The 506,632-nt window shown below is 41.3% G+C and overlaps 5 protein-coding genes and 1 long non-coding RNA gene across 20 annotated transcripts in view; 3 read left to right on the top strand and 3 right to left on the bottom strand.

Annotated features, from left to right (window-relative positions):
• Nucleotides 1–27,129, top strand: part of KMT2E (lysine methyltransferase 2E (inactive)) — a 157,504-nt gene extending 130,375 nt beyond the window's left edge. For all 5 annotated transcript variants that reach the window (XM_089685451.1, XM_089685460.1, XM_089685469.1 and 2 more), the window contains 8 exons: nt 4,975–5,119; nt 5,603–5,853; nt 6,802–6,858; nt 13,996–14,565; nt 15,639–15,934; nt 21,315–21,403; nt 24,566–24,654; nt 24,928–27,129. In XM_089685451.1, coding sequence (XP_089541577.1) covers nt 4,975–5,119; nt 5,603–5,853; nt 6,802–6,858; nt 13,996–14,565; nt 15,639–15,934; nt 21,315–21,403; nt 24,566–24,654; nt 24,928–26,355 — 2,925 coding nt within the window. In that variant the 3' untranslated portion in view covers nt 26,356–27,129. The remainder of the gene's footprint in view (nt 1–4,974; nt 5,120–5,602; nt 5,854–6,801; nt 6,859–13,995; nt 14,566–15,638; nt 15,935–21,314; nt 21,404–24,565; nt 24,655–24,927) is intronic.
• A 35,160-nt stretch (nt 27,130–62,289) lies between these two features.
• SRPK2 (SRSF protein kinase 2) lies at nt 62,290–321,673 on the bottom strand. 9 transcript variants are annotated; one of them, XM_089685382.1, is made up of 17 exons: nt 321,457–321,673; nt 321,247–321,307; nt 190,930–191,075; nt 165,402–165,510; nt 164,688–164,775; nt 162,571–162,658; nt 161,212–161,318; nt 150,731–150,896; nt 147,055–147,092; nt 136,591–136,819; nt 134,127–134,621; nt 92,060–92,160; nt 91,870–91,977; nt 86,708–86,777; nt 79,233–79,325; nt 78,759–78,851; nt 62,290–64,333 (listed from the first exon to the last, which is right to left on the bottom strand). In XM_089685382.1, the coding sequence occupies exons 1-17, from the start codon at nt 321,545–321,547 to the stop codon at nt 64,149–64,151; spliced, it is 2,268 nt and encodes a 755-aa protein (XP_089541508.1). In that variant the 5' UTR covers nt 321,548–321,673; the 3' UTR covers nt 62,290–64,148. The 9 variants fall into 9 exon arrangements, with proteins under 9 accessions (XP_089541508.1, XP_089541516.1, XP_089541473.1 ...); XM_089685390.1 differs by having other exon boundaries at nt 147,067–147,092; XM_089685347.1 differs by lacking the exon at nt 78,759–78,851 and adding an exon at nt 80,266–80,286 and having other exon boundaries at nt 321,457–321,672.
• On the top strand, nt 321,619–408,555 carry PUS7 (pseudouridine synthase 7). Of its 2 annotated transcripts, XM_089685413.1 has the most exons (17): nt 321,619–321,866; nt 338,994–339,396; nt 348,346–348,430; nt 348,509–348,610; nt 353,111–353,255; nt 361,562–361,579; nt 361,864–361,975; nt 362,077–362,154; nt 365,506–365,634; nt 367,589–367,714; nt 367,791–367,852; nt 377,546–377,706; nt 378,956–379,082; nt 393,060–393,161; nt 398,231–398,360; nt 398,478–398,569; nt 407,045–408,555. In XM_089685413.1, the coding sequence occupies exons 2-17, from the start codon at nt 339,029–339,031 to the stop codon at nt 407,179–407,181; spliced, it is 1,974 nt and encodes a 657-aa protein (XP_089541539.1). In that variant the 5' UTR covers nt 321,619–321,866; nt 338,994–339,028; the 3' UTR covers nt 407,182–408,555. The 2 variants fall into 2 exon arrangements, with proteins under 2 accessions (XP_089541539.1, XP_089541549.1); XM_089685423.1 differs by lacking the exon at nt 361,562–361,579 and having other exon boundaries at nt 321,620–321,866.
• On the bottom strand, nt 361,146–395,670 carry LOC149472929 (uncharacterized). Its single transcript, XR_016313960.1, has 3 exons — nt 395,533–395,670; nt 385,459–385,536; nt 361,146–361,493 (listed from the first exon to the last, which is right to left on the bottom strand). It is a non-coding gene; the product is annotated as an uncharacterized LOC149472929 (long non-coding RNA).
• An 18,865-nt stretch (nt 408,556–427,420) lies between the features above and the next one.
• On the top strand, nt 427,421–454,831 carry RINT1 (RAD50 interactor 1). 2 transcript variants are annotated; one of them, XM_089685342.1, is made up of 15 exons: nt 427,533–427,574; nt 427,788–427,859; nt 433,374–433,630; nt 434,004–434,245; nt 434,396–434,569; nt 434,665–434,820; nt 437,382–437,538; nt 439,302–439,412; nt 440,113–440,338; nt 440,803–440,940; nt 446,069–446,268; nt 448,492–448,706; nt 450,359–450,539; nt 452,203–452,321; nt 454,427–454,831. In XM_089685342.1, the coding sequence occupies exons 3-15, from the start codon at nt 433,412–433,414 to the stop codon at nt 454,647–454,649; spliced, it is 2,361 nt and encodes a 786-aa protein (XP_089541468.1). In that variant the 5' UTR covers nt 427,533–427,574; nt 427,788–427,859; nt 433,374–433,411; the 3' UTR covers nt 454,650–454,831. The 2 variants fall into 2 exon arrangements, with proteins under 2 accessions (XP_089541459.1, XP_089541468.1); XM_089685333.1 differs by lacking the exon at nt 427,788–427,859 and having other exon boundaries at nt 427,421–427,574.
• A 9,867-nt stretch (nt 454,832–464,698) lies between these two features.
• Nucleotides 464,699–487,783, bottom strand: EFCAB10 (EF-hand calcium binding domain 10). Its single transcript, XM_089685320.1, has 4 exons — nt 487,637–487,783; nt 476,474–476,638; nt 465,377–465,458; nt 464,699–464,811 (listed from the first exon to the last, which is right to left on the bottom strand). The coding sequence occupies exons 1-4, from the start codon at nt 487,737–487,739 to the stop codon at nt 464,769–464,771; spliced, it is 393 nt and encodes a 130-aa protein (XP_089541446.1). The 5' UTR covers nt 487,740–487,783; the 3' UTR covers nt 464,699–464,768.
• Nucleotides 487,784–506,632: the final 18,849 nt, after the last annotated feature.

Below are 506,632 nucleotides of genomic sequence, written 5' to 3'. Positions count from 1 at the left end.
AACCAAGTGCATTTAATTTTAACGCAGTTCTTTAAAACCATACGCTTCTTGAAAGCGGGACAGTTGCAGCATTGTATTACATTATTGCATGCATACCTGCATAGTTTTGTGAACTGCATATTGAATAAACTGCATTTGTACATGCTTCCATACATGCGTACCTGATGCTTAGGCCACATGCGTACCTGATCTCTAGACCGTATCCGTGCATGCGTGCCCGAGGCCTGGGCCCTATCCGCGCATGCATGCCCGAGGCCTGGGCCCCATCCGCGCATGCTTGCCCACTTGCTTGCGTGAACTACGTACTGGTATAATTTGCCTACTTGTATGCCTATATACCTGCATAGCTGCATCGCTTAACTGTAGATCAAGATGGCTTTGGACATATATCCCTGCAGGACTGCATAGTTAGATGACAATATATTTTCTGCCTCCCTTTACTTAAAAGGTCCCAAAAGAGGTAGCCAGCAGAGAGGCAGGTACACCGCCCTCAGGCCCAGTGGACTCTGGGAGGGGGGGGTCTGGCGGTGTTTACATTTCACAATAAACCAGTGCATGGTGTCAGGGGTACCTGGGTCACTGTGTTTGTCTGGTATTGCAGCTATTCCTGGTGGCAAAGCTGCTATGGGCTATGGCCGCATTACCCTGTACACGCCTGATCTCGTCTGAACTTGGAATCTAATCAGGGTCAAGCCCTGGTTACTACTTGTAAGCTTTTGAAGGTTTTTGAATTTTATTGCTTCCTGGAGGGCTCTAATACAAGACAAGTGGGTCATTTCCACGATTTTTCTGGGGTACAAATTAGAATTTCAGATCTTAACCTCAACCTCCATCTCCAACGCCCCCGGTTTCTAAAACCAAATGTACCGATGAATCCAGAGAATAGCTTTGTTACAGGCACTCGATCTCCTATTGTCTCGGGGTGATTACCGAGGTTCCAGCGGACGAAAGGTTTTCAGTGGTTTTATTCAAACCTGTTCAGTCCAAAAACCACATGGGGATGTAAAGCCCATTTTGGACCTCAAGGGGCTGAATCAGTTTTTAAATGCCTGGTCTTTTGGTATGGAATCAGTTTGGTTAGTAGTAGTCTTTTACAGGTAGATTTTTTTTTTTTTTTTTTTTTTAGCGTCCGTAGACATAAAGGACACATACATGTGCCAATATTCATTCCAGTTCATAGCACTACTTTTTGGGCTGGTTGCGGCTCAGGAGTTTTAAAAACAAATGCTTACTCCGGTGTTGGGGCTGCTCAGAACTCAGGGGTATCGATCATAGGTTATGTAGACTATCTGTTGCTTAGAGGTCGGTTGGTGCCAGGTCTGAAGCAGGATGTGGTCCTTACTATGCAGATCATGGAACAGCTGGGTGTTCAACTAAAAAGTCGGTCCTGGAGCCAGTACAGAGCCTGGCGTATTTGGGGATGGTCCTAGACATGGTTCAGGCAATTTCTACCTTCAGGAATATGTTGCGCCCTGAGGAATAAGGTTTGCAGTTTAAAAGCCAAGAGATATCCTTTGATTTGCCTCTGTATGAGGTTGCTGGGAAAGATGGTGTCCTCATTCAAGGCTATTCTCTATGCCCAATTCCACTCCAGACTGCTGCAAAGGAACATTCTGACTGTGTGGAATAAAAGAATGTTCAGTCTTTGGATTACTGTATGTCCCTGTCTCCAGAGGTATTGCAAAGCCTGAATTGGTGGTTTATGACAATTTGAAACTAGGGAGATCCTTTTAGCCAGTAGTATGGAAACTGGTAACCACCGATGCTAGCCTCTCAGGTTGGGGGGCTGTCCTGGAGGAAGCCACAGTTCAGAGAATGTGGCTTCCACGGGAAAAGGTTCTACCCATCAATGTCCTGGAACTTCGGGCAGTGAGGCTGGCTCTGAGGTATTGGACATACAGGCTTCAGGGTTGACCTGTGAGGATTCAGTCCGACAATGCCACAGCAGCAGCATACATAAACCACCAGGGTGGTACTAGGAGTCGAGGGGCTCAGGAGGAGGTGCATTACATTCTGACAAAGATATGTTCCAAGTTTGTCAGCGGTGTTCGTTCCGGGTGTAGAAAATTGGCAAGGGGATTATCTCAGTCGCCAGCGGGTGAATCCAGTGGAATGGGCTTTGTATCCCAAAGTTTTCAAGGGAATCTGCCAGCGAGGGGGTTGCCCAGACGTATATCTGTTGGCATCCAGGTTCAAGAGGGTCGGTCTTTGTGTCCTGGGTAAGGGACCCTCGTACAACAGGAGTTGATGCCTTAGTGATTCCTTGGATCCAGTTTTCACTGATTTATGCCTTTCCTCCAATTCAGCTGCTGCCACGTCTCTTAAGCAGGGTTTGGGAGGAGTCAATTCCGGTGATACTGATTGGCCCAGGAGGAGATGGTGAAGATGGCAGTAGACGGGCCGTGGTTCCTGCCATGTCAGCCAGACTTGCTGTCTCAAGGTCTTATATTACACCCAGCTTTACTGTTGCTAAATTTGACGGCATGGCTATTGAAACCCAGATCTTAATGGATAGGGGAGTATTGGGTTCTGTTATCCCCATCATGTTTGGGGGCTAGAATGGTAGTCTCTAGGAACATTTATTATAGAGCTTGGAAGGCTTACATTTCCTGGTGTGAGGTCCGTAAATGGCACCCTCGAAAGTATGTGATTGATGGTATTCTGCCGTTTCTTCAAACAGGGCTGGAGAAGAAATTGGCTGTTGGTACCATTAATGGCCAGGTTTCAGCATTAGCTGGGTTTTTTTTCCCCCATTGCTTCTCACGCTTTGGTTCGCACTTTTTTTAACACAGATTATTGCATATTACTCCTCCTGTCAGGTTTTGGAGGTTTTTCAAAAACCATTTGAACCTGTTAGAGAGATTCCACTGGTCCTGTGAATTCATAAGGTTTTGTTTCTAGTGGCAATCACTTCTGCAAGAAGGATTTCAGAGCTGGCAGCTCTTTCTTGCAGAGAAACATTTCTAGTTTTGCATCATAAGGTGGTGTTGCGACCTCAACGGGCTTTTTTTTTTTTTTTTTTCACCAAAGCTAGTTTCTAGTTTTCAGCAGGACATCGTTCTGCCTTCATTCTTTCCTAGACCTCAGTCAGCAAAAGAAAGATCTCTGCATACCTTTGATGTGGTATATGCTGTAAGGGTCTTCTTGAAGGTGACGGCACAGGTCAGGTCAGATGCTCTGTTAGGGCTACCAAAGGGGCCTAGGAAGGGGCAGGCGGCATCCAAGGCGACTATTTCACATTGGATCCACCAATTGATCATTTAAGCCTATGGTTTGGTCTATGAAAGGTACCACTCTTTTGAGTGAAGGCACACTCTACCAGGAGTGTGGGGGCATCTTGGGCAATCTGCCATCAGGTGTCAGTGGCTCAGGTCTGCAAGGCCGCTACATGGTCTTCTGTTCACACATTCACAAGGTTCTACCAGGTGGATGTCAGAGCCGCAGAGGATTCTGCCTTTGGCCGCAGTTTTTTTTTTTTTTTTTTTTGTTTGTTTTTTTTCACAGACCGCTGAGTAGTTCCTGAGGGATTATTGACAGTGGCTATCATGGTGTCACCCTCCCCTCAAAATTCTTTATTGCTTTGGGACATCCCCGATAGTCATGAATAGTCTGCTCTGTGTCCCGTGATGTACGATAAAGAAAACTGGATTTATTTTCTACATACTTGCCTGTAAAAATCAATTTCTTGGAGTACATCATGAGATACAGAGGTCCCTCCCCTCTTTTTGGGATTTCATTGCTTCATACAAAAACTGAAGTACTTCCTGTGTAGGAGGGGTTATATAGGGGAGGACTTCCTCTCCGTTTGGTCTGCCAGCGTGCATTCAACTAATAGGTGGCATATAACCAACATTGTCATGAATAGCCTGCTCTGTCCCGTGATGTACTCCAAGAAATGGATTTTACAGGTAAGTATGTAGAAAAGAATCCAATTTTTATAGGCCATCAGTTGTGACTGAACCAACTGATATTTGCACTGAAAAGGGGATTGTTTTCTAATTGCTGATATATTTCAGCTGGTGTCTTGACTTTCCATGCCTTTTTTGCATCTCCCTTTCTTTATTTATTATAGGTACTTGTATAGCGCCATCAATTTACGCAGGGCTTTACATATTATTGAATATTGCATATTCTCATCAGTCCCTAACCCTCAAGGGGTGTACAATCTAAGGTCCCTAACTTACATTCATACATACACATATTAGGGCCAATTTAGACAAGATCCAATTAACTTACCAACATGTCTTTGGAGTGTGGAAGGAAACTGGAGTACCAGGAGGAAACCCATGCAGGCACAGGGAGAACATGCAAACTCCGGGCAGGTGGTGCCGTGGTTGGGATTCGAACCAACGACCCTAGTACTGCCAGGTGGAAGGGCTAACCATTTAGCCACTGTGCTGCCCCATTCAATTTTATTACACAACTTAATTTCTGAACATGTTTTATTTTGGTTCCTTTGCATGTATGGATTGCATGGGATGTTACTGACATGAAATTTTCATGTCATGTATGTATAGAGATCTATTCTATTATATTAAAATATAGTGTGTGTGTGTGTGTGTGTGTGTGTGTGTGTGTGTGTGTGTGTGTGTGTGTACGTATGTTCAGTTGTTTGTTTTTTTTGGGGGGGGGGGGGTTTCTTTTTTTTTTTTTTTTTTGAGTATTTCATTTCTATTTTAAACTGAATAGGTTGTTTTGCAAGGTGAGGGTTTACATATACTTTAAGGAATGCTGCCGGTAGATTGATGTATGATATGGAGTATATAAACATGAGAACAATGGTGAAAGAGAAAATGCAGTGCAATATAAACTTTAGAAGAAAGCCAATCTGCATGCAATTCCTCCTTCCATTACGAAATTGTATGTTTTTGTTTTTTTTGTTTTTTTAATATAATATAAAAATAGTAAATATTTATATTTTGTAGAATGGTAAGCTGGAAAAACATGACAAATGTATTTTTTATTTCACTTTAGCGGTGGCTAAAACAAGCTTTGGAGGAGGAAAATTCTGCACCTCTGAATCCATTTGATTCTCTTTCTCAAGATCGATCTCAAAGCCCCAGTACATTTGCAGAAAATAAGTGCCACTTAGTAATGAATGGCAGTTGTCCATTGACAGGTGAGATTAATTTCTATGTGTATGTACTGTATGTATGTGTATGGATTATTGGATTAGTAATGCTCTTTCAAATAGCTGTGAGTGTGCAGACCTTCATGATTACTTGTTTGATATTCTGTACAGTGTGCACCTAGGACTTTTTTTCATCTAGTGTGCATTTTTTTGTAACACACTATTCACAGGAATTATAACAGAACTACTCACTTTTTTCAGTGCATCTATACAGTTGAACTTGGCTCTCATTGTTTGGCTTCAACACTTAGACTGAGAGAGAGCGCAGACAGGTAGCCAACTATCAATTTCAGAAATCAAGCAATGACAGTCACCCATATATCTTAGAACAGGTGTCATTTTAAAACAATGTGCGGGTTTGGCTGTTTGAATTATATGCTAAATACTGTCTTGGTGTTCTGTTTGTCTAGAAATATGACTTGTTTGATTATATCTGTTTTTGTATTTTTTTTTTTCTTCAATTAAATTTAGACCTAACAACCCCTTTGAAAAAAAGGAGATTGTATCACTTGGACTGTTCGTACTCAGAAAATTCTACACCTACTGCATCACCTTATGCAACACCAACACGTATAGATATGCCTTCTACAGATGCAACACTGTTCAATACTCCTCCCAGGATAAAGGTAGAGGATGAAACTTGTCGTAACAGTTACAAGCAAACTTACTCACCGGTTACTCCTGTAACAACCTGTGTCCGTGGAAATCACTTGCATTTTGAGGTAAGCAGCTTATAAACCCTACATTTTCTCTTTGCAGTCATAAGAGGATTAGTTGGTCGTAATCTTGTATTTCACTTTGCTAGTATTTATTGAAATGGTATTTAGTGGAACATTTTAAAGGAAGACTGCTATCAGTTTGAAGTTATGCAGCAACGCTTCCTTGATCTTTCCAGTTTGGTTCCTTTCTATTTAGATCCTGCCTTTAGTGTTCGCAACAAGAGCTTGTGTCCAAAACAGACCAAACTGCTGCAGCAGATGTGATATCACATTTTCCCTACCTGCTGTAAACAACTAACAAGCTGTCTGGTTGGGCAAAGCAACCTATATTTCACTTACTTTTCCACAGTTCAAATATTTAAATAGAACAGTGGTCATTGATGAGCATAATGCTAAACTGTGCACTTTTTTTGCATAAAATAGCCCTCAGTTTACCTTTGTGTGAAGGAGCAGAAACTTACCTCCATATTATTGGACATGTCTAGTACAGCAAAACAGTGTTCAGTAAAAGTGGGATATGCCTTATGAGTTTCAGTAACTATTTGAGATAGAGATAAAATATCCTTAGATTTGACAGTCTACACCACAGGTGTCTGAGCAGCAGCTTAGGATTCTTTTTGAAGTGACTTCCGAAAGTCTCTCAGGTTGTGTGAATAGCTACCTTTCTAACCACCTGCTGCAAAATTTGCTCCTGTGATTAAGAATTCAAGCAAAATTTACCCGGGTTTTGCTGATTCATTGACACATTTTAAATCTCCCCCCCCCCCCCCCCCCCATCCCCATTTTGTGTGGCTGAAATGCCTGCTTTTTTTAAATTGGCTTATAAAGTTTGAAACATTGGTGAGTCTGACATACACAGATAATGTAGCTTGTAGGAGAATGTAACATTTTACTTGATTGGTATGTGTTTTTTTTGGATTGTATGATTTATTTACTTTCACTCATTTTCAGAGCATTTCTTCACCAGAAAGTTCTCCTGAGCTAAACAGAAGATCTAATGGCCAGGAGGTATGTTTGTTTTTAAGCTTGTGTTCTGTTTAAGTGTGCATTTATCCTTCCTAACAAAGTTAAGATGTACAGCACTAACAACACACAGATACCTAAGGCCCCATTCACATCTGAGTGTTTTTTAGTAACGTTAAACATTAAAAACCATTGTTTTAATTGGTGTCTGGTCACACCTGAGCACTCGCTTCTATTCAGGCATGTTTGGGTGCTTTTAGTCCTAAATATTTCAATGGGAGTGCCTGAAAAAAAACACGTTTTATGCATGTTTTTCAGCCACTAGTCTAGGAAGTCTGTGGGGCCAAAAATATGTACTCTTTTCTAAAAGAAGGTCCTGTATGAGATGTCACTTCTAAAATGCATGAAAAATTGCTAATGCAGATGCTGACTCTTCCGGTCCCCCTAAGCCATGTTGGAACACCCACCCCTCCTTGTTGGCTCTTTACATCTCCCCTCCCCCTCCCACTTGACACCTGTTCTCTCTTACTTGGCTGCGTAGGCACCCATGCATATTATCCAATTGTCCAATTCCACTATGAGGGTGTACACGCCCAATGCCTTCTTAATTATTTCCACTATGTGGGTGTACACACCCAATGCCTTCAATGTTTTTGGCAGTTTACTTGTTGACAATCACTTTAACAATATCCATTGCATGCAGAGTTACTAGCTCATTTTTGTTAGTCGTTGAGCATAAAGGTTGACCCCTGTACACTGACCACAATAATACTGTAACATATTTCTGTGTCATGCCTTATTGTTAGAACTTCTGTCTTCTCTCTTCTGTATGCCATGATTATATGAACTAGTAAACTTAAATTGAACTACAATCACCAGAATACACTTCGGTCAAGTGTGAATGTGAATTATTTTTAACTCCTGGGGTGCTAAAATCGCCTACCTAGAAACAGACTGTATCTCCCTTGGAAAGGTGTTTAGTATTGTTTAGATTTCTCAGTGCTGCAGACTCAAGTCTGCCTTCTGAGAAGATTCCAAAAAGCACAGAAATACTATTTAATATTTCAGAAACTTTGATCATAATACACTATATTGCCAAAAGTATTGTAACACCCTCCAAATCATTGGATTTAGGTGTTCCAATCACCTCGATGGCCACAGGTGTATAAAACCAAACACCTAGGCATACAGACTGCTTCTACAAACATTTGTGAAAGAATGGGTTGCTCCTCAGGAGCTCAGTGAATTCAAGCGAGGTACTGTGATAGTTTGCCACCTGTGCAGTAAGTCCATCCGTGAAATTTCCTTGCTACTAAACATTCCACGGTCAACTGTCGGTGGTATTATAACAAAGTGAAAGCAACTGGGAGCAACAGCACTCAGCCACGATGTGGTAGGCCATGTAACATGACAGAACGGGGTCAGTGCATGCTGAAGCGCACAGTGTGCAGAAGTCGCCAACTATATGCAGAGTCAATAGGTGAAGACCTCCAAAGTTTGTGTGGCCTTCAGATTAGCACAACAGTGCATAGATAGCTTCATGGAATGGTTTTCCATGGCTGAGCAGCTGCATCCAAGCCTTACATCACTAACTGCAATGCAAAGCATCCGATGCAGTGGTCTAAAGCACGCCACCACTGGACTCTAGAGCAGTGTTGACGTGTTCTCTGGAGTGACGAATCGCGCTTCTTTGTCTGGCAATCTGAGGAGTGTGTCTGTGTTTGGCGGTTGCCAGGAGAATAGTACTTCGATTATGGTGTGGAGTAGTTTTTCAGGGGTTGGGCTTTGGCCCCTTTGTTCCAGTGAAGGGAACTCTTAATGCGTCAGCATACCAAGACATTTTGGACAATTTCATGCTCCCAACTTTGTGGGAACAGTTTGGGGATGGGCCCTTCCTGTTCCAACATGACTGCGCACCAATGCACAAAGCAGAGTCTATAAAGACATGGATGAGCGAGTTTGGGGTGGAGGAACTTGACTGGCCTGCACAGAGTCCTGACTTCAACCTGATTAGAACACCTTTTGGGAGGAATTAGAGCAGAGACTTGCGAGCCAGGCCTTCTTGTCTGACACCAGTGCCTGACTTCACAAATGCATTTCTGGAAGAATGGTCAAACATTCCCATAGACACAGTCCTAAACCTTGTGGGCAGCCTTCCTAGAAGAGTTGAAGCTGTTATAGCTGCAAAGAGTGGGCCAACTCAATATTGAACCCTACAGACTAAGTCTTGGATGTTCATGTGCCTGTAAAGGCAGGTGTCCCAATACTTTTGGCAATATATTAGTGTTTATTGCGTGGCGAGGCAATGTATTAAGAAGCCTAGTTTGTATAATTTTCTTTCGTGTCCTTTGAGGGGCTCAGGAATTCTTACTGTCGGTATGCAGCTACCTACAGGAGAAATGGACACTGGCAATAAAGGTTGGCCAGCACAGGATAACTCAGTTCACAACTATCATGCCTCAGTTTTTTGCTAGTGACTTCAGGAGAGTAGACATGTTTTCTTCACCTTTGTTGTTTTGTTTGGAAGATTTTTTACGATCAACAGATGCTAGTAAGTTCATGTGGTATACAAGTTACATTATAAATAGTCTCTCAAATTTTTTTCTCCACTTTATACTGTTATTCTCCCTGCTGTGGCCTATCCTCTACAACTACTGATTCAGATTGCACATGGAACAGCTCTCCATTTAACCAAGCAGAGCACGATTAGTTCAGTATCTACACTGGTGTTCTATTGTGACTGTCCTGCCATCAGCAGTGAATACTTATCCATGTTCCTGTTCAAAAAGGACTTGGATATTTAGGCCTATCCAGTATGCCTGGGAACACTTGAAATACCTTTCAGTCTCAGGGAACCCCTGATAAAAATGACTATATCTACAACTCATGATACATTTGTGATGGTCAGTGGGAAAAATGCTCATTACACTGGTGGTCATAGGGGAGAATTATCCCCTTATAAATGGCTAAAAATGGTGTTGGTGGGAAATTATCTGAGATGCAAAAATTGCTCCGAGAACTCCTGGTAACCTGGAGGATCTCTAATTGAGAAACCCTGCCTTTATGGAGTTATCGGTCCTCAGCTGATGCAATTTTCCTGTCGCCGCCTCTGCAACTCATTGTTGTCATGGTCATAACAGGCTTATTATGGGTTGGGGTTTCCTTGGTTTAATACTGAGGCAATTTGAGCTGACTTTTTTTCCTTTGCATGCTTATACATGTGTTCTTTGCAAGTTGGCCATATGAGAGAATCTGTCTCTTTTTGTTTGAGCCATACAATAAGAACGGTTTACAGTTTCAATTTTCCCACACTATCCTTCTCAGCTGTACTTTTTGACAGTCCAAAATCAGCAGGGAGTGCACATGAAAGCAGGCTTGTTTAGTGAAAAAAAAAAAAAAAAGTATGAATGGGATAAGTGTTTGCAAACCTGATGTCTTTTAGTGTGCACATGGTCTATTTTTGGAAGCGGACAGGATTCTGAATTGGTTTATACCTGTAATACCTTCTCTACAAGCATGCATGCTCTATGTTGATGCATCCTGCACACAGTGAAATTGCACTCTGTGCTAACTGAGACCGTATGACAGACCACTTGCAGAATGTACTCTGTTCCTTTGTAGGTTGAGTAACAGATCAGTCAGACTGAACTCTACTAATGCAGGCTAAGTAACAGATCACTCAGATTGTAGTCTCTTCTGATGCAGGTTAACAGTTGGGCAAATTTTCTTAACCAGCAGCTCCTTGATCCAGGGGGGCATCCACTGGATCCATCTAGACCCATGCAAGTTTGCCATTTGCAGCTCATATAGGTACAAGTGGATAGAAATGGAGTAGAGCAGAAACAAAAAAGAAACCAGGCTAAAAGATATGACGGGGAAAAGAGTTGCACACCTGTGATGCAGGTAAACAAAAAGAGAGCAGGAACAGGGAGAAAGGAATCGGCCAGAAAGGAGGAGAGGGACAAGGACTCGGGAGCACCGGGACTGCCCATCAGAGTAGGCCCAAGCTAACTGGAGGGAGAGTGGGAAAGGCGATTTTAAGAAACAGCCTGAGAGTCATTTTGTATCCTAGACACCTGTTCGTTGGGTATCAGAACAGTCATACGATCCTGCACCCCCTGGAAGGTGGACTGTTTTTTCCAGGCTTGGGCTATCGTTCTGGTGGCTGACAGAAAAAGTTAGGAGGAGAGCTTCTGCTAATGAGTAAACAAACGTGGTATGGGGCAGTGTAATAAGGCAAACTTGGCCTCTTTATGTATAGGTAGATGGAACAGAGTAAAGAGGCCAAATAAGCAGTACCAAAACCCAATCAATTTAGGGCATGTCCACCATGTTTGTATAACATCACCTCGATGGCCACAACCCTGAGAACAACAGTTACTGTAGGATGGATTTGCATGAGTGATACGGGCTGGAACCCAGTGCCAGCATAGTAGCACCTTATAGCCTCCTCCAAGGTAGCTGTGTTAAATGAGCATTTAGCTGCAGAAGACCAAGCTTTGCTCTAGTCCGCTAGGTTTATTTCAACTGCCAGATCCCTGTTCCCATTGAGTAACATAGGAAATGGAAGTGTGAGAAAGGCAACTGTTCAAAGAAGCATAGAGGGCAGAGATAAGACCTGGAGAACCTGGGTAATACTGGCATGTGTGCTCAAAGGCAGTTTTCTGGACTGGGTATGTGGAAGTTTTCTGGACTGGATATGTGGAAGTTTCTATGTAATGAGGTGAGACAATGCTGTAATTGGAGATAATAGAAGAACTCTGACTGAGGGATGTCATGGGTCTCCTGAAGAAGCCCATGTAGGAAAGGACCTGAAGGTCAGAAAGGGTTGAACGTGAGAGAGTCCATTGGCCACCCACCAAGAAAACGCCTGTGTTTGTTCCAAGCCCGGTGAAAAAAGAGAATTGTTGGTTATAGGGAGCAAGGGCACAAAAGGTGACATGAGACAGCCTGAGTCCCATACTTGTAGGCTATGATGCATAAGCGGACTCTGTGTCACCGGGCGGTGGTTAGAAGGAGCCAGAGAAGTGTTGAGATGACAATAGGGTTACAATTGGGGAGCTCCAGAAGAACTCCATAAGGAAACATTGACTGAAGCAAAGATAAATATTTATTTATTTTTTTTAAATCTCGAAATGGGGGGCATTCCTGAATCTGGGTGTACAGTGAGGCTTACGATGACTACTTTCCATATGATCTATCATCAGACATGGAAGGTTAATTTGGTAGATGTTTGTCGAGGATTCCACGCTTGGAGTTTCTCTGTTGGACAAATCCTCTTCTTCCTGCAGCTGGGTTTGGACTAGCATCTGGCTCTCAGCACTTCATAGGCCAGGTTTCTACATGGGTTATCTTTTAAAGACCGATGATCTTTCATTTTTTTATTTTGACATTTGTACAGCAAGTCTACTGTATAGCCTCCCTGTTTGTTCCCTTGTGACGCTGGTATCTGAATCTGGATCTCCGTTTGTCAAACACCACCACATGCACTGATTAGACAAATTCCTCTTTCTACTCTCACCCATAAGGTGGTGTTTCCTGTAGTGCTCACCTGTGTAAGGAAAGTGTCTGAACTGGCAGCCTTATCCTGAATTTCTGGGATAATGTGGTGTTGAGGCCCAGGACTTCCTTCTTAATGTGATTCTGTGCACCTGGAGATGTCTGTAATCACTGTGTCCTACGGATACAGCTGATCATGTGATGTGGTAAAAGGCCAATCACAGCGGCCTTTTACCACTTGATCAGCTGTGTCCAATGACACAGCAGATCACTGGGTAAATGCAATTGTCGGCTGCACTTTCCTCATGCTGTCACAGCGTGAGGAAAGTACTGCTGATAACCGGCAATTGTCCTAAAACATATCGTCACTGATGATCAATGCCCAGCAGTGCCACCCACCTGTACCTATCAGCGCCGCCTATCCGTGCAACCTCACCAGTGTTGCTTATCCGTGCCGCCTATCAGTGCAGCCTCATCAATTCACATCAGTGAAGGAGAAAAATTACCTGTTTGCAAAATGTTATAATAGAAACAAAGAAAAACTTTTTTTTTTCTTTCAAATTTTTTGCTCTTTTTTTTTTTTTTGTTTATAGAGCAAAAAAATAAAATGCCCAGTGGGGATTAAATACCACCAAAAGAAAGCTCTATTTGTGTGAAAATTAAAAAAAAAAAGTCATATGGGTACAGTGTTGCATGGCCGCGGAATTGTCCTTCAAAGTGCGACAGCGCTGAAAGCTAAAAATTGGCCTGGGCAGGAAGGGGGTATAAGTGCTCAGTAGGCAAGTGGTTAAGCTTTTCATGAATGGAGGAGGTGCGGAGCGAGCACATCAGTGATCAGTGTATTGCAAACAAAACTACAAGTCTCTGCTCCAGACGTTCAATGCCAGAAGAAAACTACTGCCTGAGTAAGATATGTAACAAATGCTGCAGCCTGCAGAGATGGGGCACACTTTCTTAAGATAATTTTGGGATTACTGAAAACCGTCATGCTCATCTAGGTGGATGCAGCATCTGTTCAATGCTGTATCTGTCCTGCTCCACCTCTAAGACCAAGAACTGAGCAAACAAAGACCACCGATTGCTTATTTCTCAGACCTCAGTGAGCAGAGATCGCTCTGCTCTGCCCCTCCAGCATTCACTGAAGCACCAGGCTATGGAGGGGGCAGGAACAGCAGGTTCATGCTCTCAGCAGCTCGCTGTCTTTTTAAATTTGCAATCTTTTCTGGATTTGCACAGTGACATCAGCCAACAGCAGTCCACTGGCGGCTGAAAGCTTAGTTTTTCTTGTTTTTTTGTGGTCGTATGTCAACTGAAATGCAACTCGGTATTTGTCTTTCGTACACAAATATTGTATTTGTATCTCTTCTCTTATTTTAATAGTTTTTGCATCACAATAGATTTTTATTATTTCCATGGGCTATATTGTACATTTTATAGGTATATAACTTATATTGGTGAATATGTATGTGTACATATGTAGTATGCTTGTATTTACTGCTGTTGTTTAAAGAGCATTTCAAATGTATTTAATACAATGCTGATAAAGTATCTAACCTATGGCAAATGCATGAAAAGGTTTGCCCTCCCCTGTCTTCTGCTTATTGAATTGTTTCCTTTCCAGAAGGGCACTCTCCAGAATTTAATTCCTCAGCGTGTGTTTTTTTTTATTTCTTTTGTTAACAGGCTAATGAACGGGCAGCATCAACTCTGGCGATGAACTCTTTCAGAAATTCTAACTTGACTGAAATGGGATTGCAGGAAATAAAGACTATAGGTTACTCTAGCCCACGGAGCAGGACAGATTTAAACAGACAGTGCCCGTCAGAAAGTGAGTCTGTACCAGATCATCATTTAGCGCTTGAACTGAATGAACAGGCTGCATTGCAGAAAAATATGGAGTCTCTGTCTCGGGATAGGACTGATTCAAGCAGCCAGCAGGAAACTGCTCACTGTGGACGAGGCACTGTGTTTTCTTCTTGGATAAAAAGCCCTGAAAGGACAGGAGTGAACTTTTCTGCAGTTAATTCAAACTTAAGAGACTTGACTCCATCACACCAGCTGGAGGTTGGTGGTGGATTCCGGATGAATGACTCTAAGTGCCTAATTCAAGAGGATGCCCGAACCATGTTTATGGATGGTTCTATATTTTGCCCCTCAGACGAAGGACTTATGACTGGATTTGGAAGAGCACTTAGTAGTGATGGTGTTCTAGATGGAAATGGAACACATTTAAATCCTCCGCAAAAGAAAAAGGTTAGAATTATTTATTTTTTTTTAAAGTAATGTGTATGTTTGGGTTTTTTTAATTGAGATTAAAAATTTCTAACCTGCATCCACCAAGATCCCTTGCTGTCCATAGTTTAGCTTTGCTAAAAGACTGTGGATACATTAATTTGGCTCTTGTGGCTTACCCTGTTTATATCCAGGTTAAGTTCAGTTTAATTTAGCTCTGTTGGAAGTGATTTACCGGCAAAACTTTTTTTATTCTGTCAAGAGTATGTGATATGTCGGGGATAAAATAGAAGTGTAGTAAGTAGAACTTCTGTAAAGTGAGGCGTGCCATTATCTTAAAAAAAAAAAAATCCTCTGCCATTCTAGGCTCCATGCACACTTGCTTAAAAAACCGCTGTTCCTAAAGGAGTTTAGCGTTTTTGCCTGAAGCAGAAGCAACTGTTATCCTATGTGTTCATGCACATTAGGTAGTCTAGAGGCTTTTTTTAAGCTTAGCATTGGGTCAGAAAAAAAACCCTTCAGGTTTGTGTTTGAGAGCGTTTTTCTGGCAGAAAAAATGCTAAACGCTCTTAAATACTATTACAAAAAAATGCTCAAAATTTAGTGTTTTTTTTTTTTTTAAAGCCACTGTGCTTGGAGCCTTAAATAGACTATTGGAAAAACACCATTATTTCATACTTTTGCAGCAATATTTTATAGATTAATTTCCCTGTATGTAGTTTCAGTACATTTTTACACTAAAGTACCAATAGTATCAGAAGTACTCTGCTGTTAATGCAGACAAAGGAATAATGACAGGTGTTAAGACCAATGTTGGAGGGGGGGGTCCTGTCTAGACCGCATTGCGAAGAAGCGGACAGGGCATGTTTGTGGCGTCTGAGAACTTGTTAGGCCTCTGATTTCTCCTATGTGTATGGCAGAAGGTGATGACATGAAAAAAGTTTTGTCTTTAGATATACACTAAGCACTTCTTAACAAGATGCAAACCTATATCCCTGCAAACTAAGTAGGCTCCTTGTGTTTGTTGTTGGACTTTATCTGCTTTGTAAACCTGCCTTAAATGTATGGCATTATATCAATGCAACTTTATGCAGGTATCCTTGTTAGAGTACCGAAAAAGACAACGTGAAGCAAGAAAGAGTGGCTCAAAACCAGAAACTTTGTCCTTGGTAACACTTTCCCCACATCCTGAGAGTGGAAATCTTGTCATGAGTTGTGTTGGTGAAAACTGCAGCAACATTGTCGACAGTGTGGAGCCAAGTGAGAATGTAGCTAATATGACTGCACCACTGCCAACTGAAGCCCAGAATATCTCCACAGAAGATACAGACCAAAATTCTCCAGAAATAGATGCCACCTCGAGTGAGAAAAGTGATCCAGAGGTGCAGTGGTAAGTATGTTATCACCATTTTAAAGGGCATCGCAGGAACAGTGTTTAGACTTTTTTGCATCTATATATTTGTATCAAACGCACACTGCTCTGATATAAAGGAGTAATACAGAATTTAAACTTGTGATAATTGTGTGTGGCAACTCAGATTTCAGCTTTGTTCTGTGGACCACTTCACTTCAGGTGCAGTTTTTTTTAATTTTTCGCACACACGTTAAAATCTGCATTTCTTGCTAGAAAATTACTTAAACTGACAAAATTATATATTTTCTGAAAGCAGAGACCATGTTTCTGAAATCGATATTTTCAGAAAGAAATGCACTAACCTCAAGATTGTAATTGTACTGGACACAGGACTTGTATTCATGGACCATGGTTATTGTTTTTCATTTTCTTTTTAAGGTTACTTCACTGCAGGCCTGGACAAATCCTAGGCGCCAGGTCGCCATGGCGACTAAAAAATTTATGCTGGCGTCTGGGATTTTCAGTTCCTGCTGTGCGCTTACAGGGGACGGTTGCCAGGCAGAGGTGAGAGCGCCAAGCATTCACAAATGTGCTTACACAACTTCTGGCTCTTCCGGAGAATCCAGGGCGATCATGTCACAGCTTACCTGGACAACCTCCTACTGAAAGACTCCTCAGCCACAACCTCCGTGACCAACATAGAACAGTTCAGTTTCTTCCAATATTTGGCTGTATAATCAACTTTTCAAAATCTGCTCTCTAGAACTCAGTCTTGTGTACCTGGGTCTAAACTTGGAAACGGGCCAGTCAGAATCTTTCCCAGGAAAAGAACATTTATTCTTCCAAAATATGACAAGCAAATCGCCCTACATTGCCTGGATGTGGTCAGGGCTGTCAGACTTCAATGGATGGCAGGTGAGTCATCAGGGAGTCAAATAGACCCCTGATGTCTCAAAGAGAACATATCACAACAAATTTGTATCACATGGGTGGGAGACTTTTTCCCGTGTGATATAAAGTTTCAGTGAAAAAGGTGCAAATAGGGTATCTCCAAGCTTTTAAACTCCCCAGAACATTTTTGAGCCTGCTTACACCCCCTCCCCATTTATGAAACTGACGATTGCGCTTCACATTTTGGGGCCACACATGCTGACAATTTTAGGGCCAATAATCATGGTTAACTCTAAACTGGTGACCTGTGGGGGCTTTTAAAGTGGCAAAATATAGGTCACTGAAGTTTGTCAGCATTTCACAGGCATGCCCAATTTTAGGGTTGAGATGTTGGTTATTTATTCAGCACTACCTCATCTTTTAAATGTAACAAAATTAGTAATATGTTGCGTTTGTGTGTTTATTAGTGTATTTTTATTGAAATTTTGCACTTGATAAACCATTGTATGTATGAAATAAAAAAAAAATTGGAATACCATTATTTAATTATCCAGGGTCTCTGCTTTAAGAAAATGTATGCCATTTGTGAGTTTTAACTAATCTTAAATGTTTTGTTACGTATGTGTGTGTGCAAAAAACATAAAAATGTCTCTGACAGCAAAAGGATTAACTACTTTAATACCGGCACTTTCACCCCCTTCCTGCCCAGTCCAATTTTCAGCTTTCGACACTGTCACACTTTGGATGACAATTGCGCAGTCATGCAACAGTGTACCCATATTAAATTTTTATCATTTTTTTTCCACACAAATAAAGCTTTCTTTTGGTGGTATTTAATCACCACTGGGTTTGTTTTTTGCCAAGTGAGCCAAAAAAGACTGAAAATTTGGGGAAAAAAAGTGTTTCTTTCAGTTATAAATTTTCGCAAATCTTTCTTCATAAGTTTAGGCCAAAATGTATTTTGCTACGTTTCTTTGGTGAAAATAACCCAAATCAGTGTTTATTATTTAGTCTCTAGGAAAATTATAGAGTCTACTATGGTATATATCTGAAAATCAATCAGTCCTGATGTACTGACGGCCTATTTAATTTCATGAGGTCCAGAAATGCCAGTACAGTACAAATACTCCCAAATAAGCCCTTTTTGGAAAGTAGACATGTGAGGTATTTAGTAAGAGGCATGGAGAGGTTTTTGAAGTTGTAATTTTTTTGTAATATTTTGTAAAGGTAATTAAATATATATTGGGGGGGAGGGGGTAGATGTACATCTTCTCTGTACGGATTTGTAATTTCTTATGAAAAACGAATAAACACTATTGGAAAACAAAAAATATATATTTTTTTAATTTTACATATGGTCCCCAGTGCAGTACAGAGTCATGTAATAAATAAATATAACTGGTGTGGCAGTGATCAGGGACACTGACTGGTAATCTAATATTTAAAAAAAAAAAAAAAAAAATTTCCTTTTTTTGTTACATTTTTCTTTTCTTTTGTTTTTACGATTGTTTTTTTAACACACTGTGACCAAAGCAAAAATAAAAAAAAGTTATAATCCTATACCCACAGTTGATCCAGAGGAAGGCAAAAAAACCCAGCAAAGCATGATCCAATTTGCACCTGCTGGGAAAAAAAATTCCTTTGCACCTGCTGGTCAACACAAAGTTCACTATATGAACCACTGATGTATTTATACATGTTGACCATATCCCCCTTAATCTCCTCTTCTCAAGAGAGAATAAATTCAGTTCCTCTAATATTTCCTCATAGCTGAGCTCCTCCATGCCTCTTATCAGTTTAGTTGCCCTTCTCTGTACTTTCTCCAGTTCCCCAATGTTCTTTTTGTGAATTGGTGCCCAAAACTGAACTGCATATTCCAGATGAGGTTTACTAATGATTTGTACAGGGGTAATATGATCTCTCTCCCCCCTCCCTACCACTGTAAGACAGACAGTTGCTCAAATCTAGATTATAACGAATACTGAAATTGAATAACACAGTGTAGACAGGGTTCATTATGGCAAGCAAAGCTTCCCAGCTCCTTGTAAATATTAGAGAAGGGGGGGGGGGGGGGGGTTGAGTAGGATTTTTCAGTTCTAGAGTTTTCATAAAAGAACAGTACAAAAATGTTTCAAAATGTCTGCTTACCCTTTTTAAAAGTTATGCTATGTGAATGGGAATATTTAACAAATATAGGTGTTATCCTAATTTTCATGCAAAAGTGGAAATCCACTTTTAACCGCTAGCCTACAGGGCACTTATACCCCCTTCCTGCCCAGGCCAATCTCCAGCTTTTAGCGCTGTTGCACTTTGAATGACAATTGCGCGGTCATACAACATTGTGCCCATATGAAATGGTTTTTTTTTTTTTTTTTTTAAACCAAAAACCACTGAAAGTTTTGAAAAACATGTTTTTTCTTAGTTTTTGTTATAAAATTTAGTAAATAAGTGATTTTTCTCCTTCACTGATGTGCACTAATGAGGCTGCACTGATGGACACTGATGAGGAGGCACTGGTAGGTGGCACTGATGGGCATTGACAGGCATCACTGATGGGCACTGATACATGGCACTGATACATGGCACTGATACATGGCACTGATACATGGCACTGATAGGCGGCACTGATAGGCGGCACTCATTTGCATTGATGGGTGACACTGAAAGGCGGCACTGATGGGTGACATTGAAAGGCAGCTCAGATGGGCACTGATACACTGACAGGTGGCACTGCTGGGGCTACACTGATCATCAGTGCCCTGATGATCAGCGTACATGTCCCCTCTGCGGAAAGCCGATTACCGGCTCTCCTCTCGAGCTGTCAGCGTGACAGCTCGAGAGGAGAGAAATGCCGATAAACGGCATTTCCCTGTTTACATGTGATCAGCTGTGATTGGACACAGCTGATCACATGACCAAACCGACATCTTCGTCTCTTTCTGTGATCGGTGATCCGCTGTGTCCGAGGGACACAGCGCATCCCCTGAGCTGCGCATGCGCAGTGGGAATGGGAGGACGTCATATGACGTCCTCCCAGAACGAGAGAACCACTTTGCGTCCGTCATATTACCATATGGCGGGAGGTGATTAACCACCTCCCGCCCACCCTATAGTACAATGACAGGCGCAAGGTGGTTCTCTCGTTCTGAAAGGACGTCATATGACGTCCTACCATTCTCACTGCGCATGCGTGGCTCAGGGAGCACGCAGCGCAGCGATCGCTGGTGCGCTATGTCCCTCGGACACAGTGGATCACGGAAAGAGCCGAAGATGTCGGCTCGGTCATGTGATCACCTGTGTCCAATCACAGCTGATCACATGTAAACACGGAAATGCCGGTTATCGGCATTTCTCTCCTCTCGAGCTGTCATGCTGACAGCTCGAGAGGAGAGGAGAGCCGGTAATCGGCTTTCCGCGGAGAGGACATGCACACTGATCATCGGGGCACCCAGAAATGCCACCTGTCAGTGCTCATCAGTGCCACATATCAGTGCATACCAGTGCACATCAATGCCACATATCACATATCAGTGCCCATCTGAGCTGCTTTTCAATGTCACCCATCAGTGCCATATATCAGTGTCATGTATCAGTGATGCCTGTCAATGCCCATCAGTGCAGCCTCATTAGCGCACATCAGTGAAGGAGAAAAATCACTTATTTACAAAATTGTATAACAAAAACGTGTTCTTTTTCCTTCTAAATTTTCAGTGGTTTTTGGTTTGTTTAAGAAAAACTAAAAATCCCAGAGGTGATTAAATACCACCAAAATAAAGCTCTATCTGTCTCAAAAAAATGATAAAAATTTCATATGGGTACAGTGTTGCATGACTTCGCAATTGTCATTCAAAGTGTGACAGCGCTGAAAGCTGGAAATTGGCCTACGCAGGAAGGGGGTATAAGTGCCCTGTAGGCTAGTGGTTAAAGCCTCAAGGTTGTTTACCTTAATGCATTCTATGCATTAAGGTAAAAAACCTTCTCTGCTGCAGGATCCACCTAGCCCTAATACCCCCCCCCCTTTTTATTCTTACCTGAGCCCGATCCGATCCAGCAAAGAGCACGAAAACAGTGGCTCTCGCTGCCGTCTCCCTCCTCAGTGGGCAGATTGATAGCAGCTCCTGCTCCTGTTAATCAACTTCAGTGACGAGTGAGTGGGGGTCGCTGCCGAGTCCCAATGTGAGTGTGGGTCGGGGCCGAGTTCCGATGTCTGTCAATCGATGCAGCAGCAGGGCTCGGGAATGAGCACTCAAAGTGCCCCCATGGGAAGTGGCTTCCCAGAGGGGCACTGGACAGAGAGGAGGAGCCTGGAGCGCCAGCGGGGGACCCTAGTAGAGGAGGTTTGGGGCTGCTCTGTGCAGTTCCATTGCACATAGCAGGTAAGTATAGAGATGTTGGTTATTTTAAAAAAAATTCCTTTACAATTGATTTAACGCCAAATAATTAGGTGTGATGCGTCATTACCTTTCCCTAGGTATTACTACCAGGATGTATTTTATCTGGAATGACACTTTGTTCTCTTTCCCAGGACTTCTTCAACATCTGTGGAACAGGTTAGAGAAAGAAGCTATCACAGGGCCTTGTTATTGAGTGACCATAGAAAAGATAAAGATGGCGGTAAGTAAAATGTGTTTAATGTTCAGGTCACCAGAGTGATTTACTTTGAAAGTTTAACCACCCCAAGACCAACGTATGTGAATATATACAACCTTATATTGAGACAGTTATACCGGCTTTTTTTTTTTGTTGTTTTTTTTTTTTTTTTTCTTGTGGTTTTCCCTGGCGATTCTAGTAAAAGTGATCCAAGTGGCTATACAGCTGCTGAATCCCTATTTCAGACAACATAATTCTAGGGCCAGACCCTCCTGTGTAACTCTAACGTGGTAATCTGGAGACCCTTTTAAAGTGTTTATGGATAAGTTAATGTACTGTAGATTGTTGCTGAACATGTCTCGCTTTAAAATAGCCTAAACCCATGAAACCGCATCTTTTTTTTATTTTAACAAAATATTGGGTACTATGTTGTGTTTAGGTTCCCTAAAATTGTGTTTTTTCTTGAGGGAAAAAAAAAAATCTTTGTTTTCGTCACATTTTTGCGCAGTGGTTATTCAAATGGCAACAACCATCATGTTGTTCTCCAGGGCCTGTGCGTAAAAACATACATAATGTTTGGGGGGTTCGAAGTAATTTTCTAGCAAAATAAAATGCTGATTTTTACTTGCGAGAAATGTCAGATTTTACCTGGGGGTAAATGTGCAATAAAGTAAACTTTTGTGTCCACAAGAAAACATTTTCGCAGGGGATTAAAATGAAATGTGCCCTGCCTTTGGGTGCTTGTAGCAAACATACATTTTAGCTCCCTGTTTATCAGCAAATTGCTACAGTATTGAAGTCATAGTATATTTTATTAAACATATCTTATATGTATGTTCAGAATTTGTAACCATTCAGAAAGTGTTACAGCTCTGACAACTAGCAGTTTTTGGATAGGTTTGCATCTGTGTGGGTGGTGCCACTGCGGTAACCACACAGATTCCAGAAGCTTCAACCACCCCACAGCATGAAACGCTGGACCCCCTCGGTTCCCATGCGAGCTGTGATTTCCAAAGTAGTGCAGGGACGACTTTCCGACATGTCACAGCACGGCAGCCCATTAAAACGAATGGACTCTGCACAAACTGCGGCCCGCATAGATTTGAACCTAGCCTTAAATCTTCAGTCATTTAAGTCCAAAACTTCTGCAGCAAGACTGACTTAAAGCGGAGTTCCAGTTAAAAAAAAAAAAAAAAAAAAAAGAAAAGTCAGCAGCTACAAAAACTGTAGCTGCTGACTTTTAAAATAGACACTTGCCTGTCCCTCGGTCCAGCCGGATGCCCACTGTACATCGCGAGAAGCCCTGCACTTTGTGAATGGCCCCGTGACAGGTCCCAGAAGACTACAGTGAGGGAGGGGGGATGACAACTTCTGCTTCCTATCGCCTTAGGCGATCGCAGCGGAAGTGGGAGCGGGTACCTGTCAAATTCGGGTACCCTCTCCCAAAGGTGCCAATCCTTAATGGGGAGTGGGGAACAATGGCTTAAAGCGGAACGTCCCCTTTTGGGTGGAGCTCCACTTTAATAGCCCTTTCATCATAGCCTGCCCAGACAAGCAGCTACATTTAGGATTATAAAATATCAATGCTTTGTGACATGCAGTTATATAACATTCAGTTTCAAAACAATGGAGTGCAGCGCTTAAAAAAGATGAAAAGTCAATAAGGTGATAGTACAATATCCACAGTGGTAAACTGTAGATACACGAATTCCCACGGCCTCCACTCTGTCAGAATAACAGAAATGCGCACTCACCGGAAACGCATGGGTTATGCGCATGTGTGATCATGCATCACAAGCAATAGGTGCATCAGAAGCCAGGCATCTCCCTCACGGTAGGTCATCACAGACTCCTAAGATAGGTCCGGGGGTCCCCTTAAGGTCAGCCAGGTACTTCAGAAAAAAACCTCGTCTCAGGATGGCAAAGTGCTTTTTCTATGGGAGTGAAAGCTCCAGGCAGGAGCCCCAAAAAACAGATGCCCAAAATAGTGTAGTATGTCCAAAAAACGAGTTTTTATTATTAGAACAATAGGGCAGTATGCAAGTAGTATATCATGTATAAATTAAAATACAGCAGTACTGACCCCAGTGATGGTGACCGCCGAGCCTCCTCGTGGCTCCGGCGGTGGAATGACGTCACGCTCTGCACAGTTCCTCCTTAGGCCTTTCGTGCTAAAGGCACATCATCAGAGGGGAGACAGTCTCCCCTCTGATGATGTGCCTTTAGCACGAAAGGCCTAAGGAGGAACTGTGCAGAGCGTGACGTCATTCCACCGCCGGAGCCACGAGGAGGCTCGGCGGTCACCATCACTGGGGTCAGTACTGCTGTATTTTAATTTATACATGATATACTACTTGCATACTGCCCTATTGTTCTAATAATAAAAACTCGTTTTTTGGACATACTACACTATTTTGGGCATCTGTTTTTTGGGGCTCCTGCCTGGAGCTTTCACTCCCATAGAAAAAGCACTTTGCCATCCTGAGACGAGGTTTTTTTCTGAAGTACCTGGCTGACCTTAAGGGGACCCCCGGACCTATCTTAGGAGTCTGTGATGACCTACCGTGAGGGAGATGCCTGGCTTCTGATGCACCTATTGCTTGTGATGCATGATCACACATGCGCATAACCCATGCGTTTCCGGTGAGTGCGCATTTCTGTTATTCTGACAGAGTGGAGGCCGTGGGAATTCGTGTATCTACAGTTTACCACTGTGGATATTGTACTATCACCTTATTGACTTTTCATCTTTTTTAAGCGCTGCACTCCATTGTTTTGAAACTGATTGTTTGTATTTGAGGCATTATGGTTGCCTAAAGTGTTCTAGCTGCTGACATTTATGAGAGCGCTCACTATTTATCTTTTGTATAGTTATATAACATGGCATCATATCGTGTGGCAGCTGAACATGGGCATATTTTCCCCTGTTTATAGACCTAGCTGGTGACAAAGTCCAAGGTTTTAACTGTATAAATTAGTTCTAGTCTTTCTGATTTGCAGTAAAAGGTGCTATTTATTTGACTAGTGAATACAGTAAGTGAGACTACAGATGTACCATTACGTAACCAAAAAACTGGAAATGAATTGTACACCTGTTCTGCAAACACTAAAATATACTGTACATTGTTGGCCATTTGTGACTACATTTTATCATCTTTTCTATTTATTTCATTTAATGACTTGTAGATGTTGATTTGGAGAATGGTGAGAGTGCAAAAGAAACCCAGTCTCCTGATGCATCACAGAAGAATTGCAGTAGTCCTAGACAGAACACGGTAAGATGTCAGTCATACCTAATGCATGAAGCATGTCACCAGTATTTAACATAAGCCTTTAGCAGGCATATACTCTCATATCTTGATTACTGTTTTTAAGAAGGATATTCATTTATTTTACATTTAGATGGCCAAGAAATATTTCCAACTTCATATTTATAGTTTGTGCAGGATCATCTTATGATTTTTTTTTTTTCTATTAGCATTAGTAAAACAAATCTAGGACCCTACAAACACATCTTTACTTGTATTTCTCTTGCTTTTTCTCTACAGCCTTGTTCTGCAGGACCTAAGGTTTCCTTAAAGACTGATACTTCCCAGGAAACCACTGTAAATACATCTTCGGCAGAAACGTCAAGCCCCTTCAAATCAGAGATGCAAGTGAAACAACCATCACTTTCAAAATCTCATGTTACTCAACCTCATTCACAGAAGCTGCCTTCTACACCTTTAAAGCTGCATTGTCCTTCCTCCCCTCATTTGGAACAGTCACCAAAGGCTTCACCACACACACCTATACAACATGGTTACCTTTCACCAAAGCCTCATTCTCAACAGTTAGGGTCCCCGTTCAGACCCCATCACCCTCCACCACATCAGACTGGGGCACCACAAAGAGAGAACCATGTTAACTTCTATCCTGTTTCACAAAATCTTCAACCTTCGACTCCCCAGCCAGCAGTTGGACAATTGTTCTCCCAAGCCCAGACAGGACAGTGTACAACAGTCTATACTGCTTTTAATCAACAAACTGTAAACAACTCTGCTCCACCTCCCCCTCCTCCTCCTCCAACAACAACAAACTTTTATCAAAACCAGCAGCCCTCTGGGTCTTTTCAGAACTACAGTCAAATCAAAGGAAGTATTCCCCAGCAAACTGTGTTTACATCCTGTCCAAACCAGGGCCATCCAACCACCTCTGGGCAACCAGCAATTCAAGGACATCATGTCAATTCGGGACATTATTTGCCTTCACAAAACTCTGCTGTCCATCTTCAGAGCACATCATCAAATGTCCCTCCCCCTCCACCACCTCCTCCACCAGGATGCCCTCAGCCCCATGTGGCAGGTGCAGTTCATGCTGTCCCAGTTGCTAGTGGCACTATTATTCATTCACAGACAACAGGACATCATTTGCCACCACCTCCCCCTCCCCCACCAGGCCCTAGTCCTCACCACTCGCACATGCAACATGTATCAGCAGGACATCAAGGACTGCCAGTGCAACACCAGCATGTTTTAAATGCAGCTCCTCCTCCCCCTCCCCCTCCTCCACCACCACCACCACCTCAATCCACCAATGTTTTAGGTGGGTCTGGACACCATTCGGCATCAGCTCAAGGATTGCACTTACAGACTCACCAAGGACCTCCAATTTTTCCTTCAGGAGCTCATGCCGGTGTAGCCTCATACTCAGCGCAAGCTCCTGTTCACAGTACAGTGGGACCTGTGCCACCACACCAGTCCCCTGCAGCAGGACCTCACCACCCAATTCCTAGTCAGGGGACTCATATTCAGCCACAAGGACCAAACAGTATTGCATCGGCTGCAGGGTTCTGTCCCCATCCTGGGTCTGTAAGTCTCCCCCATGGGGTGCAAGGACCACAGCAGGCTTCTACAGTGCCTGGCCAGATACCTATTCATAGACCACAGGTGCCACCAACTTTCCAAAATAACTACCATGGCTCAGGCTGGCATTAGATTTGGCGTTCACATAAATAAACATTTTTAAAATGTTGTGTAAAATAAACTGTACATTTTATATGTACCTTACAAAGGTACTTTTTAAAGCCTGTATATGGAAATTTGTAAAATTCAGTTACCAGTGCGCTTTCATTTTATTTTTATATCTGTGCTTTTAAGCCAGTTTCAAGTCTTTAGATTAAGTATACATTCCAGTTATGTTTGATTGCAGTGCAGTTTGTGCTGCAGAACATCACCTGTCGAAGTTCAATTCATTTAGTGAATGTTTTGTATTGTATGTTTTTATACATGTGATTTAAATACACAGGTAAGAGCACTAACACGTTTTATTTTTTTCTGTGCTGTGTGTGAGTATCGATAACACGCCAGTTTCAATGTTACATTGCTACCTTCTTGCTTATTTACACAATTGTAATTTAATGTATAGTTGTTTTAACAATTTAACTTCTTTAGAAGTTTTGTAAATACTGTATTTGCCTGTATATTGCTTTCAGCTTCCACCTCATTTGATAAAACATTGTACATAGTTTTTTTTTTAATTGTATGATCCTTGTGGAAGTAGTACAGTATATGACATTTACATTTTTTTTGTAATATACTGTCACATTGCAGCACTGGTTGGGCATTTTAATTCATGTTAATAAACCACAATTATGTCTGTTTTATCAGGTTAGTCCTTTCATACATTTTACAAAATGTTGAGGCATAATTACAGCACTTAAACTGTACATTAAAATGCATTGTCAGTACTTTTTCCTGACTATTACAGAACCTTTGTATTGTGTTTTAATTTCATTTCTTGCATGATTGCAGTGTTAACCTCTTTTCCATTTTAAACAGAAAATCACTCCATATGTGTCCTAACTAGGATCAGCAGTACTTGCACTGCTTATGGCATCATCAGTCGGCAGCTCTGCTCACCTTGAAAACCAGCTGCAGCCTGTGGATTCTGGAAGGTCAAAGCTTAGTCATAGCAAGCTATATTTGTAAACCATTATCAGAGCTACTTTATTGCAGTTTTTTGGCACAGGGGAGCTAAATAATAGAGATTGACAATGTAATTACTGTTCCTTCTAAATAGAACACATATCAGAAGTTTTGACTTGATTGGGAAAAGTACAAAACCTCTTTCAAATACAACTCCAATTCCAAAAAAGTTGGGACACTGATATTTGCATATTGCATTCTGATTAGAATGTAGATTTTACACAAACTCATATTTTATTCACAATTGGAAACATATCAAATGGTTAACCTGAGAAAATGTACCATTTTAGGAAAAAATAAGGTACTTTTGAAATTGATGGCAGCAACACCTCTCAAAAAAGTTGGGACAGGCCATGTTTACTACAGTGTAGCATCTTCTCTTCGAACACTCTGTAAATGTCCAGAAACTGAGGAGACCAGTTGCTGGAGTTTTAGGAGAGAAATGTTGTCTATTCTTTCCTGATATAGGATTCTACCTGCTCAATAGTCCTAAGTCTGTCATATTTTTCTTTTCTGATATATGATTCTACCTGCTCAATAGTCCTAGGTAGACTGTTGTTTTTTTCTTTTCAAGATGTGTCAAATATTTCCAGTTGGTGAAAGGTCGGGACTGCAGGTAAGCCAGGTAAGCACTTGAACTTGTCTAATACGAAGTCATGCTGTTGTAGATGCAGTTTAGCATTGTTCTGCTGAAATATATGAAAGGCATTCCCTGAAAATGTCATCTGGATGGAAGCATATGTTGCTCTAAACCTGGATATATCTTTCGGCATTGATGGTGCCTTTCCAGATGTGCAAGCTGCCCGCTCCATATGCACTAATGAACCCCAATACCATTAGAGATGCAGGCTTTTGAATGGAGCTCTGATAACAAGCTGGAAGGTCCCTTTCCTCTTTAGTCTGAAGGATGTGGTACCTATGGTTTCCAAAAAGAATGTCAAATTTGGATTTGTCTGACCACAAAACCGTTTTCCACTTTGCAACAGACTATTTTAAATGGGCTTTTACCCAGAGAAGATGATGGCACTTCTGGATCATGTTCAGATATGGCTTTTTCTTTGCACGATAGAGCTTTACCTTGGATTTTTGCATGGCATAGCAAACTGTGTTCAGACAGTGATTTCTGGCAGTATTTTTTTTTTTATTATATCTTTTATTAATTTTACCTTCTAAAACCAACAATTCAAATCTTACAATCACACGTTTTCCATATCAAATTTTACAAAATCCCTCCCTCGGCCAGTCACCTTCTACTATTCTCTTTTTTTTTTTCATCCTGTTCCTCTATCTACCTCTTCCATCTGTCCTCCACCTTCCTTTCTCCTTCCCCACCTAGCAGTAATGATAAAGAAAGGAAAAATAAACCTTCAATCTCTCCCCTTCCCCTCTTCTACACTTCCATCTGTTCTAAATATCTTAGTTGTTTTAAAGCCTATCCATTTTTTCCAGGTTTTTTAATTTTATCCTCTCCAATATGGTATAGTTCTTCCATCCTGTATATATACTCCACTCTGTTTATCCAGTCTTTTATTTTTGGTGTTTCTTGTATTTGCCAAAATCTAGGGATCAATCCTTTAGCTGCATTTATTAAATTAAAAATCATCATGTTCTTATCTTGTTTCACTGTAAAATCTGAGTTGTTAAATAAGCAGATCCAAGGGTGTTTCGATATTCTAATTCCCGTTATCTCCTGTATTTGTTGTATTGTTCCTTACCAGAACTCTTGCATTTAGGACACTCCCACCATATACAGGTGAAACTTGAAAAATTTGAATATTGTGCCAAAGTTCACTTATTTCAGTAATGCAACTTAAAAGGTGAAACTAATATGAGATACTCATTACATGCAAAGCAAGATAGTTAAAGCCATGATTTGTCATAATTGTGGGGGTTTTCATGAGCTGTAAGCCATAATCCTAAGTCCACAATCTCAGAAAATTAGAATATTACAAGCAACCAATAAAACAAGGATTGTACATAGAACAATATCGGACCTCTGAAAAGTATAAGCATGCATATGTACTCAGTAATTGGTTTGGGTCCCTTTTGCAGCAATTACTGCCTCAATGCAGCGTGGCATGGAAGCTATCAGCCTGTGGCACTGCTGAGGTGTTATGGAAGACCAGGATGCTTCAATAGCGGCCTTCAGCTCTTCTGCATAGTTCGGTCTCATGTCTCTCATCTTTCTCTTTGCAATGTCCCATAGATTCTCTATGGGGTTCGGGTCAGGCGAGTGTGCTGGCCAATCAAGCACAGTAATCCCACGGTCATTGAACCAGGTTTTGGTGCTTTTGGCAGTGTGGGCAGATGCCAAGTTCTGCTGGAAGATGAAGTCTGCATCCCCATAAAGCTCGTCTGCGGAAGGAAGCATGAAGTGCTCCAAAATCTTCTGGTAGACGGCTGCGTTGACCCTGGACTTAAGGAAGCATGGTGGACCAACACCAGCAGATGACATGGCTCCCCAAATCAACACAGACTGTGGAAGCTTCACACTGGACTTCAAACATCTTGCAGTGTGTGCCTCTCCATTCTTCCTCCATACTCTGGGTCCTTGGTTTCCAAATGAGATGCAAAAGTTGCTCTTATCAGAAAAGAGGACTTTGGACCACTGAGCAACAGACCAGGTCTGTTTTTCTTTAGCCCAGGTAAGACGCTTCTGACGTTGTTTGTTGTTCAGGAGCGGCTTGAGAAGAGGAATACGACATTTGAAGCCCATGTCCAGGATCCGTCTGTGTGTGGTGGCTCTTGATGCACTGACTCCAGCCTCAGTCCACTCCTTAGGAAAAGGCCATTCAAAAGTGTTGGGGACTTTCACGACAATCCTCTCCAGGCTGTGGTCATCCCTGCTGCTTGTGCACCTTTTTCTTCCACACTTTTCCCTTCCACATAACTTTCTATTAATGTGCTTTGATACAGCACTTTGGGAACATCCAACTTCTTTTGCAATTACCTTTTGAGGCTTTCCCTCCTTATGGATGGTTTTCTGTACAACTGTCAGGTCAGCAGTCTTTCCCATGATTGTGATTCCTACTAAACCAGACTGAGAAACCATTTAAAGGCTCAGGAACCCTTTGCAGGTGTTATGGCTTAATTAGTTTATTAGAGTGGGACACTTTGAGCCTAGAATATTGCACCTTTTCACAATATTCTAATTTTCTAAGATTGTGGATTTGGGGTTTTCATGAGCTGTAAACCATAATCATCACAATTATGACAAATCACGGCTTGAACTATCTTGCTTTTCATGTAATGAGTCTATCTCATATATTAGTTTCACCTTTTAAGTTGCATTACTGAAATAAATGAACTTTTGCATGATATTCTAATTTTTTGAGTTTCACCTGTATGTGCCATCCCACACCCCTTCCAACATAAAGGTGAACTCTGTGGTCGTTGCTTATGTGCCACATTAGGTGTACAATACCATCTTACTAAACATTTATAGTTCATTTCTAATATGTTCATATATACAGCACCCTGTGTTAATTTAAATATTTTTTCTTGCTCATCCAATTTTTTTTTCCAAGCTCTTTTTCCCACTTTCCCAAGAATGGTGGAGAAACAGATCCAAATATATTAGTAAGGATCTTATAAATGCAAGAAATTACATGTTTACATATTGTTTCCTGACTGAAAAAATGTTCCAATGGATGTGGAAGCGCTGCAACAAAATGTCTCAGTTGATAGTAACGCCACTCATCCAACATAAAAAAATAAACTTTTTTTTTTTTTTTTAAATTTAAAAAAAAGAACACACAATTCCCCCTTTTCAGTGATTATCTTTCAAGCATGCATTTTTATCTTTTATCCATTTACCTGCAATATTCTCTTTCCCTGGAGGGAAGAGTTCTGTTCCCTCCAACGGTATTAACAATGAGTTGTACTCCCACCCCATTTGCTTATTAATTCTATCCCATAACCTTATAACATTCTGTGTTGAAATGCTTATATTTTCAGAAAAAATCTATACTGTTGTGGGAGCCAAATTGACTTATCTACACTTAGTGTATTTTCCATTTTTACCCAATTTTTCCCTCAGGTATTTTATATCCAGTCAGCTATTTGTGAAATCAATACAGAACAATAATATCGCCTAAAATCTGGCACACCTAATCCCCCTTTAGTTTTATCTCTACACAATACTTCATAACTAACCCTTGGTTTTTTTATTTACCCATATATATTTGAGTATTTGTTTTTTTTAATATATATAATCCCAAAGAATGACCCCGGTAGACATATTGGGAGCATATAAAATTTATACAGGATCTTTGGAACAATCACCAACTTTACCATATTTTTGCGTCCCACCCAAGAGTGACCTCATTGATATTTTCCTCAGTTCATCCTTTATATCCCATTAATAAATGTGTTAATTTATCTGATAAGGGTTCTGTAGAGAAGGAGTTAACTTTACTCCTAAATAACTTAAAGCTTTTCCCTTCATATGGAGAAAAGAGAATTATCTAAAATCTTTGTCTTCAGAACTGTAATATTTAATATCTCTGACTTTGAAGGGTTAATTTTCAGGTTTGATAGCTCTCCATAATATTTTAACATTTTCATTAGGTTGGGTAATGTTACTCTAGCGTTCACTATAAAGTAACGTCATCTGCGTAAGACACAACTTTGTTCTTCATCTCCTTTCAAAATTCCCTTTGCTTTTTGTTTTATCTTTAGAACCATTATTAGCGACTGTTCAAAAGAATATAGACATTAAGGAGAGAGTGGACAGCCTTGCCTTGTTCCATTGTACATTTTGAAAAATTGTGACAATGAACCATTGACCTTCACTGCTGCTGATGGAAAACTATACATATTTTTTATCCATTGTACCATCCTGAGTCCTATTCCTAATACCTCCAATGTGTCAATGATGAATCCCCAATCCACCCTATCGAAGGCTTTTTCGGCATCAATCAACAAAACCAACGCCGAACCAGTCTTACTTTTTTTTTTTGCAATAGAAGCAGTGATTTCAATCCATTATCCCTTCCCTCCCTCCCTGGTACAAATCCCACCTGATCTATATATATCCAATCCCGACATCAACTCCTTCATCCTATTTGCTAAAACCTTTGCATGTAATTTTGTGTCTATAGTAGTGATATAGGTCTATAACTGGCACATTGGGATAGATCTTTCCTATCTTTCGGTATAATTGTAATGTATGCCTGCAGCAACTCCTCCCTCATGTCTATCCTCTCTCCTAATGCATTCATGTACAAGCAGATTTAAATTTCCTATAATATCAACATATAACCATCTGGTCCAGGGCTCTTTCCTGCAGCTCTGCTCTTCAATGCTGCATAAATAGCCTGATGCGATATTGGTTTTTCTAAGGCTACTAACTTCTGTTCCTCTAGACTGGGTAATCCAGCCTCTTTTAAATATAACTGTCCTTTTTTCCTTTCTTTCTCCCTCTGATTATTTTGTTTTTTTAGATTTTATGTAATATAATTTGCTGTAATATTTTTTTTGAAACATTTTAGCAATATCAGTGGTTGAATAAACCATATCTCCAGTCTCATCTTTAATTTTCTCTATATAATTTCTTGATTTCCTTTCCCTTAACCCCCTCATTAAATATTTTCCTGGTCTATTCCCCCACTGATATCTTTCTTTTACCACCATGTTAAAGACTCTTCTCTTTTCCTGTTCCATTATATCCTTCAATGCCTCTCTTTTCAAAGTTATCTTCTGTCATATCTTCCCATTTATTTTCTTTTTATGTAACTGTTCTAGGTGATATAATTCCTAAGTAGTTTTACTTTCTTTCCCCATTCTTTCTATTTTTTGGCCCCAAACAAGATCAAAATTCCCTTAATAATACGCATTATGTGCTTTCCAAACTGTAGCTACGGTTACATTTAGTTTTCCACGTTACTTCTGGTTTCCCTTCACAACCTTAATCTCATTGTGACAGGTGCATGGTGTGATAATGACATTACTTCAATATTGAAATTTACCAAAGACTCAGTCTGTGTTCTATCATTGTATAGTTCAACCTTGAAAACATCCTGTGCATCAGAGAGAAGAAGGTATAATCTCTGTCTCTTGGATGTTTAATTCTCCATGTATCCAGCAATTGACACTGGTATAACATTTTTTTAACCAACTTTAGACTACTCCCTCTCTGCCTGTGATGTGTCCATCCACGGATCCATGCAGAAATGTAAAATCTGCCACAATCCATTGGCCCTTCTTAAAGTCCATATGTTTTCTTAGTAAACCCTCCAGATATACCATTGGGTTCTTATTAGGGCAGTAGATATTCACTAATGTACATTCTATTCCCTGTAGTTTCCCTTTCAAGAACAAAAACCTTCTGGGTCTACCAATATATCTTCCATAGCAAAGCTACCATTTTTGGCTACCCAATTGCCACCCCTTTTGCACATTTGGTGAGTCTGCATAAAACCAAGTTGGATAATATTTGGAGTATAACTTTACATTTGTATCCTGGGATAAATGTGTCTCCTGTAAAAACACAACACAATAGGAAGTTGATGCATTTTCCTAAGGATCTTATATAATGTGAAAGGATTGAACACTCCGACTAAAAGGCATGTCATAAAATTACACACGTTCATTCCTACTACTTCCTCTATATAACAACTAAAAGGGGTATGGCTATATAAATTTTGGAACAGGGTGAAGAGTTAATCAGGATGAGCTTTACCTCCCCTCCCCACTCCTAAAAACCCTTGGCCCATATTCTAGCCCTGGAATCAGTTGTGGCTAATTCCCACTATCAATTCCTCTTCGAGGTGAGACTAAGATCATGTACACTTAGCCGGACCGCTATCTGCACCCTTTAAATGACCAGTGTAATATTGAGCCTCCTGATGCCCTTCTTTTGTTTTTGTTTTTTTGTCTCCCTTCTCAACCTCCCTCCAGCCTACCCCCTTACTGTGTCTACCTTTTTATACCTTGTATCTAGTCAGCTTTTTAAAAAAAAAAAAAAAAACAGAAAAGAACACTGCCAGGAATTACCGCCTTTCTATCCTATTCTCTATTTAGAAACCAATTGCCACATATTTTTTTTTAATTCTGCACTCTCCTTGGTCCCTTCAGACCATCCTGGAATATCTATTATCTCTAAGTAGTCTTTCACAAAAGGCCTTTAGATCTTTTGGAAACCTCAACCTTGCCAACTGTCCATCTTTCCACCCATTTAGGCATGCTGGGAAGCCCCAACTATACTGAACATTCTGCTTGTGCATCAAGTCCAATAATGGATTCAAAGCTTTTCTAGCCAGAGTCTCTGGTGCTATGTCTGTGAAAATTTGCAAACTCGCTTCTCCACATTTTACTTCTGGAGTTCCTTGCAGCAGCTTCCAGATATTAACTTTATTAATGATGAAATTGCACAATTACATCTCTAGTAGCATCTGAGGTCGCTTAATCCTGTGCACTGTATTTTCAGCTGTTCTGTCATTGGTCTGCCTTTTATCGGATTGAATATTTTTCTCATTTCATCCAATAAATCATCTCCTGACGTTACTTGTGGCAGGCCCTGGATCCTCAAATTGTTTCTTCTATCTCTATTCTCTTGGTCTTCTAATCTGTATGCTAGCTTCTTTTGCTCCCTGTGCATTTCCTCCACCTGCGCTTCTAGTTGAATGATTACTTGTGCATGCTTCTCTAATTTTTCCTCCGTCTCTTCTACTCGAGATTGAACTTGTCCCAGGTCATTATGTAATACGGCCATTTCATTCTTTGAGGAATGCTCTAGTTTCGCAAACATCTGCAATTTGTTTTTCATTTGCAAATTTGATCCTTGTTCTTCTATGTCTCTAGCGTCTCACTTTCCATGTTATTATATTCTTTAACCGCTTAAGGACCGCCCTATAGTAGATATACTGCTACAAAATCACATATATATATTTGCGGCCGCGGGTGTCAATCACTGGGTCGCGGCTGATTACCGGCGATCACTAACAGGGAGGCTGCTTTCTTTACTAACAGTCCTCTCTGTTGGTTTGGGCACACTGCTCTGAATGGCTGAGCACAGCCATCCAAAGCAGTGTGCTTACAGTGAAGAACACAACCCCTGCCCCCTGGTAAAACAGTCCCATCACACAGTTAACCTTTTGATTGCCCTGTTACGTTAACCCATTCCAGTGCCATTAGTACAGTGTGTGTGCTTTTTTTTTTTTTTTAATATAGCACTGATCACTGTATTGGTGTCACTGGGGGTGTCAAAATAGCCGCTGCAATCCTGCTATAAGTCGCTGACTGCCATTATTGAAAAAAAAAAAAAATTCCAGTATCTATACCGCCATTTGTAAACACTATAACGTTCGCGTAATTAACCAATTAATTTACACATTGGGATTTTTTTTTCAGCAAAGACATGTCGCAGAATACATTTTGACCTAAATTTATTACGAAATTTTAGTGTTTTTTTTGTTTTTTTTACTGAACATGTTTAATAGCAAAAAGTAAAAAAAAGGTTTTTTTTTTCTCAAAATTGATGGTCTCAAAAATAAAGGCCGCACAGGCGATCAAATACCACCGAAAGAAACCTCAATTTGTGGGGGGAAAAAAAAAGGACATCAATTTCATTTTGATGCAGTGTTGCAAGTGTCAGTTAAAGTAACACAGCGCAAACCGCTTCTTTAACCACTTTCTGATTGCCCTATAGCAGAAATACTGCTACAGCGCGGCACGGGTGTGCAAAATCACGTGTGCGTGTATATATGTATATAATTTGTATATATTGCCAGGAACATGCTCTTACGCATTATTTATTTCAGGTACTTTTATAGCGCCATCAATTCATGCAGCGCTTTACATATATATTGTACATTCACATCGGTCCCTAACCCTCAAGGGGTGTACAATCTAAGGTCCCTAACTCACATTCATACATACTAGGGCCAATTTAGACAGGAGCCAATTAACCTACCACCATGTCTTTGAAGTGTGGGAGGAAACCGGAGTACCTGGAAGAAACCCATGCAGGCACAGGGAGAACATGCAAACTCCAGGCAGGTGGTGCCGTGGTTGGGATTTGAACCGGCGACCCAATACTGCCAGGCAGACGTGCTAGCCTCTGTGCCGCCCCACTTGAGGTGAATAGCCAAGCTCTAAAACCTCCATTGCTAGTATAGTATCTGAACGGATCAATATCTTTGATCAGATCAGCACTATACCAGCGTTCATGTTAGTATAGTGTCCCCAAATACACAACATTAGCGGGATCAGCCCCGCTACCTGCATTTAACCCCCTATGCTTACTCCCCTGCTGTCCCCCAGTAAGTGCAGTGCCAGTAGATCACTGTCACTTGATACATTGCACACAAAACCGCAGTGTTTGCAGAATCAGGCCTGAGCTCAGTTGCCGGTAAATTTTGATGACTCATATGCAGCAGAGTGCCAGTACTAGTGCCGCTCTACCTTTTTGGTGAACGGGCGAGCACCAGCGGCCTAGTACATCCTGGCCTTTCACATACCAGCACTACAGTATCACTTAATGATGTGGCAAGTCCCATAAGTGCAGTACAAGCTGGTGTGGTGGCGAGCACAAGTACTGTCCCGCAGCCACCAAGAATACGCACACAGGCCTGTAGAGCCCCTAGTATCCTCCCGGATATGCTTGCAAATGCTGCAGCACCTGTACCCCCATTCACTGTCCAACCCAGAATTCAGGTGGAAACAGCAAATTTAACTACTTCCATTGATTTTTGGAGCTGTTTTTCACAAAAGATCTGTATGCATTGATTGTGGATTAAAGCAATTTGTATGCACAATAATTTATCGCCGCCAACCCAAATTCAAACCTTGCCAGACCATTCGCATGGAAACCCATTACGGTTTACATTTTTCTTTTGGGCCTAACCCTCAACCTGAGCATTACTAACAAAAATGAACTGTGGTTGTATTGGCCCACAGACCCGATTTATCACATGCCTGTGTTCTCTGCTGCCATGGCCAGGCAGATATGAGAGTATAATGTGTTTTATGCATTTCAATGACAACACACTCTTTCGTCCTCGGGGTGACCCTGAATTTGACTGCCTCCACAAAATTCGGCCCCTCGTAAATCACCTTAACTAAAAATTTGCAGATGTCTATACTCCCCAGCAAAACATCTGCGTTGATGAGTCCCTCATTAATTTTTCTGGCCGCCTTGCATTTAAACAATTTCTCCCCAGCAAGCGTGCCAGATATGAGGTCAAGAAGACCTGTGAGAGAGCAACAGGCTATACATATAAGTTTTGGATTTACGAGGGAAAAGGTCACATAGAGCCCCCCGGTTGCCCAGACTACATGGAGAGCAGTGGCAAGATAGTTTGGGACTTGGTGGCATCCTTTTTACATATGGGGTACCACTCGTACGTGGACAATTTTTATTCAAGCATACCACTATTTAGACATTTGTACAATCTTGGAATTGGCGCATGTGACACCGTGTGACCTAATGTGTGCCCATTAAAAGTGGGTTGATGCAGGGCGGCATATTCTAATGGTGGGCATATCACACACTTTTTCTGGCAGAGATTTCTTCTCTTTCTTTCATTCAGCCTACATGCTGCATTAAAAAAAAAAAAACATTAGCATACAGTTGTGTTCAATATAATAGCAGTGTGTTGAAAAAAGTGAATAAAGCTCAAAATCCTTCTAATAGCTTTTATTTCCATACACACAAATGCATTGGGAACACTACATATTCTATTCCAAATCAAAACATGAAGAAAAATATATCAAATTTGTGTTGTTCCTCTAAAAAAAAAAAATTGAAGAAAAGTGAATATTAGACTGTTCAAAAAAATAGCAGTGTTTTGTATTCTTTACAAACTCAAACATTCACTATATAAACTGAAAAATGTTTGAAGATTTTGCTTTCCTTTGAATCACAATTAATATTTAGTTTTATAAGCACTGTTTCTGAGAACTGTTGTACATTGTGTTGCATGGAGTCAACTTCTGGCACCTGTGAACAGTTATTCCAGCCCAGGATGATTGGACTACATTACACAGTTCTTCTCTATTTCTTGGTTTTGCTTCAGAAACTGCATTTTTGATGTCACCCCACAAGTTTTCTATTGGATTAAGATCCGGGGATTGAGCTGGCCACTCCATAACGTCAATCTTGTTGGTCTGGAACCAAGATGTTGCACACTTACTGGTGTGTTTGGGGTCATTGTCTTGTTGGAACACCCATTTCAAGGGCATTTCCTTTTCAGCATAAGGCAGCATGATCTCTTCAAGTATTCTGATGTATTCAAACTGATCCATGATCCCTGGTATGCGATAAATAGGCCCAACACCGTAGTATGAGAAACATCCCCATATCATGATGCTTGCGCAACCATGCTTCACTGTCTTCACAGTGTACTGTGGCTTGAATTCAGTGTTTGGGGGTCATCTGACAAACTGTCTCCAGCCACTAGACCCAAAAAGAACAATCACTTTCAGTTCACAAAATGTTGCGCCATTTCTCTTTAGGCCAGTCAATGTGCACTTTGGCAAATTGTAACCTCTTCAGCACGTCTTTTTTTCAACAGTGGGATGTTGCTGGGGCTTCTTGCAGATAGCTTGGCTTCGCATAGGCATCTTCTACTTGTAACAGTACTCACAGGTAACTTTAGACCTTCTTTGATCTTCCTGGAGCTGATTGTTGGCTGAGTCCTTTGCCATTTTGGCTATTCTATCCATTCGAATGGTATTTTTTCGCTTTCTTCCACGTCTTTCAGGTTTTGGTTGCCATTTTAAAGCATTTGCGATCATTTTAGCTGAGCAGCCTATCATTTTCTGCAGTCCTTTATATGTTTTCCCCTCTCCAATCAAATTTTTAATCAAGGTACGCTGTTCTTCTGAACAATGTCTGGAACGACCCATTTTCCTCAGAATTTCAGAGAGAAATGCATTGTAACCAGCATGTACAACATTTGCTGCCTTCCTTAAATAAGGGCAATAATTGCCACCTGTTTTTCAAAGAATGAATGACCTCACTAATGGAACTCCACACTGAAAGGGGAGTGTTCAAAATAATAGCAATTAGTGATTCAATTACACAGAATCAGCAGCATTCATGTCATGACTGTTGGGTCTGTTGGATTTCTATTACTCTACTACACCTGCTAGTAAATTATTTGCCATGTAGAAATATCATTTCTACCAAAAACAGTGAGTGATCAGGTTATAGATGTCTGACTGCTATTACTTTGAACACAACTGTATATACCCAACAAGGACCAGCGATGTACTGGTACATCCTTGGACTTTGGTTATAACAGCATGATCCCTACAGCTGCAGGTATCGTCCTGGCATCGTTTTTTTTTTTTTCAGCAGCCAATCGGCATTAATGTACAAGCAATCCTAGTGGCTAATTATCTGCAGGATTGCTTTTACAAGCAGCGGAAGATGATGCCCTCCTCCCCCGCTGCCTTCCACAGCCTTCTCAGGCAGTCCTGTGCCATCGGGGGAACCTGAGAATGCAGACGGTGTTTCTGCCAGCTGACCACAGAGCTGATTGGAGACTGGAATGGTGCCAATCATCTCTATAGTCTAAGAAATCGGAAGCTACGAGCATTTCATCACTTCTGTTTTGCAGGATATAAACAGCGCCATTTATAAATTGGGAAAGCATCTGATCACACCGATCTTGGTGGGGGGGGGGATGTGCCCATGGTATCCACTGCTTTCCGGAGTCCCGTGCTGACCTCCCCTCCAGCGCACAGCGGCTCCCAGGATGCTCTTCCGCTGTCACGTGGGTGCTCCCAGTGTCCACCGCTTCACTCAGCAGACATGGCGCCGGCTCGGCAAGGGGAGACTGTCTCCCTTACTCAGTCTGCCTGCACCACACCATAGACACGATCAAAAGACAAGTAAAAGGCGGACTGTCCATTCTACCCATTCTCACATACAGGCATTGGGAACTCCTGCTACTAGCGTCCTACCAGTGCCATGTTCCGGCCCCTCCCCCTCTGACAATATTTCTAAACCAATACAGTGATATTTCTCACAGAACCATACCTATTTTTAATGCAGTGTCATCTAAGGACTTGAAGAGCATGGGCATCCAATATTGCATTTTGTCCTTCTCACTTGTGCAGAGATTTCTCCAGATTCTATTAGCCTTTTGGTGATTTTATATATTGTAGATGATTATATATGTAAAGTCTTTGCGAATAATATTCCTCAACATAAAGTTGAAATTTTTAGATGCAGCTTTTTACAGATTGTTTAATCTTATCTTTACTTCTGAGACACTGACTCTAAGATGTTCTTTTTATACCCAGTCATGTTACTGACCTGTAGACAATTCACCTAATTTGTTGTAAAATGTTTTTCCAGCTATTTCTAGTAAGTACTTCTTATTTTTGGCAGCTTTTTTTTTTGCCCTGTCCCAACTTTATGGAGATGTGTTAATTACATCATTTTTAAAATTACCTTATTTTGTTCTTCAACTGCTACATTTTCTCAATTTAAATATGTTTTTATTTTCTTTTGCGAATAACATGGGTTTATGCATTCTGTTTTTATGTAGATTTTCCACAGCATTCAAACTGCTATAAGCAGTAGTGATGAGTGAGTCGATTCAAAAATTTACTAATTTTTACATTTATCTGAATGGATGCATCAACAATACCAGATTTCCTTTGTTCTATGATTCTTTGCAGATCAGATGAAATGCATGCAAAAGGACAAAATAATTGGTGAATCACAGATTCTCAATTGTCATTTTTCAAGCACATTTTGAAAGTGCATAAGCGTTTTGTGATAGTGGACAACACAATTCCTTTAAAATGTGCCCTTACCTGGTTATTAATATGGCTCTGAATGATAGTCTTTGATAAGTGATACATTAAAAATCTTTAGTGTGCTTTCAAGACTTGGGATATATAGAGCTTCCTTATATCCCATGTTGGACAGAGCTTGTCCTCTCTGCCTAAACCTGCAACAATTTTCTCACTAATTATATCGGGAGTTACATTTTAGGGATATATCCACAGAAAAGTCTGTCTGATGTAACACTAAGGGCTGATGAGTGTTTTTGATAATCAAAGATGTTTATTATTGCATACAGCAGTTTTTTTTCTGCTGTGCTTGTATACCAAGCATTCCATGAAATAAAGTGTGAGCTTTGGTGTAAATGAATAATGTATGCAAAGGCTCTTTTAAAGGAAAGGTGGTTTTAGTAAAATTGGAGTTGTCTCAGCTTTTTTTTTTTTTAGAAATTTCAAGCTCCAAGCTGGCTATTCTGATATTTTCATTGCTACTTGAGTCACGATCATACAAAATGCATGAATATATCAGGTATCAGTCCCCTAATAAGCACATGCTTGTTCCATGTGAGTAACTCCCTTGTATTGATGACAGAGCTGAGTCACGCATCTTTAAAATTAAATTGTCAATGGCAGCTCCACAATTCTGGCCTCATATTACCTTTAACATACTCTTTTATTAAATGAAGTAAGCCAAGTATCTTTCTGGACGCTCTTTTAAGAAGGCTGTATCCAGGTACCCAATATTTAGAGAGTCAGCTTCAAGTTGTAGGTGCATATATCCACCTTCAGAAACTGCAATAAGCCATTTTGGCACAACCTATAACTACAGCTGTTAGCGTTGTTCAAATATAACCTTCCACTTGCTCTGCAAATGTGCCTTCCTTCAGTGTGCTAATTAAGGGGAGGGGTTAATTGGTCACAGGTGCTCCAGCTTCTATATAATTTGCTGTAGAGCTCACTTTGAGCTTGCCTGTATTTTGCTTGCTGGACCTTTGACACAGTGGGCATTTGATAAGTGGAGTTGAAAACAGGAGATTGTAACAGGAGTCTACTAACCTGTAAGTGGCAACTGATATATCCCAGTTACAATATTAATAGGAAATGAGTGCTAGCAGAATTTAAGGTTTTGCGCAGTGCACAGTGTGCTGCATATATGCAACAATGGAGCAACAGCTCCAGGATGGATACCACTGCGACAGATGTGAGTGGGTTGGCCGCCTGGAAGCTTGTGTTAGAGATCTAGAGAAGTTGCAATACTGGGTGGAACCGACAACCTTGAAAAGGGGTCTTCTGCTCCCTGAGCAGGTAGCTAATGGGATTGATGTGGAAGGGGTAATCAGGAAGGAAGATGGGTTACTGTAATGAGAGGGAGTAGTAGGGACTTACAGAAGAGGAAGGCCAGCCCTGGGTTTGTGCACCAAAACAAATTTGCCAAGGTGGGTGAAGATGTGGGGGTGGCAGCCGTGGATGTCACTGCTCTCCTTAACAGTCAGGAGGGCAGACCATCTGGGAGGGATGGTGTGGGTAGTGCAGGAAGGCCTAGACAGTTGGTGGTAGTAGGGGATTCTATAATCAGGACTGATAGAATAATTTGTCACCAGGATTGCCTCAACCGAATGGTTTGCTGTCTCCCTGGTGCCAGGGTTCGGCCTGTGGTGGACCAGGTTGATAAATTACTGGGAGGGGCTTGGCATGACCTAGCTGTCTTGGTCCATGTTGGAACCAATGACAGAATACATGGAAGGTGGGGGCCCCTTAAGAATCAATTTAAAGATCTAGGCTGCAAGTTGAAGGGAAGGACCTCCAAGGTGATATATTACCTGTGCCATGAGCAACTCAGGAAAGACGGGAGATTAGAAAACTAAATGCATGGCTAAAGACCTGGTGTAAGAAGGAAGGATTTGGGTTTCTAGAGCACTGGGCTGAAACTTCATTGGGGTGCAATTTATATGCTAGAGATGGTTTGCACCTAAATGGAAGGGGGTCTGCTGTGGTGGGGGAGTATTTCAACTAGGATTGAGGGGGGAGGGAGAATTAGATTATAATGGGGTAGACAGATCAGACAGGTCAGTTCTTATTGGGGGTGGAATGGGGAAAGATGTGGGGAGGGCTATGGCAGATAAGGTCCCCATGTTGCAAACAACCATTGGAATTGATACAATTTTTATGAAAATAAAAAATATGCAAAATACGTGTGCACAAGTTGTTAATGGATTAAAGTATTCACCAATGCCAGATGTCTGCCAAGCAAAATAGGCGAGTTGAAATCTTTGGGGCATGAACAGAACTATGATTTAATTGGTATTGCTGAATCTTGGTTTCATTCTTCACAGGACTGGTCCATTAATATTTCTGGCTATGTTCTCTTTTGGAGATACAAGGTAAAAAGGAAAGGTGGTGGTGTCGGTCTCTATGTGAGAAATGATCTCAGTGCGAGTGTGAAAGAGGACCTAGTTGATGGAGAGTGTGATAAGGCTGAAGCATTATGGATGGAACTGCACATGCGTACTACAAAGGTAATCATTGTAGTTTGTTATAGGCCTCCCAGTATTAATGAGGAGGTGGAGACTCAGCTCCATGCACAGATCGCAAGGGCTGTGACAGTGATAATAATGGGGTATTTTAACTACTGAGAAATTGGAGTAATAGTACTGCAGCAACAGTTAAAGGGCAAATGTTTTTAAACTTACTATAGAACAATTTTAGGGTACAGTTCATAGAGGCCCCAACTAGGAATGATGCTCTGCTGGAACTGGTAATCTCAAACCATGCAGAGCTTGTTACGAATGTCCATATACAAGAGCATCTGGGTAGCAGTGACCATAACATGATTTCATTTCTTTTTTAGCTGTGAACAGCAAGCACATACAGGAAAAATAAATACGCTCAATTTTAAGAGAGCTAATTTTCCAAGAGCTGCTCTCCAAGACTTAGACTGGGAGGGAATATTGACATCAATGAACACAACACAGAAATGAGAGTTCTTCAAAAAGACTATGTGAACACGTTGCAAAATATATTCCCATGGGTAACAAGTTTAAAAGGCTAAAAGTCAAACCTATGAGGCTTACGGCCAAAGTTCAAAAAAGCTATAGATAAGAAAAGCACTTTTATTAATTATAAAAATGAAGGAACGCTATCAATTAAACATTACAAAGAATATAACAGAATATCAGTGATTCAAAAAGTAACTTGGCGATCAATCCTATTCAGCTTCCATCAGATAATCAGGTGCTCGCGACTTCCGTGAAAGATAATAATAAAGGGTGTGCTTGCACTCACTGGACGTATATAATATATACACATGAAGTATAAAGGCACTGGTGACCATCTGGGACCCAATAAATATGTGGTCTTCAAACGACACTCATACCATCCAGGGGTATTCTCCAGACCTCTTGTTGGACCCTCTCAGATAATGGGAACCGCTCACAGGTGAGGTTAACACTCAGCATCAGGTATGTACACCATCCAAAAGGAATCCACCCAATACAACAAACAAAAGATACTTGTGCTCCTGTGTGTATACAAAGGAGCTTGGGGGAGCTCTTGTCCATAATGGGCAAGTAAATATAGACCTGTTAGTTTAACTTCTATAGTCAGGAAGATACTGGAGAGTTTAATAAAAGACCACATAGATAAGTTCTTGCTAGAAAAAAATATTTTAAGCAACAGACAGCATGGATTCATGAAAGACATAAATTGTCAAACAAATCTGATTTCTTTTTATGAGGAGGTGAGCAAAACCTTGGACAGGGGTGGCGGTGGACGTGGTTTACTTGGATTTTGCAGAAGCGTTTGACACAGTTCCCCACACACGGCTCATGTGTAAGGTAAAGTCTACAGGCTTGGAAAAATCTGTATGTAAATGGTTGAAAACTTGGCTAAAAGATTGAATCATTAACCACTACTCTCTCAATACATACTCTGAACCTTGGGGTACACCACTAACAACCCTAGAGCATTCAGTGTTGGGAGCCTTAGCTATGCAGTGGAATAACATCCTTACAGGATGTCTCAAACTTACAAGCCAACCTCAATGCACTGTTTAATTGGGCAACTACAGTTAGGTCCATATATATTTGGACACAGGCACAATTATAGTTTGTTTCAGGTATTTATCAAAACATATTCAAGCTATAGTTATAGAATGGATATGGGATGAAAATACACACTCCCAGGTTTAATTTGAGGGCATGTACATCCAAATTGGAGGAAGGGTTTAGGAATTACAGCTCTTAAGTGTAGCCGTCCCCCCTTTTTCAAGGGACCAAAAGCAAATGAACAATTGAATCAATGCTACCACTTTGAGTTCTGTTAGACCTGCTAAGACTGACCGAACGCGGCCCCCGACCCCTACCCTTCTCCAACTCGTGACAGAAGGACCAGCCGATCTTGCACCGCGCTGTCACTTGCGTAAAAAATGCCACTCTCAGCTGCGCCCTGCACAAAGATTTTCCAGCTCGAGGGACTACAATCTGTGCCAACAGCCTGAAAGCGATTGTTACTGGGTCAGGTTAATTACGCAGTTAACCCTTTACACTGCCACCACCGCCTTTTTACAGAGAAGGAGGAAACTTACAAATCTTAGCAGTAACATTATGATATTAGCATAAGCGTCTGTAATACGCACTGTCACCACAGACAGATATATTCCGAGGGACACAGCCCCCGGCGATCGCCGCGCTGCGAGCTCCCTGAGCCGCGCATGCGCAGTGAGAATCGTAGGACATCATATGACGTCCTATCAGAACGAGAGAACCACCTTGCGCCCGTCATTGTACTATAGGGCGGGCGGAAGGTGGTTAAAGGGGTGTCGCCTGAGAACAAATGACCAATCATCCAGTTTGGGGATGGGATCTAGGTGGTAACTAAGGTTATGATAAAGTCGCCTTACAATTTCATACTAAGGATACCATCTGCACCTCATGGAGGTTATTAACCTAACCACTGGCAGATTAATATTCAGAATTATATTTCAAACCCAGGGATACCAAACACGGCGTACCCTTGTCACCCAGGAGGGAAGAGACTGCTTTCTTCCCCTTCCTATGTGCTAATATAGTCACGTATGGCCTTGTTTGACTCACATTAAAATTATCTATCCAAATATATACAGTGAATGAAATAAGTATTTGATCCCCTGATGATTTTGAATGTTTACCCACTCACAAAGAAATGATCAGTCTAAAAATCGAATGGTAGGTGTATTGATTTTTTGTTGCTACTCTATCTCTGTGTTACAAAAGAAATGCATGTCTAACAAATTATGCACTGATTTGCATGTTCATGAGGGAAATAAGTATTTAGTCCCCTATCACTCAGCAGGATTTCTGGCTACCAGGTGTCTTTCATAGAGGTAACAAGCTGAGATGAGAAGCAGTCTCTTAAAGGTAGTGTTGCTAATCTCATTTTGTTACCTGTATAAAAGACACCTGTCCACAGGAGCAATCAGATTCCAAACTCTCCATGATGGTAAAGAGCTGTCCAAGGATGTCAGGGACAAGATTGTAGACCTACACAAGGCTGGACTGGGCTACCAAACTATCGCCAAGCAACTTGGTGAGAAGGTGACAACAGTTGGTGCAATCATTTGCAAATTAAAGAAACACAAAACAACCGTCAGTCTCCCTAGGTCTGGTGCACCATGCAAGATCTCACCTCATGGAGTGTCAATGATCATGAGAACAGTGAGGAATCATCCCAGAACTACACGTGAGGACCTTGTCAATGATCTCCAGGCAGCTGGGACCACAGTCACCAAGAAAACAATTGGTAACACTACGCCGACAAGGATTGAAATCCTGCAGTGCCTACAAGGTCCCTCTGCTCAAGAAAGCACATGTCCAGGCCCATCTGAAGTTTGCCACTGAACATCCAAATGATGCAGAGAAGGACTGGTTGAAAGTGTTGTAGTCAGATGAGACCAAAATCAAACACTTTCGCATCAATTCAACTCACCGAGAAGGAATGCTGCCTATGACCCCAAGAACACCATTCCAACTGTCAAACATGGTGGAAACATTCTGCTTTAGGGGTGTTTTTCTGCTAAGGGGACAGGACAACTGCACCGCATCAAAGGGACGACGGACAGGGCAATGTACCGTCAAATCTTGGGTGAGAACCTTCTTCCCTCAGCCAGGGCATTGAAAATGGGTTGTGAATGGGTGTTCCAGCATGACAATGACCCAAAACACATGGCCAAGGCAACAAAGGAGTGGCTCAAGAAGAAGCACATTAAGGTCCTGGAGTGGCCTAGCCAGTCTGCAGACCTTAATCTGATTGAAAATCTGTGGAGGGAACTGAAAGTTCGAGTTGCCAAACGTCAGCCACCAAACCTTAATGACTTGGAGAGGATCTGCCAAGAGGAGTGGCCCAAAATCCCTCCTGAGATGTGTGCAAACCTGGTGGCCAACTACAGGAAACGTCTCACCTCTGTGATTGCCAACAAGGGATTAGTACTAAGTCATGTTTTGTGAAGGGGATCAAATACTTATTTCCTCATGAACATGCAAATCAGTGCATAATTTGTTAGACATGCTTTTCTTTTGAATTTTTTGTTGCTATTCTGTCTCTCAGTGTTACACTACACCTACCATTCGATTTTTAGACTGATCATTTCTTTGTGAATGGGCAAACATTCAAAATCAGCAGGGGGTCATTACTTATTTCCTTCACTGTACCTAATATTAGTATTCCCAGTTCCTGCTGAACTTTACATGTGGAATGGACATTTTATGGCACGCTCTGTACCCTAGAGCCCTAATGGCCTAACAGGGTTATTGTTTAACAATCGGGCAGAGGAAAGTGGTTTTTAAAGCAGACCTCCTGCACCAGACTAATTAGCGGTTTACAGCCCTGGAGCTTCATCTATCTGTGTTTTATTTAAGATAAGAGGCCCTTTTGATGTCCATGTCCATTACAGCTATAAATTCCATTTTAAGAGGGAGGAGAGGAGAAACAAAATGGCTGAGGCCTAACAAGATGGTTATCACGTGCAGCATCCATGTCTCTATTGCGCACAATCGTCACACCTCCCCCCTCATGTTCTTGCATGGGAGGGAACTGCAATTTTCCTCCTGAAGCAACCGACGCCTGCTGCCGGTTTGGCTGATCAGGACACAGATCTGTTATGCCCAGACGTTCACCTTGGTGTGATCTGGTACAACTGCACTGCTGGAGAACCAGGTTCCTTCTGAGAAGGGTGCTGTTCTCCCTAGCAACACTGTTGTGCCAACAAAGTGAGTTGTGAGGAGTGAGTACCAGTCTGCTGTGACTACCAGGATATCGCGACACTTCTGTTCAGGGGTGTCATATGCTAATATACTGAAATGTAGCTTCTTGTCCAGGTAGAGAATGAGATTTCCCTCGCCAGTCTCATTCCTCAGGCCCAGGACTGCATCTGACCTGAAGGTAGTGGTGCCTGTGTGCACCGGAACCGGACAGGTGAATTCTGGAACTCGCCTCACAGGTGTGCCTACAGCTACCTTCGTCCAGGTTAAACAGTCCCCTTTACATGCTGGCATCAAGGACACCATTTTCATCAGTTTCTTGTCTGTTAGGTCAGTCACAGGTTCAGCTGAGCCATGATAGATGCACCCAGGCATCCTACCATAGCCAGCTGTACCCAAGATCGACGTAACCTGCTTTTTGGCATGGGGAGTAGGCCAGGCCATAATTGCCTCAGCCTCCCCAGTTCTAGACCTCTGGGGGACTCTTCCTATCTGTGGTTCCCAGTTCTGAACTGCTGACATGCCCCTCTGACATTTACCATGTTTGACTGTCAGACTAAGCACTGGTAGTTTGTTCATGACCGGTGACAGGAGTCCAAGTTGATCTTCCCAGACAGGGCCAAACACTGCAAGGCCCCTAAAGTAGGCAACTGCACACATTTCCACTCCATACTGTAGATCATTCCTGACCCCTGGAGAGGTGGCTGGCGCGTTCTCAACCTCAACTAGTTTTCCCGTAAATTCAGGCAAGCCACATGGGGTGGTGAAGGCTGACTTGTCCTGAGCCTCCCGGGTTAGAGACGTTGGCCCATACCCTCTGTTCAGGTCCATGACGGTTAGACAGCGGGCACCTGCAAGCTACTCCATTACCTCATGGTTCCTGGGCATGGGGTAGGCCACAACCACAGGGCTGGCATTCAGTTTTCCAAGGTCCTCACAAAGCCTGGTCATCTGATCCCTGTTGGGGACCGGAACCATAGGCATTGCCAGCAGCTGCTGTACCTAGATGGAAAGGAAGGGTGATTGGAGCTGAAGGCCTAAGCTCCCTCTCTGAGGGCCGGCTATCAACTCCAATAGGGCCCCTCTCACATCCAATCCAGGCGTGTTGCCACTGCCTATGACATGCGTTGTTCTGGTTGGTTTTGGGGGGGGGGGGGGGTGAATCTAAGCCAGAAATAATTCAGTGTGACTTCCTCCCTGGCTTTAGGTTTTCCCCATAGACCTTGACAGGTCATATCAGGTGACACTCTCAATACATGTCTCCGGGGCTGGCTGGACACAATAAGCAGCTGGTTAACTTTCAGTCCCCAAGCCCTGCTGGTAGACTATTCATTCCTAGCTTCTCACTGTCCCAGTCAAGCTGTTGTTTATCTTTCTCAACAGGGAAGCTCACAGGTAGCCCACCGATGACTAACACTTTGGCCTCTTCCAAGTGCTGTCTGGGCTGTGGGACTACAAGTACCACCCAGCTGTCCAGTACCATACAAAGACAACTGCTGGGGGGTTATCAAGGTAGAATCCTCTGGGATGGAGCAAGGAAAGGGCCTATCCAGACCATCCCTTTGCTCACCACCCAGAGACTGTACCTCTGCCCACTTCACAGCACTGTGGGTGACCCCCAACAAGGAAAAAACATCATTACATTCAGTAATTACATTAACATCAACTACACATCGTTTGATATCTGCGCATGCAAAGGGGTCTCCTCTGCTTCCTTAGGAGATGGAGAACTCTGTACCCTCACTCTATTCTCCCTCTGTCCATCCACAGGTTGCCCAGATAGTAACCCAACATCTGCGCACAGTACCTTGGTATGTCCAGAGAGTTCCATGGAGGCCTCCAGGGTATTCTTGGCAGGGGCATAATAAGAAACAAGAGTACCTAAATCGGCACCCAACCGAACAGGTGTGGGAATTTCATCCGAGACTCCCACCTCTCTCATCCCCCTTCCTGCACCCCAATTGCTGGCCAGGGGATGCCATCTTCTTCTGTTCAGGGCACTGCGTCCTGAGATATCCAGGTTTCCCACAGATGTAACATATTCAGGTGTCAGTGAAGATTGCTGGGACACCCGGCAATGCAGGTGTTGGATGATGGGAAACTTGAGTCAACGATGTAGGAGGGGATGATATGGGTGAGTTCCCTCCTTTCCAGCCATTCGGAGGAGCCTTGCGGTGGTCAGATACCCGCGTGTGGACATAGGTATCGGCTGCAGCTTTGGCAGATGCTGGTCCTCTCTCCAACACAAATTATCTGATGTCTGCCGGACAGAGGTGCAGCAGTTGATCTTGGATCATGAGATCCTCCAGGGACTCGGAGTCAGCTTTCAGTCCTCTGGTCCACTGCCAGAATGTGGTGCATAAGCGACTTACTACATCCGTATAAGAGTCCCCAGGTCCCTTTTGCAAGGACCTAAATCACTTCCAGTATACTTCCAGGGTTAGCTGATACTTCTGGACAATTGCGTCCTTTAGAGCTTCATAATTATCGTCCTGCTCCACTGGCAATTCGACAAAGACATCCAGGGCCTTGCCTCGTAGCCCTGGTGTCAGGTACCGAGCCCATTGTGCTTGGGGCAGATGGTACTGATGGCAACTTTTTTCAAAGGACAGTAAATACATTTCAATGTCATTGTCCTTTTCCATTACTGGAAATTTGGCTGCTGTGCCTACGGGCAGAGAGGCGTCCCTGTGCTCTAGGGACCCAAGGTTCTGAGCCTGTCGCTGCTGCTGAAGCTTAGCCATCTCCAGTTCGTGCCATCGATCAGATTCCCTCTGCACAGCCTCTGTCAGCTTGACGTTCCTCTCTCTCAGCCTCTGCCTGGCGTTCTGCAGACTCTCTCAGCCGCTGCTTGGCGTTCAAGGAACTGCAGGTATACCAGAGGATATGTCTCCATGATGCGTTTCAGGGCTTCCTGCACTTGAGGAGAGTGCTGGTTAAAGGCATTCTAGTGCTGGCCTGCTCATGCTGTGGTGTGGAGGTGACATTCGGTGGTACTCCAGTGTCAGTCTCTGTTTGCCCATCCTGCGAGGCCGTATCTGAACCACTGGGAAACCCCTTTAGTTTCAGGTTTCCCCAGGTTCTGGTCTGCCCAGATATCATACTCCTATAGGGCATGAATCAAACTTTCATGATTCTTGCCATTGACGTCAATTCCTCTTGCTTCACACTCAGCACATAACTCATTTTTGCTCATCCTCTTGTATTCAGCTAAACCAGATATTATTTCAAGAAGAAAAGATAGAATAAAAAGCAAAAATAGGAAGGAGCTGTTGCTGTATGTCTCTTTTATAAACACAAAGATATGCACTTAGCTCTGCACTGAAGGATTGTAACCTTTGTGGAAACAGTCCTTAGAGACAATTCTTAACGTTGCACTGAATGCTGTAATGCAGAACTATTCCATGTACGCTGCCAGCCAATATGTGATGGAATGTGGCGCATGACTCCTGCCCTTCTCACCAACTCGTGACCAAAGGACCAGCCGATCTTGCACCGTACTGTCACTTGCGTAACAATGCCACACTCCGCTATGCCTGCAAGGATTCAACCTATGTCTGTAGCCCCCTTATTTTCACCACCAGGCCTGGGAGAAATAAAGCTTCAGACACCAAAGTGTGCAAGCTAAATCTCTGAAAGTTTAATGTATGACAAGAACGTTTATACAGAACTCAGTAGGCGTTGCTTAATCTCAGTAGGCGTTGCTTAATCTCAGTAGGCTTTGCTTAATCTCAGGATGACCAATGAAACATTCCATTCTTATCAATATAGTTACGTAAAGAACAGAAACTGCAAGTAGTTGAGGGATACCATATAAGGTAGTTCCTTTTAGAGAAAAGAAACTAGTCTAAGGAAACGAGAGAGAAGTTACAAAATCGAAACTAACTGTTCACACGTCTAAAAATGGAGGCATTATACAAAATTGATGCCAGTTAATAAGACATATTTCCTTACAACGCCCTGCACAAATATTTTCCAGCTCGTGGGACTACAATCTATGTGCCAGCAGCCCGAGAGCGATTGTTACTGGGTCAGGTTAATTACGCAATTAACCCTTTACACTTCCACTACCACCACCTTTTTACAGAGAAGGAGGAAACTCACAAATCTTAGCAATAACACCATGATACATAAGTATCTGTAAAACACACTGCAACCACAGACAGATATATTCAGAGGAGTATTACATACAGTAGCACTCTTCCAGAGACAGGGATTCTTTAGTTTGCATTAAAAGAGACATTTTCAAACACTTTTCAAAATAGGATTCATTACTAAAAAGGTCAAAATGGTGCAATTAAAATATTTACAGAAAAAGATGTTACAAAGATATAAAGAAAACAAAGCAACAGAGAAATCAAAGAAAGGAGTTCAGAAGGCAGAATACTTGCAATGTTCTTGGTTTAAGCAGAGTACAACTGTCCGAGCAAAAAGGTTGCCTTGACTCTCAAGTCCGTTAGATGTTTCCTGATTGATGTTAAACGAGAGCTGTCTTTTCTCCAGTCGGTCAGTCCTTTTCTATGATATTAAAGGGGTGTCGCCTGAGAACAAATGACCAATCATCCAGTTTGGGGATGGGATCTAGGTGGTAACCAAGGTTATGACCAAGTCGCCTTACAATTTCTTACTAAGGTTAATAACCTCCAATAGGTGCATCCTAGCCACTGGCAGATTAATATTCAGAATTATATTTCAAACCCAGGGATACGAAACACAGCGTACCCTTGTCACCCAGGAGGGAAGAGACTGCTTTCTTCCCCTTCCTATGTGCTAATATAGTCATGTATGGCCTTGTTTGACTCACATTACAATGATTTATCCAAATATATACCTAATATTAACTGCTTGCCGACCAGCCACTGTATAAAAACGTGATTTTGCAAAACAGGTAGGGGGTGTGCGCGACCGCCCTACCCGTGCCGCCGTTTGCGGCCGAGGGTGTCAATCACCAGGTCCCGGCTGGTCATTACCCGCCGGGTTCCGGCGATTGCCGGCAAACAGTGACCTGGCCTGGCCTGGCTACCTGGGTTTAAAAGTGGAGTGCAGGGCTTGGCAGCAAAAAGGTTTTACCACTTAAAAACCGCCCCTCTGCAATGTACTACGGATGAGCGGCCTGTGCAGCAAAGCAGGATTAAGAAACAAAGATCTGTTAGTAAAAGCTCTGTACACAGGGAACGGATCGATCGGTTTCTTATTCCTGCAAAGCAGCAAGAAATACAGATCTGATAGTAAAAACAGCACACATTACAGATTGCCCTAGATGTTAACCCCTTCCTAGCCAGTGTCACTAGTACAGTGACAGTGTATAGTAGGATCTTTAACCCTTTTGTTGCCATTGGTCTATTACCTTTACTTTTTTTCTCCTAGCTTTTTAGAAGTGATTTAGGTGGCTGTAAATATGCTTCATCACTTGTACACTGCTGGGAAGGTGGCTCATGTGTTCTGGGCTTACCTACTTCTCCTAGGTGCCTGGGACCTCCATGGCTAGTATGGGGGGGGGGGAGGGAATAGGATCAGCTATGTTTCTTGTGTTGTAGGAACCCAGAAGCATTCCAGTTTGAACACTTCTGGGTTCAGAGCTGTCAAGCCTCACTCACTGTGACCTGGGACATAGCGAATCAAGAACAGTTTCTGCTCCATCTGCTTAAGGAGAGTGCAGGTTCTCCTTAAAGACTTGCCATCTTACTATGCTATATTATTGGGGGTTTGTCAGTAAAAAATAAAACTTTAACCATTTGCCGCCCGCCCTATGGCCAAATGGCGGCTGGCAAATGTCATCAGCGTTCCGGGTGGACGCCATATGGCGTCCTCCCGCCCATGCGCAGATTGCGCTGCTGCAGAGCCGCGCAGGGCGCGATCTGTCACCGGCCGTGTACCTCGGACGCGGCCGATGACAGATCTGAGTATCGGCCCCCGTTGCCGGTACCATGTGACCTGCTGTGACCAATCATAGCAGGTCACATGACAGTTGTATACAATGGATGACTTCATTCATGCCATCCATTGTATACTAGTGTCTAGCTGTGAATGGTCACAGCTAATCACATGCACATGTCATGTGATTAGCTGTGACCAAATCACAGCTAAGCACAAAAAAAAAAAAAAAACCCTGAATGAATCGATGTCATTCAGGTAAATGCTTGCTTATAGCAAAGTAATTCTTTGCTATAAGCAAATTGTGTAAAAAAAAAAAAAAAAAAAAATACTGATCACTTCCCCAAAGTAGTACAATGTTACTATGGTAACATTGTACTACTTTGGTCATAGTGAAATATGAAAAAAAAAAATCTTAAAAAGAAAAAAAATTTAATAAAAAATAATTAAAAAAAATATTTTTTTTTCCCATACTGTCACCAGTCAGTGTCCCTGATCACCGCCATGCCAGTTATATGATGACGCTGTACTGCACTGGTGACAATATGTAAAAAAAAAAAAGTGGAACTAATTTTTTAAATTTTTTCATTTTCTGAAAAATTATGACAAAAAAAAATACAACTTCAAAAAACTCGCCATGCCTCTTATGAAGTACATTGGACTGTCTACTTTGCAAAAAGGGGTCATTTGGGAGATATCTGTACTGTTCTGACATTCTTGGACCTCAAGAAATTAGATTGGCTGTCAGTACTTCAGGATTGATCAATATTCAGATCTATACCATAGTTTGGTGAAAATAACCCAAATTAGGATGTATTTTTTAGTTTGTAGGAAAGTTATAGAGTTCACAAAGACATGTAGTAGAATACATCTTGGCCTAAATTTATGAAGAACAATTATTTATTTGCAAACGTTTATAACAGAAACAAAGAAAAATGTGTTTTTTTCAAACTTTTTGCTTTTTTTTGTTAATTTAGCAAAAAATAAAAACCCCAGCGGTGATTAAATACCACCAAAAGAAAGCTCTAGTTGTGTGAAGAAAATGATAAAATTTTAGTTTGGGTACAATGTTGTATGACCGCGCAATTGTCATTCAAATTGTGAGAGCGCTGGAACCTGAAAACTGGCCTGGGCAGGAAGGTGTAAAATTGCCCGGTATTGAATTGGTTAATAAGCAACATCCAAGTACAAATGCAAATCGGTTGCAAATGCATATAAAAACTAGGATTGCACAACACATTTGGTTTTTGTTCACACAATTTTGAGTTTTGACATATTTGATATTTATTTACATGACACATTCTTATCTTTTAGATTTTACAAGAAAATGAGGAGGGTTATGTCATGAGGAGATAAGGAGAGTAAGAATAAGACACTCCTCTTGAATGAATGTAAAATAGTTAATGTTTTATTACAAATATTTAAAAGTCCATTCTTGGTACAATATCATTAAAGGAGCATATTATGACCAAACACATCCCAACTAAAACACTAGTCTACATGTTTTGCGGTTATTCCTCTTTCTCAGGAACAAGAATATATGTTAGAACATAGACAGAAAAAAGTCAATCCACCTATTGAAAGGACAAAAACACAGAATATTACATACCATTCAACAAAATAATTAGAATTAATTTGGTTTGACTAATATTTGGAATGATGGCCCTAGGAAATCATTACAGAATATATTTTTAGTGGCCTCCACATCCTCTACCTGGAACTATTAGAACCCTCAGGAAGCACAAAGGTAATCTGATTGTATAAAAGAGGCTGTAGCCGAGAGGTAAAACACTCACAGCTTGTACCACTTCAAGGCAGTGGAGAGAAATTTCCTTGGGTTGTTTTGAAGTAGGACATCAGGAGGGAAGGAATGAATAATGTCCTTGCTGAGGTGGAAGGAGAAAACCAATTTAGGAATAAAACAGGCTTTAAGTGTTACTAAACCCATTACAGTAAAATCAGTCTATATATGCAGCAAAGCATGATTGTTATACTCACTGTAGAACCTAAGGGGTTAATCCTCCACATTGTGTAAAAAGGTTGTTTGATCCTGTATTCTCCAATCCTCCTCTTCTACTGTCCCCAATCCTGCTGATAAAACATAGCCTTGGGGGCAAGCTGCACATGCTCAGTTTGGTGTGTATTGCTAGAGAGGGTTTTTTTTTTTCTTGAGAGGATGCATGTGATCAGCACAGGTCCAATCAGCACTGTCCAGGCAGAGGATCAGGGGTTATGCAGCTCATAGGGCAATCAGGGGAGTATGAAAACTCCTCCTAAAAGCTCTACCCAGTGCTCTGCTGGACACTGATAGAAGTCACAAGACTGCGCTAACTGCTGATGAGAAAAAGTAATTAGCAGTTTATAGTTATTAAAATAATTACATTTCCATGTTCTGTCTACTGTGGGAGACCAGATGTAGTGAATGCAGGGTCCTGGGTTTAGGAACACTTTAAGGCTTCAGGACAACCTTGTCCTTGTGTAACACTAGCAAAGGCTCTTCGGTTACTCTTCATGTAGAGGTGATAAAAAGAAACCTAAGGTACCTCTCAATACCCTGAATTTTCACTAACCTCACCCAGAATGCTGTGAACCATCACCTGGACAGGGAGGACTTTCTGCTGCAGGGAAACCCGACGGTGTGCTTTCCATGTGAAATAACGGACAACTACTTCACTAAAAACCGTATCGAAACCTAAACAGGGCTGAAATTTCCCATATACCTACTCAGTGCATGTGCATAACACTTGTGGGAAAGGGATACCGAGAACTCCTTTGTAGAAGTGGCATTGAAGCAAAAAGTGGTTCATAGACTCCACTTCCCTCCCACACTCCACCCTTGAGCAACCACAGTCATCCACTTCCCTCCCACACTCCACCCTTGAGCAACCACAGTCATCCACTTCCCTCCCACACTCCACCGTTGAGCAACCACAGTCATCCAGAGAACAGTACCGTATTTGCCGGCGTATAAGACGACTTTTTGACCCTTGAAAATCTTCTCAAAAGTCGGGGGTCGTCTTATACGCCGGTACACATGTTAGGGGGGCTGCGGCATTAAGTACAGGGGTTTGCAGGGGCTGATGTCTCTTACCTGGATCCAGTCCCACGACGATCCGGTCCAGGAAGCGCGGCGTCTCCTTCAGTTCGGCCACTGGATGTTCGTGCGGCTGCTCGGCTCCGCCTCCTCACCGGTGATTGGCCGCCAGAACTGTAGCTCAGGAAAGGCACACAGGCGGCCAATCACCGGCGAGGGGGCGGAGCCGAGCGGCCCCGCGAAAATTGAGTGCCGGAGCAGCAGGTAAGTGTTCTGTGTAGAGGTGCTGCTGCAACCACATATGCTGGCTGCAGCAGCACCATACGAGAACAGGGTCAGCAAGTCTCAGTGGGAGGAATAGTGCCCCATCATTGGTGTCACTGATACCAATGATGGGGCACTATTCCTCCCACTGATACCAACGATGGGGCACTATTCCTCCCACTGACACCAACGATGGGGCACTATTCCTCCCCCCCACTGACACCAACGATGGGGCACTATTCCTCCCCCCCACTGACACCAACGATGGGGCACTATTCCCCCCCCCACTGACACCAACGATGGGGCACTATTCCCCCCCTCACTGACACCAATGATGGGACACCATTCCTCCCACTGACACCAATGATGGGACACCATTCCTCCCACTGACACCAATGATGGGGCACTATTCCTGCCACTGATACCAATGATGGGGCACTATTCCTGCCACTGATACCAATGATGGGGCACCATTCCTGCCACTGATACCAATGATGGGGCACTATTCCTCCCACTGACACCAATGATGGGGCACTATTCCTCCCGCTGACACCAATGATGGGGCACTATTCCTCCCACTGGTGTGCATTGGAAGAGGGGTAGTCTTATACGGCGAGTATAGCCCAAACACTACATTTTAGCAGGAAAAGTAGGGGGGTCGTCTTATACGCCCAGTCGTCTTATACGCCGGCAAATACGGTACTTCAAATTCCCTCTCATATATAGCCTGCAATAGAACATGAGCCAAGTCAGATCTGTAAACTTTAATGGGATCCTCTCCAAAATAAATCAAATGCAACCTCTCTCCCATAACCGGGCCTGGGCAATCTTTCAAGGCTAAAAGGCAGAATAGCAATCCTCTTTTCAAGGAACTTCCTTGGTAGGGAGATGATCTCCTCTGCTGTAATTTGCCACTGCTGAATCATTTTCAAACACAGGGTAACATAAGTTGGAAACTTACCATGCTATTTCACTGGCTCTCTACTTCCCCAACTCAGCAGAAAAGGCCTAAACCAGATCTGCAAAATACTTATCCAACAGGAGATCTCTCTACCAGCAGGTTACCAGGAATTGGTTTCACATATTCATATTTCATAAAGAGACATTAGCAAGAAAGTCAGACAAAGCTGACAATTAAAACCTGATCAGATCAGTTTTTCTACAACTCAACTTTCCCTGGTTGACCTCTGAGCCTGATGCTTCTGTAAACTGCTCTATCACCGAGACCACCTCCTGTGCCTCCTAAGTCCAAAAGATAAAGCAGACACATCATCAGCCTTAGTCCACAACCTTCAAATAGAGGTTTGGCAGAAATGCCCATAGGTGCCCCACATAACAGTGCATTCTCTAATCCTCTCATGAAGGGGTTGATTGCTTACATGTATAGCAAAGCCCTCAGTTTACACTCCCAGAACACACTTGAGCATACTTCAAAGGCCTTGTGGCCCAAATATTTACCAGATACAAGGTTTTGAGCCAATCAAGGTTTTGAGCCCCCTCCAGGCTGCACTTGTCAAAGAGAAGCCAAAAGGTACCCAAGACAGACTATAAAAAGCTTTAGCCTTATCCAATAAAAGGAAGTACTTTCTGCAGTCTGAAGCTCTGAAATGATCCAAGAACGTCTGGAAGCTAAGATGAAGCTAAGATGAGCCAAGTGTTCTTGAACCAAAATGTTCTGATAACAAGATAGCAAATTGCCTGCCGCTGATGACAAGCATGAGAAAAGTATCCTTGTCAGAATCAATCAACATTAAAAAGTCTATTAGGTCACCCATTGTCAATCATTGAGGGATCCTTACCTTTTGACAGATCACTGCAAACTACCTCAAGGAATTCTCTTTCAGAAACTCAAATACCTCTGCAGCATAATGAACCAGAGAACTCCACCAACTGACACTTATTTGCTGAGAAATCAGAAACCCCCTTAAAACCCTATTTATTTGATTCTAAAAAAGTGATACATGTGTACTAAACCAAGGAGTAAATGGTTCCAGAAGCTACAAAAGGAGATTCAGTGCTTATGGTGTAGCCAATAATCTTGATAGGAGAATCCTCTATAGAGAAAAAGCCTCCAAAAGAAAGAGGTAGAGAAAAGTAGAGAGAAGAGGTCAATCACCTAAGGAAACTAGGAAAAAACGGAGGCTGCCTGGAAGTGGGAAGGGTTACATAGGGGAATGTTGCTGCAGTTTTTTTATTTTGCCAGTGCCCAATTACCTTAAGATAGCTGCATAAAACCCATGATTAAAGGCTAAAGTCCTGTGATCTATACAACTAAGAAAATAGGTCTGGTAGAAAAACAGTTAGAGGTGGCATTTTATACCAAAATAGTGGTAGCCCTATTGAGCCAAATATAGGTGGATCCACCATGGGTGCAGAAGTCAACATTTCACAAAGGTCTCTGCCAAAAGCAAAAGGACAGAAGTATGCTTCAAAAGGAGGAAGGGTCTGTCTGGATGCGTCTACTCCTTGTAAAGAAAATTGTCAATCAAAGGATGGAATGACGTTTGTGCCCATTTTAGGCTTGTGAGAACCCAAGCATTTCGCCATGCTCAAGGAGGGTGTGGGTGAATCCAAGTTTGCTTATGACTTAACTCAATTAATGTGAAAGTCATTTGTTTCTGCTTGAACAGTATGAGGAGGGATGGGATATTGCCATATCTGAACGAATGGAGGGATTCAGCCACAGAGACTTGTTCTGTGGACAGTCCTTTCATAAGAAACAGAATGCCTGAATTCACTGGAAAAAGTGGGATCAGTTTAAAAGGTTCAAAACAGACAGGGGAGTGAGCTGTAGTTTTGTTTAATTACCCTGGGTTATCAGCCTCTCTCTTCATGCTGGACATTAACAAACCCTATTCTCTATGGAATGCGCACTCAACCAGGTGTAGATGTAAAACTAGATAGCCTGAAAGGATGGTAGGGCTCTTAGACTACTAACAGTCCTTGCAACAAGCAGCAGTTGTGATCCAGAGATGTGTGGTATATCCCCTGTATGGAGAAGCTGATATGAGGTGCACAGGGAGAAGAGAGGGTGAAAATCATGCATGGAATTCCATCCTTTCCCAAGGGAGCAACCAACCACAGTCCCAGTAGCACCAGGGTTGATGCAGAGAAAGCTCTGATATATGAACTGTGAAAACCTGCACTTGGTGACTGATTGAAGAGACAAAGATGCTTGCCTCATTCTACCAGCAGCAGATGATTGAAGTAGTATAGTAAAGTCTTGAAGCAGCAGAACTGAGGGAAAGATGTTGCACCTCCTTGAGGATACTAGCTAAATCTTAGCAGGGGCTGGCCCTAAATTCTTTGCTTGGCGTCTAATCTCCTGTAGGTAGCAGGTAAATGAATATGAAGTACTTTGACCCTTAATATAGAATGCAATTTTGGGCGGTGCTACCTTAATAGAATCTGCATATTATTTTACCAGAGCTCATTTCCCAGCTTTTGACAGACTGATATACTACAGCTTTAACTATATTAGAGTGTGACTTGAATGCATATGTTACCTAGTGGACAAAGAATGCTGTGTAAGTTGAGAAATTTCTAATGCAATGTCTATACCAAAATAACGCAAGCCCAATAAGAACAGAAGCCAATTAACTTACCATTATATTTTGGATTGTGGAAAGGAGCAAGAGCTCCTGCAGGAAACCCACACAAAGAAAATGCATCGTTTTCATGCAGATGGTGTAACTTTTGACTAAAGGAATTGTACTAAAGTAATGGTTTCCCTTCTATATAAAAATGATAATCAGAATTTCTCACACTAGCATGTGCCTTTAAACCAGGCAAATAATATTTTAGCCAAAAAGCAAAAGAGGGCAGACTGGCCTAGTGCATTATCCTTCAAACAAAATATTTATTTCTGTAAAAGTGGTAAATATTATACTCACAAAGGACTAGTAAAACAAACGCTCATCATATAAGAAAAACAGCATCATTCAGTCCACAATACATCATGTCCCATCACAGGGTCAATGGACATCCAGCAGGCTACTGTGTTTCGAGGACTTAAACCTTCTTAAAGAGGCAAATCCTCTAAATGTGTTAGTGAACTGGATGATGTGAATTTTCTTATATGATGAGCCTTTATTTTGCTCTTCCTTTTGTGAGTATAATATTTACCACTTTTACAGAAATATTTTGTTTAAAGGATAATACACTAATACAGTGCGTCCTCTGTTTTGCTTTTTAGTTACAGTGTTTCAGACTTCCCCAGTCCTTTGAGAGCAGCAAGACGAGGGCTATCCATGGAAGCAGGTAAGAGCCATAACCAATTGTGTGTTTTTTGAGCCCTCTCCCAAGCGCATTTGGCGTTTGTCATAGACTCAAAAAATTATTTTTGGTATTCGAAAATATTCTTCAACATGTCTTAACCATTTATTATTATACAGGATTTATATAGCGCCAACAGTTTGCTCAGCGCTTTACAACATAACGGGAGACAATACAACAATACAGTTCAATACAAGAGGGTTAGGAGGGTCCTGCTCCTTGGAGCTTACATTTATACAATGTTGTCCACTGAAGATGCATTTTCTTGCAAGATTTGGGGTTCTCAACCTTCCTGGGATCTTGCTGGAATGACAATATGTCACCTACGTTAGGTGCTGTGGATAGAACCCCAGTGGAAGATAAGAATATTTTATAACTTTTTGAAACAACTGCCATATGCCATTTGTGCATGGAGGGGGGGGGGGGGGGGGGGAGTTTGAATAGAAATGTATCTTGCATCTTTATGGCAAGATGGGTCACAGCAGATATAGGTTTGGGTTTGAAAAAATTATTCAAATCACATTATCTGAAAAAAAACATACATTTTATTGGACAACTGCAAGCACCTTAAACCACAATTGGTTACTGTTACAACACTGGGTATTTTCACATCTAATTATTGCAAAGGCTTGTGATTAAACTGCAATGGATAAATCAAAAAACAAAGTGGCACCATAATTTGTAAAACCAGAAATAAATTTACATTCAATCCACAGACTTAAAAAAAAAAAAAAAAAAAAAAGTTAAATAGATCTCTGCTTACATTCTAAAATCTGCATCACCTCTAACATCATGTAATTCTATTCGTCATTGTAAAGGGAGCAAAACAAACTGTTTAAAAAGGAAAAACAAATTGCTAAGTAGTTAGTTTATCGAAAATACATGTAACCAGTGCATTTCTTTTAAAAAAATAATGCTGAATTATATGTACACCTAAGCAGTTGTGAAATGGGCTATTTAATGGTCAGAATATTACAACGAGTAAAGAGCTACTATGCCCACTGCACTACAGACCAAAGCATATTGTTGGTTTTAAAATCTTTATTAAGTTATTTTGCATATGTGCAAAAATATAATAAAATGTTACCTTGGACATTACACACAATATATCCCCAGTGGCAATTTCCATAGCTAATGCAACATACAACATTAATAGACCCTTATGAGAATACTACCTATTGTAAAAAATCAGCCTAATAAAAGGCAAAATTTTCTGATACTGAATAAATATTTGCTTTCTGGGATAATAATTAAAATAGTCTGTTATACTCAAGTGATGTTAAACAGGCCAAACACTTCATATTTGTCTAAAGACAGAAAGGTATTGAAAAAGTGATGCTCCAGTGTAAGCAGTTTCCTTTCCTGGAACTATATGTTCACTATAACACCTGTGCTTTATCTCAGATGGGGCAAGTTCATTCTGCATACAATGCGACTGGTCTCTTGCGAGTGTGCAGACTTTAATGTATTTTGCAAAGAGGAGGTAGCTGAAAGTATGCGGAGATGGGCTTGGCCTCACCTGAACACATGAAATGTTGCAGCAATATGAAAACCTATACTATAAATGTTGTCATGTGCATACATCTGTCTAGACTACAAAGATTTCAACTTCCCCTAAAGTGCCATAATGGGGCAATTGCTTTAAAAAAAAAAAAAAAAAAAAAAAAAAAAAAAAGGAGCAGCTTTAGTTACCGAAACAAAGAAAATGACCACGCATCTTCGGAAAACCCAGCTGTAATTCACTACATGCAGAAAGTTCACTAAAATGAAGTGGAGATCAATCTGCTTTGGATTTGCAATCTCCTTTCCTGTTAGGTAGCCTTTTCAGTGCTAAATGGGCAACAGATATACTACAGCCTAGTCCAGCACTGTAAGGTTTTCAATGAAAAGAAACATTTACAAAGTGAATGTACATACACTATAGTACAAGAATGGTAATCCCTCAGTTAAAGTAAAAATGTTACAGTACCCATGCATTAGGCCTGTTAAGTCAGTTCAAAAGCTTGAGTTTACCCAACATCTGCTAAAACTTATCTTCATAAATAGTTACAAAATCTGGCAGACACATGGAAAAATGTACTTCTTGTTCAAAAATTCGATATCTGAATGCCACATAACATGAAAAACAAGACCAGATTAGGCTTTTTTTTTTCAAATTTTTCTCCCACATCCCGGTCCCCAAAAAAAGTGGGTCGGTAAAGCTTAGAGCTGAAGACACAGAGGCTAATCTTTCCATTGACCACAGCGCACACCAAGCAAAGGAAAACAAAACAGGGTACTCCTAAAAGAAAAGTTGGAAAGCTAAAGCCAAATCACTCAGAATCCTGTTACAGATATTGTGACAGTCGCTGTTTAAGTCCAAAGTAATTGCGGGAGCATTCCTACGAATTTAACCAGGGATGTCGCAGGCACTCACTAGCAGATGCACGTTTCTCAGGAACCATTTCTAACATGGGAGTGAGAAAATCTGTAAACTGAGCAGCATCTTCATGTGGCCAGCCATACTTCTCCACCAGAACATCAAAAAGACTCCAAGGTTTTAGTTTAGTGATGTGTCGAAGCTCCCCTATGTTAAGAAAGCAAAGTATTCGTAAATTAGGGAAACAAGAAGCTTTAACACAACGTAATTGCTTTGTTAGTCTAAAACATTTTTATTACAGACATAATAGGTAAATTAATTAGATATAGTCTGGGAAACATTTGCAATGGTGTGCACATCAGGAGCTATTAGAGAAATGAATGTCGATCTTTCTGCTTACTAGCCGGTCACAGGTGCTGGGTAATGTGCACTGGTGTTTCAATTAATGAGAAAGTACCAAACAAGCAAGATGTATACAGAGAACCTGGAGATCATGGCCTGGCATCCTAAAGTACTCTCTGACACACCCAATCTTTGCAAATCCCCTATGCTTAGATTTATTGACAACAATGTTCCTTGTAGAGTTTCCTAGCATATTCCTCATCTAGGTGCTGACCAAACCTTCAGTGAATAAACAATGCAAGCGAATGGGAGTCGCTCGATTCTAAACAACATGTCACAGTCTTGTGTTTGGCAGTCATTACACTTGGAGGCTAAGCTTATTTTTAGTCACACTGTAAACTTTCACTTTTCTACATGCAAATACCTGAATAGTAGAAATTTCCTCTAGCACAATAGTTCATTACAGTGACATTTACACATGTAACAACATTCCCAAGAAATAAAAGGATTTTTGACCAGTAAAATACGAGTATAGCACATGGGTTACATAAAGCCATCTTCATGTTAGTGGACACTGGCAAATAAAAAGAAAGCTGCAGGGACATCCCCCTGTATAGCCCTTCTCACTCCTACATAGCCTCAATTTTGAAGCAAGCATTTGGAGATCATAAGAACAGAGGGGAGGAACCTGTGTCCTGTATTGTGCTCCATGAAATATATTTTACTCGATCTTTAGAGTTTGCCAGGAGTAGGACAACATTGGAGTACCACATCCTGCAGGGCCAGTTTGTGTGGTGAGAATCTCCAGTATACCCTCCATCATCATCCTGCGGAGCAGCTAAGGGAAAAGTCAGAGAGATGGAGGGACCAGAAATCAGGAACTTATCTTACAGAGTCATCCAAGTGTCCACTGTAAAGGCCCAATGATCCCTGGACCTGGCAACAAACCTGTGCAGTTTGTTGTTGAATCTGGATGGCAGAAGCCCCTAGGAGTCCCCTATCTGCAGCACAGAATTTGAAAGAACTGCAAATGAAGAGCCCAATCCCCCTAATCCAGATGCTAATGACTGAGAAACTGCCAGACAATTTTCCATGCCTGGGAAGTGAACAGCAGACACCACCAGAATGTGTAGTAATACCTAAGAGAGGATCAAGTCTGCTTCCTTGTGAGCAGCGCAACTTCTGTTGCCTCCCTGATGGGCGATGTAAGCCAGGGCTGTGTCATTGTCTGACTGAATTCTTGTCAGCTTGCAACCGAGGTCAAGCGCAGGGACAGATAAATTGCCAGGAGTTCAAGGATGTTGATGGGCAAGATGGTCTTATGACCAAGTCTCCCGCATTGTTGTGAAACATTCCAGATCTTAGGGGAAAGGGGTTTCCCTGATTCAGAGCCAGGCTGACCTTGCAGGACAGGAGCATGGGGTGGTCCAGGGACCATGGCTGTTTGTCCCATGCAGCTAGAATGTTGAGTTGCAATGTTCTGGATTGAAACTGAGCATATGGCACTGCCTTGAAGAAGCCTACTATAAGGCCCAAACCCTCTTGCAGGCACAAATGGACAGCCAACCGTGAGAACAAAGGATCTAGGCATGAGAATGGAGGGACAGAAATGTACCCCTGGGCAAGAAGATCCCAGACAGGGGTGTATCATTCATCAGGCCCAGGTACTCTAATCAGTTCCAGAAACCACTTCTGAAGGTCCATGATCCAACCAAAACTCTGCAGAGTCTGCACTGTCCATTGGCTGAAAGGCATAGGGAGGACCATGTAACCCATAGGAATGGAGCAGAGCTAAGAAAGGGGCACGCACCCAGGTCAAAGGAAAGCTTGACAAACTGGTAATGCCACCTACCCAAAATGCATATAGTGTTGATAAGGAGAAAGTATGGGAATGTGCAAGTAAACATCCTGGATGTCTACCGAAGCCAGAAAATACCCCAGAAAGAGGGAGTCAATAACCAACCAAGTAGATTCCATGTGATAATTTTGAACACAGGAACAAGTTGAGTGTTTTTAGATCCAGAATGGGCCAAACTCCTTGATTTGCTTGGGAACCGAACAAATTCAATTGAGAAGCTCTGAGTGTTTTACTTACTTTGGACTGGAGCAGTGACACCCTTTTTTGGGGAGAGGCGCAAATTGACAGAATCCAAAAATGCAGATTGTAGCCCCTGGAAATTACATTTTGGACCCAGACATCTGAGATTTCCTGGGATCCGAAGGACGACATACACCACCCCTCTCTGCATTAGGAAGAGGGCTTGGAGTCCGATTTGGCTGGCTTGGAGGACAACATTCTGTCAAAAGCTTGCTCCAGACTTCAGTTTGGAGTTGCAGGCCTGATGGGGATGAAAGGAACTTTTTCTAATTTTAGGAGTATAAAGGTCTACCCACAGAAGTGCAGGCCCTCTGTTCTGGAGAAGGAGAGTACTCATACCCCTGTGATCTCTTTGGTGTACTTATCCAGGGAGGGAGCAAACAGGTGTTCACCTTCAAAAGGCAGACACTCTAGGAATTTCTTGCACAACAGTCCTGCTGACCATCATTTGAGCTACTGAATCCTCTACACATGGACAGAGAGAGAGGGCTCATCCTGTAGCTCTGAAAAAGCATGCCCGCCAAACTGCCATTCACACAGTAGCATAAGGCCACAGTTAAAGGCCTGCCAAGGTAAAAAGGGCCTTAAAGCGGAGTTCCACCTAAAAAAAAAAATAAAAGTCAGCAGCTACAAAAACTGTAGCTGCTGACTTTTAAAATACAGACACTTACCTGTCCCTTGGTCCAGCGGTGTCCTCACCACCACTGGTTTCACTGGCCGTTTTCTCGCCCTGGCACTGGCATCTTCAGTGTGGGCGCTAGGCTGTGACAGCTTGCGGCTTCATAGCCGGGTGCCCACTGCACATGCGTGAGAAACACTGCGCTTTGTGAATGGCCCCGTGGAAGTGGGAGCAGGTACCTGTCAAATTCGGGTAACCGCTCCTCCAAGGTGCCAATCCCTAATGGGGAGCAGGGGACAAAGGCTTAAAACGGAACTTCCCCTTTTGGGTGGAGGTCTGCTTTAAATAAGGCCTCTAACCTATTATCGAATGGGTTTTAAACACAGAATTATCCTGGCATGAAGCTCTCCTTGAAATTAAACTGGTGAGCATATAGCGTTTCAGGGTGAGGCCAGTTACAGTATAGGACAGGCTCTAGAAGGAAATGGACCGGTAAGGTTTTGTCAAGCTTAGGTAATTATACAGATTATACGAGAGGCCTGGGGTTAGGTGAGCAGACCCAGGCTGCTCTAACACTAAACAAGAGCTTACAGTGTCAGTAAGTGTAGCATTTACATCCTTAAGCTTGGATAAGATTTCAGGTAGATTAAGATCTTCTTTGCCCACCCTACTCCTCAGGCAGTGTGTTTGCAGTTAAAGGAAAGTCACAAATAAACCCAGGAAGGGAGAATGAAGTGGCTTACTGTGACTCAGATTATTTACAGACTTTAAAACGACCAAAGTTCTGCCCATGAAATCACTATGGCAGAAAATTCCTTCCAAGATGAGCAGGTGGATGTCTGAGCAACCAAATGGCCAGTAGAAGGCAGAGAATTACACTGGGGGCAACTATCAGAACTTAGGTTGCAAGGGCCCTGTGGAGATAATCCTTACCATTGCACTTGTGATCTACCATGTGCAGTGTAAAAATGTCCCCAGTGGGGTAAACATGACCTCTACTGCTGTGGAGAGGAAAGGGTTAAGCCTTCTGTTCCAGATACTGTAGGCTGTTGCATCTAGACAGGCATCCAGAGATCACTATGCTGTACTATGGAGGAAGCCTTTGATTTTGTTGCAGGGGGAAGAAAAACACAATCTGAGAAGGAAAGCCAGACTGAAGGCATAACATAGCACCACATTTAAATGGCTGGTGTTTCCCACACATGACTGCAACACACTGCTTAAAGTATTGCAGCCCTCGATCTTAGGAGCGCCATCATCAAGTGTGCAAATCCTGAATTAACAACTGACACTGTCTTTGCACTATGGACAGGACACAAAGGATGAGACCCCATCTTGGCTTCCCCTCCAGGGTGGGGATAGGGCTCCACTGCTGCAGATCACGGCCAAGAAGTCAACTGATCTGGAAGCAGCAGATGACATCATAGTGGCTATGGTGCAGCCAGCAATCTTGATAGGAGACTCATCTTAAAGAAAAAACCTGCATAGGAAAGAGGTAAACTTCTCCCAGTAGTGAGGTCTATTACCCAGGTACACTAGCAAAAAAACTGAGGGTAGCTTGGAATGGGAAAGGTTATTTAGGGGATGTCCATGCAGGTTTTTTTGCCAGTGTCCAATGACCTGAAAGTAGCTGCATATAACCCATGGTTAAAGACTAGAAATCTTGTGTCGTGTACTATTTAACTTAAACAAAGTTTACAGCATACTGCCATTTTGGCTAAATAACAGAAAAAAGGGAAAATCGAAATTGACCAATAAGTTTACATCTTTTCTAGCCTCTTTGTAGTTTGTGGATGTGTATCAACAGCAGCATACAATGATTAGAAGGATAGCATTAAGCGTTGTGGGCAGTAAGCAGACCAACAATGGAACAATGTAGCATAAACATGTGCATAATGGACCTGAGCAGGATATCAACCATTAAGATTCAGTTGGTCTACAGGTGTGGGCTGGTGAATTAAAGTGAAGGAGTGAAATGAATGCTATGCACAAACTATTTTTCTTTTATATTACTATATGAGATCATCTGACTTTATAGCAAATGCCTTAAAACCTAGATTATGTACTCCATCCTAAATAAGCAAAAACATTTTGAGATTTGTCATTGCAAAGTCTGAGTGATTCCTAGCAAACTGAAATTAATTTACATCACATTAACCTCATGTATTAATATAGTAGGCACCATCCAATGCAAGCAGATTGCAGTAGCAACTTTAAAGCGGTTGCAAACATCAGATATGAACAAAGCATATATACAATTATATACTGTGTACTCGTCTCTATCCAAAACACTGAGTGTGGTTTCTCTCTGCTGCCTTGTTCCTCTGTATCCTGTGGGAGTCACTTCTAACAGCTTTTCCTTACTCCAAGAGATAATTGGTGACGGGGGAGGAAAGCTCCAGCGCACAGCCTGTTATTGACAGCCAGAGCTCTGCTTGTTCACGGTTGTGTGAGGAGGGGATGTCCCTTCCTTCCAGTCAAGGCTCAGAGCTCTCCTCATTGAGCTTTGGAGTGTGAGACTTCAGATCTCCACTCCGTTTTTAGAGCTGAGAGGTGCTGTGTAAAATGTGTTTTTTTTGTAATGTTGCAGAGAAGAGAGGGCTACAGATAAACAGGTACAACTTGTGTAGGAGTATTTGTTTCAACTCTGTGCATCACCTGATGCTAGTCACTTCTCTGGGTATATGTAAGGGATTTCAACCACTTTAACTGCAAACTCCCCTGCAACACTAAAACATTAAAATTATAATAGTCTACAGTGCTTGTGCGATATATATATAAATACAAATAAAAAATAATAATAAACAACAATAAGGTGGAGGTCAAACATCACTAATGCCAACATACAGTGAAGGAAATAAGTATTTGATCCCCTGCTGATTGTGAATGTTTGCCCACTCACAAAGAAATGATCAGTCTTATAAATCGAATGGTAGGTGTAACACAGAGACAGAATAGCAACAAAAAATTCAAAAGAAATGCATGTCTAACAAATTATGCACTGATTTGCATGTTCATGAGGGAAATAAGTATTTGATCCTCTTCACAAAACATGACTTAGTACTTGGTGGCAAATCGCTTGTTGGCAATCACAGAGGTCAGACGTTTCCTGTAGTTGGGCACCAGATTTGCACACATCTCAGGAGGGATTTTGGTCCACTCCTCTTGGCAGATCCTCTCCAAGTCATTAAGGTTTGGTGGCTGACATTCGGCAACTCGAACTTTCAGCTCCCTCCACAGATTTTCAATCAGATTAAGGTCTGGAGACTGGCTAGGCCACTCCAGGACCTTAATGTGCTTCTTCTTGAGCCACTCCTTTGTTGCCTTGGCCGTGTGTTTTGGGTCATTGTCATGCTGGAACAACCATCCACAACACACTTTCAAAGCCCTGGCTAAGGGAAGGTTCTCACCCAAGATTTGACGGTACATTGCCCTGTCCATTGTCCCTTTGATGCGGCGCAGTTGTCCTGTCTCCTTAGCAAAAAAAACACCCCTAAAGCAGAATGTTTCCACCACCATGTTTGACAGTTGGGACTGTGTTCTTGAGGTCATTGGCAGCATTCCTCCTCCAAACACGGCGAGTTGAGTTGATGCCAAAAAGCTCAATTTTGGTCTCATCTGACCACAACACTTTCAAGTAGTCCTCCGCCGCATCATTCAGATGTTCAGTTTCAAACTTTAGACGGGCCTGGACATGTGCTTTCTTGAGCAGAGGGACCTTGCGGGCACTGCAGGATTTCAATCCTTGTCGGCGTTGCATGTTACCAATTGTTTTCTTGGTGACTGTGGTCCAAGCTGCCTGGAGATCATTGACAAGATCCTCATGTGTAGTTCTGGGATGATTCCTCACTGTTCTCATGATCATTAACACTCCACGATCTTACATGGTGCACCAGACCTAGGGAGACTGACCGTTGTTTTGTGTTTCTTCCATTTGCGAATGTTTGCACCAACTGTTGTCACCTTCTCACCAAGCTGCTTGGCGATACTTTGGTAGCCCAGTCCAACTTTGTGTAGGTCTACAAGCTTGTCCCTGACATCCTTGGACAGCTCTTTGGTCTTTGCCATGGTGGAGAGTTTGGAATTTGATTATTTGATTGCTCCTGTGGACAGGTGTCTTTTATACAGGTAATAAAATGAGATTAGCAGCACTCCCTTTAAGAGACTGCTTCTAATCTCAGCTTGTTACCTCTATGAAAAGACACCTGGTAGCCAGAAATCCTGCTGAATGATAGGGGCTCAAATACTTATTTCCCTCATGAACATGCAAATCGGTGCATAATTTGTTAGACATGCATTTCTTTTGAATTTTTTGTTGTTATTCTGTCTCTCAGTGTTACAATACACCTGCCATTCGATTTTTAGACATCATTTCTTTGTAAGTGGGCAAACATTCAAAATCATCAGGGGATCAAATACTTATTTCCTTCACTGTATGAAGATAAAGGAGAAGATTGTCCTTGAACTATTGTGATAATATTTGGACTGCTCACTCTTTTTGATTCACCTAATTGTCATGGGTGTTGTTGTTTATTATTATTTTTTATTTGTATTTATATATATATCTCATAAGCACTGCATACTATTATAATTTTAACATGTTGGTGTTTTTGTGTATATGCACTTTTTGCTAGCAACTATTTATTATCACTGAGCGCTGACTTTCTTCTATTTCATTGTCCCCTGCAACACTGCTTTCTCCCACCAGCAGATGTTGGGCTATTGACTCACCCCACAGAGATGCTCTTGGATCATTCTGCCCCCTAGACAGCTCAGAAAACAGGCCTTCCTGCTGGGCTCTGGCATAGGCCTAGGAGCTTACTACCCAGGTCTTGCGGAGAGCCAGGGTGCCTTTAGTGTTAGGACATCCTGCAGAGCCTTCCCACTCCTCACGACACCACATGACATGGGAGCCACTGGACATAGAACACCCTCTAGGAGACACTCAAGACAGGAGTTGAAGTGCCCTTTGCTAGCCTTGCCATGGACACTGTTCTGCTCAGCGACAAAACAACCATCTGAAGCTTTGATTACAAGTCAGTACTGAATACACCTTACTGTCAGTCATTCTTTTCTTGTTTCATTCATTCCAGTACTCTTGATTATTTTCTTTTAAAAAAAGCACTATGGGGTGACTAAAGGTACATTTGTTTGGCCTAGCTGTATTTTTTAGGACACCTGGCACTGACGTCTTAAAGGAGCTGTTTCTTACTCACATTACTATCCACCTAACACACAAAGTCCCTATCATTTTTTATTACAGAAACTAAACCTTCTGTTTCTCTCATTGTCTTCATTGTGAAGTAGTTTGCAAACTCTCTGGAAGTCCATGTCCAACACAAACAGCGTCTTGCTATATTGCTTGCTATCGCTATCTGCCAACTCATAAGAACTAATCATAGTCAACTGTCAGTACTCCTAATGAATCTAAATATGGAAAGAAGGTATCTTTGTAAAAATGCTCAAGCTGGGGCAAAACAAACTGCTTTGAAATCAAAGAACAAGCACCAAAGCAGGGAAGACACCACTGAACAGCATTCATCCATGCATTAACCTCCACCAAGTCTTTATTTGAAACACTTGAATGACTCCGCTTGATATAATGCGAAACACTCTTCATCAGTGAACCTAAATCCATGGCAGATAAAATGTCGAAAGTACTTCTACCTTAATTCAGCAAAAATATAGCATCATTTAAAAAAATATTGAACTGCGTTAGAAATTATTGCCTCCAAGCCAACAGACCACAAGGATTTCAACAACCAGTTAGCGATTTGGAAAACTAGTTACAACTGAGAATAAAACTCCTCATCTCTCAATCAAAATCAAAGATTCAACCTACCAATAAAAAGTATATTTAAAAGAATACAAAGGTGCAGACCTGCTACACTACCTCACGGTTGACCAAATGATCCGTGTAAACCTTGAAACCTGTCCCACCTGCAACATAAAGAGGGCATTGCCTAGATCCAGAAAAGCAGGGATCTAACAACAGACTGCAGCCTGTTATGACTAAACACTTGCACTTTGCACAAATCATTCTAAACGTTTTTAGAAAGTACAAGGAACTCTGCATTGATGACAACTGCATTTTGATCTGCCTAGACTTTTCTGCCCCCATTACTCAGAAGCGTAAAGAATTTGTTCTAGACTAGAAAAAGCAATCTTAAAACACCTGATTTTTACTTCTATACCCTGCAAAACTACACAATTTCTCGAATAGGGAAGACTAGATTCTTTGATGATCAACAAAACAGCCACGCATCAACTACAACTGGCTCCCAATTACTTGAAAGTCTTATAAACTCTTACTATTGCATTGTGACACACCGCAATTCATTTCAATATGTATTATCAACTTCTGTTTAACCCACCAGTAGGTGGTGGATGGTCAATTTGAAAAATATCTCGAAAAAGAAAAAAATGAGGGAGGGAAACACCTCAATTCCTCAAAAATTGGGGACTTTTTGAGGCACATCATCTATATAAAATCAATAATTTATTTAAATCTATAAGCACCACATACAGTATCTCACAGAAGTATTTTTGTAAATACTTTATTATATCTTTTCATTTGACAACACTGAAAAAATGACACTTTACTACAATGTAAAGTAGTGAGTGTACAGCTTGTATAACAGTGTAAATTTGCTGTCCCCTCAAAGTAACTCAACACACAGCCATCAATGTCTAAACCGCTGGCAACAAAAGTGAGTACACCCCTAAGTGAAAACGTCCAAATTGGGCCCAATTAGCCACTTTCCCTCCCTGGTGTTATGTGATTCATTAGTGTTACAGGGTCTCATGTGTGAATGGGGAGCGGGTGTGTTAAATGTGGTGTTATCGCTCTCACTCTCATACTGGTCACTGGAAGTTCAACATGGCACCTCATGGCAAAGAACTCTGAGGATCTGAAAAAAAAAAAAAAAAAGAATTGTTGCTCTACATAAAAGATGGCCTAGGCTATAAGAAGATTGCCAAGACCCTGAAACTGAGCTGCAGCACGGCCTCGCCATGGTTGACTGAAGAAGTTGAGTGCGAGTGCGCAGCGTCATATCCAAAGGCGGTCTTTGGGAAACAGACGTATGAGTGCTGCCAGCATTGCGGCACAGGTTGAAGGGGTGGGGGGTCAGCCTGTCAGTGATCAGACCATATGCCACACACTGCATCAAATTGGTCTGCATGGCTGTCGTCCCAGAAGGAAGCCTCTTCTAAAGATGATGCACAAGAAAGCCTGCAAACAGTTCGCTGAAGACAAGCAGACTAAAGACATGGACTACTGGAACCATGTCCTGTGGTCTGATGAGACCAAGATAAACTTATTTGGTTCAGATGGTGTCAAGCGTGTGTGACGGCAACCAGATGAGGAGTACAAAGACAAGTGTTTCTTGCCTACAGTCAAGCATGATGGTGGGAGTGTCATGGTCTGGAGCTGCATGAGTGCTACTGGCATTGGAGAGATACAATTCACTGAGGGAACCATTAATGCCAACATGTACTGTGACATACTGAAGCAGAGCATGATCCCATCCCCTCGGAGACTGTGCCGCAGGGCAGTATTCCAACATAACGACCCCAAACACACCTCCAAGACTTGGGGACTGCCTTGCAAAAGAAGCTGAGGGTAAAGGGGATGGACTGGCCAAGTATGTCTCCAGACCTAAACCCTATTGAGCATCTGTGGGGCATCCTCAAAAACGGAAGGTGGAGGAGCGCAAGGTCTCTAGCATCCACCAGCTCCGTGATGTCGTCATGGAGGAGTGGAAGAGGACTCCAGTGGCAAACTGTGAAGCTCTGGTGAACTCCATACCCAAAAGGGTTAAAGCAGTGCTGGTAAATAATGGTGGAACACAAAATATTGACACTTTGGGCCCAATTTGGACATTTTCACTTAGGAGTGTACTCACTTTTGTTGCCAGCGGTTTAGACATTAATGACATTAGACATCGAGCCTAAATGATTGAACCATCTCTAAAGCAATATGATATTCTTCTTTTTTTTATTCTTTTTTTTTTTTATATGAATATATTGTTGTTAGACAAGAATGTAAATGTTACAATATATGCGGTGCTTATTGATAAAAAAAAAAAAAATCAGTAATTTATTTATATAGATGATATGCCTCAAAAGTACCCAATTTTTGAGGGATGGTGGTGTTTCCCTCCCTCTTTTTTGGTATAATAAAGACTAGGGATGCGGCACTTTTGCATTTTATCCATATAAGAGTAAATGAAATATCTGTCTGGACCCCAAATCACTGTGCGGGTGAAAGCAGAGTTTCCCTCATGCTCATAACCTTTAAAATGGTCTCCTGGAATACGGCTGGCCTAAACACACCAATAAAGAAGAAAAATTTCCTGATCATCTTACACACTTGAAACTAGTTATAGCTTTCTTACAGAAAACTCACTGGAAAGCTGGCCACAATATTCAGCTGAGAGATAGCTGGATAGCAGAAACAATTGTCACTTTGTATAAAATTATTAAAAAGGGAGGTAGTGATACCTCCCTTACAAAATTCTTAACACCACACTTGACCCAGGCAGTAAATACTTTTAGAACTAGATGTAGCAGGGGAACTTTTTTCTCCTTACAACATTAATGCAACTAAAGCATCTGTCTCCTTGTTTTTCAACATTCCCACCAAATGTCTCACCACCAAGGAATATCCTATTTGGTGGTAGCTGGAGATTTTAACATTATCCTAAACCCATCGATCAATTGCTGCAACCCATCCAGCACTATACACTCTACCACCAAGAAGGGCTTGTGGTGCTTTTTAACCAAAGATTCATTGGTAGATGTCTGAAGACCACTCCATAAAACCAAACACGACTACACATGCTATTCCAAAGTCCCCACAACTTTTCTAGAGTAGGCCGTTTCCTATAATGGAATTGTTTTTTTCCTAAACTTCATTTCTTTTCTATAGAACTCTTTTTCTCTCCCCAATCACTCCTCCGTCACACTTTTTTTTGTTTTATACCAGGATTGCCGATATTTAGTCCCTCCACTAAGAAGTTCCCTACTTATCTTTTAGTTTATAAGGAAGCTTATCAACAAAGCTCCCATTTACAAGCGAATGATCTCTTATACACAGCATCTATCGGAAAACTTGCTTGACATAAAAAACAATGGAAGGAAGTAACAGTTTTCTTAAATGCTTCATAACTTCCTTTACAAAACAAAAATCACCTCTCCTTGCCAAACTGACTAGACCTCATATAATCTCAGTATAATCTGTATAATCTCAGATTTGTAGAAATAATATACCCATCTCTGAAAGGCTCAGTCCTCACATATGCTTTTACTCCAGCAGTTAATTGACTAAGCTATATTACCCAAACCGACCCCAGACCAAGGCAAACAAATTGAATAATTATGATGGGGTCCAACAGGCATTAAACAGTCTGCAAATAAAACCAGAGGACTGCAAGGCTACCTGGATAATTTCTACAAACCTTTATCCATGGAAGTGTCCCTATAATTACTAACTCAATAACTCTATTATTATCCATACTTTTACATACCCTGAACTGAATGAAGCTTACACAACCCTTATCCTAAAACTGGGGAAAATCCTGAACATGTCCAATCTTACAGTCCTACATCACTAGGTAACAGAGATGATAAATTACCGGCTAAAATCATGGTAGATAACATCTAAACCTACATCCCCATATTATTCACCCCCCACCAATTGGGATTCCTTCATAACAAGCACACATATGTGGGTGTACAAGCTGCTATTGTGACCATGGTCCAAGCAAAGCAACAATCTTCCTCTTCCCCCACACACATTTATAATAATTCCGCACACAAGGCTGATAAGAATAGCCAGGTCTCCACTCCTATACAATGTCCCAAGGCAAGGCTGCCTCATTTTTCCCCATCCTCTTCAACCTTGCACCGGACCCTCTTATGCGACTCCTAGAATTCCAAACCACTTTTCAGGGCATACCAATAGATCACAAGACCATAAAAATTACAGTTTTACAGACAACCATTTTTTAAATATGTCAAATCCTGAATCCTCCTTTCCTAGGATACTGTCTCTTATTATCTCGATTGGTCCAATTTCTGGTTAGTCTGGTAATTTGCACAAACCAAAGGCACTTTATCCAACCAAAGCCTCCTTTGAAAAATCTTTACCCTTTTATCTGGTGTAAAGAGAAAACATCTTATCTTGTTGTATCAGTCCCTAAAAACCCTTATAATCTATACAGCATCAATAAATGCCCTCTATTATGCTCACTAAAAACAACTTTCACTGCTTGGCTGCATTTTACCATGTCTTATATGGACACAGTCAGTTTAATTAAAATGGTAGCTTTCCCAAAACGTTTTACCATGCAAGCATCTCCAGAGTGGACACTTTCAGCCTAAAGTACATTCCTAATGTCTGGATTTTCAAAGGCTGTAAACATTCACTCACCATTATCTCTCTTGTGGAAACATTTAGCCTAAATGAAGTACCCTGGTCCTCTTCTATTTGATTATTTAAAAAAGTTAACTTACATATCTCACAGGAAGTGGGTGGAGGCCTCTCTATATAAAGAAATGCAGGTTCAAAAATATTCTGACATTTCAAAAACCGTATTTATTGACACACAACAAACAAAAGAACTTCTGATACACTCAATGGTGTCAGATCCGAACACTTACTAATGATCATTCAGTTAAAGTCCTATTCCCTACTTAAACCATACTCTGTATATTACTACCTGAGGACTTTCCCCTTTCTTCATATACTACCAAGTGTATGACTGACTGCCACCCACCTAATAATTAAAATTGCACTCTATTTCATCAGTGAGACTCTAAACTTTGCTGTTGTGTAACTATTAAACTGTACAATCTCATTGGCTAAATGTTGCAGCCATCTTCATTGTTATCTGTATTCTCGCTTATAATTAAAAAAAAAACCCCAAAAACAAAACATAAAAACAAACTAGTCTTTCAGAAGGTGAGTTCCATAATCGCAATCTGATTTTTTTCAGAGAACAAGATTTTTTTAAAAGCAGATTGCAGGATTAATGGTGTCTCAGCAATCAACGGTGAGATGGGCAGGTTGTTTATAAGTCAAAATTTTCATAAAACTTCTTGGAGTTACTGGGGAGCTAACAAAAGTTAGCAACATGGTCTGCAAACACCAGAGGGTGCCCACTATCAACATACAAGGTTAATTTAGTGTACTGTATCTTAGTAGATTTAGTTTTGTGCATGTGGTAAATTCACAATGCATCGAATCTAAATACTATTTTGTTAATGTATTTTAAGGAGAAGGTTTTTGGCTTTTACTAAATGAGAGTTACAACCCGTTACTTTTTTTGCTATCTGTATAAGATATTACCTACAAAAGTTCGATCCTTCAAGAAATAATGGCAATCTACTAAAGGTGCAATTTGCCTGAGTTAAAGGAGGACTGAGTTAAAGGGGGGGAGTCCATTTTTATGGAATCCCTTTCAATCTGGTCTAAAGAAAACTGAACAAAATTAAGTAAATATATTAAAATGTTACCATTTACCCCACCTACATTGAAAGAAGCAATTTTGTGGTTCAGAAACAGTTACCTTTTTTGGTGAAAAAATCCTTGGAATATTTCCCCAACATAGCAATTTTTCGAGGGATTTTTCCCAGCAGTTCAGTGATCAATGCTATGTGATCTGTGTTTGAAGAACATTGCCAGCAAAACAGAAACATACAACTCAATCAGTACATTTTATACAGTTAGAAAGAGGGCACGGTGCAGACAGAACAAATCTCCAACTCATTTCTGAAGCTTTACCATATACATGAACTTGATGGTGGTGTTCCCACAGCAACAGATTACCCAACTCTATACTGTCTGTTGTCGAACCTTTTAGTGGAAGAGATTAAACTGGAAAAAAATGTGTTGTAAATGCACTGAAATAGTTGCATTTCCAAAGAGCCATGGAAAATGGTTCAGAGACCACAAAAAATATTTGGAGGCGTCTCAAAAACCAAGCAGTGTGAAGATTCATTCTGTCTACATCACAATGCCTTCTGTAAGGAAGAGGTACTACCTCTGCGATTGAAGAATTCCCGAGAATATTTTCCAGACAGAGCAAAGTGTCTTGGGATATTGCCTAGAAGCTCAATGATGTGTGCTATGTGGTCTATGGAGGAGAGAAAAAGAGGAGTGAAGGAGTGAGAAAAAAAAGAACAGAATGAGATAAGAAAAGAAGAAGAGGGAAATAGAATTAATTAAAATAAAACTCAAAACCAATTATGGGGCAAACCCATGCAGACAAGGCTCAGCAGAACAGACTCCATTAGTAAAATTTATGACCAGTGTTTATGTTGCGGAATAAAACAAGCAATAAAGCATGAAAATGGACAGATTCAGACAGAGGAGAACAGCCTTGGTACGCCAGTTAGGAATAATTAGTCCTTCAATATATTCTGTCAAATTCCAGACACAAAATCTTGTGTACAAGTACCAGCTCGAAAATTTAATTAGTAACATGAGGTGGACCTCATGTATAAGTGTGATTTGCAAATTCCAAAGAAAACATAGCCGAAATACCATTGATCCACCACAATCACTACATACTAGCTTTATCTTTTCATATGGTCCTGCAGACCTTTCAGATCAACAGACCTGCACACCACATCACAAAAAAAAAAAAAAAAAAAAGAACAAATAATTGTATTGCTTCATGCACTGGAGAGAAGCAATTGACAGATTACTTAATTTTCAATACCAAAAGAATGTTGGCCCATCAAAGAGATTTGTTGCTGAATAAATGATTAGCTCAGCACATAGACTAATTGTATCTAATGACTGGCAAATCACACCTACATGCGAGCTGTTTAATGGGTTCTTGTGACTACATACTACTGGAGCTCAGCCGGCAGCTTTCAAACAAATGCATGTCTTACAGAGATTTAATGTCGTCTGAGTGACATTATGAAATAAAATGAGCTTGCTGAACAATTTCCATCCACTTCACTCTTGATTATGAGAAGAAATAAACAAGTTGAAGTTATATCATGAGGACTTTCAAAACATACAGCTTCTTTTCTGCCATTCTTTCTGTAGAACTATGAAGTTACCATGCATTTCTTCATCACCCACTGAAAGAACAAGTAGTTTTATGCTTGTGAGTTCACTGCCATTGACAAGGATTTCTTTTTAAAATGTAAAAACACAATAGATCATATATTGGTTTAGAAAAACATTTTTAACTTTAAAGTATTACTAAAAGCAGGTTTTTATTGCTGTCAATCCCTGTTAAAGAGATTCACCCTCTCTTTTTGTCTCGTTTACCAAAGAAAATGAAAGTAAAAGAAAATTCCAAATTTTTAGCTGACACCAGAACAGTAACAGAAGGCAAATTTTTCCAAAGGACATACCAGTTCTAGTGACCCTGATGTCACCCCAGATTCTCTCACTTTGGAGAGATTTCCTCCCACTTTCTGCTTTGGATATTGGACAGAAAGTGAAGGGAAAGCTGCCCAATGGAACAAAGATGGAAAACAGAGGGGTTAAAACTCTGCCCCACATTATCCAAAATGGAAAAAACGTTTTGCCTTTAGGTCTACTTTAACGTTTTTAGCCAACTCTTCTTTAGACTGGTGTAGGTTTAGAACCATTTGTCCTGCTGACCACTGTCACTGGGACTAAAACTGTTGGGAATACCCAACATTTTTATTTGTCATTAGAACATAAAACAGAGGGGAAATCTTCCAATGGGAACATTTCTTCCAGAGATGATGGGGGCACTTCCTTCACTTTGGAGAGATTTTAGCACTTTCTAATATGTCTACCGGATATAAAATAAATTAACATTTCCCTGTATACTCTATCCAAAATAAAAAAAGGAACTTTGATGTACATGTAATTTTTGTATCTGAGTACAGTACAGGACATGGAAATAGATTAATAGAATATGGGTTATATGCTGTTATCAGGCGACTGGACACCTGCAAAAAGCTTTGCTTGATCCATCCCCTAGTGTATATCCATGTAACTCCTTTCACTCAGACTCCAGTTTTGTAGCATGAATGGAGAGATGTACTGTACTGCAAGGACCAGATTTTACAGGTATGTAAAAATTTATCTTATCTTTATCAAAGTACAGGACACTGGAATTAAATTCTAGACCATGGAATAGCCCACAGAAATAATGGAGGGATAGAAAGACAAGTAGGGTCAATAGATCCAAACTGTCAATAATGGGAACATGTAGCTGCTAGAGCAAGCCATATCAGAGATTCAACAGCCACCTAACAACTATGTGAAAGTGAATTAGAGCATACATTCTAAGAACTGGAGAGGCTCAAGAATCCCACTTCAGCAGGAGGATGAGTTCAAGCTTCGATGGGGAGTTTCATTACCATACCCATCTGGGGAGAAACTGAGGGAGGAAGCACCAAGGGGGATCCTCCCTAAATGGAAGAAAGGAAAAGGATGCAGGTTACAACGGAAGCATAACATGGCATGAGACTTTAAATGTACTGTCTACACCATAACTTCCGGAGAAAAGGGGCTGTTGGGGGTCACAAAACAAAGATGGTATACCATATAGCAGGAATTTGTAGGGAAATAGAAGTTACCAAGTTAAAGAAACCATAGGGAAGCAGGGGGAGATCAGGCTTCCAAAATATCCTTGTTCTCAAATGGAAGAAAGAAGGAGAATATGAGAAGGAGAGAACAAAATTACTTCTGCTGCTGGGAATAAATAGACAGGGGGATCTGCAAGTAAGAGGATAAACAGAAGGGGAACCCCTTCTTAAGGGTAAGGCTTGGCTATACTACAAGGCCTTGCAGGAGGTTCCACAGGAAACCAGGAATAATCCACTATCAGCATGAAGTGCCCTGGTGGTATAAGGGCTAGAGGGGTAGGGAGAGGATTGCAGGGTCCTTGCAGCATAGAAGCCTGTCAAGTTGGATACTTTGGGGGGCTCTTCTATGTTTCTAAGAATAACCCTTCAGAGTTTGCCCAAGTGTAGCATAAAGGGCTTTCTAGCAAATGCCCTCTTTGTTGTAAATTGAGTACCTGAGGGCTAAGCAGACATATCTATCTAGAATAGTACATACTGCTTTAATACACAGTAAATCGCGCATAAAGAGAGCGTAGGTGAAGAAGTTTCATTAATTGTTGTGGTGTTCACCTACATTCCTGTGACCCATTTTCAGCTGACAGTAATGTAAAACTTGCCATATGGTCAGGATCCTTCTAGATGCCTGGACTGGCAGCTGGCTCGGCCTCTCAGCGAGCCCGCTGCACAGCCCGGCGCTCCAGTGAGCGCTGGAAAGGCACAGCAGAGAGCTGGTGACTGACAGTCAGGTGAGACCAAAATTTAACTCTTTGGATGGCATAATACACACCATGTTTGGAGGTCAAATGGCACTGCACATCACCCCAAAAATACCATACCAACAGTGAAGTTTGGAGGTGGGAACATCATGGTTTGGGGCTGTTTTTCAGCATATGGTACTGGCAAACTTCATATCATTGAAGTAAGGATAAATGGAGAAATGGAAGACATTCTTGATAAAAATCTGCTGCCATCTACCAGGATGATGAAGATGAAAATGAAATGAGGGTGAACGTTTTCAGCAAGACAAAAGCCAAGGAAACTCTCAATTAATTTCAAAGTAAGATAATAAAGCTGCTAGAATGGACCAGCCAATCACTTAACTCGAATAAAATAAAAATCTATGGAAAGAACTAAAGATCAGAGTTCATAGAAGAGGCCCACAAAACCTTCAAGATTTGAAGACTGTGTGTGAAAGAATGGGCCAAAATCACACCTGAGCAATACATGCGACTAGTTTCTTTATACTTGAAGCTGTCATTACCAACAAAGGATTTTGTATTAAAAGAATTTCAGTTAGCGTGTTAAATACTTTTTACTGTGTCATTCCATTTTATTACACATAACTTAATTTCTGAACCTATTTGTTTTGGTTTCTTTGTATGTATAGATTGCTACCAAATCGTGGTGAAAATTTCATGTCAATAGCACGTTTAGAAATATATTTACAGAGAAAAATGGTGAAGTGTTCAATATTTATTTTACCTGCTGTATGTAGCTCCCTGGATTCACTGAATCCCAGTTTGACAAGTTAAACTCTATTCATCAAGTCAATCTGACAGTTACAGACTAAACACTAGTTAGGATTAGTTCTCAGAAAAATGGCAGTAATAACCCACAATGATGGTTTACAATCTCAGGTTACTTTTAATAGTCTCCCCAACCAAATATGGTGATGGCTGACAAAAAGAACGTGAAAAGAAGCTACGGTCATTCTTTACATGACACTGGACCCTAACTGTTTAAAACATTCCTGGACATTGATAATTAGCAGCAACTAAAATGTATCCATCTACACAGGGTTTCCTATAATGCAAAGGAAAATCAAGTGACAGATCCTATATATAAAAGGGCCTCAGTCTTATTTTAACAGATCGGAAAATCTGTTCTTCCCTTTCAGACATAGACACGCTGATAAAAAAAAGGCTAGGGAATACATTTTTTCACAATCACAACTGAATGTACATGAACAAAATATACACAGGAGTAAACACTTGAATCTCTCTTAGACTTGGCGGTGGTAATTTAGACACTGAAAAGGAACTCTCCTGCTGAGGTCTCTCCTAAGGGTCTTCTGAATGGAAAAGAATGACTGCCCTACTGCAACTAGTTGGGCTCAAGTTTAACCCAAGTTTTTGGTTAAAAAAGCAGGGGGGGGGGTTCAATCTCCATTAGAAGACTAGCTCAATTTTATTTTTACATTTTAAGGCTTTAACATTTACATCAAGCATATGGTGAATGAAGAAATGTATGCTATACTATTCAGTACTGGTGCAGACAATACATTATGCAAGAAGTTGCCTGTATATTCTTGAATATTACCCTGAAAGAATAGAGAATCTTAGGGTGCAACAATGAACTTTTTCATAACACTGTCATTAATACTGCAATCTCAGGGACACCAGCTCAGCTAAATTAAAAAGACACTGGCAGTCTTCCGGCTTAAAGTGTCCCTAATGTCCTCTCAGCCACTTATTACTCAGCTCTCATTTAGTTGAACCTAAATACAGTGTTCTGTATGGAAACAAGGGCAAACAGAGATCAGAGTGCACCTGTCTCCTAGTAACGACATCAGATATTAGCAGTCTAGCTACATATAACATTTAATGGCAACATTTTAGTTTAATGCTGCATCGTTCAGTACAGAAAGTTTTGACCTCTTTTTTGTTTGAGTCACACGTTTATAATTTTTGGCCACTTTAGCCTTCTGTCTCAAAAGTGCACAGAAATCTAAATCTTGGCTATCACGTTATTTATTATCATTGCAGTTTCATCTGAATATAGGATCGAATAAGAATAATATAGACTACATTGTATGTACACTTGTGGCAAAAATGGGAAGACCAAAGTATAGTTTCACTCAGGGTGATGGCAATCTCAGACAGCACTGTCTGAGGTAGCGAGTTTCTTCAATGTAAAACCAGCCATATGGGGATTGAAATTCGGCTGATTCAGCTGGGTCTGGCTGAATTTTGATCTATTTATGACCCCTGGGGTGGACAGTCAATCTACTGATCAACTTCAGTTCAGTCGTCCTGTCGGATTTTGCCCATTCAATCAGTGCTGCAAGCTATATCCTGCAAAGCTGATCACTGTATTCTGACAACGAGGAAGTCTCCCCGCTGTCAGAATACAATAATACAGCCAAGAGGATTACCCATTCAACTCGAATGTGTGGCTTAGGGAATCGGGTCAGTTTTTTTTCAGTCAACACGCTGGCCTGCTTAAGTCTCACCATGGACAATGCCAACACCTGTCATTTATATGGAAAAACAGTTGATTATGGCAGCTGAATCCTGAAACACTGAAGCTGCTTATGAGGGAAGAATATCCGGTTTGCTGGATCTACTGCAAGGATCTCAACCAGAACATACCTTTTAATACTTCTGTGACCTCTTCATAATCTAAGCTGAATTGTTTTTGTAATTTTTTTTAAGTATTGTTTTTAACCTGGGCTAGATAATTTCATAATGTACTATTTTTCTGTGTAGTCCACTCTGTTACACAAATTCACATCAGAGCATGGATACGTGTTACCCTTCTCATTCAGTTGTTTTCATACCCTAGGCTTCGGTGTTGGGTTTGTTTCCCATATCTTCAAGTGTCCCTGTGCAAAGAGCTTGGACATGAAAGTTTTCACAAATTCTTGTACTCAGTAGAGACAAGTTCTACCTGAAGCAAAGTATACATGTGCATTTATTTTTGTTGAGCCAGGGGGTTGAGCAAAAAAAACAAAAAAAAAAATTACAGCCCCCCGCACCAACTTAAGTTAAGCGATGTTGCTGCAGGGATATCCCCACTTTGTTCTATTATTCTGACAATCCCACCTTGTCACAATATACAAATCAGCACTGCAGCCGTTGGCTGCAAGCGTTTGATGAATGCTAGTGTTTCAGCATCACTGTTCGACAGGAGCCAGTCCTGAGATCTGAATCAGTTGATTTTTGGTCCGTCTCTTGCTTGACCTGTGAAATAATTTTGTCCTCATTGATCACTAAAAAGACTGTAGGTCTCTAGATGAGCTGGGTTTTAAGTTCTATTGTTAACTTTGCATCTATAGCTACACAAATCCATGAGGGCTTGTTTAAAAAATGCTTTTTCTGCTTGTTCAGAATATGTAAATAATTAAATGTGTAACATCTGGGCAGAGGTTCACTTTAACATTATGGCATAGGTCCTTGATATACTGCATTAATGCTATATTAGTTAGTCTTAGCTAATTGTTATATCGTGCAATAATTGGCCTATGCAGCCAAAATAAGGGAGTGTTATTCTGATCTACATGCTGTAGAAAGTAAAATAAACTTGGAGTGACCACAATAGTGAACATCTGTATTAAAGCCAATAACAGATTTTAAAAACCTTGCAGTTACTTACATATTCACATCCATAGGCTGGACCATACATGGGTCAATTTTTTTTCCCTTCAACCGGCAAGTTGAACAGATAAATCTGACCCAATTCCATCATCTACACACTCAAAGTGGATGCGGGAATCCTCCCCATTTTGTCATTGTACACTGACAGCAGGGAGCCTCCCCCTCTGTCAGAGTACACAGGCTGTAGACTGCAGCACCAATTGAGCGAGAAAATACCAACAGGGCAGTTGAACATTAGAAGATCAACTTCTCTTTAACCACAGTGGCCACACATGGAGCGAAATTTGTCCGATCCCTACTGAATCAACTGAATTCCGCACCGTGTATGGCCAGCTTAACTCACTGTAGCACTGTTACTTGTCTGATTATGATCAAAGGACTGTAACCTTGAAAGAAGATTGGTTGGAAATAATGACTGTGGCTAAATGGCTCCAAGTTACTTAAGTGAAAAAAAAAAGAAAAGAAGAGATAGTAGCAGCGTTAATCACGAAAAAAGGAGTAAAACCCATCACCACTGTAAAAAGATGTGTATGTGTAATTCTAGCTCATTGCTTTCCAGTGTGAGAAGTACGCACCTTCATCCCTCGAATAATCTTCCCCAGAATGTGGCTCAAATAAATAGTCACCAGTTGCGAGCTCAAATGCCTGTATGGGGTAACAAAAAAAAGTTTTAAAGTAAAAAAAAAACAAAACAAAACAAAAAAAAAAAAGACAAAAACAGTTGTGCACATCTTCAAAGCAGAACTCCAGCCTTTTTCTTTTTTGTCCTATTTGTTTCTGCCTTTGGAAAGTCTGTGGTGGAAAACAGCTGCTATTTACTTTGTTTCCCATTCCCTCCCCAATTTGTGCCTCTGAATCTTCACTGATTAGCATTGCAGTAAGCATACTAACACACCCCTAGTCTCACATAAGACCCACTGTCAGTCCTAGGCACCCCCTCCCCCCAGGCAATAGGGGGTGTCTGTCACTGCTGCTGCATCCTTTGTCAAACAAAAGTGCATTTATTGAAGTTGTGTGCACTACAGAGTTAGCTGCAGGGCCTACATCCTCCATGTGCATTGTTAAAACAGTATAAACCCTTAAAACAAAAATGTATTATACTGCAGCTTATCAATGGTGGCTGCAGTTAGGTTTTTTAAGTGATATGGCCAGTGTTGTGTTTCAACTTCCTTTAATACATTAAACTGTCCAGCAAAAATGTCAGTAAGAAGGTAGAGACAAACTGTTTAACACTGACAGGGGTGCTTACAATGGCCAGCTTTTAATTATGTAAAACTTATCACAAAAGGGAAAAAATGTTGCTATAACTGCTTAAAAAGTGTTAGCTAGAGTTCAGCTTTAATCTGTTAGTCCATCTAAATCTGCTAGCACATCTAACAATACTCTCTCCAGAGGGTGACAATGCTGCTATCCAAAGGTGTCACTATTACTCCATCCAAACGTGTAGCCCCCCTAGGACAGAAAGTTTGTTATTGACCAGATCACTAGGTGAAAAAAAAGCCTAAAAAAATAAAAATAAACAGCCATCACATTTAAGGATTGGTAGGCTGCAATATATTACATGTTTTGTTTTTGGGTTTAATACAGCTTAAACACATCCTCAGGAATTCCTCAACAACTGACAATGTATTGCAAGCAGTTGTGTTGCTCTGACACTCTCTATTTGTGAATACAATGTTTCTTAGTGTATATAAATGTCTTGCTGTATTCCTTAAAGTGATATTAAACCCAAAGCAAACATTTATTGCAGCTTACCAATTCTTAGATATGATGGCTGTATTCCTTTTTTTGGCTTTATTTCTTCTATTTTTATTTGGCGATACAGCCAGCAAGTCTGTTGTTTTTCAAAAGCACAAGTTCTCCAGCAGAATTTATCAGTTCACATACAGTCAGGTCCATAAATATTGGGACATCGACACAATTCTAACCTTTTTGGCTCTATACACCACCACAATGGATTTGAAATGAAACGAACAAGATGTGCTTTAACTGCAGACTGTCAGCTTTAATTTGAGGGTATGTACATCCAAATCAGGTGAACGGTGTAGGAATTACAACAGTTTGCATATGTGCCTCCCACTTATTAAGGGACCAAAAGTAATGGGACAGAATAATAATCATAAATCAAACTTTCACTTTTTAATACTTGGTTGCAAATCCTTTGCTGTCAATTACAGCCTGAAGTCTGGAATGCATAGACATCACCAGACGCTGGGTTTCATCCCTGGTGATGCTCTGCCAGGCCTCTACTGCAACTGTCTTCGGTTCCTGCTTGTTCTTGGGGCATTTTCCCTTCAGTTTTGTCTTCAGCAAGTGAAATGCATGCTCAATCGGATTCAGGTCAGGTGATTGACTTGGCCATTGCATAACATTCTACTTCTTTCCCTTAAAAAACTCTTTGGTTGCTTTTGCAATATGCTTTGGGTCATTGTCCATCTGCACTGTGAAGCGGCGTCCAAAGAGTTCTGAAGCATTTGGCTGAATATGAGCAGATAATATTGCCCGAAACACTTCAGAATTCATCCTGCTGCTTTTGTCAGCAGTCGCATCATCAATAAATACAAGAGAAGCAGTTCCATTGGCAGCCATACATGCCCACGCCATGACACTACCACCACCATGCTTCACTGATGAGGTGGTATGCTTAGGATCATGAGCAGTTCCTTTCCTTCTCCATACTCTTCTCTTCCCATCATTCTGGTACAAGTTGATCTTGGTCTCATCTGTCCATAGGATGTTGTTCCAGAACTGTGAAGGCTTTTTTAGATGTCGTTTGGCAAACTCTAATCTGGCCTTCCTGTTTTTGAGGCTCACCAATGGTTTACATCTTGTGGTGAACCCTCTGTATTCACTCTGGTGAAGTCTTCTCTTGATTGGTGACTTTGACACACATACACCTAGCTCCTGGAGAGTGTTCTTGATCTGGCCAACTGTTGTGAAGGGTGTTTTCTTCACCAGGGAAAGAATTCTTTAGTCATCCACCACAGTTGTTTTCCGTGGTCTTCCGGGTCTTTTGGTGTTGCTGAGCTCACCGGTGCGTTCCTTCTTTTTAAGAATGTTCCAAACAGTTGTTTTGGCCACGCCTAATGTTTTTGCTATCTCTCTGATGGGTTTGTTTTGTTTTTTCAGCCTAATGATGGCTTGCTTCACTGATAGTGACAGCTCTTTGGATCTCATCTTGAGAGTTGACAGCAACAGATTCCAAATGCAAATAGCACACTTGAAATGAACTCTGGACCTTTTATCTGCTCATTGTAATTGGGATAATGAGGGAATAACACACACCTGGCCATGGAACAGCTGAGAAGCCAATTGTCCCATTACTTTTGGTCCATTAACAAGCGGGAGGCACATATCCAAACTGTTGTAATTCCTACACCGTTCACCTGATTTGGATGTACATACCCTCAAATTAAAGCTGACAGTCTGCAGTTAAAGCACATCTTGTTCGTTTCATTTCAAATCCATTGTGGTGGTGTATAGAGCCAAAAATGTTAGAATTGTGTTGATGTCCCAATATTTATGGACCTGACTGTAGATGAGCCAAACCTTTTAACATGGGTGATGTGGGGGGTGAATAAAATTGTCAGCTTTTATTTATTCATGTAAAACCTGTTTGTTGTAACTAATTGTAAGGCCTCATGACCACCTCTAGGCTTAAAATGTTTTTGTCCTACAGGAGTTTGCAGCATCAAAAACAAGGTAAAAAGCCTGAAATAAATAAAAGTTGCGTTTTTGCATGGGCTTTAGTGTGCGCTCCTGCATGGGAATGGGAAAGTTAACACGCATTTTAGCCTTTTTTATGCTGAAAAGCGCCTTTCCTGAACACACAAGTGATTTTTTTTCAACAGTGTGCATGAACACATTGGCTAACATGGAGAGGAGTTTACAGGCAAAGAAGAAAAAAACAAAAAAAAACCTCAAAAGCTCAAAGAAGCAGCCTTCCTGACCCTTTGTGTGCACAAGGCCCTCCCTACATGTTTGCTGGAGTTTGGGGTCACTTTATTAGTGCATGTAAATCTGCTAATACATTTAACACTACCCTGATGTTTCACTAATACAGGAGGTGTGTTACTAGCCAGATCACTGGGTAAAAGCAGAGGGGAAAAAAACAAAACAAAAGACCCTGGATGCAGCTACCACATTGTGATTGGTAATCAAAATACATTTTTGGTTTAATACCGCTTGTATCAACTTATAATATGTGCTGTATTTCCCACTTAAACAGGAGTATGGAAGAGTAGCTCAGACTAACATCCTTTAGCTGTGTGTGGCTTGGCCTACAAATGCATGTAACGCACAGCATCCGGCAAAGCTGAGTGTATTCACTTAGATGGGAAAAATCTCTGAAAATACCAATCATTGCTGCAGTGTGCCCTACTGCAGTGATGTGCTGGTTCCACCAGTCTTCCTCCACACCGTCCAGTGCTTAGCTGGATTAAAAAAAATGATCAAAGGTGCTCATGTGGCACCTTTTTTTCTCACCGCCTACATTGTTAAAGGATAAGTTCACCTTTTGGACAAAAATAAATGCACATTTTTTACAGGTAAAAAAATGTGCATTTATTTTTGTCCAAAGGAGTCTGGAAAGCAATGCACCAGCGATCAGTAGATCGCTGATGCCATGCAGATCTCCTGCAGACCTGTCAGAATATCTGCTTGCTGTAAGGAAGGTACGAGCAAGCAGATATTCTGACAGGGAGCTTCAATTAACTTCCATGGCGCTATCGTGGTAGTCTACTGAAAACTACAAGCCCACAGCTGCTAAGGATGTCGGGACTTGCAGCTCTATTCATTCACGGAAATCCACACGGCCGCGTTGTTTTCGAATCTGACAGATAGTACGGGGAAGAGTCTCCCCGTATTATCTGTCAGAGGGAGGGGGGGGCAGCGGGTGCGGCTGCAGCTATGGGAACATGTTACATGTTTCACCCTAAAACCGGGTGGGAACATGTAACATGTTCCGAAGGTGAACTTATCCTTTAAGTCAGAAAACCTAAACCTAAAAACAAGGTTTGAAAGCTAAACAGCAAGCAGGGGTAAGTATAAAAGACTGCTGCATACTGGAGTTCTGTTTTAATTCTTATGGCCATTTTTACAGGACAAAAACAAGGTAGCGTATGGTTCATTCTTTACCTTCGCCCTATATGCATGCAATTGGAATAATATCAGGCATTCCATCCAAACAGATTCTACCATGTGTCTATATGACTGGGGTAGTCACATTAGAATGTAAACTTCTTAATGGGCTGTAACTGATGTGAATGGCTCTTTATTAGGTACCATGGAATACATGCTGCTAAAGAAACTAATGAAATAAAAAGGAGGAAAAATGTGTATTTTCTTCACAAAAGCTTAAATTTGCATTCCTAGAGCTGTGTCCAGTAAATGAGCAAGCCAGGGACAAAGTTTCCTAGGAAACACAGTGGCTGAATACTAGTATTTAACGGAGGCCAAATGCACCATGCAAAGATCCAAAAGGCTGTCTGTTCTTGTAAACATCTCAACAAAATCTTTCAGAATGTAATCAAGAGAGCAAATCCGATGGAGTGAAGCAACAAAATGACTGCAATTATTTGATTTACACAAATGTGCGGTTTATATAAGCAGACCAGAAATATATTGTGTAGATATACACTAGTGTGCTTGTGCTTTTCCGTATCCCTACCCAGTCGCCAATACCAATTCCATGTATATGGAAATCTAGGACAAGACACATCTAACAAGCAGTTCTCACCATACAAGCTGTGCTCCAAATATCAGCAGGGGTGCTATAGCCAGCTCCTATGAGAACCTCTATGGAGCGATATTGTCTGGTCTGTATGTCTTCAGTGAAGTGTTTGTGCTGCACAAAGGAAACATACATTTATAAATAACAGGTTTTAAATTAAGAGACCAGTACACTCATTTGATTCATGGCTACCTACCACCCAGCAAGCATTCCCGAGATCTGCAATTTTAACTCTAATAAGGTCTGCATTTCTTGGATCCAGTGGGTTCACTAGGAGGTCTGCAGCACGTGTTTTATCTGCAAAATAATAATTAAAAACAAATGTATTAGAAACAAAAAGACATTGTTCCGGTTTACATAAACTTTAAGAAAAAAAAGCAAAGAACAGAATCTACTTTACTTTACACAAGCCAGATCTTCTCAATGTTACAAGAAGCAACCATTTGTTTCTTTTTTTCATATGCCAATAGAAGCTAATAGTGTCTGGCTCCAGTACATAAACAAATTAAAGTCCTACAACTTCTCCACCCCTCACGTATTTAATATTTCATCAATCTAAACCTTTTTAGGCTGCCCCTGAAAAGAGACACCTGTCAAAATTTATAAAGAGATTGTATAGCCATTTTGCACGGTTTCATTAATTTTTACCAGGATTAACACATACAGTTTTCAAAAACATTATTTTAAACCAGGTTTATATGAAAGACTGCACATGAAGATTATGTAGTCAATACAGCTAGCAGGTGGTGATTTATGTTACGATTCACACATTCTGTGCCTGTTCCAATCAAAAAAAAAGAAAAAACCCTCTTGCTTGCAAATTGTATTTTTTGCCCAAAGAGCTCCTTTAACCACTTGCCCTCCTGAGGATTTACCCCCCTTAATGACCAGGCCTCTTTTTGCTACTCGGCGCTGCACTAATTCAACTGATAATTGCGCGGTCATGCAATGCTGCACCCAAACAAAATTTACATCCTTTTTTTCACACAAATAGAGCTTTCTTTCGGTGGTATTTGATCACCTGTGCGCTTTTTATTTTTCACGCTATAAACAAAAAAAGACCAAAAAGTTTGCAGAAAAACAATATTTTTCACTTTCAGCTTACTATACTATAAAAAATATATAGTAAATATATAGTAAAATATATAGTAAGTTAGTTATAAATTTAGGCCAAAATGTATTCTGCTACATGTTTTTGGTAAAAAAATCCCAATAAGTGCATATTGATTGCTTTGTGTAAAAGTTATAGCGTCAACAAACTATGGTATAGATACTGCAATTTACGCCATTTGTTTGCTATACAGCGCTGCGCTAGTTTGAAATAAATGAAATAAAAAAATAAATGAAATTTATGTCCTTTTTTTCACACAAATAGAGCTTTCTTTCAGTGGTATTTGATCACCTATGCGGTTTTTATTTTTTGCGCTATAAAAAAAAAAAGCTGAGAATTTTGAGAAAAAAAAACAAGATTTTGTACTTTTTACTATAAAACATGTCCAGTAAAAAAAATTTAAAAATCAAATTTCGTCATAAATTTCGGCCAAAATGCATTCTGCGACATGTCTTTGCTAAAAAAAAAAAAACCCCAATACGTGTAAATTAATTGGTTTACGTGAAAGTTATAGCATTTACAAATGGCGGTAAAGATCCTGGGATTTTTAATTTTTTTTTATACTAATAACGGCGGCGATCAGCGACTTATGGCGGCACTGCGGCGGACATTCTGACACTGGGGGGGAACTGACTTGGGGTCACTGACATCCCCAGTGACACCAATACAGTGATCAGTGCAAAAAAAAAACCCACTGACACTGTACTAATGGCACTGGGGAGGAAGGGGTTAACTTTATTTACTGAACGGGATAACTGTGTAAGAGGAGTGTTTTACTAGGGGGTGGGGGTGTGTACTGCACGGGGACAGGCTGATCGGGAGAGATAAACTCTTCTCTCCGGCTCAGCATGTCAGGAGCTGACAGGGAACTGACAGAAAGCAGAGCTACGGCAGCCCTGCTCTCTGTCAGTGATTGCCGCTAATCGGCGGGACACAGCCGGTAACGAACGGCTGTGACCTGGCGACTGACATCCGCGGCCCTGATCGGTGGGATAGGTAGGGCGGTGGCGTGCCTCGCGCGCGCGCCCCCTACCTGTTTTGCAAACACGTTTTAAAACGTGGTTTTGCCCAGCCGTGCCGCCCTGCCAACGTATTTCTACAGTGGCTGGGCGGCATGTGGTTAAGCTAAGATGTAAACACAAATGGATTTTGTGGACAGTTGAGCATTGACTCATCCACCTCCCTCTGTCCAAGATTTCAATGACAGGCATCAAGCTTAAAAGAGAACTATTGCTTGTCTCTCTTATTAGAAAACCTACAGTGCTCTGGGAAAAACACACACACCCCCCTAGACAGCCATAACTTTATCACCACCCACACAATGTTAAGTAGGTTCCCCTTCTGCCAGCAAAACAACCCTGACCTGTTGAGGAAAGGATGCCGCTAGACCTTCTCCTGAAGGTATGCTGTGGTGTCTGCCAACAAGCTGTCAATAGCAGATCCTCGAAGTGCTGTAAGTTGTGCGGTGGGGCCTCCATGGATCAGACTTGTTTTTCCTGCATATACCACAGAGGCTCAATTGGAATGAGATCTGGAGAATCTGGAGGTCAAGTCAACACTTCAAACCATTCTTGAACCATTTTTGCAGCGTGGCAGTGTGCATTATCCTGCTGAAAGAGGCCACTGCTATCAACGAATACTGTTTCTTCTTTTATCTTTTGACCGTTGATTGTTTTTTGCATAGTTTTGAGAATGTGGACTAGTAGATTTTTTTTGTATCTTATTAATGGTTAGGTAGACTTCAGTAGGGTGTCCTGGTGCACTTTGTGCTTCTCAAGTTCCTATCTGGTGGGGGTGAACAGAGAAGTGTGGATACAGACTTTGATAATGTTCTATGTAAGTTCCTAAGCGTATTTTGGTAAGATCTGCTACATATGTTTATCTCTACGAGTACTTTCTTTGATATGTATACCTGTGCTGCCACGCAGCTTTACTGTTTAGCAGTTGTTATTACATGTTATGTTATAATGCTGTTTGGTATCATCCACACACCCCTGCTGTTTCTGACTAGTTGGTTGCTTCCACCCTCCATTTCCTGCTGTAACTCTATTTTGTTTAGTGGTTTTCAAGAGACTGTAGAGTGAGGAAGCTGTATAACATCATTGGAAATGTACCTATGAAAACACCTCTATGTTCATACCTTTGCTACCTTGAAGCATAAAGAAGCATTGGAAAACACCTCTGAAGTTGTTATTCATTGAGTAAACTATCTGTTAAGGCGATCATTCAACTTGCTTCACACATTCTTACAGACTGGGTCTAAACGAATCTCGCCACAAGTACAACTGACGCCAAGACAGAACAGTAAATTTTCAGGAGAATCCATCACACAGCCATCTCTGCAGCTTCAGAACTGTGAGTAACCATTCTCCTGTATGAAGAACAGACAAGAATTCATCTTCTTACTGTGCACTGAGTGGAGCATCCAGTGTGAGCCAGGCTGCTGCTCTAGCTGCCTCATTGCAACAAATATTCAGCTCCCCAGCTCAGCCTGCTTGCAAATAAAAGTAACTACCTACAGAGCTGAGCGTCTGCAGATTTCCAACAAGACACTAAAACTACAGCACTTGTCATTATGTCTGACAGAGATCCCACTGATGAGTCACCTGCATGTAATCAAGCTAAAACAGACACCATGCTGCATTCTGCTCGTCCTGTTAGAGCCCCTCATCCATCTTTGAAGGCAAGGGAGGCTTATGAAGCAAGTAAGGAAGAGACATACAGTAACCTGACTGCATTATGGGAGAAAACTTTAAGTTGTATAACAGTCAGTAATGAAACTGGCAACAATTCTGAGCAATTGAACACTGCCCTCTCAAGGGTTAAGAAGGCATTTGAGAATTATAAAAGACTTTCTGAAAAGTACTCTTCCCTTTAGTCACATTCCAATGTAGAGGAAGCTTCACTAAAATTAAAGAACGTTATTTCTACTGACCAGCAGAGACATATCACTTATCTTGAAGCAAAGACACAGATTGAGGGTAGATTAGCACAACTACATGAAACTACATCCTGTATATCTGGTTCTTCCAGACACTCAGGAAAATCAAATAGATCTGCCCGCTCATATCATAAATCATCTTCTAAGTCATTGCGGTCCTGCTCTGTAAGGTCAACACTGAGCGACCAAATACTCAAAGCTCGCCAAAAGGTTGCAGTAGCCCAGGTTCAAGAAGGGCTTCATAACAAGTCTTGCAGCAAGATATGTCTTGTAAGGGTTTTTCCTGAAGGATGTCCACAAAATGCTATAAAAATGAATGCCATACTCGACGATCAGAGCAATCGCTCGTTGGCAAGTACAGAATTCTTCGACTTATTCAGCATTCATGGAGTGGCCTGGTCCTATACCTTGCAGACATGCGCAGGAAAGGTCAATACTTCTGGAAGAAGAGCCCATGGCTTCATAGTGGCATCAGAATATGAGAACATAGAGTTTCCTCTTCCTATTCTAATCGAATAAGATCAACTACCGAACAACAGAGAAGAGATCCCCACACCTGAGGTTGCACGTCATCAACCTCATTTGAGCCACATTGCTAAATGCATTCCTACACTTAACAAGGATGCAAAGATCTTGATTCTTCTAGGGAGAGACATTCCTAGAGTTCATAAAATAAGAGTTATGTAACGGTCCAGATGATGCTCCTCATGCCCAGAAACTTGATCTTGGATGGGTGATAATAGGAGAAGTTTGTTTAGATCAATCTCACAAGCTCTTGGATGTAGCTTCCTACAAAACTAATGTGGAGAGATCATACACCTATCGATCGATGAAATGTCCATTGCACTATTATGTGAAGGAAAGACTTGATTTCAATCCAGAAGTTCCATATCAAGCACTCCAAGGCATTACCTGCAAGCTCACTTCTCACAAGGATCTTGGTGATGCAGTGTACCAGACTACTTGTGATGACAACAAGATTGCTCCTTCGGTCGAAGACAAGGAGTTCATCAAGATTATGAATGAAGAGTTCTTCAAGGACAACTCCAACAGTTGGGTAGCTCCATTACCCTTTCGTGTACCAAGACTCACTCTCCCTAACAATCGAGAACAAGCTTTAGCCAGATTTGCTGCACTTAAGAGAACTCTACGCAACAAACCTGAGATGCAAGAGCACTTTCAAGCATTCATGCAGAAGATTCTAGATAACCATCATGCCGAGCCAGCACCAGTCCTTGAAGAAGGTGAAGAATGCTGGTACCTTCCATCCTTTGGAGTCTACCATCCTCGTAAACCGGGCCAAATCAAAATGGTCTTCGACTCAAGCGCTCAGTTCAAGGGAACTTCTTTAAACAATGTTCTTCTAACGGGTCCAAATCTAACGAACAACCTTGTAAGAGTGTTGATACGGTTCAGGAAGGAACCCATTGCCGTGACAGCTGACATCCAACAGATGTTCCACTGTTTCATAGTCAAAGAAGACCACAGAAATTATCTCAGATTCTTGTGGCACCGCAACCATGACATTAATGATCGGGTGATGGATTATCGCATAAGAGTCCATGTCTTTGGCAATAGTCCATCTCCTGCCGTGGCAACTTATGGACTGAGAAGAACAGCACAGGAAGGTGAAAAGGAATTTGGATTTGCCACCAAGCAATTCATTGAGAGAGATTTCTATGTAGATGATGGTCTGAAATCCTTCCCAACACCTGAAGAAGCCATCAATCTGATAAAAGGAACTCAACAGCTCCTGTTGACTGCTAATTTAAGGCTTCATAAAATCGCATCTAATAGCAGTGAAGTAATGAAGGCTTTTAATCCAGAAGATCATGCTAAAGATTTGAAGGATTTGGAAGTAGATGCCCTACCCACGCAAAGGAGTCTCGGTCTTCTCTGGAATGTAACTTCAGATGCATTCACCTTTCAGGTCTCTGACACCAAGAAGCCATTCACCAGACGAGGAATCCTGTCAACTGTTAATAGCCTTTACGATCCCCTAGGCTTCGTGACTCCAGTTACCGTCCAAGGGAGATCCATACTTCGTCAGCTTACTGATGAGTGACAGATTGGGATGCCCCTCTGCCAGTAGACCTACTACCTAAATGGGAGAAATGGAGAGACTCCTTGAAAGTACTGGAAGAACTTAATATCCCACGCTGCTATTCACCTACTTCAACTTCAAGAAGTCAGAGGAAAGAGATTCATATCTTTTGTGATGCGTCCACCGAGGCTATAGTGGCCGTGGCTTATCTCAAGATCATAGATCCCTCTGGGAGATCCCATGTCGGGTTTCTTCTAGGAAAAGCCAAGTTCGTTCCAAAACTGGCTCACACTATTCCAAGATTAGAATTGTGTGGAGCAACCCTAGCTCTCAAAGTTGCAGAATTCCTGCAAAACGAAATGGACACTGAAATTGATCAGGGTAAGTACTACACTGACAGCAAGGTCGTACTTGGCTACATATGCAACAGTGTAAGAAGGTTCTATGTGTACGTGGCTAACAGGGTAGAATGAATAAGAAAAATCAGTAGACCTGAACAATGGAACTATGTCCCGACTGGTTTGAATCCCGCCGACATTGCCACGAGGTCAGTGCCAGCAGTTGTCCTCACACAAACTATTTGGTTTTCAGGACCCAAGCTTTTAACAGACCAGTCTTCTACAAACTCAGAAGAAGATATCGATTTCTACCTGGTGGATCCAGACACTGATCAGGAAATCCGCCCTGAAGTTATAACATTGAGTTCTAACATCTGCTCAAGAAGAAACTTGGAGGTAAGACGTTTTGAATGTTTCTCTTCTTGGAAAAGATTGGGGAAGACTATAGCAAGATTGAGTCATATTGCACAGATTTTCCGCAAGTCCAACCAGACATAGTCTTGTCATGGATGGCACACCTGCAAGGAGTCACCCAATGCGTTAGAGTATGAGAAGGCGGAGTTATTCATCATACGTCGTGTGCAAGAAGAAGTCTTTGCAGAAGAGATTAAGTGTTTGAGAGGCAATAGACCAGTCTCAAAGGGTAGCCCACTATTCAAACTGAACCCAATAATCGACAATGAAGGCATGCTTAGAGTTGGGGGACGACTGAATAAGTCAAACCTGCTAAGAAGGGAACAGAACCCTTTGATAGTACCAAGAAACCACCATTTGGCAAACTTGATTATCCAACATTACCATGAGAGAGTCAGACATCAAGGAAGACACTACACCGAAGGTGCCATCAGAGTTGCAGGGTTCTGGATAATTGGAGTGAAAAGACAATAGCCACGATTATTCATAACTGTGTCAAATGTCAGAAGTTAAGAGTTAGACAGCAGTATCAACAGATGGCGGACCTACCCGCAGACAGACTGAGTGAAGACGCACCCTTTGCATATGTTGGGATCGATGTGTTTGAACTATGGATAGTAATGGCTAGAAGAACTCGTGGTGGTAAAGCCAACAGCAAAAGATGGGCTGTAATGTTCACTTGCTTAAGTGTAAGAGCTGTACATATCGAAGTGATTGAGTCAATGGACACTTCAAGTTTTATCAACGCTCTAAGGAGATTTCTTGCTCTAAGAGGTCCTGTGAAGTTGTTGAGATCAGATTGTGGAACTAATTTCATTGGTGCATGCAGAGAGTTACAGATAGACCGACAACAAGTTGGAAATTATTTGAGTGATCAAGGTTGCGTATGGAAATTCAACCCACCACACTCTTCGCACATGGGCGAAGCATGGGAACGCATGATTGGGATGGCAAGGCGCATACTGGACCCAATGTTGCTTGACGTGAGTTCTTCACGCCTTACCCATGAGGTGCTCACCACATTCCTTGCTGAAGTCGCAGCAGTAATCAACTCAAGACCATTGACTGCCGTATCTACAGACCCAGAATTTCTGACTATCTTAACTCCAGCTACATTATTGAGCCGGAAGATTGGACAGATTCCAGCGCCAAAGGGTATCTTCGATGAAAAGGACATATATAAACGTCAGTGGAGATACGCTCAATACCTTGCAGATCGTTTCTGGGACAGATGGAGGAAGGAATACCTCACACTTCTCCAAGGATGTAAAAAGTGGCAAACCCAGAAGCCCAACTTAAAGGAAGGGGACCTGGTCCTACTAAAAGACCAGCAAACTCACCGGATCCAGTGGCCAGTTGGACTTATTACAAAAGCCATTGCCAGTGATGATGGAAGAGTCCAAAGTGTGGAAGTCAGGATCGTTAAGGACGGAGACTCAAAAACCTTCCTCAGACCAGTCACTGAGATTGTCCTAATTATGCCTGCTTCTAGTAATTCTGATTCAGTGTTATGTGAGGGAGTCACTCAAGACCTCTAATATAGTTAACTTGCAGAATTGAGAAGGTTAGATAGATATTTTACTGTATGCAATGTTAATAGTATTTAAAAAAAAAAAAAATTGTGTAGTGGTATCTCCCGATACCAGACGGGGAGTGTGCTGCCATGCAGCTTTACGGTTTAGCAGTTATTACCTGTTATGTTATAATGCTATTTGGTATCATCCACACACCCCTGCTGTTTCTGACTAGTTGGTTGCTTCCACCCTCCATTTCCTGCTGTAACTCTATTTTGTTTAGTGGTTATCAAGAGACTGTAGAGTGAGGAAGCTGTGCAACATCACTGGAAATGTACCTATGAAAACACCTCTATGTTCATACCTTTGCTACCTTGAAGCATAAAGAAGCATTGGAAAACACCTCTGAAGTTGTTATTCATTGAGTAAACTATCTGTTAAGGCGATCATTCAACTTGCTGCACACATTCTTACAGACTGGGTCTAAACGAATCTCGCCACAAGTACAACCGATGCCAAGACAGAACAATACCTATTTTTCAGGCCAGCCTCCTTTTCCCTGAAGATTTTTTTCAAATCAAAATACGTTGGGACTCATTTGCATACTAATTTTAAAACTTGACTACTGTAATACAATATTTGTATGACTTGTTATGTGACAGTCTTAGTGATTTTAGGATGATTCTTCTATGTTTCAAAAAAAAAAAAAAAAAAAAAAAAAAAGTGATTTTTGAAAATAAATAATTTGGGGTATTGGTGCCTTAATAATCCCAGTCCGGGTTTTGGTACTGGTTGGCAACAATGTATAGGTAGGTGGTAAGAGCTAAATAACATCCATGAATGGTAGGACTCAAATTTTCCCAGAAAATGCCCAAAGCATCACACTGCCTTCTTCCCATAGTGCATCCCGGTGCCACGCCTTCCACGCGTAAGCGACGAATATGCACACATGGCAATTCAGTGTATATACACACAGCACACACAATAATCCATCTATTCTACAGAGATGTCCAAAAGTTCACCATTCGAAATTACTCAATTGATATTATTCAAATAAGAGTATGTACATCCTCACATGTTTCCAAAACAGAAGTCAACAAAAATGTTTTACTATTTACGGATAGACTGTTTCAACATTTGCTTTATGTAATACCTGCATTCACTGCTGCTTGTAAATAGTCTGGTTAAGGTTCTACAAGTTTTTTGTAAAATGTTATGTTTTCCTAGACAAAAATTTAACCAAGGGCATTACTCTGCAGAATACAGCTATACATTTCCTCAGTTGATGCACAGTTAAAGTGTCACTAAACCTACAACAGTAAAATCAGTCTAAGGGGGTAATCCAAAGCATTGTGTAAAAAGGCTGTATGATCTTGTCTTCTCTGAGCCTCCTCTTGTTCAAAGGTCCATGTCTTATCTCCTGATAAGACAGACTGAACCGTAGCCATTCTGCACATGCTCAGTTTAGTGTGTATTGCTAGAGAGGTTTTTTTTTTCTTCAGAGAGTGCATGTGATCAACACAGGGCAAATCTACACTGTCCAGACAGAGGACAAGGGGTTTGCATCCTCCTAGAGCAGAAAGAAAAGTTCTCCTACAAGCATTAACATGTGCTCTGCTGAACGCTGATAGAAGTCACAAGTCTGCTCTAACTGCTCATGAGAAAAGGTATTTAGCAGTTTATATTTACTAAAAAAAATTAACTTCCATGTTCTGTGGGAGACCAGATATAGTGAATGCAAGGTCCTAGGTTTAGTAACACTTTAATCCTGTGCTGATCACAAACTCCAGTACAGAGTAAAAAAGTAAAAAAAGTCCCTACACTAGAATATTTCCATCGCTACAAAGATTAAATTTTATGCAGTGTTGCTTTAACCTCTCCTACAGCCAACTCCTCACATAAACTCTACGTCTGCAACCATAAACTTCACATTTTTCATCTATGACTTTCTTCCAGTCGTCAACTGAGAAATTTCAGTACTGATTATGCCATGCTAAATATTTATCCTTTTTTTGCTGCTGAAGTAATTTGACCTGCCAACCTCCCCTTAAGGCCAATGTCTGCCATTTGCCTTGTGCAAATGTATTTCATTTTTCACTATATTTTTTTTTTTTACACAGATTCAACAGTGCAATATCCTAAAGCCATTTTAAACATTTCTTCCATTTTTGTCAAATCTAAATAATGTAATATTTTATAACTATCGACCAAGTACAAAACTGTATTAGCTTTTATAAGTAATGCAACAAAAATAAGTTGTAGGCTGTTTAAGGTCTTGGTGTATACACCGTATTTGAAAATAAAAAATAATAAATGTATCTTTTTCAAGGGTCAGCCCACTTGAAATTATATTTCAATACCTTAAAACATCTAATCATCTCTTATTACTTTCAGGGAGTCTGAAATAAAGATATCTGTCCTTGAGGTCCTTGGTGTGCACAACATCTGCAGTCATGCACTGCTCCTTTAGGATCTTAAAATGGCAATCACTGCACTTAGATTTTTGTCTTTCCCAGAACAGATAAAGATGCTACACACAGGGCAAATAACCTCATGCTGATTACAAATTATTTTGTAAACTACTTACTCATAGATCTTCAAAACTCAAAAGAAATTATTGGAAGCGATCCTCTAAAGTTTTGGTAAAAAATGCTTCCCCAGGACTTACCTTCCTTAAGACCTAACATTCACTACACTAAGAGGAGGTGGTTCAAAAATGGTTTCAGTAATCTTGTTGCCCACTGATATTCTTTGTATATCTCCACTAAGAGTAAGAAAAAATTCTTATTTATTCCAGTTGTCTGCTTTCTGTGTTCCATTGAGTGCTTAGATAAAGGCCTCTCACACGGGCGTTAAAAAATGCCACATTTTCTATTGATCTGGATATAGATGCATTATTAACAAATCATATTCTGTAATAACAAAATAATACTGTAGCACTCTGTAAATAATAAAGTGATAATCAACAAAAAAGTCCATAAATCAAAGTCCTTCTGTAATCACCATGTGAGTTAAATCAAAGTTGCAAGAGAATCACCACGTGACTGCTTAAATAAATTTCTCCAATGTGCCGTGCTCTATATATATATATATATATATATATATATATATATACACACACACACACACACACACACACACACACATACATACATACATACATACAGTGGGGAATGAAAGTTTGGGCACCCCAGCTAAAAATTTGTATTAATGTGCATAAAGAAGCCAAGGAAAGATGGAAAAATCTCCAAAAGGCATCAAATTACAGATTAGACATTCTTATAATATGTCAACAAAAGTTAGATTTTATTTCCTCACGAGAGCGCGACCCATGTCCAGAGGGGCGTGCCTCGTTGCCAATCAACGGGGCCCGCTGCCCACTGTTGCCAGGACGACCGGGAAGTGTCCTGCATCGGCTTAAAAGACCGATGCCGGTTCTTGCCGTTCATGCTCTTCTGCTGCCAAGCCACCGAGGGATCCCAGCTGCAGCGGGACCCTCGTGGCTAACTCTGCCTAAGACCGCAAGGACACGGGGGACCCCAGCAAGCCAACCCTGCCTGAGACCCCCAAGCTAAAGGGGGAGACCGCAGCCACCCTGCCTGAAGACCCCAAGGATAGGGGGAGATCGCAGCCACTCAGCCTGAGCCTCCCCAAGGATAGGGGAAGACCGCAGCCACTCAGCCTAAGACCCCCAAGGATAGGGGGAGACCGCAGCCACTCAGCCTAAGAACCTCAAGGATAGGGGGAGACCGCAGCCACTCAGCCTAAGAACCTCAAGGATAGGGGGAGACCGCAGCCACTCAGGGGAGAAATATTACCACGGACTACGGCACGCATACTCCGGACTCCAGCAGGTACCTGTGTCATACTATCTTGTTCCCTGAGAGCTCAGGCACCCTGTCGGATCCATGAGTGTATGATTTCCCTGTTTTGCTTGAACTGTTTTGGTAATGCCCCTCTACCTCACTGTTGGATTACAAACTGCTGTAGAGACTTTAACTTTGCCCTTTGGGGCTGGACTACAAGTATTTTGGCCCCCTCCTTGCTATTTCCATACTGGGTCCTATCCCACTCCCTGCAATCCCCCTACTGAGTGACTGTCATTTGTCTCAAAGCTTTGTGTGTTTGCCATCCACCATGTGTGTTCTGTCCTGCCTACCCTCCGTCACTATATATATATATATATATATATATATATATATATATATATATATACATACATATATATATATATACACACACACACACACACACACACACATACATACACACACACACACACACAGTTGTGTTCAAAATAATAGCAGTGTGTTGAAAAAAGTGAATAAAGCTCAAAATCCTTCCAATAGCTTTTATTTCCATACACACAAATGCATTGGGAACACTACACATTTTATTCCAAATCAAAACATGATATCAAATTTGTGTTGTTCCTCTAAAAAAATTTAAGAAAAGTGAATATTAGACTGTTCAAAAAAATAGCAGTATTTGTATTCTTCTTTACAAAACGCAAACATTCATTATATAAACTGAAAAATGTTTGAAGATTTTGCTTTCCTTTGAATCACTTAATATTTAATGCTGTACATCTGTGTTGCATGGAGTCAACCAGCTTCTGGCACCTGTGAACAGGTATTCCAGCCCAGGATGATTTGACTGCATTCCACAGTTCTCTATTTCTTGGTTTTGTCTCAGAAACTACATTTTTGATGTCATCCCACAAGTTTTCTATTGGATTAAGATCCGGGGATTGGGCTGGCCACTCCATAACGTCAATCTTGTTTGTCTGGAACCAAGATGTTGCACGTTTACTGGTGTGTTTGGGGTCGTTGTCTTGTTGGAACCCCCATTTCAAAGGGCATTTCCTCTTCAGCATAAGGCAGCATGACCTCTAAGTATTCTGATGTATTCAAACTGATCCATGATCCCTGGTATGTGATAAATAGGCCCAACACCGTAGTATGAGAAACATCCCCATATCATGATGCTTGCGCAACCATGCCTCACTGTCTTCACAGTGTACTGTGGCTTGAATTCAGTGTTTGGGGGTCATCTGAAAAACTGTCTCCGGCCACTAGACCCAAAAAGAACAATCTTACTTTCATCAGTCCACAAAATGTTGCGCCATTTCTTTTTAGACCAGTCAATGTGCTCTTTGGCAAATTGTAACCTCTTCAGCACGTCTTTTTTTCAACAGTGGGACTTTGCGGGGGCTTCTTGCAGATAGCTTGGCTTCACATAGGCGTCTTCTAATTGTAACAGTACTCACAGGTAACTTTAGACCTTCTTTGATCTTCCTGGAGCTGATTGTTGGCTGAGTCCTTGCCATTTTGGCTATTCTTCTATCCATTTGAATGGTAGTTTTTCGCTTTCTTCCACGTCTTTCAGGTTTTGGTTGCCATTTTAAAGCATTTGCGATCATTTTAGCTGAGCAGCCTATCATTTTCTGCACTTCTTTATATGTTTTCCCCTCTCCAATCAACTTTTTGATCAAGGTATGCTGTTCTTCTGAACAATATCTGGAACGACCCATTTTCCTCAGAATTTCAGAGAGAAATCCACTGTAACCAGCATGTACAACATTTGCTGCCTTCCTTCCTTCCTTAAATAAGGGCAATAATTGCCACCTGTTTTTCAAAGAATGAATGACCTCGCTAATAGAACTCCACACTGCTATTATTTTGAACATGCCCCTTTCAATTAGTGATTCAATTACACAGAATCAGCAGCATGCATGTCATGACTGTTGGGTCTGTTGGATTTCTATTACTCTACTACACCTGCTAATAAATCATTTGCCATGTAGAAATATAATTTCTACCAAAAACAGTGATTGATCAGGTTAGTGATAGATATATATATATTCCTCCAGAGTAAAGATGATTTCTCAGATCACGAATCGAGTCCTCCCAAGAGTGATTCAAATTCTCCAATATTACCTCTGATGGTGACTCTCCACAAACATCACATAAAAGAAAAAAGATAGAGACCCGACATGGTGCAGTACCATTTAATCTCTACCCAAAGAATCCCACTTACAAGATAATGAATTAAAATAAGCCCAAAGATATGAAAACCTCCATATGTTGGTAGTATCAGAGAGGGAAGACCGTACAATGCTCTCACCACTGCCGGTCCTCGCTCTCGGACAATTCCGCGTCACTTCCGGTTCCAAATGTTCGTCACTTCTGGTTGCTGCTTAGCCAATCTCTGATGCATTTCGTCACTTCCGGACTTAATCATAGGGAATGGCTATGCGGTGCAGCTTCACACTTTCATAGTGTGTACGATCAACTCACAGACATCATGTCCTGAAGGGGGAGCACAGCACATTGGAGAAATTATTTAAGCAGTCACGTGGTGATTTTCTTGCAACTTTGATTTAACTCACAAGGCGATTACAGAAGGACTTTGATATATGGACGTTTTTGTTGATTATCACTTTATTATTTACAGAGCACTGCACTAATATTTTGTTATTACAGAATATGATTTGTTTATTTTTTTACAGTGGAATGTGGCAGCTGATTATTTATTTTGGGGTATACACGTGTCATTTTTTATAGTGCAGTTTGTATTTTGAAGGTCATTTTGTCTTTTGACCTAAAGACATACGGTGATTTATATAGATGCATTGTCTATAGAACCATACACACAGCTGTGTAAAGACCAGTAATAAAACAATGAATACAGAGCTGTAAAACAAAAATAGAAAATTTAACATTTGAGTATAGTAATTTATATATGTGCATACATATATATTGCAATACTGGCAATGAAGAATTTTACACTTATGAGGCTTCACGCTCCTTTATTCAAGGTCTTTATGGAACATTTTGCTCAAGATCTTTTTTGCCAAGAAAGATGTCTGTCTACTGAAGAAGTGCATTGGGCAGGGCCTGGTGCGTGATGTCATCACATCCGCCAGGAATTAGCAACTGCTTTCTCGCATTGCGGTCCTATCTCTATTATGTGAGTGCAATACATATGAATATACATACTGGCTTTATATTGTTGTACACTATAGGCTTTGTCATTTGCTTTCTTTATTTCCTAAGCGTTATTTGAAGGAGAGTGATTGAACAAGAGGTGTATGGAGGCCTTAGTTGCAACAATCCTTGTCACAGAGCACAATCAAAAGCAATGTTAGTGCGGCGATTTCCCCTGCTGTTCCTTTGTGTTCCTAAAAGGGGGATTGCCGCCACACCAGAACACACTGATCAATACTCACAGCCACAGGCAGCCAGTGTTAATTGGATGCTGGTTTTCCAGCAAGCCTCTTCGACAGTAGAGACCGGCTTCTGACGAACAGACAGCTGTAAACACGAGCCGAAATTTGTCCGGTTCTGGTCAAAGCAACCAATTTTGGCCTGTGTGTACAAGGGTATATCTAACCTTGATATACATAACAAAACTGAACAGTTGAAGTAGCATGTAACCTCAGATGTGAAATGTATGGACAGAAAAAAAATTAAAATGTAATTTTAAATTTTACGGGTGACAATGAACTTTCATGAAATATAAAAGAAAAAGGGTGTGATACAGAGAAATACCACTGTAACACCACACAGGGGAATTAAATATTAAAGAGATGAAATCATGCATATAAATCACTATTAGTGTCAATCGAGATTATAGAATTCTCAGCCATGTATATAATTGCAGAAATTCTCTACTTCAATTAGGAACTCAAAAACCTAAAAGTCCTATCACCCTCATAAATGTTGTGCTGTGAGTGATTTCAGAGGGACAAGATTCTGACTTCGAATCAATAGACTAATAGATGTTCCAGGCAAACTAATCAGTAAGGAAAGAGCCCTCTGGCAGATAGCTGTAGTCAGTCATGAAATTAATTTGCAGGTGGAGGTCTGTGTAAAAACACAGATTAAAAAGTTGAATACACTCCGCATGGATGTTCACTCAGATTGTGATTATTCAACTTGTCTGCAATTGAAACCATTAATCCACAGCATCAGCGCATAGTTAGGCTGTATAGTGGAAAAGCAATCCACTCTCAGTGGCTCATCCAGCAGAGACCATCAGAGGGCTGTCACCCTCAAAAGTTGTGCTATAAGTAATTTCAGACGAAAAAAGTCCTGACTTGAAATCAATAGACTGATATGTGTTTCAGGCAACCCAATCAATGGGGAAAATGCCCTCTGGCGGATAACTGTAGTCATTCATTAATTATTTTACAGAAGGAAGTCTGTGTGAGGAACATGGATTGTAAAGTTGAACAGACCAGCATGGATGTTCATTCAGGTTGTGATTAAACAACTTGTCTCCAATTGAAACCGTCAATCCACCGCATCAGCGGATAGTTAGGCTGTATGGTGGGAGAGCAATCCACACATAGTGGGGACCATTAGAGGGATCAGTTAGGTATGGTTCAAAATAAATCCTACTTTGCTGCTGTCTCCGCGGTCCCAGCATAGTATGCACTAGTTCTCCACACTTCAGCCAAGAGAGGATCAACAGTTATCCCATATCAAGTGGCAGACATCCTCTGGAGACAGATGATCCCACTTGGACAGTCCAGTACTCCAAGTGCAAATGACCCCAGAGCACTTCTTCCGGGTCAAGGCAGTATCAGACCTCCATGCATGCAGACTGACCGAATCCTGTAGAGGGTTGGTAGACTATACAGGTGTAATTGGACATCAATACATGGTCCCAGGGCATCCTAGGAAGGAATTACCGTCGATGCGTTTTGCCCGTTAAACTTGTACACGGGCTTTGTCAAGACTGGTTGGGGGCACCCTACATCTTATTTGCTTAGCCTCATAACGAGGCTACTTCAGCATTAGATGGTGCCCTTGAGAAGCTCAGATGCTGTCATTTACACTGATTCAAGGTATACTTATTTAACTATTTAAAAACCACAAATTTCAAATCAATACATATTGGCCATTTGAGGAGGAGTCTCAACATGGAAAAACAGATTGGCAAACATCAAACACACAGGGATAGCCCACATCTCCATCTTGATGCAGAGAGGCCATCCCTGCAGGGGCAAACCATCAACCAAAAGACAGTTAATTACTCCATATTTTAAACTTTCCATAACTGTATACTTACATGCATTCTCCTTGGTAAAAACAAAGTACAATGATTATATTTGCGTTTCCTTGGTATGCTCAAGTCATTTGTAAGAAAAAGGGGGGAGAAGGCAATTAAACAAATAGTAACACAGACTTTTAAAGGATGTAACCGAACATGTAAATGGAGAATGCACCACATATGTGAGGTATCGCTGTGAACGTCAGAGCGAGAGCAATAACTCTAGGACCAGATTTCCTGTGTAACTCTAAACTGGTAAACTGAAAAGGCTTTTAAAGCATTGCCTATAGAGATATTTTACATACCGTAGTTTGGCACCATTCCATGGGCACACACAATTTTAAAGCATAACATGTTTGGTATGAATTTACTCAACGTAACATCATCTTTTATATTTTACAAAAAAAATATGTATTATGTTCTGTTTTTATGCATTAAAATGTATTAAATTTGACTTTTTACAATAAATATGCGTTTGATAAAGCGCTGCTCAAATACCGTGTGACATAAAAACATGCAACATGCACCATTTTATTCTCTAAGGATTCTGTTTAAAAAAACATATAATGTTTAGGGGTTCTAAGAAGTGTTCTAACAAAAGTTGATGTAGGAGAGGAATGTCAGAAGAATGTCAGAATTGGCCTGGACAGGAAGTGGTCAATTCAATATTAGCATCCACCACCCACTTCTTATTGTTCAGGGCAAATTCACACTGTCAAACTGTTAAATCGCAGAGCAGCCAGAGCCATTCACAGCTTCTGCCGTTGTGCATTGCTGGCAGCGCTAGGGGGCAGTGCATCACACTGCTCTTTTTTTGTTTTGTACCACCTTTATTTGAAGAGTACAAAATGCTGCCCAGCATTGTGGTGTGATTCAGCCCATTGCACTGCAATAAAAAGCTGGCCTGCATTGTAGTGTGAATGGAACACATAGGAAACAATTGTTTCCTATGTGTCCCTGCGGTGACAGATGTTTTACCATGCAGTAAAAAGTCTGTCAAAACATTTACAAGGATGTCCAATTCCTATCACCCGATGCCCCTGACATAGTTCTGGGCGCAAGCCAAGAAGCTTTTTCATACATTTAACCCTGCTGCGGGCAAAGCAGCAGGGTTTAGAGCCAACAGACGACTTTCTTGTAAAAGCAATCCAAGTGGCTAACTAGCCGCTGGATCATTGTTACAACCAGCGGGAGGGGACGCTGCCTTCTGTGGGCTGCCCCATCCCACCAGGACTCCTGATCAACCAGCCGACACTTCCGCCATCTGATCATAGAGCCGGACAAAGAATGGAACCACTGTGTCCGCCTTCATGATAAAGGAAACAGGAAGTGATGAGCATACATCACTTCTTATTTCCCCAGATGTAAACTGTGCCATTTTTGAAAATGGAAAGCATTTGATCACACTGATCATGGTGTGATCGCTTTTAAGGGCAGAGGAGGGATCTGGGGTGTTACTGACCCCAAATGTCTTTGTAAAGAGTACCAGTCACTGTCTATTGCTGTCACAAGGGATGTTTACATTCCTTGCAACAGCAATAAAAGGCGATACAAACATTTTTTCACCCCCCCCAAACAAAGGTGAATGCACACACACAAACAACGGTTGTCCCACACATGTGAGGTATCACTGTGAACATCAGATCATGGGCAGTATTTCTAGCATCAAATCTCCTGTGTAAATCTAAAGTGGTAACCTGTAAAGGCTTTTAAAACATCGCCAATGGATAGTAAAATTTACATTGTTTGTTGCTGTTGCATGGGTGTGACGTGTTTGGTATCTATTTACTCAGCGTAATATCTTTTATATTTTACCAAAAAATTGGGTTATGTATTTGTTTTTTAGGCATTAGAATTCAAAAAGGTGTTTTTCTCTAAAAAAAAAAAAAAAAAGTTTCAAAGAAAACAACTGTGCAAATACCATGTGACATAAAAATTTTTTAACACCCAACAATTTATTCTTTAGGGTTTCTGTTTTAAAAATATATCATGTTTGGGGGTTCCAAGAAAATTTCAAGCAAAAAATATATTATTATTATACAGGATTTGTATAGCGCCAACAGCTCTTTACAAATGAAGGTAGACATTACAGTTACAATACAATTTGGTACAAGAAGAAACAGAGGGCTCTGCTCGTTAGAGCTTACAATCTAGGAATAAGGGTTGAGTGATACAAAAGGTAATAGCTGTGGGGGGGATGAGCTGATGGAGGAAATAAATGGCCGTTTCCTAGGTAGAAGCAGGATAGGCTTCTTTAAAGAGAAAAGGTTTTCAGGGATCGTCTAAAAGGTGGATAGATTAGGAGATAGCCGGACATATTGAGGTAGGGTGTTCCATAGGATGAGAGAAGCTTGGGAGAAGTCCTGGAAACGAGCAAGGGAGGAGGTGACATAGGAACTAGAGAGCAGGTTTTGGGAGGATTGAAGAAAGCGGTCTTGTTGATATTTTGAGACCAGGTTGGTGATGTAGCTGGGGGCAGAGTTGTGGATGGCTTTGTAAGTTGTTGTTAGTATTTTGAATTTTATTCATTAGATGAGTGGAAGCCAGTGGAGGGACTGGCAGAGAGGGGTAGCAGACACTGAACAGTTGGTAAGGTGGATGAGCCTGGCAGCAGTATTCATGATGGACTGGAGGGGGGATAGCCTATGTAAAGGCAAGCCAATGGGGAGGCAGTTGCAGTAGTTGAGGCTAGAGATAACCAATGAGTAAATTAGGAGCTTACTGGTTTCATTGGTTAAAAAGTGGCGTATTCTGGAGATGTTGTGGAGGTTGAGGCGGCATAATTTGGACAGGGATTGGATGTGGGCCTGAACGGATAGTTCACATTCCAGGGTTACCCCTAGCACCCTGGCATACAGGGATGGGTTGATAGTGGTGCTATTGATCCTGAACAAGAAATCAGGGGAAGAGGCATGTTAAAAAGTGTAAAGTCATCATAAAGTCCCATTTGTTTTTAAAAGCCCCAGACATTCCTAAAAGCACCTCTGCCTAATAAAAAAAAAAAAACATCAACCCTTCATATTTTCCATCATGGAAAAATGTATTTATTTTTTATCACGACAAGTAGATTGGGACCCAAATTTAGTCCCTTGGACAAAGTGGTTTTTTTTCCTCACCCCTTAATATAGCCTGAATTGGCCCTGAATAGCAGTAGCTCAGCAATGAAACATGGTTCCCAAACTTTAGGTAAAAAACGTAGGTTATTTTAAAATGAATCAAACATGAATAGCTTAGTTACTGACAAGAATATATTACACAAGTATGGCAGAACCAATTCTATGTGGCAAATCATAGCCATAGATATATAACACCACTCAATTTTATCAAGCAATAAAACCTCTACACCATGGAAGACATACCTAAAGAACAAAATACAATATTTTCAAGCAATCAAACTGGATAAATTACTAGCCAATAAATGTATCCGATAACACCAATTATTCAATACAAGCTTCCCCCTATGTGCCTAATCTCTAAGTCCCCCCAGGTATTTCTCTGTCAGGTTTCCTCTGAAAGGTCATCCCATTGTACATCTGTCTCATTCTTATCCTAGTTCCCTCCATTTGCTATAATTAAGGAATCTCTTATTGGTCAAGACTGCACAATCCTATCTTTTTCATTAAAGTATTTGGATAGAAAAGCAAGTCTCCTTTGATAGGACTATCCAATAATTTTTTATTGTATCAAATCATTTTTATAGAAAACGTTTGACATTTACATCTACATACATATATTCCATACATACAAATATCATAACATGCCCCCTTCCCACACATACATTGGTGTATCACTCTCTTATCCATATTATTATTAAACCAATTAGGGAATTTTCCCCAAATATAAACATAAATGTACGTTCATTTCTTATTTCCACATTTTACATTTATTGTAACACTTTATTCACCATTCTTTCATTAGAGGTCAATCCCATAGTTTCCCCCCCACGTTCCCGATATTTTCTCAAATTTCTTAAGACACCTCCTTTCCATGTAGACAAACGCTTCAGTATTACTTACAAAATTACAGTATTTTTTACTATTTTAACCCATTCTATACTTGTTGGAGAGTCCGATGCCAACCATCTCTGCAATAAGCTTCCGAGCCTGAAATAAACACCTAAGCACCGCGATTTGTGTATTATACTACAAGGTCCCCCCATCCATATAGCCTAATATACATAACTAAGGATCCAGTCCCAAGGACACCCCAAACACAGAATTTATGCTACCAAGAATATCTAACCAATACCTATCCAGTTTGGGACCATATGGATGAGGTCACCAGTCGGATCCCCACATCGCAGGCATGCAGCATATGAACATCTTCCGAATGTAAACAATCTTTTGGGGGTACTGTAAGTTCTATGTAATAAAAATAAATGTGAAATCCTCTGCGAGGGGGACAGACACCAATGGTACTGCTTCTAATGTATATTTCCACTCCTCTTCTGTAATACTACCTCCACCCATCTCCTACACAGGAGATACACATTTCCCTCTAATGCAGCAATATGTAACACATACATATCTCACTCCACTCTAATCTCTTAAACAGCTCCCTCAGAGCATGCTTAACCTGCAGATATCTGTAGAAAGACTGATGCTGGATGGCAAACTCCTCTTTTAATTCTTGAAATGTTTTCAGTGAAGCAGACTTATGCAACTGAGCATGATGTACTATCCCACAGTTTTCCCATTTTTTAACTCTTCCCACATTGGGGAAAACTCTGACTCCCCGATGCATCATTAGCGCCTTAACTACCTTCCACAATTTTACTAACAATGATAGTGTAGGACTCTTCAAAAGGAAAGACTCTGCCTCTAAAGCCCGCACCACTGTATTGTGCCCAGTACAGGTCATCATCGTATCTCTGCATGCACCCCCGTTCTGTTAATCCACTATTCCTTAAGTGCTGTAACTGTGAAGCCAGAAAATATCTCCAGGGGTGCGGCAAAGTTAATCCCCTCACATCCTTGGGCATTTGTAATGCACGTAAGCACATCCTCGACACCCCCTTTCTCCAAATTGGTTCTCTAAAATAGTATCCAATCTCTGATATCACGGTTTAGGAATCCATACTGGGGAGTTATGTAATATATACAAAAGCTGCAGTAACCAGATCATATTAGGTTGCAGCATCCCACCACAGATAATGGAAGTCGGCGCCACCCCATTTTTTTCTTTTAAAACTAGCTGTTAATGGGGCTATATTATCAATAATATAGTGCTTAGGATCTCCTGTTTTATATATATATATATATATATATATATATATATATATATATATATATATATACACACACACACACACACACATATACATACATACACTCCTAGATACTTTTTTTTTTTTTTAGCCATCTCCATCTGAGGCCAGAGAATTGCCCAAAGTCATCAATAATAGCTAGTACATTAAACAAAGAGGACTGAGTGTCCCCCAGGAATAGGAGTACATCATCTGCATATAAAGGTATCCTCCCCTGATGTCCGCTGGAATCCCCGAACATCCAGCGATGATCTGATGGATACTGCCAATGGTTTTATTGCTAGGGTGAAAAAGAGCGGCGACATAGGACACCCCTGCCTCATCCTACGAGCCAAAATGAAAGGTCTGTGAGCAATCATTATTTACTCTTACTTTCACTCTAGAAGCCTTATAAAGCAACTTAACCCAATTAGTGATGGAGGAACCAAACTGAACAGCCCGTAACACATGCCAAAGATAATACCACTCCAGGCTATTAAAAGCCTTGGCTGCGTCAAGGGCCAACAGAGCTCTCGATCCCATTTTGAACACTGGGATCTGTAAGTTAAGGTACACTAATCTTATATTCACACTAGTTGATCTATTAGATATACAGCCAGGTCCATAAATACGAACAAGATGTGCTTTAACTGTAGACTGTCAGCTTTAATTTGAGGGTATCTACATCCAAATCAGGTGAACGGTGTAGGAATTACAACAGTTTGCATATGTGCCTCCCACTTGTTAAGGGACCAAAAGTAATGGGACAATTGGCTTCTCAGCTGTTCCATGGCCAGGTGTGTGTTATTCCCTCATTATCCCAATTACAATGAGCAGATAAAAGGTCCAGAGTTCATTTCAAGTGTGCTATTTGCATTTGGAATCTGTTGCTGTCAACTCTCAAGATGAGTTCCAAAGAGCTGTCACTATCAGTGAAGCAAGCCATCATTAGGCTGAAAAAACAAAACAAACCCATCAGAGAGATAGCAAAAACATTAGGCGTGGCCCAAACAACTGTTTGGAACATTCTTAAAAAGAAGAAACGCACTGGTGAGCTCAGCAACACCAAAAGACCCGGAAGACCACGGAAAACAACTGTGGTGGATGACCGAAGAATTCTTTCCCTGGTGAAGAAAACACCCTTCACAACAGTTGGCCAGATCAGGAACACTCTCCAGGAGGTAGGTGTATGTGTGTCAAAGTCAACAATCAAGAGAAGACTTCACCAGAGTGAATACAGAGGGTTCACCACAAGATGTTAACCATTGGTGAGCCTCAAAAACAGGAAGGCCAGATTAGAGTTTGCCAAACGACATCTAAAAAAGCCTTCACAGTTCTGGAACAACATCCTATGAACAGATGAGGCCAAGATCAACTTGTACCAGAGTGATGGGAAGAGAAGAATATGGGGAAGGAAAGGAACTGCTCATGATCCTAAGCATACCACCTCATCAGTGAAGCATGGTGGTGGTAGTGTCATGGCGTGGGCATGTATGGCTGCCAATGGAACTGGTTCTCTTGTATTTATTGATGATGTGACTGCTGACAAAAGCAGCAGGATGAATTCTGAAGTGTTTTGGGCAATATTATCTGCTCATATTCAGCCAAATGCTTCAGAACTCATCGGACGCCGCTTCACAGTGCAGATGGACAATGACCCAAAGCATACTGCAAGAACAACCAAAGAGTTTTTTAAGGGAAAGAAGTGGAATGTTATGCAATGGCCAAGTCAATCACCTGACCTGAATCCGATTGAGCATGCATTTCACTTGCTGAAGACAAAACTGAAGGGAAAATGCCCCAAAAACAAGCAGGAACTGAAGACAGTTGCAGTAGAGGCCTGGCAGAGCATCACCAGGGATGAAACCCAGCGTCTGGTGATGTCTATGTGTTCCAGACTTCAGGCTGTAATTGACTGCAAAGGATTTGCAACCAAGTATTAAAAAGTGAAAGTTTGATTTATGATTATTATTCTGTCCCATTACTTTTGGTCCCTTAACAAGTGGGAGGCACATATGCAAACTGTTGTAATTCCTACACCGTTCACCTGATTTGGATGTAAATACCCTCAAATTAAAGCGGACAGTCTGCAGTTAAAGCACATCTTGTTTGTTTCATTTCAAATCCATTGTGATGGTGTATAGAGCCAAAAATGTTAGAATTGTGTCAATGTCCCAATATTTATGGACCTGACTGTAGACCCAGACTGATCTAAGTGTATAAGTACCTGAATGACCTTACTGGGCCTATTGGCTAGAACCCTTGCTAAAAAGTTTCACATCTGTGAACAACAGGGATATTGGTGTATACGAGCGTGGTTTAAGCAGATCTTTTCCTTGGGCAAAAGAATATTAATAGTAGCCTCCATCATAGAGGCAGGTAGAGCTTCTTCTAGTATCGCTCCATTAAAAACCTGCAACAACTCAGATAGCAATACACCCCCATAATACTTATATATTTCTGCGGATAGGCCATCTGGCTCTGGAGATTCCTTTTTTTTTTTTTTAAATATGTTTATTAGTTTCAATATCTCAACATCACAAAAAATCAGTTATCACAAATTATTCTCCTTTTCCCATTTCACCCAAAACCCACCCAGTCCCAATCCCTCAACCCCAACCCCCCCCCCCCCCCCCCCGGCCCCTACCCATTTCTTTTCCCCTTTATTTCCCAGTTCCTCCTTTATTACTCTCAGGACATCCTTCCTCTCTTTCCTTTCATCTGATCTCTCATTCCCCCTCTTATTTTATACATGTCCTCTCTTCTCACTGTTCTCTAATCCCACCAATTCAGCATATTTATATGATCTTTTAAACTCATCCCATTTTTCCCATCTTTTTTTTAAATCTCTCCATTTTATCTTCTTCAATGTGCTAAAGTTCCTCCATCTTATAAATATAATTTACCCTCTTTATCCAGTCTTTTATTTTTGGTGCCTCCTGTTCCTGCCAAAATTTGGGTGTCAATCCCTTTGCTGCACTTATTAAATGGAATATCATCAAATTCTTATATTTTTCTGCTGTAATCTCAGTTCTATGGAATAAAGCATATGCCTGGATCTTTCGAGATATTAGTCCCCAAAATCTCCTGTGCTAGATGAATTATGTCTTCCCAGTACACCTGTATTTTAGGGCATTCCCACCATATATGTGCCATTGTACCCACATCCCCTCCAACACATAGGTGATTTCTCTACGTATTGCATGTGTGCCACACTCTGTGTATTGTACCACCTAGTTAAACATTTATAATTATTTTCTACCACCAAAGGAAAGCATTTCTCATTTTTTCATTATGTCTTTTAACTGTGCATTCTCTTTCGTTAGCCATTTACCAGAAATATTTTCCATCCCAGGTGGGAAGAAATCTGTTCCCACCAACGGTATTAACACTGAAATAAATTCCCATCCCATTTGTTTGTGAATTACCTCCCAAACCTTAATTACATTTCATGTATAAGTGCTCGCGCTTTCAGCCAACTTACGATACTGATATGGCAACCAAACAATCCTATCTAGTTGTGTCCCACTCAGGGGCGGAATGACAACTCATGGGGCCCCCCGGGCAATAGGGGATCATGGGGCCCCTGTGTCCTTGCCCAAACTCAAAAAAGCCTATGAAAAAGGTACCCGGGGCATCTCATGGGGCCCCCTACTGACCCCGGGCATTGCCCGAGTTTCCAAATGGTCAGTCTGCCCCTGGTCTCACTTAATGTATTTTCTATATCAACCCAACTTTTGCCTATTGCATTGTATGTCCAATCAAAAATATGTGACAACAATACAGAATAATAGTAATATCTCTTAAAAGTCCGGTACATTTAAACCCCCGTTTTCTTTCGTTCTACACAACACTTCATAACTCATTATCGGTTTTTTATTTCCCAAAATGTACCTCAATATCATTTTCGTAATTACTTTAAAATAAGTTTCCTGGAAGCTGTGTGGGTAGTATATGAAATTTAAATAGGATTTTCGGGAAGATTATCATTTTTACCAGATTTATCCATCCTATCCAGGAGAGTGGTCCTAGTAAAATTCTCCTCAATTCATTCTTTTAATCATTTATTAATGGGATGTAGTTTATTTTATATAGATTTAGAAGACTAGGTTAATTTTATTCCTAGATATTTTAGTTTTCTTTCCCTCCATGCAAAGGGGAATTCTCTCTGCAAAACCTTTTTTTTTCAATTAGCGGAACATTAACATTAAGAATCTCTGATTTAGATGGGTTGATTGTTAAATTTGATAAATCTCCATAATATTTCATTATTCTCATTAGATTGGGTAGCGTCAGCCTAGGGTTTACCACATAAAATAGCATATCATCAGTGTATGCTGCCACTTTATGTTTTCTCTCTCCTATCTGTATCGCTTTTACATCCAGACGGTTTCGTACTGTTGCCAGGAGAGGCTCTAAAGATATGACAAACAGGAGTGAAGCGGACACCCCTGTCTTGTCTCGTTATACATTTAAAAAAAACTCTGATAACGAGCTATTGACCTTTACTGTGGCTTATGGTTGGCTGTAAAGCTTTCCGATCCACGCTCACATTTTGGGAACAATTCAAAGAACCTCCAATCATAAAGCCCCAATCTACCCTATTGAAAACCTTCTCAGCATCTATCGATAAGATCAATATGGGGAGTTTTTCCCGGTTACTTTTTCTATAAGGAATAATAATCTTAGCCCATTATCTCTTCCCTCCCTCCCTCCCAGGGACGAATCCTATTTAAGCTAAGTGAATCCACTCCAGCATTAACACTTTTAGCCTAGTCACAAGTGTAATAAAAGCGCCACACCCTTAATACTTTAAAGCAGCAATTCCACCTCAAAGAAACCAAATAAATTTCTTAGTGCTATAACTTAAATCAAGGAATGCGCTAAAACCACAAACTATTCCTAATTTAGTGTAGAAACATTAGTGCAAAAGATATATATATCTATTATCAATTAATATCAAAAAATATCAAAATTATGTGCAAAACATAAGTAATTTAAATAATTAAATTTGTGAATATAAAAAAAACAAAAATGTCCAATTCTGAATTTCTTCAAATGTCCAAATAAATCCTTTCCAAATTCAGGTGCTCTCAAAGAAATTGTGCCAAAATCCACCACCAAAAGTAAAGTTGGGTAACTCACCAGAGCTCCATGCTGATCAATCTCTAGATCAGCAAAAAACGCTTTTTGCTCTGGGAGCAGATGCAATGAATCAACTTCTCAGGTGTGATGATCAATAGCTACACATTCATCCATAAGGTAGGTATCCACCACTCAATATAATGGTTCCAGGAGCATTATATCACTCTCTCTTTTTATATCTCTCCACCGAGGTCATGTTTGGGAATGAAAGAGAAAAATCATGGTGCAGCCAGTTTTTTTTATAAAAGTATCCAACAATTTAATAAAGATTTACACTCACAAAAAGGGTGTCTTCACCGACACCAGTATAACAGCATAAAACAGCAAATGGTATAACAGTCTCCTGTTCCCCGTACACTCACTACAGCGCTCGTGACTTAATTTTCTCCACAAACGTCAGCATCCAGTAAGCCCTACTAGTTTCGTCATGAATGACGTCCCCTTGAAGACGTCATTCATGACGAAACGAGCGCTGTAGTGAGTGTACGGGGAACAGGAGACTGTTATACCATTTGCTGTTTTATGCTGTTATACTGGTGTCGGTGAAGACACCCTTTTTGTGAGTGTAAATCTTTATTAAATTGTTGGATACTTTTATAAAAAAACTGGCTGCACCATGATTTTTCTCTTTCATTCCCAAACATGACCTCGGTGGAGAGATATAAAAAGAGAGAGTGATATAATGCTCCTGGAACCATTATATTGAGTGGTGGATACCTACCTTATGGATGAATGTGTAGCTATTGATCATCACACCTGAGAAGTTGATTCATTGCATCTGCTCCCAGAGCAAAAAGCGTTTTTTGCTGATCTAGAGATTGATCAGCATGGAGCTCTGGTGAGTTACCCAACTTTACTTTTGGTGGTGGATTTTGGCACAATTTCTTTGAGAGCACCTGAATTTGGAAAGGATTTATTTGGACATTTGAAGAAATTCAGAATTGGACATTTTTGTTTTTTTTATATTCACAAATTTAATTATTTAAATTACTTATGTTTTGCACATAATTTTGATATTTTTTGATATTAATTGATAATAGATATATATATCTTTTGCACTAATGTTTCTACACTAAATTAGGAATAGTTTGTGGTTTTAGCGCATTCCTTGATTTAACTTTTAGCCTAGTAGTCAGAACTTTCGCATATAATTTTGTATCCGTATTTAAAAGTGAGATAGGCCTGTAGTTAGATTGCATCCTATCTTTCCCCTCTTTCTGTAGGATTGTAATATGTGCTTGCAATTACTCCTCCCTCATTTCCATACCCCCTCCTAGTGCATTAATATATGTACACAGTTTAAGGACTAATTATTCCTTAAATTTCTTATAATATCTCACAGTATACCCATCTGGCCTTGGACTCCTCCCCGCAACTGTACCCTTCAGTACCTCCTGGATTTCCACCTGTGTTATTGGTTTTTCTAGAAGAGCTAAGCGTTCCTCTCCCAATCTTGGTAGTCCCGCCTCTTTTAAATGTGTGTTTTTTTCTAATTCTTTCTTCTTTTCCTCCTTTTAACTTTTTCGAGTTTACTTCATACAACTTCCTATAATATTTTTTGAATACACTAGTGATATCAGTGGTTGAGTACACCATTTCACCAATATCATCATGCCTCTTAGGACGCCCCGTAGAAGGGGCAAAATGCGTCAGTCAAGGACATGGTAATACTAGCTCAGGAGCTGAGGATTACTAGTGATCTACTGTTGTTTATTTGGAGATTCATGCCTATTGTATCTGGACACATGGGAGTGCAATACTTAGTGTGTCTGCTTTTATTTATTAATAAACAGAATTACACTATTTTCGATGCTGCTCTCCATTCGTTACATGCATATACCTTACCGGCTCCGTATCTAAATCACTGGGGATGACAAGCAGTTCTTAACTAGGAAGACTACAAGCTCCAGCATGACTTCCTATGCCCCACCAAAAGCGTGAATGACTCTTATTTCACCATAAGAGTCCATTGATGTTGGTGAGTTAGGGGGAACACAGCCGAGGAGCACAGAGCACTTATCACCTTCTGGATGTGAAAGGAATTGTTTTCACTTGCTGATTTGACATTGAGGACTTTATTTCAGATCAACTATTATGTGTTTTATTATTTAAATTTGTTTTTGTTATATAACATATATTGAGGCAGCGTTCCTGTCACTTTGTGTATTACCATAATTTTTTACTGTTCACCCCGTCACCAGTTTCCTCTCTGAGGGTCTCTGTGTCCTTCCACTCTCTTATGTCTCCACTTTTTGAGCCCACTGGGTGATCCCCCCCTAATGTTTTTTACACAATACTAGTCCTAGTAATACTATTTAAACATTAGCCCCTCATATGTCTCCTCACCTCCACCTTCCTCCGGTTACACTGCTGCTCTCTCCATCTCCACAAACTCCCTTAACATCGACACCAATTCTGGTTTCACTATTAGCTCAAACCAAAAAGGGATTTATTTTCCATGCTGCTGTAAGTGATCAGAAAGGCCTCTGGGCATGTAATTTACATGAGATATAAAACCCATGGCATTATTTCCCAAGGAAAGGACATTTATTGAGAGTACAAAATGAGTACGGGTAAAGCAAGAATACGGACAACTAGCTGGATTTCGCAACCTCCACACATCATATAATCCTGCTTCTTTAAAAGTTGAGCAAATATATTAACACTACCGTCTGTCGACATGCCAGGCGGGAGCCTATCCATGGCTTCCAACACCACTTCTAAGCTGGCGACACCCAGATCTCTCTCTCCACTCCCCAGGTCACCACCCCCTCACTCTCCTCATGTATCACAAATCTACTGAGCGAGATATCAGTATAGAAGTCACACCACTTCCTCAAACTCATTCTTTCTAAAACTGAGCTTGTAATATTTCATCCTCCCCGATCCCTCACTCATGACTTTACCATTAAGATCAACAGCAAAACCATTGGTCCCTCCCCACAAGCCAGGTTGCTAGGTGTAATCTAAACTCTGACCCCTCCTTCGGGCCCCACATCCAATCACTGGCTAAATCCTGCCACCTCAACCTCTGCAACATTTCCAGAATTCCACCTTTCCTGACTAACACCACAAAGCCAATTATCCATGCCTTGGTTATATCCACTCTTGATTATTGCAACTCCTTCCTGGCCTAACTTTACACAGGTCTTCCTCCCTTCAGTCTATTATGAATGTTGCTGCTAGACTTATACACCATACAAACCGATCAGCGTCTGCTGTCCCTCTCTCCCAATCCCTCCACTGGCTTCCACTAGCCCAACGTATACAATTCAAAAAATACTAACCACAACGTACAAAGCAGTCCACAACACAGCCCCTAGCTACATCACCAATCTCATCTGCAGATATAGTCCAAATTGTCCGCTCCACTTCTCCCAAGATATCTTGTTCTCTATCTCCCCTGTCACCTCCTCCCATGCCAGCCTCCAGGACTTCTCCAGAACCTCACCCATTCTCTGGAACTTCCTACCTAGGTATGTCCGGTCAGCCCCCACCCTGTCTGCCTTTAGGTGATCTTTAACCACTTCCCGACCGGCCGTTGTATATAAACGGCCGGACGGTGGCACTGCAGGGTCGGGTGGCCGTCTATAAACGGCCTCCCCGCACCCTGCTTGTGCGCGCTCCCTGGGAGCGTGCAGCACTGCGATCCGGTGCCCGCTGTGTCCTCCGGACACAGTGAAACACTGATCGCCGGACGGGACCTCTGTACGAGGTCCAGATCATGTGATCACTGATTGGCCAATCAGTGATCACATGCAAAGTAGTAAGCAAGATGTCACTTCTGACATCATTGCTTACTATGTGTGAAATCTGTGAATGATCACAGAGGTCACATGGTACAAGGCTATTCACAAAAGCCTTGTACCATGTGACAAGCTGTGACCAATCACAGCTCACTCAGTTCTTCTCAATGAGTGTAAGAATGCACACAGAGAGAAAGAGAAATGATTGCTTTTACATCCTATATGGGTGTTAAAGCAATCAGTGTAAAAAAAAAAAAAAAAAAATCTTCATCACCCCTCACAAGTAGTACAGTGTCACCATGGTGACACTGTACTGCTAGGGTGACAGTATGTAAAAAAATAAAAAAAAATAAAAAATAATAATATAAAAAAATAAAATAAAAATGTAAAAAAAAATGTTTAAAAATTATAATTTTTGCTTATAAACTAATTTGGATTTTTTTTTTTTTTACTAAAAAGATAACGGAATAAATTTTGGCTAAGATTTATGATGAAATATTATTTATTTGCAAAATTTTATAAAAAAAAACACTTTTTTTCAAAATTTTTGGACATTTCATTTACATAGCAAAAAAAATACAAATCCCAGTGGTGAATAAATACCACCAAAATAAAGCTTTATCTATCTCAAAAAAATGTTAAAAAATTCATTTGGGTACAGTGTTGCATGACTGTGCAATTGTCATTCAAAGTGTGATAGCGCTAAAAGCTGAAAATTGTCCTGGTCAGGAAGGGGGTAAAAGTGTCCGGTATGGAAGTGGTTAAAAACCCACTTATTCAGGGAAACCTACCCCACCTCCACCAGATCATCCCCCACAGCATTCACCTTTTGTATCACCTCCTGTTCCTTTTGATTGTAAGCTCCATGAGTAGGGCTCTCCCTATTCCTTCTGTATTGAACTGTATTGTAATTGTACTGTCCTTTATTTTGTAAAGCATTGCGCAAGTTACTGGCGCTACATAAATCCTGTATAAAAATAATCTTTGTATCTAGCACCATACTAAAGCTCCCCATCTCCAGGTTTATCTGCAATAAAAAGCATCAAATGAATATACACAATTGCCAATATACACAAGATGATTTCAAAAGAACAATAAAGAAAGACATACTGCCCCCATCATCAATACAGGATTGCCTGCATGAAATAATAATAAAAAAAAAAAACACACCTGGCCCAATCAGGACACTCACTCCTCTAGAATATGTTGTATAAAAGAAAATTATACTATACCCTAAAATGTTTATGCTTTAACTGATCAATAGTATCCTTGACCAGGTGTGTCTTCTGAAGGCAAAGTACTGAAGCATTATATGTTTTTGCTGTCCATTCTCCTCACAGGATCCCCCAACCCCCTGACATTCCAGAAGCATATTTATGGTTTTACCTAACATACACTATATTGCCAAAAGTATTGGGACATCCCTCCAAATCATTGGATTTAGGTGTTCTAATCACCTCCATGGCCACAGGTGCACAAAATCAATCACCTAGGCATGCAGACTGTTTCTACAAACATTTGTGAAAGAATGGGCCGCTCTCAGGAGCGCAGTGAATTTAAGCATGGGGTCGTGATAGGTTGCCCCCTGTGCAATATGTCCATCCATGAAATTTCCTTGCTACTAAATATTTCACGGTCAACCGTTAGTGGTATTATAATAAAGTGGAAGAAACTGAGAACAACAGCAACTCAGCCACAAAGGGGTAGGCCACATAAAATGACAGAGCGGGGTCAGCGCATGCTGAAGCGCACAGTGCAGAGAAGTCGCCAAATGTCTGCAGAGTCAATAGCTATAGACTTCCAAACTTCATGTGGCCTTCAGATTAGCACAACAGTGCATAGAGAGCTTCATGGAATGGGTTTCCGTGGCCAAGCAGCTGCATCCAAGCTTTACATCACCAAGTGCAATGCAAAGCGTCGGAAGCAGTGGTGTAAAGCAGGCCTCCACTGGACTTTACAGTAGTGTTGACGTGTTCTTTGGAGTGACAAATCATACTTCTCTGTCTGGCACTCCAATGGACATGCCTGGGTTTGGCAGCTGCCAGGAGAACAGTACTTACCTGACTGCATTGTGCCAAGTGTAAAGTTTGATGGAGGGAGGATTATGGTGTGGGGTTGTTTTTCAGGGGTTGGGCTTGGCCCCTTAGCTCCAGTGAAGGGAACTCTTAAGGCATCAGCATACCAAAACATTTTGGACAATTTTCATGCTCCCAACTTTGTGGGAACAGATTGGGGATGGTCCCATCTATAAAGACATGGATAAGAGAGTTTGGGGTGGAGGAACTAAACTGGCCTGCACACAGAGTGCTGACCTCAACCAGATAAAACACCTTTGGGATAAATTAGAGCAGAGACAGTGAGCCAGGCCTTCTCGTCCAACATCACAGCCTGACCTCACAAATGCACATCTTGAAAAATGGTCAAAAATTCACATAGACACACTCTTAAACCTTGTGGACTGCCTTCCCAGAAGAGTTGAAGCTGTTATAGCTGCAAAGGGTGGGCCAAGGCCAACTCAATATTGAACCCTACAGACTAAGACTGGGATGCAATTAAAGTTCATGTGCATGCAAAGGTAGGCATTCCAATACTTTTGGCAATATAGTGTACATACATTCATCGTCCACTTTATTATGTACACCTTGCTAGTGCCAAGAAAATATACCCTACATCATTACACCACCACCATCAGCCTGAACCGTTGATACAAGGAAGGATAGATCCATGCTTTCATGTTGTTTACGCCAATTCTGATCCTACTATCTGAATGTCGCAGCAACCAGTCTGCCCATTCTCTTCTGACCTCTGACATCAACGAGGCATTTTCGCCCACACAACTGCGGCTTACTGGATATTTTCTCTTTTTTGGACCATGCTCTGTAAACCCTGGAGATGGCTGTGCGTGAAAATCCCAGTAGATCAGCAGTTTTTGAAATACGCAGACCAGCCCATCTGACACAAACAACCATGCCATAGGCAAAGTCACTTAAATCCCCTTTCATCACCATTAACCACCACCTCGCTCTTTCCTTCTCAGGCAACATTTCTGGCTGAAGAAGAAAAAAATATTAATGAGGAAGGGAGGTCAAAAGTGGCACAGCTGTGACCCCTACTATGCACAGCCAAAAATTCTACCCATGAAATTGACATTGTAGCAGAAAATTCTCCTCTGGATAAGAATGAGGAAACTGGTGTGGGCAACAGAATGGCCAGAGGAAGGCAAGGAGTCAAATTGGGGGCAACTGTTACAGTAAAGGGTGCTAGTGCCCAAGTGGGTAAACTACCACCACTACTAAGAAAGGTGTCTGAGGTAGCAAGTTCACCTGACCCCATTACCTCCTGCTTTTGATCTGACACGCTTGAGGTATTCAACAGATGCAGCAGTAGAGAGGGGGAGAATGCTGTAAATCCAGCATTTAGGTAGTGCGGTAATAATCACTACATTGTGTCACCAGAGTCAGGAGATTATGCCAGTCCAAAGTCAAGCCCAGAAAAAGGAAGAGGCAGGACGTGCAGCTGCTGTAACCCCACTGAAAGGGAGGTGGTGCAGTAGGTGCTCTAACCATGCAAAGCACAATAGTGCTGGCACAATTCCCCAATTGCTGACAAAAATGGCATTAAATTTAAAGAAACCCCAGCATTGCTTGTTATTGCCAATTTTGGGGGTTGAGATTAAGGATAAAATGTCTAGATCAGAATAGGTATGATCTGGCCGAAACCATATGAAGTTGTGAAAGTAGTCCAAGCAGAAACAGAAGCCACTATTGTGGAGTGTTTAGTATCTGGAGGCTTGCTTTCACACACCTACACACTAACCTCAGTATTTATTTCTATAAATATTATAATAATATAAACATTGGATGCATGCAAGATATTTAATGTGCCTTTTTCTTTACTATGAGCAATTACTTCCAAATAAAATTCTCTCTTAAAAGGGTTGGAGAGGAATTCTTTTTCCTGTGTAGCAAAATTGCTAACAGTTGTCAAGGGAATTCATTTTTGCCATACGTGAGTAATTACCCGATGATTGACATCCGAGGCCGTGAATGGTGGCGCGTGCCCCCTACCTGGAACTGCAAAATCACGTATATATACATGATTTTGCACACCCGTGCCGCCCTGTAGCAGTATTTCTGCTATAGGGCAGATGGGAAGTGGTTAATTATTTTGAGCAGTGTATTTTTCAGCATTGATGGTGCCTTTCCAGAGGTGCAAGCTGCTCATTCCATACGCTCTAATGTACCCCCATTCCATCAGAGTTGCAGACTTTTGAACTGAGCGCTGATAACAAGCTGGAAGGTCCTTCTCCTCTTTGGTCCAGAGGACATGGCGATGGTCATGGTTGCCAAAAAGAATGTCAAATTTTGATTCGTCTGACCGCAACACAGTTACCTACTTGGCAACAGACCATTTTAAATTAGCTTTGACCCAGAGAAGATGGCAACGTTTCTGGATCATGTTCAGATACGGATTCTCCTATGCATGACAGAGCTTTACCTTGCATTTTTGGATGGAACAGCAAACTTTTTCACAGACAGTGACTTTTGGAAGTATTCCTAAGCCCATGCAGTGATGTCCATCGCAGAATAATGCCTGTTTTTAATGCAGTACCATCTGATCCAATATTGTGTTTCAGCTCCGTCCTTGCACACAGAGATTCCTCCAGATTCTGTGCATTTTTTCATGAAATTATGTATTGTAGATGATGATACAATGCCTTGAAAAAGTATTCAAACTCCTTGAAATGTTGCTACATTTTGTCATGTTACAGCAAAAAACGTAAATGTATTTTAATGGTATTTTATGTGATAGACCAACACAAAGTGGCACATAATTGTGAAGTGGAAGGAAAAGGAAAAACGGTTATCAACATTTTTCACAAATAAATATCTGAAAAGTGTGCCGTGCATTTGTATTCAGTCCCCCTTTACTCTGATACCTCTAGCTAAAATCTAGTAGAACCAATTGCCTTCAGAACAACCTAATTAGTAAATAGAGTCCACCTGTGTAATTTAATCTCAGTATAAATACAGCTGTTCTGAAATCCCTCAGAGGTTTGTTAGAGAACATTAGTGAACAAACAGCATCATGAAGGCCAAGAAACACACCAGACAGGTCAGGGATAAAGTTGTGGAGAAGTTTAAAGCAGGGTTAGGTTATAAAAAAATATCCCAAGCTTTGAGCATCTCACGGAGCACTGTTCAATCCATCATTCGAAAATGGAAAGACTATGGCCCAACTGGAAACCTACCAAGACATGGCCGTCCACCTAAACTGACGAGCCGGGCAAGGAGAGCATTAATCAGAGGAGCAGCCAAGAGCCCATGGTAACTCTCCATCCAGTCTGACAAGAGCTTGACCTATTTTGCGAATAAGAATTGGCAAAAATATCACTCTCTATATGAAAAAAAGCTGGTAGAGAAATCCCCATAGACTTAATTGCAGCAAAATTTGGTTCTACATAGTATTGCCGCAGGTGGGCTGACTACAAATGCACGCCGCACTTTTCAGATATTCATCTTGTGACAGTGTGGCGATCTGTCACGATGTGGAAAGGTTATTTCACCCAGGATTCTCAACAAGGTAGGTTGAAGGGCTCCGGGGTATATGTTTGATACAGAGGAAAGTGGATTTTCACTTTCCTCATTTGTTTGTAAGGTCCATTTTGGGGCCTGGAGATTTCAAAGCGATTTGGGAGGGATGAAATCTCCAATCCTGGGACCAGGTTTTGGGAATGGCCAGGAGACTGATTGGTCAGGTGTGTGCAGGCCTTTTCATAGAGGCCTAACCAGGGTTCTGGGCTCCAGGACAGGAGTCAGGAGGGCTCCACCCCGGCAGACAGGAGGTCTCTGCCTTGGAGTCAGGAGGGTTTCACCAAGGAGAGGTGGAAGCCAGACTAGCTGTGTGCTAGTGGCCAGCTGTGTGCGAGAGACATATTTTGGAAAGAGTCTGTAGGAGACAGACATAAAACTGTGTACAAGCCAGGAGGCTGAATTTTCATTTGCATGTGTTTGATGGTGGATACCCCTGCGTGGGAAGCCTAAAAAGGCCTTAAAAAAGAAAGCGAGTTGCTGTGTGCGTTTAACAAAGCTCTACCATTTGAAGCAAGTTCCCACAATCTGTAAAAAAGTTTGAAAAACATTTATAATTTTCCTTCCACTTCACAATTATCTGCCACTTTGTGTTGGTCTATCACATAAAATCCCAATAAGATACATTTACGTTTTTGGTTATAACATCACAAAATGTGGAAAATTTCAAGGGGTATGAATACTTTTTCAAGGCCCTGTATATTGAAAATTGTAATTTTACGTTGAGGAACATTATTCTGAAATTGTTTGTCAGTTTTTAGAGGCAGCTTTTCACAGATTGGTGGCCTATCTTTCATTCTGACACACTGACAGAGATCTCTAAGATGCTCTGTTTATAACCAATCATATTAGGTTTCATGTACACAAGCAGCTGCAAAACTCAAGTTTAGGAGTTTGGGCATTTTTATGCCAACGCTCCTAAACTCAACTCTATAAAAGCCTATGTGTCCATGTACACAAACTTTCAGCAGAGTTTAAGAGCTGTCGCATTTAGGTGAGATTAAACCTCCCTCTCCTGAAAGCGAAAAAAATCGCATTCCGGATAGGAACGTTTTGACCGCCGACCGCAGGAAAACGTAATAAAAACGCAGCAAACGTGGTACTGCACTTTTTGCAGTGATTTGCATTTCCCAGCAATCAGAGTAGGCTTGTGCACATGAAGCCTTACTGGCCTGTTTTCAATTAACCTAGCTGGTTGAAAAAAATGTCCTTATTGCTCTTCCTTGTTAGTACATTTTTTTTCAGTTTTTGTTGCCCTTACCCAACTTTTTTTTGCGATGTGTTGCTCAAAAAAAGTCAAAATTGCCTGTTTTTTTTGTCAAAATTACCTGTTTTTTTTTTTTGCTTTATAAATGGTACATTTTCTCAGTTTAAATATTTGATATGTTTTCTTATGTGAATAAAACATAGGTTTATGAGATTTGCAAATCATTGCAATCGGTTTTAGATTTAGAGTCTGTAGATTTTACACAGCTGAGGCAGTGGGAGCCATTGTCTTCCTTTTCTGTTAATCAAAGTCAGGGATGAGGAAGCAGGGGACAGCAAGGCTTGGGAGCAAGCCCACATGAATGCTTCCATAGAATACAGATATCTTTAGGGTCACCTGGCTGAGGGGGGAGCCAGGAGCGACAATGGGGTACCTGAATAGAGGAGGTTCTGGGCCACTCTGTGCAATTCCATTGCACAGAGCAAGTAGGTATAAACCGGTTTGTCATTAGAAAAAAAAAATGAGCATTTACAAATCACTTTAAAAATAGACATTTGAAAATCAGTACCAACAGAAATGAACAGCCTTACAGAACAGCTTATATGACTGTGCAAATCAGGCTAACATTCACTTCCATGTTCCATTCTGTGTATTAGGAAGACAGAAGAATTTTCACCAGTATAATTTATGGATCAAGAAGAACTGACGTTACTAAGAATTAGTTAATAAATGTTTTGCTTTGTGTTTCAGACCAGTTGGCAGTGACAAGTGGTAATTTTCCTGTACAATTTTACATGGATAGGGAGTTTCTATTTTGTGGTAAACAAAATTAATCATGTCTGAATAGATAAGGGCTTTCCAATGCTCCTTCAAGTTACAGTGTTCTTTCAACCAGCTGATTTAGTGACGTGATATATAGTGAAGGTCCATACACATTGTGAATTTTCCATTTCTGATCAGTATTTCAGAGCAATAAAATGTCTCAGATGTTAGCCATAAAAAATTAATAATTTTTTGTGCTGGTGTGGCTCTAAAGTATATTTCCACTTTTGCAGTCAAATTGGGATAACATCTACTTTATATTTGTTACCTGTTACCATTCAGAAAAATGCTGCTTACCTTTTTATAGGGGTTGAAAACTAATTGTGCACATTCTATGTTCTAACAAAGGGATACAGATTTCAAGGCTTGCGTGGTACATTGTATGCTAATGCACTTTTATACCAATCTATTCCTTGCAAATTATTCTGAATATAATCTGCCTATAGCCATGTGTATATTCATATGCCAAAGAAACAACTAGAAAGGTAAAAAATATTTTTTTAAATAATTTTTAGGTGTTTGTGCAAATGGGAACACAAACACATGGTGGAGGTTTCTGAAATTTGGCTGCAAAGCTGGAACTAAATTTTAAAATTTTTACTAAACTGGCATTAGACTGAGATTATTTACACAAGAATTGTCCCGCACCTGCAAAACTCTGTGGAACTAGAAGAGTAGAATTTAAAAAAATAAAAAAATCTTCTCCCTGCAAGTTAAAGTAGAATTATAGGCAAAACTTTTTTTTTCCCCACTGTGGATGGAGTAAGGCGGGGTTATAACTGCGGTCAGATTTTTTTTTTCCAGCCATCTGTGTCCCATTGATAAGGTTTCTGTTCACTTGCTGTCCCATAGCGAAACAGGACGGGAGAGGAAATGCCTGCAAATTAAGGGAATTCCTTGGGGACCCCCACGCCACCAGAACTAGTGTTCCCTTTAGAAGAGTTACCCTCTATTACTTTTCTGGGGACAATCCAAAATATAGTTTCAATCAAAAACCACCTCCAAAACAAATACAACTAAAACCCCCCACAACACAAACAACACCCTCCCCTGAAGGTGTAACAAATTATATATGTGAAAGTGTTTAACAAAATAAAATTTAAACAACAACCGTGAAGTCCATCAATTAGTCCATCAACTATTACCCCTAACTACCCTAAAATATCACAGTGAAAAATTGTTCAAACTGTTCAAAATTCTTCCAACGATCTCCCAGATGCATATACCTCAAAAAAAAAAGAAAATATCACTTAGTGCATTATCCTTCATACAACATAAATTCAATTCATCCCACAAAGCGTGAAAAACCGTGAAATAATCAGTGAAAAACACTGTGTGTGAATCACCCTTCAGTGCCACAAAAAATTGCAAACTGGTGTGCACTTCCCTGTGGAGAGCTGAAACAAAGAGAAGCTGAAGCTAGGTAGACTGTGAAGATACTTTTTGTGAAGTAGATCACAACTTTTCAACCAATGGAAAGTGACCACATGTCAGTGAATGGAGTTAAAATACATAGAAGGTGAGGCGGGGTCCAGTCACTTATAGGAACTGCTGGTCAAGAGAACAAGACGCTTCTAAAGGATCCTTTACTACATTATACCAGCGCCTGGAGACATTGGGATTATTGTGATTAAGGAATCCAGGGAGGATTGTGGAGATTACTTATTCCTGGGAAAGCTGTTGGATCATTATAAGCATGCGTTATTTGGAGTGTTGGTAAGGGTACCCTTACTTTAAGTAGAAGTGCACAGCAGTTTGCAATTTTTTGTGGCACTGAAGGGTGATTCACACACACAGTGTTTTCACTGATTATTTCACGGTTTTTCATGCTTTTTCACTATTTTTTTCACAATTATTCACTGCATTAATTGCGTGGGATGAATTGAATTTATGTTGTATGAAGGATAATGCACTATGTGATATTTTCTTTTTTTTTTTAGGTATATGCATCTGGGAGATCTTTGGAATAATTTTGAACAGTTTGAACTATTTTTCACTGTGATATTTTAGGGTAGTTAGGGGTAATAGTTGATGGACTAATTGATGGACTTCACGGTTGTTGTTAAATTTTATTTTGTCAAACACTTTCACATATATAATCCAAAATATAGGACTTAGAAACAGAATAGAAAGGGTTAATCTCCCTAACAGTGACAAGTGTTCTAATTCCTCTCCACTCAATTCAAAACTAAAAAAAAAAAAAAAAAGGTTTTGCCTTTAGTAATACTTTAAGAGCATAATGTGCTAGTATGCATCGCATACTTACATTAAAACGAAGCCCTCCAGCCCTATGACCCATATGATTAAGCCGCAGTGGGTGGGCTGAAACATGTTAGGGGGCATGCCCCGAGAAGCGACACTGAGGCTTTCACAGCTACACATTCATAATAGGAGCTTAGGCGAACGGTGGTTTCAAGCTAAAACGTTCATTGCTCACTGGATGAGTTTTTCTTAGACTGGCATCGCTATTATCCTGCGTGCCAACGGGGCTCTATAGCTCAGCCTGGAGCAGCACCACAAAGTACTTGAAGCACTCCAGCAGCACGCTATCACCATCTTCTTCCGTCTTCACCCGGTCTTCCTTTCCGGGTTCACAGGCTTTGACTGTTTGAATGGCCAAGCTATGATGATGTCACTCCCGCACATGTACACAGGAGTCATGGCCGCAGCATAGCTCTCTCAATGGACGGTATAGAGTCCATTGAGAGCACAGTGCGCATGCGCCGATTATGTCACCAGCACCAGTAAGGTAAATATCTCCTAAACAGTGCACATTTATGAGATATTTACTGTACCTACAGGTAAGCCTTATTATAGGCTTACCTGTAGGTATAAATCAGTAAAAGGATGTTACTACCGCTTTAATACATGTTGTAATCTCAAAGTATATCAAGTGCACTTCACAAGTAACTTGCTCATATGACAGGTTTTGAAAAGTTCCAGAAATTGTTTGATACATATCTGTTGCCCTGTTACAAAAGAGGGTTGGTAGACTTATTTGTTGTACCATGGAAACTTGCAGCACTGCTAACAGAGAATGAGGAAATCAAAATAGGATGGAGAATGCATATGAGATAATACTTACTTTTTGGCATATCTCCAGTACTTGATGCAGAAACCGTTCTGCTCCTATCTTGGCAAGAGCTATTTTCATCTCTCTCTATTAATGTAGAATCCTCAGAAGCTGCCAACCCAGATTCCACAGACTCCAAAGGTCCAGAAAACATTGCAGAAGAAAATTCAGAGAACTGTAATTCTGTATTCTTATGTTGTCCATTTGGCAATTCACTGTTAAACTGTTCATAAGAGCTACTGTATGTGCAATCACTTTCTGCATTTGACTCATCTAAGTTAAAGTCTTCTGGGTTGGGGCAGTCTTCATCCTCTTCATCTTCATCATCTAATGGCTGTTCCAGAGAGAATGGCCCATTCTCTAAATGGCCATTAGTTTTCGGAGACTCAATCCATGCTGGGTCTGTGTTAACAAGCTCTGGGTCTGCATCATCATCTTTTTCAATGTTTTCTTTTTCTGTGTCTTCTTTTTCATCATGATCTTCACCTTCAGAGGAAACGTTACCCGCTAAAATGAAACAAAATTCAAAAGGCTAAGCACTAAAACAATCAAAAGAAGTTCAAGCAAAACAGAAAAGTGAATCACAAATATGCCATATAAATTGATTTTTTTTTAATTGCTTGTATTTTATTGCATGTACACAAAATTTTGGTCTTATCATTTGAGCATTTTAAGCAACTAAAGCACTAACCGCATTAACTGATACCGTTCTCATTCAATGCAGCAAACAAAGGGGCTGATGCACAAAAAAAAGTTGAGAAACAAAAACAACAAAAAACAAAGCTGTAGCCAAGTGAGTTTTGGATCCCCAGAGCATAGAGGCAAGGCTCTACTTGTTTGGAGATTCAGCCCTCAGCTTTGGAAAATGTACTACTTGATGACTCCATGAAAAAACTGTCTGAATTATACAAAGAACTGTTCCCTGTCCCTCTTCCGTCGGTGTCTAAGTGTAGGAAGAAATAGGATGTTCTTGATCTTAACGGTGAAGATTGGGACAACATGTAGAGTTGCCCTTTTGATTGGTGTCAGCTAGGTACACATCATTTTCATTTTAAACTCCTATACAGGATATACTATACTCCAGCAAGACTGGCAAGCATTTATCTGCAGGTTTCTGCAGGTGGAGCATTGGTGATGCTCGCACTCCCTGGATACATTCAGACACGTATTTTGGTACTGGATAGAGAGAAAACAGGTGGCGCACACACCTAGTGCATTATCCAAGGTTTATTGTAGGAATGAAATAATAAAAACATACTCACAGACGAAGCATGTATCTAAAAAGCATAGAAAAATGACAATGGCCATCATTGCGAGGCTCTTTCTGTCCATACACCATACATCAGCATCAGAGGTTGGTCATCAGCTCTGAGGAAAGGGATTCGTCCCCGAAACGCGTCAGCCATTTGACCGCGCTGACAGTGAGAACACCTTGCCCGCCGTTGTGGCCATTGGCATTTTTCTATGCTTTTTAGATACATGCTTCGTCTGCGAGTATGTTTTTATTATTTCATTCCTACAATAAACCTTGGATAATGCACTATGTGTGTGCGCCACCTGTTTTCTCTTTATCCAGTGGCTGATTTCCCCGTCTGAGGAGGGCTGCACCCCTGGAACATTTCCTTTGGTTGTCTCTGTCCTGGTACCCTTGGCTTCCCTTTTGGCTGTGCATATCCTGAGGCGCTGGAGAGTACGTATTTTGGTACTGTCCAGTGGTGCAAGACTTTTCGGAACAAATTTTATGCTGAATCACAGGGGTTACTTCACTGCCTTTGCCCATGACTCTCAGTTTGTCTCCTGGATCTGATGGAGGGCCTGGCACCTGCTAGGGCTTAATGTACCCTGCTCAGTCTATTATTGTTTTATGCTCGAAAGGCTCTGGATCTGTACTGGAAAAAGCCAGTGATGCCCTCCTTAGCATACTGTAACGGGCTGGTGAATAAAATAATCCCATTTTACAAAGCTACTTCCAGGAGCAGGGGATGTCCAAGAAATTTCGATAAGATCTGGCAGGCCTGGCTGGACAGTCTTTCCACCACAGAGGAAGAGTCTCATTTCCCTGCTTTTTGCCTTTTTCACTTAGTTTGTTACTGTATGTAGTTCTGTGCCTGTTTTTAACATGGTGAACTCTCTCATGACCTGGTTGTGACCCCTGAATTTGCTCTCAGACTAGCCATAAGACCAGATTCATTTGTATATGCTTTTTGAATGTCTATCATGTGTTTTGGGGAACTCTGTATTATACATTTATGTCCTCACACCCCTCTGGGGTTGCTAAGCATTCGATTGGGTGCAGTTCCTTACATGGTTGGGTTGCCCGGAATGGGGGGGGGTGGGAGGAAAGTGTACTGTAAGTACCTTGTTTTGATTTTTGAGCCTGCGAGGCTAGATGTCTGTTTATTTTGCATAGAAAACAGAAAAATACAGAAATTAATTTAAAAAAAAAAAACAAAAAAAAAAAAAAACATATACTCACCATACTCATTGGCTGGTTCCTCATCAGCCACATCTTCCAAACATACTGACTTCAGCTTGGCTTCTGGCTGGCTTTCAGCATTCTGCTCATTTTCATTTTCTTCTGTTTTTTTCCGCTCTGCTTCCCGTTCTAACTCTTCAATTTCCTGAAGACGCTTTTCAAGCAACTCTGCTTGCCGCTTCTGCTTCTTTTTTAGTTTTTTCTTTTTATTTTTTGAAATCTTTCCAACCTGTAAAATGCAAAAAATTACATTTATATTAACATGTGTAAAAAAAAAATAATACCAATAAAAATAATGTGGCGAGTGAACATCACAGCAGAGTGCTGGAGGTTAATTACAACTTTACTGTTAAAGTTCTCTGAATCAGTTGGTTCTGGTGTAGGAACTGAATTTCAGCCTCATGGGGCAAGAACAAATCATGGTTATGTATGGGGCTACGGATCAAATTTAGGCAGCTAGGGCAAATTTGCATCATGCACTGAATTATCACAACGTGCTTTTAAGACATGCTGCAATAAGGCAACACATTAATTTTTAAATTGGTTAAATCCTAACACACAAAAACATGAAGCATTTTCAGAAACACAGCGCATACTGTGTTGTGGTGTACTATACTGCATTCTAAATAAATGGCAGCACACTGCAATGTAGCCTGTATTATTGTGCACTGCAATAAGATGCTCATAATTACTCCGCTTACACTACACATGTAAATGGGCCTTTAGGGTAAAACCCTATTCACATTTAGCAATGCTCCCGTGTCACGCTCCTTGCACGGTTTGTAATATGTTTTTAGAGCAATGCCATTCAATTGAATGGACCATCCTCTGCTGCAAAACCATGGCAAACTACGTCCTGTAACATCTTTTGGAGCTGACTTTGGTGTGTTTTTTGATAGAGCGATTTTTGGCATATTTCTTGTGTTTTGTTGCATATTAGAATTAATGGCACCCAAATGCGTGTTTTGATGGGATTTTAATGTGATTTGAAATCAAGGGCAGAATAGCACAATTCTGCCTGCAATTCGATGCGTTGAAGCGTGAATGTGGCCTTAAAGTTAATTATTAGATTAGGTTAAGGTTAAGTATTAGATATAGGATTATCCTTAAAATGAGTTTACAGGGTCATAAGATGTGCCAAAACATTTTTGTGTAATTAGTTTTACTGAAATGACAACCAACAGTGGATTGAAAGTGTAGAAAGCCAGAGATCTTAACTTTAACCCATAACCTAACTTTTTAATTTACAGTATTCATTTCTACTAGTGTTCTCCCTTCCTTATTCAACATGCAGCTGTATCAATAACATTAAAAAAAAAAAAAAGTATTTGGACACTTTCCCCCCCTTCAATTATCACCCTGTTTTCCTCCCTACGCCTCTAGACTGCCAAAATCCAACCCCAGCCAAGCTCACCACTACCATTTGTATTAAAGAAATTTTTATATCTATCTGTACTAGTCTAACCATTTGTCTTTACTTTCTGTGCATTTGGTACAGACATCAAAGAAAATAAAGTTCTAACAGAGGATGGATGGAAGGTTTAGAAAAAACTTTTTGTCACCAGCATATACTATTAAAGAATAGGTAAACCCAACATGTCATATTCCTGATATGTGCCTGCTGTACCATGTACTTGTATGAAAAAGTATCGTGTTCTCTATGTATTTCTTCCTTTGTGTAAAATCTCATGTATTCCTGCCAATCCCTCTACTTTCCTTTTAAAAACTGACCTCAATAGCATGAGGACACAGCGTTGTCAGCGTTCTGCCTGTGCTGGGAACTCAGCCTGCTCTCCTCTAATGATCAGACTTGTGCTCACACACCCCCCTCCTGCACAGCCATTTACTGGGAAGATCAGTGTACTGCTCTTTCCCCTCCCCCAGATCCTTACACACTTGAGACCAGAGGGTAAGTGATCACTTATATAAAAGGGGGGAAAATATGTGTTTATAATGTTTTTTTTTACATGTATACACAAATGTTTTGCCTTCCATTATGCTTTAAACTGAATGGGTTGTTTTACAAGGTTGGGGTCTGATATAGAATTCAGATGGGACTTTTTAAAATAGTTTTTTTGGTGTTTGGTCTCCCTTAAAATTTATACTAGATGTGAACGGCCTGGTATGGATTGTGAGGGAACCCCGAGTCATTTCTTTTCTTTTTTTTTTGTAACAGATCCCTGCTTCTTTATTTACAGCGCAGGGATGAGTCACTGGTTGTTAGGAAATTGGCAACTCTGAGCTGGAACTGTCACGTTTAGCAGTGGTAGGAATATCACTGCTAAATGTTTAACTTTCCACTGCAGCCTACGGTAGCATAAGGTGCAAAAAATGTTCCATATTGATAACTTTAACAAACAATTATAAAAAATTGATAACTTTTTTTAAAAAATAAACGCATGCATTAATTTTCCACTGATATTCATGCAAGATTTTATACTTAGTTTAATTGAGCCCTGCAAAACAAACTTAGAAGGCCTCTCCCTATACAGTTTCTGTATGATTATAATAAATATAATTTGTGCTGAAACTTCAAATATTTATCATCAGGAGCAGTTTGAGAATTCACATAAACTGTACCACACACTCCTGTATGTAGCACTTGCTCTATAAAGTGCCATACAAAATAACGGTGCTATATAAATAATTAAAAAAAAAAATTCCAAACTACAAGGGAAAATCATTCAGAGAGCTGCTAATGCCACCCACTAAACAAAGCAATTATGTAAAAACAGGTGAAACTCAAAAAATTAGAATATCATGCAAAAGTTCATTTATTTCAGCAATACAACTTAAAAAGTGAAACTAATATATGAGATAGACTCATTACATGCAAAGCAAGATAGTTCAGGCCGTGATTTGTCATAATTGTGATGATTATGGCTTACAGTTCATGAAAAGCCCAAATCCACAATCTCAGAAAATTAGAATATTACATGCAATCAATAAAACAAGGATTGTACATAGAACAATATCGGACCTCTGAAAAGTATAAGCATGCATATGTACTCAGTACTTGGTTTGGGCCCCTTTTGCAGCAATTACTGCCTCAATGCAGCGTGGCATGGAAGCTATCAGCCTGTGGCACTGCTGAGGTGTTATGAAAGACCAGGATGCTTCAATAGCGCCCTTCAGCTCTTCTGCATTGTTCGGTCTCATGTCTCTCATCTTTCTCTTGGTAATGCCCCATAGATTCTCTATGGGGTTCAGGTCAGGCGAGTTTGCTGGCCAATCAAGCACAGTAATCCCACGGTCATTGAACCACGTTTTGGTGCTTTTGGCAGTGTGGGCAGGTGCCAAGTCCTGCTGGAAAATGAAGTCAGCATCCCCATAAAGCTCGTCTGCGGAAGGGGGCATGAAGTGCTCCAAAATCTCCTGGTAGATGGCTGCGTTGACCCTGGACTTAATGAAGCACAGTGGACCAACACCAGCAGATGACATGGCTCCCCAAATCAACACAGACTGTGGAAACTTCACACTGGACTTCAAGCATCTTGCAGTGTGTGCCACTCCAATCTTCCTCCATACTCTAGGTCCTTGGTTTCCAAATGAGATGCAAAAGTTGCTCTCATCAGAAAAGAGGACTTTGGACCACTGAGCAACAGACCAGGTCTGTTTTTCTTTAGCCCAGGTAAGACGCTTCTGACGTTGTTTGTTGTTCAGGAGAGGCTTGACAAAAGGAATACGACATCTGAAGCCCATGTGGCTCTTGATGCACTGACTCCAGCCTCAGTCCACTCCTTGTGAAAGTCCCCAACACTTTTGAATGGCCTTTTCCTGACAATCCTCTCCAGGCTGCGGTCATCCGTGCTGCTTGCGCACCTTTTTCTTCCACACTTTTCCCTTCCACATAACTTTCTATTAATGTGCTTTGATACAGCACTTTGGGAACATCCAACTTGTTTTGCAATTATCTTTTAGAGGCTTTCCCTCCTTATGGAGGGTGTCAATGATGGTTTTCTGCACAACTGTCAGGTCAGCAGTCTTTCCCATGATTATGATTCCTACTGAACCAGACTGAGAGACCATTTAAAGGCTCAGGAACCCTTTGCAGGTGTTATGGCTTAATTAGCTGATTAGAGTGGGACACTTTGAGCCGAGAATATTGCACCTTTTCACAATATTCTAATTTTCTGACATTGTGGATTTGGGGTTTTCATGAGCTGTAAACCATAATCACCACAATTATGACAAATCACGGCTTGAACTATCTTGCTTTGCATGTAATGAGTCTATCTCATATATTAGTTTCACCTTTTAAGTTGCATTACTGAAATAAATGAAATTTTGCACGATATTCTAATTTTTACGAGTTTCACCTGTATTTTCTTCTATTTCAATGCTAGATGTATCTATCTAATTAGTGCCATCTTTTGCATTTACACCAGAATTAAAGCAGAACTAAAGTTTTTTTAATGCTTACATTATGAATTTTTAAGTTAAATATAGTGAATGCGTGCACACTTGAAATCCTATTTGTCTTTTGACATATCAAGTAAGTTTCCTAGCTGTTGTGCAGGCATAGCAGCAGAACCTGGAATTCTCTATGACCAATTGGTTTAAACTCTTCTGGCTGCATAACTTGGAGGTCATAAGCTTTCCATCCCTCTCTCTAAGTATGTCCTAATGTTTCTAGACTTGTATAAAAGTCACAGACCATCGCAGGTCTTCCCAGTCCTGTCCTGTGTTCCCCCTTCTCATTTGACAGACTGCTTCATTTGTAAAAACAACAAAATAGATGGTTTGCTCAAACATTCCCCTCCCTATCAGTACAAATCCCCCCTCGTGGACATCCCCTTCAAGCACAAATATTAGCCCCCCCTCCCATCCCTTCTGTCAACTCAAATCCTCCTTCTCTCAACAACCCCCACCCCACACCCCAAAATCACCCCTCCTAGCACAAATAGGCCCCCAATCACCCATATTACCACATATTCTCCCCCTTCCTATGACAAACAACCCACCCCCCCAAAAAAACCTCCCCTCCTAGCACAAATCCTCTTACCCTCCATCCCCCAACAACATTCCCCCCACTCAAATCTCCTAGTACAAGGCCCCTTCCCCCAATCCCACCTTCCCCTTTTCCAGCACATATCTCCCCAAATCCCCTCTCCAAACACAACTCCTTTGCCCTCATTCCCCCTCCATGCACCTACTCCTGTCAGCTTGCAGTGGAAGGAACTCTTTGTGGCACCCCTCCACCTCACATGATACCAGTGCTCTGGGCAGCAGACCTTCTGGTTGTAAACATCAGACATGAAATCTGATCAAAAATCATCATTCTATATTGTGAGCTTGTCTGTATCCAAAGCTCTGATGTGATTTCTCTCTGCTGCCTCATTCCTCAGTTATCTGTAGGAGTCACTTCTGGCAGCTTTTCCAAGCTCCAAGAGAAAAATGGTGTCGGTGGAGGAGAGTTCCAGCACACAGCCTGTGATCGACAACTACAGCTGTGCTTGTACTCTCTGTAATGTGAGGAAGGGGTGCTTCCCTTCTCTCCAGTCAGGCTCAGGACTCTTCTCCCTTAGCTGTGCAGTTTGAATTCAGATCCATGTCCCCTGCTTTGTGCTGCTGAGAGATGCCGACAGAGCCTATGTAAATTATGTGTGCTGTAGAAAGCTGTACAGGGCAGATCGCTTCAGATAAACAGGTACTACTAATGTATGAAAATGTGTTTAATCTCTTTGTATCAACTGTAGCCAGTCACTTTACTGGCTATATGTAAGGCTGGCCCATACATTATGCAATTTTCTTTTAGATTTACCAAAACCATATAATATTAGGCCAACCCTAAACACTTTCAATTTGAGTGCAATCAGGCAGGCCTTCACACTGCATAGTTGAAGCTAAAACTAAAGGAGATTGAACACGAAAGTTGTTTAATGTATGGCCACCTTTTGAGTTTACACACACTTTAAATCATGTAATTCTGGGTATAGTAAATTGCCATCATGTTTACCCTATAGTCAAAGGTATTTGTAACACTTTAGGAGAGCTCCCACCACACCCAGTTATAATGCAACAGAAATGGATACAAAGTAACATACTCATAATAGTGTCTATTGCAGTTCCTATAGTGACTGAAACCTGCAAACTTGCAAGAACTCGCGTCTAAAGTTGCATTGCTGGGGAGCTAACCAGGCACTCTGACGAGGTGCTAGGCCTAGGCTATGCACATATGCATATTTTGACCAATGAGTGAAAGTGCTTTACAACAAGCCATCACTGACCGCTGCAGCTACTTATTTTGAAGAACTTAAAGTGGAACTATAGGCATACATTTTTTTTTCATTTTGGATAACCCAAGGGAGGGTTATAACTCCTATCAGATATTTTTCCGCCATCTGTGTCCCATTGCAGAGCTTTTCCTTCATTCCTTATACCACAGTCAAACAGGAAGCAAGAGTTAATCCCTGCAAATAAAGGGAATTTCTGGGGGACCCCCAGGTTACCAGAACTAGTGTCCCCATTGGCAGAGTTTCCCTCTATTACCTTTCTGGGGACAACCCATAATTTTGGATTTTCTCTCTATTTGTCCTGGTAAACAGGACAAATAGAGAGTGTGAATCTCCTTAGCAAGGGCACAGATGGCAGCAAAAACTGACAGGTGTTTAAATCTCTCTCTGCTCTACCCAAAACTAAAAAAACAACAACAAAGTTTTGCCTTTAGTTATACTTTACCCAAAAGTACAAAGTGAACAGTCGATGGCAGCAGAAATTTGGCAACTTTACTTTTAATGTAAACGTTAGGTGCTGAAACCTGACTTTGGCACTTGTGTTGTCATTCTTGAGGATCAATTACTTTACAGCAGATACTGCTAGACAGGTCAGTGATTGCTTGTTTAAAAAAAAAAAAAAACTTACTGCAAAAAGTGCTGCTATAAACAGCTTAAAAATGTTTGTTTGAGTAGGGCTTTAGTCTGTTTGTCCAGCTCATTTAAAACTACACAGCTATCTACGACTACCCTTTACACAGGGAGACAATGTTGCTGTGTGTTTTCACCGCATAATTAACTGCCTAACACAGGAAAGTGGAAAAATAACCGATTTGCTGATAGTATCAGAAGGCACTAAAACTATGAACACAGGTGGGCTCAAAAAAACAAAAGTTGCTGTGGTATTGCTAATGACAGACTGCAACACTTATGTTTATTTTTTTATGTTGCCCATAGTTACACATTAAGACATCAGCAGTGCAAGAGTAAAAGATGGAGCCTTTCCATGACAACCACCACAATAACATATGGAGGTCGACAATGGCAACCATGAAAATGCTTCTAAAAATTAGGAAGCAGTCTAATAAATTAGGAGCAATTGTCACGAACACGCTTGCACATAACAGGTGACCCAAATTAATTGGTGCCCTCTAATCCTACATTGATGGAGTTTATGGATTTATAAAGTTTAAATATTGATGGAGATAATTACACTTACATGGACCACAGTGTGATACCCAATAGCTCTTTGCATGTTACCTTTATTCTAAAAGTATTGCTCTAGATGTTTGTGTATTGTTACTACATCAAATTGAGTATCTAAGCTCAGAGTCTGTCTCCCTATATTGCAGATAGCCATGTACCTCTGAAATGTTGTGTTTGTGTCAATAGTTTGTAAACTTAAAAAAAAAAAAAAAAAAAAAAAAGTATTAAAACAGAAAATGATCATTCACTGTGCAGATTATTTTAGCTGAACAGCAGCCTACTCCTTCCAACAGTAGGCAACAATTAGACTTGAATTTGCTACAGGGCTCTTGTACACAGGCTGGCTAACTACATTCACTAACTGTAGCTGAATTACCTTCTTCCAGGTCATTAACATGAATGGCTGTGTGCGGCTGTATATCATAAATATCATGAACACCTTATGGGCACAGGCATAAAACAGAAAATCTTTTTTTTGCACATGACCATATGCTGTACTCTTGTTTACTACATATGTATATAAAAAAAAAAAAACGCACAAAATATAGGAATTTACTGGCATTGAAGGGGAACCCACACATTTTACTGTGTAAATGTACAAATTTTATTCAAAGCATCAGAACAACATTAAAAAAGGTCTATGATAAAATTGCTCAATATCAATACCAATGCTTCCTACTGCTGACTCACTCTACCACAAAAATAGCATATATATTGATATAAACACGTAAACAAGAACATTTTCAGATATATATCATACTTGTTTTTTTTATATCAAATGCTCTTTTTATGTTCTAATATAGTAACCTCTGCTGTAGCCTCATGTGTTCTGAGGACACATAAGAGAAACGCGTTGACTCATGAGGACTCGCCACCACGATGATTGCTGTACATACCATAGTATCAAAGTTTTGACATATGTATACTATTTTTGTGGTAGTGTGAGTCAGCAGTAGGATGCATTGGTTTTGTGATTGAGCAATTTTATCACAGCCATTATTTAATGTTAATTAAAATTGGATGTTTACTTGTGAGCCACTAGGAGTTTTCTTTCTATATATAAACTCTATTGTTAATTAATATCATGCATAAGCAATAGTAAAAAATATGTGAAAAATATATAAATAATAAAATATTACCAATTAATTACGAATTAATTAATTAATTACGTGCTAAAATTACTCTTAATTAAATATTAGATCGCCAGGTACTGATCGCACCCTCTCTAGGTGTATAAGTGTTAATCAAAAATGCCAGTGGTGTACCGCGCTCTAATATATTCTACCTTATGTGATATAGTGAATTCATAAGTGTACCACCAATAATCAAAATAATTACATCAATTAGTTATACTTAAATATATGATCTGTGTAAATTGAATTAATTTATCAATGTGAAAAAACGAAAAATGAAGAATATAAGTAAAAATAAAATAAAAAATAAAAAATAAAATAAAACTTAAAAAATAAAAAATATCAAAAATATTTGCAGTGGGAATGACAGTTCCTTCTGTATAAATGAGATGGTTTTAATATTCAGTCTGGATAGTGTGATGAGTCTGTGTCCACTGTGTGAACCTCTCTCTCCTCTCTCCTCTCCTCTCTCCTCAGCACAGCCTTCTCAGTGAGACTTTCTCCACTGGCTGCTTGGCTTAGTCCTCCATATATGGAACATACAGAGAAGGGAAAAGAAACATAGTGTCTTATCTGGGATTTCAATTGTTTATTATGCTTAGATTTCCCACTCACATTTTCAAAGACAAAGTAGCGCTTTACATGAAATGTATCCAGATCGTACTGTGATCAGCCTAGCAGATGTGTCTGCCTTCAATGAGTATACTCGCCGTTCCTCTGTGGATGCGTGATGACGTCACCGCCCCTCCCCTGAGGGAAGGGGGCGGTGACGTCATCACGCATCCACAGAGGAACGACGAGTATACTCATTGAAGGCAGACACATCTGCTAGGCTGATCACAGTACGATCTGGATACATTTCATGTAAAGCGCTACTTTGTCTTTGAAAATGTGAGTGGGAAATCTAAGCATAATAAACAATTGAAATCCCAGATAAGACACTATGTTTCTTTTCCCTTCTCTGTATGTTCCATATATGGAGGACTAAGCCAAGCAGCCAGTGGAGAAAGTCTCACTGAGAAGGCTGTGCTGAGGAGAGAGGAGAGGAGAGAGGAGAGAGAGGTTCACACAGTGGACACAGACTCATCACACTATCCAGACTGAATATTAAAACCATCTCATTTATACAGAAGGAACTGTCATTCCCACTGCAAATATTTTTGATATTTTTTATTTTTAAATTTTTATTTTTTATTTTTTTATTTTTATTTTTACTTATATTCTTCATTTTTCGTTTTTTCACATTGATAAATTAATTCAATTTTACACAAATCATATATTTAAGTATAACTAATTGATGTAATTATTTTGATTATTGGTGGTACACTTATGAATTCACTATATCACTTAAGGTAGAATATATTAGAGCGCGGTACACCACTGGCATTTTTGATTAACCATTATTTAATGTTGTTCTGATGCTTTGAATAAAATTTGTACTTTTGCACAGTAAAATGTGTGGGTTCCCCTTCAATGCCAGTAAAGTCCTATATTTTGTGCGTTTTTTTTTTAAGATACATATGGCATTCATGGATGTGTCATTTGAGTTGTCTATATTAGTTTCTATTCTTGTTTACTACAGCACTGCCACATACACATATCCAGAGGTGCACGGCCATTCATGTTATTGACAAATTGTACACTGAACTCTGGGCTCCCTGAGCGGCGGGAATTACAGCTGCAATTAGGCTGAAGGGGCGCAGTTGGAATGTGTGCAAGAGCCAAAAGGGTTTAATCATCTTTAGATATGCCTCGGACTATAGAAAAAATCTTAACTTATACATAAGTAAGACTGCTGCTAACTAAAAATAATTTTCAAACTAAAAATGGCAATGTTATGCAAACGGGCAATAATGTTTTCACATACCAAGACTTCAGACTTGAAATACAATTATAGAAATGGTATTTACCAGAACACTTACAGGCTTCTGTTGAGGAGCAGTGCTCACTAAAATCAAAACAAAAAAAAACAAAAAAAAAAGAACAAAAGAAAAAGACAACATAAATTAAGACCATAAAACACATTTTTATACACAATTTTACAGTTTTTTTTTTTTTTCAATCTAAGGAACACGGGGCAGGATTTTGATAAAAAACTAATTTAAAAATTGTACAGTTCAACTCCTCAAAAGCAGCTTTTATAAATTGTTGCGCTAGCAAGATATAATAGTATACATATTACATAATACATAAGTTAACCTTAATGGGTTTCTCCAGTAAGATGCTTTGAATTCTGTTATACAGCCAAACAAACAACTATATAAATATCAGTACTGCCCTTGAGAGATCACCCTTCACCTCACTTCTAGATGGGTCCCCATTGCAGAGTTTGACTTGTTGACCTTTGGCACACTACCAGGGGTCTGTGAACCAGCAATGGCAGCAGCAATAATTTTGCACGACAACCAACTAAACTGCACGAAAAACTGTCCATGCAGTTTTTTTTAGTAATTAGCAAAATTTAAAAAAAAAAATAAATCACCTGTGCAGCTTAGCTTTAAGAATGGATCAATCTCAAAACAGTAAAGTAGGATTTATGTGCTCTCCACAAATGTTCTTTGAGCCCATTGAGAGACTCACACATCCCCAAGTTACCCTGCTGCCTGCAGGAGGATTGGACATTGGCAAACAAAAAACTAAGCCAGCCCAGTGCATAACTTCTCACTCCAAGAAAAGGATTTTATGGCAAGTACAAAAATGCTACCTTTTTCTCATCTATTGAGGGGCACAGAAGTCTTAAACCTCCAGGAAACACAAAAGCAGCCCAACCGAGAGGTTGGCAACAACAGGCAATCAGTAATTGGCATAACAAGAACTAGGAACTGCCAAGAATACCTTATGCCCAAAGCTGGTTCTAGATGAGGCAGAAACATTCACCTGGTAAAACTTAGAGAAAGTGTGAACAGAAGACCAAGTGGTCTGATGCAGAAAAGTCCAAGAGGCACTCACAACTCTAGTGGAGTGAGTCTTAACAAGAGGGGGGAGGGGAAATCCTTGAGACCATGGGCCTGAACCTCAGCCAAGAGGGCAGAGGATGAAGACATACATAAGGCCGAAGAAAATTCTGAGGACAGGGAAGACTGACAGCAGAACTTCAGACTGTAGATGTTGGCACTCAGTAGGCATGCAGCAAACCATGCTCACCCATTCATAGAAAAAGTTGGGGACAGCAAGAACAGCAGGACTGCCCACTTCTCTCCCACTTTCCCTGTATCTAAAATCTGATATGCTGCGGCCGCAGCATGGCTATGCAATGCAATCAAGCACAGGACAAGCCAAAGGCAAGGCCTCAAGCACTCACGGAAATTAGACAGTTGACATTTGAAGCTAGACAGTTGACATTTGAAGCTAGACAGTTGACATTTGAAGCTAGACAGCTGACAGTTGAGGATCAGTGACCAAGGGGTCAGATGGCTGGGGATGACCAAAGTCACTGTAGGTGAGCAGCAGGAACAGATCAACGTTTGTCGTTCTACCTGGTTTAGCAGACACAGCCATAGAGACATGCTTTCCTGATGCCATATGGTAGAAAAGAGCACAGTGTGCAACGCAGCCAACTTAACCAGAAAAGGCTCTGGAAAGCACCTCACAAAGAACCCAGTGCCCAAAGGTCACGTTCAGGCTAGCCCTCACAGCAGCAAATCAGAGAGGAAAGCTCTGGCAGCTTTGTAGAGAGAAGTCTTGATTGAAGAAAACCACAAATAAAATAATTGCTAGACACAGGTTAGTCTTTGAAATAGCAGAAATAAAGAAAAAAATGAAATGTCCTTGCTCTGAGAATACTAGCAGAAGCAAATAGGGCATGCTGTTAGCAGGAGGGATAGATCGGTGCTGGCTTACTGTTGTTTTTGTTTTTTCTAGCATTCAATCCTGTAGGCAGCAATATACAGTATAACCTGAAATAGTAAAATCTGTGCCCCTCAATGGACATGAAAGAAAAAACATTTTTTTTTCAGAGGCATCCCCTGCCTCATAACAATACTAAATGATTTATTAATTATTATCATACATGAAAGAATAACTTCTAAATTGAGTCTGAATTATGCTTTTTTTTAAATATAACCCAATAAAATATAACAAGTTGCAGTGAACAAAACAAAATAAATCAAAAAGCATTCAAATAACCTTTTGATACTAATAGCATTAAAACATCAATAAAGTGCAGAATTCAAAGTGTGTTCAAACAAAAATAAAATTTAAAAGGAGAAAGTAGTTGGGAGTCTGCCTTAACATACACCAAACTTTACACGGTCAACCACCTTCTGAAAGGAACTTGTGGCCATTTACAGCAATACTAAGGAGCAACAAGAGGCAAAAAAGGTGCCAAAAGTGACCCTTCCCAAGAGTTAAAGTGGAAATCCAGTCTAACATTAGCTATATAATTACAAAGTTCCTTCCCTCTCCTTGAACCTACCCTGACAACACTGTGTATACTTGCCTATTTTAAAACCAATCACGTAACCTCTTGTGTTAGCGTGTGTTGGCTGCAGTGGAGAGGAAAAAGGCATCCGAAAATGGCTGGGAATTCCAGAAGCCATTCGATTTACCTGCCAATGTCCGTGCACCCTCCGTTCCCTTGTAGTTGCTACTCACTGACACAAGGAAGTCAGAGCTGCATGATCACATGACCAGAGTAGACTAAAATAGTAAGTACATAGATCTTTTATACACAAGCTAGGCAGGATAGGTAGCAGGAGGGGAGGAAACATGTTAAGCATAATTAGTGTTAGGCTGGAATTTCACTTTAAAGTGATTGAAAACCTAATTTTTTAAAAATAATAAACAGGTCATCCTTACCTGCTCTGTGCAATGGTTTTGCATGGAGCAGCCTCGATACTTCTCTTCTAGGGTCCTCTGCCGACGTTCTTGGCTCTTCCGCCCTGCCAAGTGCTCCCATGGCAAGCCAACTGCTGTAGGGACAATCATACATGCTTGATCCCAAGCCGTAGTGTGTGTCCTCCTTGACACACAGTGTGGCTCAATCCCCACCCCCTGCTCTTTCCTCACAGGCTGTGATTGACAACAGCAGGAGCTAATGGTTCCCACTGCGGTCTCTATGGCCAGTGAAGAGAATTAGAGAGAAGATAGCCGCTGCTCTCAAGCACAGCGCTTTATTTAGATTGGGCTCAGGTAAGTATTTAGTGGGGCTGGAGGGAGAGCTGAATACAGAAGGTTTTTACACCTTAATGCAGAGAATGCATGAAGGTAAAAAAAAACAAACAAAAAAACAACCTTCTGCCTTTAGTAACACTTTAACTATATATGTGCAGCTTCAGTCTATTAGGTAAGTTGCAGAACAAACAGTAATAAGCTCCAACACTCCAGAGAACTGGCAGATGTCTCTCTGAGAACAATGGGTGGGAGAACCCCAGCCCTCCTACAAATATAATGGTAATTTCAAATATTGACAGTTTTCAGTATCATACAAATATCATATGCTGTAAAAGTTGAGAGAGATTGGAGTATGGAAAGAAAAATAACCTGATAACTTGAAAAATACATCTCTTTGGACCATCAAGTTTTAAATTATTGCTATATCTCTGAAGTTTTGGAGTATAATACAGCATGCCAATCTATAACGTATACCTGCAGAACCAGAGGGAGGTGGTGCACCAGCCTTCTGCCATTCTGTGGCTTCCGCTGCCATTCTTCGGACATAGGCATCATCAACACACATCAGGATGTTTTCTGGTTTTATGTCAGTGTGGATAATTTTACATTTGCTATGCAGATAGTCCAAGCCCTGAAGGACCTAAACAATGAAGGAAATTAACCGCAAGTCAATATGGAAACATTCTATATTTAACTTAAAATTATGTGAGTTACTTCCACACATCTGTATTTAGAAACTCAGCAGACTATGTGACGATACCTATTTTTAAGATCATGCCATGTGTAATATTCTTTAGTGATGGTAAAAACTATGTACATTATTTGTTGCTAAAGGAAAAAAAGATCAATGAGGAGAGCAAGATTACACAAATTATACCATATGCAGGGGTGGTCAGGAGTTTCCAAATAGTACTTTTGCTATTGCAAGGTAATGTTGGTAAAGCTTGCAATAAATAAGCCAATTGTTCAGAGGAGACAATCAAATTTCAAATGTCACATCTGCAAGATATCTGCTACAGTTATTTCTGATATCAGGAAGCAAAGCCCTGCTACTTTACCAAGATGGGCACTTCCACACATTAGAGACAGTCTTGGACCTGGGGAAGAGGTCAGCTGCGGGAATCCTAAATTATACAGTACAAGGCTTAGTAGTGGCTAGACCTCTATCCACCACTTGCACTTGATTGGGCACAGCTTGTACAGAAACGGTCCGCTTTAAAAGCAAACAGGAACGACTGATCATCCCAAGGACAGATTCACACAGTGTTTGGGATTGGAACTTACATCTCATACAGTTATCAAGTGTTGACATACATTTGTGATGCGTGTAGGAAAAATGTATCAAACCATTAGCAGCAGAGTCATAGAAAATCAGCTTCATGAGCTTATCAAAGACTTCCAAATGCTATACAAGCACTGAAAAGGGTTTAGGAAGTGTACCCAGGTGTTAGAAAGTGGTTGCTTGCAGTGACAAACGCAAATGCATATACATGTTCTGTTCTACCAATCAAGATATTCATAACTTTGTTTAAGCATTTTTCTGAACCACACACTATTGTTGCATTGCAATGCAAGCATTAGTCTAAAACATGAATGTGTACTAACACCACATTAGCAAGATTATGCAAAACATTTAAAATGCTTTCCCATTTTTGACTACAGAGGTACTGTACCTCAAACTTATGGTTCTGTGTTATTTAAAATGGCCTTAAAATACTCAAACTCTGGTCCCAAAGTTTAGCTTGTATTAACATAGGCCTCATGCACACTGGACACTCTTACAGCTGCTCCTAGGGGCGTCTGGCATTTTTTTTCCTGCCTCTAAACTCTCCTGCATGTTAGGCTATGTGTCCATGCACAGAAACATTTAGAGGCGTTTAGTGGCAGGAGAAAAAAGACCCCACACAATTTCAGTGTGTCCAGGAGCAGTGGCGTTTTGGCAGAAAAAACGCTTGAAGCACATTAATTCCTCTAAACGTGAATTAACACTAGGCACATTTCGCACTTGAGCATTAATTCATTTCAATGGCCAGTATAAATTATTTATTCTGGCCAATGAAATGAATTAACACCCAAATGTTTGACGTGGGTAAACATGGCTAGACGCATTACACACTTTTACAAGCGTCAGGTGTTTTTTTTTTCTTTTGCCAAAACACTGCTGCCAGGAAGGGGCTTCTAATAGTAAAAAAAAAGAAAAAGAAAAAAAAAGTGCAGTCTCTGAGGCATTAGTGACCTCGCCTAACAACCCATTATGTCAGAATCCTAAACTAACTCACTTTTTGGATACCCATGGCAGATTTGAATGGGCCAGGTTATATAATAAAGGGGAGTTCTGATCCTTTCTTGCACTAAAACAGACTTATGTCCTACCAGATACATAATATTTTAAAAACATCTAAGACATGCTGCCTTAGCCCAGTTTGGGTCCCCCAAAGTCACTCCTAACTTGTTTTTAGAATCAAAGCTATTTTCACCTACTCACCTACACAAAATTAGTCTCCAGTTACTATGCTATACTCGTACAAAAAGACTCCAAAAAAACCTCAAAAGTTAGGAGTCAATGGGGGAGGGGTCATGGCCATTTTATTTAAAGATAGACTTTTTCAATTTCAATTTTTTCAGAGTCTACTTTACACCATTCAGACCTATTAAAATGGATAAATATGACAACTGCTTATCATAAATGTCAGAGATCTGAGGGTGAATTACTACATACAATTTGGGGTGGTAGCAAAATTAGACCATTTTGATTAGCATCCAGTTTGTCTGATGGCTTCTCCATCACTAATATTTGCACTCCAGGAAGAGGATTGTTGAGACAGCAGTGAGACTGAAATGAGCTCTGCTAAAAATCAATTCACATGGAGGAACTGGCAATAATTTTAAAGGAGTCTAAATCACACAAAGCACCAGGGCAGTAAGGGTTCACTTTATTATATTACAAGACCTTTTTCCACCTGTTATCTCACCCTCCTGAACAAGCGTTTAACACAGTTCGAGCTGGCTACCACTTTCCACTAGAAAGGGACACAGTATTCAAATTATCGCCCAATCTCCTTACTTAAAGTGGTTGTAAAGGCTCAAGGTTTTTCACCTTCATGCATTCTATGCATGAAGGTAAAAAACCTTCAGTGTGCAGCAGTGCCCCTAGCCCCCTCAATACTTACCTGTGCCCCATCACGATCCATCGATGTGCACAACTGCCTCAGCTGTCCCGGATCTCTGCCTCCTCGTTGGCTGAGACAGCAAGCAGGAGCCGTTGGCTCCACCTGCTGTCAATCACAGCCAGCCAGTGGGGACACTCACATGTCTCCAAAATAAACAGGCATGAATGAAGATAATAAGGCAAAGCAGTCCCTTGGGCTCTTCAATCACCTGTAAGGTGTCACCACAGTCCATACCTAATGCATTTCGCCCCTCCCACTTGGCGTGCCTCTCAGGACAAGCTGTTGCTTTGCCTTCTTATCTGCGTTCATGCTTGTTTTATTTTGAAGACTTGTGAGTGTGTGTATTACCAGTGTATGTCAATTTTACTGATTAAACAAAATCACACTATTCGGATGCCTTTTCCATTCCTTGCATGCATATATCCCACTTCATGATGGAATGATTTAGGACCATAAACTTCATTAAATCAGGAGGACTACAAGACCCAACAGGAACTCCACATGCCCCACCAAAGCGTGCATGAGTCTTACTTCATCATAAGGAGTCCAATATATCTGGTGAGTCGGTGGGCATACTAGAGCACGAATCGCATATTGTTTTGCAACAGAAGCACCTGCACTGATTACTACCACTAAGGACATTATTTTTCACTTTGTAGTTCTATTCTTAATTTTTTGCTGAGTTGTATTTAAGTATATGTATCATATTTAGGCAGAACTTTTATTGTATTTGGTTTCTATGTAGTAGGTCTTACCTGCAAGGAAGCAGCAGCCTAATAGGTTTATTAATCTTTGCATCACTGAGTGTAGATTATGAACACTAGTGTCTGCACTTTACATCAGCACTTAGTTTAGCATTTTTGTTGAGTTGCAGTTTTTGGTGATTTATATTTGTCACTGAGTTATATTTTTACTGAGTTGCACCATATTTTTGCTGAGTTGCACCATGCTTTTATACTTCTAGGCAGCGCTTTATGTGCGTTGTCTGTATGTAGCATTTTTTCACCTGAAAAGAAGCAGCAGCACATCAAGGCTAAGTTCACACTAGCTTTGTTAGCAGGCGTTAGGGAAGCAGTTTTAACGCTCCTCAAACTCCTATGAAAAATCTACACCTAGCAGCACACAGTGTTGTGCACACTGAAGCATTAGCTTCACGTTGCGGCAAAACTGAAGCCTCATGTCCAGTCAGGAGGAGGTGCAGGAGTCTATGGTGACACTCCTCAAATGCCTGACAGGCGTTTGCGAGGCGTTTGCGGAGCGTTAATACCAATAAACTTCATTATAAGCATTTGTGGTGCGGTTTTAACGCTTGGAAAACGCCTATTAAATGCCTCAAAAATGTGCATAGGGCATTTGGGGAGTGTTAAAAACGCTTTCCAAACGCTTCTCTAACGTTATAGGGGTGTTTGGTAAGAGTTAGAAAGTAGTCAAGTGTGAACGAGCCCTAACAGATTTATCACAATTGCATTCAGTATTGGGTGTATGCAGATGATTTGGTTGTCCTAGGCGTGGGTTAATTATATTGCATAGTCAAAATCTTGTTCAACAACACGGCGTATACAGGAAATCTGCACATGAGAAGTAGATAAAATATACACAGATATTCAGTATAATAGTTAAATGAGATGAAGACTTGTAGAAACATGCATCTCAATTAGTCATATCTGCTTGACCAATTACCTAAAACAGTAAAACAGACCAGAGTAAATAGTACCATATCTAAGACCCTGCTCCTCATGCAGGAAGGGCAAATACAATCACCCAAGAAACTCATTATATCCCTGAAACCATAAGGGCATCGCTATTGTTGTCACCTCTATATTATCTATCAGAACTCTGAGCTCATTATTTAGAAGAAGAAAGAAAAGGGGGGGGGGTAATAAATCGACTCAAAATGGTGGCAGCGCCTTAGAAGGTGCCAACTAATGGAGGATCAGATATCAAATTTACCAATGAGTCATTCATGTCTTGAAAGTCTAACCAAGGACCCCAGAATTTGCTAAACTTAGTCGGGCACCCCCTAGCCACATAGGTCAGCTTATATAATGGGAGATTTTGAATGATTAAGCAACGCCACTGATCAATATGGAAGGGTTCACGTCGTATCCAATATAATAAAATTGTTTTTCAGGCATAATAAAACAGTAAACGGAAAAAACTATTTAGTTTTGGTAGGAAGCTCAACATATTCAAACACACGCAGAAGAGAGGAGGAAGAAGGGAGCTCAAAGGATTCTGAAATGAATGCAGTGACTGCTGACCAGAACACTCTGACTTTATTACAGGACCATACCATATGGAAAAAGTCCCCGTTCTATTTCACACTTATGGCAGATGGGGGAGGTCCACTTACACATTAAAAATATAGTCTTTTAGGGGTACGTTTGATGTAGATACCTTAACTATATTAATTTGTCCCTGGCGGAGATTACTGTATCAGGGTATGAAATACATATTCCAGTCATCGGGGGTAAAATCAGGTATATCTACCGCCCACTTGTCTCAGGCTTTCTCTAGTTGGGCCGATGGTTTGTCCATCAGCAAGGTGTAGTAAGAAGAGATAAGCTTAGAATAGTTAGGAGAAAGAAGTGCGTGTTCTAGCTTGAAATGACAAAACTGCACTTCACTTAGCCCAAGCTGTGCCTCTGCGGCATGGCGGAGCTGTAGGTAACAAAAGTGCCATGCTGGAGGTACCTAAAACTCTTGTACTTGTAAAAATATTTTGAACACACCATGGTCATGCGACTGGTGAAGATTCTCTAAACCACAACCTGTCCAACGTAAGCCATCAGATAAAGTATACAATTGAGGTAAACGGGGATTAAACCTCAAAGTTTGGTTGGGGGAACAGATGTGAGTGGCTTTGTTAAGGATATTCAGACAACTATAGATTTTCAATTAGGTCTTCAGAGTTACAGTCCTCTATGAGGTATTGATTATGCATAATAAATGAGGTTACCCAAAGCTTCATAGGAGATAAAATCAGCTTAAGCAACAGAATTTCTCATCTGCGGAAAAAGCCACCAGATATAATTGGGCAGCAAAGTAATAAAGGTGTAGGTTGGGGAGTGCCAGACCACCCCTGGAGATCGGGAATTGTAGTCTCCAAGGAGAGCCAGGGAGCCCCAGAAATGAGGAAAGGTGAGATTCTTTTGCTTGAAAATGAAGCTTCTGGATATAGATAGGGAGAATTAGCTAAAAGATAAAGACATTCTGGTAGGAAAACCATTTTAAAAAAGGTTTACGCGCCCCAATAGAGCGAGAGGCATCTTTAGCCACTGAATTAATTTGGTGCGAAAAGAGGAGATACGCGGTAAGACATTATTGTTAAAATATTTTGCCAGTGGAAGCTGAATATCAATTCCCATATAGCTAAAGTTGTTTTTAACCTGTAGAGGGAAGGCTGGAGGCAATGGAAGAGAGGAATCCTTATGTAAGGGGAAAATGCAGGACTTTGTTCAGTTAATCCTGAACCCAGAGTACTGTCCAAACTCTGAATAAGCTCTAAAGCAGCCAGGATACTATGCAGTGGGTCAAAAATGTATAAGCGCAAATCATCAGAATATATCAAAACTCTTTCCTCCAGCAGGTCATTCTGGAGTCCATTCAAAATAACCATTAGGGTCAGATACCACTTCTTCAATCTGCACCAAAAGGGCTTTGGTAATTAGGATAGAACCCCCGAAAATAGATGGAGTAGGTGGCGTAAAAAGAATGGGCAATAGTGGGACGCTTCAGAGCGTAAGATGAGTCTCTTCTAATATAATACGTGCTTTGGCTCTTTTCATTTGGCCGAACACTAGAGACCTGTTAATTTTGGAATTGAGGCTTCGGACATTCAAGGACAGGAATTAAGCGCCATAGCTTTGTATGAGGCAATAACTGTAGGATCACAGAGCTATGTGTCTGGGGATGAGAACCTACCATACAAAGGTGACAATCAATAGGTAAATAAGCAAACAGGTGAATCTTACTCTGGTTAGAACAAACTACAAAAACAGAAAAACCCAGACCCCCACCCAGCCCAACCAATAAACACTCAGTGGGCTTTGACCCATAACCAAAAGGATCCCGCAAGGGAGATGTTGTAACAATCCCTAGAAGAAAAACAAAAATTTTGGATAAATCACAGTGTAAACAAAGAACTTGATGCACCAAGGAGCAGCATTGAAAAACTGTCCACCAGCAGCTCCTGTAAAACGGAGCAGTATGGCACAGCAGACAGCAAAAAAAAAAAAAAAAATTTGTTAGGTACCAGCATTACCATCCATAGCTTGGAGAAGGGAACAGGAGGAAGATAAGTAGTGGCTGATAAGAAAAGCGGTGTTCAAGGAAATCTGCACGAGAGGTTAAGAAGTGAACTTTACTGTCCACACAGAGTTTTGCAGGATACAACATACTGTATGATAGGTTTTTGTCCTGAAGTCTAATGTTTGACAGCAGTAAACACCGCTCTTTGCTTTTGAGTGACCACTGAAAAATCCAGGAAAATAGAAATGCGGATACCATTGCAGGTTATCTCACCCAAAGAGTGAGCAGAATGAAGTATGGCCTCTTTATTCAGGTAATGCAGAAGTTTCAGCAGGATAGGACGAGGAGGTGCTCCTGAGAGCAAAGGACGTAATGGGACTCAATTGCGAACAAAGAGGAAAGTGCATTCCACGGCCTGAAAGACTTGAGACAGTTTTCCATAAATTGCTATGGTTCCTTACCCTCCGCTCCCTCGGGAAAGCCAATGAATTGCAAGTTATTTCGTCTGAGACGATCCTCTAAGTTGCTCAATTTTGCAGAATGATCAGCAAGGTGATGTTGAGCAGAACGGACCTCAGCGTCTAAAGGATCAATAGCATTTTCCACATCACTAATCCTCTGTTCTGCAGTGGTCATGCAATGCAGGCCTTCTGAATGTCCATCTGTGTAGTTAAGGCAGCTTGACAGGTTTGAAATCGCATCCATGACATGTTTCAGGGTCAGATCAGCCTCAGCTAGGGGATCAGCAGCAGTGCGTGTCATGAGATGCAGGCTGGATAGAAGAGCAAGCAACAGCATGGTTCCCCACATCTTGTTCCCCCCCAAACCCCCCACCACCACTAGGTCTGGAACAGTAGGCTCAGGAGACATGTGAGAAGCTAGCATATGGGGAGACAAGCGACCATGAAAATGCTCCTTGATAGTGATGGGGGGTTTCTGTTTGGTAGAGGAGCCACCAGAGAGGTGTTTCTTACCGGATCCAGAGGAAGGAACACTCACCACTAGCTTCTTCGACTTCTCCCTCTGAGGAGTGAGCATTGCCAGACTGCAGCCATCTTGAAAGCTCCGGGGGGATCCAACTGGAAGCTAATCCCCAGGCAGTTTGGGCGCATGCTGCCCAATTCTGACCATACCACCTGCCGTGGGAGTTCCTTAGTAGTCTGTGGATGTCCCTGTTCTGCTGTGTCGACAGGATCGGTGAAGAAAGGTGGCGGTGGTGAGAGAGTGTGCCGCTCACATGGACGTATCCGACATGACCCAGGGAGTGCAACTTCACACCATTCAGACAGATTCATCTATCATTACTCTCTGGACAAGCTTCCGATTCATGTACATACAACTTCAACAGACTTTATTTTATAAATTGAACACTTAAGAGGTACAGAATCAAATGTCTTCGCAAAATACAGATAAATTATGGCCACTGGACCTTCACCATCCAATTTCTTACCTATTTCCTCAGAACGATAACAGATTGGTCTGATAATAACAGTGTTTCATAAATCCATATTGTTGTCACTCATGATACTATATCACAGACAAATTTCTATATAGAGTTTCTTACCTTACATACTACTGATGTGAGGCTGACTGGGTATGTAGTTTCTGGGTGTACATCTCAGTCCTTTTTAGTAAACTGGTACATTTGCTCTACACCAATCAGCTTACATAATTCCAGTCAGTAATGTGTCTTTAAAAATTAGAAATAGCGGCTTGACTTTAACTGAGTTAAGTTCTCTTTGGATGGGTGTAAAGCTGGGTACACACTAAAAGTTTTTTTTGTTCAATCCATCAGGCTGAATGAAAAAAAAAACCTGAGAGATTGCCATACTAACAGTGATGTTAATGCAACGATCTCCCCCGCTGTGCCATTGTGTTCTGACAGGGAGACTGTCCGCCCCCCCCCCCCCCCTTTCCTGTGCCAGGACACACATCAGATTCTGGTTTCCCAGCATGCTCATTTAACAGAAGCTAGTCGTAAAACCGGCTCATGTAGAACAGACAGCTGTACACACGGACCAAATGTCAGTTGGTTCCTGCCAAACCGACTGTTTTTGAGGCTGATTTTTGGCCCGTGTGTACCCAGTTCAAGCCATTTGGAGCTGGTGATCTGTTCACATTAATTTTTTCAAGTATCTTTTGTACCTGGTTTTCAGTCAATCACAGAGGTACAGTACCTTTGGTGAAACATAGTTAATATTACTGTTAAAGTCTATCAAACCCAACTTTTTCATCTGTAAAAACTGAAGAGAAAAAAATCCACATGGGTTTTAGTTTTGTTCTGAACTATCAGAGAAAGGCTGTCATAGTTGCAGAGAAATCTACTTTGGCCAGATAGGCCGCTTGTTGCATGCCTGAGAATCAGATGCAGAGACCAGGGTGAACCAGTCCTGCTTCGGTGAAAAACAAATATTTCTCTAAGTGGCGTGAGTGAGTGCCGTGACTCCAATGCACCTGGTTTCTACCATTACATGGGGTACTCAAGAAGTAGAGTGCAGATATGGACTGTGTGCCTGTAGAATGATACACAGCAAACCAGGTGTCAACCATCCTGTAATGACTCATGGCAAAAGAGCAGGAGGAAGTGCCTGAGTACCTTATAAAGGTTCTAAGCTGAAGCAATGATAAAAGTGCAACTTGTGGTGTTATGCAACAAATAGTCATCCACCTGAGCTCTGAATGGTGGAATTCTTGCTGCCAAGTTTGAAACACCCAATAAGTGAATAAAGTCAAACACATTTCCAGTTTCCTGATAGTTGCGCACAAAGCAAATTCTATTCAGGGAACACTTAAGTGTACTGAAGGCAGTGGAGATACTGAGTCATAGTTGCTGTAAAGCTACAGTAATTATCTGACAACCAGGTTGAACCTGTCCTACTTTTCCATGTCACTGGTCGCTATATGGGTCCAGGCTTCTCCTGTCACGGTGGGCACACCATCATAGGAGGTTTTAGGACCTATGAACATAGAACCAAGGCCCTGAACCTGTATCGCACCATGAAGCAGCTAACTACACTTGTTGCACTCACTGTCAAGATGAGTGCCCAAGCAGGAACTAATGCCTGAAGCAACATTACAAGCCAACCCTCACAGAGTTTCCAAAATATTACAAAGTTACAACAGTCCAGATGCACTGCCTCTTTTGTTATAGAAAGCAGTGAAGAGTTGATTAAAGAATAAAAAATAAAAAAAAAGAAACCTGGCTAAGCATAGAAACCATTGCCATACTGCAAAAGAGGTTCATTCTCAAAAGACACTAGCAAAAAAAAAAACCCAGAGGACTCATGGAATGGGGTGACGTTACAGGAGTATACCTGGGGAGAGGGGGGGGGGGGGGGGGTTATGCCCAGAAAAGCTTTTGCCAGTGTTCAATCACCTGAACTTTGCAGCCTATAACTCAGGATCCATGAATACCCAGCCTGTGTTCTGTAATGTATGATTACATTTAAAAGTCATTAATGTGTTATTAGGGGGAGGGGGTTAGCAAAGAAGGAAAATATAAGCAAATTGAACATCAGCTTTAAAACAGCTTACCTGGCGAATAATGCTTTTCACACAGCGAATGGGAAGACCCTGATAATTAGATTTTATTATCCATTTTAATAAGTGATGTCCAAGAACTTCAAATACCATACAGACGTCTGGAAACAAGTTAAGGTGATTAACCACACAAAACGTGCAGAAGTTGTAGTTCAAATAAATAGTTTTAGATATGATTTAATGAGAAAAGACAAACAAAAAAAAAAAAAAAAACAACTCGCATGTTGTCCAGAGAAAAAGATAGAAGGATTAGCCACAGCAAATTTTAAAGCATTAAGCAAAGACCCACAAAGCAGATAACAGTATAATTTGCTAGGTCTGAATAAAACAAGGTACTACAAGAAACCCTTTCTCAATTCTTGCCTTCATACGTGGTCATCATTTTATGTCTTCTAGATGTTTTTTAAAGGAAAGCTGCATTTATTGCTCACTGAGCGACCCATTAGATTAAGACAGAAAGACGTTGTGGCATGAAGTTGTAGACTGGCACAGGCTAGTGGGATCACAATACTCATAATTTAATACAGTATTAAAAAAACAAGTGTCCTTCCTTGCTTACATGTTTCAGCCTTGTGTGGGCCTTAATCATAGCAGGGGTAAGGGTGTAACAAACTTCAATTTAAAGGTACTAAGCCAACACAATGCAACACAGCTGTTAATAAAATTACATTGTTAACCAAAAAAAAAAATAATGACACAAGCAATGATAAAATGTGCTCACTAATAAATGATATCCAAACAAATCTAAAATATATCATACTGGATTAAAACAATGATGCAGGTTGTCATACAAGCTGGAAAGAGACAAAAAGAAAAACACAATGTCAGTAAGTGATAGAACTTCATTTCAAAATCAAACTGCTGCAATAGGTAATAACGTGGGTCGCTATGGGTAACGGTGCAGGTTGCTAGAGGTAATGGCAAGAGAAAAAAAAACAAGGCAGAAAGGTGTTGTGGCACCTTTCATCCACTGCTATGTCACCAAGGAACACCAGAAGTAGCAGCTGCTGGTGGGTTAATGCAGCACACAGTCACGAACACGCTATCCAACACACCCAGAAGTTTCAGATCACAGAAGAGCTCATCTCTTAAAGAAAATGAAGATTTGATTCACCAGCTGCCAAACAGGAAAGGATTATCTGTATGTTTTTTTTGTTTGTTTTTCTTTACAGCCTTGTCCTGCACAGTGTCCTCCAAAGTTTATAACATACTGAAATGTCATGCCTAAAGCTAAAAGAGAAGCTAAAAGAAAAGCTTGCAAGTTTTACATTTTTTTTTTTTACTTTCTACTCTCTTAAAAATAAAAAGCAGGGTCAATCTTCAACATACTGTATGTAAAATGGTAAAGGATACGAATACCATTCATTCCAGATATTTTAAAATCATCAATTAACTGTACCACCATGTCTTTATTGGGGTCTCCAGGGTCACTTTCCCGCACCTTGGAAGAGAAAAAGCCATTACGTCTTAAAAATAACAAATTTTATTATTCTGCTGAAAATAAGTATTGCATTAAACCAAGACTGCAAAATCTTTCTATACATTAAATACTTAGCTTATGGATCACATGTGATATCCTGATATCACACCTGTGATATCAGGATCTACTTGATATTCAGCTGTACATCCAGATATCACACCTGTGATATCAGGATCTACTTGATATTCAGCTGTACATATATTGGGAGAAAGAGAAACAGCAATAGAAGTCAGCCAATTGGGGCTTTTTCCTTTGGACAGTGTCTTTCAGCCTAGCACTGAACATGAGTTCAGAAGTGGTAAGCAGGGAGATGACCTCATCAACATTCTTCTGCTCCTTTACTGTCCAAACAAGAGGAAAGAGGCAAATTAACTTGCAAAACTTCAGTAGCCTTTTTCCAAGGGGTATCGATCAGACATAAGTAAGAGGAAATGCTGAACTGGGAACACAAAGCATGTCTGCATCTTTAAGATAAATGCAAAACATACATACATGAATATATTTGAGATCCTGAGGTTATGATTTTTTGATTTGAGATTGGTTTTAAACATTTTAAAGAGGTAGTAAACTCTGCTTTTGAACTTCTAACTAAAGGTAAGTGTATATTAAGGCTTACTTGTAGGTACAGGGAAACCTGTGGTGTTTAGAAGATATTCACACAGAATGCAGCAAATTACGTCACTGGCGTATGCGCTCTGAAGGGACGGCATAAAAATACAGTCTCTTCAGAGCGGGGGAGTAACGTCATTGCAACTCAGCCAAAGGACTGGAGCCCACGAACCTGGAAGACCAGTTGAAGATGGAAGGCCTGTCAGTAGGGACAATGCGCCGCTGGAGGACTTCGTTTTAAGGTAAGTATGCCATAATGTGCTAGTATGCGATGCACACTAGCTCATTGTGGCTTAAACCATCCGGGGCCATATTTATTTATTTTTAATCAAAGTTTACTACTGTGTTAAGAGCATGCATTATTGTGTTGTTTTTATTGGTTTACACCTGCTTTAATTTTAATTCATGCTTGAATATAAGCTATTTTTTAGAATCTTATACAGTTTAATAGGAACCACCAAAAGTAAAAAGGACTGCGCAAAACTAGGTCCACTAGGATAGATAAGATGCCTTTAGTAAAACGGTCAGCCAAAAATCTATATCGCAAACCTCAATTAAGACCTTATTCTCTGTATTAAATTGTACAACTTGTAATTATTCAGGTGCACCTATAACAATAAATAAATGCTGTTGGAAGCAAAGTAGAGGAGATGCTTCAGTTGTTTTTTTGAGTAATTAATATTTTTATTGTACAATGGGTTTGTTGAGCTTACAGAATTAGTTTATTTTTAATAAAACTGCCCTAGCCTTTACCCTAATCAAAAAGAGAAAAGCTGATAGAGTCCACAAATGCTGCAATCTGCAGCCCTCCCAAAGGCATGCCAATGTTCACATTCTCTGCTTTTGCTTTCTTTGCTGCTGCCTGGTACACATAGAAGCATCTTTTAGAGAATACAGTAAATGGGCAATCTGCACAGTCTCTGAAACCTCTTTAAAAAGAGCACAATATTCTCTACGAGATATCAGTGAAATATCACTGATATGTTTAAATGCAAACACTCTGAAATTGCAAGTTAAACATAATGTATGCATGCACACCGGCAAATCGATGGTTCTTGTGGCTTATTCAACAGGATTTCCTGCCCTCAACAGTAGGTTATGCCATTTTTTTAGTTGACGTCATGACACTGCAAATATAGGTATCATGGTGATGCCACTTTGGGGGCAGGTCATGATACCCTGCACTCACAGAAAGTCCTCAGTCTTCCAGGTTAAGTAATACAGAGCAGAAATTAAATTACATTAAAAACGTAAAACTTATTTGTCCACAGTTTGGTTGTAATTTACCATTTCAGAGTGTTTCCAGATTAACAAAAAACCAAATATTTTAGTTCTGACCTTTCTTCCCAACTCCCAGTTTTGGCAGCAAGATCTCACTTACACATCTGAGTAACTTTATTTCATCCAAAGCAGTCTCCGTGTAGTGTTGTGCGCTTTTTACTACCTTCATTGCAACAAACCTCTTCCCCCTGGAAATAAAACAGAAAATGGCTTACAATTCTTAAAATGCAAAAAAATGTAATTGTGTGCACTTTAAATCTAAGGGAAAGACAATGTCTGGTATCTAAACAAACATATCTGTCGTGAGCCTTTGTTTTACTTCAATGAATACTATGCAATATTTAAATAACTCATTGAAACCTTTTAGCCTTCCTCACAAAGTAAATGTGTGGAGTTCTACTAAAAAGAAACAATAGCACCATCACATCCAATGCAGCTAGCCAGTCCTCTTTACATAAGAAACGTTAGTGAAATTTTTTTTTTTCAAATGCATAGTATTGAAGCTTTAACCCTTTGAGGACCGTAAGATTTTGGACTGCCAAAAGAATCAATTGTTTTGTTTTTAAAGTTCGTACATTTCAGTTGCTGTAACTAAGCCATTTCATGAAATAATTGGCAAAAAGCTAGATCCATTTGTTGTTTGTTGAGAAGAACTAATATTTTGACTCAAACCAAAAAAAAAAAAAAAAAAAAAGAGTTTTAAGTTCTTAATCAGATGATACACGCAATTAAAAACATGGGACAAATACGTCCCTTGGTCCTCAAAGGGTTAACAGCAGTTGTAAGTTAAATTAAAAAAAATAAAATATCTTACTGCATATCCCAACAGAGCCAAACAGTGGAAAAGTGACCCCATCCTAGCTTCCTGATCACATGGTATCGGCCATTAAAAAGATCGCCTATTTTCACAGGATGGTAGCCACCTGATGACAGAAACAGAAAAAAGTGAATGCAGATCAATACAAAATGCATAACTTTGATTCACATTACTAGCTGCTAGAATCGATACTGTAAAGTATGACCTTTGGTTTTCAGCACATTGCAAAGATGTGTGCCAGCGCCCCGCAGTGGCAATAAGTGTAAATTGCTGTGGTGCAAACTGTTCCACACAATATACATTTCCCAAGCAACTTTATAAAACACAAAAGCATTCATTTGTTTATATTCCTCAATAGCCACAAAGGGCATAATAAAATCACACTGTGTGCATCAAACGTGCTTGTAAACACAGTAATTACTTTGTAAATGTACTGGTGACATCATCACTGTACTGTATGGCCAAATGAACATTCAATGCAGGATATGTGTGCCATACATGCCAGTCTGCCTAAAAAAAAGTCCAGCACGAGCTCTGTACTTGACTTTTTGCAGACTGAATATCTAGATGTTACTATCTCCATCATAAACAATTGGGTACTGTTGGTGATACTTTTTTCTATTTACACTAACAACCAAATTTTGAGAACAAGCGGTGTACCCCCATCTTCAAGGTCCAAGCAGTACAAATAAAGACACAGTTAATGTTAATTAAACAGTTAGTGAGATAAGAAAGGGGGAGTGCCAACAGTCCCAGAGGTTAGGGTGATCATAAAACTATTGGATAGGGATTTAGAAAATTGAGGCCCACATTTAGCCCATTATCTTTTGTGTGAAATAGAATTTTTCTAAGTTCAAAGGTTTTCCTTGCCTGAATAGTTTTGAAGTTCCTTTCAAGAACTAAAACATTTATGTCTGTGGTCTGGTTGTGAAAAATAATGTCCCACGGGTGTGCAGAAATCATTTTTCTTATGCTCTTTAAAGTGATTCTAAACCTTCCGTTTTTTATTTTTAAATGACATACAAACAATGGTTTTGCACAGAGCAGCCCCTATACTCCTTTTCTCATGTCCCCCACTGGCACACCTGGCCCCTCCCCCCTGCCAAGTGCACACTATAGCAAGGTGTTTGCTAGGGAGCACTTGTGTGGATTGCTCCCTAGCCACCTTTGTATGTCCATAAGACCCCTTTCTCCAGCTTTAGTAAATAAACCCCTCTATGTCAGGAAGAAAAGAGATTTTATCCTCCATACATGGAAAGGCATCTCTACAGTAAGAGCTATGAAAATATGGAACAGTCTCCCCCAAGAACTAGTGCTAGCCAGCCCAGAAGATCATTTAAATAAAGAGCAGGGTGCATTCCTATTTGCACAAAATAGAACAGGATATTAACATTTATAGGGAAATAAACCAACTGCTTCCTGGGGGATCAGCAAGGTGTATGTATGTGTATATTTTATATATATATATATATATATATATATATATATATACATACACACACACACACACACACACACACATATACACATACACAGTGCTCGGTATAGAGGAGTACACCCCAACAGATTTGCCAGAAAACCTTTACTTTCCTTTCAGAATCAACAATTTCTATGGGACTCTATACTAAAAAAATACTCCAACAAATGCGGGGCATTGATTGCAAGCAAGATTTGTTACTTTGCGAACGCAAAAAAGTATTTTTCCTAACCAATTCACTCAAGACCACTATACAAAAAAGAAAACACCCAAATGAAAGTCTTAGGATTTTGTTGTCTAAAATTTAGCTTTACTTCTAATTAACAAGAATTCAAATACAGGTGAATCTAATTATTCATTAAACAGGTGTCCAGAAGACAGTTGATTATAAAAGGGTGTTACTTAAAGAAAACACCTTTTCATTTCATGCTGTCAGCAGTGGCACCACATGGTAGAGAAATCTCACAAGGCCTGAGAAAGAAAATAATTTCTTTACACAAGAAAGGTGAAGGCTACAAGAAGATCAGCAAAGCTTTACTTATCAGTAAGAATACTGTAGCAAAAGTAATACAAAAGTTTAACAAAGATAGAACTGCAACTATCTCACAGAGATTTCCAGGAAGTCCACGGAAGTTAACATCTTGAGAGGAGTGTCTTCTGGTGAAAAAGGTTGAAGAAAACCACCATGCAAGTTCACTGCAGTTAGCTTAAGAAGTAGAAAGCCAAATTGGGGTGATTGTTTCCCATGACAATACGGTGTACACCACAGAGGAATGGCATGCATGAGTGTTGCCCACGAAGGAAGCCTCTCCTAAAGCCCATGCACAAAAAAGCCCACCTAGAATTTGCAAGGACACATGCTCAATTGAGTACTGTCCGTGATAATTTTTTTATTTGCACTAACATACCATTTTGAGGACAAGCTTTCAGGGAATGTCCCCTTCTTCAGGTCTAAGCAGTACTGAAACAAAGATTTAGCAGAATGTTGGAAGAGATGTAGGGGATGGGAAAAAAAAACAGAGATAAGATACAGCAAAAGGAAAGTCGGGGGGGGGGGAGCGGGGCGGGGGGGTCGAGACAACACTAGCAGAGGCAGTCATGCTTGAGCTGATAGTCATAAAACTTATTTCTGTTTTTTTTTTTTTTTTTTTTCCCATCCCCTACATCTCTTCCAACATTCTGCTAAATCTTTGTTTCAGTACTGCTTAGACCTGAAGAAGGGGACATTCCCCGAAAGCTTGTCCTCAAAATTGTATGTTAGTGCAAATAAAAAAAGTATCACGGACAGTACTCAATTGTCCCTGTCACAAATGCACTAATACGGCTACAATCACCTCAAGCAAAAAGGACACATGCTGAAAGAGAAAACTACTGAGACTCTGTACTCTGGAGTGATGAGACCAAGATAAATGTTTTTGAAACTGATGGCTTCAAAGCTGTATGGTGTCACAAAGGTGAGGATTACAAGAAAAAATGAATGGTGCCTACAGTGAAACATGGTGGTAGCAGTGTCCTTCTATGGGGCTGTATGAGTGCTGCTGGTGTAGGGGAGCTGCATTTCATTGATGGTATCATGAATTCACAGATGTACTGCTCTATATTGAAAGAGAAAGTGCTACCATCACTTTGTGCCCTTGGTCGTCGTGCACTTTTCCAACATGACAATGATCCAAACACACATCTAAGGCCACTGTTGAATTTCTGAAGAACAATGTGAAAGTGATTCAGTGGACAAGTATGTCTCCTGATCTGAATCGAATCGAACACCTATGGGGAATTCTAAAGAGACAAGTTGAGCATCGCTCTCCATCCAGCATCCAGGTTCTAAAAGAGGTTGTTCTTGAAGAATGGAAAAATATATATGTTGCAATATGTCGCCAACTTGTTCATTCCATGCCTAGAAGACTTGGGGCTGTCTTTTCAAATCATGGAGGTCATACAAAATACTAGATGTAGTAGTTTTTGTTGTGGGGTGTATTCATTTTTGTATCATCTAATTTGAGTAAAACTGAAGATTTTGTAATCTAAGTTATATTATTAACCTTACTTTCAGGTAATGAGCTAAACAAATGATCTATAAAACTCAGTTTTCTCAAAATTTTGTAAATTGTTCTTGTGTTCATTGAGATATTGATTCAAATCTTAGCCAGTTTGAAAAAAGACCCAGTTCAACCAACTAAGTATGTAATCGGTTCTCTCAAAATTAGTCTGCAAGAGAGGAAGTATACTTTAAAGCGGATCTCTCCCCCCCCCCCCCCCTTTCAAGGCCGTCTCCAGTAAGATTCAGTATTTTTTTTTGGCTCTTTTTTTTTTGTTTTACACTTTAGGTCTGGCCCCACCCATCCACCACCGTCCTCATCTAAGCGAGAATGATGTGTCCCTGCTTCAACATCTTGGGATTCCACATCAAATATCCCCGGAGGCTGCAGGAGTAGGAAATAAGAGTTGTTGGTGGGTGCAGCTGTGATAATCATTGGAGGCCAGCTGCCTGAACCTGGAAGAGGCAACCAGCTTCCGCTGGCAGTGCAGGACAATGCTGGATCCATGTTAGTATCTGAATCCAGAACAATGCTGCATGACAGGTAAGTGGAACTAAAAATTTAATTAATGTATTAAAAAAATAAAAATAAAATTCAGAGGCGTGACTAAAGTTCCTCTTTAAAAAAAACACTACACATTCCCTTAAAAAATAGCATGATATCAGTTTAATCAAATTCTAACAGATCTAAAAAAAAAAACCTATAAACTAATTCAGACATGGCAGATGGCAAGGTTTTAACCTGAACTCTAAGAAAAAAACAAAAAAAGATAATTTAATCTACTTATGTATTTTATCAAAACTAAATGTTTTCTTCCCCCTGAGATGAAGTGCATAGTCACATGTTCTAGGAGGCCGTTCCAGTGTTCCAAGAAATAAAGGGAGAGAGGAGTAGGGCAGCAACGTCACACTTACTACCTTGTCCAATCAGAGAACACTTTGAATTTATTAATAAAACACAAAAAACATTCTCTGAAATGTACAGGTGCAGTAGTGTCTGACCTTCTGTGTTCAGAATGTAGCAGTGCAGCTGCTCGGCACAGGACCTAGCAGAATATGGAGATCACAGGAGTAGCAGTGTCTATTTCAGTCATTTCCAGCTTCCAGAGAAATTGGCCAGATATGATATATACATTGTTACAAACTGGAAAAACATACCTATATATAAAACATCCACAGAGAACATAGTACTTGTATTCATAGACTATCGAAAGTCCCCAAACGATAAACTGTGGAAAAAAGAAGTGCCAACAGACCCACAAGTAAACAAGGATCTGGAGAATATTTGCCTTGCAAATCTGGAAGGGGATGCTTGATGCTGAAAAGTCTAACAGACACCAACAGACTTTGTGGAATGAACTCTTATAGGGAAAGGGGGGACCTTTTCCCCAAGGCTGAAAGCCCTACAAAAAGCGGTCTGATTCACCTGGAAAAGGTGGAGTGAGAGGAAGGACCAGAAGGCTGACAAAAAGGACTCTGGATGTTGTCAGAGCTGTCAGATTCTACTTGGCAGCCAAGACTTCTGTTCGCCAAACTATTTAAGGAAATTACCTTGGCATGTTTTGGGGCAAATCACAGGAAAAAAAATTACAAAATCCTCCTCGGATTAAAAGAAAAAGATCACCTTGAATAGAAAAGAAGGTCTTGATCTCAAAAGAAAGAAGAAAATATACAATTAAAGGAGAAGTATGGCCAAAGCGCTTTGGGCCATACTTCTTCTGCAGGTCACAGGAGTGCACTTAGCTCTGCACTCCTGTGATGCAGATTCAGCTTACAGTGGGCTGTAGCCCACTGTAGACTGACGTCACAGAATCGGCCCAGGCTCTGCAGAGTTCCCAACAATGTCAGGATCCAGCCAGATGCCTAACTGGCAGCTGGCAAAGTCTCTCAGTGCATCAATTTCTCCAGAGCATGATACTCCAGTGAGTGCAAAGGGGCAGAGCACAGAGAAGTGACTGAAAGTCACAGGCTCTCTGCTTACTGAGAACTGAGCAATCAGCTGTCTTTGATAGCTCAGATCTTGGTGTAAAGCCAACGGGGCACAGCTGCAGCAGTCATCTAGGTGAGTAGAAATATTTGATTTTTTTTTTTTTTTTTTTAAGATTCCCGCACTTTTTTTTTTTTTAAAGGCTCCAAACAAAAAAGGGCCACCATACATTTGAGATCCTCCAAGAGGATGTCTCTAGGCACCACAAATGGGAAGGAGGGGGGGGGGGGGATTTACATGAGCAACATCCTGCAAAAAATGTCCTGTTATGCAACTGTGAAACAAGAAGTTTTTGAAAAGGGATGACTAAGATGGAGACTCATTCCTTAAAGTGTTTCTAAACTCAGTAAAATCAGTCTGTATAGTGCATGTGATCAACACAGGCCCAATCAGCAATGCCCAGACAGAGGTCAGGTGTTCTGCATCCTCCTAGAGAAAACTCCTCCTACAAGCTTTAAACAGTACTCTGCTGAACACTGATAGAAGTCACAAGACTGCTCTAACTGAGAAAAGAGATGAGAAAAGGTATTTAGCAGTTTATATTTACTAAAATAATTGCATTTCCATGTTCTGTGTACTGTTGGAGACCAGATACAGTGAATGCAGGGCCCTGGATTTAGTAATGCTTTATGGGTACTCAAGATCAGGTGCCAGTCAAGACCAAAATGAAGAAAGGCCAGGATAGAGCTCCAGAGTACTCTCTGGGACTTGGACGACTCTCCATGCACCAGGTGAAAAAGGTCTTCCATGAGCAATTGTGGATCTTGCAGGAGGTAGATTTTTACTCTCTGAGCAGGGTGGGTATGACCAAAATCGGATAAAACCCTGGTCTTGAAGACTAGGGGCATAACAGCCATGCCGTTAATCTAGCAGCTGAGACGCAGGGTGGAATAAGGGGCTTCTGCCAGGAGATGGCCTGTTTGGATGTCTGAAAACCATTCCAGTTTGGGCAATAAGAATTACTGGAACCCATTCAACTTCTATCTTGAGCAGCAGCTGGGGAAAAATCTCTATCAGAGGGAAGGCATAGACTCCTGAATGGAATTCAAGGAATTATTAGGGCACCTATTGCAAAGACTAAATATCCCTAGTTCTGGTAACAAATCTGTTCAGTTTTCTGTTGAATCTGGAGGCAGTAATGTCCATCTCTGGTATCCCCCACTGCTGACAGATTCTGGAAAATTACTGTTTACAGAGACCATTTTACGGAGTCCGGGCAGTTTGTCCCATGACATAAGGATGTCCAGTTGAAGACTGGAGTGAAATTTGGCAAAGGGTACTGTCTTGAAGGAAGATAACAGATGTAGAACCCTCATGCAAAAGCTAACTGAGGGGTACACCTTGGACCTGTGGGTCCATGTGTGAGACCTTAAGGAGGGAAACCTGTCTGCAGAAAGGAACATTCTGGCTTGGGCAGTGCCCAAGAGGAGACCTGGGTACTCAAGATGGTGTGATGGCTGGAGAACAGACTTTGGAAAGTTTTGAACAGCCAAAGATTTGAAGGAACTGAATTGAACCTTTGTATGTTGGTAGAAAACATCATGGAGGAGGCTTTCTTTCAGGAGAAAGATTTTGAAGAACCCTGTGATATGAATGCCCTGGGACTGCAGAAGCTCAAGCAGCAGGGAAAGCAGGGAAAGCACTTTTGCGAAAAAAGTCAAAGTGCAGAGAACAGCTCAAATGGCAGTGTCACAAATTAGAAGTGCAGGATTACCACAGAAAAAGACAGAAAGGGTTGATGTGGAGGAGAAATTGTGATCCGCATCTTATATGTCTACTGATGCAAGAAATTCTGATCACAGAGAGAAAATTATGAGAAAAGCGATTACAGATCTTGCGGATTCCATCAGGATTTCTGTCACATGCAGAAATCAGTTTTGACATTTCAGCTCCACAATGTCCAGATGCCCCCATTTAGTTTGAGGACTTTAAAAAAGTTTGCATAAAAATGTTTGCACATTTATTCTGATGGAACTGGAACATCAACCCTTCATAAGTGGCCAGTAGATCTGCCTGCTTTTGAGCAATTGGAAGGTAAGTTTATGTTTTCCATTGGTTTTGCTAAATTGACGATTGTCTGGCAAAGAGATATGGCAGCAACTGCCAGCTGCAGGGCTTGACCTGCAAAGGAGACCTTTAAGAGGGCTTCCAAATGTGTATTAACAGAATCTTTGAAAAAGAGAACATACTTTTACAGGAACTGTAAGGTGTTTGAGGGCTCAAATGGCAGGGTCTACTACCGAAAAAGTCTACATTTTCTCTAATTCCTTTTTCATATAATGTGTAGCACAAAATATGCAGCGCTCTCTATGTATCACTTATAAAAGCTCAACATATCAACTGTGCATATATAAAATGCATATTACAAACATCTGTGAATAATAAAAAAATACCCAGAAAATATTATTATACAGGATTTATATAGCACCAACAGTTTACGCAGCGCTTTACAACATAAGGGCAGACAGTACAATTACAATACAAATTAATACAGGAGGATTCAGAGGGCCCTGCTTGTTAGAGCTTACAATCTAAGAAGGAGGGTCGAAAGATAAAAAAGGTAATACCTGTGGGGGATGGGCTGATGGACAAAATACATTTACAGTTGTTAGGTGGGGGCAGGATAGGCCTCTCTGAATAAAGGATCGTCTAAAAGTGGACAGAGATGGAGATAGCCGGTCACATTGGGGAAGGGAGTTCCAGAGGATGGGAAAAGCTCTGGATAAATCCTGGAGGCGAGCATGGGAGGAGGTGACAAGTTAGCTAGAGAACAGGAGGTCTTGGGAGGAAGGAAAAGAACAATTTGGTGGGTATTTTGAGACCAGATTAGTGATATAACAAGGGGCTGAGTTGTGGGTGGCTTTATAAGTTGTTGTAAGTATCCTGAATTTTATTAGTTGGGTGAGCGGGAGCCAGTGGATGGATTGGCAAAGAGGGGTGGCAGACACTGAACGGCTGGTAAAGTGGATGAGTCTGGCAGCGGCATTCATGATGGACTGTAGGGGGGATAGCCTATGTAAAGGCAAGCCAGTGAGGAGGGAGTTGCAGTAGTCAAGACGGGAGATGACCAGGGAGTGAGTTAGAAGCTTTGTTGGTTAGGAAGTGGCATATCTTGGAGATGTTGCAGAGGTTGAGGCGGCAAGCCTTGGGCAGTGATTGGATGTGGGGCTGAAAGGATAGTTCAGAATCCAGGATTACACCTAGCACCCTGGCATGTGGGGACCGGTTGATGGTTGAGCCGCTGATTTTGACAGAGAAGTCAGTGGAAGGGGCACATCGGAGAGGAAATATTATGAATTCAGTTTTGGATAGATTAATTTTCAGGAAGTGGTGTGACATCCAGGATGATATGCCTGTTAGTAGATTAGTGATGCATGAGGAGACTGATGGAGTGAGATGAGGGGTAGAGAGATAGATTTGGGTCTCATCAGCATAGAAATGGTATTGAAAGCCATGGGAGGCAATCAATTGACCCAGAGAGGAGGTGTACATTGAGAATAGGAGGGGATCCCAGAACAGAACCTTGGGGAACACCAACAGAAAATGGAAGAGGAGAAGAGGAAGTAGAATTGCAAGTGACACTGCAGGTGTGGTGGGATAGGTAGGATGAGAACCAACGAAGGGCAGAGTCACGGAGACCAAAGGAGTAGATTTTTTTTGAGGAGGAGGGAGTGACCTAGTGTGTCAAAGGCAGCAGAGAGGTCCAGGAGAAGGAGTATAGAATAGTATCCATTGGTTTTAGCAATTAGTAGATCGTTTGTAAGTTTGAGGAGAGCAGTTTCCGTGGAGTGCTGAGAACGAAATCCAGACTGAAGAGGATCATGGTGGTTATTCTCAGTGAGGCGGTTGCTCAGCTGGTTGTAGACCAGGCATTCAAGGAGTTTGGAGGAAAAGGGGAGTAAGGAGATGGGTCATAGGTTAAGATTGGTGGGGTTTAGTGAGGGTTTTTTTTAAGTATGGAGATGATTAGTGCATGTTTTGGAGAATTGGGGAAGATGTCGGAAGAGAGGGAGAGATAGAAGATACGAGTTAGAGAGTGTAGGATAGAGCCAGGGGTAACCATAGCATTTGCGATGGAACACAATCCAGGGGGCACGTGGTTAGGTGGGTGTTAGAAAAAAGTTTAGCAACCTCGTCTATAGTAGTGGGGTTGAATGCGGGAAGTAGTGATTGTCCCTGTGGATGTAGAGTGTTAAGTAGGGGAAGTATCTGCGCATCTGAGATCTTCTCAAGAATTGTATAGATTTTCTTTTTGAAGTGATTGCCGATCTCCTGGGCAGCGAGTGAGTTAGTGGGTAGAGGCAGTGGAGGATGTAAATATAACAATCTCTAAAAAAAAAAAAAAAAAAAGGTGTTAAAGTTCAAACACTTGTGAAAGAATGGGTCACTCTCAGGAATTCAAGTGTGGTACTGTGATAGGTTGCCACCTGTGCAACAAGTCCATCTGTAAAATTTCCTTGCTACTAAATATTCCACGGTCAACTGGTAGTGGTATTGTACAAAGTGGAAGCAACTGGGACAACAGCAACAGCCAAAAACTGGTAGGCCACATAAAGTAACAGAACGGGGCAGCACATGCTGAAGAAAACTGTGTGCAGAGTCAATAGCTAAAGACCTCCAAACTTCGTGTGACCTTCATATTAGCACAACAGTGCATAGAGAGCTTCATGGAATAGGATTCCATGGCCGAGCAGCTGTATCTAAGCCTTACATAACCAAGTGCAATGCAAAGTGTAGGATGCAGTAGTGTGCAGCACTTGACTCTAGAGCAGTGAAGACGTGTTCTCTGGAGTGAATTATGCTTCTCTGTCTGGCAATTCAATGGACGTGTCTGGGTTTGGTAGTTGCCAGGAGAATGGTACTTGCCTGAGTTTGTGCTGAGAGTAAAAGTTTGGTGGAGGGGGGATTATGTTATGGGGTTGTTTTTCAGGGTCAGGCTTTGGCCCCATAGTTCCAGTGAAGGAAACTCTTAAGGCATTAGCATACAAAAACATTTTGTACAATTTCATGCTCCCAACTCTGTGGGAACAGTTTGGGGATGGCCCCTTCGTGTTCCAACATGACTGCGTACTAGATCACAAAGCAAGATCCATAAAAGACATGGATGAGCGAGTTTGGGGTGGAGGAACTTGACTGGTCTGCACAGAATCCTGACCTCAACCCGATAGAACGCCTTTGGGATGACTTAGAGCAGAGAATGCAAGCCAGGCCTTCTCCTCCAACATCAATGCCTGCTCACAAATGCGCTTCTGGAAGAATGGTCAAACATTCCCATAGACACACTCCTAAACCTTGTGGACAGCCTTCCCAGAACAGTTGAAGCTGTTATAGCTGCAAAGGGTGGGCCGACTCAATATTGAACCCTACGGACTAAGACTGGGATGCCACTAAAGTTCATGCGAGTGTAAAGGCAAGAGTCTCAATACTTTTGGCAATATAGTGCTTCTTCATCCACTCCTTGCTCTTTTTAACCACTTCCCGTCCGGCCGCTGTTTATAAACGGCAGGACGGGACACCTCCAGGAGCGGGTTGCCGTCTCTAAATGGCACCTTGTATCTGAGGCTCGTGCGCGGCTCCTACAGTGCGCACCCGCGAGCCCGATGATCGCCGAGTCCGACGGACACGGTGGATTACGTGACATGGTATGGGACCAATGAAATCGGTCCCATACCATGTGATCAGCTGTGTCCAATAAGGACACAGCTTAAGTGTAAACAAAAGCCGCATGGTGCGGCTTCCGCCTCCTTCTCCTCACACTGAGTTGTCTGTGAGAGGAGAAACAGCGAAGAAGAGGTAGTAGCTAACTGCCCTCCACCTCAGTGACACCTGATCGCCCCTAAAGTGGCCCTGATTGCCCCACATGTCCCTGATCACCCCAATAAGTGGCCCTGATTGCCCCAACAAGTGTCCCTGATTGCCCCCACAAGTGTCCCTGATTGCCCCCACAAGTGTCCCTGATTGCCCCCACAAGTGTCCCTGATTGCCCCCACAAGTGTCCCTGATTGCCCCCACAAGTGTCCCTGATTGCCCCAAGTGGCCCTGATTGCCCCAAGTGGCCCTGATCGCCCACAAGTGGCCCTGATCACCCACAGGTGGCCCTGATCGCCCAACAAGTGGCCCAGCAGTGTCCCTGATTGTCAGTGTCCCTGATCGCCACATAGTGGCCAGGCAGTGTTCCTGATCGCCACAGTGTTCCTGATCGCCACACAAGTGGCCAAGGAGTGTCCCTGATCGCCGCAGTGGCCAAGCAGTGTCCCTGATCGTCACACAAGTGGCCCAGCAGTATCGCCGCAGTGGCCAAGCAGTGTCCCTGATTGCCACACAAGTGGCCCAGAAGTGTCCCTGATTGCCGCAGTGGCCCAGCAGTGTCCCTGATCACCGCAGTGTCCCTGATTGCCGCACAAGTGGTCCAGCAGTGTCCCTGATCGCCGCAGTGGCCCAGCAGTGTCCCTGATCACCGCAGTGTCCCTGATTGCCGCACAAGTGGTCCAGCAGTGTTCCTGATCGCCACAGTGTCCCTGATTGCCCCCACAAGTGTCCCTGATTGCCCCCACAAGTGTCCCTGATTGCCCCCACAAGTGTCCCTGATTGCCCCCACAAGTGTCCCTGATTGCCCCAAGTGGCCCTGATTGCCCCAAGTGGCCCTGATCGCCCACAAGTGGCCCTGATCACCCACAGGTGGCCCTGATCGCCCAACAAGTGGCCCAGCAGTGTCCCTGATTGTCAGTGTCCCTGATCGCCACATAGTGGCCAGGCAGTGTTCCTGATCGCCACAGTGTTCCTGATCGCCACACAAGTGGCCAAGGAGTGTCCCTGATCGCCGCAGTGGCCAAGCAGTGTCCCTGATCGTCACACAAGTGGCCCAGCAGTATCGCCGCAGTGGCCAAGCAGTGTCCCTGATTGCCACACAAGTGGCCCAGAAGTGTCCCTGATTGCCGCAGTGGCCCAGCAGTGTCCCTGATCACCGCAGTGTCCCTGATTGCCGCACAAGTGGTCCAGCAGTGTCCCTGATCGCCGCAGTGGCCCAGCAGTGTCCCTGATCACCGCAGTGTCCCTGATTGCCGCACAAGTGGTCCAGCAGTGTTCCTGATCGCCACAGTGTCCCTGATTGCCGCACAAGTGGTCCAGCAGTGTCCCTGATTGCCGCAGTGTCCCCGATTGCCGCAGTGGCCCAGCAGTGTCCCTGATCGCCGCACAAGTGGCCCAGCATTGTCCCTGATTGCCGCACAAGTGGTCCAGCAGTGTCCCTGATCACCGCAGTGGCCCAGCAGTGTCTCTGATCACCGCAGTGTCCCTGATTGCCGCACAAGTGGTCCAGCAGTGTCCCTGATCGCCGCAGTGGCCCTGATTGCCGCAGTGGCCCAGCAGTGTCCCTGACCACCACACAAGTGGCCCAGCAATGTCCCTGATTACCACATTGGCCCAGCAGTGTTCCTGATCACCACACAATTGGCCCAGCAGTGTCCCTGATCGCCGGACAAGTGGTCCAGCAGTGCCCCTGATCACCGAAGTGTCCCTGATCGCCGCAATAGTCCAGCAGTGTTTCTGATTGCCACACAAGTGGCCCAGCAGTGTCCTGATCATCGCAGTGGCCCAGCAGTGTCCCTGATTGCCGCAGAAGTGGTCCAGCAGTGTCCCTGATCGCCGCAGTGTCCCTGATCACCGCAGTGTCCCCGATTGCTGCACAAGTGGTCCAGCAGTGTCCCTGATCACCGCAGTGTCCCTGATTGCCGCAGTGGCCCAGATCACCACACAAGTGGCCCAGCAGTGTCCCTGATCACCACACAAGTGGCCAGCAGTGTCCCTGATCACCGGACAAGTGGTCCAGCAGTGCCCCTGATCACCGCAGTGCCCCTGATCACCGCAGTGTCCCTGATCACCGCAGTTGCCCAGCAGTGTTTCTGATCGCCACACAAGTGGCCCAGCAGTGTCCTGATCATCGCAGTGGCCCAGCAGTGTCCATGGTCGCCGCACAAGTGGTCCAGCAGTGTCCCTGATCGCCACAGTGTCCCTGATTGCCACAGTGTCCCTGATCGCCACACAAGTGGCCCAGCAGTGTCCCTGATCACCGCAGTGGCCCAGCAGTGTCCCTGATCACCATACAGTGGCCCAATCAGTGTCCCTGATCACCTTACAATGTGCCTGTTCATAAAGTGTCCCTGATCTCTGCCACACCAGTGGATCCTGTTCACTGCCATCGTCTGTGAGGAGAGAGATCCAGTACAGCTAACTGAGTAATTTTCAGCCTTTGCACAGAGTTTACACACACTCACAAAACATTGCCAGCCACCTCACTGTATCTCTGATTTTTGCCCAACAGTGACTAGTGTGAACCAACTGCAGCCAGATATCTGTCCCTCACTGCAACACCATCCTGATCACTGCCATACCAGTGGGTCCTGATCAGTGTCAAAAATATGGCCAAAAGATCATATACAAGCGAGGAGGCATTTCAAATTCTGAGAATAACAGATGAGGGTGACGGAGAACTCTCACTGTCAAACGCTGATTCTGTATATGAACCAGAACACAGCAGCGGTTCACTCTCTGAATCAGAAGAAGGTGTTCCAACAAAAAGAATGAGGAACTCCAAGGAGCAGCCAGCAGCTCAATACGTTCTTCTGATATGGCTACTACCAGCACTGTAAGTGCAAGTTCTAGTATTCAGGTGTCACATCAGCCACCAAGGATTAGGGCCCATACTGCTGTCCCAGATGCTCTTTTAAACCCTGTGTGGCTACCTTCAGGATCATCAGGAGCACCTATAATTCCCCCATTCATAGCCCAACCACGCATTCAGGCAGAAACCCAAAATTTTACAGCCATTGATTATTTCCATTTATTTTTCACTGAAGAGTTTTTGAATTCAGTTGTGCACCAATGCAGTATTTTCGCCCAGCAATTTATCACTCAAAATCCCAACTCCTGTTATGCTCGAACATTTGAGTGGAAATGCCTCACAGTTGAAGAATTTAAAGTGTTTCTTGGCCTTACATTTAACATGGGACTAACAAAAAAAATGAACTGCATGCTTATTGGTCGACAAATCCCATTCAACACATGCCGCTCTTTTCTGCCACTATGTCCAGGACCCGCTATAAAACAATTCTGCACTTTCTACATTTCAACGATAATTCCCTGTTCCCCCCCAGAGATCACCCCGAGTACGACAAACTTTATAAAATTCGTCCACTAATCAATTATTTCAACCAAAAATTTTCAGAAATATATTGTCCTGAAAAAAACATCTGTGTCAATGAATCCCTAATCCATTTCACTGGGAGGCTGATCATAAAACAGTACATTCCAAGTAAACGGGCCAGATACGGGGTGAAGATGAACAAACTCTGCAAAAGGGCCACAGGGTATGTGTACAAGTTCCGTATCTACGAGGGAAAGGACAGTCCGCTAGAGCCCCCTGAATGCCCAGCCTATATGGGGATTAGTGGAAAAATTGTCTGGGACCTGGTATACCCCCTCTTCAATCAGGGGTACCACCTTTACGTGGACAATTTCTACACAAGCCTGCGCCTTTTCCGCCACCTTTATCTCAAGGACACTGTAGCCTGTGGCACAGTTCGACCCAATCGGAAGGGATTTCCACAACAATTGGTTGCCACCAAGCTAAACAGGGGGGCGTCAGCTAGCTTGAGAAATTAAGAGATCCTGGCCCTTAAGTGGCGAGACAAACGGGATGTGTATGTCCTTTCATCTATCCATAACAGCAGCTCATTGGAAATTCAAGGAAGTCGCGGTCCCATCCGAAAACCCCAATGCATACACGAATACAACCTGTTCATGGGGGGAGTGGATTTAAATGATCAAATGTTACAGCCCTACATACCCAACAGAAGATCAATCTACTGGTATAAATAGGTATCCTTCTACCTTTTCCATATGGCCCTGTACAATTCCTACATCGTTTTCCAGAAGTCCACACAAAGACCTGTCACCTTCTTACAATATCAGGAAGAGATTATCACATCCCTCATCTATCAAGTAAGACCCGTACCTAAACAAATTCGGTCTGATGCAGTGAGCCGATTGCATGAAAGACATTTCCCCAATATCATCCCCCCTACCGAAACAGACCGCAATCCTCAAAAGAGATGTCGGGTATGCTCCAAACATAGAATTCGATCCGACACCCGATACTACTGTCCCCAGTGTCCCTCAAAGCCTGGTCTCTGTATAGAAGAGTGCTTCCGTATCTACCATACCGCACTACATTATTAGTGAAGTACGGTGAAGATATATTTCTTTGTCCTCTGTTTGCTATTTCCCTGCCACGTTTCTGCCTGTTGCCTGAATTCATTTTCCTGCCTTCCATCTGAACTGACCTCGGCCTGTTTATTGACCATGCCTCTGCTTGCTGCCTGAACTGACCTCGGCGTGTTAATGGACCATGCCTCTGCCTCTGCCTGCTGCCTGAACTGACCTCGGCCTGTTACTCGACCATGCCTCTGCCTGCCTCCTGGACTGATCTTTTGCCCTCCCACTTTAGTAGTGGGATTCAAGACAACACAGGGGTCTCATGTATGTGAGGGGATCCAGAGTAGTGTTTCCGAGCAGAGAAAACTTTTTTGTTTTCTTTGGGTTTTTTAATTCCCGGATCAGGGTCTGGAGACCAGAGGCTTCGAAGAGATTTGGGTGGGATGAAGCCTCTACCCCTTTGTCCAGTCTTACCTAACCAAGGCCCTAAGCTTAATGTTTCTGCCTGGACCAATCCTTTTACCACGTCTTTGCTTGCTGTCTGTATTGACTGTGGCCTTTTTATGGACCATGTTCCTGTCTTCTTCCTGGACCACTACTTTGCCTGTTTGCTCACCACGTCTATGCATGACACCGGTACTGACCCATCTGCACATCCCACTGGCTACCTTCCTGCAAGACACTGGTGCCACCCATCCTCTGCACTGAAACAACAGGTACTCTTTGGTTTATCTTTTGTTCAACTTCTTGGTGAATGAACATAGTGCTATGTGGACAGCCACGTACTAGTAGGTTAAGCTTTTAGGAACAGGCTGTAGGTGAAGCTACACTATGCTTTATTGACATATAATGTTTGCTAATTTTTGTGATAAACAGGTTGCAATGACCAGTAATCAGTCCAAACACTGAAAATGTCTTACACATGTGGTATCCCCATACTCAGGAAAAGTAGCAGAATGTGTTTTAAAGTGTTATTCTAAGAATACCTATGCAGTGTGTAAGAAATATGTTATTATTGGTAACATTGCATTAAAAAAAAAATAACTACTTTTTTTTCACATTTTCTAAAAATCTGTGTAAAAAATTAAGTCTTCAGAAGACTTTGCTGCTCCAGGACCTCCAAAATTGTGATACGTAGTCAATAAATTAGATGTGTAATTTTTGCCCTTAGTATGCCTAACGGTGCTTATTGCATGTGGGGCCCCTCCATTTGGTTAGGCTGTGAAAAAGTCTTGCATGTGTGGTATCGTTATACTCAGGAAGAGTTAGAGAATGTGTTTTGGGGTGTAATTTTAAGTATGCCTATGCAGTGTATTAGAAATATCTTCTATATTGACAACTTTGCATAGAAAAAAATACATTTTCATTTTCTTTTAACATATTCCAAAAACTTTTGGCAAAAAATGAAGTCTTCAGAAGACTCCGCATGCCTCTTAAAACATACCTTGGGGTGTTTGCTTTCCAAAATGGGGTCTTTTTGTGGATAATTCCATTGTCCTGATGCTCCAGGACCTCCAAAACAGCAATAGGTAGTTAAGAAATTAGATGTGAGATTTTTGCCCTTAGAATGCTAACAGGCGCTTATTGGATGTGGAACCCCTCTATGTGGCCAGACTGTGAAAAAGTCTCACACATTTGGTATCACCATATTCAGGAAGAGTTAGAGAATGTGTTTTGGGGTGTAATTTTAAGTATGCCTATGCAGTGTATTAGAAATATCTCATAGATTGACAACTTTGTGTAGAAAAAAATACATTTTCATTTTCTTTTCGCATTTTCCAAAAACTTGTGGCAAAAAATGAAGTCTTCAGAGGACTCCCCATGCCTCTTAAAACATACCTTGAGGTGTTTTCTTTCGAAAATGGGGTCATTTTGTGGGTAATTCAATTGTCCTGGTGCTCCAGGACCTCCAAAACTGTGATAGACAGTCAAGAAATTAGATGTGTAATTTTTGCCCCTAGAACGCCTAAGGGTGCTTATTGGATGTGGGGCCCTTCTATGTGGTTAGGCTGTGAAAAAGTTTTACACATGTGGTATCGCCATACTCAGGATGAGTAGCAGAATGTGTTTTGGGGTGTAATTGCAAGTATGCCTATGCCGTGTGAGAGAAAGAACTTGTTAAATGACAACTTTGTGGGGAAAAAAAAAAGAATTTTTTTTACTTTCATCATTTCCTTAAAAAATTGGCAAAAAATGACAACTTCAAAAAACTCCCCATGCCTCTCATTAAATACCTCAGACTGTCTACTTTCCAAAAAGGGGTCGTTTGGGGGGTATTTGTACTGTCCTGGCATTTTAGGGCCCCAAGAAATTATATAGGTAGTCCATGCATCAGGATTGATACATTTTCAAATATATCAAATATATATACCGTGGTCTGTGGACTCTATAACTTTCACAAAGACTAAATAATACACACTGATTTGGGTTATGTCTACCAACAAAATGTAGCACAATGGATTTTGGCCTAAATTTATGAAGAAAGTATATTTATTTGCAAAATTTAGTATCAAATACTAAGAAAAACATGTTTTTTTTCAAAATTTTCAGTCTTTTTTCATTTTTCTAGCAAAAAATAAAAACCCCAGTGATGATTAAATACCACCAAATTAAAGCTCTATTTGATTGAAAAAAATGATAATTTCATTTAGATACAGTGTTGTATGCCTAAGTAATTGTCATTCACAATGTGAGAGCGCCGAAAGCTGAAAATTGGCCTGGACAGGAAGGGGGTAAAAGTGTCCGGACAGGAAGTGGTTAATATGCATTATACACCTTCAAGCATTGTGGATCATTTTGCCTTCATGGTAATGCGCTCACCTCTAGATATGTACCTAAGAACATATGTTATTAGGTCTATGTAGGCATTTTCCCCTCTGGGGAGATAAATATAATGCCAATTCCTCCTTTCTTTGCCTTAAGACAAGTCTTCTCCTAAGTGGGACACCTGGTGGATATCTCTTTAAGAGGCTCCCAGCCTTTTACTCCTCCACTGTCAATGCACTCAAGAAAAAATGAAATGTGTCTCAATGTAGTAGTTAAACCTCACCATGTATTACAAGTATTATTATACAGTATTTATAAAGCACCAATGGTTCGCACAGCGGTGAACATTACAAAGGGGGACAGAACATGTGACAGAACAATACCAATACAATGCAAAACATGAGGGGATCGAAGGCCCTGCTCTTTCGAGCTTACAAGTATTGCACTTACATCACATACAGTCACCTGATTTGGATGTAAATACCCTCAAATTAAAGCTGACAGTCTGCAGTAAAAGCAGATCTTGTTCGTTTCATTCAAATCCATTGTGGTGGTGTATAGAGCCAAAAATGTTAGAATTGTGTCGATGTCCCAATATTTATGGGCCTGACTGTAAATGGTAAAAGCTCCTTTAAGAGAAAAGGACTGTGCAGCCATGATCCTACTCTCCTGCGGTGTCCGACACCCAGCTCCTCCCACATGTTACATCACACCCCACATGACTTCATCAGGGTTTGATTTACTCTGGCACAATTTTTTGTCTCTATGAGATATTAGGGAGGTTTAAGAGTTTTTTTATACAGTAGGTAAAAAAGACATTTCACCAAGACAACAATCCTTTTTCATATGATAAACTTCAGCAAAATGCTGCAGAGAAGTGAAAATCCTTTGAGGATTAGGTCAATCTTCAAAGTGCACATTCATTTTATGCATGGATCAGAAAAGCCTTTTTTGACTTAGTTTTGGATAGAGTGCAGAGGGATTAGAACGCCTGTCAGTTTTTACTGCTGTCTATGTCCCATTAGGGATGTTAACCCTGTCTATTTGTCCTGGTTACCATTAAAATTGAAAGTTAAAGTAAAAAGACAATCCCAAATCTTCGGTTGGCCCAAGAAGAGTAATAGAGGGGAAATTTTCCAATAGGGACACTTGGGATTTACTCTCACTTCCTGTTAGGGTATGGGACAGGAAGTAAAGGAAAATCTATTCAATTAGACACAAATCATGTAAAAAACAAAAATCTGATGGAGTATAACCCTCCCTGGCTTTTTTCAAAATGAAAAAAAAAAATTGCCTATAGTTCTGTAAATATACTGCGAGAAGGCAGCAGGTACAGGCACAATCAAGTATATGTACATGACAGCAGAAAAGAATAAAAGAGGGCGCACTCTCCTCGTGCACTACTGTGATAAACAGGAAATTTATTGCATTGAAACAAATAAATACAAACCAATGGGTGTAAAAACAGAGAGAGCCACAATTACAGTCCCAGGTAGCGGGGATCCTGTAGTGGAAAATGCATTCCTCCATTGGTTTGTGAGCATCTATTTGTTTCAATACAATACATTTCCTTTTTATCATGGTAATGCACGAGGAGAGTGCGTCCTCTTATTCCTTCTTTGCTAGCACCAAGACTCCCCTATCTTTGGAGGGCTGCACCTTAGCGAGTGACGTTATCCGTGATCCTGTGTTGTATGAAGATTTAAGCACTGGTTTTTGGAATATATTGGAGTTTCTTTTTACATGTACATGACAGCCTCCTCCTGGGTTTGCTGACCCGTGCTCTCAATGGCCACAGCTCAAGTTTGTCAGCAGATTCCAGCCAATGATTCTACCTATGAACTTGCTGATTGGCTGTAGCCAATCACAGCACAGTCCTGTGTCTTGTTTGTAAACAGACAAAGGATCTTCTCAGTTCTTCTCTTCCAGAATCTTTTTCTGTTCAGGAAGAGAAGTAAGATCACTGTGAGGAAAAGCAGCACATTTACACTTGCAAACACTTGTTAAGCACATTTAACCCTTTGATTGCCCTACTGTTAACCCTTTGATTGCACCGTCACCCAGCCAGTGCCATTACTACAGTGTCAATGTACAGTATTTATCATTGATCACTGTTATTAGCATCTCTAGCAGCATCAGATAGCATCAGAGTCAGTTAGCATCTCTACCAGCCAGCATTAGTTAGTGCTAGATTGTCCATCACACTATCGCAGTGACACTATAAGTTGTTGATCACCACCATTGCTAGTGTCTGTACAGATCAGTATCTTTATCACAAATAGAACTATACTAGTGTCCCCAATAGTATAGTGTCCACAAAAATGCAGCGTTAGCAGGATCAACCCTAATCACTGCCAGCACTTGCATGCAGCCCCCCCTGCCCCCCAAGTGCAGTGTCAGTATAATTTTTCTGATCACTGCCACCTCTGATACATTGTACACAAAATCACAGGCCTGATCTTTGCTAGCACTACCGTTAATTCTATTGCTGGCACAGAAGCAGTCCTTGACTGCTAGCCAGGAGCTATTTTTCCCCATAGTTGCCACTAGGTACCTGTACATTTAGTGCCCATAATGTCCCACAAAAAGGTACACTAGTGAGGAGGCCTACAGGTTTCTGAGCATGTCAGATGAGAGCGAAGAGGAAGCCTCACTGTCAAAATCTGGCTCAAAATATGAACCTGTTGAAATCAGCGGCACCCTTACAGGTAGCTCCGACGATGGAGAAGAGGTCCCTGCTAAAACCAGGCATACCTAAGCCCAGGCTGCTGAAGTGAGACGCTATGAGCCAATAATGCATTTTAATGACAATACCCTCTGTTGTCCTCAGGGTGACCGTAACTATGGTCGGCTCCACAAAATTCAGCCCCTCAAAAATTACCTCTCCCAGAAATTTGCAGATGTGTATACAAAACATCTACATAGATGAGTCCCTTGTACATTTTACTGGCAGGCTTGCAATAAAGCAATATCTCCCTAGCAAGTGTGCAGATATGGGGTCAAACTGTACAAGCTCCTTGAAAGGGCAACAGTCTATACATACCAATTTAGAATTTATGAGGGAAAAGACAATCAAGTGGAGGTCCCTGGATGCCCAGACTACATGGGAAACAGTGGCAAGATAGTGTGGGACTTGATGTCACGCTAGTCCTGAAAGGGGTACCATTTGTATGTGGACAGCTTTTATGTGAGCGTGCCACTTTTTAAGCATTTGTTAATTAAAGAACCTGGTTGGATGACTTTAATGTGACTTTAAAGTTACTTTAATGTTTTGAGAGATTGTTTCCAATCAAATGCCCAAACACCAAAGTATAAATCAAGGAAGGGTAAGGCTTTCTTCACACCAATATGCAGGTGTTATGACATGTGTTAGTACGTGTGCAACACAATGTTTTTTGGGCATTGAGGCTTGTCAAAAAGTATGTAAAGCCAAATTATATTGCATAAACACATTCGCTTAATTGTCTATGATAACAGTGCTAATTTTGTCACAGCAATCCCTTTTATTAAGAAATACCTGGAGATCCTGCCAGCCCCTCTGTTTTCCATGCTGGTATTGACAGTATGTGTGCTCGTCCATGCTACAAGGCACCATGCTGAAGCAAAGTATGCCTGTAGTTATCTTTGTTATCAGGCCCCCCCCCCACCCCTTATAATTGACATTGAGGAAACCCTTAGGGAACACAGGTTACACAGATAGGAAAAATGCCTTTGCTGCTGTGTCTGTCAACATTGAACCTCCCGCAGTTAGAAGAGGGGCAGAAAGGGAGGCTATGTGGTCACATGATTGGAGAATAAAGCATAACTTCACTAATGCTTTAGGAGGGCCCATTTAAACCAAATGGGCTGCCATAAAGTGACCCTATCATCACAGGGTCACTTCTAAACTAACCCAAAACAGAAAAAAAGAGCACTTATACCACTGTAGAACAAATTCCAGTTGTCATGACGACTAAATGCTTGCTTGCTCTGACAACCAGGTCATTGAAGTTTCTCTTTCCTCTCTCTCCCTGGCTATTTCCTGAAAATGGGTTATTCTTGTATTCCTCCTCTTTTCCATGGTGTACACAGACTTCTTCCTCATATGGCGCAAACATCAGTGGTAATTTTTACAAGTAATGATAGCATACGTTGTCAAACTGGCATCCGTTCCAACACAAAGTGGATGTGCAGGTTTTTGCCTTTTTTTGGCGTGAGGCAAGTTCCGCCCTCAGTTTGTGTGGACCTCGCTGGATGGTTTTATTAGGAGAGGCAGGGGGAGATATGACTTGCGACTGCCTCCAAAACTAACCCGTGAGACGACTTTTTCTGTGACCAGGTAAGCACACCTCCACTTTTATTCCATAGGATCATGCCATCGGTTAATTTACACTTTTTGGTTGTTCAACTTGGCTTTCTACTTGTTTGCTTGCCCTCCCCACAGTCCTGTCACTCTTTCCTGTGAGGTGGACTCTTCCTTTTGATGGTGGAACAACCTCTTGTAGCAGAGTTTGGATTGAGTATCTCTACTTGCTGGTTTTATTAAAATGCTTTTTCAGTACACAGCACAATAATTTTTATTATATTTCCCACTTGAGTGGGGCACATGATATACTGGATTCTAGGTAGATATTTTTAGCACTGTACATAGTTCATTTACCTCTAGATGGATTTGGAAATTAACCCATTTGTTACACCAATATAGGATAGAAAAGGTCCATCCTGAGGAAGTTGAAGACTGCGAAACATGTTGACATGGGCCCCATAGTACCACTGTATTGTTTGGGTATTATGTCACGTGTTATTCACTTGTGGACCACATCCATAGGTTTTGTGTATGCTATGCCAATATCCAATTTCTGAAGGGTTTTAAAATGTGCATCTGTGTGTGCTAGTAGCTGCTGACCCAGTCACACTAGTTCTAAGTGTCTTGTTTGTGAATAGCTACTAAAGTGTGCATGTCTTTGTAGAAATAATCTGAACACAATTTTTTACTACTGGTAATGTATGTGCACAGGGGACACTATGTTTTATGTACATGTGTGTGTGTCAGCAAGGGCACTATGCATGAGTTGCATGCACGTGCATGCAAAGGGGACACTATGCATCAGTTACAAGTATGTGTGTGCATATAGGACACATTTAATATTATAAAGGATTTATATAGTGCCAACAGTTTCAATAGCATTTTACAATATAAGGGAGATGTTATAGTTACAATTCAGTTCAATACAGAAGGATTATAAGGGCCCTGCTCATGGAACTTACAATCTAAAAGGAAGGAGGTAGCAGTACAAAAGGTAATAGTTGTGGCAGATTGGCTAATGGAGATGGTCAAAATACAGTTTTAAAAGGTGGAGGTAGGGTAGGTTTCCCTGAATAGATAAGTTTTCAAGATTGCCTATATGCGGACAGGGTAGGAGATAACTGGGTAGATTAAGGTAGGAGTTCCAAATATGGGACAGGTTCTGGAAAAGTCCAGGAGGCAAGCATAGAAGGTGACGAGGCAGCTAGAGAGAAGGAGATCTTGGGACAAGCGGAGAGGACAATCTGGGCGATGTTGATGTAAGGTTGGTGGAAGCCAGTCCAGGGACTGGCAAAGAGGATCAGTTATTAAGGTGGATAAGTATAGCAGCAGCAGATAGATTGAACTGGGGATAACCTGTGTAGAGGAAGGCCAGTGAGAATGGAGTTGCAGTAGTCAAGGCAAGAGATAACCAGGGAGTGAATTAGTTTTGTTGTGTCGTTCGTTAAGAAGGCGTACATTTTGGAAATGTTTTAAAGATTAAAGCAGAGAGATTTAGCCAGTGACTGGATGTGGGGCTTTGAGGAGATGTCATAGTCTAGGATTACACATAGCACCCTAGCATGTGTGGAGCGAAGAATAGTTTAGCTCAACGGCAAAGTAAGGGAAGAAGGAAATAATATAAACTCACTTTTAGACAGACTGAATTCGAGAAAGTAGTGCGACATCCATACGGATATGTCACTCAGTAAATCAGTGATATGCGGGTAGATCAATGGGGGTGATCTGAGAAGTAGAGACACAGATCTGAATGTCGTCGGTGTCGAGGTTTTATTGCAAGCTGTGGGAGGTTATCAAATGGCCCAAGGAAGTGGTGTACAAAGAAAATAGATGGGGACCAAGGATAGCTTTGGGGTACCCCATCTGGAAGAGGAGGAGATATGGTTGTAAAGAACACTGAAGAAGCAATGATATAGGTAGGAAGAGAACCAGGAAATTAGAGTTTGAGGAGGAGCAGGTGGTTGACTGTATCAAAGGCAGCAGAAAGGTCTAAGTGTGTGAAGTATGGTGTAGTGGCTATTGGTTTTAGCAGTTAGTAAGTCATTAGTGCGTTTTAGTAGGGAAATTTTCATGAAATATTTTGGTTGCAAGCCATATTGAAGGGTGTCAAAAGGGTTATCAGCGTGGTAGCAACTCATATGGTTATGGACAGAGTTCAAGAAGTTTGGAGGCAAATGGCAGCAGAGAGATCAGTCTTAAGTTGTTCAAGCTGGTGGGGTACAGTGAGTATTGCGTAACCAGTGCATGTTTTAGAAGGGAGGGAAGTTTGCGTGTATATGCAGGGAACATTATGCGTTAGTTATGCGTGTGTGAGCAGGGGAAACTATGCATTAGTCATGTGTGTATTCACACAGGGGACACTCTGCATCAGTTATACAACATGTGTGCGCACTGGTGATACTGTGTATCAATACATGAGTGTGTGGGTGCAGGGGACATTACACATTAGCTGTGCGTGTGTGTCTGTATATACAAACACTTTCCAGCATAGAATACATGAAGCAGCTGCACCAACACGAAGGTAAGAGGGGTAATGTGGGTGCATACTTACAATAATAAAAAATGAATAGGAAAACTTTAATTAAGGAAATATCAGTGTTATTCAAATAATGCACAAAAACATATTGTCTATGTAAACAAAAAAAAAAAAAGAAAAAAAGAAGGACATGGAATCTACCAGTGCTACAGAAATCAATAAAGTAAAAATATTGAATAAAGCAAAAAAAAAATAGAAAAATATAGCGGTTTTAGTTTCCTAACCTTTACAGTAGTCAGCAGGGTCTTCTTGTTCCTCATCGTCTGATCCCAAAATCTCCTCCTCGGGCTCTGGAGGAGCTGGCTCAGGTATAGGTGGAGGTGGAGGGGGAGGTGGAGGAGCTGAGGGTGCCTTCTGCTGTGCCTCCGGCCTAGAATATGGAAAGATGCACTTAATTCACAGTAGACATAATATTTTATAATCAGTAAAACTAAAAATTGCAATTTAGGTGGACGGCAGTCATTTTAAAAACCAAAAAGTTATAACTAATATGACAAAAATGCACCTCAACTAAAAAAGATTAAAATTTTCTGTTATAGAGAACATTTAGAAATGTTATTTGTGTTGAAGCCGTAGCCTGAAAAAAATTCGATATTTTAAAATACTCTGTATAATACTTTTTGGTGCGTACAGTACTAGACACAGGTCTTTAATCAGAACAGATGTGTTATATGCTACAAGTGATTGGAAATTGGCAGCCCCTCAAAGCTTTTGGACACTCCTTTATACAACCCCTCCTGCCATGTCAATCTTAAATATGTAGCAGGCGATGAAGGACCAAAAGCACAGAGGGGAGAGTCCCATGTCCTGTACTATACTCCAAGAAAAGAATTTACAGGTATGTAAAAAACCCAGTTTTCTTTCTCGTACAGTACAGGACACAGGTCTTCACTCATAACAGGTAGAACATCCCAAAGCAGTATTTGAGGGAAGGAGAACTAATAAGCAACAAAAAAACTAAAGCCAAAGACATTGAAGAAAAACCCCAAAAGCCCAGGCCAGGCTGAGTTTAAGCTACAGCCTGCAAAACATCGCAGCCAAAACTGGCATCAGTTAAAGCCTGAACATCCACTTGGTAAAACTTAGCAAACATATTCACAGAACACCAGGTAGCAGCACTTCTGTGCAACAGAAGCTTGATGTTGAAACATGCAAGATGTGCAAACAGGACTAGTGGAATGAGCCTTAATCAGGAAAAGAGGTTCCTTATCCATGAGAGAATAGGCTTGAGAAATGATATGGTGAAGGACATTTAGAAGGACATAGGGAGGGCAACACAATATCCAGAAACCATCTTTGGTAAAAAGGAAAGATTCGGACCCAACATCACCTTATCATTCAGTATCACCAAAAAGGGTTCCTTACAGGACAAGGCAGTTGGCTTTGAAACCCTTCTGACAGAGGTAATAGCCACCAGAATAGCCATGCTATGGGTAAGATGGCTTGAAAGGGTGGTTTTTGTAGGACCAAAAGTATCAAGAGGCAGTCCCATGTCATCACTGGCATCTGATAAGGCAGGGAAATAAAGATCAAGTTCAAACAACATACAAAATACATGGGACTGTACCTGCATCCTGCCTAACCTACTAACATATGACCACTAAGCAGGAGCACTACAGTTCAGAGCGGATATCATAAGACGTCCTACCAGTCATGGGACATGCTGCAGAGCATTCTGTTTCCCACTGTGTCAACAGAACACAGCGGATTAAAGATATCTGTACAGGGCCAGCCCCTGCACCATACAATTGCTGTGACCAATCACAGATAACACATGACAATTGTACACAATGTATGACTTTCATTCATAGCCATTTATTGTGTACTATTGCGATGATCTCTGTGACTGGTCACAGTGATTGCATGGTACAGACAGGGCCAATCACAGTGCATTCATACCATATGATAACTGTGACCAATCACGGCTATCACAATAGTACACTATGAATGAATGGATGCCATTCAAAAAATAACTGGTTGTAACCATGACCATCACAGTTATGTGCTATCAGTGAAAACAAAGTAAAAAAAAAATTCTGGTCACTTCCTTAGAGTAGTACAGTGTCACTATGATAACACTGCACTGCTCTGGTCACAGTAAGTATAAAAAAAAAATTACAAAAATTATATATTTAATTATTTTTTTACATACTGTCACCAGTCAGTGTCCTTGGTCACCACCACACCATTCATATGATGATGCTGTACTGCTCTGGTGCCAGTAAGCAAAAAAAGTTTTATTTAATGTCTTCACTTTCAAAAAAAAAAAAAAGTGACAAAAAACTACAACTTCCAAAAACGTATGCCTTGCACTAAATACCATAGACTGTCTACTTTCCAAAAAGAGGTCATTTATGGGGTATTTGTACTGTCCTGGCATTTTAGGGAGTCAAGAAATGAGAGGCAATCCGTACATCAGGACTGATCTATTAAAAAAAATTACACACACACGGGAAAAAAATTATTTGATCACCTGCAGATTTTGTAGGTTTCCCCACTTACAAATAAATGAAGGGTCCATAATTTTTTATCATGTATTGTATTTTGCGTATTTTCAATGATCGAGACAGAATATTAACCAAAAATCATGATACAACTGTGGCTTGGTATCAAGAGATCCCTGAACTTTCCACTTCTTAATAGGCGATTTAACAGTACTGATTGGCATATTCAAGGCATTGGAAATCTTTTCATGTCCTTTTCCATCTTTATAAAGTTCCATTACCTTGTTACGCAGGACTTTTGACAGTTCTTTTCTGATCCCCATGGCTCAGTATCTAGCCTAGTCAGTGCTTCCACATAAGAGCTAACAAACTCATTGACTATTTATACACTAACACTAATTGCAATTTAAAAAGCAACAGATGTGGGACATTAACCTCTAATTGGCATTTTAACCTGTGTGTGTCACCTTGTGTGTCTGTACCAAGGCCAATCATTCCAGGGTATGTAAACTTTTGATCAGGGCCATTTGGATGATTTCTGTTATCATTATGATTTAAAAAGGAGCCAAACAACTATTTGATAATAAATGGCTTCATATGATCATCATCCTTCAATAAAAGAGCATTTTTTGGCATGATCAGTCATATTTTCAATATCAATGCCAAATTTCACAATTTCTACCAGGGTATGCAAACGTTTGAGCACAACTGTATATACACACCCACAATAGTTTGTTTTTGTTAAACTTTTGGTATTTGTTTCATTCATATACAGCCCCCTCCCCTCCCAAAAAAAAAAAAAAAAAACCCAGCGGTGATTAAATACCACCAAAAGAAAGCTCTAACGGTCCAGAAATGTTTAAAAATTTTATTTGGGTAGTGTTGCATGACTAATTGTCAAAGTGTGACGGCGCTGAAAGCTGAAAATTGGCCTGGGCAGCAAGAGGGTGAAAGTGTACGTTTTTGCAGTGGTAACTATGCCCACCTGGGAATACCCAATAGTAATAATTGCTAAAGCAATTGCAGTTAAAATGTTACAAATGTTTTCTCTTCCCATACTTTCTCCACATCCCTCCACTTTACTGGGTGGCTATGGGCAATCAGGTTTACTTTCCCCACCGAGTTTTGGTGGTTGTGTATGATATTCATTTTAATTGATAATGTCATCTTTTTATAAATAGATCTTTATCTTTCAATAATATGTACCAGAAAGCGTATGTTCGAGTCCTGAAAAAGTAGAAATACTGCAAAATGCCTAGAAATTAGATTTAGCATATCTACCTTTCTATGCTCTTGTATTGTATATATCTGTTATTGCAAGTAGAAAGATCCTGTTTCCCTGCAGGAGCTGGGGATGACTTGTTTGAATGTGACTGAATATTATTTAATAAAAGTGTAATGTTTTCACGGCAATTGCTTTGGCAATAATGAGTATTAAGTATTCCCAGGCAGGCATTTTTAAAGTAACATGTAAATTGCGTGTTCTATGAACTAGTATAAATTGGGATGATGCCCCTTAGGGATATACTTGTAATTGATCCTACATACACTACTTTTTCATGGAAATATGAACAACTATCAGCTATGGGTCTCCAAATAGAATTGCCAGGGCATATGACCTTTCAGGGTATTCAAGGCCAATTTTTGATCCAGCCCTGATTGTAGGAAGGCAAGCAAATGACCCATGGAATATCACTGAGGGCGGAAGTTCCTCTGCTTACAATTCCACTCACAATGGTATACTATACACCATATAGCAATTTTTTCCTTGGGATATGCAAGAATCAATTTTGAAATGCCCCTTTCACTCAGGACCTGGACCCTTAATGGCTATGGAGTCAAAGTCAGCATCCATGAAGGAGGATGGTATATGAGACCTTGTGACAGAAAGTCTGGATGGCCTGAAAGAGGCAAGGGTGATTCTGTCAACATGCGCAGACTTTCTGAAAACCAAGCCTTTCCTGGCAAGATTGGAGCCACCAGAATCACCTTTCCACCTTGGTCCTGTGAAGCAGACATGGTAACATCTGAAGCATGGTAACAACTGAAGTGTTGGGGAAAGCATAAATCAGATGAAACTGAGCAGTGGGGAATGTATTAATCAGATCTCACAGAACCCCAAAGCGTATACCACCAGGGCTAGAGGATCCCTTCTTCTGGACACAAACCTGTAGGGAATTAAAGATGGCCTCCTCTCTGTTGAGAGACCTGGATTTCTGGAGGAGACTATCATCTTTTATTTACTAGAAAGAGGCATAATCTTTTTTGATGTGGGCATTTAAAGATTCCCCAAAAAGGCATTCACTTGCAAAAAGGCACTCTTTCCAGTCTTTCCTTACAATCTGGTGCAGCAGACCAACACGTTAGCCAGAGAATCCTCTACATTTGTACAGACAGAGGTACAATACGCAATAATCTATAAAGCGCATCACTCATGCCACCCACAGAATAGCATAAAGTCACTGGAAAGAATTGCAACTGATGTTGGGAGGAAGCACCATCTCTAATAGTGATACTTCTGGGGTCTGGCACATTGTTATGGCAACCACAATTAGCTGAGCAGTCAGTCCAGTTAGGGAAAATGAAGTTTTGGACAAAGCCTCAAAGTGTTTATCCTCAGAATCCCTGAAAATAAGGTAAATCCTCAGCCATAACAATGAGAGATTTTTGAGAGGCAAGAGATATCAGGGTCTGCCTCAGGAACAACCCATTTCTTGTAGAATTCCTTGTCCAAAAGGAATTATTGCACAAAACGCTCAAGAGGAATAAAACCCTTTCCCAGACGTTTCCAATCCTCATACAAAACATCCTTGCATAAAGCATGAACTGGAATGGTATTTGGAGTTTTTTTAGAGCCCATACTGGTCACTTTAGAACCCTCAGGCATTGCAAAGTCTAACTAAAGACATTTTGAAGACCTCCTCACTAAGTACTGAAATGGAAACGGACATCCTCTGCCACAGTGGCTCAGTGCAATTACTAATACTCTTGCTAGAAGAAATCACTAAATCTATCTTCTCCCCTACAGAGATGCATCATTCAACAGGGGACACTAGTAAAAAAATTGAGGATCACACAGTGAAAGGGGTAATATGAGGGAGTGTCTAAAAGCTCTGAGTGCCTTTACCAGTGTCTAATCATTTGAAGGTGCAGCATGTAACCCATCTGTTATGACTTAAGACCTGTGTTTTGTACTATACAAGAAAGACCTTTACCTTTTGTCTGGAACTCCTTCTGCTTCCTGGTATGTGGGGAAGCCTAGGCACTTCTGTACCTACAGCCCCATATATCTGCAGTGTGAATTTAAGGCACTGCTGTCTCTGCATGCTAGTTTCTGGAGACTTGGTGTTATAGTTACCGTGCTGCTTTCTGTTCTCCTTGCTGGAGGCCCTAACATGAGGAAGCAAAGCCCTAACCCTATTAAAAATAAAAAAAAGTCTGCCTTTGCACACACTGTGGAATGGAGCATGGTAAGTCCATAAGATCAATGGCTGTTACAGTACAGGTAACAACAATGACTAGTCCTTTTGCCCTGTGTCTGCCTTTTTTTTATTTTTAAACAGATGTAAACGTTAACTAGAGGACATCTAGTTGGTGAAATCACTGGGGTTGATTTACTAAAACTGGAGAGTTCAAATTTTGGTGCAGCTGTGCATGGTAGTCAACCAGCTCCCAGGTTTTATTGTCAAGCTTAGTTTAACAAGCTGAAGTTAGAAGCTGACTGGCTACCATGCACAACTGCACTGGATTTGGCACTCTCCTGGTTTAGTAAATCAACCCCACTGTGTATTAGGAAAACGGCATGCTTTTTCCCTTGAAAACCCCTTTTCACCTAATTTCTCCTTTTTTTGTTGCCGATTGCCTGCAGCCTTTTTCAAACACTTGCTTCTACAAGCACTTAAGCTTCAGCGTTAGCTCTTGACTGGATTTCTGACACTGCAAAGGCGCCATGCCTGTGCAATGTGCGTTGGCAAAAAACACAAAGCGCAGTTGGGATGGAACCTTATAACAGAAGTGCATAAACATGAACATTCATGGGAGGAGCATTCACTTTTTTTTAAAGAAATCTGCATATTTAAAGTAGTAGTATGGCTAAAGCTTTTTTGGCTACACTTCACCTATAGGTCACAGGAGTGCACTTCGTTCTGCACTCCTGTGACGCATTTTCAGCCTTCAGCGGGCTAAAGTCTGCTGTTGGCAGATGTCACGCAGTCAGTCCAGGCTCAGGAAATATTCCGACATCCAGGATCCACCCAGATGCCAGGACCGGCAGATGGCTCGGCCTCTCAGCGAGCCGATGAGAACCTGAGCCAGCTGCTCCGGCCACCTCCACAGCCCAGCATTCCAGTAACAGCTGCAGGGGCAGAGCAGAGTTAGTCAGTCCCCGGATCTCTGCTTAGTGAACACTGAGAACTGAGCAATCAGCAGTCTTTGATCATTCAGTTCTCAGTCTGAGAGCTGGCAGGGGACATATGATGCATGGATTGATACTGCAACCACCTAGAGGAGTATGACTTTTGTAAATTCCTAAACTTCTCTTAAAAAGACAAAACCATTTTTGAAGTTACATTACCACATTACAGCTTATGTCGCATAATAGCAACACGAAAAAAGAATACCAACTGAAAACAGAGTTAAATTTTACAGGCTTCTACAAACAGGCTATACAGATTTTGTTTCAACACATCAGCTGCACCTTATTTGCATGTCACGTGGTGGCTGTTGACTCTGCTTCATTTACCATTCTTGCTAAGGTTTATTTTTCCTTGTTTATTCAATGCTTTCCTGTGAAGTGACGATGTAAATTATGATTTTTTTTTGGTTCATGTGCCTGTGATGCAACTTTTGCTACACTAATCCCCTGAGCACTGCAGTAAATTGTCCATTATTCATAAAAAGATTCCATAAAAAATTAAAAAGAAGATTGCTATGCTCCGGTTCACTCTTGAATGCAGTGCGGGGAAACCCGCGATCTGTGCACAACTCCTGCACGGTGTTCAAAACGCACTGCCCTTGCCAACTGTGATTCATACTGTGAACCTAGCCTTAAAGCGGAGCTCCACCCAAAAGGGGATGTTCCACTTTAAGCCTTTGTCCCCCACTCACCATTAAGGATCGGCACCTTTGGGGAGTGGGGAAAGAGCAGGTACCCGCTCTCACTTTCGCTTTGATTGCCTAGGTCGATAGGAAGCGGAGGTTGTCCTTCTGGGACACGCGACAGACTATGGGGCCATTCACAAATTGCAGCGCTTCTCACACATGCGAAGTGGGCACCTGGCTGTGAAGCTGCAAGCTGTCACAGCCGGGTGCCAACACTGCAGATGCTGGCACCAGGGAGCAGGGAGAGGAGACAGCCAGTGAAACCAGCGGTGGTGAGGACACCGCTGGACTGAGGAACAGGTAAGTGGCTGTATTTTAAAAGTCAGCAGCTACAATTTTTGTAGCTTCTAACTTTTTTTTTTCCCAGGGGGAACTCCACTTTAAGCACAATTTCCTTAAATTATAGGAGCTTATTATATCTTAAATAAATACGTTCATCATGACAAAGAACACCCGTGCTTTAAATACACACCATTGTCCTCATCAATTCACCTTGCATTAACCTACACCTTTGACAGACACTGATCTTAAAAAGGAGGAACTGTAAGCCTTTTAATGCTTTCTAGATTTAAAAGTGAAATACATCAGCTTCATGCAACTCATATGAATGTTAATGCAGTTGTTACTATGTATAGCTTGCACTATAAATGTGAAAGGGGGTTGTCACATTTTCTCTCTACATATTCAGACTCCACTTCCAGGTTCTGCATTGCAAGTCAAAAAAGGAGGGTTGTGAAAAGAGATTCACAGAAAAGCGGCTACATAATGAACAGAACGTGACACTAAGGGAATAATTTCCAAAATTTTGCTTTATTACACACAAATGAATATGACATATGGGCATTTGCCCTGGTTTACCATCACCTCAGTATGAGACAATACACACAGACCTAGGTCTGTGTGTATTGTCTCATACTGAGGTGATGGTAAACCAGGGCAAATGCCCATATGTCATATTCATTTGTGTGTAATAAAGCAAAATTTTGGAAATTATTCCCTTAGTGTCACGTTCTGTTCATTATGTAGCCGCTTTTCTGTGAATCTCTTTTCACAACCCTCCTTTTTTGTATGCCTCTTTTGGCTACTGAATGGAGACCATACATTGGGTGACACGTTAATGTATTTAATAACCTCTTTAATAACTTTCTTAGTATATCTGCATTGCAAGTCCCCTCACTACAAGTCTACCAGACATGGTTTGTCTGACTGGAAACAATGTGCAGTTTCTACTAATGGTAAACTGTCACAATGCTCTTAGGTGACCAAAACCAATCATCATTTGTCTACTGACATGAGGGAGGTCAGGAGTAGAATTCTATTCATGGCAAAATTAAGTTGTTGGTATGAGAACTCTACTGTGAACTTTAGTTTCCTTTTATTACACTGCAATTTCTTGTATGGAATTTGTCTTCCGATTTTCTCATAGTGTGTACCCACTTAACCTTCCCCTCAGATTGAAAATGCTACTGCCCAAAAGGTGTCTCCATTGCTCCTTCATTGTTTAGCCTTTCTACGACAGGAAGTGTTACCAGATCTCTAGGTGAAAATGGAGAAGAAAAAAGAAAACTAATTCAGCCATCACATTTAAAGCCGAGTTAAATAAAAAAAGAAAAACTGACAGGTGTATTTTTTATGACAGAAGAGACCCAACTACCAACTGGTCTCTTCTCTCATAAAATGTTTTCCTTGCCTGTCAGTGTTGCTTGTGTTGTGGATGCACAGCTCAAGTGTATATTTACAGCAAGACTCTGCGTTGTGGTGATGTCATCACAGCCTGGCTAACGAAGCAGAAAGAACCCTGAGAGAAGATGGCAGTGCCAATGACCAATGAGAGCACTGATAACAGTGCTGGAGAGGGTCACTAGTTAGGCAACCTAGGAAAAAAGCAGCTGCACTCGCCACCTTGTGAAAGGTTTGGTGAATAAGAGGATACCTTTTTTTTAAAGCCACATACTATACTTGAGAAGAGGATGCTCAAACAATTTGATAAGGCTTGGCAGGCTTGGTTGTCTGCTTTATCTGCCAATACCTACCATGGGGCCATGGAACACCTACTTGCACTGTTTTAAAGGATGCAGAGTTTATGTGCTGCTTACCAGTCTTATCTGTCTGCACAGGTTAAATGATATTTTTGAGGAGTTTGATAAACCTACTATGCCTTCTGCCTGAGATGTTTATCCACTTAGCCTAATGCTTTGACGTTTTTGGGGATGGGGTACCAAACAACTAGTCATATGTGGGCTCTGGGATTCCATCTCTGCAATGTTTACCTTTTGAAGGGACCAGCTTGGGAATGGGGGTTTAAATGACAGGTTCCAACTTTATGTTTCAACTTGTGGGCCGTGGCACCTTCATTACAGTGGTTAGCATGTCATTTATTTTGTATGCACCCTTTTGCTATCTTGTTTTAATTTGTGCACAAACTTAAATAAAAAGAAATTTACAATAAAAAAACAAGCAATAAATCCTGATTTCTCTTTCCATAGCTACAGAAATAACGGTGTCAATACCACAATGAAACGCCCAGGGCTCAGTGTAAATTTTTACGGTCTTGGCTTTTGGTTATTTTATCTATGATCAGTGAAAACAAGCCCTCCCAAGCTATTTAAATGATCCAGCTTCTAGTTTCAGATTGCCACAAAATACTACATTGCCAAGTGTACCTTTGGTATTTGAGAGCCTCATAGATCCCTTGTGAAAACTAGGCTTCATCATTTGCATAATCAGCACTATCAACCTGAATGTATTTCAATTCAGAATTTATACAAGCCGACCTAATCTAACCACCTTACTTCACCAAAATATGCTTTGGACCAACCAATATTCTTTTCAAAGTGCTGCTATAGAAACAATACTGCAGTCAATCATGAAAACTTACAACACATAAAGCATTAGAACAAATAGTAAGTATTTAAACCCTTTTGTTGCCACAGCAAAACTGTTACTACAGCTGTACACCTCTGACCATTGGTCTTTTCTTTTTCTGGTTTGGATAAAGTGGGCTGGGTTAGATCCAATGTCAGAATTTACTACTGTCTCTCCAAGCCTGCCATCACATATTCAATCCCACCAATCACCTCTTTAAACAAAAATAAACAAATGCAACAGTACAGCTACTCTTCCACAAAGTGTGCTGGCTCTGCACAAATAAAAAATGATTGAATCTGCATTGTCAGATTAAAAGGCTCTCAATGGTTAATAGTAGGAAAACATAAATGAATATAAAGCTGCATTTCCTGCAATGACCCCAAAATGTGGTGATAGAGTCGCAGCTTCTTCTGCATGCACAACAACACCAACTAGAATCCACTGAAAATTACAAGTCAGAGTTACAGAGACCAAATGTGTTAACGTAGGGGAATAAAATTTAAATGCAGCCCCCCCTTTATCAACTTTCAAAACAGGCACACACAAATCAAAATTTAAATTGCAGCTTTAAAATAGACATGTAGTGTGCAGACTACCTGCTGAGTCGATTAGCTTTTAATGAAGAAATTGCTGTCCTGCACCTGTTTAGCACACATGTTTTGCGGTCATCTGGTGGTCTGGGAACATCCACTTTGTGACCTCTGATACAGTTTTCCCACAGCTCTCAATCAGATTCAAACCTCTCCTTAAAGTAGCACTAGGCAAAACTTTTTTTTTTCCTTTTGGGTTAAGCAAAGGAGAGTTGTAACCCATCTGTGTCCCATTGCAGAGATTTCCCTTCACTTCCTGTCCCATAGCCCAGGCCTTGAAATTTGCACTCGCCTGCTTGCATTGGCAAGTGGAAATTATGGTGGGGGCGAGTGTGCCCCCAGGGCCGTCTTGCTGAGCAGGCTCTGTGCTCAGGCCGGCTCTCTCACTCGCACTGGAAGCCATCAGACTGCTCAATAGCTGAGCGCAGTGAAAGCAAAGGAAGGAGTGTGTGCTGTGCTCTCTGCCTCCCCCTAGAGTGCAGTACCCGGAACTGTGTGTGAAGGTAAGGAAGTACTGCAACTTTTTATAGGGCTGTAGGTGTATGTATCTGTTTGTGTATGTTTCTGTCTGTGTGTGCATGTACATGTGTCTGTGTGTATGTTTTGTCTGTGTGTATGTATGTACATGTGTCTGTGTGTATGTTTCTGTCTGTGTGTATGTATGTACATGTGTCTGTGTGTATGTTTCTATCTGTGTGTATGTATGTACATGTGTCTGTGTGTATGTGTCTGTATGTGTGCATGTGTGTGTGTGTATGTACATGTGTGTGTCTGTGTGTAGGTACATGTGTCTTTGTGTATCTATGTGTATGTACATGTGTGTATATGTACATGTGTGTGTATGTATCTGTATGTGTGTGTCTGAGTGTATGTACATGTGCCTGTGTGTATATGTGTGAATGTACGTGTACCTGTGGTGTGTATGTACATGTGTGTCTCTGTGCATGTGTGTACATGTTTCTGTGTGTGTGTTGTGTGTGTGTGTGTGTGTGTATACACACGTGTCTATGTGTAAACATACATATATGGCTGGTTTGGTCAGGTTCAGGATGATGTGATTATTATGGGTATTGGAGTATGGGGCATTTGAGGTACTGCTCGGTTGGAGAGAAGATAGGATATGCTTGGTAGAGTTATGGTTTTGTGAGTGATAGATTATAGGGGGATATGGTTGTATGCAGTGCATGGTCTAAGTATGATGGAGTGTTTAGGGGGACATTGGAGGCCCCAATGTAACATGAGGGGACTCTGGGGACCCTGATGTAATGTGGGGGGACTCTGGGGACCCTGATGTAATGTGGGGGGACTCTGGGGACCCTGATGTACCGTGGGTAACATGTAACAGTGTCATTTCATGAGATAATTTACAAGGGCGTTTTTAGGAACGAGGCACGGTAAGGGTTGGGTGGGGCAACTGGAGGCGAGTAACTCTTAAGGCCTGGCTAGCAGTTCAGGACTTGAAATTTTGAGCCCTGCCATAGCCAAACGGGAAGTGAGAGAAACTCCCTGAAAATCAAAAGGAATTCCTTGGGGACACCCAGTTCACCAAAACTAGTGTCCACATTGGAAAATTTGCCCTCTATTACTTTTCTGGGGACAATCTAAAATTTGGGATTTTCTATTACTTTCACTTTCAATGATAATGGTAAGCAGGACAAATAGAGAGGGTGAATCTCCTTAACTGGGGCACATAGAGAAATAAAAACCTGACTGGTTGTCTAATCCCTGTCCACTCTATAAATAAAGGCAATTTTTTTTTTCTTTTTGGATACTTTGTGTTTTTTTAATGTGAGTTGTGCTGTAGGGATCAGAGGGATAGAAATTACAAAGCATAGGCTTCGAAATTACAGAAAAAAAATTTGATTCATGTAAACATTTAATGTAGTGAACTTTTTAGCAGTTATTATTATTATTATTATTATACAGTATTTATAAAGCGCCAATAGTTCACTCAGCGCTGTACATTACAAAGGGGGACAGAACATGTGACAGAACAATACCAATACAATGCAAAACATGGGGGGATTGAGGGCCCTGCTCTTTCGAGCAGTTGCTGGGTTTACTGGATAGCATTAACTGCTTACCAAGGGCTTTCACTTGTTGCCTGGAGTTGTAATTTAAATTACCTAATTTATTAAAACTGGGCTAAATAGGCGTTAGTTTTTAAAGTTAAATCTAGCATACCAGCTCCAAAAAACACAAAAAAAAAAACAAAAAAAAAAAACACAACAACACACACGCACATATACACCATGCAACTAGCAGACACCACAGTTGTCAGATTGCCAGTCTGTGCCTGAGAGCCAACATCAGTGAACTATGGAGAAATGCCAATACAGTGCAATATGTCTTTTTTCCAAGATTATTGTTTGCATTGGGCAAGCCAATATGTAATGACAGATGATGACATACATTAAAGCAATTAACAAGAAAGTTTGCATTAAAAAATAATAAAAAAGAAAATTCTACCTACCATCCCATGTGCTTAGGTATTTTATGAAAAATGCCAATGTAATACAAATTCTAGTTTCAAGTATTACTTCATATGATATTTCATGTCATATCATGAATAAGCTGCTACAAGCACTATGCTTTACATGCAAAGTGGGGTGTCTAGAAAAAAAAAATCCTATCCTTCAGCAATCCTGGGCTAATGCCAAACCGCTCTCATAAAACTCAGGTGGTTTGAAATATGTACACATAAAAGCCTTCTGAAAATTCACTTCTACCAAAATGAGCAAGTTCACAGCTAATAATACAATTACACAGAAATCAGCCCATATAGGTGAGCAGAACATAGAGCTGGCACGACAGCAGTTTTGGTATCTCTAGCAACAGGCACAACCAATCACAGCTATCCAATGTATGATGTGTCTTTAGAATAATAAGCTTTAAAGAAGAAGTATAGTAAAAACAATTCTAGCATTACAAACACGTTGAAACATCTATAACATATAAACTGCAACTGAATGCCAAGAGATTTGCAATCTTATAGGGAACATTGAGAAATGTTATACAGCAATGCAATGCCTGGTATGTGAGGGTTATACCTGCAACCTCAAATATACTAATATACCTGTATATTTGCATTGTGACTAGAGAGTGTGTTAGGATCATAGTTCAAACCCACCTGAGCAAGCCCACCTGTACTGGGCCAATCATCTACAGTCAGAGCTTTCCCAAGTACACGTATACAAAAGGTGTGTATATTTGGACAGTATGAACGGCGAGGTGATCGATGGACGCTATGTGTCACCTCGCATTCGGGCATACTTGGGAGTTTAAGGTTAAATCCACTCCGGGTTTTCTGGGCCACTATGTCAGAGGTGGTTCCAGACCTGATTTTGTGGTCCACGGATGACCACCAACAGCTGCTATAATTAAGGCAGGGCTGGACCAAAGAGTTGCTCGTGGCCTGGGACTCAGAGAGCTGTGCATGAAAGTGATTGTTATACAAACAAGAGAAAAGGTTTGCTTATGGTTTTGTAGGTGACAGGGGGAAGCCCTTCAGCAGTGAGAGAGGAAAAGTTCTATGTTCAGTTATTGCCTGGATGGCAAGGGTTTATTTTGATGTTTTGTTTGTTTTGATATTTTGCAAACCTTTTAAATAAAACTGACAGCCAGTCAGATTTTTAAGAGAGCCTGCTGTGAGGTCTACCTTTTTCCCAGGGAAGGAGATCCTCCACCTGAGCTACCCCCACATATGGTGGATTTGGCAGGCAACTTCCTGAGCAAGTGGGAAGATGGAGGAAGTAATGCATGCATCAGTGGCATTATAATACTGACAAGCCACCCCGCTCCCAGATGTTTGACTTGATACATCTCACCAGGAAGTGGCTCCAGCCAGAGGTATTGTCAACCCCTCAGGTTGTGGAGTGTGTGGTCATGGATCGGTATCTACGTGCGCTCCCTGCCACTTTGAGGAAGTGGGTCGGCCATGGAGACCCTAAGTCTGCAAACGAGCTGGTGGACCTAGTGGAGAGATATACAGCCGCTGAGGACTTGTTGCATTCATGTGGGCCATACCCCAATGTCGCTAGGGGTGGAAAACTATCCGGAGGATCCGGTAAGACTATTTCAGGAGTCAAGGGCTCAGGGAAAAATGACAAGACTATTGTTTCAGACAATGAGACTGTGGGCTCAGGACCTAGAGACTGGCCAAATAGGTCAGGAAGGTCCCTGAAGCTGTTTAGAGGTCTGGGTATAGAACATATAAAATGTTGTCATGCGTTAGGTCATATTGCTGCAAACTGTCCTATAAATGATGAACCTATGCAATGTGAAAATGCTTATTTAGGGAAACGCATGTCTTTTTGCACAGGTGGTATGTACAGCAGCATGTCAGAAACGCATCGAAAAGCAAATGTGTGTGATTGCGATTAAAAGCCAGTAACTGCTCTGCTAGACTCTCTGGTAGTGTTGTGACCTTAGTCAAAAGTGATTTGGTAAACCCTGCAAGGTTGCACCCTAACACTATTGGGGTTATTTGTATTCATGGTGATACACGTAATTACCAGACTGCTATGGTTGAGATTCATACTCCCTGGGGCCCATTCAGTGGGAGTGGTGCCCTCCCTGCTTCATGAAGCCATAGTGGGGAGAGATTTTCCCCATTTCTGGAGGTTATGGGACAAGAAGAGGAGTCAGGAGGACCGAGCTCCCCCTGCTGGGGAAACACCTGAAACTCCTGACCCCTTTGACTGCAAAGTGGAAGTGGAAACTGTTGGTGTGTCCGAGGAAGGCGTAGATCTTTTCCCTTTCTCTGTAATGGCTAGGGAGCAGGAGGAGTTGGATCCCAACCCACACATTGAGGATACTGAACAAGAGATTATCTCTGGCTCTAATGTGAGTGGACAGAATGTGGTGCCTGAGCTAGAGGTCAGAAAGGAGGATATTTGTACGGAACAGCTGAAAGATTCCACACTTAATAGAGCCCGAGAAAACTTTAAAATGATTGATGGGGAACCAGTTGAAAATGATGTAGGGGTGTCTTTTCCCTACATGGCTCTTAAAAATAACTTGCTGTATCAAGTGGTAAAGCAAGGGGAGGAGGTGGTAGAACAGTTAGTGGTCCCCAAACCCTTTCGCCGGATGGTACTAGATTTAGCCCATGGGCATATAATGGGTGCAATGGGTATAATGGGGAGAAAACTAAGGAGAGAATAACCAAGAGATGCTTTTGGCCAGCCGTACATGCAGATGTCAAAGTGTATTGTGATTCGTGCCCAGAATGTCAATATTCTGCACCTTCTCCCCATTTTCGCAGTCCACTGGTACTTTTACCCATAATTGAAGTACCTTTTGAAAAAGTGGGCATGGATCTAGTGGGTCCAGTAGTAAAGTCTGCCCGGGGCCATCAGCACATACTGGTGATACTTGACTATGCCACCCGATATCCAGAAGCCATTCCCTTGCGTAATACCTCTGCTAAGACTATCGCCAAGAGCTTGTCCGGGTATTTAGTCGTGTAGGTATTTCAAAAGAAATACTAACGGATCAGGGCACGCCATTTATGTCCAGAGTCATGAAAGAATTATGCAAGCTGTTCAAAATCTCCCATCTCCGTACCTCGGTCTATCACCCCCAAACCGACAGGCTTGTGGAGAGATTTAACAAGACTCTTAAGAATGTTAAAAAAGGTGGTGGACAAGGATGGGAGAAATTGGGATTTTTTTGTTGCCGTACCTCATGTTTGCTATACGAGAAGTACCTCAGGCGTCTACAGGGTACTCGCTTTTTGAACTACTGTATGGTAGACATCCCAGGGGGTTGCTAGATGTCGCAAAAGAAACCTGGGAGGGAGAGACCATGCCCTATAGAAGCATCTAGCATATTTCACAGATGCAGGATAGAATCGCAGCTGTTATGCCACTTGTACGGGAGCACATGGAGCAAGCCCAGGAAGCCTAGAAAAGGGTTTATAACCGGGGTGCCAGGATCCGTACCTTCAACCCTGGGGATAGAGTGCTAGTACTAGTTCCCACCATGGAAAGTAAATTCCTTGCAAGGCCCCTTTGAAATTAGGGAGAAAGTAGGTGACGTAAACTATAAAGTTTACCAGCCAGGGAAAAGGAAACCCAAGCAAATATATCACGTGAATCTCTTAAAACCTTGGAAGGACAGAGAAAGTTTGTTGGCCGTACCAAGCCCTCAAAAGGACGTGGTCCCCGTGCTCCCTCAGGTACCTATAACTGAAACCTTGTCAGTAGCCCAGCAGAATAATGTTAAGGAGTTTGTGAGGAAGAATGGAGATTTCTTCTCTCACCTACCTGGACTGACTACAGTAGAACAGCATGACATAGTTACCCAGCCGAGTGTCCGTGTAAATATAAAGCCCTATAGAGTACCCGAGGCCAGGCGGGAAGCAGTTGCAAAGGAAATAAAGGACATGTTAGAGTTGGGAGTGATTGAGGAATTGCACAGTGAGTGGTCAAGTCCCATAGTGTTAGTCCCAAAGCCAGATGGAACAATTCGGTTTTGTAATGATTTCAGGAAATTGAACAGTGTGTCTAAATTCGATGCGTACCTGATGCCTCGGGTGGATGAGCTCATTGACAGGTTGGGAAGGGCTCGTTACATAACTACCTTAGATTTGACGAAAGGCTATTGGCAGATTCCCCTAACGGAATCTGCAAAAGAAAAGACTGCATTCTCTACCCCTGAGGGGTCCTTCCAATATAAGCGGATGCTGTTTGGTTTGCATGGTGCTCCTGCCTCATTCCAAAGAATTATGTACAGAACGTTAAGACCACATCGCCAATACGCAGCTGCCTATTTGGACGATGTCGTCATCCACAGTCCAGACTGGGAGTCTCATTTGTCCCACTTGCAATCAGTAAATTCGCTGAGGAAAGCAGGTCTTACTGCCAACCCAAAAAAAATGCGCCATAGGCTTGGAGGAGGCCAAATATCTTGGCTACATTATTGGTCGAGGTCTTATTAGGCCTCAGATCAATAAAATTGAGGCGATTCAAAAGTGGCCCCAACCTGTAAATAAAAAAGTCTGGGCATTTCTTGGGATCACAGGATACTACAGGCGGTTTATACCCAATTTTGCCACCATTGCAGCCCCACTGACAGACCTGACAAAAGGTAGGGGGTCGGTCATGATTGAGTGGAATCCTGAGGCAAAGACAGCGTTTCAAAGGTTGAAACAAGCGCTTTGTGCCCAACCTGTGCTTGTGACCCCTGATTTCACAACAGACTTTGTGGTACAGACTGATGCCTCTGATGTGGGACTTGGTGCTGTACTGTCCCAAATCAGAGAAGGAGAGGAGCACCCTGTGGCCTTCCTGAGTAGGAAGCTTAACAAACATGAGAGAAATTATGCAATTGTTGAGAAGAAATGTTTGGCCATCAAATGGGCCTTGGAGGCCCTGAAATATTACCTGTTGGGAAGATCGTTCAAATTGGTTACTGATCATGCCCCGCTCAAGTGGATGTGTGATAACAAGGAGAAAAATAGCGAATGACAAGGTGGTTTCTTGCGCTACAAGTGTTTAAATTTACAGTGGAGCACAGAGCGGGGAAACTGCAGAGTAATGTAGATGCCCTTTCCCGTATCCATTGCATGGTTGGGACAGTTGCTCAGCCGCAGTGGCTTGAGTAGAGGGGGGGATATGTGACAGTATGAACGGCGAGGTGATTGATGGATGCTATGTGTCACCTCGCATTCGGTCATACTTGGGAGTTTAAGGTGAAATCCACGGGTATTCTGGGCCACTATGGCAGAGGTGGTTCCGGACTTGATTTTGTGGTCCACGGATGACCACCAACAGCTGCTATAAATAAGGCAGGGTTGGAGCAAAGAGTCGCTTGTGACCTGGGACTCAGAGAGCTGTGCATGAAAGTGATTGTTATACAAACAAGAGAAAAGTTTTGCTTATGGTTTTGGTTGGTGACAGGGGGAAGCCCTTCACCAGTGAGAGAGGAAAAGTTCTATGTTCAGTTACTGCCTGGATGGCAAGGGTTTATTTTGATGTTTTGTTTGTTTTGATATTTTGCAAACCTTTTAAATAAAACTGACAACCAGTCAGATTTTTAAGAGAGCCTGCTGTGCTGTCTACCTTTTTCCCAGGAAGGAGATCCCCTCACCTGAGCTACCCCCACAATAAAAAAAAAAATATAAATAAATATACAGTCAGGTCCATAAATATTGGGACATCGACACAATTCTAACATTTTTGGCTCTATACACCACCACAATGGATTTGAAATGAAACTAACAAGATGTGCTTTAACTGCAGACTGTCAGCTTTAATTTGAGGGTATTTATAAATCCAAATCAGGTGAACGGTGTAGGAATTACAACAGTTTGCATATGTGCCTCCCACTTGTTAAGGGACCAAAAGTAATGGGACAATTGGCTTCTCAGCTGTTCCATGGCCAGGTGTGTGTTATTCCCTCATTATTCCAATTACAATGAGCAGATAAAAGGTCCAGAGTTCATTTCAAGTGTGCTATTTGCATTTGGAATCTGTTGCTGTCAACTCTCAAGATGAGATCCAAAGAGCTGTCACTATCAGTGAAGCAAGCCATCATCAGGCTGAAAAAAATAAAACAAACCCATCAGAGAGATAGCAAAAACATTAGGCGTGGCCCAAACAACTGTTTGGAACATTCTTAAAAAGAAGGAACGCACCGGTGAGCTCAGCAACACCAAAAGACCCGGAAGACCACGGAAAACAACTGTGGTGGATGACTGAAGAATTCTTTCCCTGGTGAAGAAAACACCCTTCACAACAGTTGGCCAGATCAAGAACACTCTCCAGGAGGTAGGTGTATGTGTGTCAAAGTCAACAATCAAGAGAAGACTTCACCAGAGTGAATACAGAGGGTTCACCACAAGATGTAAACCATTGGTGAGCCTCAAAAACAGGAAGGCCAGATTAGAGTTTGCCAAACGACATCTAAAAAAGCCTTCACAGTTCTGGAACAACATCCTATGGACAGATGAGACCAAGATCAACTTGTACCAGAGTGATGGAAAGAGAAGAGTATGGAGAAGGAAAGGAACTACTCATGATTCTAAGCATACCACCTCATCAGTGAAGCATGGTGGTGGTAGTGTCATGGCGTGGGCATGTATGGCTGCGAATGGAACTGGTTCTCTTGTATTTATTGATGATGTGACTGCTGACAAAAGCAGAAGGATGAATTCTGAAGTGTTTCGGGAAATATCTGCTCATATTCAGCCAAATGCTTCACAACTCATTGGACGCCGCTTCGCAGTGCAGATGGACAATGACCCAAAGCATACTGCAAAAGCAACCAAAGAGTTTAAGGGAAAGAAGTGGAATGTTATGCAATGGCCAAGTCAATCACCTGACCTGAATCCGATTGAGCATGCATTTCACTTGCTGAAGACAAAACTGAAGGGAAAATGCCCCAAGAACAAGCAGGAACTGAAGACCGTTGCAGTAGAGACCTGGCAGAGCATCACCAGGGATGAAGCCCAGCGTCTAGTGATGTCTATGCGTTCCAGACTTCAGGCTGTAATTGGCTGCAAAGGATTTGCAACCAAGTATTAAAAAGTGAAAGTTTGATTTATGATGATTATTCTGTCCCATTACTTTTGGTCCCTTAACAAGTGGGAGGCACATATGCAAACTGTTGTAATTCCTACACCGTTCACCTGATTTGGATGTAAATACCCTCAAATTAAAGCTGACAGTCTGCAGTTAAAGCACATCTTGCTCATTTCATTTAAAATCCATTGTGGTGGTGTATAGAGCCAAAAATGTTAGAATTGTGTGGATGTCCCAATATTTATGGACCTGACTGTGTGTATGTGTATATATGTATATATATATATATATATATATATATATATATATATATATATATGTATATGTGTGTATGTGTGTATGTGTGTGTGTATGTATGTATGTATGTATGTGTATATATATATATATATATATATATATATATATATATATATATATATATATATACAGGCAAGGTGTTTTGGAGGTGCGATTCACGAATGGTACTGTAGTGCACATGTAACATGTAAACCCATGAATTAATGCGCACATTATTACTATGTAGTGTTGTCAATGGGCCTTTACAGTACATGTTACCACTTCCTTTACAACTCAAAAAGAACAGATTTACAAAGAGGAACTTGTGTTTTGTTTTATTACTCCCCTTACACCTTTTATTCCACAAAAAAAAAAAATTCATGCTCAGCAAATCCAGCAGTGTTCTGTAGTCATTCAGCGCTATGCTGATGCCATCTTCTTTTCTTATGTCATCCGGAGCTGGCTATCTCTTCCTGGTTCTTGCAGCCAACCTGCTAATGACGTATCATTGTACATCATCAGAAGGCCGGATAAAGTAATCCTTTTTGATCAATGCATGTTGACATGCTGTATTTATGAAAACTAGCACAATTAAAATCAATGGCAAACCTTTTTGCATACAGTAACATATGCTAAAATGTGTGTATTATAATGCATAGGGGAGAATGGGCCCCAAAAACCTCAGTGTGTCCAGTTCCCAGCTATTGCATTGATTACCAATGTTGAATTGGGCTGCATATCATTTTTGCATTTGCTGCATCGTGGCTGTAAGGGTTAAAACACTCAAGTTAGGTCTTTCTGACAAACATCACATTTAAAAGCAAAAGCACAGCTTTTCTTATAGCTTATTGATTCATTTTATGTGTTTTGCCTTTGTATTAAGTGAAGATGCTTATTGCAGACTTGCATAATGTTATGGTCCATAAAGATCCTTGTATTGTTAGTTTAGTAAAGATATAGAGCAGAAGCCTAGGACAATCCATTTAAAAAAGGTACACTCCCAACTGAAACACCATGAGCTGAACACAAGGAGCATAGCCTACCTGCTTAGTAGCACAGTTCACCCAGGAATCACTTTACTATACCAGGTCACCATACTTTTTTTTTTTTTTTTTTTTGTCAGTAAACTGGTGATCATGGAGTATATCAATGAATGGTGCGGAAGTTCCTCTCTGTCTGTAATAAAATAATAGAAGATATTTCCACTAGCCACATATCGGAATCAAACTTGCCTACAAAAGTCTGAATATGATTGATAAAGCAGAATAATAAGCACCATATAAGTTTCTACCACCTCTGGTACTACCAGGAGAGTTGGAGGCTTTTGCTCCTGACAACCAAAGCGGTCACCAATTCCAGTGAGGGCTGTCACTGGTTCTGCTCCAGCACTGCACTTTTTTTTTTTTTTTTTTAAATCCTAGGGGGCATCCCTGGTCAATGGTGGCTTTAGGACTGGAATGGAGAACCAGTTTTGACTGTCAGAAGCAAAAACCCTCCAAGACTTCTGGAATTGTCAGAGGTCACAGATAATAGAAGGGTTTAATGCATGAAAATGGGAGGACAAAAAAACGGAAAAACTGCTTTATTAACTTTCAACCGAACCTATAGTAACAGGGTATGTTATGTACAAAGGGGTGACAGTGTCACCATAAAGATTAAGGTCACATTTATACAAAAAATTAATGCACTTTTTTTGCAGAAAAAAAAAGTGTATTTATTATTTTTTGTTGCAGGAGCCTCTAAAGCATTGTACCAGCAATCAGCAGATTGCTGGTGACATGCAGATCTTCTGCAGACCTGTCAGTATATCTGCTGCCCATATGTGATGTACGGGCAAGCAGATATACTGACAGGAAGAATCAATGAACTACCACAACGGTCCACAGTGCCATGGTAGCTCATTGAGAACCACAAGCCGGCAGACGCTAAGGGTGTCAGGACTTGAAGTTTCTCATTCACAGAATACAGTCAATGAGTGGCACAGCCAGGCAGGCGGTTTTTTCTTTTCTTTAATCTGACAGCTAGCGAGGGGAAAGAAAATCCCTCATTAGCTGTCAAAGCGGGGGCTAGTGCATTCATAACACGTTACACCCTAAATATGGGTGTAACATGTTATGAAAGGTGAACTTATCCTTTAAACTTTCCTTATAAACCAAAGGTCTGCGATTATCACCCAACTAATAACAGTTTAAGAAGGTCTGCAGTTTAGGAACACTAGAAAGGGTTTTTTCTACATTACTGTTCCATTACTTATAGAAAGCACTGTGCATCCCCATGTGTTAAGGTGATCATGCACTAGAACATTAGGATTTTACAATCTCCTTGACATCATCATTGAACCATGTACTGCAAGGGTCTGCCGGATTTGCACAAATTGCATGGATTGTTTAGGTATGTCCTCCTAATACTTCATCCGCCTATTACTTCATTTTGTTAAATATAAAGGAGATTGTACAATTAAACTGTACATCATATGACCAAATTGCCACTTAACATGCTGACAGCCAGGGAATTGGGCTGCTACATGCACCTCAATGTGATGGTTGTTAATTATGAATCTTTGTAGATACATTCCTTGGTTCCTATCTTGTTGAGATTCGCCAGCATACAGCCTTGTGTGGAATTTCACACAATGATTGGACAGGCCGATATGGAGGCGAGAGAGAAAATACCCTTTATCCTGTACTAGTGCTGTAAGCCTGATAGATGGACCCTTTTGAGGTAGAGATATTCATTCCATGTAGGTTTTATATCTTTTCTGTATGCAGCAATACATCCCGCTTTGTTCAAAGTACAAATCACAATCACTTGTTGTTGGCAGTGTGACATGAGAAGGAATAAAATTATTCTCCAGTTCGTCATCTCCTATGAAGGAGAAGCTGGATATATGGTAATTTTTCACAGCAACGTCATCTAAATTTGACTTTTATATGGCAACCAGTTGGCTCTTACTTTAGTCTGCAGACCATGCCAAGCACTTCACTCCAAGCCTCTGACCGATGGGTGCTGGCTCTATGCAGTAAGTGACCCACTCACAAATATAAGACCAAAGACAAAAGTGCCGATGCTCTTCTTTGAAAAGCCCAAAATGAGTTTCACTGTTACCAGAAACAAGGGTAATCCACCTGTTCCTTACTTACGCATTTCACTCTGTAAAAGGCACTAAGTCAGAGTCTTTGGCTAAGCTCCCAATGGAGTTAAACAAAGAGAGCAGGTGGATTACCAGATAACAATGAAATATTTTAGGCGTTTTAGAAGGAGCAGCTACTGTTTTTCTTTGATGCTACAACTGTGAGAGGGTCATGGAGCACCTGAAGCCAACACCCATCGATCTTACGTCTATTTGTACAGAAGAAAGTTGGTTCCAACAATCTGGGCATTCTTGATAGGCTGTACCCAAGTGTTACTAAACCATTCTGGGATCCTGAAAGCAATTATTTTCTTAGATAATACCCAGATATGAGATAATAGATCTGGGTATACCTAATAGTTTTGCTATAAATTATTTTGGTTTAGGAGACAAGCTACCATTACTGATGCATGTGGGTCTGACGCATAAACATGAAGACTGCAAACGTGATTGTTATACAAGTATGCTATGTCTGCTCCACTGGAAGATAGGTAAACTGCATTTGTCTGATTGCTTTATCTATGGATAGATCTTCCCATCTATGTTACATAGAAAACCCATGGGTATTACACAGCACGTTCAGATGTGGCCTAGAGTCAATCTGTCTTGAAACTCTCTTTAATTCCCTAGGACACCAACCTATTCAGCATCACAGGTGACATTACAGTCCCAAAGCTAGCCTACAACCCTGGAGTTAGAGAACAGCCCCTTTCCTTCTGAGGACCCCCAGATAGGCATTTTGCTTCGTGACCAACATTGCAAAGCACACAGTCCTCGATTTAGTCATTTCCACATGAATTTAGGCAGATTTCATTATTAATGGTTCCTGTTGCAGTAGGAAGATTAACCCAGATTCCTGTTTAGCAGAAACAAGCATATTTTTCTCACATCACAAATTCAAAAATAACATGATCCAAATTTAACTCTGACCACAGAACTGGTGCAAATGTGGATTGAATACAGTCAACAATGCTATAACAAGTTATCATCTGATTAAGACAAACATTTCTTGCAACGCTGTTACATAGCATCCTTTTTTCATTTTATGTATTTACTTCCTGTGGTTGTTTCTGCTTTCTTACTGCAGGTTTCTACACAATTATTGAGAACCGTATCACTTTTTCAGCTGAACCTCAAAAAACGCACCCCAACCCCTTGCTACGTATACAACTTTAACAATGCTACACAGTTAAAATGTTAAGTTGAACAACAGGCAGATAATAGAACTTGAAGCAGTTGGGCATTTCTTTAAAAGTAAATATATGCATTTGTACATACTAGCTAAATCTTGATAACAACCTTAAACCACTTGCTGTCTGGGGTCATTTTGAAATTTTTCATATACATATTAAAATCAGCATTTTTAGCTAGAAAAGATAGAACCTCTAAACATTTTCTGAAAGCAGGGACCCCCGGAGAATAAAATGGTGGCCATTGCTCGATGTTTGAGTAAATGTGTATGCAAATTTTCAGGAAAAAAATACACTAGATTGAATTTTAGTGCAGGCAAACTCAACACAACAACCAATATTCTGGTAGAATATAAAAGATTACATTGAGCTGAGTAAAGAGATACTAAATATGTCAAGGTTTTAAAATTGTGCGCACTTGTGAAATGGCAACAAACTGGCAACAAGCAATGCTTTAAATGCTTTTACAGGTTATCAATTTACAGGTAAACGTCAGCTATGGTGCTGGAATTATTGCCCTCACTCCGATATTCACGGCAATTCCTCACATGTGGTGCAATCATAGTTTACATATGTTCTCTGGACCTAAAGTACTCTGCAAAAGTTTTAGGCACGTGTTAAAAAATGCTGTACTTTACGATGCTTGCACTTTAACACCAACTGTTGTAAGTTATTATTATAATTATACAGTATTTATAAAGTGCCAACAGTTCACTCAGCGCTGTACATTACAAAGGGGGACAGAACATGCGACAGTAACAATACGATACACGAGGGGTTCGAGGGCCCTGCTCTTTCGAGCTTACAATCTAGGAGGGAGGGTAAGTTACTTGCAACTTGAAATTTTGGAGTTCTTGGAGACTTAGAATTAGTCAGCTCTTGGGCTGAATTTTCTGGCTTAGCCAGCTGTGGACAAATTAGCAGTTGTTTGAAATCTATGGCACTTGTAAATTATTTCTCTTACAATGGAATGATCTGGGAAAAATTTAAAAATCTTCTGCTTAAAATCACTGGCATCCACAACCTTTTTTCAGGGGGGCATTGCTTTGGCATGATGATACCACACATCAAAGCAAAGAGAACACCAGTTTCTAGATATGCAAGGTTTATATAAGACAAGTTTCACCTACATACTCCATATGGAGGTTTTAATCATTGGTACCTAGTCTAGATTCTAATACTCATGGGGATGAAACCGTGGGAAATGTAGAGGGTGTATATACATTTTTCATGTGACAAATCTGCACTTTCATTAATGTAATTTATTAAAACTGGTAAGCCATATCAACTTTGTCATTTGTTTATCCTTACCAGTGGACATTGTGTGAATGAAGATCCTAATTGCTTGCCATTTTATATATGTGTAAAACGTCAACAATTTTCATGAGGCTTACTTACTTTTATATATAAGTGTGTATATATGGACAATAAGACAAGTACAGTTTGAATTGGTCCAAATAGGATACCAAAGCAAACAGGTCATGGCTTGTCCACAGTGCAGCCTCTATCTGGGATGACAAGAAAGCGTACACATCATTCAGTTGTCATGGAAAGATTTGTGCCAGTGTGCTTTGACTGCGGTTTTGTACATGTTGAAATTCGTTCACGTGTTGTAAAGTGAAAGGGAGTGAGAGAATTTACAGTGAAAGCAAAAGGAAGCAAGGAAGAAAACAAGGATGATAGAGAGAGAAACGGACATGTGCAAGACTAACAAGAGACAAGGGAGAGAGATGAGAGAGAAGGAGGCACACAGAGATGAAAGTGATAGAAACACACACACCAGATGAGAGCTAGACAAACATAGGGAAAGAAGGAGAGACAAAGGGTGAAAACATGACATGCAAGGAGAAATGAGAGACAGAGAAACAACAGAGTGGGAGAGACAACAGAAAAGAGAGACAATGAGAGAGAATAGGAGAGAAAATTGTACCAATAAACTACCAGCAAACAGAAAGGATAGCCGGTCAGCAACTTTAAAGTACAACTGTGGCCAGTCCATTAACAAAATGTTTACATATTCTTCGCGAGCAATTTATGAGCTTTAAATAAAGCGATAAATTACCTCTGTAGCTGCAGGCACTATGGAGCAAATAATCTTCAAAAGTTAACAGCAGAAGCACAAAAGTCATGCAGGTCAATCTTACTTTGGGTACCAGCAGTGACATGGCAGCCTCCCACTCTTCCTATTTCTAATGTAAACACTGAGCTGGTGCTCTGGGTGGGAGGATTATTGCAAGATGAGCTGCTAGAAACGTTAACGTGTACGTCCAACCAAAACTCTTTTTTCACATTTTGGATGGTTAATAAAAATTGGAACCCCTTATTTTCTGTCTTTCTGACGTTTTAGCAGACAGGAAGCGAAGGTAATTCTCCAGCGGTAACACAGACCAGAATAAAAATTATTTTCATTAGCAGCAGGGGGAGGCTATAATCCCTGTAAGGTTATTATGTCCCTGTTGCAGACTTTCCCTCATTTCCTGTCTAGTGAAACCATTGTCATCAGGAAAGAGAGCAAAATCTCTAACAGAATATCAGATAAAGCACTGTGGTGAGGTGTGATGTGCTAACATAAATGTGGCAGGTCTGTTGCAGTATGCATTGTGATCACAATTAAAGGGTGCCATACCTCCACACTTTGCCATTCCTGTAGTATGGGCCACAATGCAGGGGGCTGAATGGACCCCAAGAGTGCCCAAGTTACAACCCCCCCCCCCAAAAAAAACAAAACACTGTAATTAGTCTCATTCCTCTGTGTTCTCAGGATCATTGAATAAAGGACAGATTCTGTACATAATGTTCCAGGGTCAGAAAGTCCACAGATTAAGCATTAGAACGCTTTGTGTATGGCCAAATGGACACTGTGCTTAAAGTGGAACTACACCGCATCTGAGAGCCACAAACCAAAAACGCTATTGAATTAATTTATAATATTCAATGCAAATTAACATACCCATCCATGTGCTTTATTTTGCTAAGAAATTGTTTTGAAAAACACCCCCAAGCAATTCTGGCCATGGCCAGAAATGCCACAACAAAGTCTGGTTACAATATGCCCGACAACACCTTGAAACGACTCCCGGGGCTTTTGTGTGGCAATGGTGCAGTAAAGGCTTCTTTCTGGCAATGTGACCATGTAGCTCACTTTTCTTCAAGTATCATCGTACTGTACTCCTTCAAAACAACCACACCGTCTTTTTCCAGAGTTGCTTATACTTCTCCTGAGGATACCTGTGGGTTGTTCTTCGTATCCCAAACAATTCTTCAGGCAATTGTGACTGCAATCTTTCTTGGTCTACCAGTACTTGGTTTGGTATCAAGAGATCCTCAAATTTTCTACTTCTTATTAGGTGATTTAACAGTACTTACTGAAATATTCAATGTTTTGAACATTTTTTTTATATCATTTCCTATCTTTTTAAAGTTCCATTACCTTGTTAAACAGGTCTTTTCACAGCTGTTTTCTGGTCCTCATAGCTCAATACCTAGCCTGCCCAGTGCCTCCATGTAAGAGCTAACAAACTCAATGACTATTTATACACACAAACTTAGGCCGGCCATACATGGGTCGATTATCGAACGATTTTTCGTTAAAAAAATCAGACATATTTTCGCTCTGTTAGTGGGGCAATGGCACCGGACGATTTTAGTGGTTTCTCCCCATTTCGTTTATCAGGCAGGCTGGAAAATTCATGAAAAATTACCGATTTTCGAAATCATTGGTAGCACCATCAGATTACAGAACAAAGATGTTTTCGATCGAAAAATTGTTCGGAATTTCACCCATGTATGGCCTGCTTAATTCCAATTTAAAAAGCCACAGATGTGGGAAATTAACCTTTAAAGGTAACAAAAAACTTCTCTTTAGAACCACCATAATTGGCTGAACTAGGAGGACTAGTGTCTTTTTTCAACCTATGAAACTATTAACATAAAACCCCTCCTCCCCTCCTGAAGACTCCTGGGATGTATGACACCCTTTATCTAGGCCTGGAAACCAGGAAGTAACTGAAGAAATAAAAAAACTAAAGGTTTAAAACAAGCTGATAATGTGATATAGTTTACTATCTATTTACTAATCACAATGGCATAACGAATAAAAATAATCAACGTTAATTAAGAAATAAGTTACCCTTAAATTCTTGAGCTTTATTTGATAACAGGGGGCCATAGGAAAAAATGTGCAACAATTGTAAACATTGCCACATTGTAGAGAGATATATACTTTTATAAGTGTATGAAGATTAATGAAAATAAAAGCATTTCTAAATGAGGGATACAAGTTAAATCATGGTCAACAGTGCGCCATGTAAGGAGAAAATATATTATTATTATTATTATTATACAGTATTTATATAGCGCCAAAGGGTATGCTCAGCGCTGTACAGTAGCAAGGGGGACAGAACATGAGACAAGACAGTAACAATACACTACACAAGGGGTTCGAGGGCCCTGCTCTCTCGAGCTTACAATCTGTGAACAAAAGAAGCCAAGCGCCAAACAATCAGTTTGAAAGTTTACATAAACCTTTGTGCTTGACAGTGAAGTCATAACCAGTGGAAAAACAACAGCCAATGCATTTTGGGGGCCAAAGAATCCCCCTACATCAGAGTTCAGGTTTGGTTGCTAGAGTTCCAATATGGCCTGTGATAAAACACTCTGGATGAATATTGTAAATATGTAAATTTGCAAAGTTTAATGGCTGTATAAAAGCATTGCTTCAAGTCCAGAGCCTCTATTTTATTTCATTCCAATGTGAGAACCTGTCTAACTAAACCTATTACTATTTATGAACACTGGGTGTTCTGTGTGTATAGAGATGTGTGCTAGTAGGGCCTAACAGAGACAGACAGCAATGTTTTGTAGAAATATGATAAACTGATATACATTTGTTTTTTTTTTTCCTGTAAGAACATGGATTTAACTCAGTGCTGACTGGTTAACAGGTTTGAATATGTAAAATAAATGAAAACTTGTAGACCAAAGAAGGAAAAAAAAAACAAAAACAAAAAAAAAAACACAAAAAAGGGGGGGGGGGGGGGGGGGGGGGGGGGACACCTCTGATAATTCCAGAAAAAAAAAAAGAACACACACCTTTATGTCTGAGTCTTCCCACATCTTGAAATTCTGGACACATTTGCACAATTTGAATCTTGGCCCTTGTCTGTAGCCAGTCTCCTAAACATGTCAAATTTGGGCAGACTTCAACCAGGAAAAAAACTAGACTACCAAGATGCAATTGGAACGTTCCATGTTCTGTGCGCTCAATCATCTTAATGCAGCAGAAGGGTACTATCAAATGCATAAGGGGAGATTTACTAAAACAAATGCACTCAAAATATGGTGCAGCTGTGCATGGTAGCCAATCAGCTTCTAATTTCAGCTTGTTCAATTAAGCTTTCAACAATAGAACCTGAAATATGATTGGTTTCTATGCAGAACTGCACCAGATTTTGCACGCTCCACTTTTAATAAAATCTCCCCCATAGTTTGAGCAAGTAAGATACCACAAACTTTTTTTTTTCTTCTTCACTGGAAGCCATTGGGCCCTGGTTCAAATTTGTGTGGGCATGGCAGGCTATTCATTTGAATGGGCAGCCGTGCCTGTGTATTTTGCAAAAAAAAAAGAAAAAAAAAAAACCTTTTTAAATACACAGCCGCAAGGAAACCACATCGTCCTTCTGACCATTCAATTTCCCTGTAGTTCCAGCAACCGCAAATGTGCTGCGGGCTGAGATGCGTGGGGGTGCCATTCAGAATGAATGGTAGCTCTGCGCGACTCAACAGCAGCGCAATTTGGCTGCGGGTGCTGAAATAGATGCGATTCCCGCGCAGTGTGAACCAAGGCTAAACAAAATAATATATATAATCATAGTGACAGGTCTGATGCCAAACACAATATGACTACAACTCAACAATGTAGTAAAATTTTAACTTTTTATGAAATATAGACCAATATAATCAGAGGTATGGACAGAGCACAATGACTACATCAAAACAACTATATCACCATCTTAAAGGATGGATACAAACAGGGTAGAAAGAATAATGTATACCCAAAAGGTCAGCATAGGGTTTTTTTTATATGGCCACAAAAACGCATTGTTTTCGATGATTCAATACACAGTATATAAAGATCAGTAAAAACTGTGCTGTGTTCAGATTCATAAACAAATGTGTGTATGCATCCAAAAACGTGTGTAAACACATTTACAGGTGTACATACACACATAGCAATTTAATCCTTGGTAAAGGAAAAAAAAAATGAATGGAAGAGGAATTTTTTGGATGTTTATGTATATGGAACTTTATATGTTTATGCATGTATACATGTGTAAAAACAAGCACTTTACGGCTCTTTTTTTACCTTAGCCTCTAAAAGAAGGATCTTGTGCATATACATCAGTAATTTATTATACCTGTGTGCAAGGATGCGAATTTAGTATAAAAAAGTTAAAAACTAAAACCCAGGGTGAGCACTCTCGTGTCGCTCCTTGTGACAGCAAGCACAACACAGGAGAAAACAATGGAGCCAGGAAGGAAAGAAAAAAACACCATGGACATGAACAGCATTTGCAGCCAATTACTACTACTAATTGGTATACAGTCATTTTATCATTACAGGAGCTTATTCCTAGGAAGAGTAAATGGCACCGGCAATTTAACATTCTACAGAGAGGTACACAAGAGGCACTCTAGAAATACACATACGTATGACCAAACTGACACGTAAATAATGAGGTTTAGTGAATACACTGCTTTCGTCTCAATTCAATGGCCAAATCACAGCTATCAAATGGAGAAGAAGCAGCCACATTTGTTAGTCCGATTTACCATGTCCGAGTCTTTGTAGACAACTGACAGCAAACCTGTTGCATGTATATTTAACACATTCATACCTGTGTTTAATTTTGGCCTAAAAGCACCTTGTCATCCATACCATTTACAATACAAACCACAGCTGGGTACATGATTGGTGGGGGGAAGATAGATTTTTCTGCTAGACTTGGAGTTGAGGGATAAATTTTCATGCGAAGATCTAGATATTGGTATAAAAGCAGTATGAGAACGTGACTATGCTAGCATATCTACGAAACATATACAAGCCACAGAAATTGCATGACCACAGATGCTATGTATAGCATAATAGACCTTGTCTTATCAATGTCAATAGTCAGTAAACAGCAAGGAATGTCAGGCGGCAGAAAAATATTTATCACATACCTGCAGAGTAAGCGTATAATATTTGCAGCATATGTGGTTGAAAATTCACTGCATGTATGCAATTACATTCTAATCTATAAAGGACAGCAGTCTGTTTGTTGTACACAGACGGTGCCCCCTCCCTTGCAAAAATGCCTGCATTTTATAGAAGCATCATTCAAGTCAGTATACCATTTCCCCACTACAGGTAGATGGAGGCAAAGCCCACAAATAAGGATGGTCACCCACTGCACACAATGCTGTCTATAAAGGGCATCCTTTAGAGAGACAACTCCGACTTTCCATTTGCATGCAGTAGCTGTCTGTCTGCTCAGCCCAAATCAATAAACCTTAAACAACATGAAATAAAAAAACCCGTACACCTTAAATAACCGAACGCTGAGCACTAGAACGCTCAACTCCTCTGGGATCGGATGAGGTGTCAGAACCTAGCACTGACACATCATTAATTGTTCGAGCTAACGATGCAGATGTACCTTTCTGAAGAGGACGACTTCTCAGAGTTAACTGACATCAGCAGCTCAATCTTCTGCTTGGTTTCTGGAAAAATCAGAAAATATTCACCACCAGGATTGTCTGCTGTCTTGACTTGCCAAACAAAATAATAAATGCACAGCCGAGCAATTCTAGCTTAAAATGTTCCCAAGGCAAAAAAGGCCACTGGATTCGTGGCATCCACAAAAGGAAAGGAAAAAAAAAAGATAAATAAAAAGCAAATCACTGGTGCTTTTCAGTAAAAGAAAGCTCCAGAGGCATCAGGCCTGGCTGAACTATACACATGACTGTTTATGAAAGCAGGAAGTACCATTTCTTTCAAGCACAGGGGTGTTTCCAGCTCAAGAATAAACGAGAAGGATTAAGAATCAGGTCTTGGCTGACAAAAAGAGGCTGGAAATGTGCTTGTAAACAGGATAAATGTCACTTGTCCCCTTCTGCCAACAGGCTCGATTATACGGACTCAAATCAGCGTATAAATCTCCAATCCAACAGTGCACTGCCCAAATCAAATATCCTGATGGATGTCGGGTTAAAAAAACAGCCTGCGTCGGGTCCAGATTTAGTAACAAGCTGTAGGTTTCGAACGCTGCATTTTCAGATGTAGATGTGAGAAATCTCTATGCATTAGATGCTTCTCATTTCTCCGATTTCCTGTGCTCTCCCCCTCCTTCCAATCACATGGTGCTCACTACCACAGAACAGCAACACCCATCAGCACAGCTTAGATGATCTTATATGCATCCGTACAGAAAGGGAAAAAATGCTGCTGACTTATTAGAGAACAGTCAGAGGGACAAAAGACGGCTTTTAAGAAACCTGTGGAGGAGGAGCATTCTTCACCATTTGGGATTTTTATTTTCTCTTCCAAGCTATTCAAGGTTATGGCAAAGCCAAGCAGCATGGCTTCCATTTCCCAGATGTTATGCTGATGGATTTCTGGCCCACATTTCAGTGGCTGCAGAACAGCACTCATGTCAGTATTGTGGGCTATTAACAATGAGTAAAAAAAATAGCAGATGAAAGCAAAATGTTAGCATGAAATAAATGTAGCCTTATTTGCCAATCCATGTGTTTTAATTAAACAGAGGCTCTGATGAAGGAAGACACCTGTGTGATCGGGCTATTTTTATCTGAGCGACTGCCCTACTTATATCGCAAGCGATCAAATCGGCTGCCGTGGAAAATAGAGAGAACAGAAGCAAACTCATGTGCGATTTGAGTCACGTGATCAAATGATCGACTGCAGGACACCAAAACATGATCCAAATCAGTCGTATCATACTCGCATTTTATTTAGCTCATTGTTTTCATTGGGAGAAAAGGATTAATCATAAATGAAAGGAATATTAAATGCCATTTTTACATTTAAAAATAGAAGCTATTCTTAGGCCCCTTTCACACAGGCAATCTGTCCATTTTTCCATCTGTCAATTGGCGGATGGAAAATGGACAGCTATTCAATCCTATAGCCAAACAGATGTAAAACAGATCATCATTTACATCCGCATCCCTTCAGTTCCATCTTTTGAAACCTTTTTTCCCCCCATGCTGTCACAGTGTGAGGAAAGTAATGCCAATAATTGTCAAGTTTGAAAGGAGACATCTGCACTGATTTAAGTGGCACTGCTGGGCAGTTTTGGGGCTGCACTGATAATTATCAGTGCAGCCCCAAAACTGCCCATCGGTGCTTTTAATCTGTGCCCAGCAGTGCCACCAGTCAGTGCCACTTAAATCAGTGCTTTGTCATCAATGCCCACCAGTACTGCCTCATCTATGCAGCCTATCCGTGCCACCTCATCAGTAGCCAGCACTGCCACCTCATCAACGCACATCAGTGAAGGAGAAAAATTACCTGCCTGCAAAATTGTATAAATAGATACTAAGAAACTATTTTTTTTTTCAAAATTTCCTTTTTTTGTTTGTTTAGCAAAAAATAAAAACAAACAGTGCTGATTACATACCACCAAAAAAAGCTCTATTTGTGAGGGAAAAAAAATTATCTTATGGGTACCGCGCAATTGTCATTCAAAAGCTGAAAATTGGCCTGGGCAGGAATGGGGAAAAAGTGCCCAGTAGGCAAGTGGTTAAAGTATATTATTATTTCAGATGTATATAGCCCCAGTTTGCGCAGCAGTTTACAAAATGATTGAGACAGTACAGTTGCAACACAAATCAATACAAGAGGATTAGGAAAGCCCCACTTATGGAAACTTAGAATCTAAAAGGGGGGTGCAAGTGAGACAAACTTGTAACAACCATGAACTGATAGAGAAGGTAGAAGTACAGCTTTTGGATGGAGGTAGGATATACTTCCCTGAAGAGATAAGTTTTCAGGTATAGCCTAAGGCAGACAGAGTAGGAGATAGCAGGAAAGATTGGGGTAGGGAGTTCCAGAGGAAGGGAAAATTATCTACTGAAGTCCTGAAGGCAAGAATGAGAGGTGAGGAGTAAAGTCAAATTCATGCAACTTTTGGCTTACAGCTTTGCAGCCTCAACATTTATTTCACAAAAGCTCTTTAAATGATTTTTGACATTGCCAATGACAGACATTGCATAGGCATGGTCATTTAAAAAAGTAAACTACTTTTTTCTCTTTGTTGGCATTAAGGCCATAGATTTTACGCCATATTATTCCATTACAACTATGGAAAATATTGTTCAGTGGCAATAAATTCTCCATCAAGATACCAAAATGACAAATCGCAAAAATAACAGCGATGCATTAAAACTGCACTTTTTTTCCTACAGCAGAAAACAGGATGCAGGGCTTGACCATTTGCAAAATATTTGGAGAGAGGTTTTAAAAATATCCACTCGCTTAAAGTCTAAAATCAGCACAAAGGACATGACGTACAGTCAGCAGGATGTGTACCTTGTGCTGATGCCTCTTCTGTTGAAATCCTCCTCCGTCTATGACCCACCCTCACCTTCCGGTGTGGCAGGAATTAAAAGAACTGTGGGAGCCAGTATTAGAAGAAAGCTGCCCTCCAGGCCCAACTTGAGTGTGTACATCTGTATAGCACAGCCTCAGACAGCTCTTTGTCTACCACACCCTGTGATGCGTTTCAACCTGCCCACTGGGGCTTCGTCATAGAGGTCCTCTATGACTAAGCTCTGGTGGGCGGGGAAAAACGTGTCGGGGGAATGGTTGACAAATGGCAGCAATCTGAGGCAGTTCTACACAAATGTACGTGCTCCGATCGGGCCAGGAGTGCGACTTTCTTCTAATACTAGCATGCGTCACTGGTGGATGAGTGCACTGTTATGCCGGCACCACCTTTTCTGAGAACCAGAGAAATTGGTCCTCCGGCTTTGAGCAGTGCTCCAAACTTCAGCATAGGCAACTGTGGGAGTCGTCACAGGCTCATCAAGAATGCTCAATTACGCCCACCCTTTTCAACCAGCTGCTTTATTCACTGAAGCCGTATTATAGCTTCTATGGACACAAGAAATATGAACAGAGGGGATGGACCTATCAATTATCTACCTGTCCTCCATTCATAGATCATGCTTCATTCATAGAAGCAGTAGTACAGAGTCTATGAATTGAGGAGATGGGTGATAAGGGCGGGCATTCTTTTTGAGAGACTGACAGCTTTCACACTTCTATTAACCAAAGATAACATCAGGGGTGGGTACATGGATGAAGATTTCTTCTAACAGAAGAGGAATCTGCACAAGGAACACATCCTACCAGGAACGAACTGGCCATAAGGCACATCAGGCATCTGCCCAGTGGACCTGGGCCTCCGGGCTTACGATGCCCAGGCCGCACAGAGGGAGGTAAGTGGCGACGCGGTCTGTACGGGGCCAATACAGACTGCGGCCATCGCTCACCTCCCGCTGTGAAGCTATGACCAAAGCAGGGCCGACAGAAAGACAAGCAGTGATGGCTCCTGAAGACAAGCAGGAAGCACCGCTGACACAGGGACACCTCCTCGGACGGCCGCTGCACTAAAGAGAGAACAGCGGCCTCTCTTCTTCACCCGTAGCCACTGGCACACTGACAGGTCTGTCTCTTTGCTGGAGGGGTAGTCTCTTTGCTTGATGGGCTGTCTCTGCTGGACTGGGTTGTTTCTTTGCTCATTTGGGTCCAGCAAAGAGACATCCCAATACAGCAAAGAGACAGCCCAGTCCAAGAAGGGACATTTCCATCCAGAAAAGAGACATCCCTGTTCAGCAAAAAGACATCCCATCTTTGCTATATGGGGATGTCGCTTTACTGGCAATGACTGCCTAAAGTCTGGAACCTATGGACATTACCAAAGACTGGGTTTCCTCCTGTCTGATGCTTTGCCAGGCTCTAACTGCAGCTGTCTTTAGTTGTTTGTGGGTCTTTTTGCCTTTAGTTTTGCCTTCAGCAAGTGAAATGCATGCTCAATTGGGTTGAGATCAGGTTATTGACTCAGCCATTGCAGAATATTCCACTTCTTTTCCTTCAAAAGCTCCTGGGTTTCTTTTGCAGAGTTTTGGATCATTGTCTATCTGTACTGTGAAGGGCCATCCAATCAACTTTGCTGCATTTGGCTGAATCTGGGCTGACAGTATATTTTTAAACACTGCAGAATTCATCTGGATGCTTCTGTCTTCTGTCACATCATCAATAAACACCAATGACCCAGTGCCACTGGAAGACATGCATGCCCATGCCATCACACTGACCCCACCATGGTTTACAGATGACATTGTGTGCTTTGGACCGTGAGCTGTACCTTCATTCTGGTACAGATTAATCTTAGTTTCATCTATCCAAAGAATGCTTTTCCAGAACTGGTCTGGCTTTTTTAGATGTTTTTTGGCAAAGTCTAATCTGACTTTTCTATTCTTCAGGCTTATGAGTGGTTTGCACCTTGTGGTGAACCCTCTGTATTAGCTCTCGTGAAGTCTTCTCTTGATTGTAGACTTTGACAATGATACGCCCACCTCCTGGAGAGTGTCCTTCACTTGTCTGGCTGTTGTGAATGGGTTTTTCTTTACCATAGAGAGGAACCTGTGATCATCCACCACTGTTGTCTTCCGTGGACGTCCATGCCTTTTTATGTTGCTGAGTTCACCAGTGAGTTCTTCTTTCCTCAGAATGTACCCAACTGTTGATTTGGCCACTCCTAATGTTGCTGCTATCTCTATGATAAATTTGTTTCACTTTTGGAGGCTTACAATGGTCTGTTTAACTTGCATGGACAGCTCCTTTGAACGCATGATGTAGGTTCACAGCAATAGATTCCAAATGCAAATACCACACTTAGAATCAACTCCAGACCTTTTACCTGCTTAATTGATGAAGAAATAATGAAGGAGTAGCCCACACCTGGCCATGAAACAGCTTTTGATTCAATTGTCCAATTACTTTTGTCCCTTGAAAAAGGGGGGATGGCTACTCTTAAGAGCTGTAATACCTAAACCCTTCCTCCAATTTGGATGTATATACCCTCAAATTAAACCCACGAGTGTGCACTTTCAGCCCACATCCATTATATAACTATAGCTTGAATATGTTTGTTTTTTCAGGTAAATACCTGAAAAAAAAACTAAAATTGTGCCTGTGTCCAAATATATCTGGACCTAACAGTATGTCCCTTATGCCAATTTTTGTATATTTATTTTTGCTGCACTTTGCCGCGGTTAGTCTTTTTTCAATCAGCTGAATGGAAAAGACAGATTCTTCAATCCACACAAACAGGTTGAACAGAGAAATCCCACCCGCCATTGCCAGAACACACTGATCAGTGGCTGCAGCCGCTGATCAAGCAAACATTTCCAACATGTCCTTTTAACAGAAGACAATCAAACTATCAAATTCTGAAGAGTGGGGACGGTCACACACTGATCAAACTTTGACTTGACTCTGCTGTACCGGACAAATTTTATTCAGTTTATGGCCAAACTTTATTTTCTACTTTTAGGTCATGAAAAGAAACTTATTCACCAAGATGCATTCATAGTAATGTGCTGTATAATGAGTTAGGTACAGTTTTCCTGAACTTAACTTTCTTTTCTATTCTTCACATTTCTGGTATGGGAAATGTTGTTAGCAGCACTGAAATAAAGGGGTAATTATTTGTAAAGCTCACTGTAACGGAAAAAAAGTGGTGGTACAAAAAAGGTAAAAAAAAAATGTTGCCATCCATTGAAAAAGTTTAAACAGCATTAAAACCCACCTATATTGCATTAAAAGCAAAATTACAAGTGCACTCAAAAAACCACTCATTACAACCAAGGTATGCAGAATACCATTTCTGAACACATTGAACCTTGAAGCAGCTACAGCAGCAGGAGACCACACCGGGTGTCACTCCTGTCAGCTAAGAACAGGAAACAGAAGCTACAATTCGCATAGGCTAACCAAAATAGAAGATTGGAAAAATGTTGCCTGGTCTGAAGAGTCTCGATTTTAGCTGTGACATTCGAATGGTAGGGTCAGAAATTGGCATTAACAATGTGAAAGCATGCATCCATCCTGCCTTATATCAATTGTTCAGGCAGGTGGTGGTGGTGTGATGGTGTGGGAGATATTTTCTTGACACACTTTGGGCCCCTTAGTACCTACTGAGCATCATTTAAACGTCACGGTCTACCTGAGTATTGTTGCTGACCATGTCCATCCCTTTATGACTACAGTGTACCCATCTTCTGATGGCTACTTCCAGAAGGATAATGCACCATGTCACAAAGCTCAAATCATTTCAAACTGGTTTATTGAACATGACAATTAATTCACTGTACTCCAATGGCCTCCACAGTCACCCGATCTCAATCCAATAGAGCACCTTTGGGATGTGGTGGAACAGGTGATTCACATCATAGATGTGAAGCTGACAAATCTGCAGCAACTGCGTGATGCTATCATGTCAATATGGACCATAATCTTTGAGGAATGTTTCAAACACCTTGTTGAATCTATGCCACGAAGAATTAAGGCAGTTCTGAAAGCAAAAGGGGGTCCCAACCTGGTACCAAGAAGGTGCACCCAAGTGGCCGGTGAGTGTGTGTATACACACACACACACACACACACACTGCATCCAGAAAGTATTCACAGCACTTAACTTTTGTCACATTTTGCAATGTTACAGCCTCATTTCAAAATGGATTAAATTAATTTTTTTCCTTAACATTCTACAAACAAGCCTTTGCTCAATACTTTGTTGAAGCACCATTAGCACCAATTACAGCCTCAAGTCTTTTTGAGTATGATGCTACAAGCTTGGCACGCTTATTTTTGTACAATTTCTTCCATTCTTCTTTGCAGTACCTCTCAAGCTCCATCAGGTTGGATGGGGAGCATCGGTGCACAGCCATTTTCAGATCTCTCCAGAGATGGTCAATCGGGTTCAAGTCGGGCTCTGGCTGGGCCACTCCAGGACATTCACAGAGTTGGCCCATAGCCACTCCTTTGTTATGTGGGCTGTGTGCTTAGGGTCGTTGTCCTGTTGAAAGATGAACCTTTGCCCCAGTCTAAGGTCCAGAGTGCTCAGGAACAGGTTTTCATCAAGGGTATCTCTGTACATTGCTGCATTCATCTTTCCTTCAATCCTGACTAGTCTCTCAGTTCCTGCCGCTGAAAAACATCCCCACAGCATGTTGCTGCCACCACCATGCTTCACTGTAGGGATGGTATTGGCCATGTGGTGAGCGGTGCCTGGTTTCTTCCAGACATGACGCTTGGCATTCAGACCAAAGAGTTCAATCTTTGTTTCATCAGACCAGAGTTTTGTTTCTCATGGTCTGAGAGTCTCTCAGGTGCCTTTTGGCAAACTCCACGCAGGCTACCATTTGCCTTTTACTGAGGAGTGGCTTCAGTCTGGCCACACTACCATACAGACCAAACGCTGGAGCTCTTTCAGAGTGACCATAGAGTGCTTGGTTACCTCCCTGGCTAAGGCCCTTCTCCCTCGATCGCTCATTTTGGCTGGGCGGACAGCTCTAGGAAGATTCCTGGTGGTTCCAAACTTCTCCCATTTACGGATGATTGAGGTCAATGTTCGCATTGGGACCTTCAATGCTGCAGAAATTTTTCTGTACCCTTCCCCAGATCTATGCCTTGATACAATCCTGTCTTGGAGGTCTACGGACAATTCCTTGGACTTAATGGCTTCGTTTGTGCTCTAACATGCACCGTTAACTGTGGGACCTTATATAGACAGGTTTATGCATTTCCTAATCAAGTCCAATCAACTGAATTCCCCACAGGTGGACTCTAATCTAGTTGTGGAAACATCTCAAGGATGATCAGTGGGAACAGGAAGCACCACAGCTCAATTTTGAGTGTCATGGCTGTGAATATTTATGTATGTGATTTGTTTTTTGTTTTTTTTTTTTAATAAGTTGCAAAGATTTCAAAATTAACTTCTTTCATGTTGTCATTATGGGGTATTGTTCGTAGAATGTTGGGAAAAAAATAAATTTAATCCAATTTGGAATAAGGCTGTAACACAATGTGGCAAAAGTTAAGCACTGTGAATACTTTCTGGATGCACTGTGTATGTGTGTGTGTATATATATATATATATATATATATATATATATATAAATAAATTTGTACACACGCACACATAGTGCTCAGCATAGATGAGTACACCCCAACAGATTTGTCAGAAAATCTTTACTTTCCTTTCAAAATCAACATTTTCTGTGGGGAACTATACTATAAAATACTTTTTTTTTGTGGGCCAAACAAAATTAACAATATTTGTTGATTTGCACACACAAAATAAATTTTTCCTAACAAATTCATTCAAGACCATGTTGCAAAAATGAATACACCCCAATGAAAGTCTTATGAGCAAAACTAAATTTTAGACAACAAAATCCTAATTAACAAGAATTCACCTACAGGCAAGTCTAACTATTCATTAAAACAGGCATTTATAAACAGCTGATTTTATATATATATATATATATACATATACACATACACATACACATACACACACACACACACACACACATACCATATTTATTTTACAGCTCTACAGAATAAAAACAGCTGTTTAAACTGCTTTTCAAGGCTGCGTGTTGTGTCGCACAGGCATGTAGGTGTGTATGTAGGTAGCATGTTTATGATTCATTGATAAGTCATCACTGCCTTAGTACTGCTCATACTTATTTTCTCCTTCTTATGAATTCAGCCCCCACTAAACACCCTTCATTTTGGCAGGTGTATTTTATTGAATATGAATAGGGGTTTGCAATACAGAAATGACTTAGGAAATTAATATGGCACAATTGGTTCCTAATCCTTACATAACTATTTACGATATCAGCTCCTCTTATTCATATATGTATGAGGTTTTATTTGTGGTATTCTCCACTTAAAACATGCTACATTACGTAGTACAAAGAATTGTTGATGTATATAATGATGTGTTAATGAAAGAATAATTCTGCCATCAGCATATTACACATAGCTACATTGGTGCAGCTTTTACTAATGTAACTTTGTATATGGCATACCTGGCTGATGCAAATGGAAGCTGGAAATCACTAAAGTAGACACTGTTACTCCTGTGATCGCCACTTGTTTCTGGGTCCCGGAGTTGAGCGACTATTCTGATGCCTTGTGAATGCAGAAGGTCGATTCCTCAGCACCGATGCTACTCATCTTCTGAATGAATGCAAAGCATTCTTCTTTAAAGGAATTCTAGTGTATGTAACCCCCCCCCCCAAAAAAAAACTCTCTTTATTTTCTACCCTTAGGTCTGTTTAAGTGATTCTAAAGGCAGGACATTTTTTACCTTAAAAGAAGGAGTATGGACAAAGCTCTTTTGGCCATACTTCTCCTCTGGCTCACAGAGCCAGTCCAGGCTCTGCACGGATGTTGGGATTCCTCCAGATGCTTGATTGGCAGCTGGCTCGGCCTCTCAGAACACCACCAAGAGCCTGAGCTAGCCACTCCTGCTCACTAGACAGACAGCCCATTGCTCCAATGAGCACTGGAGGGGCAGAGTCACCATTCTGTGCTCAGAGCGGACTCAAGAACTGAGCAATCAGCAGTCTCCTCACTGTCAGAATACGCTGGTTGAATGAAGAAAACTGAATAATTTATGGGTTCCTAAGGCTGCATTCATATTTAGCATTTTGTGAACACAAGCAAAACTGCCCACACGCATTTGGCAGCCTAAACTTTCCAATAGGATGCACGGTAAAGTAAGCTTCTTGTGTATTGAGCTTTGCACGTTTTTCGATGCAACAAACACATCTTTTTGACACATTTGAGGTGCCATTACCAATGAATGGCAACATAAGTGCAGCACGTGTTTTTCACGTGTTCATAAAATATTAACGTGCAGATGCAGCTTTACACAGCAGCAGCTGCAATGTAAACACAGAGCTCATGCAGTGTTTGTAAACATTGCTCAGGTGCTCAATAGAGAAGAACAATGTAGCACTATTGGTACTTTGTCATTCCTTTGTTTCATTTATATGCAGATCAAATGCGTGACCTTAGCTCTGCATATGTCATCAGTTAAAACAACCTTACAAGTAAGAAAAAAAAAAAAAAGTTTGTTCAGGTACCACCATGTGTTTTAAGGGAAACTCACACTGTTCACGGTATCTGTTGTAGCAATTCTGACCTTAAGAAATGTTGGCACACTCGCTGCCACACCCAGACAGGAGTGTAACTGAGTTTAAAATATGTTAGCTTTCTTTCATTTCTGATATAGAACATGAGAGTTGAAAGCCGTATTAAACCCAAAACCAAAAATGTAATATATTGCGCCTTACTAATCTTTAGGTGTGGTGGCATTAGTTTTTTTTTAGGCTTTTTTCTTCCTTTGTTTTCACCTGGTGATCTGACCAGTAACACATCTTGTATTAGAGTGTGCCCACTCTGGATGAAGGCGCACAAGAGCACCTTTGTACAGCAGTATTTTCATTTTCAGTCTGAGGGGGAAGGGAGTGTTAGATGTACTAACAGATTTTGATTCACTAACAAATTGAAGCCAAACTCCAGCTCACATTTCAGTTACAGCAACATGTTTTTTCCTTTTTGTGGTGGAACCGTTCTGCCTGGGTTTCCTTGTGCGGAGCGATGCATCTCAGCCAATGGTCCCCTTTTCTGGCAAGTCTTCCAGCGCTCTGTCAAGGCAGGTATTAGAGCTCAAAACCAATCCTTCCCTGCTATCGCAAACCACAAGTCGGAACTTCGTGTAGGGTGAAATGAATCAATCTTTATTAAACACAGCTCAGTATATACAGCTTCACCCCCACCAGACAGCCTGGCACCGGGTTTTCCCCACCCACAACAAACCCTAGAACCAACAATACAGTATGAACTCTATAGAAGTGAAAGACTACAAGGTCACATTTCCCTAAACAGTGTAGAATGCCTGTCTACATAACAGCTGCTAACATATACAGCTTTACAAAGGGGAGAAAATTGAAACAGAAGGGGCAAAATGTTATCACAAAGGGACGGTTCGTCACAAGGCTCCCCCGCTGTGTAACACCCGCCAGACCCGACAAGACCTTCAAAACGGGTCTGCCTGGGGCTGGTCGGTTCAGAGGGTTACTTCTCCAACTCTGCTTGCCGGGACAACCCATCCGCGTTGGCGTTTTGCTTCCCCGGTCGGTACTGGATTGTAAAGTTATAGGGTTGGAGAGCCAAGCTCCACCGCAGCAGACTACCATTGTCCCTGGAGACCCGGTTTAGCCATACCAGGAGGTTGTGATCTGTGAGTACGGTGAAGGAGCGCCCGTACAGGTAGGGCTGCAATTTCTTGAGGGCCAATACCAAGGCAAGACACTCTTTCTCCACAGCAGCGTAGGCCACCTCCTGGGGTAACAACTTTCTACTTTGGTAGACCACTGGATGGTCGTTCCCGTTGTCCCCGATTTGGCTCAGAACAGCGCCCAATCCAAAGGTGGAGGCATTGGTGTGAACGCAAAACCGTTTGAAAGGGTCAGGAGCAGCCAAAACGGGAGCATGGATCAGATCATGTTTGAGCTTTTGGAAAGCCGTTTCACACTCTGGGGACCACACAACCTGTCGGGGCAGATTCTTCCGGGTCAGATCCGTTAGGGGTTTAGCAATGGCACTGTAGTTGGGGATGAATTTAAGGTAGTACCCCGCAGTGCCTAGGAAGGCAAGGACCTGGGTCTTGGTTCGGGGAGTGGGCCAATTTGCTACCGCTTCCACCTTTGCCAGTGCTGGTCGTTGCTTCCCACATCCTACCCGATGTCCTAGATATTGGACCTCGGACACCCCAACATGACATTTGTCAGGTCGGATGGTCAGCCCTGCTTGCCCAATGCGATCAAGCACTTCCCTGAGGTGTCGGAGGTGATCCTCCCAACTATCACTGTAGATAGCTATATCGTCTAGATAAGCGCAGGAGAAGTCCTGCAGTCCATCCAGCAGCTTATCTACCATTATCTGAAAGGTAGCCGGGGCATTCTTCATTCCAAACGGCATGACCCTGGACTGGTACAAGCTGAACGGGGTGATGAATGCCGACTTTGGTACCGCGTCTGCATCCAGTGGAATCTGCCAGTACCCCTTGCAGAGATCGATAGTGGTAACAAAAATACCTCTGGCCATCCGGTCCAGCAGCTCATCTATCTGGGGTATGCATCGGTCACGGTCCGGTCATTGAGCCTGCGGTAGTCCACACAGAACCGGTTCCGTCCTTCTTGGGTACCAGGACTACTGGGGAGGCCCAGGGACTGTGAGAGGATTCTATCACACTTAAATCTAATATTTCCTTAATCTCTATTCTCATCCCTTCTCTGATGGACTCGGGCACTCGGTATGCCGCCTGCTTCAGGGGGGCCTGACCCTGCGTGTCTACCGGGTGGGCAGTTGTGGTGGTGTAACCGGGCAGAGACGAGAACAGCCCCCGGTGCTCTTGGAGCAGTTGGCGGGCCTGTTCCTGCACCTTGGGAGGCAGCTGTATGCTGATATCTACATCCGCTACACTCAGCTGGGACATTCCGTCCCCCGGCAGAAGAAGCGTTTGAGTCATCGGTAGCCGGAGCGCAAATAGCAGCTACACTGTCCTCCTGTCGTTCGATAAACGGTTTCAGCATATTCACATGGAGGGTTTGCCGGATCCTTCCATCCGAACAGCGAGCTACAATGTATGTGGTATCACAGAGTTGCTCCACCACTTGGTACGGGCCCTGCCAGGCAGCCTGTAATTCGTCATGCCTGACTGGTTTCAAAGCCAACACTTTCTGTCCTAAGTGAAACGTTCGGACTCAGGCAGACCGGTCGTACCACCGTTTCTGACAGCTCTGGGCGGCCTCAAGGTTGTCTTGTACTAGGGTCGTCAACCGTTGTAGCTTCTCCCTGAGCTCCAGCACATAGGCCACCACCGAGGTCCCCTCCTCGGCCACTGCTCTCTCCCAGTGTTCGCGTAGGAGATCCAGGGGTCCCCGAACCCTCCGGCCGTACAGCAGCTCGAAGGATGAGAACCCAGTGGACTCCTGCGGTACCTCTCAGTATGCGAACAGGAGGTGGAGAAGATGCCGCTCCCAGTTCTTATGGGACATGGTGAACGTTCGGAGGAGCTGTTTCAGTGTACCGTTAAACCGTTCCCAGAGCCCATTTGTCTGGGGGTGGTAGGGAGAACTGTACAGCGGTCTGATCCCACACAACTTCCAAAGTTGTTGGGTAAGCTCGGCCGTAAACTGCGTGCCTTGGTGGGTCAGGATCTCCCGAGGAAATCCTACCAGAGTAAAGATCTGCAGCGCTATGGCCTCCGGATACCGGGTGACGTAGTCGACAATGGTCAAGATATACCTCTTGCCTGTGGGACTAGGCCATTTCAGGGGCCCCACTAGGTCCACGGCGATACGACTGAAAGGTTCCCCGACTATGGGTAGGGGCCTCAGGAGTGGCCCTTTCTCCCCCGGCTTCCCTACCTTCATGCAGACCTCACAAGACCGACAGTAGTCCCGAACGTCCCCCGATACTCCTGGCCAAAAGAAACTCTGGGTTTAGCGATGCAGGGTCCGTCGCTTGCCCAAATGCCCAGCAAGGGGAATATCATGCGCAATCTGGAGGAGAAAACGCCGATACTTCCTCGGTACTACCATCTGCCGGTGAGGTATTTGGGCAGCGCCCACCCCTGCTCCCCCGTGGACCATGTGCAACTTGCCCTGGTCCCACTCATACCTCACATCTCCCAATCCCCCAGGAACACTCCCAACCCTCCATCTATAGGGGTCTAAGGTCCGGGCACTGGCTGTTTCTTTTGCGAAATCAGCGGCGGAATCCCAGGTCAGGGCAGGGACAAGCTCAGCAGGGGGTGGGTATTCAACTCTTGCCGGAACCTCAGCAGGTGGAGCGGCAGCGTGCTCTCTAGCTTGGTGGTGAGTGGTGACCAGGTGAGCTTCAGCAGGGGTCTCGACGCCAAAAGTGGAGACCAGGACTCCCAGATCATTTCCAAAGAGAACCTCAGACGACAAATTCTGCATTACTCCAATTTCAATGTCTCTGGCCCCCCAGTCCAGATGAACCCTTGCGGTAGGAATCCGGTAGACATGGCCTCCAGCTACCCGTAGAGCCACAGACCGCCCAGCCTTGGTCCAGTCTGGTACCAGTTGGGGTTGGACTAGGGTGAGTGTGGCCCCAGTGTCCCGTAATCCTTGGGCCTGACGGCAGTTAACATGGACAACCTGTTGATGATGTCGGCGATTGTCCGAGGTGGCAGCCAGGAAAGGGTTAACCTCATGAAAGACCCCAATGTCCTCATCCTTGGTTGTAAAATTCCTCCATGAAGAGGCCGTGTCACTGGGGTGGTCCTGTAGGGAGTAGGCAGAGGCTCGGCCATAGGGAGTGGTGGGTCGGCTGGAAGTGCCACGGGAGGGTTGGCTGCTCTGGGGCCTTGGTAGATTCTGGGGGCAAAGAATGCGGATGTGCCCTGTTTGGTTGCAGCCATAACAGCGTGGGCCAGACCGCTTTGGGTCAGAAGGCGTGGGTGGTCTGAGGCATTCTCGGGTGACCAGAGTGGGCACCACTGGTTGTGGACGAGGTACAGGGGGAATGGCAGGCTCAGTTAGCCTCCTGTTGTCCAGGTACTCATCTTCCCAGCGACTAGCGTCGGCTAAGGTTAGGGGGTGTCTGTCCCGGACCCAATGTCTAACATCCCCTGGAAGTCCATTGTAAAACTGCTCCAGTAACAGCAGTTGCAGCAGTTCCTCCAGCTTGGTGATCTGACACCCTCGGACCCAGCTGCGGGAAGTGTGTTGTAACTGATGTCCCCATTCAGTGAAGGTATCCTGGGGTTTCTTCTTGAGTGCCCGGAACTTTAAGCGGTACGCCTCTGGGGTGAGAGCGTAGCAGGCCAGCAAGTGTTCCTTAACAAAATCATAACCCAAGCAGTAGCTGTCGGGTACAATCCTGAATGCGTCTGCAGCCCGACCGGTTAGCTTGCTGCTCAAAATGGGGACCCGGTCTTGGGCTGCCACACCATGGATGGTGCACAGCCGTTCAAAGTCCTGAAGAAAGCTGTCAATGTCCCATCCGCCTCCGAGAAAGTTTTAAAAGCAGAATAGGAAACTTTCTTTAGTCTGGTTGCAGTCTGGAGAAGGCGGGAGGTAATCCCCTCCTAGACCGAGCCTTCGGTTGGTGACCGGGAGTGACTAAGCCGCAGTTGGGTGACATCGTCCAGGGCCTTGGAAATCTGTTTAGAGGTTGGAGCGCTGCCGAAAAGAGCCAAACGCCACTCCACCTCTAGTCGTAAATCCGAATGGTATAGGGGTCTCCGTACGGTGCTAAGTGGGCCTGGCGTTTCAGGGGCCGATGAGCTGCTCTGTTCCTCAAACTCATCCTGTGAAGCAGGGTTCACTTCTGGCGGAGCAGTGTTCGCTTCAAGCGTAGCGGGGTGTGCATCCGCTTGGTCTAGGGCCATAATCTTACTTACAAACACATGCAGGCTCCATCTCCGGAACATCGCCAAGATACGCTCCTTCCTCACCCCAGACACCACTAAACTACTCGTACACTCCCTGATTATCTCACGCCTTGACTACTGCAACTCCCTCCTCACCGGCCTACCCAGTGCAGGCTCTCCCCGCTTCAGACCATCCTGAACTCAGCGGCCAGACTCATCCACCTCACCAGCCGCTCCACCTCTGCCACCCCCCTCTGCCTCTCCCTCCACTGGCTCCCCATTGCCCAACGCATTAAATTCAAATTGCTCACCCTGACCTATAAGGCCATTCACAACACTGCCCCTAACTACCTCACCGACCTGATTCCCAGGTACCACCCTACCCGTACCCTTCGCTCTTCACAGGACCTCCTTCTATCTTGCTCCCTGGTCTCCTCCTCCCACGCACAACTGCAAGACTTCTCCAGGTCCTCCCCCATCCTCTGGAACTCACTACCCCAATCCATCAGACTCTCACCTTCCCTCCTCACCTTCAGGCGCTCCCTGAAAACTCACCTCTTCAGGGAAGCCTACCCCACCCTCACCTAACAGCCGCTGCCCTTCCCTCCTCCTACCACTCCATCCCCCACAGCCGTTTCCTCCTGTGCCTCTACCCCCTCCCTCCTAGATTGTAAGCTCGAAAGAGTAGGGCCCTCTTACCCCTTGTGTACTGTTTGATGTTACTGTTCTGTTTCATGTATTGTCCCCCCCTCTATTGTTCAGCGCTGAGCAAACCCTTTGGCGCTATATAAACTCGATAAATAAATAATCTCGTCCAACAGTTCCTCTCTGGTCTTGGAGCCAGCGATACCTCCCCGAGCGACAAGCAGGCTTTGGAGAGCTGGCTTCCGGAGGTCCCGTACATCCATCTGGCCGAGCAGGGACATCTCCATGGAAAAAGATGGGGTCCCAGTTGGTGGTTTGGATTTTCTCCGCAATGAGGAAAGATCCCACCGCTGCCAACCAGTTGTGGTGGAACCGTTCTGCCTGGGCTTCCTCGTGCGGAGCGATGCTTCTCAGCCAATGGTCCCCTTTTCTGGCAAGTCTTCCAGCGCTCTGTCAAGGCAGGTATTAGAGCTCAAAACCAATCCTTCCCTGCTATCCCAAACCACGAGTCGGAACTTCATGTAGGGTAAAATGAATCAATCTTTATTAAACACAGCTCAGTATATACAGCTTCACCCCCACCAGACAGCCTGGTACCGGGTTTTCCCCACCCACAACAAACCCTACAACAATACAGTATGAACTCTATAGAAGTGAAAGACTATATTTTACACATTTTATTCACTAGGGTGTCTGCTTTAAAAATATATAATGTTTGGGGGTTTAAATTAATTTAAATTTCCTAGCAAAAAATACAGATTTTTTTCATGTGAACAAAAAGTGTCAGAAAAGGCTTGATCTTCAGGTGGTTAGAAGAGTGAGTGATGTGTGGCATAAACTTCTAATCTTGGGCATAAAACGCCACCACCCCCCAAAACAACCCCTTTTTTGGAAAGTAGACACCCCAAACTATTTGCTGAGAGGCATGTTGAATCAATAGAATTTATTTTTTTTACCATAAGTTTTTGGAAAATGCCGAAATGTTTTTTTTTTTGTTTACACAAAATTGGCACTTAAATGATTTACTGCTCACACATGCATATCTTCTGAGTATGGGGGTGCCACATGAGACTTTTTGACAGTCTAGCCAAGCACAGGACCCCCAAATCCAATAAGCACCTTCAGGCTTTTAAAGGACTTTATTTCCTCATTACACTTCCAGACTACCTATCACAGTTTCGGAGGCCCTGAAATGCCAGGATAGCACCTAACCCCCCCAAATGACCCCCTTTTTGGAAAGTAGACACCCTGAGGAATTTGATAAGAAGCATGGTAAGTATTTTGCAGATCTCATTTGTTGCCACAAGTTTTTAGAAAATGAAGAAAAAAAAACCAAAAACATTTTTTCTATTCTTTTTTTTATATTTCAAAACCTTGTGAGAAAAAAATGAGATCTGCAAAATACTCACCATGCCTCTTTTTAAATTCCTTGGGGTGTCTACTTTCCAAAAAGGGGTCATTGGGGGGGGGGGGGTTGGTGCTATCCTGGCATGTCAGGGCCTTCAAAACTGTGATAGGTATTAAGGAAGTGAAATGAGGAAGTTACGCACCTTCAGGCTTTCAAAGTGGTCATTTGAGTTCAGGCACTTGTATGTGGCTAGGCTCCCAAGAAGTCTCACACATGTGGTATTCCCATACTCGGTAGAAGTAGCACAATGTATTTTGGGGTGTAATTCCACATATACCCATGGCTTGTGCGAGAAGCAAATCATTTAAATGACAACTTCGTGGAAAAAATTTTTTTTGTCATTTTCCAGAAACTTGTGGGGAAAAAATAAATCTCACATGGACTCAACATGCCTCTCAGCAGTTAGCTTACGGTGTCTACTTTCCAAAATGGGGTCATTTGAGGGTGTTTGTACTATCCTGGTATTTTAGCAACTCAAGAAATGTGATGAGCAGTCAGAAAGTAAAAGCTGTGTAAATTCCATTATCTATACCATAGGTTGTAGATGCTATAACTTTCACACAAAGCAATAAATATACACTTACTGGGATTTTTTTAACCGAAAACATGTAGCAGAATACATTTTGGCCCAAATTTATTTTGAAATTTTAGTTTGAGAAAATATTGTTTTTTTTTTTTTCTTCAAAATTTTGTTTATAGCGCCAAAAATAAAAAGCGCACAGATGATCAAATACCACCAAAAGAAAGCTCTATTTGTGTGAAAAAAGGACATAAATTTCATTTATGTACCATACTGCATGCCCGCGCAATTGTCCGTTAAACTAGTGTAGCGCTGTATAGCAAAAAAAAATAAATGGCGTAAATTGCAGTATCTATATCATAGTTTGCAGACGATATAACTTTCACACAAAGCAATCAATATACAACTTATTGGGATTTTTTTTTTACCAAAAACATGTAGCAGAATACATTTTGGCCTAAATTTATAACTAACTTTGAGTTTACTATATATTTTTTTATAGCTGAAAGTAAAAAAATATTGTTTTTCTTCAAAATATTTGGTCTTTTTGTGAAAAATAAAAAGCGCACGGGTGATCAAAGACCACCGAAAGAAAGCTTTATTTCGTTTGGGTGCAGCATTGCATGACCGCACAATTATCAGTTGAATTAGTACAGCGCCAAGTAGCAAAAAGAGGCCTGATCATTAAGGGGGGTAAATGCTCAGGAGTGCAAGTGGTTAAAGGCAGCCTTAAAAAAAAAAAAAAAAAACCCCAAAAAACAAACATGTTATATTTACCTGCTCTTCTAGGGTCTCCCGCCGGAGCTCCTGGCACCTCGCTCCTGCCCCCAGAGCAAGCAGCATGCTATGGAAGCACCCAAGCAGGCTTGCTCCCGAGCCGCTGCTCTGGCCGTCCATTCACACACACAGCCACAGCTCGCCCCCCTCTCATTGGCACACTGGCTGCCATTCATCAGCCAATGAGGAGGGAGAGTCCCCGGAAATAAACCTAAAAAGCAAATATAGCTTCCCTGTGCACATATATATATTTAGAACAAAAAAATAAAAGGAGTACTGTCCATGAAACTTTCTTTTAAATTTTAACTTGTTCTAACATCCAAAGTTTCAGGACAAGCTTTCAGGGTGTACTGCTTGGACCCTAAAGAAGGGGGTAGACCCCAATAGCTTGTGTTGCAAATAAAAAAGTAACATGGACAGCATATATCTGTTTTGTTACGAGTTCACAAATACAACTACAAACACCTCAACAATACACAAACATTTTTGAAATATCAGACCACACTGATAACAGAGTCCATCAAAGTGAGAAAAAAAAAAAAAAGCTAAAAAAGGGAAGATTTTGGTCATGTTTTATACAGCCATCTGTTTATGTTTTGAGCAGAGTTCCTCTCATATTCTGACACCCAGGGCACTGCTGTGAGATGAACATCCTGTTTGCCTCCACATTCCTATAGAGATTCCACTTCAGGCTGGTGATAGTACTCCTGCCTTCTTAGCATTCTTAAAAAGGCAACTGGAGCATCTAGAGAATTGCTGATGTAGAAAGTATTTTACATTAGGAATCATTTTCTGGCCAGGAAAAATGCAATGCACTACCATTATCTGTCAACAACATGAATCTGTGCAAGCTCTGTGTAAGGTGTAATCAAATTGATTGTGAGCTTTCACATGTGGCAGGGAATGAAAGGGAAAGGGAGGTATGCATGCGTGTTTAATTAAGTATATTGTTTTCTCTACAATAAGCCAGTGCGGAGCTTTATGCTCCAAGTAGTTGTAAAGCTTAAGTTTTTTTTTTATTCTAACCTTCATGCATTCTATGAAGGTAAAAAACCTTCAGTATGCAGCTCCCTCCTAATATTTACCCGAACTCAATTCAGCAATGTGCATGAGAGAGGCTGCTGTCCACGCTCTCTGCCTCCTCATTGGCTCACAGACAGCCACTGGCTCCCACTGCTGTCAATCACAACCATTGAGAAGGGAGTGGGGCCGAATCTCGTTCTTTGTATCTCACGGACACAGAGAGTAGAGCTCAGGAGCAGGCATGCACAAGTGCCCTCATAGCAAGTGGCTTGCTATGGGGATGCTCGGCAGAGGGGAGGAGCCCACAGAACTAGTGGGGGAACCGAGAAGAAGAGGATAGGGGCTGCTCTGTGCAAAAACCTTGCACAGAGCAGGTAAGTATAACATGTTTGTTGCATAAAAAAATAAGCCTTAAATATCACCGTAATGCTTCCCCTCCCTTCTCCACAGCTATAAACATGCACCCCTAAAGGTTACAGGTAGCTAGTTTGTCTCATCCGCAGCATTAGATCTCTGGAAATGCAATGCACAGAAGACAAAATTATGTCAGGATGTAAGTTCTCTCTATGTAGTCTTTATGCATACAATTATATAGCAACTCCAGAATACAAATTTCCACACCGATTGCAGACCACGTGTGGATTAGAGAGTGGCACTCACCACTCAGCATGTAATTATTTGAATACAATACTGGAGACAAATGGGTTTTTTCTCACATAATTACAATGTAATATCCATAAAAGTGGAACTAAACCCTCCTTCACAAGCAAGGCTGTTGCCATCTTAGTCTGTTTGATCTGCAGTTGCTTTGGTACTGCACATGTGATCAGTTATGACACCAGTCATTTGATAGCTTAACAATTTGGTTGAGAGCACAAGCAACTGTGACAGTTAACACTCATGCAATGCCTTTTTTGAGGAAACAGTCAAAGTGTTACTAAACCCGCAACAGTAAAATCAGTCTGTATATTATTATTATTGTGCACGATTTATATAGCGCCAACAGTTTATGCAGTGCTTTACAAAATGCAGGTAGACTTTACAGTTATGTACATGCAGTAAAGCATGCTTGTTATACTCATTGAGGAACCTAAGAGGTTAATCCTCTGCATTGTGTAAAAAAGCGGTTTGATACTGTCTTCTCTGATCTTCCCCATCTGCTGATACTACAGAGCTCGAAGAGTCACTCTGCACATGCTCAGTTTAATGCGTATTGCTAGAGAGGTTTTTTTTTTATTTGGGAGGGTGCATGTGATCAGCACAGGGCCAATCAGCACTGGCCAGAGGGTCAGAGGTCATGCAGCCTCATAGGACAATCAGGGAAGAATGAAAACTCCTACAAGCTTTAACCAGTACTCAGCTGGATACTGATAGAAGTCACAAGACTGCTACATACTGCTAATGAGAAACTGTATTTAGCAGTTTATATTTAGGTTCCAAAACTGGGCGTTTTAATAACGCTGGTAACGTTACCTGTGTAAAAGTCACGTTAAAAACGTTTTGTATTAGTGTTTAGCAGCGTTTTTTTACACTGATTACAGTCTATGTGTGCATGGACACATAGGATAACATCAAAATATAGTAAACTTGATTACCCTCTAATCTAATATAAGTGTATAAACATAAAAGTGTAAACATAAAATTCAAACCCCAAAAGGATATAAACAAAAAAAGCAAAAAAACCACCCAAAAAAATTAAATATAAAATAAAAGCAAAAAAAGTCCAAAATAAAGTCCCAAATAGTTATATCAAAATCTTTATCTGTGATATCTTAATTCTTCATATCTTCCAAAATCTTTGTGATATACTTCCAACCAGATCTTCATATACCTCAAAGAAAAGAACTCAACATGTGTGATATCTTCAAAGAAAAAGGGTATCTAAACAACCGTGCCACACGTGTTTCATGCACATAAAAAATAAACGTGCCACCACAACCGTGAAAAAGGAAAAATCCCTCAGCCTTAGGAGTCAATCCACTGCATACCACTAAAGGAAGGTCGTAGTTACCCTCAGAATGGTATCAAGGGTCTGAGTATTTCTCTCCAACCTTTAAAATATTCCTTCAGCCTTTCCAGCCACTTCCCACAGACCTCATAAACAGACCATGGATCAGTATGTATCATAAAAACTTATAGCACTTTATTGTAGCAACTTACATTCAAATATAATGACATCAGCTTCAACATCACAAGCGATATATTCACAGTCCTGCCTCTCCTCATAAGTGTATAGATTCCACACTATCTCACTCCCGAGGGGGAACCGATTGCCTGTGGTGAGTCCCCAGTACCTCAAAGCCCCATGAGGATTCCAGGAAGCCACAGCCGCATGTACCAGGATCAAAAATTGATCCTGGTACATGCGGCTGTGGCTTCCTGGAATCCTCATGGGGCTTTGAGGTACTGGGGACTCACCACAGGCAATCGGTTCCCCCTCGGGAGTGAGATAGTGTGGAATCTATACACTTATGAGGAGAGGCAGGACTGTGAACATATCGCTTGTGATGTTGAAGCTGATGTCATTATATTTGAATGTAAGTTGCTACAATAAAGTGCTATAAGTTTTTATGATACATACTGATCCATGGTCTGTTTATGAGGTCTGTGGGAAGTGGCTGGAAAGGCTGAAGGAATATTTTAAAGGTTGGAGAGAAATACTCAGACCCTTGATACCATTCTGAGGGTAACTACGACCTTCCTTTAGTGGTATGCAGTGGATTGACTCCTAAGGCTGAGGGATTTTTCCTTTTTCACGGTTGTGGTGGCACGTTTATTTTTTATGTGCATGAAACACGTGTGGCACGGTTGTTTAGATACCCTTTTTCTTTGAAGATATCACACATGTTGAGTTCTTTTCTTTGAGGTATATGAAGATCTGGTTGGAAGTATATCACAAAGATTTTGGAAGATATGAAGAATTAAGATATCACAGATAAAGATTTTGATATAACTATTTGGGACTTTATTTTGGACTTTTTTTGCTTTTATTTTATATTTCATTTTTTTGGGTGGTTTTTTTGCTTTTTTTGTTTATATCCTTTTGGGGTTTGAATTTTATGTTTACACTTTTATGTTTATACACTTATATTAGATTAGAGGGTAATCAAGTTTACTATATTTTGATGTTATTTATACTTCAGGGGAAGGATTGTGTTGGTAACTTGGTGGGGATTTTATTCTGTGAAAGGATAGTGCTATTTGTTGAACATAGGATAACATGCTGGGGAGTTACTGGCTGTAGAAAAAAAACCCATCAAAAGCCAAAAAAAGCAGCTGTAAACATGTCCAGTGTGCATGAGGACTTACTAAAATATTTTGTATTTCCATGTTCTGTGTACTGTGGAACACCGGATATGGTGATTGCAGGGTCATCGGTTTAGTAACACTTTAAATCAATAGATTTAGGTCCACTTAAAGAGAGAAGCAGTTGATTCAAGAATAGAAGGTTTAAAAAAATGTTGTAAAACATTCTGAAGACAAAAGGGTTATATGAAATATGTATTCAACCTAAATATGGGTAGATAAAATGAGGGACAAAAGAACAGTTAGGAAAGAGGAAAAATATTCTTGAGAAACAAGTCTATGGGTTGATGTGCTTGTATAATGAAAGCATGCTAGTGAAAAGCATAGAGTGGGCGCATTTCAGTGACTCATTGATAAGTTGAGAACAAACAGGACATGCAGAGACATGAACGATAGAAAGGAGACTGCAAAGAAAGACAAAATAGACATTCAAATGTTTTACAAGTTAGCAAAAAATGCATTGTGCAATTCAAAAATTACAATTTTGGAACTGAAGGAATGTCAAAGTGATTTAAAACAAGCAAAATGCCTTTTAGTATTGGAAAAAAACACAGGCAGTAAGCATTTTACACTGACAAGAGCACTGATCATATTGATAAAGAGAAATATCTTTAAAAAGAATGTATATAGATTTTTCCATTTCTTTTACATAAATGTAACAAGAGATTGGTGCATGTAAATACTTTTTCATTAGGTATAATGTTTTGAAAACACTGATCCTATGTTTTACATACAGCAATACCTCGGTTTACGAATTTAATTCGTTCTGCGGGACTTTTCATATAATGTAAAATACATAAACTGAAACATAGTTTCCCCAATTAATCCATTCTTGAGGTCAGAAAAAAGTAAACGCTACTAAAATACTGCATGAGTTATTTTATCAAGTCATGCTGTATTTTAGTAGTGACAAGCATGTGTTAATGTTTCAGCTGTCAGCGGGATTCTCCACTGACAGCTGAATGTAAAAGAGTTGCCAGCAATCAAAAAATGTTTTTAAAAAACAGAGTGGGGTCCCCCCTCCCATCCATACCAAGCCCTTCTGCCCCAAAGCACCCCCCCCATGTTGAGGGCATGTGGCCTGGTATGAATCAGCAGAGGGGGGGGGGGGGGGTCACTTGTCACTCCCCCTTTTCCTGACCTGCTGGTCTGCATGCTCGGAAAAGGGTCTGGTATGGGTTTTGGGGGGGACCTTTACACCATTTTTTTAAAAATTTCCCCTCAAAATCCATACCAGACCCGAAGGGCTTGGTATGGATGGAAGGGGGGACCCCATGCCATTTTTTTTATTTATTATGGTGTCGGTTTTTAAATGTAATTACTGCTTTTTTTTTTTTTCACTATAGCTCAGAGATTCAGCTGTCATTTTCCCCCCAGCTAAAAGAGTTTTTTTTAGTTTATTTTCTCCAACAAGAAACAATGTTCCCTTTTAGTTTACTTAAAGAAAGAAAGCTTCCTTTGAGTCGGGAGAAAGTGACAGCTCTGTGAGCTATAGTGAAGGAAAAAAAAAAAGCTGGCAATTGCATTTAAAAATCGGCACTGACATACACTTCGTATTGCGACAAAAATTAGTAAAAAATTTGTAAACCGAGGAATATTTTCAATGGATTTTAATTCCTAAACTGAAAATTACGTTAACCGAGGTGTTTGTAAACCGAGGTATACCTGTATTATTACCCGCTTCCACTTCCGTTGCAATCGCCTAGGCAATCGGAAACTGAAGTTGCCCTCCTACCCTCCCTGAAGTCTTGTGGGACACGTGACAGGTCCCAGAAGACGACGTGGCCATTCAGGAAGTGCAGCGCTACTCGAGCATGCGCAGTGGGCACGTGGCTGTGAAGCCGTAAGCTGTCACAGCCAGGTGCCCATACTGAAGATGCCAGTGTCTGTAATACAGGACGGCCGGTGAAAAGGGCTGTGGCAGGGGCAACACGGGATCGTGGGACAGGCGAGTGGCTGTTTTTTAAAAGTCAGCAGCTACAGTTTTTGTAGCTGCTGACTTTTATTTTTTTTTACAGAGTGAGTGGAACTCCGCTTTAAAAACTTGTTTTTCAGCTTTATTTAGCGTTTTGCATTGGCGTTAACGGTCTTTTCCTACATTTGCTTTTTTAGCCTTTTTTTTTCCACCAAAAAAAAAAAGGTCCAAAAATGCCAGTTTGCTGCATTTTACCGCTTTTTTACAGCTAGAAAACTCTTAGAAACCCACTAGTCCTGGGGTTTTTTTTCTGCCACAAAATGTTGATTACAGTCTATGTGTGCATGGACACATAGGATAACATGCTGGGGGGTTTACTAGCTGTAGAAAAAAAAAAAAAAAAAGTCAAAAGCCAAAAACAGCAGCTGTAAAAATGTCAAGTGTGCATGAGGACTAAAAAGCATCTTCATTAATTTTTAAACTAAAAGGAACTAGTGGGGATGGTTATTACTTGTCACAGCCAAGGCATCTAATTCAGTGCTGGAAGTTGTCTCTGTACATGATGTTAACACCTGCAGAATACTGTGGCAGTTAGGTACCTGTATGCAGTGGGGAGTTTCTGTTATATTAATTATGTGAATGAGCCCTGTAGGAGCTTTACTGCACAGGACAATTTTGCATTTACAACCATTCATAACAGCTCTGTTGGGAAGTGTTGTCCACTGCAGTTCCATTGCAAGAACAAGTTAATAAGCCTTATGTCCTAAGGCTTTAATTTAAAAAAAAAAATTGTAAAAAAGTATCCAAGTTGTATGCTCTGTAAAGCATTACAATTTGCTGCAGTGCATAAGAATTACCTACAAGTTGTAAAAAATAACCAGAACTGCAACACATTTTAACAACGCATCACAGCACATGACAACATGCAAGCACAACACATACCAGCACATGTTGTGTGCACATCAACTTATGCACGCTGGTTAGAAGAAGTACAAATTCTATTGTGCACGTGTTGGGGGCAGCACTTGAGGACCTCTGCATTTACCAGATTGACAACCACTGCTTCGTGACAGGCTGATAGTACAAAAATCGATTGGTAGATCAACTTATACACAACCAATGTCCTCACACGTCAGTTTGAAAGTTGACTGGCTAAATTTTGATCCAAGTATGGCCACTTTAAATCATCAGCTTGCTAAAGGGAATTTTCACTTATCTTAATGAAACAAAGTAAAAAGTCACTATGCAAATTACACCTGTGCAAGGAATAATTAAACCACAGAATTTTCATTTGCACGTGATTCAACTCATTCACCAAGCCAAGTGAATTTTCCTTTTGCAAAGGGTATTTTACTTTGCTTAATGAACGAGAAGAAGTTGTGCCGATTTCAATCGCCAAGTCATATGCAAGCAAAAATCCAATTTATTCTATGCATGAAGGTAAAAAATCATTTTGCTTACAGCTCCCCTCCCCCTTATACTTACCCGAGTCCCATCTCGATCCAGAGATGTGCATGAGAGCAGCAGCTCTCCCGGGTCTCTCTCTCCTCACTGGCTCACATAGCAGCAGAAAATATTGGCTCCTGCTGCTGTCAATCACAGCCAATGAGCCAACGACGAGAGAGTGGGGCCGAGTCATGCAGTGTGTGTCAATGGCCAATTTCCATTCACAAGACTGTGGTACAACAGTGAGCCTGCTCGAGTACCCCATTAGCAAGAGGCTTGCTCCTGGGGGCACTCAGCTTGGGGGGGGGGGAGCCATGACCAACAAACAGCAGGGGAACCCAAAAAGCAGTTTGTTTTTTGTTATTTTACATTTCAACCTTTATAGTCACTTTAATAAAAGCAATGTACTCCCTGTTTGGCAGATAACTTGTTTCTGAGTGGTTAATAGAGAGAGTAGTTACAATGGTCCAGTAAGTTCACTCTGTAAGTCATAGAAAAAATAACTCAGTTGAACAGTGTAATAACTGAAGATATGTGCTCACTGAAATTACACTATAAATTCCAGCTCATAAGTTGTTAAGCATATTTCTACAGAAGAATACGTAAAAAAATATATATTATGCAGGTTTTGTGTGAATATATTAACAGCAGTGACATACTGTTAACCGGCTTGTTTGAAGGAAGCAAATGGGTGTGATCAAAAGAGCCCAAGGGAAACTAGCACCTGCCTGGACAAAAAAATCACCTGCCTGAAATATCCAAATTGAATAAAAACAATTTCATTAAAAAAAAAACAAAAAAAAATGATGAATAATGGAAAAACGAAACGTATACAGATACTGTATACTGATAATGCAGACTTCTCACCACATGCATCAATCCTTTAAATATTAATATACTGGATTTATATAGTGTGAACAGTTTGATGGAGTTGTGCTACATTTAAAAATATAACTATACAATCATTACTTTGCTTCCCTAATGGTTTCTAACTCCTTTAAATAAAAATATGAGCGTCTAACATTTATGTGGCATGTCTAATATATATGTCTACAAATTGTCAGCTTTCATGTTTGGAGTACAACAAAATAGGAATTCAATCAAACCTTAATGGCACTTTTCTGGTGGTAGATTCCTTTAGAACTACTTGCGCCTATTTTAAGCAAGTATTCATGCCAGTTTCAGTAACATTACCGACACAGGGGACAAATTCAGGGAATACTAACAACTGCCAGTTTAAAGAGTTGTCACTATGGCAGAGACAGATGTCAGTTCACAGATTAGTAAACTGATGGTAATTAAAACCAGCTCTGAGTGGGCATGTCTTTGCTGGGAAGGTGTCATGAATGTCTATCCCCAGCCCTATTCAGCTGCAGCTAGGAGATTCCCTGTTTGAAAGTTAAATGCAAACAAAGGGGCAAGGGATTCCAATACTAGAACATAGCAAAATGGCTTCTGCCACTGGGTGAGCAACTGACAAACCAATTCCCTACCAGGTGCACCTGGCTGTTGATTGGCAGCACTCAGCAGTAGGTGGATTTGAAAGTCACCAGTGGGACCGAACAGCAGCTTTGGATCTACCTACTGCAATGCATGGTCCATCAACAGCCAGGTGGACATGATGGGAAATGAGTCTCCATTTCTCTTCAGGCTCTGCCCACCCATACTTCAAAATTCCTCAGCCAAACACCTCTCTGATGGGCACAGTGGCCGGGGAAGGAGTGCACTGTGGGTAACTTCCAGCCAATCTTATCCTCCCTTACAAAATGGAGCAAATTTGGCTTTGTCATGGTTTGGACATTGTAATTTGCTCAAAATTAATGCCATTCCTAGGCTCTTATACTTACTACAAGCCTTGCCTATTAAAATCCCACAGTCGCTAATGTATCCTTGGGCTGCTTGTTTGATCAATCCTGTCTCACGCAGGATTCGATCATTTGAAGAGATTAGACCATGGAAACTCATAATACCTATATCGGCTAGGTACACCTATTTGCAGTTTCATCACTTCTTCAGTTCTATTAGCCCTTTTCTAAGGTTGGATCGGCCAACTGATTTTGAGAAGATAGCCATTAAAGGCCCTGCCCAACAACATCTGATCACCTCTTTGTATAAATTGCTTCTTGACTCGACAGGTGTGGTTGAGACTCCTCACCGTTATATGAAGAGATGGGAGGAGGAGCTTAATCGTTCCATCACTTTAAAATGCTGGCAAGCGATATGGGACCATGCTGCTAAATCCTCTTGTTGTGTTGTATTTAAAGAAAATATACATAAAATGGTGATGCACTGGTATAAAACTCCCGTAGACAATCTGGGGGGCATGAGACTACTCCCCCTTTGGTAGACTCTCTGCTTCTTTGTATCCCTGTTGAAAATGTATGTTTTTTTAAAAAAAAAATTGGGCTTCGGCCCTTAATATAAATATACAATTATAAAAAAAAAAAACCACACAGTCCTATTTTCATGCTGTGAGGTTGGCTTTTGTAAACTTCATATGGCATGGGAGAACACCACGCCTCAGCAGGGCCCGTTTATGTTGACCTAAACTGAAAGGAGGATTAGGGTTTCCAGACTCAGCCTTATATTATACTGCCATCCATATGACCAGAGTGGTGGATTGGTACAAACATGGCTCTTAAAAAATATGGGTTTCTTTGGAACAGGACTTTACAAAAGCACATAATCAAAAGTTAAAAATGATGTCATTGACCAAGATAGCAATCGCCCTATCACCTGGTAAGGAGTCAATCAATCAAACTCCGTGAGATGAAGCCAACTCCCTAAAAAATACAGTAAGTGAATGGTGCAAGCTGCGTAACTCACGGCTAATTAGCAGACAATTAGGGCCAAGGAAAGCCCGAAAGGAGGTTACAAAGAGGACCAAGCAGCTTATAAAAAGACACATCATTATTATTAAAGTATGTATATGCATGTATAATATTACAAATATGTTTTAGCCCTGCATTACTGTAGGTAGGTGTCAGCATTTTCCTTAGACGACCACAACATTTAACCTTGAGGGACGACTTTGGTGATTCACAGGAGAACTCCTACCTCAGAAATAATGCAGCAGATGGACACCTGTATTGAAAGAACTATATAAGCTTTCATAGGTGACTTAACCTTCTAAAAATTCTAGTTTCCTGTGTGTCATGTGAATACAACAGCCTTAGCACTTTGATTTACTGACCCAAAAACAACTATGCTGATCAAATGTTTGGATTTCACAGGCAGCATGCTGGCCCTGAGTCAAAAGGCGGTCATCAATGACACCCAATAGACTAATCAGGAGAGGTTTTCTTTATAGTGACAGAACTGCTAACAGTGTACTTTCAAAAGCTGTCATTACCTTTTGATGTAGCCAAATGCTGGTCTGTTATGAACTTATAAAAAGTTTTAGCACTCCTGGTAGTGATAGAGCATCCCCACCCTCTCCCATTATCACACATTTCTAATGGTCAGTGAGAAATTCCATCAAAGTGATGGTCCAAAAGGAGTGCATATTTGTATTTTCATTTTTTTCCCCCCCACTTTTGAACTTTTTTTCTATTATTTTTATGGGATTTTCATTTTAAAAAAGGAGTATGAATAGGCCCATTAAACAGGGTGCACTCAAAACACTGGTGTCATAGAGCATTATGTAGATTCTAAAGAAAGCTGCAGTTCTCCATCTGAACATAGAATGTGGGACAGAATGAGTTACTTCTCTTATATAAATTTGAGTTAGGGCTACTCAGAAGACTCAGGAAAACAGTGAGTGAGTGGATATGCTATCTGGCAGAGATTACAGAATCACAGAACTAGCTGACGCAATTACAGAATTTTGGCAGGCAAAACAGTTCACACATACATATATATATACACACGCTCACAAATGTATGTGAGTATATGTAACCTCCTAGATACACAAAAGGAAGCAAGAAGAAATCCCCAGAACAGGTGACTCCGCTGTAAAATTTCTCATCACTTTCTGCTCTTGTGGCAAAGGCCATCAGGAAAATGAAGAGGGGGTATGTTGTGGGTTGCTTGCATCCCGATGCCAGCGTCCTATCCATTCTATTGAGACACAGGGCTGCATGGACACAGCCACTGTGTTCTAATGTGACATGCAGGTGAATACGGGTGCGGGTCCCCGAACACACAATCTATGCAATCGGATACCAGCATCTGCGTGTCATATCGGGACACAGTGACTGTCTGTGAAGCCACATCTCCCAATAGAAATGAATGGAAAGCTGACACAGGGATGTGTCCATAAAAGAAAGCCCTGCACAGGAGACTCATGTCTGTGTCCAGTGTGAATGGACCCTTATGGCAGAGTGACAGAGAGAGATGAGCTTATCATTGTGCTGCTGCTTATTTACAGTGTACAGTCACTGGCTTGGGGAAGAAGACGACCTGGAAATGTGTACCTAACTGCAGTAAAATATGATCTTCTGGCTTGCCAGACAGAGCTGTGAGGAAAAGCAGTGTAAATCTCAAGTCCTTAAGGATAGAAATACAAATCCTTTCATGTATGTCATCTGTGTTTAGAGGTTGGCCTGGAGTTTGGCTTTAAAGAGGAACATACACTTCCATTCAATGCAAAAGGGCAGTGTCTTTACAGAGTTCCAGCACTTCCCCAGTCAGGTATATTCAACCAAATACACTTCCTAGACACCTCCCTGCCCTGTCTCAGTCCTTACTATTGGAGTAGGGCTTCTGTGTATGAGGGACCTCCTCCATGTGAGTGCTCAGAACATAGTATCATGGTGAGAATACTACAGTGGGGAGAAGGTGAGCAAAAGTGGCTAGATAGGAATACATTTCGCTTAATGGGCAAAGGGACAGTATCTCTCTAAAAGACACCTATGGCCATAAAAATGCACACAAAATAGACATATACAATGTGCAGATGGAACCTTCAGGTCCTTTTTTTGTCCTATGCATGCTAGAAAACAAAAGCACTTTGATAGGCAAATAGAACACAGCTCATGTATTTGCTGCCCCTACCCCCTGCATCTCAATGTTTTTAGTGAAGCAGTTTATCATAGCAATTTAACCATACGAGGTGCAGGAGGTGGAAGGTTAGAGAGAAACCCATTTGGCCTGGTTGTTATTTGCATTTAGACCAGTGTTTCTCAACCTTTTGCCAGTCAAGGCACCCTTCAAAATTATGCACAATTTTGAGGCACCCTATTCTAAAAGTAAAAAACTAAACTAATAGTTTTACATAATGTAACATCATCCACACACACCTAGGACACCCAACATGATTTATTCTTCCAAAGCAAATACACCTTTGCACACTGGTACTGAGTAGTATTGCAGTTTCACTCCCTCACTCTACTAATGTGATCCCGGTGCTAATGAAGGGGGGCAGGGGAGAGGCAAACAGGGATGATGTGCAGGCACTCGGCGTCCTCCTCATCAACTGATTAGGTCATTGGATGCTGGTGGCTGGAAGGATGTAATGGTGCACAATGAAAACCTGTGACTGTGTAACTAAAAGGCAGGCTTGATACACCAACTGGCTTGTATAAAATTTTTGGGCAATTTTTAGGAATTTTGCCAAGGCACCCTGGTTGAAAAAGACTGTCTTAAGCTGGCCATACACTATACAATTTTCTTACAATTTTCTGCCCAATTTCCTTTGGATTTACCTTCAACTGTGTAGTACAAGGGCCTGCCTGACTGGATACACCTGAAAGTGTTGTTTAGGTTTGAGCTCATATTATATGGTTTTTGGTAAATCTAATGCAAAAAAAATTAAAAAAATTGTATAATGTATGGCCAGCCTAAGGCCCCTTTCACACTGAAGATCTGATTGGGTCCACCTGTCAGTTTTTCAGGCAGACTCAACTGGACCATCCAAAGACCTCTATGGACTGGCAGGTGTCAGCAGACAAGTGTATGCTGGCGCATGCCGGCATCTAATCCGATCCTGTACGCCAAAAACAGATGGATGGGGATCCGTTCTCCATCCATCCGTCGAATCGGATGACAGTCGGGTGAAAACAGACAGGTGGTCCATCTCCATCAGACCGCCCCATAGGAAAAAACTGGCTTTGTCTGTGTCCGCTCTACAGAAGCGGATTGGACACAGACCTCTCATCCACTTGCTCAGCGGAGAGATCCCCCACCGAGCAAACTGATCCGCTGGCACGTCCGCCCCAACATGCCAAGTCCTTCCTCAAAAACGTGAAACTAAACTGCAGGCAAATGAAAATGGCAAGAAAATAATAATGGTGTCAGTTTCATAAGTATATCTTATTGCCACAATGGATCCTAAAAACATATACACCTTTCTGATATGGTTTTGTGTACACAGCTATTTAAAGCAGCTTATAGGACAGTGTACTTGTGTAAAGTCTGGCACCAAGGCTTTTTTTTTTTTTTTCCTTTTGCTGTTAAGAAGAATTTTGCTAATGTGTCTCTCATCCAGCCCTGGCAAACAAACTGGTTGTTTTTTTTTTTATTTATTTATTTATTTTTAGGTACTGTGTTTGGTTGGGAAATGCTCACAATTCAGGTAGTTTACAGTCACAAGGCAGAAATGTGAGAACTACCTGCAGCCTAAATAATGCGTGTATAACACTCCCCAGGCAAAACAGCTACACAGCATGAGAAGAAAGCCGGGGGGGAGGTGGGGTGTAATGGTGGAAAAAAAATAGACAGACCACTTCACTTTAAAGCTACACAACCCCATACACAATAAATTGAATGCACTATTTGTTCAGCCACATTTCTATTGAAACCAGCATTAACCTTTTCAGCAATTTGAGGTATAGTAGGTCTTCAACTGGATCCAACTGCAGGAGTCAGCCTTCACTCCCCATGTGCATCAATGAGCCTTGGCTGCCAACAAACCTGTCACCGGTGTGCCTTCCTTGGACCACCTTTGGTAGGTCTTGACCACTGCAGACCAGGGGCATCCTACAAGAACTGTAGTTTTGGAGTTGCTCTAACCCATTCGTCAAGCCCAGCCTTTTCAACCAGGGTGCCTTCAGGTTTCTTCAGGGATGCCTTGGCAAAATGCCTAAAAATTGCCCAACAATTGTATACAAGCAGGTGGACCAAGCCTACTTTTTAAGTACACAAAGCCACAGATTTTCTTTGTGCACCATTACAACCTTCTAGCCACTGGCATCCTAACAGCTAATGATGCCATTATTTGATATGGAGGGCATTGGGCCCCTGTTCAGAATCCTTGTTTGCCCCTCCCCATCAGCAGTGGGCTCACATTAGCTGAGTGAGGGGGAGAAATTGAGGGAGAAGGGAAACACTGGAATAATATTCAGTGCCAGTGTGCAAAGGTGTGTTTCCTTTGGAAGAATAAATCAACTTAGACGTTGGGCGACATATGTATGTGGATGTTGGTGTGTCATAAAATTATTAGTTTAGTTTTTAACATTTTAGAATGGGTGCATAGAGATTGTGCTTAATGCTAAAGGGTGTCTTGATTGAAAAAGGTTTGAAAAACACTTGTCTAGGCATTACAATTTGTCCCTTGTCAAAGTCATACAAATCCTTATGCTACCCATTTGTATCTGCTTTCAATGCATCAACCTCAGGGATAACATGTTCACTCTCTGCCTAATATATCCCACCCACGTTCAGATGCCACTGTAATGAGAATCATTGTTATTCACTTTACCAGTCAGTGGTCATGATGTTATGGCTGATCAGTGTATATAAAAAAAAAATCAATGCTTTTTTCTAAGGGATCACATGACCTCTGTTCTCAGCTGCATACAGTGCCTTGAAAAAGTATTCATACCCCTTGAAATTTTCCACATTTTGTCATGTGTTAACCAAAAATGTAAATGTATTTTATTGGAATTTTATGTGATAGACCAACACAAAGTGGCACACCATTATGAAGTGGAAGGAAAATGATAAATGGTTTTCAAAAATTTTTACAAATACATGTCTGAAAAGTGTGGCATGCATTTGTATTCAGCTCCCTTTACTCTGATACCTCTAACTAAAATCTAGTGGAACCAATTGCCTTCGGAGGTCAACTAATTAGTAAATAGAGTCCATCTGTATATAATTTAATCTCAGTATAAATGCATCTGTTCTGTGAAGCCCTCAGAGGTTTGTTAGAGAACATTAGTGAACAAACAGGATCATGAAGACCAAGGAACACACCATACAGATCAGGGATAAAGTTGTGGAGAAGTTTAAAGCAGGGTTATATTATACACAATATCCCAAGCTTTGAACATCTCACAAAGTACTGTTCAAATCCATCATTGAAACATGGAAAGAGTATGACAATTGCAAACCTACCAAGACATGGCCGTCCACCTAAACTGACAGGCTGGGCAAGGAGAGCATTAATTAGCCAATAAGCCCATGGTAACTCTGGAGGAGCTGCAGAGATCCACAGCTCAGGTGGGAGAATCTGTTCACAGGACAACTATTATTTATGCATTCCACAAATCTCGCCTTTATGGAACAGTGGCAAGAAAAAAGCCATTGTTGAAAAAAAGCCATAAGAATTCCTGTTTGCAGTTTGCGAGAAGCCATGTGGGGGACACAGCAAACATGTGGAAGAAGGTGCTCTGGTCAGATGAGACCAAAATTGAACTTTATGGCCTAAAAGCAAAACACTATGTATGGTGGAAAACTAACTGCACATCACCCTGAACACACCATACCCACCAAGAAACATAGTGGTAACAGCATCATGTTGTGGGGATACGTTTCTTCAGCAGGGACAGGGAAGCTAGTCAGAGTTGATGGGAAGATGGATGGAGCCAAATACAGGGCAATCTTAGAAGAAAACCTGTTAAGAGTCTGTAAAAGACTTGAGAATGGGGCAGAGGTTGACCTTTCAGCAGGACAACGACCCTAAACATACAGCCAGAGCTACAATGGAATGGTTTAGATCAAAGCATATTCATGTGTTAGAATGGCCCAGTCAAAGCCCAGACCTAAATCCAATTGAGAATCTGTGGCATGACTTGAAAATTGCTGTTCACAGATGCTCTCCATCCAATCTGACAGAGCTTGAGCTATTTTGCAAAGAAGAATGGACAAAAATTTCACTCTAGATGAGCAAAGCTGGTAGAGACATACCAAAATGAAGTGCAGCTGTAATTGCAGCAAAAAGGTGGTACTACAAAGTATTGACTCAGGGGGGCTGAATACAAATGCTCGCTACACTTTTCGGATATTTGTAAAAAAATTTGAAAACCGTTTATCATTTTTCTTCCACTTCACAATTATGTTCTACTTTGTGTTGGTCTATCACATAAAATCCCAATAAAATACATTTATGTTTTTGTTTGCAACATCACAAAATGTGGAAAATTTCCAGGGGTATGAATACTTTTTCAAGGCACTGCAAGTGGCTTAAAAAGCTTGGGGTGGAGACTGCAGGGTAGCATTTAAGCAGAATTCTGACCATTGGATTACAAGCAGGCTGGGCTCCCAAGTATGCAAAGAAGCAAACTGACCATGCTGGAATGGATGTGCTTCCATGCCAAGTGTGGTCAGTTTAAAATAGAAAAAAAAAAAGGAGAATAGGCAGGATCACCAAGTATTTCAAACAAAGGAAGCAATTCAGAGAGAACAGGATACTTTTCCATTCAGGGATATGAAATGTTGGGGTAACATACACTTTAAGCCAATACACTGCAACAAAAATGTATTTTTTCCCTCAGTAGAACCATACTTGTATATCTAAGGCCCACTACATTTACTAACTCACCTAGAATCACTAAAGTTTCACAGTTATGGACTTTACCCAAGCTATGAAAAATGCTGGGGCAAGTCCAGCCACGTAGTAGCCTCAGCAATGATGGGCAGCCCTTTTTTCTTACAATAGTCTGAGAGATCTGCTTGTCTGTGACCACAGCATAATGTTCCCTGTGGCTTAGTTGTAATTTAAATGAGAAGTTCCCTGTACTAGCTGTCACTTTTTAAAAACAGTGTGGCGGTGTGGTGCTCCCCCCACATGGCCGAGTCATTCATTCATAGTTCTCTGTGAATGAATGGACTACAAGTCCTGATAGCCTTAGCAGCTGTCAGCCTGTAATCCACAATAAACTACCATGGCGCTGTGAACGCTGTGGTAGATCATTGAGTCTTCTTTTCAGCAAGTATTGGCTTGCCTGTACGGGATATATGAACAAGCAGATAAACTGACAGTGTGCAGGAGACCTGCATGGCATCAGCAATCTGCTGATTGCTGGTGCAAAGCTTTACAGGCTCCCAACACAAAAAATAATAAAAGCACATTTTTTTATCTGCAAAAAAAAAAAAGTGCATTTATTATTTTTGTGGAAAGGTGAATTTATCCTTTAATAACTTAAAGAACTCATAAAAGTTTAATAAATGAAAACAGCTCCAGTAAGCAACAGATAAAACACCTGAAGGGGGTTGAAATGTGGAGATGTATTTATAAGTATTATTTTGACAGGAAGGGCTATCCACCACATCAAATGGTTTACAATTGCTGCTGTTTATCGATCAATAAGAATTGTGATATTTATTCAAAGCTGTTTAGACATATACTGTAATTTATAACTATAAACAAGCACTTTTTTATTTTGCACAAAGCAGAAAAACAATGTACTAAACAATATGATCAGACGGATTCTTCCTGCCCCACCCAAGAAAATGTTGGTACAGGACCTATCCTGCGTTTGGTGTAGGGTGGAGTTACAAACATACATAACCTAAGGGTGAAAAGTATAGCAGAACTTACTTCTAACAAACAGATCCTCATAACACAAATCAGAAATTTAAGACATTTTAAATACACTTCAGAGTAAAAAGATGCTACAATAATAGCTTAACGCAACAAAGAAAGTGCCTCCTTAATATTTGTTTTCAGTATCTACCCTTAGCAAAATAGAAGATAATATAGCCATCAAGTACAGAGAAAGGCTAATGGCTTTCAGCGTGTGGCCTTGTGTGATGTTCACAATGATAGACAGATAGCACTGGATTCACATGTAGTTGGTTTGTTCCAAAGAGGAATATAGAACCTCTAGATTCAGAGGATCTTTATTAGCAGCAGTTCCCTGCTCTATTATACACAGAGGGCTGCCTAATACACAGCTGCTAGGTATGATCTAATATGACCCAATGGATTTTTACATACTATATGTAGCCTCTGCACTCAATATGTACTATGGGCAGTAGGGTTACACTGAGTAAGACTCCATTGTAACAAACTGAGATAAGAGCAACATTCTGCTTTTAATAACAATTGGAGATCTGGGCCTCAATGAAATTAGGTTGTAAGGGGGGGGGTCACTTGTAGGGGTTACCTGCAATGAGTTGGGGTCACCAGTAAACAAGTGATGCTTGTACCTTGAAATTATGGGCAGGAACCTCAAAAATTAGAGGATGGAAACATGACATGAAAACAATAAAACAGGGACCCTTTGAATATGTAATGCACTTAGTCTGAAAAGTGTGTCAACACTGAAAAAAATAAATAAATAAATAAAAGTTATTAAGATACCAGGTATGTATTTCCATTCTACAAAAAAAAAAAAAAAAAAAAAATAGAAATAAGAATCCCAAAATCAGTAAAATAAACAATACTGTATAGTGAAATGTGAGAGAAAAAATAAAATTTACAGTGCTTGTTTACCATAAACCACTATTGTCTTTAGTCCTGTCAAAGAGGGAAAAGGAAAGTAAAAAAAACAAATATTAGTGCATCAGCAAATGATTAAGGAATGTGAAAAGATTTCTTAAAAATGTGACTTCTAACTCTAGACAGACTTCTTTGAAAGTACAAATAAAAAAAAATTACCTGTTAGGAGATAAGCGCCAAAATTAAGGACAGTTTTTTTTTTTTTAGATTCTTAAAGTGTCACTAAACCCACAACAGTAAATTCAGATTGTATTTGCACTAAATTATGCTCGTTATCCTTACTGTGGAACCTAAGGGGTCAATCCTCTGCATTGTGTAAAAAGGCTGTTTGATCCTGTCTTCTCTGATCCTCCTCTTCTTCCAGCGCCCCCCTCTTATCTCCTAAGACATATCGTGTGGAGTCACTGTGCACATACTCAGTGTGGTGTGTAGTGCTAGAGAGGTTTTTTCTTTTCTTGAGAGAGTGCATGTGATCAGCACAGGGCCAATCAGCACTGTTCAGACAGAGGTCAGGGGTTCTGCATCCTCCCAGAACTGAAAGAAAAAACTCCTCCGACAAGCATTAACATGTGCTCTGCTGGACACATAAAAGTCACAAGACTGCACTAACTGCTGATGAGAAAAGGTATTTAGCAGTTTATAATTACTAAAATAATTGCATTTCCATGTTGTGTGTACTGTGGGAGACCAGATATAGTGAATGCAGGGTCCCGGATTTAGTAACACTTTAAAGTGGTTCTAAAACAAAGTAATATTTACCTTAATACATTCCTTGCATTAAGGTAAAACACATTTTAAGGCTTTCTGTTCTCCCTCTTCTCTGCGTGAAGAGGAAAAGAATGGAGCAGAGATCCAGTGCTGTGCACGGTTGCATGTCTTCTCCCCTCTCTCTCTTCATACAGGGACTTGAGCAGCAGCAGGAGGCATTGGCTTCTGCTGTTACACGGCTTGCTATGGAAGCACGCGAATAAGAAGGATCAAGATCGCCAGCAGGGGGACACCAGAACAGGAAGTTTGGGGCCACTCTGTGCAGTACCATTGCACAAAGCAAGTGCGTATGGCATGTTTTTAATTTTATTAAAAAAAAAAAGTATATATATATATATATATATATATATATATATATATATATATATACACACATACATACATACATACATATATATATACACATACATACACACACACACACCTAGATTGTAAGCTCCAAGGAGCAGGGCCCTCAAACCCCTCGTGTATTGTATTGTTACTGTGCTGTTTTGTGTACGGTCTCCCATTATAATGTAAAGCGCTGAGCAAACTGTTGGCGCTATATAGATCCTGTATATATATATATATACACACGCACACACACACACACACACACACACCTTTAGTAAAAATGGAAAACAGTTTTTAATACCTATCTAGAGGTGGTTCAATCCTGTCATAGGGATGAGAGAAAGAATCCCAAAGAAGACAAGTGAAGAAATTGAAGGAATCTAGAAGTAACATGAAAAGAGCAAAGACGAGATGGATTTAATGATGTTAAACAGGACATAAAAATGAAACTATGGCGATTTACCAAAATCATCAAAATCAGGAGCTATGCTGCCAATGCACTTTTGGGATTTTCCTTAAATAATTGTTAGCAAATACGCTATAAGCTTGTTTTGGGCCAGTAAATCTGTTGTTTTATTAGTATAGTTTACTACATATAATCAAATTTAAACATTTAACACAGGACACATTCTTAAGGGACTATGGAGAGCACAGTATTTTTTTTTTTTTTTTTAGGCACATAGTTTTTGATTGAAACCACCAATAGAGCCATACAGAGGTAGAGGGAGAATAAGAGCAGCCAAACTTTGACTTGGCCTGTGTATGTAAAATTTTCTTTGAGCAACTGAGCTCTGAAAAACAGACCTTTTACAGCAAGATGTAAAGAAAAACTAGAGCATACGTTATGTGGAAAAGCCTTCGGTGCCACCTGCTGCCTGAATATAAGAATACAAATGGTTTCTATAAAATATGAATAATTTATCTGATGGACCAGCGATCTGTTAAATACCACCACCCTTTGCACCATCGAACCACTTAATGAAAACCCTGAAATAAGCCACTTTTGAATACTGAAAAATATGAAACAGTGAGTTTCTCATAAATCATAATCAAGTAAATCATAATCAAGTTAATCATAATACCTAAGCCTGACAAGCTGCAGTGTGCGTCATATCGTCCGATTTTTTTTTTTTAATAGTGATGTAAAAATAGTGGCCAAGCTTCTATCTACCCATTTGCAGAAAGTGATTCTGATACTCATGCACTCGGACCAATCAGGGTTCATGTCTGGAAAGAGCACCTATGACAATATACGTCAACTGTATTTGTACAACCACAGGGCAGCTACTGAGTAGTGGTACGAATGGTTTGGCACTGTCTTTGGATGTGCAAAAAGCCTTCAACATTGTTATATGGCCATTTTTATGGGAGACTGTGTCTTAAATAAGTTTTGGTCCCCCCGGTTTGTTCGCTGGGTCCAATTGTCATATGCTAATCCTAAGGCTCATGTCTGCATAAAGAAGAGGCTGGAGATACATCCTTGTTTGTGCGGAGAAACGATTCAGAGTGCTGTTCGCACTGGCCACTGAGCCCTTGACTCTTGCAGTGTCCACAGATGGAGGCTGTAAGGGGCATTCAAGTTGAGTCACTGGAGGAGAAAATCTCTCCTTGTATGCAGATGATGCATTGGTGTATTTACAGTGCCTTGAAAAATTATTCATAGTGAAGTCTTGCCACAGATTCTCAATTGGACTTAGGTCTGGTCTTTGACTGGGCCATTCTAACACATGAATATGCTTTGATCTACACCATTCCATTGTAGCTCTGGCTGTGTGTTTAGGGTCGTTGTCCTGCTGGAAGGTGAACCTCCGTCCCAGTCTCAAGTCTTTTGCAGACTAACAGGTTTTCTTCTAAGACTGCCCTGTATTTGGCTCCATCCATCTTCCCATCAACTCTGACCAGCTTCCCCGTCCCTGCTGAAGAAAAGCATCCCCACAACATGATGCTGCCACCACCATGGTGGGGATGGTGTGCCCAGAGTGATTCTATTTACTAATTAGGTGACTTCTGAAGGCAATTGTTTCCACTAAATTTTAGTTCGGAGTATCAGAGTAATGGGAACTGAATACAAATGCATGCCACACTTTTCAGATATTTATTTGTAAAAAATTTTGAAAACCATTTATCATTTTCCTTCCACTACACAATCATGTGCCACTTTGTGTTGGTCTATCAAATAAAATACAATTGCGTTTTTGGTTGTAAAATGACAAAATGTGGAAGATTTCAAGGGGTATGAATACTTTTTCAAGGCACTGTAGATGACTCTGCGAGGTCATTCTCTAGCCTGACGTAGGTGGTGGAGGAGTTTTGGAAGGTGTCCGGTTTTCAAGTCAGTTGGGACAAATCTTTGGCTTTTCCAATAGGCCCCATGGTACCTTATGATTTTTTTGTCTACTTCTAAATTGCAAATCTCCACATAATTTTGCTATCTAGATATCCAAATACATTCTGATCCCACTGCTTTTGAGTCTCTTAATGTGACACCCATTGTTACACATATGGAAACTAGACTCTGTACTTGGGCTTCTTTATCCCTTAATTTAAATTGGAAGGACTAACATTTTCAAAATGATATATTTACCGAAATTTTTGTATATCTTTAGGGCCTATCCAATTTTAATCCCTAAAAAACCTTTTCAGAAAATTGACTCCATTTTGTTTTCTTTCCTTTGGAATAGGGTGCACCCATGGGTGGCAAAATCCACACTCCAGGCCCGCAAAGTAGACGGGGGTCTGGCGTGTCCTAACATCCATAACTATTTCATTGCTTCACATCTTACCTATGTGTATAAATGGTTTCTCTCCTACCTCCTCCACCATTCTCCTGTCTGCTCTGAATGGCTCTTCATCCTCCCTGCAAGACACCCTTCATAGGTCTGTTACCTCCCGTTGCTCTCACAACTCTTCGATAGTTACTAGTTGGTTGGCCTGGCGAGAAGGGGCTAAAGTACTATCCCCAACCGCTGGGGTATCCCCACAAACTCCTCTATGGCACAACCCTAACCTTCCTGAGCTCTGAACTCACCACGTTTAAAGTTGGTGGTGCTACCTTGGTACTGCTTACCTTTCACAAGTCTTTTTAAATGGCATCTTTATATCTTGATGACCTAAAGACCCGCTATAAAGTGTCCAATACATTTTTTTTTTTTACACATTTTTGCTGCTGTCACGCTATATGGACACAATTTGGGACTGTGACTCTTGAGCTCTAGGAAATGTCCTTAGAATTACTACTATTAGATCCAGATATTAATAAGTTGGTTACCACTTCCTATTCCAGTCTTCAATCGGCCGGGGCCAACCCCTTCTATATTGCTACATGCATGTATGTATAGGTATGTATTTGTTTTCAGAACGCATCTTGTTCAATTCATAGAAGTAACATTGTCTACATTTGGGCTCTATGTAGCCCCTGTACATTTGCTATTTTTGTTTCTTGCTGTGTACAACTTATTCTGCTGCTCCTTGTTTGGGATCCTGATTGCCTATTGTAACTTTTGTTAAAAATTAAACAGCTCTTTAAAAAAAATAAAGGAGTCCTGATGTCAGGACGTCTTCTAATAACAAGGAGATGTGGAGCAAATGAGTATAAAAATACCACTAGATATTTCTCCAGGAACCGAAAAAGAAAAAAAAAAGCAAACTATGTCAAATTTGTATGAACAGAAAAGACAATGCACCACAAATACTTATCAGTAATAAAATGCGAATAATACGCATGCCGATTTAAGTACAGTTTAACTATGTTCATGCTGGGCTTGTGTCCCAGGATATGCTACAGCCAAGGTCAACCAGGCAACTAGCATTTTCAGAGAATTCCAACAATAGCAGCCACTGTAATTATTGTCTGATGGGTTTTTCTTAATCACATAATAGCCAAACGACGGTTACAGAGCGGTTGTCCAGTTCTGGGAGGGCGTTATATGATGTCCTCTCAGAATGCACCCCCCTCGTGGCACGCACCAGGTAGTCTGTGATTGCTGTGTCGTTTGGACACAATTGATCACATGACACAGTAAAGGGTCAATCACCGCAGCCTTCTACCACATGATGAGCTCTATCCAACCACAGCTGATCACTATGTAAATACGCTTGCTGGTTATTGGAAATACTTTCCTCACGCTGTCACAGCGTGAGAAAAGTACTGTCAATAACCAGCAACTGTGAAAGGATTAATCTACACTGATAACACTGTTCAACAAATTTTTATTTTTTGCCAGTTTTGGAAACAAAAGGATCCATTTCTTAATGAATTTCACATTCTGAGTTCAAATATAACAATGAAATTTGTCAATTGGCTCTAGTTTTTCTGTAAACGGAAAGTTTTCTACTATAGGCGTAATGACTACATAATGCACAATAATTATATAGATAGATGTCTTTCCACAAATATAAAGCAAGTGATATTGACTACATAACAAAGCCTAAATGGCATAATATATTGCATAGGATTACCAAGAAAAATTATAGCCATAAGCTAAGTTGAATCATTTTAATACTTAGGATTCTCACTAGTTTTGTCTTCAGTTTGTGTCGGTTTTGCTTCTCTTGGCTTTTCTCTTGTATTCGAGGAATTCGAGGAATTGTATTCGAGGATGACTACACGCTTCAGGTTCTTCCTCACTTGATTCAACCACGAAGGATTCTGGTGCTTTAGGAATTGGTAGCCCCTCTCCATGAGGAACTGGACGTATTGCCGATGGAATATTTGGATAGTGCACAGATAACTTTTTCTTCTTATTTAGCCCTTTTGTTGGAGGCACCATACAAAAGTAACAATTACTAACATGATCTGTTGGCTCTCTCCAAATCATTGGCACAGCGAAAGGCATAGATGCCTTTTTTCCATTCAACCATTGCTCCAGTGCCGTCCCACAAGAATTGCAGCATATATGTGGTGCCCAGCTCTTGTCCTGGTCTCCTATCTTGCAGCCAAAATACAAGTTGTATCATCATTCCTGTTATCCTCCTTTTTTGTGAGATAAAAGTTATTTCACCGCAGATATAGCAGAAATTATCTGCTTTATTCACACAAGTTCGAGGCATTACTGAGTAGCCTATATAAGCATAAAACGAAATGTAAAGACGCTGTCGAACTACAATCAGCTACAGATACTGCAGCTTTTATGCAGTGAAGTGATGCAATTAAAGGCTAATATTGCATCATCTCAGTATACATGCAATTTTCTATTGGTCACCAGTATCAATTGCGCAATATGCAGCTGAAGATGCATCATAATTTTGAATGGCTTACGTCATTAGATGGGTGAATATATCATGGAAACTAGAGCCAATCAACATTTTTTAGGGTCATTTTCATTTTCAGCACCCCAAAATTATGTAAGATTAGCTAATTTTATGCCCAAAACTTTTTACCTGTTGAACAGTGTGCCCTGATTATTAGTGCAGCCCCAAAAGTGCCCATTAGTGCTGCCAATCAGTGCCACTAGAGATGAGCGAATCGAACATGACGAAGTGGAATTCGTTCCGAAGATTTGGAAAAATTCTATTCGCGACGAATCCGAAGATTAGCAAACTTCGGATGCACGAATCGAATTTTCCCAAAAACGGCGGCGACATGTGTGGCCACGGAGAAAATGGACAGAGAAGATGGGGCGGGGATCTCTGGGAAGGCGCGCAGACAAGGCGCGCTGACCCATAATGCATTCATGACATGTGATCGCATTAGCCAATCAGCAGCCAGCACTATAAATCGTGGCCATCTTAGAATTCTCCATTAGCCTCCGGTCATTCAAGAGAGACAGACCTGTCTGTATTAAGGGACAGAGTTAGGGCCACAGAGACTTTAGGGCCACAGAATCGTTACTCAGGGACACAGAATCGTTACTCAGGGACACAGAATCGTTACTCAGGGACACAGCTATCAAAGAATTGAAAATTTAAAGTGACATACACCCTTTTTTTTTTTGGTGGCTGTCGTGCACAGTTGGTGCTGCAGTTTGCCGATTGTGCAAAATAAACTGACTTTCTGCTTCACAACCACTATTGTACGTTCAAAGAGTTAAATCCATTTACACTCCGGCTGGCGGTAATATTTTTTGGGTGATTAGTGCATTCCAGTGACATAAACGTACAGTTTCCAGCCAACGGCAAGCTGCAATTGACCGATTGTGCTAAATAAACTGACTTTCTGCTTCACAACCACTATTGTACGCTCAAAGAGTTAAATCCGGTTTTATTTTTGGGGTGCTTATTGAATTAAAGAGTATGTCAGACAACACGCAGAGGAGTGGCAGAGGAGGCAATGTTTCAGGAGCGAGCAGACGTGGCAGCAGAGGAAGGGGTCGAGGCAGCACTAGTCGCAGCCAGAGGCCAGTGCTCCCGGTGTCATCCAGCGGTCGTGTCTCCACCGACAACCCTGCCGTCATCGATTGGTTGACTCGGTCGTCTTCCTCTTCCCAGGTCACCTCTGACACCTACAGCCAACGGTCGGTGGGTACGTCAGACACAACCGTTAGTTGGCATGGCCCGGGAGCAAGCCCACTGAAATCACGTGTCCTCGACCTGCCTCTGTCCTTTGGTGTTCCCTCACCAAGCGAAGTATCGCATGCTGTGGGCTCAGCCCCACTGTACAGTGAGGAAGAGCTAACAGAGGGCGGTCAGGAACGGGGGGAGACATCCGCCTCTTCAGCAGCCAGGCGAAGAAGTACTGGCGAGGAGAGTGGCTCGGTAGCCGGTCTAGAGACAGGTCTGTCTCCTGACCCACACGCAGCCGAGGGGGCTAGTAGTGACGCGGAGACCCTAATTGATGATGATGAGGCTGATCGCACTTGGCAGCCTCGTCGTCATCAGGCTATTGCTTCCGCATCATCAGGAGAAGAGGGTGAAAGCTTGCCAGCGAGCAAAACAGTCGGTGGGTTGCCCAGGAGGCAGCAGGGTTGCAGCAGTGTCAGTGGAGCCAAACGGCCACGGAGTAGAGCACCAGCTCCACTGCAGCCTACCACCACGGCCAGTAGTGGTGCCGGTGTGCACGGAGGAAGTAGCAGTCAGCCAGTGAGGAGTAGCGGGGGCAAAGTTTCCTACTCGGTGGTGTGGCAATTTTTCGTCAAGCCGCCCGAGGAAGTAAACGTAGCCGTATGTCGACTATGTGGCCAGAAAGTCAAGCGTGGCCAGGGGGCCAATGTTGGGACTACAGCGTTGCGTCAGCATATGCAGCGTCGCCATTCGGTGGCCTGGGAAAACCGTGATAAAGATACGGCGGTTCTGCCTGCCCCAGCCCCCGCTCCATCACCCGCTCCGTTACTTGCTCCGTCACCCGACGTCAATCGCCCTCTATCAGCCAGTCAAGGCTCCAACACCTCTGCTGAGGGGAGTTGTCGCTCGTTGGCATCTTCCGCTCGTTCAGATGCTCCTTCTCCTGCTACTCCTCTTCACGGATTCCGTCAGCAGTCTTTCTTGGAATCCGTTTCCAAGAGACAACAGTTTGCGAGCACGCACCCGATGGTGCAGAAGCTGAACGTCCTCCTGTCCAAGTTGCTGGTGCTGCAGTCCCTCCCTTTCCAAGTGGTGGACTCAGCACCTTTCCGAGAAATGATGGCTTGTGCCGAGCCGCGGTGGCGAGTGCCAAGCCGGCATTTCTTCGCCAAAAAGGCAGTGCCAGCCCTGCATTCACATGTAGAAGAGATGGTGGGCCAGTCTTTGAGCATGTCGGTCTCTGCCAAAGTGCACGGCAGCGCCGACGTGTGGAGCTGTAACTACGGTCAGGGACAGTACATGTCATTTACGGCCCACTGGGTGAACGTGGTGCCGGCACAGCCGCACCAGCAACTTGGACAGGTCACGCCGCTTTTGCCTCCACGTTTGCACGTCCTTGGTCCAGCAAAGATGTCCGCCTCTACCACCTCTTCTTCCGCCGTGTCCTCAGCCGCCACCCCCGTGCCAAGTCCCATTACCCGACCGGCATATCACATGTGCAGGGCGCAACGGTGTCACGCTGTGCTGCACCTGGTATGCCTTGGCGAACGTAGTCACACAGGGGAGGAACTTCTGAGTGTAATGAACAGAGAAATCGACAGATGGCTGTCTCCGCGCAAACTGAAAATCGGAACCATGTTGACCGACAACGGAAAGAACATGGTGTCTGCTCTGCGTCAAGGAAGGTTGTGCCATGCGCCATGCATGGCTCACGTGTTCAATCTGGTTGTCAAGCGGTTCCTAAAATCCACCATCCCACTGCAAGACATCCTTAAAATGTCACGTAAACTTTGCATGCATTTCAGCCATTCCTACACCGCAAAGCACACCCTCCTTGAGCTGCAGCGGCAGAACGGAATTCCACAGCATCGCCTGATCTGCGACGTTGCAACAAGGTGGAATTCAACCCTACATATGTTAGACCGCCTTTACGAACAGCGAAAGGACATCACCGATTTCCTGATGTTACAAGCGGATAAAGGTACTCCCCTGTGTAATTTAGATGTCAGCCATTGGCAGCTCATGCGTGACACCTGCCGCTTGCTCAGGCCCTTTGAGGAGGCCACGCTATTCGTGAGTCGGCAGGACTATGGGATGAACGACGTCATTCCTCTGTTGCACGTCCTAGAACAAATGCTGTTAACAATGGCTGGTCAGGTGCGGTAGACGTGGCGCACAGATCTCAACGCCACATGACCCCTGTGGGGGCAGGACAGGAAGAAGAGGAGGAGGTAGAGGAAGACATTGGTGCTCAGGAATTATTGAGTGAAATGGGTGGTTTTTCCACTCAGCGGACAGGAGTGGAGGAGCAGGAGCATCTGGTAGAGGAGGACCCAGACGCACCGTGGCAGTATGCTGTGGAGATGGAGGCAGGGAGTCCCTCGCATTCCTTGGCACAAATGGCCCATAGCATGCTCGGTTGCTTGCGTAGCGACAGCCGAATAATAACCATCAGACAGAGGGATGACTTTTGGCTGTCCACCTTGTTGGACCCTCGCTACCGTTCAAAAATGGTGGCCTTTTTCACACCTGCTGAGAGGGAGGCCAAAATAAAGTACTATAAAAACCACCTATGTAGTCAGTTGGTCTCTGCCTTTGTGCGCCAACGTCCATCCTCAGACACTGTGGGCCCTGTGCGCTCGCGTTCCACTGCCATGGCAGCAGGGCAGGGGTGGGGTGGTAGGAGCAGTGGCAGCTCCACCAGCAGCGGCTGCCTCAGTCTGCAGTCGATGATGAGTAGCTTTCTTCACCAGCGCAGTGAGGAAACTACTAACCAGCCGCAGCAGCAGCAGCATCAGGTGGACCTGGAGCAGGACCTCAAACAACAGGCTTGGGCCTACTTGGACAGCACCCTGCCAACCGAGGTAGACAATCCCCTTGACTACTGGGCAACGAAACTTGACCTTTGGCCCCAACTAGCTGAATTTGCCCTTGAAAGGCTGTCATGCCCGGCCAGTAGCGTGGCATCGGAGCGCGTGTTTAGTGCGGCAGGAGGTATTGTAACTCCGCGGAGGACACGACTGTCCACCCAAAGTGTGGAGAGACTCACGTTTGTGAAAATGAATCAGGCGTGGATTAGTCTGGATTTCAAACCACCAGTTCCTGACACAACTGACTAAATCCGCCATGAATCATGCCCCAAACATGTTATTAGGGACAAATGGAAGACCTCCACCTGATCCGTACATTTGTATATATATTTTATTGAGAGGCTGCTGGTCGGCCGACTCATGTTTTGCACATTTTTAATGACTTATACTCTGCAGGTCGGGCCCCTCATGAATTGGTGTTTTTAAATTATTTATACTTCGCTGGACGACCGTCACATGAATTGAACCTTTTTAATGACTTATACTCTGCTGGTCGGGCCCCTCATGAATTGGTGTTTTTAAATTATTTATACGTCGCTGGACGACTGTCACATGAATTTAAAATTTTTAATTATTTATAGTCGACCAGTTCCAGACCGATGGAATAGCAATTTTTTTAAATATTTATTTGACACGTGTTGTCCATCTCATCAATGAGGTGGACTGTTTATTTATTGGCCACGGTTTGGCCCCCTCCTGTTTCTTACATTGTTAACTTGTTGTATCGGTCACGGTTTGGCCACATGTTTGGTTGTCTTGTTAAGATTTTCTGTAATGTACACAGTTACGCTTGACTTGTCGACTTTCCACAATCTACTAAGGTATAGCATCTCATCAAAGTTTTTTTTTTTTGGTCTAAACCATTTCTTATAATGTCAATTTGTAGGATACGCCGCTGTAAGGCGACCTACTTTTTTGTCACTGTGTAGACATCTATTTATAGGCCGATGTTTGGCCAGAAAGATATATTTAGTAATAACCTAGCCGTTCAAGCAGTTCACTGAACACCTCGGGAATTGCTTTGTATATCTGTCGCCTTAGGGGCCGCTGTCTGGCGACATAATTTTTTGTCACTGTGTAGACATCTATTTATAGGCCGATGTTTGGCCACAAAAATATATTTAGTAATAACCTAGCCGTTCAGGCCGCTCCCTGAACACCTCGGGAATTGCTTTGTATATCTGTCGCCTTAGAGGCCGCTGTCTGAACAGCTCATGAATTGCTTTCTATATGTGTCGCCTTTGAGGCCACTGGCTGGACAGCTGATGAATTGATTTGTATATATGTACTTATTGTCCGCTGTCCGGACAGCTCATGAATTACTTTTTGTATATAGCCTTCCAAACCACTCTCAGAATAAGTCATGATATTCATGCTGTGTATAGCCTTATAGGCCAATGGTCAATCAAGTCATGATTGTTATAGTGTGTATAGCCTTATAGGCCGCTGTCTTTACAACTTTATAATTCCATGCAGTATATAGCCCTATCGGCCACTTTCTGGCATCCAGTTGCTGTAGCCCCCATCACCACACTGTGCCACGGGCCCCTGTACCACCATCTCATACTGCTGCCAGATCCATCCTCTGCCATGTGCGTCTTTGTCGTCTGCTCACGCTGCTGGGTTCCAGTTTTAAACCTAGGCCTGTGTATGGCTTCCGAATACTGCTGCCTCCACTGCCACCCTGCGCCATGTGCCTCTGTCGTCTGCTCACGCTGCTGACGGCTTCCGCTTTTTAACCTAGGCCTGTGTATGGCTTCCGAATACTGCTGCCTCCACCGCCACCCTGCGCCATGTGCCTTTGTCGTCTGCTCACGCTGCTGACGGCTTCCGCTTTTTAAACTAGTCCTGTGTATGTCTTCCGAATACTGCTGCCTCCACCGCCACCCTGCGCCATGTGCCACTTTCGGGTCTCCTCACACTGCTGCCAGGTCCATACTGATTCATGGCCCCCTGTACCGGCTCCTCATGAACGTGGTTCAGCGGGTTTGCATCACTTAACGGCAAATCGTTGACAAATGCTGGGACGTTCAGTGTTGTGCGCATTAAGCCAGACACCAAAGGACAGCACAGACCTGTTATTACTCGCTCAAGCATGGCTGAACAAAACCAGTCTCTACCACAAATTGGACCCAGACCTGCCCAGGGTCTCGTAACTAGATTGCACGGAGGAGTAGAGTCCGTTATCGGAATTAAATAGACAAAACGCCACACCAAAAAGGAGTGGCCATTTCCAACACTTATTCCAGAAAGAGGAACAACCCGTTTCATATACGGCCCGTAGACGTTTCACGTCTGCCACATTCAGTCGATTTAAGACGCAAGCTCCACTTCCTGTGGTCTCTGACCGTCGATATACCTTTAAGTGTCAGCTTTGAAGCTATATTCCCTCTGGAGCACTGACACTGGTGCCCTTCCGTCAACATGCCTTTAAGTTTCAGTTTTCAACCATATTCCCCACAGAAGCCAAACTCTTGGGTATCCCAGAAGCTGCTCAGCGGGTCAGGGCAATAAAGCTCCCGGTTCGCAGGTTGTTCCGTCTTATGGATGGAAGTACGACGGTATATGATCTTCTTCGCACCCACGGCATTACCTCATAAAATTTCTGCATTGCATCTGCAATCACAACGCTGACTTCCCGGATCGCCACTCAGCCATTGGACTCTTGATAGTCGTCTCCCCACACTGCTGCTGGGGGGGACTTTTTAACCTAGGCCTGTGTATGGCCTTCAATTGAAGCTGCTTCTGCTCCGCCACTCTGCCATTGGACTCGATAGTCGTCTCCCCACGCTGCTGCTGGGGGGACTTTTTAACATAGGCCTCTGTATGGCCTTTAATTGAAGCTGCTTACGCTCCGCCACTCTGCCATGGGCCTCTTGGGTATCCCAGAAGCTGCTCAGCGGGTCAGGGCAATAAAGCTCCCGGTTCGCAGGTTGTTCCGTGTTATGGATGGAAGTACGACGGTATATGATCTTCTTCGCACCCACGGCATCACCTCATAGAATCTCTGCATTGCATCTGCAATCACAACGCTGACTTCCCGGATCGCCACTCAGCCATTGGACTCTTGATAATCGTCTCCCCACACTGCTGCTGGGGGGACTTTTTAACCTAGGCCTGTGTATGGCCTTCAATTGAAGCTGCTTCTGCTCCGCCACTCTGCCATTGGACTCTTGATAGTCGTCTCCCCACACTGCTGCTGGGGGGACTTTTTAACATAGGCCTCTGTATGGCCTTCAATTTAAGCTGCTTACGCTTCGCCACTCTGCCATGGGCCCCTGTACCGCCTCCTCTTGCTGCTGCCAGGTCCAGAGTGTGTCATGGGTCCCTGTACGGCCTCCCATTGCTGCTGACTTCATCGCCAGACTCTGCCAAGTGCCACTTTCAGGTCTCCTTACACTGTTGGTGGGTTCCATTTTGTGATAGGGTGCTGTATGGCCTTCCATTGCTGCTGCCTCCACCGCCACCCTGCGCCATGTGCCTCTGTCGTCTGCTCACGCTGCTGACGGCTTCCGCTTTTTAACCGAGGCCTGTGTTTGGCTTCCGAATACTGCTGCCTACACCGCCACCCTGCGCCATGTGCCTCTGTCGTCTGCTCACGCTGCTGCCAGGTCCATACTGATTCATGGCCCCCTGTACCGGCTCCTCATGAACGTGGTTCAGCGGGTTTGCATCACTTAACGGCAAATCGTTGACAAACGCTGGGACGTTCAGTGTTGTGCGCATTAGGCAGACACCAAAGGGCAGCACAGACCTGTTATTACTCGCTCAAGCATGGCTGAACAAAACCAGTCTCTGCCACAAATTGGACCCAGACCTGCCCAGGGTCTCGTAAGTAGATTGCACGGAGGAGTAGAGTTCGTTATTGGAATTAACTGTGAGGGACTTTTAAACCTAGGCCTGTGTATGGCCTTCAATTGAAGCTGCTTCTGCTCCGCCACTCTGCCATTGGACTCTTGATAGTCGTCTCCCCACGCTGCTGCTGGGGGGACTTTTTAACATAGGCCTCTGTATGGCCTTCAATTTTAGCTGCTTACGCTCCGCCACTCTGCCATGGGCCCCTGTACCGCCTCCTCATGCTGCTGCCAGGCCCGTAATCTGCCATGGGCCCCCGTACCGACTCCTCATGCTGCTGCCAGGCCCGTAATCTGTCATGGGCCCCTGTACCGCCTCCTCATGCTGCTGCCAGGTCCAGAGTGTGTCATGGGTCCTTGTACGGCCTCCCATTGCTGCTGTCTCCATCGCCACACTCTGCCATGTGCCACTTTCAGGTCTCCTCACACTGCTGGTGGGTTCCATTTTGTCATAGGGTGCTGTATGGCCTCCCATTGCTGCTGCCTCCACCGCCACACTGTGGCTCCACACTCTGGTTTTGGCCCCGTGACTGCCCAAATGAGTGAAGTGTGCGGTGATTCTAAGATCGACGGCACTCATCTGCATGTCATACTGACTGACAGTATTATTTCTCTTCCCCAGCAGACTCCAAGGGCATTTAAATTAAAGGTACAGTGTTCTGCACTAATATAAAGGCTCTCTGAAGCCTAGAAACACCCTTTTTATAAGTTAAATTCGCAGCGAATATATTCGGCTCGAAGCGAATTTATTCCGCGAATTCGGCTTATCAGCCGAACCAAATTTTTGAATAATTCGCTCATCTCTAAGTGCCACCAGTCAGTGCAGCCTCATCAACGCACATCAACGAAGGGGAAAAATGACCAGTTTGCAAAATTTTATAACAGAAAAAGAAAAACTTTTTTTTCCCCTCAGAATTTTCAGTCTTTTATCGTTTATAGTGTAAAAAATATAAAACATAATGGTGATTAAAAACCACCAAAAGAAAGCTCTTTTTGTGTGAAAAAAAATTGATAAGACTTTCATATGGGTACAGTGTTGCATGACAGCATAATTGTCATTCAAAGTGCGACAGCACTGAAAGCTAAATTGGCCTGGGCAGGAAGGGAATAAAAGTGCCCAGTAGGCAAGTGGTTAAAGATGATGATCCTATCAGAGCCTTTTTAAGAGAACCCCAATTAGAGACCTTTTTTTTACTGATGTTTATTAGATTTATTTATCTCTGTAAGAAGAAATAATATACAGTACATACAGGCACAGCCAAATTCAGGATTATAGAGGCTAAGCATATTTAAAATTTTGTCCAGATTTTTCAATCCATTGCCAAGCTAGTTATCTACGTAGCACAACATGTGAACTACAAGCTCCCCTTAGTGGATAAAAGAGCAACTACAAGCTTCATTAAATCAGCCCAAAAATGGATGAAGTGCAGAAATTCTAGAATATGTAGCTTCGCAACCTTTTATCATAAAATAAAGTGTGTGGAAATATACACAGTGAATGATTCATCCAATCAGGACAACACCTCAAACCAGTGTTTTTAATTTCAGCAAAAAAAGTGAAAGTTTTAAAAGGACGCCTTTAAGAATAACAGAAAGAGCACTACCACTGGCAAGTTCTCAAACTGCTGAAGAAAAAAGCCATGAGAGACCTAATCAGGCTGTTTACAGCAATAAGTGCAACATTTTATAGCAAAGTGAATGTTTATAGAATTGGTTGAGAAACTATGAAAAACAAAAGTTGTTTGCCATCTCAAACATAGAGATATTTTGTCTTCTTTAGAGCAAGGAAAAGTTAGACCGAGGGTCCAACTTATCCCTGCTCTATAGAAAATGAAATATACATTTTAGTTGGCTGATCTGCTATGTCTAAGGGTACTATCAAGATAAAACAATCCCTACACTATAGATGATGAAATATACATTTTGATTGGCTGATCTGCTATGTCTAAGGGTAATATCAAGATAAACAAAATCCAAAAAAAGTCATAGGGTAGCCCTTAATGAGACACAGACATCAGGATTAGAGCTTCTGACAACATTTATATAGCCGTTTCTTCCTGACCCTGTGAAAACTGCAACCCCCATTTCTTGTGTGGGTGTCATATGGACAGAAAATGAGGAAAAATCTACTCTTAAATGGAGCACGGTCACAGACAAAAATAAAACCTCAACCATACTGCACAGACTTCTTTGTATACCGCCCCATGAGGGTGGGGGCATGGCTACATGGTGGTACCATGTAAATCTATTAGTATAAAAAAAAAAAAAAAAAAAAACACCAAGAATCAAGATGGAAAGTTTCCTGGAGTCCCATGTTAGAAAATTAAAAACGAACACTTTATCAAGGAGACAAGGCGATTTTCACCATGAAAAAGAGGGTCACTGCACCCTGGAAACGTTGGTACTTTCTTTTCTAATATGGGACTCCAGAAATCTCAAACTCTATTTTTATTTTTCTGTGTTGGCTTTAGAATTAAAAACCTGACATAAACGTGAACTCCTCCACGCTTTATCCAAAAAAAAAAAAATGGTTGGGATTAGATTTTACATTACATGACATAGCAGAATAAAAAAAACTTTATACATGCAGAGCATTAATTATGTCGTTTTAAAAAGGTCAAGGTCACATAACTAGCTATTGTGATTTTTCAAAGAGAAAGTAAATCCTTCCCGGGGACCTATCATGCTATTTAACTAATGGCAGAGAATTGCAGAAAAATCAATGTTCTCAGCATACATTGATCTTAGGCACTGCATCTGTTCGAACAGAAAACACACACTCTTTAACATGCACTGCTTGTGTCTGTAAGCAGTGCAACCAGCAAAGAAAACAATACCTCTGTTAGTAGTACATTATTTAAGCCGTTCAGCTGCTGAAATGTAATCTGCACAACACAAGAGCAATAATTAAAATCACTGAGAATTTCAGTTGTCATAGATGAAAGGGCCAAAGCTAGCATCTTCAAGCTGGCATTTCTTTTTTTTCTAAGCCAATTACATTTAGCAAGATAGAAAATGGAATGCTTGCAAAATAAAATACACAAAAATGTATACTGTAAATCAGTATGGATTTAATTTAGGGATGCACCGATACGTTTTTTTTTTTTAATAGGGGAGTACTGATACTTTCGGTCAAGTACTCGCGTACCGATACTATGTGGTGCAATTTGGGTTAATGGATGCAACCACAAAGATTAGCATGCGATTTGAATAGAAATGCGATTCCTGTCTAAATCACATGCGGTTTTCCCACTGACCCTGTGTGAATCCAGGCTTGTCATAGCCCGAGTTCACACAGGAGCAGTGCGAGAAACCTCCTGGCAGGCATCCCATCCTTATTGTCAGTGTTGGTAGAGGAGAGAAAGCAGCGGGAATTTGAAATCCCGACACTTTTTCCTCTCCTTGCAACGATGACCGTTAGGGCTAGATGGCATCTGACTGGTCAGCATATGACCAATCAGATGCCATCTAGCTCGAACTGTCATCGCTGCAAGTATTTCAATTTCAAATCCCCACCATGTGATCGCTGAGTTTTGACCCATACAGCTGGCAGGGGAAAGATGCAGCAGCAGACCAATGCTGCAATCACCTAGGTAAGTACAATTTAAAAAAAACAAAACAAATCGTTCTCTTTTAAATTCTGCAAATGTTTTAAAGCTGAACTTCAGGAAATATAAAAATAATATTACAATATTACAGTAAGGTATTCCTAATAATCTGAGTAAAAGAATTTCAAATGCAACTTTGTGATACTTAGAAAATAAAACGATATAAACAGCGCAAATCAAAACCCTACATAAATTATAATAATCAACCAATAAATCATATAAAAAATATTATATGAAAAAAATTGTGATAAAAAAAATATAAAAAAAAAAAAAGTGTCCAAAACCATAAAGTCCTTATTCCCAAAATTCTTAGTGCTTCAAACTAAAAAAATAATAATAAAAGTCCTTTTAATATGTGCTTCCACCATCCACCAATGCTGTAACCAACATAAACCGCACTCACCAGATAATGGTGAATTGCATGCCTTTTAGGGATCCTATACCCCCTCTACAGCCTCCAGGACTCCATTCCACCATATAGGGCTTAAGGTTCTCCTTCCATTCACTCCTGATTAATCCTTCCAGGTCAGATCCACAGCAGAGCAAGAGAAAAACATATAGAGTGTAATATTGCTAATAACCTTGTATAGTGCTATTAATGATACCAGGCCACTCACATTTCAAAAGATAAATAAAAGCATTTGAAAATGCCTGTGGGAGGGGCGAAACGTGTCAACGCACTTCCGGTCTGCCATCTAACGTCCTGCGCAACTTCCGGTGAGTGGAGCGCAAGCTATAGCGGTGAGTTCCAAGTGGCCATCTTTGATGCTTGACTGAGATACACTCTGTCATCCTCTGCAAAAAGGCTGTGAGGTTTCTGATGCTGTCCTTGGATGATATGGGAACTATGATAGCCGGTTGGAGGAAACAAAACAATGCTTTTATTTATCTTTTGAAATGCGAGTGGCCTGGTATTATTAATAGCACTATACAAGGTTACTAGCAATATTACACTCTATATGTTTTTCTCTTGCACTGCTGTGGATCTGACCTGGAAAGATTAATCAGGAGTGAATGAAAAGAGAACCTTAAGCTCTATATGGTGGAATGGAGTCCTGGAGGCTGTAGAGAGGGTATAGGATCCCTAAAAGTCCTAAAAGGCATGCAATTCACCATTATCTGGTGAGTGCGGTTTATGTTGGTTACAGCATTGGTGGATGGTGCAAGCACATATTAAAAGGAGAAGGACTTTTATTATTATTTTTTTGGTTTGAAGCCCTACGAATTTTGGGAATAAGGACTTTATGGTTTTGGACACTTTTTTATTTTTATATTTTTTTTAATCACAATTTTTTTCATTTAAGAATATATTTTATATGATTTATTGGTTGATTATTATAATTTATGTAGGGTTTTGATTTGCGCTGTTTATATCGTTTTATATTATTTGGTATATTACACTTGTGTACAGCAGCAGTTCTTACCCTTATATTTTGGGGGTGTGTTATTTCTGTGGTGCTGGGGTTTGTGATTTATAATTTGTGATACTTCGGTATCCTCAACTAATCCCTGGTACAGCAGAACTCATACTGGAGGATAATTGGTATATTTTCTTAAAATACAGATTTGTTTGTACATTCTTTAAGTTGTTTTTACAAGTCGTGGCATCATAAATAGGAATGGAGTTAGTAAGAGAAGACCAAGAATACAATGAAGAATTTATAGGATATAAAGAACATGCAAGGCTCTGATTAGCTATTACTAGAGGTTCAATAAATGTCTGAGAGTTAAAGGAATGGCACGTGTAAGTTTTATGAGAACAGATCATGACATTTCTCTTGCAGAGGGATACAGAGTTTCAAGATAATTCTGTAATGCTAAATATATTGTAAACCTATATAACCAAGCATCTTTAAAAGAGCCACTTGAGGTGAAAATACTGACTTTAACCTTTTTTGCATCTCATTGTTGATCAGCTCCTCCATGCTCTTTCTGTAACTCACTGACCACATATTCTTGCTCCAGTGTCAGCTGCTTATCACACTGCTAGCTGCTTTAGACTGGCTTCCTTATAGTTGTAGGACAGGTGTTCCTTGAAAATCTGCTTTAAACTGTAGTTCTTGCCGTTCTGCAAAGATCTACCAGATTGGCTATGCTTTACCAGCCTTTGTTGCAATGTCCAGTGTGTGTCAGAATTGTAACATGGGTTTAACACTGCATATTTGAAAAAGTTATCCAATCAGTGAGGTGCGTATTTGCAGTGGTTCAGGTCAGGTACATGGAAATGAGTACTAAAAAGTTACTTTAGCGTTTTCTGATTTATTTGAGGCCTCAATTATGTGAATATACAGCTAGAAGATTACCTCTGCGGACAGAAGTATGAGCTTCGAATGAGTTTGTTAAACTATTACAATTTTTGTACTGAAGCCCCATGTTAAAAAGGTCTGTTTTGCTGGAGTTTCACTGTATGACTGCCAAGGATATATGCTGTACATAACAGCTATTCTTCACCTAGCCCTAGATAATCAATGATATATAGTAAACATGGCAATCGGTTAAACCAAGCCTGTTATCTGCCGCTTTTGCACTTTTTGTATAAGTGATCAGGATGTCTAAGCAGTCTCACATCCCATATACAAACACTTCTATAGAGTGAAATACTGTATGATGGTTTTGTTCTTTTAGCCCAATGATGGCCAACTTTACTGGGCAGTTTGTGTTGATGGCCCTGTTGTGAGCCGACAACACACAGCATGAATAGTGAATTTGTGAATATTTTTGTCAGTGATGCTAAACCGCTTAACCACTACAACTCTCAGATGTCTATACCATAATACATAATCATTCTGTAATGCAAGATAAGAACTAGGAGGGGTGTGCGGAGGACACAGGTCAGTGCTAAATTTCTGACAAGATCAAGAGGCTTTTTTTTTTTTTTTACACAAATTAAACAGATATAACTTAAAGTAAACAATGCTTATAATGGTATTTTAAACACATCAAAGAGGAACCAAAATAGGAGATGTTTATTGCTAGGGTTTACATATACAGTACTTTAAGAATAGGAATGCCAGTTCAGACTTTTTCTGAAAACCCAGACCTTCTGTTAACTTTCAGCAGCCTTCCATGAGAGACTAAGTCTCCTAACACTAGAACAAGAATCATGTTGTAAAGTGTTACTTAACCCAGGACCCTGAATTCACTATATCTGGTCTCCCATAGTACACAGAACAAGGAAATGCAATTATTTTAGCAAATATAAATTGCTAAATACCTTTTCTTACCAACAGTTAGAACAGTCTTGTGACTTCTATCAGTGTCCAGCTGAGCACAAGGTAAAGCTTGTAGGAGTTTTCATTTTGCTCTAAGAGAATGCAGAACCCATGACCTCTGTCTGGACAAAGCCGATTGGCCCTGTGCTAATCACATGCACTCTCCCAAGAAAAAAAAACTCTCTAGCAATACATACCAAACTGAGCATGTGCAGTGACTGCACATGATATGTCTTATCAGGAGATAAGAGGGAGACACTGGAAGAAGAGAGACAGGATCAAACAGCCTTTTTACACAATGCAGATTAACCCCTTAGGATCCACAGTGAGTATAAAAGCATGCTTTACTGTATATACAGACTGATTTTTACTGTTGCGGGTTTAGTAACACTTTAATGGCTTTTTTTTTTCTTCGATACACCAGGTGACAGAAGGTCAGAAAAAGAAAGCATTGAGACATAGCAGAACTCCGCTGTCCTAGAAGACTGCTGGAAGCAGAGTTGCCAGTAAGTCTAACTCGAAATTTAGTTAGTTTTCTAGGACAACATATCAGAAGATAGTAAGAACTTACCAGACTAGGGAAGAACAACAGCTTGCAAGACCATACTTGCCAAAGGCCAGATCCAAACTTGAGAGAAGGTCTTAGACAATAATGGAAGAACGAGGAAAAGCTTTACCATGTAGTGGCCTTGCAGATTTGTTTCAGCATGTCACCAGTCCAGTCTGTCCATAAGGCGGCTAACGGTCTCAATTAATGTGCAGTAACAATGGAAGGAGGGGTCACTCCATTAGTTTAGTGAGACTCCCAGATGACTAATCTGATCCAGAGAGCTATAGAACTTTAAATGTTTTTTAACCCTGTCTTTACAAATAAAAAAGGACAAATTGAGAGTTTATCCTCCTGAAAGAACTAGCGACTTCATGATAAGACCACAAACATCTGATGTCTAGCAAATGGAAATCCTCTTCTCTTGATTAGAGGCATTAGCACAAAAAGAGGATAGCACACATCCTGTGACTTTTGGAAGCTAGATGCCACTTTTGGAAGAAAAAAAAAAAAAAAAAAAAACACACACACACGAGGCAAAACCGGTCTGTTTTGGAACACACCAAATTTTTGTGATCAACCTGACGACATCTGGAAGTAGAGACCACTGTGGCTCTTGCAACTAATGGCACACAAAATCTACCAGGGAATTGTGGGGACCCTTTAAATGGGTTGCAGAAAAGAAACTCAAATCCTTTCCAGGCAAACAAAATATCACTTCCACCACTGACTGCAGAGAAGGACTTTTGGTGCCCCAATGCTTGTTGACATAACTCACTTTTGAAGCAATGCCCAATACAAATGGTGAAAATAATTATTTGATCCCCTGCAGATTTTGGAAGTTTGCCCACTTACAAACAAATTAAAGGTCTATCATTTTTATCTAGAACAAAACACATTAAATCCAGAACAAACACAATACAAATCTTATAAATTGATTTGCAGTTCAGTGCGTAAAATAAGCATATGATCCCCTACCAGCCAACAATAACGCTGGCTCCCACAGACTGACTATGTGCTCATGTGGTACACAGACTAGTCCTGTCATTTTAAATAGGTGCTCCTAACGACAACTCATTATCTGTATAAAAGACACCTGTCCACAGAATCTTTCTTCCATTCAAACATCACCACCATGGGCAAGACCAAAGAGCTGTCAAAGGATGTCAGGGACAAGATCGTAGTCCTGCACAAGGCTGGCATAGGCTACAAGACAAATCAGCAAGAAGCTTGGTGAGCAGGAGACAACTGTTGGAGCAATTATTTGCAAACAAAAGAAATACAAAATAACCATCCATCAACCTCAGTGTGGAGCTTCATGCAAGATTTCGCCTCATGGGGTAAGGATGATCATGAGAAAAGTGAGGGATCAGCCCAGAACCACACGGGAGGAGCTTGTGAATGATCTCGAAGCAGTTGGGACCACAGTCACCAAACAAACCATTGGTAACAAGATATGCATATCCATAGATTGAAATCCTGCAGTGCCCGTAAGGCCCACACAAGAAGGCACATGTATAGGCCCGTCTAAAGTTTGCCAATGAACATTTAATGATTCATAAAAAGATTGGAAAAAAGTGCTGTCGTCATATGAGACCAAAATTGAGCTCTCGACTTGCTGTGTTTGGAGGAAGAAAAATGCTGATTATGACCTTAAGTAAACCATCCCTACAGTCAAGCACGGAGGTGGAAACATTATGCTTTGGTGCGGGAGGTACAGGTCGACTTTGCAGCATTGAGGGGGCCAATGGACAGGGCCAAGTATTGTAAAATCTTGGATGAGAACCTTGTTCCTTCAACCAGAACACTGAAGATGGGTCGTAGATGGGTCTTCCAGCATGATAATGACCGAAAACACCAAAGCAGCAAAGGAGTGGCTAAAGAAGAAGCACATTAAGGTCATGGTGTGGCCTAGCCAGTCTTCAGACCTTAATCCTACAGAAAATTTATGGAGGGAGCTGAAACTTCAAGTTGCCAAGTGACAGCTAAGAAACCTTAAGGATTTAGAGAAGACCTGTAAAGAAGAATGAACCGAAATCCATCTGGGATTTACAATGGGTTTTACAAGAACGTCTTACCTCTGTGCTTGCCAGCAAGGGTTTCTCCACCAAGTACTAAGCCATGTTTTGCTTGGGGGTCAGATACTTATTTTACTCCCTGAACTGAAACTCAATTTATAACATTTGTATCCTGCGTTCTTTCTGGATTTTTGGTTGATATTCTGTCTCTATCATTTAAAATACAGTGATAACTCGGTTCATAAACACTTCTGTTCACGAACAACTCGGTTCGCAGAAATTTGCTTCAGTTCCCGAAGTCCACTTCCGTGGACGAACAATAGCCGCGGCCATCTTCCCTGCTCTGACACGTGGTCCTGACTTCCTGTAGGCGAGATCACGGTCACAGACAGACACTGAAAGTGTACGGTGAATATACTTACACAGTACTGAGAAGCTTTTTGGTGTGCTTTTTAGCACATACTGTACAGTACTGTAAATCCCTATGCACACTTGCTGTAAAGCTTTTTTGTGTGCTTTTTATAACATACTGTACCGGACATCCAGTATGGCTCCAAAGAAAATTCAGAGCAAGCACGGTGGTAAGAAGAAAGTGCGGAGCGGTAATGAAGGTGATAAGAATGTGCAGAGCAAGCATGTTGTTGAAAAGAAAGGGCAGAGTGGTAATGAAGGTGACCAGAACGTGCAGAGCGGTAATAAAGGTGACCAGAACATGCAGAGTGGTAATGAAGGTGACAAGAATGTGCAGAGCAAGCATGTTGTTAAAAAGAAAGTGCAGAGTGGTAATTAAGGTGACCAGAAGCACCACCCCAACATAGCTGAAACGAACAGTGTGTTGAATCTGATGAATGATAACATGGTCTCTCATTTCCGGAGGGTTACGCAGCGCAGGAGAAGACAAGTGACATTGAACTGATTTTTCACCAAAACTGAGCCTGCAGCTAAGAGACAAAGTAGAGAGGAAACCCCTGAAGAAGATCTCCCAATGACCTTACGGAGGGGGACTCGCCCTGCGAACAATAACCGCCTCCCATCAGCCTTGCTGTCCTCCATGCCAAAAGCCGTCTCAAGCAAGATTAGTGTTCTCTCTCTTCATACTGTACTTTGTTTCATGTTTTTGTGGTTCAAAAACAAAAAGTTCAGATCGGATTACCCTTATTTACATTGAACCCTATTGGAAAAGTTGATTCGGATGGCGACCACATTCAGTTTGCGACCATGTTCGTAGGAATCAGAATGGATTAACCTGATTTACATTGAACTCTATAGGAAAATTTGCCTTGGTTCACAACCATTTCGGTTCGCGATCAGAGTCGTGGAACTAATTAAGTTTGTGAACCAAGGTATTACTGTACACCTACGACAAGAATTATAGACCATTTCTTTGTAAGCGAGCAAACTTACACAATCTGCAGGGGATCAAATAATTATTTCCCCTACTGTAAGACTAGATATTGATGCCCTTTGGCTTCCTACTGAAAATAAGTCAGAGCTCTCTACACCACATTCAGTTTCCTCTAATTAGATGACTACTTGTGCCACAAGGTTATTTAGAAGGAACCATAAGTCTTTAATTTTATAGATGTTAGGAAGGACCATGGGAGGCATTTTTTCAGGTTAGAATGGATTCTCCAATACCATAGGCTGCATTTGGCTTAAAAAAAAAAAATACACGTTCACCACTTCACTGTTCTAAAATGTATGGCACAAAAATCTTCTTTAGTTACGTTTGTTGGTATAGCTTTTGCTATACTTCCTCCCAACAACAGAAATGTAGCTATGATTGACAATTTGACACTAGTACCAGTGTGATGTCTCTATCCCTTTCCATGTGTGCTTGTTTACAGTACACTGCCAGTGAAGATGCTGTGGCTGTGCATGTATCATCTTAGCCTCAACCCCATCACAGACTGTTTTGTGAATGGCCAGTCGTAAACTGAGAATAACCTATTTTCTGGCTTCAGTTACGTCTTAATCATATTTCCATTTCTGCAGTCAAATTAGAGAAAAACCCACTATGTTCGTGTTCCCACTCACACAGCATACTTAAAAATTCTAAAAAAAAAATTCTTACCTTTTAGATGTTTCTCAGGAGAAGTTGTCATGGCTCACTGCAAGGTTTTTTTGAACAATGTCATAGTGAGTCTGTCACCAACATACAATGCAAGAAGCCTAGCTTCTAAACCTTTACCCTTTGTTAGGAAAGCCTACACAGTACAGACAGGAGTAAAATCTAGAACACACCATGAGAAAACTGGATGAAAAAACATTTCGGAGTGATCATCTGATAATCTGATCATTAGTACACAGCTTTCGACAGCCGATCAGGACATTTCATATGAAATTATCCGAAGGCATGAGCATGAAAACATTTACTAAGATAATAAAACAATTTTTATTTAATTAGTACAGTATTCATCCGTGCATACTCAAACTAAAGAATACATTATACCATTGGGGGGAGTTGTATTCTGTCTTAAGAGAATTTTCGTTACTTTAGTAACCTTCGTTTTAATATGAGACTAGCATGCAAAAAAAAAAGAAAAAGGAAGGATGATCATTCATGCCATATTCTCATCACGTGTACCAGGCTTAATTCTGTGCTGGAGGTTTAATAAAAGAGCATCTTAATAGGCAAGCTTCCTCATACGATCATACACTGTCCAGTTTGTGGGATACTAACAATTCCAAAGCGCAAAAGAGATGCGCCCGTGAATACATGGGCTGTTTAGAAATGACACGCAGGAAGTCAACGCTCCCATGAATACATGTGATCTCAGCAGTCATCGGACAGCTTAGATCACAGGTACAGAGCCGCTGAGATTGGTTCTGTATCTTGTGATAAATGTGATGACCCATCACAAAATGTAAACATTGTACCGTTTACATTTGAGAACCTGCCCCTTCTCACAAGGGAAGAAGGAAGAAATAAAGAACAAATTAATCATTCATTATCAGCAGAACAGAGGCAACAGCATAATTAAGTTTAACTATTGACTTTATTGTGGGATTTTATAATCCTTTCAACCCCCTCATCTGAGTGTGAGCTGTACATCTGATCTCCACCCTGTACATCTGCGCATTAACCCCCTTCATCTTCATACTCCCACTGTATGTGACCTGTACTATAACCCCTTCACCTTCCTCTGTGTATGAAGGGTGCATTATAATTATGTGCTGTATCTGGTGCACCTTTATCAATGCTCCTTGTTTTTCCAGCATAAAGTAAGTCTTCATTTCCAAATATCTGTTGTAAAAATGAAAATCGCCTTGAAGTAACTACTTTTTAAAAAATGGTCATTTTAGGGATATTGCTACTTTCCTGATATTTTTATTTGCAATATTGTATACCAGAAAGCAAGGAAAACAGTTCTTTTGTTTAACATTTTTGGTCCTTTTTTTTAGAGAAATATAAAAAAAAAAAACAGTGGTTAAATACCACAAAAGGAAGCTCTATCTAAAATAAGTGACATAAAATTAATTTGGGAACTGAAAAAGTGCCTGGTAATGAAGGGATATTACAGGCTAGCATTGTGGTTAAAGTAATTAAATACAAAAAAAAAAAACCCTATACCGCAGAAGTAAGCAGACAATAACAAGTCTAAAGATCTAAAGAAATGAAGTTAATGGTGCTCACCAAAATCATAAATAAACCTTCCTACCTGCGCCTTGTGTTTTTCATCTGATCATGTAGCTTCATGGTGTCATTTGTTGTTCTGTATGCACAACTTATAGTAAGGTAAACCTTCACAGTCCAGTGTCAGAAATTTCTGTTTGTGTTCAAACATGAAGCATGCAGCAGCACACGTTAATATGTGACCTTTGGGTAGTCACAGAACTGACACTGCCTATGAACTACCTATACATCCCACAATCTCTACATCATTCAGTCTAGCACCACTGCAAGTGCAGCAATTAAATTTGAAAGCCACAAACATGAAGAAAATTCACAGAGATCTCACCAAGGTGCCTGTCCCTTTAGCAAATAGGGCAAGCTAGATGAATGAATACATGGACTTAGGGGAATCAAATCAGCCATGCCACTACAAACTGCAGCCACAACATGTGAACCCATGATTACAAGGTAATGCAAACAACAACACAGGGAATATAACTACACTAATACTGAATTAAAACAACAAAAAACATTTGTGTGTACAACGCGTAGGCTAAAGAAAGCAAATCGCTGAACACAGTTACATGTCTCTACTGCTGTTACAGGGAAACTTATAATGGTTTTAGATCAACTTAATTTCTTAATTTAAAAATTGAACTTTGCAAAATTTTCCTCATCGGTTTACTTTATGTATACAATATTTTCTTCACAACTAAACAGTTAAAAGTTGAATTTCCAGGCGCTTATTAACTAAGCTTAAACTGTTCCCACCTCCCTTCTAACTGCTATGCTAACTAGCCAAACATTTCACAAAGCAGCAAGTGTTAGACAAAGAGACAGTAGAGCAGAAACAGTGTACTTTGCGGGACATTTTTACATGGGACATTGGAGACTCGTTTCTGCTCTACCCTAAAGGTTGCCTTGAAGTGTCAAACGTCCTAGTGCCCCTGTTGATCTTCTGCTGAATGTAGCAGTGGTCTTCTCTTCCCTCCCACCTTCACCTTTTCCTTACCCCCACCCATAGTGGGGACATGGAGCTGACAGTGGACATCTAACTTGCGCCAACTCATCTCCATGTATGTACTTTGAGGGAGTGAAGGCCCCAGATTTCTATGAACAACAACTTTGTATTCCAAAAAAATAAATAAAAATGTAAAGTTTTGACCATAAACCGGATAAAAAGCAAAAATACATGTATATACAACCACTGTAAATTTAATTTACCTAATACAGATTGGGCAGACACCCTGTCCCCAGCCTGTGGTTAGACAGTAAAAAAGCAGTGTAAGGCCCCATTCACACTTGTTTAGCCCTATGGGGTGCATTAAGTCATACACGGTGTTAAAAAGCCTATTTATTTGAATGTGTTGGCAATGCACCACAATTTTTGCAGATGCAGTATATCACAATGCCCTGCAGTGCATTACGTTGTACTGCAATGCAAGTGTATTAAAGGTGTGTTAGGGTGCCATTTAAACCAAAAGTCACCATGGTATGAGCAATGTGGTAACACAGACTTACCGACTCGTAATACCCCCCACCTCTCAATTTGAGCTGTAATGTATAGAAGATTACAAAAAGGCTGAAATCAAGATCTCTCTCTCTCTCTCTCTCACACACACACACACACACACACACACACACACACACACACACACACACACACACACACACACACACACACACACACACACACACACACACACACACACACACACACACACACACACACACACACACACACACACACACACACACACACACACACACACTTTTAAATCAGCATGAAGTTTAGCTTTAAACGTAAACATGTGCAGAGGCCATCTTCAGTAAAAACTATACGTCCGGATGATTAGTAGATATAGCTGGGAGAACCAATGTCAACTTTTTACATGGGGAGGAAGCTGATCACATACCTTAAGATGCCTATATCTCTGGATTTGCCTAACATTTTTTAGATACAGTTGCCAGAACCGAGCTCAACTTTTTACACGGGGAGGGTGTTGATCAATTACCTTCAGATGCCCATCTCTCTGGATTTGCTGATTATTTTGAGAAGTAGTTTCCACTGAAGGTTACCTTTCCCTATGAACTTTTCCAAAATTTGCCCAAGTTTGTGACAGGTTTACATTAAGTGTACAATGTGCACTTTTAGTAGCCTATAACATTAAAACCAAACACGAAACAGTAGGATCATTCACTTAATAAGCAAAAAACAATAAATAATTAAAAGGAACATAAACTGTCTCTGCATGCTTGCACCTGTTATGCCAACCTAGGACACAATAAGAAGGCTATGCAACCAATCCCATCACTAATAGCTTGCTAGTTCTTCTGGAAATGCCAGCTCCTCTGCCCTATAAAATCAGGCACCGCAACTGTATATAAACACACTTGGACTAATTTACCATTACGCATGCAGAAAAAAAAAAACCCACTGTGCAAGTTTCATTTTTCTAAACGTCTGATCCTCTGAATTTGCTTTGCAATAACATCTTTAATACAAGCAACCTACATAGCCTTTGGAAATTAAAGTGTTACAAAACCCAGTACCCTGCACTCACTATATCTGGTCTCCCACAGTACATAGAACATGGAAATGCAATTATTTTAGTAAATATAAACTGCTAAATACCTTTTTTCATCAGCAGTTAGAGCAGTCTTTTGACTTCTGTGTCCAGCAAAGCACATTAAAGCTTGTAGGAGGAGTTTTCATTTTGCTCTAGGAGGATGCAGAACCCCTAACCTCTGTGTCAGGGACCGCCGCGGCGCCTTCCCCGGCGCACGCACACTAGCGGCGGTTCGCGCCGGGATACAAGCACCAGGTCCCGGCGGGCCGCGGCTGACAGGAATCCGCGCATGCGCAGTAGGAGCCGCGGGCGCGCCCTGGGCGGCCAATGACAGCCAGGGGCGCGTCCTGGGCGGCAAATGACGGTGCAGGGCGCGATATTTAAAGATTTGCTTGTTTTGAGTTTGACCTGGATTGCCCCTGACTATGCTGCCTTCTCCTATCCTGACCCCCGGCTTGTTTGACCATTCTGCAGACTGACTACATTACTGACCCTGCGTGTGACCTGACAACTCTCTGCCTGCCAACTCTGTACCTTGCCGTCCCCCACGGTGACAACCGCCTGTTTATCCTGCCTGGTCCTGCCGGCCTCCTCACATCTGGCTCTCTTCTGGTGTACACACATCCCCGGAGGTTCCCTCTGCCACTGGTGGGATTGCTCGGAGGTCGTGACCTGGTCCAGGTTCTGCTCCAAGTCCATCCCCACCATCAGGGGCCCTGGTGAAAACGCAGACCGGGACTTAGACTCCACGCTTCGGGTAATCCTGTCAAGTGGGCTGCCAGAGGCACCACCTGGCGGATCCGTAACACTGTCTGGACAGTGCTGATCACATGCACTCTCCCAAGAAAAGAAAAAACCTCTCTAACAATACACAACAAACTGAGCATGTGCAGAGTGACTCCACACGATATGTCTTATCAAGAGATAAGAGGGGGGACACTGGAAGAAGGGGAGGATCAGAGAATCCAGGATCAATCAGCCTTTTTACACAATGCAGAGGATCAACCCCTTAGGTTCCACAGTGAGTATAACAAGCATGCTTTACTGCATGTACAGACTGATTTTACGGTTGTGGGTTTATTAACACTTTAAGGTTCTCAGGCTTCCTCTTCGACCGTAAACAACTATTCATAAAACTCTGCTTCCTCCGTCTTGATCTGCTCCAAATCTGTTTTCTTAATGTTGCTCTACTAAGACACATCAGCAGAAAATCTTTAGAATGCTGTCAATAATTATGAGTAAAGTTGCTGAGGGGTAATTAGTCGGGCAACATGTCTGTACTGTAAAGCTGCATCTCTATATACAATTGTCAGGACCTTTTTCCGGATTATCTATAATAAAATACATAAATTATGAAGCTGGAGAACAATATTGTGTGCTGAATTTTAAATACAGAGACAAAAAGAAGAAACTATAGAAGACAATATGTAAACCTTGCATAATCACAAACATTCAGCTTACAGTCCAAAAACTGACTGAAAAAATACAATAAAAGTCCAATTAAAGTCCCAATATGAGAAAAGTGCCCGAGCTCTTATGGACATGCCATCATCCTCCAACTGACAGTGCTCTTTCTGCCCCACATGAACAATCACTCACCATATGTAAGTGACCACCTAACTCTAGTACAGTCAACAGCGATTGTGGGGCATTCCCCTGTATAATCACCACCAGAAGACACATAGCATACAAGATGAATCCTCTCAAACAGGGAAGAATCACAGAAGGAGGATCAGAGTATGACGACAACTCCAGTTTAATAAAATGCATAAATGTACACTCACATGTTTCAGTGCCTTTGAGACTGGCACCCAGTATAAACAGCTTGTGTATTGGGGGAAAGATGGCTGTGACCAGCTCTGATATCAGAAATGGGATGGGCTTCACCACCCGGAAGGGACCTTGGCGGAAGTTGTGTCGCCGCGACTTTGTGTAAAGCATCACATACTCCAGCACCCCTCCTTGCACCCCAGGATCCCCTCTCCCTGTGAAAGAGGGCAGGGGTTCTTCTCCTCTGTACCTGCTGCCACATTTGAAAATGGCGCAGCCGTTCGAGACTTCACCCACACAGGGGCCTCATTTATTCACAGGAACCGGTGAATGAGAAAAATGCAAATCCCATCTGCCACTGCAGCTAACAGCCTATAGTTCTTAATGGATTGTGAGGGCACTGATGAACACCCTCGTAGCCCACTGACATGTCCTCCAGCTTTCTAGCAGAAAGCATGTCCATAGGTATGGACAGAAAGCTGGAGGACATGCCTGCAGAAGCCCACGTTGCACCCGCAATCCACTAATTATTGGTACAATGCTCTGGAGAATCCTGTGCAAGAAAATTGGATTTTCTCTACCTACTTACCTGTAAAATCCATTTATTGGAGTATATCATCACAGGATACAGAGCAGGCTACTCATGACTATGTGGGTTATATGCCACCTATAGGTGAATGGGAACTGGCAGATCAATCAAATAGGAAGTCCTCCTTTATATAATCCCTCCTACACAGGAAGTACTTCAGTTTTTGTAGCAAGCAATGAAATTCCAGAAAAAGGGGAGGGACTTCTGTATCCCATGATGTACTCCAAGAAATGGATTTTACAGGCAAGTATGTAGAAGAAATCTAGTTTATCGTACATCACGGAACACAGAGCAGGCTATTCATGACTATGATGTGGGATTTCCTAAAGCAATACAAAATCTGAGGGGTGGGTGACACCATAATAACGACCACCCATCGATCCCAAAGATCCCACTCAGCTGTACATGACAAGCTGTGGCCAAAGGCAGAATCCTCTATGGCTCTGACATCCACCTGGCAAAACCTTATGAATGTATGGACCGAAGACCATGTAGCAGCCTTGCAAACCCGAGCCATTGACGACTGATGGAAGATAGCACAAGATGCCCCCACACTGCTGGTAGAGTGTGCCCTCACCTGAAAGGGTGGGACCTTATCCTTCAAACCATAGGCTTGCATAATTAACTGGCAGATCCAATGAGAAATAGTTGTCCTGGATACTGCCTGTCATTCCTGGACCCTTCTGGCAGCACAATCCAATATTCCTGACCTGTGCTGCCAAAATCAAGTGAATCCTGACTACCCAAACTACATTCAGAGTACGCAGCGATACTTCCCCTGCCAAATATGGGCTGGGAAAAAAAAAAAAAAAAAAAAAAGAAGAGGCAAAAAACACTGTCCTGATTCAAGTGAAAACTAGAAATGACTTCAGGCAAGAAGACTGATGAGGATGCAACACCAGCTTAACGTGATGCAAGACCAAAAACAGCTCCTTACAGCAAAGGGCTCCCAGTTCTGACACTCTTCCTGCCAAAGTTAAAGTAATCCAAGAAACCACCTTCCGAGTCAAAGGATGAAGTTTCTTGAACTGGTTCAAAAAGTGGCTTCTGCAAGGAAACCCAGGACCAAGTTCAAGTCCCGAAACTTCCTGACTCACAACAGTGTGGAGAGAACAGGATCCAAGACCACCCCCCCCCCTTTACATCACATGTGCCCATCAGAGTGCCCCTTTCCACAGCATATGCCTATTTGTGCCCCCTCAACATAAAATGTGCCCACCAGAGTGCCCTACTGCAGAGCACACTACTACTTTCACAAATGTATGCCAGTACTTTGATCCACACAGTACCTTAACAGCCAACAAAGGCTATTGCACTGTATTGCTGCTTTGTGTAATGATTGGGAAAGGGCTAAGCCTAAAAGTCGGACTACATGTTTGTATTGTTGGCTTCCTTTTTTGCATCTCACTGGTTTCATCTAATTTAGCCAGAGACAAAATTTATGAAAGCTGCATAGTCATCAAACAGCCCCCTTTCCTCCTTGTCACCTGACAGCCAAAGAAAATATGACCTCAAGGCAGTAATTAATTCAGCTCCAATCATTAATACATCCGTAAATGCAAGCAGTCTAAGTACCTGAATTTGATCTGTTATCTACAGCAGTCCCTGTGTAGCAGGGCTTAAATGTTTGAGGAAGAAGCAGGACAATGAGCCATTCAGTTTGTTTACAAGAAGCAAGCTGATATGAGAAAGCAGAGTGCCAGAATTATGAACTCATCGCCATGCTGATTTTTTTTCTTTTCACTATCCAGTCACAGGCTGATGTGCGTTCAGGACGGACCTAGACTCTGAAAAAATGTGTTGATTGATGCTGGTCCATGAGAGTGAGGACTTCTGATAGTAGAACATAAGTACTGTAGGGCAAACAACCATATTGAAAGTGAATACTGGTTTTAATGGGCTAGTTTTTTCATCATCTGGCAGGAGATCTGCTTTATCAACTGCTGAGATAAGGACAAGACAACTTACAAAATGAGTATGGCTGCTTTCACACTGATCAGGAGCTGTGCAGTGTAACCACGGGTTTGGTGCGGGTTAACTAAGCTTTCCCATTGAATTCTATTAGGTCCTGTGGTTTTGGTACACATTCTGAAAGAGCACCAAAACTCCTGCATGCTGCATCTTTGGTGTGCTTTCAAAAAGTGCACCATAACCGCAAGACCTAATAGAACTCTAAGGGAAAGGCTAGGCTGGGAACTGAAAATTGGTAGACAGGCAGGATTTTTAACCATGCTTTTTCTCTTCTGCATTAAAGCTCAACTGCCTGTTCACCCCTGTTCAGTAAGCTGTATAACCGCAGCTCACTGCACACATTCAGCGATGCTGAATCTAACAGAACTCTCGTGCATGTGTAGGAGCGACGTCATCTCCGATCAGCCAATGACAGCGACCAGCACTAGAGACCCGGGTATGCCAGCAGCTGGCAGGGAGTTGTGTGGATGGCACATCGCTTGATTCAAGGCGAGTATAGTTCTGCTTTAACTAGTCACCAATATTGCCTGTAGTCTCCCTGTAGCTGATCTTTTCCCCCATTATGCCTAGTTCCATGTTGTGCTTTGTGTGGAGCCAGCCATCTAGGTAGAGATAGGGCTTCACAATTTTATGTCAGAGCCACCATCTGATGACTGGTAATCTGACAAACTGATGGAGGGATAATCATAAAGAAGCAGTAGGAGAGGTTAGAAAGAACAGATCTACAGAATGACAGAAACAAATGAATGAAGATCCTTGCACTGCAGCTTTCTCTCCAGGAAGGACAATGGTGAGCAGCACAGTAGTGGTATTGCCAAAACTCATTCCATATCTGCTGAGACTAGCAGTTAACACTGCTTTGTGACTTGTATCTACAGGTAGGCTCATGATAAAGCTTACCTGCAGGAACAATGTTTTATTTTTTTAACTATTTCTGCAGCCAGTGATGTCGCTGGCACATGCACACTACACTCTGAAGGGACGGCATACAAAGTATGTCATTCCTTCAGACCACTGTGCCCACGAACCCAGAAGGAAGACCGGGTGTAGATGGAAGCCCTGACAGCGTGCCACTGGAGGGCTTCGTTTTAAGGTAAGCCCTTCATAACGTGCTAGTATATGATGTATACTAGCACAATACGACAAACTTGCACGGGGAATGTTTTTTTCCCCTGTCTTTACTACCACTTTAAGGCAGAAGTGCCTTAAAAGCACACAATGCAAACATACAGCTATGAGACTATAGACACAGAAATGTACTAGATGTACACTTAATTTTCAGCAGGAATTCACTTTTTGAGTTCAAGCCCACTTCAAAGGTTTCAGATATACAAATAATTGGCTATGTATGACTACTGTAAGTGCTTTTATTTCTAAAGCAAACAGAAGCAATTTAGCAAAATGTTTACCAACTATGGCTGTTAGGGAGTATCATCTTCTGTTGTAGACAGCAGAAACACTGACAGGAGCTCTGAATTAAACTGACATTGCTTCTTGATCACTTTAGCTGCACTTATCAATGGCTCCTGCTTTTATGTCAGCAACTAGAAAAAAACTTCAACTAGCAGGCAGATTACAACAAAAATTCACACATACAAGGCTTTAACAAAGCTGTGTACAGAGCCACGAAGATGTTCAAGGTGCAGTAAAAGCAGATTTAGAGCAGTTAAGTCACCAAATGATTGCTGACTGACTGGTATAGGTTGCTGAATTATGTTTATATTTTATTAAATAAGCTTTTAGTGGTTTCCAGGTAAACCAAGCTTTCTACTCCAAACCGTACCCAGCCGTACCTAGTGTAAATTGTGCATTTTACTGTGCAGGCTAACGTCTGTGTGAGTGTGGCATGGGGAGATGTTTACATTTCCTTTTACTTTAGTGAAGTGTCTCATAGTGGCACATCATTCATGTCCCTACAGAGCAGTGCTGTTTGATGCCATGTCAGCATTTTCCTGCACATCAAACCAATATTGTGCAATGGTGGTGATCTGCAGTTTTCTTGCGCCGACCACCACATATAGTGTGATTTACCCTTCAAGCACCCCATCACTAATTTTCTTATGATCAACTTGCTGCAAGACTACAACCTAGACATGATCTACTGGTGCATATCCTTAGATTACCTGAAGTTCCAAATCCCTTAATCCATAATCTTAGCAGTGAGAGCTAGCATGGCCTTCTACCTCCTCCTTTTTTTTTCACCGATTAGCAAAACTAGCCATCGTGCGGCCAACAGCAGAGCATAAGAGGTAGCAGGCCAGATATTGCCACTAAATAAAAAAAAGAAAAAAATCAATAAAAAAAAAAAAAAAATTTTTTATATTATATATATATATATATATATATATATATATATATATATATATTTTTTTTTTTTTTTGCAGTATGAAATCACCTTGGGATTTGGGGCTGCATTAGAAGCATTTAGGATTGACACAAAAGTTTGTTTGTTCCAGGACAGAGAAAGTTGAAGATACCAAGAACAATGGTAAAGAAATGTGGAAGTGGGTAGCGTGTGTAAGAGGGGAGCGTGGTGGGTATGATCAGAGGTGTATTTGCCACAAGGCAAACAAGGCATTTGCCTTAGGCAGCATTTTTCAGTGAGCAGTGCCGATCCCCCGGAAGAAGGGACGCAGGTTCCAGGGCTGGGCAGAGTAAGGGTAGCTGTGGGAGCAGCCGTAAGACTCTGGGAAGGGAACCACTGAGCCTCTCTCCTTCTCTCCTGAATGGGGGGGGGGGGGTTGTGATGTTGTGTGTGGGTTGCAGTTGAAGGTCTGCACAAAATCTAAATACACTCCTGGGTACGACGTCGGATAGTATGTGCCAGAGAGAAGTTCCAAAGTTAAAATAATGGGCAGCATGTGCAAGATAAAAGTTCTGAACGTATGGCTGGGGCCAGTCTGTGCATGAATAGGGGTAGAAGGGTATGACCCCAGACAGTAGATGTAGTATATGAAGGAGAGGAGTACATGACTGTGTGCAGAAGGTATGACACTCAACAGTATGTGCAAGAGAAAAGTGCTGAGGGTATGAAGACAGACAATACATTTGCATAGAGCATGACTACATGAATATGAAAAGTGTGCAGAAGGTAGAACAGGGGCAGCATGTGCTGATATGGCAATTTTTACAGAGTTATATTGGTCCATCTTGGACCAATGTAATTATGTATGTGCCATACCTGTGGGATTCCCATGGAAAATCACTGTAGTAGGTAGCGCATGGGACTCAAACTAGCAGCAATTACTGTTGTAGCGGTGCTTGCCACAGTGATTTCCAGCTTCCACAGGAATACCAAAGGTATGGCACCTACATAGTTATATTGGTCCAAGTTGGACCAATGTAATTATTATACAAAATTTATATAGCACCAACAGTTTGCACAGTGCTTTATTATATAAAGGGGGACAGTACAATTACAATACAGTTCAATACAGAAAGAAAAGGAGAGCCCTGCTCATGGAGCTTACAATCTATAGGAAGGGGGTGATGGTACAAAAGTAGATAGCTGCAGAGGATGATATGATGTAGATGACTCAGGTACAGTTTTTAGGTGGAGATGGGGTAGGCTTCCCTGAATAAGTGAGTGGGTTAGGGAGTTCCAGATGATGGGAGAGGTTATGAAGAAGTCCTGGAGACAACCATCTATTGAGATAAGGGAGCTAGAGCACACGATGTCTTGGGAGCAGCAGAGCAGATGAGGTTGGGGATGCAGCTAGGGGCAGTGTTGTGGATGGCTTTAAAAGTTGCGATTAGTATTTTGAATTTTATACGTTGGGCTAGTAGAAGTCACAGAAGGCAGTGAGGAGGTGAGGAGGCAGTTGCAGTAATCAAGGCGGGATATAACCAAGGCATGGATAAGTTGTTTTGTGGTGTTGTTATAAAGGGGTGAATTCTGGAAATATTGCAGAGGTTGGAGGAGGCAGGATTTAGCCAGTGATTTGGGGGCTGAAGGAGAGGTCAGAGTCTAGTTTTACACCTAGCACCTTGGCATGTGGGGAGGGACCAATGGTTGTGCTGTTGATCTTAATGGTAAAGTATGGGGAGGGGATCGGGGAGAAGGAAATATTATATGCTCAGTACTGAAAAGACTGAGTTTGAGGAAGTGATGTGACATTCATACTGATATGTCGCTCAGTAGATTTGTGATACGTGAGGAGATGGATGGGGAAAGCTGGGGAAAAGAGATTGATTTGGGTGTCGTCAGCATAGAGGTGGCATTGGAAGCCATGGGAGGTTATCAACTGGCCCAGTGAGGAGATGTAGAGAGAGAGAAGGAGGGGCCAGGGAAGCAGCCTTGGGGTACTCCAACAGAAAGAGGAAGAGAACCGAGGAGTTGGTATTACATTGTGCCATTGAAAGTGCGTTGAGAAAGGTAAGAAGGGATCCAGGAAAGGGCAGAGTCACGGAGGCCAAGGGAGTGAAGTTTACGGAGGAGGAGCAGGTGGTCGACTGTGTTAAAGGTCGCGGAAAGATCTAGAAGTATGGTGTATGGAGTAATGGCCATTGGTTTTAGCAGTTAGTAGGTCGTTAGAGAGTTTTAGTAGGGCAGTTTCAGTAGAATATTGAGCTGTAGGGGATCAAGATGGTTGTTGTCAGTGAGGTAGCAACTCATATGGCTGTGGACAAGGCGCTCTAGAAACTTGGAGGCAAATGGGAGCAGGGAGATAGTTCTTAAGTTATTCAAACAGGTGGGGTCCATTGAGGGTTTTTTAAGTATGGGGTAACCAGTGCATGTTTGAATAGAGAGGGAAATGTGCAGGTGGAGAGGAAGAAGTTGAAAATGTGGGTTAGAGAGTTTTGGATAAAACAGGAAGGAGGCAGCAATAATTGTGAGGGGACAGGTCTGCGGGAGACCTGCATGGCATCAGCGTTCTGCCGATAGCTGGTACAATGCTCCTACTACTAAAAATAATAAGTGCACATTTTTTTACCTGCAAACAAATGTGCATTTATTATTTTTTGTAGAAAGGTGAACTTATCCTTTACAGAAAAAAAAAATATGTAAGGGGCTGAAGACCTGAACTGCAATGCCTTAGATGGGAGCCACAAATCCCAGAACACTCCAAAATGCAAATTTTACTTTGTAAAGGAAAGCCAAGAGTTGACCTGCCTGCTATAACCTCCTGCTGCACAATACTGGTCACTGAGGATTTTCATCACATAGATATGGTCACACAGATTGTTGCATAAGTGGCGAGACAGCTGTTAAAGTGGAATTCAAGTCTATAACTAAGCTTCAGACGGCTACCCTGTAAAAGGAAGACGTTATATTTACCTATTCTCAGAGTGCTCTGGTCATGTGACCTCTTCATCAGCCAGTTTCAGGGTAGAAGCATCTTCCTTTTACAAGGTAGTTAGTATAGGAGTTAGGAGAGAGGTGGGAGCGGTTTTAAAAGCTTAGTTAGATCTAGCATGGACTTTCATTCTAACTTACCTTTTCAAAATTGAAATACATTCTTGCACTGAAAAGCTTTCTTAACTGTGCCTAGGACCATCAGGTTTACGTTCATTGCCATGTGTAAACGAGGTTACAAGACAGATAACTGATCTAAAGTTGGAAGTACAGTAAGGACTCGTGTACAAAAGCTTTGTTGTCCTGCATTAAAGTATGTTTGAAACGCACATCAAACACAGGTTAGCACATTCCTGCACATTCCAATTCACCACAAAAGGTGTTTTGTTGGATGCAGCAATATTTGAGATGCACTGCAGGCAAAGCAGTTCAAACAGCCTTTAGTTCAACTCTCCATTGAAACTCATGTGTTTGAACAGTCCTGCATTCAAACGCAAAAGACAACATTTACAGTAACACCCATCCACATCAGCAATTTGCACTATAAAAAGAATGAACTTTCACATTTGCACTCAGATAAATCTGTGGTTGCTCTGGAGGTTCCTCACTGTGCAAAGAACATCACATCACCTCAAGGCCTGGTCCTAAAAGGTTTGAGACCCATACAAATAAAAATCAATCACCATTTTTACATAAAGTGCCTATCTGTAAACAAACATAATAAAATCAACAAGTGTGGTTAAATTAACTTTAGCAAAATGTTTTTAACTATATTATTACACCTTGCTCATTTTAGGTCTAATAAAACAAGTTTACACTCTACAGAATTATATAAACATATGTCCTAGACTAGGTTAAAAAAAAAAAAAAAACACAAAAAAAAAAAAAACACAAAAAAACAAACTTGGCATCAAAGAAAGCAAACTCTGCATTATATGCCTACAAACTGATCAAAGTAAAAATGCGATTAAAACATTGCTCTGCTCACTTAAAATGGTTTTAAAACCTTGCATATACAGAGTGAAGAAACCACCCTTGGTGGATACACAGATGACATAAATCCTCCTACATAAATTGTACCTGTTTATTTGTAGCTCTCTTCTCGACAGCCTCATAAAAACAGATTAAAGGCTTTTTCCCAGCTCCAGAAGGCAGGGGGCAGGGATCTGACATTACACACAGCACATAATAGAGAGGAAATCTCAATGTAATCTGCAATCTGAAAGGAGGGGAATAGACATACTCCCCTCTACACACTCCTATAGGGAAACAGACAGCTTAGGATGTCAATCACCTGCTGTGTGCTTGTTCAGATTGTCTTGAGTCATGTTAGATTACTTTCACACAACAATGCTTCAAGAAAGCACTGCGCACTTTAAAAAAACAAAAAAACAAAAACATAGCGCATTTTAAACGTGATGTACTATAGCGCATATATGATGAATAGCTGGTTGTTAAGGATGTTGTTGAGTTGCAGCTCCAACAGCTGTTCTGTGGTTAAGAACTCAGAACCCACCAGCATCTTTAACCAGTAATAACTACATTTAAGCCTCCCCCCAGTACCTCCTTGGTGGTCAGCATACTCCAACTACTCTTGTGCAAGAGCGATGCTAGAACTAGAGGGGGAAGAGCCAGAAATACAGTGGGCAGGACAGCAGGGAACATCAGCTCCCAGAATGTAAGGGGAGGGAAGCAGCCAGACCAACTCCTCCACAGAGAATAATGGCCAATAAAGATAGAGAACCCCTCCCCCGTTACCCCCCTCTAGGGATAATGGTGACCACCATGGAGGCTGGGGGTGGGAGAGTGCTGGTGTCATTGTTAACATCTGCTGATTTTAAGGAAGCCAGCATATACCAGCTCTTTAAGAATCAGCTATTCACTGCTCGTTAAGGATAATGGCTGCTGCTTGCTCAGCATATTTTTGCCATCCGCCCCCAAAAACACACCTAAAGACACACTCTGGCGGGTTTTGGTGCATTTCCCATTGACTTAAATGGAACAAGCATCTTTTTTTTTTTTTCTAAATCTTTTTTATTTGGTTTTAAATATGTAGTTTTCCAACAGACAGACAAACAAATGCACAACATGTGCGCATCACACTACAAATATTACAAAGACAATGGTCATACAGTGCTAAAACCACAACAATCCATAAACACACGATATGGACATATATCCTACAACAATATAGCCAGTAAACCAGCACAGGTTGACCCAATACCGTTTCTCCTTCCTATTGTATGCAGCTGCACTTGCCTGCTCCCCAAACATATAAATTCCAGCCATTATACGTTACAATTAAGGGTCTCATGCAGTTATAGGGAAAACAATCTATTTGCTATCATATGAAGCGGAGCCAAACCGGGTGCTGCCAGCCAGGGACCCCATATAATTTAAAATTTTCTAATACAGTTTCTAAGTTGAAATATTAATTTTTCTCTGGAGATTACATGGTTAGCCTGAGTTTTCCACTTTGTTGCGGATGGAGGACTGGGCGATATCCATTTTTGTGCTATCAGTTTCCGTGCTATATAGAGTAACCTAGTGACAGAAGGTATCAGCTCAGTAGGTACAATAAACTCATCAAACATATTAAGCAGGCATATTTTAAGCTCCGGACAAGAAAACTCGATAAAGGGAGGAAATGAGAGACAACATCTAGCCAATATCTATGAAGTTTTGGGCATCTCCATAACATATGAATAAGATCCGCTGGGCCTCTGTCACATCTAGGACACAAATCTGTGTCCCTACGATTCCATCCATACAATTTAGCCAGAGTACGATAAACCCTATGAAGTATAAAAAGTTGAGTAAGTCACTGCGTTGGCAATAAAGACACCAGAAGGAGGGATTTCAACGCTAGCTCCCACAGCTCCTCCGTCAGGAGTCCTAAATCATTCTCCCATCCGCTCCTAGCCGGGATAGATGTGCATGAATGTACCTCCATCATCAAAGTCCCATGTAATTGGGAAATGAGCCCTTTTTTAGAATCATTTCAAGATTGGGTGTTTTTTTCTGCTATTTTGTAGGTATGAGCCTGGGTAGTTAGTGCATTTCTCAACTAAGTATTAAAAAAACTTGTGTCGGGAGATTAAATTCCAACTGGACCCCCCTTTCTTGCCACATCCCAAAACCCTTTAATTTATTAACCTCTGGAAGGAGAACGTTATTCCATAGTGGGGTATTATCAGTAAAACCTTCCCATTTCAGTAGCGTATTAATAGAGGACAAACCTGATGGAAAAGAAACAGAGTGGGAGAGTACTGGCATGAAGAAAACATTGCAGCTTCCAACTGGGAAAGCAGAGAGTAGTCAGACCTAACAGATAATAAAATCGCTTGAATAGGGTCCGCAAAATCAAGAGTATCCTACCCCAAAAAATGCTGGAGCTGGGCAGCTAGAAAATACATTGTAGGGTGTGGGATAGCCAATCCACCAGCATCCCATCCCCGTTGAAGTGTGGAAAGTTTAATTCGGGGAGATTTCTTCTTCCAGACAAGTTCTCAGAATAAAGCATCAACCCATTCATACCTCTTTTGTGATATTCAGGTGGGGGAGTTATGCAGAATATATAATAAATTGAGGGGCCTAGATCATTTTAATCAAATTAGAGCGGCCAACTACCGTTAGAGGGAGCCTATACCAGCAAGCAAGATTTTTGTTTAAAATTGGTTAGCGAAGGGCCCAAATTCAACTCCAAGTATCTAGACCAGTGGTTCTTAACCTGGGTTCGATCGAACCCCAGGGGTTCGGTGAGTCAGTCTCGCGGGTTCGGTGGAGGTGAAGACCCACACCCGACTCATATGATTTGTGATGACATGCCCCGCTTGTCCATCATTGGCTGCAGGTGGTCACGCAACATCGCTTAGCCCAGTGGTCGGCAAGCCGCGGCTCGCGAGCCGCATGCGGCTCTTTACACGCTTTAATGCAGTTCTTGTGTGCCGGGCGCCCGCTCCCCTCCCTCCTCTCGGGCGGCAGGGACTCTGCAGCGTGATCCAAAAAAAAAAAAAAAAACAGCCAGGGCAGCGCGCTCAAATGCAATGATTGGCCAGTCTCGCTGCCACTCACATCCTGATAGCCAGTGATTGGCTGTCAGGATGTGTGTAGGCGGGGCAGCGTGACAAACGTGAGAGGAGCTAGGCTCCTCTCACAGTCCGCCCTGAAGACCGGAACGGCGCGGGAATACGGCGAGAGGAACGCGCGGAGCAAAGGTAAGTGAATTGACACAGGGGGGACTTGGCTTACTACTTGCTACTTACTTACTACTACTACTATATAAGGGATGAATTAATATGGGGGATGAATTACTATATGGGGGATGAATTACTATATGGAGGATGAATTACTATATGGGGGATGAATTACTATATGTATATTTTCAATTGTCAAACCTTTTCACACTTATATCTTAAATAATTGGGAATGTCTAGTTCTAATTTATATATATATATATATATATCTATATCTATCAGTTTTGAAATATATACTGTATACCATATATTAGTTTGTAGACTCTATATTTGTTCTTTGTTCTTAATGGTTTTGTTCATTTTGTGCACCTATGTATAAATATATACCTATGTTTTGAATTTTAAAAATCATATTTTATTTTTCCAATTAAGAAGGGTTCGGTGAATGCGCATATGAAACTGGTGGGGTTCAGTACCTCCAAAAAGGTTAAGAACCACTGATCTAGACACTACCAGATGAATAAGAACTCCTAAGTACTTAAAAGGAGTCAACAACTCTAAACATACAGGCGGCAGGAAGCAGCTCCTGTGTTAAAGGGTCTAATGGAAGCAGAACAGATTTGTCCCAATTAATTCTAAAACCCGAGAATCTGCCAAAGAAACAGGTCAGTTCCATGAGAATAACTAGATTGTTGTATATCACCCAAATATAATAAAGTATCATTAGCATAAAGGCTAATTTTGTCTTCCCCGATACCCCGCCTAAAACCAGTAATGTTGGCATTCTGTCTAACAGTGATCACAAGTGGTTCCACTGCCAGAGCGAACAGCAGCGGAGACAACGGACACCCCTGCCTCGTGCCCCTATGGAGGGCAAACGACTCCGATAGTACTCAATTATTCCTAATCCTAGCTCTTGGGGAAGAATATAACAATTGAATCCATTGAATGAAAATGGGACCTATTCCAAATGCCCACAGGGCCTCCCACAAGTAAGCCACTCCACACTGTCGAAGGCCTTAGCGGCATCCAATGACAACACCGCTCTCCCACCCAAATTGTCAACAGGTATTTGCAGATTAAGAAATAATCTTCTTATATTCGTGGCAGTAGATCTAGTTGGGATGAAGCCGGATTGATCTTTATGAATCAGTTTTGAAACACAATTCATAAGTCTGTTGGCTAACACCCTAGCAAGAATTTTTAACATCCATATTGAGGAGGGAGATTGACCTATACGACTCTGGGAGTGTAGCATCATTCACACGACACACATCCACCATCTCCTGTGCTCAGGGGCTCCAATCAGAGGAAGATTATTTAATGAGAAAGTATGTTCATCCAATACTGATCAAAGGTTGTGCAGCTCTATCACGAAGCTGGGGAAGCTTGATATAGACTGTAGTAAAGAATAAAAGAAAGAGCGCACCAACCTTGTGCATTACCTCAGTAAACAGTAGATGAATATATGAATAAAATATGCTCACAAGAGTAGTAGTAAAATAGGCATATAATAACGATAGCCAACACAGGGTTACAGGTCACGTGCAAGTTCCATCCGGAGAGGAGATAAACTCTTGGTCAAGTTAACGCGTTTCGAAAGGGTGATCCCTTCTTCAGAGCTGGATTACAGATAGGAATCATCCATTAGGGGTCAGTTCCCATAGCTAGGAAGCATCCAACCACTAAGTGTCAGTGTTTCAGGCAGTTTTGCACATATGTGAATTGACACTAAGTGAGAAGTCTTGAAGGGATTTTTTACCTCAAAGCATAGAATGCATTAAGGTAAAAATACTTTTGAAAACAATAAGTAAGGTTACATTTGTTCCTATTTAACCCTTAGGCCCCTTTCAGATAAATAGGACTACGTGAAGTGGATCCGCCTGCTCAGTGGGGATCTCTCCATTGATTCCCGCTGAGCAGGCGGGTGACAGACCCATGTCCGCTCCGCTATGCAGAGTGGACACAGTCACATTCCACTATTTTCTATTGGGCGTTTGGATGGAAACGGACCACCTGTCTGTTTCCATCTGAAGGTCACCTGATTCAATCCGCTGGATGGATGGGGAATGGATCCCCATCCGTCTGTGTTTAGGGTACAGGATCGGATTGGATGCCATTGGGTGTCAGCAGACACATGTGCACAGACACCCACCGTTCCACAGAAAGCTATAGATCAGTGGTTCTTAACCTTTTTGGAGGTACTGAACCCCACCAGTTTCATATGCGCATTCACTGAACCCTTCTTAATTGGAAAAATAAAATATGATTTTTAAAATTCAAAACATAGGTATGTATTTATACATACAGTAGGTGCACAAAATGAACAAAACCATAAAGAACAAATATAGAGTCTACAAACTAATATATGGTATACAGTATATATTTCAAAACTGATATATATATATATATATATATATATATAAAAATTAGAACTAGACATTCCCAATTATTTAAGATATAAGTGTGAAAAGGTTTGACAATTGAAAATATACATATAGTAATTCATCCCCCATAGTAATTCATCCCCCCTATAGTAATTCATCCCCCCTATAGTAATTCATCCCCCCTATAGTAATTCATCCCCCATAGTAATTCATCCCCCCTATAGTAATTCATCCCCCCTATAGTAATTCATCCCCCATATAGTAATTCATCCCCCCTATAGTAATTCATCCCCCCTATAGTAATTCATCCCCCCTATAGTAATTCATCCCTTATATAGTAGTAGTAAGTAAGTAGCAAGTAGTAAGCCAAGTCCCCCCTGTGTCAATTCACTTACCTTTGCTCCGCGCGTTCCTCTCGCCGTATTCCCGCGCCGTTCCGGTCTTCAGGGCGGACTGTGAGAGGAGCCTAGCTCCTCTCACGTTCGTCACGCTGCCCCGCCTACACACATCCTGACAGCCAATCACTGGCTATCAGGATGTGAGTGGCAGCGAGACTGGCCAATCATTGCATTTGAGCGCGCTGCCCTGGCTGTTTTTTTTTTTGGATCACGCTGCAGAGTCCCTGCCGCCCGAGAGGAGGGAGGGGAGCGGGCGCCCGGCACACAAGAGCCGCATTAAAGCGTGTAAAGAGCCGCATGTGGCTCGCGAGCCGCGGCTTGCCAACCACTGGGCTAAGCGATGTTGCGTGACCACCTGCAGCCAATGATGGACAAGCGGGGCATGTCATCACGAATCATATGAGTCGGGTGTGGGTCTTTACCTCCGCAGAACCCGCGAGACTGACTCACCGAACCCAGGTTAAGAACCACTGCTATAGATGGTTCAATTGGATCCGCATGAAAAACAGACGAGCTAACCTAATCAGTGTGAAAGGGGCCTAAGTTAAGTCAGAATGGTTTCTAATCTCTATGTAAGCCATGATATAATGATCACATGTGCACATGTAGATGCCGGCTGGGAGTTATATTGACAAAAAAGCATTCCAACAGCACAGCACATGAAAGCCTAAAGCAAAAAAAAAAATTAAATCCTGTGAGGAAGGGGGGTTGGGGCAAGGCCAAGCTGCTCTGTGTGTCTATAGACACACACAGCCTGGAACAGGAGCAAGCCCACACGTTTCCCCCATAGCAAGTGGCCTGATATGGGGCAGACACAGAAGAGGAGGAGCCAAGAACGCATACAGGGAACCCTGGAAAAGGAGGTTTGGGGCCACTCTGTGCAATACCATAGCACAGAGCAGCTAAGTATAAGATGTCTGGTATTTTATAAGAAAAAAAAATCAAGCCTTTACAACAGCTTTAATAGGGTGGAGAGCATCAGCAGATAACAGTTATCTATGTAAGTACCCAATCTAATATGTAACTAATATATAATACAAAGAGGTTACAGCACAATAAGCATATACTTCAGCCAGTAATATAGCAATATTTATAAGAAAGAGCTTGCTATAGGTAAGGGTAAATAAGTGATAACACCTCTTTAGTATCAAGTGTTGCATATATGGGGCTCATACTCTACTGCACGATGCAGACTGATAACTTAAGAAGGTCAGGGTAGCTATATTACCTGGTTATAAGTGTTTGCGTACTGTGCTGTAACCCCTTTGTATCACATATTGATTAGTTTGGTGTTTTTTATTTTGTTGGGGGGGTAATCCATCGGATTACTGGCATAGATAGCTATCTTTACCTGCTGGTGCTGTTCACCCTCATTTATAAAATTTTATATATACATACATACACACGCGCCACATTATCAGGTATACCTGTTCAATTACTTGGTAACATAAATTGCTAAACAGAGAATCATATGGCAGCAACTCAATGAGGACTTAATGAAGTTCAAGCCGAGTATCAGAATGAGGAAGAAGAGGGATTTAAGTGACTTTGAAGATGGCATGGTTGTTGGTGCCAGACGGGCTGGTCTGAGTATTTAAAAAGCTGCTGATCTACTGGGATTTTCACACACAACGATTTCTAAGGTTTACCGAAAATGGTCCAAAATAAAAAAAAAAAAAAAAAGGAGAAAATATCCAGTGAGTGGCAGTTGTGTGGACAAAAATACCTTGTTAATGTCAGAGGTCAGAAGAGAATGGGCAGACTGGTTGAAGATGATAGAAAGGCAACAGTAGCTCAAATAACCACTCCTTTCAGCCAAGGTATGCAGAATACCATGTCTGCGCATACAACACATAGAACCTTGAAGCAGATGGGCTGCAGAAGCAGAAAACCACACTGGGTGCCACTCCTGTCAGCTAACAGGAAACAGAGGCTACAATTTACACAAGCTAATCAAAATTGGGACAATAGAAGAATGGAAATATTTTGCCTGGTCTGATGAGTCTCAATTTCTGCTGCGACATTCAGATGGTCAGAATTTGGCGTAAATGACACGAAAGCATGGATCCATCCTGCCTTGCATCAAAGGTTTATGGTTATTCAGCCGGCAAATCTGCAGCAACTGCGTGATGCTATCATGTCAATAAGGACCAAAATCTCTGAGGAATGTTTCCAACACCTTGTTGAATCTATGTCATGAAGAATTAAGGCAGCTCTGAAGGCAAAAGGGGGTCCAACCTGGTACTAGCAAGGTGTACCTAATAAAGTGGCTGGGGTGTGTGTGTATAATATATATTAATATTATTATACAGGATTTATATAGCGCCAACAGTTTGCTCAGCGCTTTACAATATAACGGGACACAATACAGCAACAATACAGTTCAATACAAGAGGGTTAGGAGGGCCCTGCTCCTTGGAGCTTACATATAGATAGAGAGAGATGCTTCTAGGTTTCAGTGACCTTTGGCAACGAATGCATTAAAATATAAAGGTTTTTTTTATGAAATAACCAAAATTCTGGTCCTTTTAAACATATAAACTGCGTTAAATACACATTTTCAACTGTACTTAATCTCACAAAAGCTAATCTATGACCCCATCATTAAAATCTGAGAACCTCTGGTAGTACTAGTGAGTTAAGAATATGGCTCAGACATGAAATGTGCATTCTGATATCCACCCTCAGAGATGTACAGTATATACATCATGACAGTCTCTTACATGTCCTAATCTTCATTGTCTAATAAATCACATAAATGCACCTACACCTATAAAAACTTGGTGACCCAATGACTGCCAAACACCGCAATGAAAAACAAAAACATGTTTACAATTTCTAGTAACTTCGTTGCTGCTGCATTTCTTTTTTTTTTTTACTAATAACGTTTACATAATTCTAATTTTGACTAATTATGTTTACTTAATTCTAATACATATACCGCCATTTACTTGAAATTGCTTTAAACACACTAAAACACAGACAAAACTGACCTCACAAATGAGATTACATTAGAAAATGCACTTGAAAGAATTCAGATTTTACAATAGATACGCAAAATATTCAAGCATCTGCTTGTTATGAAATATCACATGAACACTTTATTTACTGAAGCTGGCTAATTTGATCTTCTGTTATACTGGAGTTCTACTTTAACATGTCTATATAGGTCAAAAAAAGGATTTATGGCAAATTCTGCATCATAATCACGCCATGCTGCACACGCAGAAAGTAATGCGTGCCTATACTGATCTATGCAAAACCTGCACAGATGCACAGTAATCAGTACAAGTATTTCTTTTGCTTGCAGACATTAAATTAAAACCATCCATGGCTTAACAACGCACTATAAAAGAGTTCCCGCTTGAGAGGTATTAAAGGGAACCTGTCAGATCATTTCAGCTGTATCAAGCAAGGCTCTTATCTACATGTGGAAATTGCCATCAACCAAATCCCAGCACTAGGAGGGTCTCAGAACTGTACACACCTGCTGAATGCCACACACAATGACATGTCTATAAGAGAACTAGCTCTGGTCCTTTAGGTAAGATGATAGCAGCCTCCAGCACTCAGTGGTAGCCTTAAATTATATAAGTAATGCCCTTTAATACCCTAGCACACCAGAGGAACTGGGCATGTCCACTTCCAAGCAAATGGCCCAATAAGCACCTGTAAACCAAAGGATATAAACACAGTACCATGCAAACTGATAGAATTGAAGTTTACCTAAACCCAGAAACAAAAATAAAATATATTGTAGCTTAACAGTCCATAGAACTTGTTGCTGCATTAGTTGTATGATTGTGAAAGAAAGGCAGTGGTAAAGTGGTTGTGAACATATACCCAGAGCATTGACTGGCCTCAGGTGATGCACAGAGATAAAACAAATCCTCTTACAAAAGCTGTACCCGTCTATCTGCAGTCTTCTCTTCCCTACATCCAAAGTGCTGAATTTGTAACCACTTGCCCTCCAGAGGCTTTACCACCCGCCCCCCTTCCTGACCAGGCCATTTTTTGCGTTACGGCGCTGCGTTATTTTAACTGACAATTGCGCGGTCATGCAACTGTGCACCCAAATGAAATTTATGTCATTTTTTTTGCATGAATTGAGCTTTCAGTGGTATTTGATTGCCTGTGCAATTTTTATTTTTTGTGCTATAAACAAAAAAGACTGACAATTGTGAGGAAAAAAATAATATTTTTTACTTTTTGCTATTAAGCATGTCAAGTAAAAAAAAAAATTAAAAAAATAAACATTTTTAATAAATTTAGGTCAAACTGTATTCTGCTACGTCTGTTATGAAAAAAACAACAACAAAAACCTAATATGTGTAAATTAATTGGTTTACGTGAAAGTAATAGCGCTTACAAATGGCAGTATATATACACTGGGATTCTTTTTTATTTTTGCTAGTAATGGCAGCGATCAGCGACTTATAGCAGGACTGCGGCGGGCTTTCTGACACTGGGGGTAACTGACTTGGTGTCACTGACATCCCCAGTGACACCAATACAGTGATCAGTGCTAACAAAAAGCACTGACACTGTATTAATGGCACTGGGCAGGAAGTGGTTAACATGTGGGGCGATCAAAGGGTAAACTGTGCTGTTTTATTAGGGGCTGTGGGTTAGTACTTCACTGTAAGCACACTTCACACAGAACACAGGAAATTAACTGAGACTGTTAATTTGGTGGGTGTTCCTCCTTTGTCACCATGTTTCTCTTGGTGTCAGGAAAACTTGTCAAGTGATTCACCAAAGAGGGATATGCTTTGTTCATATTTCATGTCTGAAGTTTACAACCACTGTAACTTTCTATGCACTGAACTTAAATAAGTAGTATACCCAAAACCAAAATGTAATATATTGCAGCTTACCAATCTTTAGATGTTGTGTTTTGTGAGAAGATAGGAAAACGTGACACAGAATTTGCTTTTAGGGTGAATGCGACATTCCAGACTAATATTTCTAGGCAGAGAAAGCTGCAGGTTTGGCTTTCTCTGGATTCTGCATCTCTGGATTGAAACATTCAATCCTGTGTCTGGGTTTTGCTAGACACCTGCTATCTGGAGTACCCCGGAGTGAGGTGTCCTTATGTACTCAGGTTTGAGAATACCTCAGAGCTCCAAGTTGGAGACTGCTCACAGTGGGGGAGACGGAAGGTCTCATCGAGGGGACAGAGGACCCAGCCAAAGGCCAAAAGACAGAGGTCTCAGTTCCAAGAGTCAGGTCAGTTCCTATCAAGGTGTCAGGAGAACCCCCATCCATGGGCCAGAGGTGGGCCTTACAGCAGGGCATGGTGTCTAAAAAGATAGAGAGCCAACTATCCAGGAGAGGTATTGCAACTGAAGCTGAATGAGCTTATGAGCCAGGTGGCTTGGCATTTTCCAGTGTATGGATTTCTTTTGAAGTTGGAGAAGATCCCTTGTGTGAGAAATCATTTGTTTGTGAACTTTTGCTTTCTTTTAAATAAAAGTGGGCTACCAAGCCCTTAAAAATTGTTCCTGTCCACTGTGGACTCACTAGAATAACACATCTACCATGAGAACTAACTACCCCATGTCACAGTTGCATTAATTTTTTTAGGCTTTTTTTCCCTTTGTTTCCAACTGGTGACTTGGCCAGTAACACACCTCCTGTGTTAGAGTGCTTCCACTTTGGATGAAGGAGCACAGAGACACCTTTGGACAGCAGCACTCAGTGAGGGGAGTTTTAGATGTACTAACAGATCTAATAAATTGAAGACAAACTTCAGCTCACAGTTTATAGGCAGTTAGAGCAACAGATTTGTTTTTCTTTTGGGATAAAGGTTTTACAAATAAATAAAAACTGATATAAATAAAATATGATGAATAAAAACTCCTGTCAGTGGTAAATGGTTTATATCAAACACTCCTACTACATCTGTATGAGAGCTTGTTCTGTTAAAAAACAGACTTACTGGCTGGATCACCAGGTGAAAATAAAGAAACAAAGCTTAAAAAAGAAAACAAATGCAGACACCACATCTTAATTGGTAAGATGCAATAGAATACATTTTTGCTTTAAGATATTTTTAAATCCGAAAGTAAATCAGCTTTACCAGCAATCTTTGTGAACTACAAAACAACCAGTCTTGGAGATGGAGAGTGGAGAGAGGTTTGCAGTTCTAATCAGGAGAACAGCCTGGAGTGGAAAAAAAATAAATAAATAAATGCAGCCACCACTAACTAAAGGACTGGTAAACTGCATAAGAATATATGTTTGTTTATGGGATTAGATGCGCTCTAAATCAAAAAACCCCCAAACATTGCAAAGTGTGTTAATGTAGTCTGGGTATTCATTTTGTAAGCATAAAAGTCTTCCCGAGGTTCTGAAGAAAAGTGTGCTGTAAAGAAAAAGATATGAAAATACATTTGGGCATATTTAAAAATGAATGTGACTTTCAATAAACACATTCAGGTGAATCAACCACTAGAATTTGAACCAAATGCATCAGAAAGTTATGACTGCATTGCATGTGTATTGAAAGTCACATTCAGTGCTTTATAAATATAGCCTTGTCTGATATACAGCAAAGAATAACCTCCTCAGTTCTGAGCTAACAAAAGCCTGTCATGCAATTTCCAAACAACCAGTATAAACATTGCAGCCTGACTACAAGGGTAATTGTAGTGTGTTATTACGTGTGTTGCCAAACTGGAAAATGATCCTGTGACTCAGTACCCAGCCAAGGTGAAGGACTGGTTCAATTTAGTAACTTTAAAGACATTCCAATAGAAGTAATTAGGATATCAAAGGAACAAATCCATAGAATCACACTACTATGGCTGTCAAATTAAGGTGTCTCAACTGTCAGAGGAAAGACAAGGCTGACATAATAATGACAGGTATTTGCTACCCTGACCAAATAAGTTAAAACAGAATACGCTGAATAGATTTGTTTGCACGGTTCTATGTTAGTAAGTGGGTAGTAACCTGGGCAAGAGAGAAAATGTTCTGATGTTATGGTGCATTATTTGGCTCTGATCACATGCATTACTAGACAGCATTTAGGCCAGTTCATGTCTATGTGTATGCAGTAATGCACATCGACACATTTATGAAGTATGTGTTTTGGGGGTGCTTCGTTTTTAACAACAACCCCCCCCCCCCCCATGATGTGCACATCCACACAGTAAACAACGCAGGTGACCCTTGATGCACACATCTGAAAAACATATGCCATGCTGGATTTCCTTGGGTCACATGGTTTTTAGTGAATCGACACTTGTTAAGGAACTACAGGAAATGAATAGGTCCACTCCTAGCACAGTGGCTTAGTGGTTAGCTCTTCTGCCTTGCAGCACTCGGGACCCCAATTCAAATCCCAGTTATGTTATTATGATTGGAGCTTACAAATTCTCCCTTTTGGGTTTCTCTCAGACTTGGGAGTTTGTAAGTTAACCGATCCTGTCCACATTGCCCCTTGTATATGTATGCATGTGGGATAGGAAACTTAAATTGTTAAAGCAGAGTTCCAGCCATTTTAGTGTTTATTAAAAGTCAGCAGCTACAAAAACTGTATCTGTTGATATTTAATAAACACACACTTACCTGTCCCGAGTCCAGCGATGTTCTCACCCACGTGGTCCCTTCTCTCTGCCACGGGGCAGGTATTTCAACCGTGGGCATCAGGCTGTGACAACTTGCAGCTTCTCAGCCTGGTGCCCACTGCGCCTACGCGAGTCGTGCTGCACCTCCTAATTGGCACGGCAGTCTCCTGCAACCTGTGAAAGTTCCCAGGAGACTGCGGGAGGGAGGAGGGGGCCAAACGTACGGCTCACTTCGCCGCCGCAAACTGAGCCAGAAGTGGGAGCGGGTACCTGACAAAGACAGGTATCCCCTGCCCCCTCCCCCACAAAAGGTGCCAAATAAGGCACTGGAGGGAGGAGGCAAATAAGTGGAGCTTCCGCTTTTAAGTGGAACTCCGCTTTAACTCTTTAAGGGCAGGGACTGATGTGAATTGTAACGTGCTGAAAATAATTGTTGGAACCATATAAATACCTTCAATAAATAATAGATTCTACATGCATCAAGAAATGTGAATGGGCCCCAAAGCAAAACCTGAAGAGTGAGAATTGGAAGTTTCCTTTTGAAAATGTTAGATATGCTCTCTCTGTGTCACTAACTTGAAACATGCACAGAGACAAAAAAAAAAAAAAAAAAAAAAAAAGCAGGACTCCAGACTGCATACTTGTTTCGGGAAAGCAAGCCAGAACACAGAGAAGTATTTACAACAAGCAACTTCCTAAGAAGAAGAGAGTTCATCTTGGTAGACTACATTGTTTCCCAATGCACACAACTGCCCTGCCTTGACAAAATTAACTTTCTATCAAAAGCAGCTCTTCACATCCGAGGTCCCCTGCAACACCTATTCTTCATATCACGTCAGAGTCACCCTATATATCACAGAACCCCCTGCCGCCCCCCCCCTTTCCCGATCACAGTTTCCCCTTCACATCAGAGCCCTACCTTTAGGCTACAGCAGTATGGCAGAGGGTAGAAGGTGAAACAGACATCCTTTCCTGCGTGTTGCCTGCTGTGGATCAGCGCAAAGAGTTGCCATGATGTGGGTGGCCGCCACCAACACTATAGCAATGAATGATGCTATGTGTACTGCCAGTCCATCAGCACCATGGTAACTCACGGCACTGATCCACAGCAAACTTGGTCCCGTGCACCCCGGTTGGGAAATACTGTGTAAGTCTATGGGCAGTCGGATGTAAACAGACGTGGGTAAGTTTATATCTGAATACTTCAGCGTTTGTCTATGTCAGAGAAAAAAAATGGAAAAGTTCGAGTCAGTTTCTATTTCTTCCAGACCTAAGCATGCTGGATCAGAGATAAAAGCCTGCCTATAGACCTAACATTGGAACACGGGTCAGTTAAGCACTAACAGGAAAAAAAATAAAGAGACACAAAAAAAACAGCATCTGTAACATTCAACTCAAATTCAGCAAAAAACAACCCCCACCCCAGAAAAAAAAAAAAAAAACAGTGCTTTAACAATTTGCATTGCAGTGTGTAACGTCTGTGAAATGTGGTCCCCAACTCTAATCTAAAGCCTGCTATAGATGGCTTGAATTTAGGTAGATCCCTACTGAACCAACCAAAATTTTAGTGGTGGGTGGGATTGAAAATTCAGATTTTCAATCAGCTATTATCGAAGGGGCCAAGAGGAAAATTGTAAGCCGAACAGCGACTGGATCTATTATCAAATGCAGTGTTTGGGTATTCTGACAGCTGCAGGTTTGGCTGTCAGAATACAGTGCCTTAGATGGAGAAAACCGTTAAATTGAAATCTAGACGTGTATGGCTAGCCTAAACAGAGCTCCTATCTTGAGATATATATATTATATATATAGACTGATATACCTGAAGGTAGCACTTTCCTCCTTAAAACTGCCAAGACACATCAGAAGCCCAGCAACAGCATAAAAGCATACATATAAAATCTCACAGTCTTTTGATCTTTATGCTTCTAAATGATTTACTTACAATCCCATAACCGTTCTCCAATGTCATCATTATATTAAGTACAGTTTTCATGTAATTCTATCACGCCCTTGTAAGCTATTTAGGACATGATTAGCATTCCTATTGTTTACCATATCTCTATAGGTTATCACATTACATAGGTGGCATAAAGACATTTCTAGTGCAGGTGTACTTCTCACTAGCATCTAAAGCTCACCACAAACATTACAATCTGATTATAAAATCTCCTTTATCCCCACTTCACACAACTGTATCATGACATCGGGCGTTGTGGGCTTTCCATAGTAGGGCAGTCGAGTCATTTCAATGGGTTGCTCTACATGCGTAAAAGAAGCTCTTTTTTGAGCACCTCTTGTTTGGAGTGTTTGAAGTGTCATTAACGATGAATGGAATCGTATGTGTGACACATTTTGTGTGTTCACGTGCTACACTAGCGTGCATGTGGGCTTAGATCTACTAATAAGTAGATCATAAATGGATAGTTTAGGTAGGTCCCTAAATTACATAGCTTTGTTAAATCTAAAGTTGATCGTACAGATATTGCATGGTTCACTTGCAACGCTTTAGGCCTCTTATTGTTTTACTTATCTGAGCACAGTTGCATTGTTGTCTATGAAACAATGTACATAGCTGAATAAAGATTCGTGAAGCAGCAATGAGAACACAGTTGGAAAAAAAAAAAAAAAAGTAGAAAATTTTAAGCCACACCCACAAGGAAGTAAAAAAGAAAACAAAACAAAGAAAACCACATTTAAAATAATTTTCCTTATGAACCTGAATGCAGCTGCATTATTTTCAATTCAAGACATTCCCACAAGTATGTAAACATGTACTGCAACCTACTAAAGGGTCGTCTCCAGATTAGTTGCTAACTTCTATTAATGTTCATAGATGACTCCTTTGGTTTCGTAATAGTGTATTGGAGAGGGTTCATGTAATGTCATATACTGATGTGGATACAGCAAGCTTTGTACTAGTATTAACTCTCCTATTCCTCCCTTTCTGAACTGAGCCAAGTGTATCAGGCTAGAAGTTTTTTTTTTTTCTGTTTGTATCTTACTTGAGCCAGGGTATGACCAATTGGATCTGTTTATTATCACTATGACCTGGTACACACGGATTTCAGATGTGACTTGGGTTGCACTGAATCATATGACAATAGAAAGAACATTGCTTCCAATGGTGCCTGCTCACACAGCAGATGCAATGCAATTTAGGATAGAGTCCTCTGCTACTTTGGTGCAATTTGCAGTGTGATTTGATCCCATAGAATATACAAACCATATCAAAACACAACAAAAGTCACATCAAAATTACACTGCATATTTGCACTGCAAGTTGTGTTAATATCACATTGCAGTAGTGTGAGATGAGCTTTAGATGAAACTTAGAAAAAAGAAAAAAAAAAAAAAAAAATGTACTTCATTCAGATCCAACACAGAATCCAAAAAACTCTGTCTGTGGCATGGAAATACACTTAGACCAGGACCATTTTTACGCTTTAAAAAAAATTATGCAGGAATGATTGTTCCTAGAGGAACGATCAGCAAAATATTTACGGCTATGTGAATGTAGCCTTATATTTAGTGCAATAATTTACTCACATACACATTTCATGTTGTAAAGCGCTGCTCAAACTGTTGGCGATATATAAATCCTGTACACTAATAATAACGTGTAGGCATGTTTACACACATATATTGTAACACTGGCAACTAGAAGAGGATGAAAAAGAATTTTACACATGTATATGCGCCTTTACGGGACATTTTGCTCAGGGTCTGCCAACAAAATCCTGAGTAGAAACATAAATGAGGCTGAATTCACGTTTACATGCTGTCAAATGTGGAGAAAACAAATGTACATTTCCATTCATTTTATGTGCATTTTAAAGCGTGCTGAATTGTGTTGTAGTGCGTTTTGATTTGGGTTGAAAGCGTGCATTAACATGCTATGCATTTTGCAGTTTTTCCTGTGACATCACATCCTTTGTTTGTGGGTTACAGAAGGAGTGAGTAAATACATTTTCATTTTTGCAGAGCATTTAGGAGAGTTTTTTTGCTAAACACAGTGTCTAGCCCAACAACCTTCATCATTGTGAATGCTTTAGGTATATTGAGGAGGAGGAGGCGTATGAGGAGATTGGGGCAAGCCAGAAGACGCTACTGGGTATATCCATTGTACTTAAAACATGAAAGTAAAGGGAAGTTTTGGACCAGGATTCACGAAGTGCCCAAAAATGAGCTACAAAGTCATCAATACATTATAACATGCCAACTAAAAAAAGCACCTGCTCTGCACACATTCATCTTCTCACTTTTCAAGTCCCCAAAGATGATTGCTGATCAGGGTTATTGTAAAGGAACAAAATTAACGGCAAAGTTTTACACACATTTTAATGCGTTGTATTGAATTAAACCGCATACATATTGCATTACAACGCAGCGTTGTAATGTGAATAGGATATATAAAAATAATTGTTATAGATGTGTCTATGCCAGCATTTCTCAACCATTTCAACACAGAGGAACCTTTGAAATAACTTTACGGTCTCATGGACCACTGATAAAAATGACTATATCTGCAATCCATGATACATTCGTGTGATGGTCAGAATGCTCCTTACATGTGTAGTCACGGGGAAGAATTACCCCTTTATACAGTAGATAGCTAAAAGGCTCAACGGTGTCAGAGGGAACTCATCAGAAATTGAAAATCGCTCTAGAAGCCTCTGGAGGAACCCTGGTCTAGGCATTAAACTGTACTGATGCGCAAAAACGCAGATCAACGCACTAGTGTGAACTAGCCTGTAATTATTATGTCCGTGTGCCGGAGGTCTAAAGCTGATCATACAGTCTGCTTGTACATTCTCCTGTATATCTACTGATTGGACAGAGGATGACTGAATCGTATAATAGATACACACGCTGTAGCTTTGGTTAATTGAAGTGTGATTGTACAGATATTGTATGGTCACCCTCACACTCAATTCAGATGTGCACAATGTAGAGCACTTGTCATGTCAGACCAGGCAGCGTCCTCTCCTATAGACAAGGAGTGTATAGAGGATGGGGTCTCTGTCCTGTGGAATGAACAATGCTGCTCCTGGAGGAATGTAAACAATCCCCCATTCATCCAGGCAGCAGAGGGGAGCCCGGGGAGAAAGTTGAACAATTGTTCCTCTGATGCTCCCACTGACTGACAGATGATGACAGAAGATGACAGGCCCCCCTCCCCCAATGACAACTACTCACTTCTTCCGTGCCTTCTCCTTCTTTCCCTTCGGCCTCCTCTTCCGGGCCTGCATTGCCAGCACTGGAGAGGGAATGGAGAGATGTTAAGGAGGGAGACAGATGTAAACGGTAACAATGGCGGCGGGTGTGTATCCGGGCAGAGGAGGAGGGGGTATGATGGGGAGGTGGGCAGGGAGAAGGATGGAGGGACGGGGTACCACTGCTTCTTACCCTTCCCCGAGCTCATATCTCCCTTACTCCGTGCACTGCTGCCGGTGCCGGCCGGGACGTTGTCCACGCACGCGCAGCCCTCAGCTTCCATGGGCTGAGTGAGATCGCGCCGCACAACGCGCTGCCTTCTATACACTGCGTCACCCGCTCCCTCCTCTGACTCCTCTCCTAGGCAACGGCGGCCTCCTCGCCTAGCGGCATGATAGACGGCGCTCTTCCCTCCTTCTCTGGCTCGCTGGTGTTTGGGAGGACTGGAAGTCAGGTGGTGGCGGCGGAGCAGACAGCTCTCCCACGTGTTGAGCGGAGAGTGACGCCGACTGGGGCGGCTGGCCTGTGGTGTCACGTTCTTCTCGAGGGCCTGGGCCGCCTTTTCTCTCATTCCTGAGTCTCCGAGCCGCCACTGGAAACAGGTCAGTCATGGAGGGGAAAATAAAGGCCTGAGAGACGGCTTGGAGCACAGCCCTGCATGCTGCCCGTGTGGCTTCTGGGTGTTGTGAGGTGCACCTACCATGGCGGTGTTTACCCGAGAACACAGCTTTGTGGGTGTGCTTGAGGTTCCAAGCGCACTGACTTTAACCACTTGCCCTCCAGAGGATTTACCCCACTTCCTGACAAGGCCATTTTTTGCAATAACAGTGCTGTTACTTTAACTGACAATTGCGCGGTCATGCAACGCTGCACCCAAATGAAATTTTGTCTTTTTTTCACAAATAGAGCTTTCTTTCGGTGGTAGCAGATTGCCTGGGCAGTTTTTATTTTTTGCGCTATAAACAAAAAAAGACTGCAAATTTTGAAAATATTTTTTTTACTTTTTGCTATTAAATATGTCTAGTAAAAAAAAAAAAATCAAATTTCATCATAATTTTAGACCAAAATATATTCTGCGATGTCTTTGCGAAAAAAAAAAAAATCCCAGTACGTGTAAATTAATTGGCTTACGAGAAAGTTATAACGTCTACAAATGGTGGTTTACTGGAATTTGTTTTTTTAATACCAGTAATGGTGGCGATCAGCGACTTATAACGGGACTTCTGACACTGGGGGGAACTGACTTGGTGTAACTGACATCCCAAGTGACACCAGTACTAATTTATTATTTATTTCAGGTACTTATATAGGCCGTCAATTTACACAGCGCTTTACATATATATTGTACATTCACATCGGTCCCTAACCCTCAAGGGGCGTACAATCTAAGGTCCCTAACTCACATTCATACATACACATACTAGGGCCAATTTAGACAGGATCCAATTCACCTACCAGCATGTCTTTGGAGTACCCGGAGGAAACCCACGCAGGCACAGGGAGAACATGCAAACTCCAGGCAGGTGGTGCCGTGGTTGGAATTCGAACCAACGACCCTAGTACTGCCAGGCGGAAGTGCTAACCATTTAGCCACTGGTATTGGGCAGGAACGTGGGGTGATCAAAGGGTTAACTGTGTGCTGTTTTACTATGGGGGCTGTGTGTTTCAAAACAAATTGAAAATCTGTATCCAAATAAACCGATGTACAAAAATCAATAACAAAAGATCAATACCCTATCTTTTGACACTTAAAAAGTCACCCTTTCACCCTTGAAAGTCCAAAGTTAAATAATAAAACCCTCTTAGTGTCAGTGAATTTTCCCAAATTTTTCTTCAGTGTAATGATCCAAAAATATGGTCGATTTCCACCGCATACCTCCAAAAAATAAAATAAAAGCTAGATGGTGTATTATCCTCAATTATCCAATGGTCAAAACCATCTATACATAAATTACCAATATGTGAGAAATTGTGAAAACACTCTGTGAGCACTTCTATGTGGCTAGAGTAAATACTCTTACCCTAAATAAATAATCAAAGGCATTTTAAGGGAATAATTCAATAAGCCAAAGTTTCTCCAAGATTATCCCACAAACACTATGCAAGATACCGCACTATCCCATATTTCCAAGCATGATGAAGCACTGCCCAGGGCCGTCTATAGATAATCACATTTGGACCCAGCAAAGCTGCTAGTTCCTGTATTCCTGTTTAACTGTAAGCACACTGCTTTGTATGGCTCTGCTATGCAGAGCCATACAAAGCAGTGTGCAGGAGCTGACAGGGGACCCTACCTGGAACTGCAAAATCACGTGTGTGTGTATATATATATATATATATATATATATATATATATGTGATTTTGCGCACCTGTGCCATCCCACAGTAGTATTTCTTCTATAGGGTGGTGTGAAAGCAGTTTAAAAAAAAAAAAAAAAAAAAAAAAAAAAAAAACTCTAATTTTGAGCGGTTTCTGCACTAGAGTTTAGGAGTGTTTAGCCCGGGTTCACACCAATGCAGAACGGGAAACGCTGCGAATCCTGTGCGTTTCTCGCACTGCATTACAATTGCATCGCATTCATGCGATCTGGTGCGGGTGTCAATGATAAATTGACACCCTGAAACAGATTGCAAAACGCAATGTGATTGCCAGAAATCTCATCAAATGGTGAGAGCACCCCTGCGATGCGTTTCAGGTGCGGGCTTAAAAAAAGTGGCTTGCACATTTTTTTGTTTGGAAGTGATTTGGCTCAAATCACAGCACACAAACATCTGCATGTAATTCGCACAGGAATGCAGTGCGATTCCTGTCCAAATTACATGTGATGTCCTGCACTGCAGAGGGTGGGCTTTTTTTTTTCTTTTCTCTGCCAGAAAACCGCTATCAAAAACGCATAACAAGGGTTTTTATTTTTGGTCTTTGTGCACATTGGGCTTTTTAAAAACGCCAGTAGCGTTAGCTGTATAAGTTGCGTTAAAAATGCAAGTTTTTCAGTGTTTTTTTGCATTGGTGTTTTTTTACAAAAAAAAAAAAAATATTGGCTAAAAAAATGCTGGTTTGCTGCATGCTGCAGCGTTTTATTGCATTTACCAGTGTTTTTACAGCTGAGCTTTCTGGCTGTAGAAAAAAACCACCAAAACCCAAAAACGGCAGCTGTAAAAACGTCCAGTGTGCAAGAGGCCTTAGGCTACACGCACGCTAGCAGTGTTTTTTGTTTTTTAGCTCAAAAAATGCAGTGTTTTAGTAGCATTTAGGAGCTTTAGTGTTTTTACAGTACATGTAGAAAAAAAGCTGTTAGGAGCGTTTAGCGTTTTGTTGCGCTGGGAAAATGCTCCAAAAAATTCTACAAAAACAATTTTTCTCAAAACGTATTCCAGGACGGATTTCCAGTTGGCAGATCAGCTGCACTCCAAGCTGGTTGACCAAAAGTTCCGGTCGGAGTGACATCATCAGTGGGCGCTGGGAGACTCGTGATTCTGGTCTGCACGGCAGCGCAGACAAAAATGTGCTTGGGCGGCTGGTGCAGTGTGAAAGAGACCTGGTAGAGGCTGTGGCTACCACACCTTAGGAACAGAATGGAGTCTCTTTACTCCCTTTACTTACTGTCCCTTAAAAAAAAAAAACACTTTTATGCTTATTACAAGAAATGCATGCATCCCTTGTGATAGAAATAATTAGTGACAGGTCCTCTTTATGGAGAGATATGGGGTCAGTAAGATCCCACTTCTCTCCTCTGCAATGTAAAGCAATGGATTAAAAAAAACTTTACCTTTTAACATCTGTTTTTGCATATGTCTTCTGTTCTGTTTACGTTAGTGTACATCAGTGTTTCCCAACCTTTTTCCATCAAGGCACCCTTTAAAATTAATAATCTTGATGTACCCCATTCTACAATGTAAATAACTAAACTAATAGTTTTACATATTGCAGCATCATCCACACATGTAGTGCACCCAAATTTGAAGGAGATTTATTTTTCCAAAGCAAATATAAATATTCACACTGGTACCTGTGACGATCTCGGCGTCAGACCCCTGTCCTTCTCGCCAAACTCGTGACCGAAGGACTAGCCAATCTAAAACCGCGATGTCACTTGCGTAACAATGCACGCCCAGCTGCGCCCTGCACACAGATTCTCCAGCTAATGGACCACAGTCTGTGTACCTGCAGCCTGGAAGCGATTGTTACTGGGTCAGGTTAATTATGCAATTAACCCTTCACACTGCCACCACCTCGTTTTTGTACAGAGAAAGAGGAAACTCGACAATATCAGTAGTAACACTGATGATTGAAATAATCGTCTGTATACCGCTGTCACCGCAGGCAGGTTATACAGAGGGTTAAACACACATAGTAGCTCTCTTCAGCGGCAGGAATTCGTAAATTGCATTAAAGAGCTTTAGAAACCGTTCAACACTTTGAGAAAGAAAGATTTATTACTAAAAGGTCAAAAGGGTGCAATAAAAATATTTACAGAAACAATGTAGCCTATATATATATATATATATATATATATCTCTATCTATCTATCTATCTATCTATCTATCTATCTATCGCACACACACACATACAGAGAACAACAGCACAGCAAAGAGATAACCAAAAGGAGTTTAAAGGGTTAAAGTACTTGCCAGTCAGCCTTGGTTTTAAGCAGCTTCAAGTTTCATGACCAAAAGGATGCTTTGATCTCCCACTGCTAGTTTCGATGTTAAGGCAGGGAGATCTTCTCTCTCACACCAAGCATAACAGCCTTTTTCTAGGTTCTCAGCAGGGTGTCTCCTTACAATCAGAGAACCAATTGCCTTATTTGGGGAGGGGTGTTGGGTGGAGACCTAAGTCTTAACCAGAAACTCTTAACTTATATTTTGGCCCATAACTTTTCCTAGGTACATGTAACATTCCACCCACAGGTAGATTAATATGCAGAATTGTCTGCTGAAGATCTACATATGAAATATAACATACCTGCTGGGATGATTAAGGAGATTTTATTTTCTGATCTCCTGTTGATCTCAGCTAGGGAAGGTAATATACCAAACTATTTGTATCAGCGTGACCAATCTGAAGATATGCCTGTGTTTTGTGTAAGTCCCTCATATTCCAAGATCTGAAATCATAGGGGGAGAATAGATTTTGAATGTGGTGTCTAGTTTATTACTTCTCTGGAATGTCTTTGAACTCAGTGAAGGGCTTGGTTTACGCTTTTACGATATCCCAGATTGCACAGTTTCTTAGACAGAGAGGCACCCAGCTAGTGAGGTTTTATAGCCAGGATGCCCTCCCACTGAGTTTGGTGTCTGTGATCTCTGCAAACACACACCGACCACATGTCACTCAACATAGAGGGAGGATAAGCAAAGAGGGGGAGAGAGATCTACAAGATGGAGGGTTGGAGCAAAATGGTTGAACCGCGTCCATCTCTGTGGGTACGATTGCTACAGTACCGACTAGTGTCCCAGCATTTCTCTCACTCTTTTAACTAATACCCCATTACTGACAGAGAGGGGCAAACATGGACATTGCTTGGTGCCCAGTGTCCTCCTTAATAACCTATGACATCCTCGGTTGTTAGAATGCTGGTAGCTGGCCCGCATTATGCTCAAGGTTGTTATGCTGCACAATTACAACCTGTGGCTTTGTGTAACAAAAAAAAGCACACCGGATCTACCTGCTGACTTGTTGACAGTTTTGGGCAATTTTTAGACATTTTGCCAAGACATCCCTGAAGAACCCAGAAGGCCACGGCATCCTGGTTGAAAAAGGCTGGTCAACAACCATTTGCATTTTAGTTCTCTTCTGTTTACATTTGTTTTTATTCTGTTTACATCCATTTTTATGTCTGTTTTTTTATGTTGGATGAAAGTATATGAGAAATATTTTGCTAAAAAATATGGATTTTAACAGAACAGGATGTAAACGGATGTAGTTCATTTTACATCTGTTCCGATCCATTGCAATGGATCTGGACGTTTTCTGTTCTGTTTAAAAATAACAGAACTGAACGGACATGCACGCTCAATCGCTTACATACGTTTATCCATAGAAATGAATTGCTGTCCATTTTTAATTCATCAAAGGATGGATGAAAAATGGACAGACAGAACACCCATGTGAAAGGGGCCTTAAAGCTGAACTTCTGCTAGCACTTGTTAAAGCAAAACTTTGCTTAAAAGTCGAATGTTTGCTCCTCCTCCTCCCTTTATTGGTAGTTTTTGGGGAGGTTTTTCTTAGGTACCCTCTCCAACTTACGTATTTCTCACCTAGGCTATAATTGTAAAAATTCAGCCTGCCTCCCCACCCTGCAATCTCCAGGAACGCATCATATGTCCCAAGAGACTGTGGGACTATTCAGAATGTGCAGTACATCTCACACATGTGCAAATGGGGAGCCTGCTGTGAAGTAGCAGGAAGGCACAGCTGACTTCTCACAACCAGGATGGTGACTGCAGGGATCCAAAGACTGTCCATGAATCTGCCCAGGTCATGTCACCTATGACAGCTCTGGAATCCTTGGCTGCTGTGTCCTTTTATTAAAATCAGCACCTACAGTGTTTGCAGCTGCTGACTTTGATTTCTTTTTAATGTCCTTAGTTCCTATTTAAGCAGTTATATTATAAGAGTAATATTTTTTTTTTCCATTTCTGATAAAGGTTTTAAATGAGGGCAAAAAGCTGATCATTGTAAACACTGCTGTTCGGGTTAAATGTTTTTTTTCTCAACCCTTTAACTGACAGTTTTGCTGGACAGCTTGGTCGTTAAAGGGAGTTGGAAAGCAACAGATTACTGGTTGGATCACATATATAGGAAAGATTTGCTAAGAAAAACATTTATTGTCTTGCCCCAGGACACTCCTATCATGTATGTACATCTGACTGCTGTGGAATATATATATATATATATATATATAGACAGCCTTAGGAGTCAGCCTTATTACAGGCTTTGCAGTGGCATAGACAAATAGAATGGACTGGCAAAGTGACAGTTTATTAGACACTGATTGGCCAGCTGCCTAGCAATAATTCAGGCAGGCAGAACTGACTGGCTTATACTAAAGCTCCCAAAGGACCTGAGATGACAGTCATTCAGTCCAGGGATTTTCTGATACTGGTGAAATCAAATGTTGTGCTGGGGATAGGAAGTGTTATGGTATTGGAGGAATACTGAGTGATATATAGGGGTTGATTTACTAAAGGTAAATAGGCTGTGCACTGCAAGTGCCATTGCTTTAGGTCTGAGGGGAAGCTCTGAAATGAGGGGACGCTCTGCTGATTTTTCATCCAATCATGTGCAAGCAAAAATGCAGGGTTTTTATTATTTTCCTTGCATGTTCCCTTCAGATTTAGAGTAATTGCACTTGCAGTGCACTTACAAGTGCACAGCCTATTTGCTTTTAGTAAATCAACCCCATAGGGTGTTGGTAGTGGGTGATAATACGGCGCTGGAGAATGTTGTTATAATGCTGAGAGATATAATAGTGGTGCCGGTTATAGTTAATCTTATTATGATTAGGTTGAGGGCAGGTTTTGTTATCACGCTGAAGATGTGGGATATTGGGGGGGGGGGGGGGGGGAACTGTTGGAATGCTAGTACTTATTCTTATTATAGTTCATGGAGATGTTATTTCCCTGATAGGTATTTTGTGGTGTGGACGTATACTTGCTAATTTTATTGTAATGCTGTTGGTGGTAAGACCTCATGCACACAGGGCTTTTGATTTTCTCCTCTTAATGTCTTTTACTCTTGGCAGAAAAAAGCCGCTTAAGAAAAAAAAGTGCATCTAAAGCCGCATATTGCACATGCATTTAGGTGTGTCAAGTGTTTCAGCATTAATGTATTCCATTGTCTAGAATATTAGTTTATTCTGCCCTTTGAAATGAATGAATGCTCAAATGTTAAACACATCTAGTGTTTAAGCACATTTAGACACATTTACCTGCATTCTTTCTTTGCATGTTTTTCTGCTCAAAAGCTCCTCTCCTAAACATGCTGGGCATGGATTTTTGTGTCTCCCAGTAAACGCTCCTCTAATATGCCTGCGTGTGCATGGACACATAGGTCAACACAGGTGCATTTACAGGCAGCCAAACGCTTGTAATAACAGTTTTTTGGTTTTTTTTGGCACTGTGTGTATGAGCCCTAAGCCTTAAAGTGATTAAGGTTTTTAAAAAGTTTTTAAAATAACAAACATGTTTTACTTAACTGTTCTGTGCAATGATTTTGCACAGAGCAGCCCTGGTCCCTTTTCTTTTTGGGTCCCCCACTAGGGGTCCTAGCCCCTCCCCCTGCTGAGTGCCCACAATAGAAAACCTCTTGCTGTGGGGGCACTTGAGCAGGTTCCACCCGAAGCCAGACTCCAGTGAATGGACACTGTTCATTCATGCTGAGTGCAACTCAGCCCCACCTCCGTGCTACTATAGGGGCACTCTATAGGCAGGAGGAGCCAAAAGCACCAGTGGGGTACCCCAGAAGAGGGGACTCAGGGCTGCTCTGTGCAAAACCATTGCACAGAGCAGGTATGACAAGGGCGTGGTTTAAAAAAAAAAGTAAATGCAAATTTACAATCACTTTAAGGGTTTTGTGCAGTGAAAATCAGCATCTGAACCCAGAGGAGCTGGAGGCTGATAGACTGGAGATAATTTAAGGCATTACAATTACATTTAATGTTAGTTTACCAGTATTGTGCATTATGTTTAAGGTGATTCTAAAGTTTGGTTTTTTTTTTTACTATTATTTAACTAACAAGCGTTATGCTTACCCGCTCTGGTTTTGCACAGAGCAGCACCGATCCTCCTTTTTTAGGTCTGCTGCCAGCGCTCCTGGCTCCTCCCCCCCGCCAAGTGTTCCCAATAGCAAACCTCTTGTAATGGGGGTACTTCATGCAGACTCACTCCCATAAGTGGACACACATGCTGCTAGCACTAAATGTCTACACATCGATTTTCGGACAGCAATATTTGTATGAATATTCGTATGAAAATTATGAACGAGTGCCTTTTGAAAATTTCACTTGCTTTTAACATTCAATCTATGGATATAATTAATGTTTTATGTAATCAGGGATGTTAAATTTATATCGCTCAACGCCCAGGACATGTAGTTCTGGGCGCCGGGCAGGTAGGTGTTTTTTTTTTTAAATTTTAGCCCTGCTGCGGGCACGTACGAATGTAAAAACACACACTGGGGCGCCTACGCATGAAAACATCGACAGTGATACAGTGAGAAACAGAATTATTTGAACACCCTGCGGTTTTGCAAGTTCTCCCACTTAGAAATCATGAAGGGGTCTGAAATTCACATTGTAGGTGCATTCCCACTCTGAGAAACAGAATTAAAAAAAAAAATTCAGGGAATCACATTGTATGATTTTTAAAGAATGTATTTGTCTTGCACTGCTGAATATAAGTATTTGAACACCTAAGAAACAGCAAGAATTCTGGCTCTCAAAGACCTGTTACTGTGCCTTTAAAAAGTCCACCTCTACTCCACTCATTAATCTAACTTAGTAGCACCTGTCTGAGCTCTTTAAAGACACCTGTCCACCCCACAGTCAGTCAGACGCCAATTACTACCATGGACAAGACCAAAGAGCTGTCAAAAGACACCAGAGACAAAATTATGGACCTCCACAAGGCTGGAAAGGGCTACGGGGCAATTGCCAAGCAGCTTGGTGAAAATAGATCAACTGTTGGAGCAATTGTTAGAAAATGGAAGAGGCTAAAGACGACTGTCAGTCTCCCTCGGACTGGGGCTCCATGCAAGATCTCACGTCGTGGAGTATCACCGATGATAAGAAAGGTGAGGAAGCAGCCCAGAACCACAAGGGAGGAGCTGGTCAATGACATGAAGAGAGCTGGGTCCACAGTTTCAAAGGTCACTGTCGGTAGAACACTACGCCGTCATGGTTTCAAATCATGCATTGCACAGAAGGTTCTCCTGCTCAAGTCATCACATGTCCAGGCCCGTCTGAAGTTTGCCAATGACCATCTGGATGATCCAGAGGAGGCATGGGAAAAAAGTCATGTGGTCAGATGAGACCAAAGTAAAACTTTTTGGTCTAAACTTCACTCGTCGTGTTTGGAGGAAAAAGGATGAGTTGCATCCCAAGAACACCATCCCTACTGTGAAACATGGGGGTGGTAACATCATGCTTTGGGGGTGCTTTTCTGCGAAGGGGACAGGACGACTGCTCTGTATTAAGGAGAGGATGAATGGAGCCATTTATTGTGAAATTTTGAGCAACAACCTCCTTCCCTCAGTCAGAGCATTGAAGATGGGTTGTGGCTGGGTCTTCCAACATGACAATGACCCGAAGTACACAGCCAGGATAACCAAGGAGTGGCTCCATAAGAAGCATATCAAGGTTCTGGAGTGGCCTAACCAGTCTCCACACCTAAATCCAATAGAACATCTTTGGAGGGAGCTGAAATTCCGTGTTGCTCAGCGACAGCCCCGAAACCTAACAGATCTAGAGGAGGTCTGTGTGGAGGAGTGGGACAAAATCTCTGTTGCAGTGTGTGCAAACCTGGTCAAGAACTACAGGAAACGTTTGACCTCTGTAATTGCAAACAAAGGCTTCTGTACCAAATATTAACACTGATTTTCTCAGGTGTTCAAATACTTACGTTCAGCAGTGCAAGACAAATAAATTCTTTAAAAATCATACAATGTGATTTCCTGAAATTTTTATTTTTTTTTTTTAATTCTGGAAAGCCTCTCAGAGTGGGAATGCACCTACAATGTGAATTTCAGACCCCTCCATGATTTCTAAGTGGGTGAACTTGCAAAATCGCAGGGTGTTCAAATACTTCTGTTCCTCACTGTACATGTTACATATTGGCGCATACGCCATGAATGTGAGCAATAATTCTAGCGTTAGACCTCCTCAGTAACTCAAAACTGATGACCTAATAGGGGGTCTTTAAAAGTGACGCTTATAGAAAATATGGGGTGCTAAAGTCTGTCGTCATTTCACAAGCGCACGAAAATTTAGGGTTTGATATCTATTTACTCAGTGTCACCTCATCTTTTACAAAAACAAATTGGGTAATTTATTGCTTTTTTGTGCCCTAAAATTAACTTTTTTTTAACTGTAACCTTTGCAGTAATAATAGTGTGACATGAAAAATGTGAACTACCACTATTTTACTCTCTGTAGTCTCTGCTTTCAGAAAGTTTTTTTTTTTTTTTTTAACATGTGAAAAAAATGCAAAAAAGGCTTTGGCAGTGAAAGGGATAAAGGATAAGTTGGACACTCATTTCTGACGAGCACCCAAGTCGCCATAAAGCCCCTTTTGTTAATAGCCTCAGACATTTCAAAAAGCACCTCCAAATCCGGTATTAGTTTAAAATATATATTTTTTTTTCTGGACAAGCAGATTGTCATGAGGGACAAGTAGATTGGGACGATTTAGTCCTTGGATAAGTAGGTTGGTTTTTTTGTTTTGTTTTTTTCTTCAAACATTCCCACACCCCTGTGTTATGTATATTTATTTTATTTACTTTTTTTGTTGCTCTGTTGCTATCTTTGTAAGGTGATCTTGGGTGTAATGAAAGGCACCTATAAATAAAATGTATTGTTAAAATGAATGTAATTTTTGAATAATCACCTACGCTGTCCGAAAATTCTCAGTCTAGAGGTTTTCTATTCTGCTGCTTCGAATTTTCCCATCGTGGTCGAAAACTAATGTCGATTTGACTCCAATAACAATTAGAAAATCGAAAGAACGTTCTTAAAATGACATTTTTTTTTAAGGAAAAATTAGTTTGTGTATGGCCAGCATTCTTCCCTGCACAGAGCCCTTAAAGGGATTATATACATTGGATTTTTTTTTTAATCAACAAAACGTGTCATACTTGCCTGGTGTCTGTGCGATGGTTTTACCCAGAGTAGCCACGGTTATCCTGTTCTGGGGTTCCATACCAGCACTTCTGGCTCCTCCTGCCTTCAGGGTGCCCTTATAGCAATCCGCAAAGTATAGTATAGAGCAGCAAGAGCCCTATAGCAGGGAAAAAACTTCTGCCTTTAAATCACTTTCTTCTTTTGCCCAGGACTGCATGTGCCATGATGCTTTGCTTCTCATATATTCACAAGTTCTCAGGCACTTGCTGACATGTATGAATGGTGTACTGAGCTGTATGTGTTCTGCACTATATTTTCTGATATGTAAACAAATGGTGTATTCTGTATGCAAGCCAACTAATTGGCTGAGTAACTATTCAAGTATGAAAATATGATTGTCGATTAGTTGTTTCAGCCCTATCTGAGTTTGATATGTATCAGATTCATCCTCTAGTGTGTGTATGTAATGTGTGTGTGTGTGTGTGTGTGTGTGTGTGTGTGTGTGTGTGTGCGCACATACTGTGGGGTTAGCTCAGGTGGGGGATCACCTTCCCTGGGAAAAAGGGTAGACTGCACAGCAGGCTCTTAACCACTTGCCGCCCAGCCACCGCATATAAACGGCGGCAGGGCGGCACTCGTAGGCAAAAGCACGTTTTACAACGGCTGCCTTCAAAACAGGTAGGGGGCTCGCGCGCCCTACCTGTCCCGTGGGTGTCAGCCGCCGGGTCACGGCTGGTTTTTACCGGCCGTTTTCCTGCGATTGACGGTGATCGCTGACACAGAGCAGGGCTGCATTGTTTACACACAGCCCTGTTCTGTCAGTTCTCTGACAGCTTGTGAGAAGCTGCAGAGTTTCTCTCCCTTGATCAGCTCCCTCCCCCCGTCCAGTACACACCCCCGCTCCCTAGTAAAACACTCCCCTTACACAGCAAATTCTAAAAATGTTAACCCCTTCCTCCCCAGTGACATTAGTACAGTTTCAGTGTTTTTTTTTCACTGATCACTGTGGATGTCAGTGACCCCAAGTCAGTTCCCCCACCAGTGTCAAAATGTCCTCTGCAGTCGCTGGTCACCGCCATATGTCGCTGGTCACCGCCATATGTCGCTGGTCACCGCCATATGTCGCTGATTGCCGCCATATGTCGCTGATTGACGCCATATGTCGCTGATTGCCGCCATATGTCGCTGATTGCCGCCATATGTCGCTGATCGCCGCCATTATTAGTATAAATAAAAAATTCCGGTATCTTTCCCGCCATTTGTAAACGCTATAATTTTCACGTAAACCAATTCATTTACACCTATTGGGATTTTTTTTAGCAAAGACATGTCGCAGAATGCATTTTGGCAGAAATTTGACTAAATTTGATTTTTTCATTTTTTTTTTTTACTGGACATGTTTTATAACAAAAAGTCCAAAATATTTTTTTTTTTTTTCCCTCAAAATTGTCAGACTTTTTTTTTTATAGTGCAAAAAATAAAAACCGCACAGGCAATCAAATACCACCGAAAGAAAGCTAAATTTTTGGGGGAAAAAAGGATGTAAATTTCATTTATGTACCGTATTGCATGACCGCGCAATTGTCCGTTAAACTAGCGCAGGGCTGTATAGCAGAAAAATGGTGTAAATTGCAGTATTTATACCATAGTTTGTAAACGCTATAACTTCCACACAAAGCAATCAATATACACTCATTGGGATTTTTTTTACCAAAAACATGTAGCAGAATACATTTTGGCCTAAATTTATAACGAACTTTGAGTTTACTATATATTTTTTATAGCTGAAAGTAAAAAAATATTGTTTTTCTTCAAAATGTTTGGCCTTTTTTTGTTTATAGCGTGAAAAATAAAAAGCGCACAGGTGGTCAAATTACACCGAAAGAAAGCTCTATTTGTGTGAAAAAAAGGACGTAAATTTTGTTTGGGTGCAGCATTGCATGATCGCGCAATTATCAGTTGAATTAGTGCAGCACCGAGTAGCAAAAAGAGGCCTGGTCATTAAGGGGGGTAAATCCTCAGGAGCTCAAGTGGTTAAAATCTGACCGGTTGTCAGCTTTATTTACAGGTTTGCAAAAAATGTCAAAACAAACAAAACAGCAAAATAAACTCTTGCCATCCAGGCACTAACTAAACATGAAACTTTTCCTCTCTGAGGTGGCTTCTCCCTGTCACCCAAAAACAAACCTTTTCTTGCAGGTATAGTGTACACACAGCTCTCTCAGAATAGCTCTCTGAGTCCCAGGCCACGAGCAACTCCTTGTGAAAAAAAAAAAAAAAGATAAATATTAAAAAATAAAGAATAATACCTAGAGCAAGGTTTGATCTAGTTCAATGCTAGGGTTAGTGTTTGGGTCAAGGTCAGGGTCAAATGTCAGGATTTAAAAAAAAATTGGTATCGGTGTCGGTTAGCGTTAATGTCTGTGTGTTTTAGGTAAAAAAAAAAAAAGACAAAAACAAAATGTGCACTATTGTTTCTGGGCTGTACTACGGGTACAAACAACAAATAACATACACATATATGGCATTGCTGTGATCGCCAAGAGCTGGAGAATTTATTTTGGGTTGTTCTATGGAGGTAGTTTATGGTCGTAACAAGAAACACACAGCTGAATAAAAAAACAAAGATTTTTTTTTTTTTACTATTTTGGGCCAGTTTTCCTTTGATAATAAAAAAAAATTAGGAGCTATCCATTACCATTTACCACCAAATGAAAGCCCAATTTGTCCTGAAAAAAACAAGGTATAATTCACCTGGATGTACAAAGTAGTTGTGGTGATATGTACAGTTTTACTAACATGTCAACGTTGCAGAATTGTGCTTGGGCATTTACATTTGTTTTACCCTTAGGCAGGAAAGGGGTTAATGTTGGTAAATGTAAAGTTATGCACTTGGGGGCTAATAATATGCATGCATCATACATACTAGGGGGGGTACAATTGGGGAAATCAATGGTGAAGGATCTGGGAGTTCTGGTAGATCACAAGCTTAATAATGGCATGCAATGCCAAGCTGCGATTTCTAAAGCGAGCAAAATCCTCTCTTGTATTAATGGAGGTGTAGACACCAGAGAGAGATATCATATTACCCCGGTACATATCATTAGTAATACCTCATCTAGGGAACTGGACAAAGTGCAGAAAAGGGCAGCCAAACTGATACGAGGCATGGAGGAGCTCAGCTATGAGGAAAGATTAGAGGAACTGAATTTATTCTCTCTTGAGAAGAGGAGATTAAGGGGGGATAAGATCAACATGTATAAATACATCCGTGGTTCATATAGTAAACTCGGTGTAGAGTTATTCACCCTGAGGTCATCACAGAGGACAAGGGGACACTCCAAGTCTGGAGGAAAAGAAATTTAATCACCAAACACGGAAAGGTTTCTTCACAGTTAGAGCTGTGAAAATGTTGAATAGACTTCCTCAAGAGTTGGTTCTGGCCAGCTCAGTGGATTGCTTTAATAAAGGCCTGGATTCTTTATTAGATACACACAATATATAACTGGATTTATCATTTATAGGTAAAGTTGATCCAGAGAATATCTGATTGCCTCTCGGGGGATCAGGAAGGAATTTGTTTTTCAGCAGGAGCAAATTGGATCATGCTTTGCTGGGTTTTTTTGCCTTCCTGATCAACTGTGGGTATAGGATTATAACTTTTTTTTTTTTTTTCTTTTCTTTTTATGGTTGAACTGGATGGGCTTTTGCCGTTTTTCAGCCAGACTATGTAATTTCAGAGATTTTTTTTTTTTTAATCTACCTAAAGTATAGTGAACATGACCCTTACCTTAACCCCAACACTAATCTTGACAACCCTTGATCTGGTTCTTTTTTTAACTTTATTTTTATTCTTTTAAATTTTTCACACTTTGTGAGGCTGCATATATGTAAAATGTTAAAATAAAAAAACCCACACCTGTGCCCAGAGCCTGAAACCGCATGTCCCAGGCATAAAGAGACAGGATTTGTGTATCCCTGTCTGACCATCCCTATGCTCAGCAGTCACGCCTCTGACTGTCCCTACGCTCAGCAGTCACAAAGTACAATGCTATGTGTGGGAGTGTCAGGTGGAGTAGATAAGAAGTAATAGGACAGGGTGTGATTTGTGTTGCCATTGATATATCCTGTATGGTGGTCCAGGTCCTTAGGCCACCCACAGTGTATTTGTTCTGCAGCAGAGTGTGTGCAGATGGAGGGATATAAATGGAGATAAGGGAGTGCTGAGGTGGGAAGGGCGGCTTGTCAACACTGTCCAAGAAGGAAAAGGAGAGTAAGGGAAGTATGGGAGTGGCTGGGACTGAATGGGGCCGTTGAGCTGAGGGAGCCGCTGAGCAACATGGATGAGTGGAGAGCCCGCTGAATCTAGTGTAATATGAAGATCTGTTTATGCTACACTGTTATCTGCTCTGTTAATCCAAGAACAAAAATGCTTAAACCCTGCTGCTCCTCTGTAGCAGGGCTAAATGTAAATAAAAAACACCTGCCTGATGCCTGCAATTGCATGTCCCGAGTGTTGAGCGATCTGAATTGCACATCCCTGTGAATATTTCTGTTTTACAGGAATCTGTTCTTTGTCCTTTATGAAAATGCATAATGTTGCGAGCATTTTGTGTACAGTTCTTATTGATCAAACTGCGCAAATGTAAACTGGACCTGATATATGCATGTAAATTAAATGTGCATCTTATCAAAAGTACTATTTTGTAAAATGAAAAGTATAAAAGTTACATAGTCTGGCTGAAAAAAGACAAGTCCATCCAGTTCAACCATAGAAAAAAAATAGTTATAATCTATACCCAGAGTTGATCCAGAGGAAGACAAAAAACCCAGCAAAGCATGATCCAATTTGCTCCTGCTGGGAAAAAAATTCCTTCCTGAAAGTGATGGTGACAGTCTGAACAGCCAGCGAGTGCTGTACAAAGCTTCTTGAAAACATCTTAGATTGTAAGCTCCAGGGAGCAAGGCCCTAACAACCCTCTTGTATTGAACTGTATTATTGCTGTATTGTCTCCCTTTGTATTGTAAAGCGCTTAGCAAACTGTTGGCTCTATATAAATCCTCTACGGAGCCCTCAGCTGTGATGCAAGTAGTTGGCTGGCTGCAGATGTCAGAAATATTGATGGCTGAATGTCAGTCTGGAGGAATGTGCATTCCTATTTAGGCTGCATTTGCCTATAGACCACCCTAAGTAATGTCAGTGTGTGATGATGACACTTCATAAAAGTTCAATGAATCAAAGTAGTGGGCCAAGTACAGTTCAGGCAAGGAAAAGGTTAAGTAATTCTGATGTCTTCCAGCCAGAAAGTGAGGTGGGCTCTGTCTTTGCTGCAGCTTCTAATGCCTTCTGGGAGAACTTACAGTGTACAATGAAAATCAGAATAAAGCCAGCCATAGAGAATAGAATCTCAGCCGAGATTCAATTGATGTATGGGCAGGCTGGGCGTACCCAAGCTGATCCATCAATCAACATGGGTACAACCAGCCTGTTTTTTAACATGCTATTACTGCCACCGAATATAGCTGCTAGCAGTAGTCATTGTGTTCTGCCGGCTGGGAAGGCTCCCCACAAATACCCACCCACACCCACCACCCCCGACAGCACACAATAGCATGGTGGAAGGGGACAAAAAAAAGCAAACGATCTATGGGCTGTTTAAGCAGTTTTTTTTAGGAGCAGAGCTGGTACTACTCTGCAGGAATAAAGGTAAGGCCAGGGTTCAACTTTAACTTCTTGCTATGTGCTAGAAAAACTTTGAACTTTTGGTTTAAAAGAATAATACTTTTGTTCATCTCTAAAGAGTTTCACAAGCACACAACATAGTCATTCCTCGTTTTGATAGATAACAATTTGTGTTTTGAACATTTTTTTTTTCTCTATCCGGTTAGGTTTTTCAAAAGCATTCTATAGTGCCTTCAAAACAATGGATTCTGTTGAAATGGCTACAATTTCTTTGAAGCGTCCTCATTCAACTGAAGACCTCAGTGCAGATGAATCTAAGAGACAAAGACTGTCAGAAAGCTCCTTTTTTGAACAATCTTTAAATGAACTTCAGGAGGCTGTAGTACAATCAGAAAAAGCCATAGAAAAAGAGCATACTGCCAAAGTGCTAACACGACAAATTGAGGATGAGGAAAACGAGGGTGAAAATGAGCTCCTGGAGGAGGAGTCTGAAGATGGCGATCCTGAAAGCTTTGCTGATATGATGAAACATGGATTGACTGAACTTGATGTTGGCATCACTAAATTTGTGAGCTCACACAAAGGGTTTTCTGGTATCCTAAAGGAGAGGTAATATTATTTGAGGATGTCAAGGTTAAAGACCTACTTTGTCCACATGTACTGTACAAGGGGCATTCAAGTCCAAGTGGGACTTTTAATTTTACAGTTAAAAAAAGGGATGCTGGTACTACGCACAGTAGTAAGTGACAAGTGTGTCCTATTACTGAAAGGATGTTGCCGGCCCGTCCAGAGATCGTTAATCAAGATGGCCGACAACAGTGTTAGTGCATGCATGGGATGATGACGTTTCTTGTGAACGAAGAGGAAAACCCACAGGTAGCTAAAGAAGGCTTCAAGAACAGTACAGTGATAAGCTGCTCAGCCGCAGTAAGACATTTAAAAGAGATGTTTAGGGTTTTTTTTGTTTCCAAAACCACTATGAGTAGAGAGTGGTGACTAACAGTCTGTCTGCTCTGGCTATAAGCGCTGGGCTATGGACGGGGAGGAAGCGGCTGTCTTGGGCTCTTGGTTGCTTGCTGCTGAGCCAGGTGTCGCTGCAGACTCCGGTGGTTCCTGGAGCGGCTGAGTGACATCAGCCTGCTGTCAGCTGACAACGGGTCACAGGAGTGCAGAATGAACTGCACTCCTGTAATCCACAGGAGTACAGCCAAAAGAGCTTTGACTGTACTTCTCTTTTTAAATGGTGTAAACATTTCAAAAATGGCCATACGTCCATCCGTTACGATCCCGGCCATGGTGGTTCTCAGCCCATAGCAGTCATTCCTGTGAATATTCAGTGAGTGGGTACGCCTGATCCTGGATAATCGGTCATGAAATTGCACAAGAGACGTATCTTTCTGTGGGAACCGTGATTATGATGACAAAGTGCAGCAGGCTGTCTTGAATGGTTCAGGCGTACTGACAAATCTTTGTCAAAGTTTTCCAGGCATTAGTTAAATGCTGGGATAAGTGTATAATGTAGCAGGGGAGTAAGTAAAAAAATAAATGCTGTTTCCACTCCTTGAAATTTGGTCTTTTATTATATAAACTCAAGTCCCGGTTTGACTTGAACGTCCCTTGTATATATCGGTTATGTTTAGGGTGTAGCTAATATAAACATTATGCTTATTGAATGAAAAAATAGACGTTATCAATGTAATCAGAGACTTGTCAGCAGTGATATGACATTGTTCCTACTGACTTAAAATTTGATTCACTTCAAAGGCTGTGTAGGGTTCACAAAATAATCTTTTATATTGATTATAAATAAGAGTCTGGATAAATCCTATTGGATAAAAATTACAACTTTTTACTGAAAGGTTTGTCCCTTTTGCTAGTGTTTTCAGTTTGAGTTAAAAAAAAAAAAAAAAATCCACGCTTGGCCATGTCATACTAGCAGTCCTATCACTGCCAGTCAACTCTGTGTAATAGCAGGATCAGCATGAAGATGAATAAACTCTCTCACATTTCTATGATATTAGCCTGACTATCGAGGTGTTGCACTGCTGGTATTTGCTGGTGAGTCAGATTCTGCAGCATTTTGGCTACAGCAGGAGTAACACTTTGGAAATGGGTAAGTGTTCTATTTAGAGATGATTTTGATGACAAGTTATTATGGGCCCTAAAGTGTAACTTTAAGTAAAAATTGTTTAAATGGGCAGACAAGCAGGATTTTTAATGCAGAAGAGACATGCTTTGTCTCTTCTGCATTAAAGCTACCTACCTGCCTGTCCACCTCTGTACAGTGAGCCGCGCAAGCGCAGCTCATTGTTCAAACTTGACAATGCTGAATTTGCCAGAACTCCCACGCATGTGCGGGAGTGATGTCATCCACGCTTGGCTAATGATAGCGGTCAGCATTCGGGACCCTGAAACCAGGCGACCAAAGATGTCAGTGCCTGGGCAGGGAGCTCTGAGACAGGGCATTGCCAGATCAGAGATGAGTATAGTTCCGCTTTAAAGAATGTAAACCCATCATTTCATATTCCTGATATGTCACTGCTGTACCATGTATTTGTATGAAAAGGTATCCTGTTCTCTTCGTATTGCTTCCTTTGTGTGAAATCCCAGGCGATTTTGCCAGTCCCTTTGCTTCCCTGTTAAAAACTGGCTACACTAGGCATGAGGGCACAGTTTGGTCTGTTCTCTAGCTATGCTGGGAACTCAGTCTGCTCTCCTGCAATGATCAGTCTTGACCTGATACTACCTGCTCTGCACACTGTTTCACTGAGATGATCAGTGTGATGCTGTTTCTCCTCCCCTAGCACTTATGTAGCTGAGAACAGAGGGTACAATATTTGGTTACTTATAAAAAAAAAGGGGGGGGGGGGTGTGTGTGTGTGTGTGTATAGGTTTTTTTTTTTTTTTTTAATATCTATATGCTAATGTTTTGCTATTCATTTTTATTTTAAACTGAATGGGTTGTTTGTTTTACACTGTGAGGGTTTAAAACCACTTTAATATTTCCACCCCACTCATACAAGGTTACAGAAAAGAAATGGTGTATCCTGTTGGTACTGCATGGTTACACATTCGGTGATGAGAAGACCTAGTCTTGCCACATGCATCTTCTTTTCCACTTGTAATCCAGCTCATGTAGCACTTTGCCCTGTTTTTTATTAGGTGCTGTGGATACTCAGTTAGCCTGGCTGACAGTGCCCCTTCCTTTTGCCCTTTCCCCACCAATGTTCAACTAAACTACTCAGTAGGAGACTAATACCCAAATGTTGTTGATGCAGATTGTCTTCAGCACCAGGCCCTTGCCTTAGACCAATATTGTTCGTCATTAAGGGGAGGGGGGTGTTCCAGTGCAATTGCCCAGAACAGATAGTAGGTGTGCTCACAGCGGAGAGGGAGGTAGCAAATGAGCTGTGCAGAGCAACACAGTAGGAAGACCCATAAATCAGGCTCCAACAGTTGAGATGCTGACAGGCATAGGAGGTATGAAGATGTAATTTACGGGAGAATCTAGTGTTTCTTTTGACAAGCAGAGCTGAGTATTAAAACATCAATAAACCAGATGTTGAAGCAGTTGTAAAGGCTGAAGGTTTTTTTTACCTTAATGCCTTCTATGCCTAAAAGGTAAAAATCTCATTGTGCAGCTCTCCCCATAAGCCCCCCCTATATACTTACCTGAGCTCCGATATCGATCCAGTGATGTGCACAAGAGCATTGGCTGAGACACAACAGCAGGAGCCAGTAGTTGCTAGCTATTGTATGTCTTCCCAGCAGAACGCCTGTGTGTTCTGCTGGAAAGACATAGCTAGCAGCATCAGGTGGTATGTACCTTATAAGGTGGAGGCTTGATGCAAGATTGATAGAGCCATATGAATGCAAGTGAGCCTTAAAGGGACCTTGACATACCTACAGCTGTTACATTGGGAGTACATGCGCAGGGCCCCCATTAGGCAACGAGTTTTGGAGTCATCCTGAGGAGGAATCTTGATGTACTAACATCGATAGGTCTAGATAAATCTCCATGAAGGTGAGAGTTCTGTGAGCACTGAGGTATTTGAGGTGCCACAAATGGGACATATTGTGATTGACTTTGGAGCACTATTCCAGATGGTGTTTATTTTCACAATCACAAAAAGTGTTTCATTATTAATGAAAAAACTTTTGGAGAGAGAATGCATATTGATATATTTTACCACTTCTATGCTTAAAGGATAAGTTCACCTTTTAACAAAAAAAATAATAAAGCCACTTTTATTTTTGCAGGTAAAAAAAAATTTTTTGTTGTTTTTTTGAGCCTCTAAAGCATTACACCAGCGATCAGCAGATTGCTGGTGCCAGGCAGGGCATCCCGTTTGGGCAAGCAGATACTTACTGACAGGAAGGCTCAATGAACTAGCACGGTGCTGTGGAGCGCCGTGGTAGTTCATTAAAAACTGCAAGCCAACAGCTGCAAAGTCTTTTGGGACTGGTGGTTTTTCCATTCACAGAATACTGTGAATGAGTGATGCCGGCAGAACCCCGAATGGCCGTGTTTTTTTTTTTTTTTTGGGGTTTTGTTTTTTTAATTTGTAGCAGAGAACGGGGAGGTCAAGATCCCCCACACTAGCTGTCACAACAGGGATCTGGGAGGTGCGGGGGCTCGTTTGATCATAACATGTTACATGTTAGCCCCTAATATAGGTGTAACATTTTATGAAAGGTGAACTTATCCTGTAAGTTATGATTTATTGCCACATGGAATATTAACAAAAGGTTTTCTTACGGGAGAAGTGGGATCTATGATTCATGCTTTGTTAGTATTTGGTATCTTTATGCAAGTTTGTTTTTATTTGGATATCTAACACAGGTTTTTATGTGCCGATTTATCTTTTATTAAGGTATTGATTAATTTGATTTCAGCTACTCATTAGTACTAAACACCTTTCACTTACTTACATTCGTATTTACAGCACAGTAGTATTATACAATCATATTCTAGCCATTGGTTCCTGCTGCTATAAGCCACCGCCAATGAGGAGGGAGCAGGGGGCGGAGCCGAGCCACGTTTTGTGTGTTTTCTGGACACACAGGCAACTTGCAAGTGAGCATGCACGAGTGCCCCCAGAGCAAGCAGCTTGCTCTGGGGTGGAGGAGCCAGGAGCCCTGGCAGCAGACCCAATAAGAGAAGTATCGGCGCTGCTCTGTGCAAAACCATTGCAAAGAGCAGCTGATTATGACAAGAAGTGTGTGTGTTTTTGTTTTTTTGTTTTTTGTTTGTTTCTTTAGCACTAAACCCTTAAAATGGCTTTAAAGGGTATTTCCGTATTCGTGGGGGAAAAAATGGCAAAAAAAAATTGTGTGTGTGTGTGGGAGGAAACCGGAGTACCCGTAGGAAACCCATGCAGGCACAGGGAGAACATGCAGACTCCAGGCAGGAGGTGCCGTGGCTGGGATTCGAACCAACGACCCTAGTACTGCCAGGCGGAAGTGCTAACCATTTAGCCACTGTGCTGTCCCAATTGATTATTAAAAATTACTTTTCCTTTTCAATGTGCGGTACTGTCATTTTGTGTAAAATTCAATTCCATATGGCAACCTGAAGCTGATCTGTACACAGATTGTGTACAGAATGCCCCCCAGAAACAATTTTCTAGCAAATTCCTACAAGTGCAGCAGATAATTGATAATTATGAATCCACTCCTATTAGATTCACTTTCCACATGGACACAAACCGCTATTTCTTCAGCATAAACAAAGGGCGTTTAAGGGGTTAAGATCCTTGCAATGTACAAAGATCACATGCTATCCGGGCCAATTTTGACATTTTTCACATGTTAAATTAGCATTTCTTTGCTAGAAAATTACTTTTGAGCCCCCAAACTATATATTTTCTGAAAGCAAAGGTCCTGGAGAATAAAATGTTGGTTGTATCAATTGATATTTGCGCAGCTGTTATATGCAAATATTCTGGTAAAAATGCACTTAAATGCTTTTTGGTGCACTCAGACACAATATGAGACATTAATTTTTTTGTAAAATATAAAAAACAATGTTTCATCAAATAAATTGATGCCAAACTTGTCAAGATATAAATTTTTTGCACACCCACAAAATGGCGACAAACTGTGGTACCTAAATACCCCCATAGGTGATACTTGAAAATTTTTCAGGTTACCAGTTTAAACTTGGACTGTGGTACTAGAATTATTGCTCTTACGCCAACTTGTGTGGTGCAGTGCAAATGTATATCTTTTTACATTGTTTGAAATTTTGTTTTTGTTAATTATTGCTTTCACAAGACATGAACAACATTACTTGTGATAGCTTGGGCAGTGACAAGTACTCTTTATGGATAGATCAGGGGTGTATTATATCCCTCTGTCCTCCGTTTGATCCGTTGCTTCCCTGGTTTGTACTGGCCAGCTAAATACTGAACTGTATCCAGAAGTGATAAAATCCTCATTGCTTTCGGCTTCATTCTCCACAAAGGAGAGAAAGGAGCAGACGTTCCCTCCCTCTCCTCTATGGGCAGTTGGCCCAACTGCTTTCCTCTTCCAAACCCCATAAAATGTTGGGACAGCTGTAGAACTGCCCTGAGCACTTTTACCTTAAAGCCCATCGCTGGCACTAAAAATACCAGGATCATTGCTGTGGCCATGAGCTAGGTATAACTATATATACACATATATATATATGAGAGAGAAATTGTAATATTGCACAAAGATAACCTGAGTAAATGCAAAATGCAGTTTTTACATTTTGATTTAATTTATTAGTAGAAAAAGCTATCCAAACCTGCCTGGCCCTTTCTGAAAAAGTAATTGCCCCCAAAACGCAATAACTGGTTGTATCACCATTGGAGGCAACAACTGCGGTCAAGCATTTGCGTTAATTCGCAATGAGTCTTTTTTGTTTTATTTCAGCCCCATTGGAGGGTTTTCGAGCATGAGCAGCCTGTTTAAGGTCGTACCACATCATCTCATTTGGATTTAAGTTTGGACTTTGACTAGGCTGCTCCAAAACCTTAATTTTTTTTTTTTCAGAGGTGAACTTGCTGGTGTGTTTAGGATCATTGTCCTGCTGCACGCGCTTGAGGTCACAAACTGATGGCTGGATATTCTCCTCTGGTAGAGCTCGGAATTAATGGTTCCATCAATTGACAAATCGTCCAAGTCCTAAAGCTCAGATCATCACACTACCACCACCATGTTTAACTGTTGGTTCTTTTTATTAAATACTGCTAGCTTGACACAAGATGTAATGTCCCGCAAACCTTCCAAAAAGTTCAACTTTTGTCTCATCAGTCCACAAAATATTTTTCCAGAAGTCATGGGAATAATCAAGATTTGTTTTTTTTTTTGCAAATGAGACGAGCCTTTTTGTGTTTTTGGTCAGCAGTGGCTTTCGCCTTGGAACTCTCCCATGTATGCCATTTTTGCCCAGTCTTTTTTTTATTGTTGAATCATGAACACTCAACTGAGGCAAGTGAGGGCTTCATTTCTTTTAGATGTTATTCTATGTTCTTTTATGACCTCCTAGGTGAGTCGTCGTGCTCATAGAGTAATTGTGACAGGCCAGCCACTCCTGGGAAGGCTTACCACTGGTCCACGTTTTCTCCATTTATGGATTATGGCTCTCACCATGGTTCGCTGGAGTCCCAAAACCTTAGAAACTATTTTGTAACCCTTTTCAGACTGGTACATGTCATTTACTTTGTCTGTAGTGAATTTCTTTAGATCGCAGCATGTGTTTCTTTTTTTAGATCTTTTAGCGTGCTTCACTTTGTCAGACAGCTTCTGTTTAAGTGATTTCTTGATTCAACAGGTCTGGCAGTAACAAGGCTTGGGTTTGGCAAGTGAAAGTTTAACTAGGCTTTTAAAACAATGTGGCTAGTCACCATTCGTGACTTGGCAAGGGAGGGAGGAAGGGTGGGGAGCGGGGACAGGGGCAATTACTTTTTCACATAAGGCCAGGCAGGGTTTGGCAGGTTTTTTTTTTTTTTTTTTTTTACCTCTTAATAAATGAAATTATCATTTAAAAACTGCATTTTGTATTTATTCAGATTTATCTTTGTGTAATATTAAAAATTGTTTGATGGTCTGAATCATTTAAGTGTGACAAATATGCAAACAAATAAAAAATCCGGAAGGGGGCAAGTACTTTTCATAGCACTGTAGTTATTCATTCTTATCTAAATTGCCTAACATACAGATTTGTCACTTGAAAAATTAGGTCGCCCCATACATTTAACGCCACTTATGGCCCTTAATTCGCAGGTTATGATTGCTTTGCATCTGACAGGAGAGTTAAAGATTGCCAAATTATTTAAAAGCAGACATCCTACTATAAAGGAACTTGGATTGTAAATGGTTTATAATTTTGTCCAGGACTGGCCAGCACAGCAAATTTAGCCTAAGAGCTGACTATGGTTGCTAGAAGTCTCCCAAGAACCCAAAATAAATGCAAATGACTACTGTATTGCAACAGCTTGTGTCAAAGTGTATGCATTTGTGATCTGAAAGAGATTCTAACAATTTAACATGCATTGGAAGTGTGCCAAGAAAAAGCATTTGCTGTCCAAAAAGAACATTAGAGTAAGACTACAGTTTGCCATTGAACACATCAGCAAAGATCAGACCCTGTGTAATAATAGTGTGTTGTGGACTGATGAATCAAAGTTATATGGCAGTAAAGTAGACATGTTTTGCTCAGACTAGACAATACATCAGGAGAGCCACATACCAACTGTGACGAATGATGGTAAAAATGTTATGGTCTGGGATTCCTTTTGCTGCTTCAGGGCCTGGGTACACTTGCAGTCCTTGAGTCTGCTTTGAATTGTATATGATTTCAAAGTGTGATAGTTACTGCCTTAGTTAAAGCAGAACTTGACCCATAACAACGTGATAAAAATTGATCTTGGCAAGGAACATACATTCCACATGAATAATTATACTGCCAAAATTGGTGTATGCTGTAAATTGCTTCCAGCATTGTTCTTGTTTCTTCTTTCTGGAGGCTGCCATTTTGCTGAAGCCTAGAGCCCGTGAGTAGCAGTAAATCTTTAGGCTGTCTGCAGTCACAGCTTAGTGTACATACAGTGGAAGCTTGCGAGCAGGCTGTTAAGTGACTTATTGCGTAAAAGACATAGCATGCCTCTTCTGCAAAAAAGGGCTCCCACACTCGTAGTTCATTCACACTGCCTACAGAGGTACAGGTGCCTGACATTGCACATTTTTTTACTTGCAAAAATGGGCATTTACTTCTTAAAGTTGAACTTGGCCTTTACATTTAGTTCTGCTTTATTTTAGAAAACCTTGTCTCCATGCTAAACCTTTATTGCTGATACATTTATTCACCTAAGTCCCACCCATAGCAACAACTGCCTCTCCACTCTGTCATGTTTTCTTTTCTTTCTAACATCAGTGAAGAAGCTAATCGTTTATTTGTAGCAGTTGAGCTGTTACAATAAATCACATACAGAATTCAATTAAAACTGCAAGTAATGGAAATGTTACTCATAGCAACTAAACACGTTTAGTGTGAATAAAAAAATGAATTTTTTGCTTTCTTCCTATTAGGTATTCTGACTTTGTTGTCCATGAAATAGGAAAGGATGGAAAGATTATGTATCTAAATGACTTGTCAGTCCCAGCAGATGATGAGGTAAAGATATGTATAACACTGCCAGTAATTCGTTATTTACCATGGTTAATAGTTTAATCATGCACTGCTTTGTCATAGGATCCATCAGATGAAATATTCACTATTCTTTCAGCTGAAGACAAAAAGCGTTTAGAAGAACTTCAGCTCTATAAAAATAAGGAAGGCAATGTTGCTATTGAGGTAATATGTACTTCCTGAAGAATGTTTTTTTCTTTTTTGCTACATCATTGAAATAAAGCTGCTTGATGAGGAAGGGGGTCTGTTAGTGCTGGATTAATTGCATAGCAAAAAGCCAATTCCTTCTGTCTTTGTCAAGATGTTGTTTCTTCTGTAAATTGTCAGTGTGTATCCCATTTACCTAGAGCAGGGGTCCTCAAACTTTTTGAACAGGGGGCCAGTTCACTGTCCCTCAGACCGTTGGAGGGCCGGACTATAGTTTAAAAAAAAAAAGCTATGAACAAATGCGTACACAGTACAGGAGATGACCAGAGACTGCGGACACAGTACAGGAGATGACCAGAGACTGCGGACACAGTACAGGAGATGACCAGAGACTGCGGACATACAACGGCAGCAGGAATACTGGGTCGGCCGCTCCATAAGACGCACAGACATTTCCCCCCAAGTGTGTCTTATGGAGCGAAATCGTGCCCCATCATTGGTGTCAGTGGGGGGGAAATAGTGCCCCATCATTGGTGTCAGTGGGGGGGAAATAGTGCCCCATCATTAGTGTCAGTGGGGAGGGGGAAATAGTGCCCCATTGTTGGTGTCAGTGTGGGGGGGGGGGAATAGTGGGGGAAGTTGATAGTGTCCCAACATTGGTGTCAGTGGGAAGAATAGTGCCCCATCTTTGGTGTCAGTGGGAGGAATAGTATGTCATTGGTGTCAGTGGGAGGGAATAGTGCCCCGTCATTGGTGTCAGTGGGGGGGAATAGTGCCCCGTCATTGGTGTCAGTGGGGGGGGATAGTGTCCCAACATTGGATTGGTGTCAGTGGAAGGAATAGTGCCCCATCATTAGTATCAGTGACACCAATGATGGGGCACTATTCCTCCCACTGACACCAATGACACTTAACTTGCTGACCCCTGTTCCAGTATGGTGCTGCTGCAGCCAGCATACCTGGTTGCAGCAGCACCATCTGCACGGCACACTTACCTATCAGCTGTCCTTCTTCACTCCGGCCTCTCCCTCACTCGATGTTTGCGGGGCAGCTGAGCTCCGCCTCCTCGCAGGTGATTGGCCGCCTGTGTGCCTTTTCTGAGCGCCCAATCACCGGTGAGGAGGCGGAGCCGAGCGGGAGCGCGAACATCGCGTGATGGAGTGGCCGAAGTGAATGAAGGAGCAGTGCTTCCTGGACTGGATCATCATGGGACTGGGACACGGAGCCAGGTAAGATACAGCAGCCCCCTGCCCGCCCCTGTACTTAGTGTCCCTTCCTAGCGGCAAATATGCCCCTGCCGGCGGGCCGGATAAATGGCCTCGGCGGGCCGCAGTTTGAGGACCCCTGACCTAGAGCGTCAACCAGGTATAGTTTTTAGAGTTGTATACACATCAACAGTTTAGAGTCAGCCAGTGTCCCTTGGCTTTTTGTTTCAGATCTGCTTCTATCCCTATGCATGTCTATGGGAATGCAAAAGCAGCTCAAGTTGAACCTGCAGTTAATTCTGAATGATCTCAAAAGTGTCTTAGACTGAAGTCAAAAGAAATTATTCCCCACAACATTACACCAGCAGCCTGAACTGTTGATACAAGGCATGTTGTATATATGCTTTCATGTTGTTTACGCCAAATTTCTTTTTTTTTTTTTTTTCTAATAGCTTCATATTACAAAAATCAAAGATACACCAATACATAAATCTCCAAATTTCAATTACATAATTTTACATACTTCTCCTTGCCCACTACTTCCCTTCCTCCCCCACCTCTTTCTTTCTCTTCTCGCTCCTCTCTTTCCACCCATGAAATCACACTATCTTTCCCAGGTTTTTAGACATTTTTCCATTTTGTCTTCTCAGCTTATGGTATAGTTCCTCTAACCTATATGTATTCTCTACCCTTTTTATCCAGTCTTTCACTTTAGTTCCCGTTCATATATGCAGATTGGATGCTGTTTGAACCGCATCCAATCCACATGACATGTGAAAAAATATTGCTTCCTATGTTGCCTGTTCACATATGTCCGGTGCACTGGCAATGAGGATTCAGTGCAGTTTTAAAGAAAGTCATGTATGATTTCTGAGCAGTGCAGTCCGGTTCAGGTGCGGATTACAGGCTATTGACTTCTATGGGAACAGTCTCTAAACTGCGTATGTGTGAACAAGATCCTGAGCTAATAACGCAATAATAAATAAATGAACATGAAAATTGCTTTTCTGCCTCTCCTACCCCTGACTACATTCATGGGTTACAGCCTAAACCTGGCTTGCTTACATTTGCGGAAGACAAATGTTACTCAGATGTCTTAGAGGCTGCTGAAGATTTTTCGCCACCAACAATTTGTGAAGACAATTCTTCACTTTCTCACTACATGCTGGCTATGGTGGACTCACTAGGGCAATAGTTTCTTGCTAGACACACCTAGCTCTGCACATTCTCATTAGGGCTTGATTAAATGACTGGCCCTACTATGAGAGGTTATTCACCACTTCTGACTTTTTTTTCCTCATCAGTTGCCTGAGATTTTTTTGGGGGGAAATGAGTAGGGATAATATGTACCACTTACTAGTTTTTGTTGGGGAGGGGCAGTATCTGATGGCTTGTGGCCTTGAATGGTTCAGTAAAGAAGTGGGGGTTATGTTCATCCCCCCATCCCAGCCACCCAGGTTGTTTTTTGGAAGAAACCTGTTTTTGTTTTTCTTTTTTTAGTTTTGTTTTATCTTGTTTGTTGCTGGAGGGGTCCGATATGAAATTTAGAAGGGATGCCCTTAAAACTTCTATTCAAATTATTGCAGTATCCAGGCTCCTGATTTTTCATGCAGACCTGCCACTATGTCTATTGCAGTAGCTAGACTTCTGCCTGGTCTCCTGTAGACTCACTATATTTCTCATATGAGAAATTTTCTACCCTTAGTAGCAAACGCAATGTGATCGGTTATACCTTTCATCTATCCACATATGAATGTAGTCCTTAATGGCTGAAAAAAATCACCACACGTTCTGGCACTATATTAGACCCTTAACTACACCCTGAGCATTCATATCCCAAGGTGCCTTGGAGACTCCTAAGCCTAATTCTTTGAACCATATTACCAAATATGGATGCTCTCGCATCTCCCTCCTAATTGATCTCACATCATTCTTGGGTTCCTCCCCTGATCTTGTAATTCTTAGGAAAATGTGTTTAATTCTGATGTCATTCCTATTCACATTTCGTACAGCTCAACATTCTTGTCTCTGGTCCCATGTTCAGGAACATGACCCCTTTGCCATCTCTTGGCTGTCCCTCTGAGAATTTCTCAAGTAATGCTGGTGCACACCTTCGAGACTGCCAGTTCCTTTTTTTTTTCTCCACGTCCAACTCTCCTCGTCTCTAATTGGGGAGGTTAACCCACTATCTAGACCGGTGTTTCTCAACCTTTTTTCAATCGAGGCACCCTTTAAAATTCTGGACAATCCTAAGGCACCTTTGTTCATGGTTTCAAGGATTGGATTCTACCCTTTTGTTTCAAAGCATACTCTAGTAAATCGGTGAGGTGCCTAGTGGGCTTATAGCATCAAGCAACTGTTTAGCAGACATTCGAGCTTCCACCTAGTCTCCTGTTCGCACATTTTCTACCAAGTGAGTGTTGCGATCTCATCTGATGCCATCTTTTGGGTTTAAGATCCTTCAGTAAGTTTTTTGTTTTGGTTTTTTTTGGGAGGGGGGGTTAGCTTCAGGCCGTTCCCATTTGTCTTTTTTGTTTCTGTTTTTTGGCCTGGTAGCATTTGTTTTGCTGTGATGACTACCCCTTAAGTCAATTATGGGGCACAGGAAAAAGATTGAGTGTTCCTCAGTGGACTCTAGAAAATCTTTTCATGGTGTGACCTGATGTGCTATTTATGCTTCAGTTTTTGTCCCCACTGGACAGATTTCCTCATTCTGTCCTAGCAGTAAGTGACCGGAAATCACCTCCCCCCTCCCCAAATGAGTGCTCAAATAAAAAATCAAGCAAATCTCTTCATTTTGTTCAAGACAAATTCAAGGCTGAAGTTGTGCTTTAAAACTATCTACCCAATAATTGCATTTGAGAATTGCATTAAAGGAAACCTAAACTTTCAACCAAACTTAAAATGATTTCTGTCGCACCTGTGACTTTTTAACCTTCACTAATCCAAACACTGCAGCACTACTTATGTTTTAGAAGTGTCTCTTTGTGTATTGATAGCCCTTTGCTTCCGGAAAACATTTGCCATGTTGTTTGGCATCTATGTACAGGCAGTAATAGCTGGTCTATGTCTCTGGCTAAATAAAAGCCTACTTGTACCCAGAGGAAAAATTTTAGGTGACGGTACATCAGATCTGGTAGAGTGATCAACTTTGGTCGAGCAGTTTAGGTCTACTTTAAAGTCTAAGCCTAAAAGCACAAGGGACATTTTTTACCTTCAGTGTTATGTCTCATGTGCAGCTTTGTCCTGTTTTAGCAGAAATAAGTAGACTTCTCACTTGTGTTGTGATTTATTTTGATTGATTATATTACAGGTAATTGAAGACACCAAAGAGAAGAGGACAATCATTCATCAAGCTGTGAAAGGCTTGTTTCCTGGACTTGAAACTAAAACAGAAGATCGTGATGGAAAGAAGTACATCATAGCCTACCATGCAGCTGGCAAAAAAGCTTTAGCAAGTAAGATCGTATCTCAGTAAAACATTCTGGAGCTAGCAGTGTGCCTGTGCAGTACTGTGCATGAAGCTGTATAATATGGTTTTAACAAGATGTTTTGTAGAGATTTATTGTAATTGGTGGTGCTTTCAAAGTATGCAATTCCATTATAGTTTGCTCATTTAAGTGTTTCTTGTAAACACTAAAGGAAAGGCTGGTTGACTACCAGGTCACCATAAACTAATACATTCTCATTGACTGAGATACTCTGCAGTAGAGAGTACACTTCGTACTGTTTGCATATAATGTTATACTCCAAGAAAACAATTTTTTGGGGTTTGTCAACTAACTGTTCAAGGCCTTATGGACATTGGGCATTTGCTTTTCCCCTCTGAACTCCAGAACATCTGGCAGGAGAGAGGTTGTCTAAAAAACGCTCCTAAAGTCACATATTGCACATGCGTTTAGGAGTGCCAAGCGTTTGATCTTTAATGGATTCCACTGTCAAAAATATTCTTGCCATTGGAAAGCATTAACATTCAAATGTGTCTAACAATTAAACATGCATTTAGGTGCATCAAGCATTTTTCTGCTCCCCTCCTGAATGTATTGGTGGTTTGTGTGTGTGTGTGTGTGAGTTTTCGTTTTGTGTTTTTGTCCTTTTTTTTTTTTTTTTTCCTCAGTCTAAAAATTATTTTCTTCTCTTCTAATACTCCCACAAGTATGTGTGTGTGTTTGTAAGGACACGAGTGCATGAGCACTAAACGTGTAGCAGTCAGCAGTATTTATAAATCTTTTTTGTGGATATTTTTGTGTGCCCTGATTGTGCCTTGTCTGTAACCGATTTATGTGCCTACCTGCACCTCCTGCAATACATAAGGGTCTATTTAGAAATGTTTTCACACAAGATTCATATCTGACCTTCCAGTTTCACAAATCTTTTTACTTGGGCTGAATTGGAAAAATGTGTAAATGTTAGGAAAGATGAGTGAATTTGTATGCGAAAACATTTATAAATTGACCACACAGTGTATAAGTTGCCAGTTAAACGTACATAATGGCTTTTCCAAGAGTTGCTCACAGTTGTGACTGGAGTGAAGCAGTTGTAGAACTGAGCAAGTAACTGGAAGTAGGGCAGACTGCTCTCAATAAGCTATATATGCCATTAAAATAGTGCAGATGTTTTTCTGTCTGCAAGGGGAAGGGGGCGGGGTTCTGGCCTGGGTACAAATTCCAACATCAGAGATATTTGCGGAGAAGAAAACTAATTACACGTCCTATATAGTGCATACTTCAAATAGGGTTTGGTAGATATAAAGGTAATTGGATATGGTGATAGAGCACAGACAAGGTGAACCTCTATGGGCCCACCATCAAGTCTATAATGTACGGGTCTTTTCTAGGTCATTGCTATCTGTGGCCACTTTGTCTCCATTGTCAAGATGTCATTGAGAATCTGGGTCCACTCCAAAGTATGCGGTGAGGTTGTGTTGTTTTCCAGTTATGGGAAATGGCCATATGTGCATCCACAAGGTGTTGTCTCAAAATGCCCTTTTTTTGAAAATGGACCCAGAGATCATTGAAAGGAGAGCTACTTCATGGAAAGCCATTATGTTAGCAGTGGACATTTTGTTACATGTGAATCAATGTTGCCAAAATGGGAACAGTTGGGTGGCATTCACACTAAATTTGCCTTCTCCATCCAAACATCTCCAACCAGATCTTGGCTTTGAAAGATAAATGCAATTGAGCTTTACAGGAGTCAAGTATAATAGGGAAATGATCCTTATAGTTTTTTTCCTAAAAGTAAGATGTCATGGACAATTTATTCCTAAAAGAAACATTTTATCCAATTGTCAGTAGAAAAAGTTATTAAAATATTCCAATTTTAAAAGCAGTCTGTCTTTGAAAGTCCTCCCTCTTAAATACAGTATAATTGGGGTACCATATGCGTTTGCTTGGATTTATTTGAGTAGAATGACTATGGAGATCATTTAAAGGAAAGACTGGTAAATCTTTTTTGGTCTTATGTAAAAAATGAGTGACTTGGTTTGATATTAACCAGTAGTGGGAACATTTGGTACTTAGCAGTGGACCGGTTGTGTATTAAGCAGGGAGCAATCAAGTCAAAAAGGACAAAGTTGAGGCCAGTCATTGCTGGAAACGCCAGCTACAATTTGAGTATCTATTTCGGGGCCTAAGGCGGAATTGTCAAAAATGTGTAGGGCAACCAGGACAGTGTGAGAGCTTCTTGAATATGAAAAACTTATCCCAGACCAAAAGAGGGGGCATAGGGGAGGCAGGTGTGGTACAGTTGTTGCAAAGGTGGTAGCCAGGGTAGGGCTAGTAGACCTGGTGGTCTATATTCTTGTTCTAGTTGAGTCATCTTTTTATCCGTGACATGAAATAAGTTATGACATTCAGAAGAACCACTTTGTGCTTAAGTTCAAAGTCAAGGAATCCCACTTGCCCTTCTTTAGGCTTAGTTAGAACAGAAAATTTCAGTCGAGGCTTTTGGTCATCCCAAACAAATTTTACAGTTCGGGAACAGAGTTAAGTGTTTAGAGGACATTAAAGGTATAGAGAAGACATAGTATATTCATTTTATGGATGTGTTTTATACACCTGAATCTGTTCACTTGTCTTGTATTTTGCTGAGGAGTTTGTAATAGTTGAATTGACATAAAGATGAAAGGTAGGTTTTATGGTCCCGTTTCAGTTTGAAGGGAAACGCTTGTTGTAGTCGGACTTTGCATCTGCAGAAGGGGATAGTTGTTCAAGATTTTGAATTTAGACGTTTCAACCTTGAAATTGCTAAGGTCATAAAAGCACTTATAATTGTCTTGTTCGATCAGCGGTTTGTCTAGTCCTCAGGAATCAATTATTTCCTCATGATCATTCTCATTCAGTAGTTGGACCGATTTCTTGAGAGCCTTAAAGTGTTACTAAACCCACAACAGTAAAATCAGTCTGTATATGCAGGAAAGCATGCTTGTGATACTCACTATGGAACCCAAGGGGTTAATCCTCTGCATTGAGTAAAAAGGCTTATCCTTTCTTCTCTGCCCCTCATCTTGTTGAAATGACCCCTTGATACAGACTGAATCTGTAGTCACATGCACATGCTCAGTCTGGTGGGTATTGCTAGAGGTTTTTTTTTTTTTTTGTTTTTTTTGCTTGGGAGAGTACATGTGATCAGCACAGGGCCAATCAGCACTGTCCAGACAGTCAGGAGTTTCACATCCTTCTAGAGCAGAAAGAAAACTCCTCCCACATACTTTAACCAGTGCTCTGTTGGACACAGAAGTCACAAGAATGCTCTAACTGCTGATGAGAAGAAGTATACTATATAGCAGATTAAATTTACTACAATAATTGCATTTCCATGATGTGCGTACTTTGGGAGACCAGATATAGTAAATGCAGGGTCCTGGGTTTAGTATCACTTTAAGTTCCCACCTGTTGTATTTTGCTTCCTCCGTCATTGTTTATAATATCTTGTGACAACCCAATCATTTTTTTGTGTTGAATGACTCAATTATATCTGTGCCATAATCTAATCTAACTAAGTCCTTAACCACCTCAGCGTGGTTAACATTCTGATATGGGCAAAAACGTATTCTTAAAGTGTTACTAAACCCACAATAGTAAAATCAGTCTGTATATGCAATAAAGCATGTTTGTTATACTCACTGTTGAACCTAAGGGGTTAATCCTCTGCATTGTGTAAAAAGGCTGTTTGATCCTGTTTTCTCTGATCCTTCCCTTTCTTCCAGTGCCCCCTTTTATCTCCTGATAAGACGTATCATGTGGAGTCACTCTGCACATGCTCAGTTTGGTGGATATTGCTAGAGAGGGTATTTTTTTTTTTTCTTGGGAGAGTGCATGTTCTCAGCATAGGGTGAATCAGCACTGTCCAGACAGAGGTCAGGGGTTCTACATCCTCCTAGAGCAGAATTAAAACTCCTACAAGCTTTAACCAGTACTTTGTTGGACACTGATTAGAAGTCACAAGACTGTTCAAACTGCTGATGAGAAAAGATATTTAGCAGTTTATAGTTACTAAAATAATTGCATTTCCATGTAGTGTGTACTGTGGCAGACTAGATGGTGAATTCAGGGTCTTGGGTTTAGTAACACTTTAAAGATTACACTGCCTTTTCTTTTCATGTTCAGATGATAGCTATGAAGATAAATTTAAGACTTTTGGAAGGAAAAAAATATTTTTGACATTCAAATCAAGTTACTATGCAATTCTAGTAAGAGTTTAATTTGGTGCATATTGTATGTTTGTGTTCAGCTCCTTTAGGCCTCTCGAAGAAGTAGACCTTTGGTCTAAGAAATACGTCAAGGGTTATATACCTTCTTGCCCCTGTGACTCAAACGTCACCAGGAGACCATATGATTATCACTTTGACAGTAGAGAAGTACAAAAAAAACTGAATGTGCAAGGATATATGAATGCTTGGTAGCTGTTGGAAAAAATTTACTTTTTTTTTTTTTTCGTTAGTGTGTGTGTGTGTAATCTCTTTTTATATGTAAATGGCTTTTACATAATGGTTAGCACTTCTGCCTTGCAGTACTAGGGTTGTTGGTTCAAATCCCAACCATGACACCACCTGCCTGGAGTTTGAATATTCTCCCTTTGCCTGCGTAGGTTTTTTCCCCATTTCCACCCACGCTCCAAAGACATGCTGTAGGTTAATTGGTTCATATCTAAATTGGCCCTAGTATGTATGTATGAATGGGAGTTAGGGATTTTAGTCTGTACACTTCTTGAGGGTTAGGGACTGATATACACACACGCAAAGTGCTGCATAAATTGATGGTACTATATGAGTACCTGTAATAAAGAAATGTTTGGTCTCTGTAATTTAAAGGATTTTTTCAGTAAGGGGAAGGGGCAAAGAAATGGGGGGCAGGGGAGTTTAAACAGGTGGAGATCCACCTGATATGTTCCTTTAAAAAAAAAACATACTCATGCAATAATTCAGATTTTATCAGAGTAAATTATTACCTTGAGGCATTCCATACACAGTTGGTGTACAGAATGCCCTCCAGAAATGTCATTTCCTGCTTGCTTGTTTGATTGGCTCACCGATTTTCCTACAAGTTTGCACTAAAATACAGGTCAGATTTTAGGCATTCTCTGCAGCAAGCATTTCACTTTTTGTTAAAATACTCCCGAAGGGTTAATCGTATCTAATGGGATGCAGATACTGCAAATTTCCTCATTACTATTCTACAAGAGTATACACTGATTAATAATAAAGTCACTCATATTCAGTGTGCACATTGGCACAAACTGGCAGCTTTTCCTTGGTTGAAACAATTGCAGGAATCGGCTGTCATTTCTACACTTCTGCTGTCATTTCTAGGGTTGTTAGTCACCCTTGCAAAGGCAGCCTTACACAGGTGTTCCTTCAGGATTTCCATGTCTTATCCTCATTCTAATAAAAGGATTTTTACAACCACCACTATGTTTTACCTTGAGGATTGTGTTCTCAGGATGATAATCAATGTTGGACTTCTGACACAGTGTGTTACATAAGGTTTTGTTTTAGATCTGGTCAGACCACAGAAGGCTTTTCACTTGTTTTCTGCTTTTCTTACATGTGTGTTGACCTATTCTAAACTGGATTTTGTACAGGTTTTTCAACAGTTACCTTTTTGACCTTTTCACATTCCATAAAATCCAGCTTTGTGGACAGTCAAGGTATTTGTTGTACTGTAGACAGTTTTTCCCATCTTGGCAGTGGACCTCTGCTGCTCTTTTAGTTGTACCACTTGCCTCTTTGCTTTGGGGTTAATATTATTGCAATTGACACCAGTCCTGGGGGTGTTTGTGGTCACCAGTGCAAGGGGTTATTATTATTGCAGTCCCTGTACCCATTTCTGGAGGTTACGTTTGTGGTCATTGACACAAATAATGACTTCTTTTTTGACTGTGTATTGCAAAAAAATATAGCAGGATCAACATTTTCAGGTGTTTAAGGTGCATTACAGCCAATTCAATTTGATTGGCAAACTTGACACAAGACACCTCCATACACGAAAACAAAGTGCTCTTAACTCAGGCCTTTGGATTGCCAGGCTGCACTTTAAAGTCCTCCTAAAGTTTTTTAAGTTGGCCCCAACTGGTGTACATCGTTGATGTAATATGCTAGTTAAATATTAAATATAAATTCTAAAACAAAACACTACAATTCTAGTGATTCCAGATGGATAAATGTGTGGACAACACACTGTAGGTATACCAAAATGAATAGGTAGGTAAAAACAGATAATTGCCTATCAGAAATACCTTTTTTTGTTTTTAAAATTTTTCATGTTAAGGTACACCTGTGGCCAGACAATGGGAGTTATATTAAATACATATTCTTAATAGGGAAAATTGTTAAGCACAAGACCTCATTGACCTCTGTAGCTGCAGGTACTGTGGAGAAAATCTTTTTTAAAGGTCACAGAGACACTAAAATTGCAGTTCATCTCTCCTCATTTTCTTCTTAGCAGGCAGTGGCTGACTGCCAGCCTTCCAGAAACAGACTCCAGGTGCAGAGGTCAGTGATGGTTTGTTTCAAAGCACTTTTTAAGACTTTTTAGTAATATGTAAATATTTTTATAAGTCCACAGTCTGGGCACAGATGCACTTTTAGGAGTATTACTGATATTACTAGCCATTTTCCTATCCTGTACCCCTTATAGACTCTTATATAGCTCAATTGAGTTTTAGTAAGTTTTGTACAAGCTTGTCCTGTTGCACATCTGTTACATTTGTCCTGCTATTGCTTAGTACCTGCAATCAGCAAGGCCTAGGAATGAATGACATGACTTGTGCATGCCTAAAGCATGACATGTTTTGCATGCAATCAAGTAGTGGTGCATTTCCTCTGAAATTCCATCAGTGTTTCTCATTGATTAAATCATCCTTAAAAAGCTGTAGAAGTATTGCATTGTGCTATGCATGTCTTCTACGCTAGGTTTATGTACTAACTGACAATAACCGCTTGGCCCGTTCTTCTACTATAGACCTTTTTTTCGCAGGATTATAAAATACATTAATAATTTTTTTATGTTAATGAAATTAATTGTTGATGAAAGTTACTAGACTAACCTTCAGAGGATTACTATTATACTGATTTCTTTGTAAATCTATAGAGCACACTTTTTAGAAACTATCAAGTTGACTGTTTTTTCTTTAAGTGTCACTAAAGACAATAAAGGAGGGATTAGAATACCTGCCAGGTTTTATTGCTGTCTATGCCCCTGTTAGGGAGACTCACCCTCTCTTGTTTGTCCCGTTTACATTAGGAAAGTGAAACCCCCCAAAACTTTGGGTTGGTACCAGAACAGTAATAGAGGGGAATATGTTTCAATGGAGATGCTAGTTCTGGTGACCCTGGTTGACACCCTTGGATTCCCTCAATTTGGAAGGATTTCCTCTCACTTCTAGTTTTTGGTATGGGACAAGAAGTGAAGGGAAATTTAGCCATATGGGACATGGATGGCAAAAAGAACCAACAGGGGTTATACCCCTCCCTTATTCTATTACTCTATTCAGAATGAAAAAAAACTATTTTGCTTTTAGTGACACTTTAAAGATAACTTTTTTTTTTTTCTTGCTCTATACACATTTTCTGCAACTCTATGAAAATAAGAGAAGGGAAGATTTGGACAGATTTTTTTTTTTTTTTTGGGCTGTAATGGAAAATTACACCTAGAGCCTGACCGTTATCATGGTGGCATTTATATTTGAACATTATTAAGCACTGCCAAGTTTGTTTTGCTAATAAGCACTCTTGACTTACTTTGCATCAATGTCTTGATGGAACTTTTGTCACTAAATACCGTGTTGATACAAGGATGCCTTCATTTAAGAACATAATTTAAATTTCATAAATGTTAAATATTGCTTTGATCATATGAGTTTTCTTTTAAAGATTAATGACTGGTTATACAAAGATGTCTTGTCTCCTAACCTTTAATATTTGGATGGTTTCTTTATATTAATAGATTCAATAGAGAAATATTTCTGTATCATGTAAAGTTTATGGAGATGTGTGCTATTTGACCTAGGACATGTAATGCTGTGTCATATTTTAGACTTGTATGTAAATACATGTGAAAAAGGTCCATTTTCTCAGCCGTTTACTGCTTCTAAGTTCATTGCAACTTGCCACGCATTTGCTGGATGCCATTGTGCCCTAAGGAATGGAATGACCATGCAGTCATATTTATCTTTGCATGTCCAACTCTTGACACCTGTAAAAAGAACAATATAGAAATTAAACATGACTTTCTTGTGCTCTTTATGCTATACACTTGGACAGAGGTCAAAACAACTTCAGGTAAGCAAAGCTGGCATTTCACAGATGAAAAAGAAGGGGAATGCCAAACACATACTTAAACTGGTAATGCACAAGCAACACTAATGTTTACAATGCACCAATATTCCACATTACTTGGCCTGGTTACCAGAACTTTGTAATTCTTTAATGTGTTGTGGGTTTTTTTTTCTTTTGATTTTTTTTTCTTTTGTTTAACCATACTTATCATCCTGTTTCAGAAGGCCAAATCTACCTTTTTTGTTTTTACTTGTACTAATTATTTTTACTTTATGTCTCTTTTCAAGATCCACGTAAGCATTCATGGCCAAAATCTCGTGGTAGCTATTGCCATTTTGTGCTGTATAAAGAAAATAAAGACACCATGGATGCTATTAATGTGCTCTCCAAGTTTTTAAGGTCAGTTCATAAAATGTTGGCTAAACAGTTTTAGCTTTTTCTCCCCAGGTAAAATCTCTAGTGAAAACATTCCTAATCTTTTTACTTTTTAATTTTTGTAGAGTTAAGCCTAATATATTTTCCTATATGGGGACCAAAGATAAAAGAGCTATCACTGTTCAGGCAATTGCTGTTCTCAAGTAAGTACCATATGCATTTTAGACACAAGTATTATGACCCACCAACTCTACACTGTCAGTCACACAGCATTCTAAACTCCTGTCTCTATCACAAGAGTAGTATATGAGTTTAAATATCTTTATTACAGGGACACCCTTCTTTATGACTGCATGTATTTTCCTATGTTAAATATTTTCTATGTAATGTATTTTACATTTTGTTACACAAAATTCAGAAGGTAACATTTGGTGAACTTGGGTTTTGCTCATATACCAAAGCATCAGGATCACTATTATGCAAACTTCCACAGAGCTTTGTATTTATTTTCCTTTTAGTTCTCCACAACTCTGTTAAACAGGCACAAGTGAAAGAAAAGCCCTGTGTAAGCTACTACTCGGCGGAGTGGTAGCTTACACGAGGTTCTGACTTTCCCACATGATGGTGCAATTACATGCACCTCCTTATCTGGAAGTACTGAACAGAGCAATGGTAGAGTAGATGCTGCTTAGGTTGTTGGGGAGGAGTTTACTCTTTCGCTGCCAGGCCCAAACGTCTTATGGACCTGACAGCAGTGGGTTACACACACCATCTGATGGCTGCAGCCACTGGATTTGTGTGTAAAACTGAAAAACAGACTCCTCCCTGTCAAATGGAAGCATTCCGTCAGCAGCGCTGCTGCCTGATTGCTTCCACACTCCCCGTTAACCGCGCCCCCTTCACATCTGCTTTCTTCCTTTTCTTGTTGGTGACATTGCATTATATTCAGTGGAGCTCAGAGGGGACATGCAGGGTCTTTTAGATCCTGCATGTCTCATTAACCACTTGCCTACTAGGCACTTTTACCCCCTTCTTGCCCAAGCCAATTTTCAGCGCTGTCACACTTTGAATGACAATTGTGCGGTCATGCAACACTGCACCCAAACAATTTTTAGCCTTTTTTTTTTTTTTTTTTTTTAATATTTTAGCGATAGAGCTTTCTTTTGGTGGTATTTAATCACCACTGGGTTTTTTGTTTGCTAAACAAACTAAAAAAGACTGAAAATTTTGAAGAAAAAAAAGTTGCATTGACAGGCATCACTGATGGGCAGTGGAAGGCAGCACTCATATATGGCACTGATAAGTGGCACTGAAAGGCAGCTCTTGATGGGCACTGATATATAGCATTTATGTGCACTGGTATGTGGCATTGATGGGCACTGATGGGGCTGCACTGATCATCAGGTCGCCGATCATCCATGCCCTGATGATCAATGTAATGTCCCCTCTGAGGAATGCCGCTTACTTGTGGACGCGTAGTTAGTGGGAAGACGTCATATGTTGTCCTCCCATAACGAAAGCCACTGCCCTCCCGTTATTTCCTTATATTACAGGTGAATGGCAGTTAAAGAGACCAGTCGCCAAAAAAATCATAATATAGGGGAATTTTTGTCCCTTTATGTGATGGGGGAGAAATAAAGTTAAGCAAAAATTTTGAGGACCTCCACATATACACATGTACGAACATAAACTCACGCGCTGGGGGCACCTACACATGAAAACGTCAAATGTGATACACATGGTACATATTGCCGTACACAATGGAGTGAGAGCAATAATTCTTGCACAAGATCTTTTGATGACCTATAGGGGACTTTTAAAGTGTTGCCTAAATATAGGGCACTGAAGTTTGTTGCCATTTCACGGGTGCACAGAAATTTAAGGTTTGACATGTTTGGTATCTATTTACTCGGTGCAACCTTATCTCTTATATTTTACTAAACATTTGGGTAATTTATTACGTTTGTTTGCCCTAAAATTCACTTTAGTGTGTTTTTTATTGAAATTGTGTGTTTCTTAGACCTGTGGGGTACTGTCATGTAAAATAAAAAATTGGCGCTACCACTATTCTATTCTTAAGGGTGTCTGTTTTCAGAAAATATATAATGTTTGGGGAAATCTTCAAGCCTAAAATAATTTTTTGAACGTGTGCAAAAAATGCAGAAAACTTCTCTGGAGAAAAGGCAAAGCTGTTCTCTTGCCTGAATTGACAAAGCAGATGTTTATTTTAAAGAAGCTATCCTAAATACAACTAAGCACCTACTAACTTTTTTGTTTAATCAGAACCATGAGTTACTGGTTCAGCTGTCTTGATGTATTTACTGTCCGATGTGGTCACAAACATCACCTTTTTAAGTTCTTTTGAGCATAGATCTGCAGTATATACGTTTGCTATCTGAATGTTAAATTTGATTGTAAATAGTCTGGATAGTTAGTTTATTTAGCTAGATATTCCTGTGCTAGAGAAATGTATTTTACATCTCATTTCACAGAATTCAGTTTGTGACATTTAATGAAGTTATATAAAATGAACATTTTCTTGAAAGTCTCCTCTCCGACATCCTGTACACCCTAATTTCTACAGCACTATGATTTGCATACTTGCACAGTAGCAAGACGAGAGCAACTGGTTCAGTCTTCAGGTATTATGTTAGGAGTTTATAAAAAATGTATACTTTTTAATTGGTAAACCCATAACCTTCTCCTATACCACCTACTATTCTGCTAGTAACTTCCTTCACCTGCCGCAGCCTACACTGATACCAGCGTTTTTGTTTGGTTTTCTTCATCAGCTGGTGGGCCAGTGCAAACTACAGATTCACAGCTTTTCTCCATAGGCAAAGCTTTCAGGAAGACTGCTTCTACTGAGCAGGCAGTCTGGTGTAACCCGGTTTTTATTTTAAACAAAAGTTTCACCTTTAATTTTTCTTTTTATTAAATAATGTATGAATACATGCAATATAAACCGTGAAATAATGTTATCTTTAACAAATGTTTATCTGATTTACTAATCTATGGGCAGCACAGTGGATAAATGGTTAGCACTTCCGCCTGGCAGTACTAGGGTCGTTGGTTCGAATCCCAGCCACAACACCTCCTGCCTGGAGTTTGCATGTTCTCCCTGTGCCTGCGTGGGTTTTCTCCAGGTACTCCGGTTTCCTCCCACACTCCAAAGACATGCTGGTAGGTTAATTGGCTCCTGTCTAAATTGGCCCTAGTATGTGTATGTATGAATGTGAGTTAGGGACCTTAGATTGTACGCCCCTTGAGGGTTAGGGACTGATGTGAATGTACAATATATATGTGTAAAGCGCTGCGTAAATGGACGGCGCTATATAAGTACCTAGAATAAATCTAATATTAAACATTTATCTCAGTAACAACATTTGTCTTTTCATTAGCATTACCCATTTAATTCAGAATGTCCGAATATAGCACAAATTTTACATGATTTAAGCTGGATTAAGTTTTTTTTGTTAAATTATTGCATTAGTCACAATTTAGAAATGTGGTGTTTGACTAATCTGCATATAATTTTGCTCACTTTTTTTCAGAATAACTGCACAGCGGCTGTCCCATTTAAATAAGTGTTTAATGAATTTCAAGTTGGGAAATTTCACATACCAGAAGCACCCGCTCAAGTTGGGCGAACTTCAAGGAAATCATTTTACAGTCATTTTAAGGTATAACTTAACTGTAAAATGGCTGCCTGTTGCTAAGCGGTTATGGTAATCTTTGCAGCTTCAGAATACTGTAAATTGGGAATGGTAGATTGACAGAACTGCACAATCAGAATGTACTTTTGTTAGTAATGCTTAAATTGCAAATTAAAACTGAAATCTTAATTCATGAGCATTGTCTCATGTTAATTTAACAAATAAGTAACAGACAAAACAAAAAGTGAAAAAAAAAAGGTCATATACAAGGTATGCAAAACTCAAGCGATAACTGCATATTTTGGAAGGTAGAGGAAACAAAAATCTATTTTTACAGCTGTAACACTAAGCAGTTTTGTAGTGATGCAATTGGCCACCAATTCAACATTTTCTGTTTATGAAGATATGGTTAAAATGCCATTAGTAGCTCGGCTCACAAGTTCCAAGCAGTGTATTGCAGGTGGTTTTTCCATTTTGTCTGCTGCTTGATTATGTCGCTATTAGCAGATTGCTGCAACCCATCTGTGTGTGTTGGGTGTCCAGAATTGACATAAAATGGACATGGGCTTAAGCTGGCCATAGACTGATCAAAATTTAGCCAGTTCCACAGGTACAATTCTTTGAGCAGGCTGGTTGTACTGCAGTGCAACCAGTCTGTTGGGTTTTTGTTTAACCCAATCACTGCTGGCGGCTGTAGCCACCGGCATGATCATTGTATTCTGCCAGTGGTGAAACCTCCCTGTGCTCCCTTTTTGGCAGAACATCAATCGTGCTTTGGGAGGTATCCCCCCCCCCCATCAACCTTAAAGCAAAAAATTCTGCGCTAACCAAAATGACAAAAAATAAAGATCAGTTGCTGCAAAACACTTAGTGTTTCCACACCAAAATTATGAAACAATTAATTAGTGTTGTGCTACATCAAAATGATGGATAAACACAAATTATTCATAAAATAAGTCCCATGGGAATATGTAAATGATATAAAATGTCTTCTATAATTCAAATTATCATCTTGTTTGTGACCTCCTCCACAAATTAATCACGTGTTCCACCAAAACTTGAAAAGTGCACATCCACCAGAAGTAGCCACTTACCTGAAAAATTTGATTTATATAAATGAATATACATTGCTTAAAGGCAACTGTTTCCCAAACAGGACTCCAAGTGGCAGCAGGTCCCCTTTGGTTAAATTCATGGCACCCACATTCTCTATCGCCACATCCAATCATCCCCAAATAAAAAGGAAGAGCAAGCATAAAATCGTGAAGAACGTTTAAAATACTCAAAGATAGAAACGGCAATAAAATGTGCTCCCAATATGAAAAAATCACCAGCGTTGTATAAAACTAAGACTTTTTTGGCTCTTTACTGGAAGTGACGTCACTAGGCTCTGCCCTACACCTTACGCCACCAACCCACGTGACTTTGTCAGGCTTCCCAATGTATTTACGTCTGCTAGTGCATCTTTCAGTCTGACCATGCTACTGTCCAAGGGTGTGTCTGTTGCCCTTTTCATCCGGAGTGTAGACACTCTAATACAGGTGGATCACCAAGTAAAAACAGAGGGGGAAAAGCCTAAAAAAAATGCAGCCGCCACATCTAATGATTGGTAAGCTGCTTTTATATTACATTTTTGGTTTTGGGTTTAATATTGATTTAAAGACATCCCCATTGATCAATAGAGGGACATCAAGGGTGGGAGAATGCTAGGCCAAGCTCAGATATTAGGAACAGAGAGTTGCATATAAATTCAGTTGCCTTTATTTCTGGAACCACTGATTATTTTTCCATAGGCTTGTAATTTGAAGGTCTTTATGTGCTTTTCGTCACATGCCCGATTTTTAAATTGCAGATTTATGAAAGGCTGAATTTAAAATGTAATTCACTTTATGTCCAGAATGTTTTCAGCACCATTCAAAATATCATTCATTTTCTTAATTTCTCAACTTGTTTCACTCAATATATTGAATGTTTTTGGCAGAAATATCACTGGAACAGATGAACAGGTAGAGCAAGCCATGACCTCACTCAGGGATATCGGCTTCATAAATTATTATGGCATGCAGCGTTTTGGTACAACCGCTGTTCCAACTTACCAGGTTGGAAGGTAATTTTGAATTTTTTTTCTTACCTGCTATTTTTTTCTTAAGTTTAAAAAGCTGACATGTATATTTCACTCATAGGGCTATTCTTCAAAGCAACTGGGAAGAAATGATAGACCTTATATTAAAGCCAAGACCAGGAGGTATGGAAGCCTTACAATCTGGTTTGTGTTCATTCTGATTTTACTGCTAGCTAACTGCAACCGCATTATCTTGTAAATATAGGGTTATATGAAAATTAGAATTCTTGCATGCCTTGGTGAAATCTTCATCTACTTGGAAAATTGTCCAAGTGTTACCTTTAGTACAAGTAATTCTCCATAATTGTTCATTTTTTTTATAGTGAACAAAAAAAAATTTAGTCTAATTTACACAATTTAAGAAGAATTTTATAAAAAGAAAGATGATTGAAGCAGAACTAAATCCTATCTTTTACAGCCCAGGAAGCTTCCATCTTAGCCTCTGTTTGATGTACAGTTACCATGGTTCTGCGAGTGATCAGTCATAACATCAGCCATATGATGACTTGACAGTTTGGTTGAAACTACAACCAACTGGTATGCCTTGAAGGGAACTTTTTTTTTTTTTTTTGAAATGGTGATTAAAAACCCTCACACCCTGAAATGACTAGCCTTAGATAATACACAGAGATGAAACAAATCCTTCTGCTTGAGTTGTACCTGTTTCTGTGGCCATCTCTTGTGTAGATCATGCAAAAAAACACAGATCAAAGGCTTTTTTTTTCTCAGCTCTAACAGCAGGGGATAAAGGATCTGAAGCCACAGTGCAGATCTCAGTCAGGTGAGCTCTGAGCCCTGATTGCAGAGAAGAGACATTCCCCCGGCACACGCACACGCACACACACACACACACACTTTCAGAACAACTCAAATTTCATTTGGTCGAAAATTTATCAACCAATCCAAATTCTGTGTGTGAAGAGTAGTGGTTATTAAGGAGAGGGCCAGGAAGCTGGTCACCATGTCCTTAACCGATGACTGTTAGTGGCTTTCCCCATGTAAGCAAAAGAATGTCGGCAATGAAAAATAAAGGGGACGGTCGAGCGAGAGCCCCCTTCCCCATCCTGAACCAAACCGGGCCACATCCCTTCATCATGGGGGTGTTGTTTTGGGGCAAGTATGGCTGTCAGTGGATTTCCCCCCCAGCCTTACCAGGCCTTTTTGGATCTGGTATGGATTTTAGGGGAACCCCTAGCAAAATAAAAGGGGTGTGGTTTTTCCCCAAAATCCATACCAGACCCTTACCCGAGCATGCAACCTTGCAGATCAGGAAAGGGGGGGGGGGCCACAACGAGTCACTCACACTTCTACTCTTGAACCTGAGCACCTTCACCCCTAACGCTCCTTGTCCCCATGTTGATGTGTGGACAAGGGACTCTTCCCCAAAACCATGAGCTGTGGGTGGGGGGTTTGTTGGAATTTGGAAACCAGCTTTAACAAAGGGGCCCTCAGATCCCCCTCCTCCCCCATGTGAATGAGTACACAGTACCCCCTACTTATTCACAAAAAATAAGTGTAAAATGTAAGTAAACACAGAACAACCATTTTTGTAACCCAGGCTTATTTTACATTGGGGTTGTTCACATCTGGCATCCTCCACACAGGTCTTGGAACACCTCCCGGGTGTAGGGACTATTCTCACAGATTCAGCCACTGTTGTCTGAGGATTTCTGCCTGCCAATTGTCTATGCCTGGAATGTCAATTGTGGTCATGGCTGAAACATGAAGTTCTGCCCAGAACAGAATTTTCTACCTCTTACTTTGGCAAGACTTTTGGTCCTCCCTGATAGTTGATGTATGCCACTACCGTGGCACTGTCTGAATTATAATCATATGACCTTCAAGTCGGGGTGTTCAGCATTGCAAGGACACCCAAATCACCCGAAGCCCAAAATTTTGATTGGGAGATGAGATTCCTCAAATGTTTAGGTCCCATGCACCAACAAGGTGTCTTGTCAGCTCACCAGCCTAATAGGCTGGCATTTGTTGTGAGAATGTTCAATGACATTGGAAGGAACGACCTCCCCCAGTGGCATAGCTGGATTCCCAAGCCACCATTCGGGGGCAGGTGTCAGGCGAATTGGTCTGTAGAAGGGCTAGACAGACTTCTCCCATGAAGGCAGAATGTTGAGTTGCAGGGGTGTGGAGTGGAACTGCCTGGAATGAGGTTACCATCATTCCCAGAAATTTAATACAGAAACTACACTGCTCAAAAAAATTAAAGGAACACTTTGAAAACACATCAGATCGTAATGGGGAAAAATATCAAGCTGGATATCTATACTGATCTGGACTAGGTAATGTGTTAGGAACGTAAGTATGCCCCATCATTTGAAAATGAAAATTATCAACCTACAGAGGACTTAATTCAAAGACACTTCAAAAAAATAAAAAAAAATGATGCAGCAGGCTAGTCCATTTAGCTGAAATTTCATTGCAGCAACTTAAAATGGTGCTCAGTAGTTTGTATGGCCCCCACGTGCTTGTATGTATGCCTGACAACGTCTGGGCATGATCCTAATGAGACGACGAATGGTGTCCTGGGATATTTCCTCCCAGGTCTGGGCCAGGGCATCACTGAGCTCCTGGACAGTCTGAGGTGCAACATGGCAATGTCGGATGTACTGAAACATGATATCCCAGAGATGTTCTATTGGATTAAAGTCAAGCAAGTGTGGGGGCCATTCAGTGGTATCAATTCCTTCATCAACTGCCTGCATACTCTCGCCACATGAGGCCGGGTATTGTCGTGCACCAGGACACCCTCACGAAGTCTGATTATTTGGTCAGAGACATTCACACAAGTGGCTTCCTGGAGGTCATTTTGAAGGGCTCTGGCAGTGCCCGTCCCTTTCCTCCTTGCACAGAGGAGCAGATACTGGTCCTGCTGATGGATGAAGGACCTTCTGTGGCCCTGAAACCGCTATGGATCAAGGTTCTCTTTCTACATCATCTTCTTGCTCCCCCCCCCCCCCTCCAAAATCAACCAAGCCCTCAAAAACCGCCTCACAAACTTGTGTGTTTAGGTCAGGCCGAAGACTGATATGGTAATCGCTGACTTTTCCTCACCACTGTCTACGTAATGGTTTTTCTTTTATATGTACTATCGGATTATTGTCTACTGCCTTTAGTGATTATTCTATGGTCCTCCTTTTTTTTTTTTTTTTTTTTTTTCTGGGCCCTGACAGCACAGAGGCCCTGCCCTTTCTTTATTTTGGTTACCTGCCATCCTTATGGCTAATCGCTGTGTAAGCCCATCCCCTCGGGTAGGCGAAGAGTACTCTTATTTCCTCCCCCCTTCTACCTCCCCCACCCCCTTTTTTTTTTTCCTCTCTCTCCCCCCCCCCCCCACGAAAGTTGATTAACAATACAGTAGTGGAGTATCTAGTGCTGACTCTTTCCTGAGGTTGCCTCATGCGGAAAGAAGTGAAGTTCCTACTTTGCTCCGGGAGTTTCTTCCTGTTTAAGAGTTCAGCTTTTATTCTGCTTCATTGTATTTATCTGTTCAATTTCCCTAGGTATTGTTTATCATAATGAACCTGAACTCGTTGGGGCAATGCCTGGCATGGTATTGCCTTACCGTGGGCTTTATTCTATTCTCATACTGCGACAGCCATGGCTCCATCAGACGACGGGGATCACTTAAAGGCAATTTCTTTGAATGTTAAGGGGCTACGCTCACCGAATAAGCATAAGTTCTACACCATTTGAAACTTTTGGGCAGATGTGGTTGTTTTGCAGGACACACATCTCTCAGCAAATTATCTTTCCTGCCTTTCGAAGCTATGGGTAGGCCAGGTATATGGTTCTCCTGCCGTAGGTCGTAAAGCAGGGGTAGCTGTACTATTCCACAAAAATCTACGTTTGTTCTGTTAACTCTGATTTTGAGGGTCGCAAACTTACCATCCATATTACTATCGCCGCTCATGACATTGCTATCTCCAATCTGTATGCCCTCTCCAGGGCAGACCTTTTATCAAGACCTGATACCATGGGCCTTACAAATCCCGGAATCTCACCGTTATACTAGGCAGGGATTGTAATTCAGTGACATACCATTGTATTGATTGCACCAGGGACTATTCCACATGTCATTAGACAACAGCCCCAACCTCCACCTTCCACTGCCTTGGCGCAGTCTATGAATACGCTTAATCTTCATGACACATGGCACCTTCAACATTTAATGGATCAGGAATACACTTGACTCCTTCTCTCGCATTGACTATTTTATCTGTTCGCAGTCTCTCTTGCCGCTATTATGCAAATCGACAATATTTGATAATGCCATTTCCGATCATTGTCCAATTCTGCTTCAGCTGCCTGGGTGAAAGCTCCGAAAACTACTAGCCCCTTGCGCTTCCCCGCCTACCTAACTAATAACGAAGACTTCAAATCTCATCTCTAAGTAGCCTGGGCGGAATTTGCAGACACGAATGGAGCACACTTAACTAATCCTAATCTATTCTGGGAAACTGAAAAGACATTCCTTAGAGGGTGCATAATTTCTTATACCACAGTTTAAAAAACGATCCCAGTTTCACTACCAACAGGCTAGGTAATCTCTTCGTCAAGCACATATAGCGCTCTCCTTCAACCGCACTCAAATGAACATGCTGAATTGGCAATCTGCTAAATGAGCCTTTGATTTGTGGGCTGAGCATCAGGAAGCAGCCAAATTGGCCTCTTCTACCCTAAAATTTTATAGCTATGGCAATAAGTTGGGTAAATTATTGGCACAGCTTTGTGCGGGCCCCCTTCCTCCTACTTGTATATCTGCGTTCAGGTCTCCCAGGGGTAATATTCTAACGCTGTCCTCTGATATGAACGTCCGCCTCACGTCTTATTACACTTCTGTATTCAGAGGATTCGATTGATTCTAGAGCCGCAGAAGACTTTTTAGCCATTGTAAATCTGCCTAAGCTTTCCAGATACCAGTTGGATGCCTTAAACCCTCGTGCCACTATCAAATACCTACCCTCGGCAAAGGCTCCAGGACCTGAAGGCCTTAGTGCCGAATTCTATAAATTAACTTCAGATTTCATCCCAGACACTCTGTATCATGTATACAAGGCAATGTGGGAGGTTTTCCCTTATCTCCCAACTTTCTCCCAGGCACATATTAAACTCAAAGCTACTAAGGGGGAAGGACTCGCTGCTACCAGGATCTTACCGGCCTATCTCTCTAATTAATCTTGACACCAAAATACTCTCAAAAATTGTGGCGACCAGGCTGGCCCTACTGCTCCCTACCATACTGCATCAAGCCCAATCCGGTTTTGTGCCGGGTTGCTCGGCAACGCTCCATATCTGTAAAGTATTGTTAGCCCTAGAATATGCTAAAACCCACCCACTGCTTGATCTCACATTTATATCCTTAGATGCTGAAAAAGCCTTTGACAACATTAGTTTTGCCTGGCTCTTCATGGTCATGCAGAAATTTGATATTTCAGGCCCATTTTAGACTTTTTACAACAAATATACTCTTTGCCCACAGCTAGATTAGTCACACCTAACTTTATCTCCACTGACATTCCCATAACTAAGGGCACCAGGCAAGGTGGCCCGCTCTCTCCCCTTTTCTTTAATATTGCCCCAGAACCTCTGTCCAGATTACTTAACTCAACATCAGGGGTTAGTGGTGTTACGATTGGTGAACACACTCTCCGCTCAGTTCTTTTTGCAGGCGATATTATTGTTTTGCTCTGATCCACCCAAAGATTTTATACTACTTCAGAACCTGCTTGCGACCTTCCATAAATGCTCCGGCCTACAAATTAATTTTGATAAGAATCAAATACTTCCTCTAAACCCTACTACCTCTACTCTTTGGCTCTCATCCTCCTCTTTCAGTGTAGCTAAGCACTCGATTACTTATTTAGGCATTCATATAAGCAGAGAACCATCATCATCTCTCTACTACCTTAATTACCCTCCTCTAATTAATAGGATTGTACAGGAATTGGAAGCTTGGATGACTCTTCCCCTTTCACTCTTTGGGAGATGCCATCTCTACAAAATGATCTCATTTGCGAGATTGCTTTATTCTCTACAAACACTCCCTATTCTGCTAAAGCATTCTGATGTTCAGTAGATCCATAAGGCCCTACAAGCCTTCCTGTGGCAAAACAAAATAACGCGCATTGCACTACAAAAGCTAAGTCTCCCAACGAGTAAGGAGGATCTCAGGCCTGCCGAATATTAGATTTTACAATTTGTCCTGCCTCCTTCAGAGTCTCAATTGGATTATCATGAAATCACGTTACTTTAATTACTCCTTAGAGGAGGCCCTGGGGTCTCCGTTACACCGCTTAGCCCTTTTGCATTCTAAACTTAAAGCCTTACCTGGGCCTATCCGATTGACCCATCTGATCAGAGACACCGTATTGTCCTGGAGGGAAATACGGAGTCTTCTTGGCTTACCACTAAGGATATCCTCCTATTTGCCTATTGTTGGAAACCCTATGTTCCCTCCAGCTAGTGAGCACGCAACATTTACCCATTGGTTTTATAAAGGACTTACTAATGTTATATCCGTTTTTGATGATACCAAGCGATCCTTTCAACCCTTTTCAGTTTTAAATGCTCAATACTCCTTACCAGGATCCCACATCTTTTACCATCAACAGTTGGTGACATTTCTTCGGACATGCTATTCCCCCAAACAGGATCCTTTCCAATGCTCCTTCATAGATGTTCTTCTGCTACAGGACCACTACTCAATCTCCGATATCTACTCTCATCTAATCTCTCATCAATCTGCAAAATACCACCTTACTCCATATAAGCCATGGATCCCCATACTGTCTACAGTTGAAACACCAGACAAAATACTGTCGGGATACAGAAAAATAGCTTTGCTTGTTCTCTGCGAAACATGGCGCGAAACTCAAATTTGAAATCATCCACGAGCCTACTATCCTTTCTCAGAGAACTTGGCTGTTGCCGTCCGCCCAACGTGTCTTTGTTGTGATTACACTCGACCAACCCTGATTCATCGTTTAAGGGAAAGTGCTTAAGTCTCTTCTTTCTGGGATCAAGTCCTTCGGTACATTAATAAATTATTCAACGTCTTTATTTCCAAAGATCCCATGCTCTGTCTCTTCAGCTACCAAGACAGTGCAAATTTGGCACATCTGAGCACTCTTCCCCAGTGGATACAAATTTGTCTATTAGTAGCTCGCAGAGCCCTCATGCAAGCTTGGTTACATCTAAACACCCCCCCCCCCCCCCCCAAATCTCAAAATGGTGACACAGGCACTAACTAACCTATTTAATTTGGAAAAGCTCGACACATCAGTCAAAATTTCAAGTCCACACATCGCTTTACCTCAAGATCAAGGTGCTACATGGAGCATTCCTTTACACCTGCTGAGTTAGCCGCTCATATGGAACCCTTCTGTTATTCAGATTGGTATCTCAAAGCTCAACTAACCAATACTTTGGGTAAATTCCAAGTATCCAACTCGCCTTCTAGCCCCGCCTCACAGTTGCGCTCCTCCCTGAGGTTTCTAGCCCACATAGTACTTATCCTCAAATGTCTTCTCGGATAGAGCCTTTTTTTTCGTTCAGGCTTCCTTAACCAAGCTTCCGTTCCTAGGGATTTGCTCAATTTTGATGTTTTTTTTTTTTTTTCTGCATTGTTGTATCATTTATGTCTATTTCTGACACGGTTTCTACCCCATTATAATTGTTTTGTTGTACTGGTTTTTTTGGTACTTATAGTCTTTACATATGATGGTTTATAGATTTGTATATCAATATTGTATTCTTGTACGTTCCTTTAATTTTTTTGAGCAGTGTAGATTCAGATGGCTCCTGGACTAAAGAGAAGAGAAAACCTCTAGCTTGAGCTGTGTCTTGCCTGAAACCCAGGTACTCCAAGTGATGAGTTGGTTCCAGCGCTAAGTTCTGATTGTTTAGGATCCAACTGAACCTCTGTAAAGTCTGAATTGCTATTGCCATGTTGGCCAAAACTTGTGCTGACTGTTCCTTTACAGAAGAACATCCAGATATCCAATATCGGGGATGCTCTCAGAGCATAGCAAGGCAAGCACAGATGGCTTTACTTCAGTGAACACTCAGGATTTCTAGGCCCGAATGAAAATATTTAGGTCCTGCAGGTCCAAGATGGGATAGATTTCCCCTTTTGATTTAGGAACTGTGAACAGTTAAGAGTAGAGCTCCTGAAACCATGCTGACAGGTACTGGGGTGGTAAATCCTCTGAATGGAATAAGCAGAATTGTAGCATGTAGTCCTTTGAAATTCCTTGGCTGCCCCAATGTCTACAAAGGCTAACAGATATCCCCCTATTTAAGAAAGTGAGTGGTTGCCTTTTAATGGTGGAGCAGGTTTATTTGAAGGTATAGGGAACTTGGAAGCTCAGGGTTTATGGGAGGACCAAGGGACTGGGTTTGGGCTTTGATTAATAGGGTAATGCCACTGAAAGGGGGGTAAGCTTTCTTTGACCTGAGCTCTAGGCTGCTTCTGCTGGGTTACGTACAGTAAGCAATCCTTACCCCCTGTGACCTCCTTGATAAAGGTGTCTAAGGCAGCTCCGAAGAGACTATGGCCCTCAATGGACATGCACAGCAGACACTTCCTACATGCCTGTTCGCAACACTTTAACCAAAGATCCTGCTCATATTGAGCAAGACGAGACAAGTTAGAAATAAGATGGGAGGCATCTTTCAAACTGTCCACACAGTAGTAGGGCTGCAGGTATGAGACCCTCGGCAAGGAAGAAGGCCATTCGTTTTGACATGGTCTTCATCTAGTCACCTATAGTTTGACAGACTAGAATGATGCCCAAGGCAGGAAGGTAGGTCCTGTCAAAGAAAACAGGGATAAGTTCTCCAGTCACTTGTCAATGGGATGCTTTCATACAAGCGTGTCCTCCACTGGGGTCTTCAATGATTTGTTACTGCCAGATCCACAGAGAGAGTGGTCCACTTTTTAACAAAGCTATCCTTTTGCACTGCCAGCCTCTTGGAAGGTGTGTACAGCTTGTAAGGGTTTGCCCAATCTCCATAAAGGACTGCTGGAAACAGTTGATGCACTGGAAAGGTTTTGGCAGCCTTAGGGTACCTAAAGGAACTTAGACTGGGAGTAGCACTAGTAGAAGCTTTAGACAGATCCTCAAACCTTTTAATGTAGTGGGAATCACACCTATAGGAGTCAAGGCAGTCTCAATTGGAAGGTGAAATAATGATCAAGCAGGAAAAGACATGGAAGTATGCATATTTGGCGCAGTCAAACTTGCGATTTGGCTCATACCCAGGGGAACAACTGAGACTCTGTCATGGCTGTGGACCTGGAAAGTGCTCTCTGGTGCACTAACTTAGTACACTATGGTCTGGAAAATGCCAAAATAGATAGCCCAGTATTTGAAGGACACATTCCAGGTGAGCCCTGTAATCTTCCAGTCTTGTGGGGTCAAGGTATGGCCTCCAAATCTATTACTGAGGATATGCTGATCTCGATAACTGTGTATAGAGACCAGCTCAAGCAGCTTTAATGGAATCCTGATTGAAGAAATGATGGCTAGCAAAAAATTTGACTTCTCAGCAGAGAAAAGGCATTCACTCTCCTAAGACACTAGCAAAAAAACAAAATTTTGGTGAGAATAGAAGGGGTTATACCAGTCTGGTCACTGTTTGCCAATGTCTAAATCCTGTATGCAACAGTATAACCCAACAGTCTCTGACCTGTGTCCCTCAGTAAAGAATTAAATCTATTTTTAGGACATCTGTTGAACGTGATTTGTATTTTTGTGGGTATATCTAACATGGTGTTTTTTGAATTGCAATTTGCAGCTGAAAAAGGATATTTAGTTCAGTGCAGAGAGGAATGGGCAAATACAAGGGACCCAGAAGCTGCACTCAGAAAATTGCCAGTCAAGCGTTGTGTGGAAGGTCAGCTGTTACGTGGACTCTCCAGATATGGTCTGAAGAACATTGTGACTGCTTTTGGCATAGTGAGTATGTTTGTAATGGAGTTGGCTATCAATGTTGTTGCTCTGTATCAACCACATGGGAAAATTCCAAGTTTTTTGTTATATTCTATGCATTTTCTCATCTAAACTTTCAACATTTTGTTAACCAAGCAGCAACTATGAAGATCTTAGGTTATGTAGACTGCATCATGTCACCCAGAATTTTAATGTAATTGTAGCTCCTGCTCATAAATGAACAAAATTACATGTCTCATTTTAGCACAGATCACAAAAATAAGAGCCTCCCCCCCCTCCCTCCTCCTCCCCCCCTCCCTCCTCCTCCCCCCCCCTCCTCCTCCCCCCCCCCCTCCTCCTCCTCCCCCCCCCTCCTCCTCCTCCCTCCCTCCTCCCCAATCTCCCCTCCCCCCTCCTCCCCAATCCCCCCTCCCCCCCCTCCCTCCACAAATGCACATCTTGAACTGCTGGTGTATAGAACATATACAACCTAACAATATAGAAACCTTTATACAAATGGCTTACAGCTGCTTTATGCATTTAGGCCATAATCAATGTAGTGTATGGAAACCATGGTTTCTGTGGTGGAGAGCTTGGGACCAAATAAAGCATAACCCAGAAGGTTATGATGACGTAAACAAGCCAAAAAGCTCGCTACACAATCAATTCTTAGCACAGTAGAGCCTCCTTATTACAGAAGGTGTTCATATATCTCAATCCATTACATCTTAGTTCCCCAAGAAATAGGATTATTCCTTATTGCAGGAGTGTGGGAAATGGCATGCAAATCAGTTCTTTTTGCACCAATGGCCAACTTTCATATTCAGAACTGTTGGTATATTGTACGTATACAGCACAAAAATGGACATGGTTTCCATACACTGCATTGATGGCCATTAAGCCTGAAACGGCTGTATGGGGTTTTGAATAAATGGATTATTTTTCTTTAATATTCTTTAGGAAGAAGTCATTAAATTAATGCAGTGCAAGGTGAAAAGTTGTCAAGAAAAGAAAATGATTTCAACATATTCAATAAAGCTTGGTGACTGTTGTCATTCATTTTCAAAATATGTAATATATATAATAGTCAAAGCTGAACACCAGGATTTCATCTACTTTGCTTTATTAACTGGCTTAGTAAGGGTTAAGTCCAATAAGGTTCATGTGACTGTGGATTTCTCTTCAATTTACAGATTACATTCTTTCTGAGTGCCAGGAACATAATTATTGCTATGCTTAAATAAATATTTTTATGATCTATATTTTTTATCTTCAGATTCCTAGGAACAACCGATTGATGTATATCCACAGTTATCAAAGCTATGTCTGGAATAACATGGTGAGCAGGAGAATTGAGGAGTATGGACTAAAAGTTGTACCTGGTGACCTTGTACTAAAAGGAGGTACTATTTTTTTTTTATATGGAAATAATTTAAAATCATGAAAAATGCTTTATTTTTGTTTAAAATAAGTCTACCCAATTGTTATGCCTTAGTTGATTAAGTAGTATCTGTATAGCACTCGCTTTAATGATAATTGTACCTTTTTAATAACCTCTGTTTTTATACTAGTATTTTATTTATATCACAGGTTTCATCCTGTTTGGCAAGAAAGCATGGGGTCTGTCACCCCTGCCAATTTATAAGGTTCTTTAATCTAAACACCATTTACAGAATTAACTAAAAATCAAATTCACCTTCTTGTGTGCATAGCTTACCATTGACATGGACAGCTGCATTTGAGAGAACTCCTGCTGAGAGCCTTAGAATTCTGTCTGTCCTAGGAAAGAAGCATTTATTTCCCCTTACTGAGATTGGTAATTATAATTTTTTGGCCATATTTAAAGTGTTCCTCAGAGGCTTCCTCAAACCAATCATCTCTTATATTAAAATGTAATTTTGTCAGGCAGACAATGAGCTAGCCAAATAGCCAAAACATACAGTGATACAGAGTACATTTTCTAGTAGACCAAACTGAAAAACACTCTAAAACCTGGGAGACTGTCTCTCAATTATTCTAATGCAATCTTCATTTTTTTTTTTTACTAAATACCTGAGTATGTTAATCATTGCCTACATACCAGGGCAACAACAAACATCTACCTCTGTTTTTAAAATATTGGGTGAGTATGGTTCACTGATGTTGAGGGAATAACATACTGCTTTTGCAAATCCTATAAATGTATGTATACATCCACTTTTAAGCTGGCCATACATTATATAATCTAATTCGATTTCCTTTAGATTTACCTTCACCTATGTAGTGCAAGGGCCTGTCTGATTTCATACAAAATGTAAGTGTTCAGGTTTGACCTCATATAGTTTTTGTTAAATCTAAAGGAAAATTGTAGGAGAAAATTGTATAATGTACAGTCAGCCTTAGCTGTAGGCCATAGATGATGAGATATTCTTTCCTGCAACCACGGGCTACAGAAACGAATGAGGGTAATTCCTCCCGTAGAGCTATTGTGTTCTCCCGGAGGGGAGGCACAGGGAGCCGTCCCAGCTTGGAGAATCCAATGATTATTGCTAGTAGCTATAGCTGCTGGCAATAATCGCATGCTGGTTGTACCTAAGTCAAATCATGGATTGACCTCCATGAAATGGCCTGCTCATAGATGGTTCCAATCTCAGCTGGTTCAGCAGGGACCAGCCGATATTTGATCCATCTATGGATGACTTTAATAAAATTCAAGATGATATGCAAACATATTTAGATGTGGTAACTTTCGTACAATTATCATCGGCTCAGGTTCATTTGAACCAGATAAAGAAATCACTGGGGATTTAAAAAAAAAAAAAAAAACTTTATTGAATCTTTGCCTTATGGATGCCATCATACCTAATCTAGAGATTGTATATAAAGAAGCTTTTAATGTTTTTACATATGATGTTCTCATTTTGTGCTCCTAGTAAAACCTGACTAGGATCCAATTAAATCTACTTCTAGGACTATTCCCATACTAAACATAAATTTGTAAAATAGGATTTCAGCTACTAGGTTGAACTCGAAGATATCATGACTCCTACGTCATGACCAAACTGACTTTATGCTTGGTAATTCAACCCTGATTAATATTCGCAGAGTTCAGGTTGTGGCCTAATTGTTGGAGCATATTCAAGAGACATGTGCTTTGGTTTCAGACAAGGCCTTTGATTTTTAATGAGTGGACATTCTTACTTGCATGTTTTTGATCTGGGCCCAGATTTTAAGATGTGTAAGTATACTTTAGGCTTCTACACAATGCAATATTTTGGTCGGTGGTTTACTACCCCTTCCTTTACACTTAATGGGTTATAATGTAGCGATATACCCCTTATCCCAGCTCCTATTTGTTATGCCATCAGTTATTTGCCGTCAACATCTGGAAAATGGAAACACTTGGGTATAACTGATCATATAGGGCTATATGCTGACAATTAAAAATATATTTCTTCAAGACATGGGCTCTTCCCTATCCTTGGCTATACACACCATTGAAAAATTTGGAGAATGTTCTGGGCTTAATTTGTGGATTGTGACAACTCAGGATTTCAGGCTTGCTACCCTAGAAAATATCACTACTCACTGCAGTATATTAAAAACAAACTGCAAGTGTGATCTTGCTACCACTGTCAGTAGAAGGCAAATTAAATCTCAATAAAGTGCTTCACCTTTCAAAGTGTCTACATACTCATCCACAGGCCTGTGATGGTCCCAAAATAATTTTTTTTCTCTTCAAGGAACTGTATTTCCTTTTTTCCTCATTTTGTTTGGGACAACTCTAGACCAAAACTGAAATTTGGTCATATTACAAAGACCCAGGTAGAAGACTGGAATGGCTCTCTCAAACTTTTTTCTTCTTTTATTACTAACTAGTGGAACAGTTAAAACACTAGACTATATGGGTCTTTCCTGGGATACTTTTTATTTCAGAGTGGATGTACTGGGGAGGTGACAAGTGTTGATCTTCTTGGAAGCACCTATATATTTTTTCCTTGTACACAACACTTGCCCATTTTATTCATATCTTTTCAGGATCTACTGGTGGATGGTGTAGCTCTCTGGAATAACCCAATTCTGGACAAACTCTGTACTATTCCTGCATCTGGCCTGTAGAATCACATGGAATTGTCACCCTAACAGATGTATATTGAGCGGGGACTTTACACTCCTCTTTGTGACTGCAAGAACAATAAATTGCCAAATAATTTCTTCTGCAGATTCTTCAACTTCATTTTGGTTTGGAGACCCAGTCTAGGAACCAAAATGCATTCCTATTAAATGAATATTAAACTGAACACGTTTCCTGTTGCAATTAGAAATCGCAACTTCTTTTCACAACTATGTCTAAAGAAGACTGGGATCATATGTGTTCTCATATTGCCAGGAATTAATAAAAGGCTAATTCAGATCTAATTTGACTGCAAAAATATTCCCAACTACAGGCAGATTTTGTACTTCTTGTGAACTTGTCCCTCCAGTATATCAAAGCAGAAAATGTTAATTAGGTTGAGGACACATCCCCAGGACCATCTCCATATAACCCTGCCTCACTCTGTGAATCTCCTGTTTTTTGCTAGTGACCTCTTCTCCCCTGCAAAGAAATTACTCCTTTGTGTATTACTTTATTATTATTTTTTCTTGGAATTCTTCAATCAACTCCTCTCTGTCTTCTATATGTTACAATAGAAAGCGTGCAACCAGATGAGTGCAACCGCAGTAAAACCTTGAGAGCCATACCTGGACCCCATGCCGTGTTAATGGCTTGTGATGTCACTTTGAGCACTGGATCTTGCACAAGCGCTCATCTTGGTATTTATTGCAGCACATTGTAGTCAGCAGCAGGGTATTAATATTATTATACAGGATTTATATAGTGCCAACAGTTTGCGCAGCGCTTTACAATATAATGGAGACAGTACAATTACAATACATTTCAGTACAGAAGGAATATGAGGGCCCTGCTCATGGAGCTTACAATCTAAGGGAAGGGGGAGGTGATAGCTGTGGGGGATGATCTGGTGGAGGTGATTCAAGTACATTTCTTAGGTGGAGGTGGGATAGGCTTCCTTGAATTAGTGAGTTTTCAAAGATCGCCTAAAGGCAGACAGGGTGGGGGTTGACCGGACATACTGTGGTAGGGAGTTCCAGAGGATGGGAGAGGCTTTGGAGAAGTCTTGGAGGCGAGCGTGGAAGGAGGTGGTGAGGGAGCTAGAGAGGAAGATGTCTTGGGAGGAGCGTAGTGGGCGATTTGGGTGATATCTGCGGATGAGGTTGGCGATGTAGCTAGGGGCAGTGTTGTGGATGGCTTTATAAGCTGTGGTTCGTATTTTGAATTTTATACGTTGGGTTAGTGGAAGCTAGTGATGGGATTGGCAGAGAGGGGCAGCAGTCACTGATCGGTTGGTAAAGTGTATGAGTCTAGCAGCAGCATTCATAATAGACTGATGGGAAGATAGCCTGTGTAACGGTAGACCAGTGAGGAGGGAGTTGCAGTAACCAAGGCGGGATATAACCAAGGCGTGGATAAATTGTTTTGTGGTGTCATTGGTCAGAAAGGGGCGGATTTTGGAAATGTTCCGGAGGTTGAGGTGGCAGGATTTAGCCAGTGATTGGAAGTGGGGTCTAAAGAAGAGGTCAGAGTCTAGGATTATGCCTAGCACCCTTGCATGAGGGGAAGAACCAATGGTTGTGCTGTTGATCTTAATGGTAAAGTCGTGAGTGGGGGATCTGGGAGGAGGAAATATTACAAGCTCGGTTTTGGAAAGATTGAGTTTAAGGTAGTAGTGTGACATCCATGCTGATATGTTGCTTAGTAGATTTGTGAATTGTTAAAATATTGAGGGGGTGAGCTTGGGAGTGGAGAGATAGATCTGGGTGTCATCGGCATAGAGGTGGTATTGGAAGCCATGGGAGGTTATCATTTGGCCCAGGGAGGACGTGTAGAGAGAGAAAAGTAGAGGCTAAGGACAGAACCTTGGTGTACCCCAACAGAGGGAGAGGAGCGGAGGAGGAGTTGTATGTGACACTGAAAGTGCGCTGAGAAAGGTAAGAGGAGAACCAGGAGAGAGCAGAGTCATGGAGGCTGATGGAGTGGAGTTTACTGAGGAGGAGCGGGTGGTTGACTGTGTCAAAGGCAGCAGAAAGGTCAAGGAGTATGAGTATGGAGTAATGGCTATTGGTTTCTGGGTTCATTCTAGGTAGGGGAGATCAGCGACTATACATATGCTGGTCTCCATACTCACTCCTTACTATACAGGTCCAGGGTTATGGTCCATTTCTATCGAACCCAGACCCTGAAGACCCCTTTGGGAGTAAGCCCACCTTGATGGGTGAATCCTGGACCCTCTACTGGAATGAGCTGGGTGAATAGGTAAGACAGTGTTACCTTGTAATTGTGACCATTACAGTAATAACTAAGGTTAAGTTTGAAATGTGTTTCACATTCTTTGTAAACATTTAAAACTTGACACAAAAACATAACCACTTACAGCTTGCTTCGTACAATGGGTCATGCAGTTTACTGTCATCCTGCCTACAACCTTTTATAGGCAGCCTGCAACCAAGGTTATCGCGTTCTTTCTGGACATGCATAACCTATGTTCTTCACCCTGCTTTGTGAGTACAAAAGAATACCCTCACTCAGTTACTTCGCCAAGGCCTTGTGTGAAACTCCATTCCAGAGTGCTGAGGCTTCCCTAACACTGGAGGAACACCTTAAAGCACCTGTCTCTGCAACCGGAGCAGCCTATATGTGGCGCACAGCAAGCACCCTATCTGACTTAAGAGGAACTTTTTGCATTCATGGCACAATTCCTCAAACAGCTAATGGCTTTAACTCTCATACTGCCACCGCTGTAAGGTTTATGGCTGTGGCATTCCACAAGCTAACTTCTGGCTTTCTAATGAAAGCGATCTGGCGGCTGTACAGCTCCCGGATTTCTTATTGTGCCCCCTGCCGTGCTTTCTGGGCTCTACGGTCTCACCCAGGCATCACCAGCAGGAGAGCAGCTGGAGAGAATGGAGACCAGCAAATGTATAGATCTCCTCTACCTAGAATGAACCCAGAAACAATGTTTTTAAAACATCACTTCTGGTTTCTGTTGTCATTTTCCTTGGCCCTTGTGGCCATGGAAGAAGCTAATGGAGCGTGAACTGTGCTTCATTTGCTTCATTGAAAGGCAGGGGAGACATCAGGGATCTAAAAGACCCCTGATGTCTCAATAAAGAGAACCTGTCTTAAAATTATTATATCATAGGGGATTTTTTGTCTCCCCATGTGATAAATAAGGTTTTAGAAAGAAAACAAACAAAAAAAAAAGCAAATGTCAAAAAAAAATATATTTTGGTTTATCGGCATGTGTGCAAATCTTGCTGACATTGGGCTTTTGGTGTCTTGGGATGGTGTCTTACCACTGTCCTAGAGGTGCTCACCACTGACTTCCTAAGCAGACTTTGATCCTGTGAAGGTGTATGTTTGTATTTATATCTATACATGTTTCCTCCTTCTTTCAGTGTCAGTACTGTCAATATTACATTCTTACACATACTGTATGTTATGGTTTGGATATTTGATTTATACTGGAATTTGCTGGGCTGGTGACAGCCTGAAGACTGTTTGGAGGACTCAAGCTTATGTAACAGTGTAATGGAGGGATCTTGTTTTGGTCTCAATTAAAATATTATGTAAACAAATAAAAATTTTGAGCATGCTCCATGTTCTTGCACATATAAACATGAATGTATCCGTCAGGGTGCCTGCGTACAAAAACCTCTCTTGTGATACACTTTACATACCATCGCGTAAGCTGCGGTGAGGGCAGTATTCTAGGACCATTATTCACAGTTGTTGCTGAACTGATGACCTGTAGAGGCCTGTGGAAAATAGAGGGTAACAAAGATGATGACAGTTTGTGAGTGCACTCAAGTGTATATCTTCATATCTTCAATATCTGTTTTGCTTGGTGCAACCTCATCTTTTATATTTGACCAAAAATAGGGTAATGCATTTTTGTGCACTAGAATTATTTTAATTGTATTTTTAGCTGAAACTTTGTGCTTGATAAAACGTTGTGCAAATATCATGTGACAAAAAAAAATTAAACTGCCACTATTTTATTTTCCAGAGTCTCAGCGTTCAGAAAATAACATTTGGAGGTTTTAACTTAATTTCCTAAAGTTATTATTTTTTTAAACGTGTGCAAAAAAAAAGCAAAAATGACTGGCAGCAAAAGGGTTAACACAGTTCTCTCCTGACCAAAAATCTGCTAGGCTCCTCCCCCAATCGAGCAGTTTCATTTAGTGTTGAATTCTATACTGTCAGCCCTTAAAGAGGCAAGCATATAAAAGGTACAGGAGGATCTGGAGAAATTTTTAGAAAACACCTCAGATGATATCTGTCTCCTAGGCCCCTGTGCACAGGCTACTATATCCTCACAATTTAGTCTGCCGATACAGCGCTACTTATCTTTGGTATTCACGAGGACCTTAGCGCTATTGTGATGGACCTTGCAAAGTCTTAAACTGCTTGTCCTGTTTAAAATCAAACACAAGGGACAATTTATGAAGATTGGTGCAATCTAAGAAAGATATTCTCTCCCCAAAATCGTCACAAAACTCTATCCTATGGAAACAGAGTTTACTACATAATGGACAGTACCAGTAGTAGATCCAACTGTTTTATTCTTGAATAAGCATCTAGCGATTTCACCAAAAGGTTTCTCTATTTAATGATCCTGTACATAGGAAATTTTGAAGCACTCCTAAGAGCTCTGTAGGCTGGCCGGTCAAGCTCTGCAGCCAGCAATCGCTGCTTTGTCTATCTGCCAGACCACAGCTACCTGGACCTGGAAAATGTGCAACTAATGCAATCCTGGTTTCCAGCATCCTGCCTTAACACAGCACTTAGAGTAATTACCCCCTTTACTACCTAATTGTGTAGCTGCATTACAACCAGTCATCAGACAGATTTCGAAAATGGCCTTGATTTCCATCCAGATACATCAGAATGCTATGGCATAAAGCCTGGTCAGTAAAGCCTCAAACAAAAGATGCCTCCTATGTTTACCGTTTAAGAGTTTATTTGGTGACACTCTGGACAATCTCATAAAGATGTCACTGGAAAAAGTTATTCATACACAGAGATCCTCTCCCCCCTCAAAGCATAGAGCACTTGGTTTTTCCACTTCAGGAATTCTGTCTAAAAAAAAAGGCTGAATGTAAATTTATATATTGTAGCCTGAAGTCTAAGACTTAAGACGTCTTTTAACCACTAGCCTACATGGCACTTATACCCCCTTCCTGCCCAGGCCAATTTCCAGCTTTCAGCGTTGTCACATTTTGAATGACAATTGCATGGTCATGCAAAACTGTACCCATATAAAATTTGTATCATTTTTTTGGAGACAGAGCTTTCTTTTGGTGGTATTAAAAATCCCAGGTTATTAAGTTTTTTTTAAACAAACCAAAAACCACTGAAAATTGTGAAAAAAACAAAACATTTTTTCTTCGTTTTTGTTATACAATTTTGTAAATAAGTGATTTTTCTCCTTCACTGATGTGCGCTAATGAGGCTGCAGTGATGGGCACTGATAGGCTGCACTGATGGACACTGATAGGCTGCACTGATGGACACTGATAGGTGGCACTGATGAGGAGGCACTGGTAGGTTGCACTGATGGGCATTGACAGGCATCACTGATGGGCACTGAAAGGCAGCACGGATACATGACACTGATATATGGCACTGTTAGGTGGCACTGATAGGTGGCACTGATTGACAGCACTGATGGGTGACATTGAAAGGCAGCTCAGATGGGCACTGATATGTGGCATTGATGTGCACTGATATGTGGCATTGATGGGTTCGTGGCACTGATGAGCACTGACAGGTGGCACTTCTGGGGCCACACTGATCATCGGCACACTGATCAGTGCCCTGATAATCAGTGTACATGTCCCCTCCGCGGAAAGCCGATTACCGGCTCTCCTCTCCTCTCGAGCTGTCAGCGTGACCGCTCGAGAGGAGGGAAATGCCGATAACCGGCATTTCTGTGTTTTACATGTGTTCAGCTGTGATTGGATACAGCTGATCACATGACCGAGCTGACATCTTCGGCTCTTTCCATGATCTGCTGTGTCCGAGGGACACAGCGCATCGGCGATCGCCGCGCTGCATGCTCCCTGAGCCGCGCATGCACGGTGAGTCTGGTAGGACATCATATGACGTCCTATCAGAACGAGAGAACCACCTTGCGCCCGTCATTTTACTATAGGGCGGGCGAAAGGTGGTTAAAAAGCTTTCCTCGCTCTTTCTCGTGCATGTCCTTACTGTGAGAATATGCATGTATGTGTGCTCTATGGTATAGGCATCCCTGACATGGAATTTCAGGCAAAGGGTTAAACATTTATATTTTCCACCTCTTCTGCTTTGCCGAGACAGTCAGAATTGCAGAACACCAAACTCCAATTCTAGGGATTGGTTCCTTTTGGACCTGTTACAAAACACCTTCTATATAGGCTCAGGATACCTAAGCCTTGGGATCTGTGGGTCTTGTTTAAGACAACAGCAACATTCCTACATTCTGGGAGAGGTAGTTCCTCTGAAGTTGTGGCAAATTATCTGGTCTCAAACATCCAAAAGCTCTATAAAGAAAATCTATAGATAATCTAAAATTGGTACAAAACTCCTGCGCTCCTTTACAATATCTGTCAGCCAGTAATAGGTGCTGGAGATTTAAAAGACAGCTCGGCTCCCTCCACCACATAATTTTTTTGGCAGTGACTGCCTATTAAACCTGCTTTTAGCCATTATATACACTGCTCAAAAAAATGAAAGGAACACTTTGAAAACACATCAGATCTCAATGGAGAAAATATCATGCTGGATATCTATACTGATATGGACTGATTAATGTTAGGAATGTAAGGATGCCCCGTCCTTTGATTTTCATGATGTCTTTGAATTCAGTCCTCTGTAGGTTGATAATTTTCATTTCCTTCAAAGTGAAAAAATATGCAGCAGGCTAGTCCATTTAGCTGAAATTTCATTGCAGCAACTCAAAATGGTACTCAGTAGTCTGTATGGCCCCCACGTGCTTGTATGCATACCTCACAACATCAGGGCATACTCCTAATGAGATGACAGTGTCCTGGGGTATTTCCTCCCAGATCTTCAGCAGGGCATCACTGAGCTCCTGGAGAGTCTGAGGTGCATGACCGAAATATGATATCCTAGAGGTGTTCTATTGGATTTAGGTGAGGCCATGCAATGGTATCAATTCGTTCATCCTCCGGAAATGCCTGCATACTCTCGCCACATGAGGCCGAGTATTGTCGTGTACCAGGAGGAACCCAGGACCCACTGCACCAGCGTAGGGTCTGACAATGGATCCAAGGATTTCATTCTGATACATAATGGTAGTCAGGGTGCCATTGTTTAGCTTGTAAAGGTCTATGTGTCCCTCCATGGCTATGCCTCCCTAGACCATCAATGACCCACCACCAAAACGGTCATGCTGAATGATGTTACAGGCAGCATAACGTTCTCCACAGCTTCTCCAGACCCTTTCACGTCTGTCACATGTTCTCAGGGTGAACCTGCATTCATCTGTGAAAAGCACAGGGCACCAGTGGCGGACCTGCCAATTCTGGTGTTCAGTGGCAAATCCTAATCGAGCTCTGTGGTGTTGGACAGTGAGCATAGAGCCTACTAGAGGACGTCGGGCCCTCAGACCACCCTCATGCAGTCGGTTTCTGATTGTTTGGTCAGAGACATTCACACCAGTGGCCTGCTGGAGGTCATTTTGTAGGGCTCTGGCAGTGCTCATCCTGTTCCTCCTTGCACAAAGGAGCATGTAATGGTCCTGCTGATGGACGTTCTATGGCCCTGTCCAGCTCTCCTAGAGTAACTGCCTGTCTCCTGGAATCTCCCACATGCTCTTGAGATTGTGCTGGGTGACACAGCAAACCTTCTGGCAATGGCATGTATTGATGTGCCATCCTGGAGGAGTTGGACTGCCTGTGCAACCTCTGTAGGGTCCAGGTATCGCCTCAGGCTACCAGTAGTGACAGTGACCCTAGCCAAATGAAAAACTAGTGAAAAACAGATAAGATGAGTAGGGAGAAAAATGTTAGTGGCCTCCACCTGTAAAAGACATTCCTGTTTTGGGGGATCATCTCATTTTTACCAATCTAGCACATCTGTTGCAAATTTCATTACCAATGCAGCTGAAACTGATTAACAACCCCCCTGTGCTACTTAATTACAGAGCGGGGTCAGCGCATGTTGAAGCGCACAGTGCTCAGAAGTCACCAACTGTCTGCAGAATCAATAGCTAAAGACCTCCAAACTTCGTGTTGCCTTTAGATTAGCACAACAGTGCATAGAGAGCTTCATGGAATGGTTTTCCATGGCTGGGCAGCTGCATCCAAGCTTTACATCACCAAGTGCAATGCAAAGCGTCGGATGCAGTGGTGTAAAGCACGCCACCACTGGACTCTAGAGCAGTGGATATGTGTTCTCTGAAGTGACAAATCACGCTTTTCTGTCTGGCAATCCGATGTCTGGGTTTGGCGGTTGCCAGGACAACGGTACTTGCCTGACTGCATTGTGCCAATTGTAAAGTTTGGCGGAGGGGGGATTATGGTGTGGGGTTGTTTTTCAGGGGTTGGGATTGGCCCCAGTTCCAGTGAAAGGAACACTTAAGGCATAAAGAATACCAAGACATTTTGGCCAATTTCATACTCCTGACTTTGTGGGAACAGTTTGGGCATGTCCACTTCCTGTTCCAATATTACTGAGCAAAAAAAGGTTCATAAAAACATGGATGAGAGAGTTTGGGGTGGAGGGACTTGACTGGCCTGCACGGAGTCCTGACCTCAACCTGGGATAAATTAGAGCCCTTCTGGAAGGATGGTCAAACATGTATGTATGTATATATGTATATATGTGTGTGTGTGTGTGTGTGTATATATATGTATATATATACTCTCACACCTCCTAGATTGTAAGCTCTAACGAGCAGGTCCATCTGTTTCCTCTTTTACCAAATAGTATTGTAACTGTAATGTCTACTTTCATTTTGTAAAGCGCTGCGCAAACTGCTGGCGCTATATAAATCCTGTATAATAATATACTGTTGTCCTGGCAACCGCCAAACCCAGAAACGTCCAGCGGATTGCCAGACAGAGAAGCATGATTTGTCACTCCAGAGAACACATCTCCACTGCTCTAGAGTCCAGTGGCAGCGTGCTTTACACTGCATCAACGCTTTGTATTGCACTTGGTGATGTAAAGCTTGGAACAGCTGCTCGGCCATGCAAACCCTTTTCATGAAGCGGTCTACGCACTGTTGTGATAATCTGCAGGCCACACGAAGTTTGGAGGTCTTTAGCTATTGACTCTGCAAACAGTTGGTGACTTTGCGCACTGTGCGCTTCAGCATGCGCTGACCCTGCTCTGTCATTTCACGTGGCCTACCACTTTGTGGTAGTTGCTGTTGTTCCCAGTTGCTTCCACTTTGTTATAACACCACTAACAGTTGACCGTGAAATATTTAGTAGCAAGGAATTTTCACGGATGGACTTATTGCACATGTGGCAGCCTATCACCACGCTTGAATTCACTGAGGTCCTGAGAGAGACCCATTCTTTCACAAATGTTTGTAGAAGCAGTTTTCATGCTTAGGTGCTTTTTTTTTTTTTTTTTTTTTTTTTTTATATATACCTTTGGCCATGGAGGTGATTGGAACACCTGAATCCAATGATTTAGAGGGGTGTCCCAATACTTTTGGCAGTATGTGTGTTTGGCAAAATTATGGAACACTACATGATTTGCAGGTGTGACATGTTTTGTGTTCAAACCGGAAGTTATTTATTTACTTATTTCAGGTACTTATACAGCGCCGTCAATTTACGCAGCGCTTTACATATATATTGTACATTCACATCAGTCCCTAACCCTCAAGGGGCGTACAATCCAAGGTCCCCAACTCACATTCATACATACACATACTAGGGCCAATTTAGACAGGAGCCAATTCACCTATCAGCATGTCTTTGGAGGAAACCAGAGTACTCGGAGGAAACCCACACAGGCACAGGGAGAACAAGCAAACTACAGGCAGGAGGTGCTGTGTCTGGGATTCAAACCAACGGCCCTAGTACTGCCAGGTGGAAGTGCTAACCATTTAGCCACTGTGTTGCCCAGTTATGTAACATTCTTTCATACTTTTGCTTCTGCTGTGTGTGATGAGACACCTAGCTAACAGGTGGGAAGCCTCACTTTCATCATTCACTGCTTGTGGTGCTAATAATACAAAGTCCCATCAGAGAGGGCGAATTGTTGGTGCCTGCTTAACTGGTGCCTCTGTGACTGAAGTTGTCAATGTATCTGTGGTGTCGCGAGGTACAGTATCAAGGGTTTGACAAGCATATACAGTTTCCGGGAAAATGTCATCTGATGTGTGGTTGACATGGTCAACCGACGGAAAGATACAAAGGGCATTTTGCAGGATTGACCCTAGAATAAGAAAACTGCTGCAAAAGTGACTGCAGAGCTCAATCTCTGTCTTCCCAGCCCGTGTTCACGAAAACTGTGCAGAGAGAACTCCATAAGCAAAACATTTACGGGTGAGCTGCAATTGCCAAACCACTAGTGACCGATATTGATGCTCAGAAGAGAAGAGAATGGTGCAACACCCATAAATCATGGATTATTGATCAGTGGAAAACTGTAATATGGTCCAGTGACTCAAGCTTCACACAGTTCCAATCCACCAGATGGTTTGTTTTTTTTACGTGTGGCAAACACCGTTGAAAGCTTACAACCAGGTCTGTGTTGTGCCAACAGTAATGCATGGTGGCAGCATAATCATGGTTTGGGCAGCCATATCTTGGTATTCTGCAGGCCCCATTACCTTGAAAGGTATAGTCACTGCCAGTGACTGAACAAATTTTGGCTGGCCATGTGCACCACAGGGTGCAGGCATTGTTTCCTGAAAACAGTGCCATTTACCAGCTGGTGTTGTCAAATCTGGGTTTGAAGAGCATGGGGAGGAAGTCTCACACCTCCCCTGCTCTAGATGTGCAAACCTCGTAGAGACATACCCAAAAAGACTTGTAGCTGTAATTGCAGTGAAAGGTGGTTCTTCAAAGTATTGACTCAATGGCGCTGAATACAAATGCACTCCACACTTTTCAGACATTTCTAAAATGTTTTGAAACAATTTTTCCTTTTCCTTCCATTTCACAATTATGTGCCACTTTGTGTTGGTCTTTCACATAAAATCCCACTTTTTCAAGTGTGTGTGTGTGTTTTGTTTTTGTTTTTTGTTATGGAACTTTTAATAATAATAGGTAAGGCTTACTCCTAATTTATCGTGTTTTGTTTTTCACAGCCACTGCAGTAGTCCTAGCGGAAAATGACGTTGAAAACTACAGCATTCATGACATTGTGATGCCACTGCCAGGCTTTGATGTAATCTACCCAAAGCACAAACGTAAGTATCGAGACTGTCCCTTTCAACTACCTTCACAGTCTTATGTAGTTTTGTTCTGGGAAGAAATATGCTGATCTCTAGGTAAGGGGGCTACTGCTTGTTGAATGTGTTTTTAGAAGAGAGGGATTACTGAGCTTTTTTGGAAGGAGACTATAAGTTGTCACATATAAGTTGCCAGCTTGATTAAATCTACATTGGAGCCAAGAATACTGGTGTGCAGAGTGGAGTGCATCAGGCTCCTGAAGCTTCGATACCCAGCTGATCCAGAGGAGGAGAATAGTGCCGGCTGTGTCTGAGCAGTGGTGGGGATTTTGGATTTCTAACTTGTATGAATCTAACCGCTGCAGAGATTGAGCTCTCTTTTAAAGAACGCATGGAGCAGATAGCAATCGTGCAAATGTTTCAGCTGTGATGGTTTGCTAGAAGCCTCCCATCTCTCATTTCTTGCATGTGTCTCATGGCAACTCATATACAGTATGTAGGGCACTTTGGCTAAAATGCTGGATTGCGGAAACCGTGTGTGTGTAAAAAACACATTTGATACACATTGACTTGGTGAATGCATCTTTTCAGACCAGTTCTTGACAACATTATCAAAGATGCTGCTGGTGAGAAGAGCACCCATCTTCCTCAGCTTAACAGACTGCAAGTGTTAAAATCTTTTATCTGTTAAAAAAAACTTTTTTTTCTCCTGTTTTTTTTGCACCGTCATAAGCCAGAAAGCTATCTCTCTTGGTTTCTAGAAGCTGGCTTCCTGATGGCACTGCACTGAAGATATAAAGTGTTCTGCATAGCTCTGTAGCCTCCTAGGATTTGTGACTTGGTTATTCCAGAAGACTTGAGGCTGAGAATGATGTACCCCCTCTCTACTAGGCAATTGAGGCAAAAGCTCTGACCTAGCTCTGCTGAGAATGTTTATGCCCCCCCTCAAAAAAGGTGCAGTTTGCTGAAGTGGCAAGGAAGGAGCCAGATGGAATGCATTAATGTCCACTTTAATCACTGTTGGATCATAATCATTTGGAGTACCTAAGTCTAGTCCTGAACACAGCTCAGGCTTTCCTGAGGAGAAAGTTTGTTTGAGAGTCCTAAGTCTGATGGTAGCCTCTTTTAAGGCAATCCTATTTGCGTAGCTTCACTCCAGACCTCTACAATGCTTAATTCTGCAGGCAGGGTATAAGTCATTTGGTCTGTAGACACACCAATTTGTCCAGCACCTAGAGCCAGGTTGTCCCAAGCCTTGCCTTGAAGTCTGAAAACCTTAACTTGTTTTGGAGGATTCTTTTGGGTTGGGGTGGAGTCCTGGGCACCCTACTGGTTCAAGGAACTTGGTCATTCAAACCTCTCCAAAGTCCCTGGTTGTCATCAGAGTGTTCCATATTGGAAGATTTCCCCACTATTACCATACTGGAAACAACCCAAAATTTGTGATTTTTCTTTTACCGTCGCAAACAAAAAGACATTTTCCCAGCACACTTACCAACTAGCCTGCAAAAAAAAAATAAAATTTACCCTGTGCAACAGTTCATATTAAAAACTGAGGGTTCAGTTGCACACATTGTGCAGTGTACTGTCGCAGTGCCTCACCAAGGCTCCTATGTATGCTGCAGTCCCAACTTTATATTTGAGAATCTCCAAGTTGGTGCATATATAGCAGTGGATAAATTAGGGGCAGATACTCCTGAAGGTCGCCCACTCCTCCTTAAAGGCCGATTAAAAACACATTAGACGCCCAGCAAGAGCACAATGGTAGCTGAAGGCATCCAATGTGTCCCCACGCCATATCCAGTGAACAAACTACACAAAAAAGATGGCAACCACCCCAGTTTACAGTTGCAAAAAAAAGTATGCAAGAAAAACTCCTTGGCATTAACTGGTTTTCTGCAGTAATTTTGCCATGAAGTGTGATCTGATCCTCATGTAAGTCACAATAGACAAACACAATGTGCTTAAGCTGATAAGAGACCATTCTAATTTCTCATGTCTTTATTGAACACACCCATTAACCCTTTTGCTGGCAAAGCCATTTTTGCATTTTTTTGCACACGTTTAAAAAATAATTTTAGGCCTGAAGATTACACAAATATATTTTCTGAAAGCAGACAACCTAGAGAATAAAATAGTGGTAGTTTTTTTTTTTTTATGTCACATATTATTGCAAAGCTCTAGGAAAAGCAAAATATTAGTAAAAATTGCACTAAAGTGAATTTTAGGGCAAACAAGCGCAATAAATTACCCACATTTTTGGTACAATATAAAAGATGAGGTTGTGCAGAGTAAATAGATACCCAACATGTCAAACCTTAAAAGGTAACTAAACCCACAACAGTAAAATCAGTCTGCATATGCAGTAAAGCATGCTTGTTATACTCACTGTGGACCATAAGGGGTTAATCCTCTGCATTGTGTAAAAATGCTGTTTGATCCTGACTTCTGATCCTCCCCTTCTTATAGTGTCTCCCTCTTATCTCCTGATAAAACATATCATGTGGAGACACTGCACTTGCTCCGTTTGGTATGTATTGTTAGGGTTTTTGTTTTTTTTTTGTTTTTTTTTCATGGGAGAGTGCGTGTGATCAGCAAAGGGCTAATCAGCAAAGTTCAGACAGAGGTCAGGGGTTTTGCATCCTCCTAGAGCAGAAAGAAAACTCCTCATACAAGCTTTAAGATGTGCTCTGCTGGACACTGATAGAACTCACAAGACTGCTTTAACTGCTAAAAAGAAAAGGTATTTAGCAATTTTATATTTGCTAGAATAATTGCATTTCCATGTTCTGTATACTGAGAGACCAGGTATAGTGAATGCAGGGTCCTGGGTTTAGTAACACTAAATTTGTGTGTGCCTATGAAACGGCGACAAATTTCAGTACCCTATATTTTCTATGGACTACGCTTCAAAACCCCCCATAGGTCATCAGTTATGGAGGATGTCTGGTGCTAGAATTAATTGGTTTCACTCCGGCATGTGCGGCAACATGTAATATGTATCGCAGTTGACGTTTTCACCAAAGTTCCCTATGTGATGATTTTTGGGTGACAGGTTCTCTTTATTTACACATGCAGGTCCTAAAAAGTGACAGCTGTGACCCGGAAATTGACGTCACCTTCCAGGTCACCCAAAGAAGGTGAGGGGAGTGAATGCTTGTCCGCTCTCCTCTCTCCCCTCCTGCTGCCACGGCTCTCCCCCGGCCTGCATATGGGCAAGTGAAGCCTGGTTACATGGCGGGAGCGTGCCTGTGGGGCGGCGCCAGCATCATCAGAGGCTGTGGAAGGAATCCATGGCAGCAGAGCCGCCTGACTGCTTCCACCTTACAGGCAGGAGTCTGCTTGTCAGTTTTATATACAGTCCCAATGGCTGCAGCCACTGGAATATGTATAAAAAACCCCACTGTCAGGTCCGTATGGCGTATGGACCTGGCAGCGAAGGGGTTAAACATTAATACTGCTGGAGGAAAAAGTAAGTGAACCCATCAGGGTTGTCAGACTCCATTTCATTGCAGGCCATAACAGCATTATGACTGACCTCAAAGGACTGGTTGTATCTGTAAGACTAGATGTCCAGAGCATCACACCCCTTCTTACATCAGATGTCAAGAGCCCCCCCCAATCAGAAGTCAATGCTGCAGCTCCACAGAGTGGTACAGAGGTACAGGATCTGTAGGAGGAGTTCTGTCGTCCTCTCTACTGCCAACTGCTGAGATGAGAGGGGTGCCGCAGCTGCAGAAGAGGTGTTAGAGCCACATGAGATGACCTGGCCGGCCCGATTCGGCACGTAGTTCTTGTGTTTGACACATGTTCCTTAGGCTAATGAAAGCTAATTGAAGTCAGCAGTGTACACAACTGGAGTCCAATTATGAAATGAGTTTAGAGATGTGCTTTAGAGCTGCTTTGATTGATAAGACACTCAAAAACGTTGATTACTGTTGTGAACCATCCTCACAAAAAGGAGCTTTCTGAAGACATAATATCAAGAATAGTTGATCTGCATAATGCTGGAAAGCGATGCAAAGTAAAGAGTTTAAGCATCCATCAGTCGACCAACAAATTGTTTATAAATAGATACAGTTTAGTTCTTTGGCTACTCTATCTAGAAATGGGTGCCCAGCCAAGAGAACTTCCAAGGCACAACAAAGAACCTTCGAGTAACCACTAAATGAGCACTTGGGCATACCACAACGCTGCTGGGAAAATGTATTGTGGTCTGATGAAACAAAAGTTGAATTGTTTGGGAAGAATACTCAGCAATATGTATGGCACAAAAAGGGCAAAGCTTACCAAAATCAAATCATCATCCCAACAGTGAAGTATGTAAGCAGGACAATGACACTAAGCATCGAAGTAAATCCACCAGACTGGCTTCAGAAAAAGAAAATGTGCAAGACCGAGCCACTGCTTTGTGTCTTATGAATGCAGAGAGTGGGATTCGGGAGCAAGCTAGCACTAGTGCCCTCACAGCAAGCAGCTTGCTATAGGGACACTGGTCAAGGGGCAGACAGGAGCGCTGAAAAAGAGGATCAGGGCTGCTCTGTTCAAAACCACTGCACAGAGCAGCAGGTGAGTATGATGCTTGTTTTATTAAACAAGGAGCCTTTAGTATCAATTAAACTCCAATGGTTCACTTCCTTTTTCCTTCAGCACTGTGAATGTTTAATGGATGTGTTCAATAAATGCAGGATAAATTAGAATTTTGTGTGTTATCAGCTCAAGCACATTGTTTGAGAATAAGATCATATTTTATGGCAAATTATTGCAGAAAAAGTGTTCATTCCAAGGGGTTCACATGCCACTTGCACCTTAATGCGAACAGAAAATTTCCCATCACACTTACCAGCTAGCTTGGGAAAAAAATTAATTGACCCTGTTTAACAAATCACATTTTTTTAACTTTCACTTTCCATGATAACGGTAAACAGGACAAATAGAGAAGGTGAATCTTCGAAACAGGAGCACAAACAGCAATAAAAACCTGAAGTATTATAAACCATCTCCAAACTAAAATGAAGATTTGCCTTTAGTTATTCTTTAACGGTTACTGTTTTGTAAATTTAAACATTTTTTTTCCCCCTTTTAAGTTGCTCCCGCTTACGAAGAAATGCTTGCCGCTGATCAACTTGACATTAAGAACATGAGGCATAGAATAAAAGATTACTCTCTAGCTGGAGCTTACAGAAAAATTCTGATACACCCTCAAGATGTCAGTTGGTAAGCAGTGTATTTCTTAATTATGTAAGCTTGTTAGGATGATGTTGTAGGGGCACTTTTTTTTGTTGCAGTTATTTGTGTTGTAGTAACCTCATATTTTTTCTGCAATATTTATAGGGAAATTGTTGCATATGATGACCCCAAAATTCCACTAGTTGGAACTGATCTGGAAAAGCTGGAAGGAAAGCCATTACCTGTATTTAACAAAGGTAATCAAGTTTGTGCTTGTGCCTGAAAGTCTAGCTTCAGCTAAGCAACATAATACAGTACAAAGAAATTGTATTTCGGTTCAGTTAGTTTTTTGATCTAGGCACCCCTGCCAGAGAACAGCAATCGCAGTCTGTTTATGAGCAGCCCTAAGCCTGCTGCTTGAATAATGGAGCAGCGTCACTATATCACTATAGTCAGCATGTTTTACTGACCATATATATGTGCTGCACCAGGAGTTATTATAGCATTAGAAAACTATTTTTTAATTTACTAAAAAATACTGATTTTTCTGTTACTCAATTTTCATCCAAAGGAAAATTTAAAGAATTTTCATGTTTTAGAATCTGTTGTTGAATGTAACTTCTGCTAGTTCAAAATGCACATGTATGAATGACTTAGTTGTTAGAAACTCTGCAAGGTAATGGTATAATGTGCTAGTATGTACATTATGACATTATTGTAAGCTTACCTGTAGGTACAAGTGTCCATGCTGTGTTTACTACTGCTTTAAGTTAGTCAAAGTACAGTGTTTGTAGTGCAGTAACAAAACCGCATTCATCAACATTTAAAGCTCATAGTCTTATTTGTGGAAACTGATCATCATTTTTGCTACCTTAATAAATAAGCCTGCACATTTTATATAGTATAAATCATGCTATTTTTTCCCCTCCCCATTTTTCAGGACCGCACCCTTGAGAGACCTCAGCTCCTCCTCACCTGAGGAAACCATACCTCCACCCAGTGCAGCCTCCTCACCCGGACCTCCATAATGGTGTTTCCTTCGGTGGGGAGACAAATTCCTGAAAGCCCTTCCAGGGTGGCCAGGGGGCTGCGTTGAGCCTGGAAGATGAGGGGGGGTTGGTGGGGTGCAAGGACCAGGTGCAGTCCGAGTGCTGTTCCCCCTCCCTCCCCCCCCCAAAGGTGGGGAGGTAGGGACCCGTTCATCATCTGGGTGCAGAGGGGGAGGAGAAAAGGTTGCTATGCGTTCGCATTTCGTCCATCCAGGGGGACCCAGAGGAGAGGTACCGCCGCTCCATGCCTGATGCCGCCAGTGGATCTTTTTTCTTGACTGGTTGACGAGGGACGTCACTTTCAGTTGAGGGGCAGGACTTCCTCCCAGGGTGCAGCTTCCGGCTTCCAGCCGCGTCCTGTGAAGTGCGGACTGGAGAAGGCTGTGCGGGGAGCTGCATCCTGCAGGGGCCACTATTATGGGCCATGTCTGGAGCAGAAGCACCGGGACCTGGTGACGCCAGCACCAGCCAGTCTCAGGTAGGTGGCTCGGAGTAGCCTCTTCCCCTTCCTGTTTGACCCCTAGCTCCAGGGGGTGTCCTCGGTCCTCCTGTTGGTCGGGGTGACAGGGCAGGTGGTGGGGGGGTTCTCAGCTTAGGAGATTCCCACGCCCTGCAAGGTGCTGCATGGAAAGTGCGCGGGGGGGGGGGGGATTGGCTTTGGTACAATAGGTGGCCTCTTTCTGTGTGTTCGGTCTTTAGGTAAAAAAACAGAGAGAAGCCCAAGTCACACCGTGGGACTAAAATGAAGTGCCCCTCATGCAAGGAGACAGTCAAAGGTGACTGGTTAAGTCATTTAGCAAGCTGAAGGCCACTTTTGATTCCTTTTAGGTCCCTTGTAGAGAACTTATCTCTGCCCCAGACACAGAGCTCCCTCTATCTCCCCCCCCCCCCTTCCCCCAACAGACTGAGGCAGCGGCCCTTCAGGTTTCCCCAGCCACCAGTAGGGAAGCAGGGGGTCCAAGGGCTTAGTTGGAAGAGGAGGCTCCGTCCCTGGATTCAGATTCCCAGGCAGACTCCGAAGGGGAGGTTCCCTCTAGCAAGTCTAGAGGCACCTCTAGGTATAAATTATCTCTGGAGGAGGTCGATGACTTACTGGGAGCCATTTGTATCACCTTTGAGATTAAGCAGGACAGGAAGCCCCTCACATTGCATGATCATATGTATCCGGGTATGGGGGAACAAAAGCGTAGAGTCTTCCCAGTCCACGAGATTCTAGTAGAATCCATTAAAAAAAAAAAAAAAAGAGTGGCAGGACCTAGAGAAAAAGCAGTTCTTTGCTAAATCTCTCACACAGGTTCCCTTATGACGAAGATTCATCCGCAGTGTGGAATAAGAGCCCCAAGCTTGATGTGGTGTTCTCCTGGGTAGCCAGAAAGACAGACCTGGCTTTTGAAGAAATGGGGATTTTGTCTGACACCATGGACAGAAGGGCAGATTCCCTTCTTAAGAAGTCCTGGGACTCCACACTATCCAACCTAAAGCCTGCCATGGCCACTACAGTGGTAGCTCGGAACATGGAATACTGGCTCACACAACTCCAGGCCCATATTGTTGCAGGTTCCCCGAAAGATAAGATACTAACCTCTTTCCGGACCTTATTACGGGGGGTTGGTTATATTGCAGATGCCGCCACAGAGTTAGTGAGGATGACGGCAAGGTCAGCGGCCCTGACTAACTCAGCCTGCAGAGCCCTGTGGCTTAAAACCTGGCAAACCAAAGTTAAACTTTGTGGCATCCCATTCACAGGGGATCTACTTTTTGGGCCTGGTCTATAAACGTTGTTTGACCGCACAGCTAACAAGAAAAAGCCCCAGGTGCAGGGTAGGAAGAAATTTTGCTCCCAAAAGCAGGTACAGGCCAATAGGCTGGGGGCAGAAGGGAAGAGGCAGGAGAGGAGTGATTTTCTGTCCTCCTTGAGTAGCCCCAAAAGTTTCAATGACAGAGTTCCCCCGGTGGGAGGAAGATTGGGGGTCTTCCTCCCACAGTGGGAAGCGGTGTCTTCCAGCCCCTTTATCTTGGGCATAGCTAGGAAGGGGAAACTACCTAGAATTTCAGAAACCGCCACCGCAGAGGCTGTTTGTGACGGAACTCAAAAAATGTACAGAGAAAGTGTCAGCATTGCTCTCTTCCTTGCAGGAATTGGAGGAGCAGAGGGTTGTTGTCAGAGTTCCCTCCACAGAGATCGCGAGGGCTTTTATTCCCATGTCTTTGTAGTCGGGAAGCCCTCAGAGAAGTACAGGCTGATTCTGAACCTCAGACCCTTGAGCGAGTCCATAAAATACAAGAGGTTCTGGATGGATTCCATATTATCAGTCAGGTCTCTTCCCCCCCAACTTCTTTTTGGCTTCAATAGACCTAAGGGACGCCTACTTACACATCCCAATTACAGAGTCCTTTCAGAGATTCCTCAAGTTGGCCCCAGGGGAGTACTTCACCTGCAGTTCTGAGCCTTGCCCTTTGGGCTTTCCTCTTTGCCCAGGATTTTCACAAAAATCTTGGCTGAGGCCCTGGTGTCTCTTTACTGGTGGTATACCTAGACTATCTCCTGTTTGCAGATTCGGAGAAACAGCTGACAGAGGATGTAGCCTTAGTGATGAGACACCTGGAGAGTTTAGGTTGGCTGCTAACCTTAGCCAAGTCGAATTTGGTCCCTGCCGAAAGGATGGTGTACTTGGGCTATGAGCTAGATTCCACTCTTCAGAAAACCTTCTTACCCCAGGAGAAAACTTTAACGTTGGACTGGGGAAAGTGATAACGTATGCTAGTCTTTCAGGCTAGGTGGGCGTGTGTGAGCCCTTTATGACCCAGGAACATGGTCATTGATGGATGTCAGGTTCCCCATCAAGATCCTGGAGCTCAAAGCCAAAAAGGACAGCTTTGCAACACTGGACCGCACCCACCCCACCTTTTGCAAGGACACCAAATTAGGGTGTAATCAGAAAAATTCCATGGATGTGGCCTACATCATCTGCTAAGGTGGCACCCAGAGTTATGCCACCTTGATAGACGCAAGCCAGATCATCTCATTGACAAAGACTCCCTGTCCAGTGATCCCTGCGTCCACATCCCAGGAGTGGACAACTGGAAGGCGTATTACAACAGCTGCTATCACCTGGACCAAAGGGAATCAGTATTTCACCTCTATCTTCAGTCTTATACACTATATTGCCAAAAGTATTGGGATTCCTGCCTTTACACACACATGAACTTTAATGGCATCCCAGTCTTAGGCTGTAGGGTTCAATATTGAATTGGCCCACCCTTTGCAGCTATAACCCCTTCAACTTTTCCTGTCCACAAGGTTTAGGAGTGTGTATATGGGAATGTTTGACCATTCTTCCAGAAGTGCATTTGTGAGTTCAGGCACTGTTGTTGGGCAAGAAGCCCTGGCTCAGTGTCCGCTCTACTTCATCCCAAAGGTGTTCTATCAGGTTGAGGTCAGGACTCTGTGCAGGCCAGTCAAGTTCCTCCACCCCAAACTCGCTCATCATGTCTTTATGGACCTTGCTTTGTGCACTGGCGTGCAGTCATGTTGGAACAGGAAGGGGCCATCCCCAAGCTCTTCCCACAAAGTTGGGAGCATGAAATTGTCCAAAATGTCTTGGTATGCTGACGCCTTAAGAGTTTCCTTCACTGGAACTAAGGGACCAAGCCCAACCCCTGAAAAACAATCCCCCCTCCACCAAACTTTACACGTGGCACAATGCGATCAGGCAAGTGCTGTTCTCCTGGCAATCATCAAACTCGGACACGTCCATCGGATTGCCAGACAGAGAAGCGTTATTTGTCACTCCAGAGAACACATCTCCACTGCTCTAGAGTCCAGTGGCAGCGTGCTCTACACCACGGCATCCGACGCTTTGCATTGCACTTGGTGATGTAAGGCTTGGATGTAGCTGCTCGGCCATGGAAACCCATTCCAGGAAGCTTTCTACGCACTGTTGTGCTAATCTGAAGGCCACACAAAGTTTGGAGGTCTTTAGCTATTGACTCTGCAAACAGTTGGTGACTTTGCGCACTGTGCACTTCAGCATGCGCTGACCCTGCTCTGTCATTTCACGTGGCCTACCACTTTCTGGTAGTTGCTGTTGTTTCCAGTTGCTTCTTTTCTTTAGCTATTGACTCTGCAGACAGTTGGTAACTTTTGTGCACTTCAACATGAGCTGATTTTATGTGGCCTACCACTTCGTGACTGAGTTTCTGTTGTTCCCAGTTGTATTTCACTTTGTTATAATACCACTAACAGTTGACCGTGGGGTATTAGTAGCAAGGAAGTTTCATGGATGGATTTATTTCACAGTTGGCAACTTATCACGGTACCACACTTGAATTCACTGAGCTCCTGAGAGCGACCCATTCTATCACAAATGTTTGTAGAAGTAGTCTGCATGCCTAGGTGATTGATTTTATACACCTGTGGCCATGAAGGTGATTGGAACATCTGAATCGGAGGGGTGTCCCAAAACTTTTGTCAATATAGTATATGTCAGAGATGGGGACCCTGGATGTGGATATGATTGTCCTTGACAACAAACTACCTCTGTTCGTGGCCAGGATTTTGTAGCACTGACATTGGATGCCTTGATAATCTCATTTCAGGCTACCTGGCCTTTCCTCCAGTGCGAATTCTACTTTGTCTGTTCCACAAAACAGCAAGAGAAGAAACCTGTGATTTTCATTGCACCAAAATGGCCCAAAAGAACCTGGTTCTCCGACTACTAGGAAATGCTCTCTAGCCTCTCCCCAACACACCAGACCTGCTGTCTTAGGGCCCCTCTATTCCATCCTGCTTCTCAGTCACTAGCTTTATTGGCATGACTGTTGAAGTTCAGGTCCTAAAGCAAAAGAGGGTTCTTGAGTCTAACTACCATGCTAAAATCAAGAAAAGCCACCTCCAGAAAGATACCTTATCTGGAAATCCTTTGCCTGGTGTAAACACAGGCGTTTCAATCTGAGAAACTACTCTGTGCCTCATATGTTGACCTTCCTACAATCAGGACTTGGCCTTAAACTGAAAGAAAAGTTTTCAGCCTTGTCCATTCTTTTCAAAAACCTCAAGCCTCGCTCTCCTATATCAACATTTTTTTTTTATTTTTTTTTTTTTTAAGGTGTATCGCAGATCAGGCCCCTTTTACAGCACCCGGTGCTTCCAAGGGACCTCAGCTTGGTTCTCTCTACCATGCAGAAACCACCTTTTGAATCCATCAAGTAATATCACCTTAGATTGCCTCTCCTACAAAGTAACCTTTTTGTTTCCTGTCACATTGTCCAGATGTGTCATTGAGCTGGCGGCTTTCTTGTAAGGGGCCATTCCTCATTCTGCACAAAGAAGAGAGTCTAACATCCAAAGTCAACTTTTCTTCCTAAAGTAGTATATCTTCCACCTCAATGGAGACCTAGTCCTTCCAACTATGTGCTCTGCTACAAAGCACCTAAAGGAAAGTGCTCTTCATTGCCTGGTTGTTGTCGGAGCAATTAAGATGCTTATCTCAAAGCAACAGCTTCTATCAAGAAGATTTACTCCCTATTTGTCCTATTCACAGGACCTCACAAGGGACATCCTGCTTCCAAGTACACAATTGCCTAATGGATAAGCAAACTCATCGCTAGAGCTTCTGAAGGACAAAACTCCTTCTGCTCTTTTACTCTTCCAGGATGGTGGATGTTTCCTGGACATTCCAACACAAGCCTATGTAGCCCAGCTTTGTAAGGCCCACCACCTGGTCCTTTATTCATACCTTTTTTTCGAAAATATTTCCAGATGGACATCCAATCTTCTGTGGATGTACAGTGCTTTGAAAAAGTATTTGTCCCCTTCCTGATTTTTTTTACTTAGTTGTCACACTTCAATGATTCACATCATCAAACAAATGTAATATTACACAAGGATAACCTGAGTAAATACAAAATGCAGTTTTAAATGATGATTTAATTAAGTGAAAAAAGCTGTCCAAACCTGCCTGGCATTATGTGAAAATAATTGTGATTACCCAAATTTTTTGGAAAGTGGAGTTAAATTTCACTTGCCATACCTAGGCCTGATTACTGCCAAACTTGTTGAATAAAGAAATCCTTTAAATAAAAGCTGTCTGACAAAGTAAAGCACGCTAAAACATCTCAAAAAGCAACATATCGTGCCACGATCCAAAGAAATTCAAGATGATTCTACAGATGAGAAACAAAGTAATAGACGTGTATCGGCCTGGAATGGGTTACAAAGCCATTTGCAAGGCTTTGGGACTCCAGCAAACCAAAAACTTGGAACAGCGGTGAACCTTCCCAGGAATGGTCAGCCTACCAAGATTACTCCAAGAGCACAAGGTCGACTCATCCAGGAGGTCATAAAAGTACCCAGAACAGCATTTAAAGATCTGCAGGCCTTGCTTGCCTTAGTTAAGGTCAGTGTTCATGATTCAACAATAAGAAAAATACTGGGCAAAAATGGCATCCATGGGAGAGTTTTTCCAAGGTGAAAGCCACTACTGACCAAAAAGAATACAAAGGCTCATTTCTCATTTGCCAAAAAATATCTTGATTATCCCCAAGACTTTTGGGCAAATATTCTGTGAACCGATGAGACAAAAGGTGAACTTTTGGAAAGTGTGGGTCCTGTTACATGTGGTGTAAATCTAATACAGCATTTCATGAAAAGAACACCATACCAGCAATCAAACGTGGTAGTGTGATGGTCCGGGGCTGCTTTGCAGCTTTAGGACCTGGGTGACTTGCCATATTTGATTGGAACCATGAATACTGCGCTCTACCAGAAAATCTTGAAGGAGAATGTCATCCGTTTGTAACCTCAAGCTCACTTGGGATATGCAGCAGGGGGTTTAGGGGGTAATTACTTTTTCACATAGGGCCAGGCAGGTTTGGTCCACTTTTTTCCCTTTTTAATAAATTAAATCAGTTAAAAACTGCAAACATTTGAAGGGGGCAAATCATTTTTCACAGCATTGCAGCTTTCGCCTGCAAGGTTCTTACAGCAGCACTGTTGACCATTGTTTTTGGAGCCTGTTGGCGCAGTTTGCCTAGTTGTCACCCACCCTTTTAATTCATTGATTAGGGATGCCCCAGGTTCTATGAATACTTGGCCTGTGTTCTGTATAATTAGAATTTTGATTTGCCTGTAAATTCCATATCTTGCAGTATAGTATAAGACACAGGATACCCTCCCATATGTTTCTTGGTTACTCTGCATTGCTTGCTACAAAACTGGGGACTTAGAGCGGGTCAAGGTACTAAGGGAGGGGGGGTGGGGTTGGGGTTTTCTCAAAAGCTTTGCTAGTGTCTATGGGGTCTATGAATACTCTGCCTGTGTTCCATATTCTACTCTAAGACATGGAATTTACAAGCAAGTCAAAATTCCTCTTTATATTGATTTCGTTTGTGATTTGCGTATGAATCAAAGCAATGAACAATTTTCTGATACATGTTGTACTCCTGAAGAATCTGCAAATGTGGAGAAACATGTTAGGCTGGTTATATGGTTTTATCAGTTAGAATGGTGTTGCAAACTTAAGAAAAATTATTCAGGAAAAGAGCTACAGGATAATTTTAAATATCATATGGACTATATGGTATAATGTGTGCAGAAGAGAAAAATAATGCTGCAGATATACCTAATTGCTTTACACATTTTTTTTTTCATGGTTTGCAACATACTGTACTTTTACTCAACAGAAGGAAAATACAGGTCACTCAAGATGGAATTCTCCTTGCCTCCCTCCACATATGCTACAATGGCCATCAGAGAAGTACTGAAAATGGACACCAGCATCAAGAATCAGACTCAGCTTAACACAGTGTGGCTGCGATAGGCATATTCTGTGACCTCTCCCATTGTATATCAGCAGCATTTTATGCTATATTATTTTATGAAATACTTTTTTTTTTTTTTTTTACCCCACAAAGGGAAAAGAAAAAAAGGTATAAAACATTTTAACATGGAGGTTTTACATTTCTGTTTATAGATTGATTTGAAATAGTTACTTTTTTCCAGTGAGCTGCAACTCTACTATTGGCAAACAAATTTGAATCTGCGTAATCATCATGTTCTACCTAGTAATATGGCACAAGGTTAAATCAGAATTAATATGATTTAGGCTGAAGGTTAGGGGGTTTTTTTTACTGCCTAACTGATCAGTCTGCCTTCTTTCTGCTAGTCCCCTCTCCTTTTTGTATAGTATTGTGGTTTAAGAAAAAGCATAGTGGAGGGGTATTTTGCCTCTGCCTGACGCTAAAGTGAAATTTGATGACAGGTGTATTTATCAACTAGCTGATGATTTATTTAGTAATTAAAATAATTTGTGTGATATTAGATATTCCCACTTTGGAGGCGTATGATTCATACACTAAACTTTCTATTACTGGGCACCTTTTTGTATCATTACACGGAAATGTTATAGGCCATCTAATCAGCCTAAATTATTAAAATGCCTAGTTGTACATATATGTAGATATATTTGTGGAAATAATTCATTTGAGATGGCAAAACTGATCTTTGAGTTATGACACAGGCCAAATACTTTCCATAAGATTTTGTTATGTGATATACAGTCGGATCATTTTTGATTGTTTATCAAAATCCAAAAAGCATTCACTTTTTCCACAATGTTTGTGTTTACTTTCACTCATTAACTTATCCTGTAACAAAGCACGTAGCAATGCTTCTGAGGAAAGGAGTGCTTAGAATCGCTGCATGAGCTTCAAACAAGTGTTTCAAATATGCTTTCATTTTCAGTTCATATGTGTACTCTGGATTTTCCTGCATCTGTTCAAAGTGTGCCTCATGATGTCCAGGTAAGAACCAGTGCAACTCCGCTACATATCAGACAAGGAAGCCGTTGACTGTTATTGTACAGGCAGTTCACATATGAACAGACAAAGTCAAAGAAGCCTACATGCCCAAATTTAGTGCATGTTGTGTTTGAGATTATAACCTGCCTGTATACTATGCATTTACTGTGACATGCAGCTGGCTACTGTATGTTTGTTTTGTTTTTTTTAATCTTGCATTTAATAAACCTACGGATAACCTCTTCAACTGTTGCACAATAATTACATGTGCTATCCAAGGATTTATTATCATGTAAAGCCATTATAAATATGTGTTAATCTGTTTCTGTTCTGATTTTTAGAACTGTTACTACGCATTTTGTTTTTTAAATAAACAAGAGTGGTAAAAAGCAAAACTCAGTGTCATTAGTTCTGTAACTGTTAGGGCAAATAAAAAGTATCATATATGCAACTGTGTTGTTATAAGTGCACAAATGCAGCTACAATTACCTCACACATTTATTGGGACATATTTGAAAGCATATCTGAATCCAATAACAAAAATGTAATACATTGCAGCTTACCATTGTTTTTTGGTATGGTGGCTCCATTTCTTTACTCATTAATGCAATAAAGGACAAAGTGAAAATGGGTAGTGTTAACCTCTCGGTTATAGTGCCACATACAGTAGGACACTATGTACAACACAGAAAAAGAAAAACAGAATCCCCCCCAGCTCAGCTGATGCTCATCCAGAAGCATTGTGTGTTTTGTGAGGTAGTGGTTTGCAACACTTCTTTCCTTGAAGATGCTGCTGGTGAAGGAACACTGCGATGACCCAGAAGCAGCAGAAAGAGTGTTTCTGGAATTAAAACTTTGGAGGTAAGAGTTTACTTGCACTTTGAATTATGGTCCTCATTTAATTCCATAAAGTATGTTTTAATGTCTTTAGGGCACCTCTGACATGCAAGGATGTGTTTTTGTTTTCCTTGTATTATTTTGAAAAGAGTATTTTCACAATATTTACAATTTGCAGTTTTGTTCTCAGCAAAAATTGCACTGTGAAAATGTTTCCAAACTCTAGATGTGGGTCTCACCATTTTCTTAGAGGAGGAAAAGAAAAAAAAAATTTACTGACCAGACTAGTGGGGAACATTAAATTGGGTGTAAAGACTCAAGATTTTTTACCTTCATGCATCATATCCATGAAGGTAGAAAAGAAAAAATCTGCAGCAGCCCCCCTAATTTTTACCTGGGCCTCATCTCGATCCAGCCATGTGCATGAGAGCAGTAGCTGTCTGGGAACTCTTCCTCCTTACTGGCTGAGACAGCAGCAGGAGCCATTGGCTCCTCCTACTTTCAATTACAGCCAGTGAGCCGATAAGAGAGCAGGTGGCAGGGCTAAGACGTACTCTGTGTGTAAATGAGCAGTGGCTTGGGAGCGAGGAGGATTGGGACTGCTCTGTACAAAACCACTGCACACAGTAAGTATGACATGTTTGTTGTTTACCAAAAAAATACGGATTTTAATATCACTGTGATCGGAATCATTTAAAGGTTATAAAGATCAACTAATTTGTTATACAAATTCACCCTCTTACCTGTCAATTAAGGCCCGAGAAGACAGACTATCATATACTGCATCCCAAAAATCACCCAACTGTAGAAGGTGCAGTTTGCCCAACTGTAGGCAAACTAAACTGGAGCCTTTCCCCTGAAGTGGCCCCTAGTGGCAGAAATGCATGTTCCTCTTGTTTAGGAACTGCATTGAGAAGAACAGTGTTACTTGAATTGTATTCCAGGTTTTGCTTGTCTTCTGCTGACAGAGCTTGCAATAATTAAAGACTTTACATAGTAAAGTCTCATATCTTTCATTTACCACTTGCCCTCCAGAGGATTTACCCCCCCTTCCTGGCCAGGCCATTTTTTGCAATCCGGAGCTGTGTTACTTTCACTGACAATTGTGCTGTCATGGAACGCTGTACATAAATGAAATTTATGTTTTGGGTTTTTTTTTCCCAACAAATACATCTTTCTTTAGGTGATATTTGATTACCTCTGCATGTTTTTGTTTTTTTTTGCGCTATAAACAAAAAAGACATACAATTTTGAAAACAAAAATATATTTTTTACTTTTGTTGCTATAAAACATCCAGTAAAAAAAAAATTAAAAACTAATTTCTTCATAAATTTGGGCCAAAATGTATACTGCTACATGTCTTTGCTAAAAATCCCAATACATGTAAATTAATTGGTTTACGTGAAAGTTATAGCATCTACAAATGGTCGTATATACAGTGGATATAAAAAGTCTACACACCCTGTTAAAATGTCGGGTTTCTGTGATGTAAAAAATGAGACAAAGATAAATCATTTCAGAACTTTTTTCCCCCTTTTAATGTGACCTATAAACTGTACAACTCAGTTGAACAACAAACTGAAATTTTTTAGATGGAGGGAAGTAAAAATAAACTAAAATATGGTTGCAGAAGTGTGCACACCCCTAAACTAATACTTTGTTGAAGCACCTTTTGATTTTATTACAGCACTCAGTCTTTTTGAGTTTGAGTCTATCAGCATAACACATCTTGACTTGGCAATATTTGCCCATTCTTCCTTGCAAAAACACTCCAAATCAATCAGATTGCGAGGGCATCTCCTGTGCACAGCCCTCTTCAGATCACCCCACAGATTTTCAATTGGATTCAGGTCTGGCCTCTGGCTGGGCCATTCCAAAACTTTAATCTTCTTCTAGTGTAGCCATTTCTTTTTGGATGTATGCTTTGGGTGGTTGTCATGCTGAAAAATGAAGTCATGTTCAGCTTTCTAGCAGAAGCCTAAAGGTTTTGTGCCAATATTGACTTATATTTGGAACTGTTTATAATTCCCTCTACCTTGACTAAGACCCCAGTTCCAGCTGAAGAAAAACAGCCCCAAAACGTGATGCTGCCACCATCATGCTTCACTGTGGGTATGGTGTTCTTATGGTGATGTGCAATGTTGTTTTTGGAATTATGGCCAAAAGTTCAAGCTTGGTTTCATCAGACCATAACACCTTTTCCCACATGATTTTGGGAGACTTCAGATGTGTTTTTGCAAAATTTAGCTGGGCTTGGCTGTTTTTCTTCATAAGAAAAGGCTTCCATCTTGCCACTCTACCCCATAGCCCAGACATATGAAGAATACGGGAGATTGTTGTCACGTACCACACAGCCAGTACTTGCCAGATATTCCTGCAGCTCCTTTAATGTTGCTGTAGGCCTCTTGCCAGCCTCCCAGACTATTGTTCTTCTCATTTTTTCATCAATTTTGGAGGGACGTCCAGTTCTTGGTAATGTCACATTTTATCCACTTGATGACTGTCTTCACTGTGTTCCGTGGTATATCTAATGCCTTGTAAATTTTTGTACCCATCTTCTGACAGATACTTTTAACAATGAGATCCCTCATGCTTTGAAAGCGCTCTAACCATGGCTTTTACTGTAGGATGCGACTAACAAAATGTCAAAAAAGACCTACTAGAACAGCTGAATTTTTTGGGAAGTTAATCAGAGGCACTGAAAATGATGGCAGGCGTGTACCGACTCCTATTTATCATGACTTTGAATGCGATTGCTTAATTCTGAACACAGCTACATTCCCAGTTATAAGAGGGTGTGCACACTTATGCAACCGCATCATTTTAGTTATTTGCCTCCAAATGTTAACCCCTTCCTCCCCAGTGCCATTAGTACAGTGTCAGTGCTTTGGTTTTAGCACTGATCACTGTATTGGTGTCACTGGGTATGTCAGTGACCCCAAGTCATTTCCCTGCCAGTGTCAGATTGTCCGCCGCAGTCCCACTATAAGTCGCTGATTGCCGCCATAAGTCACTGATTGCCGACATTATTAAAAAATTACAGTATCTTATACCGCCATTTATAAATGCTATAACTTTCACGTAAACCAATTAATTTACACGTATTGGGGATTTTTTTTTTTAGCTAAGACATTTGTCTTATGCCTAAATTTATGATGGAATTTTATTTTTAAATTTTTTTTCACTGGACATGTTTTATAGCAAGAAGTCAAAAATGTTTTTTTCTCAAAATTGTCAGACTTTTTCTTTTTTATAGCACAAAAAATAAAAAACGCACAGGTGATCAAATACCACCGAAAGAAAGCTCAATTTGGACGTAAATTTAATTTGGGTGCAACGTTGCATGACCACGCAATTGTCAGTTAAAATAACGCAGCGCCGTAACACAAACCGCTTCTGTAACTGCTTCCTGACCGCCCTATAGCAGAAATACTGCTACAGGGCGGCGCAGATGCGCAAAATCACATGGTTTTCATGCCCCTCCTAGATAACCTGCATTTAGCCCCTACGCTTACCCCCCCCCCCTTCTCATCAAGTGCAATGTCAGTAGTCAATGTCATTTGATACATTGCACACAAAACCGCAGTGTTAGCACTTGCCGGTAAATTTTGATGACTCATGCAGCAGAGTGCCAGTACTGGTGCCACTCTACCTTTTGGTGAACTGGCGAGCACCAGCGGTCTTTCACATACCAGCACTGCAGTATCACTTGGCAACATGGCAAGTCCCATAAGTGCAGTACAAGCTTGTGCGGTGGCGAGCACAAGTATTGTCCCGCAACCGCCAAGAATTCGCACACAGGCCTGTAGAGCCATAGTATCCTTCCGGATGTGCTTGCAAATCCTGATTGTCAGCCTACAAATTCTGCAGCACCCGTACTTCCCCCATTCACTGCCCAACCCAGAATTCAGGCAGAAACTGCAAATTTAACTACTCTCCTTTATTTATTTTTTTTTTTTAAGCAGTTTTTCACGGAAGATCTGTATGCATTGATTGTGGATCAAAGCAATTTATATGCACAATTTATTGCTGCCAACCCAAATCCAAACCTTGCCAGACCATTCGCATGGAAACCCATTACGGTTTCCAAATTTAAATTTTTTTGGGGCCTAACCCACAGCATTACTAAAAAAAAAATATGAATTGCGGTTGTATTTGTCCACAGACCCAATTCATCATATGCCCGTGTTCTCTGCTGCCATGGCCAGGCATAGATATGAGAGTATAATGAGTTTTATGCATTTCAACAACAATAAACTCTGTCATCCTCGAGGTGACCCTGAATTTGACCGGCTCCACAAAATTCAGCCCCTCGTAAATCACCTTAACCAAAAATTTGCAGATGTCTAGACTCCCCAGCAAAAAATCTGCATTGATGAGTCCCTCATTATTTTTCTGGCCGCCTTGCATTCAAACTATTTCTCCCCAGCAAGCGTGCCAGATATGGAGTCAAGATGTATAAGACATCTGAGAGGGTAACAGGCTATACATATGGGTTTCGGATCTATGAGGAAAAAGATAATCACGTGGAGCCCCCCAGCTGCCCAGACTGCATGGGCAGTAGTGGCAAGATAGTTTGGGACTTGGTGTCATCCTTTTTCCATATGGGGTACCACTTATACGTGGACAATTTGTATCCAAGCGTGCCACTATTTAGACATTTGTTCAATCTTGGAACTGATGCATGTGGCACCGTGCGACCTAATGTGTGCCTACCATTAGAAGTGGGTGGATGCAGGGTGATATATTCTAATAGTGGGCATACCACACACTTTTTCTGGCAGAGATTTCTTCTCATGTTTTTTTTTTTTTTTTTTGGCAAAAGAAAAAAAAACATATATACCCAACAAGGATCAGCGACGTACTGGTACATCCCTGGACTTTGAATGGTTATACCAGGATGATGCCTACAGCTGCAGGCATCATCCTGGTATTGTTTTTTTCAACCTGCGATCGGCTTTCATGTAAAGCAATCCTAGTGGCTAATTAGCTGCAGGATTGCTTTTACAAGCAGCAGGAGATGATTCCCGCCTTCCACAGCCTTCTTGGGCAGTCCCGTGCCATCAGGGGAACCTGAAAATGCAGCCAGTGTTTCTGCCAGCTGACCATAGAGCTGATTGGAGACCAGAATGGTGCCAATCATCTCTATAGTCTAAGAAATCGGAATCTACGAGCGTTTCATCACTTCAGTTTCGCAAGATACAAACAGTGCCATTTGTAAATTGGGAAAGTGTCTGATCACACCGATCTTGGTTTGATTAGATATTGTAAGGCAGAGGAGATATCTAGAGTCTGATAGACCCCAGATTTCTAAAAAAAAAAAAAAAAAAAGAATCTATGTTTAAATGCCCATTGAAGTTATAGGGGATATTTCTCCCATAGCATAAAAAGGGACAGTGTAAAAATAATTTAAAAAATCAAAATAACTTTAAAAAAAAAAACACCCTCGCCCCCCACGCATGCACACCTGTGTGCGTGAGTGTTGACCCTGTGCCAGTATGTAAACAGCGGTTGCACCATGCATGTGAGGTATCGCCGTGAACGTCAGATCAAGGGCAGTAATTCTAACACTAGACCTCTGTAAATATAAAATGGTAGCTTGTAAAGTCTTTTAAAACTTTGCCTATGGATATTAAAAACGTATGCAGTTTGTTGCCATTGCACGGGGCATGCCTAGTTTTAAATCATGTCATGTTTGGCATCTATTTACTCGGCATACCATCATCTTTTATATTTCACCAGATAATTGACCAATATATTGTGTTTTTGTGCATTAAAAGTAAAAAAAAAAGTGTGTTTTTAAAAAACAATTTGCTTTTGAAAAATCGCTGCAAGAGTACTATGCGACATAAAAAATTGTAGCCCCCACCATTTTATTCACTAGGGTGTTTGCTTTAAAAAAATATATAATGTTTGGGGTTTAAATTAATTTCCTAGCAAAAAATACTGATTTGTTTTCATGTGAACAAAAAAGTGTCAGAAAAGGCTTGATCTTCAGGTGGTTAGAAGAGTGAGTAATGTGTGGCATAAACTTCTAATGCTGGGCATAAAATGCCCCCACCCCCCAAAATGACCCCTTTTTGGAAAGTAGACACCCCAAACTATTTGCATGTTTGCATGTTGAGTCAATAGAAGAATTTGTTTTTTTTACAAGTTTCTGGAAAATGACAAAAAAAAAACTTTTTTTTACACAAAATTGTCACTTAAAAGATTTATTGCTCACACATGCCATGATTATATGTGTAATTACTCCCCAAAATACATTCTGCTACTTCTCCCGAGTATGGGGGTACCACATGTGAGAGACGTTTTGGCAGTCTAACCAAGTACAGGACCCCACAAACCAATAAGCACCTTCAGGCTTTTAAAGGGCTTTATTTCCTCATTACACTTCCAGACTACCTATCAGTTTCAGAGGCCCTGAAATGCCAGGATAGTACCAAACCCCCCCCCCCCCCCCCCAATGACCCCTTTTTGGAAAGTAGACACCCTGAGAAATTTGATAAGCATGGTGAGTATTTTGCAGATTTCTTTGTTGCCACAAGTTTTTGTAAGAAGAAAAAAAACAAAAACATTTTTTCTCACAAGGTTTTGAAATATAAAAAAAGAAATCTGCAAAATACCATGCCTCTTTTTAAATTCCTTGGGGTGTCTACGTTCCAAAAAGGGGTCATTGGGGGGGTTGGGGTTGGTGCTATCCTGGCATTGCAGTGCCTCCGAAACTGTGATCGGTAATGAGGAAGCTACTCACCTTCAGGCTTTCAAAGTGGTCATTGGATTTCAGGCTCCTGTATGTGGCTAGGATCCCAAAAAGACTCACACATGTGGTATCCCCATACTCGGTAGAAATGGCAAAATGTATTTTGGGGTGTAATTCCACATATACCCATGGCTTGTGCGAGAAATCTATCATTTAAATGAAAACTTCTTCCATGGACTCAATATGCATCTCAGCAGATAGCTTAGGGTGTCTACTTTCCGAAAAGGGGTCATTTGGGGGTATTTGTACTATCCTGGTATTTTTGCACCTCAAGAAATGTGATGGGCAGTCAAAGTAAAAGCTGTGTAAATTCCAGTATCTATACCATAGTTTGTAGACGCTATAACTTTCACACAAGGCAATCAATATACACTTATTGGGATTTTTTTAACCAAAAATATGTAGCAGAATACATTTTGGCCTAAATTTATGTTGAAATTTTAGTTTTTTTGGATATTTTTTTATGACCGAAATGAGAAAATATTGTTTAAAAAAAAAAAAAAGTTTTTGTTTATAACGCCAAAAATCAAAAGCGCACAGGTGATCAAATACCACCAAAAGAAAATCGAAAAGAACAAACAAAACCAGCACTCAAATCTTCATGCAGACTAAAGGGTATTCGGAATGCCAAACGGTGAGGTGCAGCCCTTCAAAGATTGGGAAATCTGGGTACTGGTGAACAACAGCAAACAAGGGCGCACTCTCATCGTGCATTACCGTGGTACACCACGTATTTATTTAAAAAAACGTATAGATATATACTCACAAACCAAAAGAGAATAAAAACACAACAGGTGATCCGCAATATCAGTCCAATGCAATACTGTGCCCTAAATAGGGATAGGCTGACGCGTTTCGGGAGACAAACTCCCTTCTTCAGAGCTCTGAAATCGTTTTTCTTCAAAATTTTCGGTCTTTTTTTGTTTATAGCGCGAAAAATAAAAAGCGCACAGATGATAAAATACCACCAAAAGAAATCTCTATATGTGTGAAAAAAGACCTAAATTTCATTTGGGTACAACATTGCATGACCGCGCAATTATCAGTTGAATTAGTGTAGGGCCGAGTAGCAAAAAGAGGCGTGGTCATTAAGGGGGGGTAAATCCAAGTGGTTAAAGGTGGAAAAAGTTCTGAAATTATTTCTTTACATCACAGAAACCTGACATTTTAATATTTTTATATCCACTGTATACTGGAATTTAAATGTTTTTTTTCTTTTTCTTTTAATACTAGTAATGGTGGCGATCAGCGACTTATAGTGGGACTGCGGCGAGCATTCTAACACTGGGGGGGGGGGAGACTAACTGCCACTGACATACCAATGACACTAATACAGTGATCAGTGCTAATTACACTGGCCAGGAAGGGGTAACATCTGGGGCAATCAAAGGGTTAACTGCTGTTTTACTAAGTGTGCTGTGTGTTTTTCACTAGGAGAAACATACTGCTGTGTATTTCTCTGCTGAGAAATACACAGCAGCATGTGACTGGCAGGAGAGAGACCTGTGTTTACACACAGGTCTCTCCCGTCAGTGGCACTCAGCGATCGCTGGGTGCTGATGGCGAATCTCCATCCAGGACCTGGTGATCAACATCTGTAGCCGCCCACTACCCGGAAATGCAAAATCACGTATATATGTGTGATTTTGTGCAGCCCTGCCGCTCTGTAGCAGTAGTTCTGCTATAGGACGGTAGGGAAGCGGTTAAGCTATTAATGTTATAAAATTTTAATATTATGGTAAAAGAACATATTCCACAATGTATTTTTTTTCAAAACTGCTTAAAAACAAAAAAAGCTTTTTTTTGGAGGGGGGGGGGGGAGAGATTCAAATTTTTTTTTTGTTTTCCCTCTCCAGGCCTTCCCATCTTTCCTGTTCTAGAAATAATTTCTAGCAGTCTCATATAATGTCTCCAACAACTATAGCATGTTCACAGCCTCTGAAAGTCTGCAGCCTTTGACCATCTCCTGAATTATGTCCACAGTCTCTGACAATCTCATGTATAATGCCCATAGTCTTTGACTATAATCTGTTGTGTGCCTGCTGTAATACAGATTTTTGTGTGACCCACACTTGAGTCCCCTCATATCAAGAAAGTTGACCATCCCGGATATATATTTATATTTGAAAATTGATCAGTCCTGATATACTGACTGCCTATCTAGTTTTTTTGAGTCTCTAAAATGCAAATACCCCAAAATTATCCATTTTTGGAAAGTAGGCAGTCCAAGGTGTTCTGGAAGTTTTATAGATGGGCAACTCCTATCCTCATTGATTAGTGGTTCCAAATAAAGGTTAAGTTTGCCTTTAAAAAAATTGTAATGAATGCACATTTTGTGCAGATGGAAAAAAAAAAAAGAGCTGCATTTACCTTTTTTTTTTTTTTTTTTTTTTTTTTTAAAGTAGCCTGTAAAGCATTGCAGCCACGATCAGCAGATCCTGGGTGCAATGTCAGGCTCTTGCAGACTCGGACTCTGATCCATTATGCTCAATCCGCAGATCTGAACCATCCTGCGGGGATCGTCGGCATGCAAACTGTACGGAGTGACACTGGACCTGCTTCACGAAAAGGTAAGTTGTAAAAGCCGACAATCCCTACAGGATGGATTGGATCTGCAGATTGGGGAGCATAATGGATCGGAGTCCGATCCATTATGCTCAATCCGCAGATCCGATCTATTCTGCAGGGATCGTCTGAGGGGGTGTTATCGTATTAGGTGACACCAACCCTAGGGACGCCCCTAGTTAGGACCATATATATTTAGACACAGGCACAATTTTAGATTTTTCAGGTATTTACCAAAACATATGCAAGCTACAGTTTATAATGGATATGAGCTGTAAGTGCACACTCTCAGGTTTAATTTGAGGGTATGTACATCCAAATTGGAGGAAGGGTTTAGGAATTACAGCTCATAAGAGTAACCATCCCTTTTTTTTTCAAGGGACCAAAAGTAATTGGACAATTGAACCAAAAGCTGTTTCATGGCCAGGTGTGGGCTGTTCATTATTTCTTCATCAATTAAGCAAGGTAAAAGGTCTGGAGTTGATTCTAAGTGTGGTATTTGGAATCTATTGCTGTGAACCTACATCGTGCGTTCAAAGGAGCTGTCCATGCAAGTGAAACAGGCCATTGTAAGGCTTCAGAGAGATAGCAGCAACATTAGGAGTGGCCGAATCAACAGTTTGGTACATTCTGAGGAAAGAAGAACTCGCTGGTGAGCTCAGCAACATAAAATGGCATGGACGTCCACGGAAGATAACAGTGGTGGATGATCGCAGGATACTCTCTATGGTAAAGAAGAACCCATTCACAATGTCCAGACAAGTGAAGGACACTCTCCAGGAGGTGGGCGTATTATTGTCAGTCTACATTGAAGACAAGACTTCACAAGAGCAAATACAGCGGGTTCACTACAAAGTGCAAACCATTCATAAGCCTGAAGCATAGAAAAGCTAGATTAGACTTTGCCAAAAAACAACTAACAAAGCCAGACCAGTTCTGGAAAAGCATTCTTTGGATGGATTAAACTAAGATAAATCTGTACCAGAATGACTGGAAGAAAAAAGTGTGGAGAAGGCTTGGAACAACTCATGATCCAAAGCATACAACGTCATCTGTAAAACATGGTGGAGGCAGTGTGATGGCATGGGCATGCATGGCTTCCAGTGGCACTGGGTCATTGGTGTTTATTGATGATGTGACAGAAGCAGCCAGATGAATTCTGCAGTGTTTAGAGATATACTGTCAGCCCAGATTCAGCCAAATGCAGCAATGTTCATTGGACGGCGCTTCACAGTACGGATGGACAATGATCCAAAACACACTGCAAAAGCAACTCAGCAGATTTTGAAGGAAAAGAAGTGGAATATTCTGCAATGGCCAAGGCAGTCACCTGATCTCAACCCAATTGAGCATGCATTTCACTTGCTGAAGGCAAAACTAAAGGCAGAAAGACCCACAAAGAACAACTAAAGACAGCTGCAGTTATAGCCTGGCAAAGCATCAGAAAGGAGGAAACCCAGTATTTGGTAACGTCCATGGGTTCCAGACTTCAGGCAGTCATTTCCAGTAAAGGATTAATTTATGATTATATTAATTTGTCCAATTAGTTTTGGTCCCTTGAAAAATGGGGGATGGCTACTCTTATGGGCTGTAATTCCTTAACCCTTCCTCCAATTTTGATGTACATACCTTCAAATTAAACCTGAGTGTGCATGTTCAGCCCATATCCATTATATTACTATAGCTTGAATATGTTTTGGTCAATACCTGGCCAGGCTCATGCACTTTAACAGCTGCTCACTGTTTGCCACTGTTCCCTCCACTAGTATCAGACTGCCCAACAGATAAAATTTAACAATAACATACAAAGCTATTCACAACTCTGCCCCAAGCTGCATCACCAACCTTGTTTCTAAATATCACCCAAACCCTCCTATGAGCTCCTGCTCTTTAGCTCTGTCATCACCTCTTCTCATGCTCACCACCAGGCATTCTCCAGAGACTACACTCGCTGGTCACTTTTATTAGGTATACTTTGCTAGTACCGTGTTGGACCCCTTTCAGAACTGCTTTAATTCTTCATGGCATAGAGTCAGCAAGGTGTTGGAAACATTCCTCAAAGATTTTGGTCCATATTGACACGAGTTACTGTTGCCTTTCTATTATCTGACCTCTGACATCAACAAGGCATTTTTGTCCACACAACTGCTGCTCACTGTATATTTTCTCTTTATTGGACCATTCTCTGTAAACCTTAGAGTTGGCTGTGCGTGAAAATCCCATTAGATCAGCAGTTTTCAAAATCCTCAAACCAGCAGCAACAACCAAGTTACGGTCAAAGTCACTTAAATCCCTTTTCCTCCCCATTCTGATGCTCGATTTGAACTTCAGCAAGTTGTCTTCACTATGTCTAGATGCCTAAATGCATTGAATTGCAACAGGTGTACCTAATAAAGGGGCCAGTGAGTGTATACTCTGGGACTCCCTACCCCAACCTGTCCTCTTATCTCCTGCTCGGTCTGTCTTCAGACCATCCATAAAATCTCATCCCTTTCGGGAGGACTACCTAAAAAAGTACTTTTACTTTATCAGCTCAACCCCAACACAGTTATTACCTTTTCTATCAGTTGACCCTGTGTTTAAAGTGATTTTAAACTATACTTGATTTCCAAATAAAATAAAAAAAACAGGTTTATATGTACCTGTTGTTTGCAATGATATTGGACACAGCTGCTCCTTACCTCCTTCTTGAGGGTCCCCCAATCTTGGCTTCTCTTCTGTGTCTGCCCCCATAGCAAGCCGCTTGCTATGGGGGCAGACACGCAGGCTCACTCCCAAGCTGATCTGTGTGTATCCATAGACACACATCGTGTCTTGGCCCTGCTCTCTGCTCAATGGATCTGACAGCAGCAAGAGCCAAAGGCTCCCACTGTTGTCACCAAAGCCTGTGAGACCAGGAAAAGAGGAGAGAAGACCTTCAGCTAAACACAGTGCTAGATCGATACAGGAGTCAGGTAAGTATTACGGAGGGGGTGACACATAGTGGAAGGTTTTTTTTTTTTTACATTAGTGCAGATAATGCATTAGGCCTCATGCACAATGCATGTTTTTTTTTTCCAGCCTCTAAACGTCCCTGCATGTTAGCCTGTATGTTTAAGCACACATGGGCTAAGCAGAAAAAAACACTGCCAGTGCATCCAGGAGCAGCAGCATTTTGGCAGAAAAAAAGCTTGATGCCTGTAAAAGCACTTTAATTCATTTCAGTGGCCAAAATCAATTATTATTCTGGCCCATGAAATTAATTAATGCCCAAGCGCTTGACACTCCTTAATGCGCTACACACTTTTAGAAGCATCAAGTGTTTTTTCTTCCAAAATGCTGCTGCCAGGAGAAAGGTAAAAAAAAAAAACAAACATGTAGACTTTAGAACCATTTTAACCACTTGCCAACCGCAGATAGTTGAATGACGGCTTCACTGCGGCTAGCCAGTTCTGGGAGGGCGTCGTATGACATCTTCCCAGAACGCGCTCTCCTGCATGCCCCCAGAGGTATCTGTAATCGCTGTGTCCTACTGACACAGCTGGTCACGTGATGTGGTAAACCGCCAATAACAGCAGCCTTTTACCACGTGATCAGCCATGTCCAATGACACACTGATCACCGGAAAATGCAATTGCCAGTTATCGACTGCTTTCCTCAAGATGTCACAGCGTGAGGAAAGTACTGCCGAGAACCGGCAGTTGTCAGAGGAGGTCAGTCTTTTTCTATCATATCAAAGGGGTGTCTCCTGAGAACAAATGACCAATCATCCAGTTTGGGGATGGGTGTTAGGCGGTAACCAAGGTTATGACCAAATCCCTTACAATTTCATACTAAGGTCAATAATCTTCAATAGGTACAGATAGCATCCTAGCAACTGGCAGATTAATATTTAGAATTATATTCCAAACACAAAGATACCAAACATAGCATACCCTTGTCACTTAGGATAAAAGATACTGCTTCTTCTCTCTTGTAGGTACTAATATAGTGATGCAAGGTCTTGTGTGACTCATATTAAAATGATCTATCCGAATATATACTTCATATTAATGTGCCCAGTTCCTGCTGAAGTTTATGAATTGTATGAAAAATGACTCATGTGGAATGTACGTTTTATAGCACGCTCTAGCCCTAATGGCCTAACAGGTCATGACTGACTGAGTTATTGTTTTACGATTGGGCAGATGAAAGTGGTTTTCAAGCAGACCCCCTGGAACCAGACTAATTAGCGGTTTACAGCCCTGGAGCTGATCTGTGTTTTATTTAGGATAAGAGATCCTTTTGACCTCCGATCAACTTATAGCTATGCATTCTATTGAAAAGGGAGGAGGGAGGACAGGAGAGAACATGGCTGAGACTTAACGAGATGGCTGTCACATACAGCGTCCATGCCTCTGTTGCACACAATCGTCACACCACTTATCAGTGCTGCCTAACAGTGCCACCTATCAGTGCAGTGCAATGTGTCCTTTCAGCTCTCTGTCCCCTTTTTTCCCAAACTCTCAGCAGGGCCGGATCTAGGGGGTGCTGGCATGGGCTGTGCCCCCCTCAGATTTTAGTTGTGCCCCCTAGGTCTCTGAGAGTGTATCCATTGATCCATGATCCAGTCTGTTTCAGGATAATGTAAAGGGAGCACTCTGAATGGGACAGACCATTTAAGGGGGCACTGTGATGGGCATACCTGATGTAAGGGGGTACTCTGATGGGGACAGTTGATGTAAGGGAGCCATCTGATAGAAGTTAGCACTCTGATGGAGACCCTGATGTAAGGGGGACTCTGGTGGGAAACTTGATGTAAGGGAGGACTCTTATGGGGATCCTGATGTCAAGTGGGAGTCTGATGAGGACACAATACCTAATACATGCAAGTGTTTCCCAGGTCAAGACACTGTGTGACAGACTGACAGTGACTCACGCAGAGTATAGAAATGAGCAACTGAGGTTTTTTTTTGGTTTTTTTTTTACTGCAGGCTACAGTGCCTTAGAAAAGTATTCATACCCCTTGAAATTTTCCACATTTTTCCATGTGTCAACCAAAAACGTAAATGTACTTTATTGGGATTTTATGTGATAGATCAACACAAAGTGGCACATAATTGTGAAGTGCAAGGATGGTGATAAATGTTTTACAATTTATAAATGTTTTTACAAATAAATATCTGAAAAGTGGGGCGTGCATTTGTATTCAGCCCCCCTCAGTCAATACTTTGTAGAACCACCTTTCACTGCAATTATTATACAGTATTATTATTATACAGTATTTATATAGCGCCAACGGTTTGCTCAGCACTGTACATTACAATGGGAGACAGTACACGAGACAGTACAGTACCAATACAATACACGAGGGGTTCGAGGGCCCTGCTCCTTGGAGCTTACAATCTAAGAGGGAGGGGAGAGTGGTACAGGAGGAAATAGCTGTGGGGGATAAAGTGGTGGGAAGAGCAGAGGAGATCAGCAATTAGGTGAGGGCGGGGTAGGCTTCTCTGAAGAGATGGGTTTTCAGGGTGCGCCTAAAGGTGAGGAGGGAAGGTGACAGTCTGATGGATTGGGGTAGTGAGTTCCAGAGGATGGGGGAAGCCCTAGAGAAGTCCTGGAGACGGGCATGGGAGGAGCAGACCAGGGAACTGGAGAGTAGGAGGTCTTGTGAGGAGCAGAGAGTGCGTTTTGGGTGGTAGATGGATATCAGATCGGTGATGTAGTTTGGGGCAGTGTTATGAACAGCTTTGTACGTCAATGTTAATATTTTGAATTTTATGCATTGGGCAATCGGAAGCCAGAGGTTTTTGGTATGGTCATTCTGCCAGGGTTGAAGCAGTCGGGGTCTAATGTTTTGTGTGGTTAGAGGTGCTAAGGAGTCAAGAGCGGCTGACAGCGAGTTGTTATAGACAGTAGTGGCCAGGTCAGGGCAGGACAGGGGAAGGATACTGTCGTAAAGTTGGTCAGCTGCAGAGTGGAAGGGGACAGGGTCCAGGTTGTGGAGGTTTCAGCTGGTGATGGTTTGACGTTTGGAGGGGTAGGTGTAAGAGGACGAGGAGACGGAGAAGGTGATGAGGTTGTGCTCAGAGAGGGGACAAGGGGTGTTTGTGGGGGGTGCAGAGATGAGAGAAAACAAGGTCCAGGGTGTTCCCGTCAGAGTGGGTGGAAGACTGTATGCACTGTGCGAGTGCAAAAGAAGAGGTTAGGTGGAGGAGTTGGGATGTGGCCGGGCTATTGATGTTGGTAGGGATGTTGAAGTCTCCAAGGATGATGGTGGGCAGCTCAGAGGAGAGAGAGAAGGATAACCAGGCAGAGAAGTTGTCAAAGAAGCGGGATATGGGTCCAGGGGGACGATAAATTACTGCGATCCTCAGGGGGATTGGAGAGAATAGTCGGATGCAGTGGGCCTCAGAGGAGGAGAAGGATAGAGAGGGAGGGTTTGGGAGAACTTGGAAGGTGCTCTGCGGTGACAGGAGCATACCAACCCCACCACCTTTTCGACTATTGGTTCTGGGTGAGTGGGTCCAGGTGAGACCTCCATGGGAAAGTGCTGCAGGGGAGGTAGAGTCGGTGGTTTGGATCCAGGTTTCGGTGATTGCCAGGAGGTTGAGGGAGCGGGAGACAAAGAGGTCGTGGATGGCGGTGAGTTTGTTGCAAACCGAACGGGCGTTCAGGAGTGCACACGAAAACAAAGGGGTGGTTTTGGGGAGCAGGGGGACCAGTATTAGGTTGAGGGGGTTGTGGCAGTTCATGGAAGTAGGTAGGTGCCTTGTGGGTGAGGTGGAGGAGGACCAGGGTTTGGGGAGATGTCCCCCATGGTTAGGAGAAGGGTAGGAAAGGTGGCATTGGAGCGGGATGTACAAGAGCATGTGATTCTACCATTGGTGGCGTTCGGGTCAGTGGGAGAGTGGAGTAGCAGGAGGTGGTGAGAGCCGTAGAGGGGAGATAGAAGCAGTGAGGGCGCAATGTATAGTTGTTTGGGAGGAGTGGGGGGATAGAGAGAAGAGCTTTTGGGGATGGAGGAGTACAGGTGGCATTTTAGGGAGGTAAACGAAGTGGCGGACAAGTGAGGTGGAAAGTCTCTCAGGGCGCTTGGTTGTAGATAGTCGGCGTATAGTGGCGTATCTCGTAGCTGTACCTTTCCGTGACCGAAGTTATCGTGCTTAGGATCAGGATGGGTAGAGTTCTGTTTGGCCAGTTGTGGTCAAGGGTAGTCAAGCGTCGGATGGGCTGCGGGTCAGGGCAGGGTTGTGCCGGGGTAGGCCTCACCAGGTCGAGATCGTCCGTTGGACTCGGCAGGTCCAGGCAGGGTTGCGACGTGGAGGGCAATGGTAGGCTTTCCCAGGCTGGGGTCGTCTGCTGGGTTCAGCGGCGTGGAAGTAGGGTTGCAACGTAGAGGGCGATGGTAAGCCTCACCAGGTCGAGATCGTCGGTTGGGCTCAGCAGGTCCGGGCAGGGTTGCGATGTGGAGGGCGATGGTAGGCCTCACCAGGCTGGGGTCGTCTGCTGGGTTTGGCGGCGTGGAAGTAGGGTTGCGACGTGGAGGGTGATGGTAGACCTCACCAGGCTGGGGTTGTCTGCTGGGTTCAGCGGCGTGGAAGTAGGCTCACTTCTGGTCCCTCTGTTGATTGGGGCGGCAGGAGACCGGTGAACGCCCGGATTGTGCGCTGTAGGCAGACACATCAGGTCGAGATCATCCGTTGGGCTTGAGGAGATGCGGACTCTGGCTGTATGTTTGGGGTCGTTGTCCTGCTGGAAGGTCAACCTCCGCCCCACTTTCAAGTCTTTTGCAGCCTTCAACGGGTTTTCTTCCAAGGCTAGGTTCACACTTATGCAGGTTGCGTTTTGCATTTTTGCACTTTTGTTTTTGACATGTTTTTGCTACTTTTTTGATGGTTTTTGCGTTTTTTTTTAAATTCATTTTTATTTTTCTTGTTGCTAGGCAGATTTAAAATGCAAAACTCATTAAAAACGAGTAAAAAATGCAGCAAAAACGCAATATATGCTTTTATGCAGTATTTCCATTGAAGTCTATAGAAATAAAAATGCAACTTTTTGCATTCAAAAAAGTCCCTGACCCTTTACAAAAAATGCATCGGGTGAAAACGCACAGGTATGAATATGTCCGATAGGAATTCATATTAAATGGAATGTACTACGTTTCTGCAAAATGCTGCAGAAAACGCTTAGGTGTGAACCTAGGGTAAGATTGCCCTGTATTTGGCTCCATCCATCTTCCCAACAACTCTAACCTGCTTTCCTTTCCCTGCTGATCCCCACAACGTGATGCTGCCACCACGTTTCACGGTGGGGATGGTGTCTTCAGGGTGATGTGCAGTGTTAGTTTTTTGCCACACACAGCATTTTGCTTTTAAGCCAAAAAGTTCAGTGTTGGTCTTATCCGTGCAAACTCTTTTTGTTACCCTAGGTCAGTGTTTCTCAACTCCAGTCCTCATGGACCCCCAACAGGTCATGTTTTCAGGATTTCTATTATTTTGCACAGGTGATTTCATCAGTTTCACTGCCTTAGTAATTACCACAGCTGTTTCATCTGAGGGAAATCCTGAAAACATGACCTGTTGGGGGTCCATGAGGACTGGAGTTGAGAAACACTGCCCTAGGTTCACACCTAAGCATTTTCTGCAATGCCGAAACGCACAGAAGTCCATTTAACATGATTTCCTATGTGACATGTTCACATCTCCATGGAAAAAATAATTTTTTTTTATAAATGCAAAATGCATCAAAAACGCATGTGCAAAAATGCACCCCAAAACGCAATGCAGAAACTGATCAATCGCAAACAGCATAGGTGTGAACCCAGCCTTATATATACTGTATATTATAATAAAATGACAAGTGCAGCAACGATGATATAATATTGAAGGTATTCATTCCACGGAGATACAATAATCACCTGAAAGAAATGATGTCAACTCTAACTCAGCTTTCATCACCCCTAATGCTCGGGGCCAAGATGAGAACTGCATTGTCTTCATAATAAAACGGCTAAATAACGTCTGCTGATGTGGAGTTTATCCTGAATTCCTGTAATAAGGTCCCGTTAGGTTCAATTACTGGTCATAAGCCGAGGCCGGCTAAACATACAGGTCTTTCCTGGGCATGGCCGTGCTATTTGTCTGATTTGCTCTGTGCCTTTTGTTTATAAAGTTTATCGGCAAAAAAAACCGAGCTGTTCTGGGAGTCGGAAGTGACGTGTCTAGTGTGGAGTTGTGCCGTACCCCAGGTGTGAGGTGTCATCGCTGAGTGCTGGCTCTGGACACTGGCAGGTACCTAGCATTATGTTCAGCCGAATGACAAGCTGGTGTGCCCCATTCTACAACACGGCTTGTATTCAGTGTGCACGTGTAACTTCCTGTACGTGTACCCTATGTTCTGTCATCTGCCTCAATGAGAAACTAGTATTGGGGACACAAGATTTATAAGGGATGACATTCCTATTGGCTGCTCTAGATTTAAGGGATCTTTTTTTTTTTTTACAGTTCTCTGATGATCACTGCATATGCCTGAGGATGTGCACTGTTTCTCCTCTATCATGTACTTAGTTATTTCAGGTATTTATATATAGTGCTGACTATGCAGCGCTTTGCATTTTTGCAGGTTTTTTTTCCCCCAACTTTTGCTCATTGTACACTTTTTCATCACTTCCTGCCCTCAAGCAGCTTACATATTTATTTATTTCAGGTACTTATACAGCGCCATCAATTACGCAGAGCTTTACATATATATTGTACATTCACCTAACCCTCAAGGGGTGTACAATCTAAGGTCCCTAATTCCCATTCATACACATATTAGGGCCAATTTAGACAGGAGCCAATTAACCTACCAGCATGTCTTTGGAGTGTTGGAGGAAACCGGAGTACCCGGAGGAAACCCGCACAAGGAGAACATGCAAACTCCAGGCAGGTGGTGCAGTGGCTGGGATTTGAACCAACGATCCTACTACTGCCAGGCAGAAATGCTAACCATTTAGTCACTGTGCTGCGTGTGTGTGTTTTTTTTTTTTTTTTTTTTTTTTTTTTACACTGAACATTAAGTTTAGGTTCATGATGTATTTGAGTCTCTGTGCAGGTGCATTTGTGCAGGCATTTGAATGGGCTGCTGTACATACAGGAGATGCAGAGAAAACGTCTGACCCTTTTTTTAAAACACACCGGCCTGGCAGCCACACCGGACTGCAGTTCCCGACCATGCAGTTTCAAACACCCCAAATCGCACTTCATTTCCAGATGCGTGGCAGTGCCATTAGGAATCAATTGCACCCCTGCACGTGTGCTGAAAAGCAGCACGTTTTGGTTGTGGATGCAGGAACGTGTGTGATTTACACACATTTCCAGACCCACATATACACTGCTCAAAAAAATTAAAGGAACACTTTGAAAACACATCAGATCTCAATGGGGAAAAATATCTCGCTGGATATTAGTGGTGCACTGAAATTCTGGTGCTGAGAATGAAAATTCAAAATGCACTTGGCCGAAAACCGAAATGCACAGTTTTTAAAAATTATTATATATTTTTTTGGAAAAAAACACTGATTCAAAAAAACAATATATACCCCAATATGTTTGTAAAATATGAAATAGGCTGTTATGGGGAGTAAATAGATACCCAACATGTCACGCTTTAAAATTGCGCATGCTTGTAGAATGACATTAAACTGCGGTACTTAAAAATCTCCATGGGTGATGCTTTAAAAGTTTCTACAGGATAGCAGTGTAAAGTTACAGAGTAGGTCTAGTGCGAGCATTATTGCTCTTGCTCTGATGTTCATGGCAATACCTCGTGTGGTGCAATTGCCATTTACGTATGCATGCGGGACCAACACTTGCGTTCGCCTTTGGGAACGGGGCGCTTTAAAAAAATGTTTTTGTTTAAACTGTTTCTTTGATTTTTTTTTATCACTTTATTTTGCTGTCATAGTAAATGTAAACATTGCTTGTGATAGCAATAGTCAGTGACAGGTACTCTTTACAGAGAGATCTGTGGTCTATTAGACTTCAAATGTCCTCTGCACTAAGATCGGTGTAATCAGATGCTTTACCAATTTAAAAAATAGTGCTGTTTACATCCAGGAAACTGGAAGTGATGAAAATGCTCATTGCTCTAGTTTCTTATACCATAGAGATCATCAGGGACCTTTCAGTCCTCCGCAATCTGTGTAGTAAGCCGGTGGTCATTCAGTGCTCCCTCCCGCCACCTGTAAAAGCTATCCAGCAGCTAATTTGCCACTAGAATGGCTTCTATATAAAAACAAGCTTAACCACTTCCCGGCCGGCCGTTGTATATAAACGGCCAGACTGTGGCAGTACAGGGTCAGGTGGCCGTTTATAAACTGCCTCCCCACGCCCTGCTTGTGCGCGCTCCCCGGGAGCACGCAGCACTACTCTCCAGTGCCCTCTGTGTCCTCCGGACACAGTGAAACACCGATCGTCGGACGGGACCTCTGTACGAGGTCCGATCATGTGATCACTGATTGGCCAATCAGTGATCACATGCAAAGTAGTAAGCAAGATGTCACTTGTGACATCATTGCTTACTACATGTGAAATCTGTGAATGATCACAGAGGTCAAATGGTACAAGGCTATTCACAACAGCCTTGTACCATGTGACAAGCTGTGACCAATCACAGCTCACTCAGTAGTTCTCAATGGCTGCAAGAATGCAGACAGAGAGAAAAAGAAATGATTGCTTTTACATCCTATATGGGTGTAAAAGCAATCAGTGTAAAAAAAAAAAAATCTTCATCACCCCCCAAAAGTAGTGACACTGTACTGCTAGGGTGACGGTGTGTAAAAAAAAAATAATAAATTAAATAAAATAAATAATATAAAAAAAAAAATGTAAAAAAAATGTTTAAAAATTATAATATCTGGTTATAAACTAATTTGGCTTATTTATTTTTTTTACTAAAAAGATAACAGAATACATTTTGGCCAAGATTTATGATGAAATTTTATTTATTTGCAACATTTTATAAGAAAAACACTTTTTTTCCAAATTTTTGGACATTTTTATATACATAGCAAAAAAAATAAAAATCCCAGCGGTGAATAAATACCACCAAAATAAAGTTTTATCTGTCTCAAAAAAATGGTAAAAAATTCATATGGGTACAGTGTTATATGACCGCGCAATTGTCATTCAAAGTGTGATAGCGCTGAAAGATGAAAATTGCCCTGGTCAGGAAGGGGGTAAAAGTGTCCAGATTGGAAGTGGTTAAAAAACAATGTGGGATGATGTCTGGAGTTGAAGGCACCATCCTGGTATAACCACTTAAAGCCAAATGACATACATGTATGTGATTTGGTGTTAAGTAGATAAAGTTCACAACAAGGGTGCAGAAATCTTAGATCTTTTCCTTTTAAAGTGTAACTAAAGTCAGAACTTTTTTTTTTTTTTAGTTTTGGAAAGTGGAGAGGGATTAGAACACCTGACAGATCTTATTGTTGTCTGTGCCACCTGTTAGGGAGATTCACCTTCTATTTGTCCTTTTCACCATTGTCATCAAAAGTGAGTGTAAAAGAAATTCAGAACAGGAATCAAGAGGAAATCACCATTAGTTCTGGTGATTGTGGCGACACCCTGAGATTCTCTCACTTTGGATGGATTTTCTCTCACTTGTTCAGTCTATGGGAGAAGAAGTGAAGGGAAATCTTGCCTATGGGACAGAAATGGCAAAAAAGAAACCCAACGATGGTTATAACCCTATCCAAGATGCAAAAAAAATTGCCTTTAGCTACGCTTTATTTCTGTTTTGCCAGAATCTTGCAAGCCTTCTAATGTAAACACACAGCAGGTGTTTAGAAACTGTTGGAAACCTACTGAAAACAATATTTTAAAGTCTTTTGAGGTTGAATTACTAATGCATAGCTAGAGAGGTCGGCTTGATTTAAAACTTTTACTGTATATTAAGGATATGTAAATAATCTGATATCCATAATTTAGACACAGGAGCTTTTAAAAAATGTCACTCTGCAAATTACTGGTCTTGTAAGTAACATCTTTGATATCCTGTATATCAGAGGTCCGCAACCATTTCCGCACTGTGTCAATTTAGAAGCATTAGACAATTGGCATGTCAGTACACCATAGCTATATAGTTCATTTTCAATTTTTGCTCTCTTAAGATGGCCATAAATTTTTAAATTTTCTTACTCAATTTTATTTAGATTTACCTTCAATTGTATAGTGCAAGGACCTGCCTGATTGCATACAAGTTGAAAGTGTTTAGGTTTTGACGTAGATGGCTTTGGGAAATATAAAGAAAAATTGTGCAAGAAAATTGTATAATATATGAGCAGCCATAGATGTACTACTCTTGCCGGGTTAACCACTCGCTGTCTGCACTATAGCCAAATGATGGCTACAGTGCTGTTGTCGAGTTCTAGGAGGGTGTCATATGACAACCAGCGCTCTCTGTGATTTCTGTGTCATTTGGACACAGGTTTTTCACATGACACAGTAAAGGGCCAATCACCATGTGATCAGCTGTGTCCAATCACAGCTCATCACCATGTAAACACACTTGCCAGTTATCGGTAGTACTTTCCTCACACTGTCACAACGTACTGCTGATAACCGGCAAGCCTGAAAGGAGACATTTACACTGATAATCAGGGCTCCTATCTGTGCCCATCAGTGCTGCCAGTCAATGCCCATCAGTGCAGCCCCATCGGTGCCTCCTCATAGAAACTATTCATACAAATTTCAGTTGTATGAAAATTGAAAAAAAAAATCTCATATGGGTACAGTGTTGCATGACCGCGCAATTGTCATTCAAAGTTCGACAGCACTGAAAGCTACAGCTGGAAAAAAATCCAGTCAAGCTGAGTGCTGCTCAGCCATTCACAGGAAGACTTGTATTTTATCAATTAATACAAGGCTTCCCCTGAATGACCAAGGTGAAGATAGTGACACATCCACTTTCCTCTTGATTCCAGCCAATCCATGGAAGCCTTGTATTCACTGATAAAAATACAAGGTTTCCTGTGAATGGCTGGCACTCAGCCCAACTCGATTTTGTTCTAGCAGTGCCCCATACCGCTGCTGGAATGCAGTGCTGCATACTTGATGTAGTTGATGCTACAGTTACACACAGTTTAGACTGCACTGACAGCGGCTGCAACAATTACTAAAGGAAATAGTTTTTACTGGCCCAAACAAACTATCTAAAGTGAAACAAAAGATGGGCTTTAATTTCAGCTGTACACGTGCTTCTGAATGATCTGTTGTAAGTCAACTTCAAGATGGACTTAACACTGTCTTTAGGTGTGAAAAAAAATCTGTTTGCACACATATGAGGATCCAAAGGCAGAGAATATTACAAAGCTCACTTATTTCAACAATAATTTGACACTACACTACAGACTAGATAATTAATAAACTACCCTACAGTTATGTTTAAATGAGAAATTGAAAATATTTTTGTAGACATTTGACTATCGATCTGCCAGATGTCAGTGAAAATAACTTTGCTTGCCCTCCATTGCTGACCCTTCTGTATGCTGTAATGATGTAAAGGTCAGTAGGAGAAAACAGTGAGCACTGCGAGGTCCAAGAAGGTCTACATGTTTGGAAGTGTTGGTTTCCTCAGTAGACAATTTCTCAGGAACTGTGGTGTTCGGCAGTGCAGATGGCAGGAGAGAGGAGTATTTATACTCTTTTACAGGGAAAGCTTAGCTGGAAAAGTTTTGTATAGTTATGACATGGGGTGATTAAGTGTTAAATTAACAGATATGTGGTTTAATTTAACATTTAGTAAATGTCAAACAGGTTAAACTACTTGCATGGAAGTGAACCATTGGCCCAGGCCTACTATACAGCATGTTACAAACCTGTAACCCAGTGCAGTCAGTTGCCATTTAGATGGTTACAGTGTGCTGTCTAATGAAAGATGTTTGTTTCTGTGTGTCATGATGTTAAGCAACATTTTTGTGTTTTGTACATCAACTCCACTAACACTTATCTGATCAACACAGGCCATCATCGTGATGTTTTTGAATAAAAATGTAATCCTGTTATGGTAAAGCTCTGTTGTAAATAAGAGATTTTTCTTTTCAGATGTCATATATTTCTTCCGTTGGGTATATTAGTCCGATATGTCATCTTGTGAAAGTGAAAACCAAACAACCAATTTGTGTAACGGTGATCCAGAGAGATTAAGTAGCGGTAACAAATCTGATCCATACACTTGTGATCTTCCATTTTATGTCTGTGAGTTTGTGGACAAAGAGGTTGGAAATGATTTCAAGTCTCTACGAAAAGTAGCCGCTCTTTTAGAAACTATATCAGGAGAGACCAAACACCTAGAAGAGCAGGTATACTGGGGTTTCCTTTGCTTTAAAATTTGTGTTGTTCCATTTTTTCAAATGTGCAACTAGTGTGGGAATGTTTTTCTCTTTTTAATGCAATAAGAATTGAGAATACAACAGAATATATGCATGAAAGAATGGGGCAATAAACCAGTATATTTGGATTGTGAATGCAAATTATTTTTAATAATTGCCACGCCAAAATTATATTTTTTTTTAGCAAAAAAGGATTAAAAATGTGTTTTTTTGTTTTGTTTTTTTTATGGAAGTTGAATATGTTCCCTCGAAAATGTTGGATATGTATTAAAGAGGTAAGGATAGGTCATCTGTAAAACATTTAGCTGTAATAAGCATGGTGACACTTTACACTTTACTCTAGGTTCTTACTGTCTCTACTGAGGCTCCAAAGCGAATTCAGGCTGCTTTAAACAATGCAGAAGACACCAAATCCTTTGTTGCTGCTCTTCTGGAAAGAGAGACGACTGTGTCTCAATCCATCAATGAACACCTAATGGAGGCTGCACCATGGATGGAAGACTTAGGAGCCTTAATTCAACAGATCAGTGAAGTGGAATGTCATCTAGCTTACCTGAAATGGATCTCACAAATTGAGGAGCTAAGGTGAGCAGACAATAGCTAGCGCTAGCTAAAGTGGCACTGTTCACAGATTTTGGTGGACATGGCAGCTACCAGCTTGAATTTTTTTTTTTTAACTTGTGGAGGTGTATTGTGAGCACCGTCATAGAGCTCTGTTTTCTTTCACCTCTCCAGTGATAACATTCAGCAACATCTGATGACCAACAATGTTTCTGAAGCTACAAATACAATGGTATCAATGGCTGAGCTAGCTATTAAGCTCCAGGATTCATCTTGTACTCATCTACTAAAATTCATCTGTTCCACTGTTCAGTTCTGGCACAAAATTCTTAAGGACAAGTTAACAAGGTTATTATGGCATCATTTTTAGGGTGTAATATCATGTAATAGTGACATATTCGAGGTCTATGTATTTGCTAATTGTATTTTGTTTTTATCTGTAGTGATTTTGAAGAAGTGTTAAATCAGTTACATTGGCCTTTTGTGAGTCCACATCAGCCACCAACACCAGTTTCCTCAACATCTTCCTCAGTTGGAGCTAATGAAGTTTACACTAACCTGCAAACACTCTTCACTCAACTTCTTAAGCTTCAAGTTTCGTATCCTTTAGAAGTCAGACCAATGAAAACTGTCACTGGAAGCAAAGTAACAAAGGAGATCAGCATTTAAAACATTTTATTAGTTGTAGGTATACATAGTATTAGAGCACAGGACCTTCTTAATGAAAGTGAATGAAAAAAAAATCTTAGAATAACTGTAATGAAAGATGTTTTGGCATACATTGTCTTATACAGATATTTCTCTAGAGAATGATAATAAGGCTTTATATTTTAAATAAAAACCTTTATCTATAACAGGGATCCCCAAACTTTCCAAACGAAGGACCAGTTTACAGTTATTTACACTTTGAGGGGACGGGATTAGACCTGTAGTCAGTAGGAGGAGGAGTGCCCCATCATTGGTATTAATGAGAGGAATAGTGCCTCATCATTGGTGTTCGTGGAAAGAATGGTCCCTTATCATTGATGTCAGTGGGAGGAAAAGTACCCCATAGTTGGTGTCCGTGAAATGAATGGCACCTCATTGTTGGTGTCAGTGGGAGGAATAGTGCCTCGTTGTTCTTAGTGGGAGGAATAGTGCCACATATCAGGGTGAAGAATAGTCCTCCATGTACCAGGTTAAAGCCAGCATAGGGCTGCATTCGGACCAAAGGCCACAGTTTGGAGACCACAGATCTATAACGATCCCTATACACTGTTGCATTTTAAAGCACACACTGCAATGCGCAAAAAATATGTGTCCAACTTCCCCATAGTGAGGGAAATTTATCAAAACTAGGACAGAATCTGGAGCAGCTGTGCATGGCAGCCAATCTGCTTCTATCTTCAGCTTGTTCACTTAGGCTTTAAAAATGAAAGATCAACACAGACTGGTTGCCATGCACAGTTGCTCCAGTTTCGATAAATTCTACTCAATAAAAATAGTGGTGCTGATTTACTAAAGGCAAATATACTGTACACTGCAAGTGCCCCTGCTCTAGATCTGAGAGGAAGCTCTGCTGATTTCTATCATCCAATCACATGCAAGCACAAATGGTCTTTTTTTTTTTTTTACTTTTCCTTGCATGTGATTGGCTATTCTTTGTAAAGTGAAGCTTTACCTCATTTACTAAGCTCTGGAGCAACTGCACTTGTAGTGCACAGTGTATTTGCCTTTAGTAAATCAACCCCAGTGTCTGTTCCCATGCAGTGTGTTTTAAAAAATATGACTTGTCCTTTTTTCTGTGTTTTAGTGCATTGGAAAGCCTATTGAAGTCAATAGCGGCACATCAAAATGCATATAACATGATAAGCATTAATAACATTTATTAACCCTATCCACTTCAAATTTTAAATTTAAAAACATGCGTCAAAGCCCATGACAACACACCTGTTTAATGCTATAGAAGAGCATCCCCACTCCCATGCAAATATCTAAATGCCTTAAAGGATGAATTCTTGATTAAAAGATAAGTTCACCTTTAGAACATGTTACATGTTCCACCCCTTTTTAGGGTTTAACATGTTCTCATAGCTGCAGCCATGCCTGCCAACCCCCTCCCTCTGACAGACAGTACGAGGAGACGTTTCCCTGTACTACTTGTCAAATTTGAAGACAGCATGGCCATGCGGGGCTCTGCCCACACAGTCACATCATTTATTCACAGACTTCTGTGAATGAATGAACTGCAAGTCCCAACAGCTTTAGCGACTGTGGGCTTGTAGTTTTCAATGAATTGCCACGGCACTGTGGAGCGACGTGGTAGTTCATTGAAGCTTCCTGTCAGTATATCTGCTTGCTCATCTGTCCCTTACGGCAAGTAGATATTCTGACAGGTCTGCAGGAGACCTGCATGGCACCAGCGATCTACTGATCATTGGTGCAATGCTTTCCAGGCTCCTTTTGGACAAAAATAATAAATGCACATTTTTTTTTTTACCTGCAAAAAATGTGTATTTATTATTTTTATCCAAAAGGTGAACTTATCCTTTAACTCAGTTATGTATTGTGCCTTTGTGTGCCAGGTTGACATTTGCAATATAGATATTCAAAGGATAAGTACACTTTTCAAACACAAGCTCTTTCATTTATCTATGCATTTAAAGCAGATTTCTTAAACCTTCTTTTCACCTTACTTTTGTATCCTTTTAAAAGTTTTCAATTAGAGCCCAGCCAATTCAGATATGCTATTGTTTTTTTAAGCTATCCTCCAAACATGACATCAGTCTTGCTTTTTTGTGTACTGTGGTATATTAAAGTAGGATAATAATTCTGAAATTTTGCTTGCAACTGGCAGGTCAAGATTACATAGGTTGGGCTCAGCTAAGGGGACTTCTGGGATGACTCTTTTCTACAACTTTTTATTTGTTAATTTTTATGTGAGCACATGCTTTCTTGCACCTCTCACTTTTCAGAAAACATGTATGTAGTTCTTGACTCTGTGGCTTCTGTCATCAAAAGCTTATAATGAGTCAGCCATGGGAAAAAAATATTACATTTAATTTTTCATTTTATCAAAAAGACACATATATAATGCATGTTGGAATGCCAGTATTACTGGTCACATCTGCTGCACATATTTTTTTTATTTTGTCAAACTTTTCTTAACATGTAACCTTAGAGATGAACTAATAAGTAAACCTAAACAGATGCCAGAGAAATTTTCCCTTCCATCCTCTCCTCCTATCATTCTTCCTATGCAGATTATGCTAGCTCCTTTGCAGAAGAGGTTCCGCTATCATTTTACAGGCAACAGGCAAACTAACCTTTTAAACAAGGTGAGTATGCATTGGGTCTGTATAGCCACTGTTACTGCCAGAATTCTTGTATAGAGTTTAAATGATTGTCATATGAGTTATTAAATGGACAATTGCACCTTTTGTCAATATTTTAGGGTGCCTAGCACACTTATTAAATCAGTAATATAAATACTATACCTTTTCTCCAAATGAAAGATTTTGCTGTGGTCTGCCTAACTTAATTCTGTTGCTGAAAGTAAATAATGGTGTCCATGTACATTCCTGCTTAAATTCGGCTATGAACTACTAGATTTTCAAATGAAAATTCTCAGTACATTCAACGGCTTGACACATTTTATTCAAAAATAGTTTAAATCTAATTTTCTTTTAACATTCAATTTTGAAATGAATAGACTACCAAGCAAAAACCATATACACTGTTAAAAATGTTCCGTTTCTAAAAAATGAACGTCAAATTGACCACACTAATGATTTGAAAATCGATTTGAAGATCTGGCCAGTAATACACCTTCTGTATTAGAGTGGACAGCAACATTTTCAGTTTGGGGGGAGGGTAGTGTAAGATGCTGTGGTAGATTTAGATACACTAACAAATTGAAGCCAAATTTGAGCTAATATTTTATAAGCTGTTACAGCAACAGTTTTTTTAGTTTCTTTTGGGATAAAGGTTTTACATAATTAACCATAATAAGCACCTCTGTCAGTGGTAAATGGTTTGTCTCAACCCTCTAATATCTACATCTGCAGGACAGCTTGTTTTGTTGAAAAACAGACTTACTGGTAGAATCACCAGGTGAAAATAAAGGAAAGAACCCCTTAAATGGCTAGATAATTTTTACCTGTATTAAGATAAATAATTTCCCACTGGCTGTATGGCCCCCTCACCACCCTTTATACTTACTTGGGTCCTATATCGATACAGTGATGTGCCTGTCTGAAGCGGTGCTCCTCTTCTCACAGGCTACAGTGGAAGCCATTGTGTATCCTCTATCAACTGAAATCTTTCTCCATCACTCCCCCACCACCTTATTCTTTTGGTGCAGCAGTGGTTAATAGAGCTGACGGACTCAAGAGTTCCTGATTATGCCCGTCTTTTCTATCTAGTTCCTGTATGCATAGAAGCAATTCTACAGCTTCTGTGAATGAAACGTGATCTATAAATGGAGGGCAGCAGATGACTGAAATGTCTGACCCCTCCATTCATGGATCAAATTTAATTCATAGAAGTTGTAGTATAACTTCGGTGTATGGAAGAACTGGGCACAAAGGGTGGGCATAGTTAGGTTATTTGAAGATGTAGTTGTCAACATCGCCAATATTGTAAATACGCTGCTGTAGCTACTGTGTTCTAGCCTGTAAATATCTGCTCCAAGGCATTACTGTTAACTTCTGCCTTTTACCCTCTGCAATTTGTCCACACACTGTCCACTGCCCTACTGACATTTGTTATATCTTTCTAAGTTTTCTTTACTATTTAGTTAGGCCTTGCTAGTTAATTTCTTAATGAAAAAATAAAGGCACCAAACCCTAGTGATCTTTGATCTCTTCCATGTTGTTCAGGTAGATCTCTACCTCTCAGAGGTTGCCTACCCCTGTTTTCCTGTTATAGTGGGTACCTCATGTTGGTGTATTTTTTGGCAACTGCCTGCTGATGAGTGGCAAGAGTATCTGAATGGTGCATGACTTTGTCCATTCATAAGATATACAGTATATGTTTTTGTTGTTCTCTTTAGTTGTTTGTTCCTTAGTCATGTTAAACAGGGTTTCTTTTTATGTTTCAGCCTGAGTGGTACTTAACGCAAGTCCTCATGTGGATTTCAAACCACACAAAGTTTTTGCTTGAGAAGATTCAGCCTATCCTGATTAAGGCAGGCTCCTCAGTGAATATTAAGGTTAGTATTCAAAAGGGGAAATTTATCCAGGAGGTTTTGGTTCAAGGCAATGAATTTGGCCTGATGATATTTCTGGCAGATTATGAGCAAGCAGCTTCACCACGAGCATACTCCTGACTGTGAAGTTATAGTTTGACTGGAAACGTGGTCTATCCACTCTAATGCTGTTCATACATGAGGCAGTTTGGAGGGCAATATGGTGGCTTTCAATCAGCTTCCAATTAGAGTCAATTTCTCTATATAAATATAGAGAAATTGACTGAAACTTGTACAGTTTTTGATTAATTACTTAAAACCAGGAAACATCTGTGTTTTGATTGCAAGCTAATTGAAAGGAAAATGTCCAATATGCGCATCATACAGATACTTTATCTGTCTCATCTGACTAGGTGACAATTCCCACCACCTCAAGTGCTAGGAAATTGCCTTGGCTGCAACAATAGCAGTTCTCAGTTTATTCCTATTGTTTTCTGCCAAACACTGGATGTAAAGATGTCTTCTTGCTCTGTCCTCCTCCATAGCCATAAAAACACACTCTGGTGATCCCCACCATTATATTTATGGCATTTTGTTTTTACGAAAAATATTTCAGGAATCACCCTTATATGGCCAACTGCCCTCAATGACATACAGTGTCATAACTTCAGTAAGTGGTCATGTGCTATTTATTGTTATACATTTCTGTTGATCTTATCTCTAGATGGAGTTTACTCGTGGTCTGGTGTTGTTGGTGCTAGAGAAGTTATCTGCTGACATCCCATGTTTGTTGTATGATGATGTCCTCTACTGCCATTTGGTAGATGAGGTGCTTCTGTTTCTAAGAGAACTACACTCAGCACATGGCTACCTGAACAATATGCCAAACTGCATGCACATTCTATCTGAGGACACCTTCTTTCAGCGATGGCTAACTGTGGAAAGGAAATGTAAGTGCTGGTGTTCTGCTTAGCACCCAGTTTAATGAATAAGTAATAACTAACAATCTCTGTGGCATATTCTTAGCTACTATATTGCCATACAAATCCTAATATATCAGACTGCATTTTCCTGTTTCTGTTAATCTGTTGAAATTACTTTTGTGCACTTAAAATGCTTCCAGTCACTGTCACCTGGGTTATATTTTTTTTTTACCAAAATCATGGATGATGCTCTTGTTTTATGCAGATTAAATGTTCTGGCTTCACTCTGATCAACATACTGCATACATGTTTGGAGGCAGTAAATCAAAAAGTATTGAGAAGGCCAGGCAACTAGTATTTTCAAGAGCAGATCAGCAATAACAACTTCATTATTTCTGTCAGTACAGATTTCCTTTAAGGCCCGTTATAAGTGTATTGTGTGTTTAAGAAGTACATAGTTTTCAACTGATCACTCTTATTTGTATTGTCAGTGGCTCTAGAGAAGATGGATTCCATGTTATCTTCAGAGGCTGCCTGGGCTTCTCAGTACAAGGATATTAGTGATGTGGATGAAATGAAGTTTCCAGATTGTGCAGAGACATTTATGACTCTACTTCTTGTTATTACAGGTAAATTGCCATTTGCAATTTATTTAGATACAAAACGGCTACTAATGTTCTAAACTTGATGAGAAGTGAGGTATTATCACAGAAAGGCACTACACAGGAGGAGAGGTTACATCTTAGCTGGTGAAATATGGGTTCAGAAGGCTTCTGTGCTGGTAAAATAAGGGATTGACATCAGCTGCTGGATTTATGTTTAAATCGAAGAACAAATATATTAATACAAAGCAGTTTATAAGGGTGGTTAGCATATTTATTGTTTAAATGTTTTACTAACAAACCCTTGTAGAAACATCATTCCCTTTGCAGTATTTGCACAGATTACAAGCAGTTTTCCCAAAACAATCTTTCCAAAGTGTCTCAGTTCTGATACGTTTTCTTTGATAGAGGTGATTATTCGATAGATTGCTCATTTCCTGAGCTTCTAGCTGCACTTTATGCAAGAATCCTATAGGATGGTGGTTGCAAAGACAAGCAGGGCTAGCCTTTAAAATGGTGGCTGCACCAATCATATTTCATGGCCTAAGCTCCTTTTCCTGTTGCATTAAAAGTGGACACCCAGACCTGCTCCATGGCTTCTGGATCAAACTATTTTGGATTGCAGTGGTACTTTATGCTACTAAATAGCTAGTAAACTACTTGCCCCTGACTCCAGAATGAGCTGTTTTCGGTCCAATTGACATTCCCGAAATCAAAATATTGAAAGGTTGCAAAAAACTGTTTGTCATTAAATCCCTCATAGCAAAGATAGCCATTTTGTGTAAATGGATTTACCTTGATCTCTCATCTCTTTGTAGGCAAGCCGTCTTATGTTTTCCATTTGGAATGTGTGGAAGCCTACCTACAAAAGGAAATACAGGTCCATACATTTTTTGATGTCTGGGAGTCTTGCATCCAAACCTTACCTGCTTACACCCAAGTCAATAGTACAATGTTTTCAGTACACTCAAAGGTATCAGATCAGACTATTAATGACCCTCCAACTAATATCTTACAAATTAATAGCTGAGGTCTTCCCCCTTCCTCCAATTGTAAGATCAAAAACCGAGCGCCATCCATCTAATGTGCATCGTTTACTGTTGACCACTGTACCATCAGTGTAATCTTAAACTTAGTCAAAAAGGCCCTTTTTTCTCATTTTGTATCACTCTATAGGCCAAATGTTGTGGCCACCATTGCTGCTAATTGCATTCTTATACTTAAATAAAAATATGAACTATATACTATATTACAAACTCATTATACCCGCTTTTAGATTTTAAAAGTGGGTAGAAGACCCTCTTTGTGGTAAATGTCATAGAGATCATAATGACATCCATATGCTTGGTGCTGTCCTAAGCTTCATACAGTCAGGTCCATAAATATTGTGACATCGACACAATTCTAACATTTTTGGCTCTATACACCACCACAATGGATTTGAAATGAAACGAACAAGATGTGCTATAACTGCAGACTGTCAGCTTTAATTTGAGGGTATTTACATCCAAATCAGGTGAACGGTGTAGGAATTACAACAGTTTGCGTATGTGCCTCCCACTTGTTAAGGGACCAAAAGTAATGGGACAGAATAATAATCATAAATCAAACTTTCACTTTTTAATACTTGGTTGCAAATCCTTTGCAGTCAATTACAGCCTGAAGTCTGGAACGCATAGACATCACCAGACGCTGGGTTTCATCCCTGGTAATGCTCTGCCAGGCCTCTACTGCAACTGTCTTCAGTTCCTGCTTGTTCTTGGGGCATTTTCCCTTCAGTTTTGTCTTCAGCAAGTGAAATGCATGCTCAATCGGATTCTGGTCAGGTGACTGACTTGGCCATTGCATAACATTCCACTTCTTTCCTTTAAAAAACTCTTTGGTTGCTTTTGCAGTATGCTTTGGGTCATTGTCCATCTGCACTGTGAAGCGTCCAATGAGTTGTGAAGCATTTGGCTGAATATGAGCAGATAATATTGCCCGAAACACTTCACAATTCATCCGGCTGCTTTTGTCAGCAGTCACATCATCAATAAATACAAGAGAAGCAGTTCCATTGGCAGCCATACATGCCCACGCCATGACACTACCACCACCATGCTTCACTGATGAGGTGGTATGCTTAGGATCATGAGCAGTTCCTTTCCTTCTCCATACTCTTCTCTTCCCATCACTCTGGTACAAGTTGATCTTGGTCTCATCTGTCCATAGGATGTTGTTCCAGAACTGTGAAGGCTTTTTGAGATGTCGTTTGGCAAACTCTAATCTGGCCTTCCTGTTTTTGAGGCTCACCAATGGTTTCCATCTTGTGGTGAACCCTCTGTATTCACTCTGGTGAAGTCTTCTCTTGATTGTTGACTTTGACACACATACACCTACCTCCTGGAGAGTGTTCTTGATCTGGCCAACTGTAGAAGGGTGTTTTCTTCCCCAGGGAAAGAATTCTTCGGTCATCCACCACAGTTGTTTTCCGTGGTCTTCCGGGTCTTTTGGTATTGCTGAGCTCACCGGTGCGTTCCTTCTTTTTAAGAATGTTCCAAACAGTTGTTTTGGCCACGCCTAATGTTTTTGCTATCTCTCTGATGGGTTTGTTTTGTTTTTTCAGCCTAATGATGGCTTGCTTCACTGATAGTGACAGCTCTTTGGATCTCATCTTGAGAGTTGACAGCAACAGATTCCAAATGCAAATAGCACACTTGAAATGAACTCTGAACCTTTTATCTGCTCATTGTAATTGGGATAATGAGGGAATAACACACACCTGGCCATGGAACAGCTGAGAAGCCAATTGTCCCATTACTTTTGGTCCCTTAACAAGTGAGAGGCACATATGCAAACTGTTGTAATTCGTACACCGTTCACCTGATTTGGATGTAAATACTCTCAAATTAAAGCTGACAGTCTGCAGTTAAAGCACATCTAGTTAGTTTCATTTCAAATCCATTGTGGTGGTGTATAGAGCCAAAAATGTTAGAATTGTGTTGATGTCCCAATATTTATGGACCTGACTGTAGGTATTGGGATGCAAATATTGGTATAAATTTAGTGTTTCAAACTGATATTACACTGGACCCAAAGCAATGCTTACTGGGATTATTAGATGAGCTAGTGGTACGAGAATGCACTAAAGCAGTGATTTCTAGATCTTTAATTCAAGTCCATAAGATTATTCTACAATACTGGAAGTCTGAGAGTCCCCCAGGTCATCAGGAATGGATCTACCACATGGGTACCTTTTTTATGCTTTTAGCGTCTAATTTACTAATATAGGCTACCCTGGTAAAATGTGAGAAATTATGGAATAGCTGACTGGCTACACCTGGCTTGTCACTTATTGACTTTGTACTAAATAGAATCTTGTGATGCACTTTACTTATTCTTTGTATTTTAAAACTGTAACCTGCTATTTGTTTATGCTAGGAACATAATACCATATTCAGTTTTATCTAGTGATCTTTTACTGTCCTTATTTTGGGCTGTTTTGTGAACCTGATGTATACTGTAACAAACTTGTTTCCTCTAATTATTGTATGACTACTCTGAAAAGCTTTAATAAAGCTTTCTATGATTAAAAACAAAAACGAAAGGGAAAAAAAAATAAGATGGCAGTTACACTTTTGCAACTACATTGAGATAATACCTGCTTTATATTTGCCACATGTTCCCATTCACATAGCAGAAGTTAAAAAAAAATAAATAAAAATGCTGCTTACCTTTTAGCATCCCTAAAAATCATACCTAGCTTTCCCCTTGTATGAAATGTTAAGTCCCCTTAACTGTGAATTTACGTTTACCATAATTAACCCTGTCTGGTTTGTGCTGGCAGATCTTCATTATCAGTTGTAAATTAGATTTGATCACTGTTTGCCCTAACAAAGGATTACAGATCTCAACGCGTGGGTTGTGCAACTAGAATGGTTAAGAAATATTTAAAAATATATATTTTTAGGTATGCTGAATGGGAACATACTGTATAACAAACATATAATAGAGTTTTGACTGCAAAAGTGTTGGTTGCACAGGCAGGTGGGGAAAGCCTTATTGTACTGTGGTTGCAGGGACAGCCTTTGAAGTTGGTGGTTGCACAGACACAGAGACCTCCTTTTTAAACTGGTGGTTTCACTAGCAGGTGTTAACAGCCTGTAGGGTGGTACTTGGGCAGTGTAGTTGGACACTAAAATGGATTTGCAAAAGACCTGGTTCAGTATATACCCTTCACATGTGTTAGGCTAAATCTGTTAGTGCTTAGACAATCTGTATGTATGCCATTTATTCCACTAGGTAGCGTATGTCAAAAAATCACTACACACAAATTACATCTTCATTTCTTTCAAAGTTCAGTGAGTCTCACCATAAACATCTTCTGTTCCTCCAGCCCCCCAAGGGAAAAAGTGCTTGTAGTATTTTGTCCTGTTTTCATTAGTGCTTAGCTTGGCCATTTATTCCAATAGGCAGTGTACCTCTAAAAGTCATTACTCCTAATATTTTCACTTCTTTCAAAGTTAAAGAAGTCTCACAATAAATATCATCTGTTCTTCCAGCACCCCCAGGAAAAAAGTTTATAAAAGTATATGTAGCACTTTATCCTGTTTACATCCAGTGCTTTTGGATACTGAGATACCGTGGTCAACAGCACGCCCCCACCCACCGCCACTGTTTGACCGCACTGCTCAGTAGGAGAGAAATACCTAGTTAGTTGTGAATGGCATTGCTTGTGTATGGCAGTAGGCAAACACCAAGGACCAGCATCATCACTACTAATGTAGGAGGAGGGGGCATGTATCACGAGTCACCTGTTCCCAGTGGAACACACACACAGGTTGACCCAACATGCAGTCACAGCAGAGAGGGCGATAGTAAATGAGCTCTGCTTGAGCTACACAATAGGAATGCCAGCAAATCAGACCTCATGGAGGGGTACAGCAACGAAGCAATAATAACAGATAGAGAAATCTGATTTTCTAGATAATTGGTCAACTTTTATTTTTGGAAGTAAACCTAATGATTAAAAAATAAATAAATATACCATCAGGTAAGCCTTTATGCCTTTTGAAAATTCCTTACTTTGTGTTAACAAAAAAAAAAAAATCAGTTTATACAAACTAGTTTATATTCTATGTGTCTCCAACAAGCCTTCCTATGTTATAACTATTAGACAGGTATAAGAATCTGCCCACAGCGGAAAAGAAGCTGAAGTTCCTGGAACTGCAAAAGGAGCTGGTTGATGACTTTAGGATCCGTCTAACACAAGTGATGAAGGAAGAGAGCCGAGCTTTGCTAGATCCTAAATACTGTGCGATACTCAATGCTGTCAACTACATAGCAGCTGTGCTAGCTGACTGGGCTGACAATGTTGTGAGTACATACATTTATCATTTTTCAATCAAAATTCCAAATTTTTACAAGTCATTTCTTATGCATAGATTAGGGTGGGACGGAGACACATTGGTATTTAAACTCAAAAACAAAAATGTATTAAAGTGATTAAATTATTTTTTTAAATAATAAACATGTTAAACTTACCTGCTCTGAGCAATAGTTTTGCAAAGAGCAGTCCCTAACCTCCTCTTCTGGGGTCTGCTCCTGGCGCTCCTGGCTCCTCCTCCCTTACAAGTGTCCCCATAACAAGCGTTTTGCTATGGGGGCACTTGTGCAGGCTCAATCCCTAGCCAGACTGTGTGTTTTTATTGAAGCGTACAGTGCAACTCGGCCTCACTCCCCATTGCCTCCTCGCAGGACTTGAATGAGAGCAGCAGGAGCCAGTGGTGCTGCATCTGAGTCCTGTGGGGTGGGGGAGAAAGAGCAGCACTGCTGCTCTTGGAAACAACACTGGACTGAGATGTAGCTCAGGTAAGAATTTAGGGGAAGCTGGGGGCAGGGAACTTAATCACAGAAGGTTTTTTACCTTAATGTAGAGAATGCATTAAGGTAAAAACCTTGTGCCTTTACAACTACTTTACATTGTAGCTCACTGATTCTTAGATGTGGTGACTGCATTAGTTTTCTTTATTCGGCTTTTTCCTTTTTCTCCTGTTGATCCAGCCAGTATATCTGTTATTTTTCAACCTATTTTAACAGACCAAGCAGTCCAGACAAATTAGCAGTTGGAGGGTTAAGACAAACCATTTACCACTGACAAGGGTGCTTACAATGGTCAGATTTTATTCATTTATATAAAACCTTTATCCCAAAAATAAATAAAACTGTTTGCTATAACTGCTTACAAAGTGTTAGCTGGAGTTCAGATTCAGTTTGTTAGCCAGGTCCAGCTAAATCTGCTAGTTTAACCGCCTCCCGCCCTCCATATAAGGAAATGATGGACGTGAAGTGGTTCTCTTGTTCTGGGAGGATGTAATATGACATCTTCCCACTCTAACCACACACGTGTGCCCCCGGGGGCACGCAGCGCGGCACTCGGTGGTGCGCTGTGTCCCTGGGACACAGTGGATCACCGATCAGTGGAAAGAGCTGATGACGTCAGCTCTGTCATGTAATCAGCTGTGTCCAATCACAGCTGATCACATATAAATAAGGAAATGCTGGTTATCGGCATTTCTCTCCTCACGAGCTGTCACGCTGACAGCTCATGAAGAGAGGAGAGCTGGTACTCGACATTACTCAGAGGGGACATGTACACTAATAATCAGGGAACTGATGATCAGTGTAGCCCCATCAGTGCCACATATCAGTGCCTACCAGTGCACATCAATGCCACATATCAGTGCCCATCTGAGCTGCCTTTCAGTGCCAGTCAGTGCTACCTATCAGTGCCATATGAGTGCTGCCTTTCAGTGACCATCAGCGATGCCTGTCAATGCCCATCAGTACCACCTACCAGTGCCCCTCCTCAGTGCCCATCACTGCAGCCTCATTATCGCACAGCAGTGAAGGCGAAAAATCACTTATTTACAAAATTTTATAACATAAACTAAGAAAGAAGGTGATTAAATACCACCAAAAGGAAGCTGTATCTGTCTCAAAAAATGCTAAAAATTTCATATGAGTACAATGTTGCATGACCGCGCAATCGTCATTCAAAGTGTGAGAGCGCTGAAGCGGAAAATTGGCCTGAGCAGGAAGGGGGTAAAAGTGTCCAGTAGGCAAGTGGTTAAAACTACCATATCCCCAGACTGGCAATGCTGTTGTCGAAGGGTGTCACACTGTCTGCTTTACTACTTCCAGACACTCCAGGAAGTGTGTTTTTTTGGCTGGATCACCAGGGCAAATAAAGGGAAAAAATGAATGCAGCCACCACATCTAAGAATTGGTAAGCTGCAGTTGATTCAATTTTTGGTTTTGGGTTTAATACCACTTTAAATCAAATCCAGACCTTGTAAAGGTCATGTGTACAATGAGGCTGATTTGTGAAGAGTGGGTTAAAGAAAAAGGTCAGCAACTGAGCTGTTGTATATAGCAACCAGTCAAATTCCTAGTTTTATTTGTAAAATGAAGCCTGAATGTTTGCTGTGGACAACTGCCCAGTGTTGAGAGATTAGCCCTACTACATTAAACCATCAGTGCAGCATTGTGTGTTTTTACTCATATTATAATTCTCTTACATAATATTGTTGTTTGCAGTTCTTCTTACAGCTTCAGCAGGCTGCACTGGAGGTTTGCACTGACATTCATTCTAGCAGTAAGCTTCAGCTGGGACAGCTGGCTTCTATGGAAATATCTGTCTTTGATGATATGATTAACCTACTTGAGAGACTGAAGAATGACATGCTAAGTCGTCAGGTAGAACATGTGTTCAGAGAAGTAAAAGAAGCAGCAAAGATGTACAAGAAAGAAAGGTATGTCTTTGTACAGATAGCAGCTGTGAAGATTGTATAACAAAATCAGTTTTTATTACAGTGATCCTCCAACGTACTCACATTTCCACTGAAATGCAGGATGCAAGACTAATACGCACATGATGTGAAGTCAATTACTTCCAGCACCTAAAGAAAGCATAATGTAGAAAGACACTCTTCATACATCAAAATTAAGCGGTCAGTTATTTATTGCAGAACATGAAGTTTACTTGTCGCCTATGAGATCTGCACTTAAAGTGCACGCATCTCATAGTATCCATGCAACCACTGACAACTGTAGACCAGTGCACACATTTTACTCCCCCATGTGTATGTCAGCAGCCACCAGTATCCATACTATCCATGAGATCTGAACTGAAGGACATAACCCCTACTGCTCAGTATCTATGAAACTATTGAGGTTTGTGTTCCAGGGCCCACACCTCACAGTATTCATGCCACCGCTGACATCTGCAGAGCAGTGCAAACACTTCAGTCCCCTCCCCAATATGCATTTCAGCATTCACCCGCATCCATGGTACTAGTGAGATCTGCAACCAAGGACATGCCCCTCAGTACCATGTATCCATGGTACTATTGAGAACTGCACTCAAGAACATACCCATCACTGCCAAGTAATCGTGCAATATTGAGATGTGCACTTCAGCACATATATTTCACTTCCCAATATCCATGCTACCAGTAAGATCTGCACCCTCACTCTCTAGTATCTTTGCACCCCAAATTTGCATATAGTGTTTGATATCTCTGTATTACACACAGTGCCTCAAAGCTCTCTATGACAGGCAGTGCTTTGATCATTTACTAAGTTGTTCAGGCAGAGTTACATATTGCCTCTGGGCACATCTCAGCACATCCCATCACAGATCGCATCATGAAATAAAACAAAAAAACATGGGTAAAATTTACTGTGACAATACACCACAATACAATCCATACAGAGGGGGGAGAGAAACATGTTCTAACCTTGTAACCTAGTCTGTAAGTTACTAGATTAAAGGATTTTACAGCCCTGATGTTGAAAAGTAAGGCAATAAAAATTACTGTTAAAGAATAAGTTCACCTCTTCCAGAAAATAACCTATGCAGTCAAGGGGCCCCTGCAGATAATAGAAAAAACTGTTGTAAAATGTTAATTAATTTTATGGTCATACCTGTAGCCCTTCCACAAGACTGGCTGAAAAACTCAGTTAACAATCCCTAAGTCCTGCCTTATTACTGGAATGTGAAGATCATTGGACGCTCACTCTCAGCATTGCAAGAGTATGAAAAAAACTGTTTTGCATCCTAGCAACTAGGCAGGACGTGGGAATTGCTTATTGGGAGTTTTTTGGCCAGGCTTCTTTAGAAATTTTGCAGCGTAAAGGTCTAGCTAGGAAATCTATTCAGTGTATATCCATCCAGGTAGATCAGATAAGTCATCCAACCAGGCAGATCATTGCAATTCATAGTTCTTGGTGAATCTAAAGTAGCTAGTACAATCATACTGTGTGTGTGTGTGTGTTCATCTTTAAATACTGCTTAGTAGCCAAAAATGCTGAAAATGTTCCAGTCAATATTTCATATGGCCTTTTCCCAAATGTAATGAATTCATTGGAACTGTGAGGTACTCATCTGCTCTGTCAATTTCAGGTGGCTTTCACTGCCGTCACAATCGGAACAAGCTGTGATGTCACTATCTAGCACAGCCTGCCCTATGCTGCTAGCACTCAGAGATCGTCTCCTTCAGCTGGAGCAACAGCTTTGTCATACTTTGTTTAAAACTGTCTGGCAGATGCTTGCAGAAAAACTGGATTTGTTCATTTATCAAGATGTAAGTAAACAAGCTTTTGGGTGCCTTTAAAACAGAACTTTACTTATAACGTAATAAAATTAATGTTCTTAAGCAAGGACCATACATTGTGGATTAATAATTATGCCAGAAAAAATAGGGTGTGCTGTAAATTGCCCCCAGTATTCCATCTGTTTCTTCTTGCTGGAGGACACCATTTTACTGGAACACAGAGCAGTCACTTTCTTATTGAGAACTTTCCCCTTTTCATAGTCTCAAAAATGATATGCCACTTTCTGCAATTCTGTGTTAATTTCCGGCCTTGACTGACTCGACAGGAGGGAGAGGTGCAGGAGCTGCAGAGTTCTCAGATTCAATGTGCTGCTGAGGGAGAACAATAAAATAAGACACTCTTTGTACGTTTAACTCTTTGCTTTTGTGTCTCCTCAGCAGCAGATCTGTCAGCTCACCTGCTTTCCTCATTCTCTCTCCCTAATCAGTCCTTCCTCTTCACAGGCTGTCTTAATATAGCTATAGACACAACAGGGGCCAGCAGGAAATAATCTGTCAACACTTACATTTTTGACTAAGGCCGGCCATACATGGGTTGAAATTTTGACCGATCTTTCATCCGAAAATCGGACCTAAGAATAATCGGCCGATTTTCGATCTGTTGTTAGTGGGTCAATGGCACTGGCCGATTTTTGTGGTTCTTCCACTTTTCGGTGATTGGGCATGTTAGAAAATTCGCCAAAAATGACCAATTTTCGACTCAATGATGGTCAAATCGTACGATCGTTTTTCCAAAAAGAACATGAGCTGTGACCTGGAAGGAACATAAGTTTCACCTGTTATATGGGGTGAACTTTATGACTTGGTCGGCCAATTTTCAAAATCATTGATGGCACCATTGGATTACAGAGTGAACGACATTTTCGATTTTCGTGAAAAAAATCGTTTGGAATTTAAACCGTGTATGACCTGCATGACATTCCGCTAAGTTTATATATGCTTCTGAGAATTGCTAGAAAACCTTACCTTCCTATGGCTGCAATCAGCACAGATGGAATTGGATGTTTCTAAGAAGTCTGTGGACCCCCAGCTTTAAGATGAATTGCACCTATAGTGCTGTTATCATTTTCACCTTCACCACCATCACTACTACGCAGGGGCAGACTGACAACTCATGGGGCCCCCGGGCAATAGGGGATCATGGGGCCCCTGTGTCCTTGCCCAAACTCAAAAAAGTCTGAAAAAGGTACCAGGGGCACCTCATGGGGCCCCCTACTGACAACAGGCCCTCGGGCAGTGCCCGAGTTTTCAAATGGTCAGTCCGCCCCTGCTACTATGTTTACATAATGCAGCTTACCTACCATTCCAACACTTTACAGCTCCTGTCTGAAATCTTTAGAGCAGTGCCTGTGCATGTGTGCCATGATCTCCATTCACTTCAATGGAAAACCCAATCGATCAAGTGAATGGAGACCACAGCACACACGTGTGAGTTCTGCTTTGAATATTTTTGCAGAGACTATATGGTGTTGGGCAGGCTGCACAGTGAATATCTTAGAGGAGCAGGGTTGTAGGTATGTATGATCTATTATGATAGACCTGGGAGGTAGGGGAGAACAGGAAAGGGTAAGTGCTATAAAAGTGCACATATCCTGTAAAGCTGCTGATGTTGCTTCAATCTTGGTTTTTACAGATTATTTTGGCAAATCATTTTAATGAAGGAGGAGCAGCACAACTGCAGTTTGATATGTCCCGGAATCTCTTTCCTTTATTTTCGCACTACTGTAAGAGGCCAGAGAATTACTTTAAGCAGTGAGTATCAAGCCATACAAACAGGAACAACAGATGAAATAAGTTTTCCTCTGTTTTATTTTTACTGACAGCTTGTAAGTTAATACTGTTTTCTTAATTTGTGTCAAACACTGATGTAAGGGATAAAAAAAAAAACAGAAGCTCATAGCAAGTAGATGATTGATGCCAACTAACATGTAGTGGATGCAGGCAATTAACTGGTGACCTCCAATTGTTTTGATTATTACCAGTTCTCGGATTATTTCTAATGAATTTAATGCGTTAGAAATTTGTGTATCATATCTGTTATGCAAGTCAATGTTACCAAATAAATTTGCTGAGCCTTGGAATGGACTGATATTGGTGACCTCCATCCAAATAATGTGATTTGCTTGGTTCTCATGGAGACCCCTATGGCTTTTGCACTTTGAGTCTTGGATGTGAGACAGGGAGTTGAGACTATACTTGCTGCATGCTTGTTCTGAGTCTGGGATTCGGAGTACTGTTGTATGAGACAAGACAGGCAACTAGCTTTTTTAGAAGGAGGTCAGTAATGGCAGCCTATATATTTCCTTCATTAGAGGTTTTGTATGTTTCTTAGGCACTCCCTTGGCAACTCTCCTGTTAAGGTTTTAATATATTTTATGTCATTCAAATGTGACAAGAGGAATAATAGCATTCCTACTGTACAGGAAGAATGAGACTCCAAGGTGATTGGGAACAAAGCTAAGAAGTGTGGTGGGGAGAGACAAAAGAAACCAACAGGTGACTCGGCTCACTAGATTTCACATATATATATATATATATATATGTGCAATATCCCTTTTAGGTGGAGTGACTATTAAACAAAATATTTTTCTAGAAAGAGGATAGAGAGGCATTTTAGGGTTCATTCACACTGCCCCACTGTGGTTTCCCTGCTGTGCAGTTTGCAGAGCAGTGTACCTACATTTCCCATATACATCCACTAGAGCGAGCTTTTTTGGTGTGCTTTCAGAAAACTCTCCAGAAAAGCCATTCTGACAGAAGTCTATGGAAAAGCATGGGAGTAACCCACATAAAAAACACTGGTAAACTGTGCTGCCCCTGTGCTGTGGGGAAAGTGCTCATAGGCAGCCAAATCAAACAGCTACTTTGGCAGCCATAGTGTGGTCTTTTCAATTGCTGCAGCAGAATCTAGCTATGTTAGTGGTCAATCACAGAGCTCCATTTACTAAGTTGGGAATAATATGCGCTTCTAGTGGTGAAGTGGTTCCTGGTTGTTGGGGCTGAAAGTAAGTGGATGACTGTGTAAGATACAAGCTCGTAGCATTGCCTATAAAGCAATGAGTGCTGCTAGCTGAAGGAGATACTGGGTCCTAATTCACATCAATTTTGGGGAAAGCGTTCATATGTCCGCATGTAAAAATGCTGCCGGAAAACAAAGTTGGAAGGGAATTGAGTTATGAACATGTACACCATGTGAGAACAGCTGTCCTAAAAGTTAGCCTGTACCTATGTGATTACCAACTCCTGCCCAGCTGCAAAAAAACTTCTTAGAAGAATTAATTGATTTTTACTGTGGTCTACCAAGGTGTCAAACTCCATTTCTTTGTGGGCCGCAACAGCATTATAGTTGCCCTCAAAGGGCCTGTTGTATCTATAGGACTAGATGTCCAAAGCACCCCAACCCCCCTTGCATATGATGTCAAGAGCCCCCCCACCATTAGAAGTCAAGAGTCCCCCACTTTCTCCTACATCACAGTGTACCTCCCTTGCCTTGAGCTGCTTCCGGGAAGAAGCTGGGGGCAGGGCTGGGAAGCAGAAGCGCAGGGTCTAAAGGAGGACTGGAGTTACCTGCCAGAGTCTGCTGAATGCTGAGACCAGGGGGTGGTGTGGCTGCACAGAGAGGCACAGGACCTGTAGGAGTTCTGTCGACAAGGTGGGGGAAAGACGAGTTGGTGCCACAGCTGCAGGAGAGGGCCGAGGGCCACATAAAATGGCCTGGCTAGTCAGCTTCGACCCGCAGGCCTTGTGTTTGACACGTGGACTAAGATAATACATGAAATTCTGACTGCTAAAAGGTGTTTGTGTATCAATTGTTAAATGATCTGTAAAATAATAATAAATATATGTATTAATTTCAGTGTGAAGGAGGCATGCATTATCCTCACCCTTGGTATAGGTCCAGCGCTGCTCCTGAGGGATGTGCTACAGACTGCAGCACACAATGTGGATAGTACCGACATCAACAGCAAAGTGCCCTCTGCTACTGCAGCTCTGAATGAACTTGGAATATACAAGCTGGCACCACAAGATGTAGAAATTCTGTTTAATCTAAGGACCAATTGGCCAAACACTGGAAAATAATATTTTCTTATGCACAGTTTAACAGTCATTTGTCTGCTGACTGTAATATATATACTGGCTCTTTGCCAGTAGCTATAGCTTTCCTGGTGGAAGTTGCTTCCTATAAATAACACAACATGTTAAGTGGTAAGGACTATGTTTTTACATCTGTAAATATGTTTTATTAAAAAGTAACATACTTATCACCTGTGGTATTGAAGCTGAATTCTAGCCAGATATGGAAAATATTAATTTATGCAGCTCTATAAGTATTAATACTTAATTAAATGTATTTTTGTAAATGCAAGCAGTGTAAGTGCCTGAAATTGACCTGATATCAGCATTTTGCAGTCCTTATACAGCACTGCTGGAGTGTGAGAGGAAAAAGCAGCAAAGTCAATCAGTTTATATGCTGATAAGGAGCTTTCTGATAGGAGGAGGTGCACAGTGACAGAGAGATGAGCGCATCACTGTGCTGCTTCTCCTTTTCACTGTCCAGTCACAGCCTGGGGAGGGCCCAGTATGGCCTAGGCACAGAGAAAGGGGTTAGAATGATGCTGTCCCTCGGACTAAGGACATCTAGTGGTGGAATTAAATTTGTGGAGGACGGTACTGGATTGAAGGTAAATATTGCATCAAAACCTGTTTTTTTTTTTTTTTTTTCTTTTAATATTTTATTATTACAATTACTTATATAGCAATGTAAATAGCACTGTCAATTTACACAGCACTTTACATATATATTGTGCATTCCCATCAGTTCTTCTCAAGGAGCTTACATTCTAAGGTCTCTAACTTACATTCATACACCCACTAGGGTAAATTTAGACATGATCCAGTCAACCTACCAGCATGTCTTTGGGTTTCCTCTAGGTACTCTGATTTCCTCCGGCACTCCAGACACAGGGAGAACATGCAGGTCCAGGTAGGTAATGTCATGGCTAGGCAGAAGTGCTAACCACTTAGCCGCATATTTATTTTTGGCTGGAGCTCTGCTTTAATAATTATTTTGTAAAAAAAATTTCAATTATGTAAATTTTGAAAATATTTATAACAAAAACAGTTGCTTTCCATTTGGGCAGTGCATTTTACCTAATTGGGTTTTCTTACAGTTTATAAGATTTTGGCATGAAATGCTGTGGTGTCAAAAAGCAGTGTAAAATAAATTGGTAAATCAACAAAAATATCAAGGAATATAATGAGGTAACTTTGAGGAAAGTCCCGCCGCCTTCCATTGAAAATAACGGTTTATGCAAGGTATAGCGTAAATGCTTGGTGAATTTTTGATTGAAAAAGGCACAAAGCTTCATACACAGGTGAAAATCCACATTTATAGTACAATAAAAAATGTTATGATTACTTTCACACAAAGTAATCTTGTTACTGAATGCCTGTGTCCAATATTCAGGAGTTCTGGAATGCTAGCTGTGCCTAAGGAATGTCTATTGTTGAGTTCTCCATTTGGATGCCTGTGTGGACACTTGGGAGCCCTGTTCAGATGTTGGACTATTTATATATTCTTCAAAGAGAAGTATAGACTTTGGGAAAAAGACATTTATACTTACCTAGGTGAATGCAGCATCAATCCAATGCATCTGCTCCCAGCCAGCTATGCAGTGAGAACTGTGCAATCAAATGTATATTTTGTGTTTAAAAAATAAATATATATAATTATTTTTTTTATAGATAGCTAATGAATGAACATACATAGGCCAGTGACAAGACCATTTACACATTAAAAGGGAATTAAGATTGATAAAACTGGCAAACTATTCCCATATCCTACTCAACAGTAGGTACCTCCAAAAAGCGGTACCTGTATAACTGTAATAAGAAAAATGTTAGTTGGTCAGATGTTCAGTAGCTTACTGTCCTGGCTAACGGGGGTTGTAGACACCGTAGCTTAATTGTTGCTTTCAGTAAAATGCAAGCAGGGTCTTTTCATGTTAGGATGAAAAGTGCTTTGCCAACTAATTAGCTGTTTTTTAGATGAGAAGAAACGTCCATATCGGCTAGCGAACTATTGCCTTTAGCCCACTGTTGGCTGAACACGGGTCACAGGAGTGCAGAACTAACTGCATTCCTGTGATCCATAGAAGTATAGCCAAAAAAAGCTTAAACAAGCAGCAAGAGACCTTTAAAACAACTCCTCACACATTTCTTTATCTGCTTTTAATGTAAAGTTATCTCTGAAGTCTATTTCAGTTCGGTTCCTGAGGAATCCGCTTAAATTCTCACACAGGTGGCTCTCTTGGCCACCTCCCAAACAACTACCCTCAATTGAAAAACTAAAGAAGCCTAGAGAAAATTTTCCAGCTGAAAAGGGAGTGCATCCAATTGGATACAGCTGTATTTCTGGAAGTTTGACAATTGGCAGGGTCGGTGGTCAAAATAAGATAGCTACAATGGGAGATTTGTCCATCTGTGCTGTATAACGTGGATGGAGGAATCTGTTAGTTTTTGTTCTTTCTGCCTGTTACAAAGTGCACCTGATTTACTATTTTAGTGGTAATCGCTTACAGGAGTCAGTTGCTGAGAAAAGCTGTGGCAATCGTGCATCAAGCAAAGCATATTGTCATACAGATCATAAAAATTTGCGGCACTTTGCTGGCAGCAGCACTTTAGAGATGTCCCCTTGATTTACTATCTACAGGTGTGCTTAGCAAGCTGACGGAAATCTTTTACAAAGATGCAGCTCTTGGGGGGGGGGCAAAGGGTAAAGAGAGGGACCACAGAGGTTCTTTTGAACTACAAGTTGCATGAGCTTGAAAAAAGTTCAGGCTCAATTCTGCATATCAGCTTCTAACCTCAATTGTCCAGTTAAGGTTTGGCAATAAAACCTCAAAGCTGATTGGTGTCTATGCAGACATGAGCCTGATTTTGCACTCTCCAGTTTTCGTAAATAAACCCCTCTGGGTCTATTGAGACATCAAAGGAAACATTAGCCAGTTCTATCCACAGCATGATCTTCTGCCTCCTTTACAATTCTCTCAATAATGGAGATATTATCAGGTACAACTGACCTCAATGGAGGTGCAGCTTTGTAAAGGCTTCTGTAATCAACAGCCTCTTCTCATGTCCCATATGCTTCCTTTACTGTGAACACTGAGAAAGGGCTTCCAGAAGGTCTAAGGATCCCTATTCTCAACAGTTCTGTGCCCAGCTTTTATTGTCCCGCTGTACACAGTGCTGTACTGGGTATGTTTTGTTGCTGCTCCACAGTCTTCCGTATTATAATGAATGACCCTGCACTAACCTCAAGCCATCATATCCTAAATAGCTACAGTAGGGTTGCCACCCCATCCCAACTGAACACATATTAATTACACAGGTTCTGAGGCTAATGTATTGCAGATAAAGCACTGAGTTAATTACCACCTTAATCAGCCATAGAACCTGTGTAATTAACTGCTTCCTGACCATCCTATAGCAGAACTACTGCTACAGGGCGGCAGGGCTGTGAAAAATCACATATATATATATATATATATATATATATACACACGATTTTGTGTTTCCATTGGCGGCTACAACTGTTGATTGCCATGTCCCCGCCGGAGATTCCCTGCTGGCACCTGGCGTTCGCCGTGGAACACTGACGGGAGAGTTCTGTATATAAACACTATAGATCTCTCCCATCAGCACCAGCATGCTGCTTTGTATTGCTCTACATAGCAGAGCACTACAAAGCAGTATGTTTCCCTAGTAAAACAAGCACAGCACACACAGTAAAACAGCACACAGTTAACCCTTTGATCGCCCCAGATATTAACCCCTTCCTGCCCAGTGCCATTAATAGTGTCAGTGCTTTTTATTAGCACTGATCACTGCATTAGTGTCCCTGGAGATGTCAGTGGCAGTTAGTTTCCCCTCAAGTGTCAGAATGCCCACCGCAGTCCTGCAATAAGTTGCTGATTGCCGTCATTACTAGTATAAAAAAAATCCAGTATATTCACCACCATTTGTAAACACTATAACTTTCACGTAAACCAATTAATTTACACGTACTGGGATTTTTTTTTTTTAGCAAGACATGTAGCAGAATACATTGTGGCCTAAATTGATGACGAAATTTTATTTTTTATTTTTTTTTAATGGATATATTTTATAGCAAAAAGTCAAAAATATTGTTTTTTTTTCAAAATTGTCAGTCTTTTCTTGTTTGTAGCGCAAAAAATAAAAAACACAGAGGTGATCAAATGCCACCGAAAGAAAGGTCCATTTGTTGGATAAAAAGGACAAATCTCATTTGGATGCAGAGTTGCATGACCACGCAACTGTCAGTTAAAGTAATACAGCGCCGTATCACAAAAAATGGCCTTGTCAGGAAGGGAGGTAAATCCTCTGGAGGGCAGGTGGTTAATATGCGTTCAGTTTTAAAGGGATGAGGTGGCAACCCTAAGCTACAGCAGGACACGGCAACCTGTTCGGAGCCTTGTCCCTCCCGCATCCAATCCAGGCACCTGTGTGTGATGTCACTCCTAGAATAGATGAAAGAGGTGCTGGAATCCATGTCTCACCACTGCTTCCCTGCGCCGCTCTGCATATTCGTGGGGGTCATGTGACAGATACAAAGACATTGCCTGTCATGGGTTACCAACCCTTGCCTTTGACAGTTAAATATTAACATTTGCATAGAGTTTCATACAGCAGACTGAAATGAGGAGCCACAGTTGGGAGCTGTGCGATGACTGCATTCATTTATTTCAGGTACTTGTATAGCGCCATCAATTTACACAGTGCTTTACATATATATTGTACATTGCGGTTTCTATGCAGAAGTGGACCTGATTTTGCACTCCCCAGCTTTAGTAAATACACCCCCATATGTCTTCGCTAAGACACAGAGATGATAACCTAAGCCCAAAATTGTCTCCTCATGGAGACGTTTACTCAGTATCACTAGAGGGAACTGGCATCTGTAATCTGTAATTTAATTCTTCACATAAAAATCATAAAAACTTTTTTTTTATCTGTCACATCCATGGAATGTGTCAACTTTTTTTGCTTTCACATGTTGCCGCGGTCACGGAACAGACTGGCACCTGTTGATGTTCAAAGGGGCGTATCGCTCACTTGCCCACCTGCAGTGGTTTGTCTCTTTTCACCTGTAATCTGCAAACTTTGACCCCTATTGTCCTAGGGTTTTCATAGAAGTCTTCCTCAGCTTTGTTAGGTGAGACCCTCTTGAGCCCTTAAACCAAGCCTGGCCTGTGGCCCGTACTATCATGATTCTTAGTGGCAACGGTCTATCTCTGAAGAGACTGCTTTAAATGGCACCAGTCACTTGTCACTAACTTAGATATACAGGGGGTTGTTTCACGTCTTATTGATGTAGTGCATATTACCCTGCATCCAGAAGATCAGACTGCTGTTCTACACTTTGGGTCTTGTAAACTCTTACAGCTGCAAATACCTTTCCACTACACCTGATATTTAGTACATTCTTGTATGCAGACAGGAAACGCCCTGAGAGTCCTTGGCCCCACCTGAGAAAGTTTCAGAACTTTTCCCATTTGTACTGGATTTTGCAAATCAGTGGACTGTTCCCACCATGGATACACCAGTGACCCACCTTAACAGAATTTTCATTAGACTGGTCGAGGCTGTATTTGCCTTTTGGGATTCACTGACAGGTAAAGTCCCTGCCTAAATCCATGTTTGAATTCACTGGTTTAGCTCTCTGTCCAATGTTCGCAGTAACCATAGTCAAATATGAATATTCTATTCATAGTCAAACAGTGTCAGATGGTTGAAGATTCCCTTATAAGGGATTCCTTCACCACCAAGGTAGGTCCCAGTTTCATAGAACGGCTGGAGCAGCTGTCTGGAGTCTTGCAGTTTAGTGGTGATGGCTTGTTACAAGCTTTTAAGCTTGTGTCTCTCATGGGACTGATGTTGCTACAGATGCACATAGCACTCCAGCTGCATGGGTGGGATGTTGATACTACCTCCAAGAAGTATCTGTCTCCAATATCAGCCTTTGAAAGATGCCATCTCTTGAGCCCAGCTTGACTCCATGCTTAGCAATGCCACGGGTGGCTAGAGTGTGCTCCTGCCTCAATGCAAGAGGTCTGTGAAGGGGTCTGAGGAATCCCACCCTTCATCCACTTTGGCTGTAGTTGCTCAAAGGTTTTCAGAGTCCAACTCCCACACAGTCCATAGGTTTCAAATCCAAAGGTCAGCTAAAATCTATGGAACACCTTCAAGTGGGATGCTCTTTGTATATTAGACAGGTTATTGGGTAATGTGCCTGCATAGCATTTGGGTGCTCAGGACACCCCCTGTACCTCAGAGGCTAACCCCTTGTGTCTGGCACCTCCTTTAGATGCCCATGTCTCTCTTGTACTAAGGCACAAAGTAATTCAACTTCTGAGTTCCCCACAACCTGGGACCCCTTGCCCCTGTTCAACTGAGGACTGGGCTTCTGTACCCCACCTTCTCTCCTACTCCTTTTTTCAAGAGAACCCTATACCTTTGTGTACTGTTGAATCCCTTGTGGCAACCTTCCTCTCTAGAGGGATTTACTGACCTACAAGGTTGACCAGGAACAGTTCTGGCATTTCCCTACCTTAACAAGGATTTGGCCTCTAGATGTCTTTCAGAGACACCTGTTAATTCTTGGAGCACTGGACCTTGTGTCTACAACAGTACCTTTTTCCTGGCATCCCAAATGTGGGATGCTTCGAATAATATCTCATGAAGGTGGTCAGCTTTTTGGACCCTTGCAGTTGGAACCCTTCTAAAGTGCTGAATACCTGGAAGTTTTGCCCATATAGGGCTTTCCAGGTGTCTATCATTGATGGGAGAGGCCGTTCAAATAAAACACTCACTAAAAAGGTCTAACCTACTTTATTTCTTATTAAACATTTTTTATGGTAATGCACTAGGCCTGTGCGCCCTCTGTTTGTTCTTTCCTCATTCAGTATATTTGGATTTCCCCAGTCTATTGAGTGCAGCAAGGTGTGCATGTTCCAGGACATTGTTAATGTGGTTGTAGCTTGCATCGAGTCAATCCAAAGCACAGGAGCATTTGTGTTTGCTGGTTCAAAAGATTCTTAGAACTGTGTTTGTGCTCAAGGTTATGCAGGTCCTGCAGAGTTCCTCTGTCCCCAGAGACATCCTGTTATTCTTCAGGTGTTCCTTTGCACAATTCTGGGGTTGTGGTATACCTTTCATTCATACCTAGCCCTATAAATTACTGTGCACCCTACGCCCTTTTCAGTCAGGCTGATTTCATGATTGGTTTCTACCAGTCTCAGGGGTCTCTTATGCAGACCATACGTGGGTTGAATTCCGAACGAAATTTTCTTTAGAAAATCGGAAATTTTGCGTGTTTTGTAATCCGATGGTGCCACCATTGATTTTGAAATTCAACCAACCAAGCCTTCAATTGCACATGTTGCTACAGAAAATAATTTTCGTGGCCAAGAATTTTCTTTTCTTTCCAGGTAACAGCTCATGCTCATTTCTTTTTGGTTTATATTTCCCGCACGATTCTCCCATCATTGATTCGAAATTCGTTCTTTTAAAAAAATTTCCAACATCCCTGATCACTCAAATTTGATGGTCACACAAAAATCAGCCGTTTCTGTGACCCAATAATGGTGCAAAATTCGAACAAAAATTCTTAGAAAAGATTTTTGAAACAAAATCATTTCGGAATTCGACCCGTGTATGGCCGGCTTTAGTTATTTAGTTATGGGATGTTTGACTGCGAAGATTCTCACATTCTTTGGTTATCTTGCAAGATTGGTTCCCCTGGTGGGCAACCTCATTCGAATTATGAAACCACCTTTCCTTGAACCCTGAAGGTTGGGAATGTAATGCTCATGACTTCACATGTAGATCAGCTGGCCTTTTCTTGTAGAACCATTTCTGTCCAAGATTCCTTCTGAGGATTTGTCTTATTGTTGATCTGTGCCTTCCTTATTAGGTAAATATGTTGTTCCAGCTAGTTTTTGGTGTCACAGCCTCTCACTGGTTCATGCTCCGTGTTCATGCAGTTGGAGTTAATTCCTACTGATCTTTTTGTTCTGGCCTTTAGCATCAGCTCGATCCTCTGTAACCTTCCCTTAGTTGTTAAGCTTATTTTGTCAATTTTATAATTTTTTTTTTTTTTTGACAGCTTTTTTGGTGTATTTAATCACTACTGGGTTTTTTTTTCTGCTAAACATTCAAAAAAAGACTGAACATTCTTGGAAAAAAACAAATTTTTCTTATTTTCAAAATTTTCTAACAGTGACTAAGTAATTTTTTCTTCTTTACTGATGTGTGTTGATGAGGCTGTATTGATGATCAGTGCAAAGAATGTACTGCGAGCCTTGCCGGTTATCAGCTCTCCTTTCCTCACACAGACATAGCGTGTGAGGAAAAGACTGCCAATAACTGGAGAGTCTGTTTACATCTGATCAGCTGTGGTTGGACACAGCTGCTCACATGGTAAAGGGCCACTGTGATTGGCCCTTTACCCCAATCTGTGATCAGCTGTGTCCAAATGAAATGGGGTAGGACTCATCGCCTGCATGCACACACCAATCCCCGAATGCATACGTACTTGAAACAAGAAATTTCAAATTCCAGCAACAGATCATAAGAGAAGCCAAGGAGGAGAATGTGATAATGAGTGCATAACCCAAGCTGCTCATCACTTTGCAGGCATGCTCAGGTGCCCAGAACAGACAGAGCTGGCCAGATAGACTCTCAGTCCAGGAGTAGAAGACAGCACACTATTGCTAAGTAGAAAAAATATATATAATAGCGCCTATGGAAAAAGGAAAAAATATATCTATAAATCACTTATTATAATATACCAGCTGCAAAAAATCACCATAAATCAATAAGGACGTCGATGACGAAACGCGTAGGGCGGAGCTTGATCGATGTGACGTCATTACGTTTCCCATGAGCTACTGCGCATGTGCCGAGTAGCTGGGTCTGTTTTTCTGTGATTGCTGGTGTCGGCTGGGACACCCTTTGAGCTAAGTGCAATGAGTACTTAATAAAAGAAGTTGTTTTAATAATACTGCACCATGAAGTTCTTCTGTTTCTTCCGAGTGTCTGGTATTTCCCTCCCTGGATACGTTTAAAGGTGGCTTTCTTGAGAAGTGGATTTCCTTGATGATAATTGATTTGAAAGCAATTTGCTCCATCAGAAATTGGTCTATGTGGATCTGGGCTCTGCAGAATACTATTCCTTGAAGATACATCTATGAATGACTTATCATTTATTAATACTACTGTTCCCAGAGCAATACATGGTTTAAAAAATTTTTTTTCGCTCTGGTGAGTTTATTCATATTTTTGGTGGTGGTATTGTCACATTTATTTATATTTTTTGGTGCACGTTTTTTGTGTCACATATTTTAAAGTGTGGACTTTTTGTTTTTGAACAATTTTTACATATATTTTTTTTGCACCATTTATATATTTGATTTATGGACACTATTGCTAAGCCATGGCCTCCATCTACTTTGACAGATAAAGTTTAGTTTTCAGAGGAGAATGGAGATCGGGGCCCAGCCAGAGGAAGTCTGTGGCCTGGTGGTTGGGAACCACTGCACTAGAGGAGCCAACCCCAGTGATTGTGGAGTACATCTTGGGTTGGAGTTAGCAATCTGCATCAGACAATAAAAAAACAAATACTATGATTATACCTTATAGCGAACTGAAGCTCTAGTCTTCCAGCCTGACCATCTATTCTTTGCAGTTGCTAGGTGTACTATTCCCCTAATAGATGTGCAGTTTACAGATCGTAGTTTCCTGCAAACTATAATTTTCAGGCACACAGTTTATCAAGCCCTTGCTCCAGAAAATAATGGATTGAACATACTGAGAAAAAACTTTTTTTTTTTCCCTTGGGCTTGACTATTTGTACATTACCAAACTGTGCTTTTTACTGTTCTTCAGGTGCTGCATGCTAATGGATTGACATACTCATTTCTTTCATGAAAGTATTCTCAACTGAGCGATACAAAACTGCTAACTTTCCTATTTTATTTCCTTTTTTAATGTTAAATCTGTTTTGTTTTGTTTTTTTGTTAATCCGTCAGAGCCAAATAAACGTGAGATTCATTTTACAAATTCCGACTTTATTAAATAGAAACGTGTATTCAGAACAGGTGGTGAGCTGTAATGGAGCTATGCCTTAAATGTTGCACACATTTTCTTCAGATGAATTCGCCTGTGGGGGAAAAAGTAGTTCATATTAGATGCTACACCTTGTATCTCTCATTACAATGCAATTCACCTAATAAAATGCACATGTCAGCCACATGGCTCTTACAATGTCCATCTGGAGGAAGATCTACAGTACAGCTAGCAGACTCAGAGAAGCACATCTTCTGGCAATATATTAATAAGAGCCCTTCTGGTGTTTGGGTCTATAATCAGTTCGATAAAGTTCATCCAGAGGGATAAAATGAAAACAGCTGCGCTTGCTGGTGCCGTAATCTTTTTTTTTTTTCCCTTTACCTGTGCAGTTTACTCCCTATTGCCATGCAACATTTCTACAACCTTTAGCTTCTACAGCTGTCAACACAAATATATTAAGGACAGGGACTAACTGGTACAGGAAGCAGGACATCATACGAAAGGTGTGTATCTACTGTCCTTTGCAACATATTTATTGGTATAAATTGACCATACAGTATATTGTTACATCATCTTAGAAATTAAGCCAGTGCCTCAGTTATTTTTGTATACATCTTTGGGTTAGAAGCAAAGTAAAAGAGTATAATAACACTTACACGTCATGTTTAAAGACTTCCATTGTGATTTTCTCTGGAGGTGTAGGTAAGTTGGTAATGTCTATGCCCAAGGTTTTTAAAGCTGCAGGTACAAAATAAGTACAAGTGTAAATCAGGAAAAGATCTGCTACATCAAAATTCTTTATTTTGTAATTTGAAGAAAGCTTTTGGTTTTACTTTACAAATCACATTTTACGTCATGAACCTCTAAGCATAGTTTAGCAAGTATAAAGCTCTGATCGAATGGACCTTACTGTATGTACAGCAGTATACTTCCAATCTTTTTTCTCTTTGCCCTCTCTATGTACAATAGTATTTTTCCAATCTAATTATTTCACTTCAATGTCACAACTGTTGTTATAGGCTCCTATTTTTTTTTTCTAAAAATAATAAATACAATATACTTACCTGCTCTTTGCAATGGTATTGCATAGACTGGCTCCAAACCTCCTCTTATGGGGTCCCTTGCCAGCACTCTAGGCTCCTCCTGTTCTGGGTGCACCACCATAGCAAATCCATTGCTATGGAGGGGCATGTGCAGGTTTGTTCCTGAGTTAGGCTGTGTCCGCCCATAGATACGCACAGCGCGGCTTGTCCCCACACCTCCCTACAAGATTTGATCGACAACAAAAGCCAATGGCTCCTGCTGCTGCCTCTGTGTTTCTCTGAGGTGTGAAAGAGAGAAGGTATGCTGCTCTCAGACACAGCGCTGGATTGAAAGAGGAGTCAGGTAAGTATTCTAAGGGAGGACTGGAGGTTGCTGATCATGAAAGGTTTTTGTCCTTAATGCAGAAAATGGTGAAAAACCTATGTCCTTACAACCACTTTATTAAAATAAAACGAGAACTCAAAATTTTTAACACCTCTATCCTCATTTACATACACACATAAATGCAGACTTGCATGTGAAAATAAAAATTGTGCCACACATATTAGGTATCGCTGTGCGTGCCGAAGTGTCAGCAATAAATCTGGGGACATCATTCCGTGTTAGTTCTAAACCAGCGGTCTCCAAACTTTTCAAACAAAGGCTCAGTTTACTGTCCTTCAGACTTTAGGGGGGCCAGAAAATGTCCTGGGCCTAGCATCAGTGACAATACACATTGCCCTGGTAGTCAATCACATAGTCTGTGGTAGGTAGGAGGAAGAATAGTGACCCATCATTGGTATTACTTGGAGGAACAACACCCCATCATTGGTATCAGCGGGAGGAATAGTGCCTCACCGTTGGGGTCAGTGGAAGGAACAATACCCCAAGGGCCAGATACAGGATAGCAAAAAGCTGCATCTGGCCCTCGGGGCACAGTTTGGAGACCACTGCTCTAAACAGATAACCTGTAAAAGGCTTTTAAAGAATCGCTTATGGACAGTTTTGGGTACCATAGTTTGGTATCTATTTACTTGATACAACCTTATCTTTTATAATTTACCAAAGAATGGGTATTATATTGTGTTTGTGTGAAATAAAAATGTATTTTTATTTCATATTGAAAATATGGATTTGGTAAACACATTTATTATGTGACATAAAAAAATGGAATTGCTATTATTTTATTATAAAGGGTAAGAAATTGTATTACATTTTTGTTTTTAGATACACTTTCACGAAAACTAAACTGCTGAACTGTAAAAGCTTTTAAAGCGTTGCTGATGGACAATTTTGTATATTGTAGTTTTCTGCCAGCTTACAGGCATGCACAATTTTAAGGCTGGGCATGTTTGGTATCTATTTACTCAGCACAATTTAATCTTTTTTATTTTACAAAACATTCAGTATTAGCCGTCATGCACACTTGACATTTTTACAGCTACTGTTTTTGGCTTTTGATGTTTTTTTCTACAGCCAGTAAACCCCCCAGCATGTTATCCTATGTGTCCATGCACACATAGACTATAATCAATGTTTTTTGGCTGGAAAAAAAAACAGGAATAGTGGGTTTCTAGAGGAGTATTTTTAGCTGCAAAATGCTCTAACACTGAAAAACATGGCAAAACGTGGTAAAATGCCGCAAACCGGCATTTTTGGACTTTTTTGACCAAAAAAAAACATTTTCTTTGGTAAAAAAAACTCTAAAAAAATGCAAATACGGAAAAATGCAGCTAATTGTGGCAAAATTCAGCTAAACACTAGTGCAAAAAAGCTGGAAAAAAAAAAAATCACGTTTTTAACGTGACTTTACACTAACATTAACAGCGGCCAGTGTGCATGAGGGCTTATAGTGTGATCATGGTGAGCACTAAAATTTTGTTTGCCAATTAGTTGCACTAATATTATGTGACAATACAAAATTGCAACATTTTATTCTGCAAGGTCTCTGCTTTCAAAAAATATATAATGTTTTGGGGTTTTAAGTGATTTTCAGGCCTAAAATATCAAAATACGTGTGCAAAAATAAATAAATTAAATGGTTCCAGCAGCAAGAGGATTAAAACGTGGCTAAATTAGACATGATTTTAATAATCACCTTCGCTTTCAGAGGTATCTCACTGTGCATGAGGACATAATTGCACATACATCACTGCTAATATTGGTAGTACATGAGCAATATGATCTGTGAATTTTTTTCTATCCCCATTAAATGATATATTTACATTGCACAGTGCATTGGGCCATAAACACTACAACATACCGACTGTATGCCATATATATCACAACACTGTAGTGACTATTCCAGCATAGATGCCCAATATACCTCTGATCAATTCGCTATCCTAAGCTAAACAGATTGTTCTACACAATACAAATGCTCTATAAGCAATCAGCAGTACTGGAATCACGGTTAAAAAAAAACCCCACAAATACACCCCATTCATACAGCCTAACTTACTGATACCAATGCATGTAGTACTTTTTGTAATGCAGTACATTACAATGCACTCTAGTGCTTTACTGTACTTTGTGGTGCACTGCACCGCACATCCCCTGGCAAACTGCACTGGCGTGCCATTCAAAATGAATGGTCTTACATTACACCAACAAACGTAACGTGTTACCACAACGAAATGGTCTAAAAGGCTCCTAAAAATATTAAAAGTGTATGTATGTTCCAAGCTGGACCAATGTAACTAGGCATATCTCATACACAGGAGATCATTGGGGATGCTGAAAAGCACTATAGTAGTCACCATTACTGAAGTAATAGCAATTTTCCAGGCCCTGCACCAAACACCTTCCCTTCTGCATAGTAACTACAGGGGTTGCTCATTCGGCACCTGCTGCAATTCACAGAGGGACTTGTACTTTTTTAATGAATACAAGGCGTTATCTGATTGGAGAGGTGGAGAGGCAATGTCACAATCTCTACCTCATCCAATAATCAGAAAGTACCTTGTATTCAGTAAAAAAAACAAGGTGTTCTGTGAATGGCAGCGGGATCTAGCAAGTTATTCCTTGTGGTTACTATGCATAAAGGCAACTGCTCAGGACCTGGAAGATGCTGTCACTGTAGTAGTAGCGGCTACTACAGTGATTGAAGCTTCCCCCACAATCTCTAATGTATGTGATATGCATAACTTACTTTGGTCCAGGCTGGACCAACTATAACTATGCAATAAAAGTTACACCTATGCTTCCGCTTTAATGTTAGGTAAGCCTCACTCCACCTCCTACTTATCACCTAATAAAACTAATTTTGTGTGAATTATTTAAGATGTCAAATACAAAGAAATAAGGAATACAGAATTATAGTCCTATGTATTCTTATAAACCAGAATATAGCAATATATATGATACCCTTGGGGAGATTTACTGAAACTGGAGCACTCAGAATCTGGTGCAGCTTGTGCATGGCAGCCAATTAGCTTTAACTTTAGCCCTTTAACCCTTTCAGTGAATCAATGGATTTTAAAGAAAAGGCGAAACTAACTCAAGAATATATTAATAAAGTAGATGAGGACACTAAAAAGAAGAAAATTAAGAAATATGGTAGAGATATACAGGATTACAAATCCCAAAATGTTTATAAATGGCAGGATGATAATAGTAAGGGAACTGACGATTCTAGGAATTCCTCAGTTGAGGGGGATACCAAAGATCCAGGTTCTAAATTGGGATCATCTGGAGTGAAGATTAAGGCAGCTACGGTTGCTTTTTCAAAAAATATACAAAAGAATTCTTCCCCTAGAAAGAACATGGATGAGAATCCAACTTCTAACTATGGGGTGCCCACATACAATAGATTTGGACCTCTAATGGGATCCCCATATAATCATCAATATGAGGGAAAGGTTTTTCCAAGAGGAGGTTTTGTGGGACCGCCATGGAGAGGGGGGAACCAAAGAGGAGTTTACAACCCGAGAGGGAGAGGGGGTCAGTATTACCCAAACAGAGGAGGGAGGGGTGGATGGAAACCACCTCCAAATTATCAGAATTGCCAAAATTATCAGGACCCAAACTATCAGGACCCCTATTGGGAAGGAAGAAATACAGGGGATGTAGAGGAGGTAAAAGGAAAAAGGAAAAGGTCAATGTAAATAAAGGAATTTTCAACTTAAGTGATTACATTTTAAAAGAGGAGGAATTGAGGGTCTTAGCATTGGGTCTGAAATATGCACCCGACAAAAAATTAAATAAATTGGAGACTTATATAGATCTTCATAGATTTATCAGAAAATTAAATTTAAAAAAATATTGGAGTAAAAACTCCAAATCTAATGCTATTGATCCTCATAAGGGTGGGAGAATGAGCAATGATGGGAATGAAGGGGTTTATAAGCACACCAATTTGAGGAATAAGTCTGTGTTCAACCCAAAAGTAGGAAATAATTGTTGTATAGATACATTCAAAAAGATGGTGGAATATGATTTGGAGGTATTATCGGTTCCAAATAAGAGGATGAAGCATGATTTAATTAGAGGAATTCAACAATTAGAAAAAAATAATAACATTGTAATAAGATCAGCAGACAAAGGAGGAGGGGTGGTGGTGTTGAATAGGAATGATTATTATGAAGAACTGAATAGATTGGTGGGTGACGAAAATACATATGAGAAATTGAGGGGCAACCCTCTAAAAAGTTACAAGAACAAATTAATGAAACTAGTGAAAAGAGGTGAAAGAGAAGGTTTTTTAAATAAAAAAGAAGCGAGATATTTGGTACCAAAAGCACCTGTTACACCTGTTATATACCAACTACCCAAGATACATAAAAGTTTATTAAAACCCCCTGGAAGACCCATTGTCAATGGGATTGACTCACTTTTTTCGAGACTAGGGGAATATGTGGATGAATTCCTACAACCTCTGGTATCAGGTTTTCCATCTTACCTTAAGGATAGTGGAGATTTGATCTCAGTTTTGAAAAAAATAAGGATTAAAGAGAACTGTGTTTTGGCCAGTGTTGATGTGAATGCACTATACACCAACATTAGACATGAGGATGCTTTAACAGCGGTGAGATGGGCATTGGAGAAAAAATCGGGTTTAAAAGGTGATCAAATTGATTTTTTGCTAGATTGTCTTGACCTAGCAATGTCAAATAACTATTTTTGGCATTCCAACAATTATTATAGGCAGTGCACTGGAGTTGCGATGGGAGCTAAATATGCTCCATCAGTAGCCAACCTTTTTATGAGTATGTGGGAAGATAAAGCTATATTTGGAAAGATGAATGAGAAATTACTACTCTTTAGAAGGTTTATAGATGACATCGTGATAATTTGGAAGGGAACCAGGAATGGTTTAGAGGAGTACATCCGTGGAATGGAGTGTAATCCTTATAACATCACATTCACTAACCATATCGGTATGGAATCTATAGACTTTCTTGATTTAGTCATCTATAGACAGGGGGACTATCTTCACACAAAAACATATTTTAAACAAGTGGATAGGAATGTTTACATCCCAATCCACAGTTGCCACCATAGAAATTGGTTGAGGTCCATTCCTAAAAGCCAATTGATTAGACTTAAGCGGAACTGTGATGACAATAAGATATTTCAAGAGCAAGCAAATATGTTGTTGGAAAGGTTTAGAGAAAAAGGCTATGAAGAAAATATTCTAACAGGTGCAATGGATCAAGTGAGGAGGATTAATAGAGATGAATTATTAATAAATAGAAAGAACAAGAAGAAAGTAGGTGAACTGGCTTTTATCACGGGTTACTCTAATCAACATAAGGTTATTGAAAATATTATAAGAAAACACTGGTCGATTCTGAAGAGGGATGATGTTCTCCATGATTTAATACCTGAGAAACCTTCATTCATTTACAGAAAACCACCCACATTGAGAATGAAGTTAGCAAAAAATATCCCAGATATTCCGAAGAAAAAGGCAACTTTTTTGGATACTGTGGGGTTTTATAAATGTAAAAGGTGTATGGCATGTAGAAATATGAGAGGAGATACTAAGAGGAGATATGATTCGTTTCATTCTTGTTCTACGGGTTCCTCTTATAAAATAAATAATTTTATAACTTGTGATAGTTCCTTTGTTACGTATGTGTTGGAGTGCTCTTGTCATCTGCAATACGTAGGTAGAACGTCTAGGAAATTGTCGGTGAGATTAGGTGAACACATTAGAAATATTAAAAAAGGATATAAACATCACAGTCTTTCCTATCATTTCAGAATGTGTCATAATAGGGATCCATCGTGTTTGAAATTCTGCGGGATTGATCGGATCGTTTCCCATTGGAGGGGGGGAGATATGGTCAAGAGTATCTCGCAGAATGAAACAAAATGGATCTTTCAATTAGGATCTTTGTACCCCAAAGGGTTGAATTCGGACATAGACATTAATTGTTTTTTGTCTAATTGGTAAGAGCATAGATTATTTCCATTAAAAATTCCTCAGGTGTCTTATTAATAGTTTTTTTTACACATTGTAATGCTATTGCATTTTTTAAATTTTTTTATTATTTTTGTTATTGGTTTATTTTTATTTTTATTTTTAATTTTATTTATATTTTTATTTATTTATTTTTTATATATATTTATTTATATATATTTTTTTATTTTATTTCACATATTATTTTGAGTTTTATTTTTATTTTTATTTCATTCATTTTTTATTTTTATTTTATTTTCTTTTTCTTTTTATTTTTAATTAATTTAATTTTTTATTTTTATTTATTTTTATTTTTATTTTTATATTTATTTTTATTTTTATATTTATTTTTATTTTTATTCTTTATTTTTATTTTCATCTATATTTGTTTTTATTTTATTTTTATTATTTATTATTTATTATTTATTTTTTATTTATTTTTATTTTTCATTTTTATTTTTATTTTTATTTTTATTTTCATCTTATATTTTTTATTTTCTTTACATTCATATTTATTTTCATTTTATACTATTTAGTATTCATTGCTCATATATTAAAGAAAGTTGTTTTTAATAGTGAGGCATTGTTTAATACTTTGTTCGTGTTTTTCCCACTGGGGACATGTGGTAATATACATGTCGCTTCTGGGAGATAATTTAATAGTGTCAGGAATAACATGTAAAAAGATTTCTAATTGTATAGGCATTTACCTCATCTGTAAGGGACTCTCACGTCACGTTACAGGAGGAGTGGTTTGTTTGATCATCCCGGGGAAGAGTTTTGACCAATTGGAACGGAGGGGTGGGTCTCTGCTGGGTATATAAGGGAGCTTCAGACAGGAAATGAACGTCTTGAGAACGCCCGATGGGAGGGGCGAAACGCGTTGACGCATTTCCGGTTTGTACTCCGTACGTCTGACGTCACTTCCGGTGAGTGGAGCGCACGCTGAGCGGTGCGTTCCAGCGGCCATCTTTTGGGATCTGTATATGCGGTGTCTCTGTAGAGCTTCTGCTGAAACCTGGAGCTGTGATGTGAGATTCCGTGGGAGGTTGCCTTGCATCTACTGTTTATCTGGAAGAAACTGATCCTAATAAATATGCCTTTTTAAATTGAATTGAATGTGAGTGACCTTAATCCTTGATTTCACTTATGAATGGTGTCTTACAATATTACACTATCTGAGATTTTTTTCTCCCTGGTCGGATGGTGGAGCCTATGGTGGAGAGGAGGATTCCTATAGAGTGGATACGAAAGAGGGTTTAGGATCCCATAAAATTCCTAAGAGGCGTTTTTTTTCACCTTTATCTGGTGAGTGCATTTGATATTGGTTTTCACGGGTGGAAGGTGGAAGTTCCTCTATATTAGAAGAAGAATTTGAAAATATTTTTTTTCTTTTTTTCTTTTTTCTTTTTCTTTTTTGCACTAATATTTTTTGAACTTTGGTTTATTTTGATGGACTTTACCACTGATCAATTTTTCACTTATGTTTGCACTTTGTAATATTGATTTCATGTAAAGGTCTATGTTTGCGCTGTTTTTTCCTTTTTTTCATTGTTTGTGTTGATCACAGTGCACAGCAGCAGGATAGAACCTGTATTAGAGTGTTTTACTAGGCGCAGGAAGAATTTTTGATATCTCATACACAGGAGATCATTGGGGATGCTGAAAAGCACTATAGTAGTCACCATTACTGAAGTAATAGCAATTTTCCAGGCCCTGCACCAAACACCTTCCCTTCTGCATAGTAACTACAGGGGTTGCTCATTCGGCACCTGCTGCAATTCACAGAGGGACTTGTACTTTTTTAATGAATACAAGGCGTTATCTGATTGGAGAGGTGGAGAGGCAATGTCACAATCTCTACCTCATCCAATAATCAGAAAGTACCTTGTATTCAGTAAAAAAAACAAGGTGTTCTGTGAATGGCAGCGGGATCTAGCAAGTTATTCCTTGTGGTTACTATGCATAAAGGCAACTGCTCAGGACCTGGAAGATGCTGTCACTGTAGTAGTAGCGGCTACTACAGTGATTGAAGCTTCCCCCACAATCTCTAATGTATGTGATATGCATAACTTACTTTGGTCCAGGCTGGACCAACTATAACTATGCAATAAAAGTTACACCTATGCTTCCGCTTTAATGTTAGGTAAGCCTCACTCCACCTCCTACTTATCACCTAATAAAACTAATTTTGTGTGAATTATTTAAGATGTCAAATACAAAGAAATAAGGAATACAGAATTATAGTCCTATGTATTCTTATAAACCAGAATATAGCAATATATATGATACCCTTGGGGAGATTTACTGAAACTGGAGCACTCAGAATCTGGTGCAGCTTGTGCATGGCAGCCAATTAGCTTTAACTTTAGCTAGTTCAATTAAACTTTGACAAAAAAACGAAAAAATCCTGGAAGCTGACTGGTTTCTATGCAGAGCTGCACCATATTTTGCACGCTCCGGTTTTCACTCCGTGTGCTCTCCTCTAAACCTGATCTAGCTATTTTATCTTTATTTTTATACAGTCTTTTTTATTTTTTTACATGTTTCTCCTCTAGCAAAGATGAGGATCATTTATAAAGCAAATTAGCAACGTTGCAAATCTGGCTGTATTTACTTCTGCAAGGTCTCTGAAAGATTTACAGGTCTGTGTGTCTGTATTCCTGGGCAGCCAAGTGTGACAGTTTACAAGGTTCAAAAACAGATTACTAAAAATGTTCTTTCAAAAAAGACACATAATTAAAGGATACATTGACCTTTCTGAACACGTTAATCCTGTATTAAAGAATCTAACACTCGATATTCCTGATAAGTGCCTGCTATACCATGTACTTATGAAAAAGTATCCTTTTCTCTTTGTATTGCTTCCTTCTTTTGTATTGATTTCCTGTGAAATCCCTGGTGTTCCTTGCCAGTCCCTCTGCTTTCCTATTAGAAACCGACCACACTAGGCATGAGAGGACATTGTGGTCTGTTCTTTAGCTGTACTGGGAACTCAGAGTGCTCTCCTCTAATGATCAGACTTCTCCTGACATGCCTCCCCCTTGCACAGCCTTTCACTGGGAATATCAGTGTGCTGCTGTTCCTCCTCCCCTGCTGGTATGCAGCTGAGAACAGAGGGTATATAACCACTTATACAAAAATAAAGGGAAAAAAGGTGTATATAATAATTTTATATCTATACACAAATGTTTTGCCTTTCATTTCTATTTTAAACTGAATGTGTTGTTTTACAAGGTGAGGGTTTACAATCACTTTAAAACCTAGTTCACACTAGTGCGATTTAAGATGCAATTTGAGTTGCACAAAATCGCATGACAAGGGAAATCACACTGTTTTCAGTGGTATTTGTTCACATCAGTGCGACTAAGCACAGAACGATTTTGGAAAAGGCTCCTGTACTAGTTTGGTGCAATTGCAGTGTGATTTTGGCCCCATAGAATATACAAACCTTATCAAAGTTGCACCCAAGTAGCACTACATAATTGCACTGAAAGTTGGATCAAAATCGTACTGCAGCAGTGTGCACCTAGGGTGTAACATGTTCAGCAACCTCCCCCTGCATCTATTGATCCCCTCTTTTCCTGTGACAGTGGGCAAGGAATCCTCTGTCTTTACCAGCGGTTATATTTTGAAAATGGCGCAGCTGTGTGGGGCTCTGCTCACACAGGCACGTCATTCATTTCAGGAATCTGTGAATGAGTAAACTACATGTCCTGTCTGCCACCGCGACAGACGGATTTGTAATTTGAATGGGTCGCAAGTGTGCTGATCAGCACACTCGTAGTCCATTTACACTCCCTCCAGCTTGCAAGCTGACAGCTTGTATAGAGGTATGGGCTGAGAGCTGGAGAAAGAGTGTGCATGAGCCTGAAACTGTACCCATGATCTGCTACTTACAGGTGCAATATTTTGCAGGCTCCCGTTTAAAAAAAAAAAATTTAAGCACATTTTTTACCCTGCGAAAAAAAGGGGATTTATTATTTTTTGTAAAAGATGAACTTAGCCTTTAAGTGAGCAGGGTCAGGTATAATGCAATCACAAGTGTGTCTTTAGAGCAGCCATTGGAGGAGTTTATGACACAGGCTATAACCTTGTTTACAGCTAGTGATCATTGTGTTAGCTAATCCCAGTGATCATGTGATAAGCAGCCGGTCCTCCCACCACAAACACAGGTGCGCATCCTGCATGGACATGTAACACCATCATTAACAGGTTAGCGCACAGAGGAGATTGCTGGCAGTAAAACAATAAAGCCAAATAATAAAACAGTACTATATAAAAGAAGTGGAGTTTAGGCATAAACAGAATAATTGTTTCTTACCTTCAGTGTACTGTGTCCTTGTTATGTAACCTTGTCCAGCAGGGTCCAGGATTCCAAAAACTGCTTCCACATTAGATTCATCAAATAGACAGGGATATTCCAGGTTTGCAAGCCTAGCAAGCTTGAGCTTTTCCAGTTGAGAGATGAGAAACTCTTGGGGCCTTTCTACAAACAAAATTCAAAAGTCAGGAACAATAAATCTATACATATTTCCCCCCTCTGTACACTGACATACAGCATTGTCATTCTTCTTCCATCTGATTTCCTCTTCCATATTACTTGTAATATATAGGGAGCAATGTTATTCCCCCTGGCATGGGAACACAGCCTTACATTTTTCAACATTCATTTAACCGTGTGAGTTGCCCTTTTCTCAAGGTCATTCTGTTTTATGTTGCTAGATGTTACTTTTAGGTTCCAAGCACATAGCCGGACAGAGCACAGAGCCTGCATAATTACTCTTCCTGGACCTGCACCCACAAATGCAGAGGCATTTGCTCCAAACACAGAGTGTGCATTCAGAGCATATGTCCATATGCACACAGGCACTTTACACATCTCATTGGGCGACTGTGGGTCCTGGGAAAGTAATTACGCAGGCTCTGCACCCAAGAATGGAAACCTTAATAACTCATTTCCTTCAACATAACTGAGTGGACATTACAAATCGTTATTTACTTCATCTATAGAGAGTGAAAGGTTTGATCCCTCCAACATGGGATGTGCAGAGCGGTGTACAGGCGGCCTGTGTTAGTAAATAGAGACACAGTCTCTCTCTGGACTCACCCACACATCCCAGTTTGGCAAGGATGGGAGCATGGCCCTGAATGCAAACAGTGTGCATCTGGGGCCATGCAACCTTCCCTTCCTGCCTGCCAAACCAGGATGTGCGAGTGAGAATATACTGTCTTTCCACCTTCATTGACTAACACAGGCTGCCTACAAGACGCTCTGGACACATAAACAAGCTCTTCATGTTATACGAGCCCCTGCATGAGTGTCAATGAACCCTTAATTTACGAGAGAAAAAAAACAAAAAACAGTTCTTGCTGTAATACTTACAATGGATATTAAAAGTCTACACACCCCTGTTAAAATGTCAGGTTTCTGTGATGTAAAAAAAATGAGACAAAAATAAATCATTTCAGATCTTTTTCCACCTTTAATGTGACCTATAAACTGTACAGCTCAATTGAAAAACAAACAGAAATCTTTTAGGGGGGGGGGGGGAGTAAACATAAAAAACTAAAAAAAATGTGGTTGCAGAAGTGTGCACACCCTCTTATAACTGGGGATGTAGCTGTGTTCAGAATGAAGCAATCACATTCAAAATTATGTTAAATAGGAGTCAATACACACCTGCCATCATTTAAAGTGTCTCTGATTAACCCCAAATAAAGTTCAGCTGTTCTAGTAGGTCTTTCCTGACATTTTCTTAGTCACATCCTACAGCAAAAGCCATGGCCCACAGACAGCTTCCAAAGAATCAGAGGGATCTCATTGTTAAAAGGTGTCAGTCAGGAGAAGGGAGCAAAAGAATTATCAAGGCATTAGATATACTATGGAACACAGTGAAGACAGTCATCATCAAATATGGTGCAGCAGTGACATAACCAAGAACTGGACGTTCCTACAAAATTGCTGAAAAGACAAGAAGAAAACTGGTGTGAGAGGCTGCCAAGAGGCCTACAGCAACATTAAATGAGCTGCAGGAATATCTGGAAAGTACTGGCTGTGTGATACATGTGACAACAATCTCTCGTATTCTTCATATGTCTGGGCTATGAGGTAGAGTGGCAAGACGAAAGCCTTTTCTTACAAAGAAAAAACATCCAAGCCTGGCTAAATTTTGCAAAAACACATCTGAAGTCTCCCAAAAGCATGTGGGAAAATGTGTTGTGGTCTGATGAAACCAAGGATGAAAATACACTGCACATAACCAATAGAACACCATACCCACAGTGAAGCATGGTGGTGGCAGTATCATGCTTTGGGGCTGTTTTTCTTCAGCTGGAACTGGGGCCTTAGTCAAGGTAGAGGGAATTATGAACCGTTCCAAATACCAGTCAATATTGGCACAAAACCTTCAGGCTTCTAGTAGAAAGCTGAACATGAAGAGGGACTTCATCGTTCAGCATGACAACGACCCAAAGCATACATCCAAATCAACAAAGGAATGGCTTCACCAGAAGAAGATTAAAGTTTTGGAATAGCCCAGCCAGAGCCCAGACCTGAATCCGATCAAAAATCTGTGGGGTGATCTGAAGAGGACTGTGCACAGGAGATGCCCTCGCAACCTGACAGATTGGAGTGTTTTTGCAAGGAGGAGTGGGCAAATATTGCCAAGTCAAGATGTGCCATGCTGATAGACTCATACCCAAAAAGACAGATTGCTGGAATAAAATCAAAAGGTGCTTCAACAAAGTATTAGTTTAAGGGTGTGCACACTTATGCAACCATATTATTTTCATTTTTTATTCTTACTTCCCTCCACCTAAAAGATTTCAGTTTGTTGTTCAACTGAGTTGTACAGTTTATAGGTCACATTAAAGGTGTAAAAAGTTCTGGAATGATTTATTTTTGTCTCTTTTTTTTATATCACAGAAACCTGACATTTTAACAGGGGTGTGTAGACTTTTTATATCCACTGTACCTTATTCTCGGTGAAGTCCCTAACAGATTACTGCTTCAAGGTCCAGAACAACTTGGCTTCTGAGCTCAATGATGGCCTGCGTCATCTAATCCACTTCCTGTGGCCCTGGCTGTCATGAACACCCCCTGAAGCCATGTCATCACACAGCTAGGGCTCACATGTCAGTATGTGAGGGATGCTCAGTCCAGGAGGAAGAGCCAATCACTACCAATTCACAAGTCTGGCCTGAGGAGGGAGTGTTTAACCACTTGAGCTCTGGAAGGTTTTACCTCCTTCATGACCAGAGTATTTTTTGCTATTTGGCACTGCACTGCTTTAACTGGTAACTGCTCGGTCATACAACGCTGTACCTAAATGAAATTTGTCTTTTTTCGCACAAATAGAGCTATCTTTTAGTGGTATTTTAATCACCTCTGTTTTTTATTATTATTATATAAATGCTAAAAAAAGGGAATTTTTTTTGGAAAAAAAAAAAAACACATTTTATACTTTCTGTTGTAAAAAATGTCCAATAAACTCAAGTTTCGTCATAAATTTAGGTCAAAATGTATTCTGCTATGTGTCTTTGGTAAAAAAAATCCCAATAAGTGTATGTTAATTGGTTTGTGTAAAAGCTATAGCATATAAAAAGTATGGTATATATACTGGAATTTACACAGCTTTTAATTTCTGGCTACCTCTCACATTTCTTGAGGTTCTAAAATGCCAGGGCAGTACATAAAAACAAAAATGACCCCTTTTTGGAAAGTAGACACCTAAAGGAATTTGCTGAGAAGCGTGTTGAGCTCATGGATGATTTTATTTTTTGTCACAAGTTTTTAAAAAATTACAAAAAAAAGTTTTCCTTTTTGGTCACTTTAATTAGATATTTCTCATACAAGCCCATTCTTCTACTTCTCCTGAGTATGGGGGATACCACATGTGTGAGACTTTTTGGAAGCCTAGCTGCATATGGGCCCTGAAAACCAATGACCACCTTCAGGCTTTCAAAGGGTGTAATTTCCTCATTTCACTTCCTGACTACCTATCACAGTTTCATAGGCCCTAAAATGCCAGGGTAACACAAAACCCCCTCTCCAAATGACCACTTATCAGAAAGTAGACACCCCAAGCTATTTGATGAGAGGCATGTTGAGCCCATGGAAGATTTTTTTGTTTGCCACAAGTTTTGCTCCTAATGTTTGGGCATATGAAAAAAAGGACCTACCAGATTCCACCATTCACATCAATCGATGTGGAAGAAGGAATCTCTACCAGAAAAAAGTGGAAAAAATATAAGTCGAAGCATAAAATCAATCTGCCCACTAACCACCCCAAGCCCCTCATTCTTAGGCATATTGCGGATGAGAAATCTCTTCTTGCAGCGCTGCAGGCACTGACATATATATTCTGTGAGCAACACCCTGCTGCTGTCAAGATAAACAGATCAGTGTTGCAGCTGATTGGTGTTCTTGCAAAGCAAACAACAACAGTTAACAATAACACATAGTAATGATATAACAATAACTCAATAAAACAACTTTATTTTTAAACTGAAATCTGTGACAAAAAAAGAGTGAAAAAAAAATGTGCTGAACCATTGGAGCGATCCAACCACTGACCTCCCCAGGCACCTCATACGTGGGCATATACATTCTTTTTTTTTTTTTTAACTGTGAATGAGAAATTTCCTCCTGCAGTGCTGCAGGGACTGGCATATGTATTCTGAGAGCAACACCCTGCTGCTGTCAGAATAAACAGATCAGTGCTGTAGCTGATTGGCATTCCTGCAAAGCAAACAACAATGGTTAATAATACCACACAGTAACAAAATAACATTAATTTAGTAAAAACAACAATTTTTTTGCTTTACTTTTTAAATTTTTATTTACTTTTTTTTATAACTTATCAGAACCATAAACTTTGCAGCCTTTGATTTCAGGGTCTCAAAATGCGACAGACCCTAGTGTGTGAATTATGTGTCCTAGACTGTGCCGTGCTGTACCCTAGACTAATACTCCACTAGTGCGTGGTAGAACTGGAAGTAGTCTTTTAGGCAGAGGCCAGGAGGAGCAGAAAAAAATGGGTGTCTTGCCTTATTCTGTGTCTGCTACAGAAACAACACCTTCTCTGGGGTGACCTTTGCGCTGGAGTACCAGAGAGTAAATCAGGAAAATGCCTCTCATGCAACCGGCTCACTGCATCTGAATTTGGGGTTTAGGCCACCGCACCTTCTGGATACAAAAGGGTCATGATTATCACTTCCTGAAATTTTAGGAAGGATCCACTTCTTCCAGGACCTTAATGTGCTTCTTCTTGAGCCACTCCTTTGTTGCCTTGGCCATGTGTTTTGGGTCATTGTCATGCTGGGACACCCATCCACAACCCATTTTCAATGCCCTGGCTGAGGGAAGAAGGTTCTCACCCAAGATTTGACAGTACATTGCCCCGTCCATCGTCCCTTTGATGCAGTGCAGTTGCCCTGTCCTCTTAGCAGAAAAACACCCCCAAAGCAGAATGTTTCCACCACCATGTTTGACAGTTGGGATGGTGCTCTTGGGGTCATAGGCAGCATTCCTCCTCCAAACACGGCGAGTTGAGTTGATGCCAAAGAGCTTGATTTTGGTCTCATCTGACCACAATACTTTCAACCAGTCCTCCTCTACATCATTCAGATGTTCAGTGGCATACTTCAGAGGGGCCTGGACATGTGCTTTCATGAGCAGAGGGACATTACGGGAACTGCAGGATTTCAATCTTTGCCGGCATAGTGTGTTACCAATTGTTTTCTTGATGACTGTGGTCCCAGCTGCCTGGAGATCATTGACAAGATCCTTACATGTAGTTATGGGATGATTCCTCACTGTTTTCATGATCATTGACACTCCACGAGGTGAGATCTTGCATGGTGCACCAGACCTAGGGAGACTGACAATTGTTTTGTGTTTCTTCCATTTGCGAATGATTGCACCAACTGTCATCACCTTCTCACCAAGCTACTTGGCAATAGTTTTGTAGCCCAGTCCAGCCTTGTGTAGGTCTACAATCTTGTCCCTGACATCCTTGGACAGCTCTTTGGTCTTTGCTATGGTGGAAAGTTTGGAATCGGATTGTTTGATTGCTCCTGTGGACAGGTGTTTTTTATACAGGTAACAAAATGAGATTAGCAGCACTCCCTTTAAGAGACTGCTTCTAATCTCAGCTTGTTACCTGTATGAAAGACACCTGGTAGCTAGAAATCCTGCTGAATGATAGGGGATCAAATACTTATTTCCCTCATGAACATGCAAATCAGTGCATAATTTGTTAGACATGCATTTCTTTTGATTTTTTTTTTTGTTGCTATTCTGTCTCTCAGTGTTACAATACACCTACCACTGAATTTTTAGACTGATCATTTCTTTGTGAGTGGGCAAACGGTCAAAATCAGCAGGGGATCAAATACTTATTTCCTTCACTGTATGTATAGCCTGTTGCCCTCTCACAGAGTCTATACATTTTATCCCCAGATCTGGCATGCTTGCAGGGGAAATACTACTTTATTGCAAGGCGGCCAGTGAAATGTGTGAGAGACTCGTCTACGCAGATGTTTTGTTGAGGCATATACATATGAGGGGCCAAATTTTGAGGAGACAATCATATCCAGGGTCACCCTCAGGACGACAGAGTCATCTATAATGCATGAGATGCATTATTGTCTCATATCATTTGCTGGCCATTGCAGCAGAAAACATGGGCATTTAATAAATCGGGTCTGTGGGCCAATATGGCTGCAATTCATTATTTTTTGTAATGCCCATGTTTAGGGTTAGGTCCAAGAAAGTTTTAAATTTGGAAACCACGGGAATGGTGGGATACAAGTTGAATTTGGGTTGGTGGCATTGTATTGTTGTGCGGCCACAAGCAATTGATACAGATCTTTAGTGAAAACCAGCTAAAAAAAAAAATCAAGGGGAGTTATTAAATTTGCTGTTTCCACCTGAACTCCGGGTTGGGCTGTGAATGGAGGATAACAGGTGCTGCTGAATCTGGGGATTGCCTATCGGGATTTGCAAGCACCTCTGGAAGTACACTATGGGCTTTATGGGCCTGTGCTCGAAATCTTGGTGGCTGGGGGACGCAATTAGTGCTAGTCACCTCACCAGTGTGTACTGCACTTCTGGGACTCACCACGTCCCCATGAGATACTGCAGTTCTGGTATGTAAAATGCCAGAATGTACTAGGCCACTAGTGCTTGCCAGTCCACCAAAAAGCACTAGTACAATGCTGCATATGAGAAAAGTCATGTATTCCTAGCACTTCAGCTACTTGGGGTCAGGAACACCCGATCTTAACAGAGACCTCTTCTCCCTCGTCCGAGCTCAAGTCAGGGTGTTGCTGCTTTCTGCAGGTTTGTATTCTGAGCCTGATTCTGGCGCTGAGGCTTTCCCTTCACTCTCATCTGTCTTACTCAGAATCCTGTAGGCCTCTTCATTAGTGTACCTTTTTGGGACATTTTGGGCACTAAATTCACAGGTTCCTAGTGCGACTCATGGAAAAAAGAGCTCCTGGCTGTAAGGGATTGCTTTAACTGCTATATATAAAATGTACCTGCTAGTGCTAGCAAAGATCATGCCTGATCTTTCTAACACTGTGGTTTTGTGCACAATATATCAGACGTGTCAGTGATCTACTGACACTGCACTTATTGGGGGGGGGGGGGAGCTAAACACAAGTGCTGGCAGGTATCTGGGGTGATCCTGCTAATGCTGCATTTTTTGGGACACTATACTAAGGGGGATACTAGTACAGTTTACTAATAATGGTGGTGATCAGCAACCTATAGTGTGAGTGATAGTGTGCAGGCAATCTAACTCTAATTGACCCTGACGCTATCTGATGTCGCTAGTGACAATAATACAGTGATCAGCGACAAAAACTGTACACCAAAACTATACTAATGGCACTGACTTGGTGACAGGGGTGATCAAATGGTTAATAAGGGCGATCAATGGGTTAATTGTGCCCAACTAACGTGTGTGTGCAAAGTGTGCTGATTTTACTCATTGTGATCCTCTCTCTTCTCTTCCTGGACTGAAAAGGATTCAGGAAGAGAAGAACCAGCTAGAACCAGTGCCTGTTTACGAAAACAGTCACAGAACTTCTTTCTCATTTGCTGCAGCCGATCAGTAGGGTCCTGGGCAAAATTATTGGCCGGGACCCGCTGACAAACTGGTCCTCCAGCAAATTACAGTAGGGGTCAAGGAAAGGGGGGAGGGCATGTGCATGCACACGCAACCTCGGAAGATGGCCGTGATGTACAGGCACATCAGACCAGGGGTGTGGAAATGTTTTAAATAACTACTTGTCCAAGGGACTAAATCGGGGTCCCAATCTACATGTCCCTCATGACAATCTACTTGTCCTGATAAAAAAAATAATAATTTTTAACCCAAACCGTATTTAAATCAGAGGTGCTTTTAGGAATGTCTGGGGCTTTTAAAAACAAAAGAGGCTTTATGGCGACTTAAACGTTTAATGTTTTTAACATTGCGCGGTTTATCTCCTCCTTCCCCTCCCTGCCTGTCTCCAGCACCGCCCCCAGGAACTAGCAGGGATGGGAGAGACCTTGCAGTGTGATGAGCACCAATTGGGTGCTTTTCAGGAAAAGGGAGTATTGGACTTTCTTAACACTCAGCAGAAGCGCATCTGCTGAGCGAGTAAATTAGGCGCTGACCCCAGTGAGAAAAAAAAATAATTTGTTCAGGTTACCCTCACACACGGAAGCACATGGGTGCTAAGTACAAGTGCATGCTGAGCTGCCAAATTAAACTCTTGTGTCTGCTCCAGAGTTTACCTTATGAAAAAATAAAATAAATAATAATAATGAACGCGTTTTTTGCTGGTAAATATGCATTTACTATTCTTTTTTTTTTTTAGGAGTCTGGAAAGCATTACACCAGTGATTAGCAGATCAGACAGGCAGTTTCACACTAACAGGAAGGATCAATGAACTACCAGAGCACTCATCAGCGCTGTGGTAGTTCATTGAGAACTACAAGCCGACATCCGCAATGAATGTCGGTACGTGTAGATGATTCATTCACAGAACTCTGTGAATGAATGACGTGGCCGGGTAGGCAGAGCCACGCAAGGCAGAGCCCCGCAAGGCGGCACTCTTTTCAAAAAGTGACAGCTAGTACAGCTAGAGAACTTCTCCCAGTACTGCTGTCACGCAGAGGGCTTGGATCGCTGAGCCATTGCAGAAGCAGGAACATTACATGTTCCACCCTAAAAATGGGTGGAACATGTTCCTGAAGGTGAACTTATCCTTTAATCCAGGGGTGGGCAACTGTGGCGCTCCAGCTGTTGTAGAACTACAAGTCCCATGAGGCATTGCAAAACTGACAGGTACAAGAGGACTCCCAAAGGCAGAGGCATGATGGGACTTGTAGTTCACCAACAGCTGGAGGGACACAGTTGCCCACCCCTTCTTTAATCCATTCCCTACCAGAGCAGTTCTGTGCACACGAATAAAAAAACATTTTAGGCCTGAAGATTAAATAAACTCCCCAAAACATTATATATTTTCTGAAAGCAGACACCTTAGAGAATCAAATAAAAGGTAGTTCCAAGTTATGTAAAAAAATATTACCGCAAAGGACTAGGAAATGCAAAAGTCAGTAAAAAACACACTAAACATAATTTTAGGAAGCACAAAAACCCAATAAATTACCAATTTCTTTGGTAAAATATAAAAGATGAGGTTGCATCAAGTAAATAAGATACCCAGCATGTTAAACCTTAAATGTGCGTGCACCTGTGAAATGGCGACAAGCTTCAGTACCCAATATTTTCTATAGGCAGCACTTTAAGAGCCCCTTATAGGTCACCGGTTTAGTGTTACGATGGAGGTCTGGTACTAGAATCATTGCTCTCATTCCGGCATGTGCAGCGATATGTAATGTGTATCGTAATCAATGTTTTCATGTACAGGCGTCATGAAGTGTGCATTTACGTTTGTACGTGCGTATATGTAGGGGCAGGCCCTCAAAAAAACTTGGGGGGGGGGGGGTCTTATGTGCTTGCTTGGGTGTAACTTAAATTTTTCATAATTGACAACTTTTTTTTACCGAATATAAAATGTGCATCTCTGCATCCTTGTGCCTACATGGGGCGCTCATCCACAGTACATTGTGGGCAGATGGTCCGGAGGTGGTTAGATTAAAATAAATAAAACCTACACAATGGCACTACACGCTCCCAAAAGTGTGAAACACTGCAGATTTAGGCAGAGGCTGGAGCCCTTCAGCAGAGGTAATCTGAGAGAGGTAGGTATAAAACCCTCTTCATCTTTTTTCTTCTTCAATGACACTGTCACTTTAAGCAGTTGCCTGCCACCTGATAGCAGGTGTACGTCTACAGGGCAGCTTTGCTGTGCAAAATCATGTAAATATACGTGATTTTGCATTTGTGGGTAGACGCCGCCCTACCCACGCTGCTATTGGCTCATGAGAGTGTCACTCACTGGGTCCTGACCGGGACTCGTCGGTGAAGCGGAGAGGGGAGAGATCGGATTGTAAACAACACAGATTTCTCTCCTGTCAACATGGACATGCTGCTTACTATCTCTCTGCACAGCACATAGAAAGCAGCAGGTCTGCTTAGTAAAACACAACACAGTACACACTCCTTAACACACAGGTAACCCTTTGATCACCACAGATGTTAACCTCTTCCTGCCCAGTGCCATTATTAGTATAGTGTCAGTGCTTTCTATTAGCACTGATCACTGTATTAGTGTCACTGGGGATGTCAGTGGCAGTTGGTTAGTTCTCACCCAGTGTCAGAATGCCTGCCGCAGTCCTGCTATGTCGCTAATCGCCGCCATTACTAGTATAAATAAATATTCCACTATATACACCGCCATTAGACGCTATAACCTTCACGTGTATATTCAATTAATATCAACTTATTGGGATTTTGTTTTTAGCAAAGACATGTCGCAGAATACATTTTAGCCTAAATTGATGAAGACATTTTATTTTTTACATTTTTTATTGGATATGTTTTATAGCAAAAAGTCAAAAATATTGTTTTTTTTCTTTATGTCAGTATTTTGTTTGTTCATAGAGCAAAAATAAAAAACGCAGAAGTGATCAAAAATCACCAAAATAAAGCTCTATTTTTAGAAAAAAAAAAGACATTTCATTTATGTACAACGTTGCATGACCGCACAATTGTCAGTTAAAGTAAGGCAGCGCTGTATCGCTGGGGGGGGGGGGGGGGGTAAATCCTCTGGAGGGTAAGTGGTTAAAGTCTATTTAGACCACCCTGTGACTGTCCAGAGGTTAGACTGCAGAAACAACAGCAGTGTCTGTAATTCATGACGGGATATACATGCAGCTCATACAATGGTTACTGAGGGAACTCGGGGCTCGTTCCCAACAACTTTGGTCTCTAAACAGCCTTTGACAGGCGGTGGGGAGGCACTGTATGCTGTATCGCGGCGGACATCGCAGTGTGAAGGCTGGGAGAGGTCACTGATTACCTGGCTGGTGATAAAGCAGCAGGCTGGTCAGATTATTCACCAGATCTATGATCTTGTGTTCTCGGAGATAATCTTCAGCTTCCATCACCCTCCCAGCAGCCATGGCTCCGCTCAGCGTTTGTTGTTACTAGGAGACGGTTACGTCACCACGGCGCGCCGGAAGTGGAATTCGTCTCTAACTCCTGTGCCAAACTGTCACCGGTTTGTTTTGGTACCATTGGCTATAGGCGCCATTTTCCTGGAGACCAAACCCCCATTTGTACCTGATACTGAACCCGGCTTGTTATTACTGGGAAATGCTGCCACTTATATTAACGCCCGAGAAGCCGGGCTAGCGTTAGGAATTCTAATTAGAGGCATGTTTCTTCTGGTCTGAGAAGTTCAATCTGGTCGGAGCAAAGAAAGTTTTTTTTTTCCAGATGTAGATTGCTCTGTTCTAATAGTTTGACTCAGGGTGTCTCAGAATGTATATTACAGTAGTAGGGTCGTTGGTTTGAACCCCAACAACGACACAACCTGCCTGGAGTTTGTATGTGCTCCCTGTGTCTGTGCGAGTACTCCAATTTCCTCCTGCACTCCAAAGACATTATGGTAGATTCATTGGATCCTATCTGAATTGGCCCTAGTATGTGTATGTATGAATGTGAGTTAGGTACCTTAGATTGGACGCCCCTTGAGGGTTAGGGACTGATGTGAATGTACAATATATATGTAAAGCACTGTGTAAATTCATGGCGCTATACAAGTACCTGAAATAAATGAATGCAGTCATCGCACAGCTCCCAACTGTGGCTCCTCATTTCAGTCTGCTGTATGACACTCTATGCAAATGTTAATATTTAACTGTCAAAGGCGAGGGTTGGTAACCCATGACAGGCCATGTCTTTGTATCTGTCACATGACCCCCACGAATACGCAGAGCGGCGCAGGGAAGCAGTGGTGAGACATGGATTCCAGCACCTCTTTCATCTATTCTAGGAGTGACATCACACACAGGTGCCTGGATTGGATGCGGGAGGGACAAGGCTCTGAACAGGTTGCCGTGTCTTGCTGTAGCTTAGGGTTGCCACCTCATCCCTTTAAAACTGAACGCATATTAACCACCTGCCCTCCAGAGGATTTACCTCCCTTCCTGACAAGGCCATTTTTTGGAATATGGCACTGCATTACTTTAACTGACAACTGCGCAGTCATGCAACTTTGCACCCAAATGAAATTTATGTCCTTTTTATCCCACAAATGGACCTTTCTTTCGGTGGTATTTGATCGCCGCTGTGTTTTTTATTGTTTGCGCTATAAACAAGAAAAAACAACAATTTTGAAAAAAATATATATATTTTGGACTTTTTGCTATAAAACATACCCAGTAAAAAAATTTTAAAAATCAAATTTCATCATAAATTTAGGCCAAAATGTATTCCGCTACGTCTTTGTTAAAAAAAAAAAAAAAAATCCCAGTACGTGTAAATTAATTGATTTACGTGAAAGTTATAGTGTCTACAAATGGCAGTGTATATACTGGGATTTTTTTTTTTTATACTAGTAATGGCGGCGATCAGCAGCTTACTGCAGGATTGCGGCAAGCATTCTGACACTGGGGGGGGGAACTAACTGCCACTGACCTCTCTGGGGACACTAATATAGTGATCGGTGCTAATACAAAGCACTGACACTACTAATGGCACTGGGCAGGAAGGTGTTAACAGCTGGGGAGCAGAGTCTATGCAGCAGTATGCTGGTGCTGATGGGAGAGATCTGTATTGTTTACATGCAGACCTCTCCCCTGTCAGTGTTCCTCGGTGATCGTCAGGTGCCGGAAGGGAATCTCCAGCGGGGACCCGGTGATTGACAGCTGTAGCCGCCAATGGACGTACCCAGAAATAGAAAATCACGTATATATACACGTGATTTTGCACAGCCCTGCCGCCCTGTAGCAGTAGTTCTGCTATAGGATGGTCAGGAAGCAGTTAATTACACAGGTTCTATGGCTGATTAAGGTGGTAATTAACTCAGTGCTTTATCTGCAATACATTAGCCTCAGAACCTGTGTAATTAATATGTGTTTAATTGGGATGGGGTGGCAACCCTACTGTAGCTATTTAGGATATGATGGCCTAGTGTTAGTGCAGGGTCATTCATTATAATACTGGAGCCTGGGGCAGCAACAAAACATACCCAGTACATGGGGGCCAGTACAGCACTGTGTACAGGGGGACACGAACAGCTGGGCACAGAACTGTCAAGAATAGTGATCCTTAGTCCTTCTGGAAGCCCTTTCTCACAGTAAAGGAAGCTCATTGGACATGAGAAGAGGCTGTTGATTACAGAAGCCTTTACAAAGGGGCACCTCCATTGAGGTCAGTTGTACCTGATAATATCTCCATTATTGAGAGAATTGTAAAACAGGCAGAAGATCATGCTGTGGATAGAACTGGCTAATGTTTCCTTTGATGTCTCAATAGACCCAGAGGGGTTTATTTACGAAAACTGGAGAGTGCAAAATCAAGCTCATGTCTGCATAGACACCAATCAGCTTCCAGGTTTTATTGCCAAAGTTTAATTGAACAAGCTGAGGTTAGAAGCTGATTGGTTACCATGCAGAAGTGAGCCTGCTTTTGGCCTCTTCAGCTTTAGTAAATAAAGCCTAGAGCGTCAGGACGGGTTTGCCTTTGTTTAGGACAGCCACCAGTACACTTTCACTATGCTTCCTCGGGAATGCTTTCACTCACCAGAAATCTGTACTGACCATAAACCCAAGATTTGAGTACCCTGAAATTGATCTCTAGGACAAAATATAAAGTAACTAAAGCAGAGACAAATTCAAGGGATTTGCCAAAGAGATGAAATTCCTGGGAATATTGTGGATTGTGCTGCAGAGGAAAACTGCAGAGAAAGTTGTGAAAAAGAAAAGAAACTTCCAAAAAGGAGACATGGAATTTCATTGGAGTTGTGGAATTATGGCGATTGTAGAATTATGGAGATCGTTCAAAGTCCCACATCTTAGACTGATTCTGAGGCCAGAACAGGAAAAAAAAATTCTCATGGGGTTCGGAACAGCAGACTGCATTCCTGGCTGTTAAAAACACAATTACAGCCCCAGACACTGGGACCCATGAGACCAGGGATTCCATGTAGTGGAATGGGATAGTGCATTTGTATTCAGCCTTCTTTACTCTGATACCCTTAACTAAAATCTAGTGGAACCAATTGCCTTTAGAAGTCACCTAATTAGTAAATAGAGTCCACCTGTGTGTAATTTAATCTCAGTATAAATACAGATGTTCTGTGTAGCCTTCAGAGATTTGTCAGAGAACATTAGTGAACAAACAGCATCATCAAGGCCAAGGAACACACCAGACAGGGATAAAATTGTGAAGAAGTTTTAAACAGGTTAAAAAAAATATCCCAAGCTTTGAACATCTCATGGAGCACTGTTCAATCCATCATCCAAAAATAGAAAGAGTATGGCACAACTGCAAACCTACAAGACATGGCCGTCCACCTAAATTGACAGGCAGGGCAAGGAAAGCATTAATCAGAGAAGAAGCCAAGAGCCCCATGGTAATAATCTGGCCTTTATGAAAGAGTGGCAAGAAGAAAGCCATTGTTGAAAGAAAGCCATAAGAAGTCCCGTTTGCAGTTTGCGAGAAGCCATGTGGGGGACACAGTAAACTTGTAAGAAAATGCTCTGGTCAGATGAGACCAAAATTGAACTTTTTGGCCTAAAAGCAAAACGCTATGTGTGGCGGAAAACTAGCACTGCACATCACCCTGAATACACCATCCCCACTGTGAAACATGGTGGTGGCAGCATCATGTTGTGGGGATGCTTTTCTTCAGCAGGGACAGGGAAGCTGGTCAGAGTTGATAGAAAGATGGATGGAGCCAAATACAGGGCAATCTTAGAAGAAAACCTGTTAAGAGTCCGTAAAAGACTTGAGACTGGGGCGGAGGTTCACTTTACAGCAGGACAACAACCCTAAACATACAGCCAGAGCTACAATGGAATGGTTTAGATCAAAGCATATTCATGTGTTAGAAAAGTCCAGACCTAAATCCAATTGAGAATCTGTGACCTGAAAAATGCTGTTCAGACGCTCTTCAACCAATCTGACAGAGTTTGAGCTATTTAGCAAAGAAGAATGGACAAAAATGTCACTCTCTAGGTGTGCAAAGCTGGTAGAGACATCCCTAAAACGTCTTGCAGCTGGAATTGCAGCGAAAGGTGGTTCTACAAAGTATTGACTCAGAGGGGCTGAATACAAATGCACACCACACTTTTCAGATATTTATTTGTAAAACCATTTATCATTTTCCTTGCACTTCACAATTATGTGCCACTTTGTGTTGGTCTATCACAGTGGTCGGCAAGCCGCGGCTCGCGAGCCACATGCGGCTCTTTACAAGCTTAAATGCGGCTCTTCTGTGTGCCGGGCGCCCGCTCCCCTCCCTCCTCTCGGACGGGCGTGTGCAGGGCGGCCGCCCCCTCACCTCCCCTCCCCTCCCTCCTCTCGGGCGGCCGCCCCAAAAGTCAGGACTCTGCAGCTGTCAGGATGTAGGCGGGGCAGCCAGGATGTAGGCGGGGCAGCGTGACGAACTCCTCTCCTCTCACAGTCCGCCCTGAAGACCAGAACGGCGCGGGAAACACGGCGAGAGGAACGCGCGGAGCAAAGGTAAGTGAATTGACACAGGGGGGACTTACTATATGGGGGATGAATTACTATATGGGGGGGGACTTACTATATGGGGGGGGACTTACTATATGGGGGGGGACTTACTATATGGGGGACTTACTATATGGGGGGGGGACTTACTATATGGGGGGGACTTACTATATGGGGGACTTACTATATGGGGGGGGACTTACTATATGGGGGGGACTTACTATATGGGGGGGACTTACTATATGGGGGGGGACTTACTATATGGGGGGGACTTACTATATGGGGGACTTACTATATGGGGGACTTACTATATGGGGGATGAATTACTATATGGGGGATGAATTACTATGGGGGGATGAATTACTATGGGGGGATGAATTACTATGGGGGATGAATTACTATATGGGGGATGAATTAATATGGGGGATGAATTACTATGGGGGATGAATTACTATATGGGGGATGAATTAATATGGGGGATGAATTACTATATGGGGGATGAATTACTATGGGGGATGAATTACTATATGGGGGATGAATTACTATATGGGGGATGAATTGCTATATGGGGGATGAATTACTATATGGGGGATGAATTACTATATGGGGGATGAATTACTATGGGGGATGAATTACTATATGGGGGATGAATTACTATATGGGGGATGAATTGCTATATGGGGGATGAATTGCTATATGGGGGATGAATTACTATATGGGGGATGAATTACTATATGGGGGATGAATTACTATGGGGGATGAATTACTATATGGGGGATGAATTACTATGGGGGATGAATTACTATATGGGAGATGTATTTTCAGTTTTAAAAATGTGGCTCTCAAAATAAATTTCAATCGTGGTTTTGGCGAGATTTGGCTCAGTTGAAAAAAAAGGTTGCCCACCACTGGTCTATCACATAAAATCCCAATAAAATACATTTACGTTTTTGGTTGTAACATGACAAAATGTGGAAAATTTCAAGGGGTATGGATACTTTTTCAAGGCACTGTATATGCACACTTGGGTTAACACATAAAGTGGACATTATTATTTGGATTTATGTGCATAATGTGGAGACTATTATTTGGTGATGTAAAAGATTATTTGTGGTTTTATGAACACATGTATAGTTTGAGACATGCAATATGTATTGGGAAGTAATGGGATTTCTTTTTAGCTTTGACTGGTTTTTAATATAATGCCTTATGCAAGCTGTCCTTCTTAAAAAAAAAAAAAGCCAAAAGTTGGGATGTATGTTGTTGCTGTCATTAACAGCAATGTTGGGGATTATTATTGCAGCAACTGACACCAATATAGGGTTTATTATAACAGTCACTGACTGTTGGTGGCAGTGGTGGGCTGTACATTTCACACTTGCTTTCAGTGATGTCCTACCTGAATTAAGCCAGCAGTTGTTGGCTATAACCTTCAAAATTCAGCACAGAAAAAGCGGGGCCTCGATTAGCCAGGTTGACTGTATAAAAAAAATGTAAATAAAATGCATTTTACTCACTAAAAATACTGATTATCTGTACACAAAATCCATTGTCCTACTAATGCTGAAAGTTGAATGTCCAGTTCTGTACCTATGTTTTAATATATTTTTTCCATGAATGTGTATTAAATCATTCCCAATAGTATATTCTCTTAATTTCATAGTTTTTCCCTGGGTTGAACTGCTTCCAGTAGTGTATGTTTTATGTTAGAGCTTTTATCCGATCATATATCAGCCATGATAGCCATCATGTGTTGCCAGAGTGCCAGAGTCAAAGAAATCAGAAGGCAGATTTCATAGTTGGTAAGGTTGAATAAAGACACCAGTCCATCTAGTTCAACCTGGTGTGTGTGTGTGGGGGGGTGTATTTATGTCTCTATTACTTCCTATATCCCTGCATATTGTTTTCAATAAGATGCCCTTCTAAAAGTTTTTTTTTTTTTAAATTAGTTACACTTCCCGCTGAAACTATTGATTGTGGAAGGGAGTCTCATACCCTTGCCACTCTAACAGTAAAGAACCCCCTATGCAGTTTAAAGTTAAACTGCCTCTTGTCCAATTTCATTGAATGGCCACTTGTCTTCCTGAGTGACCTGAGAGAGAAGAGAGACATTGAATGGATTGCAATGCTGGAATCCCTATTAAGATATTTGTATATCACTAAATTGTGGAGGACTCGGTTGCAAATGGCAATATCTAAATACATAACTTATTTGTTCAAGTGTCTTTATACAAATCATGTAGCTGCAGTGTGAACTGAACACAGCAACACTGACTGGTTTCCACTAACATGAGGCATCAGGCAGGGATGCATCTTGTTACCTTACCTGTTCAACCTATATGGTACATCAATCTTCAGAAATGCAAATTTGGAAGAGTCTGTCGGTATCAAAGTTGGCAGCTAAAACATAAACAAGCTGTATGATGCAGACGACACAATGCTCATCACCAGCAGCTAAGAAGATACGCTGTCTTTACGGAGAAAAGTCAAAACATGAGACTAGAAGTGAATATAAACAAGATGAAGATCATGAACACAGAAAATGATGACGATTTTGAGCTTGAGGCTGATAGAAGTTATAAAACATTTTAATCTCCTGGGCACTTATAAACAATGAAGCAACTAGTAGTGATGACATATTCAGCAGAAAAGCACTTGGCAGCCACACAATGAAGACTCATAGTATTCAAAGGCAAATAAATTACACTCAGAACAAAGACCAGAGTCATCCATGCACTCATCTTCTTAGTTGTCAGGTTTTTTCTCCCTCTGTTTGCTGGTGATCTGGCCAGTAACACACCGCCTGTGTTGGCTACGTTCACACTAGCGTTGTGTGCAGGCGTCAGAGAGGCTTTTGGGAAGCGTTTTTACTGCTTCCCAAACACCTCGGACAATTCTGCACATTGCAGCCCATGGTGCTGTTCTAACAGGAGTGTTAGCGTCGCGTCGTGGCAAAACAGACGCCTCTGGTCGAGTCAGGAGGCGTTGAAGCCTCCTTTTCTAGTCTATGGTGCCGCTCCACAAACGCCTGGCCAGCGTTTGCGGTGCTGTTGCGGGGCGTTTGCGGAGTGGTAACACCATTTAAACTTCATTATAGGCATTTGTGGGGCGTTTTTAAACGCTCGGCAAACGCCCCTAAACTGCACATGCGGCATTTGCAGAGTGTTTGCGGAGAGTTAAAAAACGTTCTGGAAACGCCGGACCAACGCTTGCCAAATGCTATAGGGGCGTTTGGCAAGCGTTGGTAAAACAGTCAAGTGTGAACGAGCCCTTACAGTGCCCCCACTCTCAATGAATGTGCACAGCAGACAGCAGCATTACCAGTCGGGAGGGGTAGTGTTAAATGTACTAACAGATTTAAATACACTAACAAATTGAAGCCAAACTCCAGCTCACACTTTATAATAAGTTACAGCAAACTGTTTTTTTTTTCTTTTGGGATAAAGGTTTTGCATAAATAAAAGCTGATAATTGTAAGCACCCTGCCAGTGTTACATGGTTTGTCTCATCCTTGTAAACTGATACATCTGGAAGAGAGCTTATTCTTTTGAAAAACAACAGACTTACCAGCTAGATCACCAGATGAAAATAGAAGAAAGTAAGCCTAAAAAAGAAAACGAATCCAGCCATCACATCTAAGAATTGGTAAGTTGCAATATATATTGTTTGCTTGGGTTTAAAGAATATGTAAACCCAACATTTCATATTCCTGATATGTGCCTGCTGTACCATGTACTTGTATGAAAAAGTATCCTGTTCTCTTTGTATTTTTTCCTTTGTGTGAAATTCCTGGTGTTCCTGCCAGTTTCTCTGCTGTCCTATTAAAAACTGAGAACACTAGGCAGGACAGCACAGTGTGGTCAGTTCACTAGCTGTACTGAGACCTCAGTCCGCTCTCCTCTGATGATCAGACTTCTGCTGACACCCTCACTCCTGCAGAGCAATTCACTAGGAAGTTCAGCGTGCTGTTTCTCTTCCGTGAGCTCCTTATGCAACTGAGAACAGAGGATATGTGATCACTTATAAAAAAGGTATTTATAATGTTTTTGTTTGTATACACAAATGGTTTGCCTTTCAATTCTATTTAACCACTTGCCATCCGCCTGCTGTTTATAAACGGCAGGATGGTGGCACTCCAGGGGTGGGTTGCCATTCATAAACGGCACCCTCATATTCTAACTGTGCGCACTCTCTGGGAGCGCGCAGCACCGCGATCCAGTGCCCGCTGTGTCCTCCAGACACAGTAGAACACCGATAGTCGGATGGGACCTCTGTGCGAGCTCCCGATCATGTGATCACTCGTTGGCCAATCAGTGATCACATGCAGAGTAGTAAGCAAGATGTAATTTGTGATATCATTGCTTACTACGTGTGAAATCTGTGAATGATCACAGAGGTCACATGGTATAAGGCTATTCACAACAGCCTTGTACCATATGACAAGCTGTGACCAATCACAGCTCACACAGTAGTTCTCAATGGATGCAAGAATGCAGCTAGAGAAAAGGAGAAATGATTTCTTTTACAGCCTTTGAGGGGACAGCAAATTTACACTGTTATACAAGCTGTACACTCACTACGTCACATTGTAGCAAAGTGTCATTTCTTCAGTGTTGTCACATGAAAAGATATAACAAAATATTTACAAAACCGTGAGGGGTGTACTGTATATGATTACCTGTATGTAAAAATATTAAAGAGTTTACTACCACTTTAAGAGATCCAGGGGTTGTGGGATATGTAGTTCAGTTCTCACACTACAGACAGAGGTCATGCATTAACCTGTGCAGTGCTTTGCAGCATGCCTCATGTTTGAATACAAACAAAAACTTCTGACACAGGAATGTGAAGATTTTCTCTACTACATATACTGTACATATAGGGCAATAAAATCACACCATGAAGCTACACAAGCAATGCACATAAAATACAAGTTGTAGGTTGGAAGGTTTAGAATGCCCTTAAAGAATGCAAGCTACCGTTGTTAGACCTCAGTGGTCCATCATGTGAGCAGTCACTTACGGATGAAGCTGTGCATTATTTCTCCCTTTAGCACAACTTAATGCATATAACATTGTTTTGTCTAATAAATTGGTTTTGACATCAAGAAACCAAGCAGTTTTTTTTTTTTTTTTTAGCAGAGACCAGTGGTTTCGGGCCCATTGCTGGATGGCATGATTTCAGCAATGAAATAAAAAACCTGGGTTTTAAACAGCTAAATCTACAGATACACAGAGTAAATACTTATATGGGAGCAGTTTTATCTGTCAATGAATCTTAATTTCTGTCTATCCAGTTCTGAAATTTACACAGCACTGACAGACCACACAGCTTTGTGTGACAGGGGAGGAGACATTTTACCAGTAGTACCGGTCTCCTTACCCCCACCCTGTGACTGAACAGTGAAAGAAGATGCAACAGACTGAAGAGTTCATATCTGTTATTCTACTCTCTCCCCCATCAGCATTTGCCTTGCACTGCAGAACAACTGATTGGCTCCTTCTGCTGATTTTCCCTCTCCTCGTCTGAGCTCTGGTCAAAGTGATCGAACTGTGCATGTGCAGACATTGGGTGGAGAAACTGGTGGAGAAATGTAAACAATGCCGTGGGCCTAGGAGTGACATATGGACAAACATAGCTATTTTTGGGGAGGGTTGGGGCAGAATGGTAAAGAAACTGTGTGAAAGTTTCCTTACACTTTAAAGTCAATAGCATTCTGCTGATTTGAGTTTAAAATGTTTTCCAAATACAGGAAAATACCACCTGTCAACATGTGCCCTTAAAACACATATTAACCACTTCCCGTCCGCCCTGTAGCAGAAGTAAACAATAAAGTTCTCTCCCCTATCAGCTCCTGCACACTGTTTTGCATGGCTCTGCATAGCACAGTCATGCAAAGCAGTATGATTACAGTGAAACACAGACACAGCCCAGTATGTAAAACAGCACACAGTTAACCCTTTGATTGCCCCAGATGTTAACCCCTTCCTGCCCAGTGCCATTAGTACATTCAGTGATTTTTATTAGCACTGATCACTGTATTGGTGTCACTGGGGATATCAGTGACACCAATCAGTTCCCCCCAGTGTCAGAATGCCCGCCACAGTCCCACTATATGTCGCTGATCGCCGCCAGTACTAGTGAAAAAAAAAAAAATCCCAGTATATACACCGCCACTTGTAAACGCTATAACTTAAACGTAAACAAATTAATTTACACATATTGGGATTTTTTTTATAGCAAAGACGTTGCATAATACTGGACATCTTTAATAGCAACAAGTCAAAAATATTGTTTTTTTTTTTCTCAAAATTGTTTTTTTTTTCATATCATAAAAAATAAAAAATGAACAGGTGATCAAATACTACCCAAAGAAAGCTCTATTTGTGGGAAAAAAAGGATGTAAATTTCATTTGGGTGCAGTGTTGCATGACTGCGCAATTGTCAGTTAAAGTAAAGCAGTGTCGTAAAGCAGAGCATGGCCTGGTCAGGAAGGGGGGTAAATCCTCTGGATGGCAAGTGGTTAAAGAACACAGGCATGCATTAGTCTGTGTCCTTTATTTGCCTACAGTTCAACTTTATGTTTTGATGGTATCGTTTTTCAGAGTTAAGAGTTAACTGCTACTTAAAGCAGAACTTTACCCTAAGGCTTGGTTCACATCTGTGTGGGTGGTGACACTGCGGGATCCACACAAATACCTGCAGCTGCACCACCCACACAGAGGAATGCGGGACCGGCAGGCAGGTGCCATTAATTCTAATGGTACGTGGCCCACACTGGAAATCGCAACCATACTGGGACTATCGATTTCACAAGTAGTGCAGGGCCTTCTTCCCTGTGTGTCTCGGGGCACAAGAGTCCATTCAAATGAATGGGCTCTCGTGCCCGCACAAATCATGGCCCGAACGGCCGCACATATGTAAACCAGGGGTAAAGGGGAAGTTCCACTTTATGCCGTCCTCTTCTTTTTTGTAGCTTTTTTTTTGGAAGGGAGGTGCAGGTACCTATTATTCACAGGCACCCACTTCCATTTCAGGTAAAATCGCCTAGGAGATTCCAATAGGAAGTCTCCTCCCCCCTCCTACCTGCAACCTTCTGGGATATGTCACAGGTCCCAGAAAATGGCAGAACCATTCACAAAGCGCAGTGGGAAGCCAACTGTGAAGCTGCAAGGATTTACAGCCAGCTTCCCACTGTTACAACGCCGGAGCTGGGGACGTAAGACTGGCGAAGAACCGGCCCAGATGAGAGCAGTGCTGGATCCCTGGACAGGTATTTGTAGCTGCTGACTTTTATATATATGTTTTTTTGTCAAACAGGGTGAAGAACCTCTTTAAGCATAAAGAGTGAAATGGAAAAGACAAGAAAGGAGAAAGACTAACCACCACGTGCCCCCATATACATAAAATTTGTGTTTACTTTAATAAATGAATCATCAAAAGAACTTCCATATATGCCTTACATAAAGACCCATGCATGACTGTGAACACACCATAGACTATGAATATGCTACTGGGGCTGATTTACTAAAAGTGGAGAGTGAAAAATCTGGTGTAGATCTGCGCAGAAACCAAACAGCTTCCAGATTTTTTTTTTATTTTGTCAAATCTTAATTGAACAAGCTGAAGTTAGAAGCTGATTGGCTCCCATGTACAAGTGCACCAGGTTTTGAACTCTCTAGTAAGTCTAGGTTCATACCTATGCGTTTTCCATTGCATTTTGCATAAACACACAGCAATCCATTTAACATGATTTCCTATGGGACATGTTCACATCTCCACGTTTTCACCCGGTGCGTTTTTTGGAAAGGGTCATAGACTTTTTTAAACGCAAAACGTTTGTTTTTGGTTCATTATACTTCAATGGAGACGCTGCGGAAATGCATGTAGTGTGATTTTGACGCATTTTGCATTTTAATCTGCCCAGCAACAAGTTGGGAAAAAGAAAACGCAAAACACAAAAAACGCATGTGCAAAAATACAAAACGCACGACAAAAAAGACCACAGAAACGGATCAAACGCAAACTGCACAGGTGTTAACCTAGCCTTATAGCAAATCAACCCCAATGTGTTTTGCCAGTCTCCATATATGTCTCACCATAGAGAATCAGCCTTCATAGCCTGGCAGTTATTCATACTTTTGCTCTTCCCCTTATAGTTCTGTGGTGGATCTGAACATCAAATCAGATCATTTAAAATAAAACCATCTAATATACATCTTCCTTTAGGAACGTAGCGATGTCATGCCACCTATTTTTGGTTGGATATACATTTCTTTTCCATTTAATTCTCCTTGTGTGTATAGGTTGTGTAAACAACATTCATAACATTCAAATCTGTATCTTAGCCAAAAAAATCCATTTATTAAAACAAAAATTACAAAACAAATGTGTTTTCTTACAAACATATAAATTATTTTTATTTACAAAGCCATGTTACAAAAAAATAAAGAAAAACAAAAAAATTAAATGTAAGACAATAACAATACATCCCTCACTGGAAAATATCTCCAGGCCAGGCACATGACCATGGCAGTATCAATCAGATACATTTGTTCATCTTTTTTAAACTATTTTTTCTTTTTTTTTTTAAACTTTACATCATAGAATTTACTATTTACACCTACTTGAAACATTTTGGGAGGGGTTTTATTTTGCAGTTTTGCACCACTGAAAAATACCCCAGTGTTTTTAAATGTATTTATTTTAAATACAGCTCCAGTCCAGCTTAACAGTCCATAAAAATCCTTAGTAATTTCTTCCAATATTACAAAAAAAACAAAAAAAGAACAGTGTGAAATCCTTTACATATTCAACAAGTTTGAGGACACTTCAAGTACAATGAAATTAAAGTAACTCAATATGCTCAAGCATTTTATTAAACATTTTTGCCCTGGTCTTTAGTTTGTAAGAACTAAATTACTAACGTCTTTCAGTCATACCAATTAAAAACAAAAAAAATACACGATTCTAATAATGGTTTTAAGTTGCTTGACTTTGAACTTTTTGCCACAGGTTTATTAATAAGGAGATCAGGATGATTACAACTGATCCCAAGTGGGATCAGTTCTGATGGATAGAAAGGGAAGAAAAATTATTTAAGGCTTTTGGGAAACTGACCCTATACTGTAAGTGGACAACCTAAGGCCCTAAAACTGTTGAGAAACAGACACTTCCCAGCATGCTTTGTCAGTCAACTGAGAGTCAAAGGTTGTCATAAATGGTATATTACTATACTATATTACTAAATGCAGGTTAACCTTATCAGTTCTCAAGAGCATTTGAAATACCCCCAACAATGAGAAGGTTAAGGAATTCTGATTACAAAATACACCGTAGAGTATTTCTTTACTAAACCAAACTAAGGCTTCCACAGTAGTCGTGGAACCCTGAGAAATTGACAACCCCCCCCCTTTTAAAGCAAGACTGGATGACAATTTGATCAGATTCCTCTCTTCACGTTTGCTTCTCACTATAAAAATGGAATGAGTTACACAGATATGAATACTACAGAAAAGTGCAGGATGGGAAAAATATGACCTATGAAGAAAAATGACTTGGGAATACCATCTTCAAAAGCCTTCTGGAGTAACTGCATTTTGTTGTAGCAGGAAAGTACAAGATATTAGGTGTAAATTACTTCATTTTTTGTCAATAACAGGTCTTAAACCCCAGTCATCAGAGTTTTGTTCAAGTGTCATGGTTGATACAGCATACCAAAATCAAAGATGTAAAAAAAAAAAGAAAAAAAAGTTCTTTAAAAGGGCTGAGCCTCCAGCGTTCGAATATGCTGTATAAACTATTTTCTACAAAGGTCAATCATTGCTATGTACATTGTTATATTAGTACAAAAGAAGGCAAACAAGTTCTGCATGTCACTTGTATGGCTAACAGGCTTGTACACAACAAAGTGTGGCAGATTCTGAGCTTCTATTGCTGGGAATGTAATTCAATTCCATTACATTATAAACACATTCACCTCCACAGCTATGCATCTCATTCAACAGAAGAGCTAGTTTCAAGGAAATCAAAAGTAGGACAATTGTACTGTCACCCATGTCCATCTAGGACATATCGAGACATGGATCCAGTATCTCTTCAGTATCTGGTGGATATGTCCAACACATAGATGTATAATATATTATATAAAGCTGTGAAGAAATTATTCATTTGGTAGCAAGGACAGAAACAAACATCTTTATTTACTACAAAAGGGGCCTGCAACACAAATGGGAACAGGAGGGCTATAGATATAATAACTTTTGTTAAAGAAAATGTGGAATACTGTAATTTAAAGAAGAAATTCAGTCAAATCCTAATTATACTTAACCCTTTCGCTGCCAGGTCCATACGCTGTACAGGACTGACAGCAGGCGGTTTATACACAATCATATTGTGTATAAAACTGACAGGCAGACTCCAGCCTGTCAGGTGGAAGCATCATGGTGGGTGCCGGCGGGTGGAGGGGAGAGGAGAGCAGACTGGTCTGCTTCCCTCCCCTTCTTTGTGTGACCTGGAAGGCGACGTCACTTCCGGGTCACGACTGTCATTTTCCTGGCTAGAATAGCAAAAGTTGGAATGTTTATATTGCAATACATGGATCACAGAGGAGACACAGGGTCTTTTAGACCCTGCATGTCTCAATAAAGAGAACCTGTGACCGAAAAATCATCACATGTGTGTATATGTGATGAAAAAAAGTTAAGTAAAAATTATTTGTTTCTGGGAAAAAAAATAAAGTTACACCCAAGCACATAACATCCCCCCCAATAAAAAATTTGAGCCCCACCTCCACATATATCACACGTACCATCATAAACGCACCTGTCGGGGCGCCTACATGTGAAAACGTTGATTGATTCATATCGCGCACACGCCGGAGTGAGAACACTAATTGTAGCACCAGACCTCCTCCGTAATGCTAAACTGATGACCTATAGGGGCTTTTGATATGGTACTGAAGTTTGATGCAATTTTATAGGTGCACACAAATTTAAGGTTTGCCATGTTGGGTATCTATTTACTCGGCACAACCTCGTCTAATATTTTACCAAAAATGTGGGTAATTTATTGCGCTTGTTTCTCCTATAATTCACTTTAATGTAATTTTTACTGAAATTTTGCATTTCGTAGACCTTTGCAATAATATTGTGTAACATAAAAAATTGGAACTACCACTATTTTATTCTCTAGGGTCTCTGCTTTCAGAAAATATATAAGGTTTGGGGGTTTTGTGTAAACTTCAGGTCTAAAATGAATTTTTAAATGTGTGTGCAAAAACGGCTCTGTCAGCGAAAGGGTTAAACCTGCTCACACCCTCATCCTTAGCCTATTCTAACTACCCTGTGAAAGATATTTATACTTATATAGTAGTGGCTCTCATCCGGTTACATAATCTCCCCAGCAGCTGGCTTCAGTGTAGAGGAGAGATCTTGGACAACAGCTGCAAAGCCTATGTGGTGATGTCACCCATAGACTTACTACACTGAAGCCGGTGCTGGAAGCCAATCATATGACCAGGCCTGAGCACCCTTGTCATAGGTAAGTAAAGACATCATTCCTTTACAGGGTAGTTAGAATAGGCTTAGAATGGGAGTGGATCAGGTTTAAGTATAGTTAGGATTTGATTGGACTTCCACTTTAATATCATATCATTGCTTTCATCACCCTAATTATTTTCAAGAACCACAGTAAAGTGCAGAACGATTACTGAGATGGCAGAAGCCTTTTTAGGTTTTAATGGTGGTTACTGTGGCAACAATTTATGCCCTTTATGTTCTGGATCTAAAGTTGTTAGCGTGAACACTGCTTAAGTCATACTGAAGGGCAACTCCAACTAAAACGGTCATTTCAGATTTTAATGCATCAGTGGTTTGATTTACCTGACGCACCTTTTACTTTGAATACTTCTCATTATTTTTTTTATAAACATGCATTTTGGGAGTGTGACATGGATATAGAAATTCTGGTGAATAATGGAGCTCTGAAAAGACTTTAGAACCAGTCATGTGATTTCAGTCCAGTGCCAGGTAGCTTTCTGTTGCCCCCAAGCTCTCCCTACTAAGATTCAGAGCCACAGAAATCCATGCATAATCTTCAACACCCAGGACATTTATTTGTATGCTAGATGACGGAACCCAAAAGTGATTGACTTGACTTTAAAGCAAACCTGTCATGAGAAAAATACAGAAGCAGAAATATTTCTGATCTTCTGAAACCAGACCACCTACATAAATGGAGGTCTTTTTACTATTACCGGACACTAAACGTGTCCTTCTTGGGTAAATGGGCAGTAACTTCCTTTATGCAAGTGGAAATTGAAACCAACTCAACGCATAAAGTGATGGCTACCTGAAAATCTGCTTTTCTCGCTTTCACATTTATTTCAAGGATACTTTGTATTGGTACTTGCAAAACATTAAATTAGAAGGAAATGCTAACAAGCTGACATTTAAGTCTTTCCTCTCTTTTCTCCACATACCTTTTATAACAGTGTAAATACCTTATTAGTGGTCACGTGACTACAAAACTTTGCTTCCACTCTTACTCCTGTCGAGGCTGCTATGGCTGGTGGAAGGAGACTCTCTCCTCCCTCTGACAATCACTACAGCATTAGATGTGGAATAGACTCCCTCAAAAGATGGTTCCGGCCAGCTCAGTAGATTGTTTTAAAAAAGGCCTAAATGCTTTCCTAAATACACAAAATATAACTGGATATTAACATTTATAGGTAAAGTTGATCCAGGGAATATTCCATTGTTTCTTGGGAGATCTGGAAGGAATTTTTTTACCCCCAACTGGAGCAAACTGGATCATGCTTTATTGGTGTTTTTTTTGCCTTCCTCTGGATCAATTGTGGGTATAGGATTGTGTATATGGAGGTTTTGTGTGTGTGTGTGTGTTTTTTCTTTGTGAGTTGAACTGGAAGGACTTGTGCCTTTTTTCAACCGGAAAGACTATGTAACTAGCAGTGGAAGCCAGTGGCTGATGTCACTGCATAATTCAATTCATCCCTGATGTTGGTCCTCCACATTGCAGAATGGTGCTGGATCTGGAGCTTGGCATTCAAGTGACTGAAAGAAAAATATGCTAAAATATGCATTTACACCATGATTTGTGATAAAAAGGCATGTAGACTGTGGGGAGAAAAGGCAGGATGGAGGGAAGATTTAAACGTTGGTTTGTTAAGCCTTTCCTGCAACTTAATGCTCATGTACTAATGAGCGCTGCATTAAAGCAGCCTCAACATATGAAAAAATATACCTGCACTATGATTGGCCAACACAGATCATTTATATCTGTGTGTTGTGAAGGGCAGTTTTATTTTTATTTACTTTGTATATGGGTGTGGTAACAAACTGCAAGGCACCTACACCACATGTTGTGGTGCATGGGTGTGAAAAAAAGTCTTCTTGTTAGATTATAACATAAAGGCCTTTTCAACACATTTTATAAATTCAGCGTTTTTAAGAGAATAATTACCAGCGCTAATAAATTCTAGAATTCCATATGAAAGATTTGTAAAGAATAAAATACAAAGTAGGATTAGGTTATATTTTGGTTAATTTTATACTAACAACTGAACATGACTGAATCTAAGTTTATAAAGACCTAAACATTTTCCAGGTTATTTCCCTGTATTGTTGCAGGACACTAAGGCAGTAAAATGTGTCAGTGAACTCTAAATGGTTAAAGAAAAATGTCACCAACTGATGGGCTGTGTACTAATTATAAAATACTACTTTATGTAACAAAACACCTTTTTAACCCAACACTGTAGTAGTCAGGGCAACTTGATCCCTACTGTTAGAAAGCAACTTAATAAATGGTAGTGAAGACCAATTCAGATGTTAAAACATTTAATACTTAGACTTATAGCATCAGTAGTTTATCTATGTAATCAGGAACGATTCATTGTAATGGTTCTAAATACAAGAACTTTCATTCTCCAAATATCTTCTACCCATACAATGGATCCATTCTTATAGAGAGTAACCTCTGGAAGCTAAAGCAGAGGAAGTACACAAAGCAGCCAATCAATTTCTAGTGTCTATTCTCTATCCAGAACTAGGAAAATGAAACATAAAATCTGATAGGCTTATGGATCATCATCATAATATAAGTACAGTACATGAATCAATTTATGTCAAACTGGACAGACAGGGCAAGCCTAGTACTTTCCATGGGGCTCTCCTGAATATGAGCACACGAATATGCTTAATCCCCAGAAAATTATAGAAGTATAAAATCTGCAGATACAGAGATTCAACACTGAGATATTAAAAAGAATTACAATATCTCTGAACAGTATATCCTGATCTGCAGTTACTTC

Source organism: Staurois parvus, unplaced genomic scaffold, assembly GCF_062004578.1.
Source record: "Staurois parvus isolate SC_StPar_1 unplaced genomic scaffold, SC_StPar_1.0 ptg000019l, whole genome shotgun sequence".
NCBI classification, from domain to species: Eukaryota; Metazoa; Chordata; class Amphibia; order Anura; family Ranidae; genus Staurois; species Staurois parvus.
This window is presented reverse-complemented; position numbering and strand designations above follow the sequence as displayed.

Bases quoted from the DNA above. Each gene is read 5' to 3' on its own strand.
- SRPK2 (XM_089685382.1), bottom strand. From the start codon at position 321,547: ATGGAAGCTGAGGGCTGCGCGTGCGTGGACAACGTCCCGGCCGGCACC. The intron at 165,511-190,929 runs GTTAGGAAACTA...TTCTGTCATCAG, and splicing joins CCCTGCTGACTACTGTAAAG to GTGGCTACCATCCTGTGAAA. The intron at 164,776-165,401 runs GTAAGATATTTT...TTTTATTTCCAG, and splicing joins TGGCTCTGTTGGGATATGCA to GGGGAAGAGGTTTGTTGCAA.
- PUS7 (XM_089685413.1), top strand. From the start codon at position 339,029: ATGGATTCTGTTGAAATGGCTACAATTTCTTTGAAGCGTCCTCATTCA. The intron at 365,635-367,588 runs GTATAACTTAAC...TGTTTTTGGCAG, and splicing joins CATTTTACAGTCATTTTAAG to AAATATCACTGGAACAGATG. The intron at 379,083-393,059 runs GTACTATTTTTT...TGTTTTTCACAG, and splicing joins TGACCTTGTACTAAAAGGAG to CCACTGCAGTAGTCCTAGCG.
- RINT1 (XM_089685333.1), top strand. From the start codon at position 433,412: ATGTCATCTTGTGAAAGTGAAAACCAAACAACCAATTTGTGTAACGGT. The intron at 434,246-434,395 runs GTGAGCAGACAA...TCACCTCTCCAG, and splicing joins TCACAAATTGAGGAGCTAAG to TGATAACATTCAGCAACATC. The intron at 434,570-434,664 runs GTTATTATGGCA...TTTTATCTGTAG, and splicing joins CTTAAGGACAAGTTAACAAG to TGATTTTGAAGAAGTGTTAA.
- EFCAB10 (XM_089685320.1), bottom strand. From the start codon at position 487,739: ATGGCTGCTGGGAGGGTGATGGAAGCTGAAGATTATCTCCGAGAACAC. The intron at 465,459-476,473 runs GTAAGAAACAAT...TTGTACCTGCAG, and splicing joins AAGGACACAGTACACTGAAG to CTTTAAAAACCTTGGGCATA. The intron at 464,812-465,376 runs GTAAGTGTTATT...TTTCCCCCACAG, and splicing joins GAAGTCTTTAAACATGACGT to GCGAATTCATCTGAAGAAAA.